The following is a 457,485-nucleotide window of genomic DNA, read 5'->3' as shown; positions in this document are numbered from 1 at the left end:
GCACACCCGGTGGATTTATGGGGTCACTCAGAGCCCTGAAAAGTGGGGACAGAGTTTGAGGACTGGCTGGTTTTATGGGGTCACTCAGAGCCCCGAAAATTGGGGGACAGAGTTTGAGGACTGGCTGGTTTTATGGGGTCACAGTTTGAGGACTGGCTGCTTTTACGGGGTCACTCAGAGCCTGAGGAGCCTGGGGCAGTGGGGGCTCCCTTCCCTCTCCTGAGGGAGATGGGAGGAAAGGAAAATTTGTGTCATCCCCACCCCGGAGGAAATGAGAACACGGCAGAGACTCTGAGAACTCCTTTAATTGCTGTTAACTGCAAGTCTGTAAAAGGTTTGGAGAAAGTCATTGTTACAAAACTACCAGCTGTTAGAATTGTTCCTGGTTTGTCACCCCAGCTAGAAAAGGCTCAGGGAGATGCGGAATAGTTCAAGAACAGAGAATATTGCACAACCAACCCCACGGTTAATTCCACTAAAAGAAGGAAAGAAAGTGACACAGATGCTGCACCCTCGAGCTCTGCTGTGGGATCAGCTGGGGCACACAGCAGCCCCAGGTCCCCACTGGTGTCCCCTGTGTCCCCTGCCCACCACAATCCCAGCCAGGACAAGGAGAGGCTCTGCTGGACCCAGGGCTTTGGCAGGACAGGGATGCTCCCAGCAGGAATCGCCCTAAAGAAGGAAAACCCAACCCCAAAACCCCAACTCTTCCAAGTGCACCTCGTTGAGTGCTGTCCAAAGCCAGCAGGAAACCCCCAGGCCTGGAAGGGGCAGGACAAAGGCAGAAAGTGTCACCTCAGCACCCCAAGGGCCAGGGAGGGCACTGTCCCCTGGGGGTAACTGTGCATGAGCAGCATCTCCTGTTGTGACATGGAACTGCCCCAAAAAGGAGTCGTGGGGCTGAAGGGAGTGAAACAAACAGTGCCAGGGGCTGAAGGGAAGGAACCCAAAGCTCGTGGTGGCTGCAGGGGCTGGCACGGGTGGGACAGGGCTCAGATGGGGACACACAACAGGGACACCCCAATTTGGGAGCCTCTGTCCCCCCCAGGATGGCCAAGCTGAGGTTGAAGTGGGGCCAGGTTGGACCTTTGCAAGTGGCCACCAACACTGGGGCTCTGTCCCCAGCTGACCCAAACCAGTGCCACCAACACTGGGGCTCTGTCCCCAGCTGACCCAAACCAGTGCCACCAACACTGGGGCTCTGTCCCCAGCTGACCCAAACCAGTGCCACCAACACCGGGGTTCTGTCCCCAGCTGACCCAAACCAGTGCCACCAACACTGGGGCTCTGTCCCCAGCTGACCCAAACCAGTGCCAGCCCAGCAGTAAGAGCAAGCCAGGAGGATTTTGCTTGGAGAATTTAACTAGAAAGACACAAAACCCAGTGCAGGAAGGTGGTGCAGCTGCAAAAGGGGAGAGCAGCAGGCCTTGGCTCTTCTGGAGAAACTGCTGGAAATAGGAATTTCCATGAGAAAAAGCTTCCAAGACAAAAAGCCAGGCAGAAGCTGAGGGTTTGGCAGGGGGTTTGGCTCCTTCCAGGGTCAAAGCCACGAGCCAAGTGCTTTTTTGTGCAGCACCTCCAGGCCTCAGGCCCTCGCTGGGTGGGAATTGCAGAGCAGCGAGCAGAGCAGGCACAGCCACGTCCAGGAGCCTCTCAGCTGAGGGCTCCACGTGCACACACAAGCAGGGAAGGAGCCAGCTGGCAGCCTGGCAGCACCCAGCACAGCTGGCAGGGCTCTGAGTGCCCAGCTGGCCCCAGGGACCCCTCACTCTGCCTCTTCCCAACACAGCAGGGTCAGTTTTGGCTTGGCCAGTCTCTAGGACCTGTGGAGAAGTCGGGCTCCTGCGTGCCAGTGACCTCCTGCTTCCTCCTCCTGGAGCTGCAGGGGTCACTTGAGTTGCCCCCAGGTTTTTGCAGGAGTGGGAACTCCTGCAGGCTGGGGGTGCAACCCCAGCACAGTCACACACAAAGGAACAGCTGGTCCGAGGTTGGATTCACGTTCGAAGGTGTGGAAATGAGCCTGTGACACACACTGCAAGCAGCTGCTTTATTCCCAGTCTTCCCACTCTTCATCTTCCAGCTGCAAACAAGAGGAAATTCATTTCTGAGCTGGTTTCAACTGTTTGTTTCTGTAACACAACAGATTCCCCCTTGGGACAGCTGCACGCTCACCCCACCAGCCCCTCTCTGCTCATGCAGCACCACCCTGAGTGTCACCATCACCTTTTCTGAAAAATCCTCTTTGCCCAGGGGCTTCTCCTGGGAAACTGAGAAGCCTCAGAGAGGAATGAAAACAATAATTATCTGCTTGCTGCTCCTGTGTTTTGCTGCTTTGGAATGTGGCCTGGACATTGTTTACCAACAGGTGAATGCCTGATTGGCTCCATGTGAACTGTTTTTACCTAATGACCAATCACCATCAGCTGTGTCAGACTCTCTGAGTCAGTCACAGCTTTTATTATTCATTCTTAAACTTTCTGATGTCTCCTTTCTCTTTCTTTAGTATAGTTTTAGTATAGCATTCAATATAATAAATATAATAAATAAATATAATGAATATAACATAATGAATATAATGAATATAATATAATATAATATAATATAATATAATATAATATAATATAATATATATAATAGAATAGATATAATAGAATGGATATAATAAATATAATAGGATAAATATATTACATTATATCATATCCATATATATTTTATTTTATTTATTTTATTATTTATATTATATTATATTAATAAATATAATAAATAAAATAAATAAAAGAAAGATGATAATATAATATAATATAAATATAATATAATATAATATAATATAATATAATATAAATATAATACAATGTAATGTAATGTAATGTAATATAATATATCAGCCTTCTGAGAACTTGGGAGTCAGATTCTCATCTCTCACCTCGTGCTGGGGACCCTCACAAACACCCCACCCCGAGGGGCTGGTGATGCTTTTGGGGGGCAGTTTTGCCTGCCCTGACTCACCTCCCCAGACATTTCCACCTTGGACAGTGCCAGCTGCACCTCCTCCTCTGTCATGTCCAGATCAAAGTCCTTTTCCCAGTCCTCGCTGATATCCGTGCTGGAGCCTGGAAGCACAAATGTCCCCACTGAGCCACCAGAGCTGGCCCCAAAACCCCGGAATTCCCAGGGCTCAGAGCCTCCACATTGCCAGGATCAGAGATGGGGTGGGCTGAGCCTGCTCCCCTCACAGCCAGGGCTGGTGCACAGCCAGGGGAGAGGTGGGTGCTGGAGGATTTTCTCCTCTGGCCTGGGAGAACTGGGATGTGTCAGGCTCCAGCCACACAGAAAATGCAGGAGATAAGGAATGACAGGAGGGACTTTGATATGGGGACTGTCATTGTCCCAGCAGGGCAGAGAGGAGCAATCACCACATCCCCTCCAGGGAGCTCAGCCTTTCCTGGCAGCCAGGGACCAAGGCCAGGTCTGCTCTGTCACAGACACATTTTCTGAAAAATCCTTTCCTTAGGGTTGTTCCTCCTGAGAAGCTGAGAGGCCTCAGGAACAAAATGCAAACAATGGTTATCTGCTGCTGTGGAATGCAACAGGTGCATCTGGGATTGGGCTCATGTGGTTGTTTCTAATTAATGGCCAATCACAGCCCAGCTGGCTCAGACTCTGTCCCAGACACAAGCCTTTGATATCATTCTTTCTTTTGCTATTCTTAGCCAGCCTTCTGATGAAATCCTTTCTTCTATTCTTTTAGTATAGTTTTGGAGAAAGTCATTGTTACAAAACTACCAGCTGTTAGAATTATTAATATAATATATATCATAATAATATAATAAATAATATAATATATAATGTATAATATATTATAATATAATTTATAATAAATAATAATATATTAATATATTTTAATATAATATATACTATATAATGAATATAATAATATATGCTATATTAATATATAATACAATAATATATGAACTATTAATATATAACATAGTAAAATATAATATTCATAAATATAGAATGTTTATGATACATAATATAATATATATCATAAAACAATAAATCAGCCTTCTGAAACATGGAGTCAGATCCTCATCTCTTCCCTCATCCCCTGTGAACACTGTCCCACTGCTCAGCCAGCAGATCACTGATTTCTTTCCCTTTCCTCTCCCTCAGCACCATAAGCCCAGAGCTTTCCCCAGGAGCCCTCCCAGGGGTTTCCCAGCCCCACACAAACCTTTCTTGCCGTTGTTGGAGGGGGTGGATTTGCCACTGTCCGAGTTGAGCTCGAAGACTCTCAGATCTGTGGGTCCTTCCTCCCTCAGAGTCTCTGTCCTGCCCTGCCCTTTGCTCTCCAGCTCTCTGAGCTCCGTTCCAGCTGCCAGCTCCGAGGATGCTGCTGATGGCTGGGCAGGTGCACAAGGCTGAGCAGCTTCTGGGGGCTTTGGCAGGGAGCTCTGCTCCTCCAAGGTGGCCTCCTGCAGCCTCTGGGAGAGGGGCAGGGCTGGAGCTGCAGTCTGTGGCTGGGTGGCAGGCACAGGGGCAGGGTTTGCAATCTGAGTCACAAGGGACACGCTCTCGCTGCTCTCCGAGGGGCTCTGCTCCCCTGGCACCAGCTCTGGGGGCAGCACAGCCCAGCTCTCCCCACAGGGAGCCTTGGGGGCAGCAGCCTGGTGTCCCTCTGAGCTGGGTGCTTTCTGTGCTGCTCCTGGAAATGTGATGTTTGCACAAGGCAGGGGGGACATCCCCAAGAACTCCTCTGTAGGGAGGCAGAAGAGAAGTGAGAGATGTTTCAGGAAGGGCAGCAGCAGCTGGGCTGGGAGCTGGATTTCACAGAACCACAGCATGTCCTGAGCTGGATTTTACAGAACCACAGAATGTCCTGAGATGGATTTCACAGAACCACAGAATGTTCTAAAGCTGGATTTCACAGAACCACAGAATGTCCTGAGCTGGATTTCACAGAATCACAGAATGTCCTAAGCTGGATTTCTCAGAATCACAGAATGCCCTGAGCTGGATTTCACAGAACCACAGCATGCCCTGAGCTGGATTTCACAGAACCACAGCATGCCCTGAGCTGGATTTCACAGAACCACAGCATGCCCTGAGCTGGATTTCATAGAACCACAGAATGTCCTGAGCTGGGAGGGACCCACAGGGATCACCCAGTCCAAGCCCTGGCCCTGCACAGACATCCCAAAAATCCCACCCTGGGCATTCCTGAGAGCCTTGTCCTGGAGCTGTGCCAGCTGTGGGGCCGTGCCCATTCCCTGGGGAGCCTGGGCAGTGCCCAGCACCCTCTGGGGGGAGAACATTTCCTGATTTCCAACCTCAACCACCCTGACACAGCTCCAGAAATTCCCTCAGATCCCACCACTGGCCACAGAGCAGAGATCAGAGCTGCCCCTTCACTGCCCACTGTGATTTGTGGCAGTGAGGAGGAGCCACCACCCCATGAAAGCCCCAAAACCTGTCCCACCTTCATCCTCCTCCCAGCCTGGCTCCTCTTGCTGCATGCTCTGCTCTGCTCGCTGCTTCAGAGCCTCCCTCCGGGCTTCATCCTGCAGGAATCCAACACAGCAGCTGCTCACATGCCCAGCCCCTTTCCTCCCCCAGGCATTTCAGCTTCACTGACTCCAAGGCTCAGCCCAGATCCCAGTTTGCCCAGGAAAAGCCCCCCAGGGACCCCCCCAGCCTGACCCACCTGCTCCAGGCGATGCAGTTTGTAAAAATAGCGCTGCCAGAACTCCAAGTGGGAAACAGCCACAGGGACCTGAGAAAGGGATCAGAGAAAGGGATGAGCCCCTCAGAGGGAGAGCTGTGCCCCTCAGAGGGAGAGCTGTGCCCCTCTATCCTCCCAAAGCTTGCAGCTCCCATTTTATTCCATCCATTTTTCCATAGTTTCCACTCCAGCTGCAGGGCACAAACAGCTCAAGGCTTTCCTGCAGCATTCCCCACGTCAGGAGTTGCCCAGGCAGGGTCTCACCATTTTGGTGTAGAGTGCCCTGATGGAAGGGCTGGTGGCCAGCAGCTCTGCAATCTCCCCTTTCTTCTCCTCCAGGCTGAACTGAGCCAGCCAGGCCTCCAGCAGCTCAGCAGGGCCTGTTTGGGACAAGCACAGGGATAAGAATCCTTGAGTTTGGGGAGGTTTCACTGGAGATGCTGGGGCACAGGAGGAGGGAGACACAGGGCTCAGAAATGCTCTGCCAGCTCAAGGCCCAGGTTAAATTTGGGCTAGGAAATTCAGCCTAAGCTGGTCCTTGAGGTAAGAGACAGATCTGCTCTTCTGCAGCCAAGCCCTGCTGGCCAAAGGCTTCAGGGAATTCCAGCTGGCCCCCAAACCCCCTAGGGCAGCACCCTGGAGCCCCTGAACCCCCCTAGGGCAGCACCCTGGGCCCCCTGATCCCCTTAGGGCAGCACCCTGGACCCTCTGAACCCCGCTAGGGCAGCACCCTGCACCCCCTGAACCCCTTATAGCAGCACCCTGGAGCCCCCAAACCCCCAAGGGCAGCACCCTGGACCCCCTGAACCCCCTAGGGCAGCCCCCTGAACCCCCCATACCATCGGGCTCGTTGCAGTAGGTGGCTGGGTCGGACTGGAGGCTGTAGAGACGGGCCTGGAGGGGACACACAGGGACAGCTGTGAGGGGAGGGACAGCAGCAGGGCCAGGGGACAGGGCTCAGGGTGCCACACTGACCTTGGCACTGTCGTAGGGCTCAGTGGTACCTGAGGGCGTTGCCATCAGGGTGATAACGTCACAGTCAATGGTCTTGTCCGGAGAGGGAGCGAAGGTGTCCGAGATGACCCCCAGGAAGTCAGACAGGCCCTTCCTCACCTTCTCAGTGGCACCTGAGCCTTCTGCCCTCTTCAAGGGAAGAGGCAGCACAGGGTCAGTAACATCCCAGGATTTATGGGTAAGATCCTTAAGGAAGCAGGATCTGCCCCCTCAGGAAGGGTGAGGTGGGAGGCACCTGAGGGGAACTGAGGAACTGACCTGAGGCTTTGTGGGGGAAGCACAGCCAGGTTTGGGGCTTTGTGGGGGAAGCACAGCCAGGTTTGGGGCTTTGTGGGAGAAGCACAGCCAGGTTTGGGGCTTTGTGGGAGAAGCACAGCCAGGTTTGGGGCTGCCTGGTGTGGGGTGGGGCTGTCCCAGCAGCAGCTGTGCAGGGCTGAGGCTCACAGCTCGTGTGGAGAGCCTGTGTCCCCCTGCAGTGACACTGCCGGTGTCCCCCTACAGTGACACTGCCAGTGTCCCTCCCACAGTGACACTGCCAGTGTCCCCCTGCTCAGCACGGTGGAGAGGGAACCACGAGGGTGACAGGAAAAGGGGGAAGGGCTTTAATCTGTAGGAAGTGGGGTTAGATGGGATACTGGGAAGAAATCCTTCCCTGTGAGGGCACTGGGATGGAATTCCCAGAGAAGCTGTGACTGTGCCATGCCTGGAGTTAGCCCAGATGGGGTTTGGAGCAGCCTGGGAGGGTGGAAGGTGTCCCTGCCCACGGCAGGGGTGGCACTGGGTGGTGCTGAAGCTCTCCCAGCCCCTACTCACTGCCAGCCTGTCCTTGACCACGCTGGCCGTGGCGGCGATGGTGCAGGCGGTGTCGTGCTGCACCACCTGGGTGAACTCAGCCAGGTCCCTCTTCATGAACTCCAAAGCCTCTGTGGACTGCAAGGAGACAGAAGATGGATTCTCCAGACTTTTGGCTCCCCAACAAAGCTGGGATTGCTCCCAGCACGTTACAAAAACTCAGGTGGGAGAGTTTAGCCCAGATGAACCCTCACCCCAACCTGGGCAATGCATAAAACCAGAATAACCTGAACAGCAACAGCATCTGCTCTGCCCAAAACACATTCCAGGAGGCTCTGAAGCCAAGACTAGGAAAAACACAGGCTGGGAGAAGCCTGGGTTTAAGTTTTGTGTCTAATTAACACAGGCAATGCTGTCACAGCAGGAAGTTACACACCACAGAGCCATGCTGGAAGCACAACCCCCCTGCTCAGGGGGTGATTCCCACATGACAGAGCCCAGCATGACCCAGTGTTTGCTCGATCCACAGCAAATCCATCCCGATCCCACTTCGGGGAGACCCTCCCGGAGCCTCACTGGGCTCCCAGGGCCGGCCCCGCCCTCCCGCTCCTGGCGGCTCCCAGAGGTTCCTGGCGGTTCCCGGGGGCTCCCGACAGCTCCCACCGGTTCTCACCTTCTCCTTGACGGCCTGGTAGCTCTGCTGGAGCCAGCTCCGCCACCAGCCGCCATCCTCCCTGCGCGGGACAGGCACGGGGTCAGCACACGGCCACACACAGAGCCCGACCCCAAACCGGGATCCCAGAACGAGCTCCAAGACCCAGATCCCAAATCCCATATCCTGACCCCAGATCCAGATGCTATATTTTGATCCCAGACCCAAATCCCAACCCCATACACAGATCCCAGAGCACAGATCCAGATCCCAACCCCAGCTTCAGACCCTGACCCCAGATCCCGACCCCAGATTCCAATCCCAGATCCTGACCCCAGATTCCAAACCTAGACCCAGATCCCAACTCCGACCCCAGATCCCAACCCCGACCCCAGATCCTGACTCCTAACCCAAATTCAGACCCCAACCCCAGATTCCAACCCCAGATTCCAACCCCAACCCCAGATCCAGATCCCCGATTCTGACTCCTAACCCAAATGCAGACCCCAACCACAGATTCTATCCCCAGACCCCGATCCCGGATCCCAACCCCAGACCCAGATCCAGACCCCAACCGCAGATCAGACCCCAACCCCAAGTTCCAACCCCCGATTCCATCCCAGACCCCAGATCCAGACCCCAACCCAAAGCGGCAACCCCAGATTCCAACCCCCGATTCCATCCCAGACCCCGGTCCCAGCTCCCACCCCCCAGACCCCGGCCCCGCTGTCCGATCCCCTCTCGCCGCCCCCTGCCCATGGGGTCCCTGTCCCGTCCGTGTCCCGTTCCCGTCCCGTTCTCGTTCCCCACCCCGGTCCCGCCGCCCCCCGGCCGTGCCCCGCTCACCCCTCCGCCATCTTGGCGGTGTGACGTCACCAATATTTACCGACCCCTCACCCCGCGGGCCCCGCCCCGGAGCCCGGCCCCTCTGACGTCACTTCCTGCCCCGCCCCGGGGGCGCGGCCCGGGTACGGCGGCCGGGCGGGACCGGGGGCGGGACCGGGAGCGGGACCGGGAGCGCGGCTGGGCGGAGGTGAGCGATGGGTACCGAGCGCTGCCCGGGGCGGGCGGGGACGCGTTCCGGGGCACCCCGGTAGCGGGCAGGGCGGTGCTTACAGCAGGGAGCGCTCCCAGTACCGGGCGATGCCGCCACCGGGAGGTCGGTGCTTGGCGCGGCGGGGGATCCCGGCACCGGGCAGGGTGGCCCTTGGCGTTCTAGGGGATGCCAGTACCGGGCAGGACGGTCCTTGGTGTTCCGGGACATCCGGTGGGTACCGGGCAGGACGGACTCTCGGTACCGGGCGGGATGGTCCATGGCGGGGTGCGGGACCCCCGGTACCGGGCGGGACGGACCTTGATGGGATGCGGGACTGCTGGGACCGGGCAGAGCGGAGACGCGGTACCGGGCGGGAAGGGGCGTGGAACCCCCGGTACCGGGCAGGACGGACCCCAGGGGCCGGGCAGGACGATCCTTTGTGGTGTCCCCGCCTGTCCCGGTGTCCCCGCAGCGCTGGGAAGGAGTGGCAGTGGCGATGTCCCCGCGGTGCCGGTGTCCCCGGGGATGCCGGTGTCTCCCCCTGTCCCGCTGTCCCCCTGTCCCGGTGCTGACTCTCTCTGTCCCCGTGGTCCCCCTGTTCCGTTGTCCCCTGTCTCGGCGCTGACGCTCTCGCTGTCCCCCCTGCCCCGCTGTCCCCCCGTCCCACTGTCCCCCTGCCCCGCTGTCCCCTGTCCTGGCACTGACTCTCCTCTGTCCCTGTTGTCCCCCTGTCCTACTGTCCCCTGTCCCGGCACTGACTCTCCTCTGTCCCTGCTGTCTCCCTGTCCCGGTTCTGACTCTCCTCTGTCCCCCTGTCCCCCTGTCCTGCTGTCCCCTGTCCTGGCACTGACTCTCCTCTGTCCCCCTTTTCCCCCATCCCGCTGTCCTCTGTCCTGGCACTGACTCTCCTCCGTCCCTGCTGTCCCCCTGTCCCACTGTCCCCTGTCCTGGCACTGACTCTCCTCTGTCCCCCCAGCCATGGAGGTTCAGTCCTACTACACCAAGCTGCTGGGGGAGCTGAACGAGCAGCGCAAGCGGGATTTCTTCTGCGACTGCAGCATCATCGTGGAGGGCAGGATCTTCAAAGCCCACAAGAACATCCTGTTCGCCAACAGCGGCTACTTCCGAGCACTGCTCATCCACTACATCCAGGACAGCGGGCGCCACAGCACGGCCTCGCTGGACATCGTCACCTCCGAGGCTTTCTCCGTCATCCTGGATTTCCTCTACTCGGGGAAGCTGGATCTGTGCGGGGACAACGTCATCGAGGTGATGTCGGCCGCCAGCTACCTGCAGATGACCGACGTGGTCAACTTCTGCAAGAGCTACATCAGGTCCTCGCTGGACATCTGCAGGAAGATGGAGAGGGAGGCTGTGGTGTTCTACCAGGCTGACAGCGGCAGCTCGGCCAGGGAGGGCCCCTCCGCGGGCTCCAAGGGCGCTGCCTCCGTGTCCTCCATGCAGGAGAAGGTTCTGGAATGCCAGAGGGACCCTCCCTGCGGGGACTGCAGTGGCTGTCACCCCCTGGAGGTGGCGGCCAGGGACCCTCAGAGCAGTGGCTCCCCCGATGGCTGCAGGAGGGTGGAACCCAAGGTGGAGTTTGACCCCGAGCCCGCGGCGGCGGCGGCGCTGGAGCCCATGGAAGAGGGGCAGCCCCTGGAGCTGGCCTGCAATAATCTGCACATGAAGCAGTTCCTGGAGGCTCTGCTGCGCAACAGCTCGGCCCCGAGGAAGGAGGACGTGGTGCATCACTTGGTCCGGGGATTTGAGGGTAGGGCTGAGGATGCTGGAGTGCCCATGAGCTCCATGGTGGACATTCACAGCGACTGGTATGGTGAGGACACAGGTGAGAGGACTCAGGGGTGCAGGGCAGCAGGGAACAGCTTTGTTTTTCTCCTTTTGTTATTCTTGTCCAAGAATATTTTGCTGAATTTTTGGCACGGTGAAATAAACTCTTGTTGTGCACTTTGAAAGCAGCTGTACTTGTTTGTTTGGTGCAGCCCGTGGCAGGTGAGTATTGCTGACAGTTCTGCAGCTCCCAAATCACCCCAGCCTTCACTTGGGGTGATTCTTCTTTCATGAACAGACTCACTGGGACCTCGTTGAATGTTTTTAAAGAGGATTTTTCCCTCCTGATGGTCATAAGGAGCAATCCAGCAGGAGCTGAGCTGCCACAGGAGGGATCTGCTGCAGGACCTGGTGCAGCAGCAGGAGCTCATCCCATCCCAGCTCCTGCCAGTGCTGCTCTGTTTGCAGCTTCAGAGGGCAGGAATCAGTTTTATCCAACACTGAGGGATTCCTGCAAGTCCTTCAGGAGCACTGAAAGCTTTCAATTCTCTGGCATGGCATAAAAATGAGGCTTTTTTCACTTTCCAGCTGCCCCGAGCCCAGTACCAGCTGGAATATCTCAGGAATATTTCCTGGCAGCACTCTCAGGAAAACCATGCCCATGTGCATTTCTCCTGATGTGGACAATAAAGATTTGGGCATTTTATCTGGTTTTTCATAAGTGCCTTGTCCAAACAGCTTTGTGAGGACAGGAGCTGGCTCTGACAGACTGTTGAGTGCCACAGGTGCTGAGGATGTGACAAATGCCACAGGGCTGGCACTGACTGTAGCCAGCAAATTTATTTTCCTGTCATCTGCAGCTCAAGCTGCCTGTGTGACTTTAAAGCCAATAAAAGTGACAAATCCTCTCAAGCAGGGCACTGATAAAATCACAACTGCAGGTTTACTCTCAGAGCAGGGCTGTCACCACTCACGCTGCTGCTTTTTGATGTGTGCCAAGGCAAGAACATCCAACACACAAATTTCACTTCTCTTTTTCCTCTCTCAACATCTCCAGGCTGTTCATGAGTCATTAAAAGGGAAATGCTTCCAGAGTTTGATAGGGAACATCAGGAATCCTGACAGTGTATCAGAAATGTTGGTGAGAGATGGGGTTTGAGTAGGAGTGAGGGAAAAGAAACCAAACCTTCCATTCCTTCTGTTTCTGTGCTAAAACAGGACTTGGTAGCAGTGAGGAGAGTGGGAGTTTCTCAGCTTTCAGTGGTGCTGCTGCCTCAGCTTCTTCACAAGGCACCAGAAATGAGAAATACAAACTCCTGATAAAAGAATGGTGCACTCAGGTTAAGAGATGAGATAAATTTCACTTTTTTTCAAGTTTCCATCTCTGTTCCAGTCATCCCTCACAGCAGAAGGAGGGAAAACTGGCACCTGTAGAGCACTGGAAGCAAAGCAGGACTAAGAACTGGGTTTAAATGAAGCTCTAAATGCCCAGCAGGGATTTGCAATCCCTTGGGAAGCTCCAAGACTCTCACTCACATCATTGATACCAGACACACTTTTTTTGATAGTGAGTTGGGTAAACCTTAATACAGAGGGTGCTCTGCAGTCTCACCTGCTTGACACACAAAACATTTCCCTCAGTCAGGGCCTGGAACAGGGAAAATGAATCCTTTGGCATCACATCACCTTTCTGCTGGAAGGGAAGCTGGTGCTGAAAAACTTGGCAATGCCCACCTTTCTGTAAAATGGGATCTTCAAATTGAATTCTGTTCTTGCACCTGACTCCATAATTTGTGTATTACTTGTGGTTTGGTTTTTGGAACAGTCAAATATTGTCAGGAAATATATTGGAGTCCTTCACCTCGTTATTCCCAACAGGAAGGGACTAGAAACAGAGTCATATTTTCATACCTAAATATGAAAGAACATGGCCAAAATGTGCTCTTTCTGCCTGCAGTTTGTGTTTAAGGTTTTAGTTTCTGATGCTAATGGTTTAATAATTTTTAAAAAAAAGGAATAGCCAAAATGTGCTCTTTCTGCCTGCAGTTTGTGTTTAAGGTTTTAGTTTCTGATGCTAATAGTTTAATAATTTTTAAAAAAAGGAAGTGGCTGAGATGGAGCAGAGACCCCACTTGACTAGAAGCAGATTATTGGTACTTAACTAAAAGGCTTCCTAAATTTCAATGAATGTTTTGCTGTCTTGAACAACAGACAGGCTGATTTTCCAGGGCACTGCAGCTGCATGAATTCTGCACTGGCACAGCCGAGGAACCCCCAGGTGAGGGAAAACGCGGTTCCCAGCTCAGGTTTGCAGCGAGCAGCAGCGCGAGGAGCCTGAGCAGCAGCCTCTCAGCGGGCACCTGAGCTCACAGCCTGTGTTTTGTCCCCAAGGTGACGTGCTGGTGGTGCCCATCAAGCTGCACAAGTGCCCCTTCTGCCCCTACACGGCCAAGCAGAAGGGGATCCTGAAGCGCCACATCCGCTCGCACACCGGGGAGCGGCCGTACCCCTGCGAGACCTGCGGGAAGCGCTTCACCCGCCAGGAGCACCTGCGCAGCCACGCCCTCAGCGTGAGTCCCTGCACGCCCTGCTCACCTGCAGGGTTAGGGGGGCACGGGCCCGGGGGGCTGCCCCGGGGTTTAGGATTTGCAGTTCTTTAGTGGGTGGGTCTGGGGTTCCTGTTAGGGGGTGGTTATGGGAATTGTGAGGTGACCCCAAGTCTGGGAAGTGATTGGCATCTGAGTCGAGGCTTTGGGATGCTGAACACTGGCCTCATTAAAACGATATTATAGGACATTACAGCTGTGCTAAAGAGAGATACTGTACTATACTATACTATTTTATACTATACTATTTTATACTATACTATTTTATACTATGCTATACTATTTTATACTATGCTACACTATGCTATACTATTTTATACTAATCTATACTATTCTATTCTATAACTATATTAGTACTATACTATTACTATTTTATACTATACTATAGTACACTACACTGTATACTATTCTGTACTATTCTATTCTATACTACACTATATACTATTCTATATTATACCATACTATACCATATTATTCTGTTCTATACTATACTACACTATTATATACTATTTTATACTAATCTATACTATTCTATTCTATTCCATACCATATCATACCATACTATTCTATTACTATACTAGTACTATACTATTACTATTTTATACTATACTGTGCTGTACTGCACTACACTACACTGTATACTATTCTATACTAATCTATATACTATTCTATATTATACCATACTATACCATACTATTCTGTTCTATACTATACTATTCTATGCTATACTACACTATGCTATAGTATTCTATAGTATACTATACTATTACTATACTATTACTATATGATTACTATACTATTACTATACTATACTATTACTATACTATACTATACTATTACTATTACTATACTATACTGTACTATTACTATACTATGTTATTTAATACTATACTGTACTATTCTATACTATACTACACTATATACTGTACCATGCTATTCTATTACTATACTAGTACTATACTATTACTATACTATACTATACTATACTATACTATTGCTATACTATACTACTACTATACTCTTATTTAATACTATACTGTACTATTCCATACTATGCTACACTACACTACACTACACTATATACTGTACCATGCTATTCTATACTATACTACACTAGATACTATACTGTACCTATTACTATTACTATTTTGTACTATACTATGCTATGCTAAATGATGCAGGGGCATTTTATCTTCCCAATCTGTTAGGTACGATTTCAGGAAGGAATTCTGCCCTGTGAGGGTGGTGAAGGTGTGGATTCCTCATTTCTGGAAGCATCCCAGGCCAGGTTGGACGGGACTTGGAGCAACCTGGAGTTGTGGAAGGTGTCCATGGGCTGGACAAGCTCTAAGATCCTTCCAACCCAAACCATTCCATGATTGCTACACTTGGGTAGCCCAGAATCAGGATGGGACTCCTTTAGCTGAAGCGTGGGTGTTTTCCTGTTGTGGCAATCTCTCCAAAGCAGCAAATTTCCTTTTTTTTTTTCTCCAAATTCGCTGTTTTCCCCGCAGGTCCATCGCTCCAACAAGCCCATCATCTGCAAGGGCTGCAGGAGGACCTTCACCAACAGCCTGTCCCAGGGGCTGCGGCGCTTCGGGCTCTGTGACAGCTGCACCTGTGTCACCACCACCCACGAGGACTCCCTGCCCATCAACCTCAGCCTGGTGGAAACGGCCTCAGAAGGGCAGGAAAAAGGAGATGCTGACAATGATTGGCCCATCTACGTGGAGTCTGGAGAGGAAAATGACCCAGCTGAGGATGATGATGGCGATGACAAGCAGGAAATCCACCGCAGTTTGTCAGACAGAGAGACTTTGATGTAGCAGTGAGAGGAGAGGGGGAGCACCGAGAGGTTCCCTGGCAGTGTCTGTGACAGAAAACTGCACATTTGCTCAATCAGTGACACTGTGCTGGTTTTTATTATTCTGGGTTTTAATTCAATTGTGAGGAGAACTGGATTTTTTGATACTTTTTAGGTTTTCAGTGCTGTGCACCAGAAATCTGTGAAGGATCTCCAGTCTGGGGCTCACAGAAGTTGGACTTGAGCAGTTTCTCTGCCTGCTGGTTTGGGGTTTGCAGGTGGAACACCTCTGGGTTGTTTTGGGGACAGGTTTTTTTCAAATAATGAGTCATGGTCCTTAATCCCTGATCTGGAAGGGACACCACCTTTCCTCTGAAGATGACATAAAATGTGGTTTACATCTCTTACCTTGGGACTTTTCCAAGCTAATCTGTGATTCTTCTGTCTTAGGACAGTGTTAGCTAAATGATGAACCATAAATGTTTGCTGAGACTGGGTTTGACCTGGAAACCAGGGCAGAAAAACCAGGATAACAAGAAAAACCCCATGAAAATATGCTGCTGCTGAAAGGATAGACAGGAAGAATCCATCTGTTTCATGTAATTAATTGCAATAATTTATAGATCAAGCTTTTCTTTCTGAATTTTTACTGCATCTTCCTCTCCTGAGAGCTCAGGCTGGACATCTTCAGCTGTGTCTTTAATGTCACTCAGAATTCAGTAGTCTTGGCTTAAATATTAAGCACAAATAATGGTGTTTTAGTGGCCAGGACCAAGAGAAAAGCCCAAATTCTTTTCAGCTTTTTACAATAGGAGTTAAAAGCTGTCAGGCAGGTTCCTTGGGAATTCTGACTGTGGCAGATTGAATAACCAGACCCACACCTGGTGTAGCTGAGGAGCAGTGAAATATCTGAGCTATGCTATAAAAGAGCTCTGGATGCTCTTTTGGAATAATTTTCTTCCTTTTTTTCCTGTAATTTCTTTTCAAATTCAGGGATCCTCTCATGACTTATGTTTGGTGATTTTATCCAATATTTGTTTTTTTTTTAAAAACCTCCACTGTGGACCTCCTGTTTCTTCGCTGGGGCAGCTAAAGCTTTACAAAGGAGGTGAGATTTTGTCATCTTTCCAGCAGCAAGTTTTTAAGAGCTCTGAAAACTCAGGCTGGGAAGCTTTAGAAGAAAACCCAGCACCACCAGAAAGCCTGTTTGCTTAGGGGTGACCTCCTGTTCCCTGACAAAGGGACAAAACTGAAATATACTGTGAAATAAGACTGTTAATGCTTCTTCACTCTGCTGTTCCTAAGTGTTTCACGAAAAGGCAAATTTGATGAGTCTTTTTTGGCTGGAGCAGAATTTTTTTTAGACAGATTTGGCTGACAAAGAGTGAGCAGTTCCTCCCACTTGGTGCTGTTTCCTGAGGGGTTTTGGTGTAAAGATTTTCCACTTGGCAAACCTAAAAAACCCAAGAGCCTTTTGATTTAACCAGGGTTTGTTCTGCATACCTCATGCTTTTCTTGTCCGCGTTTAAAAAGAACAATTCAGCTTCTCCCTCTGGTGAAACTGCCCCACTGTCATGTCAGGTTTATTTGTGAGAGGTGATTCTGCTCTCACAAGTGCAGCCAAGGGTTCCTTGCCACACCAGGTAGGATGAGGAAGGAACAATCAAAGTTGTTTTTAAAGAATTCTCTTTATTGGTGGCTGCTGCAAAGAGCAGAAGGTGAAGAGATTTCTTTGGGAGTGGTGTGGTCCAAGTTCTTGATGAGTGTCACCACGTAATGTGCTGGCTTTATTCTCTGTCCCTTAATTTGGGTGATTTTCAGTCATTCCTGTTCCAGATCAGCTGGAAATTTGAGTTTGTAGGAGCTGGAGCAGGGGACAAGACCTTTACAGAATTCCCTGCTCTAGAGCCCCTGGTTTGGTCAATCTGAATTAAGGGACATTGAAGGGACAACCCGTGGAGGTGCCACCTTTGGAGTGGAGCTCCTCTGAAATTCCTGTGCTTTTGGCTCCTTGGAGCTCTTGAGCAAAGTGTGGGGTTTGTAAACCTTGCTGGGATGTTTGGAAAACCTTCCAGCCTCCCAGGGCTCGTCTTTTGGACTGCTGGATTTTTGCTGAGTCCACTCAAAACCACAGGGCGATAAAGGTGATAAAGGAGGGACTTTCTGCCTTGAGAGCCATGGATAAATCTGATTTTTTTTTTTTTTTTTTGGGAGACTCACTGATGGAAGTGGGGCAGGAATGTAAATAGGGATCAAATGAATATTTAGAATCATGAAGATTCCACCTCATTGTAAATACTGGTAGAGGCCACAAGACCTGGAGTATGGACTGAGCTGCTCCCGGCTCGTGCTCCACAAGGCTGGGAAGCTCCTGGTGTGGCTGAACTCTGCTGACTGAGCCTGTGGAGACACTTGGAGCAGGGAAAAGGAACCCTTTGGAAGCTGCAGGAATGGCTGCAGAGACTTTCTCCTTCACCCTGCTGTCTTTGCTCTTCGAGATTGTCCTTGTGTGTTTGTGCCTAGGGAATGGAGCTGTCAGGGGGCCGGGGCGGGCGGGGGGAGCATTTTCCACAGGGAAATTTCCACCAAACTCGGTGGTTCCTGTTCAATTGTCATTTTGTGCTGCTTTGTTTTTGTTTTCTGTGGAGTCTTTTCAGCCTTTGGATGTAGAAGAGGATGGAGTTTATTTATCCACATGCTTGTGACCGGGGTGTTCATGTAAATCCGTTTTTGCTTGTGCTTTCCACTTCGTTTTCTGGATGTTTTTTCCTGAAATCTTCCATTTGTAGATCCAGCCTCTATAAGCTTTGAGAAAATGATGTTGGCTGTTTAAAAAAAAAAAAAACAAAAACCTTCCTGTGGTGCTTGATGAAGAATCAAAAATCATCTTTTTAGGGGAGTTATTTCTAATAGAATCTCTTTCTCAAAGGTTTTTAAAGGCCGTGAAGATGACATATCTTAAAACTTAGCTCGTTGTACTTGACTTTGTTTAGGAATACACATTTTAATGTATTTTTGCACAGAAATGCACTGTATTTCACTGAAGGAATACATGCTGCACTGGTGTTTGTAGTGCATTTAACCTCTTGGTGCAAAGCCCTTGTAAATCTTCCAAATGTGGTCGTTGAATTTCCTGATGTTTTGTAAGACAGTTTCATAACTGAAGTCCTTTAGTCCAGTAACAATGACAAATTCTTATAAACTGACCCTTATTTGTGGAAGTGACTGAACTATATTTGTGGATCTTGGAGCATTCTGGAGTTTTTTTGATTGTCTAGAAAATAAAACTCTCTGAGAGGGTTGCTTTGATTTTTTTTACCGTTCAAATGTTGACTGAGTAAACCTGAGAGTGTCTAGATTGAGGCTCACCTTTCAATTTCTGGCATTAAAATGAAATAATTCTTGTTTCCATTTCATTAATTTGGTTTAAAAATCAACATATCAATTTTTGGGGGCAGCTAGATTGCAAGAAAAATAAGGATTTTGGAAGGAAAGGATTAAAAGGATTCTGTTCACTTAAACCCCAGCCAAGTGAGATTTTTAGAAAATATTTTATTTTATTAATTTTTTAAACAGTCTTTGTAGTTGTATGTTAATTCAACTTTTTCAACTTCTCATTTTTCAAGCTGGGAAGCAGACACTGATCCTAGTTAGAAGGAGATGCACGTGGGGAGGACAACATCCCAAATATCCTTTCCAGAAAATTTTAAATTATATTGAATATTTGACAAAAAAAAATCTCGCTGCAAGCAGACAATTTTTCCTTTTTTCTTTCCATGGAAGATGTGAGACACTGAAGAACTCGAGAGGGGATGAGGGTGGTAATCTCCACCCTTGGTGAAAAGGATTTTTTGTGGGGGAAGGAGGAGGAGAGCAGGGCTCAGAGGGTGTCAGAGAAGTCGGGAAGGATTTGGGGAGGATTTGGGAATTCTTTGGGTCCAGCCCTAAGCCATCGAGGTGAGCTGTATGCAAACGTGGGGCATTTGGGTGTTCCAGGAAACTGGGTGAGATAAGAGCTTGACGAGGCTTTAATTGTGCTGCTGGAACAGGATTAGGATTTGGGCTTCCACCGAATCTCAGGCTTTTCCTAAACTGGACGTTGCTGCTGCCGGGGGAAGGTTCCTCCCTGGACCGGGGGTTTAGGGCAGGACATTCTGATTTCCTGCTCATTCTGAAAAAGGAAGAGATCCCCTGCTACTCCACGGGTTTGTACTCAGAGATTTGGGGTTGTGCTGGGACACAGAGGTGGAGCTCAAACCCTGCGTGATTCAGCTCTCCTGGTTTGGTCCTTGGCAAAGCTGAGGACAGGAACGATGATACAAATGAAGAAAACCCAAATCCAAGCTGGCAGTGATGACATGAAAATTGAAATCTCATTCCTAATTCATTTCTAGGCTTTGAACAGTTCCTTCAGTTGTTCTAGTATAGGCTCTTGAGTTTTCCTTGGCAAAAAATATCCCTGGATAATTAAAGTTAGAAGATGCACCCATCACTGAAGGCTGTGATTCATGAGGAATATTTATTTTGAGGGGAACTGAAATCTTTTAATTGGCGCCACTGTTAATTGAACTATTATAATATATTACACTATACCATGATATATTATTATTGTTAATCCTATTTAGTTACCAAACCCAAACAGAAGTGCATGTTAATTTTTCTATGAGCAAGAAAGATGTAATTTTTTAGTGTGATTATTCTCTGAAGAGCAGACTCTCTGCACTGTGGCTGTGAGGAGCAGCTCCTTCACCTCCTTCACACAGCTGCCAAGCACATTCCCTCTGGATAAACTCTCCAAACTGCATCTCAAGTGGAACTTTCTCAGCTGAAATTAGCTCTAAAATTTAGAAACACAACCTAAAAAAAAAACAAACCCTCTCTGATGTCTGGGATTGTTTGGGATGCATTACTGTGCACAACAGGACAAAACCAACCCCACGGATGAGGAAACCAAAGTTTGTTCTGTGGCTGTTCCTGGATCCAGAGCACAGCAGTGAGCAGGAGGTGCTCTGAGGAAAGCACTTGTAGCATCTGTAAAAATTCTAATTAAGCTACTCCAGATAACACTGAAATTTCCCCCCCGTATTTTTTAAATTCTCTTGCCTGTTGCTGGCAGAAGGAGAACCCTCAAGCTCCTGTTGACATTGATACAAAGCCCCAGTGACAGGAGTGAAAGCACCACCCAGGCAAGTCAAACAGAACAAATACCTCCAGATAATTCTTTTCCAAGGGAAGCTTTCAGCTGATGAAATAATTTGGGCAGAAATGTGGGAAAAAAATATGTAGAATGTTGAGCAACAAGGTGTCCCTGCCCATGGTCTTTAAGGTCCTTTCCAGCCCAAACCATCCTGGGATTCTGTGATTCTGTGTTAAATTAAAAAAGCTGCTACTTACTTGGCTTGACAGGCAAAAATAAACTTTAAAGGAATGAATTCAAGTGGTATTAAAACCTGATACTACAAATAAATGTTCTGGTTTATATATTAAACAATCTGACTGTTGAGTTGATTATATTCTTTATTTCTCAGTGGTAAGAGCTGTGAGAAACTGGGGTGAATTCCAGTTGTTTCATGTTCAAGAATTTAGAATCTCACAGAAGCAGAATGGGTCTCATGAAGATTTTAAGATCATGGCCTGGGTTGGAAAGGAAAATCTACAAAACTAATAAAATTTATGAAAAATGGGGAATTAAGCTGGAAAATAATATTATTACATATACATATATATATATAATATGAATGTATATAAATTGGAGATTAATAAATGTATATGAATTAGTGGGAGAGTGGTTCTAGTGATTAAAGGAAAGAGTCTTTGGATTTTTATGTTTAGATAAAGTCTTTAGTTAATTTTGCTACGCGGGGGAAAGAAAGATAAATTCTTTCAAGGTGGAATGTCTGAAGTTAAGGGAAGGCCAAAAAGGCCGCAAAGAACTCAGTTAAGGAAGAACGGTTTCCATGGGAAAATAAATATTTATGAAAAATAACTAGGGCGTCAAAATCACAGAAAAGACCCTGGTGGTAAGAAGAGGAAGGAGAAAGATACGAAACTTCGAGGGAGAGAAGGTGAGAGGTTCAGGTTTCGTTTTCAGCCATGCTTTCTTCAGAAGATAACAGATACCAACAGAGAAAAGAGGATGTCACATCTCCTTTGGAGGATGCTGCAAGAGAAAGGAGAAGGATTTGGGTCATCGAGGCCCCTGCTATGGACAAAGGTGTGAAAAGGAGGCATCTGGGGCATCCCATCGCATCCCCTCGCGGGCAGTTTGTGGCTGCTGGGGCCGAGGCAGGCGCAGGGCTGCGGCTGCAATCGCTGCGTTGCCCCTTTAATTGTGTCCCCAGCCCTCGGGCGTCTCTGTCCAACGCCCACGTCAGCAAATACCTTTTGTTTCTGTGCCGTTCGGGCTCGCAGGGCTCGGGGCTGCGGGAGCAGCGGCGCCTGGAGGCACGGCGAGCCCCGAGGCGGGGCCGGGGATCCCGCAGCCACCGCCCGCTCCCCCCGGCTCGGCGGCAGCCGCCCGCAGCTCCCCGCCGGTGAGTGGCGGCTCCCGCACGCCGGTAGGCCGGGCAGGGCGCTGGGTTTGGGGCGGAACGGGCCCCGCAGCCAGCCCGGCTCGCGAGGAGGGCGGCGAGGAGGGCGCGGGGCTCCGCAGCGGCCACGGGCGCTTCGGTGCCGATCGGAGCCGCCCGGAGCCGCCCGGGGCCGCCCGGAGCCGCTCGGTGCCGGCGCTGCCGCGTCCCCGGCGGGCGCCATTTGCAGCCCCGGGCGCGGACACAAAGGGGCTGCGCGGGGCGGGCGGGGGCGCTGCCGGCGGAAGGGGCTGCGGGCGGCGGGCCGGGAGCGGCACCGGGCGCTGGGCACCGGGCACCGGGCGGGGGGGACACACGGGGGGCTCTGGCGGAGCCGCGGCTCCGTTCCCGCGGGCGGCGCGCCCGGCCCTGGGCGGTCCGTGCGGGCGGAAGGCAGCGCAGCCCGGCCGGGGCTGGCGGGCGCTGCGGTCCCCGAGGCGGGAGCGGGACCGGGCGGCTCCGGCACCGTCGGGCGTCCCGGGCCGCCGGGTGCCGGCCGGGCGGGTGAGTGACGGCGGCCGCGGCCAATGTCGGGGGGGCCGGGGCGCTGCCGCCGAGCGTCGCTCCCGGAGCTTTCGGCGGCGGCGGCGGCGCGGCCCGGGCGGAGCGGGGCGAGGCGGAAGCGCCGGTTCGAGGCTCGGCCGCGGTCGCAGCCGCAGCTGCTCTTGGCTCCTGGTCTTCCCGGAGCTGCCTGAAGGCTGCGCAGCTCCAGCGGGCGGCACGGCTCCAGCCCCGCATCCAGCCCCGCATCCTGGGCATGGGGATGCTCCCGGCTGGAGCACACCCGTCTGTGCCAAATAACGCGGGCTTGGCTTTGTCATCCCTCTTGTCCTGTTGGAAAATGAATCCATGGTTGAGCATATCGTGGTTTAAATCTATTTGTAGATTTCAAGAAATGAGATTATTTTTAAAGATAGCCGTAAAATTGTGTCTGACATTTTTGGCTGAGTTACACAGCATTGAAGTCAAGAGTGTAATCATTTTCTTCATTTTTTTTAGAGCAACGTTTCATTTCACCTTTTCTGGGATGGAGATTTCTTCTCATCAGTTTCACCTCTTGCAGCAACTAAATGAGCAGCGCAGGCAGGACTTGTTCTGTGACTGCAACATCCTGGTGGAGGGCAAGGTCTTCAAAGCCCATCGCAATGTGCTGTTTGCCAGCAGTGGCTACTTCAAAATGCTCCTTTCACAGAGCTCGAAGGAGACGAGTCAGTCCACCACAGCCACTTTCCAGGCCTTTTCTCCTGACACCTTCACAGTTATCCTGGATTTTGTGTATTCAGGCAAACTGTCCCTCACTGGTCAGAATGTGATCGAAGTCATGTCAGCCGCCAGCTATCTGCAGATGACCGATGTGATCAGCGTGTGTAAAACCTTCATCAAGTCGTCGCTGGACATCAGTGAGAAGGAGAAGGATCGCTACTTCAGCCTGTCAGACAAAGATGTGAGCTCCAACGGCGTGGAGCGATCCTGTGTGTACAGCGGAGGGTGGAGGGCAGAGAGCAGCCCCCCACATCCCCACTCCAGCCCAGACCCTGGGACTTGCATGATGGGCGGCAACGCTTGGAGCAATTTCAACTATTACCCCAGCTCTCAAAGAAATGCCCAGCAGCAGCAGCAGCAGCAGCAGCAGCTGTCCAAACACGAGCAGCGGCAGGATTCCATCAAGAAATCCCGGCACCTGGGGCTGCAGCAGCCTTCAGACATCCCCCACTATAAATCGAGCAAGCTGGAGGACAGGGCCGCCGAGCCCGCCGGCCACGCCGCGCCGCCCGAGGAGCAAGTTCACATTGACACCGAGGTGGAAGCTCCTCCCCACGTGGGTTACCAGTTCAGCCAGGGCGCTGAGGTGATGCCCAGGGCCTTGGCTGTGTCGCAGCAGGAGCACGAGTCACCCCGCTCCTCCAGCAAGTCCAAGTCCTCCAAAGCTGAGGAGCAGTACGGGAGCATGCCCTCCATCCTGGGAGTCATGGGCAACTGGGCTGAAGGTGAGTGGGGCTTGGACACCTGTGAATCCTCTCTCTTCTGGCTCTGAGAAAATAGGCCTTGCTCAATAGGAAAGCACAATTGCCAAAAAGACAGGTGTATTGTCCAGAAATGTACGTTTGGAAAGTTTAACTCGTGATCTTGAAATAATTTTGAGTTCTTGAAGTAGCTGGGGTATTAAATTTAAAAATAAATATAAGTTGGGATATTTTTAAGCTCATTTTCACGAAATCACAGAATAGTTTGGGTTGGAAAGGACCTTAAAAGCTCATTTTGCTTCACTCCCTGCCATGGGCAGGGGCACCTCCCACTATCCCAGGTTGCTTCAAGCCCTGTCCAGGCTGGCTTTGCCAGGTCTGTGTTAATGGTCCACTCCTCCTTTGTTGCACTGCTGTGTAATCTACAGGCAAACACAAAACCTTTGTGCTCCAACAATCCATGAATATTATTTTAATAAAAGCGATGTGCTATTCTTCTCATAAAACACTTTTCCCTAGAGCATTGCACGACACAATTTTGACTTTTTTTAATCCCGTTATTTTCTGACAGATGACCTGGCCAGGATGAGGTTCAAGTGTCCGTTCTGCAGCCACGTGGTGAAGAGAAAAGCTGACCTGAAGCGTCACCTTCGCTGTCACACGGGAGAGCGGCCGTACCCCTGCGAGGCGTGTGGGAAGAGATTCAGCAGGCTGGATCACCTCAGCAGCCATTTTCGAACTGTGAGTATTTTTAGCAAGTGCATGATTTATTTAACGTGTAAATCTAGCTAATTAAACACAGTGTGAGTGTATCTGGTCGATCTAATGACTCCCGTAAAGAAGAGGGGAATAGAAAATTAATTTTGTTTGGTTGCAGTCGAATTGAAGGATAATTTGCAGGAAAGGGGAGGAATTTGTTGGTTAATTGATGGCTTGCAGAGGTTCTGCTCTCTGCAGCCTGTGAGAGCTCCAGTGGGCAATTACTGTGCCTGGGCTGGTGCAGTTCAGTGTTTGATGTCTCTCAAATTGAGGCAATGCTGTGTGTGGTATTTTCTGAGTCCCCTGTTGTTGGGAGGAAATGGTGAATCTGACTCCATGTTCTTAGAAGGCTAATTCATTATGATATGATATGATATGATATGATATAATGTTATACTAAACTATACTAAAGAATAGAGAAAGGATACAGACACAAGGCTAAAAGATAATAATGAAAAATTCATGACTCTCTCCTCAGAGTCTGACACAGCTGATGGTGATTGGTCATTCAGTCAAAACAATTCATATGAAACCAATCAAACCATGACCAGTTGGTAACAATGTCCAAACCACATTGCAAAGCAGCAAAACACAGGAGAAGCAGATCAGATAATTATTGTTTTCATTTTTCTCTGAGGCTTCTCAGTTTCCCAGGAGAAGAAATCCTGGTGAAGGGATTTTTCAGAAAATATGACAGTGACAGTCTGTCACTATAGAGAGCAACACAGCATAAAGCACCAAGACTCCATCAGAAGGGTGCATAAGAGAGATTTTTTATAGCAACACATTGCCTTTATAGTTTTTCAAGATATTTACATTTACTTAACAGACACATTCACTGCCCATTGGTCATAAGAAAGAAACAAAGTTCTCCTATTGGAATATTACCAATATTGCCAGATGGGACGTGCCTGAGCTTTTCTGGCCCTTGGTGCTGAACCAAACAGCAGCACTGTGGTGTTTCACCCAGAGACACTTTTGGCTGGCTGGGTGTGTGGTGTTTCACCCCACAGACACTTTGGGCTGGCTGGGTGTGTGGTGTTTCACCCCACAGACACTTTTGGCTGGCTGGGTGTGTGGTGTTTCACCCCACAGACACTTTTGGCTGGCTGGGTGTGTGGTGTTTCACCCCACAGACACTTTTGGCTGGCTGGGTGCTGCAGCTGGGCACGTGGAGGCAAGTCCAGGCCTACAGGGGCTGCTCCTGGGGTTTCCCTCTGCCGGAGAAGCTTTAAGGCAATGGTGAAGGAAAGGAGTCGGTTCTGATGGAGGGTTTGGATCCAGAGCTTTATTCTGGCCCTCAGGCCTCTGAATGCAGCACCAGCTCCAACAGAACTCCCTGAGCCCGTGGTTGCTGCTCCTTTTAACTCCGGTGTGACCGTGTTCACAGGGGTCTGAGGATGAGGGAAGAGATGAGGATCTGACTCCATGTTTCAGAAGGCTGATTTATTATTTTATGATATATATTATATTAGAACTATACTAAACAAATAAAAGGAAGGATTTCATCAGAAGGCTGGCTAAGAATAGAAAAAGAAGGAATGATAACAAAAGCTTGTGGCTTGGACAGAGAGTCTGAGCCAGCTGGGCTGTGATTGGCCATTAATTAGAAACAACCACATGAGACCAATCCCAGATGCCCCTGTTGCATTCCACAGCAGCAGATAACCATTGGTTACATTTTGTTCCTGAGGCTTCTCAGGAGGAACAATCCTAAGGAAAGGATTTTTCATAAAAGATGTCTGTGACACCCCAGGGGAGAGGGGCAGGGAAGGGGCAGGGAGCCACCAAGTGGGTACAGGAGGGGAGGGACAAAGGGACAAAGGACACCTGGATGGCCCAGTGCCCCCCCAGGGGTAGAGGGCATCCTTTGAGCCTGCCAATCACTGGAGATTGACAGACAGTACTGAGCAAGGGGCAAGGGAAGGGAAGGGAGAGGTGATGGACACACCCTGCAGGAAATCATCACGGGAGGAGCCGAGTTTCCGAGGTAAACGTTGAAATCCCAACCCAACCGTTGAAATCCCAAGCCAACCGTTGAAATCCCAACCCAACCGTTGAAATCCCAAGCCAACCGTTGAAATCCCAACCCAACTGTTGAAATCCCAACCCAACCGCATCCCTTGTGCTTTGCCCAGATCCACCAGGCGTGCAAGCCCATCTGCAGGAAGTGCAAGCGGCACGTGACGGAGCTGACGGGCCAGGTGGTGCAGGAGGGCACGCGGCGCTACAGACTGTGCAACGAGTGCCTGGCAGAGGCCGGCATCGACAGCATCCGCATTGACTTGGAGGCCGAGGCACCTCTGGAGTTCCCCCAGGACGGGGACAAGGACTCCAGGTGGCACTACGGGGAGGACAACAGGTCTGACGTGGAGATCGTGGAGGACGGCTCCAACGACTTGGTCATCCAGCAGGTGGATGACAGCGAGGATGAAGCGGAGGAGAAGGAAGTGAAACCAAACATTAGGTAGTTGGAAGACGAGGATTGGGAGTTTTGTGGAAGAGGGAGGAGGATGTACTGTGAGCAAATGCCCTCTGCCAGCTGATCCTACAGGGACACGTGGTTGAACAGGTCCAGACTTGCATGTATTTATGGACACGTCATTGAGGCCATGCTGGTTTGTTAGCAGAACCCCTGTGTGTTGTTTGGTTAAAAAAGATCCATCCTGAAATTATGGATAAACAAGGAAACTGCAGAATTAAGTGGATAATTTTTATAGCAGAACCCCCATGTGTTGCTTGGTTAAAAAAGATCCATCCTGAAATTATGGATAAACAAGGAAACTGCAGAATTAAGTGGATAATTTTTATAGCAGAACCCCCATGTGTTGTTTGGTTAAAAAGATCCATCCTAAAATTATGGATAAACAAGGAAACTGCAGAATTAGTGGATAATTTTTATAGCAGAACCCCCATGCGTTGTTTGGTTAAAAAGATCCATCCTAAAATTATGGATAAACAAGGAAACTGCAGAATTATGTGAATAATAAGTTTTATAGCAGGCAATGGGGCACATCTCAAAGCCTCTTGCAAGGAGGTTTAAATACTTTTAAAAAGTCACAGATTATTGTAAATTGCCCATTTTTTACACTTGCAGAGAGATGGGGTTTATATCACTGGGCTATAAACAAAGTATAAAACCCCCACACCAACCTCTCTTGAGTGTTCAGAAGTGAAGAGAATTATCCATGAAATGTCATGAAATCTTCTTGTTATGCTAAGGAAAACAGCAGCTAATTAAGAAAGAACATTTAAACGTTTGGGCACTTTTTTCTGGAAAAGGATTTCTGTAAAATTTATTAGGATGAGATGAATCTTTAGTAGATCATATGTTCAAGACTTATTTCTTTCAAAGAAAATAAGCACATAAATGCTTAACACATCAGAGACAAACTGATTAAAAATTTGGATCATTCATTGATGGCAGTAGATGTTTTAGTCTCAAAATTAGGATCTCAGACGGGGCTGTTTTAATAAGGACTATTAAAATACTCTTTTTTTATATTTGGAAACCTCTCAAAAGTGCCCAGACATGGTGGGATTGTGGGTGTGCAGGGCCAGGAGTTGGATTTGGATGATCCTTGTGGGTCCCCTCCAGCTCAGCATATTGAATTCTGTACACCTTTTCCAGTTTGTGCCAGTAAAACCAAGATTTACTGGAAGTTCCAGACACCATATTGTCTCATTTCACCCACAGTTAGGCTACAGAGATGAGTAATGATGAAGAAATTTGACTTCTCTAACAAAATAAGCTTGGTTTTGCTGCTTGGTGAGTTTTCCTTGCCCAGCACTGTCAAGAGGAGAGGAGCAGGAGATGCTCCTGGGGTGCTGCTGCTCTGCATTCCTTGGACACACCTGAGTGTTATTCCAGCTCTTGGGATCATGGAACTCAATGGCTGTAGACTTAGAAAATTATATTTTTTTTTCTTTTTTACAGCTTTGTAAGCATGTTTGGCTGAACCCTGGGGTTTCTTACACAACAATCCCACATACATATATATAAATATATATGTATATGTATATATACTATATAACCCTTCCCAGGGACAGCTAAAAAGTCACTATTTTCTTTTTAGTTGTGTAAAAACTGTATAACTTTCTTGTATCATCATGACCAGAGAGTGCAGAATTTTCATTCCAGGCTGCAGGTGACCAACAAATGACAACTTGAGAACTTCATGTTAAATTCAGTGTAAGCATTATGCACCCTCCTCTTCATGGGAAGCATCCCAAGGACACAAGAAACGGTGTTTTATTGTTCCTACAAAAATTATAATTTATTGGCTTAGGTTTGGGGAGGGGGTGACTTAAAAATCTTGGTGATGACCCAGATGAAAACATCTTAAAACAAGACTTACACTTGATTTTATGGGACACTTGGTCAGCAGCCCAAAAATGGACTTGATGTGAAAACAGACATTTAATTTCTTGGAGCTTTTAAACTCCTAAAATGCCTGTTATTAAATGGCTTAGAAATATTCCTGAGCAACCTGGACTAAATCAAATACACAGAACAAGAAATATTTCAAAGGATATGGAGTAACTTTGCTCAAATTTCATAGATGTTTCCCTTTGCCTTTCCATTAAACAGTTTGACAACAAATCCCAGGTATCAGTGCCTGCTGTCCCAGGGTAAAAACGTGGCTGGAACTGGGCTGGGTTTGTCTGGGGATGGATGAAGGGGAGGGGAAAATGAAGTGTTCTCTCCAGACCTGAATTCTTCACTGCCAGCTGCAAAGGTCACACTATTAAGTGTTTCTTAATAGTGGGGGTGTTTTTAGAAGCAAAGGGATTTTTGGATCAATACTCAATTTAATTAGAGGTCATAAATCTAACAATAGTGAGGAGCAGATGCTTCAGAATGAGATCTGAAGTGGCTCTAAATGGGCAAATGGAGCAATCTATCCACAGGAACACTTCTACTCTTTAAACACAGATTAATTGTTGATTTGCTGGGCAAATAAGGGCTTTTTTCTGGATTTATGTGTTGTTATTCTCATTAGTATAACTAGATATCTGTAGTAAGTTTTGAAGTATCATATTAAGCTTGGAGGTTTAGCTCAAGGCTGCGATTCCCACAGTCAATGCTGTTTTTCTGGTTTTTAAAAGTTACCCATTTTTACATTTGTTGTCTTGATTTTGGTCATTGTTTCCTTCCCTTTGTATTGCAAGACAAGATAAATGTTAAGTGCCTTCTGTTTTCCACGTCCTTCATTTCACACTCCTATATTTTCCTTGGGTTTTTTTTTCTCTAAATGAAAGTATTTTTCTTTTTGTCTCCTTCCATTGCCTCCAATTGTCTTCTTCACATTTCTGTGAGCATCACATGCCCCTCATCAGCTCAAGGAACATTTCCTTTCAAGGAGGAAAGTAAAGACCACACAGGGATGTTCCCATTGAATTTATTCATTTCCTTGTATTTCTTTCATCTTTATGTCTCTTAGGGACAGGGTTTAGTGCTGGATTTGATCTTAGGGGGTCTTTTCAAAGAATTCTGTGATTATTTTTGCTTGGTTTGTGTTTACTTTCTATTCACAAAACCACAGTCAAGAGTGAAGTTCATCATTCTCTGATTAATGTCTCTTAACTATCCTTATTTCTGACAATACCTTCCCATCCTTTCAAAGGCTGAAATGCTGAATTAAAAAAAACCCTCTCTTCCTTTTCAGGTGTTTCTTACAGAATTCTCTCTGTCCCAAAAAACCTATGACTTGTGTGATGCTTGATTAGTTCTTTCACAGAATTTCACTTTTTTTTTTTTTTGATTGCCATTAAATTACCTAAACATCCATATTTGCTATCCAAAAAATGTAATTTGTCCTTATCTTAAAGGTGAAACAGTTGGGTAGCCTCACTTAAAAAAAAAAAATCTCAAAGACTGACTTCAGAATCAATCTCCCTTTCCAACCTTTTGTAATTTGGATTCTATTCCAGTTCTGAAGAACTGACATAAGAAAAAAAAACCAAAAAATATTGATTTAGGGTGGCTTTGAAAATACTGAAAGCCCACAGACCTCACAGAGGGCTGGCTCTGACTGCTGCAGGTATCCTTGCCTGTTCCATCCTCCAGGATGTTGGGATCCATCTCAAGCCATGCCAATGTCTACCTCTCTTATGTTTTAGTTACTGTTGGTTGGAGGCAACAAGTACAAAAATGAAATAGAAGGAAAAAATCTCCAGTTCTGCCTAAAAGATTGAGTTTTGAAGAAAAGGATGTTCTAATCCTTCGGCCCTTGCCTTGCAGAATTTTTCCATTAGGTACAAATTCGTGCCAACACTGTTGAGTGATGGGTTTAAGTTGATAAGCTACTAAGAAAAGCTTATAATATCATTTAGTTAAATATTTTCTATACTGTTTAAATTTAAAACCTTTCTACAATGGAGGCGTAACCTTTCATCCTACTTAACTCATGCAATGCAAAGAGGAGGCTTATTCAGTGCATCAGGAATTTTAAACAGAGCAAGAACACAGAACAAGAGATTTTGTAAGGAAAATTGGGAGGAGTGGCTGGAAAGAGCCTTCCCTGTCTTGGCTTAGCTGCTGGAATAAATTAAACACTATTGGAGATTTCACCCGACCTTGCCGTGGAAATGGGAACTGTTCTTTGCCAGGTTCTTGCAGCCTGCTCTGAGGAGGGAACTGTACCGATGGCTGCAGGGCTTCCTGCCCAAAATGATTCCATGATCTCCAGGAATAAGACTGAAAAGACTGAAAGACTCTCAAAGGCACGAATTTGAAAGTGTCTTGTCTTCTAACAAGCATCCTGATTCCATTTACCACCCTGAAGGGAAAACAGGACAATCTGTGTATTGCACTCCTACAGCGCAGCGCTTTGCTTTGGTATTACCCTCATTGTTTGAATACCAAAATCCCGTTATAAAAATGCTGCGATATCGAGTTAATATCATTAATCCTACACCGCGGAGCTCCGCATCTCTGCCGTTCCCGTTCAGGTGGCGCCTTCCCTGTGCAAACACAAAGGTAGCAACAACAACAAAGCGCGGTGTGAGCGGGGCAGCGGCTCGGAGCAGCATGCGGGTGTGCGGGGCGCTGGGGCCGAGGCAGGCGCTGGGCTGCGGCTGCAATCGCTGCGTTGCCCCTTTAATTGTGTCCCCAGCCCTCGGGCGTCTCTGTCCAACGCCCACGTCAGCAAATACCTTTTGTTTCTGTGCCGTTCGGGCTCGCAGGGCTCGGGGCTGCGGGAGCAGCGGCGCCTGGAGGCACGGCGAGCCCCGAGGCGGGGCCGGGGATCCCGCAGCCACCGCCCGCTCCCCCCGGCTCGGCGGCAGCCGCCCGCAGCTCCCCGCCGGTGAGTGCCCGTTGTGCTCCGCGCTGATGGGAAGGACCGGGCGGGCGTTGGGGCTGACGGCGGCTGCGAGCGGGCGGCGGCGAGGAGGGCGCGGGGCTCCGCAGTGGCCGCGGGTGCCTGGGGCCGCCCGGAGCCGCTCGGTGCCGGCGCTGCCGCGTCCCCGGCGGGCGCCATTTGCAGCCCCGGGCGCGGACACAAAGGGGCTGCGCGGGGCGGGCGGCGGCGAGAGGGGGCGGCGGGGGCGCTGCCGGCGGAGGCGAGAGGGAGCGGCGGGACAGGAACGGGACCGGGACCGGGACCGGGACCGGCCGGGGTAACCACGGGCGCCCGGCAGCGGGCGGACACACGGGGGGCTCTGGCGGAGCGGCAGCCGCGGCTCCGTTGCCGCGGGTGGCTGCGGGCGGCACGCCCGGCCCGAGGCGGGGCGGTCCGTGCGGGCGGAGAGCAGCGCGCAGCCGGCCGGGACAGGCGGGCGCTGCGCTCCCCGCGGCGGGAGCGGGACCGGGAGCGGGACCGGGAGCGGGACCGGGAGCGGGACCGGGAGCGGGACCGGGAGGTGCCTCCGCGCTGGCGGAGCGGCTCCGGCGCCGTCGGGCGTCCCGGGCTGCCGGGGAGCGAGCGGCCAATTCGGCCGGGCGGGCGGGTGAGTGACGGCGGCCGCGGCCAATGCCGGGGGCTCGGGACGGGAGGGCGGCGACCCCGGGGCGCTGCCGCCGCATTCGAGCGGTCCCGGTGCGCCGGGGCGGAGGCTGCGCCCACCGTGCGCCCGCGTCAGCCGCGGCTCTGCCCAGGGCGGGAGGGCCAAGTTCTCTTGCAGAGTCTGAGAACCATCATGGCTTGGTCGACATAATTTTCGTTCTTTTGGGATACGGAGTAATCCCGCTGGGACATCTTTTCACCTCTTTTGGAGTTAAGTTTCTTCTCTCTTGTTATGCAGAGTAGCGGCCGCAGGGAGATTTGAAATACTTTGGGAATGCGATAGCGCTTTTAAAAAGAGAGCTCATCTCTTTGAATTAGGATTCAGCATCATTGATTTAGATGATCATGATGATGTTTTTTCCTTTACAGCAAACCTTCCTCTTCCTCCCCGCCTGGAATGGAGATTTCTTCCCACCAGTCTCGCCTCCTGGAGCAGCTGAACGAGCAGCGGAAGCAGGACTTGTTCTGTGACTGCAGCATCCTGGTGGACGGCAAGGTCTTCAAAGCCCATCGCAATGTGCTGTTTGCCAGCAGTGGCTACTTCAAAATGCTCCTTTCGCAGAGCTCGAAGGAGACGAGCCAGCCAACAATAGCCACGTTTGAGGTCTTCTCTCCAGAGACGTTCATGGTCATCCTGGACTTTGTGTATTCAGGGATATTGTCTTTAACGGGTCAGAATGTGATCGAAGTCATGTCAGCCGCCAGCTATCTGCAGATGACAGATATCCTCAATGTCTGCAAGACCTTCATCAAGTCCTCATTGGATATTAATGAAAAGGAAAAGGATCATTACCTCAGCCTCTCGGCCAAAAGTGCGAGCACTGAGCCCACCCCTGCCCGCCCTGCTCTTTATCGCTCCAGAAGGAAAGCAAAGAGCAACCCCCGGCGCTCCTACTCGATCCCGGATGAAAAACCCAACGGGAATGAAAACTCCTGGAGCAGTTACAACAGCTACCTGTCCTCACAGGTGATCCTGCAGCGGGCAGAGACGCAGCTGGCCAAAAGAGGCAGGAAACAGAGCTCCACGAGGAAGCGCCGCAAGCACCTGGGGCTGTCGCAGGGCCGGGAGCTGGGAGGGTGCAAATCGGACAGAGCCGAGCGAGCCGGAGCCTCGGATCCCGCCCACAGCTCCCAGGGCAGCGGAGAGGAGGCCGAGTTTGATGCCGAGAACGAGGTGGATCAGGATGACTTTGGATTCCATCCCGGAGCAGAGGCCGCAGCCAAGAGGTGGTCGGTTGCTCAGCTAGAACAAGAACTTTCCAGAACTCCTGAGTTCATGGAGTTAAAGGCAGAAGAACTGTACACCTCGATGCCCACAATTTTAGGGGTGATGAGTAGCTGGAATGAAGGTAAACAATAGAAACCGCTTGGAAAAGTTTGGTTTTATTTAGGAGAGTTCAGGTGGTGATTTGGAAGGAATTTGTATGGCTGCATGGAAACCAGAAATGTGCCTGGAATTAGAGGTGATTTTATCGGCTCAATTTTAGTGCTAACACTGAGATTTTGAAGGCAGAACGGGGCATGGGAATTGGAGTGGGACTGACCCAGGTATTCGGTACATGTCAACCAAAACATGCCTGATTATTCGGGCCCAAGTGGAGTTTAATGGAGCCTTAAGGGCTGTCATTGACTTGGGGACCTGAAGGACTGAGTTTCTCCAATATCTGGCAATCACAGGAGTGTTTGATCTCAACCCAATCCAAGTCCTTCACACGAGAGGTCCTGGCATTGCTGGGATGCTGCATTTTGGGGTCCAACCAGGCCAAACTTCTGCCAACACCTGCCTGAGGGGGTGGAACAAAGCTGACAGGTTTATTGCCATGTGCATTCCTTTGGGAATGAGCACATCTGTAGATCATAACTGCATATTCCAAAGACATCTTTATATATCACACAGAGCTGATAAATGTCAAAGCTGTGAACCATTAGCTGGTGAAGAGTCAGATATGATGGCTATGTATAAACAGCTGCATATTTATGATAACCTTTATATCTAAGAAATGCTGTCAGGAGGAAAACACGATCAAGTGGTCAATTAGCATGTTAAGTAAGAATAAAAATGCAAGCTGGGGGATATACAAGATATAGATTTAACAAATCTATATCCCCCTTATTTATAAAACCATCTTTTAAAACTTAATTTTAGTTCAATTTCTCTCTCAACGATACCTTATTCCATAACATTTCTAAATCCACATTTCTTATCTCAAAGTTTCCATACAAATACATACTTTGTCAACCTTCTATCAAACTTTGAAAATTTTCTGTAAATCCATTTCCCACATCCCCCAAAGCCTGTATTTTATGTACCATTATATACTATATCTAATATAATACATACCTATATAAGCATCCAAATATCCCAAATACTGGGGATTTTTCCTATTTAAAGAAAATTTGAGCTGTCATGTATTTTAAGCTGAAAACTGATGAAAGTGCAGTGAGAAAGCTCTGCTGTGTGCCCTGTCCCTGCCAGGTGATTTCCCTGGATGCATTTCAAGTGCCCATTCTGCACCCACATGATATAATTATTATATAATATAATACATAAGCATCCAAAGATCCCAAATATTAGGGATTTTTCTTATTTAAAGGAAATTTGAGCTGTGACAAATTTTGTGCTGCAAACTGATGAAAGTACAGGACTAAAGCTGTGCCGTGTGCCCTGTCCCTGCAGGTGACCTGCCCCGGATGCGTTTCAAGTGCCCGTTCTGCACCCACATTATATAATTATAATATATAAGCATCCAAATATTGGGGATTTTTTGTATTTAAAGGAAATTTGAGCTCTTAAATATTTTATGCTGCAAACTGATGGAGGTACAGGACTAAAGCTGTGCCGTGTGCCCTGTCCGTGCAGGTGACCTGCCCCGGATGCGTTTCATGTGCCTGTTCTGCACCCACATGATATAATTATTATATAATATAATACATAAGCATCCAAATATCCCAAATATTGGGGATTTTTCGTATTTAAAGGAAATTATGCTGCAAACTGATAAAAGTACAGGACTAAAGCTGTGCCGTGTGCCCTGTCCGTGCAGGTGACCTGCCCCGGATGCGTTTCAAGTGCCCGTTCTGCACCCACATGATATAATTAATATATAATATAATACATAAGCATCCAAATATTGAGGATTTTTCGTATTTAAAGAAAATTTGAGCTGTTAAATATTTTGTGCTGCAAACTGATGAAAGTACAGCAAGAAGGCTCTGCTGTGTGCCAGGTGACCTGCCCCGGATGCGTTTCAAGTGCCCATTCTGCACCCACATGATATAATTATAATATATAAGCATCCAAATATTGGGGATTTTTCGTATTTAAAATAAATTTGAGCTGTGACAAATTTTGTGCTGCAAACTGATGAAAGTACAGGACTAAAGCTGTGCCGTGTGCCCTGTCCATGCAGGTGACCTGCCCCGGATGCGTTTCAAGTGCCCGTTCTGCACCCACATGATATAATTAATATATAATATAATACATAAGCATCCAAATATTGAGGATTTTTCGTATTTAAAGAAAATTTGAGCTGTTAAATATTTTGTGCTGCAAACTGATGGAAGTACAGGACTAAAGCTGTGCCGTGTGCCCTGTCCATGCAGGTGACCTGCCCCGGATGCGTTTCAAGTGCCCGTTCTGCACGCACACGGTGAAGCGGCGGGCGGACCTGAAGCGCCACCTGCGGTGTCACACCGGGGAGCGGCCCTACCCCTGCGAGGCGTGCGGGAAGAGGTTCACCCGCCTGGAGCACCTCCGCAACCACTTCCAGACGGTAGGAAAAGCACCCAAACATTTTTTATAGCACAATCCTCCCCTCGGAGGTTAAGCGTTTAGGAGAATTGGTTTAGAGTTGTTCAGCAAAGAGTCTGCTCGTTGTGGAAGTGTGAATCAATTCGGTGGTGGCAGCTCCAAACTCAACACCAGCAAAGCAGAGCATCAGCTTGAATTATTCATTATTACTATTTGATTATTTAATTATTCGTTATTTAAATGTGGCAAATTGTATTTGAAATTTAATTTTTTAGCACCATTCTCTGTCAGCCCAATAAGCCAGGACCGGGTAATAATTGACAAAGACTCCACACATTTACAGAAGGATCATAATAATCTTTATTAAGAAACCCATGCTTTTATAGCCTAGTGTGCTACAGGTGAACCTAATTGGTCCTTTAATTAAAACACCATCACTATTGGCTAATTAATAAACCACACTTTGGTAAACAAATCTCCATAACACATTCCACAGGTGCAGCAAGTTCAGAATTGTTTCTCACCCTTTTCTCTGAGCTTCTCACAGCCTTTCCCAGAACGACACCTGGGAAAATTGTCTGTTCTCTCTGTGCCAAATGTTATGGTCTAAAATAAAAGGATGAAGGCTGACTGTGCCAGAACCAGGACATCCCTCTGGCTGTCCTGAGCAGCCCAGACCCCTGCCAGGGGGCTCAGAGACCCTGGCACAGAGCCCAAAATGCCCCTGTGGGTTTGATTATGAGCAAGTTACCCACCTTAGATGAAGATCTGCAAGCCACAACTGTTTAGGCAGCATAATAGTGAAATTATCATGGGGTGGAAAAGTAGATTTTGGGGTTTTTGATATAGGAGTTCAGGAGGAAAGATGGAGGGAACTGGGCAGGTCCAGCCTTTCTCCTTCTTCTTCTTGGCTGTGATGGTGGCACTTTTAGATTGGTTTAGAGTAGAAGCTCAGTGTCTAACATGGTATTGGAAGGTAATTGTAAACATTGTATATGTAGTTGTTTAGAATAAAGACATAACCCTGCCCTGGGGCAGGCAGAGTGCCTGGAACTGTCCTGCTGGACAGGAGAAAGAATTTTATAGATAAGAAACAATAAACAACCTTGAGACCGAGAAATGAAGAGCTCTGACTCCTCCTTCAAACACCAGGCTGGGAAAAGAAACTTTGGAAGTTTTTTAGCTGACCAGCTAAAGATCCTGCCATGAATGTTTAACCCTTTCAGATCCACCAGGCTGGCAAGCTGATCTGCAGGAAGTGCAAGCGGCAGGTGACGGAGCTGACGGGCTGCGTGGTGCAGCAGGGCACCCGGCGCTACAGACTGTGCCACAAGTGCTTGGCAGAGGCCAATTCCCACAGCATCCCCGAGGATTTCAGCCCAGCTGAACGTTCCCCTGGCTCCTCCACGGGAAATCAACGGCCCAAATGGGATCTGGAGGAGGAGCAGAAGTCAGGGGAAGAGACAGGGGAGGAGGAGCCCTATAATTTGGTTGTGCGGCACAATAGCGATGATGTTGAGGAGGAGGTAAAGGAAAAGGTGAAGCCAAATCTGAGGTAGGGCTTTGTGGATTTGTTATTGTTGTGGTCAAGATTAAATGACAATGCTGGTATTCTGCTTTTAATAAAATGAAGTATTGTTAAAATTCTGTTCTGAGAAGCAACGTTTGGACTAAACCAAGGTGTTTTGCAGACATGGAACAGTGTAATTGCTTCTAAATGTCATCCAGAAATGAGGATCATAAAATAGCCTGAGTTGAAAGGGACCCACAAGGAACACTGAAGTCCAGCTGCTCACTTATTATCTGGAAATTATTTAGAAGAATTGTTTTATATTTCATCAAAGAACTCCTGCTGTGAACCAGCTTACAGTTCTACAAAGGTTCTGTACAAAACAGATTTTTAAAAACCAAATATTGTTAATTTGCTTTGGAAAAACTCTTAGTGAGGTGAGCAGCTGAGAAATGTTCAACTACTTTTTGTTTTTTTTTTTGCTGATATTGTAATTAATTTGTACATAACACATCAGAAACTGCCTAAGAAAGGAGCAAGGGAAACAAGTGGAGTTCTTCCTGTTGAAGAACCTTTTTTACTTTTGTTTTCTCAGTGAACTTTCCAGCTTCTTATAGTTGAGAAAAGCATGATTTAGGAACTCCCACAGCCAGAGTAGAGTAGGTGACCAGAGCATCTGTAGTGCACTTGGATAGTATGAATTTGCCTTTTTTTTGTACTGTGAATTTTATAGAAAGATACACCAACGTGGTTCCAAGGAAATAAAAGTGCAATCACTGGAAGTGCAGTTGTCAGGTTTTTTCCATTTTTTTTCTCCCCAGGATTGATGCAAGATTTGCTTAAACCCATCTCTCTTGCTCTAGGAATAAGTCCCTTGAATTTCAGTGAGACATTTGTGACTTAAGATCATGGAGCTACTTTGGAAAGGCTCTCCTGCTTGTATAATTTTAGCATAAAAACATTTTTACAGCACTATTTCCCTCAGAGGTTAAGCCACCTCTTGTAATTCTGGAGTCTTTTAAGCTTTTCTAGTCATATTTATTTCCCCAGCCACTTGGATCAGAGTACCTGCATTTGGTAGAGAAACTAAAAATGCTCACTATTGAATTATTAAAAAAGAAAAGCTCAAGGAGTGCACAGGAGAAACCTTCTGCTGAGAGCAGAGAATGGCATTCCCAGTGGGTACTCCTGGTAAAGAGCCACTGTTTGGTCTCATGTCTCATTTGATGCTGGGTTTCCTTTCCCATTAGCAGCATCTGGAGCCTGAGGTTCCTGCCAAGAAAGCAGAAATTCCCCACAGAGAATTTGAGAACAGCCACATGGATGCACAGCCAGGTTCTGCCTCCAACAGCTGCCATTAACCTTGGCAAAAGTGAGAATGGGGCAAGATTCTGGAATAATTCCCCAATGCTCTCCCAGTCTCCAGCCTTTTTCAGTTCTCCTTGAGCTTTGTACCTTTAGTAACCACCAATGCAGGTCTTTTCCAAGTCGTTCACCACTCTAGCCATGAATTTCCTGTATCTGCAGGATCCTCTGGCACCCCCAGAAGGGTTTGCAGTCTAAGGGTGTTTTTTAATGACCCATTTTCAGTGGCCTCCTGTAAAGCCCTGGGAGAGCAGCACTGTGAGCTGAAACTTGCCCCTGCCACAGCTGCTCAAATCGAACAAGGTGGATTTAAGGCCTGTTTTATAGTAAGTACTTAATAAATATTGAAAAAAAAATTGATTAGTGACACTTACTTAGTTAATTCCAAATGTTTTCTCAGCAAGCTCCTGTCAGCATTTCAATTAGTAGAGCACTTCAGTGTGTTACTATAGTCTGAGACTGATCTTGGGGCACCTCAGCGTTTGTCTGCAAAGTTAAAATTTAACCACATCAATTTATTTTCTCATGTTTTAGAGAGCTGGGCTAAAGGAAGGCTGCCCTCAGCTCCTACACCCATCTCCCCTCAATTCCTTGCCCATCTCCCCATAGCCCCAGCCCCTCACTCACCTCCCCATAGCCCTGGCTCAGGTCCTTGCCCAGCTCCCCTCAGTCGCTCACCCACAGACCTTCAGTCTGTGTCCATCTCCCCACACCACTGACCCTCAGCCCCTCAGTGTCCATCTCCCCACACCACTGACCCTCAGTCCGTGTCCATCTCCTCTCACCACTGACCCTCAGCCCCAGCTCAGTCCCTCAGTGTCCATCTCCCCACACCACTGACCCTCAGTCCGTGTCCATCTCCTCTCACCACTGACCCTCAGTCCCTCAGTGTCCATCTCCCCTCAGCCCCCTCAGGCTGTGGGGAATACAAGCCGCCTCAACTCGATGCCTGATTGGCCAAGCACAGTCACGTGACCCACCCAGCTCCAGCGCGGCCCCTGAGGGGCCACAATGGCGGCCGCGCCCTCACTGCCCTTGGGGCTCTGCGTGAGGAGAAAGAAACCCCAAAGCTGTCAAAAATCACACTTATTTTGTACCATTAAACTGATATGTTGCAATTCTTACTGATAAAAACAAGTCTGCTCACCTTAGCAGGGAAAAAAGGACAAGTGTAATTCATTTGTGTCTGAATTGACCGGTCAAGATCACTCGCAAAGCCATTAATGTTTCAGTCCAAGTTTTATTTTGGTATTGAGGCTTACTTAAAAAATGAGAGATGTTTTATCCCTCAGTCTTTACAGCATGGAAATAAAACCAGAACTATTTCAGATGATTTTATAAGATGAGCCACCACAGTGAGGCACTTGGAGCATTTATGGTAACAGAGCAGGCCAGGCCTATGCTCCTCACATTTAAATTAAATTAAAACAGCAGGCAATGCACATTTGCCATCCTATGATTTAAAAAAGAAACAACACACTTTTGATTATTTTTGATTCAGTTAAGTCCATAATCCTCTAATATTTAAGGATTGTCTGTACTGTTCTTTTTAAAAGAAAATTAGGCTGATCCAAACCACGATTTTTAAAAAAGACTCAGTTTTCAGAATTTGAGAGTGAACCCAGGGAGAACCTGGGACATCCCTTTCCATTCCCTTCCAGCACAGCAGCAAAGCTGCCAACTTTTTAAAGTTATCATAGGTAATAAAAGCATTTCAGGTACACAGTCACATGTTTTAGGATTTCACGTGGCAATTTATTTACAGCAATTCAGCACCACCTGCTGGCATGACTTCTTTTTAAAGTAGCTTAAAAGATGTGGTGCTTAGTTTGTTTAATTGGCATCATTTTTAAGTGTCTAATTTTAAACACTCAGATTTTTTTTCCCCACATTACATCTGAGCCACTGCAGCTATTTTGGATTGATGTAATATGGAGGAGGGATGTCAGCTCAGAATTAGAACACGAAATATGCAAATGAAATCAATCTAGATGAACATCATCTCCTGCCAGGCTGCAAAAAGGGAGTATTTTAGTTATCAACTCCACCAATTTCTGTATTTCATACAGCCCCTAGCACATGTGCCAGCCTGAAAAGCTGCCAGCATTCCTGGGACTCCTCCAACCTGTACAAACTTCTCCATATCCCCCAAACCTCAAATAATTCTTATTCTCTGTCTCAGGAAAAACAGTCTGATATTCCCTGCAATTACTCCCTTCAGTTTCTGATTTTGACTGGCCAATTCCTTAGTTTTTTCCACAGGGATTACAGTTTTAGGGGGCTTTTGCCAGATGATGACCAATATCCACTCAAGCACACCGTTCTTGCTTTAAATATCAATGATGACAAAGACTTCTGGCTTTTCATCCTCACAGATCTGCATTGCTGAGTAAGTTATGGCTTTGACCTCTGTGCCCTAGGAAAGAGACACAAACCAGAATTTAGAAATAAATTTTATCCCTTTTATCAGTTCAGAATCCCCAATTCTCATCACTCTTCTCAAATGCTATCCATTTTTTTCCCCAAAAAAAGCTGTAGCTATATTTGTTCTGATGAATAAGGAAGCTGCCAAGTCAAATAGTGAAAAGGGAACTCTTCCCTTATTTTATTGCCTCTTAATATCACAAATTCCTTCTTTTACCTCTGACAGACCATCAACATTTGCTCTGCTAAAAATGACACAAAGCAAGACATCCGATTTTGCTTCTAACAATTCTTTAGGAAAAAAATAAAGAAGAAAAAAGCAAAAACTGACTAAGCAGAAATCTGTACCAATAAATTCTGAATATAGAGTGATTTTCTGTGTTATCAATATCACAAAAAGGAAGCCAACTGAGTTCATTTGTTGAGTCTTGAGGAAATGTCATGCACAGTTTCAGGGACAGTTTCACCAAACCATGCAGGAACTGAGATATGGAGTTCAGTGGTACTTCAGCCACTTTTATATTTTAATCTGTGCAGAATTCAGAGGTCTGATTTAAGGGACACCACACTTCCTCCCCCTAAAATGGAAAAGAGGAACCACTGCCTACCTGTGGGTGTTTGTCTAAAGAGAACTCTTCTCCCCACCTGTAAAGGCAAAAAAAAAAATACAAGAGAGGTGTTGTAATTTTGGTAATATTTACCAAATGCTGTAATTAGTTTCAGTGATGAGCACAGAAGAGTGAGATTTTCATTTCAAGCCTCAAAGGAAGCAAGAAAAGTCCACAATCCATTTTCAGCCAAGGCTTTAAGCTCACCCAATTGATCTTATCTTGAACTGCCTTCGGTCAATGTGAAGCACTTTCACTTCCTGCAGAGAGTGGGAGAAGTGTGTCAGTCCCACCTTCTACCTTCAGGCAGAAATTCCCACTAAATCCCTCTTACAAAGGTTATTTCCCACTCTTGAGACACCTTCCACCAGCCCAGCTTGCCCCAAACCCCATCCAGCCTGGCCTTGTATTTTTGTGTTCCTTTTCCCCTAAATTACCATTGCATTCAGAGCTGGGATTATCAGGGAACAGCTTTGTCCTAGAAATGGAACAAAACTGAATCCACAACACTCACCCTGGGTATAAAAAACTCATCAGCACTGAATTTATACAGCCACTCATCCAGGAAGTGGAAGAGAAGAGACAACAGGTCATGCCCTGTGTGGTTGAAGCAGAGATTGTCTCAGAAAAAAAAAACATTTTTAAGAGCACCTCAGATGTACAGAAAATTCAGATAACGATGCTTAATTATATTTCAATGAACTGCACTAAGGCTTTGTGTAAAGACTGAGATTTTTGGTGCCTTTCTTTCTCTTTTAGCTCCCCATAGGAGAAGTGCAGGCCTCACCTTCTGCCTCTACCTCCACTGTATCCACAGGTTCCACAGTGCCTGTGTCTGTCATGTAGCCAAACATGGCCATGGCACACTGCTCAAAGGCTTCTTCCAACGTGTCCCCCCAGGCATGGAGCCTAAAAACACAGGGAACAATCTCTGGAATCAAAAAACCACATGGAACAATCACTGGAGCCTAAAAAAACACATGGAATAATCACTGGAATCAAAAAACCACATGGAATAATCACTAGAGCCTAAAAAAACACATGGAACAATCACTGGAATCAAAAAACACATGGAATAATCACTAGAGCCTAAAAACTACATGGAATAATCACTGGAATCAAAAAAACACATGGAACAATCACTGGAATCAAAAAACACATGGAACAATCACTGGAATATAAAAATCACATGGAATAATCACTGCAATAAAATTCTGGATCACACCAGAAAGAAACAGCCCCAAAGTCACATGCAGGTGAGAAATCAGAACATGGAAGAAGCAAAAAAACCACCTGGTTTTTTCTAGAAGGAGTTTGGCAGAAGAGTTTCTTGGGAGAATATGGAAAATAAATGTTTTAGCAGCCACCAAGGAAGTTCTTTCCTGATGTGGCTAATTGGGGTCTATAAAAGTAAACCACACAGAAGGGATTTTGTTTAAAAGGAGATTTCAAAAGGTATTTCCAAATAACACAGAAGCACCACTGGAATACTAAAAAAGAAACCAAAGATAATTCTATAGTGTCCCAAAAGCAGGAATAAAATTGACCATATCAAAGCACCCAGTGAGTGCAATTTCAGAGCTCCACATCTACAAAGTGTAAGAAATAATCAATTTGTCACCCTGAGAAATCTCAGCTGCCCACACTTACTGCACGTCTGCTGTGTGATCCAAATCTGAGGGGAAGCAAAAAGAAAAAGGAATGATGTTAGCAAAAGTATTTATAACATGAGGATTAAACAAGAAACAACATAAATATCTGATTTTCTAACAGAACACTTTTACATTCATCTGCAGATGTGATAAATCTGTTTTGTAGTATATTAGAAAAATTTAGGACAGGTAGAATTTTGGATTATTTCTGTCAAAAAAACCCCAAGTTTAATGGGATTATGTCAGTGCAGGCTGCTGTAACCCAAGAGGCTTCCACAAGTTCACTGCAATAAAAAGAAACTTTCACCAGGAGTAAAGAGTTTATGCTGAAGCCTGCAGGACTGGAGTTATTCATGCAGAGGAGATTTGCAAATATTTCCAGCTCAGTGAGGAAATCTACCTGTCCACACCCAAGAGCAGCCATTATGCAAAGAGAGGAATTTAAACCAGAGGATGGAATATAAAATAGAAGGCAAACTTCACTGATGGGGCATGATTAACATCCCATGCATCCACTTGTACATGAACTTCATTTATATTTATTCAGAGGAATGAAAGAAATGCAAACTTCCAGCAGAACTAAATTGGGAAATGCTCATTTCAAATGAAAAATGATTCTGGTGCTGTTTGAAGAGAGCACACACTACTAAAGGGTTCTCAACTACAGTCTCTAAAGCAAACAAATTCCTCTGCATGCAAAAGAGGCATAAAACCTCCTGCAGTTATGGAAACTGCATGGCTGCTGTGGTGTGGCACAATTGCTGCACTTTTATCAAAATAAGACCTGAACACAGCCTAAAAATATAAATTTTAATCACAGATAACAGAGCCTGTCCCTCCAGACAGGCACTGGTGACACAAAAACCAGGCAGGGAATTGTCCCCTGCCTTGAGCTGGCCCTTGGGCTGCCACCCACATCCTCTTAGGAGACATTCAGGGCTGGGGAAAGGGAGAAAATCATCTTTAAGCAGAATAAAAATACCACACATCAAACCAGCACACTTCTGAATATCCCTTCCTACATGAGAGGCACAAAACCTGCTAAGAACTGGCTCAGAAGAGGAAAAGTTTTCAGGGTGAGATTTAAGTAATTTATTTCCATTGTGATTTTTTTTTTTCAGTGCCCATACAAGGAAAGCACGATGAAGAAAATTGATTTTTCATTCCAAAATTTCCATTTATCTTCCTTGCCCTCACAACAGCACTGCCACACCCACGCTGCATTTTTTTAAAAAATTCATTATTTTAAAATTATTAAAATAATTACATTTTATTTTTTAAAAATAAAATAAAATCTTGAATTTAAATTTTTTTTAAAAATTCAAATACTCACATTCATATTTCTTGCAGAGAGGGGGGTACTTGTCTTTCACAGCCTTCTGCTCCTGGGTCAGGTTGTAGTCCCTGTCCTCAGCTGCCATGGCTGAGGGCTCCACAGGAATTGAATCCCTCCCTTCCTGCAGCTGGGCAGAGCCAGAATTCTCCTCCCTCCCTTCCTGGCTTCGAATTCTTCAACCTGTGGGGAACAGGGAGGGATCCTCTCAGGGCTGAATTGGAGTCATTGCAGGTGGTTTGTGTCACACTGGGAAATGAGGAAATTGGGAGCTCAATGCATGGAGTGAGGTTTGTTCAGCCAGCAGAGCCAAGGGAAAATGTTCCTTATGGGAACTGTGGACTTTGGCCTTTTCTGGGAGGAATTGTGTTTTGTCCTCCTTGTGTACACTGAAAATTCCATTCATTCATTCATAATAAAATACAGCCCTGATGGGAACAGCTGTAAAAGTGGATTAAACTTCCATGCTTTAGGTAAATTTTAATTTTCTAATTAATTTTTGAAGGTGCTCAGCCCGTTGTACATCACACACCTGAGGTATGACTGCCCCCAAAACCCCTGATGTGACTTTACAGAGGATTTTCTTCAGGAAAAAAAAGTTGTGTTCTGTTAGGTCAAAGATTATATTTAAACCTCCAAACCTCAAAGCATAAATCCAGCTGTCACCCAAGTGTCAGGAGTTCCTGTGTTCCTTTTCTGGCTGATTTTTAATAATTTTTTAAATATTTTCAAAAATTTAGAAAAATCTTTTAAAGGAATTTTAAAATTTTAACTAATTTTAATTTAAAAAATAGTTTTAAATAAACCAAAAATAACTGTATCAATTTCCTCATTGAAAGGTCAGTTTCTCACTCCCAATCTGACAAATTGCTGTTTTTCTGTTCTTTTGTCAACCCAACAAACTGAAAAACCCGATTAACTTCAGGCTAATTAATTTTCATCTCTAGATTTCCACCCATCATAACCATTCTTTAATATTTTTATACATTATAAGAATTATCCACAGCTGAACCCAAACAACACAAATAATTTACAGATACCCTTAACATTTACACAGGAGTTGCTTCTTACTCCAAGGCTTAGAAACAAGACATAGCATTCCCAATTTTTAATTTCTGCTAAAATTTAAATGTTTTGAAGAGAGAAGTCTGAAATTGAGAACTCGGGCAGGAAATGAGAACTTCCTTGAGGAATAAACCCAGAAATTGATTTGATATTTGATTTTAAACCTGTTAAGCCTCAGCTGGGGACAGTCAGGTCCTGGGTTACCCTCAGCAGCGGAGCAGAACCAGCAAATTTGGCACCTCTAAAACTCACCGCGGCACTGAACTGTGGAAAAAGGGAAAATATTCGTGAATACAGAGAATTAATAACGCCGAGGATCCCCGATGGTGTCAGGGCGGCCCTGGAAGGAGGCCTCGGCCCACACACGCACTGCTCTTGTCCGCTCCCGCCCCAATACGCTCTGCCCACGTCTGTGGTGACCGGAGGAGCCGCAACCACCGGTTCTTCCAAACCGGGGACCGGGAGCGAGAACCGGGACCGAACCGAGACCCCGCCGGCCTCAGCGCGGGGCGCGGCCCCTTTAAGAGCGCGCCGGGGGCGCTCCGGAAAATGGCGGCTCCCGCGGGGAGCCCGCCCACGTGACCGCCGCGCGCGCTCCCGTCCCCGCCCCCTTGCTCTCCTCCGATTGGCCGGCGCCTCCCGGCGGCGGGCGCTGATTGGGCGGCGTTGGCGCGCGAAGGGGTGCGCGGCGCCGGGAGCCGCACGCAGCGGGGGCAGGAAACAATAGACGGAGCCGCGGCCGGAGGGGTCGGAGCAGGGAGCGCCGGAACTGCCCGCCCGCCTCGCCCAGCCCGCCCCGCCGAGCGCCCCGCGGCCCCGCCATGGCGGACAAGGAAGGTAAAGGCTCTGTATGGGCGGCGCGGCCTCCGCCGTGAGGCGCGGGATGCCCCCCCCGCGGTCGGTACGGCGTAAGGGGAGCGGGGCGGCGCCGCCAGGGGGCGCGCGGGGGCGGGGCCTGAGGGCCTCCCGGTCATGGCCGCCGCTGCCTCCCCGCGCCCGCGGCACCGAGCGGGGAGAGCCGCCCGGGCCGGGACCTTCTGCCCGGCCCTGTGCCCCTAGGAGGGGTTTGTGAGGCCGGGAGAGCCGGGCCGTGCCCTGCGAGGGGAGCGGGCGGACAAAGAGGTGGCACCGGCCCTGAGGGTGCCCCGGTTCGGCCGGGGCGCCTCCGTTCCATGGGTGAGCTCCGCTCCCGTCCCGTGGGCGAGCTCCGTTTCCATGGGGGTGTCCCCCCGTTTCCATGGGGTTGCCCTCCGTTCTATGGAGGTGTCCCCCGTTTCCATGGGGGTGTCCCGGTTCTGTGGAGGTGTCCCCCTGTTTCCATGGGGTTGCCCTCCGTTCTGTGGAGGTGCCCTCCCGTTTCCATGGGGGTGTCCCCGTTCTGCCCGTGAGCCCCCCCAGCTCTGCCCGTCGCCGTCCCTGCACTGGAGGCTGGTGACAGATGGGCTGAGAAAGCGTTGGAGAGCGACAAGGCAGCAGAAGGAGCCTTGGGAAACTGGATTTTGGGAATAAGTAGTTCAAGGCTGCTCCCAGACCGGTCTGTTAACAGCAGTTGTTGGATCTCCTGTGTTTAAACATCGTTCCAAGTCTGGGATTTGCTTCCCTGTACTCTGAGTCTCAGAATTTTATTGTGCTGCTCTAACAGATTTGATGATGATCACCATCAAATCATCCCAGAATGGGATGGGTTGGAAGGAAGTTTAAACTCATTCCATTTCATCCCTGCCATGCCTGGAACACCTTCCACTATCCCAGGTTGCTCCAAGCCCTGTCCAGCCTGTCCTGGGACACTTTCAGGCATGAAATTTGACATAATTAATATTAATTCCCAGCCATATATGCAGAAAAAAGGATTAGCATGTGCAGCAGGGGATTTTTAACCATTTAGCAACTACTCCAATACAGCAAATAGCAAACCAAGGTGTGATTGATGTGCTTGACTCTAATCCATTGGCTGCCCACAGCGCTGTGTGCCTGTAAATCCATTTATAAAGAATTAATTGTATGTATTTCTTGAAAAACCACTTCAGCAGCCTTTGATGATGCAGTGGAAGAGCGTGTGATCAACGAGGAGTACAAGATATGGAAGAAGAACACCCCTTTCCTGTATGACCTGGTGATGACCCATGCCCTGGAGTGGCCCAGCCTCACTGCTCAGTGGCTTCCTGATGTCACAAGGTAAAGGGACCCCTTTAAAGCAGAACAAACAGCAAATCCAGCCTTGGGCTGACTTCTAGGTTCAGATCACAGAATCCCAAACTGTCCCAAACTCATTCAGGGACACTTCCCACTAGCCCAGGTTGCTCCAAGCCCTTTCCAGCCTGGCCTTGGACACTTCCAGGGATGTGACAGCCACAACTTCTCCTGTGCCAGCACCTCCCCATCCTCACAGGGAGGAGATTTTGTGATCCCTGTTTTGTTCCTCTTCCCCTGCAGGCCTGAAGGCAAAGATTTCAGCATCCACAGGTTGGTGCTGGGCACCCACACCTCAGATGAGCAGAACCACCTGGTGATTGCCAGTGTGCAGCTGCCCAACGATGATGCCCAGTTTGATGCTTCCCACTATGACAGTGAGAAAGGAGGTGAGAGCCCAAAAAAGGGGATTTGAACCATTTCCCCCTTCTTTTCTCAGTAGAAAATTTGCCTTTCCCTGAAGTTCAGGCAGCAAAGTTCAGATTTTACTCCTAAAAAGAATTTATTTCTAAGTGGTGCCTCCTTAATAGACAAATTCTCTGTTTCTTGAGTGTGTTCCTAATCTAATATTTCTAATGATGGAAACAGACTGTAAAGGTTAATTGCAAAATTATTTGTGTGGGAAAGCCTCTCCCTTCCCTGTTTCTCAGGAACTGACCTGGATTCCCACACAGTGCTTTTAATTGGTATTTTTATTACCACATTTGCATTATGCAAAGTCAGTCAAAACATTTTCACACAAACTCATGTAAAAGAATGTTTTTATTTCAGAGGGGTGTAACATTTCAAACATTCTCCATTTCTCTGTGAGTTTTGCTGCCTGATTGCTGTCCCAGCCCATCTTGGGGTGAAATTCTGTTTTATTCCATGTATCAGACTTGAATTTGGTGCTTTGCAATCTTTGTGGCTGTCCCAAGTCAGGCATTTCTCCTGTTTCCTTGGCTGAATCAGTGTTCCCACCTGGTGAAAGTCCTTCATGATCCAATGTTTGCTCTGCTTTTTACAGGCAGTTTGGATTGTGCAATGAGTATTTTGATCTTTGGGCTTCTTAAAGTTATTTATGCACCCAGGGTTGTCTTACAAATATGTGTTTATATTCTAGTTCAGTATTTCTCAAAAATATTTTAAATGAATTCCAAAACAATCCAATCCCCATTCTTTTTGCCCAAATTTTTCAGTTTTCTGAATTATTAAGCTATTTTATAAAGATAAGGGAACTTTAACAAATTATATCACAGTCCTAAAATTGCAATTTGTTTTTACCACAGCTTTGTCTATTCTGGGAGCTTGGTAGCAAACCTTGAACCAACTCTTTGTGCCATGTTCTGAAAGTGCCTTTATTATTCACAACTCTCTTTTTTCCTAGAGTTTGGAGGCTTTGGCTCAGTAAGTGGAAAAATTGAAATTGAGATCAAGATAAACCACGAGGGAGAGGTGAACAGAGCCCGTTACATGCCCCAGAACCCCTGCATCATTGCCACCAAGACTCCCTCCAGTGATGTCCTGGTCTTTGATTACACCAAACACCCCTCCAAACCAGGTGTGTGCTCAGAGAGCAGCCACTCATCCCACAGAGGCCAAAAAAGAGCTCAAAAAATGCTGTGGGTTGGCCTTTATTTGGGATTTTAGGGATGTGTGGGTGTTTATTCAAGAGGTTATTTTGTATGAGGTTTAAACAGATAGATCCAAATGCATCCTTGGGAAAGGAAACCTTTTCCTGCACTTCCACACTGTCAGGTATTCCAGGTGGTAGAAGGTGGATTTTTGTTTACTATGATTGCTTTGGTGGGCAGCTGAGCCTTTCCCCTGGTATCCTGTAAATCTATCAACAGTCCTTTACCTATGAACTCATCAAGCTTGTTGAAAATAACTCCTTTTGCTGCATGTGGGGAGGATCAGAAGTGCCTTCCTCACTTCAGAAGTGCAAATGGGAGGAAGAAAAATATCCCACCTTGTATTTCTGAGTTTTATGAGCAGTAACTGCTGGAACTCAGGCCAAAGCATGGAGGTGGCTGCTGGATTAAAGTAAATTTAATAAACTTAATGCCAGGTATTTCAGGATGATTCCAGGCCCTGGAATCCTTCCCCTGCCTTGTTGCAGATCCTTCTGGGGAGTGCAACCCCGACCTGTGTGGGCACTCAAAAAAGGAGTCAAAAATGGTGTGGGTCGCCCTTTATTTGGGATTTTAGGGATGTGTGGGTGTTTATTCAAGAGGTTATTTTGTATGAGGTTTCAACAGATATATCCAAATGCATCCTTGGGAAAGGAAACCTTTTCCTGCACTTCCACACTGTGAGGTATTCCAGGTGGTAGAAGGTGGAATTTTTGATGCTTAGCTGAGCTGTTCCCCTGATATCCTGTAAATCTATCAACAGTTCTTTGCCTATGAACTCATCAAGCTTGTTGAAAATAATTCCTTTTGCTGCATGTGAGGAGGATCAGAAGTGCCTTCCTCGCTTGCTGAGTTCTTTGAGCAATAACAGCTGAGCTGCAGCTGGAACTCAGGCCAAAGCATGGGGGTGTCCAGTAAATTGAATAAACTTGAAGCCAGGTGTTGCAGGCTGTGCTGGGGATGATTGCAGGCCCTGGAATCCTCCCCTGCCTTGTTGCAGATCCTTCTGGGGAGTGCAACCCCGACCTGCGCCTGCGCGGGCACCAGAAGGAGGGGTACGGGCTGTCCTGGAACCCCAACCTCAGCGGGCACCTGCTCAGCGCCTCCGATGACCACGTGAGTCCCTGGGGCACAGCTGCACCTGCTGGGCCCTGGGAAGGGCAGGAACATCCTGCCTTTGGGGGGGAAGGGGGTCTGAAAGTGAAATGTTTGATATTTATGGTCTTTTAAAGACCATTTGCTTGTGGGATACATCCTGAGGGGGAAGAGGGTCTAAAAATGTCATTTTTTTATATTTATGTTGTTTTAAAGACCGTTTGCTTGTGGGATACATCCTGCATTTGAGGGGGAGGAGGGAAGGAGAGTCTGAAGATGTAAATTTTTTAATTTAAAGACCATTTGCTTGTGGGATACATCATGAGGGGGAAGAGGGTCTAAAAATTTAATATTTTATATTTATGTTGTTTTAAAGACTATTTACTTCTGGGATACATCCTGCATTTGAGGGAGAGGAGGGAAAGAGAGTCTGAAGATGCAAATTTTTTACTTTTTTGTTGTTTTAAAGACCATTTGCTTGTGGGATACATCCTGAGGGGGAAGGGGGTCTAAAAATGTCATTTTTTTATATTTATGTTGTTTTAAAGACCATTTGCTTGTGGGACACATCCTGAGGGGGAAGGGGGTCTAAAAATTTAATATTTTATATTTATGTTGTTTTAAAGACTATTTACTTCTGGGATACATCCTGCATTTGAGGGAGAGGAGGGAAAGAGAGTCTGAAGGTGTCAATTTTTTACTTTTTTGTCGTTTTAAAGACCATTTGCTTGTGGGACATCAGTGCTGTTCCCAAAGAAGGCAAAGTGGTGGATGCCAAGACCATCTTCACAGGGCACACAGCAGTGGTGGAAGATGTGTCCTGGCACCTGCTCCATGAATCCCTCTTTGGATCTGTTGCTGATGATCAGAAGCTCATGATGTAAGTGGGGGAACCCCTTCCCAAGTTCTTTCTGCCCCTCACCTCTCTCAGCTCCCATGTGTTTTGCTCTGTTGTGTGTTTTTCGAGCTGTGTTTTCACATAATATTTCTTTCCTTTCTATGAAATGGGTTTTGGAACCTGGGGGAGCCCTCGAGCAATAAAAGGTGTTTGTTTGTTTGTTTGTTTGTTTGTTTGTTTGTACCAAGGGTGACTGTCAGTCTGTCTGTCTGTCTCTGCCCCGACACGGGCAGGGCGGTTCTTGGGCCCGCGTTTCAAAGGATGAGTCTGGACTCTTCAGCTTTTCCATCTTCAGATTGTTTATTGTTTCTTATCTACAAAATTTTCTGTCTGCCCAGCAGAGGTCTGACCTGCAAGGCAGCCAAGGGCACTCTGACCACCCACGAGGCCATCATGTCTTTTTATACTAAAATCTACGTACATGATATTTACTTTTATTTTATTTTCACCCATGTTGCCAAGTGCACCTTCACCATAAACCAATCCCCAAGTGCCAACATCACCACAGGAGATGGAAGACAAGAAGAAGAAAGAAGAAGGAGGAGACACGCCCTGATCCCTCCATCTTGTCTCCATAACCCCCCTGTACCAAAAACCTTAAAGTTTATATCTCACCCTCTAAATGTGTCCCTTTTACACCCTTCACTCTAAAGTGATTCTCACGTCCTCAAACTGCTGTCACTTCTGTGGATGGATCAAAATCAAGCCACCAAACACTCTTGGCAACATTCCAGGATTTCCGAGACCCCCCAAGGGTTCTCCTGGCATCTCTGGCCATGGGGAGCAATGTGCTGAGTTCCCACAGGTGACCCCAGTGCCCCTGTAATCAGTGAAATGAGGCACAAACCTTTGTTAATTCCACGTTTTCCCCTCACAGCTGGGACACCCGGTCGAACAACACCTCCAAACCCAGCCACTCCGTGGATGCTCACACGGCTGAGGTGAACTGCCTCTCCTTCAACCCCTACAGTGAGTTCATCCTGGCCACAGGGTCAGCTGATAAGGTATTTCTGCCTGCATCCTGCAGCATCCTTGCTCGCTCTCTGGGGTGGATCTAAGTGTTGGTTACTGCAACAAAATATTTTATATTTTTTCCCCCCTCCCAGACCGTTGCTCTATGGGACTTGAGGAACCTGAAACTGAAGCTGCACTCCTTTGAGTCACATAAAGATGAAATATTTCAGGTATAAAAAAAAGCATTTATCTTTTATCCTCACTGACTCAGTTCTACTCAGCAGCCTGGAAAAAGAAAGTAATTCTTCCACAATGTTTTTACACTTAAAAACTCATATTCTGTTATTTTACCTGCTTCTGTTTTTCTGGGTGTTGTTATTGTGGACCTGCAGAGCTCCCAGAGTCCAGAAAGGGATCAGGGAAATGCTGTGGAGCTTTAACCACAGCAGGAGGATGAAATGGTAGCAGTGCAGAGCCCATTAAATTATTCATGGCAGCAGATTGAAGCAGGAGGCCCAGGGAAATGGCTGCAGTGTTTGCATCTCCTCAGCCTGGTCCTGCAGGAAGCTTTAACACTCTCTGACAAAAGATAATTGCTGATCTTGCTGCTGTAGATGGAGAATGTTCACTCCATGGGCAGCACCTGCTTAGCAGATTAAATATTTCCATCTCCAACTCGTGCCTTAATCAGAGGAAAAATATGTAGGAGGTCTTTTTTTGGTGGAGGGATTATCAGTTCAGACTGTGTTATGTCTAAATAAAATTACAGAATCCTGAAATGCCACATTAGTGGGCAGAATTCTGTGTTCCTTCCTAATCCTGTGATCCTATTATGAGTGGTGTGTTCAGGAGAGCTTTATCTCCAGCAGAAGCAGTAAATGTGAGCTTTTGGGCAGTTAAGCTTCATTACAGTGATTTCTTTTCATGTGAGAGCTGTGCCTGCTGCTGAAGGAGTCTGGGGGTTCTGTTTGTGCAATCCTGATTAAGATAAGGAGCAGCCAATACCCTTGGGAGCTGTTTGCACTGGGAACACCTGGGTTTTGTTAGAGGACAGCTCCAGGTGGCACCTTTCTGGTGAAATGTTGGGTTTTTTTGTGTGTGAATATTCACAATTCTTCCTGTGATAAATGTTATTTACACTGTTTGTATTTGTGTTGGTACCAGTCTGAGTTCTGAGTTGGTACCAGTCTGAGTTCTTGTAGAACTTTCAGGGCACAAAATGAAGCGTTGGGGAATGTTAGAGCTTCTTAAAACTCACTTTTAAATTGAATAAATAAGTGTGTTATTAAATTAAATGAAATTTAATAAATTAAATGAAATTTAATAAATGAAATTTAATAAATTAAATTAAATTTAATAAATTAAATGTAATAATTTTTTTAAACTCACTTTTAAATTTATCCCTGCAGGTTCAGTGGTCTCCCCATAATGAAACCATCCTGGCCTCCAGTGGCACAGACCGCAGGCTAAACGTTTGGGACTTGAGGTAAATCCCAAATTCCTCAAAATATTACTGATTTAATTCTATCACACCTTAAAAAACAAACAAAAAACCCCCTCAACCCTCACCTTTTCTTTTTTTTCCTCTCTTTTTTTTACAGCAAAATTGGAGAGGAGCAATCCCCTGAGGATGCTGAGGATGGTCCCCCAGAGCTCTTGGTGAGTCTTTTTTCACTCTCATGAATTAATTTCACTTTTTACTCACCCTGCAGTGCAAATTTCAAACCATTCCCCTTTTTGTTTCCCCAATCCCAGTTTATCCATGGTGGTCACACTGCAAAGATCTCGGATTTCTCCTGGAATCCCAATGAGCCCTGGGTCATTTGTTCTGTATCAGAAGATAATATCATGCAAGTCTGGCAAATGGTGAGTTCCTAGGGTTGGGTGATGGTGCTGAAATTCCTGGATTTCAGCATTCCTGCTTTTATTTACAGCCCTCAGAATTCCCCAGCCTCTAGCACTGCCAAAATCTCAAAGGGGGCAGTGAAATCCCCTTTAGTTTTGTGTTAAAAAAAAAAAGGAATTGCTGGTGCAGAAGGAAATTTTTCCCTTCTGTGTTTGAATGGAAACAGTGTGAGAACCAAGAATGAAATTGAGGTTTCTGTATTATTATTATTAAAGAATATTTGAGATTTCATTCTCCAGAGATGAAAAAGGTGCTGGTGAACAGGAACAGTTTGCTGGCCCCTACATTCCCAGCTGTTGAAGGTTTTGGAAAATAATCTTGACCTTTGACAAGACCATTTTCCTTTTTTTTTTGTTTAACTCTAAATTTTGTTCTTGCCTGCTTTCTGTGTAATTCTTCCAGAAAGTGCTGCTGAGTAGAGGATCTGCAAAACAAATACTTGAAACTCTTTTGTGAGTCTTGCAGTGGAGTCTCCTTTAACAGATCCCTTTTCACAGGACATTTTTTGAGTCATGGGTTTCTAGATAAGATTGTTTGTGTTGCTGCTTCAATGTCAATCAGGCATGGGTGATCCACATCTGCAAATTAAAACTTTCTGGGGGTGGAATCCTGTCCAGAGGGGTGGGAAATGCTCCCTGAGTGTCTCCATCCCTGTCCTGCAGGCAGAGAACATCTACAACGATGAAGATCCTGAAGGAAGCGTGGATCCAGAAGGCCAAGGATCCTAGATGGCAACTTCTCCTTCTCCCTGCTTTAGTCTTTGTCCTTCTCCTCCCTCTCAGCCCTGAGATTGACTCAGCACTGGTTTTGAGACACACACCTTGACTTTGTGTTCACCCTGTAGATCCCATCACAGCCTTTTCCACCCACACACTGAGATCCCACCACCCAAAAAAAGAAAAAATAAAGGGCTCAGCCCCCTCAGCCAGGTCCCTGCTGTGGCTCCAAAATTCCTGCAGCTGCCTCCTTTATTGGTCTGCCTGGCCCTTTTTTACTGCCTTCATGCTTGGGATTAGTTTGTTTTCCCTCTCTTTTGCTTGCTGCAGCCACAGGCTTTTTGCCTAATTTAAACAAAAGTTAAATTGGCAGAGCTGCCCGAGTGGGCTTGAGCCAACAGAGATGATCCAAGTGTTAATGCCCTGACAGCTCAGAAATAGTGTGGAAGGTCTTGTCCTCCTCAGTACAACTCAGAGACCTTGGAATTCCTTTACTTATCTCTACTTTGTGGCTTTTTCTGCCTTTGCAGATACAAGACTTGCAAGTTCTGACTTGAACTGAAATTTTTTCTTTTTTTTTTTTGTCTCTCCTGGCAGTTCTGGGTTTTTCATTCCTTCCTTCCTTTCCCCTTTCCTCCCTCCTGCTGGGTGCCAGCAGTTTGGTTTTAGCTATTCCTGCAGAGCCTCTCTCAGCTCCCATGTTTTTTGCTCTGTTGTGTGTTTCTCGAGCTGTGTTCTCACATCATGTTTCTTTCCTTTCTGTGAAATGGTTTTTGAAACTTGGGGGAGCCCTCAAGTCGTAAAAGGTGTTTGTTTGTACCAAGGGTGACCCCAGTGCCCTCAGCAGCCTTGGCAGCTGGTGGAAAACAAGTGAAATGTGGATAAACTCAGCTTTTTTTAGGAGTTTAGTCCTTGACCACGAGGTCCTGCACGTCTTCCACTCGGGTGTCCAGTGCCACCAGCAGCCTGTTCTCTCCATCTCCTCGTGACTAATTGCGTGTTCTTCAGTTGGAATAAAGTTTTTCTACAGAAATGCTGCCAAGGTTGAGGAGTTTTGTGCTCTTTCTGCATTTCCTGCTTTGTTGAGGGGATTTTCAGGGTGGTCTCACAGCCTATGTGTGTCCATGAGGTTTTGGGTGCTGGTAGGGATAGATTTTAATTTTTTAAGACATTAAATTGGATATTTCTGCCCCTCTCATTTTCTGCTTCTTTGTGAAATAAATTAATGAGCACTCAAACAATTGTTCTTCCCCTCAAGCCCTGCTGCTTTCTGCATTTTAACTCTGCCTTTAGCCCTTTGCACAAGGCTTTTATGTTATCCTGCAGCAGGACTTTGACACAAACACCTCAGTTTCACAAATTTGGGCTTTTGAGACACAGCTCTGACAGCAAAAAGGCTCCTTAAACTCTGACCTTTTATTTTCAGTGTGAGACTCGATATAAAGTGGAAACCTCTTCCCCACCACCTCATTTCTGTGGAGCATCTCCCAGTACAGCAGAAACTCTTGAAATCCAAAAGAAAATCCTCTTCAAAGGAGAAAGCTTCTCTTGCATGTAAACTGTAAAAGTCAAACCCCTCCTAACACCAGCTCCCAGAACTTTCCGTGCAGGCTTGAACAACTCAACATTTTCCCAAACACAGCAAAACCATCAATCAGTTACTCCTCATCCATATCCTTTGTTCAGTACCAGGATTGTTTGCTCTGCTCCTCTGGGGAAAAGCACTTTGACTACAAGAGCAGCAGCAGCAGCAGCACCTGGGGAAATACCCAGGGAAAGGATTGGAATTCCCAGCTCCAGGCGGCTGCTGCACATCAGGCAGGGTAAAGCAGCACGAGGAGAAGTCCCTTGGATCCTCTGGCCGTTGGGTTTTGCTACAAAGAGGAAAATTCTGTGGCTCTAAGAGTCCTGCTCTGCTTTTTCCTCCGATTTGCAGAGGTGGCCGTAGATTTCTAAGCAGCTCCTGTGAGGGGAGAAAGGAAATTGAGGCTGTGGAATATTTGCATCAGTGCTTTGGCTGGAGAAAAGAGGGGGGAAAAAAAAGTTCTATTCATAATATGGAAGAAAATGGAATTGGGAAACACTTGAAGGGGCTCAGTCCATGGTCAGGAGTGTGTGAGCCCAGCCCAGCCCTTCCAGAGCCCTTGGCAAACAGGATTTAGCAGAAGGAAATGTCATTTTTGGGGGAGCTCATGGAAAAGGCAGCTCAGAACTGCACTTAACTCTGAGCTCCCCAGAGCAAATGTGAAAGCTCATTTAAAGGTGTCATTCCAGGGATGGCAATTTGTGAATTGCAGGAGTTTAGGAGACTCCACTGCTGTATTTGGGATTAAATGTTGGGCTGTGATTTAGGAGAACCCCAGGTTGCAAGGACAGGGGGGTGCTGGGATCTGGGCTGAACCCTAAATGCAGTTTGCAGGCTGAGAGCTCATCCCTGTGCTGGGATAAAAAACCTTTGGGGTTTTAATGTGCTCCTGGGTGGAGAAGGGGAAAAAGGAATGCTAAAGGAAAGGCTGCAGAAAACGCTTAGGAGTGTGTCCAGCTGAGGCTGGAATAACACAGCAGCTCCAAGCTGGGTGAGTAATACAACCCACAAACTCATGGACGTTTTCTGGAGCTTTAGAAATTCCTATTGCACATCACTCATTGAGTGAAACCAGGAGAGAACAGCTCCAGCATCCCAGCCCAGCTGCCCAAAGCCAAACCTCAGCTCCTTTCCACATATTCCTGAGGAAACCACCACTTAAGCTGCCACACCTGCTCCTTGGGAAGCCACTCCACTCCTCTGTGGGAGTTCCCAGCAAATCCCTCTGTGCTGTTGTGCAAAGGAGCTGGAATTGCTGCTGGGGACCAGGAGCAGGAGCCTGTGGTGTCCCTGAGCTGTGTGACCCCGCTGTGGGCTCCTCTTCACCATCCCTGTGACCCCACTGTGGGCTCCTCTTCACCAGCCCTGTGACCCCACTGTGGGCTCCTCTTCACCATCCCTCTCCTCCTCCCAGCCCTGTGACCCCATTGTGGGTTCCTCCCCTGCATCCCTTCCCTTCTCCCATCCCTGTGACCCCATTGTGGGTTCCTCCCCATCCCTGTGACCCCACTGTGGGCTCCTCTTCACGAACATCCCTCTGTTCCTCCCAGCCCTGTGACCCCATTGTGGGCTCCTCTTCACCATCCCTGTGACCCCACTGTGGGTTCCTCCCCACCATCCCTCTCCTTTTCCCATCCCCATGACCCCATTGTGGGTTCCTCCCCATCCCTGTGACCCCACTGTGGGCTCCTCCCCACCATCCCTCTCCTGTTCCCATCCCTGTGACCCCACTGTGGGCTCCTCCCCACCATCCCTCTCCTCCTCCCAGCCCCTCTGCCCCGCAGGGATGAGACCCAAGCTCACTTGTAGATGGAGAGCTCCCGATGGAGGCTGGTCCTGAGCTCCTCCAGCTCCTGGTTCTTGCGTTGCTGGAGCTGGACGCCGTTCTTGAGCTCCTTCAGCCTGTCCTCCAGCTCCTCCACCTGCTCCTGCAGGGAGAAAATGGGTGCAGAGCTGATTATTCTCCTCAGGGATCTCCCTGTTCGTGCCGCTGCTCGGGACAAGCACAGCCAGGCTGCCACTGCCCAACCACCCTCTCTAAAAACCTCTGCAAAAAAACCCCTTTAACACAAGGGTGGGGATTTAGGCTGGGCTGGGCTGTGTTTTGTCCTCAGGCTTCTCCTGGCTGCTTGGTTTTGTCCCCTGAACCACTTGCTGTGTGTTTTGAGAAGCTGCCAGAGCTGTATAAACCCGTGAGTCACAAGGAGATAAATGAGGAATTTGGGAAAAGGAAAATGTGGAGAGGCGCACCAGGGGTCCAAAAGACCCTGAAAACCCAGGCCAAGCCCTGGTGTGGGTGCTGGTGGCTCCAATCCCCATCCCAGCAGGGAGGAGCTGGGATGGAAGAAGGGCAATGGCAGCTTCCAGAAACTGCTGGGAGGAGGCAGCGATTGTGAGCCGAGAACTGGGAGTGTTGAAAGGGGGGAGATTAATTGTGGGGCCTCTTTGCCAAATGTGCTCTTGGAGAGATTGAATTGCCTTGTCCCTCAGGCCAAGGGGATGCCTGGCCCAGCCAAATGAGCCTCCCAGGAGGCAGCCTGGCCTGGGGACATGGGGACATGGGGGAGACCCTTCCTGGCAGCAGGGAGGGCAGAACTGCCCCAGCAGGAAGGGGATTTGTAAGAAAAGCCACCTGCGTTTAAAACTGGCTTTTCTTGGCTCAGTGCTGTGCTCAGAGGAGCTGTGGCAACTGTCTGGTGCCTGTGCTCAGCAGCATTGCTGAGCTTTGGGAAGGAAATCCCCCATCCCTTCCACCTCATCCCTGAGGATGAGGAAACCTTGGAAAATAGGTTTCTCCTGAATATATTCACTTGGTTTTGGCCATTTCTGAGAGGCCAAAACCAAGTGAATATATTCAGGAGAAACCTATTTTCCAAGCTGGGTGAAGCCCCACCACATCTCTGGGTTTGCCTTATGCCTGGGAGCTGCTGTTTCACCTGGCCCATGCCAGGGTGTGGGATAATTTTGATTCCAACCAGCAGGAGATATTCCACATCCTCCCCATCCTCATCCACCCCGTTTCCCTGGGCCCTACAATCAAATCCTGGATGCCAAGCCCAGCTCCCACTCTCCCAAGAGGATGGAGCCGGTGCCCTTTGGGGCACGTACCCGGTACTGCCCGACCTCCTCGTCCCTTTTCTGCTTGACCAGCACGATCTGCTCCTCCAGGCTGCGGTTCTGCATCCTCAGCCGGCTGACCTCGCCCTGCAGGGGCCTCAGGGCCTCCTTCATGCCCTGGATCTCCCCCTGCATCTCCTGCAGAGCCTTGGCCCCGGCCTCTCGCCGCTCCAGCAGCCGCAGCAGCTGCGGCTCGTAGTGCTCCTCCAGCCCCCGCCGGCTCTGGGCCACGAAGCTCTCGAATTCCAGCGACAGCCTGCGGCTCTCCTGCAGGTACAGGTTGTCCTGGCGGCAGGGAGGAGCCTCCAGGCGCTGCCTCAGAACTTCCTTCTCCTTCTCGCAGGTCTCCTTCAGCTGGGACAGCTCCCCCGAGAGCTGCCCCGCCTGGCTCTGCAGCTCGCCCTGGTAGGCGGCGTGCTGGGAGAGGTCGTGCCTGCGGCTCTCCAGCTGGTACTGGCAGGCCACGCACTCCTTGGTCACCCTGAAGAGTTTCTGCTTGATCTGGCGGATCTCATCGCGCAGGTTGTCCCTCTCCAGCTCCACCTTGGCCAGCAGCCTGCAGGCAGCCTGGATCTCCTCGTGGGCATGGCGGATCTCCTGCAGCGCCGGCTCGCGCAGCTGCGCCAGCTCCGAGATCAGCCGGTCCCTCTCCCTCTCCAGCTGCTCCACCACCTCGATGCACTCCTGGAAATAATTCCCCAGCTCTTCCAGGCTCAGGCAGCGGTGCTCTGTGGTATCAGCATCCAGAGGGCCGCCTGCTCCCTCTGTGTCCATGTCCAGCGGGATCCCTGCCCCATCTGCATCATCTGGGATCCCTGCCCTGTCTGTGTCCATGGCCAGTGGGATCCCTGTCCCATCTTCATCCACATCCAGCAGAATTCCTGCTGTATCCTCATCCAGTGGGATCCCTGTCCCATCTTCATCCACATCCAGCAGAATTCCTGCTGTATCCTCATCCAGTGGGATCCCTGTCCCACCTTCATCCCCGTCCAGCGGAATTCCTGCTGTGTCCTTGTCCACTGGGATCCCTGTCCCACCTTCATCCACATCCAGCAGAATTCCTGCTGTACCCTCATCCACTGGGATCCCTGTCCCACCTTCATCCACATCCAGTGGAATCTCTACCCCGTCTGCATCCATGTCCAGTGGGATTCCTGTCCCATCTGCATCCATGTCCAGCGGGGTTCCTGTCCCATCTCCATCCACGTCCAGTGGGATCCCAGCCCCGGCTGCACCCTCACCCAGCTGAGCTCCTGGTGTGCTCATCTCCAAGGAAGGATCTCTGCTGGCAGCCTGCAGCTCCTGCCTGGAGTCTGGGCTGCCCCTGTGCAGGGGTTTAGATCCATTCCCTGCTGGGTCCAACGGGCTGTGAGGACGTTCTGGGTGTGGAGCAGCTCCTTCAGCTGCTCCCTGCGGGGCTGGGGATGCTCTGGCTTCATCCAGCGGCAGCTCTGGAGGGGGCTCGGGCTGTGCCATCAGGTCCCTGGGGAGGAGAGGGGATGTGAACCAGAGCAATGAGTGTAACAGGTCTTGGCCTTTCCTCCCCACCCTGTGAGACCCCAGAGCCAGGGGGTGCCACCATGGCCCTGCTGCTGTGACCATCCCCGTGTCACCCACACAACACCCTGGTGACAACTTGGGCCCAGAAAACAAGGAAAGAAAACCCCATTAAAACCCTATTCAAGCGTCTGAGTGCCCCGGAGGAGGAGTGAGGGATGCAAACCCAGACCCCAAACCCCAGAACTGCTCCTGTCAGCACCAACCCCCCCAGCAGCACCGACCTGCCCCGTGCAAGCACTCCCTGGAAAACTCGCCGGGATTTTCTCGCTGTGCCATAACCTCACGGCAAGGGAATGCGCTGCTGGGAGCCCGGCAGGCTCCGGGATGACGGAGACGGAGCAAACCCCACACGCGGAGCCCCGGGGCGAGCGGCAGCGCCTGCAGCAGGAGCCGCTTTGCCGAGTCATCCGATCCCATCATTGTCCCCACCACGGCACCTGCGGCTGCCACCGCGGCCGAACCCTCTCTGTGCCTCCTCCCGGCCGCTGTTTGGGGTAGGATGGACACGACAGAGCTCGGGGACGAGCCGGGCTTTTCCTCCTGCCGCCAGGATCGGTGGGGATCGGTGGGAGGATGCTCTCACCTCTCGGCCACGCTGCTGAGCTCATGTCTCGTCATTCCCTGAGGAATGAGCGCAGGCTGGCACTCACAGGCAGCCCTGGGCTCGGAGCAACGGCTTTGAGCAAAGAACTGATTTTCCCCGATAGTTTCTCTCCTAATAAGGCAGTTTTCGGCACCGCTGACACATCGCAGCCTCGGGCTCAGCGGCCGGGCAGCTGGGGAAGGGGGCAGCCCCTGCAAAGGTGGGGAAAAGGCTCCTCTGCCCCGATTTTCCCTGCCCTCCCCGCTGCCCGGGCTTGTTTTTGGAAGTTCTTGGAGCCGCTTGGCACGGCCGGGACGGGAGGGGAGGGCACCGTGTCCTGCCTGCCCAGCGGCCCGGGGGGGCTCTGCCCCTCACCCCAGAGCCCCCCAAAAACTCCTGCGTGCCCCAGAGGGACCTTCCCCACCCCTACCTGACCATTCCTGAGGATCCAGGAACGCTGAACCCCCGATCCCCCCACCCCATCCCTGCCCCACCTCGCCGGGGATCCCGCACTCACGGGACCCCCCAGGACCCCGGCCCCTTCCTCCCAGCCCGGGTGGGCTCTTACCTTCCTCCCCTGGAGCCCAGCGCCGCCGGCTCTGCGCTGCACATGGGCTGAGCATGGGGCGGAGAGGGGTTATTAATAAACAGCGCTGGAAATCAGACTCCCCGAGCAGCCGCTTCCCCCCGGCCACCGCCTGCAGTGCCAGCTGCGGCCGCTGCCTTCCTCCGCCCCGGGGAGGAGGAGGAGGAGGAGGAGGAGGAGGAGGAGGGCGGGGAAGGCCCGGCTGGCCGCATCCCTGGCAGAGGCAGCCGCAGGGACGGGCTGCAGCCAGCCCGCAGCCCCCATCCCGCCCCGGCTGTTCCCAGCCCTGATTTATGGACGAGCTGGGGTTTGTGGCCCCTGCCCGAGCCACTGGTGGATGCGCAGGTCCCCATCCCGCCGGGATCCTGGGCTGGGATGAGGATAATGGGATGGGGGTAATGGGGTGGGAATCATGGGATGGGGATAATGGGGTGGGGATAATGGGGTGGGGATCATGGGATGGGGATCATGGGATGGGGATCATGGGGATGGGGGTAATGGGGTGGGGATCATGGGATAGGGATAATGGGGTGGGGATCATGGGATGGGGATCATGGGGATAGGGATAATCGGGTGGGGATAATGGGGTGGGAATAATGGGGTGGGGATCATGGGGATGGGGATAATGGGGTGGGGATCATGGGATGGGGATAATGGGGATGGGGATAATGGGGTGGGGATCATGGGGATGGGGATAATGGGGTGGGGATCATGGGGTGCCTGGTGGGGTCCCCGGGGCTGTGGGGTTTGGCTGCAGTGGGAAGGGAAATGCCAGAGGATGCAGCTCGGGGCCCTCAAATGCCACGGGGGGATGGAATGGGATTTGTGAGGCTGCACTTCCCAGGAATTGATTATCCATGGATTCAATCCCAATATCTCGGGGTCCTTCCTACGCCCCACAAACCCCAGTAATGGCAGAGCACAGCCTCTGCTTCCTCTTCCGCCCCACAACCGATCCCTGCCACCCTTTTCCCTCTGTTTTGGGGACGCACAAGGTGACATTTCTCCCTGCAAAGGCCCGTGGTGGCCGTGGTCACGCTCCTGGGTGTCCAACAGCAACTCTGCCCTCACCCTCTTGGTTTCCCAGCTCTTCCCTCCCATGGTTCCCATCCACATTCTCCCCACTCTGTGGACCCTAACCCCACATTTATCCATCATATCGCCAACAAATATTTATCTAAACCCCTACATTTCGATATGTTTTGCCACGTGGGCGCGGGTGCATCATCCTGGGGTCACCGTTTGTCCTGGCGGTGGTGGTGCTGCCCCCCGAGCCTACCTCTGCCCGCCGCCTCTCCTGCCGTGCCCAGGAAGTCGGCGCTCGCCTCTCAGGAAGTTTCGGCTCTAACGCGCCCCAGGAGCCGCCAGCAGCGCCCAGCAGAGCGTGTGACATCGCCGGTGCCACCCCGCCGCCGCTGGCACCGTCACCTCGCCCATGGCGCGCTGGCCACGGGGCTGCAGAAATCAGGTTTAAAACACCAGCGCTGGGCCATCCTTCGGGAACAGAGCTTTAAAAGGAAAAGGGAGATTTGAGTGGGTTTGGTTTTTTTTTTTTTTTCCTCTCTTTTTTTGGATCCCGTTGCTTTTTTCAGCGCGACACACCTTCTTTTTCTCCCTCTTTTTTTTTCCATGAAGCGCCTCTATTTTTGACTCAATCGGAGAGGAATGCCGTTAATTCGCACAAGTTGGGTGTATAAATATCTATCTAAAGCTGCGACTGCCAAGGGGAGAAACCTGCGGATCACACGGGCGGGGTCCAACAACCCTTGTAGGGCCTGGAGGGGACAATGACAGCGCCGAGCCCGGGCTGGGCTTCATCTGCCGAGCTGCCAAGGGCAGGGTGGGGAGTGAGGAGGCTCAGCTGTTCCCCGTAAGCGGATACCCCGGTCCAGGCCCCGGCACGGGGATGTTTTGTGGATATAACCAGGCAACAGCCGGCCCCGGTGTCCGCGGTGTCCCCGGTGTCCCCGGCAGGGCCGGGCCGTGCACGGAGACGCCGCCGGCAGCGAACAACGCGGACTTTGCTCCGGTAAACAGAGCTGGTGGGGCGGCACCGGCGCTGCCAGAGGCGAGGAAAAGTCAGGAGAGAGTTGGAGAGAGTTGGAGGGAGCTGGAGAGACGGAGAGTTTGAGATGCGGCTGTCGGGATGGGCGGCAGCGCTGCCAGCACAGCGTGAGGGGCAGTGGGGGCAAAGAGCGGCTGCGCCCCCTCTCTGGTGCCCTGGGGCTGTCTCTCCCTCCCGGGTGGGTTTTTCCTTCTCGTCACGCTCGGCAGATCTGCCCCTGGCACCAGCCTGGCACTGCCACCACGGCAGCTCCGTCCCCGGATTTCAGATCCTGCTGGATTTCAGATCCTCCTGTTGGGAATGTGGAGGAGAGGAGTGTGTTCAGTGATGAAAAAACACCGAAATGTTCCAAATCAGGAGTTTCGCAAGAAATGCAAATGCCCGGGTTCAGGTGCTTGATAAAGGGGAAGGATTGGAACCATTCTGTGCTTCTGAAATGCATCAATGCTCTGCAAAAAGAACATTTTCTCCCAATCTTTGCACCATCTTTAGGGACAGGCTGGAAGGACCAGCCCGACTTTGGGGCTCTGGCAGCGCTGTGGGGTGTCCCACAATGGGATCCAGCTTGCAGTAGGATTCCGGTGGAAGGGGTTTAGGATCGCGGCTCTGGCAGCCCTGTGGGGTGTCCCACGATGGGATCCCAGCTCCCGGTGGGATCCCAGCGTGGAAGGGGTTTAGGATCGCGGCTCTGGCAGCGCTGTGCCCGGGCTCGCTCTGTTTGCCGAGGGCGAGGGGGGTGCCAGGCCCGGCCCCTCGAGTGCAGGAGCTGCAATCTGATCCCAGGGAACGCGTGATTCATCCCTGGAGCCGGCAGCGCTGCCAGGGAAGGTCCCGGCTCCGAGGGCGGTGGCCCCGTGCGCCACTCCCGGTGCCCCGGCCGGGTGAGGGGTCCCCGGTGGCTCCCTGGGGGCATTCACCCAGCTTTGAGGGCTTGGATGCCACTGTCCCCTCGGGAGCGCACCTGGTTTGCTTCGCCTCGTGCCTCAGTTTCCCCAGTAAGAGTTGGACCCTGGAGCGGGAGGGGAGGGTGCCCAGCAGGGATGGAGGAGGAGGAGGAGGATGGGGAGTGAAACGTGGGCATGTGCCCAGCCGGGGCAGGGATGAGAGGGGAGCCCGGAGGCGCCGTCTGCCCCGCAGGGACCTGGGGATCTCCAGGGCGGCAGGGCCAGGCCGTGCCCCGGTGCCACCGGCGCCAGCGGCTCCCGCTTGTCCGGGTCCTGCTGGGTCCTGCTGGGTCCTGCGGGGAGGAGGATGAGGAAACCTCGCAGCAGCTCCTCAGGAGACCCCGGCCCGGCCAGGGAGGCAGAGGGGCTGAGGGCGGTTCCAGCAGCGGGGAATCCCGCTCGGATATCGGGATTCAACATCTGCCCCAACATCTGCTGCCGCGGCAGCCCCGGGTGTCACCTGTGTCACACCCGAGCGGATTTCACACCCCGGGCTGGCGCTGGGGGCAGCTCTGCTGTGTCCCGCACGGCGCCGAGGTTGTGCTGACAATGCCTCGGGATTTTCTCTTCCCGGAGAGGTTCGGGATGCTCGCACAGGAGCGGGAGATGCCTCTTGTGGCCGCCTGTCCCTGTCACCGCGACATGGGCGATGCTCCTGGGCTGTGCCAGGGCTGTCCCTGTCACCGCCACGGAGCTGGGAAGGAAAGACCCTAATTGCTGCTTATTCATCCCATTCCGTGTGCCCGAGCCCTGGGCAAGGACACCAGTGCCTCCCTTTGCCTGTGACATTTTCAAAACGCATTTTTACAACTGAGCTGATTCACCAGCAGTCCCCGCGTCCCAACGATCGCGGCCCAGGCTCCGCGCTGGCTTTTTCCATGCCCTGGGGCAAGAAACGAGGAGCAGGAGGGGTTCGGGGGCCAGCAGCTCCTGCTCGGGGCACGCACGGGGCTCCGAGGGATGCGGGAGGACCTTGTCCCGGCGTTAATGAGTAATGAGGGAGCAGCCAGGGCTCCGTGTCCCCGCCGGGGCATGGAAATGGAGGCAGGGGCGGGATGAGCCCAGCCCGGCTGCAGGAGCTGCCGTGGCTGCTCAAGCGTGTGATGGCACCGCTGCCAAACGATGGTTTGGGTGCTTTATTCTGGGTTTCCCTTCCCAGGGGTCCCCATTTCACCGGGGGGACGTGGCAGAGTCTCTGTCTCCCCCGTGCCTGGTGGGAGCTGAGTTCTTGGGGGAGCTGCTGTCCCCAGGAGGGTCCTGTGATCATCCTGGAAATGAATTACCCAGCTGGGGACCCTGCTGGAGCTCTCTGGGAGATTTCTGGGGCTCTCCATGAAGTCTTGGAATTTTTAGGGCTGGGACAATGCTCCTCTTCACCTTCCTCTTCACCTTCCTCTTCACCTTCCTCTTCACTTTCCTGCTGTGCTTCCCTCGCCCCTCTGATGGAAGCTCCCCCCACAGTGTAACTGATCCTTTCTCCCTCTCTCACTGATTATTTGGACAATGCTCCATTACTCTGGGCAGAAATATTTTCCAAACTGGTTCTGCTGCCACACGAGGAGGGGAAAGATGAAAAATGGGATTTTTTTGGGTTTTTTTTTGGAGGTTAATGACTCAGAAGTCGGAGCCAGCAGCAGAAATTCAACACAAACACCTTAATTGGGGATTAGGGTCTCCTCAGTGCAGCTCAGCTCGACGTGGGCCAGCAAAGCCCAGGGAGCAGTGACACTCTCAACCTTCATCCTGCAAAGGAATCGACCCCCTGGCACCATGGAGGGGCACAGGAATTTCTGCCCAACTCCTTCCAGTGCTGATTTCAGCCTTGAGTTTGGGTTCAGATGGGTGGAGGGGAGGGGGGATGTGAGGCAGGGACACAAAACCCCAGCAAATCCTGACCTTTCCTCCCTGGATTTGGAGCCAAATCCCCGCCCCTGGTGACTGCTGCTCCTGGGAAGCAGCAGGATGCTCAGGTTTGCACAGCCCACAAGATGCCAGAGCCTGAATCCCACAGGAGATGCTGATGTGCTGGGAAGGCTGAGGGATGGGGAGGCTTCTTGCTTCAGAAACCCTTCCAGGCATTTCCAGCAGCTGGCAAACTCCTCTGGGAGCGTGGCCAGGCCCTGGGAGCGTCCGGGAAGGATGTGGCTCCAACACAGCCAGCAGGAAACACAGGAACCCGAACCCCTGGGAGCCAGGAGCCTGGAAATGCAGCAGAAAGCAGCTGAGCTCCTGTTGGGATCCTTGCCTTGGCTTTGGCACGTTCCTGTCACCGACCTGCTGCTGCTCCAGCCCAGTCCCTGCTCGTCCTCTTGTCCCCTCTCAGCTGGATCAGAGAATCATGGAATGGTTTGTGCTGCGAGGGAACTTAAAACTCATCTTGTTCCAACCCCCTGCCATGGCAGGGACACCTTGCACTGTCCCAGGTGCTCCCTGCCCCATCCAGCCTGGCCTTGGGCACTGCCGGGGATCCAGGGCAGCCGCAGCTGCTGTGGGCACCCTGTGCCAGGCCTGCCCACCCTCCTAGGGGAGGATTTCCTCCTGAAATCGAATCTAGATCAGATTGGAGTGCTCACGCTCCTGAGCAGCACCAGGGCAGTGAAATCCTTCCCCAGATTCCCTTTCCCAGGCAGCTCCTGGAGCTCTCCCGGCCTCAGGCAGAGCCTGGAGAGCTGAACCCCCCCTCACCCTGTGTCATTCCATTTTCAGGAGCTGATTTGTCACCAGCAGCAAGCGGCAGCGTGGCACAGGCTGCAGGCAGCGCCTTGGTGGCCTCAGGTGTGCCCAGGATGGAGCCCCGTGTCCCCCTGGGCGCTGCCACCGGCGGTGACCGGGCGAGCGTCACCCCCGGGGCCGTCAGGTGAGGAACCGGTGGCGGCTGCGGGATGCGAGGGCGAGGGCAGGACAGGGCTGCCAGCTCCGGCTTCTCTCCCGGGGCCGGGACCGGGGCCAGGACCGGGATCCAGCGCCAGCCCCCCCCGGGATGAGCGGACGCCGCCCCGGGATGACGATGCTGGAATTCCGCTCTCCCGCTCGCTGTTTCTCTCTTTTCCTGCTCTCGTCTCCCGCTGATGCTCAGCGCCTCGGGCGGGGACCACAGAGGGTCCCAAGGGCCGGCACCGACCCCCGCTGTCCCCGCACCGCCTCCTGCACGCAGAGCGAGGGGACAAAGCCGGGACGCGCCGGGCCAGGGGCCGAACACCTCGGGGAGCTCCGGCAGCCGCGGCAGCGCCCCCGGTGCCACCAAGGGGAGGGTCCCCGGTCCCCACGCCCCCGGGGCCACCTGCGGGTGACGGAGGGGCGGGGGCCGGTGCGGGCGGAGCTCCCGCAGCCCGGCCCCGCCCCGCACAGAAACTTTCCGTCGGCGCCGGGCGCTCGGCGGGAGCCCGGAGCGGGGCCGGGGCCGCAGCCGGAGCCGAGCCGAGCCGAGCCGGGCGGGCCCGGCCCTATGGGCAGCGGCTGCCGGCGGTGCGGGGCGGTGCGGGGCGCTGCCCGCGGCCATGTCCGCCGGGGCTGCACCTGCGGCGGGCGGCGAGCGGGACCCGGAGCGGGGCGGCGGCGGCGGCGGCGGCTCGGAGGGGGCTCCCGGGGATCCCCCCCGGAAGAAGAAGGCCCGGGTGAAGTCGCTGCGCCGGGCGTTCAGCTGGCTCCGGGGCCGGCGGCGGCCGCCCAAGGACGGCTCGGGAGGGACGGAGGGAGCAGGTGAGGAGCGGGCGGGGAGGTGGCCACGGTGGCACCCAAGGAGGGGTCACGGTGGTGGCCACGGTGGCACCCAAGGAGGGGTCACGGTGGTGGCCACGGCGGAGGTGGATGAGGAGATTTCAGGGTGCTGCTCAAAGAGGTGTCGAGGTGGTAGTGGCTAAGGAGGGTCATGGTGGTGGCCACATTGGGGTTGGAGTGATGGCAAAGTGTTGGGTGGTGGCCAAGGGAGTGGGAGAGGAGGTGTTGGGGTGGTGTTCACGGTGGTGGCCAAGGCAGTGGGTGAGGAGGAATGAGGCTGGTGGCTGTGGAGGGCTCAGGGTGGTGGCTGTGGCCATGGAGGAGTCACAGCAGTGGCCATGGAGGAGGTGGTGAAGGAGAGGTCAAGGTGGTGGCCATGGAGGCCGAGGAGGTGTTAGAGTGGAAGCCAAGGAGGGCCAGGCTGCTGACCCTGGAGGTGGCCAAGGAGGGGTCACCGTGGTGGCTGAACAGGAGTTGAGGTGGCGACCACGGATGTGGCTAAAGAGGGGGCACAGAGGGGCAGAGGTGGGGTGGAGCTGCTGGCCGTGGTGGCAGCAGTGGGTGAAGGAGGTGGCCGTGGTGGTGGCAGTGGTGGTGGCAGTGGCCATGGTGGCCGTGGTGGCCGTGGTGGCCGTGGTGGCAGCAGGATGGATCCGGCAGTCCCTGGCACGATCTGGCGCCGGCCCCGAGGGCTGGTGCCGGTTCACTGGGTAGGTTCTCCTGCGCTGAGTCAGAAGGTCACTGGGGCTGAGGGAAATCTGGAGGGATGCCAGCCCCTGCCACCTCCTCCTCCTCCTCCTCCTGGGCAGGGTGTTTGCGTGCTCCAGGTGTGGCCCTTCCTGTCCCAGATAGGGCCCTCACCCCGGCCCGTGGTGGCTGCTGCCTCCATTGCCCGCTCACGTCCCCGCCACCTTGGCCAGGACAATCCTGCAGGGAAGCTGCTCTGGGTCCCCTCATCCTGGAGCTGTTTTGGGATCCAAGGGCTCAGCCAGGGAGCTTTGGCAGAGCCATGGCTGCTGGCTTGTCTGGTCATGCTCCTCTCCTCAGCGCTTCTTTGGCAGTAGTGGATGTCCCAATGAGGGAGGTATCACCCCAAAAACCCGTCCCACCCCACACTGTCGGGGACACCGTCTGTGTCACACCCCTGCCCTCCCTGCAGGCACCTCTGGCAGGGATGTTTTGGCTCTTTTGCCAAGGGAGAGGCCTCTCCTATGGCACTCAAGCACAGCAGCGTGTCAGCTGGGACTTTCTTCCTCAATTTGCTCCAGGGAGTGAATTTCCAGGCATCCGAGCCTGCACGGTGTGTGGAGAAGCACACAGGGATCTGTGCTAGGACAGGAGTGGCTGTGGAAAGGGAAAGGAGGCTTGGGAGGAGCTGAGATCTCTCCTGGGCTGATCCATCAGATGCTGCTGGTGGTTCCTTCCCAGCCCTCCGTGTGTGGACGCCGCTGCCACAGCCCAGCACTGAAACCTGAGCAGAAAAAACGAGATGTGCCGGAGCATGTGATGTTCCTCCTCACGGCAGAAACGCCCCCAGCAGCTCTGCCAGCCCTTTTTTTCCATTTTTTTTCCTTCCCCTGAAGTTGTACCGTTCACCAGCTAATCCTCAAAATGCCAAGTCACGGCCTGTCAGGGTCACAGCTCGGGGACCTCGCCAGGGCTCTGTCACTGCACTGCCACCCTGCTGTCCCATCAGACAATCCAGGAGAGCTCTCCTGAGTGCCCACAGCCCGTGCTGGTGATGGAGGGGCCGTTCAGTGCCCCAGCCCTGGGGGACTCTTCCCCTCTGTCTGCGCTTTTGGGACGGGAGGTGCCCCAAATTCCCTCACAGCTCCCCTGGTGCAGCAGCTCGGATGTGCAGCGGTTGCAGCTTGCCCGTGTGACTGAATCAGCCTCCCCGTGCAGTTCCAGCACAGGGAGCATGCCAGGAACCCCTCCCTGCTCCAGCGCCTCCGGCTCCGCTGCGCCCTCCAGCACAGCCGGGGTTACCGGCATCCATCCGTCCATCCGTCCGTCCATCCATCCATCCATCCATCCATCCATCCATCCATTCCCGGGATGGGGGTCAGGATGCCTCAGGAGCATCCCTGGAGGATGCCTCAAGGTGCTGGGCAGGGCTGTGGGAAGGAAGGAGTGTCAGCCCTAAGGGTGTTTCCTGGGGAGCAGCGCCAGCCGAGCCTTCCTGCAGCGGGACCGGCTGGGAATTCTTCCAAACATCAGCTGGGAGCTGTGGGAGGGGGAGAGGGGGGAGCTGTGGTGAGCTCTGAGTGCCCTCAGCGTTCCCTGTGTCCGTGTGGTGCCAGGAATGTCGGATCAGGCCCGAGGCCCTGCCCTTCCCCAGGTGGGTTTGGGACAGGCCATGTCTGACCATGCTGGGGTGGGGATGGCTCAGAGGGGTGGGAGAGAGAGAGAATTCAGAATTCATCCCAGGGCATGTGGATCATCCTGAGCATCCACCCTGCTGTGCTGTGGGTGCTGGCAAGGCTGGCATTGCTCAGCACTGAAAGCAGGCAGGGGGAGCATGAGAACATTCCCACTTTGGATCAATCCCGTGGCTCCCTGGCTATCAGCAATCCCATCTCTGGCTGCCCAAACAGCTGAGCTGTGAGGAAAGGCTCCCTAATCCCCTCCATCAGCCGCCTCTGGGGGACACCAGCGGCTCTGGGAGCGGGGGTGGCTCCATCCGAGCTGGAATCGCATCCTCTGGATGCTGGGCCCTGTTTGGGTGGATGGGCCCTGCTGGCTGCAGGTGCTGTCCCAGCCCTTCCAGCCGTGTTTATTTCCACAATAGAAATAAAGAGCAGTGCAGAGCAGCAGTGACCGAGCCCTGGGGTGGGAGCTGAGCAGCTGGGCCGTGCCAAGGGTCAGGCAGAGCAGGGATTTGGGGTGCCCGGCTGCTGCCGCTCCCTGGGCTCATTTCTGGGTGCAGAGGTGTGGACACAGCTCTGGGATGAAGGATGAGCTGCTGCTGCTGGGGTCCAGTGCTTTCAGTCTGTTTTTTTTGGCTGCTGCTTTATCCAGCTTTCACAACATTCCTCTTAATTCCTTGATGAAGTAAAGGAATCGATGTTCCAGAAATATTAAATTAGGGAATTAGGGTTGGCTTTTTTTTTTCTTTTTTTTTTTTTTTTTTGATGCCAGCTTAGTCCAGCAGCAATGATTTCCTGAACCGGGGTGGGGGATAGTGATGTTAAAAATAAAGCTTTCAATGCTCACAGCTGCTTTGTAGCAGCAGCAAGTGCTTGTTGGGACTGGGGATTTGCCATGTGCAGGGGGAGCAGAGGGTGGAGGGGCTGGGCTGTGGTGGGGATCGTGCTCAGTTCCTTCATGGAAAGGGTTTTTAAGCACTGGGAGGCGTTCAAGAAACAGCTGGACGTGGCACTCAGTGCTCTGGGCTGGCTGACAAGGTGGGGTTTGATCACAGGTTGGCTTTGATGATCTTGGAGGGTTTTTCCAACCTTAATAATTCCGCGATTCTGTGCTGGTGCCATTTGATGCCACAGGGTGCACGCGAGCCCTCGGGGAAATGTGGGGCTGAGCTGTGGAATCTCCCTGGACAATTATTTCCTCCATCCTCTGCTGCCACGCAGGGTTTGGTGTAAACAGAGTTGAGCTCCGAGGAGAGGGGAGAGGCGTGGGGATTGCTCCGTGTGTGTGTGTGTGTGTGGGAATGAGTTTGTTAATCTGCCAGAGGCACAGAGTGACACTTCAGCAAATGTGAGCAGCAGGAATCCCCTGGCTGGCCCGGCCTGGCACTGGTGAACAAAGAGAGGTGTGTCTGCAACCACAGCTATTCCACCTGGAGACAACTGGGAGGATTTCTCCTGAGAATAACGTTCCGTAAGATCCGATAAAGCGATTTCAGCGGGGTCATGTTTCCCCCGTGGAAGGGAGCTCTGGTTTCATAAGACAATATCATCATTGACTCCAGCCCCGGCAGCGATGGGAACAGAACCCGCTGCAAGGTGAAGAGCTGGGCAAGGATGAAGTGAAAAACCATTTCCCTGCCAAGCAGGAGCCAGAGCCTTGGGCTGGGTGCACTGTGCATGGATAAAATCCACCTGACCCTGAGCAGGAGCTGCTCTCCCTCCACCTCTGGGGGCTGGAGCTGGACCTGTCATCAGCAGAGCCGGTCTGGACTCCGGCTGGAGCAGGAAATCATTTGAAACCCTTCTGGTTATGTATTTCTGTTAATGATTGGGGATCTCAAGTGGGGTTTTTGCGTTACCTTTGCCTCGCTGAGCTTTACTTCCCCGTGAAGGGAACAAGGGCTGAATTCCTTTCTCATTCAGGCAGCTCAGCTCCTGCTCTGTGTTTGCTGGGAGATGGGGTCAGGTTTAGAAATCTCCAGAAGGAGGGGGTGAAACAGCAGGAGGGATGGACAGAGCACCAGGAGGGACAGATCTGCCCCCTGTGACAGCACAGAGGGGTCCCCATGCCTGGACTGGCCTCTCTGACCGAGGCAATGTGTGACTTTGTGAAGATCAGATGTGCTTGGGGCAGTCACACTGAGCTGACCAGATCTGTATCTCCTGAACAGCTTCTCTGCTGCTCCAAGCTCTTATCAGAGCTCTCTCAGTGAATCAAACCAGGGATTTCTGGCCTGGAGAAGAGATTCTGCCTGGAATCTCTGGCCCCCAGCTCCCCATGGGAGGCTGAGGGTGTTTCCCCTCCCTCCCCTCCCCTCCCCTTTGGGCTGCACTGAGGTTCTAACACAGAGCAGGGAGCTGGGGTGCTCAGCTGTCTCCAGGCTCCCTGAGCCAGATTTCTGCTCGCAGCAGCATCAGCCCTGGCATGCAGGGTCAGAGCAGTGCTGCCCTCAGCTTTCAGCAGCATTGGGGTCCGTGGGGATGCTGGAGCTCCCCAAGCTGCTCCCAAATCCAGCAGGGACTGAACCACGAGGCGCAGGTGGAGCTGCAGCTCCTCGTGGCTGTGTTACCCCATCACAGAGAAGCCACTTGGTATTTTTGGCACTCGCGGGGTGCCCGGGGCTGGCTCCTCCCGGAGCTCTGCCGGCACAGCCCGGGCACAGCCCGGGGGCGGCGACGCCTCGGTGGCCGCGTTCGTTCCCTGAGCAAGCGCTGGCACGGAGGGAAGGAGGGAGGGAGGGAGGGAGTGTGTCTGTTTTGGGAGTGGAGGGGGAAGTGTCTCCCTGGATCTGGGGCAGGCTCCAGCCTCTGCTTCTCCCAGGGAGAGAAACACAAGAGCTGCACCGGGAGATTTGTTCTGGGCGGCTGCAGAGGAGCCCCCTGGGGCACCGGGTGGGTCCGTGTTTTGGGATGGCCATCCCAGGGATGCTGAGAGGTGCTGGGCAGTGGGAGGAGGCCTCGTCCCAGCCTGGGTGACCAGAGGAGAAATGATGGCACACAGTCACTCTGATCTGCTGCTCGTGTCACCATGGCCTTGTTTCATCCCTGCTGCCCCGAGGTGGAAGGGCTGTCCTGTGAACAGGAGTGGAAAACAGGGAATATTTCCCACTGGATGCCCTCATCTCCTTAACAGCTCCCGCAGCAGAGGGGGCAGCAAACCCACAGGCCCAGCTGAGTGTGCCCTGGGCACCCAACCAAGCTGCTGAGGAGCTGAACCATCAATATTTCCATTGCTGAGGAGGAGACTGAAGTCCAAAGATTAATTTGGTGCCGATCACCTCGGGAGGTCAGGACAAAGCTGCTGGTTGATCTTTAATTTTTTCCTTTCTTTCTTGCACCACCTCCCCGGTTCTGTGCCTTTCCCACAAAACCCTCCTTCCTATTTATCCCGGCCTTTGATGAATCACCTAAGGAACATAAACATTGCCAGCAGGAATTGCCCACCACTGCCTGCCTGGCTGACCCCTCCCTGCCCTCGCAGCATTTAATGTTCTAATTAAAATCCAGGAGGGAAAAGTGGCCTTCGGGAAGGGGCCGTGGAGGGGCTTGGCCGGCTGGTGCGGGCAGATTTTGGAGCAGCAATTCCCGTGGCTTTCCCCCTGCCAGCCCTGGCTGCTGCTGGAGCAGGGAGAGGCTGAGGTGCACGGGAGAGGGTAGGAAGGTGCCGGCAGAGTGAGCAAGGCGCTCGTGACTCTCCCCAGAGCCAGGAGTGGCCGTGGGGAGGGCGCCGGGGGTTGCCACCCACGCCAGGCTGGCGTGTGGGTGCTCGCCCCAGCTTTGGGCAGCGGCAGGACCCAGCCCGTGGCCTCGGGCGCTTTGCTCCAGCCTTGGTGGTTCTGTCCCGGGCTGGGTGAGGTCTCCCCATCCCCAAATCCCACCGAGGGGGGAGGTTTGTAGCACCTGGAGCTGGGCACAGCCAGGAGCGGGGGCAGCGTGGCGACCTCCGGGGAGCGGCGAGCGCGGCTGGAGGCGAAATCCCCGCGCTGCTCTCGCCCTGCTCGGGGCTCTTTGGCCACCGGGGCGTCTCCCTGAGCCCGCTCAGCCTCTCGGCATCACCCAGGCATCCCCGGCGCAGGGATGGGGCTGGGAGGGTGCTGCGATCCGCCGGCTGATCCCGGCAGGCCCCTCCTCTCTGCCCGCACCATTGGCTCCGGCACGGCCGCCTGCGAGCGAGCGCTCGGCTCCGCCGGGGCCGGGGCGATGGGAGCCGGCGGCTGAGCCGTGGCCGGCCTCGGCTGTCCCTGCACGGCTCGGCTCGGCTCGGCCATGTAGCACCGCGGTGCCCTCCACCCGGCCGCGGTGGAGGCGGCAGCGGCCTCATGGGCAACGCGCACCGCAAGAGGAGCCCGGCGGGCACCAAGCCCAGCTCCTCCTGGCCCTTCGGCCGCGCCGGGAAGCCCAGGGCAGGTAGGAGCCCTGGGGATACCTGGGGACACCTGGGGGACACCTGGGGATGGGGGTCCCCGCTCCGGGAGCTGGAAGGGATCGCTCTGGGAAAGTGGGAAAGTTCTGTTCGGCTGGGATGGGCAGGAGCTGGGGCGAGGGGAGGTTTCGCTGTGCCCTCCCGGTGCTGGGGGGGCAGGAGCGGCCCCCGAGCCCGGTGTGGGGCTGGGGGAGGCCCCCTGGCTGCGGGCAGGGCTGTGCCGGGGAGCAGCCGTGGGCTGGCCGCGCTATCGGCACGGGATCAGCTGGATTAGTGACTGATTTGTTTTCCAAGTGGGATCCCAATCAGTGACTGATTTGTTTTCCAAGTGGGATCCCAATCAGTGACTGATTTGTTTTCCAAGTGGGATCCCAATCAGTGACTGATTTGTTTTCCAAGTGGGATCCCAATCAGTGACTGATTTGTTTTCCAAGTGGGATCCCAGCGCTGCCTTCCTCCTCGGCCCCCCGCTCCCGCCCCGTGCCTCAGCTTCTCTCTCTGTGCCACGGGGATCCGGGAGTGTTTGCAGGGGCTGCTCCCCCCTCGCTCTGCGCGTCTGTCTCTCTGTCCGTCTGTCCACACACCGATTGCCCCGCTGCTTTATGCTGCGTCTCTAGGGATGCTGGAAAGCCCAGCAGGAAGCAGGGGTTGAGATCTTTTGAGATCTTTCCTGCAGGGAAAGGGTCCCACACCAGGCTGGACCCACTCGCGGCTCAGTGAACCCTGTGGGGTGCCTGGAGAGCTCCCTCCGTGGTCCCCCCATCAGAGCAGGGGGATGCCAGCAGGGAAGGTCTCTCACAGTAACATCGAGGGAAGGTCTCTCACAGTAACATCGTCCCCATCCCGGGCTTGCTGACTCTCCCAGTGGTGTCATTAAACTGTCCCCGTGTCCCCAGCCCAGCCCGAGGCAAGGAGCAGCCTTGGTGGGTGCGTGGGCAGGAGCACAGGAGCAGCTTAGCAGGACCCAGGGGTAACTGGGGCTTTTCCCCCACCAGCCCTGTGGGATCCTTGGCCCTGCTGTCCCTCCTGCCCTGTTCCCCTTTGCAGGCAGGTGTGAGAGCCCAGGGGCCTGGAGTCAACTCTGCACAGGCCTGGGGACAAAACCATGGGAGCAAAACCATCCCAGAGGTGGGGCCGGGCATGGGGAGACCCTGCAGGTGCACAGGGAGAGGGAGCAGGAATGTCCTGCCTGCGAAATCCGCTCAGTGCTTGGGGAAACTGAGGCAGGAGGTCACACATCAGCCGTGGCCGTGCTGGGGCAGCACCTCCTTCACTGCAGGCTCTCCACACCCTCCTCTGGGCGGCTGCAGGCTCCTCTGGTCGCGCTCTCCGTGCAGGAAGGGCTCGGTGCCATTGGCCAGGCTGGGCTGGAGCTGCGATCCCGGCACATCCTCGCCCTTTCCACGTGCCGTTCCTGCCCAGAGCTCCATCTCCTCTCCATCCCCTGCCAGCCTTGGCTGTCCCTTGTCAATCCCGAGCCAGGACCGTGCCTCCCTTCCCCAGGAAAGCCCTGCTCCACCTGGGATGCCCCGGAACGGGCGGGATGTGGGACTCGGGAGGCGAGGGCTGCCTCTGGGGCCGAAGGCCGTGGGGTGGAAGGTGCTGAGAAAACATGGGGCGAGTTGTGTTTGTTCTCTGCCACGGCTCCATGGCAACGGCACGGCGGCCACAAAGCCAAAGAATTTGCATTGTGTCGCTTCAGCGTTTCGGAGGGCGCAGCCGGGATCACCGGCTGGGGGCTGGGTGTGCCGGGCCCCGCCGCCGCTGCCCTCTCCCCCTGCACGACCCTGGGTGCCTCTGGATTTCGGGCTGGGGAATTATTGCATATGGCGGGCGGCTGGACCCATGTCCCCAGTTCCTGCCTCTTTGGTGACTGGAAATTCATTTGGCCCTGCCGTGCCCTGTGTTGGCGCACCAGCCCCGGGCAGGCACTGGCAGGAGGTTTTGTGCTTGTGCCATGCGTGCACAGGTGTGGGTGCTGAGGGTGACACCCAAGCCTTTGGGTGCTGAGGGGACAGAGCGGGGGTCCCCAAGGGCAGGGTGGGCACGGCCGAGGGCTCCGGGGTGGCTCTGACGCTGAGCCCACCCAAACTCTGCCCAGCGGTGCCAAACGCACGCACCCCGTGCCCACCTCCCCATGCCAGAGCGGGGCCTGGCTCGCTCCGGGGGCATCCCCAGCCTCTCGCCCATGCTGGGGAAGGTCCTTGAGCCCCAGGGAGACCGGAGCCTCTTATCGCCTCCTTATCGGGACTCCCCGCCGGGCCCTGCTGAGTCAGGGCGCAGGAACGTGGCTGCGGGCCAGGCTGCGCCCCGCGGAGTCAGCGGCCATGGAGCTCTGGGTGTGGGGTCACCCCGCACCCGCCTCCCCTCGGTGGCAGCTGGGGTGGCTCGCAGGGAAAAAAAAAAAAAAAAAACCATGAAATTGTTTGATTTGGAAGGGACCTTGAAACTCATCGCGTTCCACTCCACGGGCAGGGACATCTTCCATTATCCCAGGCTGCTCCAGCCTGGCCTGGAACACTTCAGGGATGGGGTATCCGAATGTCCCAGGGCTTCCCGTGGCTGTGAACGCCCCCAGCAGCAGCAGCAGCAGCCGTGGAGCCCCTCGGCAGTGCCGGCTCCTGCGGGGCAGCTCCAGGGTGGGCTGAGCAGCTCCGAGCTCTGCCCGTGCCAGCGCCACGCTGGGCCGGCTCCGCAAACACCCGGGGGGCGGATGAGAGCAGGGCCCGGTCCCGGCGGGGGACACAAATGCCAGATTTACACAGGCGCTTCCTCCAGCCAGCATCCCGCTGTGTCCGGGACATCGAGCCCTTCCCGGTGCCCCTCCTGCTCCCGGGGCAGGGCAGGAGCGACCGGCGGCTGTCCCGGGCAGGCAGCTCGGCTCTGACACGCCGTGCCTGCCGTGCCGTGCCTGCCGTGCCGTGCCGTGCCGTGCCTGCCGTGCCGTGCCGTGCCGGGCCGTGCCGTGCCGTGCCGGGCCGTGCCGTGCCGTGCCCCCTTGGCACCTGCTCTGTGCCTCTGGGTTATCCCCCACCCCGTCTTGGTGGCAGCTCCTCTCCGTGTCCGTCCCCATGGGAGGATCGGCAGCTCCGCAGCTTTCCCTGGAAAAGCCCCGCGGGGTTGGGAGCTGCCTGCAAGGACGGGGGATCCGTGCACGGAAAAAAACCTGCAACGTCTTGTCCTTAATCCGTCTGCCGGGCTGGCTCCTGCGGGGAGCCAGGTGCCTGCTGTGACAGGCAACGCCTCTGCCGTGGCAAGAGCACCCGGTGCCCTGCAAACACCGGCACGGGCCGGCACAGCCAGCCCGGAGCACCGGAGGGGCTGCAGACACCGAGGGGAGGCCATCAGGAGTGATGAAGCTCTGGGGAATGGATGGAGGAGGCGTTGGTGGCCCACCCCATGGTCACAGTGCCACCGGTGTCACCCTCTGTGTCCCCTTCCCTCTCCCGCCCTGCGCTCCCCAGCTGGGATGTTCCCGCCCGGATCCGGCTCCTGCTCCTGCTCCTGCCTGGGGAACGCTGTTATTTACCTTCAAACCTGTTTGGTGGCTTCTCCGGGGTGGGGACGTGGTGGGCTGGAGGCTCTGCAGGGATGAGGCACAGCCGGGCACTGGGGGGGCCCTGCCCCAGGAGCCCCTCTGCTCTGCTACCCGCGTCTGGGGTAACTCAGGGAGCAGGGGACACTCTGTGCCACCTCAGGGCTGGCTGTGGGGCACCGTGGGACAGCAGCGAGGTCAGGGCCCGTTGCACAACCCCGAGTGCTCCTGTCATGACAGGAGCCGTGGCTGGAGGCGACTGGAGCCACGGCTCTGCTCCAAGTGGGATTTCACCCTGCACCAGCTCCTTCTCCAGGCCCTGCTGGCTCACCGAGGTGACACCAAGCAGCTTTCTGCACTGAGATTTAGAGGAAGAAAAAAACAATCCAAGTTTGTTTTCCCAGTTGAAATTAATTTTAGTTCAGGCTCTGCGTGGGATCGTGTTTGAGAGCCGAGCCAGCAGCAGGGATGGGGTGGTGTTTATTTGCTTGCTGGAGATGTTTTCCTGGCTGGAGCGGCCCCCAGGTGTGGCCCAGGGCAGGCTGGCAGCAGGGGCTGTGTGGCCAGAGCCACTGTCAATATTATTGTGCTCTTACCCTGCCTGGAGAGCTCAGGGTCCCCCAGGGTGTTCCAGGGCGTGGATGCTGTGCTGAGACAAGGGTTTGAGAAACAGATTTGTTGCCTTTAGGGGCTCCCAGACACCCTAAAGAGTTCAAGGTTGCAAAGGGAGCAGAGGGACAGGATGCTGGAGCAGAAGGGCTGGATGAGATCCCTTCCAAATCAGAATATTCTGTGATACTGGAGCAGAGCTCCATCAGGGTCCAGCCATGTCCTGACAGCTCCATGGAGCTCTGAGGAATGGGGTCCATGGTGCACCCACTGCTGTTACCAAGCAGAGCAGTCCCCAGGCCTGGATGGGGGAGGCCCATCCAGGGCCCCCAGAGAAGTGGGAGAGCTGGGAGGGACCCCTAGAGAGGTGGGAGAGCCCCAGCCCCGTGGACCAGGGGGGCTTCTGGCTGCTCTGGCTGCCGGGAGAAGGCGCCGAGAGCAGGACTCGGGACCCCTTGGGGACCTCGCAGCCCCTTCCCGCCCGCCTGGCAGCTCCCCCTCCTCCCCATTTTTGGGCGGTGAGTCAGTGGCGGTGGAGGGGCGGGCAGGAGCCGCGGCTGCCGCCGCAGGACCCGCGGAGCAGGCAAGTCGGGGCAGTGCCGAGCAGGCAGAGAGGGATGTTTGCAGCCCAGCCCGGCCAAACCTGCTGCTGGCAGGAGGCACAGGCCTGCCGAGGAGGGGGACAGGAGATGGGATTTTCTCCCCTGGCTCTCTCCAGGTGAAGAGCAGCAGAGTGAGAGCTGGGCCAGCACCGAGTTCTGCTTGCAGCATCGGGCTGGGCGGCCCTGGCCGTGCTCCCGTGGGGTCTCAGCCCTTGTGGAGCCCATTCCCACTCTGGAACCTCCAGCCTGTCTCAGGCAGGCTGCCTGGGGGTCCCTGTGCCTCCCTGTGCCTTGCTCCGGGGATGCTCTGCTCCCTCAGCAGCAGGTACCAGCTCCGAGCTGGGGAGCCCATCCTTGAGGAGTGCCTGCCTCCTTATCTGGGAGAACGCCGCTGCCACGTGTGGCCAAGGCACGTGTGTCAGCCCAGCCCGGAGGGCACGGGGAGATCCGGGCTGCACCAAGGAATGCACCGGGGCCGGGACACCGGCTGCAGCCGGGCGTGTTGCTACCGGCAGCGGCTGCAGCTGCGGCGGCTTCCCCAGCCCGCCGGGACCCCTTTCCCTGCTGCATTCCCCCCGTTTCCAGCAGCTTTCACCGTGTGTTGACAGAGCCGGGGTGAGGCTGGCCGGGTGAGGATGATGAGGTAGCGAAGGTCACAGGGAGTGGGAGAAGCGGAGCTGCCACGAGGCTCCTCCGTGCCTGGGCAGCGTCGGGCCCTGGCTCAGCCCTGGATTTTCTCCTGGGAGGTTGCAGCTCCTCCTCAGCGGCGTCACGCTGGAGAGGGACACGTCTCCATCAGTGAGGGACGTTCTCCAGGTCCTCTGCGTGGGCAATGGGCCACAGGCAGGGAGGTGGAGCAGGGCCAGCCTGGCTGCCAGCACCTGGAATGTCCTCAGAGCCCTGGAAGGAGCTTCCACCTGGGCTGCCATCAGCAGATCCACGGGGCTGAACTCAGCTGTGCCTGGGCCCTGCACCAGCAGCTCAGGAGGGGCTGTGTCCCTTTACTGGGGGGGCTCCTGGTGCCATGGAGGGGGCCCTGTTGCAGTCCCTGGTGCCATGGAGGGGGCCCTGTTGCAGTCCCTGGTGCCATGGAGGGGGCCCTGTTGCAGTCTCTGGTGCCATGGAGGGGGTCCTGTTGCAGTCCCATCCCTGTGGGCAGAGCTGGAAGGCTGCACCCTGACCTGTGGAGCCAGGAGCAGTGTCCCTGCCAGCTGCCACCACCCGTGGCCCTTTCTGGGCTCAGGCTGCCCAGAGCAGAGGGCAGGGCTCAGCTCAGCACGTGGCTGCCTGCTTTGTGCATCCTCAGCCCTTTAATTATGTCCCTTTTCCACTTGTGCTGTGAAAAGAGCTGGGGAGCATCTGCCCACCCTCACCAGCACCTTCTGGGGGGCGTGTGGGCAGCAGGGCCCATCCTGCCCGTGCTGGAGAAGGTGCTGGCTCAGGCACAGCCAGGGAGAGCTGCTGCTATTTGGGGCCATGGCCATGCTGGAATTCCAGGGAAGAAATCCTCACTGAGCCCAGAGCTGCCTGGCTGGGGACACAGAGATGTCCTTGACAAGGTCAAACTGTCCCTTGGGCTGCACAGGCACTGCTGGGACCCTGCACTGGGTGAGCCCACCCTGCATCGTGCTGGAACAGACCCTGGCACAGCCCGTGGGGAGCTGCAGGGCAGGGACAGAGGGTTTGGCACAAGGACATGGCTGCCTGCTGGGTAAACACTGGGTGCTGTTCACTTTTTGGGGTAAAACCCCTGTAAATGAGGGGGATGGAGCTCCCAGAGGTGCTGGGCACCCACTGCCCTCCATGGTGGGGACAGTGACCGGCAGTGCCAGGGCAGTGCCACTGTGTGACCACCTGGCATTTCTGCCCCAGCTTTCACCTGCCTCCGCAGCAGCAGCTGGAGCTACTGGTTAGACTGGTCCCAGAGCTGGTTTTCCCCCGGTGCTGCCAGCCCTTGTGACCGTGACGTGGCCCTGTCCCTAAGGACAAACAGCCTTGGCCCTGTCCTGTGTTCCTGCCTGGAATGGGGCTCTCCTGGCAGGGTCCTGGGGGCACTGGGGACAGGCTGGGATGGGAAATGTCACCCTGCTGCCTGTGCTGTGTCATAGCCAAGGTGCAAAAGCCTCCCAGTTCCTCCCAGTTGGCTGCACTGTTGTGGAAGGGAGCGACTGGTTTGTGCCCAGCAGGGTCCTGGGGAGTCCCGAGGGTCCAAGAGGGAGGAGTAGGGGAAATGCTGGCCCCGAGCCTGGAAGAACAGATCCCTGTGGTCTGTGCCGTGCGTGGGAGGAGGCGGGAGGGCCGGGGGCCAGAGGAGGGGCCCCCTCTTCCCTTCTCCCGCGGCCGCGGAGCGCGGTGGGCGCAGCTGGGACTGTCCCCTCCTGCCGGGGACTGTCCCCTCCTGCCACCGCGCAGCCGTCCCCGGCTCAGGCTGCTCCCTGCTCGCGAGCAGCTGCGCCGGAGCGTCTTCGCCTGGCCGAGCATCCTCCCGCCCGTGCGGATGAGGACGGAGGGAGGGAGCCGGGGGCCGCCGGCATCCGCCCCGCCGGTACACGCCGGGTGAGAGCAGCCCCAGCACAAGAGGCTGAGCATCCTCGGGGGGCTGCGGAGCCCCCCCGTTCCCTGGGGACCAGACCCTCTTCCCCCGGCCACCATGGTGGTTTTCATGGGCAGGAACCTCTCCTCGCTCCTGGCTTTCTTCAAGAAGAAGGGTGAGTGAGCAGCGGGCGGGGAGGGAGGCAGGGAGCAGAGCCTTGTCCTTACACAACCCCTGCCCGCCGGGGCCCCCCGGCCCGGCCCGGCCCGGGATGCTCGCCCACCCGCAGCGGGCAGGGGCGCTGCCATCCCCGGGGGAGGGCAGCGAAGGTCACCCCCGCCCTGGCCTCTCCCGGCGCGGAGTTACCGGAATAAATCACTGCGCTCTTCTCCCCAGCACGTCTGGGGGGTGTCAGGCGCGGGGCTGCCGAAACTGGGGGAGAAAAGCGGATTAGGGACGTGATGCTGGGGGGGCTGAGGGTGTCTTGTGTCCCCTGCAGGGATTTTGCTCCGGCACGGGCGATCGGTGTGGCAGCCGTGCCGGGCGGGCCGTGCCCCGGTGCCCGCTCGCAGCGCCGGTGCTGGCGGAGGCAGAGGCCGGCATGGCGGCAGGGCGGGAGGCTCCATTGTTCCAGGCCTGCTCCTTTGTGTGCCGGAGACACAGCACGGCTGCCTCGCTGCCTGCCTGGGCTGGCCCTTGGCGATGCAGGGACACGGGGGGATGAGGGGTGGTGTGTGCTGCTGGCGATGTGAGCAGCAGGTGCCCCTAGCCCCGGGGTGCCAGCCCCGACGGTTTCCTGCGCTCGCCCTTCCCTTCCTCAAGATTGTTTTTGGTTTTTTTCTGGGCAGGAAGAGTTTGAGGCTTCGCTCAGGCGTGGAGCGGGCAGGGCTGTGCCACGGTGCTGCAGTGCCAGGGCTGGGTGATGCCAGGGTAGCCCCTGGGTGCTGGTGGTGGCTGTGGGGAGGGGGCTGCCAGGCTGGGACTGGAGGCTCTGTGCTGCCCCAGGCGTGGCTGATAGGGTGTTCAGCACCCAGCAGGGTTTGCAGCAGGGATTTGGCTCCTCTGGGATCTCTACCCCTGGATAGAGATCCCTCAGTTTCCCTCTCCTGTGCAGTTCCCAGCCTGCCGGGGCATGGGGGGAGTCCCTGCTCTTGGGGTGATGAGCAAAGCCTGGGAATGATGCAATGCTCCAAAGGGAAAGTCATCCTCATCCTCATTCCCTCCACATTTCATCCCCTCCCGTGCTGCCCCTTCCCTGCTCAGCTCCCCCCAGCCCCACACAACTCAGGGGTGAATAACGAGGTCCTGTTAGCTCGTTAGCTCCTAACGAAGGCACTGGGGGAGGAGGGTGGTCCCACAAGCCCAGGGAGAAAAGCAGCAGAGACATCCTGACTCCGGAATATCGACCGGAATGGGATGGGATTTCTCTCGGTGTTCCCAGCGCCCGTTTTGGAGCTGAGCAGGATAACGTCACCCCAGGGTGGCTGTCACCACCCGGTGCTGTCCCCTGTGGGTTGGGTGGCAGCGTGGCCGTGTCCCCCCAGCCCAGCTGACCCTGCTGTCCCCACAGGTGCTGCCAAGGGCGAGGGTGAGAAGCGGCTGAGCGTGCAGTACACGGTGGGCCAGGAATGTCCCGACAATGTCTTCTTCCCCAGCACGCGGCCCCCGCACCTGGAGGAGCTGCACAACCAGGCCCAGCAGGGGCTGAAGTCCCTGCAGCACCAGGGTAGGTGTCCCCAGCTCCAGGGTGGCCTTGGGGACACGGCGGAAGGGCTGTCCCCAGCTCCTGGCTGGCCGGGCGGTGTGGGCGGCGCATGGGGCTGAGCAGAGTCCAGTGCTGGTGGCTGGGCTGTGCAGGGGGCACTGCCAGCTCAGCAGCTGCTTCCTTCGGATCCCCTGGAGGGATTCACCTTCTGTCTTCCCTCCACAGAGAAGCAGAAACAGACCAAAAGTGCCTGGGACCACGGGGACACCAGCAGCCTCCAGGTGAGCCCTGCCAAGTGGTGCCCCTGGGGGTGAGGGGACACAGGGGGGCTCTTCTGTCCTCTCTGGGTGGTGTTTGGGGGCAGGACCATGTCCAGGGGGGTTGTGGGGCTGGAACTGGCCGTGTGTCCCTTGGTGTTGTCCCCTTTGCCCCATGAGGAGCTGTTTTCCTCATCTTCAGCCTTGGCACGTCCTGCTCTGCCCTGTGGGGCTCTGCCGTGGCCCCCCCTGTGCCTGCATCCCCCTGTCCCTTCCCCACTGGTGTCCCCTGGGAGCCCTGATTGAGGAAGGGTGACCTGGTGGCACATGGGGACTGTTTGCCATACCCAGCCTGGTGCCCCTGCCCCTCCCTGGCTGCTGACGAGGGGAAACTCCCCCTCCTTTGGCTGAGCTTTGGCAATCCCTGGGCTCTGACCCCGCTGCCAGTGCCTCACCCTGTTTGTGTTTGCTCAAGCTGCTGCCTCTGGTTGGCTCTCAGCCCCTCTAACCCCTTGGAAGTGGAGGACTGGGAACCCCAGGATGGGCAGAGCCACAGGGGCAGTGAAGTTAACTTCAGGTTAACTCTGAAGTGTCTCTTCCCAACCTCTGCCTGTGCCAGGGCTGCTTTGGAGGGATGGGGACACAGCACGGGGCTGTGTCCAGGGAGTGCTGGGGATCCCTGCCTGTCCCTGTCCCACACCCCTCTCCCAGCCATGGCAGCTGGGCTCTGGGGCACAGCAGGGCTGGGAGCACCCACGGAGTCATTTTGGGCTTGGCACAGGGGCAGCTCCTTCAGGTGCTCCTTGCATACTCCAGCCCCCTCTCTCCTGCCCTCGGGGGGGGGCTGCAGAGCCATGCAGGGTCCCAGGGGCTGCTCCCAGCCCTGCTCCTGGTGGGAGGACTCTGGATGCCGGCGTGGCTGACTCAGCCTTTGGCCCTCGGAAGAGCTTTTGTCTCGCTGCAGTCAGTTCGCGGCAGGGAAGGGGCCTGGCCGGGGCTGGGGCAGCTCTGTCCCCACAGCCCGGGCTCTGCTGAGCCCTCTGTGTCCCCACAGTCCTGTGCATCCTCGGAGGATGACAGCCTGTCCTTCCGGAGCCGGGCAGCCTCCTGTGCCACGGACAGCACCTCTGAGGATGCGCTCTCCATCCGCTCCGAGATGATCCAGCGCAAAGGTACCCGGCCGGGCTGTGCCAGGGGGCTGCCAGGGGGCTGGGGAGCGGGGCAGGGAGCTGGGCTCTGCCCTGCTGTGCCCACGAACCAGCACAGGGATTTGGGGGCCCTTGGGAGAGATGAGAGCAGCTCTGGCTGAGTCAGAGCGTTGGGGCTGGGCGAGGGGGATGGACAGACAGACAGACAGTGTCTCCTCCCTGCTCAGACTGTTCAGTTGGTGCCTGTTCCAGTGCCTCAGCCTGGCTTAGCCCAGAGCACCTCTGGCAGTGGGAAGTGCTGGGGATACTGGGGACACTGGGGACACTCTGGCCAGGGCCTCCCCCACACCAGCTGGACCCTCTCACACCTCTTGCAGGTTCCACCTTCCGACCACACGACTCCTTTCCCAAATCCTCAGAGAGGGCTGGCAAGAAGAGGAAGGAGAGGAGGACGACAGTGCTGGGCATCCCCCAGCACGTCCATAGGGAGCTGGGTAAGCTTTGGGGCAGCAAGGGGGGATTTTTAGGATCCGTTTGCTTTCCCTTGGCATCACACTGAGGTCATCTCTCCCTGCTCCCAGGTCTCAGGAACAGCCATGGAGCCAAGGGACATCCTGAGGTGGATGGGCGAGGGCCAGCAGGCTGTGGGGACAGCCAGGCAGTGCAGCCCCTGCTGAACGGGGGGCAGGTGTCGGGTGATGCCATCCGCATCCCCACCATCGACGGGAAGCTGCAGCCCCTGCCTGCGGCCGGTGGCGCCCGCGTCTGCCTGGGAGTGCTGGAGGAGGCCGATGCAGCCCTGCAGAAGCACATCAACAGGGTTTACTACGATGACAGCTTGCTGGGGAGGAAGACAGCAGCCAAACTGTCACCCATGGTGAGGCCGAAGTCGCTGGCCGTGCCGGGCATGACCACCTACGCCAACCCCCCGGAGATGCTGGTGGGCCCCGTCATGTCCATCTCGCCCCAGGGCACCTACATGTCCAAGATCATCCCCAACGCCATCCTGCCGCCCATGGTGGACGTGGTGGCCCTGACGAGCAGCAGCGTGCGGACGCTGAGCCGCTGCAGCCTCGTGTCGTCCAGCCCGGCCTCGGTGCGCTCCCTGTCCCGCTTCTCGGAGCGCGGCCCCCGCAGCCGTGAGCCCTCCTCCTCCAGCGACAACTGGAGCCACTCGCAGTCCACGGAGACCATCGTGTCCAACAGCTCCACCATCTCCTCCCAGGGTGGCTGTGACCACCGGCAGCCCGAGGTGGGGCCGCACGGTGAGGCGGACACAGCAACTCGCTCTGACACCGACCAAATCAGCATCTACAGCTCCACCAGCTTCGCCAGCTCCTGCTCCAAGCCTGCTGCCAGCCTCGCTCCCACAGCCCCTGGGCTCCTGGGCGTGGGCAGCGGCCGTGCATCCCCTGCCTACAGCACGAGCAGCCAGGCGGAGGGCTCGGACACGGCCAGCCTGGCCAGCGAGCGCTCCTCCACCCGCAGCGTGTCCCTCAGGAAGATGAAGAAGCCCCCGGCCCCTCCCCGCAGGACCTACTCACTGCACCAGAAGGCTGACGGGGAGCCCAAGGTGCTGGGGCTGCCCCCCAGGCCCGAGCGGCGGCCCCAGCGGGAGAGCAGCGCGCCCTGGTCCCCGCGCCCCGAGCCCTTCAGCCCCACGGGCGAGGATGAGGTGTTCTCCCCAGCGCTGAGCGAGACCAGCAGCCTCCGCTCCGAGAGCCTGGCTGGAGCCAGCTCCCCTGAGGCCCCTCGGGGCCGGCCCGGGGTGACGGTGGTGCTGAGGGAGCCCCAAGCTCAGGCCAAGTGGAGCTGCCCCGATGGCTCTGACCGCACCATGTCCCCCTCCAGCGGCTACTCCAGCCAGAGCGGGACGCCCACACTGCCCACCAAGGGCTTGGGACCCCCGGCTGTGTCGCCGGGCAAGTCTCAGCCCCAGAAGCCAGACCGGGTCTGCTCCCTGCAGTCGCCTGCGCTCTCCGTGTCCTCCTCGCTCACCTCCATCTCCTCCTCAGCCTCGGACCCGACCCCCCCCGAGGTGCTGACCACTCGCTCAGACCGGTTCATCATCCCACCGCACCCCAAGGTTCCTGCTCCCTTCTCCCCGCCACCCACCAAGCCCCAGCAGCCCCCGGCTCCCACCGGCCCCCCGCAGCCCTCACAAACCCCCCCAGCGCCCAGCACTGCCGGCCAGGAGACCTCGGCCAAGCCCAGCAGCAAATCCCCACCGCCATCACCGCCGCCTGCCTACCACCCGCCTCCCCCGCCGGCCAAGAAGGTGGAGGGGAGCCCCCAGAGCAGCAGTGAGCCCCCCGCCGACACCGCCTGGCCCCCGCCGCCACCGCCCACCCCCGAGGAGCACGACCTGTCCATGGCAGACTTCCCCCCTCCGGATGAATCCTATCTCTGCAGCCTGCCCGATGCCACCTCGGCCCCGGCGGACGGGCAGACGGCGACACCGAGCCCGGGGGCTGCTTCTTCACCATCTCAGCAGCAAGAGCCACCCACCGGGGCTCCACAGCCTCCACACCCCGCCGAGCCCCTTCCCACGGCCCCCGTGCCCCCGCCGCCGCCGCCTCTCCCGCCGCCCTCGGCTCCGGCCCTGCCGCCCCAAATCAGCCTTAAGAAGGCGGCCAACGGCCCCCGGGCGGAGGCCAAGAAGGAGCCGGTGTCGCGGAGCAAGAGTGGCCCGGCGGCCAAGGAGGACGCCAGCCTGCCCATCGTCACCCCCTCGCTGCTGCAGATGGTGCGGCTGCGCTCCGTCAGCGTGGAGCCCGCGGCCGGGGCCGGAGCCGGGGCCGCGGCCGGGCCCGAGGAGCGTCCGGCCCCTCAGAAGCCCGTCCGGCGCTCCCTGTCCAACCGGCAGCCGCCTCCCGCCCAAGACGCGGTGCCTTCCAAGCAGCTCCACCACGCCGTGCACCTCAAGGCCGCCGCCTTGGCCTCCGCAGAGGCCGCGGAGAAGCCGCCGGGCGGCCGAACGGCCCAGCCCGGCCCTGAGGGCCCCGCCGGGGATGGGCAGCTGTCCCCCAGGAGCAAATCGCCGGCCTCCACCGCCAGCTTCATCTTCGCCAAGAGCTCCAGGAAGCTGGTGATCGAGACGGCCTCGTCCCCCGAGGCACAGGCCGACCTGAAGAGGAACTTGGTGGCCGAGCTGATGAATTTCTCGGGGCAGCGCTCGGCAGCCCCGGCCGCTGCCGCCCCGCAGGGCCCCGGGAAGGCGCAAACCCAGAGGAAACCCGGCAAGATCCCCCCTCCAGTAGCCAAGAAGCCTTCGCTGGGCTCGGGGCCGGCTCCTTCCCCGAAGGCACCGGGGGCAGAGGTGTTGGACGGGGATGCCAAGGTGGAGGAGAGCAGGACTAAGAGCGAGCTGGCAGGGACGGAGGGCAGGAACGGCGCGGAGCCGCCGGCTCAGAGCCTCCCTGCACAAGGTACGTGGGGTGGGAGCCACGGGATGATGCTGCTGGAGGTTCAGCCTCGCTGCTCAGCATCCTGAGCTATGCATTCCCAAGGGATAAACTGGACACCCAGCACGGCTCCTGGGTTGTGTTCCAGCTGGGACACACTGGGACGGAGCCTGGTAGGGCTGTGGGAAGCTGGGATTTGGGGTGGCTGATGGGCTCTTTCCTCCTGCTTTGCAGACAGACGGGGAGAGATGGCCTGAAGGATGACACTGCAGGACTGGAGCCCCCATGGACAGGAATCCAAATCTCTCAGGGACCTGGGCAGGTCAACGGACGAGTGTGGAACTGGCAACTAACTTAATACAGGAAGCAAACAGCCTTAGCCTCCACGGCCTTGATGATATTTATGCAAAAATGGTGTTGGTTTCACTTTCCTAAGTACTACAGCTTTATTTTGCTTTTTTTTTACTGGACTCGAGGCCCGTGCCCAGAGCCAGCACCTCCTCCCTGCCAAGCTGATGCTCGGTGTGGGTGTGTGGAGCTGAGCAGCCACACCCAGAGGAGTTTGGGGGCCAAAGACATTGGAGCTGGGGCCGAAGATGCTGGAGCTGGAGCCACTGCTGCTGGCCAGGCAGGCCCACGAGGAATGGAAGCACTTTGGACAAAGAATGGGAAGGCTTTGGCCACGACAGCACCTGGGAAGATGAAAACAGGAACAGGAGGGGATGGAGGTGCTGGTGAGGAGGAATCAGGGCTTTGGCTCTTGATGGAAAGGCCAGAGGGGCTCATGGTCAGCACTGGCTCTGGCCACTCACCACTGCCCAACAGGAGGAAGGGCCTGGCTGCCCCTTGAGCTGGCCCTGGGCTCTGGGGTAGAGCCTTGATTCTGTTTCTGTAAACTCGGGTCACATTTTGATTTCTTTGATTGTAAAAAAAACTAAACAAAAACCAAACAAAACAACAAACCCAACCAAACCAAACCAAAAGCAACTGACCCTCTGCCGCCGAGTAGCTGCTCAGAGCTCTGTACCTGGCTGGTAAAAATGATGACCGAAGCTTGCTGCCTCCTGTTCTTCCTGGCTTATGGTTGCAGGTCCCTTCTGGTGCTGCTGAGCTCCAGGGAACCTCCTGGGCTGGCTCCCAGCACCACTGCCCAGTAAAACTCCAGAGCAGGGCTGGCTGCCAGCTCCCCTGGACAGATGGGCACAGCCACGTGCAGTCAGCTTGACATTTTATTGGGTTTGATGACAGACAGATGGTTCCCGAGTCAGTGTTTAAGGCCCACACCCTCCACGGGCTCAGGACAGCCCCACGGGTGCTGCCTGGGCTCCTGGCCAAAGAGCAGCACCAGTGGGCTGGGGGTGGAGCAGGGGACGGGGCCTGCCAGGCTGTCCCCAGCTCTGGTAGCAGCAACACAAGGTTGGAGAAGCAGCTTTGCCCTTCTGCCCTCACCACAGCAGCCACACATGGCACCCCAGCGGGCAGGGAGTCCAGTATGTGGCACAGCTGGGTGGCCCCAAGGCCATGGGGATGAGTCACATGAGGCCCTTGGGTGTGGTGGCACCTCCAGTCCCCAGAGGCCCAGGGGGATGGATGATGGAGGCAGCTCTGGGCGAGAGGCTGCAAGTTCAGTCCCAGAGCCCCCAGGGCCGAGCACTGGTGGGGAGATGACTGGGAGGAGCCTGGCTGAGCTGCAGGAGTCAGGCAGGAGGCACCAGAGCAGCCCTGGCACTTGTTAGCTGATGCTGCCACCCCTCAGGCTTTTACAGGAGACACTCCCCAGCTTGGTCAGGAAGTTTCTCTGCTTCCACTGCGCCACACAATCCTCAGAGATGCAGAAATCAGCCTGGGGAGCACAACAGGGAGCAGGGTGAGCCCTGGGAAGGTTCATCTCCTCCACAGTAACATCTGGGGTCACCCAGAGGTGGGGACAGTGTGGAACTCCAGCCAGTCCCAGGCCTCACCTGCAGCTTCTCAAAGACCTTTTTCTTGGGTTTGAGCTCCTCGTCGGGCTCCCCACCCTCGTAGCCCTCCACGTAGACGCGCTCCCCGGCACAGCACCCGGCGGGGGGGTCCAGGGGCTCCACTTGACGGGGCTCCCCCACACTAAGGAGAGGTGTGGAGACACCAGGGTCACCCCAGGGTGCCGGCCCTGAGGCAGGAGGGGTGGTCCAGCCCCAGAGTGCCCCGTGTCCCTCACCTGGAGGCACACAGCACCATGCCCTGCGACTCCACCCCCCTCATCTTCTGGGGTTTGAGGTTGCAGAGCAGCACCACGAGCCTGTCCTGCAGCTGCTCCTTGGGGACAAAGTGCACCAGGCCGCTGACCACGGTGCGGGGCTCGGCCTCGCCCACGTCGATCTTCTCCACGTACAGGCTGTCGGCATCTGGGTGCTGCCAGGGGGAGCAGGGGTGGGAATGGGGTGGCTGGAAAGGTGCCAGTCCCACCAGGCACACCCCAAATGTCACCACATGGCAGGGTTCCTCCCCTCTCCTCTCCCCGTACCTTTTCCACACTGATCACTTTGCCCACACGGATGTCCAGCCGGGATGGGATCACGTCCTCTGGCTCTGAGTTCTTGGTGCTCTTCTCTCCAGGCTCTGCAAGGGTGAAGGGAATGGTCACAACACTCAGCACAAACCCAGGCAGGTGCTCAGCCCCAAATGCAGGCCCTAGGGGTAATTGCCTGCAGGGAATTCCATCCTTGTCCCTATACCAGAGAGCAGAGTCCCTCCTGTGCTGGCTTTCCTCACCTTTCCCAGAGTTCTCCATGGGTGCTTTTGAGTCTGGAGTGTCAAAACTTTTCTCTGACCTCAGCTCCTGGAGGGAGCTGTCCCACTCAGCCCTGCATGGCCAGAGCCCCATTTCCCTGAGCTCCCAAGGCCCCCCTTCCCCAGGCTCCCAGCCCCTCGTTACTGGCTTTGGATGGGGTGGGATATGCAGCACTGCTCAGCTTCTTCAGCTCTGGGCAGTTGAATTTCTCTCTGATGGGGTCAAGCAGTTTGTTCAGGGCCACTTCCACAGAGTTCTTCAGGTCTCCAGGGTGCACAACCTGTGTCAGGACAAAGATGTTCCTGTCTGAGGCCATGGAGACCAAACAGGGTGGGAAGATGAATCCCAAACCCTTGACCTGATTCCCCTTGGTCATCAGAAGTTTCTGGACACTTCTACCTCCAGCCTCTGCTGGGAACAGCTGGGAAGGGTTGAAGTGCTGCTCTGCTCTGATGTGCTGCTGTCCTGACCTCACACCCTTCACTCACCCTCTCCCCCAGGCTCTCCTGCCTGGGAGCATCCCACACTACCAGCCACGCTCCACACCTCCTCCCAGTGCAGATTTCCATCTCCCAAATTGCTCCCAGGAACCTCAGGCAGAAGGTTCAGCCCCTCCCAGCACTGACCTGCTCAGCAAAGTCCTTCTCCAGGGCCTCGTAGGCTGTGTAGGTTTTGTTTCCTCCCCATTTTTCCTCTCGCAGGACCACAAACTCTGGGACAAAACAGGTTTTAAAGCTCAGATTAACTCAAGGCTCAGCTAAAACACTCACCCCACCCTGCCCAAGAGCAGGGGCTGGGCAGGTGGCACTCAGGGGACACACTCCTGTCCCCTCCTCTTATCCACACCCCAGTGTGGGGACCCCCTCACCTGACTTGAGGGGGAAGAGGACATGCTTGATGAAGGAGAGGACACCATTGTTCTCCACATTCCCTGGCTCACAGAAAGCCTTCTTCAGCTTCTTTTTCACGTCCTCCTTGCGGTCCAGAAGATCAATCTTGGAGTCCTGCAGCAAGAGATTTCCTCAGCCCTCCACCCAAGCTTTTACCCAGGAAATTCATGCTGGAGTTGCTGCACCTTCTTAGAACCCATGTGAATGGGGAGGAAGATCTCACCTTCCCTGGGATGGTTCCCTCTCAGCCCCCAGCCACCAAACTGTCCCCCCAGAGCCCCTGGAGCACAACCAGACCCAGGACCAACCTCTTCTGACGAGCTCATTTTGCTGCCTGTCAGCCCAGGAACCATGGGGTTCATCAAATGGACGCGCTTGGCATAGCCCAGGGAAGGGAGGTACTGGGAAAACACGAGCAGGCGAGTCAGACACAAGCCTGATTCAGCTTTAATTCCCAACCCCTGTTTGCTCCTGGCTCCAGGTAACTTTGGGATGTGGGGTAACAGCACCCAGGAAGGGCAGGGTCACAGCCAGGGATGTGTGGCTGCACAGAGCACAGGAGCAGCACAGAGAGCTGTGACATCAACCAAAAACCCACACCCTTCTCCCAATGGATTTGGGAGTGGCCAAGGCCTCCCTCAGGCCCCAGTCTGGCAGAAATCCCCCCATTCCTGACCTTCTCTGCGAAGGTGAAGATCTTCCTCTGATCCACCCCTCCAAACTGCGCATCCACCTTGAGATATTCCTCATCCAACGCCTGTGGAGAGACACAGAGCCTCGAGGCTGGACCCAGAACAGTCCTGGCCTGTCCCTCAGCCTCTCCTGGGCCACTCCCAGCCAGGGAAAGTCAGGAACATTCCAGACTGTTTGCTCTGTGCTCAGGCCAGCCTTTGTGCCACTGCCAGCTGTGACATTGGGGTGGACAACAAGGACCTTGGCACTCAGCCCCAAACACCCCCGTGGCCCTGGCTGTGCCAGCACCTCCCTGGCCACCAGCCCTGCCTCACCTGCAGGCCTGGGTAGAGCAAACCACTCAGCAAGGGATGCTCCACCTGCTTCACCACCTCTGCCCCTGCCTTCTTGGCGTCGTGCTGCGTCACCACGGAGGACAGGCGGTACACGTCCAGGGTGTACTCCCTGTGGGGACAGCACTGTCACCAGGGGCATGGGGACAGCCCTGAGAGCTGCTCCGGGGCACAGCAGGCATGGGGACAGCCCTGAGAGCTGCTCCTGGCCATGCCACTGTCACCACTGGGCACAGGGACAGCTCTGACAGCTGCTCCTGGCCACGCCATTGTCACCACAGGCAGAGTGGGGAGACAAAACAATTCCTGCTCCAGCTGGGGACCAAGGACAAATGATCCAAATCTCAGGCCCAAGAGCAGAAATAACGTGGGCTGAAGAAGGATTTGGCTTCATGGGTTGGAGCTGTAATTGGACAATTAACTCCAATATGCAAATGGAGCAGAACTTATAAAAGCGAGAGGTTTTGTGACCAAGTGTCCATTTTGTGACCATTTTGGTTCATCTTGGGTGGGCTCTTGTGCTGCCCAAGGTGGATCCATTGAGGCCTTTTAATAAATCCCTACTTTTAGGGATAATACCATATTATATATAATAGTATTAGATACTTGTATATTTATATATTACATCTATCTATCTATCTGTAACATATATACATATTTTACATATATCTATATTTACAGATATAAAATATTAGATAATTCTAATAAATTCATACTTCTAACAATAATACTGGATAGTACTACTATATTAGACACATATATATATATAAAATATATATATTAGATACTTCTAATAAATCCCTATTTTTAGGGATAATACTGGATTAGATATAATAGTATTAGATACATATATAAAATATATAATTAATAAATAATAATAAATAATATATAATGATTTTATATATGTATATATATGTATATATACACACACACAATATTAGATACTTCTAATAAATCCCTACTTTTAGGGATAATATTGGATTATATATATTAGATAAATATATATATATATATAATATTATATATTCCTAATAAATCCCTACTTTATTCTTTAACTCCCCCCAGCCTCAGTCCTAGCTCAGCCTCCTAGGGCACCCCTGGCTGCCCAGGACTCACTTGCTGAGCTGGTAATCGGTGCCCCGGACGAATCTGAGCTTCTCCAGGGGCACCCCGATGCTCTCCAGCATGGCTTTGATGACCTGCTCGTAGTACCGGGTCCGCAGCTCCAGCAGCTCCCATGGAGCCTTCATGTTGTCCAGGTAGGCGTGGAGGTCAGCAAAGAGGATTGTCACCTAGGACAGGGGACAGCGGGGTCAGGGGAGCTGTCCCTGCTGGCTGCAGGTGCCACCCAGCAGGGTGGCAGTGCCCCACCTCGCAGCCAGCCTTCAGGAAATCGGCGATCTTGGACATGGGCACGAAATAGGCCACGTGTGGCTTGCCCGTGGTGGCCGTGCCCCAGTAGATCTTCAGCTCCCGCTCCTTCAAGATGGACATGAGCTTCTCCTCGCCCAGCACCTCCTGCCAGGGGACAGAACACGCAGAGCTGCAGGGACAAATCCCGCTGGGACAAATCCCGCACGCCGTGTCCCGCGGCCTGCCCTGCCTCAGGTCCCCCCATCCTGGCCTCCCCACGCCCCGATCCTGCTCCGTTCCCCCTCTCCGACCCCAATCCTGCCGTACTCCTCCCGGTACCCCCATCCTACCCAATCGCCCCCGCTGCAGCCTTAACCAACCCAGCCAGCCCGGATTCCTCCGCCCGACCCGGATCCCGCTCGTCCCTCAGATCCAGCCCCAATTCCTCCGCCGGAGCCCGGCCCAGCCCCGCTCGTCCCTCAGATCAGCCCCGATTCCTCCGCCCGACCCCGGCCCAGCCCCGCTCGTCCCCCCGGCCCAGCCCCGATGCCGCCGCCCCGGCCCCATCCGCCTCCCGGTACCTGCAGGTTCCGCGTGATGAGCTGATATTTCTCCTGCGGGCCGGGCGCGGGCTCCATGGCGGCGGCTGCAGGGCAGGACACGCAGTTACCGGAGCCCCGGTTCCCCCTAGTATCCCCCGGTTCTCCCCGTTCCCCTCCCCGGTTCCCCACCCGGTCCCACCGACCTGCCCCGGGTTGCATCAGCCCCACTCGGCGCTCGACTGCCGCGCCTAAAGCCTACCGAGCGCCGAGCTGCCGATGCAAAGAGCAGGATGGGGGGGCACGCTCCTCCAATCAGAAAGCGCCTCGCGCGGCGAGGAACCCGCGCTCCGCCAATCAGAGGGCGCCTCGCGCTCCTGTGGGCGTGACCTTGGCGCCGTTAAGATGGCGGCGGGTGAGCGCCTTTCCCGCCAGGCCCGGCCAGGCCGCGGCCACTGCTTTGGCTCAGCGCAATTTAATTCTCCCTCGTTTATTTTGGGCGGTTTTACCCGTTTTTTTCCGGGGCTCGGGGAGCTCCCTATGTTGGGGTGGGCCGGGAGGAGGAGCCAGGGGCGGGGCGGGCTAGGCCCCGCCTTGGGGCGGTGCCGTTGAGGCGCCGGTTGCGCTGTGCCCGCTGAGGGACGGGCGGGTCCCTGACGGAGAGAGGCGGGGGTGGTGTTGCCGTCAAACCCTCGGTGAGAGGAGAGCGACGCGGTGCCGCCTCCTGAGGTTTTAGACTGCATAGGGAAAGGCTCCAGGGTGAGCCAAGTGCGGGTTTTTGGTGGCTCAAGGGGCTCTAAGCTGGATGTAGGACAAGGGCCTGAGGGACAGCACACAGGGAAGGCTCCCACTGCCAGGGGAGAGGGGATATTGGGGAAAATTCCTCTCTGTGAGGGCAGTGAGGTTCCAGATTGCTTAGAGAAGCTGATGCCTTGTGAAGACCTAAAACAGAGGCTAGACAGAATTAAAGAATAAAGTAGGGATTTATTAAAAGGCCTCAATGGATCCACCTCGGGCAGCACAAGAGCCCAGTCAGGGCTACACCCAAATCACGGATTTTGTGAGAGTGTCTCAATGACTAATTCCCTGACAGAGTTCCTCTTCCTTTACTCAGTTTTCCCAAGTCAAAAAAAGTTTTGTTTTTTTTAAAATGTGTTTATTTGTATCTCTGAAGGGCGGAGGTGGGGGTTGAGACACTTGGAGGTTTTATTTAATGCTTCAGGCGTGTTCTGCAGTTTAAAGCTGCGATTTGGGATTCCTGGGCTCTGCTGTGAGGGACTGGCAGCACTTTGGGAGGAGAGGGCACAGCCTGAAGGGGTTTCCAATCATTGGGGTTTCCTGCTCGAGGGAACACTTGGGGATGAAGGATTGTTTGGGACCTAAAACAGTCAAGAACAGAGATCAAATTGTGGTGGTTTTTCCTTCCCTGTTAAATCCCAGCATTTTAGGGATACAGCTGAGCTCCTTTCACTGAGGACGTTGCTTTTGCTGGCAGGTTGGAGCTGACTCCTGCTGATCCCTCCTCTGGAAGGGCTGATCAAAGGCCAGCAGCAGCAGCAGCAGATGAGCCTGTAGAGCTGGAAGCAGAGCTGCAGGAAGGCACAGAGCCATGGCAGAGAGCTGCCCTCCCTCCCCTGGCCTCCATCCGGGCTTCAGGCAGGATCCAGTCCCCAGGGCCAAGCGGCTCTCGGATTCCACGGTGCAGGTGCAGGCCCTGCAGTCAGCCAAGAAAGCCTGCGTGCTGAGCTGTGGCTGCAGCACCCCAAAGCCAGCAGGGAATCCCCTGCTCCCTTCCCCAGGCTCTGGCTGCTCCCTTTTCCTGGATGAGAGCGGGCAGGATGAGCTTGGGGCCAGTTTTTCCGTGGCCAAGTACGACGACGTGGCCATTTCCCTGGACATCAGCAGGTGCTTCGACGACAGTGAGCTGGATGATTCCCTGCTGGAGCTGTCAGGCAGTGAGAAAGGCAACTCTCCCTTTGATTACACTGAGGAAGAGATCCAGGAAATCTTGGCAGATGATTCCATGGAAGCTGAGCAGCAGCAGAACCTCCCTGGTGAAAGCCACCCGAGCCAAAGTGAGAGTGGGAAGAGCGACCAGGGGACATCGCTCAGCGAGGTCACCCAGGAGGCAGAGGAGCCCCAGGAGCATCCCTCAGGCAGCTCTGGGTGTGATCCTGGCTTTTTGAGTGGCACTGCTGCTCTGGATGGGGCCCAGAGGCTGCAGCAGGAGCTGGACCTTGACCTGCAGGAGCTGCTGAGCCTGAGCCCGTTCACTGCTGCCTGTGCTGATGAAGCTCTGGAGGAAAACAACCTGGAAAGAGAAACTTTGGATGCCATGATAGATGATTGCTTGGGATATTCCACAGCTCCTGGGAGCTGCATTCCTGAGAAATCCTCGGAAAGGGTGATGCCTAAAGATCAGGAAAGCCTGGCTCAGGATTGCCTGGGAAAATCCCTGCCCTCATCCAGCCTTCCCTGTGGCCAGAGCACAGGGGATGAGAGTCCAGCATCTGTGTTGCCACCCAAAAAAGAACTTCCCAAAGCAACACTGAGCTGTTTGTCAAGGAAATCAGACTCTCCAGAGGATGCTGAAGGGGAATCCAGAGGAGCTGAGCAGCCAGCAGGCAGCACTAAAGTAAACTCACATCTTCATTCTTGGAACTTGAATGTTTTTAATCCCATCCCTTTGGATTGGTCCATGTGCACACAAGTGCTGTGTTGATACAGGGGAGGTTTTTCAAGTGGATTTTTATGTAACTCTAAAAGCAAAATGTACATGGAGAAGTTTTCTTACATGTTAATCCCCTTTTTCCTTCCCTTTCCAGTTAAGGGACACAGCTGTAGGCCAGAGTGGGCAGGAAGAGCCACCCCGTGGGAAGAAAAGTGGCAAAGTAATTCCTGTCCCACAGGAGGAGGAAGAAAGGTAATTTCTTAGCAAATCTGCACTTTAAAACCCATCCCAGCTGTTTCCTCCACCGCTGGGTTTATTTCCATTTTTAAATTAAATCGCACTGAAACAGTGGGAAAACAAGAAACATTTCACCCTGTAAGATACCGGAAGAGGGGAAAGAATATCGGGAAGTGGCAAAGGAGGTGGGTGAGGCGATTTTGGGCCGCGGTTTGCAGGCAGGAGAGGAGGGGACGTTTGTGCCTCCCTGGCTGCTCCTCCCGGAGCCGTTCCCTGCAGGTGGCAGCAGCAGAGCGGGTCGGGACGCTGCTCCTGCTCTTCCCCGCTCCTGGAGGCGGCACATCGGGGCTTTCCCCCTCATTCTGGGCCATTTCCATTCCTGTTGCGTGGAAAAAAAGCTTTTCCCTGCTTTTGAGAGCTCCCTGCGCGTTGCCGTTGTGGTCAGCAGGGCAGTGACCGCCTGGGTGGCTCAGCTGCTCTGCTCTCGGCGTGGTTGATCTTTGGCAGCTTTACTCAAATAAATACTTTCCTTTTTTTTCTCCATCCCAAAACAGTGCTACAAGAATGTCACATCTGCCATAATTCTGCAGGGCTCTCTGTGAACTGTAACCTGATTTAACAAATAACCTAAAAATAAAAAAAATTTTAAAAAATTAACACAATTTATTATTTTCAAGGCTAAAACAACGGAGCTGCATTTCAGAAGCACAGCCTGAGCAAAAGAGACGTTTCTCTGCAGGCTGTGCCAATCCAAGTGAGGAAAAGTGTGGCTATTACCTCAGGTAACCCCCAGGTGGGAGGGGATGAGGCTGGTGGGGAGGGCAAAATTCAGCTCCTGGCTGCACTTGAGTTCTTTATTTGGAGTGTGTTTGTTTTCAGAGGGGAATAAAAAGTGCCTGTGACAATTTGTGCACTGCCACACACAAAATTCCTGCACAGGAATCAGCCTGGCTCCAGGGCTGGCTCAGAGGAGTTTTACAGATATCTGGGAAATGTTGTGAAGGGGGTTTGGTGTGGAAAATCAGAAAATCAGGAAAATACCAAAGCAGGTTTGTATTCCATGGGAAAAGCAGAGCTGAGTTCTGCCTTGTTCTGTTGGGGATTAACTTGGCCTTGTCAGTTCACAACTATCCCAGAATCATCAACATTGGAAAACACCTCCAAGAACACCAAGTTCCCACCTTCTCACCAGCCCAGAGCTCTGAGTGCCACCTCCAGGACTGCAGCACCTCCCTGAAACCTCACACTGGGGCAATATTGAGCTCAAATGCTGAGATTTGGACTCAGACTGGGGGAATTGAGCTCAAGTGCTGAGATTTTTGAGTTTATTTTTGACACCTTCTCTGTGTTTGGCTCAGTGGTGTCATCCAAGAGGCACCGACTGTGGGGGTGTGGAAAGGAAGGTGGTTGGATTTCAAAGAGGTTTGGATTTCAGCTCCTGGGGGGCGGGGGTGGTGCCAGATCTTTTCTGAGAGTCTTGATAAGTTTGGATTTTTAAAAACAATGATTCCCCCCCTGGTAAGCTCTCCCCAATTTCTCAGTATTAATCCCAGGGGACAACTTTTGGGGTATTATTATTAAAACACTCACAGGAGAATGTACACCCCAGGTTTTAACAGTTATGAGTAGAAATTAAATAAAACCAGGGAGAGAGGGAGAGGAAGAAGAGACGAAATTTAAATCCCCGACCCTTCACAGTCGCAGCATCAGGAGTTAACCCTTGCACCACCCTGCTGGTGTTTCACCAGCAGCACTGCAATCCAACCTCAGCTCTCAGAGAGCGTTTCCCTGACTGCCAGCAGGGGAGATGGGGGGCACTGCACCCTGCCTGGATTGGAGTGCAAAACACCCCTCACACCGAGCTTAGGTGCTGAACAGAATGTCCCTTCAGCCACCCACGTGTCTCTGGCAGCTCCGGGGGTTCTTGGGACACCTTCCAGACTGCAGAGCTGGGTGTTCCCCTGGCTCTGCCCCGGGAGGGTTTCCAGGTGTTTTTCTGTCCCTTTTGATGCCTTGTGAAGGCTGACCCAGAACAGAGGCGAGGCTGAGTTAAAGAATAAATTAGGGATTTATTAAAGGCCTCAATGGCACTTTGGGCAGCACAAGAGCCCAGCCAGGGCTGCACCCAAGATGAACCAAAATGGTCACAAAATGCACACCTGGTCATGGGTTCTCTCACTTTGATAATTTCTGTGCTATTTGTATATTGGAATTAACTGTCCAATTCCAGCTTTGGGTTATGCAGTCCCAGCCTTGTTTTTCTCTCTCCAGTCCATGTTGTTTGTGCTCTTAAGCCTGAGATTTGGATCATTTGTCCTTGGTCTCCAGCTAGAGAATGAATTGTTTTGTCTCCCTGCTCTGTGCAGAGAGCTCACCATCCCCTAAAATGAATCTCAGAACTACACACTAAAACAGCACAGAACCTGAAAAATAGAAATGCTAAAACCTGATGCATCAGACTGGGATATTCTGAGAGCCAAAATATTCTGGTAGCTTCCAGCCACGGCTCCCTGTGGTTATTTAGAGTGTTCATGGGTGCAATAATTGCCATTTCTTGTGAGGCACAAGGAGCTGACAGTTGTGTGTGTGGAGCCTGCACTTAGGCAGGCAGCAGGAGCAGCTGCATCGCCACAGGGCTGCTTCCAGAGGATGAATCCAGCATAAGTAATGCAGAGGGGACAGGCAGGGAGAGCTAAAATGGCCTGTTTTCTCTTGCTTTCCAATTAAAAATGCAAGACGTATGTTGTGAGTCACAAAAAATCAGGCAAGGAGCTCTAAAGGAGCCGGGCTGACAAGTGAAACCCAGCTCTCTTTTGCTGGGCAAGAACATTGTCTGTGATGCACACAATTTGATTTTCTTATTAGTGCAAACCTTCCTTATTGCAAATAGCTGTAGGCTTGGAGCTCAGCCCAGCAGGCAGCGTGGGCTGGGCCAGGTTTGTCCCAGGTGCAAAAAGCTCCAGGGTGGGCTGGCAGTGCCCTGGGAGCTGTGCCCTGCCATGTCCTGTCTGTGCCAGCTGCATGGGAAGTGCTGAGTGATCCCAAGGAATTCAGGAAGGAAGGAAAAATCAGCAGGTTTAGAGCCAGCAAGGGAATTCCTTCTGGGATGCTGTAACTAATATATTGCTGCTACAAATCTTCAGCTCTGTTTTGAGTTGCAAATCTCCTGGCATTTGTCTCAGGGTAATGTTTGCTTTGCTATCCCATCTTTTACGTAATCTGTCTGTTCTTCCTTGGATCCTGGCTCTTGCTGCTGTGCTGTCTGAGGGAATTCCAAGCTGGCTGCAGGAGAGATTTTGTCTTTTCCCTTATCTGCACTTGCACTTGCAGGAAATAGAATTTTCATTTATAAAAATACAACTCCCATCTCTATCAAATCCATTTTTTTATATATATATCTTTTATATCTGCATATATCTCATATGTATTCTTATATTGGGTGATTGAGAGCTAAAAGTCACACTGACTAGTTGGAAAAAAATCCTTTTCTATTCAGAATAAACTTCTCCCATTGAGCCATCTCCAGTGTGTTGGGAGAGACCCCCGTGGCTCGACTTGTGCTTCCTCTCATTCTGCTTTCTAGATGCTGTTAAATCCTAATATATTCATTTATCTGCAGCTTCCCCTAAGAATTGAAATGCTGCTGAGGCTGTGCTGGAGCAGATGTAAAAATGAGCTGTGATTTGAGCATCTGCTTGGCAATGGGGGGCTGATAATTGACCACACAAGATTTCTGCCAGCTGACCATTTGTCAGTGTTTGCACTTTGTTATTGCCCTTTATCCAGCAGCAAATGGAATTATTTCCTTCCTGATGAGATCCTCCTTGGCAATCCTGGGGCTGGATCAGCTGCACAAATAATGAGGCTCCTAAAACTCTGTTATTTGGAGCAGAATCACAGAATGGCTTGGGTTGGAAGGGACCTTAGAGTGATCCTGTTCCACCCCCTGCCATGGGCAGGGAACTTTCCACTGCTCCAGGCACCTCTGGGAAGCTCAGCTGGCTCCTGTCTGACCTCCATCCATTTTTTTCCCCAACCAGGACTCCATCAGGAGCTCTCCTCGAGGCTTGGTGTGCTTGCTAGAGGTTTTTTGATGCTTTTAGAAATTTTATCAGCCTTTCTCACAACCTGGCAGAAAGCTGATAAATTATTTCCTTGGATCTCCCTGGAATCAAAGGGAATGGAGGAGGAAATACCTTATAAAGAGGCACAAACCATCTGGTTTTACTGTAATAACAAAGATCAATATCTTAAAAAAAAAACCAGGCAGTGTGTTTAAGGTGATGGAAAGGGATAGCAGAGTCAGGGAACAGATGGAGAAACAAATCTGTGAAACACAAATGAACTCTTTGCTAGCAGACTATGCCTTGAAAGACTCTGGTCTCTTGATTGATGCTGAGCTGGCTGAGGGGAAGGAAAAAACCTTAATCTTAAAGCAGTTTCTACCTGCCCAAGTTAATTTTGCTTGGATGGAGAGTGGGCAGAGAAGGTGCAGGGCTGGGGCTGTGCTGACATAAAGGAAAGAATTCCATTTAGTGGCTGAGCTCAGGAGGGAGATTTCACTTCAAAGCAAATGAAATCCACCTCCAAACCCTACATTTCAAGAGATGTGGGATGGAGTAAGAACTGATAAAGTGGATTTCTAAGTTTATGGTGAGGGGAATAAGAAGTTCCCTGGTTTCAGAGGGGCAAACTCCTGCTCCAGGGACTTTTCTAATGACAAAGCTGAAATAATCAGAGCTCCTGGTTCCTAAGTGAGTGGAACTTGCCTGAAAACCTCATCCCAAATCTGCAGTTTGGTCTTGACTGCTGTGGAAGGAATGAGGATGTGCCCAAGGAGAAAGAAGTATTTTTTAAATATTTTTAAATATTTTTTTATCTTTTTTTAAGGGTTTTAAGCACTGTCCCATGGCAGCTGAGTTTCTCCAGCCCCCTTTCCTCAGGCCAAAAGGCCTCTGAGCCCTGGGGTGGATGCTGAGGCCCTGGGATCAGTTTCTCCAAATATTTGGTGGGATTAATTTGCCCCTGGGACTTCCCCTGTTGGAGAGGAGCTCAAATGGTTTCCTGGAGTGACTCAGGGTGAAAGTTTGTGCAAGCCCTTGTCTCTCCTCAGGGCTGAAAAGTGCACCCCTGGCAGCAGGAAATGTTCCCTCTGTTTTTATGACCCACTTCACCTCTGACTCAGAAGGCCAAGGGAGGCAACTGAGGTGTAGGAAGGCTCCAAATCTGTAAAATAAAGTTGGGATTTCTTAATTTCTCCTACATTTACTGCAGACAATGGGAACTGCTGTATACAGCGAGAGTTTGCCTTGGAGAACCTCCCTTCCTCCCACACAACCCGTGGATTTCTCAAGAAAAACTTCTAAAAATCCCTTCTAGAAGTATCAGGTTTTTGGCAAGAAGTTGTTCCTTTGGGTAAGCAGGAGCTGATCCTGCAGTTCCTGAAGGAGGCTGGGATTGCTGGGGAGAGGAGCTGTGATTCACATCCCTCCCATCACTGCAGGATGGAAAATCTTGGGAGTTTGGACTCTGGGAAGGGCAGAATTCCAGGGAATTGGCCTTTCCCTGAGCTCTGAGTGGAATCCAGGCCAAGCTGCTTTCATTGGAGCCCTTCTGGTCACTTCTGAGCACTGAAAATGTAAAATTCTGCTGTGACAGAGGTGACAGCCCAGTGCTAGGCAGCTGACCCTGCTCCAAACCAGATGTCTGGACAGTGGTTTTGCAGGAGTGACCCCCATGGTTGGATTTTACTTTGAAAACCAGATGGATTTGCAGTTCAGAAATGTGATTTCCTGAGTTAGGCTCATCCCTGCGCATAAACAACATCAAAATAAGGCAGCAAAGTTGGATTTTTTTTTCAAAACACAGATGGGACAAAGCTTTGTAGCACTCTGAGGCCTGCAGATAACCAAGTCCCTTGAAGCAGTTTGGGTTTTAATCTTGTTTTTCTGAGGCTGCCTCATGTTGGTGGGGTTTTGTCTTGCTATTTCAGGAAGTGCAAATGAGAGGATTGAAGGTGGGTGCAGCACTTTGTGAGGAAAATTTCCTTTTTGTTTGAAGCTGAACCTTCAGCCTTTGTGGTGGGCCAGGGAGAAGGAGCTTTGCAAAGGTGGGGACGAAGCACCAGGCAGAATTCCTGAAAGGAGCTTTGATGTTCTCACTTCTCAAGGTGCCTTCTGAGGATGTGGTTTCACTTTGAAAAGCTCCTGCCCAGAAAATCAGGTGCCAGCTGCCGTCACCAAGGAAATGGAGATTTGTTTTCAGAGCTCCTCTTGTGTTTGTTTTAACTTCTTCACCGACTTTTTTTGCAGAAATTCCCCAAATTCCAACCCATCCCAGTGGGTGAGCGAGAACTTGGCCAAAGCACAATTTCCAGAGAATTCCTGAGCACTTCCAGTGCAACCCCATTGGATTTTGCTGCTGAGGGGCTGTGCTGGTTCTTGTTCTGCATTTAGAGGTGTTAATTGGTCTGGTTTTCAGTGGTTTGAAGTTTCATTTGTAACTCCTTCTGCAAAAGCATTTCATGGGATTTGCACTTGAGTTTATAAATATTTTGCAGCTTTTAGATGTCATTTTCTTCTTTCCTGTGCTACTGAGCAACTCCAAATGAGTTGGAGGTGGATGGGTTGATCTTCCCAATGTTCCTCTCAGGGGTGCCAGCAGGGCCTTGTGACTCCTTTAGGTATTTATAAGTGGAATTTTGGAGAGCAAATTAAGTTTATTCAGGCAGCAAATCATCTCATATTTTTATCATCGCAATCTGACTATTTTTGGAGATGCTTTTGGCCCATGTGATCTTAAAGAAATCAAAATTTCAGCTCAGCACTGAAGTTTTTTAACCTTGTGGTTCATAGATTTTATTTTGTGACGCCCAGGGTGGGACAGAAACTTTGGAAACCAGGCAAAGTTTCTCCCTGCCCTGAATGTGCAGTGCCTGAGACAGGGAGAATGGAACTCATTTGTCCAAAGGATCAGCAGTGAAGCTTGGAGCAGAGCTTGGCTGCAGAAAATCCCAGAAATCCCAGAATCCAGGCAGGAAGGAACCCATGGACGGCACTTTTGGGGCTGGGGCATGGCCACTGTCAGGGCTTTGTGATGTGAGTTTTACCTCTGTAAATTCTATTTACAAAGAGCTTTGCACTGAGGGAGAAGGAGGAATCCCTTGGAAGCACAGGGGAGTTGGCAGCACGTGGATTTCAAACCAGTGAACCCCACAAATTCAGTTCTTTGCAAAAGGAATCCTTCACCTGTGGTCTGGGGACAATTTCACTGATACCCACGGAATCCCAGGATGGTTTGGGTTTAAAGGGGCACAAAGATCATCCAGATCATCTCAGTCAGGGCAGGGACTCCTCCCACTCCCCCAGTTTGCTCCAATCCCTGTCCAACCCAGCCCTGAACACTTCCAGGCATGGAAATTCCCAGCAAGCAGCTCCTGCCCGTGCCAGGGAGGTGCTGACGGTGGCTCCATCATCCCCTCAGGTTTGTGTTCTTCGGGAGTGTAAAAAACTCTGCCATGAAGCAGCTCTGCCCTTTGGGAAGGAGTTGGGGCTGCAAATTTCCTTCTTTGACACTACAAGTGATCCACAACTGAATGGTGCAGAGAGGAGGGAGGGAGGGAATGTGGGTTAAGCCTTCATGGAAGGACAGACAGACAGACAGTTTTACTGTATTTGCTCTTAGAGAGTAGCCAAGGGCCCTGCTGATGATTTTTGCTGGGGTGGAACCCAGTGATATCAATAAAAACTGGAATAAAACTGGCTTTGTGTGAGCCCTGCGTGAGCCCTGACAAAATGCATCACAATTAAAAATTTAACAGTGTTCATCAATGCATTGCAGCTGGAAAACAAGGAGACTGAAATGAAACCACTGTGTGGGGGCTTTTTTCCTGCCTTCCTCTCAAAAACTAACCAGCTCTTGCCTGAAAAGAGGAAGAAATTACATCCTCAAACGGGAAATAGTGGAAGCTGATAAAATTCTCCCTTTGGTTTGGGAGGATATTTAGGTGCAGAACAGGTCTGGATGGTATAAATGGGTTTTATTTAGCAGTTGGTGGCATTAAAGGTGAGGGGTTTGTGAGTTCAAAGGAACAAAGACGCTGCAAAGTGTCAAATGGCATCGTGGGGCTCCCTCATTATTGCCACTCAATGCTCTGCATCCAGCATGTCCAAATTGCAAGGAAAAAGAAGATTTTTTTCTGGCTGCCAGCTTTGCTGCCTCCATCTGGGAATCTGAAATTCAAGCTGTGCCTTCCCCGGCTCTGTCACTAATATTGAAGATCCTTCATTTGGAACTTACTTAACCAACATTGAGGCTGAAGGAGAAACCAGCTCCTCTTTCCTCCAGACGTGTGGGCTGCAGCCCCACCAAGGGGGAACAGCATCATTTCAATGCCTGAGGTCAGCAGACAAATTCAATTAGACACCAGATTTGTGGAGCAAACAGAAAATATTTTAGCATAACAAGTGCCTTGATGGGGCAGCTTTTGAACAAAAGCTGGAAGAGCTGATTGAATTTGGTCAGCTCTGCTTCCAGACGAGGCTGTAATAGCTCATTACACGTCGTTAGGAAGCTTTTTTTGCTGCAAATCTGGGGGAAATTACATTTGGTGCAACATATGGTGTCATCTTCAGCTCTCTCCTCGGGAAGCTCAGGCCTCGCCGAGGTGCCGCGTTTGGCTGGGCAGAATGGATGTGCAGCTGTGACATTGGCTTTGCAGCGATGTCACCTCTCCCATCCTTGGCAAGCGCCGCCACCAGCAGCCTGTTCCTCTCCCTTGGCATCTCCATCACCAGCTGAGATTGTGCTAACACTTCCCTCCGTGTAGGTGTTTCCTCCTCGCTTTGCATTGAAGTGGCAGCGCCTCGTGTTGCCGTTTTTCCTGGGAGCAGGAGCTGTGCCGGTGCCTGGTGGCCCGGGGGAGGGGGTGACGAGTGGCTGGGGCTGTGTTGTGAGTTGGAAGGACACGCTGTGCAGGATTGTTTGCTCCACACTTCCTCCCGCGGCTCCTCTTTTTGCTAAAACTCGTGGGGGAGGAATCTATTGGTTAAATTGTACTTTGTAGGCATAATATTACAGTGCTGGGAAGGAGGGAGGAGAGCCGTGCTCAACTCCAAACACGCCCTGAGCGCGCTGCCAAAGGGTTTTGTTTGCAGCTCCCTGCTCCTATTGTGCCCCAAATCTCTGCTCCGGTGCTTCTTGGAAATCCATGGGATTCATCCCGAGCCAGCTGGGAGGGCTTTGCTTTCAGACCTCAGCAGGGAACCGGCCTCTCTGGGATCCCTGGCCCAGCAGCCCACTCCCACTTGCTGCTTTTTAGTATTTCTTGAAACCTCCCTTTTTGCAGCTCCCGCTTCCAACAATGAGTCAAAATCAGCACTCGGGGCAAAAACACGTGGGGGGAGTGGGTGGTCAGGAGGGTGGGCTGTGCCGTGGCCCAGCATGACTTCCCTCAGTGCGGCTTGGGTTTATTTTTGCTTCTTCTCTTGCCTTTATTGACTGTAAAACACCTCAGGAGGATCTTTTGGCAGCTGCTGATGGGAGTGAGGTCTCAGTTCTAAAGATGGGTTTAGGGTTGAGCTCACACAGTGGCTGACTCTCATGGGTTACAGTGGAATTTAGTACCCAGACAGCAGTTAAAGCTTTGATGTTTATGACCCTCTGAACAGCAGCGTTTTAAGTAACTTTATTCTCCTATAACCTTTCCCTAAAGTGTGGATTTACTCTTCACTTCACTTCAGAGTGGCAGGAAAATTTCCTTGAAGGGAATCACTTGGACTGAGAGGTTTGGAGTCCTTGTCTGAGCTGAATTCTGCCAGCCCACATTTGTTTCTCCTCACAAATAACATTTCCTTACTCTCCAAGCCTGCAGTTATAGGTTACCAAATGCAGGTTATCAAAATAACCCTGGCACCTCCTGCCACATGTGAATATTGAACTCTGCCCCTCACTGACACTTCAAATTTAATTCTGCTCTACCAAATGAGTGATCACATCTCTGTCAGGAAAGAAATTGCTTAAACCCGTCCTTAGGGAGCAACAACTGTGGAAAAACAGGGATATGGTCTGAATTCCCAGGGACAAGTGGCTTTAAAACAGCCACACGACCCCCAGACCTGCCAAATTACCAGGCTGGATTTCCTCTGGAGCAGCTCTCTGCCCCAGGATTAGGAGAGAGCATCTCCCTTATCATTTTGCACATGCTGTACCATCTGTCCTAAATCTCCCTTTGTAGGGCTGTGCATTCCAAATGCTGTTTCTTCCTTGGGAGATAACAGACGTGGCTGAAGAATTTTGTTAGGTAGGGCTGGGGTGCTATTTATGGTGTAAGTTTTTTTAGTCCTGCAGCCAGAACCCTCCCTGGTTTTCTCCACCCAGACACTGAGAAAATATTTAATTTTGTAGATCTGTTAAAGTTTTAGGTGTGGGAAATACAAAGTTTTAGGGTGTGTGTGCTGCTCAAAGCAAGCGAATATAAAGTAATTAAATTCAGGCATTACAAGGACACAAGAGATGCCTTTAATCTTTTATTGTACATTATAAAATGTTTATTGCTCTGTCTGTATCAGAGGTGGTGACCTCTCCTTCTTGGTGATGGAAGAATCTGTTCAGGCAAAGGATCCTGGAGCCACCTTTGGGGTTGGCCTGCCTGGAAGCAGGAACATCTTCAGGAGAACTCCCCGGTGCCTTTTTCCCAAACCAGCTCTTTGGGAAAAGCTGGTGGCAGGGGAAGAGGAGAGGTGGCAGCTCCTCACTGCCAGGCTGCTCCTGCTCAGGAGCTCCCACCCAGGCTTCTCCAAAGCTTCCTCAGGCCAACCTCTGTTGGCATTTGATGGAACAATTCGGATCCTACCTCATCCCCTAAGTGCATGTGGAGTGGTCTTGTGGAGGAGTTAAATAAACACAGATACCCCATGGCACACTACAAAGAATAAATCTTTTCCATGTCATGGTCCTGCATCTCCCAGCTTTCCAGAGCACCAGCAATCCCCAGGGATCCTGTCAGCTTACAAACATCCAGCACTTGTTAAGAGAGAGGAGAAGCTCAGCCCTTTTCCCCTCCATCCTCAACCCTTTTTGGGAAGGGCTGTCTCCAGCAGACTCCTGCCATTCCAGGAGAAGCAGCCCTTCCCACACAGAAACTTTACTAAAAGAAGCATTTTAAGAACTTAAGCCCTCAAAAAAAAGGCCCCTCAGGCCAGAGCCTTCCACAATAAACAGCTCCTGCCCCTGGAGACCTTGCATAGCAACCGGTATCATCAGGTATTTTGTCTTTTTCTGTATTTTTTTTTTGCTGACTGGCTACATTTTTATGGACCTTTTATCCCATTGGTGGTGGAGTCAGGCCCATCTGAAAACACCACAAAGGAAATGGTTGAAATTATCCTGGAAGCTAAAGAACAGCTTCTGGTGTTTCCCCTCATGTTGGTCTGTGCCTCAGCGTTCCCCGACTTGTCTGAGGTGAAGAGCACCAGTGTGAGAGAGGAGAGACAGCAGCAGCGGAGAATGTGCTGCAGCCCAGCTGGAGAACAGCCAGGGAAGTTCTCCTGGTGGAAATGGAAACCGGGGGATGCCTTTTTCCTTAGAAAAACCCACCTGCAGGACGTGGTGCACGACACACATCGATGGACGAAGCGAGGCCCGAGCGCGCTGCAGCCAAAATTTGGCTTCTCGGTGGTGTTTGCCATGAGCTTCCCTCCATTCCTGCTCAGAGAGGGACGTGCCTGATGCCTGGGAGTGCTGCCAGGGATGGAGTGACAGTGAGAAAGACACAACAGAACCTTGTGCATTCCCAAAAACCAGGAAAACTGTCCCAGAAGATGGAGCGTGAGCGTGGGAGACGTTGCTCCAATCTGATTCACAGATCACTCCAGCATCACTGATTCTTCTCCATCTTCTTTGTTTGGGTGTCAGGGTTTGGTTTGTTGTTTTGTTTTGTTTTTTTTTGCAGGATTTCCTTTCCTGGCCAGATGCTTTGCAGAAACACGGATGAGGAGGTGGATGCCAGCGAGTTACAATCACGAGGTCTTGTTTTGCAAATCGCTCCGACAATGTTTCACCTCCCCAGTCATCACGGCTCAGAGGCAGAGTGAGAGTGAGGCATGGAGTCCATCTCTCAGGTGTCAGGCTGTCATGCTTCGATGATGTTCACTGAGGGCTTGTTTTTTGGAAACTGGGAGAGGAAACAAAGGAGAAAAAAACGGATGTGTGGAAGGGAAAAATCACATCAGAGCTCAGTGCAGTCTGCAGGTTGTGTTTTGTGAAAGTTCTCCTTCCCACACCTTCATGGTGATGAGAAAGGTTTGAGCTTTTAGGCTTGTGGGGCTCATCGCTGCTTCTGAACCATCAAAAACCAGTGAACTATTTAAAATAATGAATAAATATGGCGGGAATGTGAACAGAAACACCAGGAAGTTACATTAATTGAAGAAAAGTTGGGATAAATGAAAGGCTTGACCTATTTACACTTCGCCATTGTGTTACCATCTTTGCTCCTGCTGATTAACTCTCCAGTTAATTACAGCAGCAGTGTCCTCTTTGCCACGTGCTGCTGTGGGAGGACCCGAGGAACTCTTTTTTTTTTTTTTTTCCTCCAGAGACGCTCAGATCATCCAGAAACGTGGCTCGAAATCTGATTTCTGGCGGCCACGCAGGATCCCGGAGGTGGGAGCGAAGCGCTGCCGTCCTGATCAGCAGAGCCGTGGGTGTGGAGGGTGTTCCCTGCGCGGGGAGGATTTCAAACAGAGCTTTTTTGGGCTGATTTAGCACAAATCGGGCACTCACCTTGCTCCGCAGGAGGCCCCCGCCCTGGTGCTCGGGTGTGCTGTTCTCCGAGGCGCTCTTGGCTTTCTCCTTGCTGTTGTTGGGCTCGTTATCTTTGATGATATCGTATTGTCTGCAGAACAGGGCGATCACCCCTGCCGGGAGAGAGCATCACCATCACACCCAGCAGCTCGGCAGCCTGCAGAGATCACAGATCCCTCTGGCCCGCCTCGGCAGCGTTCCCAGTTCCTCCCAGACCGCGGCCAGGCTGCCCTCTGGCTCTTCCCTTCCCTCAATTCCATGCTAAACTAGTTAGACAGGACGACAGAAGATTAATCAGATTCCAGCCTCCCTGTTATGAAGTGTTTTAAGCTCTGCATTTGGACCTCGACCAACACCAACCCCGTGGTTCAGTGAGCACTGGAGCTGCTGGAATTTCTGCCTGGTGAAAATGTGTCCTCTGCTCCTTGTCCTCTGCTTCTTGTCCTCTGCTCCTTGTCCTCCCTGTCCTCTGCTCCTTGTCCTCTGCTCCTTGTCCTCCCTGTCCTCTGTTCCCTGTCCTCTGTTCCTTGTCCTCCCTGTCCTCTGCTCCCTGTCCTCTGCTTCTTGTCCTCTGCTCCTTGTCCTCCCTGTCCTCTGCTCCCTGTCCTCTGCTCCCTGTCCTCTGCTCCTTGTCCTCTGCTCCTTGTCCTCTGCTCCCTGTCCTCTGTTCCTTGTCCTCCCTGTCCTCTGCTCCTTGTCCTCTGCTCCCTGTCCTCTGCTCCTTGTCCTCTGCTCCTTGTCCTCCCTGTCCTCTGCTCCTTGTCCTCTGCTCCCTGTCCTCTGCTCCTTGTCCTCTGCTCCTTGTCCTCCCTGTCCTCTGTTCCCTGTCCTCTGCTCTCTGTCCTCTGTTCCTTGTCCTCTCCTCCCTGTCCTCTCCTCCCTGTCCTCTGTTCCTTGTCCTCCCTGTCCTCTGTTCCTTGTCCTCTGTTCCTTGTCCTCCCTGTCCTCTGTTCCTTGTCCTCTGTTCCTTGTCCTCCCTGTCCTCTGCTCCTTGTCCTCTGCTCCCTGTCCTCTGCTCCTTGTCCTCCCTGTCCTCTGCTCCTTGTCCTCCCTGTCCTCTGTTCCCTGTCCTCTGCTCCTTGTCCTCCCTGTCCTCTCCTCCCTGTCCTCTCCTCCCTGTCCTCAGGACCTGCAGCTGGCAGAGGAGAGGTTCTGAACCCTCCAGCACCTGCAAATGGGCACCAGCACAAGCTGCAAGTGGAAATTTCCTCCCCCACAGCCCCAGGCACGTGGAGAGGGAAGCAGGGGCAGCCCTGGCACGGAAGATGACTGCAAATGTCTCTCTGAGAAGCTTTTATGTGATGTTTTCATCAAATAACCTCTCTGCCTGCACATTCCAGACACGTAGGTGAAGTGGATCCAGGCAGATGCTGCTTTTCCCTCCTTGAAAAAAATCTTCCTTAATAGCAAAATATATTTAAATCTTCCAGCATCCTGCTCTATAAAACGAGCGTGGCAGTTGCCCCCAGGCTTTACTGATAAACACAGCGGCCCAAATTCTTTCTTTGGGAATGTGGGTAAGTGGCTGATTCCAGGAGAAAAGGCGTTAACATCTGCCACAGCCATTCCTTGTGTGATTTCCTTGGGTATAACTGACACACAAAGAAGGAAAATGCCATGAAAAATTCCAGAAACACAAGAGCTGGGTCTTGGCTCAGTCCAGAGCTCTGGGAATGGACTGGATCCATTTGGATTTTCCCAAATATTGTCACACAGGACAGGTGAAAAGCTGGAAGGAGGTGTTTGTGTATTGAGACTTTTTAAAGAACCCATTTGATGCAGAGAGATTCTCCCCACACCCCTTTTGCTTTTTAAATGTAAGTAATTTGTCTGGAAGGGAAATTGTGGGATTAGCAAATTCTTTGTTCCCAGCTGATCCCAGTCTCAGATTATTCTACAGCAGGAGATGAATCAGTTGTTCAGTCACCCCATGTAATTATTCATGATTATTTTCCCTGGCAGGGCATTGAAAATGGGATGTGCACAACTAAAACACGGCATAAATGCTGAAAAAATAACGGCCTAGAGGTTCTGGAAATCTTCTGAGTTCATTTCGATTTTCATGTGATTGTTTGCTTTAGGAATAATTGCTGTCCAGTTTCTGGAGATGCAAATCAGGGGGAACAAAATATTATTATACATGGATCTGATGCAGTGTCACCTGGATTCCTGCATCCCTTTCTGTGATGGGGAAATTTCTGTGGAAAAGTTATAAATATAAAAATATATTAAATATAAATATATAAATAAATTTACATCTAAAGGATAGAAATATACAAATATCTACAATAATATAAAGACAGATTAAATATAAATATAAATATAAATATAAATATAAATATAAATATAAATATAAATAGTGAGTGTGGAGAGCAGGACTCTAAATCTCTATTTTGCCTGAGCATTGGAGTCTTATAATATCCAGAAAATTACTGCAACCTGTAATATCTGAAGGATTCAAGGCATATCCTGTTGGATATTTGGATTCCTGGAAATGTTCCAGGACAGAGCTTGGAGCAACCTGCTCGGGTGGAAGGTTGGGTGGAACAAAATGATCTTTATGTCCCTTCCAACCCAAACCATTCCATGATTCTGTGGCTGAGAGCATCATAATCATGGCAGTCTGGAAAAAAATGAGATTACAGGATTAGCCATAGGGAATTGCTTCCATCAAATCCATTTTCTGCTTCCTGGTGGACCCAACTCAAGCTGCAAAACCCAACTTGAGGTGCCCTTACAGTGAGAACTCTGGGGTTTTTTTGGGAGGAAGGGTTTCTTCCATGGTTCCATGTGCAGGCAGGCATTCCTGAGGATGGATATCCTGTGGATATTAAATTTGACAGGGATTGGGACTGACCTGCCCACATGAACAACACCACAACAATGATGAGAACTTCCCCCGCTCGCAGCTGTTGGTTTTTCTTCGCCATCTCCTTCATTGTCACCTCATCTGCACAAGGGCAAAGAGACACCGTGAGACCCCAAGGCCAGCTCAGAGCCTGGCTTAGGAGTGCTGGCAGAGTCCTGACACTCCTTAGGGCACTTGGATTGGGATTTAGGAAGGAATTTTTCCCTGTGAGAGAGGCTGGAATGGATTTCCCAGAGAAGCTGTGGCTGCTCCATCCCTGGAAGTGTCCAAGGCCAGCTTGGATGGGGCTTGGAGCACCCTGGGGTAGTGGAAATGTCCCTGCTCATGGCACAGGATGAGCTTCATGTCCCTTCCAACCCAAACCAGGCTGGGACTCCAGGATTCATCCTGTGACACCCTGAGGGGACAGGGCAGTGTTATCTGTCCCCATGGCTGCTCTCTCTGCTGTCCCTGTCCCTGTTAGTGCCATCTGCACCTGTCCCAAAGCCTGGCATGCTCCAGCAGCTCCAGCTCAGGAGTGTGGAGAGCCTGGCAGGATATTTTCCAGCAGAGCTCTGGGATTCAGAAAGGAGCAGAGCCTTTTTGCAGGGCATAATTCGCCTCCTTGGCTTCAAAGCATTAAGGAGATTACAGTTCAGGCCCCCAGGAAAGGAGCAGTGCTCCTCTTAGTGCTTCCAGATAAACAGCAATTCAGGATTTACAGCCTCCAAATCAGTTTAATAAAGAGAGTCAAGGACTCACATCCTCAGAACCACGGCCAAAAGCCCTGGAACAGGCTGGGCCCTCAGCAGGCAGGGGGGGACCTGGGTGTCCCCACAGCCCTGCACTGCCAGGCCCTCCTTGGAGCTGACAGAAAACCCTCAAGAACCTGGTTTGGCTAAAGAGGAGCAAGTGAAGGAGTTGCCAGTGAGGAAGTGCCTGATTTTCCCCCTGGAGGTATTGAAAACCCAGCTGGATCTGATCCTGCACAACCTGCACTGCTTGACCCTGCCTGGGTGAGGTCCCTTCCAAGCTCATCTCTCTGTGATTTGGCAGAAATATTGAAAATGTAAGAAAAGTGGGAGCCTCTGGGTATTTTTTTCCCTGAAACCCAAGCACAGGAGGTGTTGTGAATCCCACAAGTGCCCTGTGAGCACAGTGGGATTCCACTTGAATTCACAGGCTGGCCAGGAATTCCCCCTGGCATTCTCCACTTGTAGGGAGCAGGACACAGAGCTGCAAACTTCCTCTTCCTCACTTTGTTAGATCTCATCCGAGGTGGGAGAAGGAGCAGCCACCTCCAGCAGCACCTCCCTGGCACCTTGTGCCCCCTCAGCCCATCCTGAGAGGACACTCAGCCCCATGAGTGTTTATCTCACAGGTTTATGTATTTATCACCTATTTATTCTCCCAGCTCCTCTCAGCACACGGGATCCTGGTTCCTCTCTGCAGAGCCCTGTGTCCCAGGGGCCACATAGGAACTCACCCACACTTGCCTTTATTTTTAGAGGCTAGTTTCTCAGCTTCCCTGGGGGTCTTGAAGAGGACTGGCTCACTGGCAGGGCTCTGGCCTTGGATGCTGATGGACTGGACATGCACAATGTACTCAGTGTCCTCCTCTAGGTCCCAGAGGGCACAGGAGCGGGTGGTGGTGTTCACCTCCTGGATGAAGCGCAGCATCCGCACGTCCTTCTTCTGGAAGCCGAGAGAGGAGAGCACAGAGTGGTGGAGAGGCTTCTCCACGTGCATTTGTTGTCACCTAAGGCCACTGATTCCTGCCCTGCCCACCAACGTGGATGTGGAGGAACCGTCAGGATCCTTCCCTCTCTGCAGCCGCTGCTGCAAAGGGGATGGGGGAGCCAAATCCCCTCCAGGACCACGAGGGACAGGACCTGAAGGAATGGGCTTAAACTGCAGCAAGAGGATTTGGGAACCAAGGGCACCTGGGGGGAGATGGACATGGCTGGAACTGGGTCATTCTAGGCACAGTACCTGCTGGGAAATTGCAAATCCAATGACAACTTCATCTTCCAGGACATCCCAAGTGACCACGGCCGAGTTGGCTTTCAGGTGTTTGACTGTGACATTGACTGGAGCCGAAGGGCTGTCTGCAAGGAGGGAGAGCAGAGCCTTGACAGGGACAGGACACACAGCAAGGGCAAGGAGAGGAGTGGGAAAGGACCTTCTCCAGGATCTGCTTTGGATTTGTGACCTGGATATTGCAGGAACCCCAGGTCTCAATTCCCAGGGTGGAGATAGGAGATGTCAGCTGAGAATAAGAGTTACATTCAACACGGGTTCCAATGGATAGAGGGGAAATTTAAGTTAAATATAGGGAAGAAATCCTTCCCTGGGAGGGTGGTGGAGGTTGCCCAGAGCAGCTGTGGCTGCCTCTGGATCCCTGGAAGTGTCCAAGGCCAGGTTGGAGCAACCTGGGAGAGTGCAAAGTGTCCCTGCCCATGGCAGGGGGTGGGACTGGCTGATCTTCTGTCCCTTCCAACCCAAACCATTCCATGACTCCATGTGTGAAATACCCAACCCTTGGGAGGAATTTGTTGACCACCACAGCCCAGCCAAGCCCTGAGCAGCTCATTCATGCCATCCTCCCCAGCCACATTTTTGCCTGTCACAGTCTGACAGTGACAGCTGGGAGGAAATTCCAGCTCTGCCATGGACGTGTGCACTCAGAATGCTTTGAGGAGCATTCTGGAGGTTTGAAACACAGGAGTGAAATAACTGTGAGAGTTTATTTTGTTTTTCCCTGGCAGAAAATGGTTCCTTACAATGTTTTGTGGCTGATGTCAGAGCACATCCACTTGGAGCTGCCAGGACCTGGTGGATCCTGCAATGTGGAAAGGGCAGGCCAGGAGAGCAGGAGCCTGAGGCTCTGTGTTTATTCCCAGCTCCAGAGCACAGCTGAATTTCCAGTAGAATCCTCCCAGGAGAAGAGCTGGGCTCCTGTACAACCTCCCCAGGAGCCTCTTCCCAAGGGAGCTGCCCAGTCCAAAGCCCTCCCTGGCATCTCAAGGGAAGGTTTTGGCACAGCTCTTCCAGCTGGACTCTGTTCCCACTCTGGTGAAATTTAATTCACAATCTTCAGCTTTGCTCTGAACCCAAAGCAGTGAATGCTCTGAGTAGCCCCAGGAGGTCAGTAAGGTGAGGAAGAGTAATTTTATTCCAATTTTTATGAGAAATTTATACTTTTATTTCATGATAACCACCCCTTTGTGGCTGGTACAGGTCACCAGTACAAGAGGGGTGCACCTGTGCCCATCTCCAGTGACACTTGTTGGATTTATGGTCATTCCCAGCCGCCTGGATGGAGCTGAAAATATTCAAGCTGTAGTGTCAGTGTCTGACATCACTCCTGGTGAATGTTCCCCCTGGGAACAGAGGAGCCCAGAATTCCCCAGCTGAAGGTCACTTGGCACAGTGATCCCTCGTTCCTTTCACAGCCAGCAGGTAGAGCCTTAGGAATAAAATGTCTGGAGAAGCCATTCGAGCCAGACTGATTCTCAGTAAACAAAAAAAAAAGTCACTGAATGGCTGAATTCACACAAATTTAGGACTGATTCTCAGTAAGAAAAAAAGTCACTGAATGGCTGAACTCACACAAATTTAGGACTTTAGGAGGAGCAGCAAGTCTGTGATTCCACAGAGGGATGTCATTCCTCTCTGGACTAACAATGGAGTCGGTGTCGACCCGAAGCATTCTCATCTCTGCCCTCATGGAATGAGGCAGAATTCCCCAGCCTTCCTCTTGGAGGATGGGATCCCTCACCATCCTCAGCCTCCCTGCAGCAGCAGTGCCAATGACAAGCTGAGGAAGGAGACAAATCATCCTCCCCATCCTGGAATAAAAGTCCCTTCCAAAGCCGGCTGTGACACGAGGAAGGGACGTGGGTCTGCAGCTCTTCACCTTCCCCCGTGACTGAAGCAACAAAAGTCGAGTCTAATTTTAGGAAGGGGCGGTCAGCAGACAGGAATGTGCACGGGGAAGGTCTGTGAGTCATGCCTGATGAATTTGCTGGAACATACGGAGGACATGACGGAGTTGAGGGACGGGAGACAAAACATTCTCCAGCTGCAGCCAAGCACTCGGCCCTTCCCGGCTGCAGAGCTCAGTCCCGCCCTGGTTGTCTTCCCTGGGTATTTTTAGGAGCTAAATTTTAAATTTTTTTTTTTTTTAGGAGCTACCACTGATTTAGCCAGCTTCAGTTGGAGGAGGGCTTTGAAAAGAGATGAATTAACCCCACAGGAACAGAGAGCAGAGATCACGGGGAAAAAAAAAAAAAAAGCCGGGAAAAGGGAACAGCACTCGGAGTGTTCAGGTCCCCTTTGAAATTTGTGACCTTGAGGGAGGCACAGCATAAAAAGTGTCCGAGTTTCCTGATGGCATAAGATGTGGGGGAGTTGGGAGGACCTTGAAGAGCTGGAGGAGAGCAAAAAACTCTCCTGGGAAGAGGTGGGAGAGGGTGGAGAGCTGTGAGGCGGGAGGGAGACACTCAGAAAAGCTGAAAGCCAGAGCTCCAAGCCTCCAAAACTGGAATCTGCATGGAGGTGAGGGAGAATCCCCCTGGAGTGGGTGGTCAGGAACATTCTAGAACCTTTCTTTGTAGGAGTACCTGAGAGAGGGATGGGGTAGTGAAGGCAGCAGCTCTAAAATCCAGGAATCCAGGACAGCAGATCCCAATGTGCCTTCCCTTGCACTGCTACACCCAAATCAGTGGTGTCAAACCAGCATAAAAACACTAAAAAGAGAATTAAACCGTGTTTGACAGAAATACAAACCCAGGAAAATGAATTTCCTGCTCCCAGAGCTGCGGGGATAATTTGGAACCAAAATTTTCATCCATGAGGTTGCTTTTCTCCCTGTTCCCAAGAGATGAAATGATGAGATCACGACTTCCTAAGACCTAAAACACTGTTCCAAGATATTCCACAGGACTTTTGGCTCCCTGGCCCTGTTGCAGCTCTTTGTCAGTGCCAGCCTGGCTGAGATCAGGTGGAAAAGGTGCAATTCCTGTAATTTCCCAGCTGGCTGCAGGGGGTCAGCAGCTCGAGCAGGGCCTCGAGGTGCCAAATCCAAATTTTTGTTTCCTTCTAGAGTCATGTGCAACTCCTGGAAACTTTGCTTCTGTGCCTGTGGCAGCCAGGAAAGCTGCTGGTGTTCTGGGAGTGGGCACAGAGGGTGGGAATGCTGCAGGGATAGCGGGCAATGGGTTGTGGATCAAGGTTTTTATTTTTGTGCCTGTTTATTCCAGAGCTGCTGAGGGCAGCACATTCCTTGTCTGCTCCATTAGGGAATGGTGCAAGATTCCTGGTTTAGCACTTTAACTTCATTCCAGTGCAGGATGCTGGAGCAAATCCCACCCTCCAAACTGGCAGAGGATATTTACCCAAATTTAGATGGGGAAAAAAAAAAATTCTCATTTTCATGTCAGCAGAAAATCACCCCACCCCTCATTAAGGGAAACCCTGATGACTTCAGCTGAAATCCGGACTTTTAAACATGAATAGCAGCTTAAAAACAGAGGGTTTCTAAAATCCCATCTGGTTTGCTTCCCACAGAGTCAGGAATCTCTCATCCCCCAGGCCCTTGCGTCCCAGCCCTCCCCGGTTCCGCCGCACCTGGGGCGCCTTTGGCAGGAGCAGGTCGGAGCCTCCGCTGTGCACCAAGAAATCCTGAGCCCTGGAGATGATCCTTCATCCCTTGCCCGTGCTCAGAACCCCTCCCAGCCTTCCATTAAATGTTTTCCTCGTTATTGTTGGACTTTAATTGGAGAGGAGAGAGGGGAACACGGCTCACGCTTTGCAGCTCACGTTGGGCACAAGTGGCACGAGGAAGAAGAGCCCCCCCCTGCTTCCCTGCAAGTTGGATTCCTCATGGGAGCTCTGGCATGGATGGGAGCCAGGGGTGGGAAAAAGAGCAGGGGAAAGTTTTGTTCCATCCCACTGCTGCTGTCACCTGGGAATGGGGAAGATGCTGAACACTGGGGTGTCCAAACCTTTTGGGGCCTGGGAGGATCAGGGAGGTACCCAGGCCACAGCAGCATCACTGAAGGAAAGAAGGAACCTGTGGGGATGTCACAGCCTTGGGGTCACCTCAGGCCAGCCGAGTCCAGAATTCCACAGGTGTGGAATAAAGTGTATTTCTGGATTTATCTCCCCAGCCAAGGGGTGCCCAAAACCCCCTGAATTCACCTCTCCTGTGGAGCTGTTTGGAATTGCATCCTTGCCGAGGCTGTGCTGTATTCCCAGCGTTTCCCAACTCACTCAGCTCCTCTCCCAAGCAGCTCCTTCCCTGCTGGGAAGGGCTTGAGCTGCCTCAGAGCCCCAGGGCCATGGTCTGGTGAGCTGAGGCTCTGGAGCAGCTCATTCCCTGCTTTCCTGCAGCAAGCAATGAATCCCAGCCTTAATTCCCAGCATCTCTTGATTTCTGCACCACAACCTTCCCTGGAGATGCAGGAGGTGAAAGGACACGACCAGGAAGGAGCATCCCTAAAATCCATGAGCTGTTTTCTGCCCTTTCCCTGGGTGTGGATTCACACAGAGCTGCTTTTGCTGCTTGCTCTGTGCTCTCCCAGCATGGATCCCATCCGTGGCTGTAATTGCTTGTGGGTTTTATGGGCTGTGTGGGAAGGGCTGGCACATTGCTCAGCATTCCCAAGGGTTTTGATGAAGGGAGCCCCAGGGGGATGTGTGGGATCATTGCTGCTCCCAGCCCCACGGGAAGCAGAGCTGTTTGCTAAGATCCAGAGATTTCAAAGAGCAGAGAGGCCAACTGGTGGCTCTTTAGCTGGGAAAGAGGCAATTATTCCCTGCTGACCATTCACTTCCCTATAAAAATGGGATATTAATAGGCCCCCAGCCCCCTCCTGCCCACCCCTTGGCTCTGTGGCTGATTCCCCAGGGAGCAGCTGCCCAAACGTGCTGGAAATGCTGCCAGGAGTGTGGAGCCTTTTCAGGGAGCGCAGAGACTGTGGCCAGCCAACCACTGGGAATTCCTTGGGGCTGCAGGATGGAATATTTCTACCCTGCAGAGTCCCAGAGACAGGCAGGATTCTCTCAGGACTCCCCAATGCCACAGTTTGGGTTTAAATGCTTCCAGCTCAGAGCAGAGTCATTCCCATCATGGCATTTTTAATCCAGGATCTAAATATCCACAGAGAACTGGGTCCCACAGGCTTTTCTAGCTCCTCTTATCCCTCACCTCTGTAGTATCAGAGCAATCAGAGGGGGTGAGGAAGCCTGGGGATTTCCTGGGCAGTGCTGGATGCTGACACCAGACCTTTCCCAGGATTGTGCTGCCTGATCCTGGCCCAGCTCTGCTCCTGGATCCCACTTTTTACTGCACACATGAAGGTTTGCAGCTTCATTGCTCAACACATTCCTGCTTTTAACTGAATTATACTTGATCCAGGCCCTAGTTCAGCCTTTGGGCACTTCATAAACCAGCAAGAGTTTGTTTAGCAGTGAGCATCCAAAGGGTGAGGATGAATCCAGGAGCAGAACGTGCATGGCACTGCAAGCACATCTCTCTGGGAGGAATCTCCCTTTCCCACAAACAGAATCCCAGCAGGAAACAGCATTTGGAAGAGGATGGCTCAACCTTGGCTGCCTCTCACAGCACCAACCCTGCTGAGAGCCTGACACAGGGTGAGAAACCTCCCCATGCCAATTAAATCCCTCCCACGCCGAGCACAGCAATCAATAAAGCTCCCACACCATCCCCAGCCAGGCAGGAACCTCCCCGGCCTCTGGGATGGAGGGAGAGGCTGCAATGGGCTGCATTGTTGCTTCCAGATTGCTGAGACACCTTTTGCTGCTCTCCTGAGCCTGCTGAGCTTGTTGCTCACCCTGATCCACGGCTGATCCCAGCTCCCTGGGGAGCACATCCAGCCTGGGCAGCACCTGGAGCCAGATTGGTGCCTTTGCTGTGCTCTCCTTCCTCCCACAGGGCTGGGGGGCTGCCTGGGGAGGGGGTGAGGCTGGCTGGGAGTGGCTCAGGGGGTGAGGACACGCTTCAGAACCCAGCTGGGGGGGTTTGGTGAGGTGGGGCAGCTGTGAAGGGGCTCCTCAAACCAGAGCTGGTCCTGCTCCCAAGGGCTGGCCCAGGGCTGTGCTGGCAGGGGAGGTTTTACCTGAGCTCTGTCACCTCTGCTCTCCAGCTGACAAAAATAAACCTGACCTGAGCTGCTCCACGGGCTGGCACCTCCCAGTGAGGCTGTTTGCAAGGCACAGGGGCTGTGGCCTATTTTGGGGTCTGCCATCAGCACCCCCTGCTCTTTGAGCCCTCAGCAGTGCCCCGAGCCCAGCCCAGCTCCCCTCTCTTCATTAGCTCAGCCTAATGAGGAGGGGACAAAATTAAATCCAATTCCTGACTTGCCAACCATCCTGAGTGTTTCCTCAGGGACCTTCTGGAGCAGGGGGAGCGATGGGAGGGCATCACCCACCCAGCTGGGATTTGGGGTTGCCAAGGGGCATTGGTGTGAAGATTATTTCTCAGCCACCTCATGCTCCTGCTCCTGCTTCCCCTCCTCACTCACCTTGGCATCACCTTGGCAAAAAATGGTCCTGCCTGGCCAAAATCCCTGAATTCAGAGCAGGGCCTGTGCTTGGTGCCACTCACCAGCCCTTGCCCTGGCATTGCCAGGGGGGAATTTGCACCAGTCCCTCCTGGGCATGGCAGCTTTAATCTCTCATGACAGGAATTATTTTAAACCCACTCACACAAGCTCTGGGTGCAAAGGGGACAGACCCTGGAGCCTCCATCCCTGCCTGGGACTGATTTCCTCCCCATGGGCTTTTCCAGTGACTCTGGGCTCGTGTGCCTTGGGTGGCCTGGTGGCCACATCATCGGCAGGGCTGGGGACACGGAGCTGTCATGGTGGTGACGCTGCCACTACCTCTGTGTGACCTTGGGAAAATCACTCTGTGCCCTCATCCCTGGGAAACGGGGACAGCACAAACCCTCTGCCTCAGCTGGTGCAGGGAGAGCCCATCAGGACCCTTGGCACGGGTGACACAGGAGCAGGAGGCGGTGGGGGTGCATGGCAGCACCCCAGAGTGACACAGCTCACTGGGGACATGGCACAGACACCTCCCAGCCCAGGCAGGAGCAGGGGGAGGTTTTGGGCAGGGACACAACTCCCTGTCTACTCTGGGGTGCCGGGTGAGGTGATCCAAGGATAAGGAAGAGCAGGGAAGTGGCCGCGTTGACAGAAACCCCGAGTGCTGTCACAACTGCAGACGCCTCCATTGTGTTTTCCACGGTGTTTTCCTCATCCCTCCCTCCCTTTGGGAAGGTTTCATTAATCTCCCCAGATCTGGCAGTTGTGAAACAGCAACTTCAGGAGTCAGTGCCTGGCCAAGGACGGGTGGCAGGGCTGAAGGCATCCAGGGCTTGCTGCAGCCCTGTGTGTGACCCCAAATGGAACTCCAGCAACTTCCAGGGATGGCTGGAGGGGAGGAATCTCCACTCCCCGGAGCTCTGCATCCCTAATAATCACCCCCAGCCTCCTGGAATGCGAGATACCCTGGCAATCAGCAGGCTGCAAATCAAAGCAGCTGTTCCACCAACATCTTGCAGCCAGCAAAGCAGCCAGCCCTCAGCTGCTTGGGGCTGGGGAGCTCCCCCAGCACTGCCCACTTGACACCCACACAGGGGCTCCTGGGGCCACTGAAGGCAAGAATGGACTCGAGTCCATCCTGGTAGCTCCAAAATTAGCTCCAGCTCAAGGGACCACTGCCTTCACCAAAGATCCCCACTCCAGGTGAGCTGCTCAGCTCGGAGGGGCCTGGCTTTTGTGGCTGGGATGTGCAGTGTCCCTGGAGAGGTGCTTCCCCTGGGGCCACCGGGGTTCCTCTGGGACCACCCGGGCTCCTCTGGTGCTTCCCCAGCGTTCACAGAGCTCCCAGCAGAGCCCGGCTGGGCCCTGGACAGCTGGGAAGGGACATGGACAGAGCAAACCCGGCTTTGCCCCCTCCGCTCCGGTTCAGCCCCGTGACACCAACCAGAGCCGCTGCTCAGGTGCCCCAAACCTCCCCCTGCCCCTCTCCCTCCTCGTTTCCTCTCCCTCTCCCCTTTCCCCCACCTTCGTTCCCGGGGATGCCGCGAGCTCCCGGCTCTGCCCGAGCCCGGTGCCGGGGGCTGCGTGTCCCGAATCGCCGCCTCTCCCGCACCCAAATCCCGCCAAAGTCGCCCCAAACTCCGGCCCCTCCTGCAGCCCTGCCCGCTCCCTCCGCTGCCCCCGGGGGTCTCTCCTGGCACCGAACCCGCTCCCCACGGCTCCGGCAGCCGCTCCCCGGGCCCGGCCGCCCGTACCTGCCTCCACCGGGCGCAGACCGGCGTAGCTGAAGCAGAGCAGGAGCGCGGCGCCGGTGCAGCCGAGGAAGGGCTCCATCCCCCGCGGCCGCTCGGGGCCGGGCCGAGCCGCTCCGGGCCGGGCCGGGCCGGGCCGGGCCCCGCCGGCGGCGCGTCCTGCGGGCACAACGGAGCCGTTCAGCACCGCGGAGAGCGCCGGGGCCGCCGGTACCGCCGGTGCCGCCCGGTGCGGCGCGGCTCGGCTCTGCTGGGCTCCGCTCCGCCCGGCTCGCCTCGGCTTGGCTCGGTTCGCTACGGCACGGTACGGGTCGGCACGGTTCGGTACGGCTGGGCTCGAGCGGGAGGCGGCCCCGCCGAGCCCCGGCTCCGCCCGCTGCAGCGCCGGGCAGCCCCGCTCCGGTCCCTCCCCCGGCCCCGGGGGCGGCGGGACGGGGGCGGCTCGGGCCCCCCGCCCAGCACGGCCCCGCTCGCTGCCTCAGTTTCCCCGTCCCGCCCCCGCCGGGGTTCCGGCATAGCCGTCCCAGGGGTGCTCGGACACCGGGGGTCCCATCCCGGCCGGGAGCAGCCCTGGGGGCACAGCGGAGGGGACGTGGCACCCCCGGCGTGTCACCACACAGCCCTGCGGGGCAGCGGGCGCTGGGTTCCGAGGAGCCTCTGCAATCAGCCGTGCCTCCAGGGCAATTCAGCGGCACCCTCTGATTGATGCTGGCGATGGGAGCAGAATCCAAGTCCCAGCTCAGCTGCCAAATCCTGCGACACTGGAGGGGGGCCCTGCTGTGACCCCCCCGACCAGCGATGGGCTGTCCTGGCCCTGGGTGGCTCCGGGCACGGGTGGCACCTTCCAGCACCCAGGGACAGCCCTGAGTGGGGCACCCACCCGTGCTGAGGGTGGGCAGTGCTGGCTCTGTGTCCCTCACTGTCTGTCTGTCTGTCCCAGGTGTCCCTCTGCCACCTGGGGACTCCCAGGAGCATCACTGGTGTCCCATATTTTTGGCAATCCTGGTCCTCCCTATGGTTTGGTTTATGGCCTGGTGGTTTCTCCCTGCTCTGGATGGAGAGGGGGGGTGAAACAGGAGTGGGGGGCTCTGGCAGCCCCTGCCACCCTCCCCTTGCCACCCTCCCCTTGTCACCCTCCCCTTGCCACCCTCCCCTTGTCACCCTCCCCTTGCCACCGTCCTCTTGTCACCCTCCCCTTGTCACCCTCCCCTTGCCACCCTCCCTCTGGCCATGCACGGACACAGTGAGAGCCCCCCCGCCCCAGCTGAGGAGTCCCCAAAGATCCTTCCTGGACAAGGGAGAGCCAAAATCCTCTGCCAGAGCCAGGGGACAGCCAGGGGACAGCCCTGTCCTGCCAAAGCTGTGCCACTCCAGCTCTTTCCCCAGCTCTGGTGATGAGGATTCCAGCACGGTGTCTGTGCCTCAGTCCCTGCTGCATCCAGGGAAATGCCTGTGGTGCCTCCCTTTCATCCCTGCCTGGCAGCAGATTTAAAATTTCATCAATTCAGCGCTGGAGAAGGTGCAGGGGAGGAGCAGGAGCCCCAGGATGGACAGGGTGGGGTTCAGCCCCTCGCTGGAACTGCCTGAACTGAGCTTGGGGGACCCCAAATCCAGCCTGGGCTGGAAGGAGCAGGATTTGGGCACTGTCCTGGGGCTGGAAGGAGACGGATTTGGGCACTGCCCTGCACAGATAACTGGGCTGGAAGGGGCAGGATTTGGGCACAGCCATGCAGGGATAACTGGGCTGGAAGGAGCAGGATTTGGGCACTGTCCTGGGGCTGGAAGGAGCAGGATTTGGGCACAGCCATGCAGGGAGGTGGCTCCAGGCCAGGCTGCTGCTTCCCCTGGGCCTTCCTTCCCCAGAACACGAGGCTGGGCAGGAGACGCTGCCGGGCTCAGGCTCCTGGTGGTGCCTCCTCCATGGGCTGCACACCTGGAGCAGCACCACAACCCTGAGTTCTGCTACCAGTGATGCCAGACCAGCTCCAGGAAGGCAAAGCTGAGGTGCCAGCAGCAGCAGCAGAGGGAATTCCAAGTCCCCCAGCAGTGAGATGCAGGGATTGGCACAGAAACTCGAGGATTCCCTGCCTGGACCCCAGCCTGGGCCAAGGCTGAGCCCCACACGTGGCACAGGGAGTGTTTTGCCCCAGTGGCTCCTGGCAGATGTGACAAGGCTGGTCCCTGTCATCCCACTGCCTCCCAGGCTCCCACAGGAGCGTTTTGGATGTGTCCTGGTATTTTTCCAGAGGCTGAACACAGCTACCACCACAACGCCTTGGCTTTTTCCTTTCCCCCTTTCCAAATAACGGAGGAACATCGCTCTATTCCATCCCCACGACATCTGCCACGCCCAGCACTGCCCTGGGATGTCACCACCGCGCTCATGTCCCCTCTGGGGGCTCAGGCCCCGGGTTCCCCGGAACAGCCCAAGCTGTGTTTGTCCTTTCCCTGTCCCCTCTCCTTTCCCACCACCTGCCAAAGCTTTTCGGGGCGTCCTGGTCCCTCTGGGCTCCCTCTGAGGCTCCTTCACCTCCCCAGCCCATCGCTATTCAAGTCACACGACGCCCGTCACGCGTCCCCCCGTCTGCCAATTAAGTCGCAGCTCTAATTACGCACTCAGGCTCCGCAGACGCTCCAGACGGACACCTGGGAGCCGCCAGCTGTCCCACCCCTCACAGCCAGCCCTCCTCACCGCGCCGGGCTCTGCTGGGGCCGAGCACCGAGCCCGCAGCCCGGTGACACCAAAAAATTGTCCCTAAATCGGTGTCGTGGTGTGCGGCCCTTGGGAGGGGCTTTCCACGGGGGAAATGGGGGTGGGTGTCCCCCAAAAGGGACAGTCCCAGCTCTGGGGGGATGCGGTGGCACAGAGGGGTGCACTGGGGGGGGCACGGGGTTCAGGAGAAGCGGGGGGTGCGGGGTAGCGGGGGTACAGGGGGTGCAGGGGGTTCTGGGGGTTCAGAGAGTGCAGAAAGTGCGGGATTCTGGGGGTTCAGGAGGTGAAGGGGATTCAGGGGGTTCAGGAGGTGCAGAAACTGCGGGGTACAGGGAGTACAGGGGGTTCAGGGGGTTCAGGGGGCTCAGGAGGTGCAGGGGGTTCAGGGGGTTCAGGGGGCTCAGGAGGTGCAGGGGGTTCAGGGGGCTCAGGAGGTTCAGGAGGTGCAGGATACAGGGGGTTCAGGGGGTTCAAGGGGTTCAGGGGGTTCAGGAGGTGCGGGATAAAGGGGTTTTAGGGGGTTCAGGGAGTTCGGGGGGCTCTGAAGGTGCAGGATACGGGGGATTCAGGGGGTTCAGGGGGTTCAGGGGCCTCAGGAGGTGCGGGCAGCGCGGGCAGCCCCCGCACGCCGGCGCTGCCGAAAGCCGCTGCTGCCATCTGCCGACACCGCGCCGGCCCCGCGGGGCGCAGGGAGGGGATGGGGGGCGCAGCCGGGACCCCCCAACATCCCCCGGCACCCCCGGGACGGGATCCGCACCCCGGCCCCGCTGTGTCCCGCGGGTTCCGCCGCAGGGGCTGCGGACAGGAGGGCACAGGAGGGCACAGGAGGGCACAGGAGGGCACAGGGGCGTCCCCGCTCGGAGCCCCCCGGCTCGGGGACCCCCGGCCGAGCCCCCCGGCCCCGCTGTCCCCGCTGCCGCTGCCCCGCCGCGTCCCCGGGGGTCCCTCGGTCACCCTATGGGAAGGGACGAGAAGCCACGAGAGGGAGCCCAGGGCCCGCGCGTGGCCGCTGCGCTGGGGACAGCGGTGGCGCTGGTGGTGGCACTGGCGGTGGCGCTGGTGGTGGCGTTTAACCCCTGCGTTCCTTTTGGCGGGGGGACAAGGGACAAGTCTGGGTGCAGAGCCCTCCCAGTGTCGCCCATTCCTGCGCGACGGGACCGTGTCCTTGCCAGGGTGGCAGTGCCACCTCCGCAGCCTCAGTCCCCAGGGTGGGACACACAGGGACGAGCTGCAGCCCCCAGGCATGGCCTGACCCCCAGCAGGGCCCAAACTGGGGGAACTGGGGCAGAGCTCAGGGACAGGACTGTGCCCAAAGTGCCCCAAAACGCCGGCCAGGTGCCACACAGTGTCCCCAGGAGCCCCGAACTTGGCTGGCAGGGAGAGGGGAGTGGGACGTGCTGCAGGGTGGCACTGTGGGGACATGGGGATATGGGGGATATGGGGACATGGGGACACGGGGATACAGGGGACATGGGAACATGGGGGACACGGGGGACATGGGAATATGGGGATATGGGGACACAGGGACATGGGACATGGGAGATATGGGGACATGGGGACACAGGGATACAGGGGACATGGGAACATGGGGGACATGGGGGACATGGGGACATGGGGACATGGGGACACAGGGGCACGGGGACATGGGGATACAGGGATATGGGAACATGGGGACATGGGCACGTGGGGGATACAGGGACATGGGGGATATGGGGGATACGGGGACACAGGGATATGGGGACACAGGGGGCATGGAGACATGGGGACACAGGGTCATGGGGACAGAGGGACACGGGGACACAGAGGGACACAGAGATGGGGACACGGGGTACACAGAAACACGAGGACATGGGGGACATGGGGATACAGGGGACGCGGGGAAATGGGGACACAGGAACATGGAGATATGGGGGACACAAGGACACAGGAACACGGGGGACACGGGGACACGGGATGGAGCCACTCCGTTATGAAATGTTATGAAACGTCAAGGTTTAGCGAGAGAGTGGCTCCTGATCCCGATGAGATGGGGCATCACAAAGGGCTTTGTATTCCAGGAAGCCTATTAGAGGTTTAAATTATCCAAATGGGCTTTTTCCCAAAGATCCTCATTATCTCGGTATTTGCTCTTAATCCCCGGCCCTTCCCGCAGCCCCTGCCCCACCCTGCCCCGCTCACCTTCCCCGTTTGTCACAGGGACAGGCCCTGGGGACAGGGACAGGCCCTGGGGACAGGGACACGCTCTTGGGACAGCGAGGGCCCGTGGGGAGGGCTCTGTGGGGTATTTGGGGCACCCTGGTTGTGCTCACTGGTACAACGAGGGGCTGAGCCCCTCCTGCTTTGCCCCGTCCCGGTTTGTCCCAGTATCCCAGAAGGTTTTAGGGACGGTGTCTGTCGTGTGCTGAGCACCAAACCCCCCTGGACACACCCGGGCTCCTTCAGCGCCACCCAGGCCCTGTGGGCACCCTCGAGGACTCTCCCGTGGGCACTGGGGGGTGATGAGGGCAGTGGGGCTGATGCTGGACCCCAAATCCCTGAGCTCTGAGCGCCCTGAGCATCACCGAGCCCCATCAGCTTGGGGACCACAGCCAGGGCCGGGCCGAGGCCACCACGCACTGGCCTGGGCACACAGAGCTGTGTGGGAGCCCTGAACCCGTCCTGGGGCACGGGGACACCGCGGGGTCCCCTTCCCGGGGTGTCCCTTCCCGGGGTGTCCCTTCCCGGGGTGTCCCTTCCCGGGGTGTCCCTTCCCGCCGTGTCCCCTCCTGCCGTGTCCCCTCCCTGCAGCCCCAGCTCTGCCGCAGCGAAGCCTCGGGGGCTTCACGGCTGCCATGGCAACGCAGGAAATTCCCACCGAAATCCCTGCAAGGAGGAGGAAAAGCCAAGAGGAAAAGCCCGGGCAGGCACGGGCAGCACCCCAGTGTGTCCCCAGCGGCTTTGGGACAATGGGGACAATGCCACGGTGGCACCTGTGGCTGTTTCAGCCTCTCCTGGCGGCGCCTCCGGGCCAGCAGGACCAGCCCTGGCACCCCCAGGGCACCACGAGCTGCTGCCCATCCCCGTGCAGGGGGGGCTGAGGGGGCTCCAGCCAGAAACCCACAAAATTTTGGGGTGGAGGGGGTGGGAGCTGGGCAGGATGAGCCGCCCCCCGTGCCAGGGACCCCATAAATCCCTGGGGGTTGATGTCCCCTTCTGTGCCCCCCTCCTGGGCATTATCCTCCCTGTCCCTCCTGCAATCCCTTCCAGCTCGGGGATTATTTGGGTTTAGGGTCGGGTTGGAGTCGGAAATGGGATGTTTGCAAATCAGCCTGCGTCACTTGTGCCTCTGCCACTCATGCCCAGGGGGATTAAAATAGATATGAAGATTATCAGAGGGGGGCTGGCACCCCCACCTTGGGGGCCCCACTCTCCCCCAGCCAGCCCTGGCACTGCTGCCTTGGGGTGCTCAGCTCCAGCCCCACAGAATGTCACAAACATCTCCCTTTCCCTCACCTTTCTGCTCACACCCCATCCCCAAATCTCTTTCTATGACAGGAGAGCAGAAATCACCACTGCAGCACCTCCCCTCCCCTGTTCCTGTGTTCCCAGCACAATCCCATTTCCAAAATGCTGCACTGGGTTGGATCCCAGTGCCCAAACCCCTGCCTGGAGCTCAGGGAGGGTTCCCAGTGCCCAAACCCCAAACCTGGAGCTCAGGGAGGGTTCCCAGTGCCCAAACCCCAAACCTGGAGCTCAGGGAGGGTTCCCAGTGCCCAAACCTGGAGCTCAGGGAGGGTTCCCAGTGCCCAAACCTGGAGCTCAGGGAGGGTTCCCAGGTTCGTGAGTGGGAATTTTTCATTCCTGTGCTGTGTCAGGTCCCTGTGCTCCTCAGGGCCTGGGCTGCTCCTGTTCTCCATCTCTCTTTGGTCCAGAGCTGCTCACTGGTGTTCCATAGCAGACCTCAGGGGTTTGGGTGCTGTGCCAGGACTGCTCCCTGTCTCCTGCCCTGGCTTTGAGGCCTGGAGGTGCCAGGAGGTGCCCAAAGCCCCTCAGCCTCACTGACCATGGCCTGGTTTGGGTTGGAAACTCACCCAGTGCCGCAACCAAAACCCGAGGGCTGGGAGGGTCAGCCACAGTTTTTTAATGCCCAGGAGATTTTGGGGTGAATGAACCCCGTGTTGGCTCCTTCCCCCCAGCTCCCCATGGTGGAGCAGCCACCCCAGCACGTCCCTGCTCCCCCATGGGGCCCTGGCTTTAATCCCTTGATGCATTTTTGTTTGTGTAATTCCAAGGAGAGTGGCTCCTGCTCCCATCTGCCCCTGCCATCTGCTGCCCAGGGCTCTGCAGAGGAGGGAGCAGCTCCTGGGAACCCAGCTGGGAGTGGCAGCTCCTCATGGGCAGCATCTGTCCCCACTGCAGCCCTTTCCTGGCTCCCAAAGCCACTTTGCTCCTTGCTGGACTCACTGGGGATGCTTTGCTGCTCTCACCCGAGTTCTGGGGACAGCCAGCCCAAAATGTCCCTTTCTGGTCCAAAAATGTCCCTTTCTAGTCCCAAAAAGCCTGGCCTGGCACCTTCTGGAGCCAGTGGAGACAGCGTGTCCCAGTGCTCCCAGTGCCCTCCCAGTGCTCCCAGTCCCCCAAGATTTCTCAGTGTTCCCAGTGCCCAAAGACCTTCCAGTGCTCCCAGTGCTCCTTCCCAGTGCTCCCAGTGCTCCAAGCCTTCCCATTCCCCAAGACCTTCCAGTTCTCACAGTGTTTCCAGTGTTCCCAGTGCTCCCAGTATTCCCAGTGCCCAAAAACCTCCCAGTGTCCCCACTGTTCCCAGTGCCTAAAAACCATCCAGTATTCCCAGTATTCCCAGTGATCCCAGTATTCCCAGTGATGCTGCCGGTGGGGGATGGAGAGACCCTGTGGGGTCCCAGCCCCCCATAACTGGGGGGTCCTGGCTGCTCCTCCTGGGGGTCCGGTTTGCCCCAAGATCCGAAGGAATTTTTGGGGAATTTGGGGGTGCTGGGGTCTCTCCCTCCTCTGGATAGGGCAGCTCTCAGCACTGAAGCCTCCACTGCGCCCCGGGCACCCCTGGATGGTGGCAGCGGGTCAAGGTCACCACGGAGTCCCCAGGGTGGGTGCTGGACACGCTCCCTGTGAGCTGATCCGGGCTGGGGACACAGAGCCCCGAGCAGGTCCCTGCCACCCCCAGCCCTTCCTGGGGCTCCAGAGCCCGCCGGAGGCACCAAATATTAACGGAGAGAGCGGAGGAGCTGAAAATAACCCAGCTCCGAGGGATCTGACCCAGATCCGGCCATCCCAAAGCTGGGCCGGACCCAGCACCGCAGGCACGGCTCTGTCCCCTCCTCGGGGCCGCCTGATCCCACCTATATATCACCTATCTATTATGCAAATGAGCTCTAAGGGATAATTACGCAAACAGGAGGGGGCTGGCGCTGCCTGGAGCTCCCCGGGGCCGGCCCCGAGCGCTCAGAGCGGCCGGCGGGGATGGAGGCGGCAGCATCGGCGTCCGGCCGGGTGTCCGGGGGCTGCCAGCGAGCTCTGCCCCGTCCCTGTCCCCTCCTGTAGCGCACAGGGACCCCCCGAGCCCGGCCAGGGCCCTGTCCCCTGTCCCAGCGCGATGGGGAAGCAGAACAGCAAGCTCCGCCCGGAGATGCTCCAGGACCTGCGGGAAAACACGGAGTTCTCCGACCTGGAGCTGCAGGGCTGGTACAAGGGGTTCCTGAAGGACTGTCCCTCGGGCATGCTGGACGTGGAGGAGTTCAAGAAGATCTACGCCAACTTCTTCCCCTACGGCGACGCCTCCAAGTTCGCCGAGCACGTTTTCCGCACCTTCGACACCAACGGCGACGGCACCATCGACTTCAGGGAGTTCATCATCGCCCTGAGCGTCACCTCCCGCGGCAAGCTCGAGCAGAAGCTCATGTGGGCCTTCAGCATGTACGACCTGGACGGCAACGGCTACATCAGCCGGGAGGAGATGCTGGAGATCGTGCAGGTACCGGCCGGGCTGTCCCGCCCTGCCCTGCCCTGCCCTGCCCTGCCCTGCCCCGCCGCGGCTCCCGGAGGGCGGCTGGGTTGGGGATTTCTCCCCGTGGAACGCCCCGGGCAGGGTTTTGCAGCGGCAGGGATGAAGCTGTTGCTGCCTTGCAGCTGTGGGTGCAGGGGTTGTTTTATCCTGGAGCATCCCGAGTCCTTCCCTGCCTGGGGATGTCCCTTTGTCACCTCATCCCGGGGCTCTCCCGTGCTTCCAGGGCGGGCACTTGTCCCCCTTTGTCACCTCATCCCGGGGCTCTCTCGTGCTTCCAGGGCGGGCACTTGTCCCCCTGCACGCCTGGTGGTGTTGGCAAACGGGCAGGAGATGCTCTCCTTGCCCTGATCCCAACCTGGTGATTCTCAGGGGCATCCCAGTGGCCAAATCCTCCCTGCAGGAGCAGCTCCTGGGAGCTGAAGCCCTGATGCCATGGGAAGGGTGATAAACACCAGCCCCACGCCCAGGAAAACAAAGCCCAGAGCTCTTTCTCTGTCCCAGGTGGGCAAAGCCAGAACCCCACCCTGACCCCCTGTCCTTCCCCCAGGCCATCTACAAAATGGTCTCCTCTGTCATGAACATGCCTGAAGACGAATCCACCCCGGAGAAAAGGACGGACAAAATCTTCCGACAGATGGACACTAATAACGATGGTAAATGAGAGGAGCTGCAGGGGATTAGGGAAAGGTCTCATGGCTAAATCCAGGGCTATCAGGAGGAGCTGATTAAATGGCTCATGTCCGAGGGGCGCTGGGTGCTCCCCCCGGGTGGGGAGGGGCCCGTGGGCTGCTCTGGGTGGTCTCTGGTGCCGGGAGGTGCCTGAGCTGTGTCCCCTTCCCCACAGGGAAGCTCTCGCTGGAGGAGTTCATCAGAGGGGCCAAGAGTGACCCGTCCATCGTGCGCCTGCTGCAGTGCGACCCCAGCGGGGCCATGCAGTTCTGAGCCCCCCAGAGCCCCCCCTGCCACCCCCCACCCTGCTGATGGTCACTGTCCCTCACCCAGTCCCTGCTGTGCCCCCGCAGCCCCTGTGGGATGGGAGATGGAGCCTGGCTGGTATTGGGGTGAGGGGGCCTGGGGGTCAGTCCCCATCCCTGGGGGTCAGTCCCCATCCCTGGGGGTCAGTCCCCATCCCTGGGGGTCCTGCACTGGTTTCACTGGTGGGAGGGTGGAGGCAGGGTGTGCCCTGAGTGAGGACAGAGCCCCCAGCACCGGGGCTGGGAGCAGGGACAGCCCAGCCTGGTGGGACAGGTGTGGGGACAAAGCCCCCGTGGCTGGGGGTCCCCAGCACCCAGCCCCACATGGAGACAGCACCATGGGCAGGGCTGGTTCAGCCCCGTCCCCACAGGGTGGGCTGAGCTTCTGGGCTTTAATACCTGCAGAATAAAGTTTGTGTCAGTGCAGTCCGTGCTGGGAAAGGGGACACGGAGCCCCTGGGGAAAGTTCAGCCCTGCAGGCTCTGGATCCAGCCCAGTTCCATCCCTCCCTGCAGCCCCAGGCCACGGGATGGGCTCCTGTTCCAGGGGATGTGTCCACACATCCTGGGAGGCAGCTGAGTCCTGTCCTGGGGCTGTGCTGGTGCAGGAATGGGGCAGGAACAGCCAGGACACATCCACAGGGTCATTTATCCCTCAGAGCCGGGCAATTTCTCCACTGTCCAGTCTCAGCAAGGCCAGGCACTGCCCAGGGCCGGGGCTCTCTACAGGGGCTTCCTGCAGAGAGACCTGGAAGCCAGAGAGAAGGATGAGAGTGGGAGCAGAGGGGTGGAAGCCTTGGATCCACAGGTCACCCCTGGGCACAGCCAGGTCTGCCCCAGCCCTGCAGGGGAGGGGTTGGGGTGAGCCCAGGAATCAGAAATCACCTTCAGCCCTGCAGGGGAGGGGTTGAGGGTGAGCCCATCAATAGAAATCACCTTCAGCCCTGCAGGGGAGGGGTTGGGGTGAGCCCATCAATCAGAAATCACCTTCAGCCCTGCAGGGGAGGGGTTGGGGTGAGCCCATCAATCAGAAATCACCTTCATCCGGAGCATCCCGCGGCAGCAGCAGCCCAGGCGCAGGAGCTCCAGGGTGAGCAGGAGGCAGCGGATGCTGAAGAAGATGCCCATGGCCTCCAGCAGGAGGGAGATGACCCAGAGGGACAGCGTGGAGCTCTGGGAGACAGGAGGAGCATCAGCCCCTGCACATCCTCCCCACCCCGGGCACAGCCCCAGCCCCGGGGCACTCACGTAGACGCGGGTGGGGTCGAAGGGGCACTCGCGGGACACGGGGGCCAGGGTGGCAGTGCCGACGGAGCAGGGGCCCAGCAGCACCCGGCCCTGGGTGCCCAGGGTCAGCCCGATGGCCACGAGCAGCCCCAGCAGGCAGCAGAGGCAGCAGAGGCTGCTGCAGGCGCTCAGGGCCAGCAGAGCCCATTTCTGCAGGGGGGAAAGGAGAGGAGAGGCAGTGCAGGGACAGGGGGATGTCCCCTGCCCAGGAGGGACCCAGAGAGGGGCTGTGGGGGCTGTGCAGGCTCCCTGGGTGATGGGAGAGGGGCTGGGGGTGCTTACCAGGGCAGCGGGGCCGAGGTACCGGGAGAGCAGCAGGGCACAGACTCCACAGGAGATGGTCTGTGGGGAAAAACGGGGGGGTCAGGCAGGAGCAGTCCCTGCCCCAGGGACACCGAAATCCTCTCCCTGCTGGGAATGTCCCTGGGAGCTCATCCAGAGGGGGCAGAGCTTCACCTCCCACAGCCTCACCCAGCAATGAGACCCGGAGCGTTGGATCCCTGAGGAAAGGAGGGTTAAACTCCACAGGAAAGGAGGGTTGGATCCCCCGGGAAAGGAGGGTTGGATCCCCGAGGAAAGGAGGGCTGGATCCCCGAGGAAAGGAGGGCTGGATCCCCGAGGAAAGGAGGGTTGGATCCCCGAGGAAAGGAGGGTTGGATCCCCAGGAAAGGAGGGTTGGACCCCCCAGGAAAGGAGGGCTGGATCCCCAGGAAAGGAGGGCTGGATCCCTGAGGAAAGGAGGGTTGGATGCCCCAGGAAAGGAGGGTTGGATCCCCCGGGAAAGGAGGGTTGGATCCCCCGGGAAAGGAGGGTTGGATCCCCCGGGAAAGGAGGGTTGGATCCCCCAGGAAAGGAGGGTTGGATTCCCCCAGGAAAGGAGGGCTGGATCCCCAGGAAAGGAGGGTTGGATCCCCAGGAAAGGTTTGTTTCGGGTGGGGAAGGGGGGACGGAGCAGTGTCCATCCTGCATCCCACCTCCCCACCCTCCATCCCTCCCCCAAGCCAGCCTCTCCCCACGTCCCCCCGTGTCCCCAGCCCCGTTCCCGGCCATACCAGGAGTGCAGCGATGGCAGCGGCGCTGTTGGTGACCCCGTAGTGCAGGGAGGTGGCGTCGCGGGCGGTGAGCACGAAGCGCAGCACGGTGCCGTGCACCAGCGCCCCGCTGATGAAGATGAGGTGCCCGACGATGAGGAGGATGAGCCCCGTTTTCATCAGCACCGTTCGGTGGCTGCCGGGGTCGAGGTGGCCTGAGACAAAAGGAGAGGAGGGGGCGTGGGGTGGCCAGCCCCGAGCTGTCCCTGCCTGGCACAGGAATTTGGGGACAGCCCCAGAGGACGTGGCCCGTGCTGGCAGAGGGATGAGGTGATGTGGAAGCCACCGGTAGCCCAGGTATGCAGACCACTGGTCCAGCCAGCTCTCCTGGGACTGGAGCAAAGGTGTGGGGCCAGTGGCCATGGGGACAGGTCCCTGTGGGGCTGGGAAGAGCTGGGGCTGCTCAGGGTGAGGAGGAAGCTCTGGGAGAGCAGCTGGCCCCAAACGGCAGCGCCAGGGCTGGGTTCTGGCAGCCAGCACCTGGAGGAGTGGGGCTGTTCCCCCTCTGGAACCCACCCTCACAGAGCCATCACCACCAGGGCTCAGCCAGCTCCTCCCCTGAGCGATCTGAGCCCTCCTCTCCCTCCCTCCCTGCCTCAGTTTCCCCTGCAGAGGGCAGAGATGGAGCCCTCCTGTTGTGATCCCCACCCAGAGCCGGACTCACCCACTCGGCACATCCTCACCGGGCCGGGATCAGCCCCTCAGAGCCCTCCGGTGCCCTGCCCTGCCCTCAGCCCCCGGATCCATCGGGTCTGGCACGGGGCAGCACCGGGACACCGGGGCCACCCTCCTGCTGCTCCAATTCCTGTCAGACCAGCTCCCCGGGACAAAGGGATAACTCCACCTTTTCCTGCGTGTCCCACCCCTGCCCTCCCCTTGCTGCCGGGCCAGCAGCCGTGCTGTGACATGCCCTGCCATGCCATGCCGTGCCATTTCACCATTCCACGCTTCCTCACCCCCTCCCCACGCCCCCAGCACCCCCAAAGCCATGGCAGCAGGCTGGGAGCAGCCAGGCAGGTCCCAGGCCACAGCTGAGGGTCTGGGAAGGGGCAGCCCTGGGGCTGGGACACTGCCAGGCCAGAGGGCAGCAGTGCCAGGGACTGCCCTGCAGGGCCAGGGCAAAGCAGAGGGGCCAGGGCGGTGGTGACTTGGCCAAAGGTGACTCAGAGGAGCTGCTTTGGTGGCCATTGCCCTCAGGGAGCTTCCAGGGAAATCCCAGGCACTGGGATGGGGACAGGGCCTTGCTGGGGTGGCTGTGGGAGGGCCCGTGGGGTCCAACAATTTAATTCCAGGGACAACTCTGGTTCCTGGGGCTGCTCTGGGGAAAGGCATTGTCCCCAACATCACACCTGAGCCACTGCTCTCAGCATCCTCAGCTCCCACACACCCACAAAGTGCTGGAAATTTGCCTTTTTCTCCTGTTCTTGCCCTCCTTTCACCTGTACCCAGCCCTGCTGCACAGGGAGAGGGAGAAGAGAGGCCTCTCCTCTTCCCAAGCCTTTGGGAACAGCATTCACGTGGGCAAAGGCAGCTGGAAGATTTCCCTGCAGCTTTGGAAAGGACGAGCTGGATTCAGGTCGAACGACAACCAAGAGTCTTTATTCCAAGAGTCCCTTAGGGTGGTTGCAGACATACAGACACACGTACATATTTACACTCTTACACACCTCACAGAGTTTGAACCAATAAATTAAAACAAAAAGAGGGCGAGGGGGATTTCTGTGGTTTTTTTTTCCTTTCCTTTTTTTTTTTTTCCTTTTTCTGTCGTGTAAGAAACAACTCCCCAAGGCGAGGCTGGGGGAGCCAGCTGGAGGATGGCAAACAGAAGCCAACAGGGACACAACCCCGGCCCAGAAGCTGCAGAGTGACAGTGGGAGTGTGCTCAGCTCACACTCTGGCCTCGATGCATTCCAGCTGGACCATCTCGTCCAGCCGGCAGCCCTCGGCTTGGGCACAGTGGCTCAGGTGGGCACTTGGGCTCTGGGCACCTCTTGCTCGGGGGGTTTGGGGGCAGCCTGCTGCAGTCTGGCACTGGGGGGACTCGCACTCGTCCGAGGTAAGGTCGGGCACGTCGTCAGACTGGCTGTCCGAGCTCTCCAGGTCGCTGCGGATGCTCTCGGGCTGGGCCAGGGTGATGTCCCACGTCTGGCTGCCAATGCAGTCCTTCTGCTCACAGCTTTGGTGTTTGCACGTCTGCTCCTGCTTGTCATCCTCCTCCTCCTCCTCCTCCTCCTCCTCCTCCTCGTTCTCTGCCATCTGGGTGTGGACGTGCAGGGAGTCCTCTGTGCTGCTGCCGCTGGTCAGCTGGTAGTGACTGGGTTTGGCTTCAATGTCCACCTGGATCTCCATGTTATTGCACTCCCTGCAGGGACAACCACCACCCTCATGTCACTGGGCTCAACTGGGAGGATCACACCCCCCCAAACAGGAGCAAGATGCTGCTCATCACCCCACTGCTCTCCTTGAACCTCCCAACAGAGCCAAGATCATCCCAAAGCTGAGCCAAGGAAAGCTCCAGAATCCCCTCAAACTGCCAGAACAGCCCCTGAGGGTGCTGGGCTGCAGATCCCCTCCCCACACATGGAGGCTGCTCCCAAACTGTCCCAGCCCTCCTCCTGTGCTAGAAGGATGGATCCCTGTGCAAACACAGCCATCCCACCACCCACAGAGCCTGCATTTTTCCAGGACAGCCTCCACCAACGCTCTCCCCAGCACTCCAGGTCCTCCTACCTGTCCTGGGGGTTGTAGGAGCTGATGATGGAACCAGCCATGGCTCGGGTGCTGGCGTTGTCACTGATGGCCCCCAAACTGACCGAGTCTTTGGGGAAAATCTCCTTCTGCACATCTGCCTGGACTTCCAGCCTGCAGGAAAGAAGAGGGTTCCTCAGAAATGCTTTAGGGGCACCAACCCATCCCTGCTCCTCACGGGAAAGCAAGAAACCCATCCCTGCTCCTCAAGGGAAAGCAAGAATCCCCGTGAGCTGGCCCAGGTCAGTGTGACAGCAGTTTAAGCCCAGTGGCTGCTCTCATTGAGGCTCATTTTTGGCTGCATTTAGGCAGATCCATTCTGTTTTCCATGACGAAGGTAAGGCCGTGTTTACATCCATGACTCACACGATTCCTGCTCAGAGCTGATTTCCATGGATCTCACAGAGCTGTGATTACATCCTGGCTGCCACATCAACACGTGGCTCTAATTACCCAGCAAACTGACTCACAGGCAAGTTAGGAGGAAAACTGTGGTGTAACCTCCTGACTTGGAGAGCCATGATCCTGCCTGCAGAACAGGAAGCATCAAAGCCTCCAGGCTGGGATAACAGGGCTGGAATAGCTTTAAGCAGGGCAGGCAGGAGCTCTGTGCTGTTCCAAATTCAGCTGAAGCATCAGCTCTGTGGTCTCAAGGAGCTCAGGAGGGATCTGTCCTCCTTGCAAGGACTAGAAACAGAATCATGGAATGGTTTGGGTTTGGAAAGGACTTTAAAGATCATCCAGTTCCAACCCCCACATACAGGAACAATTTCTCCTAACCAGACTGCTCAGAGCCCCATCCAACCTGGTCTTGGAATATCTCCAAGGATGGGGACCCCACAACCTCTCTGGGCAATCTGTGCCAGTGTCTCCCCACCCTGACTGGCTCTGGGTTCCAGATCATCCTAAGTGATCTCCTAGACCTGGTTATTCTACAGCAGACCCAGACAAAACACCACGACACAACCCCTAGATCCAAGCAGCTTCACTCACACTCCTGGAAAACTCCCCAAAACAAACCCACTATCCACTATCAAACACACTTTCCACTATCCCAGGGTGCTCCAAGCCCCATCCAAACTGTCCTTGGACACTTCCAGGGATCCAGGGGCAGCCCCAGCTTCTCTGGGCACCCTGTGCCAGGGCCTTGCCACCCTCACAGGGGAGAATTTCTTCCTCACATATGATCTAAATTTTTTCTCTTTCAGTTTAAAGCCATTCCTCTTGTCCTATAACTATCTTCCTTTGCAATTAGTTGTTCTCCAACTTTTTACTAAGACTCTTTAAGCACTGGAAGGCCACATTGAGGCCTGCCCTTATGGACATGGCTGCTTTCAAACCTCCAGGAACTCTGCTGGGGGGGATTACTCCAGAAAGAAATGTGTCTAACCCTCCCATGGAATGGAAATAAATAAAGAAAAGAGGTTAAAAAAAATTACAACTTTCCATATCCAATGAAGAATTTATCCATGATTTTTAACCTCCATTTATCATTTATCCAAAAATCATTTACCCACCATTTTTAAGCCGAGCCTGAGGGAGCTCTGTAGGCTCAGTGAAGTGAGCCAACACCCACACAGCCCTTGGGGAGCCCTCTGCTCTCCCCAGAGCCCACTTACCTGCTGTACTTCCCCTTGCTCCCCGAGAGGACGCCCCCGCTCAGGGTGCCCCCGGACAGGGCAGCAAAGCTGGCGGTCTCGCTGTAGTTGCCCTGGATGACACTGAGCCCGTCCGTGGGGCTGCCACTGGTGCTCAGCACACTGGTCAGCCCCTCAATGCTGCTCTCTCCAATGCTGGGGTTCTTCAGGGCTCTCCAGGCATCGGCCACTGCGGGGAAGGAGAGCACAGAGAGGGTTGGAATTGGCAGTGGGAGCGCTCGGGTGTGATGTCTCAGATTTGGGAGACATCAGGACCTCAAAGCATTTGATTACAAGAGGCAACAACAAGAGCATTTTGCTTCACCCCCTTCCCATCACCAGTTATTACCTGTGATGGGTCCATCATCTTCATCAAACTCGATTTTCACCCCCTTTCCATTGGCTGTGCTGACCCCGCAGCCGCCACCCCGGCACAGCGAGATGGGCACGACCCCATAGACGTAGGCCAGCATGATGGGGACCCCAATTCCTGCAGAGGAGGATGAGCTGGGTTAAGAGGAGCTTAAAGATGTGTTGGGCAGACAGAAAAGATTTTTTAGGGACTCTCTCAGTCGTGTTTTTGTTGCTTTTAAAGGCTCCAATTCACAATTATGCAGACAGAGAGTGGAGGAGCACTGTGGGCTGAGTGGGGGAACCCCAAGAGCACTGAACCCCCAAGGCATCAGCCACCAAAGCATGACAGGAGACAGCTCTGTGTGACAAAGGGACTCCAGGATGGGCTGTGGTGGTGCAGACAAGCCCTGTGCTGGCTGTGGGCCAGCCTGAGCACACCAGGATGTGAGACAGCACTGTGCCCAAAGCCACAGAGAGCCACACTCTGCACATTGTCCTTTGGCCACCCCCATGGCACAGGGCTGGGCCACCCACTTGTCTCAGTGGCTGCTGGGCCAGCAGAAGGGACAGGGCTGAGCCCACTTACCAACACTGACAGCAGCAATGACTGGGGAGGCAATGACAGACAGGGTGACCCCACCAGTGATGGCCAAGTTCCTCTTGTGCTTGGAGGTTTTCTTCCCCTCATACCTGCTGTGGATCTGGTGGAAGAAAATGCACCAGGTGAGAACAGCAGAGTCCCAGAGGACATTAAGAAGTGATTTTACAGCTCTGCCAGCTGCATGAGCCCTTGAAGAGCCTCATTTTGAGCACAGATCTCCTCACAGAGCAGACCTGGCAGGAGGGTCTGTGTTGAAGAAAAAGCAGCAACAACGAGTACAGGGCTGATGGGCTCAAAAGGGACCCCCTGGGTGCTCCTGGGTCGAGGCAGAGGCACAAAAGAAATGCAAAATGCGCCAGGACTATCAGCCACCACCTTCCCCCTGCCCACACAAAGCCCAGGAGATAAGAGAAGCTTTAGAAAAGAAAACTGAATTCGGGTCCTATGAGAAGATCCACCCTTCCTATCAGCTCTAAATTTCTGGTCAGCACAGAGAACACCCCAAACCCTTCTGCCCCCCACACTCACCTTCCTCCCCACGTACACAGGGATGCCAATGACCATGGCAGGGATGGCAATGCCAGCAATGAGGGAAATGCCCACAGGAGCTCCAATCAACGTGCCCAGCTGCCAGAGAATCTTCTTTTTACGACTCCATGGCTTTTTGCCCCAGAATGTACAGCCAGAGGGGCTTCATGGAAGGGAAAAAAATGACATGAGCACTCCAGCAATTCCTGCAAGCTCCTGAGACACCCAAGGTCAACTTGCACGTGAATAAAACCCAACATTTAGGAAGCAGGTAGACAACACAAATAAGTTTTCTGTCTTTTCTATCTCCAAAACTTAGGAAGGAGGTAGAGAACACAAATAAGTTTTCTGGTTTTTTTACCCCAAAACTTAGGAAGGAGGTAGACAACACAAATAAGTTTTCTGTCTTTTTTATCCCAAAACTTAGGAAGGAGGTAGACAACACAAATAAGTTTTCTGTCTTTTTTATCCCAAAACTTAGGAAGGAGGTAGACAACACAAATAAGTTTTCTGTTTTTTTTATCCCAAAAGGTGATTATCACACTATTGGGTCCATGTTTAATAGTCAGTACTATTAAGAGTGCTATTGGTACTATTAAGAGTACTTGGTAGTATTAAGTACCAAGAGCTCCCAAAGGTAATTGTATCAGGAGCTTTGTTTGGTGTGGGAAGAGCATCCGAGTGCTATAAAATGGGACCAGAGTTCATCTCTTTGGGTCAGAAACAATACCACTTGGCTGAAGCAGGAGGGTGAGAGTCCAGCAGGGGCAGTGAACTCCTCCACAGAGGCTGGGAGAGGCACGTGCTGGTGCTCACCTGAGGTAATGCAGGTCTGAGATCTCCTTCATGCAGAGCCAGCAGAACTCGCAGCCGCACACGGCGCACGTCATGTGGTTGCAGCTGCCATCGTTCATCTTGATGATGTAAGCGCTGCAGCGCGGGCACGGCTTGATGTCATCAGCTGAGGGGAGGAAACAGGGGATCCAGGTGGTATCGCTGCTCTCAGAGTCAGCAATCAGCCAGGGCATTCCCATCAAGGACTGCAATCTTTATTTGCTCCGTAGCAGAACACCTCTGCTGCTCGCAGGGGGTGGTGTGTCTTCAATTTATCTCAGAGAAGATAATTCTGATGTGGCAGACCCCACCAACAGCAGGGACTGGGAGCAACAGCCACTTTTAAAAGCTTCCTTCTAATCTTGAACGGGATGTACTCCAGAATTCATGCTTAAACACAGGGAACAAGTCCTACCTGCCCAGCACAAGGAGCCATTATTGAATTGCTCCATGCAGGTGATTCATGGGCCAAGAACAACACAACAGCTGGGAGAACAGGCACTGGAGAAACCCCAGACCTGGCCTTTAGGGGAGCAGGGGCTGCAGCCACACACAGCTGCAGAGGCTGCCCAGGCCCCAGCCTGCTGCTGGCAGAGCAGGATAAGGGGTTTTCATCCCTTCCTTAATTCAGGCATCATCTGATCGTGGTTATGCAATGGCTGTGCCGTGGTTCAGGGCTCTGCTGGCCCCTGCAAAGCTCAGCAAGATGAAATCCAGCTGTGAGCCCAGCTCACACCTTATTAATCACCAGACTGGATCCAGCACGGCAGGGTGGGGAGAAACCACTGTCTCAAAAACCTCCCTTCCCATGGCTAAGTGCCCTTCCTGGCAGGGATCTCTTTAACAGCATAGAAAAACTGGGTTTTTCTGCTGGCTGGGGCAGTATCTATGCTGTCCATTCTTAGGGTTCTCTAAATTTGGGCATGTTGGACCTCAGCACACCACTAAGCCACCTCAGAACCACCCACGACAGCTCCACACTGGGTGAATTAATATTTAAACTCCTCACACAGAAGGAAAACCAGGGTATTTTGTTTGGGGGTAGGGCAGAGCTTTAACAAATGGCCTCACTGCCCACTTCCAGAGTAAATACAGTTATTTTTAAGGAACACAAACTCAGCAGACACAGCAGCTCCAACCAGGCAGTGGAGGAGTTCTGTGGGTTGGCATTTTTTTGGTAGCTGCCATTACCAAGACCTAACAGTGCACAGAGCAGAGCTCCCCACACTCAGCTGGCCATGAATGCTGCTCTTCACCACCAGGCAACTTTGAAGCTGCAACAGTAAAAACGTGACTGCTTGTTCAGGGTTTAGATCAGCAAAAAAGCAAGAACATCCAAGATCAAAGGAGCCACAAGCAGAGCCGTGACACAAAAGGACCCAAAGCACATCATCACCTACTGATCTATTTGCTGCTGCTGGAAGAGATCAGATGTGTTCTAACACACAGGAGGAGGGGAAATGACTCTGAGTTTCACAGCTGCTGGAGAACTTCGAGGGGAGGAGGTTTGCACAGTGGTGCTGCTTCCTCATCACACACACACACACACACAAGAGCCAAGCAGCCAAAAAATCAGGGTGTGACTCTTGCAGGGCAAGGAACTGGAGCCTAGTGGGTCTCTCTGAACTTGGGATATTGTAAGAGCCAAAATGAGGGATGTGGGTTCTTCAAAATGCAGTTTATTCCATCCAAGAGGTTCCAGCAGTCCAGGGTGGTGGGTGACAGAACTGTGCCCACAGCTGTCAGCTCCAGCTGCAGGCAGGCCTGGAGACCCTTTGGTTTTGGTTACAATGCATTATGTACTTTTCTTTTGGTTACAAATGCATTCTATACTTTTTTTTAGGTTACAAATGCATTATATACTTTCTTTTAGGTTACAATGCATTATATATTTTTCTTTTGGTTACAAATGCATTATTTACTTTTTTTTAGGTTACAAATGCATTCTATACTTTTCTTTTGGTTACAAATGCATTATATACTTTCTTTTAGGTTACAATGCATTATGTATTTTTCTTTTGGTTACAAATGCATTATTTACTTTTTTTTAGGTTACAAATGCATTATATACTTTTTTTTAGGTTACAAATGCATTATATACTTTTCTTTTGGTTACAAATGCATTATTTACTTTTTTTTAGGTTACAAATGCATTCTATACTTTTCTTTTGGTTACAAATGCATTATTTACTTTTCTTTGCTGAGCATCTCAATATGGCAGAACCAATCTATACCTTAACTTTTATCTACAGCCTATCATAACCACTATAATTACCATATTCATGTTACTGATCTCCAATCACTAAAAGTTAGCACATTACAGTTTAAGCTAGAAGTTGTTTTTTGGTTTTCTTGCAGTGGAAAATTCTGAGACCTTTTTTCTACTTGCAACATTGGCAGGCTTGTTTGCCTGTGCTCTCTTTCTGCTTAGTAAAAATATATTTTTGTTTTGAGGTGGGTTTATCCTTTGCTCTAAGTCATAAGAACCCCTTCTGACTAACACACCCTTTGCCTCCTTGGTTTATCCACTAAGACTGGCTCAGCAACTCTTTTCTTCTACATCAAAACTTGCTTTTATTCCTATTCCTTCTCCAGATTCCACATTCAAAAATCTTTCTGCCAACCACACACACCTGAGAGAGACTTTCTTGTCAAACTTTCACCCTTCCCAAGAGGATATTCTATGAAAAAAGGGCGAATCCATACCTGGCCCGGACTCCTGGCCGTAGCTGAGGCCCGAGGTGTGCTTGGTGCGTACGCGCAGGGTCTGTGCCCGCTGCTGCCGGGCCATGTCACACGTTTGGTTGGGGTGCCAGATCTGCTTGCAGTGGTAGCAGAACTCTGTCTGGCAGCCCTCCCTCTCACAGGTCAGCTTGGGGCAGCTGGCACAGCCGTAGGCGATCACTGCGTACCTGCGGGCAGGAAGCGAAACACAGAGTTCCCAAGTGAGAGTTGCTTTTATAAAGTCACCAAGTGAGAGTCGCTTTTATAAAGTTACCAAAGGAGAGTTGCTTTCATAAAGTCACCAAGTGAGAGCTGCTTTTATAAAGTTACCAAACGAGAGTTGCTTTTATAAAGTCACCAAGTGAGAGCTGCTTTTATAAAGTCACCAAGTGAGAGTTGCTTTTATAAAGTTCCCAAGTGAGAGCTGCTTTTATAAAGTTCCCAAGCGAGGGTTCCTTCATTCACACCCAGAGCCACCAGCCCACCTCGTTCCTGGTCATCAGCCTCCACACCAGACACATTCCTGGGCTCTGCAGGGCCTGGAATTAAGCAGTGCTAATTGGGTTACCCAGGGCAGGGACCTTTCATGCAGGCAGCTTGAGATGCTGAGTTGTTCTCTCCTCAGTAACTGCTGGCAGTTCTCACTGGCAGCTCACACAGGGCAGATTTGTCTGGCCCAGTGTGCCCAGCTAACTCCTTGCTGTTTCCTCCCAGCTGCTCTTTCCAGGCATCCCTCATTTCCTTAGGACAGATCTATGGACGGCCCAGAGGAGTCCAGGAAAGCTGAGCTTGTCCTGGGCACTTCTATCAACTGAATGATCCTAAAAAAGTGGAATAACAGATCCAGAATAACAGTTCCATATGTAGCTAGGTCAACAAGCGAGCTCCTCAGAGCTTCCTTTTCCAAAGAGTGGTGAAGAACAATGCCCTGCTTTTGGAACAAGCCAAAACTGGAGTGAAATAACCAACTGTGCAAGACAGAGAGGCCAAGCTCAACCAGCTCATTGTGACAGCAGCGTGACACGCCCAGAAGGAAGTGTCCTGTGTACACAGAAGCCTAAGCAGCATCACCAAGATTGCTGCAGAAATCTGACTGACAGGCACCGAGGATGAGGCTGTTTCCATTGGCAGGGGCTGACATGAGCAATTGCAGAAGCGCCTTCCCAGTCCTGCAACACCCATATGGCAAAAAGGGTATTTTTGTTAGTGGTCAGAGGAGAATAACTCCTATTTAAGGTTTCATATTTAGAGCTTGTGTGGCTCGAGTTGTATTTTGCCTCTTCTTCTCCGAGGCAGCAGCGTGAGAACCACTGAATGTGTCATACCACAATGATTCATATCCCGTGGGAGTTTGAGCAACTTCATCCTGCCAGGCTACGACAGCATCGCCAGAGAAACAACATCTGAGGGCTGCCAGGCACGACTGCAGCTCTACCTGTGCATCCACACACCTGCACCTGAGCCCAGCAGCAGGGGAGGTGGGACAACTCCAGCCCTGGAAGTGTCCTAGCCCATGACTGGATGAATTTTAAGGTCCATTCCACCCCAAACCACTCTGTTCCTGTATGATCATTCTGTGATGGAAATGACCCAGGGGGTTGGGAGGGATGAGTTTGATTCCTGTGCACCTTGTCTAAGGAATATCCCACTAAATTTCCTCACCCTGCCACTACCCCCTGGCCTGCCCTTGGCAATTAATTCAGCCCATGACTGGATGAATTTTAAGGTCCCTTCCAACCCAAACCACTCTGTTCCTATATGATAATTCTGTGATGGAAATGACCCAGGGGGTTGGGAGGGATGAATTTGATTCCTGTGCATCTTGTCTAAGGAATACCTCACTAAATTTCCTCACCCTGCCACTACCCCCTGGCCTGCCCTTGGCAAAACAGAAAGGAAAAGCTTCATTTGCCCAGCTGTGTTGTGACACTGCTATTTCAAACCAGAACAGCAGCCTAGGAGAGCTCAGTGTAATATATTAAGCACACTCTAAATTAACTCCTCACTCAAAATGTTGGGTTTTTTTAAACACTCAAGAAATTTAAATCATCAGCATTTATATTTTATTGCTGGAGCTGAAATGATAAATACCATGCACAAGCCCACAGCTGTGGGGAAAGAAGCTCCAGGACTGTCTAGTGGGGATGGAAATAACATATCTCCACGTCAAGGTCAACCAGAAAGTGGGTTTTGAAGTGAAATGCTGAGGAACAGTCATGGCAGGATTCTCCTCTCCCACTGACCTCTGCCATATTGCTGGCTTAAATGACCATTTTTAGGCTCAATCCCTTCAGGTAAGAAGAGAAACTGAGTTCTCCTGCCTGAGTTTCCCCCACAAAGCAACGTGAGTGTTTTTCTGAGACCCCAGGAATGGCGCAGCTCCATTTCCAGCCCCCTCCTTGGATGGCCACGAGTCTCCTCTGTCCCTCCTCCTGCCCATTCACGGATCTCAGCCCACACACCTCCGTTTTCTTTAAAGGTTCTGTTTTTCTCCCAAGCTTTTGGGAAGGCTGCAGTGTGACAAACACTAGACAGCGATACCACCTGATTGTAGCAAAGGGGGGAGAAAAAAACCCAACAAAAACCAGAGCTGCAAACACAGAAAATGATTTGTTTTGCGATTGATGGCGCATCAATTGACCAGCGTTTCCATGGCAACACGCACCGGTGTTGTGTTGCCCTCCTCCTCCTCCTCCTCCTCCCGGGCAGCACAGCCAGGCTCTTTCATTTAGGAAATGCTGTGGGATGCAGGAGGAAGGCACAGGATGTTTTTAGGGTCCTGTCACAGCCCTGCAGCCCCTTGATGCTGCCACCTCGGTGGGGGTGACCAGAGAACGCCACCCCAGCCCTTGTGGGGTGGCTCGGTGGCATTGGAAATGATACAACTTTTAGCATTTTTTGTTGTAATTTCACTCAGGGGTTTTGTTGGCCTTCGCCCAGAGGGAGGGGAATTGAAGTTTCTCTTCAAAAGGCCGGGTGAGGCCTCATGAGCTGAACATCAACAGATTGGGAGGAGCCAGGAGAAACAGAGGAAGTGAAGGGACATCAACAAACATCACCCCCTGGTGAGGCTGGAGACACCTGGTCTGGGGAAAGATCGGTAAGAGAACCGAAGAATGAGGACAGAATTAGCATCGAAGGGATCAATAGCCAATAGGAGATGGAATCATTTTGGAATTTAAGACCAACAGTGAATTTCTTTGGGGTTTTTAGTGTATAAATATGTGAAAAGCCTGGTAAAGAACCAGGTGGGGTGAGGGGATTTTTCACTGCACAAGCCAGGCATGTGTGGATGAGATGATTTCTGCTGCACATCCTGGCCAGAATAAAGGAAGGCCTTGATTCTCTGACCCTGAAAGAGTTTCAGTTCGTGGTGACAGTGGTGGGTGCCAGACATCACCGTGCCGTGCCCCCAGCCCTACACTCCGTACTACTCCGGCACTACTACAGCGGGGAAAGCCCGCTGTAAATAATTCATACCCTGATTTTACATAAGCACAGCCACACAAGCTCTGCTGGGAAGAATGAATAGGGTGATTAATTCCTCTCCCTGCCGGAGGGCTGATTCCAACAGCCTTTGTTCGAGCGCTACAGACACACCAGCAGCGCTGGTCCACTAGAGCTGTCTCCAACATCTCCAACAGCCCCGGGGTCGCTTCTTGCTCTTCTGGGCAGCTGCGAGGAGGATGCCAGCATGTCACCCGGCCCATCCTGCTCCCCGAGGAGCCAGGGAGGAGGCTCTAGCTCAGAGAAAGAGCCGTGCGTGGCACCAGCCTGCCCAAACCCCCCCAGAGGAAGGGATCACAGAGGCAACGCCCTCCGGGCCGTGCTGGAGCTGGCTCCTTCCAACCAGCCAGCCCGGGTGACGCCGCTGTTTGTACACCTTATCCTGGGCACAGATAACATCACAACAGTCAGGGAGCTGAGATTCGGTGAGCAGGAACCGGATTTTCTCTAGCCGGTTAGCAGCAGAGGCATTCCCCCCGTGGCTGCTCTATCTCCCTGATCTTATCCCCAGCGCTGCTGAAACGTCGAGATCTTGCACTTGATTTGGCTTCAGAAAGGAGCAAAGGTGTTGTTTGCTGTTAACTTCACCCTCTGAAGGAACAAGCCCTCATACAGGATGCTCGAGAGGCCGTGAAATGGGTAACCTGAGCCAGGTTCACTGATTTGCATAGGATGCCTATTACAAGGCTCTGATTAAATCTTCACAATCCTCCCACCAACTTTTCCATTCCGACTACTAGGTCAGACTTTCCTTTCATGTTCTTACTACCCAAAATTGCCATCCAAGCTGAGTCGTAGCTCAACTTCACAGCACTTCTCTTAAGTTCCCCGACCAAGCCCTTTTCCAGGCAGCTTTGGATCACGCCCAAAACAGAAACCTACCAGAGTTCGTTTAAAAGAAAAGGGAAGAGAAAATGAAAGCAACACGTTCGTAACTACACAGTCATCAGGCTTGGCTGGGCTGACTTCTGGACAGACAGACGTTTCCTCACTTGGGAAATGGACAGTGAGTCAACATCACTCCTCTCTGCTGTGTATTGTTGTCCTCATTGGGAAAAAGTGACTGGTTACTGTTCCTTCTTCCCCACTACTGGGGGCTGCAGCCTTGTCCCCATGCACTGTCCCCAGGACCGGCAGAGAAACGCACAGCTGGGAAAGTCCACACTTAACCATTAGTGCAGGAGAGAAGGTTTCTGTTCTATTAGGGAAGCGATGGCTCTGCTAAAACCCCCTTCAAGTCATATCACTCCTACCCAATCTGTGTTTTCACAACCCCCAAGGTCAAATCCTGCAGCTCTTGCGAGATAATGGGGATAGATGGAATTTTGGTACCCAAGGCCTCTCAGCTGTCCTGAACAGACTGCAGATAAGGAAAGAACGCCTGCAGCGAGGGCTCTTCATGGGACACAGCAGGACCAGTCGTGTATCATCAGCAGCACCCTGCTGAGGGTGAGCCACCGCTCTCGGTGCTGTCCTGGGACCCACGGGGGCACGGGCAGGACAGTGAATCCCAGCGCCATCCCAGCCGGGATGCCATCCGCAGGACCTGCTGGGGATAGGCAGCGGGTTCTGCTTCACCCAGCTATCCCAGCATCCCAGCACGTGTTGGGGACAGGCAGCATCCCTCCAGGGCAGGGTCTACCTTCCCAACACACCCCAGGACAGACAGACGGGGCAGCACCCTAAGGAGACAGCAGGTTTCCCCTGCCAAGCTGTCCCACGATGGAAAGGACACGCTGTGCCAGGATAGGGAGGACAGGAGGACAGAGCCCTAGGGGACAGCGGTTCCCCACTCCCCAAGCTGTCCCAGGACGGAGAGACAAGCAGGTCCCCCTCTGCCCGGGCTGTCCCAGCACGGAGCGGCATCACCCCACGGCCACCGCTCGTTGCCCGCATCACTCACCCGCAGTCGGGGGCCGGACACCAGCGGCAGTCGGGGTCGGCGGCGAGGCAGCGGCGCAGCATGAACTCCTCGTACTTGGCGACGAGGTGCGGGGAGTCGCGGAGCAGGCGGCGGATGTCGGCGGGGTTGAGGCGCTCGCTGCACTCGGGGCAGCAGATGTTGACGCGGGACTCGGTGATCTCGATGCGCAGGTACTGCCGCAGGCAGGCCCCGCACGACCGGTGCGGGCACGACAGCAGCCGCGGCGCGTTCTCCGCCGGCTGCCGCACCAGGCACAGCGGGCACTCCAGCTCCTCCTCGCCCTCAGGGACCACCGGAGCCTCCTCGGGGGGCGGCGGCGGCGGCGGCGGCGGTGGCGGCGGCGGAGGGGCCGGCGGGGCGGCGGGGGGCGGCGGCGGAGCGGCCGGGGGCGGCTCGGCCTTGGCGCGGCGGCGGCCGCCCGCGGCGGAGGCGGCGGCGGCGGAGAAGACGCTCTGGAAGGAGAGGCGGCGGCGGCGGCCGGGCTTGGGGCACTTGGCGGCGGCCGAGTGGATGGATGAGGAGCGCGGCGATTCGGAGTCCCGCTCGGAGCCCATGGCGGCGAGGTTAGCCCGGCGGTGTCACCGGCGGCGGGGTCCGAGGTGGAGGCAGCGGATCAGTGCGGGGGCTCCGGGCGCCGCGTCCCGCCGGGCGCTGCCTCGGCCGCGCTGTAACGAGATCGGCGCCGGGGCCGGGTGAGCGCGGCCCCGCCTCGTCCCGCCCCGCACCGGGCGCGGCCGCCGCCGCCGCCATTTCGGTTGTGGGCACCGCCCCCAGGCAGTCCCGGAGCCTGCGGTGCCCGAAAGTGGCTCTGAAGCGTCTGAGTGAGGTAGAGCTGAGCCTCCGCTCTGCTTCTGGGTTCCCCTCAGTGTCCCCCGCCCCTCAGCGCCATTGCGCCCCTCAGTCCCCGGCTCCCCTCAGTCCCTGCTCCCCTCAGCGCCATTGCGCCCCTCAGTCCCCGGCTCCCCTCAGCCCCTGCTCCCCTCAGCCCCTGGCTCCCCTCAGCGCCCGACTCCCCTCAGCTTCCCGGTTCCATCAGCACCCCCTGCTCCCCTCAGTGCCCCCATGTCCCCTAAACACCCCTGTCTCCCTTCCATTTCCCCTCAGCGCCCTTGGCTCCTCTCAACACCCGGCTCCCCTCAGCCCCTGGGTCCCCTCAGCGCTCCCGTTTTCCCCTCAGCGCCCCGATTCCCTCAATGTTTGGGAATATTTGGGTAACACTCTCAGGCACGTGGTGGCATTCATGGGGTCCTGCATAAGGCCAGGAGTTGGACTCAATGTTCCTGATAGGTCCCTTCTGTCTCGGCTTATTCTATGATTCTCCCTTCAGCTTTACATCTCAACATCCCTCACTCAGTACTGCCATGGCTGCCTCACCTAGGGCCTGGAACAGGGGGAATCTGGTTGGATTGTGCAGAAAAAAAAAAAAAAAAAAGGTTTCTATTTAAAAAGAATCCTGGGGCAGTTTGCTTTTTAACATCTCTTGTTGTTGAGGGGTGTCTATAACCTCAGGAGCCTCCTCTAAATCCATCCATCCCAGTGAAGCACCTTGTCCCCTGCTGTGTGTCCCTCCTTGATAAGGTTTCTGAAGATCACGGAAAAGATTTACTCAGCTGGGAACTCCTCCCCGAGTGCCAGGTTTAGAGGCACTGAAACTACAACCCACATTCTCACTGCACTCATGCAGAAAGTTAAAAGCCTTCGTTTCCTTCCAGGGTTCCCCTGTGCCCAGAGGGGTCTGCCAGCCTCACATCCCATCCAAAGGCAGATAAACTAACAGGAAGGATGCTGCTTCTTATTATGCAGGGGAGATGAAGCAGAAAGATCTGCTGTGTCTACGAAGAGCCTCTCAAATCAGCACAGAAGGAGCTGCCTTGCCTTAGACTGTCAGCTCTGACTGGACAGACTGTGGTTATTCATGTGACAAGTGTGGCTCCATCACTGTCTCCCAGCTATCACCATTCCTGAAATCATCTCCCTCAGCAAAGCCTGTTTGCATGATTATGATTAGCAGGATCCTTCCAAGAACTGGGATGGGAACAAGGAACCAGGATTTCGGTGCTGGTGCTGCTGGATTGCTGTAGGCAAAGACCCCAGATCTGCCGGCACAGTGAGGATAATGATGACACTTCCCTGTCTGATGGGTGAATGAAGGCACAGAAGGAGTAAATCACCTGCACAAATGAAGCTTCCTCCCGTCCTAAATGCCCTGCAGCAATCCTGCTTTTCCCTGTGCTCCTTCTCCATTAATTCTGTGCCTGCCCTACACCCTCCCTTGCTGCTTATCCCAAGATGTCTGCTACACCCAAGTCCTTCCCCAGAGATTGCATTCCCCAGACATTTGTCAGCCCTTCACATTCCTGCCACAGCACACAGGGCTTTGGACCAGCTGGAAGTTCTGGACCACACTTAGGTTTGGCCTCAGAGTGGTAAATTCCTGCCTGGGATCAAAAAACCCTGTTTATTAGCAAGTTAATTTGGCAAGGGCCAAACAGCTCTGCTCCAAGAGAAGCAGGGATGCTTCCAGGGTGTCTGTGGAGCACATTTTCCCTGAGCAGTGAGTTGCTGAGCTGTGGTCCTTGGGCAGGCATGAAGATTTCCCTGATACTTTGTGGTGTGGAGCTCCTAGAGGAAAAGGACCCTTTTCCTTGGGAAAAGAGAGCTAGATGAAGAAGGGAGAGATGTTACAGTGGTGTAAAACGAGATTATATTGAAATTAACTACTCCTGTCTTGAGACAAGCCAGGTACGAGGCATTTTCAAATGGCTGTCGCTGCCCATCTGTAGCAGAGACTGTCTTGCTTTGATGATTTCACTAGAAAAATCACACTCTTGACTGAAATAGAGAAACCTGAACAGGACTTGTGTGGGATGGATCTCCCAGACAGCGCTGTGCCAGCTCAGCCCTACGTCCTCTGCAGCGCAGAAGCAGACTCGAACTAATTGTGGGAAGGTTTCAGCTCAAGAGCTAATGTGAGACAGGCCTGAATTACCAGTAGTGCAGACATAAGAGAGACAGGGAGCAAAACCATCTGGAGCTCCTGGGAAAGGATGGGCTGATGGGGCAGAAATGACTCTTCACTGCCTTATATGAGGAATCACAATACCAGCAAGGCTGGGGGAGGCCAGGGTAAATCCGAGTGACTTCAGAGCCATCTTCCCTCCTCCCAAGCTGTGCACGGCTCTTGCCAGTGGTTATGCATTTGAGGGAACTCAGTGCATTTATGGAGCTCTGAGATACAGATTTCCAACTGTCCGGACCCCACTGTGGTCCCAGCTACTTAAAAACAAGTTCTCCATGGCAGAGATGTTTCTCCATGGCAGAGATGTTTCTCCATGGCATGTTTCCACAGCCTTTGCCAGGAGCAAAGGCTCCTGCTCAGCGTGTTCCCGACGAGCAGTTTGAACCCGGTAGTTTGTTTTGATTCAAAAAAATCCCAAAAAACAACCAACAAAACCACGCCAAGACAAACAGCCAGGAACTGGAGGCAGAGGGCAGGAAAGCAAGCTGCCAGGGAGGAAAGAGGCTGATTGGGAAGTCACCGGATTGGGAGTGAGATCAGATCAGCCCCTCCCCGGAGCTGCGGGGAAGCTGCCACCAAGCCTGACCGTTAAACTGGGGGATATTTGAAAAGATAAACCCAAACCAAACAAACAAAAAAAAGACACAGAAGGCGGGGGCGTGGCGGGGGGGGATTCAAACGCTGCAGCGAATCGTTCTGCAAATCCCAGCTCCAATAGGCAAATTTGCTTTTGCTTACGCTGGCAGAAAGCTGGAAGATTGCTGACTTCCGACCCCGCTGGATTTGGCACAGGCGGCTTTTAAAGCTGCCTGAAAGCGCTGCGTCCCCCAGGAAGGCTTCCAGGGAGAAGGCTTTGTCCAGACACCGGTTGGAGCCACCCCACACTGCCCAGTGCCGTTCCCAGCCTGGATGGAGCCACGGGGGGAGGCTGAGCTGGGCTGGATCTGCTTTTGGGACGTATTTCTCTTTCTCCTCGTCACCCACAGCCCAAAAACCCCCTGCAAAGCAGAGCGACAGCTCTGTCACTGTCGAGGAGGAAGCGCCTCTGGTGATGTAATGAAAATTCCCCTTGGTAATTCAGAGAGTGAAAGCAGAGGCTGAGCTGCTGGGAAGGGATTGTGAAAGTCAGACTGCATGGAGGAACCGGGGTGTGCCTGGCCAGGAATATCGCTGTGGCAGGAGGCACGTCCGTTTGTGTTTGCAGCTGATACAATTGAAATTCCAGCTCCTACCACATCCCTCTTGCCCACCTTTCCCCCCTTCCTGCTGACCCAAATATCACAGGTATGGGAAATACCTGCCTGGTGCTCTCCTCCCTGGCGTGCAGGACACAGGGGGTGTTGAAACATCTGTTTCAGGACACACAAAGATCCAATCTGCCTTAAACCTCTGGAATGCAGGCACTGAGGTATGGAACCCCTCCCTAGCACTGCCTCTTTTCTCTGGAAGTCCCTGGGTCTCCTCAGGGTTTCTCCCACTTTTCCCAGGCAGGGATTGGGGCTTATTCAAGGGGGACAGGCTGCATTGCAGAGTTTAGAGAAAACCCAGCTTGTGTTGCTGCTTGCTGATGAAATGCAGGAAGGAGGGGAGCAGCTTTACACCAGCAATTCTTCCTCATTTTTGCACAGGGAGGCTCGAGAATGACTCAGCTCTGATTTTACTGGGCAGGCTGAGACCTTTGGCTCTATTCAGGTGGGACAGCCAGGGCTGTTAAAGTGATCCAGGTGCATCAGGATGCCAAAATGCAGATGGCAGTTTCAGGGGTCTCTCTGCTGAGGACCCACCACGGGCCCCACCTGAGATGTGCTGCACTCACAGCATCTGGAGGAAGATGAGAGGCACAGACAGATTTAAGTAGCACAGAAGTAATTTTAAACCTCTCAGAAGTGCACTGAGAGGTGCCCCCCAGCTCCCTGCCCTGGAGAGTTGTGCCAGGGGCACGTGGGCTTCCCTGCTCCTCTTTTAGGGGTCCCAGCTCCAGGGCAGGGATGTCAATCTCGGCTTGCCCGAGGCATTTGGCGAGGTTTAACCCCGAGAGCCCGGAGCTCTGCACTAGGAACACTGAATGTTCACGGGGAGCAGCTGTGATTGCAAGAACTGAAGCTCATTGGGGTCATTTTCTGGCAGGGCCCCGGGGAAGCAGTGGCTCATAATGACATGCACTGTGATCGTTTGTCAGATGGAGATGTCATTAACGGCCACTCATGTCTCTCCAGGGAAGACACCCGTGGCTGGGGAGAGCTCTCCCCAGTGTGCACATCTCTGCCTCTCTCCACTTAGTTCGTGTTCTGTTTGCCTCTCCTGGTCCCCTGAGATGTGTTCAGGGAAGGAAGGAGATGATTGTGCTTGACTCCTCTTTTCTCTGCTGGACTTAACAAGGATTGACATTCTTTTAAATGAAGAGGAAGAGGCAGGAGATGAGAGCCTTGGGATCAGAAATGCAAGGCTCTTCCAAGAGGATTTGTTCTGGTTTAGTCTGTGGTTACACCTCCTCTCCCCTCCATCTCCCCATCCCACTCTGCTCCCTCCTAACACCCACACAGCAATCTTCCACTCCCTGCTGTGACTTTCTGGGGAAGAGGCTGTCATGTGAAATCCTGGGAGAGAGAGAGAGAGAGAGTTACCACATGGAGCTCTCAGAAAGCATCACAAGAGGCCCTGCAGAGCAGGCCGGCAGCCGGAGGAGCGCTGAGCTCCCCCTCCCCGAAATCCTGGGCGCTCCTCTCACGGCTGGGAGCTGGGGGGAGCGGGGAATCGTCTTGGAAGCTTGGGAGCCGCCTACACACATGGCAAGTCTTGTCAGCAGCTGATAAAAGAGGTGGGAGGTGGGGAGATTTCGAGGGGGAAGGATGTGGAGGCTCTGGTGCCCACATAGCTCCCCCGTCCTGTCTCCTGCAGGGCTCCCACAGCTGGGACGGCCACGGGCTTGGCCCCGTTGGTGACACACGTGCAGTGAGGAGAGACCCCAAAAAGGGACTCGGATGTACTTCAGCAATGACGCAGAGGTAGGGACCATTAAGCAATTACTTATAATAGTAATCTGACATGCTTTTCCCCTCCACAAAAAGCAGCATTTCCTTTTGTAATAAAAGCACAGGCTGTTCTGTGTTCTTTATTCACCTCCACGCTCACTGAACAGCTTTGGGGATAGAAGTGACAATGATCCCCGCTCTCAAGTCACTCTCACCACTGACCTGCTACCCTTAATGATGGGGGATTTATAACTGAGAAGGTTTAGCGCTGTAGGGTGCTGCCATCAAGATAGGGCTGGCCAGATCCCTATGGCAGGAGGAAGGAGCCAGACTCCCTCCTCACCTGAGTCATTGAATAGACAATTAAGTGTTGGTGTTGGCGTAAACACAGGCAAATTAGTCACTGGAGAAAACCTCAGTGCCTGTGATGGCTGGCTGTGGTTAGAAGGTGGTGGTGACAAACACCTGTGACAGCAGAAGGCCAAGAGGCATGGAGATGGCATGGCATGGCATGGCATGCTCCTGGCTCTGGAGTATCTCCCTGATGCCAGCTGCTTTGTGGGATGCTCAGCATCTTGCAGGACACGAGCAAACCTGGCCACAGCAGAAGCAGCAAGATCAAAGTGAAATCTTCAGAAGGAGCACCCATGGAGAGCTAAGGCAGAGTTTGTCCTGCCCTTCAGAGAGCAGATGCACAAGGCAGAGCTCTGGCACGGGCTTGGATTTCTGCAAGGAGAACAGAGTGAGGCACTGGCCTGGTTTCCAGGAAAGGAGAACAGTGTGTCACAGAGGAGGCATTGAAAAGACCTGAGGCTTCTGCCTCAGCTTTCGGTCTTACTCCTGCAGACACGTGGGTGCTGGGAAGTTCAAAAGGCTGAACTGAGGCTGTGCTGCAGCTGGCACAGGACATGAAGCTGTGGGCTCCTCCTGCAGAGCTGCTGGAGCAGAGACCACAGAGGGTGTCCCCGTGTCTGCTGGAGATCCCTGCTCAGCTCATCAGTCCCTGCAGTGCTGACCTTTGCAGTGGGACTGTGGAATCCAAGATGGGCAGGAAGGCTCGGTACAAGGCACCATCTCCAGTGCCTGGAGCCCTCCAAAGACACTGGCAGCCCTTCAGCAACATCTCAAAACCTCACAGGATCTCTGACTTCCTCTCCAGCTGGTGCATCCCACAGCACAGGTAGGGCTGGGCACACCACACGTTTCCTCCAGCTGACCCACCCATTTCCTATTTTCTGCAGACATGACAACTAGTGAGTTAATCCTGCAGGCCATAAACTAAGCTGTATTAGCAGACACCATCTGTCCTTTTTCATTTGCTGATGCACGACCTATTTTGCTGTGTAGTGGAGCAGGCACTGCAGTTTTGGGGCTTGCATGTTGCAGTGTCCCTATTGCCAGGGCATAATCCACTGCTCACAGGGACCTGCTGGTGGGAGAAAGCTCCAGTGACCTGAGCACCACTGGGACCTGCTGCCATGGGCAGGTGGTGGATGAAGCCTGTCCCTGTGGCTGCCTGGCCTCCAAGGAGGTTTGGGCTTCAATCCCACAAAGCACCTGGAAAGGGAAAGGTCTCAGCAGAAGCTCCAAGGACAAGAGCACAAACTGCCCTCAGCAGGGTCTTCTGAAGCCCCTTCAGCAATGGCCACATCCACATTCCCTCACTTGTCAGGAGGTTGTGGAGAGACCTGAATTCTCATCCCAAAGTGGGGTTTATGGGAACAGGCTCAGCACTCCAGCCACTCTGCTCTGGCCTGGAGTAATTCCTGTGCTTTACAGAGCTGAGCAATGGCAATCACACCAGGACAGGGAAAGACAGGAAGAGAACTCTTCCTTTATCCCACTGGTCATGCCTTGGAGCAGTGTGGTGACCCTTGTCTGGGTACAGAAGTACAGACATTGTGAAAGGTCATAAAACCATCAGGATTTTCCAAGCCAGTTATTCTTTGACTTTACCAGCTCTTGAGGCAATTCCAAAGGTTAGTCCCTTGTCAAAAGAAGCCTCCTCAATTTACCAACTTTCAGTTTAACTCAGCGCTGGTGGCAGGAATTTTCCCTGAGTTCTGAAACAAAAAGCCAGGAAATTCTGTGGATGTGTGCTAAGGAGTCAGGAGGGAGCTGAGAGGAGGGCTGGGTGCTAACACACTCATCTGTTCCTCAGAGCCAGCATGATCAGTGGTCACTGACCTCTGGACTCCCAAAATCAGCCAGAGAATTTTCAGCTTCCTGCCTCACTGCACAAAAGCAGAAGAGAGAGTGGAAGGAATTATTCAGACTGGCCTTAGCCAGACCACTCCTCTCTGATTTAGCTCAGTTGCATTATTTGGGTTTTCCAAAGGACTCCCAAGCTCCTGGCTGGGATGTGGCCCAAACCCACCCCCTTCTGTGCCATCAGTGTCCTCTGAGTATCCAGCACTGCCAGAAAGCTGGCCTGGAATCATTCCCCTTTCCTGCTAGTCCAGCTCTTTTCTCTTAGAAACTGGCCTAAGCTCTGAACCCTGGGGTTTCCCACCCTGAAATCTGTGGTAACTCCTGCACAGTCTCACTGCCTGCAGAGCTGTTTGACCCTCAGCTTCCAGCAGCAGCAAGCCCTGCTGCCTCCTTCCTGCCTTCCCTAAGCTTTGCCCAGTGTTCCTTTGTGCTACAGACACTGCATCAGGTGTGAAATAATGTTCCACAACATGCCCTGGTGCTCCTGCAAGCTCTGCCTCCCCATGCTGCACTGGGAAAAGGAGAGCTGGTGTCAGGATCTCTGTGACTGGGTGCAGTACACCAGTTTGGGGTGTAAATCCCCACTGTGTGAGGCTGATCCCAACTTTTCTTCTGTCTCTCTCTGAGCTTTGGGAGGAGGACTGGCTCAAGAATTGTATTGATCTCAGTCCAGGAACAAACATTTCCCTTCCACAGGCCACAGCCTCCCTCTCCTGTGTGTCATGTGAGGAAGAGGAGCAGGGAAGGGCAGTGCTTTGCCAAGACTAGAACGTACCCAAAACTGTGACTGCTGCCTGGAGGTGGGAAGAGGGAGAAAGAGCCCATGTGGTCAGCCTGGAAAGGGCAGTTCCTGCTGAGAACTGCCTGGGGAACAGTCCCACTTTCATAACCAGCAACAGCTGTGAAAAGGGGAAAGAACAGCGATTCTGGACCCTGCCAGCAGCACCTCTTGCCTGCAGCCGGGCTGGGGGAGCAGAGAGAGCTCCCAGCACAGCCCTCTGGCCCCACAGCAAGGAAAACTTTTGTCATTTTCCAGAGGGCTGAGCCAGCATTAACCGGGTGGGGAATGTGTGAGCCTCTCACTCTGAACATGTGCTTGCTCAGGGTTCCCTTGTCTCAGCTGAGATCTTTCCCTTGGCTGCCAGGCCCCTGTCCCCAGCTCAGCCCAGGGCTGTTCCCCCTGTGCTGTGTTCTCTGCAGCACAACAAGGTGGGCAAAGGGAGAGGGGAGCTGTAGTTTGTCCTTCATTCCTGGGCTGGCATGGGAAGGCAAATGGGGTTTGTTCTGTTGGGTTTTGCTGCTGACCCACACCTTCCTTGATGCAGTGACCACAAGCCCATTCTCTCTAACTTGAAGCACAAACCACCTTTACCACAACCAGGAAATTCCTCTTCTCCCTCAGCCCTTTACCACCATGAGAAACACTCATCCCTCACTGGGGCTTGTCATCTGTGGGCTGTCTTAACCAGTGTTGGAGCAAACTGCCCCCTGTGCTGCCTCAGGCTGGGCTGTGCACAGCAGAAAATTGAGTAGGAGGTTTCTGGGGCAATCAGTGTGCACTGAGACCTCAAATGCTTCTCTGAAATCAGGCCCTGCTGTTGCTCCAGAGCATCCTTCTAACAGGGAGGCAGCAGCCTCTCATCTGCCCAGCCCTGCCATCCCTTTTCCCCTGAGCACCAGGAAAAGTCCAGTGCCTGACACTGAAACAGCAGCAGCTGCCAAGAGCCTCTCAGCTACCACTGAGTTACAGAATCCCTCCCTGCAGGCTCTCAGGAGGAGCTGTCAGCAAAAACAGCCCTATTTAACCAAAGCAGAGACAGCCTGGCTTTACATGGCCTCCCTCTGCCTTTCCCTGCTCCTCTGGAATTGGGCATTTTTTGGGAAAAGCCTCTCAGGGCAGCACCAGCTCTTGTGCTTTCCCCTGGATGTGAAGCTCAGCTCAGCAGCATGCAGGAGTTCACACAGTTCTGGGTGCTGCTCCAGCTCTTCCCTCTCCCTTCCATGGATCTCCTGCAGGATCCACAGCCCAGCACCCAGGGGTGCTCCCCATCCCCAGGACGGTGCCCTCAGCATGGGATGAGCAGTGAAATCACAGCTGGAAAATCTGGCAGAGGACATGGAGCAGAGCCCTGTCCCCAGGCTGAGGACCAAGAATGCCTCTTTCCCATCCAACAAGCCAAGGCTCTGAGCCCTGCCAAACCCCAGTGTTTGTTCCTGCCTTTGGCAAGCAAGGGATGGCAACAAAAGCATGTGCGAGGCAGAAGGAGTTCAGTGAAGGAGGGAAGTGGGTTTGTCTTGGGTCTCTGTGACCTTTTCTGGTTTGGAAAGAACAGAGATGTGCAGAGATGCTCACAATGCACAGCAAGGCTGTTTCCACTGCCCCAGCAGCAAACAAACCTCGTGGCCTCCTTCAGTCACAAGGAATTGGAGCCCAGAGCCACAGCCCAGCCTTTGGCTGCCGGGGTGGAACCAGGAATCCAGCTCCTGGGAGTTGGTGCCTTTGCCTGTTTGCAAGGAAAATTTATGTGCAGCCATGGAACCTCACTATGTGCCTTGTCCTCCAGCCCTGGTTCTCTGGGATACAGCTCCTGCTGTGGGATGGGAACAATTTTTCTTCAGCTGGCAGCAGCTGAGCCAAGTTGTTTTGGAGTCCATGGACTGGGAGTTGTGTCAGCAGTGCCCTTGGCCATGAGGATCCCATTGACTCTCACCTCTCTCCTTGGAGAAGCAGGCACAGAGAAGGAGCTGTTGGGGCAGGGCCAAGAGAAGGGCTGAGACTGAATGACTCCAGTGATTTCTCCGTGTGCTTCCAGCCCTTACAGCTCAACCTCAGAGAGAAAAAGTGGTGCTGGCAGGAGGAAAGAAGAGGAGTGGGGTTCTGTGCAGGTAAATCAGGAATGCACCTCCATCCTTCAACAGCTGAGAGTCAGGAGCAGGTTTATAGCAAAGATAGAAAAGCTGATTTGGCCAACGGGATAATATTTCTGTTGGGAACCAGAGAACTATTGATTACTCAAGTAACCTCAACTATTTAACAAACAGCTATCTCAGCAGAAAGAAATTTCAGCCTGGCTTTAGGGAGAGGATCAAGGGGTCTCCAGGGTGGCCAGGCAGCCAGTGGGAATGTGCATTCCCACTCTCCTTGACTCTCCTTGCTGCACTGCTGCCCTGCCTGCTCCCAGTGGCACCAGATAAGGAGTGAAAACAAACACCAGGTAGGTGCCTGTGAGTGCCCCTGACAAAGGAAGGGGAAAATGTTCACTGCAGTGGAGTCGTGGCCAAGAGAGCCCGTGAAATAGGCAGGATTAAAATGTCTCACAGGACCTGGCTCAGCTCCCAGGGCCTTCTCTGGACACTGGCACAAAGGCAGCTCCTCCTGATGCTCCAGGTCTCTGCAGAGGCTCACAGGTCCATAGCACTTTTCCCAGGAGGGAGCACGAGTTCCCAGTTAATGTATTTCTGTATTTTTGTGTGCCTGGCAGTGACAGTCTGTGGCGGGGGCTGAACACACAGGTGACAGAGCACGGCTGTGGGGACAGGGTCACACCAAGGCACCGGGAGCATGTCAGAGCCTCAGCTGCTGCAGCTGATGTGCAGATGCCAGGCTTTGTAATATTCACATGATCATCCCTTTTGCAGTGTAGGCAAGTATGGGGGAAAGCAAAGAGAGCCAGCTGAGCCACGGAGAAGGTCAAGGACTAGGAGGGGGTGACTTGGCCTTTCTGTTTGTGAGAGGCCCTGGTGCCGTTCCTGCACTGAATTTTGAATAACCTTGAAAAAAATCAAGTTGGAACATGACTTTGAAGCAGTCTTGCTGCTGGTCATGCAGAACCACAACCTGGGGAATGAAACTGCAGAAGAACAGCAGTGTTAACTCCTCCCTGCACCCTTCCCAAGCTGGCCCTGGGAGCCCAGCTCAGGCTGTGCCCAGTGAGGTCCCCGTTGGGGCACAGGGGCCCATGCAGAGCTGGCTCCCTCCCAGCACAGCTGCCCTGGGCAGAGCTGAGGGCTGGCACAGAGCAGCTGATGGGCCCTCCCCTCCCTGCCTGCCCATGCCAGAGGCTTGGAATGCAGCTGGCCCTGCAGCCACCTGGGTGACAGCACTGCCTGTCACCCTCCCAGCATGGGGCTCCCACCCCTTGCTCCCAGAGAAGCCCCACAGAGCAGCACAAGCTGTTGCTGTTGGCACTTTCCATCCCACAAGCAGCAGTGTGGTCCCAGTAGAGCCAGCATGTGTGCCTTGGTGGGGAGGGACTGTGCCTCACACAGCAATTGCTTCCCCAGTTAAAGCATATTTGTGCTTCTTGTTGCAGTTACACTCTCAAGCACTCCTGGCTGCATTTCTCCATGGTCCCACTGGGTCACAGCCCCCAGCCATTTAAATGCCTCGGAAAATGCATTGGTTCAACAAAATGGTCGTGACAGGAGCATTGGCCTCTCCCTGTTCTTGGGTTTCAAGCAAGGTTTCTACTTTGTGCCTCTTCCATCTCCACCCCCATACTGGTTTCTGACACCCACAGGGGTCACCAACACTGGGTTTTTGACCCCAGCTGTGTTTTCCTCAGTCAGGTACACACTGAGAATCCTGACAGGCCAGAATCAGCTCAGCACAGATGAGTGGGGTGCTCACAAACTCATTTTCTACTTTGCTAAGGCTGTGTAACCTAAGTGTAGGTGTAGAGTCCCTACACCCCACTGCTGTGGGATCCCACAAGCAGCAGGGAACCAGCCCAACTCTTGGATTTAGAAAAAGATGGAATTCCCCCCAGGAGCACGGGCCAGCACAGCACACAGGTACTGCTGGGCAGAGGTGACTGTCACCCTCACTCCCTCTGCTAACAAAACAGATCCTGTTATGCAACCCTTGTGCTAAAAGGCAACACGACACCCAGAGAGGCTTCAAGGACTTTGTTGTTTTGCCTCCCAGGTCTGCAATCCCCAGGATCCACATGCAGAGAGCTGCTGGCAGTACCCGTGCACCTGGCTGCCTTCCCCAGAACTATTGCACAGGCAGGGGAAGTGCTGAGCCTGCTGGGGATGTGCAGTTTAGGATTCCCACCACAAACGCGCTGCTGGGCTCGGTCCCAGTGCACCAGCTCTGCTCACAGCCTCCTCTTAGATGCAGCTCAGGGGATGGAGTCTCAAACTTCTGATGAATTTCATCAATGATCCGTGCTGTAATCCCCAGGGAGAACTCTGCTCCCCTTCTCCAGCCAGGGACCAGGGCTGCTCTCCAGCCCCTTTATCCTGTTCTGGAAGTGCAGGTACTCCTGGCTGTTCCCAGTGCCACACACGCTGCTGTCCTGGGGGGAAGCATCTGCACCAGTTTCTGCAGCAGCCAGCTGGGCTCTGACCTGCTCTCCCTGTCCCACAGCCAAGCCCTGCTGTGCCAGGCCCTTGGGGCATTGTATAACATTCCCGTGCCCTGGAGCCACCCCCCAGCACCACATCCCCCCGAGAGATGCCGAGGCAGGCGCTGATCCCACAGCAGAGCCCCCCCTGCCCCCGGGCATCCCTTACCTGTCCCCGGAGCCCACTCCGGTGCCGCGCTCTCCCCTCCGCAGTCTCCCCGCTCTCCCTTTCCCACTCCCCTTCCCTCTGCGCCACCTCCCCGCGTGATGTCAGCGCAGCCCGGCCCCCGCAGCCTCCCCAGCGCACCCTCCACGCCACGCAGCCGCCCATCGCATCCCGCTGCTGCTGCTGCTGCTGCTTCCCTGCCCAGCGTTGCCACAGCGACAGCAGGGGAATCCCATCCTCTGCTCCCGCACCTCCCAGGGCCTCGCTTGGTATCACCCACTGCAGCTCTTCCCAAAGAGACAGCGGGAAGGACAGGGCGACAGCAGGGGACAGCAGCAGGGAGCGGCCAGTGGCTCAACAAACCTGGGAGGGAAGGGAGAGAGAGCAGGGGGAGCCAGGGGAAGCAGGCTCAGAGCAAACAGGCTCTCACCTTACCCGCAGCAGTTCCACCCCCATCCCCTGAGCTCTGCCCACCTTCCCGCTCCCTCCATCAGTTCTTTGTTCCTCAGCCCCACGTGTTCCTCAGCTCCTGCAGGGCTGTGCACATCAGCACCGTGATGGCACCAAGTCCCCACAGACATCTCTGCAGCGGCTTCTCCTCGCCCCCACATCAAGGTCAAAGATCAGGTTATTGATCAGAAACTTAAGCCCAGCTCCACACAGACCATCAGGAGTCGGTGGGTTCATTACCACTAACCACAAAGCCACAGTGAAAGGTTTGCCTGCAATCCCTGTCGCCAATGGCTTCATTGGGAAGGGAGAAGGGCAGATACATTTTTAGGACTGCAGCACATTTTTAATGGAAAGAGATGGCCCAGGGCTTTCATCCCTCCCCCCATTCAAGATGCTGTTTCTTTTCAGCAGAAATATTGCTGCATTAGAGAACAGGTCACTTCCTCTATCAGTGAGAATTCAGTGTCCTATTTGATGCTGGTCCTTGTGCTATAAATAGGAATTTTCCCCTTTTATAGTTGCTGAATAATTGTGTGTATGAAATATGAACACAGTTTTCAAAAGAGTGCCTGATAAGCAGCTTGCTGGAACGAAATGGTTGAGCAGAAGGAATTTACAGCACCTGCAGAGCATCGTGTGCTGTGGAAAACATTCAAGGTCAGCCTGAGAGAGACAGGTCACAGCACAGATCCAGCTCCACAGGAGCCAGGCTTGAGCTCACAGACTCCCCACTGCAGCCTCCCCAACAATCCATTTCATGCTCCACACTCAGGTAAGGATCAAACAGAGGCAGCCCAGCTCAGAGGAGCCAGGACTCCTCCATCCCACAGACCAGAAAGCCAGGAGGAGCAGGCAGAACAGGTTTTTAAACCAGCAGGCAAGGAGCAGAGGACACAATCCCAGACAAGGAGGAAGAGCACGGTTTAACATCCACCATCAAAAAGAACAAGGGAAGAACACCACAAAGGCCAGAGGCACACAAGAATGGTAATGGGAGGTACAGAGAGGTAATGAAAACACCTGAGCACAGAGACACAATGGTGGAGGAGCAGGAGAGCCCAATTATACTGGAAAACCAATAATTTCTGCAGGAAATGGGTACAAGCAGTCCAGCCCTTTCTGGTGCCTGAACACATGCAGGGCTGCAAGAATCGTGGATAAACAACAAACCTCCATCAGTCCATCAGGAACAGCCTCCTCTGGGATACCACAGAGGGGCAGAGTCCCTGTGGAGGCAGGAGAAAGGGAGGCCAGGAAATGCTCTCATTCCCTGCATTAGGACAGAATTTTCACCGGGAATTTAGAGAGGAAAGGATGCAGCAAAGTATGAAAGGCAGAAACAGAAGACACAATAATGTGGCTTCCAGTTGCTGCAGGAGGAGAGAAGGAAATAACATCAGCTCCTCCACACACTGGAGATTCAAAGGGAGGAGGAAAAAAAGGGATTACATCAGTTAAAATACTGCAAGGAGCTCTGGACAGAGAGGATACACAGGGGCTCGGTGCTTTCAGCCTCACACAGGAAGAAACAGGAGAGAGGACCAGCAAAAAACCACCATTGCTATGGTGATCTAAAGCATTGGACACACTCAGCAAGGAGAAGAGATAAAAGGAATTACAAGCCACATTTCCAGCTGCACAGAACATCCCTGAGATAGGATCAGGCCCCAGGATCCACCCAGCTCAATTGTTAGTTGATGCTGTCATCTGCCTCCTCATCCTCCACGCTGTCTGCAGGTCAAAGAGGACACAGCACCAGATACAAATGTAAAGGGGTTATTTTATTATTGATTCAGAGGTTAGACAAGGCACCATTTGATCTAAAAAGAAATGCAAAAAAAAACCCCAAATTAAGTGTTATTTTTGCAGGCAATTAAGAAAAGTCTCTTTTGCATTTCTTCAGCATTGTGTGAATTCCAGCTTGGTCATGATCACAGAAAAGCCACCCCATTCCCAAGTAAGGCAGGTTTGGACTAGAGGCACAGCCCCTCTGTTCAGCAGCAGAGAATCCTTGAGAAGTCTTTATGCCAGGGTTTAGGAATGCAGCAGAACAAGAAAAACAGAACTTCCAGGAAAAGAGCACGGCATCTTTTTTTCCTTTCCATTTCACACATGATGATGATGATGATGAATCATTTGTTCCTTTTGGTCCTCGCTGATAGGAAGCAACTTTAGAAAAAAATCACAGCAAACCTTTCAGTGGCCTCAGAGTACCAAGAGCCCTGAAAGTCCTGGAGAAGCCTGGAGTAACATCTAGCCCTGCCCTCCAACAGGTCAAGGACCTGCAGCTGATCACTGAGAGACGTTTCCCTCTCCACAATTGTTTTGCCTCCACAAACATGATTTCTAAGGAGAAGGCCACCTCCTCTTCACAATGATTCTGCCAAATAAGAAATCCAACCAAAACCCAACCAAATCAGCCCCCCAACCCCTTGTCTAGCACCTCCTTGCCCCCCTCCCATCAATCCTACCCCCCTCCCAGCTGCCCTCCCTGCACCCAGGGAAGGGCTGCAATGGGTGATGTAGCAGAGTGTGCAGCGTTTGGTGGTGTCTCATCTGCTCGATGGAGTCACTCAGCTGGAATAAATGGGAACAGAGAGAAAAAAAAATATTTAGGGAAAAACAAACAAACAAAATTAAGCATGGTTTATGGTAAAAAAAAAAAAAACAAAACCCAAACAAAGGCTGGTGAGCTGGATGTGAAGAGAGCACAAGGGAGGAAAGGAATGAAGAGTGGGGGAACATCTTGCTCTTGCTGTAGAGTAAAACCTTGACCAAATCCAGGCATGCCAACTGGCTGGGAACCCTTCCCAGAGTGTAGGGAGCTGCAGCTCTCCCTTTGGCTCTCACATAAGAGCTGCTTCCACACGACTTCTTTCATCACCAAGATGCCAGGGTAGCTGTAACCCACACACTTTCCCACTCCCTGGGGCACAGCAGTCCTATCCTAAATGCTATCCCAACCTCCCAGCACACCAATTCCAGGTTATCCTTCCACAGGAAACCCAGAGACAGAGCAAGGGCTGTCTGGGAATCCCAGGGGACAATAGGCTGGCAAACCCAGCCCTGTTTACTGTCAGAGCCTTTCTCCTCAGTCATGTGCTTTCTAGAGCAACAAGTCAACTGCTTTTGGTTCCCAGTTTGCTGGAAGGGAAGAGGTTCTGTCCCTGGAAAGGATGTGTGAGGACAGAGAGGGGATTGTCACGCAAAAGAGAAGTTATAAAGGAAAAGAGCAAGGGATTCCTGAGGATTAAACATCTGCTCTGGCCACAGAGCTCACAGCAGCTCAGTGCACAGGATGGAGTGGGCCATCCCCAGAGAGAGAGAGAGAGAGGAGGATTCTCAATAACAATCAGTAAACACACATGGAATGCCAAAGGACAAAGTTTCCTCTGGGCCAATCCATATTTACAGCAGGGTCCTCTAGGAAGGGCTGGAATCCCTCATGGCCAAAGGTCAGTGCCAGCCCTGCAGTGTCACCACACAGCAGCACAATGCCCTGGAAAGGCTCTGAGCACACACAGTGTCCTCAAACACAGCCTGATGGAGCTGCTGGATTTGCTCAAGAAACAGGAACATTTCCATGAGCTCACAACGAAGGTCGTTAGCTCAAGGGCATATGGAGCCAGTGCTTAATAACTCTGTCTCTTGAGCCTTGAGAAATCATTTGTTTTGCAATAAGGCTTTATTTTATTTAGACTTTGGGATCAGGGGAAGCTCAATGCATCTTCCTCTCCTTGGTCAAAACCAAGGCAAGAGTGAAGAGTTAAAACCAAAGTTCTTTTCTTATCCTCAGGACATCCCAACCTACCACACAGTAACTGTCAGACTCTGACCACAGATTTCACATTAAAAAGAAGCATCTCACTAATCTGCTATAAATCCCACAAATAAATAAAGGTTGAAACCCCCCCACCCTCTTTCTGCCCCCCAAGTGCCATCAGAACAGGAACCTGCTACCCCACAGGGAATAAAACACATACAAGGAGAACACATCATCATCCAGCCCCGAGCAGCAGCCAGGCTGTCCCTCAGGCTGCTCCCACAGCAACACACAGAGAGCAACTCCAGGTTTCAATCCTGCAGCTTCACATGTCCTGGGAAATCCTTACCCCACATCCCCAACCTTCTGCAAGGCCCCTGTGGGGTAGCTGGGAGGAGCTGGAAGTACAGTTCCTTTCAGAGAGGAGCATTTCTAGGATGAAACAAAGGCTTTTTCACCCAAAGGAGTGCAGAGCCCATTTCGGGCAGCTGGAGCCTGGGCTCGCTGCGGCCTCTAGAGGCCAAAAATCCCAACATCTACACACAGACTGACGTTCACATATAGCCACATAGAAACCGTTAACAGCTCGTTTAATTAAATTAGAGAATTAGCACAGCCCTGCCTTGGGCTGCATCACCTCATCCCTTCCCCTTCTACTCTGCTCAGCTCTTCACCCTCCTTGGCCCCAGAGAGACAGAGAAAGAGAGAGGAAAAAAAAAAAAATAAAAGGAGAAGCCCATCCTGGGATGGAGCTTTAAATGAACATAACCAGGTCTTTACATGTTGCTTTGGTGAAGGCTGCCAGGATGCTGGCAAACACCACGTCGGGGGACTGGGAGGCATCCACGGCCGTATGGATCCCTCTCTTGCTGTAGTAGGACACCAGGGGGGAGGTCTGGGTGTGATAGGCCTTCAGCCGGGTTTTCAGGGCCGTTTCGTTATCGTCCGAGCGGCGGATGAGGGGCTCTCCAGTGACCTGGGAGAAGCAAGGCGACATTCTCCAGCCAGCTGCAGCCTGGCACGCTCCCCCCCTTCTCTCCCTGCTCCCCTCCTCATCCAGGGTGGTGCTGCAGAGGAGATGGAGCCAACCCAGGGCAGCCAGAACAAGTCCCAGAGCAGTCACTGAAGAGAGAAGGGCTGAGCACCGTGGTCTTTTTCCCCACACACCACTCTGTCTCTAAAAGGAGCCTCGAGAGCAGGCACCAGCTACAGCTGCTCCCCAGGATGAAACCAGTCACAATTTGAGCTCTGCAGACTGGCCATGCCCTTCATCCAATCCATCCATCCATCCCTCCAGGCCTCGCTCCCCGCAGTGCCGTCGGCTCAGGCTGCACAAGCAGCTCCCCACGCTCCCCAGAAAGCCAGGACAGGAAGGTACAAGAGAAGGAAAGAAATGAGTTTTTCCAGGGAGAGACTGCAAAGCATCAGCTAAACCCAAAGGAAGGTAAGCTGCAGCCTTGGGAGCTCACATACATCGTCCTTCATGTGCTCTTTCGGGGGTCTGAACTCCTCGTGATACGAGCGGCCACTCGCTGGGTGAATGAGCCTGAGACAGAAAAGAAGTGTCAGCAAAGCAGCTGGTCAGGACAAGATCTCCTGAACCTGCCACTCATCAGCACAGAAACATCTGCCACTGCAGCACCATTAGCCTTTCACTTGTAAGAAAATTCTCTCCAGTTATTTCTGTACCAAGGGCCTCTTCAGTTTGGAAAAGCAGCTGTGCTGGGAGATGGAGAAGGGGAGTTTTACATCCTGCTCTGCTGGGAAAGGGGTCTGGAAAACAGTGCAAGAGAACACACTCCTGACCCTGGAGGAAGTTACTGGTGCCCAAATGTATTCAGGGTCCTGTGAAATTGCTCCAGGAGAGCAATTACAGCTTTGCAGAAGGAGGAACTTAGAGTGAGCTGAGATTTTCTAGATTTTCTATAGAAATCCCTGATTTATAGGGCAAGGAAGGTGCTCTGCTCAAGGCTGGCCCAGGCATAGGGCAGAAATAGAGACCAGCAGCACAGCCAGCCTTAAGCACCATGAGGACAACCTGGGATCTGAAATGAGGATGCTCTTCCATGGACTAGGAAATCCCAAGCCCTGAGCACTGGGACAGGAGGATTTACCGTCCCGTGATCCTCCGGATCAGCAACGAGTCGGGGATGCTGAACTCAATGACGGAGTCGAGCTTCTCTCTCCTCTTCTCCAGGAGCTCATCCAGCTGCAAGAGCAAACACCCACCTCAGAGGGGCTGAGGGAGCAGGGACCCCTGGGTTACAGGGAAGGGGGTGCTGGAGCAGCCCCCAAGCAGGGGCTCCCATACCATCTCTGCCTGTTTCACTGTGCGTGGGAAGCCGTCCAGGAGGAACCCGTTCTTGCAGGGAGGGGAGTCCAGGTTGTTCTCAATCAGCTCCACCACCATCTCATCACTCACCTGCAGAGATGAGACAGGTATGTTGTCAGGAAGGGCACCTTGAATTTACACACAGCTGTGGACAGGGTGGGATTTTTGGAGTCGTCCTGTGCAGGGCCAAGGGCTGGGCTCAATAATTATTGTGTGTCCCTTCCAATTCTTGTGTGTCAGGATATTCTGTGATTCCATAATTCATGTCAACGCTCAGGCTGCCTGTTCAGGCCTGCCCACATCAGGGCAGCACTCCCTGCAACACCAGGACAAGGGCAATGCCACATTTCACTCCAGGGACACTCCGGCCTACGCAGGAACTTGGACCAGCACTGTAACTTCACTGTTACAAAGGTTGCTGTATTGCAAGGAATGCTGTCAGCTCAAACTCCTTAGATTATTATTTTTTTTTAACCAATTCACAATACAAAGTATCAACATAACCTTGATTTCCTGTTACTTTGTACCTTCACCTACACAACCACCTCGGAAGGCAGGCCCGGGCAGGAAGGGCAGAGCAGGCGAGTTGCTCATTGACTCCCATAAACCTCATACAAAGGTAAAAGCCCAAGAGTTGCTGACAAGCTCTGGCTTCACTGGGTAGTTTTTTCCCCCATCTAACAATCTCAGCATACCACTGGGATTAGTGCCTTTTCCACACTGCAGCACTCACAGATGCTGCAGCCCCAACAATAGCTGTTTATTTGGGAGCAGCTCTGTTTTCTCCAGCACACACAACTGGGACCCAGCAGGACTGGGGACCAGGCTGTCACAACACACAAACAACAACCCTGCAGGCAGGGGAAGTAAGCAACAAGTCACTTCTGTGCCTTCCTGATTACACCCTTTGGAGAAAAAAAAAGATCCTGAGCATAAAGGCCATCCTGAAATGCTGGTGTGCTCCCAGCTGAGTTATCACAGGGCTGTGGGATGTGCCTGTGGAGAAGCCTGGAGCTGCCTGCCACACACAAACACACGTGGCAGATACCACCAGCCTGGCCAGATAACGTCCCTATCTTTCATAACCAGCTGGGTATTGCAGGCTCGGTGTTGCAATGAGCTCTGAGCAGAAGTCAGATAAGGCTGCTCTCCCCATCTGGGGCCTGCAGATTCTCCCTGGGGTGTTAGGAGGCCATGGCAGCCACAGGGATGCTTGAGATCTGCCCCACATTGGGGCAAGTCACTGCAATTTGTGGTCCCTTGAGTTTCCCTGAGATATTTCAGTTGTAAGGGTGAGATAATGAGACCCTCAGTAAAAGAATGTCAGAGATTCTAACTTGTGTCCCTTGAGAATCCAAAGCGTCTCTGTCACACAGCAGCTGCTGTAACTACCACAACAACACCTTCAGGTCCATTTTCACCTCACAGTTACAGGTGAATCGAGCTTATGCAAGAGCTGGGATGCAGATGAACCCTTTGAAGTGATACCTGGAGCTCAGGTATCAAGTGAAGGGACACAGGAGCCTCAAAGCCCGGCTGTAACATCCTGCAGCTCCAAGGATACACTGTGACCTCAGTGTTCAGGAGCCAGAAAATTACCAGCCAGACTGCACCCCCTAAAAAATAAAAACAACCCAGGGCCACAAGCTGCTAGTAAGCAAGCAGTAATTTTGAAGAGGAAGGATGTTTGTATAGGATGCTTCTCCTGCAGGGTGATAGAAGGAAAGCCCCCATCCCTACCTTCACCCTGCAATCTGCCTTCACCCTGCAATCTGCATTCCTACGCTAATTAAAGAATCCTAATTAGGAGATGGATTTTGTCTGCTGTCATTCCAGATGCCGCCAGCCCGTCTCCCCTCCCAGCACATTCCCCAGGACCCACCAGCTTCCCCGAATCCATCGTCTCCTTGAGCCGCTTGCCCAGCTCGGAGCCCGAGGCCACCATGGCCCGCAGCATGTCGCCGGTAGCCAGGTGACACACGCAGTAGGTCTCGGCCAGCTTCGGGGCCTGCGGGAGAGGACAGAGGTGAGAGCGGCCCTCGGAGGCTGAGGATCCCCGGCCCGGCGGGGCCTCGTCCCCCCGTGGCGGCAGCGGGACAGTCGTTGACCGGCCAGCACGTGGCAGGGCCCGGCACGGAGCCCCGGAGCTCAGCGACACCCGGGCCGAGTCCGGAACAAAGGGATCGGGGACAAAGAGCCGCGGCGAGCGGGGCCCTGGAGGCGGGATAGAACCGAGCCCCCGCGTACGGGAGAGCCGGGCCCACACGGACACACCGCGCACCGCGATCCCTCAGCGGGCAGCCCAAGGCCGGACACCCGCGTCCCTCCACGCGGGGGTCACACGCTGAGCGCCGGCAGTGGGGAAGGTCCCGCCGGCCGGTGCCGCCCGCATCGCCCTCACCTGCGTGCCCTTGCCGGCGCCGGGCGGGCCCAGCAGCACGGCGCGGATGCCGTGGCGGATCCCCGCGGCCGGGGCCTGCCCGCGGCCCGGGCCCGCCTGAGCGCTCGGAGCCATGGCCGCCGCCGCCAACTGCGCGCCCGGCCCGCGCCTCGTGGGCGGGGACAGCGCCGCTGGGCGGGGCTATGAAAATTAGATCTTTAATATGCAAATATAGCGCGCTTTACATGGAGTGGGCGAGGTTATGAATGAAGTGGGCGGGGTTATAGGAGGTGGGCGGGGCTTTGCGCGCCACGTGGATCGCTCGGTGTCTCCGCGTTTGCCCCGAGCTGTCCCCAAGCCCCGGGAGCTGCGTCCGGCTCTGGGTCACTCGGCTCAAGGAGGACATTGGGCTGCTGGAATGTGTCCAGAGAATGGCAATGGGGCTGGAGTACAAATCTGATGGGGAGCGGCTGAGGTAGCTGAGCCAGGAGAAAAGGAGGTTCAGGGCTGACCTTATCTCTCTGCATCTACCTGAAAGGAGTTTGGAGCCAGGTGAGGGCAGGGTTTGCCTCCCAGGCAGCTGGTGACAGGGCAAGAGGACACAGTCTTGAGCTACACAAGGGCACAAGGTTGGACATTAGGAAGAATTTCTTCACAGGAAGATTAGGCATTGAAAGGAGCTTCCCTGGAAATGGTGGAGTCACCACCCTTGGAAGTATTTACGGAAAGACTGGATGTGGCACTTGGTGCTGTGGGCCAGCTGACACGGTGGTGTCTGGTCAGAATTGGACTTTGTGATCTCAGAGATCTTTTCCAACCTAATTGATCCTGTGATTCTGAGCTGTGCTTGCCCTGGCGTTGCGTGGGATGGGCTCAGTGCCCTGCTCTGCATGGGCTCTGCATCACAACACTGCCCAGCACATCCAGGGGGGCTGGCACTGCAGGGCTCTGCCCCTCTCTGCTCTCCCAGCCTCTCTGCATGGTCCCCACACCCCACAGAGCACAGTCCAGCACTGGGGATGGGCCAGAGCACAGGCAAAACCAGCCAGGATCTCAGAGCAGACAAGAACTTCCTTGGCCCTGGTTGCCAGGAGAGTCTGTGGCAAAGCCAAGACCACAGTGTTGAATAGAGAAACTCAGGATAAGTTGGTCCTTCTCACTCCCCCCTCAGAGGGGACAGCCACCCCTCCACAGACAGAACATTGGCTTCTCAGCAGCACCAGAGAGAGACCTGCACATTTAACAAGAAGCATTTAAAAAAAAATAAAAATTGTGGGATGGAGCAGTGACACCATGTCCAAGATCCAGGTCTCACAGATCATCACACAGAGCATCTGCACTGATGGCAGAGCTGGATCTGCCCCTGGGGCACCCACCAGAACCAGCAGCAGCTCAGCAAGGGCAGGATCGGTCCCTGACATCTTCCCAACTCCCTCCCCCTCTCCGGATTGCCAGCCAAACACCGCTCAGCCTTTCATCTGCAGGCAGCCTGGTTTCCCTGGCAGCGGCATTTCCGAGGTATTTCGGGCTCTCTCGCCCCCGAGGGTCCCCGCGGGAGGCAGGGCCGGGCTGCGGGGCTGGGGATGAGCTGCGGGGACGCGGTGAGAGCCCGGGGTGGCTGCAGGGGGCAGCCCCAGCCTCGGCAGAGGGTGGGCGAGGAGGGGGAGCCTCCTCCAAAAGGGATGAAGGATGCTCGGAGGCGGCTCAGCCAATGGGGTGGCTGGATTTGGTTGTCATGGCTACGGTTGGGAGGCAGAGCAGGGAGGCAGCGCTGGGAGAGAAGGGGTGCAGAGCACCTCCATCCTCTGCAGGGGCTCGGGACAGGCAGGGAGCTGGGGCAGGACAAACAGCCGGCCCTGGAGCTGGTTCATTCTCTTGGGATACCCATGGCAGAGTCTGATTAAATGCTTTCCGAGGTAAGGGGGCTTTGGGCGGGCTGTGGGGGAGCTGCTTTGCCTGGCACAGTGAGAAGGGAGCTGTGGAGTGCCTGTGGTTGCTGATTTAAGGATGGGGATGAAGGGCATTGTGCTGTCAGTGCCCCTCTCCCTCTCTAAGCCCCTGCACTGCTTCTCCCCAGAAACCCCGGACCCCCAGGCACAGCTACACCTCAGGCTGCTGCAGGAGCTTGGTGTTCCTCGGGGAGCCCCCCTGACAGCACACCAGGACACCTGGGAGGGACATCTGGACCCTGGTAAGGAGGTGAATGTCCCAGGCTGGGGCATGAGTCCTGACAGGAGTGACCCATTTCATCCCTTCTGTGCTCAGCCAGGGTGGGCTGGTGCTGTTTTGTGATGGGGACTGAAGGGTAAAGCTGAAGGAGTTGCTCCCTTTTCCTTCTAAGAGTTCAAAACGTGTTTTTTCATCCCATTCCTGCCTGTGGGATTGGCTGGTGGTGCTTGCTCAATGCATTACAACATCCTGCTGCTCCAGGGTCAGCGTGGTCTTTCTTCCAGTGCCCCCTGGAATGCAGTCAGGAGGTGTCTGTGGGGAGGAGGGGGTGTGCAGCTCTGAGAGATGAAACCTCTGCCTCCTGCTCACTTCAAATCAGAGAGACCGTGCTCCTGGAAGAGCCCTGGAGCTAAACCTGGGTTATTGGAGTGGAAATGTTCCCTGCTAGCTCACCAGCTCCCTGGGTTATGGGTCAGCCTGGATCCAGGGCAGGAGTTTGTTAAAGCTCAGGGTGTGAGATCAAAATGAAAGCTTTGCTAGGATGAGCCAGAAAACTCAGTGCTGCTCAATTGTCCCCTTGTTCCACACCCTGTGTCACGGGACAGGCACAGAACTGCACCCACAGCAGGGATCCAGGCTGCCCTGAGGCTGGATGGTGTCAGTGAGTGCCCTGTGCTGGGCCTTTCCCCTGGGAAGGTGGGTCCAGGAGCCCTCAGCTGTTTGGGATCCATCTGGGATGTTCACCCCACTGAGCACTCAGCACATTCCAGGCCATGAAGGGGCCTCTCTTGGCCTAGAGAGGCATCTCTGCTCTTTGTGGTGCACTTGGCTTTGTGCTGGTGCCTGCTGATGGAGACAAGGCTGCTGTGTGCCAAAACAGCTCTGAACTGCAGAGAAATGTGTCTCCTCCCCCAGGGAAGATGCTGTAACCCAGAGCAGGGCTCTGCTGAGCTGCAGGTTTGGAGCAGAGCAGCACAGAGCTCTACCCTGGCTGTGGGAGGGGTGGTCCATGCTGATGGAGCTTCTGGACCCTTCCTCTAAATATTCCTGTTGTAGACATCTCTTATGAAAAACCCTTTCCTTAGGATTTTTTTTTTCTCCTGAGAAGCTGAGAGGCCTCAGGAACAAAATGCAAACAATGGTTATCTGCTGCTGTGGAATGCAACAGGTGCATCTGGGATTGGGCTCATGTGGTTGTTTCTAATTAATGGCCAATCACAGCCCAGCTGGCTCGGACAGAGAGTCTGAGACAGAGCCTTTGTTATTGATTCTTTCTTATTCTATTCTTAGCTAATCTTCTGATGAAATGCTTTCTTCTATTCTTTTAGTATAGTTTTAATGTAATATATATCACAAAATATATAAATATTTTATATATTTATATTTATATATTTATATATAATATAATATATAATATAATATATATATTTATATTTATATTTATTTATAAATATATAAATAAATCAGCCTTCTGAAACACAGAGTCAGATCCTCGTCTCTTCCCTCATCCTAAAACCCCTGTGAACATGGTCACATATTCCTTTCTTCTTACAGTGTGTCTCATCCTTAGAATCCATCCTCAACTCCAGGATTCTTTCAAGGGGCATCCCCACACCCAGAACATCACACCATGAACGGGTTCTTGAACGAATCCAATTTCCTGATGGTGGAGGAGGGCTTCACCACCAGAGACCTCCTGGAGAACCTGCTGGGAGAGCTGTGCCAGGAGGTGAGGGCTGATGCTCTGCTGCTGCCTTTGCAAGGGGCACTCCTGGAGCTGCTGCTCACTCCAGCTGTCCCCTAGAGCCAGCAGCAGGCCGTCTTCGTGGCAGACCTGGGGGACATTGTGAAGAAGCACCTGTGTTTCCTGAAGGCCCTGCCCCGGGTGAAGCCCTATTTCCCAGTGAAATGCAACGGCACTGAAGGGGTGCTCAGGCTGCTGGCAGAGCTGGGGGCAGGCTTTGCCTGTGCCAACAAGGTAGGGCTGTGGGAGGACAGCTCCAGGGGAAATGCTGGTGGGGGAGTGGCAGAGCTCACCCTCCTTTCCTAAGTCTGTGCTCCAGGTGACATTTCCCTCTGCTGTCACAGCCCAGAATTCCTTGTCCCATCTTTGTTGTCCTCGTTCCTGTCCCTGCTGTCCTGGCTGGTGGCACAGCACATCCCTGGGGTGTCACTGTCACAGCTGTCCAGCTCTTGGTGTCCTTAGGGCTGAATCTAAAGCTTTTTTGCTCCCTCCTGCTTGTCATTTTTAACAGCCAGACTTCCAGGGAAGAGGCAAAATCAAATCACTTACTTTTATGTAATTAAATAGGATTTAATTTATATAAATTTATATAATTATACAGTATATATTATATCTATATTTATATATATTATATATTATATATTATATATTATATATTATATATTATATATTATATATTATATATATATACTTATATAAATTAATAGGAGGAGAAAGGGCAAGAGTTGTCACAGCTCAGACCAGGAGTCAGCCCCGAGCCTGCTAACCCCACTCGTCTCCTCTCCCATTCTCTGGTGTTTTTAAACCTGTCCATGCCAGGACAAAGTCCACTGTGATCCCTTTGAGCTCTGGTAGCTTTTCCCTGGAAAAGCCCAGGCTGTGACACTCCTCAGCACTGGTGGCTGGTCCTCACCCAGCTCCTGGGGACCTGCTGCACGTGTCCCCTTGTCCCTGCAGGCAGAGATCACCCGTGTCCAAGGCATTGGGGTGCCACCAGACAGGATCTTCTACAGCAGCCCCTGCAAGCAGGTTGCCCACCTCAGGTATGCAGCCACCCACGGGGTCAGGCTGATGGCCTTTGACAACGAGGTGGAGCTGAGCAAGGTGGCCAGGAGCCACCCCCGTGCCAGGTGGGTGCCTGGCAGTGCCACAGGAGTGGGGAATGGGCAGGGGGCTGTGGGGGGCAAGAGGAGGTTGGACAAGGTAGGTGTGAGTCTCTTCTGCCAAGTGATAGGACAAGAGGAGCGGCCTCAAGCTGTGCCAGGGGAAGTTTGGATTGGATATGGGGGAAAATTGGATCACTGAATGTGTCACCAGGCAGTGGAACAGGCTGCCCAGGGAAGGGGTGAAATCATCACCATGGCAGCACCAGGGGAAATGTCCCATCATGGTGTTGGGGTGGGAAAAATCCCATCATGGTGTTGGAGTGGGATAAATCCCATGGCAGCACCAGGGGAAATGTCCCAAAATGGTATTGGGGTGGGAAATGTCCCATAATGGTATTGGGGTGGGAAAGATCCCACAACAGCACCAGGAGAAATATCCCATCATGGTATTGGGGTGGGAAATGTCCCATAATGGTATTGGGGTGGGAAATGTCCCATAATGGTATTGGGGTGGGATAAATCCCATGGCAGCACCAGGGGAAATGTCCCATAACAGTATTGGGGTGGGAAAAATCCCACAACAGCACCAGGAGAAATGTCCCATCATGATATTGGGGTGGGAAAAATCCCATGGCAGCACCAGGGGAAAAGTTAAAACAACTTGTAGGTGTGGTTCTCAGGGACATGGTTTAGAGCTGGACTTAATACTTGGGGTTAATATTTGGGCTCAGTGATTATTGAGGGCTTTTCCAGCCCTCAAAGGCTTTTCCTTTCACAATCCTGTTATTCCAAGACTCTTTAACCCAGCTTTGGTGGCTTTGCTGTGCAGGATGTTGTTGGGAATCAATGCTGACTCCATCCCTGCTGCCCACCCGAGCCTGAGCTTCGGGACCACGCTGGAATCCTGTGGGCACCTGCTGCAGACAGCCAAGGACCAGGCTGTGGAGGTTGTTGGCATCAGGTACAGCCCTGGGCCTCCTTCCCTAGGGGTGCTCAGCCCCTCTGGATGGGGATCTGGGGAGCTCTGCCCTGCTGGAACAACAGTGCTGCAGCTGCTCTGCTTGGGAGTGAGGTGAAGGCAGGGATTTGATCTTGGTGGGGCCAATTTGGGGCAGGTTTGACCCCAGGAAAGGCTCTGTGGGTCTGGCTTGGGTCAGTGCTGCAGCTGCTCTGCTTGGGAGTGAGGTTAAGGCAGGGATTTGAATTTGTTGGGACCAATTTGGGGCAGGTTTGACCCCAGGAAAGGCTCTGTGGGTCTGGCTTGGGTCATTGGGAGTGAGGTGAAGGCAGGGATTTGATCTTGTTGGGGCCAATTTGGGGCAGGTTTGACCCCAGGAAAGGCTCCGTGGGGCTCTGTGGGTCTGCCTTGGCACGGTGTGTGGGAAGCTGTGTGAGTGCCAACCCCAGGGCCGTGTCCCCTCTGCTCTGGGGGTGATCAGACCCCGCTGAGATGGGGTTTGTGCCCTCAGCTTCCACCTGGGGAGCCGTGGGCTGGAGCCCCAGGCCTGGGCCCAGGCTGTGGCCACAGCACAGCTGGTGTTTGACATGGGGACAGAGCTGGGACACCACATGCACCTCCTGGACATCGGGGGGGGCTTCCCTGCCACTGAGGACACCAGAGCCCCGCTGGAAGAGGTACAAACCTCCAAGCTCTGCCCTCGGCAGGCAGAGAATGGGCTTGGAGCTCTCCCTGGGTTTGGATCCCTGCAGAATTCCCAGCTAACCAACAGGAAGGTTCTTTTTCTTCCCTCACAGATCGCTGCTGGGATAAACTCTGCCTTGGATTTGTACTTCCCTGAGGGCAGTGGGGTGGAAATTATTGCCAGGCCCGGGCGTTACTACGTCACCTCTGCCTTCACCTTGGCTGTCAGCATCACTGCCTTGGAGGAGATCCCCGTGGAGCAGCCTGGCTCTGATGGTAGGTGTGACAGCAGGGGGTGTCCCCTGTGTCCCTGAGACCCCTTGAACCCTTTCCCTATTCCCTGAGGTGTCCCTGAGCCCCTCTGAGTCCTCTCCCTGATGTGTCCCCTGTGTCCCTGAGCCCTCTCCCCACTCCCCAGTTTGTCCCCTGAGCCCTCTCCCTGTTCCCTGATGTGTCTCCTGTGTCCCTGAGCCCCCCTGAGCCCTCTCCCCCATCCCTTCCAGAGGAAGAGTGTGGCAGCAAGAAGAGCCTGGTCTATCACCTCAGCGATGGCATCTACGGCGCCTTCAGCTGCCTCCTGTTCGACAGCCCCTGCCCCAGGCCCCGGCTGCACAAGGTGAGGGGCTCACCTGGCCTGGGGACAGCCTGGCATGTCCCTCACTTTGGGGCAGCCACCCTCCTGCCACAGGGGAAGCTGCACCCAGCCTGTGGGGCTGAATTTGGGGGTCAGTGTGCCCCTGGGACATGCTCATCCCACAGAGACCCTTGGGATGTCCCTCACATTGGGTCTGCCACAGGGGGAAGGTGCACCCAGTCCATGGGGCTGAATTTGGGGCTCAGTGTGCCACTGGGACATGGTGAGGGGCTCACCTGCCTTGGGGACAGCTCAGGATTGTGTCAGCCAACCCCCTGCCACTGGGGAAGCTGTACCCAGCCTGTAGGGCTGAATTTGGGGATCAGTGTGCCCCTGGGACATGGTGAGGGGCTCAGTGTGCCCCTGGGACATGCTCATCCCACAGAGACCCTTGGGGACAGCTCAGGATGTCCCTCAGCCACCCTCCTGCCTCAGGGGAAGCTGCACCCACTCTGTGGGGTTGAATTTGGGGCTCAGTGTGCCCCTGGGACACCCTCACCCCCTGTTTTTTCCTGCAGAGGCCGTGCCCGGAGCAGCCCTGGCACAGCTGCAGCCTGCGGGGCCCGCGGGGGCCTGGAGAGGATCCCAGCATCGCCGAGGGGCTGCAGCTGCCCCAGCTGCACGTGGGGGACTGGCTGATCTTTGGGGACATGGGAGCCTACAGCACCCCAACAGCATCCCTGCTCACAGCTGGGGGGGCCCAGGCTCGGGTCACCTACGCCATGTCCCGCATGGCCTGGTAAGGGATGGGCAGGGATGGGTCCTGTGCCAGGCAAGGGCTTCTCATCCATCCACCTGGGCCCAAGGGAGAGTGGGAAATCTGAGAGCCAGAGCCTGGAAGTTTAGATTGAAATAATGGCCTCAGAGGAAAAAATAATATTTTTAAAAAATTATTATTATATTAAATTATTATTATTATTATTATTATTATTATTATTATTATTATTAATTTATTTGTTTAATGTCTTAATTAATGTCTTGAGCCTTCTCTTCCACCTGAGAAATCTGAGTTCCAAAACCTGGAAATTCAGGGTGAAATCATGGCCTCAGAGGCAAAAATCCTATTTAAAAATTATAATATTATTATTATTATTATTATTATTATTATTATACTTGAGCCTTCTCTTCCACCTGGGAAATCTGAGTGCCAGAACCTGGAAATTCAGGGTGAAATCATGGCCTCAGAGGCAAAAATCCTATTTTTTTAATATTATCAAACTTGAGCCTTCTCTTCCACCTGGGCCCAAGGGAGAGGGGGAAATCTGAGTTTCCAAAACCTGGAAATTCAGGGTGAAATCATGGCTTCAGAGGCAAAAAATCTTATTTTTTTTTTTAATATTACCAAACTTGAGGCAGTTTTTTAGTGGAGAAAAGAGAGCCAGCTCACCTCTGGCTGTCGTTCTGGGGGACAGGAGAGCCCTGGCGTGTCCCCATCCCATTCTCAAGGGGCTGCTCCTCCCCCTTGGCTGTCTCCCCTTGCAGGAAAACCATCCAGCTGTTCCAGGGAAAGCCACCCCAGACCGAAGATGAGCGTGAGAGCCTCTGCACGCCCCTGTCCTGTGGCTGGGAGATGGCAGAGACGCTTTGTGTCACCCCTGTCTTCGCTCCAGCTGGCATCATCTGAGCAGCTCTGGGGCAGGAGCCACGCTGGGAAAGGTCCTGTGGTGGTACTGGCAGGAGAAATGTCCCATAGTGGTGTTGGGGTGGGGAAAAATCCCATTACAGCACCAGGGGAAATGTCCCATGATGATATTGGGGTGGGAAAAATCCCATAATGGTATTGGGGTGGGGAAAAATCCCATTACAGCACCAGGGGAAATGTCCCATAATGGTATTAGGGTGGGAAATGTCCCATAATGGTGTTGGGGTGGGGAAAAATCCCATTACAGCACCAGGGGAAATGTCCCATGATGATATTGGGGTGGAAAAAATCCCATAATGGTATTGGGGTGGGAAATGTCCTATAATGGTGTTGGGGTGGGAAAAATCCCATGGCAGCACCAGGGGAAATGTCCCATAATGGTATTAGGGTGAGAAATGTCCCATAATGGTGTTGGGGTGGGAAATGTCCTATAATGGTATTGGGGTGGGGAAAATCCCATAGCAGCACCAGGGGAAATATCTTACAATGATATTAGGGACATTAGGGTGGGAAAAATCCTATGGCAACACCAGGGGAAATGTCCCATGATGATATTGGGGTGGGAAATGTCCCATGATGATATTGGGGTGGGAAATGTCCCATCATGGTATTGGGGTGGGAAAATCCCATGGCAGCACCAGGGGAAAAGGTCCCACAGTGGTGCTGGAGGGATAAAAAATCCTACAGTGGGAAAAGTGGGATTTTTTAAATCCTCTGGCATTGTCCACTGTGCTCTCATGTGTTGTAGTGCATTTTTATACTCTGTAATATTTTGAAGTAGTTTTGGTTTGTATCCCCGTAAAATTTGGGGAGCAGATGCCACCGTCCCTTATTGCTTTTCACAATTCTTTTATCTCATGAGGTGGGACAGCCACCCGTGTTCTAGGACCACCGGCTTGCTGGCTGAATAGCACAGGCACAGCTAAAGGATTTAGAATTTCTTCTTTGCAAATCTGGCCTCTGACTTCATCCCAGTCTGTTCGTTAAAAATTATCAAAAGATTTTTGTGAGTTTTCTAATTTGGGATTAATGCTGCCGAATTTTCAGGGTCTGAATCTGTCCCAAACATTGGGGGGACTCTGGAGCTGTTTGGGAACAGTTCTTTTTCCAAATTCTTTTGTGTTGGGATCAAAGGGTTGGCATTTGCAGGGGTGAAATAATTCTCTGTCTGTCCTGTATTTATTAAAGCAGCTGTCATATTCCAGCCCCCCCCCCCCCCCCCCGTTGCACGGTTTGTGTGCGTGGATGCGGCTGTGCGGCCGAATCGTGACACAAAGTAGTACCACTCGGTGCTGGGAGTGTTGAAGGCGAAAACACGGAGGCGCACCAGGTGTGGGGTGTGCAGGGTCAGACGGAGGCGCACCAGGCGTGGGGTGTGCAGGGTCCCGCGGAGGCGCACCAGGTGTGGGGTGTGCAGGGTCCCGCGGAGGCGCACCAGGTGTGGGGTGTGCGGGGTCCCGCGGAGGCGCACCAGGTGTGGGGTGTGCAGGGTCCCGCGGAGGCGCACCAGGTGTGGGGTGTGCAGGGTCCCGCGGAGGCGCACCAGGTGTGGGTTCTGCAGCGTCCCGCGGAGGCGCACCAGGTGTGGGGTGTGCAGGGTCCCGCGCTGCGGAGGGATCTCTCGGTGATGCTGCCGTGCCCGGCTCCTCAAGTTCCGGCAGAGGGAAAGACGCGGAAGGATACATGCAAGGCGCTGCCGTTTCGCCTGCTGTGGTGCCGGGTACGGACCCGGTGGCGGCGGAAGCGGCGCGACAGGGCACAGGGATGGCAGCTGTGGCCGGACAGCGGCACGCAGCGGCTCGGAACCGGGACCGGGCTGTTCCAAAACTGCGGCGAAAGCAGTGGGGGGGTGGCCGCGGCGCTGGGGTCGGATGAGCCGGCGCGGAGCGATATCGCCGGTGCGGGGTTGGAGCAACCGTGAATGCGTGGGTTGTGTCACCAGGGCAGCGTGGGGACCATGGCGGGCGGGGGCCGCACGGCGGGCGGGCGCGGGAGGTGGCGGAGCTGCGGGAACGGGAGCCGGGGCTGCGCCTGCGGCTGCGGCCGGAACGTCCGTGGTTGCAGGAGGCGGCGGAGCCGCGCCATTCAGCAGCTCTGAAGTGGGGGGCTGCGGTGTGGAAGACGCGGCTCGGCCCGACATGGAGCGGCGGCAGGAGCGAGAAACCGACCACGGGAGGCGGCGGGGCGGCCTCGTCAGCGGGAGATGATCCCGGGGTGGCGGGAGGCGGGGAGATGATCCCGGGAGGGGCGGCGTGGAGGCGGCGGGAGTCTGCTGCGGGGGGGGGGGGGGGGGGGGGGGCTGGAGCGCGGCGTGCAGCCGCTGGGGGCTGGGGCGGCGGCTGGCAGGGGAGGCTGTGCTGGAGCGACGGGAGGCTGGGCAGGAGCGGCGGCAGGCACGGGAGGGGCTGGGCAGGAGCGGCGGCAAGCACGGGAGGCTGGGCAGGAGCGGCGGCAGGCACGGGAGGCTGGGCAGGAGCGGCGGCAGGCACGGGAGGCTGGGCAGGAGCGGCGGCAGGCACGGGAGGCTGTGCTGGAGCGACGGGAGGCTGGGCAGGAGCGGCGGCAGGCACGGGAGGGGCTGGGCTGGAGCGGCGGCAGGCACGGGCGGGGCTGGGCTGGAGCGGCGGCAGGCACGGGAGGGGCTGGGCTGGAGCGGCGGCAGGCACGGGAGGCTGGGCAGGAGCGGCGGCAGGCACGGGAGGGGCTGGGCAGGAGCGGCGGCAGGCACGGGAGGCTGGGCAGGAGCGGCGGCAGGCACGGGAGGGGCTGGGCAGGAGCGGCGGTAGGCACGGGAGGGGCTGGGCAGGAGCGGCGGCAGGCACGGGAGGGGCTGGGCTGGAGCGGCGGCAGGCACGGGAGGCTGGGCTGGAGCGGCGGCAAGCACGGGAGGCTGGGCTGGAGCGGCGGCAGGCACGGGAGGCTGGGCAGGAGCGGCGGCAGGCACGGGAGGGGCTGGGCAGGAGCGGCGGCAGGCACGGGCGGGGCTGGGCAGGAGCGGCGGCAGGCACGGGAGGGGCTGGGCAGGAGCGGCGGCAGGCACGGGAGGGGCTGGGCAGGAGGGGCGGCAGGCACGGGAGGGGCTGCAGCCACCGGTGCGGACGCCGCGGCGCCGGCACGGGGTGGCTCGGCGGGCCGGGGCGCCCCGGTCCCGGCGCAGGCGGTGCCGTGCCGGGACCGGGGGATTGCGGCCAAACGCCAGCAGGGGCGGGTTCAGCCGTGGGCGTCTGCCCCGCGTGGAGCCCGTGGGCAGCTCGGGGTGCGCTGCATGCGCTTGAACGCCGGGGTAGGGGGGGTTCCCGCGGCAACGGCCGCAGGGGGCGCTGAGGACGCCAGCGCGGCCGCGCCAGGCGTGCTCGGCACCGCAGATCCGGGAGCTGCAGGGGACTGCAAGGACGCAGCAGCGACGGGACCTGGGCCAGCAGCGGCGCCGCTGTGTCGGCAAAGGGGGCGAGGGGGCTTGGGGGGCGGGAGAAGCCGCCGCGCTCTCGGGTAGCGGGGGGGGGGGGGGGGGGGGGGGAAAGCGGCGGGATCGGCGGGGGGGGGGGGGGCGGGGGGAAGGGGGTGGGGCCGCGGTGACGTTGGTGGGCGGGCTCGTAGAGGCGGGAATTGAGGGACGGGGCCGTGAGGATTGTGAAACCGGGCGCGGGGACCAACGGGATGGCAAAGGCGGGGAGGGCGGGAGCGGGGGGCAGGCGGCAGGGGGCGGGGCCAAGCAGGACTGCGGGTACCGGAGCCGCGGGGTCCGACGGGAGGGGGGGGCGTGTCCTGTTAAAGACTCGCGGCGGCAAGGGGCGGAGTCACAGCATGGGCGGAGCTCGGCGGGGCGGCTGCTGTGGGCATCCCCCGTGCAGCAAACACGGCTCAAGCAGCGCCCTGCAAGCTGGGAGCAGCTCCCCGGCAGCCATGGCCCGGCAGGAAATACTAATAAAGTGCTTTAAACACCTGTATCCTAAAAGTCTCTGTTAAAGACAGTTGTGGTTTACTGAAGTTTTGCAACAGTCTCGCTTTATGGCACTTTACGTCACCTTTACGACAGTCGCGCTTTACGGCTCCTTTTACGACACTTTACGGCAGTCATGCTTTACGACACCTTTTACGACAGTCGCGCTTTACGACACCTTTTACGACAGTCGCGCTTTACGGCACCTTTTACGACAGTCGCGCTTTACGGCACCTTTTACGACAGTCGCGCTTTGCGGCACCTTTTACGACAGTCGTGCTTTACGGCACCTTTTACGACACTTTGCGGCAGTCGCGCTTTACGGCACCTTTTACGACAGTCGCGCTTTACGGCACCTTTTACGACAGTCGCGCTTTACGGCACCTTTTACGACAGTCGCGCTTTACGGCACCTTTTATGACAGTCGCGCTTTACGGCACCTTTTACGACAGTCGCGCTTTACGGCACCTTTTACGACACTTTGCGGCAGTCGCGCTTTACGGCACCTTTTACGACAGTCGTGCTTTACGGCACCTTTTACGACAGTCGTGCTTTACGGCACCTTTTACGACACTTTACGACAGTCGCGCTTTACGGCAGCTCTACGACAGTCGCGCTTTACGGCACCTTTTACGACACTTTACGGCAGTCGTGCTTTACGGCACCTTTTACGACATTCGCGCTTTACGGCACCTTTTACGACAGTCGTGCTTTACGGCACCTTTTACGACAGTCACGCTTTACGGCACCTTTTACGACAGTCGCGCTTTACGGCACCTTTTACGACAGTCGCGCTTTACGGCACCTTTTACGACAGTCGCGCTTTACGGCACCTTTTACGACAGTCGTGCTTTACGGCAGCTTTGCGACAGTCGCGCTTTGCGGCACCTTTTACGACACTTTACGGCAGTCGTGCTTTACGGCACCTTTTACGACAGTCGCGCTTTACGGCAGCTTTACGACAGTCGCGCTTTACGGCAGCTTTACGACAGTCGCGCTTTACGGCAGCTTTACGACAGCTTTACGACAGTCGCGCTTTACGGCACCTTTTACGACAGTCGCGCTTTACGGCACCTTTTACGACAGTCGCGCTTTACGGCACCTTTTACGACAGTCGTGCTTTACGGCAGCTTTGCGACAGTCGCGCTTTGCGGCACCTTTTACGACACTTTACGGCAGTCGTGCTTTACGGCACCTTTTACGACAGTCGCGCTTTACGGCAGCTTTACGACAGTCGCACTTTACGGCAGCTTTACGACAGTCGCGCTTTACGGCAGCTTTACGACAGCTTTACGACAGTCGCGCTTTACGGCACCTTTTACGACAGTAGCGCTTTTCGGCATCTTTTACGACACTTGTGCTTTCCGGCAGTTTTACGACAGTCGTGCTTTACAGCACTTCCTTTTATGGAACTTTTACAGCATTTTACCGTTTTTGTTTTGTTTTTCATTTTTTTAAAATTATTTTCATTTTTTAAATTATAAATTATTTTTTATTTCTTTTTTTTTTTAATTTTTCTATTTTTAACGCTTTTAATTTTTTTTAATTTTGGTGTGCTTTATGGCAGTTTTATGACAGTTGTGCTTTACAGCACTTCCTTTTATGGAACTTTTACAGCACTTTACAGTTTTTATTTTGTTTTTCATTTTTTTTAATTAATTGTTTTTTTTTAACTGTAAGTTATTTTTTATTTCATTTTTATTTTTAATTTTTCTATTTCTTAAGCTTTTTATTTTTTTTTAATTTTGCTGTGCTTTACAACAGTTTTATGACAGTTGTGCTTTACAGCACTTTACCTTTTTTTTCATTTATTTTTAATTAATTTTATTTTTTAAATTCTTAGTTATTTTTTATTTTATTTTTATTTTTATTTTTCTATTTCTTAAGCTTTTTATTTTTTTATTTCGTTGTGCTTTACGGCAGTTTTATGACAGTTGTGCTTTACAGCTCTTCCTTTTATGGAACTTTTACAGCACTTTACAGTTTTTATTTTGTTTTTCATTTATTTTTAATTAATTTTATTTTTTAAATTCTAAGTTATTTTTTATTTCATTTTTATTTTTATTTTTTTATTTTTAAAGCTTTTTATTTTTTTAAATTTTGGTGTGCTTTTTGGCAGTTTTACAAAGTTGTGCTTTACAGCACTTCCTTTTATGGAACTTTTACAGCATTTTACCGTTTTTATTTTGTTTTTCATTTTTTTAAAATTAATTTCATTTTTTAAATTCTTAGTTATTTTTTATTTCATTTTTATTTTTACTTTTCTATTTTTAAAGCTTTTTTTAAAATTTTGATGTGCTTTACAGCACTTCCTTTTATGGAACTTTTACAGCACTTCACCGTTGTTTTTTTTGTTTTTGTTTTTCATTTATTTTTAATTAAGTTTATTTTTTAAATTCTAAGTTATTTTTTATTTCATTTTTATTTTTAATTTTTCTATTTTTAACGCTTTTAATTTTTTTTATTTTGGTGTGCTTTATGGCAGTTTTACAAAGTTGTGCTTTACAGCTCTTCCTTTTATGGAACTTTTACAGCACTTTACAGTTTTTATTTTGTTTTTCATTTATTTTTAATTAATTTTATTTTTTAAATTCTAAGTTATTTTTTATTTCTTTTTTTTTTTATTTTTTTATTTTTAAAGCTTTTTATTTTTTTAAATTTTGGTGTGCTTTTTGGCAGTTTTACGACAGTTGTGCTTTACAGCACTTCCTTTTATGGAACTTTTACAGCATTTTACCGTTTTTATTTTGTTTTTCATTTTTTAAAAATTAATTTCATTTTTTAAATTCTTAGTTATTTTTTATTTCATTTTTATTTTTACTTTTCTATTTTTAAAGCTTTTTTTAAAATTTTGATGTGCTTTACAGCTCTTCCTTTTATGGAACTTTTACAGCACTTTACCTTTTTTTTTTTTTTGTTTTTCATTTATTTTTAATTAAGTTTATTTTTTAAATTCTAAGTTATTTTTTATTTCATTTTTTTTTTTAATTTTTCTATTTTTAACGCTTTTAATTTTTTTTATTTTGGTGTGCTTTATGGCAGTTTTACAAAGTTGTGCTTTACAGCTCTTCCTTTTATGGAACTTTTACAGCACTTTACAGTTTTTATTTTGTTTTTCATTTATTTTTAATTAACTTTATTTTTTAAATTCTAAATTATTTTTTATTTCATTTTTATTTTTATTTTTTTATTTTTAAAGCTTTTTATTTTTTTTTAAATTTTGGTGTGCTTTACGGCTTTTTTATGACAGTTGTGCTTTACAGCACTTCCTTTTATGGAACTTTTACAGCACTTTACAGGTTTTTTTTTGTTTTTCATTTATTTTTAATTAATTTTATTTTTTTAATTAAAAGGGGTTTTTTTCATTTTTATTTTTAATTTTTCTATTTTTAAAGCTTTTTTTTTTTTTTCATTTGGTGCTGCCCAGACCAGCTCAAGCCGGTGATTGTGGTGGTATTTGAGGGTCCCCAGGACGTGGGAAGAGATGAGAATCTTGACTCCACCTTTCACCAGGCTGATTTATTATTTTATGATCTCTATTATATTAAAAGAAAATGAGATATTAGAACTATACTAAAAGACCAAGGAGACATCAGAAAGCTGGAAAGGAATGAATAATAAAAAAACTGGGACTGCTCACAGCTGGACCGTGATTGGTCATCAAATAGAAACAATGCACAGGAGACCAATCTAAGATGCCCCTGTTGCTAAACCATCTCCAGCCCACACTCCACAGCCAGCAGATCGTTATTGGTTCCGTTTCTGTTCTGAGGCTTCTCAGGAGAAAAATCCCAGCAAAAGGATTTTCATCAAACATGTCAGTGCCAGGTGATGATGGCACAGGCAGCATCAGCTGGCTGAGGTCACTGTGTCATTCCTGCCAGCCCAGGCGTCACAGCAAGGAGGAGAGAGTTCACCCTGTGCTCACCCTACAATACAGAGCAGTACAACACAAAACACATATTAACACAAGATTATAACCTTTTTCTATTTTCACTACAGGTTGATTTATTGTTACAGGAAACCCAAAACAACAAAAGCACACAGAAAACAACACTCATCTACCATTAACACTCCCTGAGGCAAACAACCCTCCTTGCGTGAGCCTGAGTGTCCCCATGTCAGGGCAGCACCTTTACATAAGCATTTTCTCAGGTTCTGGCATGAGCTGCCCAGGTTGAGCTGCTGCTAAAACATACATTAAAACCATCGCTTGGAACGGGGCGGAAAGGAACAGAGCTTTAGGCAGAAAGGAAGAGAGTTTTAGGGCAGAAAGTGACCGTTTTAGGGCAGAAAGGTTACAATGATCCCCATTCAGAGTGGTTCCTACACCCGACCCTCAGCTGGCGCTACTCACGGAGGATGCTGCGGGCTCGGGGCTCCGGTGCTGCCGCAGCGGCTCCGGCTCCATCCGCCCGCCGGGGCTGCGGGGCTGCCCCCGCCGCCGCTCCCGCCCCTTCCCTGGCGTGGAGCTGCCCTGCCCAGCCCAGCCCAGCCCAGCCCCACCGCTGCCGCGGGGAGCCCGGTGCTGCTGCGGCCGGAGGGAGCCCCGGCACAGCCCCGCCGCCGCAGGTGCCTCCCCGGGGCCGCCCAGCCCAGCCTGGCCCGGCCCCCGGCGCCGCCTCCCCGGGCCCGTGCGGGGCTGCGGGTGCCCCCGATCCCGCCGGGCAGCGGCTGAAGGGATGGAGGAGTCCGGGATAAACCCCCGGCTCACAGCGGGAGTTCCCAGGCTTTGGGAACAGCCCGGTTTTTGCGGCTCTTGCATGCCCAAAGGTCTCCTAGGCACTTCGGGACCCCCAAGCACATCCAGCCCAGAGACAGAATGAGTCGTTTTGTCCACTCATCAATGGAATCAAAAGGATCAAACTGGAATGGAATCCTCGCGTGGCGTCTCGGGTCGAGGACGGTTCAGTGGCAGCCCCTCTGCCACATGGGCCAAGCACACGCATACACCAATGTGGTGGATGGTAACTGGCATTTATTAACGGTTAGGCAGGGTCATTTATAACAGGGGGTAACAGTCAGTTAACGGTAAAAGGGGAGGGGTTCTGCCTATGCGTAACATTGCGATATCTTGAGACCTCACGATATCTTGAGATCTCGCGATATCTCCCCACACTTGCTTACCTTGCGGCTCTCCCTTTCCTCCTCCAGAAACATTTGTACCCTTAACACAGCTCATGCTTCACTTTGGTGTCCACCACAGGCTGATTTCCACACAGAACCCACAGAACACAACCACAGAGGCTTTTCCACCAGAAACCAGAGTTTCCAGATCCAATTATTTAGCAAATTTTTTGTACAGCTACAAAGACCCACATTAGTCACTTCCACCTCAATCTCACTGAAGCCCATGCAGCTCCTTAAAACCAGAGACTGAAATCCCAGCAGGGATTACTCACCAATCATCTTTCCAAGGGGATAAATTTCCCTTGATTGATTTCTTTACAATGACTGTCCCATCCTGCAGAAACAAGCAGGTGAGGGGTGGTTTTTAGGGTAAGGTTAGGGGTGGTGTGAGGGCTGCTTCACCTGTCACCCTCAAGCAGCCCCCACTTTGCCCCTCAAGGCATCTGCTTCCCCTCACCCTCTTCTTGTCACCCTCAAGTTCCCTGCCCTCAGCCTCTCAGCATCTCTGTGCCACCCTGGAGCCCCCCAGTTGCTCCTAAAGCCCCCTTCTGCCTCTCAGCTCCCCCCATCCTCTGTGCCACCCTCCAGGCCCCTCCCCTCAGCCCGCAGCCCCCTGTGACACCCTGCAGCCACAGACGTTGTCCCTGCCTGTCTCGCTTGGGTGTTGTCCTGCTGCGAGAGCTGCGCCGTCCTCCGAGGGTTCGGGCTCCTGTGTGCTGCTGGAGGGGACTCACGGGTGGGCATTTCCTTCTTTGCTGAGCCAGCACCCTAACTTGTTTAATGGTGTCAGTGCAGCTGAGGAGCCCCACTGAGGTAGAAAAATGCTTGCAACAATTGATTTTCCAGAGTTCCAAGAGTGAAAATCGCTGTCACAGTTGCTTTCATATTGATGTCCCCAGGAGGATCTAATCTTTCTGCTTTTCTTTTTGACTACCTCTTTGACACTGGGAGCAATTATTGTAAGTTGTCCCAAGGCACAAGGGCCACCATCTATTTTTGAGGGTATACCTTGCCAGGCCCTGTCTCCACAGATGAGCCAGATTCCTCTAGGGAATGGAATTGGAAGTTTGTTAAAATTATCTGTGTGAGGTTCGTCATATGTAAGAAGCTCAGTTTGATTACACCCAGAAGTCACATTGCTATAAGCTGGGTGATATGGGGTAACGTTTAAATGAGGGCCATCTTTTCCTAGGAAATGAAAGAAGTAACAGGTATCCATAGGTAATGAGCCTAGGATTTCTAGCTCTTGAAGGTCAGATTTATCAGCTTTAGAATTATCAATATAAGTTTGGTGTTTCTGGCTGGGAGTTGGAGATACATGATGATCATCATATGGCCAATATTTATCAAGAGTAACATTATCAAAACCCTTTGGGAAAGGTACTCCAACTAGACAGGCTGAAAAAGGTTTGTCAGGGCTTGTGTCAGATAGACAGATGGTATTGGAGCCTGCAGACCTGGCTAAAGCAGCCCAGACACTCATCTTTGGTTGATTTACAGGTAAAGCTTCTGTTTGTGCTGCCTGTGCAGCTGCTTGTGCTGTTTGAGCTGTAAGAGCCCTTTCAATTTTTTCTCCTAGGGTTTTTCCAAGTTCATTTGCCTGGATAATTGCCACTTGCTGTGGACTCCCAATTTTGTTACAGGCATCAATCATTTCAGGCACTGTGGGTTTTTCTTTTCCTAGGGCTTTGATAACTCTTTTACATTCTGCATTGCCTATATTTTCAATAATGTCCCGTATCATTATTGGGTGAGCTATATCATCGCCACATTGTCTTTCTGCTCCTTGCATTACCCAGTCCACAAATGTGGTAAATGGTTCAGACGAGTCTTGGCTAATCAGATTATAGGCTTTTTCAAAACTTCCTGCAGGCTGAATTTGCAAAAAGGCTCTGCGAGCCATCTTTTTAATGTCATCTAACGCTGGTTTGGGTAAATTCACTGGATTATCATTCTGATCATCAGGAGGGTCACCAGTCAGCTTAGACATGACAAGGGTGCGAAGGTCTGCATCAGTACTCTGTCTGTAAGTGGCTAGTACCCCTGTGAGCAGTCTTTTCCATTTGAGTTCCCATAGCATATATTGTGAGGCTGTGAGAATTACACTAGCAGGATTTTTACAGTCATTTGGTGTGAGTGTTTGTCCTTCCAGGGTGCTTTTCAGCAGTTGCTTGAAATATGGGCAGCAGATGCCACCATCCCTTATTGCTTTTCACAATTCTTTTATCTCATGAGGTGGGACAGCCACCCGTGTTCTAGGACCACCGGCTTGCTGGCTGAATAGCACAGGCACAGCTAAAGGATTTAGAATTTCTTCTTTGCAAATCTGGCCTCTGACTTCATCCCAGTCTGTTAGACACTGGGGGGACTCTGGAGCTATTTGGGAACAGTTCTTTTTCCAAATTCTTTTGTGTTGGGATCAAAGGGTTGGCATTTGCACATTTGCAGGGGTGAAATAATTCTCTGTCTGTCCTGTATTTATTAAAGCAGCTGTGATATTCCACCCTCCCTGTGAAAAACGCCAATCACTTGTTTTTAAAATTTTAAAAGTTTAATAGTAATAAAATGGTTATAAAAATAGTAATACAATTAGAGTAATAATAATTTGGACAATTTGAATTAGGACAATATGAGACAATAAATACAAAGTGTTATGGACATCTGGGTACCTTTTTCTGGGCAGCACAAGCCCGAAAAAGGACACAGGTTAACAGAGGATTAACCCTTAAAAACAATAACCTGTTGCATATTCCTACACCTCAGACATGATGCATAAATTCCATTCAAACACAGAATTCTGTCTGTGTTGTCCTGTCCCATAAATCCTGCTCCTCCAGCTCCTGTGGTGTCCCCGTGCCTTCCAAAGGGGTTTGGCAGGTTTGGGTTCTGTTTTTAGGGGTGGTAGTGATCACTGATAGCCCAGGGTGGCTTGAGGGGTTGGGTGAGGAAGGCCCTGGCTCTTCCCTGTGCCAGGAACTGGGAGAACTGGGGGGCATTGGGAGGACACTGGGAGGGAACTGGAAGGGCACTGGGAGCACTGAGAGGAGGACAGAGGGAGGACTCTGGGGCACTGGGAGGACACTGGGAGGACACTGGGAGCACTAGGAGGGCACTGGGAGGATTGGGAGGGCACTGGGAGGGTGCTGGGAGGGTGCTGGGAGCACTGGGAGCACTGGGAGCACTGGGAGGAGGACAGAGGCAGGACCCTGGGGCACTGAGAGGGCACTGAGAGGACGCTGGGAGCACTGAGAGGACACTGAAGAGGGCACTGGGAGCACTGAGAGGGCACTGGGAGGGCACTGGGAGCAGTGGGAGGGCACTGGGAGCACTGGGAGAGCACTGAGAGGACACTGAGAGGACAGTGGGAGCACTGGGAGGGCACTGGGAGCACTGGGAGAGCACTGAGAGGACACTGGGAGCACTGGGAGGGCACTGGGAGAGCACTGGGAGAGCACTGGGAGCGCCTTGCGCACCGTGGCCGCCAGAGAGCGGTGGGGCGCGGCGTGCAGCGAGTCCTTCCAGCCGGCAGAGGGCGCTGCAGCGCAAGGAGAGGCGCGCTGGTGCCGCTCTTCTCCCTGACTCCTCCCAGCCGTAGAGCGCACCGCGGTGCCGCGCCGTCGGTCGCGCTTGACGGCGGGGGCGTCGCGAAAGGCCCGTGAAGGACGGCGGCGGGCCCGTGAAGGGGGGGGCGGCGGTGTCGGCGGCGTGACAGCGGCCGTGTCGCGACAGGAGCGCAGCCATGCCGTTCTGGGGCCTGCAGAAGCAGCTGGGTATCGATGTGGACACCTTCCTGCTGCGGCAGAGCATGCCGCAGCCGCACGGCCAGGCCGCGGTCTGCCACGCCTTCGAGCGCGAGTGGGTGGAATGCGGGCACGGGCTGGGCCAGACCCGCGCCCGGCGCGAGTGTCAGCTCGAGTACGAGGATTTCATGGAGTGCATGAAGCGCACCAAGCTGGTGGGTGAGCGGGGGGACCCCGCGGGGCCTTGCGGGGACACGGGGGGCCTGGGGGTTCTACAAAGGGGGGCAGCAGGTGCGGGCTGGGGGGACTCCAGGTGTTGGGGAGCGGTGCAGAGGGTCCTGGCCATGCTCTGGGGAAGGTCTGGGGGCTCCAGCCCAGGGTGGGAGCGCTGCTTGGTCGTTCCCGGACTGAGGGGGGGTCTGGCCCCGCAGCAACCCCTTCCCCCGGGCTGTGGGGGCTGCAGGAGCCCCGGGAAGCTGCGGCTGCCCCGCTCCTGGAAGAGTTCCAGCCCAGCTTGGAGCGTAGTGGAAATTGTCCCTGCCCATTGCATGGGATTTTAGTTCCCTCCCAACCAAACCATTCCATGTTTTGGAGCAGTGTGGAGCCGACCTTTGTCCCTGCCCCCAGCTTTCCTCCAGCAGCATCCACACCCAGGACAAAACCCTGGTCAGAAAACGGGGCTGGAAACCCAAATCTCATCAGTACAGCACATCTTGAAAGCCCCAAAACCTTTGAGAAGAGCCTCAAACTGGAGTGAGGAGCCCCGGGGTGGGGTTAGTGGGGGCTGCACATCTTGGGGGGCTGCCCTGGGGACCCCCTGAGACCCCCCTGTGTCCCTGGCAGACTCAGCGGCTCCGGACCATCCTGGAGCAGCGGGACAGGATGATCAAGCAGGGGAAGTACACACCCCCCGAGCATCACATGGGCAAGGAGGAGCCCAGGCCCTGATTGCCTCTGGAATCCCTCTTGGAAGAAAAAAGAAAAATTCCTCTTGGAAGAAAACCCCCAGAGCACGGGGCAGGGGCCCTGCTGTGGCTGGAGGGGAGCAGCCTCAGGCTGGGCATTGCTGGGGCAGTAAATATCCCTTTGGAATGTCTCCTTGCCTCTGTCTCCTCTTTTTTTTTGGGGTAAAACACCTCGTTTCCACACGGATTCAGAGTGGAAGTGGATGGATTCAGGATCTCTCTGCTGTTTTCAGTGTGTGGGAGGCAGATTTCCTCACTGGGGGCTTTGAAATCCCACATTCCAGCAGGATGCATGGAGGCCCTGGCACAGCCCAGGGGGTTCATCCCTCCCAAGGAGATTTTTTTCCTTCCATTCCCTCAGTTTTGGAGCAGCACTGAAGCAGGAGAGTCCCTGGAAGTGGAGAGTGGCCAGCTCTGTGCTTTAATCCACGTTCTTAATACTGCTGGATCTTTGCTGGGAGATTCCTGATCCCAAATCCCCCTGCTGGGGTGGCAAAGGCTGAGCCCAGGGTGACCTCTGAGGGCAGGGATGTGACACAAGGGACACTCCAGGAGGCAGGGACATTCCAGACCCCCTGCTTCATGTTGGGCACAAGAGGAGTCCCATGGATCCCTGACTCCTGGGATTGCTGAGCCCTTGGATCACAGCTGGGTGCAGGTTTTGTGGGGGGCTCTGAGCCACCCCAGGGTGTCCAGGGCAGGGATCTGAGCCAGGAGAGAGCTCTGTTATTTCCTCCTGGAACAAAGTGCACTGCAAAAAGCCCTTTCCTGGATTTCACAGGAGCCATCCAGCAGGGTTTGAGCTTTCCCTGGGATTTCTGCTGCTCCTGCCCCTCAGCTCCCCCCACAGCAGCCCTGCCCGAGGTTTGTCCCTTCCCCCAGGCCCAGATGGATCCTTTGCTCCAGCCCAGATGGATTCCCTGTGCTCTGCCTGAGTCACAGCCACCATTCTCCCTGCACTGGGGGATGGTGGCTCTGGAGAGCTCCAAATTCCCACTCTGGGCTCAAATCCTCTCAGCCAGGGGCACATCCCTGTCCCAGGACTGGCTCTTCTTGGTTTGGCACTGCTGATCACACTCTGCCACTTGTCATCCCTCTAATTTACATAACTCTGGAAATAATGTCCTTTTAAAATATTTTTTTTTCATCAATTTTTATATTTTTCTCCTGTTTCCTGCCCAAAGCAGGAATAAATGACCCAAGACCCCATCCTGGCTGGATCCTGGCTAATTCCTGGCTGTCCTTGCAGTAACTGATGGAGAGTGACAATCCTCAGGGATTCTGATTGCTGCTTTAAATATGAAAACTCTGCTGGTGATGAGTTTGAGAGGAAAACCAACATCAGGATATCAGTGCTCCATGGATCTCAGCATTCCAGCTGTAAAAATGGGCAAGGAGGAGGGAAACCCAGGGAAAATATGGGAAAGGGAATGGCTTCAGGTGGAAATATGGAAAAAATATGGGAACCACGTGAGGAAAAGGGAATGGCTTCAGGTGGAAATATGGAAAAAATATGGGAACCATGTGAGGAAAAGGGAATGGCTTCAGGTGGAAATATGGAAAAAATATGGGAACCACATGAGGAAAAGGGAATGGCTTCAGGTGGAAATATGGAAAAAATATGGGAACCACATGAGGAAAAGGGAATGGCTTCAGGTGGAAAAGGAGGGAGCCTTTTGGGGAGGCTCCAGAGCTGCCAGAACAAATAAGGGGTGGATAAAGAGGGAAAATGGTGCTGGGGATGGAAATTGAGCAGTGCCATGGAGCCATTGGAGTTACTTATCCTCATGAATTGTCCATTGGAGTTATTTATCCTCAGTGAACTGTCCCAGGGGGATCTGGGGAGAAGGAATGAGGGAGGGGATGGGACAGTGGCTGGGGGATTTGGGGACCCACATGGAACACCCAGAAGGTCTGAGCAGGGCTCAGCTATTCCAGGAGCTGATTTCCCTCCAAGCCACCCTGCAACTGCCCAGGGCAATCCCTGGGTTTCAGCCATGGATGGAAATTTGGGAAGCAGAGGCAGCCAGGAGGTCAAACCCTCATGAGCTTCCACACTTGCAATCGCTCATTAAGGATGATGATTAATTATTATCAATTAACTTCCCCAAAGAGATGTGCACTGGTGGAGGAGTGCAGAGAAGACTTTGGGGGTGACTTTTCTGGTGGAGAATTTGCCAGTGGCATCACAACTTCCTCCCAAGCTGGATGTGAGGGCTGGTGGCACCCAGAGCCGTGCAGCAGCACGGGGCAACGCTCCCAGGAATTTTGGGGAAAAAACCCTGTTTTGATTAGAAATGTTGCTTTTCCAGGGAGAGGAAGGGGAAAAAAACAGGCTCAGCAAAAAGCCTGGCAGTGTGGAGAGTGACTCATCCCATGCAGATGTCAGAGGAAATATTGGGATGGATCTGAACACTCCTGGCTCCCCAGGGGCTCTTTAGATCCCTTCAAAATCAAATTGCTCCGGCGATCGCAGCCACAGCCAGGAGGATCCATCTGCCTGAGTTAAAAGCTCTGTCAGGAATTTCACCCATAAAGGGAATAATCAAAGACCTGATGAAAACAATCAAATTTATGGAGAGATTAAAATAAAAACACCTCCCTGCTCTGCTGGGAGGAGACTGAGGCCGAGGCTCTGGCTGAGCAGCAGGGATCGAAAATGGATCCGATGCTCCTGACCGAGTTCCCCTGGGCAAAGGGATTTATTTGGAGCATCCTCAGCTCCACAGTGTGGTTCACCACCAAGCCTGAACAGGATCCATATCCAGCCTGTAGTAGTTCCAAATTTATATTTTGCTCTTTGCCTTTTTTGTCGCGTTTTTGGCAGGGGGTGATGCCACGTCCCAGCTGGGTGGGAGGCACCGGGGTTGGGATGGGGTGGGAGATCCCCATGGGGAGCTGCTTCTGCCTTGGCTGGGCAGGAACTGGTGAGGCCAGAGCACCATCCGTCCCCCCAGCCCCTCATTCCCATTTTCCTACAACCCTTAGCCCCCAGGATTGGGAATTGGGGACGAGCCCCCACCTCCTGCAGCTCCCACAGCCCTGGATGTGCTGTGCATCATCTGCAGCTCCTCTCTGCCTCAGAGAGGGGGAACAAACAACTCTCAGGAGATGAATAATTTATCAAAAGTCAAGGGAGAAGGCAGATTTCAGCCCTGGGCTTGGGCAGAAGGTTTTAATGAGGGAGAGGGGACCATTCTTGGGGCAGAGCTGGGTTCTGGCTGATTTGCACCAGGAGACATCTCCCTGCATCCCTGTGGATGTCCAAGGTCTCGGCACTCGGGGTCCCAGGGGTGCCCTCAATCCTGCTGAGCAGCACAGGAACAGGGAAATGCAATGATTTAGGGAGGACCCGCCTCCCCCTTCCTCCCGAAATAACGATTCCCTGTCTCCACGTCGGCAAAACAAGGCACGATCCTAACCCAGATTTCGCAGCAGCACAAATAATCCAGCAGCTCCCGGCGCTGCGAGGGATTTCGGGAAGCGCGTTCCGGGTGCGAGATCCACACGGGCTGGAACAGGCGCCGCCGTCTCCCAGCCACCCGCGCTCCCCCGGGATTCAGCGCGGCTGGAATTGGCTGCGTTTGCTCCCGGAGCACCGCGAGGGAGGAGGCTGGTGACACACGGGGTGACACACGGGGTGACAAAGGCAGGCGGCATCCTACAGCCAGCCCCGGCCCTCCCGCAGCCGGCCGGCTTGGGAACCCTGCGTGCTGTGCCCGGGGCGAGCGGTGCCCGGTCACCAAGGCGGGCAGCAGAGGTGACCGAGGGTGTCACAGCATCCCCCCAGCGGGTGCCCGGGGCCGGGCCCGGCCGTGGCCGCGCTCTCGGGGCCGGCAGCGCTGCAGACACGCGGCAGAGCCGCCCAACCCGTCCGGGAGCTTTGGGAACGGCGCTGCGGCAGCGTCTGCATCTCCAGGCACTTCCCTCCTCCCTGCGCCTCTGGGGCCGCCGGCTCTGCCGGGCTGAGCCTCCCCTGCTCCTCTCTCACGGGTTTTGGGGTCCCCCATAGTGATGGGAACCACAGCCCCTCCTTGGGTGTGTTTATCCATCTCAATGTCCAGAACGAACCTGACCACACTGCAGAGAAAGCGGGCTCAGGGTGGCACCAGGGTGACGGCCCTGTCACTGTCACCATCCTTGGGGTGGTGGGACTGGTGCCAGCCCACAAGCACACCCTTTTGCTGTACACCCTTTACTCTGCCCCAAGTTCCCCAGCACCAGTCTGGCCTGGCTGCATCCCATGAGGGTTTCCAGATCCCAGAACTCATTCCCAGATCCCAGAACTCATTCCCAGCTGGAGTTCAGCTCTTCGAGGCCTTGCCCTTGCATCTGTGGGGTCACCCCGCTGGTGTATCCACACCCGGGCGGGTTTTGGCCAAGCGTTTCCTCCCCATCGCTGCATCCAAGCGGGCAGGGCCGCAGGGCAACACGTGCTCCTCTCCAGCCACGTCCCAAGCTGCGTCCAGGTGTCACCACACCCCACAGCCGAGTGTCCTGCACCTCGTCCCACCCCCGTCGCTGGAAGCACTCAGCAAAACACACACCGGGGAAGCAGAAGTGTTGGGATGAGATCTGAAAACCGGCGGGGGAGAGATGCCCACGGGGCGCTCGGGTGCGCCGAGACCCCGGGGGGACTGGGGCGCCGAGCTTGGCCGGGTCGGGTGCGGCGCCGCGGGAGCGGCCGCGCTGGCCCGGGGCCGTGGCACGGAGCCGCTGCCGCCGCCGCCGCTGCTCGTTGGATGCCGCCGTCGGTGCGGGGCGGCTGGATCTGCCGTCAGCCGGAGCGGTTTAGCCTGCTTCACTCCTGCCAGGCTGCTGGGGCTGTCCTGCAGCTCCGCCACCCCTTCGGGCTGCTCCTGGTGTCCCTGCCCGCGCCGCGCCTGGCGCTGGGACACGTTCGGCTGCGCCTGGGATGCCCGGCTGCCCCGCAGGTGAGGCCCTGGGCAGCTCACGGCTCTCCCAGCGCGGCCCTCCGGACCTTCCCGAGCCTGTCCCCGCACCCTGCCCGTGTCCCCGCACCCTGCTGGTGTCCCCGCACCCTGCTGGTGTCCCTGCACCCTGCTCGTGTCCCCTGCACCCTGCTCGTGTCCCCGCACCCTGCTGGTGTCCCTGCACCCTGCTCGTGTCCCCTCACCCTGCTCGTGTCCCCGCACCCTGCTCGTGTCCCCTCACCCTGCTCGTGTCCCTGCACCCTGCTGGTGTCCCTGCACCCTGCTCGTGTCCCCTCACCCTGCTCGTGTCCCCTCACCCTGCTCGTGTCCCCCGCACCCTGCTCGTGTCCCTGCACCCTGCTGGTGTCCCTGCACCCTGCTCGTGTCCCCGCACCCTGCTCGTGTCCCCCGCGATGCGCTGCGCCTGCTGGCCCCGATCCCCGATCGATGGCTGCTCTGATTACCCTGGGCCTGGGGGGATCCGGAGGATGAGGATGGATCGGGGATGCTGGGAGGATGCCGGGGGGGCTCTGCGGGGTGCGGGGAGCTGCTGGGTGGTTTGGGGGGACCCCCTGTGCAATGGGGGAGCAGGGTGGGGAGGCAGCAGGCGCTGGGGGGCCCTGAGGAGCACGGGCAGGTTGGAGGGCGCAGCCTGGGAGCCCCGAGGGGGTTGCCCGGGGGTGCCCGGGGTGGAGGTGCCGGTTGTGCCGGCGCAGGGGCGGGCGGCGGGGCCGGTCCCGGGGCTGCGCGGGGCGGGAGGCGGCCGGGACCCCCCCGCCGCTCCCCGCCGCCCGGTGGGCAGGGCCGGGCCGGGCCGGGGGAGGCGCCGCGGCGGCGGGAGCGCACGGCGGGGCCGGGAGCGGCCGGACCGGGAGCGCACGGCGGGGCCGGGCCGGCACCGGAGCGCCGCGTCCTGCCCGCGCCGAGTCGGTACCGGAGCGCCGGCGGGGGGTGAGCGGGGCCGGGGGGGCTGCGCACCGGGGAGGGACCGGGGAAGGGCGGCGGATGGAGCGGGGATGGGCCGGGGATGGAGCGGGGAAGCGCAGGGTCAGAGCGGGAGATGAGCGGGGGATGAAGCGGGAAGGGCAGGACACGGAGATGCAGCGGGGATGGAGCGCGGAAGGGCGGCGGGTGGGGATGGGGAAGGACCGGGAAAACGGGGCAGCACCGCCGGGGCTGGGCTGGAGCTGCGGGCACCGGAGGGTGCCGGGGAGGGGGGGTAGGACCAGGTGGGAGCAGGAGCCGGGGGGGCCACACCGGCCCCGTGTGCCCCCGCAGAGCCGTGCCCGCACCCCGCTGCCTCCTGCACCTGCTGCCCCCCCGCCCGTGCCGCAAACCCGGCTCCAACCCCCGCAGCCCCCGGCCCTGCCGCTCCCTGGGCACCGAACCCCGCCCGGCCCCCCCAGCCCCACACCCGCGGGTCCCCCAAAAACGGGGCGCGGGCTGAGCCCCTCGGGGCTACCGGGGGAGCCGCGGTTTTGGGCCGCGATTCATTTTTTCGCAGCTTTTCAATGGGGGGTGAATGACTCATGGAATCCTTTCTCCGTTTCTTTCAATGTTTTTTTGGGTCTCTTTGTTCCTGTTTTGCTGATTAAATGATGGGAATAAGGAAAGGCTCGGCGTGATGGAGGCGGCTCCTGCGCCGCGGCACATCGGTTGTAGGAGTCTCAGGCATTTTTCCTGGCCGTGCTAGAGGACACAATGAGATTTATTTTAAATATGTCTCATGCAAGGTGCTTATTTGCCCAGCGTGTGTACGCGGCACAGCTCACTCCCGGCGTGCTCCAGAAAGCCCTACCATCTTCCTCTGCCATGATTAATAAGATTTTTAAATCCATCCCCGTTCTCAGAGGGGAAAAACCTGCAGGTACAAAGGGCAGAGCCGAGCCGATGCTCCTTCCTGCACTGAGCACAAAGAAATCGAGCCCAAAAGGTTGGACTTGGCTTTGTGGGAGTGAGCTCAGGGATGCCAGTGTGAGCTTTGCTGGTAGAGGGGCAGCCGTGCCAGCATCCCCATCCCTGGGAACCCCAGCAAGGGGGAAACTGAGGCAGCATCAGCAACCTCCAGGAGGGCTGAGACACCCATGGTGGACGATCCCTTCTCCATCACCCCCAGCACCCGTGGCCCGGTGTCACACGCTGTTTGCTCCTTCTCCAGGGTGCTGCTGCCCGCGGGGACGTCCTGCCCGCCCTCCTGGCCGTGCCCTGGGCCATGTCGTCCTCCGACGAGGAGACCCTCAGCGAGCGCTCCTGCCGGAGCGAGCGGTCGTGCCGGAGCGAGCGCTCCTACCGCAGCGAGCGCTCGGGCAGCCTCTCCCCCTGCCCCCCCGGGGACACCTTGCCCTGGAATTTACCCCTCCATGAGCAGAGGAAGAGGAAGAGTCAGGACTCGGTGCTGGACCCGGCCGAGAGGGCTGTCGTCAGGGTCGCAGGTAAGGCAGCGCCTTGTTGGTTCCCCCCGGGGGTTCCCGGGGCTCCCCCCGCCGTGACTGAGATGATCTTGGGGTCACCTCTGTGCCCCGCTGCTCCTCAGGGAGCCTGGGGGTGGATGGGGAGAGGAGGGGAGGGATGGAGGTGGCTCTGGTGGCCGAGGAGCAGGGTGGTGGTTTGTCTCTGCCATGGCTTTGTCCTCTCCAGGCGGGCCCCGGGTGGTTCATCCCCTCGGCACTGGGGTTAAGGGATGACTGGGCACCTCCAACTGCGGCTTGGGTGACATTAAAATGCTTAATTAAGGACTGAATGGCTCCTTGGTGGAACAATGCCCTCGGCTGAACTCCGGGGAGGAATTTGCCCGGGGAGGTTTGGGATTCCCGCCCGGCTGATGGAGCCGGGGCTGCTCCTTTGTGGTGCCCATCAGCAGCTCCACCGCGGTGGTCACTGGGACACGCTGGTGTCCCCGTGTGGAGGGGACAGTGCCCCGTGTGTCCCTTTGCCGGCTGTGCTGCTGACCCGGTCGCAGCTCCGGGGAAGGAGCGGGGCTGGGAGGCAGAAACAAAGGCAGGGCTGGACCCACCTTGGCCGAGGGCTCCTGGGGGCGGTGGGGACCCTGCTCCACGGGGGAATCTGCTCGGGGTGGTGGCTCCAGGCACCAGAGCTGGGGTTTCATTCTTCACTGGGGCCAAACGGCCATCAGGGGCTTTGATCTCTGTCTGCCGGGCTCTGTCCACATCTCCCGGCGCTCCGGGCGCCTTTGATCTGCCCCTGCTGGAGCAAACGGGGATTTGGGAATCAGGGCCGTGCTGAGGGACCCCTGCTGAGCCCTGGCCAGGCTGTTCCTGGCTGTTGCTCCAGGAGAAACCCGGGTTTGGGTTTTAATCTCTCTGCTGGGAGTGGGCACAAGGGTGACAAAGCCCTGAGGTGCCCGCTCTGCCCTGCCAGCCCCCAGTTGGTGACCAAACCAGCCCCATCCTGTGGGGACACAGACTGGGAGCGCTGGGGAGGAGGGACACACCTGGCACAGGGGCAGGTGCCAGCAGCTCAGGGGTGGCTGTGAGGTGCTGCTCCCTGTCTCTCTCCCTGCCTGCCCCATGGCGTGGGGTGCGTGGGGATCCGGCAGTGCCGCCGTGCCCGCCTGGGAATCCTGGGGCTGGAAGAACCAGTTGATTCAAATGATGGCTCTTGAGAATGCACTGTCTGGGGCTGGGACAGGCAAATGTGCAGGGTGTGGCTGGGCCTGCCCCAAATCCCAAATCCCAAATCCCTGGGGCTGGGAGATGGAGGGGTACCAGGATCCTGCCGTGTTCACTGCTTCTCATGGACCTGCTCTGCCCCAAAATCTCCATCCTCCCACACCCCAGGGATGGATTCTGCCCAGGCCCAGCCATTCCCCAGCTCCATTTCTGCCCGGGATGCCGAGTGTTTGTCATCACCCAGCTGGATCCAGCCCGTGATGAAAGGCAGGGGGATGTCACAAAATTCGGTCTCATGCAGATTGCCCATTAAAAATAACTCAGGAGGTGCAGCGAGACAGTGCTGAGCTGGGGAAAAAAAAGAAGAGTTCGGAGACAGTTTTGTGTCACCAAGTTTGAAAATGAGCTGAAATATTGATTCAGATCCTTGCATTATTCAGTGGGAATGTCTGCGGGGTGCTGGCTGCCCCAGTGCCTCTTCTGATCCCACTGGGATCAGGCCTGGGACCAGGGATGGTGGCCTGAGGAATGTGCCCTGGGGGACCTGGCACATTCAGGGCAGGGTGATGGGGGCCTGGCTTTTTGGGATCCCCAGGAAGGGGCACCAGGGCCTGGGGGTGGAGCCTGGGCATCATCTGGGCCCATCCTTGTGCCACCATGGGCCTTGCAGAGATGACACAAGGAGTGGCACCTTTGTGGGTTTGAGGGACACAGGGATCTTGGTTTTGGGGGGACACACAGATCTGGGGGGCTCTTCCTCCTTGCTATCTGTGGGGTCCAGCAGTCTCTGCATCCCTTCTGGCCCTGAAAGCCAAGGAAAGGAGGACACAGCCCAGGGAGGGCTGGCCCAGGTCTCCAGGCAGCTCTGGAGCTTTTCTGGCATCTCCTGGGAAGGCAGCGGTGGGAGGGGAGGGGGGAGCAGGACGTGGAGGGTCAGAGTGTGACCCTTGGCCCTGCCTTGCTCTGTCTCCCTCCAGGCACTTGGCAGAGGGTGAGGGAGGGCGGGGGTGGCTGCTTTTGGGGGAAAAAAGGGCTCTTTTATCTGAAATCTGGTGCTGCCAGGGCCGTGCTGGGGCGCTGCTGGGCCGGGAGGGGCCGGGGCACTCCGGGATGCCAGGGGTGAGCGGGCAGGGGTGATGGACGAGGCGTCGCTGGGGCTTTCCAAGGGCTCTTTGAAAAGGTTCCTGGGAGTCCTTTGTCACCCGGGCGCGTCACCCGCGCCGCTGGCAGAGCCGGCGCTGGCTGAGGGAGGGAGCTGAGCTTCATCCCCGGGGACACGGGAACAAACCCCCTTGTTCTCGCTGCCTTGGGAGCTCGGCGCCGGTTCCGAGCAGCGCTCCCGCTGCCCGAGGAGGAATCGCTGAGTGCCAGCTGGCCCGCACAGCTTTCCCTTTCCCTGGGAACGCGTTTTTGGGTCAGAGGGATGTGGCACCTCTGCAGGGCTCCGTGCCGGGGGCGGCTCCGCGGGCAGAGCTGCGGCCCTGGGGCCGTTCCCGGGGGATTCTCCGGCCGTTCCCGGGGGATTCTCCGGCCGTTCCCGGGGGGATGCTCCGCTGAGGATGCGTGCCTGGCACCGCCGGGCACAAAGGCCCTGCCACGAGGTCGCGGCGATCGAAACCCTCTGTCCTCCCCATCCATGGAGGCTCTGCCGGGGATGCAGCCGGGCACCACGTTAATTACTTTTCCTAATTAAGGCGCCAAGCTGAAAGGGAGATGCCTCCAAAATCAGGATAAGGGGGGTGATTTGTGTAACCCCACCCCAGGCCGGGAGCTGCAGGAAGAGGAGGAGGAGGAGGAGGAGGAAGATGGAGGTGCTGCCCCTGGTCCTTCTTCATTCCCTGGAGGGATGAGGGGCGCAGCCCCCCCACCCTGAGAGGGCTCGGGGGTCCCTGGGTGACGGTGGGGACACACAGGGTGTCTGTCTGAGCAGGATGGGGCTTTTCTCGTTGCCATGGTTACCCAGCCAGGCCCTCCAGTTGCCATGGGAACGGTGCATCGGGGTGAAAAAGCAACATCTTGAGATGGCCAAAAAAGGGCCGGGATTTGCCCCACTGGGGGGGGCTGGGTCATGGCGAGGGGGTGTCCTGTGGGCTCAGCGGGGCTGGGGGGACTGGTGTGTCCCCTGGCCTGGGGACAGCCACCCTCGTGCCCTCCTGTTTCCACGGGAGGTTTTGCTCCATCAGCTTGGCTGGGATTTGGGGGCCTGAGTGGGGTTTCTGTGGGTATGGGAGTGCCAGGCAGGTTTGGCCCTGAACCCCCATTTCCCAAACCCGGTGGGGTTTGGCTCTGCCCCACTGCTTCCCTTGGTGGGGCCTTTCCACCCCTCCAAAGTCCTCCAGCTGATTCTCAGGGCCCCCTTTTCCCTGCCCATCCCTCGGCAGGTGATGCTGAGGGGTCCCCACTCCTCCCCGGCCCCTCCAGGCAGTGCAAGGTGTCACCTCTGGTGTCAGCCCCGCTGCCACCCCTCTGGTGCCACTGTCTGTGCCAGCCACCCTCCTGTGTTGTCCCCAATGTCACTCCCAGTGTCACTCCCTGGTGTCGTTCTTGGTATCACCTCCAGTATGGCTCCCAGTGTCACCCCCTGATGTCCCACACAGTGTCACCACGCCCCTGGTGTCGTTCCTGGTATCACAGCCGTTGTCACCCCCGTGTCACCCCCAGTGTAATCCCCAGTTTCACCCCGATGTCACCTTGATATCAGCCCCAGTACAATCCCCAGTGTCACCCCGATGTCACCCCCGGTGTCACCCCTATGTCACCCCCAGTATAATCCCCGGTGTCACCCCGATGTCACCCCTGTGTCACCCCCAGTACAATCCCTGGTGTCACCCCTGTGTCACCCTGATGTCACCCCCAGTATAATCCCCGATGTCACCCCCGTTGTCCCCTCCCGGTGCTGGCCCGAGCGGCCGCCAGGGGTCAGGACGGGCCCGGGGGCGGGCACCAGGGGGCGGGGCCTGTTCAGGGGCGGAGCAAACACGGCCAGGTGGGCGGAGACTTTAGACGGGCGTGGCCCTGGGCGCGGTTATGATAATTCCGGACTCTGGGTCGCGTCCAGGGGCGTGTCCCCACCCTTGGCAGTGTCCCCATCCACCCATCCCGGTTACCGGGCCGGTGTGGGGAGGGGGGTCCCGGGAGACACGAGCGCGTCTGGGGGCGTGTCCCTGTCGGTGGGCACGACCCAAGGGCGTGTCCCCTAGTGGGCGAGTCACGGGGCGTGTCCCGGTGGCGATGGGCGGGTCCCGGTGGCGATGGGCGGGTCCTGGGGCGGGTCCCGGTGCCGAGGGGCGGGTCCCGGGGCGGGTCCCGGTGCCGGGCCGGGCGCGGCGGAAGCGGCCCCGGCACAGACGGGCCCTGGCCGCGCCGCCGGCAGCTGCGCCCAGCGCGGGCACAAAGGCCGCCATGGCCGGCTACGTGCCGGGGCTGGTCCCGGCCAACCGCAGCCAGGAGAAGGAGTTCGTGCAGGCCTACGAGGACGTGCTGGAGCGATACAAAGGTACCGAGCCCGCCGGGCCCCGCCGCCGGGCCTGGAGCGCGCCGGGGCCGCCCCGCGGGGCTCAACCGGCGCCGTCCCGGAGCCTTCCCGGAACCTTCCCGGTGTTTTCCCGGTGTTTTCTCGGTGTTTTCCCGGTGTTTTCTCGGTTTCCCGGGCTGGATGCTCAGGGGCAGCATCCTCGGGTTGCGCTTGGGGTGCCCCGCTCCGGGTGTCCCCAGCTTGGGGACAGCGTCTGGGCGCCCCAGGTGTCCCCAGCGTGGGCTGTTCCCGTGGGCTCCGTGCGGGAGCTCCATCCCTGCGTGGGGTGTCCCGCGTTCCCGTGGGCTCCGTGCGGGAGCTCCATCCCCGCGTGGGCTTCCTGGGTGCCGCCGCTCCTGCGTGGGCTGCCCGCGGGCTCAGCATCCCTGCGTGGGGTGCCCAAGGGATGAGCGACACTGCTGTCGCCAGCGTGGGGTGTCCGGGGGCGCTCCGAGTCCTCCGTGATCCCCGCCACCTCCCCTCGGTGCCTTTCGCAGAGTTTTGGGGTCCCCGTGTCCCTTCCAGCATCCCAGCCGGGCGCCCCGAGCAGCGCAGCATCCTTCATCCCCGCGCCCTCACCCGCGGTGCCACCGGGGATGTGGGGACCCCTCGGTGTCCCCGCGGTCCCCCCCGCGGCCGGGGATGCGGGCCCCAGGTGCTGCCGGTGCCGGTACCGGCAGTGAGTGTGCAGTTTTGATGGCAGCGGCTCGTCCCCGGCAGCTGTGTGTGCGTTCCCATTCTTTTGCTTGTTATTATTATTTTGTTTTCCCTCCTCCTCCTCCTCCTCCCCGCTGCAGCGCTCAGCTTGTCCTGGAGCCCAGATTCCAGCCCCACAGGGCTCCCAGTGCTCCGGTTTATGAGTTTAGCAGCCAAGTCTCTTTAAAATGCGGATGGCCGGGCTGAGAGGAGCCAGTGCCTGTTTCCTTTTCCTCTTTTTTTTCCTGCGGAAAAAGGGGAATAATGGATTCCCTGGCTCCCTGGTTCAGGGGGTGCCACTCAGACATGCCCGAGGTGGGAGAGATGTGCAGCCTCTGCAGGGAGCAGGGAATGAAACCTCCTCGGGTGCCTTGGAAAAGGCACTGGAAACGTGACTTGGGCTTGTCCAAGTACTTGACAAACTTTTTTATTAATCAAAAGATGCTTTGATGTAGTTGGGTTCAGCGTGGAGACGCTGGCGTGGAAGGAGCTGCCGTTTGCATCGGGTTTGCTTTGTTCCAGAAAAAAAAATGGAAATTCCAGGGCCTGTAATGCACTTGGTCCAGCTGGAGCACCCCTGGCACCTGGGCTCCCCTTGCCCGCTCCCTGCTCTGGCTGTTGGTGCCTTCCATGAGCGGTTGGGTTCTTGTGGGAAGGAGTTTTTCTAGGGAATTCCTGATTTTTGCACTGGGATATGGTAGAAAGCTGGATAACTTGGAAATACCCTGCTGGGTGTTGTCAGAGCTTGTTTGTGGTGTAGGGGAAATGAATGTTTATACTCCATAAAAGCTTTTCTTTGCTTTTGACCCTTTCCCAGCTCCCCACCCCTCCTGGGGCATCCCACCAGTGCTGCAAGGGCTGAGTGGGAGCCCCAGTTTGGGTTGTTTGGGTTTGAGTTGGTGGATATGTTGTCTCTTCCCTGTTATTCCCCACTGCAGCTCCTGCAAACCGTTTGGTCTTTCCTGTCCAGAACAAGTTTTCCACTGGCTCATCCCCTCCCCCTCTTAATCCTGCAAAAATGGAGTTTTCACTGAAATGTGGCTGCTGAGCAGGGAGACCTGAGGTGCTCTTGTGGCGGCCACCCCGGACCTGCCACATCCAGGACCTGGCACCGGCGGCAAGAAGGGCAAGGAGGACACTTGGCACTGCCAGGGCCAGGATTGCAAATGCATTTCTCTTAGCCAGCACCACTAAATACCCTAAAACACCCCAATTTGAGCAGCGAGGCCTCTGCTGTCGAGCGAGCTGGGACAGGTTCGGAGAGAAGCAGAGCAGCAGCACGGGGAGGATCCCAGAGCGGGCTGTGAGTCCTGAATTTCCCTGGTGAGCAGGAGTGAAGCAGCTGGCAGATCCCCGTGATTCCTTTCTTTCTAAGAACACCCACCCTCGGCAGTGGGGTGCGGGAGCTGCCGCAGCGCTGCGGCGCCAGGGCTCGGGGATGCTCCCGATCCCCTGGGGGAGGACATTGCCATCAGCACTGCAGGGACACCCACCTGCTATGCCCTGCTTCCGAGGGGGTGGCTGCAACCAGAGCATGGGGCTAAAAGTGGCCGTTTTGGGGGTGGTGACTCTGGGGATGTCTCAGCGTTTCGTTGCTGTCGCTTCCTTCAGCCGCGCCATCCTTGGGGTTGTCCCGTCTGGAGAAAACCCCACACCTGCAGCTGGGAGGTCCCCAGTGCCACCACCTTCACCTGTGTGGCACTGCTGGAAACCAGCAGGCCAGCTCCCTGTGGGGATCCAGCCCCTCTTGCCTCATCCCTGGCACATGCCAGGATCTGCTGCGGATCCCGGTGGGAATGATGGAATCTGCGCGGGGGGTGACGCTGGTGGTGGAGCTTTTTGGACACCTCTCTGTCACCCTGAGCAAGCCCCAGCAGCTGAGGCCCCTCTCCATTCCCCATGGCAGCCTCCTGTTGTGTTTTGGGAGTGCTGAACCTCACCTGGAAAATCAGGAGCCAGGTGTGGAAATCACTGCTGAGCAGCCCCTGGCAGCTCAAGGGTGCCGACATCTCTGCCAAGCTCAGAACACAGGTCATGCTTCCCCTGCTGTAAACATTAACTAATCAATCCTGCTGAAATCCTTTCTTTCTCGTAATTAGCTGGTTTTTTTTTGGGATTGGGGGTAGAAAACCTGGGGCTGTGGCACCTCAAAAGCTTTTCCCCGCTCCCGGTGCTGTCTCTGGCTGCTCCGTGGTGCCCAGCACGTGGCCTGGCTTGTTTGGACTGGGACAGTACAGGGTGGTTTGTCACCTTGATTGAGTACACGGCCTTCAGTTAGGGAGAGAACAACCTCCCAAGGACTGGAGGAGACCCTGGGGTGGTGGGAGAGCTGTGGGACCCTTGTATAAATCAACCAGGATTGATTCCAGTTGGGACTGGAGCCTTGCTGGTGGTGGGTGGCGTTCCTGGCCATGCCCATCTCTGAAGAACCTCGTTTTTTCCCACTTGTGGCTGGTGTTGTGCCACAACAAACGCACCTGGAGGTGTCTGAGGACTTGGAGGTGCCTTGTTCCTTGAGCCAAGCAGCTCTCCCAGTGTGCAGCCACCTCCTGATGCAAGAGATTGCCGGGAGGTCCATCCCACGAGGACAAACATCACTCCTGAGTGGGCTGCACGAGGCCTCTGTGGCCTCTGAGATCACTGCTGGGGCTGGTGGTGTGGTGGTGACTCCTCACTGGGTGAGAGGAAGCCCTTCTTCCTCTTCATCCCTCGGGAGCAGGGCTGGCCAAGTTCCACTTTTGCAGTGGAGAGTCCCTGGCTGGAGAAATGTGGGGGGGAAGCTGGGCTGGAAGCCAAGGGATTTTCCATCACTGGGTGAATAACCCTGATTTTGGGGAGGTTTGTAGGGGAGTCAGTGGCTTCTCTGGCACGGGGGGAGGGAACCAGAGGCAAAAGGGGGGTCAGGAAGGTGGGGCAGCCCTGGGTGTGTGAGGTGGAGCCCCAGCACTGGGTGCAGGAGCTGTTTTGTTTTGGCCAGCGGGGAAACGGGGCTGGTGGTGTTGCAGGTGACAGGATCCACCCCTGTTGCAGGTGACAGCATCCACCTGGCCTGGCTGGCTCTCTGCGTGGAGCCACCCCCATGCCAGGCCCAGAGGTGCCCCCCAGGCTGGCATTGCCAGGCCGTGTGTGCCGCCCCCATCCCGCCAGCCTCCCTGGGATCAGTGGATCCACGGCTGGCATTGTCCTGGTGCCCTGCTGGTGACCCAGAACCGCGGCTGAGCCCTGCTCTCGCAGCTCCTGCAGCTCTTGGCTGCTTCTCCTCCTTCCCACGTGTGTGAGAAGATCCCCTGGCAGGGCAGGGGGTGGTTGAGCCTCGCTGGCCTCACCCGGGATGGCACCGGGATGTGAGCGGGGCTGTGCCGGAAGGCTTTGATCTGCTCTCAGCAGCCTCTGGAAGGGGCTGGGGCTGTTCCCTGCCTGCTCTGCTCAGCTCTGCATTCCCGTGGAGCCTTTTCCTTCCCGGCTCATGCTCCGGGGCGAGACTGGAGTCTTTGACCTCCGTCTGCTGGGTCGGAGCCAACCTCCTTTCCAGGCTGGTCTCGCCTGTGTCAGCTAAGTTTAGACTGCTCTGGACATACCGAGGCTGATGCCAGTGGCAAGGAACCTCCCAGAGGGAAGTAAAACAAGAGGTTTTATTTAAATTTCAAGTGTCTTCACACCATTGTTTGAATACCCGGCTGATAAGTGCCTTTTTTATGGGTCTGAAATGGGTAAATCCAGGCTGTGGGAGCAGCAGGGTGCTGCAGGTTCCAGTTCCTCCTGTCTTCCTGCGGGGAGAGGCTGTGCTGGAGCTCAGGGTGGACAAAAAGGAGCTGGTCCGTGCTGGGATCTCTGGATCCAGCTCCATCCTCCTGCCCGAGGGGCTGTGAGCCCTGCCTGGACCATGTGGCCGGTTCCTGCACGGGGCAGTGTTTCTCTGCCGGCTGCAGCAGGAGGATGCTCGGAGCAGCTGGGAAGCAGCACAGAGAAGCCCTGGGAGGGCCCCCACTCCCTGAGCTCCAACAATCCAGCCCTTCCCAATCCTCTCCGTGGCTCTGCAGTGCTGTGGCCGGATCTTAGCAACGCCAGGTGAGGCAATCGCTGCTCTGGGGAGAGGCGGCACACCTGGGATGGGGCCGGCAGCGGGGACACAGCAGGAACCCCGATTGCTGGGGCTGGTCAGCCCTGCCGTGCCCCCCGGCAGTGGGTGAGCCCTCGCAGGGCCATGGGCAGGAGCAGCAAACCGTGATTGCTCACACCTTTCCCATCCCATCCCATCCCGTGGGGTGGGAACCAGCAGAGCCGGTGCTGGGAGGTGCAGGCAGGGAGCTGATCTGCCCAGCACACCCCTGATCCCTGCTGGATGCTGTCCTGGAGAGCTGCCTTTCCTTCCAGACGCTCTTTCTCCCGGGAAATTCCAGATTTAATCTCTCAGCGCTGCCCTGGCTGCGGGGTCTGGGGGGCTTCAAACACCCTCCAGCTCGGAGAGGGAAACTGCCAAGGAAATTCCTTGCTGGTGTTAATGAGCTGGGAAGTTTCACTTCCAAGCTCTTGTCGTGGGGTTTTGTGTGTCTGGATGGATCTCACCCGGCGGGGAGGGGGATCCTCCAGCCTCAGCTTCCTTCCCCTGGGGATGTGTGGTGGGGCAGGAGGCTGAGTGATCAGATTTGGTGTGTGTTTGGCCGTGGGCAGGGTGAAATGAGTGCTGGGATGTGATCTGTGTGTCCTGCTCCCGGGTCAGATAAGCCCAGGGATTCCTGGAAGAGGGGGGGAAGTGGGGGGGGGCTCTTTTGGGCAAGATGGTTTGGGAGATTCGGGGTGAGAAGCAGGATGCTGATCCCAGCAGGACGGGGCTGCAGCTCCCCGTGGCTCTCAGAGCCCAGCCTGGCTCTGTGGCTGCCAGCAGAGGTGGGACAGCTCTGGCTGCAGGGCCTGTGCTGGTCCCTGGAGCGTCCCTTTGTCACCCACTGTTTATCAGTGCTCTGAGCCAGCGAGCTCCGGGCGCTGGGAGGCCACAATTGTGTTTATTTTGTTGTTTTCCTGTGCGTGACAAGGCTGCATTTCCATTTTTCATTTCCTGCCGAGCCCTGTTTCCCTCTGCTGAGTCCCAGCGTGCCCTGCCTGCCCTCCTCTGCTCAGATGAACATTTTTTTTTAATGATGCTGGAGAAGCTTTTCCAGCCTCCCACAGGTGATGAGTGCTGTGTTTTGCACATCTGCAGCACCTGCGTGGGCTGTGTTCTCTCCCAGCTTCTGTTTTGCCCACCTTGAGCTCTGCTGGGAGCCTTTTCCCCTTCCTCAGGCTCTGCTGGGACCCCTGCCCAGGTTGGGGGGTGTAATCCTGGCATGGCTGGGACTGAAAACAGCTCCTTGTCCAAATCTCTTGCTCTGCCCTTGCACCTCAATCCTGCACAGCCCTGAAGCTGTGCCTTGATCCCAGCGGGATTTTTGTGTCCTATCAGGCCACACCAAGCTCATCTTGCTTTTTATTAATCCTTATTCAGGTCCGTTGTGGCCCTACAGAAATGCTTTTGCCAGCACCTTATTTTTCCCTGCAGGAAACTGTACACAAGGGCTGCCTTGGCTGGCAGATTCCAGCTGACCTTGGGCAGTTTTGCTCCTGGTAAATCCCGTGGGAGCGACTCCTTTCCATGCAGGGTGGGGTCGGGAGGTCTTCCCAGCCTGGTGGTTCTCATTAACACACATTAATGACTGTTAATTAGTGCACCCCCCCTGTGCCTCAGGCGTGCTCAGTGCCCACAGTGATGCTGGGGACAGCTGCTGTGGCCCTGTGACCTCACTGGGGGCTCGCCAGGGCAAGCCTTAAGGCTGCCCCTAAATAAATCCACCCCAGACGTGTCCAGGATCCATTCCCTGGCTCTGGCAACGCCCTTGGCACGGCTTGAACAGCCCCATCCCCTCTCCTGAGGCTGCTGGGGTGTCCCAACATCCCCCCAGCTCCGGGTGACAGCGCTGGGGACATCCAGGGGTGGCACAGTGCAGGTTTTCAGTGCAGATTTCAGTGCAGGTTTCAGTGCAGATTTCAGTGCAGGTTTCATGCAGGTTTCAGTGCAGGTTTCATGCAGGTTTTCAGTGCAGGTTTTCAGTGCAGGTTTCAGTGCAGGTTTCAGTGCAGGTTTCGTGCAGGTTTCAGTGCAGGTTTCATGCAGGTTTCAGTGCAGGTTTCAGTGCAGGTTTCAGTGCAGGTTTCAGTGCAGGTTTCAGTGCAGGCGCCTCCAGACGCTGCTGCCCGCGGATATTTGGGATATTCCATCCTGGCCAGCTGTTTCTTGGGATGCCTCTCGTTCCTGCAGTTGCTGTGCTGGGAGATCTGGGATTCCTGGATGTTTCGGGAGCTGGGGGCGCTCCCCTGACTCCCCCCCTGGAGCCAGCTGGAGCGATCCTCCCTCCTGATCCTCCCTGCTGCAGGAATTCCTGGCGTTCTGGCAGAGGGGAGAGGAGCTGGGATGCCTGGGGATGGGATCTGGTGGCGTCAGAGCCGCTTCCCATTAACCCCCTCGGGGCTGGAGGAGGGAAGGGTCCTTCTCCCCCTCAGGGCAGGGTTTGGGGGAGCTCAGTGGGTTCTGGGGTGAGTTCCCCCCATCTCCCTCCTGCTGCTGGCATTTTGGAGCAGCTGCCTGCCATCCTGGAGGGGTTTGGTCTCTTCCCTTTGCCAGGAAGGAGAGGATGGAGATAAATGAAGTGGGATCTCGCTGTTCCCCCACGATGGGCTCAGCTCTCCGTGCCTGTTTGGGGCTGTTGGAGAGGAAGGACCTGGTGTCCCCTCATGTCCCCTCCGTGGGGCTGTTCCCACCCTTCCTTCTCACAGCCCCTTTGTCAGCAAGGATCAGGATTTTTTTTTTCCTTTTTTTTTTTTTTTTTTCTTCCTTTAGAGGAAAATTCCATTGTGCTATTTTTAGTGGTGACAACTTGGCTTCTCCCAACAACTTCTATTCTGCTGCTGACGGGCGCAGGGGGGGATGGCTGGGAATGGCCCTGAGGTGCCAGGGATGCACCAGGAACCTCCAGCTCCTAAATCCAGGCTCTTCATGAGGGCTGGATCAGCTCCTGGATCAGCTCCTGGCTGGGAGCTGAGGATGTCACCTCCATCCCCAAGGATGCAGAGGGCACCAGAATGGCTGGGAATGGCCCTGAGATGCCAGGGATGTAGAGGGCACCAGGAACCTCCAGCTCCTAAATCCAGGCTCTTCATGAAGGCTGGATGAGCTCCTGGATCAGCTCCTGGCTGGGAGCTGAGGATGTCACCTCCATCCCCAAGGATGCAGAGGGCACCAGGATGGCTGGGAATGGCCCTGAGATGCCAGGGATGCAGAGGGCACCAGGAACTTCCAACTCCTAAATCCAGGCTCTTCATGTGACCACTCCCTGGTGGCTGCATGAGCTCCTGGATCAGCTCCTGGCTGGGATGAATGGATGTCACCTCCATCCCCAGGGATGCAGAGGGCACCAGGATGGCTGGGAATGGCCCTGAGATGCCAGAGATGGCTGGGAATGGCCCTGAAATGCCAGGGACGCACCAGGAACCTCCAGCTCCTAAATCCAGGCTCTTCATGAAGGCTGGATGAGCTCCTGGATCAGCTCCTGGCTGGGAGCTGAGGATGTCATCTCCATCCCCAGGGGTGCCCAGGGTGCTGGGGTGCCCAGAGTGTGGAGGAGGCACCTCACCAGTGCCCCCCTTTCCAGCTGGGAGCTCCCAGAGGGGTTTTTGGCTCCCTGGTTCCCACTGGCCTGCTGGGTTTGCTCTGCTCCCCATGCAAAGGGATACCCCCGGCGTGTGTCTGTCCCTGGAGAAGTGGCTGTCTGTCCTGGAGCTGTGGAGGAGGTGGATGCAGGGTTGCTTCCATGAGTTTTTTTTTTTTTTTTTTTTTTATTGATATTTTTATGGATAATTTACTGTGGGATGTGGGTTGCTCTGGGGATGCATCTCAACACAGTGAAAGAGCCAGGGATTCATGTGCCCGTGGACGAGGGGAATCTTCTCACTACCCTGAGTTTCAGGGAGCTTCCCCCCTGCTTTCTGGAGGGAGATTTGGCTCCTGCAGCACATCCTTGCTCTGTTTCTCTCCCTTCCTCTGGCAAAGCTGGAATGCTGTGTGGGAGCCCAGGCAGGATGATCCTGCACCGTGTGGTAGGTCTTGCTCAATCTGCTGGGATCTTTCCAGAGAGGGAATGGGGAGAGCTGGATCTACCTCCACGACAGCACGTTTCAACACTACTGATGATGGTTATATTACTAGAATTATCATTGTCGTTATTGTCTCTATTATTTGATTTAACAGAAGTCCTGGTCCGTGCCTGGTGGACACCAGTCCTGCTGAAGGGCAGCAATGAGCAGCTCAGGCACTTGGATCCATCCCCCTTGGATCGCTCTGGGCTGGTTCCTGCTGCCAAAAATTCCTTTCAAACCAGTAAATCTCCTTTTCAGCTTTGTAAGCCCCTTGCAGCCAGGGCGAGGTGAACATGTGGCAGTGTCGGGGGGCAGAGACAGGAGGGATCTGCTCCCCATCTGCTCCTGCCTCTCACCTGGCCCATTTTTCCAGCATTTTATGGCACTTTTCTGATGGCTGTCAGCCTGGGTGGCTTTTCCCACAAGGATGGGAACCCATCTGCCCCTGCCTTAAATCCCATTGGTTTTTTTTGTTTTTTTTTTTCCTTCCCCCTCCCAATTCCCTCGACCACTCTCCCTGCTGGAAATATCCCCAGGACACCCAATCTCTGCAAGCTCTGCTGTGGAGGGGTGGGAAGGGGATGCCGGGGGGCCCTGGTGGTGCAGGGCAGTTGCTGGGCTCATTTGCAAAAAGGGGGCTGGCCTCAGCCCTGGGAGGCTTTCAGCAAATAAGGAAACACTGCCAGTGGTCAAAGGGCGAGGGAGAGGAGTCCAGCAGGAATGCTGAGCTGGGGACAGTGCCTGGAGCTGCCGGGTGCCCCGATGCCACCCAGCTGAGCCGCGGGGTGCCTTGGGCTGCAAGATGAACTTGGAGAAGTACAAGAAGTTCCTGGATGGACTGGGCACCCTCAGAGGTATTTGTGACCCACAAATAGGGGGAGGCTGAGCAGATGGGTGCCACCATCTGCCATGGATCCCTGATCGAGGCAGGGCCAGGAGGAGCTGCTGGGGAGGGAGGGGAGCTGCTCCCAGGGCTCCTGCACTTCCCTCTTTTGTCTCCTTTGCCTTTGGAGCTGGGCACAAAGGAGCTCTGGGGCAGCTCTGGGAGCCTGGGCAAGCTGCTTGGCAAGTCACTGGGAAATTCTGAGCTGAAATTTCTGCTCCAGGGGAGAGCAGGCTGCTGTTCCCATGGGCTGGGGGCTGATCCTGCTCTGCTGAGGGTGTTTTCACCGCGTGGCTGCAGGTAGACGGTGGCGCCCGGGTGCAGATTGCTGTTTTCCCACTTCAGTTCTTTCCAAAGCTCTTTCCCGGTGCTCTGCCCTCTCCTGCCTCTCAGGCTGTCCCTGGAGAGGCAGCTGGGACACTCGATCGTGCAGGGCTGGCCCCTGGCAGGTGGCTGGAGGCACGCAGCCCTTGTCCCACGGTCACAAGCAGTGAGCCCGGGCTGCGGGAGAGCAGCTCAGCTTACCTGGAGCTCTGACAATGCTTTTTCTCCCCTTTGTTTCTCTGGTTTTTTTTATCCTCCCTGCTGTCAGAGGAGCTTTTTTCCTCTGGAATTCCCAGCCAGCCTCATCCTGCTGCAGGAGTTCTGCTAGAGGGAGAGGAGAGGAGAGCAGAAGGCACCTGGAATGCCATCGCCTGTCACCCAACAATGCTGTCATTGACTTGCCCCTTTTTACAGCAAGGCCTCGGCTGGGCTTTACCAGCTGATCCCATTGTATAACAAAGGTGAATCAATTCCATGTTTAATTTAGCAGGGAGCCAAGGGAGTTGTCACCGGCGGGCTGGCAGTGTCCCCACCCTCCTGTGCCGCCGCTGCGAAGGGTTAATCCCACAGCTCTGTGCTGACAGCTGCCCTGAGTTATCGAGTCTGGGAGGAATGTAATTCACTTTCTTACGCTGCCCTGGTGTCCATCATGCATTTTTCCTGAGCCTCGCTGCAGCTGGCACTGGGAATCAATGTAAGAGGAGGCCCTGAGTGGCCATGTGCTGGCTGGGTGTGCCAGGGGTGGTGGCCAGCTCTGTCCCCTCCATCTCCAACCCCTTGGGCAGCCAGAGCAGCGATGGGTGCTGGGTTTAGGTGCGGGGTTTGGGTGCCATTGAGCCCCACTGTGTGTCTTGGGGCTGCTGCTGAAGCTCTCCCCAGCCCCGTCTCCAGCTGCAGCTCGGTGAGTTCCCGTCGTGCCCGCCAGAGCGAGGTGCAGGCAGCCAAGATGACCTTATTAATCGTGTTTACAAGGTGACTGCTTGCAGGAGCTGAGCTGGCAGCCTTCCCCTCTCCAGGTGCTGCCCAGAGCCCTGCTGGGAGCCTTGGCTCCTGTGCTGGCTCCCACATCCCAGAGCTCGTGGCACTTTCCATTCCCGCCAGCCCGGAACAAGGACATGGGAACATGGGTGGCACATCCCTGAGAAGCCCAGTCTGTGGGTTTTGATCTGTTTTGCTGCCTCTAGACCCAGTGATGACGACTTTGTCTGTCACCAGCTGTGTTTACCACAGCCCTTTGTGGTTTTAGTTCAGTGGGGTGGTGGAGGCTGGAAGTGTCCAACCTGGTCTGGTGGAAGGTGTTCCTGCCCGTGGGGCTGAAATGGCCTTTAAGGTCCCTTCCAACCAAACCAGTCTGGGATTCTCTGCTTGGAGGAGGCCAAATGCTGCTTGAACCAGCACAGTTTGAGCCCTTTCATGCTGCTGTGGGGCTTCCCAGTGCATCCAAGCACAAAAGGGGTGCCCACAGGGAATGTTTGGCTCTGTGGTGCTCACTGGCGTGGGGATGCTGTGCCGTGCATCCTGCTGTCACTGTTTGGCATTGCCATGGATCTAAGTGTGCTCCCAGCACTGAGAACAGCCAGCCCAGCCTGCCCTTGAGCTACAGGGCTGGCCAGAGCTGGAGGAAAACAAGGTTTTATTGCTGGAGAGGTTTCTTTTCCCTTCTCCCCCCTCATCTCTATTCATCTCCCCGGGGAGGTGGAGGCAGCAGCGGATATTGGAGCTGGGAGTGTTTCATATGTAAATGCTCGTGTGTGTAAGTCCAGGCCCCTGACCCCCGGCTCTGTGCCAGCATCCATCCCTGTCAGCCCTCCAAGGGGCTTGGAGAGCATCCCAGTGCCCCCAGCCCGCCCAGCTGGGATGGGGCTGGGGGGCCCTGCCAGATCCCTGTCTCCATGCTGGGGACAAAGGACCCTGCCCTGGTGGGTGTGGGGTCACCCAGACTTTCCACACAGTTTCCATCTTGAGTTTCCCAGGGCAGCACTGGTCACGGCCCTGAGATGACCAGATCCTTTGGGCTTGGCTGAGGAAAGCCATTAGATTACAAATTTATTGCTGGGTTAATTTTACCAGCGAGCACGAGGCCGGTTGGTTTCGCTTTCTGAGGAGTTTTGTTGTTTACTTGGTGGCCGGCTCAAACCTGGCATTTCCTGGGCCCTGGCCGTGCATTGCCAGCTAATCTGGCCCATCTGACCTTGGAGCTGCCACGTGCTTTCCCCAGGGGACCCAGGCTCAGATTTTCCCCTGTGACCAAGGAGTGGGTCCATGCTTGTTCCTGTCACCTCACCGTGCCACATGTGCCCGCGGTGAGGAATTTTGCAGCTCCGCTGAGTTTCTGCTGTTAAAAAGGAGGGATTTGGGTGTTGGGTGTTGCCTGAGGGATGTGTGGGGTCAGAGCAGGAGGCAGGAGCAGCATCCTGCCCTGCTGTGTGCCACAGTGCTGCCACAGCTTGTCCCCTTGTCACTGTTTGCTTTCGTCCCATCGTGCGGTGGCTTCCCCGAGGAGCAGACGGGGCCGCCCAAGGTGGCCGGGTGTGATAAGAGATCCAGGGCCAACATCTTCCCTGGCTGCCCTGGGTGGAGGCCCTGGTGAGTTTTGGCTCTGCCAGCCCTGTGCATGAGGAGGATGGGGCTGGTGTACCCTGGGAAAGGGTGAGGGACACTTTTCCAGCACGGTCACCCGGTGAGGTGTCCCCTGGGCAGCCCTGCCAGGCAGGGACACTCACAGGCTGTGCCCTGACTGAGGATCTCTGCTGATTTACAGCTTTCCCACCACTGCTTTGTGGTGCCAGGGATAGTTTTAGCCCCAGAGAGGTCCAGCTCAGCCCTGCTGAGGGAATCTGCTGGGCTTGGGCCAGGCTGGAGGGGTCTGGCGGATCTGGGGCTTGAACGGAGCGGCCAGAGCAGTGTTAGCAACTGGATTATTTCATTTGCTTTTTAACAGGGATTAAGTTTCTCTGCAGGAGAGCAGGTCTCTAGGGAACAGAATTTTTGGGCTCCTGCCTCCCCCTTTTTTTTTTTAATCCTACATTTCTCTGTGCTGCTGCACGCCAAGGCCAACTGGCCAAGAGCTGGCGGGAGCAGCTGGGATGAAGCATCACTTCAGGGCACAGCACAGCCATGACCTGGGGTGTGATCGAGCTTGGAAGGAGCAGGACCCGGTCCTGGGTGCTGTGGGGAGGCAGCTGTGGGTGCTGAGCTCCTCAGACCCCCCTCTCCAGAGGCAGGGTGCTGGGGCTGGTTGGCAGAACAAGCTGCCGCTCCTTCTCCCGCCTCCCGCCCGCCGCTAATCAGGTTTCACACTGCTTAGTTTGGGACATCTAATGAGATCAGGGCTCAAGGTTGCTGCCTGCCCTCCATCTGCAGAGGAAGAGGAGGGAATCGTCTGCTTCCTTCTCTTTGACCTCCATTTCTCAGAGCAGGCTTTGCAAATCTCCGGCTCCACCACTGCCCTCGTGTTCGCAGCCTGGCGAGGCTGGGGAGACCCTGAGCTGCCTTTTGGGGCTCACCTGGGGAACCCACAACTTCCTAACAGCACCTTGGGCAGAAGGTGATGTTTTGAGCTGCCTTTTGGGGCACACCTGGAGAGCTGCAGCCAGAAAAAAGGGGGGACCCACAACTTTTTAACAGCACCTCTGTGCTTTATTTGTGGGGAGCAGGACAAGGCCACCATGAGAGCTGGTGGCCATACCAGGGCACAGCCCAGCCCTGACCCCTCTGGCCCCAACAGCCCCATTGTGTGGGGCCTGTGCAAACACAGCAGCCCCCAAACAAAGCCCAGCCAGTTCCCACTAGCCCAACATTTGCCTATTTCCCCCGCTGCCAGGCAGCCTCTGCTTGGCGTTGGAATAACGAGAGCCTCTCTGCGGAGACACCGGCTCTTTTGTTAGCTGGCAGAAAAGGAGTTTTGATGCCGGCCATCCCTCCGCCCCCCGGCTTTCCTGCTCCCTAAGCCGCTGCTGTGGGAAGTGCAAAGCTTGGACTTGAGCTGCCAGGGATGATCCCAGTGCTTCCACTCTGATCCGGCTCCCCACTGCTCCCCCAGGCAGCTCTGCACCCTGAGCAGCCACAGCACAGCGGGGTCTGCCTCCTCCAAGAGGGGCTGAGGTCTGAGACTTCATTTGGGGGATTTTTCCACCGTTTGGGGGATATTTCCAGCATTTGGGGGATGTTTTCAGCATTCAGTGTGTTCCTGCTGCTCGGCTCCTGTGCAGACAGTAGCAGCGGGTGCAGGATTTGGGCTTTGGGTTGCTCTCCTGTGCTTCTCCCCTCTGCTGGGGTTTCCATCAAATCTCCTTGTGGGGAGGATTTTTTGGTGATTTGTTTTTTCATGGCTTTCTCCCCCCGCTGCCGGGGTGTGCTGGGAATTCCTGAGCTGGTGTTTACCCAGCCATGGAGAGGAGACAGCGGCTCTGTGGAGGTGTCCCCGTGGCCGGAGGGGCAGGGAGGGACCTGGAGATGGCATCGCCTTCCTCCTCCTCCCCCGGCCTGGGAAAGAAGCCACCTCTCGTGTCAGCACAGGCCCCTAGGAAGGCGTGCAGACGTGTGTGTCCTCTTGCACGTGGGTGTGCGAGCAAGCCTTCCTCTGCCCAGGGCTGCTGCTGCTCCTTCCCAAAGAGCCCGTGCTGTTTTCTGCTGGAACAACCCTTGCTGTTCTTTCCTTGCGCATCCTCATCCTCACCTCTTCCCTCTCACCCAGCATTTCCGAGTGCATCCAGGACGGCTCCAATCTCTCCGTGCAGCTTTGATCTGTCAAAGCCTGTCCCTGTTCCCTCCTGCCCTCCCCGTGCAGGACGATGCCACCGAGTCTGTGCCAGCTCCATGGGGTTCGGCGCTTTCCAGGGTGAATTTCGTGGCATCACTCAACGAGCAGGAGCTGCCAGCGTCCTCGGAGGGGTGACAAACCAGGGGAGGCTTCCGAGAAGTGGGAAGCGATGAAATAATGCCTGAGCTGCTGCGTCAGCAGGATCCCAGCAGCCTTGGGGAGGGCGGATGGAGGGAGGTTTGTCATGCTGGGAAAGCAGCATGAGATCACCCCCCCTCCAGCATGACGCTCATCCCGGGCTGCAGGGAGAGTTCCCAAGGCCAGGCAGTGCTGGGGAGAGTTGGATTGAGATGTGTCCAGGCTGGATTTGTGTGCACGTGGCTCGTGGGCAAGGGATCTGTGTTAGGGATCTGCTGGGATCTGTGTTAGGGGCTCAGGGAGAGTTCCCAAGGCCAGGCAGTGCTGGGGAGAATTGGGAATGAGATGTGTCCAGGCTGGATTTGTGTGCACGTGTCTTGTGGGCAAGGGTCTGTTTGGATCTGTGTTAGGGGCTCAGGGAGAGTTCCAAAGGGCAGGCAGTGCTGGGGAGAGTTGGATTGAGATGTGTCCAGGCTGGATTTGTGTGCACGTGGCTCGTGGGCAAGGTTCTGCTGGGCACAGGGAGCTGGGTCACTCTGGGGGATGCATGGAGGGCTGGGCACCCTGCTGGAGGTGCTGCTGGCTCTGGATGCCCCAGGAAAGGTGCTCAGTCTGGGGCACCAAAAAGTGAGCCCCACTGAGGAAAGGAAGGTGAGGCCTTGGGATTGCCAACTGCTCTTCCTGCAGGAAATGTGGGAGCCTCTTCCTGATCCTGCTGTGAGGGGAACGGTCTCCTCCTGAGTTATTTTTGAGGTTCTTGAGGCCCTGGGTTCTCCTGTTGGCTCTGTCCATCTCAGTGGAGTTGGTCCCTTTGGGATGTTGGGATGTCACATTCCTGTAGACCCCATAACTGCTGGTGTGCTGGGGGATTTGCCCTCCAGCCTGGCAGCAGGAGTTCATGCTGCTGGGGAATGATTAAGTCATGAGCAGGTGGCCAGCCAGCTCAGCTGTTTGCCTTTGCAGGATGAAAGCCACAGGAATGATGTTTGCTTCCAGCCTTGCCTCCAACCTCCTTACCCTGCCCTTCCCCTCCGTATCCCACAGCAAGGGGGTCCTGGGCTGCTTTCCCACGTCCCCCCCCATGCAGCACTGCCAGCCCTGCTGTGGGAAGGGAAGTCTTGTCTTTTTTCAAAGATATTATTCTAATTTTGGTGCCCAGATGTCTGCTGGAAAAGGGAACATCTCCGTTCTTATCACTGGAGCTTCCTTTCCCTCACTTCTGATTTTACCACTGATGGTGCCTGGGGGGGTTCCAGGGTTTCCTCCCAGCCCCTTGTCTCTCCCCTTGTTTTGCTGACCTTTGGAAGCTCCTCTGTGAGACATTTGCAGGCAAATATTGATTTGTGCTGCCCTCACGGTGCAGGATGGGGGAGTGGTGCAGCACAGCCCCCAGCCCTGGGTGGGATGGAGCTGCTCTGGTTAATCCAGACGAATCCCAGCTCGAGCTCCCACTATTCCTGTGTAAAAGGGGAGCAGTGGAGGGATCCTCAGAGCCAAAATCCATGTTTACACAATCCCCTGTGTTTGGGACGTTGGTTTTCCAGGGCCACAAGAGCTTTGCTCTCTGTCTTTCCATAGTCCCGATTTGGTGTTGATGCCCAGGGGCCGGCACCGGACCCCTCGGGCTTTTCCCTGTCCCTCCCATCAGGAATGTGGCCGCCGGGGGGGATGATGAAAGCCAGAAGGAAACGTTGAAGGTGGGGAATGCGCCCTCTGTGCCAGGAGCCGGCTGGCGAGGGCTCCCCGGCTGTGCCCGCACACGCTCCCGGTGATTCACCGGCAGGAGCCGAGGAGCTGGGCAGCGTCGGGAGCTGTGACCTGCCTCGTTCCACCTTGTTTTTAATAGCCCGGATCAGAAGAAACGTCACCTTTGTTCTGGCTTTCCTTTCCCAAGGCTGCTGGCGCCGCGGGCAGGGTGGAGCGGGGCTCCGCACCCCGCCGGGGCCCTGCCCGTGCTTGCCGGGCAGAACGGGCACGTGCGGCAGCCAGGGATGTGCCTTGCTGAGCTGGCTGTCTGTCTGTCTGTCTGTCTGTCCGCAGCTGCCTTTGCTGTGGTTTGCCAGGAGGGTGTGATGCTGCAGAGGGGGGGAATGATCTCAGCTGAGCTCTGGAGGGGGGGATGTGCTCCATCCCCTGGATGTGCTCCATCCCCTGGATGTGCTCATCCCCTGGTTAAGGGTTAAGAGCTGTGTTTGTGCCAGCCCTGTGCCCCCCTCCAGCCCCCCTGGAAGCCCAGACAGACTCCTCGACCCACCTGCCCCTGGGTGATGCTATTTCGACCCACCTCTGCCTCTGGGTGATGCTATCTCGACCCACCTCTGCCCCTGGGTGATGCTATCTCGACCCACCTCTGCCCCTGGGTGATGCTGTCTGTGATTTACCAGGGCACCCCTGATCAAAAACTTGGACTCTCCTTCCCCTCCTGGTCGATTTTCAGCTGCTGCCCTAAGCGACTGAGATTTGCTCCTAAAGCTCTCAGAAAGGAGGAAAAAAACCAACAGAAAGGGGAAAAGCTTTGCTGAGGAAGCACGGCAGGAAGCCTGGCTCCTCTCCTGCAGTCACGAGTTTGTGTGTGCTCAGCACTGCTGCTGGACAGACCCTTTACCTGCTGTGGGAACTGGGGTGCCTGCTGGGCAGGGTGGGGTGACCCTGGTGACCCTTTGGGGCAGAGAAGCCCTGCAGGGCATTCCCAGCTGCTCCCATGCCCAGTTTTTCCTGCTGGCAGCAATGGGGGGGCTTTGCTGGGCTAGGCTGGGGGGCACTGGCAGCACCTGGGCACAGGTAGAGCCCTGGAGTGATGCTTCACCCCAGCTCAGTGCTGCGGGGTGCCAGCTCTGGCTCTGTCACAGCCGTGCCCACTGCAGCGTTTCCACAGTGCCACCTGGCTGCCACCTCCCCGGGCTGGGACACAGAGCTCACAGAGCTTTTGCTGCCTTCTGCGAGGCCACAGCAGCCAGGGCGATGAAGGAGCAGCCCAGAGGCTTTGCCCACGCCGATGCCAGGGCGCCTCCATGCCCTGAGTAGTGCCAGGGCACGGGGCTGTGCCCGGTTCCTGTGTGACGCTGCCCCGCAGCTTCCCCGGTCATATAAGGAGATGCCGGAGCCGGGAGCTGAGCTGGGAGCTGATCTCTGTCGCCTGAGCATTACTCACTGGGGAGGCACATGGAGGGGGGAGGAACAGCCCAGGACACCCAGAGCTTGGCATGACTCAGCTCCAGGCAAGGGGAGCCAGGGGAGCCAGGATCTGAGTCCCCCCAGCTGCCCCATGGGGGACCCTATGGGGTTCCCTAAACCCAGCTGGGGGCAGTACCCTAAACCCAGTGCTGGGGTCTCCCCATTGTGGGTGGTGCAAAATGCTGCCCAGGGCACCCTGTGAAGCAAGGGGGTGCCCTGCAAGGTGCAGACTCCCCTGTGGGAGGGCAGGGCCTCTCCCCTCCCCAAATTCCTGCGTGGGCAGGAGATGTGTCCTCTCCCCACCCCTTTCCTTTCCGGGCAAAGCCGCCTTGCAAGGAACTAAAAATGAGCTGTTTGTGTTGTGGGTGCTCGGGGTGGTTTCCATGGCAGGGAGGGGGGCTGTGGGAGCTGGTGGCTGCATCCAGGGCTGGGTGGTCCCCAGAGCCTGGCACAGTCATCCCAAAACCCGACGTTGGCTCCTGACACCCCGGGGCAGGCGCATCCTTCCTGCCCTATCAGCTTCCTGCAGTGGGGAGAGGAGAGTGGGGTGATGGTTTTAAACTGAGCTGGAGGAATTTGGGATCACAGGAATCCCCAGGATGTCCTGATGCAGCTGAGGGATGTATTGATATAAAAATACATTCATATAAATATATTCCAAAGTTGGGCTTGGTGATCCTTGTGGGTCTTTTCCAAGTCAGGGCATTCATTCTGCAATTCCATCAAATCCTATTTATATGCATAAAAAGAAATAAAAACATATATTTACATACAATTATATATATTTTAAGAATTTATTTCACCCAAAGCCTTCTCCAGCTGGAGCAGCTGGCAGCACTCAGTGCATTTTATCATCCCCTCTGTGCAGGAAACACCCGGGGAAGCCCAAGAGCAGCTGAGCCCCCGTGGTTGCAGCTGGGGTGAGGGGATGTGGGAACCCAGCTCCTGCTTCCTGGACCCTTTTCCTCTGGCACATCCCAGCTCCATCACGTCACCAGCTCTCATCTGCCTTGCAGGAGGCTCTTTGCCCCTCTCAGGTTGGACCACGGGCCCATTTATGGTGGCCTCGTGCCTGCCTCGTGGTGGGTCATTCCTCCTGCAGCTTTAACAGAAAGCAGACCTCCTTGGGGGAAAACTATGCCAGGATATTTTTCATCCAGGCAGGGATGGAGCTCTGGAGAATATATTGCAACAGCGCCGAGCCCCGGGGTAATTCTGTATTTTTTTATCACCCATCTCCTTGTCCCAAAAGATGTGGGGGCTGCAGGAACCCCAGGGATGGATGCAATTATAGGATCATGGGATGGTTGGGTGGAAGGGACCTTAAAGATCATCTCATTCCATCCCCTCTGCCATGGGCAGGAACACCTTCCACCATCCCAAGGGTGTTCCGAGCCCTGTCCAACCTGGCCTTGGGCACTTCCAGGGATCCAGGGGCAGCCACAGCTTCTCTGGGCACCCTGTGCCAGGTTTTGGAATGTTTCAGGCAGTGTTTGGGTCTATATCAGGTTTTGCTTGATATGGTTTTCTTTGTGTGCCTGACTAGCTGGTGGCTGTTGGGTTTGGGGAACTGTAATTTACAACTCAGGGTTGTAAATATCATATTTAATATCACAAATATCATAAATATCACATTTCTGTTTGCACCTGGATGAAACCCTGGACCTCATGGGGTTTTCCCCTGTGTGGAGCAGGAGTTGTGGGATGGCATCTGATGCTGCATCTCCTGCTCAGTAAATCCTGAGCTGGGATTCCTGGCTCTCCCAGCAGTAAATCCTGAGCCAGGCTGATGCTCTGCAGCTCTGCCCTGTGCCACCCTCACCTGAACAACTCCCTGAGCCCCAGCAGAACAACCCCCTCTTGTCTGAGCCCTGGGGAGACAGAAACAGTGAAAAATGAGCCTTTAATTCCGCACAGCCTCCATCCAAGAGCCACTTTCTCCCCGTGGAGCCGGCAGTGCTGCGTGTGAGGGGCTGTGGGATCAATCCAGGCTTTGTGGGAGCCTCCCCAGCCCGTTTGCTTGCGGTTACAAGGGCGGAGGGGCCGGGCAGGCACCGGCTGCTCTCGGTTTCCCCGCGCCGTTCCTGGCACCGCCGGCAGCGGAAGCGTTTCCGAACAGAACCGAAACCCCGAGTAACGCCCAACACCACGGTGCAAACCGTTAGTAAATGGGGCTGGGCTGCGCAGTCTGCCACGCTGAGGGCAGGCAGAGCACACAGCCATGGGAAGGGTGGGGGAGTGCACAAACCTCTGCTGCTGGAGCATCTTTTGGGGTGTTTCCTCACGCTGGGGTGTTCTTAAGTTATTCAGAGCATCCAGGGAGGGTGATGGGGATGTGCTTGTGCTCCTCAACCCCCAGAAGGCCAAATTTTGTCACTCTCCCACCCACCACGGGAAGGGTGGGGGAGTGCACAAACCTCTGCTGTTGGAGCATCTTTTGGGGTGTTTCCTCACGCTGGGGTTTTCTTACATTATTCAGAGCATCCAGGGAGGGTGATGGGGATGTGCTTGTGCCTCTCAACCCCCAGAAGGCCAAATTCTGTCACCGTTGCTTTCACCCCCTTGCTGGGCAGAGTTTCCTGCGGGCAGACACGGCTGGATCCAGCCTGGAAGCCCCTGGAAGTGCTGTCTCCGTGTTCCAGCTGCGCTTGGCACCTCCGGCTGCTGCTGGCAGGGGACGCTGCTGACTGTCACCCATATGGGGAGGGGGGGTCACTGAGGTTTTGAGCCTGTCCCAAACCCCCCCCCGCTTTCCCCGGTGAATTCAGGGGCATTGTGGCGATGCCTCCACGGCAGCTGCCGCCGCCGATATCCCCTCGGCCGCGGCTCCTTCCCAGCGGGGCTGGGAATGGATATTGAGGAGATGACGTTCAAGCGGGGAAGGGAAGGAGGAGGGGGGGGACGACGACGACGAAGTTTGGCCGCGAGAACTCCGAGCAAAGATGTTTGAGCCGGCCTGACGCTCGCTTTTCTCCCTTTACCCGCCCCCTCTTGGAGCTCCCAAATCTCCCAGTCCCAGCGGCGCTGGCTGTCCCAAGCCCTGCCAGCTCCGGGGACGGGACACGGCCGGCTGCGGGCAGAGGCACACGCAGGGAGTTTTGGAAGTTTCTGCTCAGCCCCCCATCCATCCACCCACCCACCCATCCATCCCCTCGCCCTGCCGGCGATGCCGGGCTCCAGCAGGAGGAGGAAAGTCGGAGCCGGGCTCGGGTTAAGGGGCCGGGAATAGGAAGCGATGCCTCTCTCGGAGAGCTCCTATCTGCCACCCGCTGCCTTTGTCCTGAGCCACGTCCTGGGCATCGCCGGCGTCCTGTACTGGAGGAGCCGGAGCAGGGAAGGTAGGGCAGGGAAAGGGGGGTGCTGGGGGGGCACGGAGTGCTAAAATGGCCGGCACGACCTGGCACGGGTTGTTGTCCCTCCCCAGGAGCCGTGGCAGCGACAGGGACAGGGACAGGCGTGGCTGTGGGGAGGAGGGAGGAGGACACGGCAGCGGGGAACGCTCCGTGGGCTCTGAACCCAAATGGGGCTCTGAACCCGAATGGGGAGAATTTGAGAGCCTAAATTTGGCCTCACCACCCATTCCCGGCCTGTGTGGGGCTGGGGGTGACCGGGATGAGGGGAGATGAGTTCGGTTTTTGTCTGGCACAATCCCACCACGCGTGGCCGGGGCTCTGCCTTCCCTTGTGCCCCGGTGCCTCCCAGCCCTGTCCGTGGCAGCGGCGTCTCCGTCAGCTCCCAGCACCGGCAGACACGGCCCTGGGAGCTTCTCCTGGAGCTGGCACGGCCTCTCCGAGCAGCTGGGGCTGACCCTGCCTCAGTTTCCCAAAATAGGGCCCGCACATGACTGCTCAAGGAGGGCAAGGATTCGTTACAGGGGTGTGGGATAGCTCCAGGCCCCAGACGGGGACTCAGTAGCGCCTTCTCCGTCCCGACCTCTTCCCCCTGGGATTTGTTTGTTTTGATTCCTCGCTCTTTTCTTTGCAGCCGTGCTTGTTCTCGCCGGTGCCTCCGCATGGGGCCCTTTCCCCGCGTCCATGACCGATTCCCTCTTTTCTTTCCCTTTTTTTTCCTTGCGAAGGGGCGGGACTGCGCAGCCGGGCAGCGCCTGCAGGCTTTTCCCTGGATGCCGCTTTGGGATCCGCTTCTTCCTTTCTCCCTCTGAGCTACTGGGGGAGAGGGAGGTTGAGAGGGAATTGCACAAGTGTCATGCAGAATGCACCCTGTCACCCACTAAACGCAGCCTTGCTGCAATTCCTCCCCCTTAATTTATCTCCATGGCTGGGTGGTGTTGTCCAGGGATGTTCTTGGCTCCATTTGGGGACCTCTTAGGTTCTTCCCAACTGGACTATTTCTTCCTCATGCTGATCTGCTGCTTCATCCTACTTGGAGGGATGTTTCCACCCCTTTTTGAAAAAATCCCGGAGTCAGTGTTGCAAGCAGCAAGGATATTCAAAACCTGTTTTATTTCCACTACTTTTTTCCCAGAAAAGTGAAGGTAAAGCCCAATCCTGGGAGAGCAGAATCATTTTGCAGCAGGTTTTTTTTGCTCTGTGACGCTCAGACAGCTCTGCTGAGCATCTGCCCTGCTCTCCTTTGCATCACCACATCTCAGGTGTCTCCCTCATTAAATATCTGGGTGTTGGATACTTTTCCACCACAGGTATCTCTTGTGCATTCTTCCAGGCTGAATCAGGCTCCGTTTCCTCTCCCTGGGTGAAAGGCTCTGTAAATCCTGCCCTGTTGGCTCTGTTGTCATGATGGATTATGTCAGCTCTCAAGTTGGCAGCCAGCATGTTTTAAATACCTTGTGCTCCTCAGCCAGCCAGATTTTTTTGCATATCCCCCCTCTCAGAAGTTCAAAAAGCCCCCTGCACAGTCTCATTCTTTGCTTGTTTTGAAGGGAAAACTCTGGGTTTCAATGCTTAAAAATTTGGAGTTTTGGCTTTTTAAAGTAACCAACCCCTCCTTTAGGCCATGGTTGTCTGTTATTTAATCCCACATTCACACTGGGCGTGGGCTTGGAGATATCCTCGAGATCTCTGTGAGATCAGTGCCCTGTCTGATGTCTCCTGTGTTCCTTTGGATTTAACAGCAGGAGGAAGTTTGGGAATCACTTCCCAACTTTATTCCAGCAGCACAAAACCCCCTGGTTCCCTCCCAAGGATGGTAAAAGGCCCTGCCAGGGAGCACTGGGTGTTGGTGGGATGGAGGGTGCCAAGGCAGGGTTGGGATTAGGGATGGTGCCTGGCCAGGAACCTTTTATCCTGCTGGTTCCTGGGGCTGGGGCTGGACTCTGGCAGCAGCCTGAGGCAGGAGGAGACACACAGGGATGGAGTGGGACAGCGAGCAGGGCCGGTGATGATGGAGGAGAGATCTGGGGGGGGAGCAGCAGCTCCTGGCCAGACGTGTTGGGAGCTGCTGGGGACAGGCAGAAGCTGCCAGGACAGAGGTTGCTGCAGGCAGATGGGATGGGAATTGTCTGTGCAGGGCCTTGTGGTGGTGCTGGAGGGGTTCTCTGGCAGCCAGCACCTGTGGGAGCCATCCCTGTGACGATGGAAAGTGCCTGGGGATGCTGAGGTCCAGCGGGATGGGGAGTGGGAGTTTTTCTGTCTGTGCTCAGCTGATGCCTCAGCAGCTCTGGGGCAGGATGGTTCTCCCTGTTTCCTTTCACTGAGTTCAGTAGCAGAACAAAACCCCCAGGCCTCACCTTCCCCTTGAGCAGCCGCCAGTGCCCCTTGAGCCTCTGCGGGGATTTGTGCCACAGGGGCCCTGCTCCTTGGGGATCCCCATTTTTGGGGATGCAGTGAGCTGAGCTCTGGTGAGCAGTGTTAGGAGAAGAGGTGGGGAGGGAATTAAACCACGTGTGATCCTGTTCATGGTCTCTGTTGGCTGCTGGTGCTCCCTGTGTCACTGCCCCCAGCCCTGTGCGTGAGGGACCTGAGGCTCTGCAGTCCCTTTTCCTGCCACTACCTTGTCTTTGGAGTGGGACAGATTTTCCTTTCCTTTTCCCTGTAATCTCCCCTCTCTCCCTGCCCTACCTGCCTGCTGACTGTCCCTGGATGGTGACAGGGTGGGTTTGTGGTGGCTGGGGCAAGCAAACCTCTGCTAGACCAGGGAGAGAAGGAGCATGGGGGGGATTGCAACAAGTTATTTGTCAGGGTGACTCTGGAAAAGATTAGCTGGGCAGAGATAAGCTTGCAATGCCTTAATATTGTTAGTAAGCAGTAACCAGCATTATTATTAGCTCAGCTGATAGCACGGGCCCCGGGGCTGGGGAGGTTTAATCTGGTTAGAGCCCGGGAACCACCCGGAGGAGGTGAATCAGGGAAAAAAAACCGGAGGAAAACCCCCCATTTCTGCAGGACATGGGAAGAGGGATCTCGTGGAGCAGCCTTTGGGCTGTGGGCACTTGTGGGATGCAGCGCTGGAGTGCCGACTGTCGGTGCGGGACCCGGTGACATCCATGGTGACATCCATGGTGACATCCATGGTGACATCCATCCATTCTCTGTCTCCCTGCGATGCTCGGGGGCAGCAGCGCGGCTCCTCTCGCCCTCCAGGCCGGGGCAGCAGCCGGCAGAAGGGCTGCGGGGGGATTATATTTAGAAGAAGAGGAAGGGAGGCAGTGATAAGGCGGCCCCCGTTATCTCCCCGCGTGCCGAGCTCCAGCACCGGGACATGATTTGGGCAGAAGCCTCGGGCTGGCGGGAGAGAACAGCCCGGCATTGTCCCTCCCGTCCCTGGTGCAATTAACTGGAAAACAAGAGGAGGAAAAACAAGCCAAGAGCGGGGGCCAGCGGGCAGTGCCCGGCTCTGCGGGACCAGCCCGTGCCCGCATCCCGGCCCCGCATCCCGGCCCCGCATCCCGGTCCCGCATCCCGGTCCCGCATCCCGGTCCCGCATCCCGGCCCCGCATCCCGGCCCCGCATCCCGGTCCCGCATCCCGGCCCCACATCCCGGCCCCGCATCCCGGCCCCGCCGCGCTTTGGGCTGCGGGAGCCGCACCGCGCTCGGCATCGCTTTCATCCCCACGAACCGGAGGGAGCAGCAGCTCTGTCCTTCGCTGCTGGGAGCGCTCCGAGCTGCTCTGCCGGGTTCGGGAGGGTTCTGCAGAGCCGGGAGCAGCCGGAGGAGCCGGGAGCGGTGCGAGGTCGGCGGCGATGGCGCGGAGGAGGAGGAGGAGGAACGGCCTCTGCCCGTTTTGCCGAGGGCACCGAGGGTAGGAAGTGGCTCGGTGGGAGGAGCTGTGGCCCTGAACTCATCCGTCCGCACCCGCCGGGGTCGAGCTCGGCCAGCGGGAGGTGCCGGCTGAGGACCCTTCCCCAGGTGCTGCGGCTTTGCCGGGAGCAGCGCTCGCCGTCCCGGGCCGGGACCATGGAGAGGCGGCTCCTGGCCGGGGAGAAGAGGCGGCTCAGCGCCTGCCTGGTGTGCCGGATGTGCTGCATCGGTCAGTACCCCCTGCCTGCCCGGGCTCACGGGCTCCGTCCATCCCCGGCGGGCACTGGAGTTGGGAAGGGATGCGATACCGCGGATCTGGAGGGGTCTGTGCAGGAAAATCCCTAAAAACAAAAACGGGGGTGACACAGCTTCCCCGGAGTTGGGAAGGGACGTGACACTGTGGATCTGGAGGGGTCTGGTGCAGGAAAATCCCTAAAAACAGAAGTGGGGTGACACAGCTTCCCCTGCCCTCCATCCATCCCCGGCGGGCACTGGAGATGGGAAGGGATGCGATACCGCGGATCTGGAGGGGTCTGGTGCAGGAGAATCCCTAAAAACAGAAGTGGGGGTGACACAGCTTCCCTGGAATTGGGAAGGGATGTGACACCGTGGATCTGGAGAGGTCTGGTGAAGGAAAATCCCTAAAACCAGAAGTGGGGGTGACACAGCTTCCTACGGCTGGAGCCTGGCAGAATGGGAGCTGAGGGTGGATGTGGCTCAGCCCACGGGTGGTTTTTGGCTCCTGGTCCCTGTGCCGTGGCCTGGGGACGGAGTGGGACGCAGGGAGGGGACGCTCGTGTCACCCTGTGCCACGTGTGTGCCGTGCTCTCAGAGGGGGAAGCCGCAGGGTGTGTGAGGAAGAGGAAGAGCCGTTGGGTGGTGCTTTCCAGTCTGCGTGGATGGAGGCATGGGCAGGTTTCCCCAGGGTCCCTGGGGCTGTGCAGGGACCCCCAGTGACCCCCCCCAATCCCAGGAGGGGGTTCTGGGGCTGTCCTAGGGAACTTGGCCTGGGAAATGCTGTTTTTTTTTTTTCTTTTTCTCGATTTTTGACTTAAAAACAAAGCAAGGGGTGCTGCTGCCTGGTAGACCCTGATGTCAGAGATGTGTTTTGGGTGAGCAAGGCTCATCCTTTCCTGAAATATCCATGGGGTGCTCCGGGCTGGAGATGCAGTGCTCGGGGTTGTGTGCCATGGGTTGGTGCTGGGGATCTCTCTGTGCTCCAAGGTGTCATTGTTGAGTCCTGCTGGACACAGGGCTGCCCTGAGCCCCCCTCACTACCTGGGGAGCTGAGTGGGACCCCCCTGCCCTGTGGGACCATCTCCTTTCGCCTGTTTGCCTGTGCTTTTCCCCTGGTATTATTTTTTTCATGGAGCAAAAAGCCTGCCCGGAGCTCCCCCATCGCTGCTTGGCATCACCACAAATGTCCCATCCCGTCCCCCTGCCACCCCTGGGGATGGCACCCACATTGTCACCCTGTCCTGGCAGCACTCAGAGCTCCCAGTGTCCGGCCAGGGCTGAGCTGTGGGACAGAAATAAACATTAAATCCTGGCAATCCAATGAACCAAAAATACAGGGGCAGAATAAGCTGCTAATTGCACACCCGGCCAGGACCCGTTACGGGACATCTGGGGTTTTATGTAACACCCTAAAGCCTTCCAGGAGTGGGCAGGAGAGGGGGGGACACCTCCTAAAATTGGGCAAACCCCCCTGTGCTGCCCCTGGGGGAGGTGAGGAGGCACACAGGGGGTGAATTCTGGTTGTACCTGTCCCACTCATCCACGCTGCTTTCCTTGAGTATCCTTATTCTCAGCAGGGAAAAAGAAAAAAAAGAAAAGGTGTATTTGGTTGTGCCTGGCATTTCCCTGCCCCGGGGCCGTGCTGGAGCCTCGTGAACGGCCCCATCCCGCAGCATTCCCTGAAAAAGCTGCCTCTGTTCTGCCTCTGTTCCCTGTGCCCTGGGCTGGCACCGCCGGCCATCCCTCTGTCTCTTCCCCTCATTTCAAAGCCCTTTGAGTTTCTGCATGAGAACCACTGACCAAGAGCTGCCTTTGTCTCCTTTTGACAGATGAACGGGACAGAGTCCAAAAGAAAACCTTCACTAAATGGGTCAATAAACACTTGATGAAGGTAAGAGTCACGGATTTTGTTATAAAGCCACTGAAATGGCCATCCCTGTGCCTGTTGCAGCTCAGGACTGGCAGATAAATGCCTTTTCTAAGGGTTTTAAAGTTTTCTTTAATGCCAGGACTGTTTGTTTTGAGTGTTCATGTGAGCAGGATGTGCTGGAAATGTGCTGGAGCCTTTGGAGGGCACTGTAGCATCACCACAGATCCCTTTTCTTGCCTTTCCCTCCTGGGCACCCGTTCCTTGCTTAACATGAGGTTTGTGCATCCTGGGGGGAAAGGAGGGGATCCTGAATCCCCCCTCTCATCCCCTAGCCAGGAAAAAGGGGTCATTTTTGTCCTTTGAAGGATGCTCCAGGATGGAGACAAGATCCAAAGTTTGTTAAGCAGGATTAACGTGGCACCACGAGGTGCCTCCTGCTTTCTTGGTTAATGCTGGGTGGGTTTGAATTCATTCTCCATTTGCCAAAAAAAAAAATTAAAAAAAAATAAAAAGGAGGGAAAAAAAATGGTTTGAGCACTAGGTGTCCCAGCTGTGTTTTCCTGCCAGCTTTGCAAAGCTCTGTGCCAAGCTTTTGGCTGCTTCCTAAACCTTGCAGAGGAGGGGAAAACAGAGAAAAATCTTGAGGCTGCTGGGGGAGAACATCCAGGGATTCCCAAGTGGGTAAAACCCCAGGACAAGCCCTGGGTGTTGGGGAAGAGAGGCTGCACCTGGTGCCCATGGAAAGCTGCTCTGCTGCCAGGTGGGAGCTGCGTTTTGGGAGGAGTGTGAGCAATGTGAGAAGTTAAATTCAGAAGTTAAAATCATGGGGTTACCTGGGGCACAGATGGTATCACAGTTGGATGTTGTGTGTGAAATTGGCAGCAGCTTCTGCCAGGCCCTTTGGGAAGGGGGAGGCTGCTTTTCCTGGTCATGATTTTGCTTTTCCTGGTCATAATTTTGCTTTTCCTGGTCATAATTTTGCTTTCCCTGCTGAAGATTTTGCTTTTCCTGGTCATGATTTTGCTTTCCCTTGTGATGATTTTGCTTTCCCTGAGGATGATTTTCCTTTCCCCACTGATGATTTTGCTTTCCCTGGTCATAATTTTGTTTTCCCTGGTTATGATTTTGCTTTTCCTGGTCATAATTTTGCTTTCCCTTGTGATGATTTTGCTTTCCCTGATGATGATTTTCCTTTCCCCACTGATGATTTTGCTTTTCCTGGTCATAATTTTGCTTTTCCTGGTCATGATTTTCCTTTCCCTGCTGATGATTTTGCTTTTCCTGGTGATGATTTTGCTTTCCCTGCTGATGATTTTGCTTTCCCTGGTGATGATTTTGCTTTTCCTGGTCATAATTTTGCTTTCCCTGGTCATAATTTTGTTTTCCCTGCTGATGATTTTCCTTTCCCTGCTGATGATTTTGCTTTCCCTGGTCATAATTTTGTTTTCCCTGGTTATGATTTTGCTTTTCCTGGTCATAATTTTGCTTTCCCTGCTGATGATTTTGGCATCACCGATGGCTTTTCCCCTCCCCAGGTGCGCAAGCACATCAATGACCTCTATGAAGACCTGAGAGATGGTCACAACCTCATCTCCCTCCTGGAAGTGCTGTCAGGAGTGAAGCTGGTGAGTCCCCAGGGCTGGGCTGGGATTCTGGAGTGCCCCTAAACCCCCTCCATCCTCTCCCTGCTCCTCTTCTCCCCCAGCCATCTGCTGTCTTTTCTTACCCCATGGTTTCAGTTTCAAATGTCCGTCATTGCTTCTTTTATTATCAGGAATTTTATTATTTACTATTATATTTTTCACTGTATTTTTTATTTATTTCTTTTTACTCAAACCCCCTGTTCCCCAGGCTGGTTTCTCATCTGATTATGGTGCCTTGGGCAAAGCCCTCTTCTTGCCAAGTTTTACACACCTTCACCTTCCAGATGTGGCTCCGCATTTAAAATCATGGAAAACAGCAGACTTTAACCAAAAAACTGCTTCTGTGGCAGCGTGCCCAGCAGTTTATCTCAGATGTGATGCTCCTGCCTCGTGCTCAGCTCCTGGGTTTGTAGCAGTCACTGGTGCCTGGAGCATCGTAGAGTTCCCCCTCCTTCCTCCTTCCTCCTCCTCTTCCCTCTCTGACTGACACATTCCCTCAGCTCTGGGAAGATCCCCATTGCCGTAGCACAGCAGGAATTATTTTAGTTTCCCCCAAAAATAGGATCTGGGCAAAGATCTCCTACCTCCCTCCGCACCCTCCGGAGACGCCAAATCCGATTTTGCGGGGGCTGCAAACTTGGATCACTCCACTTGTGATCCAGACAGCTTCCAGCTCCTCAGCTTCCAAAATCAGGAGGAAATTCCAGCGTTGGAACCCAGGGCGTGCTGGAGACTCAGCCACCCTCACCCTGTGCTGTTGCCGTCTTTTATTTTTTGTTTCTGGGAGTTTCTCCTGTTGCTGTCTTTTTTCTTTTCGTTTTTTTTTCTCGTGCCTGGGTGTCACATTTTGGTTTCCATTCTGTGTCCCTGCCCTGTGTGCCACCCTCCCCATCCTCCTTAGCCTGTAGAGCCACCAGCTCAGTGGAGCCTTCGCCTGGTGACAGCACCAGCCTGGTGCCGTGCGAGCAGCGAGGAGGAGGAAGATGATGATGATGAAGAAGTAGGTTGAGCCTGCCCCTGGCCACAGCAGCAGCTCCCTGGCAGTGCCACCAGATCATCCAGTGCCATCCCAGCGGGGTTTGGGATAAAACCCAGCCCTGGGGGCTCTGCTGGGGCAGGGATGTGCTCCTGGGCTCTGTGTGTGCACTGCGGGGTCAGCCTGCAGGCAGGACACGCCACCCACCTGCTGTGACAGCATGTGTCCCCTCCACGGGGCGGGAGGGGACAGGGACAGGTCCTGCACGCTGCTCGGGGCCGTGTGAGGGCTGCACACCTGGCACTGCATGGGCAGGCTCTGGGCACGGGCACCTTCTGGGATCCTGCATGGGACTGGGGTGGGAGCGAGCACAGCACAGCCCCAGCTGAGGGTCAGAGCCCAGAATGTGCCCTGAGGTGTTCGTCAGCCCTTGTGCTTGGGGTGACAATGCCCTTGTGCACTGTCACCTCCCTGGAGTGCTGCAGGAGGGGCTGTGGCACCTTCCTGATGGTCCCCTGCAGCCCTGGAGGTGTTCCCCTTGCAGGGACAAATTTTCTCCTTGCAGGGACAGCTTTACCCCTTGGCAGGGGCAGATTTTCCCCATGCAGGGGCAGATTTGCCCCTTGCAGGGACAGCTTTACCCTTGGTAGGGGCAGGTTTTCCCTTTTCAGGGACAGCTTTTCCCCTTGCAGGGACAGCTTTTCCCCTTGCAGGGGCAGATTTTCCCTTGGCAGGGACAGATTTTCCCTTGGCAGGGGCAGATTTTCCCCATCCAGGGGCAGATTTTCCCCTTGCAGGAGCAGATTTTCCCTTGGCAGGGGCACATTTTCCCTTGGCAGGAGCAGATTTTCCCCTTGCAGGGGCAGATTTTCGCCTTGCAGGGGCAGATTTTCCCTTTTCAGGGACAGCTTTACCCCTTGCAAATACAACTCTTCCCTGCTGGGACAGCTCTTCCCTTCAGGCTGGAACAGGAGGGTGACTCAGAGCCCTTGGGGTGTCCCAGCAGTTCAGAACGTGGCTGTGGGCTCTGTCCCCCCACCATGGCTGGAATCAGATGGTCTTTAAGGTCCCTTCCAACCCAAAGCTCCTGTGATTCCATGAACATCCTGGTGATTCCTCATCTTGAGGCTGGGATTTGGGTTTGGGTGTTGTTCCTCCTGCTCCTGCTGATTCAAAGGCTCCCATCCCCTTTCCCTGGCCATGGCTCAGCTGATGGAAACTTCTGGAAATCCCTCAATTTCAGCAGAGATGGGCAAGGCCCAGGGTGTCCCTTGTGCCCCTTCCCAAGGGGTTCAGAGGTACCTGGAGCAGCAGCCCCTGCCATGTGTGGGGAGAGCTGCAGGGGCTGGTGCTGAGCTCAGGGTTCCTCTGCCATCAGTGGGGACCTGCAGTCCTGAGTCCCCCTGTCCTGAGGAGTCCCCCTGTCCTGAGGAGTCCCCCTGTCCTGAGGAGTCCCCCTGTCCTGAGTCCCCCTGTCCTGAGTCCCCCTGTCCTGCCTCTTCTTCCACCTGGACAAACTGAACTCTGTTCCTGTTCGAGTTCTTTGCTGAACCCTCTTCCCAGCTTGTCTGGCTGTCCATGAGCTGGGCAAGATCCTGCCCTGGGATCTCAGAGGTTGAGCCAGGCCTGGACACAGCCCCTCAGGGCCTCAGCAGAGGTCTGGATCTCAGCACCTTCCCACCTCCATCTCCCAGCAGGGCATTTTAACCTTCTTCCAGCAGGACCGTGCACAGCAATGACCTCATTTCCTCCAGAACAAGGCAGAGCAGGACGTGGTGGGGGGCACAGGGGGTCACAGCAGCACGCTGACAGCTCCCAGGGGTGTCACTGTGCATGTGGGGTGCTGCCAGCCCGGCCCCACCAGCAGCCTGACCTAAAAGTGCTGCCTTGTGTCTTGCAGCCGCGTGAGAAGGGGCGGATGCGCTTCCACCGCCTGCAGAACGTGCAGATTGCCCTGGATTTCCTGAAGCAGCGACAGGTGAGGGCTGATAAAAGCTCATCCAGCAGAGCTGGGTGGTTCTGTGCATCCTTTGTCTTGTCTGAGGCTTTGGAAGGAGCGGAGGAGCAGCCTGTGCTGGGGTGTGCCCGTCTCTGCGGCGCTGATGGAGAGGATGGATTGCAGGGGGATTTTCCCTGTGGCTGTTGTGCCTCTGGAAACCACCCCTGCACACAAAAACCACTGTGGAAAAGGGACCTGACCCCAGCTCTGAGAAGGGGCTGGCAAATGTCACTTCTGCACCCCAGAAAGGCTCCCCTGGGGCATCCCTGGCTGTGGGGATGGGTGGCTGTGGCACGTCCGGGCCTTCCCACCAATTTCTGGGGACATGTGGCAGCTGGCTCTGCCCAGCCCACACAGCCTTGGCCTCGGGGCTGGCACTCCTCTGGAGATCAGCATGGACTTATTATCCCCCCGTTTCTGGAGGACAGGCTCTCTCCACCAGGCTTTTGGGAGCTGCACAGCCCTGGGCAGAGCAATGGGATGCATCCTGAGACTTGCTGGCTCTGCAGGTGGAACCCCCACAGCCCCAGGGGCTGGGTGTCCTGTTCTGCCTGTTGGGCCAGGTCCTCCCCACCGTGATGCTCCCAGATATGCCAAGGTGATGATGATGATGATGATGATAAATGGTACCAGTTCATGCTGAAGCAGAGACTTTTCTCCTTCACTGCTGGCCTGAGGGCAGGGAATAAATTTGAGCACATTCCCTACTCCAGGGAGGGCGAGCTGCTTCCAGCCCCCCTCCTCCTCCTCCTCCTCCTCCTCAGCTTCCTGATAGAGACATTTTGCCAAGGGCTCTGGGGAACTTGTTTCTCCACTTGGATGAAACAGCTTTTTCCTTTGAAGTGTGGTGGCCTTGCTGGGATCTTAGCCCAGAACTCCTGCCAGGGAATGATCCGTGGGGTCCCTGGAGTGCTGGGGAGAGGAGACTCCCCCAGGGGAGGAGTGAGGGTGTTCCTGCCTTCATTAGAGCTGGGTTTTGAGCCCAGGCTGGAGTTAAAGCTTGGTCATCCCCTTTTTGCCCACTCTCTGTGCTCTGTAGCTGTTCAATTATGCACCAGTGCTCAGGGCTCTGGGGACTCTGCTCTGTGAGCTGAAGTAAAGCCATTAAGTGCTGGGAAAGCACTTCAGGATGGAGAGTGCTGGAGACATGGAAAAATCCTCCCCAAGCCAGGAGATGAGGTGGCATCCCTGCCTCTTTGGGAAGCCCTGGGATCTTGCTGTGTGCCTGTTCCTCACTGGAGTGCCAGGGGTGGCCCTGGGGACAGCGTGGTGGGGCCGTGTCCCCCTGCTCTCCGGGTGAGGCTGATGGGAAGCTTTAACCCCGTTTGCCTTTTTTTTCCAGGTGAAACTGGTGAATATCCGCAATGATGACATCACAGATGGCAACCCCAAGCTCACCCTGGGGCTCATCTGGACCATCATCCTCCACTTCCAGGTAGGACATGGGATTTTCTTGCTGGAGGGCGCGGGGCGGGCGTCAGGAGCTATGGAATCCTTGTTTTTCTGCATTTTCCATGGAGATGTCAGCACATGGATGGGTCTGGAGGTTCGTGGCAGTGTCATGGAGACCATGCTGGGAGAACAGCAGCAGCCTCCCCTCGTCATTTGCATAATGAAATCATTAATGATGGGTTGTGTGCCGTGGCCTCCCGGGGTTGTTGGCCGTGCCTGTTTGCTCAGCTGGAGTCTCTGGAGGGGAAGAGCAAATTTGGAAGGGGCCAGGGCTTTTATCCCAAGGCACTCCTGGCCCTTTGGGTGGTCAGTGCAGCCACAGAACTTTTCACTGGGATGGAATGTGTCAGCTGGGTGACAGCACAGGCATGGCAGAAGTGACCTGGGACTGTCTCCAGCAATTGTGTGTTAGAGATGCTGTTGGAAAAGCAGAGTTTTGGGTCTTCAGTAGCTTCAAATTATCCAATTGCAGCTCTGATGGCCTCAGAGGGGTGATGTGTGCCCATCAGTGAGTTGGCATTTGGGGTTTGATGGCCTCAGGAAGGTGATGTGTGCCCATCAGTGAGTTGGCATTTGGGGTTTGATGGCCTCAGGAAGGTGATGTGTGCCCATCATTGAGTTGGCATTTGGGGTTTGATGGCCTCAGGAAGGTGATGTGTGCCCATCATTGAGTTGGCATTTGGGGTTTGATGGCCTCAGGAGGTGATGTGTGCCCATCATTGAGCTGGCATTTGGGGTTTGCTGGGCAGTGCTGCTGTCAGCAGCTCGTTGGCCATGTGGCATCAGCTCTGTAGGATTTGCTGTATCCCAGCTCCCTGCCTTATCCCTGCTGGCATCCTCCAGACAGGACTCGTGCTGGCTGTGAGACTCTTAAGGAAGATTGCACTGGAAGATTTTATGTTTTGGAGGCTGGGCAGTGCCTCAGGGAGAGGCTTTTGGTGGCAGCCTGGGGCTGAGCTGGGTGTGGGGCTGCTGACGAGGCTCTTCCCAGGGGTCAGGCTCTGGATGCTGATGAGTCACTGTCATCTCCTCCGTGGGGCCCTGGCTGTGGCATCTTGTCCCCGCTGTCCTTGTGGCCAACCAGCCCTGGTGCATCCTCTGTTGCAGGAGAGGGACATCAGGAGGTCCTGGGTGCCCTCTGTGCCTGGCTGGGAGGGGACACTGCCACCCTGGTGTGGGTGACACGGGAGCGGGGCGGGTGCTGCGAGCCTGTGTGTCCTGCTCCCGCTGCACTAACGGGATTTTTTCTGGGGTTGTAGCTCCATTGTGAACCTCTTAATCTCCCTTAGTGTCCCAGTGCTGCTGCCTGGGGGCAGGCGGCTGGGAGAGCCCCAGAGAGGAGGTTTGGGGATGGGATGGTGCTGCTGTGGAGCTCAGGCTCTGCCAGCTCTGGCATGGTGAAGATGAGGAGGGTGCCTTGGTGCCCTGGGGGCTTTTCCTCATGTCCCGAGAGCTCTTGTGCTCACTGGTTTCCCTTAGTCATCTTCTGGATTGCTCCCTGTTGAGCATTTCCTCGTTGAGCATTTCCTCATTGAATGTTTCCTGGGGCTGAGCTCAGTCCCCCCATCTTTATGCCCCCTGCTCCCCAATTTTCGTCTCCCCCCCACTTTTGGTGCGTGTTACCCTACCCTGGTCCCTCTGAGCTGGCAGGCAGAGTTGGGGTGCTCCATGCCCCTCAAACCCCTGCCCTGGGAGGCGTTTGGGGCAGGAACCACAGGAGAGAGGCAGGACCGGGGCCAGACTGGGCTGGGCAGCATCAGCCTCCCGTTCCTGCTGGGACCCTCTGGCTGCAGCTCCCTGGAGCGATGCTGGGTCCCCGGGGCACCTCTGTGCCCCAAACTGGGTGAGCCTGGCAGCACAGTGAGCACACGAGTTGGGCTTTTGGGGCTCCCGGAATTAAGAATGAAGAATGAAGGAGCAAACCTTCCGAACTGGAGAGAAGCAGCCCTGCGGAGCCGGCTGGCGAGCATGCAGAGTCACTCTGACTCCTCCCTGCTTTTTTTTTTTTTTTCCTTCCCATTTCTCTCCCACCCCTTCCTTTATTCTACCTTTGCCAACCTTCCTTAGGTTCTGTGTTTTATCCCCGTCTTCCCCACCCTCTCCCGCTCTCCCCTCCTCGCTCCGCCGCCTGATTCCTGCTCCCCTGTTTGTGTTGGCAAGGGCCGTGCTCCAATTACCTCATATTTGGAGAGAAGGACGCCGCAGCCAATCCCCGCTCCCTCTGCTTTTAGGTCAAGTGATTTCTGAACTGCAGTGAGATGCTTTGAATTTGTCTTCTCGCAGCGCCCAGGCTGTAAGATGGCTGTCTGGAGCGGCGGCGGTGGCGGCAGGGCTGGCGGGAGGGGACGGCGACAAGGGGCACTCGGTGGAACGCCGCGTTTGATCCGATGAAGCCCGGGTTGGGATTTATTCGGGAGCCGGCGTCTCGCTCAGCTGCCTTCCTGCCGGCACCGAGCAGGAGGAGATGGGGAATTCGCTGGGCTGCGTTAAAGAGCAGAAGGAAAAAGCTGTGGGGAAGGCACCGCTGTCTCCCAAAAAAAGGGTGCGCTTCAAACGGAGGCGGAGAGGGAAGAGGAGAGCGATGCCCGAGGCAGCCCCGCAGGAGGAGCCGCCGGCGCTGGAGGTGGCCGGGGATGAGGATGAGGCGCTCAAATCGAAGGCATCCCCAGGGCAGGAGGGAGGAGAGGAGGAGCCCTCCGGCAGCCGGGACCCCGATGCGGGGTCGCTGCACCCCGGCATCATCGTGCAGGTGAAGGAGCGCTTCCAGGGCGAGCTGCAGAAAGCGCGCCTGGTGCTGGAGCCGCAGCGGCCGGGTGTGGCGGGAGCTGCCCGGGAGGAAGGCACCACCGTCATCGCCCGCCTGCTGGAGAACCCGGCCGAGAGGGACTGCGAGAAGGCGGTGAGCCGCCTGGTCGAGCTGCAGAGGAGCGGCAGCTGCCGGGCCGTGCTGCTGCCGCTGCGCGCAGGGACCGATGGCCGTGCTGGGACACTCCTGTCCCCGGCCAGCGCCGTGCCCGGCCAGGAACCGGCGGCCAGGGATGCGTGGGGGAAAGGAGGCAGCGATGATCCCAGCTCCGGCGCCGCCTGGACCTGCTCCTCCGCCGCAGAGCCGGGCACCGTGTCCGAGCTGTCCACGCCGTCCCCCATGGTGGATCAGCTGGAAAACCCCAGCGTGGGGAGAAGCTCGGGGCTGCCCTCGGAGGGAGACGGTGCCGGGCTGGCGGCTTCCCGCAGCCCCTCCTCCTTCAGCGGCAGCGCGGCCCGGAGCTCCTCGGGGTACGGCAGCGAGCGGCCGGCCAAGGGCACAGGAGCTGGTGGGACCACGGTGTCACCCTCCGATGGTGGCCTCAGGCTCGCTCTGGAGGGCCGGGCTTGCAGGGGGAGCTCGGGGACAGCCGGAGCAATGGTCAGTGTGTGAGTGTGCCCAAGCCCCCTTTCCGGAGCGGGGTGGGGGGGACCTGGCTCAGGGATCCCCAGATCTTGGTGGCTCCTGCGTACGGTCATTTCGGCAATGGGACAGTCTCGTGCTGTGGCAGGGGCAGAAAGCTCCTGAGGCTTTTCCCCTGCAGCATCTCCACTGGGAAAGTGTCCCCTGGGGGCTGAGCTGTGCTGTCCCCTGCTCCTGGCACAGGCAGGCCGGGAGTGACAGCTCCTGGATCCCGTGGGTGCGGCTGGTGGCTGCTGTCACCACTGCCACTCGTGCCCTCAGGGTGTGAATTTGGGGTGTCCCCTTCCTGCTGCCCATGCAGGATGGATGGCAGCAGGATGAGCATGGAGATGTGGGGGCTCTGCCTGCTCTGAGGGGTCTCCAGGAGGAACAGGAGGGATTGGTGCTGTGTTTCAGAGCCTGGTGCTGCTTGCTGGTCACTGTTTTGGGGGCGACAGCGTGGGCAAAGGTGCCCTTGGGTCTGGTCAAGCTGTGAATGCCCCAGGACAAGTGTGTGGTCCAAGGGGCTGTGGCCCTGATGCCTTTGTCAGGTTGGGACCACTGTCACAGCCACCATGTGGCCTTCAGCATCCTGCCACCAGTTGCTTGATGCACAAAGCTGTTGCTGGAAGGGTTTGGCCCCAAGTCCTGCGAGTTTCCACTCTCTTTTCTTGCTGGTGCCTCCCTAAATCTTTGTCCTGTCACAGACATGTGAAGAAAGGAGGGTGGAGCTGGTGCCACACCCTGCACCTCCATAAGCACATCTCTGGGAGAGTTTCCCTCAAGGATGCTCTCAGGGAACGGGCCCAGTGCTTGGAGACCCCCAGTGCTGTGTCAGGGATTAAAAATAAAGGATTTATCAGATCAGGGTGCTGTGAGGTGCTCCTGGATGGACAGCACTGCTGGAGAGCCCTGGGTGGGGCACAGCTGGTGGGTGGGCTCACAGTAGGGTTCATTCTGCTCTTAATTAAGAGCCATCAGGTAATTAATAAAGGGGTGCTGAGCAGAGGGAGCTTTGTGGGTCCTCCCTGGAGGTGTGGAGGGTCCCATCCTGCTGCTCACCCAGCACCTGATCCCATCCATCCCCATCCCAGCTCTGCCACCAGGTGCCCGTTCTCGACACCCCTGGGCAAAGGCAGCCCCGGGGCTGGAGGAGTTAAAGGCAGCTCCAGCAGCGTGGCAGCAGCTGACAAAGAGCAGTTTTATGTGTGATGAGCATGTCAGGCTGGAGAGGGAGGTGAGCTGCAGCATACCAATGACACCGGCGGGGCGGGACAGACGCTAATCCCGCAGGTCCCTGTCTCCTGCCTGCTCAGGGATGTCTGACAGCCCCGAGCGCTGCCAGCACCCAGCTGAGCGTGTTTTGGGGAGGGATTTGGGTGTTTTCAGGGCTGGGTGCTGGCACACCTGCTCCTGCTATGCCGAGAGGAGGAATCCGGGAAGCAAACAGCCTGCGTTGCCTTTCCGTGGGCACCCTGCTAAATCCGAGCGGCTCCCACCCTCCCCTTTGTCCTCCCCTTAATTAAGGGGAGGTAATTGTACTGAGTGGGGAGCTGGGGAGGGGAGGGTGAGGAGGAAGCCGTGCCAGTCGGGAATTTGCTGGCATGCGGGGACACGTGCGTGGTGTCACGTGCCAGTCTGGGATTCGCAGCCAGTCCTGTCTGAGGGGTCCGTGACTGTCGCCGTCTTTTGTTGGGAACTGGGTCACAGCACCCCCTGCCACCAGCCAGGCAGAGGGGGGGTGTCACATCCTTCTCCCCTTCCTTCCCTTTTCCCCCACCGTGGAGCTGCTCCATGGCTGGAGGTCAGGGAGCTCCTCTCCAGGTGTTTTCCCGCTTCTTAAGTTGGTGCTTTTTACAACAGGCTGCTCCAGGTGGAGCTCCCCTGCCACACCTGTAGCCCCAGCAAGAGATATTGGTGGTGGTCCCTTCTCATTGCCCCACCCTGGGTGCTGCTCCAACGTGGAGCTGCTCCATGGCTGGAAGTTAAGGAGAAACCTGTGTCCTCTCCAAGTGTCTTCCTGCTTCTTAAGTTGTTTTTTTTTTTTTTTATATCAGGGTGCTCCAGGTGGAGCTCCCCTGCCACACCTGCAGCCCCAACAAGAGATATTGGTGGTGATCCCTTCTCCTTGCCCACCCTGGGTGCTGCTGGGTGGCAGAGACCATTCCAGGAGCCCCGGGTGTCTGAGGGTGCTGGGCAGGAGCAGTGAGGGTACAGGAGGGTGCACGGTGTATTTGGAGCAGGGAGAGGCAGGAAGGGACCTGCCTGGAGCCTCCTCTCTCCAGGACATTGTGTTCCCAGTGAGGTGTGTCCCTGTCTGTGGGGACAGGGATGGGGCAGAGGGAGTGGCTCTGGTGGTTCTTGGGAGCTGGGGTTTGGTGGTGTCAGCTCGGGTCCCGGCTGGGCTGGGCTGTGTGGCCAAGCAGCACCTGGTGGCCCTGTGAAATGGGCTTAGAGAATGTCTGGCTCTGCCTGTTTGGATCTCCAGCCTGCCCAAACCACACCGTGCAGATCCTGTGATCCCTTCCCAAGTTCCTTGGCCACAGGGTCCCCTCTCCCCATGGTGACCACAAGTTGCCTCCTGCCCTTTCTGGTAGCCAGGTCTGGGGCAAGTTCACAGGAACTGGATGTGCCTGGAGGAGGTTCCCCTGCTCCTGCATCCTCCCATGGCTGTGCTGCTTCCTTACAGATCTCTGACATCTACATCAGTGGGGAGCTGGGGGATATGTCAGCCAAGGAGAAGCTCCTGCTGTGGACACAGAAGGTGACAGCAGGTTACATCGGGCTGAAGTGCACCAACTTCTCCTCCTGCTGGAGCGATGGCAAGATGTTCAACGCCCTCATCCACAGATACAGGTAGGCAGGAAGCAGCAGTGGGAGTGTCATGAGGGTGGGAGAAGGGATGAGGATCTCCCAGGGGTCTCTGCCCACCACTGTGGTCAGTGATGGGCTGGATTGCTTGGAGATGTGGCAGGGAGGAATGTCTTTTATACCTGGAATTCTCTCTTCTGCCAGGTAGCTGTGGAGGGGGGGATGCTTGGAATGAGCAAAAGATACATCAGGGAAAAAAAATCTTGTTGAGGTTGGGGAGAGAGGCAGAAATGAAAAGCTTTAAAACTCTCTTGAGTGTTGCAGTGCTGCCCTTTTGCTCTCCATGAACAGCAGCACTTCCATCCATGCTTTTATCCAAGGATCTTGGAGGTCTCCCAAGCAGCAGTTAATCCTCTCTTGATTCCTTCTTCCCCAGCTGGCACCAAGAGGTTTTTCTTTGCAGCCTGAACCCCCCTTCCCAAGGGGGATGAGCCAGGGAAGTGCTGCAGCCCAGTCCCCTTGGAGAGCCCCACCCTGGAACAGGAGCTCAGACCAACCCTGGGAGCCACCCACGGCAGTGATGCCCACCCAGGACGCTCTGCCCTGGCCACCTGGTGCTGGTTGTGACTCTGGGGCGTGTCTTGCAGGCCAGATCTGGTGGACATGGAGAGGGTGCAGATCCAGAGCAACCGGGAGAACCTGGAGCAGGCCTTTGAGATCGCCGAGCGCCTGGGGGTCACACGGCTGCTGGATGCTGAAGGTGGGGGCCCAGGGCATGAGACCAGTGCAGGGACATGCCAGCTTCTCTTCCCACTCCCTTTCCTCACTGCCTTTCTGATTCTCTCCTGCCAGATGTGGACGTTCCCTCTCCAGATGAGAAATCTGTGATAACTTACGTGTCTTCAATCTACGATGCCTTTCCCAAAGTCCCCGAGGGAGGAGAAGGGATCAGCGCCATTGTAAGCACTGCTGAGGGCTGGGAGGCTGGGACAGCCTTTTGGGAGGCAGCTGGGGGTTGTGGGCAGGGTTTGGGGAAGGGTCTGTTCCCTGTGGAAGAGGGCTGAGGAGAGGGAGAAAGGACCCCATTACGGTGTCTGCCCTATGAACTGCTGGGGTGTCTGTAAAGCCACAGCACTGCCCAGGCTCTGGAGGAAAAAAGCTGAGCTTGGAGAGAGCAACTGCCAAGGAGGATCCTCCTCTTCCTCTCTGTACCTGGGATGGCATCACAGCAGGAAAGCCCTGGCACACGATCCACCCTGTAGCTTGTCTGTAGCACCTCAGTTCTCTGTGATTTGCCCACCAGCAGTGCTGGCAAAGACACTCTCGCCCCACAGGAGGTGGATTCGAGGTGGCTGGAGTACCAGACCCGTGTGGAGTCCCTCATCTCGTGGATCAAGCAGCACACGATACTCATGTCAGACAAATCCTTCCCCCAGAACCCTGTAGAGCTAAAGGTAGGTCCTGGACAAGGTCTCTCCTCAGTGTGTGCTGTGTCCAGTGCTGAGGGATGGGTGGTGGCAATCCCCAGGGTGGTTCCTGATGAGCCTTTCTCATCCCAGGCACTTTATAACCAGTACATACACTTCAAAGAAACTGAAATCCCAGCAAAGGAGCAGGAAAAAGGACAGATAGAGGAGCTCTACAAACTGCTAGAGGTAAGGATCATCCTGGCTGCCCGGAGGCTGGTAGGTGGGAATGCTGTGCTTTTTCAGCAAGACTGAACTGTGCTCAGTTCAGGTTTATTTTGGAGTGGAGAAGTGGGAACACCCCTCAGGATAAACCAGGCAGTGAGCAGCTCGCTGCAGGAGCGCAGGCAGAGCCCCTCTTCCCTTGCTGTAATTCCCAGCAGAAATGCAATTCTGCTGATGTTTCCCTCAGGTTTGGATTGAATTTGGACGCATCAAGCTGCCCCAGGGCTACCACCCCAACGATGTGGAGGAGGAGTGGGGCAAGCTCATCATTGAGATGCTGGAGCGCGAGAAGCTCCTGCGGCCGGCGGTGGAGAGGTGGGTGCTGTGCCCCTGGCAGGGACATCCCCTGCTCCTTCCTCTTCCAAAACCCCTCTCTCACCTCCCTCTGTCATTCCAGGCTGGAATTGCTGCTACAAATCGCTAACAAAATCCAGAATGGTGCTCTGAGCTGTGAAGAAAAGCTCACCCTGGCGAAGAACACGCTACAGGCTGTGAGTGGGGAGTGGGGTTTGCCCCTCCTGATTTTATTGATTTGTTTGTTTTCCTGCTCTTGTTTTGTGTCCATCTCCTCTCCTCTCTTCTGCCTGGGGTGGTGGGTTCCCCCTGGAACGTTTTCCTTTCTTTTCTGCCCTTGAGGTGCTGTAGGGGTGGTGGCAGATATTTGGTGATCCACAGATCACCCTGAGGACAGGGATGGGGAATGGTCTTGTCTCTGGGAATGCAGTAAGTGGGGCTGGACATCTGCAGAGGTGCTGGTGTGGAGGAGAACAGCACTTCTGGAACAGCTTGTTGAATATTTTTTTGTTGTATAATGAGGCTTAAAACCCCCAAAATCTGTTTTATTTGCCTGGTGGAAAGGACTCAGTGGCAGACCCTGGGTGGGGAACAGGTTTCTGAAGAGATTTTCTTTGTTATAGGAGAAAAGAGATACCAGGAGCCCCAGCACTCTCAGACACATGGGGCTTCTGGAATGGTCACTGCCACCCAGCAACACCCAGGGTGGGCAGTGAGAAGGGACCACTGTGGTGGTGTTTACAGGGCTCTCGGGATGAGAACCTTGACTCCATGTTTCAGAAGGCTGATTTATTATTTTATGATACATATTATATTAAAAGAAAATGATTTATTAAAACTACACTAAAGAATAGAGGAAAGGATTTCATCAGAAGGCTTGAAAGGAAAGGAATGGAATGATAGTAAAATTTTGTGATTGATTAGAGAGTCTGAGACAGCTGGACTGTGATTGGCCATTAATTAAAAACAACCACATGAGACCAATGAAAGTGCCTCCGTTGCATTCCACAGCAGCAGAAAATCATTGTTTACATTTTGTTTCTAAGACCTCTCAGCTTCTCAGGAGAAAAACATCCTAACAAAAAGATTTTTCATAAAACGTGTCCGTAACAGACCACCACCAATATCTCTTGTTGGGGCTGCAGGTGTGGCAGGGGAGCTCCACCTGGAGCATAAAAAAAACCAACTTAAGAGGCAGGAAAACACTTGGAGAGGAGCTCTCTGACCTCCAGCCATGGAGCAGCTCCACGTTGGGGGAAAAGGGAAGGGTGCGGAGAAGGACGTGACAGGGGATGCTGTGACCCAGCACCCTGTGCCTCTCAGCCCCACTCAGGGCTGAGGGGACTCATCCTGAGTGTCCCCTGTGCCCTCAGGATGCTGCTCACCTGGAGGCAGGCCAGCCGGTGCAGCACGAGGCGGACGTGGTGGCGTTCCTGCAGGAGAGCGAGGGGCTCATCCGCCAGCTCCAGGTGGACGTGCAGATCCTCCGCGACGAGAACTACTACCAGCTGGAGGAGCTGGTGTTCAGGTGACCTTGAGAAGCTTCCTCAGGGCCTGCACAGCCCCTCAGTGTGGGGCACAGCCCCTCAGTGTGGGGCACAGCCCCTCAGGGCCTGCACAGCCCCTCAGTGTGGGGCACAGCCCCTCAGGGGCTGCACAGCCCCTCTGTGTGGGGCACGTGTGTGGTCACCAATTGCTGCGGTGTTTTGAGGGTCCCCAGGATGAAGTGAGAGATGAGAATTGACTCCAAATCATATCATATCATAAAATAACAAATCAGAAGGCTGATTTGTTATTTTATGATATATTATATTATATTACAATGATATATTAAAGCTATACTAAAGAAAGAGAAAGGAGACATCAGAAGTTTAGGCAAGAATGATAATAAAAACTTGTGACTGATCAGAGTCCTGACACAGCTGGACTGGGATTGGTTATTAAGTTAAAACAATTCACATGGAACCAATCCAAAATGTACTTGTTGGTAAGCAACCCCCAAATCACATTCCAAGCAATCAGGTAATTGTTGTTTAAGTTTTTTTTCTGAGGCTTCTCAGGATGAGGTGAGAGATGAGAATTGACTCCCAAGTTGTCAGAAGGCTGATTTGTTATTTTATGATATTGTATTATATTAAAAGAAAATGATATACTAAAACTGTACTAAAGAAAGAGAAAGGAGACATCAGAAGTTTAGACAAGAATGATAATAAAAACCCATGACAGACTCAGAGAGTCTGACACAGCTGGACAGGGATTGTTTATTAAATTAAAACAATTCACATAGAACCAAGCCAAAATGTACTTGTTGGTAAGCAACCCCCAAACCACATTCCAAGCAATCAGGTAATTATTGTTTACTTTTTTTTTTTTTCTGAGGCTTCTCAGCTTCTCAGGAGGAAAATCCTGGCAAAGGGATTTTTCAGAAAATATCATGGTGACACACGTGTCCATCTCCTTACCTGATCTATGGTCTCCTCGAGCCAGGTCTCATAAGCTCTTGGAGATTTATTTCACACCCAAGATAGCTCAGCTGCCTTAGAAGGCATAAAATCAGCAGGATGGCTTCTGTGGTAGTGTTGGAAACAGAAAAGTTTTAATAAAAGGCAAAATAACAAAACTCTTTACAGAGAAAAACTGAGCCAGGTGCAAGAGGTTCTTGGTAAAACACCTCACAAAAGCAATTAGTTTATTTGTTATATTCTTTTTCTAGTAAATTGCTCAGGTGGGACTTTTTGGCTCCTGTCCAATTGGCCATCCTTAAGTTTGAGGTGAAGTCCCCCAGGTCCTATGAGGTGTCTTTATCTAATGGAGGAGAGAAACTTCTGGGCTTATTTCCTTTTCAAGGAGACCAAGGAGAGTTCTGTCGCTCTGTGACACATTCCCATCCTCACCCACTCCTTGCTTGCTTCCCCAGGATCATGAGGCTGCAGGACGAGCTGGTGACGCTGAGGTTGGAGTGCACCAACCTGTACAGGAAGGGCCATTTCTCCACCCTGGAGCTGGTGCCCACGTCCACACTGAGCACGACACACCTGAAGGGCGAGTCCCTGACCAAGGGGCTCCACACCTCCTCGGCCTCCTGGTTCAGGAAGCCCATGACCAGGACAGAGCTGGTGGCCATCTCCTCCTCTGAAGATGAAGGCAGCCTTCGCTTCGTCTACGAGCTGCTGGCCTGGGTGGAGGAGATGCAGGTGAGGAGATGCTGGGCCAAACCTCCTGCCTGTGCTCAGGCTGATGTGGGAAGCTGCCCCCAGGCCTTTTCCTGCCTTTGTCTGTGAATAGTTGCTTTGGTGGTTTGTAGTTTTTGGAGATCTGAGGCTTCTGTCTGGAGCTGGGATTTCTCTCTTGTGGTCCTGCTGGCCAGTGGGGACCAGAGGAGCCTTTCAAAGCTGGAAGCAGATCTGTGCTGATGCAGTCACTTTCCCACGTGGGTGGGAACCTTGTGTAGGCTGTCCCAGAAATATTCAGAGTTGGAGCACTGGCTTAGGATCTTCTACCAAGACTGGGAGGTGTTTGTTCCCTCTGGAGTGACCTGGGAGGATTCCTGGTGTCCCTTTGAGAGCAGAATGAGCAGTGCTGACCTGAGCCTCTTGGTTTCAGATGAGGCTGGAGCGGGCAGAGTGGGGCACTGACCTGCCAAGTGTGGAATCCCAGCTGGAGACCCAGAGGCACATCCACGCCAGCGTGGAGGACCTGGGCTCCAGCGTGAAGGAGGCCAGGATGTATGAGGTATGGTGGGGGACACCAGGCATGGGAAATGAGGGAAATTGGGATCAGCTCTTGTGGGTCACTTTCCTGGGACAGAGGATTTTTAAGGCTGGAGCTTCTAAATTGATGCAGTGCTGCCCTGAGCCATCCTCTCCACCCTCCCCTTCCTCATGCAGAGCTGTGGAGAAAGATTTGGGGATGGGTTTCTGGGTGATCCTGTCCTGTGAAGGGTAACAGGAGCATTTCTCATCCTTCAGGGCAAAATGTCTCCAAATTTCCGTGCCAGCTACACAGAGACACTGGGCAAGCTGGAGACTCAGTACTGCAAACTGATGGTGAGTCTGGGGGCCCTCCCTGCTCCTAGGGTAGGGAGAGGGGGAAAAAAACCATCAGAACAGAGCAGGGAGGAGGAATAATAAACCATTCTTGGTGTCCAGGAAACCTCCAGCTTCAGGCTGAGGCACCTGCAGAGCCTGCATGGATTCGTGTCCAGGGCCACTGCTGAGCTGATCTGGCTGAATGAGAAGGAGGAGGAGGAACTGGCCTACGACTGGAGTGACAACAACCCCAACATTGCAGCCAAGAAGAATTACTTCTCAGTGAGTGCTGGGAGGGCAGGTGCTGCTTTTGGTCCTCTGTGGAGCCCTCAGCTCCCAACAGACCCGAAATCCTGAGGCTGGATGCTCCCTCCCAGCTCCCTGAGCTTGTTGTGCCTGAACAGAGCTGATGGAAGCTCTCCCCAGAGCAGAAAGTGAAATGAATGTGTTGTTCAATTGAATTGCAATCAAAGAGGCATCAAAAGATGTATTTTTAGCATTATTTTAGAGCTCAAGGCATCTTGAACTAGCGGGGGCGAGGGGGGTAAGTCTGAGCCAAAGAGGAAAATTGATTCCTCTTTACAGCAGTATAAACAAATTCCCATCTTTCCACAATCACTGTGTGAAGCTGAAGAGGTCCCTGGGCAGGTTTCCAGTGCCTGTTTGGAGCACAGGAGGCAGATTCCTGTAGGGAACGGGGCTGTGGTGCCGTGCTGGATTCCCTGGCATCCACCGGTACCTCCTTTAGAGCTTCCACGCTGTGTTAGTTGGACACGTGGTCTGAGTGAGGTCCCAGGGCTGAGGTTTGGGCTTTCCCTCCTGCAGGAGCTGACAGCAGAGCTGGAAGAGAAGCAGGACATCTTCCGTTCCCTCCAGGACACGGCTGAGCTGCTCTCCCTGGAGAACCACCCGGCCAAGCAAACCGTGGAGGTGAGCAGGAACCTGGGGGGTTCCCAAGGCTCAAATCACCTCAGCTGGAACTGGGAGAGTCACTGCCTCACCCCACGGTGCCTGGTGAGGTGTTTTGTGGTGGCAGGACATCAGGGCAGTGGTGGAGCTTCTTAATTTTGGGAAGTGGCCATTCCCAAATAATCGCCACCTCAAATTAGGACACAAACACACAGAGAATGAGCCTGGCAGAGCTGTGGGGTTCCCAAGGGTCCAATCACCTCAGCTGGAATTAAAAGACTCACTGCCTCACCCCACAGTGCCTGATGAGGTGTTTTATGGTGGCAGGACATCAGTGCAGTGGTAGAGCTTCTTAATTTTGGGATTTTGGGAAGTGGCCATTCCCAAATAATCGCCACCTCAAATTAGGACACAAACACACAGAGCATGAGCCTTTCCCACAAAGAGGTGATGGAGAGAATGGCCTTGGCTGCCCTGGGGTCATCCAGGCTTCCAGGGACACTGTGGTGGTGAAGCAAAGGGCTGTGGGAACCTTTTCCATGGGGTAAAAGCAAAACTGTTCCTGCCTCTGGCATCGTGGGTGACATGGGGACACTGAGACAGGGTCTGCCATCTCCTGTGTCCAAACCCTCCTGGCTGTGGCCAGATTTTGGTCATTTCTGTCCCTCCCTCAGGCTCCTGTATCCTTGCTGTGCCCCTCCTGGCTGTCAGCTCCCTATTCCAGTGCCTTTTTCTGTGTTTTCCACAGGCCTACAGTGCTGCTGTGCACACCCAGTGGCAGTGGATCAAGCAGCTCTGCCTGTGCGTGGAGCAGCACGTCAAGGAGAACGCTGCCTATTTCCAGGTATTTGGGGCCAGATTCCCTCAGTCCCATCTGCTGAATCCCACTCCATGAGCTCCTCACACTGCTGTTGTCCTTGATGGAGAGGAAGAAGGGATTTTTTTCTTCTCTGGAATATCTGTTTAGCTGCTCCCTGGGCATTTCTAGGGGAAAAAGGGATCAACAATTCCCTGTAGTTCTGCTCATCCACGTGGGATGGTCCTACCCTTGCAGCCCTAAAGCCAGAGAGCAGTGTCAGGAGCTGCTGGCTGAGCCTTTGGGGTGCTCCTTGGCTGTCTCCAGGCTGCTCAGGGGGCTTGCCCAGGTCCCTGTGACCCTTTTTGCTTTGGCAGTTCTTCAGCGACGCCCGGGAGTCGGAGGCGTACCTGCGGAACCTGCAGGACTCCATCAAAAGGAAATATTCCTGTGACCACAACACGAGCCTGACGCGGCTGGAGGACCTCCTGCAGGACTCCATGGTGGGTTCTCTGACACCCAGCACCCTGCTCTGGCTGCCTGGGACACCTCTTTGCTCCCCAGGGAGAGCTGAGCTCTGTATCCCCACGGTTTGGTGGGATGTGGTTTGTGTTCCACCTCAGGCAGTGATTTGCTTGCCCTTGGAGCTGCTGAATGAGCTGCAGGCTGGGCTGGCCACAGCTGTGTGGTGTAGCTGGGGTTGGCCACTGTCATTTGGAGGCACCATGTGACCTCTGTGTGTCCTCAGGGTGAGGAGCAGGCTGTGCAAGATCACAACCTGAGCTTGCTCCTGCCCCAGCCGTGCCCATCCTGCTGGAGTCCTGCTGACCAAGGCAGGGCCTCGAGGATGCTCCTGGTTCTGCTTTTTGGAGCTGGTGGAGAAATGCCTGCTCTTTATCCAGCCCAAATCTGTGTTAATCCATGCTGCTGGATGGGGGGAGAGCCAGGGCAGCCTGGCTGTGCCAGGGGCTGATCTCTGAACACGTGGCCTGGCTTAGCTGAGCAGAGCAGAGCCCAGGCTGTGGCACTGTCACCTTCTTGCCTGATTTGGCCTGAAAAAAAACAACCTAAAAACAACCCCCAAGGAGCAAAGCATCAGCTGGTGTTGGGCAGCAGGGTCAGGGGAGGATTTGGGCTGTGGCTGAAGTGCTGAGCTGTGGTGGCAGGGTCAGGAGGTGACACTGAGAGTGTGGAGGCAGGTGGTCACCAAGAAGGGCACAGCAGGCTGTCCCCAGTGGCACTGGGGTGCCCTTACTGGGGGTGATGGGTGCATCAGCACTGGCTTCTCTCCTGGAGGCCTGGGGGCTCCCCCATCCTCTCTCAGGATTGTCCTGGCCTGTCTCTGGTGCTGCCAGGACCTGGAGCAGCCAGGCTGGCTCCCAGGGTCTGTGTTTGGGAGCCCTGGCACATCTGGGGTGGGAGAGGCTGTTCTGGGCAGCCAGGGAGTGGCCACAAACCCAGGACTGGGGCAGCTGCCCTGAGCTCAGCTATATTACTCTTTCTTACCTAATAAGTGAAAGTTGTATTTCTTCCAATCATGCTCCCTGGGAGACAGGCACAGGTAGTTTATTTAATCATTTATTCTTTTATTTTAATTTTATTTAATTTTATTTTTTTTAACCATTAAATTCTCCTCCACTGTTTTAGCACACTAACCAACCCCAGAGTACCAAGCATGAGGGAGAACCTTTTCTGGGATCCTTTGTTTTGAAATCTTTGCCGCAGCCAGCAGGGGCTGAGCTGTCACTACTCACACGAGCTGCCAGTGTTGTGATCTGCACATGTCTCCAGAGGCTGTTCCAGGGGAGCTTTGCCACCATTCCCCCCTGGGCTGGCACCATCACCTCACCCAGCAGGGATTTGTAGGAATAAAATTTCCTGCAGCTGGCGGATTTCTCCCCAAAGCCAGAGGCCTGTGCGATCGCTCCACCCTGAGCCCCTTCTCCTGAGATGTTTGATCCCCATAATTCATCATCTCCCATTCCAGCTGTTGGTTTAAACACCCTTTCATCCTTTGCTTTAGAGAGGGAGCATGCTTCCCTGGGCTCTCTTGCAGGCAGCCAAACATCCCCAGCTTTGGGCTGGACATTGTCCTGCTCTCAGCCCCTCACAGCTCCTGGGACTTTGTTTTGGTGGATGTTGTGGTTTTTTTGTTTTCCCTTTTGAAAGAAAACATTTTCTTGTCCTACCAGCCAGAGAGGCAGAGGTGTGCATGTGGCTTTGCAGGGCAGTGGGAGTAGCAGTGATGTCCCATCCCATCTCCTCTTCCCACCCTGCCAGGGCAGCAGGATCTCCTGAGGTGTTTGCTCAGCCCTTGCAGGCCAGCACTGGGGTGGGGGGCGAGCTGAGCTGCCTGGCACAGGCCTCCCCTCACCACCCTTGAGCAGCCCATCCTCCTTGTCCCTGCCAGGATGAGAAGGAGCAGCTGATCCAGTCCAAGAGCTCCGTTGCCAGCCTGGTGGGACGGTCCAAAAGCATCGTCCAGCTCCGGCCCAGGAACCCAGAGCACGCTGTGAAGAGCACCATCCCCATCAAGGCTGTCTGTGACTACAGGCAGATCGAGGTGAGGGCTGCCAGGGTGCAGGTGGCACTCGGGAAGGGAAGGCAGGGACAAGGGAGTGACACCCGGGGTGGTTTAGGATGAGAGCTGTAGAATCTGTCAGGGGAAAGCAGGAGTGGGCAGACAGGGGGAGGGAAACAGCAGGGATGTTTTTCCTGGAGCAGATTTCCACGTCTCAGATTTATTCTGGGCAGGAGCTGGAGTCCTTTCCCCTTCCAAGGAGGATGGGCTTCATCAGGCTGAGCCAAACAAGCCCGTGGGTGGCAGCAGCTCCTCCCTGTGACTTCCCTGTCCCTTCCTCTCCCGGCACGAGCGTGCCGCACTGCCTGGCGCCGTTCCAGGCTGCTGCTCCATTAAAACACATCCATCTGTGGGTTTCTGGGAGCTGGCTCACCCCCAGGAGAGGGGCTGGCAGCAGGGACAGGCGTGCACAGCCCTGCTGCTGGTTTCTGATGGGCTCCTGGTGCTGGTGCTGTCGCAGATCACCATCTGCAGGAACGACGAGTGTGTCCTGGAGGACAATTCCCAGAGGACCAAGTGGAAGGTGATCAGCCCCACAGGGAACGAGGCCATGGTGCCTTCTGTCTGCTTCCTGATCCCCCCACCCAACAAAGAGGCCATCGAGATGGCCAACAGGTAACTTGGTGACAGTCACAAAGAGATGGGATGGTGGGGATGGAGGTGTGAAGGTGGTTTGTGGTGAGGAAAGGAATCCCTCGTGGTTCTACAGCTGCAACCTCCATTGCAGAGACTGCTGCTGTAGCTTGCAAAATGAAAAAAATGACAATTTGGGAGGAGGGATCCCCCCGGGGATCTCTGGCACTGAACAGCAGGAGCATCACTCCCTGTGTGGTGCCAGACTGGGGTCACTGGGCTGATGGGCTGCTCTCTGCCAGTGATGGCTGGAGGATTAGCAGGGTCAGGGCTGGGTTTGCTGGGAAGATCCAGGGCTGATGGAGCTGCTCCTTTCCCCTTGCAGGGTGGAGCAGCTGTACCAGAAAGTGATGGCTCTCTGGCACCAGCTGCACATGAACACAAAGAGCCTCATCTCCTGGAACTACCTGAGGAAGGACATAGCCCTGGTGCAGAGCTTCAGCATGGAAAAGGTACAGAGGAACTTCCCTGCCTGGTTCTGGGGTTGTGCTGCTCTCCAGGCTTCTCTGTGTGGCCAAAGAGAGGGGAAAACCAGGGAGTGGGGAAATCAAGGGTCTTTACACCTGGAACAGTGCACACCTTGAAAAGGGTCACAGTTTACAGCTATAGGGAAAAGGGGAACAGTTTACACCTTGAAAACCTGAGCTTGAGGGTGCTGTGCAAGAGGATTGCAGCTTTTCCCTGTAAAAAGAGCATTAGGAGTTTGCCGCTGCTGAGAGATTGTGGATTGAACATTTCATTAGGGAGTGAGCACGGCTTGGGGGAGGCATGGAGGATTTACCTCTGAAAATACCCCTGGGGCAGATGAAGGCGGTTCAGTTGGCATGCAGGATGTTGTTCCTGATGTTTGGACGTGCCTCTTTTTCCACTCACAGCTGAGATCCTTGGCTCAAGGGGAGTGTCAGCAAGCCCTGAAGAGCCTGCAGGGCCACTACGAGGATTTCCTGCAGGACAGCCGGGACTCAGAGCTCTTCTCCGTGTCGGACCGGCTGCGCCTGGAGGAGGAAGTGGAGTCTTCCAAGGAACACATCCGGCAGCTGCTGGAGTCCATGGAGAACGGTGAGCTTCAAAGGGCCTGATGCTTTAACCAGGAGCTGTGGGAGCTCATACACAAAGGATTTATGGGATGGCTTCGTGGTCTCCTTTTCCTGAGCTAGCTGGTTGATGGTGTGAGCAGCTGCTCTCATTATTCCTCCATCTATCCATCCAAGTGTTCGGCCTTTGTCCAGCACTGCTCCTGCAGAGAGGCCTTGGCTTTGCAGCTTCAGCTGGGCTGCTGAGTCCTCTTCCCCTTGGAGTGTTGGCAGAGGGGATGCATTCCAAGCAAGGAGCTCTTCCTGCAGTCAGTCTTTGGGATAATACACGTGGTGGTGGCACTTGTGACACCGTGAGTCCCACCAGGAGCCAAGACTCCGGTCCTGTGGCTGGACTCACTTCCAGAAGGAGATGATTTAATGATTTAATTCAGGTGTTTTCCACCTGAGCTCAGAAGTGGAGGTGTCCAATTAAGGTGTTTTCTACCTGAGCAGAGATGCTCAGAGGCTGCACTCAGCTCTGGGCATTCCAGCAGGTCCCGTTTGGGACAGCTACTGAACCAGCACTGCTTGAGCTGCTGTTCTGTGTGTCTCTGCCTTGCAGAGGACAAGGATGAGACCGTTGCCAGGACGTACCTGTCTGAGCTGAAGAACATCCGCCTGCGGCTGGAGGAGTGCGAGCAGCGGCTCGTGAGCCGCATCCAGGCCCCGAGCGGCGCCCGGGCAGACGGGGACACCATCCAGGAGAACACCCTGCGCATGGCAGAGCAGGAGGTCAGGCCTGCTGCTGGCAGCTGGGCAGGGGAGGGCTGACAGGGACACGCACCCAAAAACAGCTGTGGCTCCTCTGTGGGTGAGGGGATCTTGGGGTTTTGAGGGAATCTTGGGGTTTTGAGGGAATCTGGCTGTGCAGAAGGCAGCAGGGAAGCTCAGCAGGTGGGCAGCCTGCTTCATTTCCTGACAGCTCCTTGGCCAAGGGCAATCCTGTTTTTTTTCCCTGTTTTTTTTCCCTGTTTTTTTTCCCTGTTTTTTTTTTCCCTGTTTTTTTTTCCCTGTTTTTTTTTCCCTGTTTTTTTTTCCCTGTTTTTTTTTCCCTGTTTTTTTTTCCCTGTTTTTTTTCCCTGTTTTTTTTCCCTGTTTTTTTTTCCCTGTTTTTTTTTCCCTGTTTTTTTTTCCCTGGTTTTTTTTCCCTGGTTTTTTTTCCCTGGTTTTTTTTCCCTGGTTTTTTTTCCCTGGTTTTTTTTTCCCTGTTTTTTTTTTCCCTGTTTTTTTTTCCCTGTTTTTTTTTTTCCCTGTTTTTTTTTTTCCCTGTTTTTTTTTTCCCTGTTTTTTTTTCCCTGTTTTTTTTTCCCTGTTTTTTTTTCCCTGTTTTTTTTTCCCTGTTTTTTTTTCCCTGTTTTTTTTTCCCTGTTTTTTTTCCCTGTTTTTTTTCCCCTGTTTTTTTTTCCCCTGTTTTTTTTTCCCGTTTTTTTTTCCCCTGTTTTTTTTTCCCTGTTTTTTTTCCCTGTTTTTTTTTCCCTGTTTTTTTTTCCCTGTTTTTTTTTCCCTGTTTTTTTTTCCCTGTTTTTTTTTCCCTGTTTTTTTTTCCCTGCTTTTTTTCCCTGCTTTTTTCTCCTGCTTTTTTCCCCTGCCCGTTTCCCTTTTCCCCTGCCCGTTTCCCTTTTCCCCTGCCCGTTTCCCTTTTCCCCTGCCCGTTTCCCTTTTCCCCTGCCCGTTTGTTTCCCTGTCTGCCTGTCTGTTTTCCCTGCCTGTTTCCCCTTTTCCCTGCCTCTTTGGGCTCTCCTTTCATGCTGTCTCTCCCCCTGCAGCGCACACAGGAGGATCTGCAGCAGCTGCAGTCAGAGCTCCGGGTTGTGTCTGAGAGGTGCTACAGCTTCCTGGACAAAGCTCCTGCAGGGCCCAGCACGCCCCACCTGCGCTCAGAGCTGGACTTGGTGGTGAACAAGATGGAGCAGACACACGGGCTCTCTTCCATCTACCTGGAAAAGTGAGTTGGGGACGTGCCTCTGTTCCCAAACACCCTTTTGAGTGTTCCCAGTTCACTAAAGGCCTTATTCTGCCCCTCCAACACACCTTGTGGTGGATGTAGCTGAATCCATCCCCCTGCAGCACGTGGTGCAGCCTCCAGATCTGTGCCACGCCTGGGATGATGCCACTGTGTTCTGTTTGATTTGCCAGGTTGAAGACGGTTGACATCATTATCCGCAGCACCCAAGGAGCAGAGTCCCTGGTCAAAGGCTACGAGGTGAAGCTGAGCCAGGAGGAGGCTGTTCCTGCTGACCTGGCAGCCATTCAGACCCACAGGACAGCCCTGCAGGTTGGTGATTAAGAAGGAGGTTTTGGCTGTGTTTGTAATTGTGTTGGGGGTGTTCTTGGGGTTGTTGGATACAAGTGGAAATAGGATGGGGTGGAGAGTGTTGTTACTGTTAAGAGTATGAATGTGTTTAGGACTAGGAGCAAATTTTTTTCAGCTGAATTTGGACAGTGGGACGTTTTTCTTGCCTTGATACATTTTTATTAGAGGGTTTTGTGCTGCTGATCTGAGAGCCCTGATTGCTTTGTGAGTGTAGAGGAGGTGCTGTGGCTTGTGCTCTGTCTGCTGCTGTAGGATATGACCTGTACCAATCTGACCTGGAAGCATGTTCCCCTTCATTCTACACCTCCCAGTTCTTTGCAGGTTAAGGAGACGGGGAAAATTAATCCCTTCCCAGCTGTGTCACCTCTGGCTGGGAGGACATCTCTGGCTTGGTCCCTTCTGCCTTCAGAGACACTGACCCAGTGCTGTCTCCTTTTGCAGCAATGGCTCGGGGAGGTGAAGGACAAGGGCTCAGTGTTCTCCACGCTGGAAGAGGAGATGGCGAAGGCAAAGGAGGTGGGGGAGCAGCTGTTCAGGCTGAGGCAGGAGCGCAGCATCGACCTGGAGCGCTTCCAGGAGAAGGGGAGCCAGCTGTGGGACCGCTGGCAGCGAGTGTGCGCCCAGATCGAGACCCGGTGAGGCACCTCCTCCCTCCCCTGCCACACTGACTCTCACCCTTCAGCTGACACCTTGGGTCAGGCGTGGTGGAGGTGAAATTTTCCCTGCTGGGATTTCAGCCCCCTCTCCTCTTACCTGTGGTGGTTTTTCCTCTCAGCCACACGGAGCTGGAGAGCATCCAGGAGGTGCTGAGCGATTACCGGCAGTGCCACAGCGCCCTGATCCAGTGGATTGAGGAGATCACAGCCCAGCAGGAGCTGATGAAGCCTGGCCAGGCTGAGGACAGCCGGGTGCTGTCGGAGCAGCTCAGCCAGCAAACGGTGAGGCAGGACCTCGTGATGTCTCCTTGCTGCCGTGACCGTGTCACTTCTTTTCATCTCTGAGCTTGGGAATGTGAAAAGCAGCAGCAGGGAAGGGGCTGCAGGCCTGAGCTGGGTGTCTGGGAAGTGGAGGAGCTCTGCTTGGCTCGAGGTGCAGATGAGGTCTTGTGTGAAAAATTGGAGAGTGTAAAGATTTTACCCAAAAGTGCAGGGATGTGAACCAGAATTCTGCTCACGTCCCCATGGCTGCTGTCAGAGGATCCTAGAAAGGTTGGGTTGGAAGGGATCTCCAAGATTGTCTTGTTTCTATCCTCCTCCCACGGGCAAGGACACCTTCCACTATCCCAGATTGCTCCAAGCTCAGTCCAACCTGACCCTGAACGCTTCCAGGGTTGGGGCATCCACATCTTCTCTGGGCAGCAACTCAGCCAATCTATTCTGACAACCGTTTTTACTTTGAATTTCCTTGAAGGCTTTGGCTGCAGAAATTGAGAAAAACCAAGCCAAGCTGGACCAGTGTCAGAAATTCTCCCAACAGTACTCGGCTGCTGTCAAGGTACAGCTCCTGGCTGGGGTGGGCAGGGCAGGAGCAGCCCTGGTAGAGTTTGCAGATCTCACAGGCTCCACATCTCCCCACCTTTTCAGGACTATGAGCTGCAGCTGATGACCTACAGGGCCTTCGTGGAGTCGCAGCAGAAGTCGCCCATGAAGCGCCGGCGGATGCTCTCCTCCTCAGATGCCATCACCCAGGAGGTAGGAACGCACCTCAGCTCAGCAGGGGGAAAATTTTGGGGTGTTCTTCCACGCCCAGCAAAACCACCCAGCAGCCTCTGTGAAATGAGCTCCTTCCTGCTGAACTCTCTTGTATAAGTAAAGTTTCCACCCTCGCTGTTTTTTCCAATAGCCAGAGAGGATGGCTTAGTGCCCTAAGCACCAGGTATGCCATACCTTGACTCCTGGGAACCCCTGGGTCAAATCCAGCAGGGTCGGCTCAGCCCTTCAGCCTTGCTCGAGGTAAATAACCAGAGCACCATGCAGTGTTGCTGTGTGTGCATCTTTGGGATGAGAACCTTTTAGGGCCCCGAGCTCCTGTCTGCTCTGTGTGGATATATCAGAGATCCCAGCAGCCCTCTGTAAGAGTCGAGCACCCGCCCCAGTGTCCGTGGCAGGAGTGTCCCCTCGCTCCAGTGTCGTGCAGCATGCCTTGTGTGGCCACCACCACCCTCCCCAGCAGACTGGCTGCATTCCATCGGTGCCATCCCGGCTCTGCCAGGTGCCCTGGGGGGCTCCTGAGCCAGAGGTGCCTCATCCATGTCATGCACTGTGAAGGGTGACGCTCTGGATCTGCCAGCAGGGCTGATGCACTCCCTTTTCCCTCTGTTCTCCCCTCTGTCCCTTGGCAGTTCATGGATTTGAGGACTCGTTACACGGCCCTGGTGACTCTGACCACCCAGCACGTGAAGTACATCAGCGACGCTCTGCGGCGCCTGGAGGAGGAGGAGGTGAGGGCATGGGGCACACCTGGGCCTGTCCCCACATCCCCCACATCCCCCAGGGTGCTGCTCCATGCTGAGGGAGCAGCATCTCCCTTTGCTCCCCCTTTGGAGATCCCTTTTGACGTGGTTGTCTTCCTCCTTCCTCCTCTTTTTGCAGAAAGTGGTGGAGGAGGAGAAGCAGGAGCATGTGGACAAGGTGAAGGAGCTCCTGGGCTGGGCCCTGGGCTTGAAGCAGAGTGTGCAGGGCAGGACAGCTGCTGCTGGGAGCAGAGAGCTGGGAGACATTGAGAAATCCATCTCAGAGCAGCAGGTAAAGCAGGGCTGAGGTTTAACTGAGGTTAAACTGAGGTTTAACCAGACCCTGAGGTTTAACTTCTGCTCTTTTTTTTCACAGCTGCATTAAACTGCTTTCTTTCTTTTTTGCATTTTTTTCCAGGCCCTGAATGAGGAGCTGATTGGAAAGAAGGAGCAGGTCTCTGAGGCCATCAAAACTTCCCAAATCTTCCTGGCAAAACACAGCCACAAGTGAGTGTGACCAGGGAGAGAACAGGGGCTGGAGATGAGATTCCTTAGAGCTGTGGATCCATGGGATCCAGTGCCTGACTCCAGTTAAAAACAATGAGCTGCACACCACAGTTTTCTTCTTTATTGTCTGCAATGAGATCTGTGAAATGTGCACTCATTTATGCTGTGGGACAGTATTAATCCTCTTTAGTTGAGATGCAGACACATATATTGGAGGATTTGATTGTTACAATGCATGTTGGTTATCCTGGCAGGTTTTAGCTGAGCAGGGCAGGGAGAGGAAGGGACTCATGGTGGATTTGGCCTTTTCCTGTGCTTGGAAGGATGTGGTAATTCTGTGGAGATGGTTTGGGCAGTACTGAGGTATTTCCCCTTCCCCTTGCAGGCTTTCCCAACCAGAAAAGGACCAGATTTCTGCTCAGATTGGTGCTCTGAAGGAAACCTACCAGGCTCTCTGCAGCAACTCCACGGAGCAGCTCCAGCAGCTCCAGAGCCAGCTGGCTCAGGAGACAGAGCACAAGGTACTGCTCCCTGCTCAGCCCTGTTCACTCCTCACCTTCCCTCCTCAGGATGTGGAAAAGGTTTCGTTTTGTTGTGTTTCTCTGGCCACTGGCCACTCACAGCCTCTTGGCACGAGCCTTCTCTCCTGTTCATGGTCACCCACAGCATCTGGTGGTGCCTGGAGGCCAAGCAGGAGCTGTTGTGAGAGTTGTCCTTTGGTTGCCATCAGGGCCCTGCCCTCTGCACGAGGCTTGTTTGTGCTTGGTGAGCAGGGTGGCAGATGGAGTTCTGCCCTGGAAATGTCCCCTTGAGGAAATCTGTGTCCTCTGAGGGCTGTGAGCTCAGAGGGCTCGGTCCCACTGCGGGCAGGGGCTGCAGGAAGGTGGGACTCACTCAGGGTCTACCCAAGGGTTTTTCTCAGCAGCTCTTCCATGTGGAAGGCAATTACATTATCCAGTCCCTCAGCTGAGCTGGGAGACCTTCAGGACCTGTTCCCTGTTCACATCCACCAGCCCCATCCTTGCAGGGAGGGCTGGAAGCACATCCTTATTGCCTCTGTTCCAGCTGTCATTCACAGATTTACGTGTGCCTGTTCTCTAAGTGTATATTCATGTGTCAATGGATATTTTTGTGTGTTTGCTTGCTGGCTCCCTGTACCCTGAAGCAACAGCCCGCTCACATCTGGCTGTGAGATGCAGGTTTTGGCTCTCAGGTCTGTGAGTGAAGCCCTGTTCAAGCCACTCATGGGGAGAAGGTGGCAGAGCTGCTTTTTTTTTTTTTTTGAGATCTTCCTGTCGAGCTTTAACCTAAAAATGTAGTGTTTTGCTCCAAACTGGACTTTACAGCACATTCCAGGTGTTTCAGAGCAGGAAATGATTTATTTTATTGCAAGCCCTTTAGCCCTTGTGCTGGCAGCAGAAAGGTGAACAAATCATTTTGTTAAGCCATCACAGATTTGGTGCAGCCTCCCTGTGGAATGGATGCTTTTTTTTTCCTTTCCCTTTTCCTCCCTTTTGGTCAGGAAAATTATTTTAGAGCAAAAGCCTTCTCCAGGGCTTGTCAAGCTGTTTTGGTACAGCACGAGGCTGCTTTGGGGCTGGAACAGTTTTCGCTCACAGATTTGATGAAGCCCAGGCAGCAAAACAAGAAGTGGCAGTGGGGCTTCACCTTAAATCCCCGTCTGCAAAACCATCCCTGCAGCTCTGCTGCGGAGCTGTTGCTTCACTGTAGAGGGAGCATGAAGAACTCTTTAACATTTGCTTGCTGGAAACATCCAACTGTCAGAAAGAAGTTACAAAAGACCAGAAAAATGCAAAGCAGAGCGCGCTAAATTGAGCATGATGTGTCCCTGTATGGTTTGTGTTTCATGTCAACTGTTTTTAAGATTAACTGACATCCTTGCTTACAAGTTTAACTAACCCCCCTGGGATTTAAACAAACAAACAAAACACACAAAAGGGAAAGAGGACGGACCTGTGTGTGGGGTTCTTTTTGCAAAACAAAACAGTCGCATGCTGGACGCTAACCCCAAGCTTTACACTGTGTGTGATACGGCTGAACTGCTCCATAAGGCTCTGTCTTTAACTGCTCAAGGCACACCCTGCAAGTCGGTAAGTAAAAGCCTTTTACTCCCCTCCCTCCCATCCATCTCCTTTTTTGATCTTGCTCTTTTGTTTTCCCCCCTTTCCCTCTTTTCTCTGTCTTTCCACGTCTCTGAGTATGCACGTCAGGGTCTGGCGATGGTGGTGGAGAGCTGAGGTTGTCCCAGCAGGTTCCTCCTGTCCCCACAGCAGGGTGTTGGGATGCAAAAGGAATTCATTCCATAGTCCTGATTCCCTCCTTGCCATCCCCACAAAAATCTTGGAGTGCTTGGGCCAGCCTTATACCCAACCAGTGGCACTGGGAGAAACCCAAATGTCCAAAGAGCCTTTGAACAGAGACACTTTATCACCTAAATTATCACCCTCCCTGTGGGGATAGCTGCAAGAAAAGCCCCTCCAAAAAACACCACAGTAGTTGGTGTGGTCCCAGTTTGTCACTGTTTTCATGCTGGAACCTCCAACTTGTTCCATTTCTCCCCTGGCCCTGTCTGAGGAGCAGCTTAGAGGTGCTGGAGTGGGACCATGGCCAAGCCTGGGGAGCTGTCCTGCTCCTGCCCTGATGCATGGCTGGGAGCTGCTCCGTGGCACGGGGCTCTGTGCTGTTCCCCACCCATCCTGGCACTTGGGATTTGCTTGGGAAGTGCAGGATTTTCAGCATGGCAGGAATCAGCATGGAGGCTGTGCTGGGGAAGGTTCCTCTTTACCCCACAGTGGGTGGTTTTGGGGGGGTTTCTTCCCCATGAGTGGGATTTGTGTTGTCTTTACTTTTTGAAGCTGGAGTTGTTGAAGGGCTTTGTTGTGCTTGTTGGTTTCCTGCCCTCTTTTCTGTGGAGCATTAGGAACGAGTCTGAGTTTTGGTGCTTGCTGCTTTGCTGCATTACTGCTGGTGGATATTGGAAGCATCTTGGTGCTGCCCTGGTGATGGACTAGATTTCAAACACTTTAGGACTTTCTAGCCTGTTTGGGGATTTTAAGTTTTTTTTTTTTTGTTTTGTTTTGTTTTTTTTAACTGAGACCTCCCTGAAACTCATGCAGTGAGTGCTGGAAATGCTGGATTCTGATTTAATTCTTTTCCTTCTCTTTCTCTTCCAGGGCAGCGAAGCCGTGGCAGGAGTGATCGATCTTGGCACGGTAGAAATATTCCCTGTCTTTGGTGCCATGCAGAGAGGTCTTATAGATCAGGACACAGGCCTGGTCCTCCTGGAGGCCCAGGTGATCTCCTCTGACTTAGTTGTTCCAGAGACCAGTGAGAAACTCTCCTTGGAGAAAGCTCTGGCAAGAAACATCATTGATCTCAGGGCGTTCCAGGTGCTGCAGGAACTGAAGGATGCTCTCCAGCAGGTGGAAGAAATCAGATGTGAAGGAAGGCAGCTCCTCCCCGTCGCTGCTGCCATAGAGGAGGGGAGGATCAGTGAGAGCCTTGGGCTGAAGATTCTTGAGGCTGAGCTCCTCACTGGGGGCTTTAGATACCAGCAGGGCAGAATCAGCATGGAGACAGCAGTGCAAGAAAGGCTCCTTCCCCCCCAGCTTCACTCCAGGCTCCTGTCTCACCTGGAGGGTGGCAGGGATTTGATTGACCCCAACACTGCTGAGAAGATCAGTCTGCCTGAGCTCCTGGACAGGTGCATCATCCACCAAGAGACTGGGCTGAGGCTGCTCCCTGTCAGGCAGCTGGCGGGTGGGATGGTGAGCTTGAGGTCAGGCAGGGAGGTCAGCATCTTCCGTGCAGTCCAGGAGGGGCTGATAGACAGGCAGGTGACCATCAGGCTGCTGGAAGCCCACCTCTTTGCTGGTGGCATTGTTGACCCCAGGACAGGCCACAGGCTGACTGTGGATGAGGCTGTCAGGCATCATTTGATTGACCAGGATTTGGCCTGCACGCTCCTGATCCGGCAGCTCCAGACTGGTGGGATCGTGGACACCACCACGGGAGAGAGGCTGACCATGGATGAAGCCCTAGGAAAGGGTTTGGTAGCTCCAAGGACTGCGCTGCTGGTCCTGGAATCCCTGTGGTCCTTCATGGGGCTGCTGTGGCCAGAGACGGGGGAGATCATCCCTGTTGCAGATGCCTTGGAGCAGGGGATGCTCTCCACGGAGCTGATTGAGGAGGCTCTCAGCAAGAGGCAGCTCCTCCAGGCTGTTTTTATCCCAGACACCACAGAGGTGGTGTCCTGGCAGAAGGCAGTGGAGCAGGGCATCCTGGAGGGAGAGGTGGTGAAGGAGCTGAAGTCAACAGCCATCCCTGATGTCCTGGCCAGCGTGCAGCTCTCTGGGTCTCCAGGCAGGAGCAGGCAGGGCCAGAGCTCCCCTGGAAGGAGCCCCACGGGTCAGGAGGAGCCTCTGCTGAGGAGTGCTGAGGAAAGGCTGGCGTTCCACTTGATGACACACAGCTACATCAACATCCACGATGGCCAGAAGGTGCTCTTGGTGGATGCAGAGCTGAACAACCTCACTAAAGCTCTCATCCAAAGCCAGGAAAATGGATCCTGTGCACAGGTGTTGGAAGGCTTTGAGGAGACAGAGGCAGAGGCAGCTCTTGAGAGCAAACCTTGCAATGGTTTGGCTTTGCAGCAGCTTGAGCTTCAATTTGCTCCTTCAAAAGGTGAAAGTGAGAGGATCCTACCACCCAGAACTGCTCTGGAGAATGGAGAGGTGGTGGTGGGACCTGAAAGTCTCCTCTTGGAGGATGCAGAGGATTTCCTGCATGTGGAAGAGCAGGAGAGGATTTCCACTGAACAGGAGACCATGAGGAGTGAAACTGATGCTGAATTTGGAAAAGAACAGGTGACTTTTACAACCAAGGATAAACATCAGGTAAAATTATTGATGCCAGAACCTCCCAGTGACCTTGATAGTGGATTAATCAGAGAAACAGAGGAAATGATGATTGAGGCAGAAGAAGAGTCCAAGCCTCCTGCAGCAGATGGAGTAGAAGGTCCTGAATATCAGAAGAAGGCATTGGAAAGTGGGGCAGTGGTTGTGAAAAGTGAAATCTGCATAACAGTGGGTGTTCCAGAAAGTAGAGACAGACTGAAAATGGTGGCAGAGAGGTCTCAGGGTGTGAGGGAGCCTGAACGAGAGGCAGAAGATGTGAGGGGTGTGAGAGAGGTTTATTTGCTGAAGGAGGGAACAGTTGAAAATGGTGTGCTGGGAGGAGAGGAGACTGTGCGCCCTGCGCGTGCGGAGGCAGCACCAGCAGAGAGGCAAAGCAAGGACATGGAAACTGTGCTGGAAGTGGAAGAAGGAGAGCAGGAAGAAGTGTTGGGTGATGAGGGCGTTGAGGAACCAGCCCTGGCGGCCCCTGAGGAGCAGGAAGCAGAGGACACTCTGGAAAAGCTCCTGATGCAGCTCCAAAGTGGTGGCATCACCCATGAGCAGACGGGCAGGACCCTGCTGCTGGATGAGGCTGTGGCCTCTGGAGTGGTGTCTGGCCACACAGCTGTGAAACTCATGGAGAGGATGAGGATGTTCAGCGGCTTCTTTGACCCTCAGGCATGTGAATCCTTGACCACTGAGGACGTGATTGAAGAAGGTCTGATGGACGAGGAGCTGCTCCAGAAGGTCCTCACGTCCGACAAAGCCATAAGTGGTGTCCTTGACCCGGGCAACAACTTTGTCTACTCCATCAAGGATGCTGCTGCTGTTGGCCTTCTGGACAAGGAGACAGCCATGAGGATCTTGGAAGGGCAGGTGGTTACTGGGGGCATTGTTGACTTGAAACGTGGCAAAAAAGTGTCAGTGACTTTGGCTTCAAATCTGGGCCTCATAGAGCCAACGAATCAGACAGAGCTGGTGAAGCTGGAGAAGGCTTCCAAGGGGAAAGGCACTGATGAGGTGACCAGGCAGAAGCTCATTAATTTGCAGGCTGAGACCAGTGGGATTGTGGATCCTGCAAGCAAACAGCCTTTGACTGTGTCAGAGTCTGTTGAAAAAGGGCTCCTGGAGAAGGAAAAAGCTTTTCAGCTCTTGACCAAGCAGGTGGCTGATGGGGGGATCATCCATCATGTGTCTGGGATGAGGCTTTCGGTGGACAATGCCATGAAACACGGTTTGATCAGTCCAGACCTGTGCAAGGAGCTCAGGAAAGCTGAAAGTGTGGTCCTGCAGGACTTTGTGCATCCAGCTACAAAGGAGAAGCTGCCCTTGCCCCAGGCAGTGTCACTGGGGCTCCTTAGCCCAGAATTCCAGAGGAAAGTGCAGGAAATCCAGGCTGAGAGTGGAAGCATCCTCGATCCAGCTTCTGGCCGGCGACTGGCGCTGAGTCAGGCGGCGCAGGAGGGCCTGGTGCCCCAGCAGGTGGTGGAGAAAGCCCTGTCATCTCCAGAAATGAGAGAAGGCATTGTGGACCCCGAGACCTGCAAGATCACCCCCTACTCAGAGTTCCTGAAGAAGTGTAAAATCGACATTGAATCCGGCCAGAGGTACCTGGAGGTCCATCCCTTCCAGGCCGTCGGGGATGAGGTGACGGGGACCCAGCTGCCGTGTGCTGAGGCGGTGAGGCTGGGCAAGGTGGACCCCCTGCCCACCCTGAGGCTGCTGCAGGCACAGGCAGACAGTGGAGGGGTGGTGGAGGGCTCTGTCAGCAAGAGGCTGTCCCTGAGGGCGGCTGTAGAGCAGGGGATGCTGGATGAGGCCATGGCCAAAGTCATCGCCACCAACCAGCTCAGGGCCGGGGGAATCGTTGATGCCCCCGGTGGGAAAAGGTTGACTGTGCAGGAAGCTGTTGGAAAGGGCCTGATTAGCCAAAAATTAGCTGCTGGTCTTCGGGATGTGCAAATATCCGAGGAGAAAGTTGGCTCTGAGGTCTTCAAAGTAGAAAAATCGCAACTTTCGCAGGAAAAAACAGAAAAACTATCTCCAAAAGGGGAGGGTGTCATCCTCCCTGCCAGGTCTGATGGTGCTGAGCCCAAAGCTCATCCTAAAGCTGTGAGCTATGACACAACTCAGAGTGCAGCTGCTGCCACTGAGAAATCCCCCAAAGCACAGACAGAAAGGAAATTAAAACCTCAGGAAGCTTCAGAGGGTGCTGTCCATCCCCAGGATGAACATCATCATCTTCATCACCCCCAGGCAAAGGCTGAGGCGACTCCAGAGCACCCCTCAGTGCTGGGGACAGTGTCCCTCCCTGAAGAGGCAGTGGTGGCAGGGGCTGTGGAAAAAGGGGTCCCAAAAGGCATCTCCCAAGTGAGAGCAGCCCAGGGCAAGGAATTGAGGGAAGAAGTGGATGGAAAGACAGAGAAAGTTGAGAGACTGGGCTTGGAGAAGGAGCAGTTGGGCACAGAGGTGCTTCACGAGGAGGAGGATGGTGAGGAGAGGAGGAGGAGGAGAGAGTTTGCAAGTGCAGAGGGAGTTGTGGCAGGTGGAGAAGGTGCAGTGGCGATTTCTGGGCAAGGAGAGAGAGTGACCAGTGTGGTCCAGGAGACACCAGCAGCCCCAAGGGAATCTGTCAGCGTGGGCCCAGGGAAGGGAGGGATGAGTCCTGCAGGGTCTGGAGAACCCCCTGAGCTTGGTGTTCCTGTGGGAGATGAGCTTGCAGGGAAAAAAGCTGCCAAACACACAGGAAGAGAAACCCCTCGCACAGGAGGTGCCATTGATCAGGAAAAAACAAGTGAAACTGAGCTAAAACCTACCCAGAAAAAGAAAAGCAAGAAAAAGAAAGCGAAGCAGGGCAGCATTCCAGGAGACAGCATTCAGCCAGAGAAACCTGCAGAGAAGCAGCTCCTTCCTTCTCTGGTTTCCCAAGAAATTCCAAGGAAAAAGGGTGAGGAGGAGCACTTTGTCTCCAGGGTGCCAGAGCCAAAACACGAATCCAGCACTGAGACTGCTGCTGGGTTGGCACAAGACACAGCCAAGCACAAGGGTGGAAAAGGGAAGAAAACAATTCCTGGGAAAGATAAAGAAACGCCCAGAGAGGTTCAGGTGTTCCCTGTGCCCCCTGAGCATGGGGAAGCTCGAGAAGTGGTCAAAGGTGGGACCAGGGATGGTCAAGATTCCTTAGTGGCCCTGAGTCTGGAGGAAAGAATGGCTGAGGAAGGCATGAGGATGGAAACCACCCAGGATGTGCCCAGCACAGCCACCATGGCACAGGAACTGCCCCAGGACTTAATTATCACAGAGGAGCCCACGGAAATTCAGGAAACCTCCGCAGTCCTGGAGCTTGGAGAGGAGAAACAGCACGAGCAAAGAGCTGAGCTCAGAGCAGACCAAGGAGGTGCCTCTGCTCCCCCAAAATCCCAAGAAGAACCCCTCCAAGAGAGGAGCAGGCAGCCAGGTCCAGGTGATCGGGGTTTGCTCTTGCCTGTGATCGTGGAGGGGGAGCTGCTGGAAACCTCGAGGGAGTCCACGAGGCCAGCCCAGGTCAGTGAATATTTTTGCTATTTAGGCAATTTTTCTGAGCTATTTGTGGACGTTTGGTGCTAAATCTGTCTGAGGTCCTCGGCACAGAGGGCAGCTGAAGCACGAGGAGTGGATGTTGCAGTATCAGCTGCAGTGGATTTGGCAAAGGAGCTGGTGATGTACAACTGGAAACACTCAGGGCCGAGTTGTGGCTCCTTTTGCTGGAGCATTACTGCTAAATGACTAACAAGTAGAACTCTTTTTTTTTTTTTTTTTGGCACTTTTGCTGCAACACCAAGAGATCTCTTGCCATTTATAAGCTTATGTTGGAAAAAGAACCATGTGTTTTATTTCTCCTGTAGTAAATCTTGTAGATAAGGCTGGCAAGTGGCGAGTCCATGAGCGGGAACGTTATTAACAAATTTCTCCTTTGGGGAAAAAAAAAAAAAAAGGTTTTTATATAACACTTTGTCTTCTTTTCTGACCAAGTTTGAAGCTTTGATTTCCTGTCTGATTCTGCAGATCAAGTTCAGCAAGAAGATGTGTCTGGAGCACGACCAGAGGCTGATATCTTATCTCTCCATGCTCCGAGACATCGAGATGAGAATCAAACGTGTGCAGCCAGCAGAGCAGAATTTGGCAGCCCTGCACGACCTGAGGCAGCAAGCAGAGGTGAGTGAGGCTGGGCCAGGCTTGGCTGGTGTTAGACAGAGCTTTTCCCCCTCTCCCCAGCTTCCTGCACAGCCCTTGCACCCCTCCCTGCTTCTGGGAGTTTTGTCTCAGCTTTAATAGGCTTTTATATCAAACCTCATCCCTCCTACAACAACCTGAGCTTGGCTGACTGGAATTTTACAGCCTGGAGAGAGGCAGGAGAGTGCTGGCAGCTGAGCAGGGCTGGAGGGTGGGATGAATTTTTCTAGACTGAGTGTTTGGAGCTGCCTCTCCAAAAGCCCTGCTGGGTTTTGGCAGCAGGGAGGTGAAGTCACCCTCTCGTGCTGTCTTTGTCTCAGGCTCTGGGCTCTGAGCTGCAGGAGCTGAGCTTCCCAGTGAATCAGGAGCTGGATGCTGTGCAGAGGATTGTGGCCAACCCCCCTGAAGAAGTCCCTGAGCAGTTACTGAAGGCTTTGGAGAAGGATGCCAAGAACCTCCAGAAGTCTCTGAGCTCTGCAAGTGAAGTCCTGCAGTCCCGGCTGCAAAACCTTCGTGGGGCAGCAGAAGCTGAAAAGGTAGAGCTGGCAACTGCCCCCCCGCCCTGCTGCCCCAAAAACTCCCTAAAATTCCTCCTTTAAACGATGAATTTCTGCTTTTCAGGCTAAAATCCTGGCCCAGCACGAGGCTCTTGAGGGCAGGCTGCAGGAGCTGCTGAGCTGGGTCTCTGGCACCACGGAGGCCCTGGATGACAGAGATTTCCAGCAGGCCACCGATGGCAGCAGCTTGAGTCACTGCCTGCAGCACTACAAGGTAACCATGGCAATGCCCCTAATCCTGCAGCCTGGTGAACTTGCTGCCCTCTGCACAGAGGAGAAGCTTTTAATCCTGCTTCTCTCCCAGGGTTTGCCCTTAGCTTGTGTTGCAGCAGGAGCTGCTGTGCTGGGTGTTCTCTAAAGGCATTTATTTCCACAATACACAGCCTGGTTTGGTTGTTTGAAATGGTCCTGTGCAGGGGTGTTCCTGTGGTGGCTGAGTGACCTGGGGAGATTCCTGTCAGGCTGCATCCTCTGGGAAGCTGCTCCATCACACCTGCCCTGGTCTCCATCTCCTGGATGAGCAGCCCAGTCTCCTTATCTATTTTCTAGCAATAAAAATTATTTCCAAGTTTGGTGGTGGCTGCTCCATCACACCTGCCCTGGTCTCCATCACCTGTACGAGCAGCCCAGTCTCCTTATCTATTTTCTAGCAATAAAAATTATTTCCAAGTTTGGTGGTGGCTGCTCCATCACACCTGCCCTGGTCTCCATCACCTGTACGAGCAGCCCAGTCTCCTAATCCATCTTCTGGCTATAAAGATTGTTTCCAAGCTTGGTGGTGGCATCTTGGCATGGAAATCAGGGGATTGAAGGCTTTGAGAGCTGGTGGTGGCACATGGAGACACTTGTGGCCAGGTCTGGGTCATCTTCAGACCCAAGGACAGCCCTATACACATCCAAGGAACCTCTTGGTGAGGTGCCTCCAGCACCTGGTGCAGAGGGAGGTTGGAAAATCCCTGTGGTGAGACACTCTCTCCTGTGATGGTGTTCACAGGGGTCTGAGGATGAGGGAAGAGACGAGGATCTGACTCCATGTTTCAGAAGGCTGATTTATTCTTTTATGATATATATTATATTAAAACTATACTAAAAGAATAGAAGAAAGGATTTCATCAGAAGGCTGGCTAAGAATAGAATAGGAAAGAATGATAACAAAGGCTTGTGTCTCAGACAGAGAGTCCGAGCCAGCTGGGCTGTGATTGGCCATTAATTAGAAACAACCACATGAGCCCAATCCCAGATGCACCTGTTGCATTCCACAGCAGCAGATAACCATTGGTTACATTTTGCTCCTGAGGCCTCTCAGCTTCTCAGGAGGGAAAATCCTAAGGAAAGGATTTTTCATGGAAGATGTCTGTGACACTCACCTCCATGCTGAGTGCTGTTTTGGGAGAGTTTGGTGTTTCTGGAATACATTTCATATGGCACCTGCAGATGGGAAGCAGTGCAGCAGAACCCTGGTCATTTTTAGGGTCATTTTAGCTGTTTTTTCCTCTCCCATTCAGGAGCTGAAGGAGCCCCTTGCTGACACCAAGGCTGAGCTGGACGCCGCTGCCTTCGACATCCAGTTCCTCATCTCGGAGCACGCACAGGATTTAACCCCCCAGCAGAGCAGGCAGCTGCTGAGGCTGCTCAATGAGCTGCAGAAAGCCTTCAGGGACCTGTCAGAGCGTGTGACAGCACGGCTGGAGGTGCTGCAGCTCTGTCTCCAGCAAGTGGAGCAGACGGAGCAGGTGAAGGTTGTGAGACGTCTCCTCCTTTGCTTGCTGAAGTGCTTCCCAGCCACAGGAACAGCAGCTAAAGCACCTCCAATTTGGGATTTCCCCTGCATGCCACTCCCAGTTCAGGAGTCCTCACTGCACATCATGAGCTTCCTCTAAAAGTCTTTCTTCTTCCTACCAGACAGAAAGTTGCTTTGCTCCCAAAATGTGGAGCCCTGCCGAGGTCTGGGTAGCAGTTCTCTGCTAGATATGGAATTGTTTGGGGCTGGGTGGAGTGAACCCTGTAATCACCCCCAAAATCCCTGAGCAGAAGGGCCACCCCAGACACCCAGTGTCCTATTTCCACTGCACACATCAGGCATTGCTGTCCCAGGGAAACAGCTGGCAAGGACAAAAACAAGTCCTCAGATCTCTGAGCAGCACCCAGCACTGCATGGATCCTCTCGTCCAAGACAGGATTAATGTGGTTTTTTTATTAACAATTGCTCTCTGTAACTCTTGCCTGTCCTCTCTGGAGTGTGTGTGTGTATTAACCAGTTTGCTTTGCCTTTTCAGATTGAGCCCATCCTAACCCAGGAAGAACTCGCTTTGCAGCTGAAGAGCTCTTAAGAAGGCTCTTTCAATTTGCTTCTGTTGTTTTGTCTTATGACTGGGAGAAACAGGCACAGTGTTTTGCACAAGTTTGTACATCACCTTGCTGAAATGCCCAGTGAAAATCTCAGAACCCTTTTATGCCCCCTGGCAGAGGGGGACAGGGGTGTCACAGGGACTCTCAGGTCACATCATGCTCAATTGCTCAAACAGGCGCTTCTGTGTTGTGCTCTGGCAGCAAAAGGAGGAGCTGGATCAGCTACAGAAACACTTTCCCTCTCCAGGGCTCCCTTTCCAATCCCAAATCATTAAAAAAATCCCTCATTTGGGGTTTTCTGGGGCTCCACAGTGGCGCTGCCTGACCCAGGCCGTTGTTGCCTCTCATTCAATGAGTTTCTGCTGCAGTTTTAATGTTTGTAAGGTGGAATGGAAAAGGCACAGAAACTCGTGGCTGAGTTTTCCTGGCAGAGCAGTGCAGCTCCATCTTGCAGCTCAGAGAGAAACCTCCAGTGGTGACAAAGGTGCCACCATCTTGGCAGGGACCTGAGTGTCACTGCTGCCGGACAGGGAGCGCCTGGAGAGCCACAAAGTTTTCTGTGCTGCATCCTCCCTCCAGGAACTGCTCCAGCTGTAACCTCACCTTGCCTTTCAGCAGCGTGAGAGGAGGTGCAGGGCTGGCCCTGACTGTCCCCTGTCCCCCTGTCCCCTTTGCTGTGCCCACAGACGCTGCAGGAGCAGCAGGCAGCCCGGGCACAGAGCCTGGCCGAGCTGAGCCGCTGGCTGGGCCAGGCTGAGGACACCCTGGCAGAGCAGCAGAGAGCAGAAGGGGACCTGCCTGCCCTGCAGCGGAGGCAAAGCGATGTTAAGGTCGGTGATGTTTAAATTTTGGGGGGGCAGAGGTGGAGAGGTTGCACCTCGGGAGTGCCCAGGGCCTCATGAATTCACCCACGCAGGAGCTGCAGAGGAGCATGCACAGCAGAGCCGCCTCCTTTGCCGGTGTCCTGAAGAGCACGGAGCAGTTTTTGGAGGAGAACAAGGCCAAGCTGGAGCCTGGGGAGCTGGCAGCACTGCAGCAGGACCTGCAGCGTGCCAAGGAGCAGTACCAGTCCCTGCAGGAGAGGACAGAGGTGGCTCAGAAGGAGCTGGAGAGTGCTGTGAGTGCTGCAGTGCAGCAGGAGACTGAGAAGGTAACGTGCCAGGAGCTGCAGAGCCTCCAGGCTTTGCTTGAGGGGGACTGTGAGGTCCTGGGAGCCCATCTGGGTGATGCAGCACAGGGCAATTTGTGGTTCCTTGCTGGGTGTTCCTCAGGTGAGGTTTCCCCCAGATATTTCTGTCTTTAAATGTTTTGGGAGTTGCAGCCAGGGATGAGCTGGTTGTGGAGGGAATGGGGGAGGAAAAAGTCCCTTACTCTGCCTTTGGGGTGACCCCTAATGGATGAGGATTGTCAATCACATCCCAGCCCCTTTGGGTCGTATGAGGATGAGAAATTCAATGTAGCAGCGAGGCTGAGATTTTTCACAGCTTTTCTGCACCTTCCAGAGAGCCACAAAGGGTCTGGAGGTGTCTCAGGCATTTGCTGAGGCTGGGAAACTCCTCGGGTTTTTTGGGTTTTTTTTTCCTCCTTCTGCTGATTTTTGTCTCCCTCCCCCGTGCAGCAGTTTGCTGAACATGCAAGAACTGGGTCATTCTTATCTGGAGCCCTTGTGCTTTCAGGTGAAAGCTGCCAAAGAGCTGGAGGAGAACAGCAATAAGATCGATTCCCTTCTGAGCTGGGTGGCATCGCTGGAGCAGAAGGGAGAGCTCCCAGAGTACAGACCACACCCTGTCAGTCCAGGCACAGGGAAAAGCACTGGGGATGTCCCTGATGGCCACACTGTGGGAGCAGACAGTGCTGCTGAGAGCCTGGATGAGCACTACGAGAGGCTGAAGGTCAGCACTGACACCTTGTCCCCCCCAAAGCCTCCTGCCCCACGCCCTGTCCCTGCTGTTAGCTGGGTCTGAAGCATGGGATTCTCCATGGGGGAAGCTCAGAAAGGCCCTGCCCAGCTTCCTGCAGGAGATGCAGGATGTGTGGTGGGTGTGTGCCCACCCACAAGGTGGAATCAGGGTCCTGCAGGTGCCTGTGATGGCCACAGAAGGGCTCACTCTGCACTCCTGTAGCCCAACCTGGGACATTCCCAGTTTTCCCAACCCTGCTGATGCTTTGTCACAGAATCATGAAAATAATTGGCTTGGAAAGGACCTTGAAGATCATCCTGTTCCACTCCCACCTTCCACTAGACCAGGCTGCTCCACTCTTTCCTTAAACCCTTCCAGAGCTGGCCCAGCCACAACTGCAGAGGCGAGCAGAGCCCCTGAGCGCCGAGCTTCACCTTTATCCCTGCATCTTCCAGGCGCAGCACCGGGAGCTGCTGTCCCAGCAGCAGGACATCATCCTGGCCACGCAGGCAGCACAGGCTTTCCTGGACAAGCAGGGGCCCAGCCTGGCTGGGGAGGAGCAGGAGAGGCTGCAGGCACAGCTGGCACAGCTGCGGGAGCGGTACCCGGCGTCACTGGCACGCGCTGAGACACGGCTGAAACGGGTGCAGCTCCTCAGGGAGGAGCTCCAGAAGTTCCTGCAGGACCACGGGGAGTTCCAGGCCTGGCTGGAGCAGGCAGAGCAGGACCTGCAGGGGATGTACAAGGGGGACAGTGACCCTGACTCCCTGAGGCAGCTGCTGCGGCGCCAGGGGAGCTTTGCAGAGGATGTGATCTCCCACAAGGGTGACCTGCGCTTTGTCACCATGTCGGGGGAGAAGTTTCTGGATGGGGATGCTGGGGATGCTGAATCCCAGCTGGTGATGTCCAGGAGTGTGGTCAAGAGCAAGCTGGAGGATGCCACGCAGAGATACACCACGCTGCACTCCAAGGTATGGGAAGGGCTGTCAGCTGGGGGCTCTTTGCCTCCTAGGCAGGGAGGGATATTTGTCCCAGCTGCAGGACATTTACAGATTGTAGGACAAGGATTGTCTTCATCAGGGCTTGGGCAATACCCTTGTCTTGCTGTTGGTCTGCATGCTACCCCTGGTAATTCATTTAACCTGTGGCAAGATTGATTTTTTTTTTTAATTGCTTTTTCTTTCTTGCTGATTCCTGTTCCTTTTCCCAGGGGCTGCTCAGCATTTATGTGCATCCCTGTCACCTCTCGTTGCTCCTTTGCAGTGCTCCAAGCTGGGCTCCCACCTGAACACCTTGCTGGATCACTACCAGCAGTTCCAGGAGGTGGCAGAGTCTCTCAGGACGTGGCTGCAGGAGAGTGAAGCTGCCCTGGGGAAGCTGCTCTCAGAGACGGTTTCCTCAGATCTGGCCGTGCTGCAGAAGCAGCTTGCCAGCACCAAGGTACTCTTGGGGGATCTCCTGGGAAATGCTGGAGCCTGGATGGGAATTTGGCTGCTCTGAGCAGTCAGCAGCAGGGAGACTTGACCCCTTGGTGGTTTTTTTGCTGGTTGAGGGCAAAGATGCACCTGCAGGTGTAGCAGGTTCTGTGCTGCAGTTCAGGTGGGGTCAAATTTCTGGGAGAGGTGCTTAGGGGCTGCAGTCACAGACACCCCAGAGGGACATAGAGAGGGACATTCCTCCCCCATGAGGGTGCCAGAGCACTGGGACAGCCCAAACCCTCTGATCCAGCTCTACCTGCAGTGTCAAGGTAGATTTTTCCATAATTTCTTAAGGATTCAGTGATGAATTGCAGAGGATCCCTCAGAGGGTGTAAAAGGAGCCCTGAGCTCCTCGAGTGTGGCAATCCCACCTGGGACCCATCTCTGATTTTGGCTTGTCTTGTGTGAAAACAGCAACTGCAAGGAGACCTGGCTGAGCACCAGGTGCCAGTGGAGAAGCTCCAGAAAGCAGCTCGGACCCTGCTGGACATCCAAGGGGAGCCAGCCCCAGACCACGGCCACATCCAGGAAACAACAGGTACAGAGCAAAGCAGCTGGCAGGGAGGGCTGGGGAGAGTGGGAACGAGCCAGAGGGGGCAAAAAGAAATCACTTTTTTGGGGGAATTTGGGGGTAATCACATGGCAGTGTATCCTCAGGGTTTGCATGTGGGGAGGGATGTGGCCGCTTGTGTTGCGTCCCCTGTCCCACTGCTGAGTTTGGGGACAGGGATTTGTCATCACTGAGAGTTTTGGGGGAGCCAAAGGTGACCCTGGCTGCTCTCTGAGCACTTGGAGCTCTGTGCCACTGGGTTTCCTCTGTGCTGAACCCTGCAGATGCCATCGTGAGCCGCTTCCAGAGCCTCTCCCAACAGATGTCCGAGCGCTCAGACCTGCTGCAGAAATCCATTGCCCAGTCCCAGAGCGTCCAGGAGAGCCTGGAGAGCCTCCTCCAGTCCGTGGCTGAGATTGAGAAGAGCCTGGAGAAGGACCAGCCAGCTGTGCTCACCTCTGCCTCCATCCAGGACTCGCTTGCCACGAGTGTGGTAAGGCTTGGCCTGGCTCCCTCATGCCAAACACCCCAGAGCAGCACCTGCACCATGCAGGGGTAACTGCTGAGTGCTGAAAGCACCAAAAAAACCCTAAAAAGGAATATGAGTAGAACTATTTTATTTTATTTTATTTTTCTTTGTTTTCTTTGTTTTTATTTATTTTATTTTTCTTTATTTTATCTTATTTTTATTTCTATATTATTTTTATTTTATTTTTTATTTTTTATTATTTTATTTTATTTTTATTTTATTTTATCTTGTCTTATTTTATTTTTTTATATATATTATTTTATTTTATTTTATTTTATTTATATAAAATCACTGGATGGTTTGGGTGGGAAGGAACCTTAAACACCATCTAATTCCAACGCCCTGCCATGGGCAGGGACACCTTCCACTGGACCAGCTTGCTCAGGGCCCTGTACAATCTGGCCTTGGGCATTTCCAAGGATGGGGGCAGCTCCAGCATCTCTGGGCAAACTGTCCAAGGTCACAGACTTGTTGAAAATCTCCTTTTTTCTTTGCTAACAAGACTTCAGACACGGGGAAAAGCAGAGCATGTTGGGCATGTCAGAAAGGAAAGGAAAACGGGGATACAAAACTATTTTTTCCCAACTCTGGTTGTGTCAGAGCACCCGCTGCTTCTCCCAAGGGCAGCCCAGTTAGTTCTGCTGTGGAACCTTCCTTAAAAATCCCTCTCTCTCCTCGTGTGCTCCCCACAGAAGCTGAAGCAGGACATTGCCAGGCAGAGGAGCTGCCTGGAAGCCACCAGGGAGATGGTGACGCGCTTCACCGAGGCCGCCGACAGCCCCGCGGCCTCCGCGCTGCAGGACAAGCTGGCCCAGGTGACAGAACACTTTGGGAGGCTGTGCCAGCAGCAGCAGCAGCGGGAGGACGCCCTCAAGGGCCTCCTGCCCAAGGTGGAGCAGTATGAGCAGCTGTGGGAGAAGCTGCAGCAGTTCACGGAGAGCAGGACGCGGCTGTTGGCGTCCGGGAATCAGCCGGACCACGACATCGCTCACTTCTCCCAGCACATCCAGGTGAGGCCCTGGGGAGGGGCTCCACCTGCACCAGGGCTCTGAGGAAGGTCCAGGCTGGCGGGATCCAGCCCTTCCCAGCTGTGGGAAAAGGGGGGTGGTGTTTCCCAGGCTGGTTTTCCGATGGGGTCTTTTAGGATCCAGTCCAAATGTAGCAGGATTTTATCAATTAAAGACTCCTGGGGTTAATACAGCAAAATATCCCTGTGAGGGCAGTGGGGACAGTGCAGGATGTGACAGAGGCCCTGGAGGTTTCAGAGCCAGAGGCCCTGGAGGTTTCAGAGCCACAGAGCCTGGAGGTTTCAGATCCAGAGACCTTGGAGGTCTTAGAGCCATCACTCTCTGGTAGAGCTTGGGAGCTCATGGAAGTGGTCCCTGCTTTCTGCTGGTGATGTTCTTCAGCCTCCTGAGGGCTGGAGTGTTTTAATCCTGGAATGGTTTGGGTTGAAAAAGACCCTAAAGATCATCTCATTCCATGCCCCCTCTCAGGGACAGGAACACTTTCCACTAGACCAGGTTGCTCAGGGTTGCCTTGGATATTTCCAGGGGTGTTGTGGGCCATGGTGGCTGTGCAGGATTCCTCTCTCTGGCTTCCCACAAGTGTCCTGGCACAGGGGGTGCTTCATCCACTCAGAAATGCTGGAAGATGACACGAAACCAGACACCTGTGCTGTGGCAGGGGTTGATTTGCCTTGGTCTAGGGCCCCCCATCCCATCCCAGTCACCAGCAGTGGGGAAAGTGGGATTTGCCCCTGCAGCTGCTCCAAGTATTTGCTGAGCTGGAGGAGCAGGTGGCAGCGAGCTGTGCCCAACATTTGGCACTGGTGCCACACGTGGCACTGCCCACAGAGCTCAGCAGGGTGTGGGAGTGCCCAGTCCATCCCCTCTGCTGCTGGGGACCGTGGCCAGCATCACCCCTTTGCTCTTGGCAGGAGCTGAACTCGGAGATGAGGCAGCACCAGGAGGACCTGGCCACCCTGGAGCACCTGGCTGAGGAGCTGAGCTCCTGTGGCTTCACCCCCAGCTCCTTCCAGCAGCAGGAGAAGCTGCAGAGCCTGAAGAAAGATTTCCTGCAGCTGCAGAAGGTGGCAAAAGACAGGTGAGCCCCAAGGAGGGGAGCTTGGGGGTGGCTTCATGGTCCGAGCAAGGCCCTGTGGAGATCTCCTTTCCAAGGAGGGGGGGCCATGAGCCAGCTCTTCCTGCCACCCTCCTCCCACGCCAGGATCCTGAGGCAGCTCTGCTCCAGCTGACGCTTTAAAAAAAGCCTTGGCTGGGGGCGTTGTGAAAAATTCCTGGTGCTGCAGCAGGAGCAGGAGCTCTGCATTTCCCAGCTCCAGCCCTGAGCATCCTGCTGGGAGGATGGGGAGCAGCAGAGCAGCCTGGAGTGCCCTGAAATGGGGGTAAAAGGGAGCTTGAGCAGGGTCAGAGCAGCAGCATCCCCTCTCTGTATGCCCAAAATCCCTGCAGGATGCAGGGAAGGTGGTGGGGAAAAGCAGATGAAACTCCCAATAATCCCCAGTAATTCAGGGCTGTGCTCACAGCTGTGGCCAGCAAGGATGGGCCAGAGGGGCTCATGACCCCCATCCAGGGGCTGCCTTGTTCCCCCAGGATGGGCTGGATGGATGGAGCTGTGGGATGCAGGGAAGGTGGCAGATGAAACTCCCAATAATCCCCAGTAATTCAGGGCTGTGCTCACAGCTGTGGGCAGCAAGGATGAGCCAAAGGGGCTCATGACCCCCATCCAGGGGCTGCCTTGTTCCCCCAGGATGGACTGGATGGATGGAGCTGTGGCCAGGGAGGAGGAGCAGCACAGCCTGGGCTCCCCAGGGATGCAGGTGCCTGGGGGGACACGGCATGAATGAGCCCTGTCTTCCCAAAAGTGTCACTTTTGCCAGGACAAAGAGCCTGGGCAGGCTGGCAGTGGTGGTCCCATGGCTGTTGGCCACCACTGGAGTGCCCAAAAGTGCCACCAGCCAGGACTTGAGGGGGTCAGCAGCAGTGAGGGGCTGGCACTGGGTGCACCCCATTTTGTGCTGTTCCCTGGCAACATCTGATAATAATAATAATTTAAAAAAAGGGCTCCTAGGGACACAACCGTGCCACATTCAGGAGGGGGTAATTACAAGGCAGAGCACGAGCTCTGACTCTCCAAAACCTTTTCACTCCCAGAGAAAAGGATGCCTCATCCTGCCAGGAGCAACTGGATGAGTTTCGGAATCTGGTTGGCGCCGTCAGGAAGTGGCTGAGGGAGACTGAAGGCAAAATTCCACCTGCTGAGACCTCCCTGGGCACCCAGGAGCTGCAGCAGCACAGGCAGCAGATCCAGGTGGGAGCTGGAATCACACTGGGAAAGCCTTGAAATGCTGGAATGTGAAACAAACCCCAAGAAGCAGAGGCTTGCAGGTGGTCTCAGCATGCATCCAGTGGCTTGCAGAGCAGGGAGCAGTGTGAGAGATTCCTGCCTGGCTTCCTGTCACTCCCTGTGCCTGCTCTGGTTGGGATTTAGGAGTGGGAGACCTGAACACACTGGTTTTTAATGAGTGTTTCCCATGGTGGATGTGGAAGGTGGCCTCCTGTCACCCGAGCCCCCGCTGTGCTCCAGCAGAGGGATGTGATAAATCAGGATGTGCTGGGCTTTGACTCAGCTCTGCTGAATCATCCGCAGCCCTCACACCCCTCAGCACCCAGGATTCAGCCAGGCTGGGCTCTGCAGGGAGGGGGAGGAGGGATGTCCCCACAATGGTGGGAGGGAGAAGGTTTCCTTCAGCAGACCCATTCGTTGGGAAGAGCTTTTTTTGCTGTTTGGTTCCCCCCCTGGCAGAAATAGATGTGTCACACCCACTTCCCCCAGTGCAGCCATGAGCTGGTTCCCTGCCTGCTGTGTCCTGGTGTCACCACAGAGGGGACAGACAGGGAGGGAAGGGCTGTGGCCGGGCAAGTGTGGCCTCCAATCCCAAACTTGGCTTTTGAGCAGGATCTCCTGGAGGACTGGAAGGGGAAGGGCCCCCAGGTGGAGGAGATTGGCCGCAGAGGGACCCTCCTGGAGAACCTGATCGTGGAGATCACAGCCCCCAACACCCCTCCCAAGGCAGGTGAGTTGTGGCCAGCGCTCCTGAGGACAACCCTGCTGTCAGCACTGCATCTTCTCTGAGCCTGCCTCCAGCAAAAAATGGGGTTATTTCCTCCTTATAACCAAATTCAGAGGGCCTGTGGTGATCTGAGTATTGTGAGGCTCAGCCCAGTGGTTGAGTCATTGTCACTCATTGCTTCAATGCATCATCCTAACTTGGCTTAATTAACTGTAGCCTAACGAGCTCTGAATTGCCCTGTGTTTGCTTTGGGGGCACATATCATTCTCTGGAAGAGCTGGGGAGCTCATGGAAGTGGCTCCTGCTCTCTCCTGGTGATGTTCTTCAGCCTCTTGAGGGCTGGGGTGTTTTAATCAACCTCCAGCATTTGAGTTTCATATCTGGATGACATTTGGGGCTGTGATAGTCAGATGTGATTTACTGGTCTCCCTTTTGGCTTCAAGTCTGTGAAGCAATGAGATTATGTCTGGTTCATTTGGAAACCAGCTCAAAGATGTCTTCCAGCTTGTGAGAACAAGTCCCTGGACTCTCATCACTGATGGGAATTTATGGCAATTTATGGTCTGGATTTGTTTGTTAGGATTAAGTTCATGAGCAGTTCTCAGGAAAACCATCAGGAGAAGTGGAGAGAGGCTTGAGAGTGACTGAAGGTGCAGCCCCTTATGTCCATGAAAGCTTTAAAATATGTGGTTAGAAAAGAAAGACCTGCCTGAAAATGTGAATCTGCCTTTGGTTGTGACATCTGGTGTCCAAAGAAGGGGACACTGGTGCATCCTGCATCTCTGGGCAAAGACAGCATGAACACAGAGCTGCTTTGAATAGTTTCATCCCATAAAAAAGGAGGATATGGGGGAATTAATCCCTTCAGGGAAGGCATTCAGCAGTTTTATTGGGTGTAAGTCACAAAATCATGCTCAGGGTAGCAGCTTCCCAGGAGTGGCAAGACGCCTGTGGTCCCCCAGCCCACATTATCCCTGCTCTCTGGGTGATGTTGGGATGCTGGGAGAGCTGCCCAGCTCCAGAAGCTCCAGAAAGGCAGGAACAGCTCCAGGAAAGTGAGGGGAGCAGGAGGAGTAGAGATAAAGGAGCTCCAAACCAAATGAATGCCCCGTGCTGGGCAGGTGGGTGGTGGAGGCACCACGTCAGTGCTTGGTGGTCCCTGTCATGCAGCAGCCATTCACCACTTGCTGTCTGCATCCCTAACACTTCCCTCTTGTCCCTCTTGTCCCTGTCCCCTCTGCCCAGGTGCCGCTCTGCCCGCTCCAGGAGGCTCAGGAGGCAGCGTGAACGGATACCACACCTGCAAAGGTGAGCTGGCTCTCAGCACCACGGAGCCATCCCCCTGTCCCTTCTTCATCCGTGCATTTCCATTCCCTGGGAATGCAAACCTCAGTGTGGCACTGCCAGCATCCCAGCAGAAGGGAAACGAGCTTGGCAAGGGGTTGGGAATTCTCAGCTGCTGCAGTGGAGGGTGGAGGTCGGGCTGAAGGACGGAGAGGAGCAGTCTTGGGGGGTGACAGCACCCTGACACCTCCTCAGGTGGTGTTGGGAGCTGATAAATGCGAGATCATTTTAAGGCCTGCAATTAAATTTATTGGTTCTGTGGGATTATAACAGCATCCAACCCTCCAGTTTGAAGAGCAATTTTAATTATTGCCCGTTATCTGCTGTTAGTTCTCTGGTTCAACGAGATAATAGGTGCATAAAAATGGCTTCATATCTTGCTGCCAAATTGTTTAACCTTGTATTAGCAGTGGCTTTATGAAAAGGGGGCTCAGTTTGCATCAAGCTCACCAACAGAGAGCTTTGTTTGTAAACTGTCAAAGGGCATAGGGGGGATAAGTGGAAAATCCCCTGTGGCAGGAGAGGTGAGGATGATGCGACGTCACTCCGCAGGCAGAGCGTGGCCTCTTTACTCCTCATCTCAGCTATCTGTGGCTGCCTGGGGCTGGGTTAGAACCTGATAGTGTGAGGTGGAGGGTGGGGGCAGTGGTGCTGACCCTGGGCTGGTTTTTTGGGTGCAGATCTGACGGAGATCCAGTGCGACGTGTCGGACGTGAGCCGGCGGTACCAGGCTCTGGGTGCAGCCCTGCAGGAGCGCCTGCAGCAGCTCTCAGCCATGCTGGACAGCATGCAGGAGGTGCAGGAGGAGGCCAGCTCCATGCTCAAGTGGCTGGAGTCCAAGGAAAGGATGCTGTCCGAGCTGGACGCCTCCTCCTCGCCCACCAAGACGGAGACGATGAGAGCCCAGGCTGAGCACAACAAGGTGATTGCTCTTCCCGACTTCCTGGGGTCACAGGATCACAAAATGGACCTTAAAGATCATCCAGTTCCACCCCTCTGCTGTGCATCTCCCAGAGGATCCCAGGGATGGGCTTTAGTGCACAGAATTAGCTGCAAGCCACAAATGAGCACAATTTGCCCTGAGTTAAAGAAGGGCATTCCCAGACACAGTCTTAAGCTGCACCAAGGGAAGTGTAAGTTGGATATTAGGAAAAAGTTTTTTTACAGAAATGGTGGTAAAGTTCTGGAATGGCTGCCCAGGGAGGTGGTGGAGTCACCATCACCATCCCTGGATGTGTTTCAAAAAGCCTGGATGTGGCCCTCAGTGCCATGGTTTAGTTGAGGTGTTAGGACTGGGTTGGACTCAATGATCTTGAAGGTCTTTTCCAACCTGGTGATTCTGTGAATTCTGTGAATTCCAGGCAGATTCCCAAAGTTCCGTTTTGCTTTTAGACCTGTTGATGTCAGGCTGAGGGAAAAAGAGATGATTTGGAGCCCTTGCTGCTGGGTCACTCCAACTTCTCCTGGAAAGCAGTTCCCAGCCTTTCCCTGCCCTTGCAGCCCAGTTAGGTCACAATAGTGCTAAAAAAGTGATTTAACTAAAGAGCAAAGAACAGAAATCATCCAGCTCCAGCTTGTAGGTGCTGCTTCGTTCCTGCTCATTGATTCTTCTGCCCTGCACCTGAGGAAGTTCAAATCATTCTTTTCCAGGCATTCCTGGCTGAATTGGAACAGAATTCTGGGAAGATCCAGAAGGTGAAGGAAGCACTTTCTGGCTTGCTGGAGAAATATCCAGATTCCCCAGAAGCAGCGAACTGGAAGAAGATGCAGGAAGACCTGAGTAAGTGCCTGAAGCATTAATGAGGCTTCTGTCTCCAGACATCACGTTAGAGGTGGTTCAGGAGTGAGGGGCAATCCCAAAGTCACGCTAGAGCAGAGTCACTTCTAATTAAAATTCAGTAAACAGCAAACCTATCTCTGAGCTGTCTGGTGTGGAAGGTGTTCCTGAGATGAGCCCTGTCGTGATTAATGAAATCTCAGTGATGGATGTGGATTTTAAAGGATTGCCTCCTTAAATTGCTCCTTAAAAAAAAAAAAAAGGGTGGTGGTGGTGGGGGGGAATGTGTTAGCTGCACAGGTTGATTGTTTTGATTAAAAGCTTCACTGCTTGATATAAAATTCTAGTCATTAGTGAGGCTACCCTAGGTAATTAAGTGTTGACTAAACAAGGCTGTGTGTTCACAAAGAAGCCCAGAGATTCCCTCCTTTGAAGTAGCAGGAATGTGTTGACTCCATGCAGGAGTTCTGAGTGTGCTGTGTGAGGATGGGTACACATGAGAGCACCCTCGTTTATCAGGGATGTGAGATGGCTCACCCAAGGTCATGGCAGCAGTGACTAGAGCACAGAAATCCTGCTTGCAGGGTTTTCTCCTTAGAGCTTCCAGGAGCTCCTAGGAGAAAGCCACTAGATTTGGGTAATGGCTCCTTAGATGGAGAGTGGATAGAGCCACTCTACTTTTATTGGAAAACAGAGATCTCCCATGGGGAAAACCACAGGGAGGGGAAAACAACCTTGGTGATGGAGGGGTGGGCTGGCCAGGAGCTTGACCATGGCCAACAGAGGTGATGCTTCAGATTGCAGGTGGGAGAGGGCCAGCCAGGCCACGGCTGCGCGGCAGCAGAAGCTGGAGGAGTCAGCGACCCAGCTGGCCACGTTCCAGGCCACTGAGGCCCAGCTGAGGCCCTGGCTGATGGAGAAGGAGCTGATGATGAGCGTGCTGGGCCCCCTCTCCATCGACCCCAACATGCTGAATGCTCAGAAGCAGCAGGTGCAGGTAAGGGGGGTTTGTGCCTTCATGGTGGGGCTCAGGATGGAGGAGAGCGTCTGGCCCAGGAGGGACCTGGAAGGTTGTGCTGGTCCTGTGAGCACTCTGAGTGCTCAGAGACCTCATGGCTCCTCTTCCAAGTCCTCCAAACCCCAAACTGCTGTGAGTAACTTGAAAAGGGTGCAGTGCTGAGCTCCCTTCCTGTGCTGGATTGACTCAGCAGTGAATCACTTGGCCCCTCTTGGAGAGTGAAATTGCTTTAAACAAGGCCGGTGCTGACACTCTGCAGGACTTGCTAATGCTGCCCCTCTGCCTGCCAGCCTGGCCCTTCCATTCCTCCTGCTTCCAAATCCTAACATGGCTGTAAGCAGCCACATCATGGAGCAAAAAAAGCCCCAGTGGAGATAATTAGATTTTCATCTCATCTAAGTGGTTTATGCTACATTATAAGACAAATAAGAGAGAGAGCAAAATCCAGGAGTCACAGACCCCTCCCAGCTTTTAACTCCCAAGGTCACAGTAAATCCTGGGCTACCCAGCCCAACTGCTGTCCCACCCCAGGGCCCGTTCCTGCTGATTCCATGGGCTGGATGAAGCCCCTGGAGGTCTGGTTTGTTTTGACTGTGTGTACTCGGAGCTGTCACTTTTATGCAAACATTTTTATGTTATTTCTGTTGCAGTTTATGCTGAAGGAATTCGAAGCTCGCCGACAGCAGCACGAGCAGCTCAACCAGGCAGCTCAGAGCATCCTGACTGGCCCTGGAGATGTTTCCCCATCCACCAGCCAGGTGCAGGATGAGCTCCAAGGGGTCAACCAGAAATGGTCCGAGCTCACCGAGCGCCTCAACTCCCGCTCCAGCCAGATTGACCAAGCCATAGTAAAGAGCACCCAGTACCAGGAGCTTCTCCAGGGCCTCTCAGAGAAGGTGAAGGCTGTTGGGCAGCGCCTGAGCAGCCAGTCTGCCATCAGCACCCAGCCTGATGCTGTCAAACAGCAGCTGGAGGAGACCAGCGAGATCCGCTCGGACCTGGAACAGCTGGAAGAGGAGATCTCAGAGGCTCAGACCCTCTGTGATGACCTCTCTGTCCTGATTGGGGAGCAGTACCTCAAGGATGAGTTGAGGAAACGTCTGGAGACCGTGGCACTTCCCCTCAAAGGCCTGGAAGATCTGGCAGGTGAGATAGAGGAGGAGTTGCTTGAGATGTTAGGATGTCAAGCTTGCACCCCTGCTCTTTGCCAAAGGGCTCTCCCACCACTGGCTTTATGAAAATAATAGGGGAAGCACCATTTATCACTTTTTAGGGTTTTTCTTGGGTGTTTTATGTGGCACTAAGCATGGGAGAGTTCCAACTCCAGCAATACCTGAGCCTGGAGAGGGAGCAGAGGTGTTTAGCCCTACTGACATGACTTCACCAAGCATGTGCTTGGAAAAAAAACTAGGTTCCTAAATTCAGATTGGGGCATGAAGAAACCCCAGTGGCCACCCTCTGATCCTGATTTCTCAGAGTTCACATTTGGAGACTGGTCAGGAGAGCTGAGACTTCTGCATTACCGCTGCCTCTTACTACTTAAGAAATTTATGAATCAGTTAGGGGAAAAAAAGGCTGGTGATGCAATGGAAAGCTCCTTCCTGTTAATCAAAACACAGTTGGTGCATCTGAGATGATTTTAAATAATTGCACTTCGCTTATTTGATTTGAGCTTAATTGTCGCCTCCTAATCTCGTTGCCGTTGCAGCCGACCGGATGAACCGGCTGCAGACTGCGCTCGCCAGCTCCCAGCAGTTCCAGCACATGTTTGATGAGCTCAGGACCTGGCTGGATGACAAAAGGTGCCAGCAAGCCCAGAGCCAACCGATCTCTGCTAAGCTGGAGAGGCTGCAGAGCCAAATCCAGGAGCAAGAAGAGTTCCAGAAGAGCCTCAACCAACACAGCGGCTCCTACGAGATGATTGTGGCCGAGGGAGAATCTTTGCTGCTGTCTGTCCAGCCTGGGGAGGAGAAGACCACTCTGCAGAACCAGCTGGTGAGCCTGAAAACACACTGGGAGGAGCTCAGCAAGCAGGCTGCTGACAGGCACTCCAAGCTCAAGGACTGCTTGCAGAAAGCTCAGAAGTACCAGCGGCATGCCGACGACCTCCTGCCCTGGGTGGAGGACTGCAAGGCGAGGATGGCAGAGCTGGAGGTAACCCTGGATCCAGTGCAGCTGGAGGCCACTCTTCTGAGGTCCAAGGCCATGCTGAGTGACGTGGAGAAGCGCCGGTCCCTGCTGGAGATGCTCAACAGTGCTGCTGACATCCTGACAGACGCTTCCCAGACGGACGAGGATGACATCCGGGATGAGAAGGCTGCCATCAACCAGAAGATGGATGCCATCACAGAAGAGCTGCAAACCAAGACTGGCTCCATTGAAGAAATGTCCCAGAGGCTCAAGGAGTTCCAGGAGAGCTTCAAGAACATCGAGAAGAAGCTGGAAGGGGCAAAGCACCAGCTGGAGATCTACGATGCCCTGGGGCCACAAGCCTGCAGCAACAAGAATTTGGAGAAGCTCAGGGCACAGCAGGAGGTGCTGCAGGCCCTGGAGCCACAAGTGGATTATCTGAAAAACCTCACTCAAGGCCTGGTAGAAGATGCTCCAGATGGATCCGACTGCTCCCAGCTCCTCAGCCAAGCCGAGGTGGCTCAGCAGGACTTCAAGGCCGTGAAGCAGAAAATCAACGATTGCTGCACTCTCATGGAGAACAAGCTGGAAGGGATCGGCCAGTTCAACAGCAGGGTCAGGGAGATGTTCTCCCAGCTGGCAGATCTGGATGATGAGCTGGACAGCATGGGCCCCATCGGGAGAGACTCTGACAGCCTCCAGTCCCAGGCCGAGGACGTCCGTGCCTTCCTGGGCAAGCTCCACCGGCTGAAATGCGACATCGAATCCTCCGAGAGCGAGTGCAAGAAAATGCTGGAGGACGAGGGCAGCCCCGACCTGCTGGGGCTGAAGAGGGAGCTGGAGACGCTGAGCAAGCAGTGCAGCAAGCTGACAGAGAGGGGGAGGAACCGGCAGGAGCAGGTGGAGACCACGCTGTCCCGCGTGGAGGACTTCTACAGCCGCCTGAAGGAGCTCAGCCAAATGACCGCAGCGGCCGAGGAGAACGAGGCCCTGCAGTGGGTGGTGGGGACAGAGGTGGAAACCATCAACCAGCAGCTGGCAGACTTCAAGGTAAGTTTGAGTCCATGATGGTTTGGGGTTTTTTTGGGTTTTTTTTTAAAGTGGTTTTTGGCGTTGTGGGTTTTTTTTTTGGTGGGTTTCAAGCCGTGGCGTCTCCGTGGTTTTTGTTGCTGTGATTTTGTTGAGTGGGTTTGCACTGAAACGTCCTTGCTCTGGAGGGTGTGAAATCCTGCTGGTGGACTTGATAGTCTGTGGTGAAAAGGTGTGGAAAGATCGTGGGATTGGCAGGAAAATCCCTGTTCTCCTGGTGATGTGTGATGTTGGCGTGCCAGCAGCTCGTGGGCTGGTAGAGGTGGGTTGCATTTAGATTTTGGGGGAGGAAGGGAGGGATTTGAGTCCACTTGAGCTGTGAATTTGCACTGCTTGAGAGTCTAGCCCACATCAGGTCATCCTGTAGGTCTGGCTCTGCCTGGCCCACTGTTCTGTTTGTTGTTCATTCCACCTGGGTCACACATTGCATCCATTTTGGGATCCTTGGGTACAAAAAGAGCCGCAGATAAACTGTGAGACAAGGAAATAAAACCAAGGTGAAGTTTTATGGGGCTGTTCACATTTCCAGCAAGGAGCTGATGGAGGCCATCAAGGCTTGCATGAAGCACTGAGAGAGGGAAGAGTTGGAGTGTGTTTGATATATTTCTATACAGTATTATGATGTTGGGTCATGCTGCTACACTCCATTAATTATATTAACACAGCTTAGAAATTCTCTTGCTGTGAAACTTTTATTCCTGATGTGCTCAGGAGTTGATGATTGGGCTGATTTACATCTGGCTGCTTGTTTCCTGGTGTTAATGGGGAGGTGGGAGGGAGAGGCAGTTTTACAGCCATTTACTTTTCATCTCATGGCTAATTGATCCCGTTCCACCACTTGAGCAGCTCTGTGGAACCTTCACCAGGACAAGGTGTTTCTGGTTTGGGGTTTGCCTATCCAAAACAAAAAAAAAGAGCTGAAGTGTATTTATGGGACAAATTCAACCTCACCTGATGGGGTTGCTTGTGTTGGGCAGTTTGCTTTGAGCTGATATCAGTGGAAAGGATTTAAATTCACCATTAAACACCACAGAGTCACTTGGAACAAATACATCCAAAAAGGAGGTTTTAGTCCTTAAAATCAGTGAACCTTTCCTGCAGAACATGGGATTATTCCCAGCTGAGCAGCTCTCATTAGGAACCATGACAAAACCCAGGCTGGGCAGGAGCAGCTGAACCCACCGTGGGCTTTGCATGGGGTGCACAGCTCAGTGACCTTGAGGATGACCCCTTAGGGCATGGGTGACCTGAGCCAAGGGGGTTTGGGGCTCTGAGGTGTCCTTGCCAAAAGTCATTCCCTGGCCATCGAGGCCACATGGAGCATTTGGGGCCTTTGTGGGTGGGAAAGTGAAAGTGGCAGCAGCGGTGGTGGGAAGGTTTTGCTGTGTAATGGCTGGGAGTGAAAATGGGGGAGAAGCAGGGCTGGAGGATGGAGCAATCGTGGTTACAGCAGCATTCCTTCATTCCTTCATTCCTCCTTTCCTCCCGTGCAAGGCTCATCCCCGGGGATTTCTGCACAAATCCTAAAGGTTGCAGAGCTGATCTTGGCAAAGCTTCACCTCCTGCTCCTACCTAAGGGGGATACAGTCTCAGATCCTGACCTGCACGTGGAAGGGCATCAGCAGGCACTGGAGGGAGAGCTGTGCAAAAACCTGGCTGTGCAAAAGCCTGGCTGGTGCTCTGTGGGGAGCTCGGGGGGCTCCTCGTGCTTGCGCCTTTTATTTCCCAACAAATTCTCTCTCTTAAGACAACATCACAACTCTTGCCCTCCTTGGATTGCAAACCAGGGGCGTGCCCGGAGTGTCCTGGTGGAGCAGAGGAGCTGCTCATGCTGTCAGTGCTCTGGGGTGAGGGATGGGGTGAGGGATGGGGTGACGGGGGCTCCCTGGGAGCGGTCGCGCTCTGTCTGTCCAGAAGGCTCAAATGCAGGCAGATATTATGTCTTAAGGCATTAATTTTAATGAACATCTGTGTAAATGAGATGCAAATTAGGCATGGCCCCGGGGGCTCCAGGCAAGTTGCCAATAGAGCCCTGACAAAGGTGGGCACTTCTGGACTCATTGTGTCCAGATTTTAATAAAGAAGGAACATTGAAGGCTCTGGTGGAGGCTGGGAACGGATGGCTTTGGAAGCAGCTCACATTTGAAGCTTCCCATGTATTTTTCTTTTCCCTTTTCTTTCCCCAAAAGGCCACAACCTCCTTAACTTTTGGAAAACTGCCATTTGTGCATTTCCTCTCTATCCCCCCAGCCCCTTTCCCAGGTCACAGAGGGACTAATCCTGGCTTTGGGATGGATGAGCCCTCTCCTGCTGTAAGTTTTCCTCCTGGCTGGGTTCCTCCGAGGCAGGAGGCTGGGAAGCAGCTGTCAGATCATGCTCAGGGGGAAGCTTTGTTCGCAGGAGGGGATTTTGCTTCAGCAAAATGTGATTTTGGGGACAGGTCCTCAGCAGCTCCCACGGCCGTCAGGAGCCAGGACAAGGATCCAGGGTGGAGCTGGAGTTCTGGGAGTGTGGGAAAACCAGGCAGGGACCGGTTGGTTGTAGCTGGATTGCTAAGAAAGCCCATCTGGAGGAGACTTTAAGGGGTCATCAGATTGAGCCCTGAGTTTTCTGGTGAGATCAAGTGCAGCTGAAAGGCATTTCTGTGGTTTGGAGCCTGTGCTTATATGGACATCCCCATGGATCGCTTCGGATCCAGCTGTGCCACAGAAGAAATAATGTGAGTTCAGCTCATGTAGAGCTCTCAGAGCAAAGGAACCTCATCTTTAACTCCTGATCTCCAGCAGGAGTTTAACCCAAGTGGCTCTGGTTCCATTGCTGCCTCTCTGAGGAGCCTCTGTGTTGTGTAAAAAGGTGCTGAAAGTCAGGAGGACCTTTGTGCTGGGCTTCACACAGCCAAGCTGGGCTCTTCAGCACGAGGGACAAGTGCCAGGCAGCAGCAAGAGCTGCTCATAGGAGTTTCCAGGCTGGGGCACTTCTTCCCCCTCCACTGTCTCTGCTGTCAGCTCAGGTTTCTCAAAGCTTACGCTAATATTAAATTTTAATGACTGGAATCAAATGAGCTACAGTTGAGATGTTTCTAAACATAACAGCTCTGTGGATTCAGTTTGGCAAACAGCAGAATTCCCCAGGGAAATGATTCCCCAGGTACAGAGGAGACAGGGGGGTCACTCACGTGAAGGCAGAGGGGGTTTCTGCATTGCTTTGTCTCCATCATCAGCAGCCCCCTGATCAGCTGGAAAACCCTAAGTGAGAACTCTTCACCCCAAAAATGGTGAAACTAATGGGATGGAGCTTGTGCTGCTCAGTGCAAGTGGCTCAGACTCCTTTGCACGCTGAAGAAGCAGAGGTGAGCTTTGCTGGCTGGGAGCAGAGGTGCCAGAAAGCCCCAGGCGTGGGCTTGTCCTGTCTGGCCAAGGAGAACCCATCAGCCTGGGCCACAGGGCTGATGGAATCAAATTCTTGGGTGTTCTGGGGGGAGACATCTGTGCTGGGGTAGCTTGGCCTCCTGGCTAAGCAAGCCTAAGCCTGGCTTTTGTTTATCTTTTACACAGTGGATTTTGAACTTGGGTTTCAAAGCGTGGCTTGTGCTTGGCGTTGGCAGTTCTGAGCTGGGACCCTTTTTGGTTCACGGTGTTGTTTTTGGACAAACCCTTAACGTTGTCACATTTCACCTACGAAATTCACAGCATTAAAGCTCAGCCCTGGGTCAGCTGGAAGGGATTTCTGGGCTCTCTGCCTCACAGTGCTCAGGAGTGAAGGATCCTGGTGCCTCCCCAGTCATGGAGTCATGGAATGGTTTGGGTGAGAAGGGGCAGGGACGCCTTCCACTCTCCCAGCTTGCTCCAAACCCTGCCCTTGAGCTCTTCCAGGGATGAGGCAGCTTCTGTGGGCATTTCCTCCAGGAAGAATCTCAGCTGTATCGTGCCAGGGGACACTTTGTCCCTGTGAGGAAGATGAGAGCAGGATCCAACTCTGCATTCCTTCCCAGCTGTGCTCAACAGCCGCAAAATGAAACTTCCCCCAAAATGAAACCCAAGGAGAAAAATAACATCAAACTTGGCCCAGCCAAAGGTTGCCATCTCTTTGGGGTGGCTGCAGGTGCAGTTGGCTGATGGGGGGGACACCTGGTGAGGTGTCTGTGCTTTCTGGTGGCTCCTGCTGTCACCACAGCTGAGCTGGGTGGCGCTGGGGCAGGGCACAGGAATGTGGCGAGCCAGGACCTGCTGCAGCTGGCACAGCCGGGCTGTTTATCCCAAATCTGCCTCCCAGAGTTAATTAAACCCCACCCCAGAGAGGAGGGAGGAGCAGGAGGGGGTCTCCAGCATCCAGCCTTCAGTGGGTGATGGCTTAGCCAAGGCAGCAGAGGGAAGAGATGGGATTTTGGGATCCTGGTGTTTTTGGGGAGGTTTTTGGAAACTGGAGTTGCTCAGTGCAGTGAGCTCTGGCAGTGCTGTGTCACACCAATAAAGGTTTAATGCTGGATGATGAAGAGGGGGAGGGAGAATCCCTAGACAGCAGTAACTGAAGCCTCAGTGCTTTATTTCAGAGTAGGTCAGGTCAGCCAGGGCCCATTGTGCCTCCAGCACCCTCTTTGTCTGCTTCAATAAAAAAAAAGAAAAAAATCAGCAAAGAAATCCCGGGAGTGGTGATGCACTGAGTGAGGCCCAGACCAGAATTACTCATCTGGCTCTTCCAGTGGTGCTGTCTGACCCTGCTCCAGGTCCTCCCTGGGGAAGGCAGCAGCCTAGCCAGGGCTGGGGAGCCCACACAGGCTCCTGTGCCCTCCTCCTGCCCCCCTTCCTGCCTGGGGCTGTCAGCTTCTCTCAGCGCTTCATTTATGACTCGTAATTCCCCCAACCTTTCCACCTGGGAGCTGACTCAGTGGTGATGTCAGAAATGTCCCAGGTGTCACTGCCTAAGGTTTTGGAGAGGTTTTGGAGAGGGGGCTGCCACTGATGTGATGTGACCTCATGAGCCATTGATGTCAGAGGATGGGATGGGATGGAATGGAATGGAATGGAATGGAATGGAATGGAATGGAATGGGGCAGGGTGTTATGGGATAAGATGAAATGGGAATGGGATGGGATGGGACAATATGGGACAAGATGAAATGGGAATGGAAGAGAATTGGATGGGGTGGAACACAATGAAATAGGAATGGGATGGGGACTGCCCAGCATCCTGCATCCATCATCCTGCACTGTTTCACTGAGGATATTTTGCAGGAGGATCAGAGTTTGGGTTTCTTCCCCTAGAAGTTTTAGCCCGTTTAGGTTTGATGCTTGTGGTCTCTTAGTGGCGTTTTGTGACCTTCCTTTGTTGGATGATCTTGAGGGTCTTTTCCAGCCTCAGTGATTTTTGTGGTTCTCCCCAGGACTGATAGCTCTGCTCCTGCCACTGCAGAGCTTCTCTTGGAGATCAGAGAGTGCTCTGGGTTGGAAGGGACCTTAAAGATCATCTCATTCCAGCCCTCCTAAGGAGAGCAGAGAGGAAAAGCAGCATCCCATCTTGGGATTGCAGGGCTGGACTGGAGAGCAGGAGTGACTCCATGTGCTGATGGCACAAGGTACTGAGACTCAAACCCTTGATTTCTGGAGGCAGCAGGACAAGAGTGGTCCTCAGGCAGGACAAGTGGTCACACAGGCAATGCCCCAGCACCCAACCTAGGAGCTTCCAGACCATGCTGCCACTAGATTTGGGTAATGGCTTCTAAGTATATGGAGCATGGATAAAGCCACTTTAGTTTTATTGGAAAACACAGATTTCCCACTGGGAGAACCACAGCGAGGGGAAAACAACCTTGGTGATGGAGGGATGGGCTGGCCAGGAGCTCTTCTGGGCCCTCCCCACCGCATCAAGCAGCCAAACCCCGGCAGGTGGGCGAGGGGAGGTGGGTTTCTGAGAATGGGATGTGGCAGGGAAGGGACGCTCTGCCACTTGCTGTGCCCCAGGGTATTTTTAACCCTTGTGTGCCCCCGGAGGAATGCGTGTGGCTCCCGACAGTCGTGGGGCTGGGAGCAGCTGGGTGGGACTGGGCTGGGAGTGGGGACAGGCTGCGTGACGGTGTCTCCTCGCTGAACGCTTTCCAGACCTACTTAAAGTATCTCTGGCTTGTATTTTCAGCATCAGCAGCACAGGCAGAAATGCCTCCTCTCTGACAGCTGTTAAGCTGCCTTAAAGGCACCACCTCCCCTCGTTGGGGAAGGGGATGATAAATGGGGGTGATAAGCAGGGGCTGTGCCGGGTGACGAAGCTGTCACCAAGGGAGAGTGGCCCAAGCTGCAGAGCCCTGGTAGGGCTCATTTCTAACCTGGCCCCCATTTCTAACCTGGGCCCCATTTCTAACCTGGCCATCTTGTGCTTGCACAGCAGCACCAGTGGCCTTGGCAGCCTCTTCTCTCCTTGCGAGTAAATTTTAGCAGTGAGGGAAGAGCAAAGGTAGCCCTGGAGCTCCTCCTTCCTAGAGGGAAAGCTGCTGTGTGCTGGTTCATCAGCAAACCACGGGTGGGCTTTGACCTTGACGTGTCAGCAGAGGCTTCCCCGATCCTGAGAACAAGAGTGAATTAAGCCAAGAGTTGCTGAGATCAACCAAATCGTAGCTTTTTTTTTTTTTTTTTTTCCTTTTCCCTCCTCCTTTTCTTTTCTTTTCTTGACCGTGAAACAATCAGGCTGCGATCAAATGGTGCCTTTCAGGAGCTGCCTTGGGTCAGGGCTCCAAAAGCCACCCACTTGCAGATGCTTTGGTGACCCTGGCAGGCCTGAGCCGAGGGGGATGGCCAGAGGAATGTCCTCTCCCCAGAGCTCTGTTAGCTGCTGGTGATGACACTTCACAGTGTTTCCAGGAGATACTAAAAATACCAGCTTTGCATAAGACCAGGAGAGCTGAGGATCCGAGGGAGGAGGAGATGGGAAGGTTTTTGTCTGCAAGGGCTGAGCAGAGGAGGGAGAGGAGCCTGGTCCTGGCAGGATGCAGCCATGGAGGGGGGATCTGTGGGGACATTGCCATCACCCACAGCATCCAAGCCAGGCCTGGGAAGGGAGGGAACGTGGCCACTGAGCAGGGAAGGACTCAGGCTTGGATTAGTCACTGCAGCCTTTCAAGAACAATTGCCAGTTCTCCTGCTGAAGGAGTGGTTCAGATGTCTCCCATCCAGGGGATTCTCGGGATGATAACACACTTACCTCACTTCCTAAAGAGCCTCAGAGCAGTTTGTTACTCACCCCATCCCTGTTGTCCCCCTTTGCTCTGGGGAGCAGCTTCTGCATTTTGTGGGCAGTGGGATGCCCAGGGTGCTTCAATTTGCAGAGAAATGGAGCAGCTAAGGACAAAAATGGGCGTTTCAGCAGCTTTCACCTCCTGGCCACGAGGGCCCTGGCTCTGCCCTTGTCTCACAGTCCATCTCAGGTTGCTGCCAGGGAGTTTTGGGGTGCTCTGGGGGCTCCATGGGAACGCTGAGTGCTGTGGGGCTGTGCCTGAGCTCTGCTGTAACACGTGGGCTCCAGGCTTCATTCTGGAGAATTATTTATACCAACATCTATATTAGCTGCCTTGCAGGGAGAGCGCTGCAGCGCAGCTCCTGCACTCTTGGAAGAGAAAAATTAATTTAATTTTTCTTTTTTTCTTTTTTTTTTTTTTTTTTTGCATAGCACTTACTGCAGCTGTGCATCCAAAGTGCAGGAGGTTTCTCTGGGAGTTTGGATTTTAACCTCTTGCTAAAAGTTTCCCCGTGGAGGTGCAGACCCCCACAGTGCCTGCTGAGGTTTCCTCCCACAGCCCTGTGGAGGAGAGTCCTGAATGAACAGGTTCCAAATGGCTGATTTAAAGATGTGCTGGCTCCCTGCATCCCGAGCAGCTGGAGCCTTTGAAGAGGGGTTGAGTGGTGGCAGAGCCCTGATGTGAGGTTGGTTTGAAGTCAGCTGTGAGCCAAAGGGATCAGGGAGCACCCGGAGCAGCACAGCGGGGTGGGAATAGCCCCAGTGCTCCTGCCTGGCTCAGGAGCTGGAATGGCAATCACAAAGATTTGGGAAAAGGAATGAATTAGGAGGAGAGCAAGAGGGAAAGAAAGAAGTCCCTCTGACCTTCTGACAAATACAGCAAAAGCTTTAAAAAACATGAATCCTCTGCTAAAATATCCCAGCGCAACCCAAAGCGCCGTTTCTAAGGGAGATTTTGTGTGTGCTTGATTTGGCTTTGTGCTTTTATTGCAGTGTCTGAGGGAGGGTGGAACGCGCCCTCAGTCCTTCTGCTGGGCTGGAGGCGCTGGGGATGATCCACTCTGCCTTGCTTGGACGTGGCACAGTGTCCCAGCCCCGGCGTGGCACTGGTGGAGTCACATCTGGGGGCACAGTGACCCACACGATGGCAGACACAGGGAGCAGGTTGCCCAGAGAAGCTGGGCAATCCCTCAAGGCCAGGCTGGAGCAGGCTGCTCTAGTGGAAAGTGTCCCTGCCCAGAGCAGGGAGTGGGACAAAGATGAGTTTTCCTGTGCTTCCAACACAAACGATTCCATTTTATGACATGGTCAGCGAGACCTGCAGGGACAAAGCTCATAGTGCCAGGCTAGGAGCTCTCCTCCATGCAGCCTGCACTCCCAGGGCAGAAGGGCACCAAGGTGGACTTTAAAGAAGCTTTGAGGGTGAAGGAGACCCTTGGTTTCCCCCTGATCTCATAAATGACCCATCCATGAGAGATTTTGAGCTGCCTCTGATCTCTCTTGCTCCTCACATAAAACAGGTCCCTCGCTTCCAGCTGCTGAGAGGCTTTAAAAGAAAGCTACAAATCCATTGGTTTTTCCAAAGAGTGCTGTGCCTTGTAAACAGCAGTGGCAGAGGTGGCAGGGTGCAGCACAACCATAAACAGGGTGACACCAGCCTGTGACAGGGACAGCACGCAGCCCCACACGCTGGGGCTGGTGGCCGTGTGAGGAGAGCTTGAAACCAGCAGGTTCAGGAGACAAATGGGGATGTTCCTGCTTGGAGAAGGTCTTGGAAAGCCTCTGGGTGGGTTTTTAGGTGAGGGTGTTTTATCTGCAGGACGTGACCTGTGGTAGGTCCAGGTCTGGGTTAGGTGACAGGAGCGGTTTGGGGACTGAGCAAAAGCCAAATCAGGTGTCTTGGTGGTCACTTGGAAACACCAGAAAGGACAAAAACTCAGGCAGGACCTTCATGTCCTTCCACATCCATCCCTTGCACCAACACAAAGCTCAAGCAAAGCCCTGACCTTGCAATTCCCAGCCCTGTTTGGCTCCTGTCCCCGTCACTGGGGTGGCACTTGGAGGCTTAAAGCCGTGATTTGAGGAACCTGCAGGAGCTGTGGCTGGGATCTTTGGCTTTCCAGTTGGCTTTCATCCCTGCCCAATATTTCCCTAATGCTTTCAGAAATTATTGGTTGGGGGGAGAATGTGTCTGAGGAAGGCTCGGCTCGCTCCTGGCACGTGATTCGGTGAGGAAATGGGAAAAGAATTTCTGGCTGTGAAACGGGGCAGCTCCACGTCGAGAGAGAGAGAGGAGAGAGATCGTTCCTTCTTCGCAGTGGAACAAAAAAGCCTCCTCGCCCCAGCCCGGATGCCTGGGATTCCTGGCGGAGGGGCCCCGGAGCGGTAACGGAGCAGCTCCGGCAGCTCCCGGCCAAGGTGGTTGAGGAGCAGCCGGGGCGGCGATGCTGGCACGGCTCCGTTGTCCTCTTGTTGTTTCAGCTGCTCTGGATTAATAGCAGCGACCAGGAGCTGCGGTGTCCCCCGCCAAGGGGAGAAATCCAGGCGTTGGGACACTCTGGCAGTGTTGGCAGCTGGGGATGGACGGAGGAGGCTGCAGGGATGAATGTCCGGCTGTCTGTCCTGGGGGGACCGGGAGGGGACATGGCCTGGATGGGCAGAGGGGGTCCCTGGGGGGTGTTTGGGATCCCCTCTCAGATCCCCACTCCCTCCCTGCCCCCTGTTCTTTCCCTTGGTTATATTTGATGGCGGGAAAAAGGGGTTCCAAAGGTTTCCCACTGTGCAAAAATCTCCATCTGAGGAGCACTTCGGGCCATTGAATGGGCAATTTCCCCCGACCCCTCCCCTTCCAGAAAACATCCGTTCCCATCTCTCCAAAGCAAAACAAAGCTTTGGGAATGCCGTGCTGGAGCTGCTGCATGGGCAGTTGGTGTCAGGACGTGGGGATGCAGGGGCTGAGAGCTTGGGGATGTGGGAGCCGGGCTCCCACCACACCATACCATGGCTTTGGCAGTGCCTCGGTGTTCTCAGGATGGCAGTGCATCAAAAAATATTCGGGATTTCATCTTCCTTGGCTGTGGCTCTCCATGGCCAGGTGGGAAGGCTTTTGGTGAAGCTGTGGCACAGCAAGGCACAGACCGAGCTCCGATTCTCGCAGTGTTGGTGCTTTTGGAGTGCAATGCTGCACGTTTTTCTGTATTAAACACCTTGTATTTTTATCCCGATGCCATAATTCATCCCAAAGTAGCAGGCCGGGTGGCTGGTGGGGCGGGTTGTTGCCTGGAGATGCGTGGAGGCTGTTCCCAACCCTCCTGTTTTCTCTCCCAAGTCTGTGACTTCCCTCAGCATCACTTCGCAGCGGTGATTCACGCACCCGGGCTGCCTCCCTCCCCACTTCCAATGTTCCCCATCTCCTAAACCCAAGGGTTTTGGGGGAGGAAAAGAGGGTGACAGGACTCAGGATGGGAGGAGCAGGATGCTACCCAAGAGCTGGGGCTATAAAAATCATGATTTTTACGAAAAGAGCCTGCAGTGCTTGAGGGGAGCGGTGGCGAGTCGCGGGTGGCTTTTTGGCAGAGCGACGGGGGGGGCAGAATTGGTAGTTTGGGGGTGTTCCGGGTGCGTTTCTCCGCTGAATTCGAAACTCGGTTCTTTGTGCGAGGGCGGGTGTGAGGAGCAGAGGGACACCCGATGTGTGTGTGCGTGCGGCGGGGTCGCCATCTCCCTGCCAGCTCCGGCTCGGGGAGCAGCGGACAAAGGGCCGGAGGGGGAGCGGGGCCGGTGGCGGCGGGAGCCGGAGCCGGAGCCGCCGCCGAGCCAGGGCGTTGCTGCTCTTTGTCGGGGGCTGCCGCCTCCCCCCGGAGGAGGGGCCATCCCCGGCGGGGCGGGCGGGGACCACCCCCGCGCTGCCTCCTCCGAGCATCCCCCCCGCTCCCCGGGGCCGGGTCGCGCTCCGTTCCCCGCATCCCGGGGCCGCCGGGGGAGGGGGGGTCGGTGCTGGGGGGGGGTGCGGGAGGCACCGCGGCGCTCGGGGAGGGGGCGGCCCCGGCGCTGCCGCCCCGCCCCGCGGCGCCGCCCCCCGCCCGCCCCCGCGTCCCCCCGCCCTCCGCCGGGGCTGGAGCTCCGCGGGAGCCGGTGCTGGCGGCGGCGGCGGGGCCGGGGCGTGCGGCGGCCTGCGCGGCTCGGCCTTTTGTTCCGCCGGCGGGAAGGAGAGCGGGCGGCGGCGGCCGGCGGCGGGAGGACGAGCAGGAACAGCAGGAGGAGGAGGAGGAGGAGGAGGAGGAGGAAGGCAGCGGCCATGCATCCCGCCGCGCCGGCCGGGGGCTGCCCGCGGGGGCGGCGCGGAGCCCCCCGCCCCCGGCCCGGCCGCTGAAGCCGCGCACAAAAGGGGAGAGAGCGGCGGGGAAGGGGAACGGGAGGGCGGCCCCGGCCCCGGGGTGTGTGCGTGTGTGTCTGTGTGTACCCGCCCCATCCCCGGTCCGCCCCGCATCGCCGCCGGTACCGGCCCCGCCGCCCCCCGCCCCGCCATGGCCGGGCCGCCCGGTGGCGCGGAGCCGCCGCAGCCCGACACCGGCCGCCGGGAAAGTTAGTGAGAGCGGGGCCGGCAGCAGCAGCAGCAGGAGGAGGAGGAAGAAGAAGAAGCAGAAGCAGCAGCAGCAGCGGCAACAGCCGCCTCCAGCCGCGGCTGCTCTCCGTCCCCCCCGTCGGCTCCCGGAGTCAACTCAGGGGATTCCATCCCGCTCCGTCCCTTTGCCATTTTTGGATGCGTTTTATAGCCAATTTTTTTTTTTTTTTCCCCTGGGGAGAAAGCAAAAAAAAAAAAAAAAAGCCAAGACCCAGCAGCCTTCCTCCACCTCCGGAGTCCGCGACCGTGCCGCCGCCGCCGCGCACCCACCGGCTGGATTTTGGGGGTTCCGCCACTGCCGGTGGCACCGGGCGAGGTGACGGCAGCGACAATGCCATCATGTTTTGGAGACAGGAAACCTCTGAGTTTGCCCTGAATGAAGAACTTCCTGTGTTTAAAGTTGTACGAATATCCGCTGACAAGCTCGGTTCAAATGAAAACACGAGAGTCGGGGGGAGAGGCTAATTCGGACCAGCTGGACTTGCACGGCGCTCGGAGCTGGGCAGAAAACGCGCGGAGCCGCTCGCCCCTGCCAGCCGGGAGCGGCCGGGACAAGCAGTGCCTTTGTTAGTAAAGAAGGACGGACGGGATAATTTAAGAGCTTCAAACTCTTCCGCCGTTTCTGTCGCGAGCCGCTTGGAATATTTTTACCGGAGCCGTTGGATTTTGGATGAGCCGCTGATGGATGGGGTTTTTTAGGGGGGCCGGGGGGATGAGATGGGTTGTTTCACTGCTCGGGACTGCCGCTCGGGCTGCTGAGCCGGTCCCCCTTCCCATCCCCGCAGTGTCACTTTGGGATTAGAGGCTGCCCTGGCGGCGGGTTTGGGACCTGCTGGCCGTGTGATGCTTCCTGCCGTGGCGGGCGAAAGGTTGCCGGGGTGGTTCCGTCATCCCTAAGGACGAGAGTATGGGCAAACCACTGAGCCGGCCAGACTGTTTACGGCAGAACCGCACTTGCCTGGGGAAGGGCGAGGATGAGGATGGTTATATAGAGGATTGCTACGTGCCCCAGAGATCGATATACGACACCATGAGAATTAACGAGCAGATCGATCAGGGATCGAAGCTCAACCAGCTCTCCAAGAGCACCCTGGGCAAGGGGGATGGCAGCACCATATCCAGCAACGGCACTCTGGGAGCTGCCAACGTCTTCGAGTCCAGGCCACCAGAACCCAAGAAGCTGGATGAGCGAGTCATCTTCGACCAGCTGAAGCTCAGCAGCGACGTCTCCAAGCCGGCGCCGGCTCCGCCAAAGCGGCGGCCGAACCCCGAGAAGAAGGAGAACGTCAACCGGCGCTCGTGGAAGTCCTTCATGCCTCCTAACTTCACTGAATTCGCTGAAAGGATGGGGGCTTCTCTCAGCGAGGTGTCGGAGGCGGGCGCTTCCAACCCTTCCCTGCGGGATAAGCGGGATTCCAGCGCCATGCTGGCCGAGCAGCCGGGCCAGCCCGAGCACGGCGAGCCCATGTCGGAGTTTCTCACCTTGGAGCACGTCTCCAAGGCATCTGGCGCGGCAGAGGCTCTGGGGGCCAAGCAGTTCAGCGTGGATGGCTATGGAGGTCCCCGGGACGAGTGCCAGGCCCTGCTGAGCGCCGGTGACAGCCGTGCCAGGGACCTGGCCAGGGCCCGCCGGCTCCCCAGTGCCACCTGGCCACGGGCCAGGAAGAATTTCATCAGGGACAACTTCAACGATGGGCACCAGGAGACCCTGGAGGCCTCCGAGTCGGACTCTACAGTGGAGAACGTCAACCTCTCTCCGTGCCTTAGTGAAGAGCTGCTGGATACGGGACTGGATATTCTCATCACCTCCAATCTCAGGGAGAAAACGGAGTCTGAGCTGAGATTTGAGGAGGATGAGCGCTGGGTGATGATGGAGGAGTGGGAGGAGGCGACGCTGTCAGAGAGAGGAAAGGCTGTTCTGCTGGCAGAGGAGAAGAGGAGCTGTTGCTTGGCAGATATTTCTGAAGAAAGGGAACAATCCACTGCTCCGGAGGACGGCTCTGCCCCCAGCCCGGGGACCTCCCGGCCCTGCACGTCCCCTGGGGGTGGTGGCAGTGCATGCTGCACGGAGGACGTGGCGGTGCAATGCGGGGTTGAGGACTTTGCTCCAGTTTTGGAGCGCTCAACCAGCCCCGCGGGCCCCGAGCTGTCCGACACGGACTCGGTGCAGATGTTCCTGGAGCTGGAAGAGCAGTGCCTGAATGAGGACGGGGGTGATGGAGCTGTCCCCAGCTGCCTGGAGATTCAGATGTCCCCAATGGACTCAGAGGGGCTGGACCCAGATTCGGCCAAGCTGGCTGGGTTGGTGGTTGAAGGGGGTCAGCACAGGGTCCCCTTGGATATCAGCGCCTCAGACTCTGCCGTTGTGTCAGATCTGGAGGACTTTGATATCACCTGCAGCTCCCAGGTGCTGAGCACGCTGGAGCCATTGACAGAGCCCTTCTCAGAAAGGGACACCTTGGCTGTCACCCCGACGGACTCGGACGGAGGGGCCTCCCCCAGCCCCGTGGCCATGGCAGGGCTGGGGTCCCTCCTGGAGTGCTCCCCGGCGCTGCTGGGGGAGGCTGATCCTGACCCTCTCATGGACCCGGAGTTTGTGGCTGCTGGGGTCACATCCCGCACAGGGGCACATGCAGCTGCTGGACTGGGGGGAGATGGGTACCCCAGTGCTCCAGAGGGGTGGGGTGAAGATAACCAAGACTTGCTTCCCGAGGGGACCTGTCCTGGCCCAGTGTCCCCCTGCCAGCCCCCAGCCCCAGCCATGGAGGAGCTGGGGTCCCCCCCAGGGCACAGCCAGGCTGGCATTGAGGGCATGGATCCCTTCAGGACCCATCACCTTCTGCCTGGAAGGACTGAGGTTGCCAATTGGGATGTCCCAGGACTGGTTTCTGAGGATGAAGCCACAGATTTGGGATCAGGGAGTGGAGCTGAGGGCTGGACTCATCCAGCAGGGAGTGGGGATGTTTGCTGTGGTTCTCTGCTGCCTTTCCACGCTGGCTCTGCATCAGAGCCAGGCTCCAAGGCTCCAACAACATTCCCAGTGCCTGCTGAGGACCTCCCATGGGAAATGGTTTCCCTGGGCCATGCCCTGTCTCTGGAAGGGGCTGCCCACACAGAGGGCATGGTCACACATGGGGGGACACCAGCAGCCATCCTGCAGCCAGGAGATGTGGACTTGTTGTTTGCCCCCAGCTGGGAGGTCCCATGTCCTGCCAGCCCAGCCGCCCCTGAAGAGCTTCCTGGCACATTGTCCATTGCAGGGCCTGCCATCCCGTGGGATTTTGGGGAGCTTTCTGCTCCAACCCACCCACTTTCAGCAGGAGATGTGGCTGTCCTGGAGCCCCAGGCTCAGGGGATGCCACCAGCCACCAGGGATCCTACCATGGATGCTGAGGAACCTCCAGGGGCCACCACCACCGCCATGCCCTTGATGGTGGAGGAGCTTCTGGAAGCCCCACCGCCCTTTGCTGACGTGCCTGTTGCCACTGTGCCACCACCAGCAGCTGAGCCACTCACCTCGGGTGCCAGGGGCCTCAGTGGTGACCCCGTGCCATTGGTGGTCTCCTTGGAGGATACAGATGACTTCGCCATCATGGTTGTGCCGCCCGTCCTGGAGCAGCTGCCCGCTGAAGCGGTGGCTTTGGAGGACGACCCCGTTGGGAGCTTACCTGCAGCAGGGGTGGCAGCTTGGGAGGGTCCCCCTGGTGCCTTCTCACCCCTCCCAGAAGGCCCCAGAAGGGTGCTGGGGACACCCTTTTCCACAGCAGCCAGGGCACAAACCCTCCCCAGGGCTGTGTTGAGGGGCCCCCTCCGTCCCCGCAGCTGTGGGGGTGCCCTTTCCCTCTGTCCCAGCGAGGGACAGAGGACACCGGGCACGGAGGGACCCCTCGGTGCTGCTGCCATGGCAGAAGGGCCCCCAGCTCTCCCAGATGGATTCGTTCCAGATAACGAGGTATTTGTTGCTCAGGCTCCCGCAGCCGGGGCTCCAGGCACAGAATTCGCTTTATTTTGCACTCCAGGGATGGGTGGAAGGTGGGAGCCCACTCAGTAACGCACGATCTGGGCTTCCAAACAGCCTTCTCCCTCCTGAGATCGGCTTGAATTTGGCAAGCAAAAAAGTTTGGGGTTTTTTTTGGGGGGGTTGGGGTGTGGGGGGGAATTGTGTGATTGTGTAAGTAAGGGAGGCAAAAGATTCTCGCTGCTCGATGACCTGAAATGTTGACTTACACTTTTTTGGCTTATTAAAGTACATTGTGGTCACTCAGATGGAAATCACGGACTTTAGAAAAAAAACCTTCTCGCTGGCTCCTGGCAGGGAGTTCCCATCTTTGAAGCAGAAAATCTATCAGGGAAGAGAAACCTGTAAAACGAATTAAGTGCAAGCAATTCCTGCCCCGTGCAGTCATCGCTGCCTGTAGTTTTTTTCTGTGAGCATTGAGGTGCTGAGGCTCAGGAGGTGCTTGGGAAGGGGCTCAGATTCCCTCTGGTGTTTGGGGATTTGTGTTGCTCTCTTGCCTGGAGAGACCTCGGTGCTGGAGTTCCCACAGCCCAGCGCTGATTTCCTGCCATCTGGAACAGGAGAAATATCACTAAGGAGACATCAGAAGTTAGTCAGCACCAAAAATCCCGATTTGGTGGCAATTACTCATCCTTTGGGCTGTACCACCCCTTTGAGATACGCACGTGGAGGGGCTTGGAGAGGTGGTTTCACATGGGGGTCCACGTGAGCACAGGCTGGGACACCCAGAGGGGACCTGGGTGAGGGAAAAACCATTGGGTCCTTGCCATAGTTGTGTCTGTTTTTTGAAATTCAGTGAGGGGGAACCTTATTTTAGGTTCAGCACCTCTGATTGTTAACCCCACAAACCTTCCCCCTTGCTCCAAGCATTGCTGGAGATGCTTCCTGGAATTCCACAATCCAGCAGCAGAGGGGTTAAGGGAGATGAGGGAAGCAGAAAGCAAAGGGATGCTTTGGGAAGCCTTTCTGGGAGTGAGGAGGAGGAGGTGTGGCGGAGCAGATGTCCTTCTGCTCTCCCCAAATGTCTGTCCAAGGCAGGACACCTTGCTCCACAGCAAAGGGGAGTCATTAAATATTTGTTTCCAAGCTGAGTCACAGCGAGGTTAATGAGCTAAATCACTGGAATCTTTCATGAGCAAAGGAAAACAAGTGTGTTGGACACGCTCACCCTCAGGCTGTTGCTGGGATTATTTTTGTCAGGCTCCTCAGGGAGTTCTGGGCTCTCAAGCTGGCCGATACCTGTGTTGCAGGTACCCCTGGTTGGATCATCCAGGCTTTTCCACAGGGCTCCCTCCCTGCCTGGCTCCTTTGGAGTTTGTTTTGCAGTACATGGAGAGCTCAGACCAGCCTGGCATGCCAGGCTTATCAGCCTGATCCTTTTGTGGGTTTGGCTCTTGTACCCAGCAGCTCCATATATAAACAGTAACAGGAGAACAGCCCAGGAATTGGCGATTCCAAGTCCCCATTTATTTCTTATAACCGTGGCAGAATTCTCCATGAGCAAACAGCTCTGGACAGTGTCTGCCAGCTCACCCTTCGCTCTGTCCTGGAGGGACCTCCCTGCCCTCCAGTTCCTGAGCTCTGCTGGGAAAAAGTAGCTTTTTTTTTCCTTTGGAAATGAGGCAGGGAAAGTCGAAGCAGTGCCTCTTGCTCAGGCTGGGAGCTGTGCCTGTGTGTTTTGGGGGATTTTGGTGTTTTTAGGGAGTTTTGCTTCGTGCTCCTCTGGAGCAAAGCGATCGCTGGGCGCGGAGAGCCGTGTCCTCCACGAGCTGCTGCTCTGCTGGGGGAGATCTTGCATCCAAGTAGGAATTTTTCAGTGCAGGCGGTGCCCCTGCATTCTTGGGCACAGGGAGCAGGTGGCTGCTTGCCATCCCCTCTGCTTCCCAACGGGAAAACACGACAGGGCCAAGGGCTCTGCTGCTGCCCAGTGCTGGCTGTGGGGTGACCTGTGCTCTGCATGGGCTCCTGGGCCAGGGCAGCAGAGCCAGCCAGCAATCTGCTCCCTAGTTTTGGGGTGTTTGCTGTGGGGCACAGGGCAGGCTTGTCCCTTGGGACTGGTGGGGAAGGACTGCACGGGCAGCGCGTGGTTCCAGCAGATCCCCAGCTCTGATAAAGAGCATTTATCTCCTCCGGAGGAACAGGATTCTCCCTGCTGCCTCTCCTGACAATGGGGAGCTTCATTCGCTCTCCTCCCCCTTCCCTATCAAATCTTTTTTGGTTTAGAAAGCTTTTCCCCACAGGATTCCCAGGCAGGACCGTGCCAAATCCGTGGTGAACGACTCGCACATTAATTGCCTATTGCCTTTGTCTTTCGAAATGCAGCGAGCTCCTCGCTGCCTGTAATTTCGTGGTTAACAAAACTCATATGATGTCAGGTCTCTGTTCTCAATAGCTTCACTGTGAGAATTGCTTGGGGTTTTTCCCCAGGAGCATTATTTCCCAATCTGATGGCGAGTTGGAGACGATGGTCTCATTTCTTCCTCAGTTTTCTCCTTTTACCTCACTCCAGTGCTTTTCCCAGGAAAAATGGGATTTACCCATTTAAAACCAGAGGTGGGTGTGGATAGACACTGAGTTGTGCTCCAAACCAGCAGATTCCTGTGACATCTGTGTCACTAGGTCAAGGCAAGGGAGGAGTTTAGACAAACTTGCACAATTCCAATAAAATCTGTGCAAGTGGCTACTGCATCTTCCCTAGAGAGGAAAGCCTGTTGTATCCATGGAAAGACTGAGTGGCTGGAAGAGCAGCTCACAGCTTATAAATCACCTTTTCTCTCCCACCTTTTCCACCCCACAGCAATTCCAGAAGGAGCAAGTGGATCCCCTCCAGCTAAAGCTGCAGCAAGTCAATGGAGTTGGTCAGGGACTCATCCAAAGCGCCGGGAAAAACTGTGATGTCCAAGGGCTGGAGCATGACATGGAAGAAATCAACACCCGCTGGAACACCCTCAACAAGAAGGTGGGAGCATGGGGAGGAGCTGCTCCTGGCTTTTCTGGGGTCTGGGGGAAGGAGGGGATCCCAGGCAGGGAGCTGAGGCTCTGGTGCCAGTGCCTGACACTGCAGTGGGGTTGTTTTTGGGGTGCAGGTGGCCCAGCGAGTGGCCCAGCTGCAGGAGGCCCTGTTGCACTGCGGGAAGTTCCAGGATGCCCTGGAGCCACTGCTGAGCTGGCTGGCAGACACCGAGGAGCTCATCTCCAACCAGAAACCTCCCTCTGCTGAGTACAAGGTGGTGAAAGCCCAGATCCAAGAGCAGAAGGTGAGTGAGCACTGGGAGGGGAGCTCAGGACAACCAGACAAGATTTTGGGGGTCCAGCTGGGATGTCCATACTTCTCTCCTGGTGGATCTCAGTTCCTCACAGCCCAGTGCAAAGAGCAGTTTGCCCACACTCAAGAATCTCCATCACCTAAATCACCGCGTCCCTTCGTCGTCCCGCTGCCTCTTGAAGTTGGTTTTGCTGGTTGGCCGTGTTTTTCCAGCCCTGAGTTTTGCTTTGTGCTGATAATTCTGCTGTGTCAGGAGCGAGCTGGTGGTGGTGCAGGGCCTGGTTTGGGTGTTTGGACAAAGGGAACGTTACAAAGTGTGAGAGCAGCCCCAAGGTGTGCCGGTGTTTGCTGAGATAACAGCCCGGGGTCGGCGCCTGCCCTCCGAGTGGGAGGAGGGGAGGTCAAGTGTGGTCATGGGGAAATATTTTAGAAATGAATTCTTACCCAGGCTTGTGGAGGTTGCAAGAGGAAATGTGCTTCAAGTGGAAGTTAAAAACTTGATAAGTTGGTGGGAAAGACTCGGAAAACTCTTCTGGCACAGAAGTGGTTTGGATCTTGAGTAGTGTAAGAGAGGGAAGGGGGAAGGAAGGGGAAATAAAAGGGGAAAGTGAAAAGGGAAAAGAAAATGGAATGGAATGGAATAGAATGGAATGGAATAGAATGGAATGGAATAGAATAGAAGAAATGAAATGAAATGAAATGAAATGAAATGAAATGAAATGAAATGAAATGAAATGAAAGTTGGATGGGACGTACAATGATCACCCTGTCCAGCTGCCTGACCACTTCAGGGCTGCCCAAATCAAAGCATGTGATTATTATAATGTAATATAACAATATAATATAACTCTATAATTTTTTGAGCTGGTTTTGAAGGCGGAGCCGTGCCCCTGGGCTGGGCCTGGTCTCAGCCCTGTGCTGGCAGCAGTTCTGAGCCACAATTAGAGATGTGACCCCTCCAAGGGCTGGATTTGGTTCTGCTGCCCCAATCTGGTAACTTCCCCCTTCCTTTGCCTGCCCCAAGCTGCTCCAGCGCCTCCTGGACGATCGCAAAGCCACGGTGGAGATGATCCAGGCCGAGGGCGACCGGATCGCGCAGTCGGCCGAGCCCGCGGACCGGGACAAGATCGTGGGGCAGCTGGAGAGCCTGGCCCGGCGCTGGGCAGGGCTGCTGGGCAGGGCAGCTGCCAGGTGAGGGGCACTGGGAGCAGCTCATCCCGTGGGTCCCCGTGCCCTGGAGCACGGGGTGACAGCGTTGGGGAAGCTGGCGGAGATTTCGGTGCAGGTACATCCTGGAAACAGCTGGAAAACACGAGGAATCAAAGGCTGGCTGGGAGCTGGTGCTGATAGCAGTGGTTTACAATGGCAGGGAAGAGCTGAGATTAAATAATTTCCCTGCAGGGGAGGGATGTTATTTTTATTCCTGTAAGCTTTAACGAGGAATTGTTGTTAAAGCAACATCCTGTTGACACCTTTATGCTGCCAGAATTTTGTTTATGAGTTACTTATTTCTACCTAAGCTGATGTTTGAGGTTATGAAGTCACTTCTGAGGCCAGATTGGACCTTTCTCCATGTTTTTAATCATTGCCAGCAAGCTGGACTGTCCATCCAGGATTGTCTTTAACCAGAAGCTCTGAAAGACCAAGAGCCTGGTGGAGGGATCTCCAAGACAGTGATAGGGGTGGACCAAATGGAACTAAATGATCTTCAAGGTCCTTTCCGTCTCAAACTGTTTCATGAAAAGCTGCACAATGGGGAAGCCCTTCTGCTACCTTCACAGGGCAATAAACTAAAGGCACAGCTGCAGGAAAAGCTTATTTTGCAGTTCCTCCACACTGGTTTTTATCTTTGCCATTGTAGATTGCCTGACAATTGTGTCTCACCTTGCTCTGAACAGAGCTGCTTCCTCCAAATACCTGAAGCTGCTTCCCATGCCTGGCTCCAACTGGGAGCTGCTCCTTGCTGTTTTCACTGACTCAAAGAATCACAGACTGGTTTTGGTTGGAGGGGACCTGAAAAACCATCTTGTTCCAACCCCCTGCTGCGAGCAGGGACACATTCCCCCAGACCAAGTCGCTCCAACCTGGCCTTGAACAATTATTTCCTTCTAATTTTATGATTACTTTTTATAGGCAGAAGCAGCTGGAGGATATCTTGGTGCTGGCAAAGCAGTTCCACGAAACCACGGAGCCTGTGTCTGACTGGCTGTCGGTGACAGAGAAGAAATTGGCCAACTCTGAGCCCATTGGCACCCAGACTGCCAAAATCCAGCAGCAGATCAGCCGCCACAAGGTAGGACCCGTGCAGGAGCAGGATGGAGGTGGTTGGAGTCAGGTCCCGCTCCAGTGGTGTTGTTTCCACCACAACCAGAGAGGGTTTTGGCACAAACAAGGACTGGAGGAGTTATCCAGGCTGTTTTATGTACAGAGAAGGCTGCAAGCCCTGACCCACCAGCATGGGTAAACATTAAACCGGTGTCCTTGCACCTCCCAGCAGATTTGGATAGAAAAAACCATCCCCATTCATGTGTTTCTTTTTAATTTCTCCTCAGTTTACCCATTCAGGGGTGGCTTTTATGTCTCCTCCATTTCTCAGTTACGTTCATTGTTGCGTTCCCCCTTTTAAGTTGCGTTTATTTCATTCTCCTCATTCTCCGCTCATTTTTTTTTTTCCCCTGTTGTCCATTCTACCCTCCACCATTCAGGCTCTCGAGGAGGACATAGAGAGCCACTCCACCGACGTGTCTCGGGCGCTGGGGGTCGGGCAGTCTCTGTCCTCCCTGAGCTGTGCTGCTGAGCAGAGGCTGCTGGCAGAGAAATTAGAGGCTCTGCAGAGCCGCTACGGCGAGGTCCGGGAGCGGTGCGGCCGCAAGGCAGCACTGCTGGACCAGGCTCTGGCCAACGCCAGGATTTTTGGGGAGGAGGAGGTGGAAGTGCTCAACTGGCTGGCTGAGGTGGAGGACAAGCTGGGCTCAGTGGCCATAAAGGATTTCAAACGGGACGTCCTGCAGAAGCAGCATGCCGACCAGCTGGTATTTCCCCTTTATTTTTGGTTTTTTGTTTTGTTTTTTTTCTTCTTCCATGTTTGTGTTGTTTGTTTTGTTGCATTTTAGCTGGTTTTGTTTATGTTTCTGGGGCCTGGTTTTAATTTTGCGAAGCTCCTTCTGCTGCTGGGTCTGTCTGAGGTTTGGAGAGGAGTGTAAAGAGATTTCATGTGTTATAAACAACAATTGTGGGCCCCCCCCCACCAAAAAAAAAAAATTGGGTTTCTCTCAAGGCGGGGGAACTTCAAATGGTTTGTTTGATTTGTGAACAGTGTCTGAGCCAGCTTGGCCACCCTGTGCCTTCAGAAAGCTGGATGCTGTGTCCAAAACTGAGAGCTGGAAAAGTCTGGTGGGTTTTTGGAGCTGGGCTGGCCACTGAGGAAGCCCCTGCATCCGCTCCCTGGGGCTGTGCAGGCTCTTTTCAAGAGTGAGGTTCTGTCTAATACAAGGGCGAGTCCTTTGGTGACACAGATCCAATGGGTTGGGTTGGGTTGGGTTTGCTCTGGGATTTGGGCCTTTGAGTCCCAAAAACCCCAATAATTCCCATAGCAGAATGACTGGACAGTTTTCAGATGGGTTGTCCAGCCTGCCTGTGCTCAGTAGGGAAGTTCATGTTTCCCACAGCATCTCTGGCTGGCAGGACACAGGAGCCTGCCTGCATCAGAGTAACCCAAATTTGCCTTTTTTCTTCAGGCTCTGAATGAGGAAATTGTGAACAGGAAGAAGAATGTGGACCAAGCCATTAGAAATGGACAAGCTCTCCTGAAGCAAACCACAGGTAACACAGAGGAGATCTGGGAAATGTGGGAGGTCTGGGAATCCATCCTCCACATGCCTTTCCTTGGGAAGTCCATGCTCTGTTGGGTGGAGGCTTTTCTCCCTCAGGTCTTCATTTCCTTTTGGAAACTCCCAGAGTAGCTGGTTTGCATCCAGGTTTGGATGCTAAGCCACAAGCGCTCCAGCTTAAGATTTGCTTGGTCCCAAATTCCCAACCTCCCAGCTTGGGGAGTGGGTGATTCCCACTGCTGCTGCTGGGATGCTCAGTGCTGAGGGAGGCTTTTCTCACTGCAGCCAGCTGCTAAATCACATGGAAAAGAGGTTAAAAATACCCCCAGCCCTCTCCTGATACTGCTTTCCCAGACTGAGCAGTTGTGGCTGTTGCCACGTGGGTGTGAGTTTATGTTTATGAGTGGGAAGAGAGGTCGGGGCGCTGCGTTTCCTTCAGATGTGGTCTGCTCAGAGCAGATGTACAGCCCTGTGTCCTTGTGGGAGCTGTTGAGCAGGAAGAGTGATTACAAAGGATTTGGCAGGCAGCTCTGTGTCCTCTTGGAAACAGCAGCGAGGGGTGAACTGACCCTTTTCTCTTGGAGCTGTGACGCGTTGATGAGAACTCAGTTGGGTTGGGGTTGGAGAACCGGCTTTGGTTTGGGGTGGCTTGTGACAAAACCAGGCTTTGCATCCCATCCCATCCCATCCCATCCCATCCCATCCCATCCCATCCCATCCCATCCCACCCCAGGCATGAGGTGGATGTTGTGCTGGTGGAAGATGTCAACTCTTACTAAAACCAGGCTGAAGCCGCATTAATACAAAGAAAAGTGAGGCTGAAATTAAAAGGGGGAGAAACAGAGCAAGTGGCTCCTGAAGCCTCCTGGGGTGACTCCTGAAGCCCCCGGAGCCCAGCATCATTTTCCCCCTGCTGCAGGGGAGGAGGTGCTGCTGATCCAGGAGAAGCTGGATGGAATCAAGACCCGCTACTCCGACATCACCGCCGCCAGCTCCAAGGCCCTGCGCACGCTGGAGCAGGCCCGGCAGCTGGCCACCAAATTCCAGTCCACCCACGAGGAGCTCACTGGGTGGATGAGCAAGGTGGAGGAGGAGCTGGCCTCCAGCGGGGCTCAATCCCCTGCTGGAGAGCAGATCCCCCAGTTCCAGCAGCGACAAAAGGTGGGAGAGGAGCAGGGATGGTTTGTTCTCTGCTTTGGGAGGCTGGGGAGGAGCTGGGGAGGACACACATGCATGGGTGCCTTCCACAGGAGCTGAAGAAGGAGGTGATGGAGCACAGGCTCGTGCTGGACACGGTGAATGAGGTGAGCAGGGCTCTGCTGGAGCTGGTTCCCTGGAGAGCCCGGGAGGGGCTGGACAAGCTGGTGTCGGACACCAACGAGCGCTACAAGCTGGTCAGTGACACCATCAGGCAGAGGGTGGAGGAGATCGATGCTGCTATTCAGAGGTCTCAGCAGGTGAGTGAAGAACCCCTGCAGGGTTTGCTTGGGAGAGCAGGAGCCAGCAGCCAGGCCCTGCTCATCACCAGTGGCAGTGGGAGGGATGGCAGGCACAGGCAAAGGGCAAATCCCATCAGGAAGGCCAAGGAATGGACCCCAGCAGCAGCTGTGGCAGCAGGGATGGTGGCTGACCTGTCCTGGTGTGTGTTTTTGGGGTGGCTGACCTGTCCTGGTGTGTGTTTTTGGGATGGCTGACCTGTTCTGGTGTGTGTTTTTGGGGTGGCTGACCTGTCCTGGTGTGTGTTTTTGGGATGGCTGACCTGTCCTGGTGTGTGTTTTTGGGATGGCTAACCCATCCTGGTGTGTGGTTTTGGGATGGCTGACCCATCCTGGTGTGTGTTTTTGGGATGGGATAACTCTGGAGCTGTGCTGTGTTGTCATGCCTGTGAGCTTCTGCCTGCAGGGGTGATGTGGATGGTGTGAAACTGGTGATGGGTGACTGTCAAAGCTGGGAAAACATCATCCCCCACTGGGAGAGCACAGGGATTTGTTCCAGGCCAACAGTCCTCCCCAAAAAGGCTTGTCCTGCATGAACTGGAGGCTGTGGAGTGCTGGGAATATCTGACCTCACTCCATGGAGTCAGTTCTCCATGGAGGAGCCAAGGAAATGCTCCTGTTTATAGGGATGTCCCTTTCCCTGCAGGCAGGGAGGGTGTGGGGAGAGGTGGCTGCTCCAGCTTGCCCCAAAACCAACTGCAGGAGCCACAAAACCTGAGTCCCACGCCAGTGTCCCCTTCTCCCCATACTGGGGTGAGGAGTTTGTCCCTGCTGGGTCCCTCTGTCATTGCCACTGTCCCCAGCTCCCCGTGTGCCCCATCCCTGCTGCCCAGCACTGACCACTGCCCCTCCTGTCCCCTGTGCCAGTATGAGCAGGCAGCAGATGCAGAGCTGGCCTGGGTGGCTGAGACCAAGAGGAAGCTGATGGCTCTGGGTCCCATCCGCCTGGAGCAGGACCAGACAACGGCTCAGCTGCAGGTGCAGAAGGTCTGTGTGCACTCCCTGATGGCTGCTGGGGGTGGGCACCAAGGAGGGATGGTCCAGTTCGGGTCATGGGATGCATTTTGGGGGAGCAGCTTTACCCTGAGGTGTGCAGTGCTGAGCTCAGAGCAGCAGGAGAGATGCAGCACTTGTCCTTGAGATGTGAAAGGAACAAAAAAAAAAACAACAAAGGAAAAAAGTGCTGTAAATCATCCAAGTGTTTGGCTACCAAAGGAAAAAGCTTCCTGTCTGTTCACAGGAGCCATTTAGGGCTTGATGGGTGCTTTGCTTTGGTCTCCCTTGGGAGAGCTGCTCCCATGGAAGCCTTTCCAAGCTCTGCCAGGGTCTCACCGGAGCTGGCAGCAGGAAGGGCTTAGAGAAATGTATATATTGATTAATGAGGGTGGTTTCCATTTGCTTTTTGCTCATTGTTCCCTGCAGTGAGGGACTCCACAGTTCCCTCCCAGCAGCCAGACGTGGAACAAAGAGGTGCTGGAGGGGTTGGGATTGTTGGTTTTTTTTCTATGTATCTTTGAGATGAGCTCATGCCTGAAAGAACGTGGACTTTAAATAAACCCTTTTCTTCCCTCTGCCTGGGCGATCAGAGCAGCACACAGGCTTATTGGATTTAAAATTAAAGAAAAAAAAAGGAAAATAAGGCAGTGTTATAAGAGAGGGGGGATTGAACCATCAAGCATTAAGTTAAATTGAGCTCAGCTTCCCACTGTTAATCTCGTGGACCTTGGGAATGGCAAAGTTATTGGTGGATGCAGCTCTGGAGAGCATCATTTTGTGGGATAACATTCACTAACAAATGGATGGTGGAGCTTTTCCTCCACTGAGGACCTTGGGTGTGGATTATATCTAATTTTAAGAGCTGGTTTTGGGTTTTTGAAAGAGAGAAGCTGGTGTAGATGAGGAAAACAGGCAGGAATCTGCACTCTCAGCCAGACTTTCAGTTTGCCACAGGATGCTTGCTCTGAGTTTTGCAGGGTCTCTTTGGCAGGAGGGTGCTGTGGATGGGCTGGGGGGAGGCTGGGCTCAGCTCTGAGTTCTCCCCTTTCTCTTTTCAGGCATTTTCCATCGACATCATCCGGCACAAAGACTCCATGGACGAGCTCTTCAGCCAGCGCCACGAGATCTTTGGCACCTGTGGCGAGGAGCAAAAAGCTGTTCTCCAGGTGAGCCCCCTCTGCCATTGACTGCAACAGAGAGGTGAATCCTCAGCCCTTGCACGGGCTGAAGGAGTTGAAAATGACTCCATCTTCAGTAATTCCCACCAGTGTTAGCAGAAATCTCTTTACATTTATGACTCTCCTTTATTGCCTGTTTTTATTGCAAGGTTTGGGGATGGGGAGGGGGAGATTCCCGAGGCTGCTTTAATTGGAATTACAACGTGGAAGGCCACCAAAGGCACCTCCTTCCTTTCCAGCTCTCAGCATGGAGCTGGCCCTTTTCCTGGGCCCTTTTGCATCCCTCCTCATAACTCCTCCCTATTTTTTTAGGAGAAAACTGAGTCCCTGGTGCAGCAGTATGAGGCTGTGAGCCAGCTCAACTCGGAGCGTTACGCCCGCTTGGAGCGTGCCCAGGTCCTGGTGAACCAGTTCTGGGAGACCTACGAGGAGCTGAACCCATGGATTGAGGAGACCCAAGCCCTCATCTCCCAGCTGCCACCCCCAGCCATCGACCACGAGCAGCTCAAGCAGCAGCAGGATGACATGAGGGTAAGAGGATGCAGAGTATGAGGGTAAGAGGATGCAGAGCATGAGGGTAAGAGGATGCAGAGTTTGCACCTCCTGTCCATCAACACAGGGCAAGAGCACCTTTTTCTTCTGAATTTTCCTCCATTTTCCCCCCCTTCTCTGTTCTTTTTGTGGGGTTTGCTTGTGTTATGCAAGAGTGCCACATGAAAATCCCTTGTTATGTTGGAACGCTCCTTACCAAAACTCAGCTTGCTTCCAAGGAAACCTGGCTGCTTTTGGATCTCCTTCCTGCTCGTGGCAGGAAAAAAAAAACACTTTGTGCTTTTAGGGTAGAGACTGCAAAGCAAAAAATTCCCAGTGGGGTCCTCCGTGGAGCTGTGGGGAGGGTCAGAGGCTGGGGAAGGACCTGTGCCAGGCACTGTGCCGTAGCCATGTTGGGAAGAGCCGAGTGCCATGTGCTTGGCAGATGCTGGGGCATGAAATCCAGGGTGTGAGTTCCTCCCAGATACCATCCCTGCTCTTGGAGTGCTGTTTGGAATAAATAGGCAGTGGCTTGCAGCAGATTTCTAAACAAATGTGGTTTTTTTTCTTCCCCCCCCCCTCTATTCCCTAGCAACTGAGAGAGTCCATCGCCGAGCACAAACCTCACATCGACAAGCTGCTGAAAATTGGGCCCCAGCTCAAGGACCTCAACCCCGAGGAAGGGGAGATGGTGCAGGAAAAATACTCCAGGGCTGAAGCCTTGTATGCCAAAATCAAGGAGGAGGTTTGCCTGCGGGCCCTGGCGCTGGACGAGGCGTTCTCACAGTCCACCCAGGTACGCCAGGGTGCCAGGGAGGTGAATCTTCCTCTCACAGCCCCCTGGGAGAGCCACGTGCTCTGGAATGTGGTTTTATTCCCCCTGTAAAAGCCCCTTTATAAGGAATAACATGGTCAGGCACCTCCAGGGTAGTTTCCTGTGGCTGTGGGAGCAGAGGAGAAGGCGTTTGAGGCTCCACACGGTAAATGGGGTCGTAAATTTTTACGACCTCAGTAATGATGCTGGTTCAAAGGGGCTGCTCTGGCATCCACCCAAGGTTGGAAGGGCCTCTTGAAAGAGCTTGAAGAGATAATTTTCAGTTGTGATAAGCTGTGAGTGCAGTGAGCAGCCATGGGATGCTTTGTATGGGAGAGGTAATGGATGTCTCTGGGGTCTGGGCATCTCCTGAGGAGGTGGGTGAGTGCAGGAGGAGAAATAGGCAAGGAAGGGCAGAGACTGGAGGTGGTAAAGTCCAGAAAGGGGTTGAAGTGCTCCTGCTGCTGAGGGTTGCTGACCCCCAGCTCTGTTTCATTTCACCCCGTGTTACCGTAGCGCAGTTGGTTTTTGTCACGTCCTGGGTGTTTATTTTCTTAATTCCTGTATTGTGTAGTCACTTCTCTTGGTTTGCACTTGTATTAACTCCGAGTTTTTCCCCCCCCCACATTCCCCTCCCCTCTCATCTCTCACTCCCATTGTGGAATGTGTTGTCTGTGTGTGTTGCTGCCTGTGCCCGTCCTCCCCACATGGTCCCATTTCATTCTTGTGTTGACTGCGCCCCACCATTGCAGATTTCGGAGGTAAGCGAGTCCCCCCTCCACAGATGTTCATTTACCCTCCCTGGCCTGGTTCTATTTGACACCTAGACTTTCATTTCTGGTCCATGCACAGCTCAGCAGAACTTGCTTCAAATTTAACGCCGGGGATGGGGCTGGAATCACATTTTTGGGATGGCTTTGGTTGCGTTGCTGCCTGGTCTCAGCTTCTGCTGGGAATGCTTCCTGAAGGGCAGAGGTTTTGCTTCTGGAAGGGTTCACACTGCTCCAGCTGGATATGCTGGCTTGCTCCTGCTTGTTGGCTGAGCCAGCCTGTCCTGATCAACTTTGCACCAAGAGCCCCAGCCCTTCTCTGCTGGGGTTTGCTGGGCACCTGCACTGGTGTGTTCCCAGCAGGAACTGGGAGAGGGACAGGAGCAGCCCCAGTGCTGAGCTGTCCTTCCCACCAGCAGAGACAGTTTGGGATCTTCAAGGCCAAAGTTGACTTCTCTCTTAAAAAAAACAACAATAAACCCTGCTAGACCCCCTCCCTCCCTCACTCCTGGCTTTCTGGTTCTGCTTTTGAGGCCGCAGCTCCATGGCAGCTCCTCCCCACCCGCATGCAGCTCCTGCTAATCCTAAAAACCTGGGAGGGGTTTCCACTGGCCTTGCACCATGTGGAGATTCCCATCAGCACCAAACACGGGCGCTTTTCCAGCAGCATTTTTTTTGTCTGGCTATTCCCTCAACCAACACTGAGGTTTTGTGCCCAGCCACCAAAACAGAGACAGTGGCAAAAAAAAGCGAAAAATTTTCAGGGCGCTGCCGTGTTTGGGTAACAGGTGCTCCGTGAGTGTCTGTGGGCTCTGCTGGAGCAGGGCAGGTGTGATCAGGAGGCTGCAGGGGTGGCATTGCTGCTGCAGAGGTGGCGTTGCTGCTGCAGAGGTGGCGTTGCTGCTGTCGCGGGCGTTTGTCCGTCCCCTCTCCGAGGCGGCACGGCACTCGGGGCTGTCGCTCGTGCTGGTGGCTCTGCAGTGTCACTTTGTCCCCTCCCTCCTGCCCTAATGGCTTTGCTCCTCTGCAGTTCCACGACAAGATCGAGCCCATGCTGGAGACCCTGGAGAGCCTCTCCTCCCGCCTGCGGCTGCCGCCCCTGATCCCCGCCGAGGTCGACAAGATCCGCGAGTGCATCAGCGAGAACAAAAACTCCACGGTGGAGCTGGAGAAGCTGCAGCCCTCCTTCGAGGCCCTCAAACGCCGTGGGGAAGAGCTCATCGCCCGTTCCCAGGGAGCAGACAAGGACCTGGCAGCCAAAGGTAGCTCTGGGTGGATTTAAGTGTCCGATTTCTCCCCAAACCATGGCTCCATCGCTGCTGGCGAGGCTTTGATGTCACAGGGGTGTGTCCTGGAGGTTCTTCTGGCTTTAGGAGGAAGGATGAGTCTTCTGGATGGATTTGGGAGGTTCTCCTAGACTTAGGACCAAGGTTGGGTCCTCTGTATGGATTTGGGAGGTTCTCCTGGCTTTAGGACCAAGGATGAGTCGGATGGATGGATGGATGGATGGATGGATGGATGGATGGATGGATGGATGTGCTTCCATCTGGAGCAGACAGGCTGGCATCAATCAGAAGAGAAAAGAAGCATTTGTGGCTTCTCAGCCCAGCTGGCCTCTTGTTGGTGGCCCCTGGGATAGGATTTGTTGCTGTCCCTTCAGCATCTAATGGAGGGGAGGGACATCCCCCAGCACAAAAAGCCCATCAGCACGATTGGCACTAATTGGCACCTTCCTTGACAGATCAACAGGCAGCTCATGCACTGAGTGAGCAGGGACTTCATGCTAGAGGTGGCCAGAACAGAGGTTTGTTGGAGGGAGAGTGTGTGGGCAAATTTTCCCTGAGCTTGCACATAAATAAAGGCTTTTCTGCAAGCTGGAGTTTCTCACGTCCCTCTGAGTTAATGCTCTGATAGCCCTGGCCATCTTTATTCCCCTCTGGATATTCTGTTGGCTGTTTCTGAGTGCTTTCAAAATGCTCTTGCGTTGTCAAAAGGTTTCCTTCTTCGCTGAACACTTTGATTTCCTTCCACAGTCATCCAGGACAAGCTGGATCAGATGGTTTTCTTCTGGGAAGACATCAAAGCTCGGACCGAGGAACGTGAGATGAAGTTCCTTGATGTCCTGGAGCTGGCAGAGAAGTTCTGGTACGACATGGCAGCGCTCCTGACAACCATCAAGGACACCCAGGACATTGTCCACGACCTGGAGAGCCCAGGCATTGACCCCTCCATCATCAAGCAGCAGGTGGAAGCAGCAGAGGTGAGGCCCATGGGGCAGTTCCTCAGTCTGGAGCTTGTCTGCCCTCAGCTTATCTGCTAAATTGGGAAGATCTTAGATCATGACTGTGGCCCAGAGGTAAATCAGTTTTGTGGGCAGTCAATCAGATTATGAAGAGTTACTTCCATTGCAGTTTGGAGCTGCAGGGAAAAAAACAGAAGTGGATTTCACATATCCTTCACCTTAAATCACATTATCTGCTGCTGTTTTGGGAAGCACACGGAGCTCTGTGTGGTCAGAGCTCTGTGCCCACTTGCTTGCAGTGATGTGGAGGCTTGCAGGGCTCTGCTCCCAATCCAAGCCAGTGGCTGGCTGGCTTGGGAAGATTATATTTAGATTTTGGTCAGAGCAGAGATAAGTGCTTGGATTTGTCTGTTGCTGGTTGCTTCAAGTGGCAAAATCCACTTCAGGTGGGTTTGAGTTGACTCAGGCCTTGAGAGGCAGGGCTGTTTCTTTATGCTTTGCTAAGTTTAGCCTTGCTGCTCCCTTTTCATAACCATTCTAACTCTGCTTTGTACCTTTTGAACCTCAAAACCCTCACTCCTGTATTGACAAAACGCTCCTGTAAACAACATCTTCAGCCAGGACAGTTCAGGCTCACAGCTAAATACAGATGTTGTTATTTTAGTCCCAGAGGTGGGAGCAGAGCAGGGTGGTGGTGGTGGTGGTGACAAAAGTGGCCACCTGCTCTCTGTTGTGGAAGGGGCTGACAGCTGCTCTGTGAGCCAGCAAGGGTTAGCACAAAAAGAAGCTGATAAGGTTCACATTTACCCCTGAAAGGAATTCTACCAAGGTTGTTGACATGGAAACTGAGAAGAAAAAAAGATAAACGAAAGAAACCTGCAGTTGGTTGTTAGCTGAAAACAGTGATGGAAACTGCTTTGTACCAATGAACCCTGTGTTGATCTGTTGTAACCAGTGAGTAAAGCATAAACTTTGTGGGAAGGTATAAAAGGCAGCATGCTGTTTCAATCAAGATTTGGGAATCTTGAAGCAAAGAGAGATAAGAGAAGCCTTCTGAAATTGCGTATATTTCAGAATTTATTATTTCCAGACTTGTTCTGTGTGACCATCTCAGCAGCAGCACTGTGTCACCTGCTCTTGGGGCTTGGAGTTGGGCTCCTGGCCAAGGTGCAGGGCACTGGAGCAGGAAGGACCCTCCTGCTCGTGGAGCAGTTTTGGAAGAGGGTTTGATCAAAAAGGGTTTTCCTTCTGTGGCTGTGCCTCTGCAGACTATCAAGGAGGAGACAGACGGGTTGCACGAGGAGCTGGAGTTCATCCGCCTCCTGGGCACTGATCTCATCTTTGCCTGTGGTGAGACTGAGAAGCCAGAAGTGAAGAAGAGCATTGATGAGGTAGGGAGAGCTTCCCCTCCAGATAAAATCAGGTGGGAGCAAGTGGGAGCTCTGGTTGTGGAGCCTGACGAGTTTTGTGTTGCTCAGATGAACAACGCGTGGGAAAACCTAAACAAGACATGGAAGGAGAGGCTGGAGAAGCTGGAGGAAGCCATGCAGTCAGCTGTGCAGTACCAGGACACACTCCAAGTAAGAGGCAGGGCTGCTGGTGTGGAGTGGGTGGGCCTTGGGAACACCAGTGTGAGCCCTCTCCATGGAGCTGTGCTGGGATTTGCACTGCCATAAAGCAGGAGACATCTCCTGGGTGAGAGCTCTGAGGGAGCCTGAGCTCAGCCTGAGGAGGAGCAGATATTTGACTGCATTGCTCTTCCCAAAGCTTGGTTCAGGATGAGGGAAGGCAGGTGGGAGCTGGACAGAGCTGCCCTGACAGAGGAGTGTCATGGCTGTTTCATCTTCATCCCCTGACCAGCTGCAGGGGGGACACTTGGCCATTCCCTCACGTTGTCCTTGCTCCTTCCAGGCCATGTTTGACTGGCTGGACAACGCTGTGATCAAACTGTGCAACATGTCCCCTGTGGGCACCGACCTGAGCACGGTCAAGGAGCAGATGAACGAGATGAAGGTACCTGGGAGGGGAGGGAGAGGTTCCTGTGGTGCTGCTTTGCCTCACAGAGCTCCAGTGATTCACTCTGCCTCTGGTTTTTGTCCTGCTTGTCTTGGCAGGAGTTTAAAATGGAGGTTTACCAGCAGCAGATTGAGATGGAAAAGCTTAATCACCAAGGTGAACTGATGCTAAAAAAGGCTACGGATGAGACAGACAGAGACATCATCAAGGAACCACTGACAGAGCTCAAACATCTCTGGGAGAACTTGGGCGAGAAAATTGCTCACAGACAGGTAGAGTGAACACCTGGGGCTGCCACAGGATGAAACTGGCTCTGGTGCTCCCCAACCCTTTAAAACTCCCCTTTTCCATCCCTGTCCTTGCCCAGCACAAGCTGGAAGCCGCCCTGCTGGCGCTGGGCCAGTTCCAGCACGCCCTGGCAGAGCTGATGGCCTGGCTGACCCACACTGAGGAGCTGCTGGATGCCCAGAAACCCATCAATGGAGACCCAAAAGTCATCGAGGTGGAACTTGCAAAGCACCACGTGAGTATTTTCCCACTCCAGATACGTTTTTAGCCCATATCCACAGCAGCGCTCAATTTCTCGTGAAGGATTTGAGCTGTTTTGATCCCTGGGAGCAAGCAGGGCGTTCAGGAGAGGTGTCCAACCTTTACCCACCTCGTGCAGGTGCTGAAGAACGACGTCCTGGCCCACCAAGCAACTGTGGAGACAGTGAACAAAGCAGGGAATGAGCTGCTGGAGTCGAGTGCAGGGGACGATGCCAGCAGCCTGCGGAACCGCCTGGAGAAGCTGAACTCCTGCTGGGAATCAGTGCTGCAGAAAACAGAGGAGAGGGAGCAGCAGCTGCAGTCCACCCTCCAGCAGGTCAGCAAGAGGCATTGGGAATACCCCCCTGTGCTGTGGGCGCCACTTCCCCCTTTGTTTTAGGGAGAAATAAAAGGGGGGAAAGGGTTGGGACGACACTGGGATTTTTTTGTGGAAGTTTTTCTGTAACTGCTGTGGTTCAGTGCCTGCCCAGAAGTGCACTGGGGACCAGGCACACCTGTGGCTTGTGGACACACCAGTTTCACCCTCCTGAGCACGCTGGCACGTCCAGCTCTGCCTCTTTATCTGCTTTCAAAGCAAACACAGCGTTACCCCTGGCGCTTGATCAATGGTGGCTGATGTCATCTGATCCGGGGCCGGTTCTCTGTTCCCCAACAGGCTCAGGGTTTCCATGGTGAGATTGAAGACTTCCTCCTGTGGCTAACGAGGATGGAGAGCCAATTGTCAGCCTCAAAACCCACGGGAGGTCTGCCAGAAACTGCCCGGGAACAGCTCAATGCCCACATGGTAATTTCTCAGGAGAGATCTTTTTTTTTTTCTTTTTTTTCCTTTAAAGCTTTTAATTCAGCAAGTGTCTGTCACATATCAGCATCAAAACTTCTCCTTTCTGTGTGTGATGGGGAGAACAGGCTGCTCTGGTCTCCTCTTAGAGATCATTTTGCATTTGATGCCTGGAACAGCCATCAGGGTGCTTTAAGCACCTTCCCTCAGCTCAAAGTGTCGCTCTGCTGTCACTTCCCAGCCTCGTGTTCCCATCACCTGCAGCCTTGCAGCACGACATGTTCCCTCCCTGAGCTTTTCTCTGCCTAACCCTTGGCTGGTGGCTCTTTGCAGGAGCTGTACAGCCAGCTCAAAGCCAAGGAGGATGTCTACAGCCAGCTGCTGGCCAAGGGGAGGCTGATGCTGCTCAACCGCGACGACTCCGGCTCCAGCTCGAAGACAGAGCAGAGCGTGGCCCTGCTGGAGCAGAAATGGTGCCTGGTCAGCACCAAGATGGAGGAGAGAAAGGTAACATTGAGGGGAAAATGCATCCAGCCTTGCCCCATGGTCTGACTGTGACCATGTTCACAGGGGTCTCAGGATGAGGATCTGACTCCATGTTTCAGAAGGCTTGGTTTGTTATTTTATGATATATATTATATTAAAACTATACTAAAAGAATAGAAGAAAGGATTTCATCAGAAGGCTGGCTAAGAATAGAATAAGAATGATAACAAAGGTTTGTGGCTCAGACTCTCTGTCCGAGCCAGCTGGGCTGTGATTGGCCATTAATTAGAAACAACCACATGAGCCCAATCCCAGATGCACCTGTTGCATTCCACAGCAGCAGATAACCATTGGTTACATTTTGTTCCTGAAGCCTCTCAGCTTCTCAGGAGGAAAAATCCTAAGGAAAGGATTTTTCATAAAAGTTATCTGTGACGGTCTGACAGCAGCTGCTCCCTGTTTTCCCACACAAAGCTGGAATTTGGGGTTTTTTAATCCATCTCCCTTGGTTGTAAAGGTTGGTTCTGTTTCTCAGGTGGTGCTGAGTGTCAAGCTGTTGGCGTGGGGTTTTTTATGTAGTCATCAGAATTGGTTAAATCACACAGAAGATGAGGGTGAAATGGTGTTTTGGGTTAATTCAGGGAGGTGGGAAGAAGCCTCCTGCAGCTCTCAAAGACAGGCTTTGTTGGTCCAGCCAAACCCTCCTCCGAGCTGACTCCATCGTCAGCTTTTGGCTGGGGATGAGATAAAACAAGGGCCGTGGTGGCCTGGGCCCAGAATAAATCTGCAGCTGCTGCCATCAGAACCTCATCCCCCATCCAGCCAGGCCTGTCCCCACGGAGATCCCTTTCCCAGGAAGCTGAGGGTGACGCAGCTGCTCGTGTGCTGAGGAAGGGCTCCTCTTTCAGGGACCATTCTTGTTTGCAGAGAAAGCCTTGCCTTTCAGTGCAGCCCCCTCCCCCTGGCACAGCAGTGGCGTTTCTGGGCTGGGGTGATGAGGTTCCTGTTGCAGGGACACAAAGGCTGCCTCTGTGTGCACATCAGGGCTCTCACCCCTCTGTGTTGTGTTTTTTCCTCTCTTTCTCCCCCTTCCCCGCTGCCACAGGCGAAGCTGGAGGAGGCATTGGCCCTGGCCACAGACTTCCAGAACTCCCTCCAGGATTTCATCAACTGGCTGACCCTGGCTGAGCAGAGCCTGAACATTGCACCGCCCCCCAGCCTCATCCTGGCCGCGGTGCTGGCCCAGATCGACGAGCACAAGGTACCCCAAGGGCTCCATCCCTGAGATGGGGGGAGCCAGGGTGGCTCCTCACCTCTCCTGTGGCCCCTGGAGGTCACACCCATCCCCTCTGACACGTGGGACACCCTTTGGTGTTGGCAGGTGTTCGCCAACGAGGTGAACGCGCACCGGGATCGCATCATCGAGCTGGACCAGACTGGGAACCAGCTGAAGTTCCTCAGCCAGAAGCAGGACGTGGTGCTGATCAAGAACCTGCTGGTCAGCGTCCAGTCCCGCTGGGAGAAGGTGGTGCAGCGCTCAGTGGAGCGGGGACGGGCTCTTGATGATGCCAGGAAGAGAGCCAAGCAGGTGAGGGGCATGGGAACGGTGTGGCAGACCCCAAGGAACGGCCAGCAGGACCATAAAGGGCCTGGGGACACCACCAGTGTGACGTTTCAGGCTTGCTTGCGTTGCCTTGCAGTTCCACGAAGCCTGGAAGAAGCTGATTGATTGGCTGGAGGATGCAGAGAATCACCTGGACTCAGAGCTGGAGATCTCCAATGATCCTGACAAAATCAAGCTGCAGCTCTCCAAACACAAGGTGAAGCTCTGCCAAAGCCAGGCTGGTGCTGGATGGGGTGGAAGGGGCTCTGCTGGGAGGATGAGCATGGTAACATCTCCTCTGGCAGGACAGGAGAAAAGCCTGTCCATGCCTCCCATTGCCATGGAAATCTGGGAATCCTCACAGGGTTTCCAGGCTTTCTGAAGCAGTTCTGTCTTCTCTCCATTTCCCAGGAGTTCCAGAAGACGCTGGGTGGGAAGCAGCCTGTGTATGACACCACCATCAGGACAGGCAGAGCCCTCAAAGAAAAAGCCTTGCTTCCAGATGACACTCAAAAACTGGACAATTTGCTGGGAGAAGTCCGGGATAAGTGGGACACAGTGTGTGGAAAATCCGTGGAAAGGTGAGCCCAGCCCCAAGCCGCACCAGCAGTGCCACAGGGAGGGTGTGGTGTCCCTGGGGTGTGACAGAAAGAGGTGAGTTTGCTCATGATGTTCACTGGGAATGTTTGTTTTCCAGGCAGCACAAGCTGGAGGAGGCCCTCCTGTTCTCTGGGCAGTTCATGGATGCTCTGCAGGCTCTGGTGGACTGGCTCTACAAGGTGGAACCCCAGTTAGCTGAGGACCAGCCTGTCCACGGGGACCTGGATCTGGTCATGAACCTGATGGATGCTCACAAGGTGAGAGCAGCTTTCCCCAGCTCTTCTCCAAGTCCTGAGTGGGGCAAAAAGATGCCCCAAAAGATGCCCAAAATGGATGTTGGAAGTGGATGACTCCTGAGAGCTCTGGCTTTCATTTAGGCAGTGATTATAGAAATGTCTTCAACAAAAACTGAAAAATAATGAGAATTGATTCGTCCTCCCCAAGAGCCAAAGAACAGACGCAGAGCTGATGCTTTGCTGCTTGCCCTGCTTTCCTGCAGTGGATAAAAAGAGGAAAAAAACAGCAAAAAAAACGGGGAGAACTTTCACATTAGTGGAAAGGTGACAGCAGTGGAGCTGCCTGACCTTGCTCAGCTTCTGCTGTGTCAACGCAGGTGTTCCAGAAGGAGCTGGGGAAGCGCACGGGGACGGTGCAGGTGCTGAAGCGCTCGGGCCGGGAGCTCATCGACAACAGCCGGGACGACACCACCTGGGTGAAGGTGCAGCTGCAGGAGCTGAGCAACCGCTGGGACACGGTGTGCAAGCTGTCTGTGTCCAAACAAACCCGCCTGGAGCAGGCCCTCAAGCAGGTGAGGAGAAAAACCACGGCTGGAAACTCTCGGGGTGCTTTGCTGGGCTCCAGGGGAAGAAGAGGTTTTGTCCTCTCCAGGCAGGACACGGCAGCCCTGCAGTGGCTCCTGTGAAGCAGTGGGGTGGTATCAGGCTGTTCCTGGTTGTTTTTTTCCCAAAAAATGAGCAGATAAAGGCTGGTTTGAAAAAGGGAGGATGGAAAGATCTCACTGATGCGCACAGCAGTGATCAGACAGGCCAGGCTGGTGTTTGCCGGTGTCCAGAGAGACTCGAAAAAAAAACCAACCAAAAAGGTCAAAGGCTCTTAAGCAGCTTTTACTTCAAGTAGGCAATTTACAGAATAAACTACCCAGGTGCCAAATTGCTCAGGATACAGCACTTGTGCTGTTTTTAAAAACATTTCCTTCTTCAGAGCAGCTGATGCTGAGGGGAGGGAGGTGCCAGAGTACCCGGCAGCCCCAAACAGGGCTTTTCCCCCCTTTTTTAGTATTTTTAAAGCCCTTTTCAGCCCTCCAGCTGCCAGGAGTGAATGCAGCAGCCTGTTTGGGGAGGAGGAGGGCTGAGCAAAGCCTGTGCTGTTGTTGCTGCAGGCTGAGGAGTTCAGGACAGCCGTGCACATGCTGCTGGAGTGGCTCTCAGAAGCAGAGCAGTCCCTGCGCTTTCGGGGAGCGCTGCCCGACGACGCCGAGGCCCTGCAGGCCCTCATCGATGCCCACAAGGTAAGGGGGAGCTCCAAAACACAACCCAGGGCAAGTTTAGAGGGGGGAATAATCAGTAAATAATTCCTTTGTGGCTTGCAGGAGTTCATGAAGAAAGTGGAGGAAAAGAGGGTGGACGTGAACGCGGCGGTGGGGATGGGCGAGGTCATCCTGGGCGCCTGCCACCCCGACTGCATCACCACCATCAAGCACTGGATCACCATCATCCGAGCCAGGTTTGAGGAGGTGAGTCCTGCAGGGCTAGTTCCAGGCTGGTGGTGGTTCCAGGGAGTCCTGGCTCCTGCTCCAGGTTTCCTACACTGAGTGGTCACCCCGTGTTTCCAACAGGTTCTCACATGGGCAAAGCAGCACCAGCAGAGGCTGGAGTCAGCACTTTCCGAGCTGGTGGCCAATGCAGAGCTTCTGGAGGAGCTCCTGGCTTGGATCCAGTGGGCTGAGACCACCCTGATCCAGCGAGACCAGGACCCCATCCCCCAGAATATTGATCAGGTCAAAGCGCTCATCTCTGAGCACCAGGTGAGCCCCGAGCTGAGCTCAGGAGAGGGGCAGGGGAGGGAGGCTTCCCCTGCTCCCTGGGTGAGGGAGGCACTGCCTTCTCCTGGAATTCCCTATTCCCAACTGGAGCAAAACCAGCCCGGGGATGATCTCCAGCCCTGGCAAACCCAAGCCAGCCCTGAGAGCAGTTTAGCCACAAAAATCCCCAATCACTGCTGCTTGATGCTCACCTCCCTCTACAGGCCTGGCATGTCCCAGTGAGGGCTGGAAAGCAAAAAAAGGCTGAAATTACAAAGGGATTTTTTTTTTTTAATCCTTTCTGTGTTTTGACAGTCCTTTATGGAGGAGATGACACGGAAACAGCCGGACGTGGACCGGGTGACGAAAACCTACAAAAGAAAAGCGACTGAGCCTCCCCACGGGCCCTTCATTGACAAATCCCGCAGCAACAGTGAGTCTGCTTTGGGTCCTAGGATGGCAGGAAATGAAATTCCTAGGGAGATAATTAGCTTTGATTATCAATTAACGAGGCATCCTGCGCTAACAGCCACCAGGAAGGCGCTGAGCCTCGTCAGGAGGGGAGAATCCAGGTGACATTTTCCAAAGCAGCCGTGCTGGGGGTGCTGTTCCTGGGGGTGCTTGGGCCAGCACTGCTCCTCTCTCCCTCTCTCTCTCTCTCTGGGATGAAGTTTTGGGGTCTCTTTATGTGGTTTCTCAAAGCCAGAGTCCAGTGTGAATTCCTGAGTGCTGGGGGATGTGGGTGTAGAGCAGTCTGTCACTCTGTCCTCCTACCTGGGGACAGCAGCCAGCAAGGCTGTGGGAGGTTTTTCCTTCCAAAAAACCAAAACACTTTTGACTGCTGCTCTTCAGACGCCACGAACAGCACCTCAAACAACTCCTCTCCCTTTTTTTCCAGGGAAATGCTTGGGGCAGGCTGCTCCCCCCAGCATGCCCATTATCTCCCAGTCAGAAACGAAGAATCCCAGGATAAACCAGCTCTCAGCACGCTGGCAGCAGGTCTGGCTGCTGGCCCTGGAGAGGCAGAGGAAGCTCAACGATGCCCTGGACAGGCTGGAGGAGGTAACAGCCCCTGGCTGCTCTGGGCAGGGTGGGAGCTGGGAGTTCATCCCCAGAGAGGCGCAAGAAGCATTTTAAAGCAGTGTTGCCCCAGCTCTTACAGGCAGTTCTTGCTGCCTTTTCAGAAATCAAATATTCCTAAAATATTAAGGCAAATATTCCTAAAATATTAAGGCAAAAAACCCTTTGGTGATTAAGTAATTAACTGCACATTAACCAGCTTTATGCCCCTGTATTTGGTATCTGTAGAGTTAATGACAGCCAGGTCCTGCTTTCCTCCTAGTAATTAGTTTAACAATTACTGTCTCTATTTTATCCAACCATCTAATGTCATTTTTGTTTTTATTTATGCTTAACAAAGCAGCTATGCCCAGAAGTGAGTGGTTTTTTTGTTTTCTGTTGCTTTTGCTGTAGGTCAGTTCAGTTCCTTCGTATCCATGTTTTTTCTTCGTTGCTTTTCACCCCCAGAATGTTTAGAGAGAGACAAAAAAAAAAAAAAACCCTTAAAATTGTTGTGTTACCTTGGTGTGAGCTGCTTGAGCTGATGGGGTCCTTTTGGGGTGGGGAGATAAGAAGGGTGTTTGAATTGGAGGGTGTTAGGCTGGGACTTGTGAAGTTGGAAGATGAGCAAGAGATCCCTTCTTGGCTGCTCAGAGGGAAAGGGAGAGGGGAGATCTGTGCCCAGATTGATGCTGGCAGTGGGAATTCCTCCCTGGCAAGTCCCTGGGGTGAGGAAGGCTGAGCAGACGGGGTGTGTGTGTGTGTGTGTGTGTGTGTCTGTTGCTGATCCTCCCTGCCTGTGTGTCCCCACAGCAGCGTGGGCAGCGCTGCATCCCCAGCTCCTGGGATGCACAATCCACCTGCTGGCTGTTGGCTCCGCTGTGTCTCCTGTGCTGGGAATTCAGTTTGGGCAAAGCCCTCGCTGGGAATTGTCTGGAAAAATCCAGATAAAGCTTCCCAGGAGGGCAGGCAGGGAGCGGTGGCGCCGGGAGCTCACCCAGGGGCGTTTTGGGGTGGATCTGTGAGTGCTGCTCCTTCGGGATTTCCCCCAGTGACTCTGCCTGGGTTTTCCTTCCAGTTGAAGGAGTTTGCAAACTTCGACTTTGACGTGTGGAGGAAGAAGTACATGCGCTGGATGAACCACAAGAAGTCCCGGGTGATGGATTTCTTCCGGCGCATCGACAAGGACCAGGACGGGAAGATCACCCGGCAGGAATTCATCGATGGCATCCTGGCTTCCAGTGAGTCCCCGGGAAACAGCCGTGCTGCTCCTGCATGCCTGTCTCTGACTGAGGAGCTCATCCTTCCCTCATTTCCTTCTCCTTCCAGAATTCCCCACCACCAAGCTGGAGATGACGGCGGTGGCCGATATCTTTGACCGTGATGGTGACGGCTACATCGACTACTACGAGTTTGTGGCTGCCCTCCATCCCAACAAGGATGCCTACAGACCCACCACTGATGCTGACAAGATCGAGGATGAGGTGAAGCACCAAAAAAAGGGGGTGCACAGCAGGTTTGGGGGTGGTTCAGGCTGCAGGTTGGCAGTGGGGAAGAGAAAAATTCGATTAAAAGAAGATTTGGGTGGTGCTGAGCCAAGTTAATTGGTTGGAACTGAGAAGGAAAGGCTGCTTGGGGCTGTTTTATCAGAGCAGTGATTTGTGCTGGGGGGAGGCTCCCAAAATCCTGGTTGCTCACCTCTCGTGTTGGTGGTGGCAGGTCACCAGGCAAGTGGCCCAGTGCAAGTGTGCCAAGAGATTCCAAGTGGAGCAGATCGGCGAGAACAAATACCGGGTAAGGCAGAGGGGGGATGGAAACCCCCCCAAATCCTCCTCCCCCTTCCCATTGAGGGAGGGGGCATCACCCAGGGGCTGCCCAGCTTGGCACAGGGTGGGGCCTTGGGGTGAGGCAGAGACCTTGTTCCCTGGCACTGGCAGAGGTGGCTGGGATGTGTTTTCCCAGCTCCATCCTTGGCCCCAGGGCGTTCCCTGAACTGGGAGAACATAAAAGTGTCCCTGTTCTGGGGCAGGCAGCCCAGGGGCCCCATGAAATGCTGCATTCACTGGGCTGGAGCCGCCCTTGAAGTTTCCCTCCTGGATGAGTGTACCTTGTGCCTGTGTTTTTCTTAGCTCGCTCCCGAAGAAGGGAGAAGAATTTCCTGACAGAATCTCTTTGTAACCAGCTGCTGGTAGCGTTTCAAACCCTTCACCGAGGTGAAGTGGCGGCAGAATTCCCACTTTCCTGCCCCAGCCGGGTTTGGGGTTGATGTTCCAGCTGGGAGGAGCTGATCCCCCTCCAGCAGCACCGGCCCCAAGCTCCCAGAGCTTCTCCTTCCCCCCAGATAGCCCAAACCCCCCTGGATTTCTAACTCCTGCAGTTAACAGATTTCATGATTATTGCACTGTTAATCCCATAAATGTTTTTCTTGTTTTTTTCTTTCCCCTCCTCTTCCTCTGGACTTTCCTCCCCTCTCCCCCTTCCCTCTCCCTCCATAGTTCTTCCTCGGCAATCAGGTACAGTTTACCTCGTGGTGCTGTCTCTCACCTCTGGAATTTTTTTAACCCCTGTGTGTTGTGATGCTGCTCTGTCCTGTGGTGCTGTGGGAGGATGTGATCTGGGAGCTCTGCTCAGCAGAGCCTGGTACAGAGGAGTGCCACCCCCAAAAATAAACAAGATTGGGCAGAAAAAAAGAAACATTTCAATGGAAAAAGCAGGATTTGGCAAAAAGGCAGAGATTTTTCTCTCTGGGATCCTCCCCTGGATTTGTTGGGGATGTTCGTGGTGGTGAATTATGGTCACTGGATGTGTTCTCCTGTGGGGCAAAGCCAGCCCAGGGGGTACAACCTGCACCAGGCTCGGGGTGGGTTTGGACTGCAATCACCATGGAATGAGAGCACTGAGTAATCCTGTAGGACAACTAAACCCTCATCCCTGCTACTCCCACTGAGTAACTCCTCACTGGGGCACCCCTCCCAGAACCTGCATGTATCCTGAGAGTGTTGTGACCTGGAATGAGCCCAGCCTCCTTTTGAACAGGGCTGGAGCACCCTGTGTCCCTCTGATGTCCCTACTGCCCCTGCCCAGATAAAAAAAAAGCTTCTTTTTCATATGCAGTGATGGTTCCCACCCAAAAAGATGCCCCAAAAGATGCCCAGAATGAAACAAACTTGGATGTTGGAAGTGGATGACTCCTGAGAGCTCTGGCTTTCATTTAGGCAGTGATTATAGAAATGTCTGCAACAAAAACTGAAAAACAATGAGAATTGATTTGTCCCTGGGGTTGGCTCTTGAAGGGCACCTCCTGGGGAGCCTGGAGAGAGGGAAGAAGTTTCCCTGCTCCCTTTCCTGCCTGTGAGCACAGTGGCAGCTCTTTAACTGAGACAAGGACAGCTTGGTAGGACCCTCGAGCAGGGAGATCCACCAATGGTCCAGGTCCCGTATCCCCGTGGGTCAGAGATGTCACCTCCTGCCCTGACCCATCCCAGACACTTTGCATTCTCTGTTTTCATTGAATCTCTAATTTTGCGTCTCCACCCACAGAAAATGTTCCTGCTTGGGATTTTTTTTCCCCCTTTTTTTAATCATTCTGGAGAGGGTCTTGCCTCCAAAACCTGGTTCTCCTGTCTTCTCATCCCAGCAGGTGCTCTGCAGACCTGGATGCAGAGCTGCCACATCCAAGCCAGGCTCTCCATGTCCCTCCCAGGTCTGGCAGACACCCAGGAGCCTGGGCTTGGGTGTCCAGGAGATTTAGGGGAGCTTTATAAACACATGCTGTTGATCTGGGGTGCACTTTTTTTGATATCACAGGCATTTCAAACCACTAATGAACATCGCAATCACTAATCAGCATTGCTGGGGACTCCTGCCTGGATTCCCATCACTCTGCACTCATCCAAACATCCTCACTGGGCCATTGCTGCAGCAGGGGCTTTGTGGCTGGTGGGGTCAAGTCTGAGGCTCAGGGGAGTCCCTGGATTTCAGACTTGGTTGGTGGTGATCAGAGGTGTCTGGCTCGGCTTGTCCTGCTGAATCAGCCGGCTCCTTCCCACGTGGGCTGCACCAGGAGGGTCAGGGCATTGCCAGCCTCTATTTCCTTCACAAAAAAAAAAAAAAAAAAAAAAAAAAAGGAAAAAAAACTAGAATTCTGGTTGAGAAAACCCATCCAACTCCAAATTCTAAAATCTCCTTTAATAGCTTTAAAATTAAAGCATTTGGGTTGGTTGCATCATCTTCAAACCAAGCAGGAAAACTCCTCATCAGCTGGGGATTTACCTCTCACTTATTCCAGAAGAACCTGTCTGGAGAAGCCTTTAAACTGAGGAAAAGGTGGCTGAAGGCCTTTGGTGCAGCCTGGGGAGGGAAGGAGCCGTGTGGCCCTGGCTGTTCCCCTTTCCCTGACCCTTTCCTTGCCCCACAGTTCGGCGATTCCCAGCAGCTGCGGCTGGTCCGGATCCTGAGGAGCACGGTCATGGTCCGTGTGGGAGGAGGATGGATGGCCCTGGATGAGTTTCTAGTGAAGAATGACCCGTGCAGAGGTAAGGCTTGATGCAATCTGAGTCCTCCCACCCACGGAGGGGAGTTCGGATGCTGTGGCTGGGTCACCAGCATGGGTCGTTGTCCAGATGGGCAGGAGCTGGAGAAAACAGATCCAAAGCAAACCAAGAATTTGGAATCACCAGATTTGGTGATGCTGCCGCTAACCTGGCAGTGTTTACCCAGGCAAAGAGGGAAGGGCTGTGTTTTCCTTGGTTTTAAGACCTCAGCAAGTGGAGCTGGGGTCACCTCCTCCCTAAAACCTTGAGGTTTGACGGTGATCAGAGCCACTGGGCTGGACCAGAGCCATGCCCAGGGGGCAGAGCAGGATTAGCCAGGGGCTGGCCAGGACTGGAGCGTGTTTTGGAGAGTGCTCCGTGTTTCCCTGGGGTCTCTGGGGTGTTAATTGCTTCGGCTGTGTCTTGTTCAAGCTGCTGCATTCCGTGCTCCGGCTGCCCGACGGCTGTTGCTGAAAGCAGCATGATTTACAGCGAGCTGAGCTCCGGGGAGAGCCCTCAGGCTTTTCCTGCTCCTCCTCCGCCCTTCACGCTTTGCAGCAGATGTTCTGCAGCGCTGACATCGAGGCTGTTTCTGTCCCTTGCTTATCTCAGCGTGGTGCTTCCCTCCTGCCATTGCTTTCTCTGGCTCCGGAATTCCTCCGGTGTCCCGTAAGGCTCAGTGCATGCCCTCGCCCTCTGTTTGAACACCCCTGAGCATGGAGCACTCTGGCACACGTCAGCTGAAGCCCACAGACCTTCTCCCTGCTTGGTTGCCCCTTTGCTTGTCAAAAGGAGACCCTCCAGCTCTTTGAGGCGTTTGGATGAAAGTTTTTTGAGAAGTCGGTTTTCAGTGGCTGGTTGGAAAAGTTGGGAAGGTGGTTTTCTCTCCTCTCTCCCCAAAAAATGAGTGGAAGGCTGTGAGAGAGCAGAGTCTCTCTCAGATCCTCAAGAATCCCAAGTCTTCAAAGCTGCTTTTGCTATTTTTAAGCCATGTTAAAGATCACACCGGCCGCTGTTGTGACATGGTGAGTTTAAAAGCCATCAGGATGCTTTTCCACAAGAGAGGAGCTGAGCATCCTGTGTGAATTCCTGGCCCTGGGGCAGCTTTTCATCAGCCAGTTTCTCAAAGAGCTGATCCATGGTTTTAAGGCAGAGCAGGAGAACCTTGCTGCTCTCAGAGATGGGCTTGGGGAAATGCCCAAAGAAGCTGCTCCCAGCCCTGGAGCCTCCTGAGCCCTGATGAGGATGTTGAATCCCTCCAAAGCTGAGTTCTCCTTCCTCTCTCCCTTGCAGCACGGGGAAGGACCAACCTGGAGCTGCGGGAGAAGTTCATCCTGCCCGAGGGAGCCTCGCAGGGGATGACCCCGTTCCGCTCGCGGGGCCGCAGGTCCAAACCCTCCTCCAGAGCAGCCTCCCCAACCAGATCCAGCTCCAGTGCCAGCCAGAGCAACCACAGCTGCGCCTCCATGCCCTCCTCTCCAGCCACCCCAGCCAGTGGAGCCAAGGTGGGAGCAGGGGGGACGTTTTCCCTTCCCTTTAGGGACTGGAAGTCTCCAAAACCCAGATGAGGAGCTGCAGGTGTAGGGAGGAGGAAGGCTGGGGGCTTGAGGAGGGCTCTGGAAGGTGCTCCTTGGTGTCCAGGTGGGATGGGGGTGGGATGCTGCAGGACAGATTTCCAGGTTTCCAGCCCTGCTGTGGCTCCACAGGAGGGTCCCCAGCGCTCGCCGTGCAGCTGAAGGCTCCTGGTGCCCGAGGCAGGGCTGTGGTGTCAGAAGGAAACCATCACCCCTCATCTCTCCTTCCCCACCATGTCATTATTTCATCACCTTTTGGGTTTTTTCCCTTTATTTTAATTTATGTAATTCCTGTTTGGTTCTCACTCCATTTTAGTGCCGTTTCCCCCCCTCATTTTCCAGATACTCTCCCATTTCTCTTTTTTTTTTTAATTTCATTTTTTTACCACTCATCCCACCTCTCCCCCCCCCCCTTTCCTTGGCTTTTCCATTTCACAGACTCCACACCACTTCTCCCGATGTTATGACAAACCCTGGTTGATAAACAGTAAAGCGAGCACCCCCCTGAGGGGAATCGATTATTCCGACTTCCAGCTCCCCAGCACTGAGGTAGAGTATGGTCTGCCAGCCCCCAGGAGCTGCTGGCAGGCTGGAGTGCCCCTGGCACGGAGCCATCCCACTGCCCTGCCTGCTCCTAACGCTTTCCTCCTGGTAGAGCAGCGCTTGTAGCACCGCTAACGCTCCGACTGTTGGTTTTTCATGAGTCTCCAACTCGGATTAAAATTTAAATATCAGCTTCAAAGTGAAGCACGACGCTTTCAATTCACCCTCACCTGCTTCCAAACAGTGCTAATCCTCTGGTGCTTTGAAAAATGTATTAATTTTCCGAGCTTTATTGGAAAGGGGCCGTGTTTGGCTTCCCAAAAATTGAAATCCAGCGGCCGAGTTGAGACTTGAAAATCAGCTACAGCGCATGCACCGTAAGCACACCGCCTCAGTTTTATGGAGAGCTTGTGTTTATCACCGTGTTCAAGCACGTCTGGTGTGTCCAGCCACCGCCTTGATGCTCCCAGGAGGATGAATTTGGGCTGAGGCTTTGGTTTCCCTAAAGTTTTCGGCCTCCTCGTGGACTTTTCCTGCTCTTGCGAGTAGGTGATGAGAAGCACCGGGTAGATCCCGGTGGTTCCCTGTGTCTTGCTCAGCGGTGCTTCCATGTGGAAAATGGATTCATTTGCTTCACCAGGAGGTCAGGAGCACTTCCCCAATTGCCCCAAATTGATGCTTGCTACCTATTTTAAAATAGGATCAAGGATGAGAATCGAAATCTCTGATGATGACAGTGGCGCCTCGAAAATCGCGTCTTAATGGATTTTGATTCCCTCAGCTGCCCCTCTCTCCCTGCAGCTCCAGTTTCATCACATTCCAACATTTCTGAGGTTCCCAAAAATCACAAAATTGCAGGGGATGGAGGAAAACCCCTCCAGCTGTGAGAAATGCCCTGTGGGATCTGTGTATCTCTCCAGGGATGCAGCACCCCTAAAACCCCAGGGCTGGGGACACCATAGGCAGGTACTTTCCTGCAGCTCTGCCCCAAACCCAGAGCTTTGGATGGTGAACTGGAACTGGAGCTGCCTTTTCCAGCTGGATCCAGGTGCCCTCGCCCTGCTGGCACCTTCCCCTTGGCTTCCTGCAGCAGCAGTGGGAGCAGAGTTGCCTGTTGTGCTGCTTCACCCCACACCAGCTGCACTTCCAACATCTTAAAGGTCGGGAGAAGGCACTGTGAAAAGAGCTGAGCTGCTGTGGTTTGTGTCCCTGTCCATCACTTTTCCAATTTGGCTGCCTCTGGGCACTGGGAGCGGTGTGGACATCAGCACCAGGGTGTCCCTGCACCTCTGCCCACAATGGGTTGTGCTACTCAAGATCCCGAGCTGGACTTGACCTTCCAAAATGCTCCTGAGCTGCTTGGATGCTAAAATCCCTATTTTTCCCATATTCCACATTCCCTTTGTGGAGGCTTCCAGCCCGGCTGATGCTGCCTCTTAACAGCTTTACTCAGAACTTTCTTTTTCAGCCTGCAGCTCACAAACTGCCATTCCCCTCCAAATTCTCAGCATTTGGGCTTTTCCCTTTTATAAACCACTGAAACAGCAGCTTGTGCCTTCCCTGACCATTGAGATGGGGGCTCCTTAAATGCCCGGATTTTTGCTGAGGACCTGATCTGGGCTGTGACCTGGGCCTGCCAGGGTGCAGGTGACAGCTGAAGGATGTCCTGTGTGTGCTTCCCCCCAAGGTGACCCCCTCGGCTGGCAGCAAGCTGAAGCGCCCCACCTTCCACTCCAGCCGGACCTCCCTGGCTGGGGACACCAGTAACAGCTCCTCCCCAGTCTCAACAGGTGCCAAAACCACTCGGGCAGGTGAGTGAGGGGGAAAGATGGAAAAACTCCCCACCGGTGCACTGGAGGAAATACGGAATATTTGAGGGATGGGTGGTGGGGGAGGAGAGGCTGGCACAGCTCTGCAGCTTAGGGCGTCAGGAGGAGCAAAACTTGGGGCATTTGGGATGAACAGAACTTCAGGCATCAGGAGGAGCAAAACTTAGGGAGGCATCAGGAGGAACAGATGGCATCAGGAGGAGGAGCAAGGGGCATCAGGGGGAACAAATCTTAGGGCATCAAGAGGGACAAAACTTAAGGCATCAGAAGGAACAAAGGGCATTGGGAGGAGCAAAATTTAAGGCATCAGGAGCAGCAAACCTTAGGGCATTAAGAGGAAAAAAGGGCATCAGGAGGAACAAAAGGCATTGGGAGAAATAAAACTTAGGGCATGAGGAGAAACAAAACTTAGGGCATCAGGGGGAACAAAACTTAAGGCATTGGGAGGATCAAAACTTAAGGCATCAGGAGGAACAAAGGGCATTGGGAAGAGCAAAAACTTAGGGCATCATTAAGAACAAAGGGCATCATTAGGAGCAAAAGGCATGGGGGGAACAAAACTTAAGGCATTGGGAGGATCAAAACTTAGGGCATCAGGACGATGGGCATCAGGGGGAACAAACCTTAGGGCATCAGTAGAAACTAAGAGCATCAGGAAGAGCAAAATTAGGGCATCAGGAGGAACAAAGGGCCTCGGGAGGAGCAAAACTTAAGGCATCAGGGGGAAGAAAACTTAGGGCATGGGGGACAAAAGGCATGGAGAGGAGCAAAACTGAAGGCATCATAGGGAACAAAGGGCATCAGTAGGAACCAGAGGAATCGGGAGGAACAAACCTTAGGGCATCAGGAGGAACAAGAGGAATCGGGAGGAACAAAGGGCACGAGGGGGAACAAACCTTAGGGCATTGGGAGGAACAAACCTTAGGGCATCAGAGGGAACAAAGGGCACGAGGGGGAACAAACCTTAAGGCATCAGGAGGAACAAACCTTAGGGCATCAGGGGGAACAAACCTTAGGGCATCAGGGGGAACAAACCTTAGGGCATCGGGAGGAGCAAACCTTAGGGTGTCAGAGGGAACAAACCTTAGGGCATCAGGGGGAACAAACCTTAGGGCATCAGGGGGAACAAACCTTAGGGCATCGGGAGGAACAAACCTTAGGGCATCGGGAGGAGCAAACCTTAGGGCGTCAGAGGGAACAAGCCCTTCCTTGGCACAGCTCTGGGGGCTCTCCCTGCAGACCCCAAGAAGGCCGCCAGCCGTCCCACGAGCCGCGCCGGGAGCCGCACGGGGAGCAGGGCCAGCAGCCGGCGGGGCAGCGACGCCTCCGACTTCGACCTGCTGGAGACGCAGTCGGCCTGCTCGGACACCTCGGAGAGCAGCGCGGCCGGCGGGCAGGGCTCCCGCCGCGGCGCCGCCGCCAAGCCCTCCAAAATCCCCACCATGTCCAAGAAAACGCCCGCTGCCACCCCAAAAACTCCCGGCCCTAAGAGATAATACTGTACCCGCCACCCTCCCGAGGGAGAGGAAGGAGAAGCAAACAAACAAACAAACAAACAACAAAAAAAAAAAACAAACGGGAAAAAAAAAAAAAAAGCACCCAACCTGTGTCCAGTTTTTAACCCTACATTGGATGTATATTTATTCTAAATGGGAGAAACTATATTGTTAAAAGTGTAAAAGAAAAGTTGTGTTATGAAGCTGCCTTATTTGGTTTATTTCTTTTGGGGTTGTTTTTTTTTTTGTTTTGTTTTTAGTTTTGTTTTGTTTTTTTTTTCTTTTTTGTAAGTTACTATTTTCATGTGAATATTTATGTAGATAAAAAAAAAAAAATTGCCTCTCGGTGACCCCTGTTTAGAGAGGGGCCTGGAAAACTGAAATGTGGGAGAGAAAGAAAAAAAAAATCAAGAAAAAGATTTAAAAAAAAAAAAGGAAGCAAAAAAAAAAAAAAGGTCAAGATGTGAAAGTGTAAAGAAAAACTAAAATATAAATAGGATTTCTGCGCGGTGCAGGGTGTGAACCTGCTTTATCTTTTAGGATTGTTTCCTAAATGCATCTTTATAAACTTAACTTGCTGTCTCAGCAAGGTAAATTATATTTAAAAGCAAAGACCTGAATCCTGCAGTGTTCAAGGAACTCTCTTTTTGTAAATCACAGATACCTCAACCAGAGAAACATGAGGTGAGGGGACTTGGGGCTTATGTTTCCATTTTTTTTAAAGCTATGTGGTTTTATCTGAAGAAAGCGGAGTTTGACTTTAATAAAATTTGCACACACTACAGCAAAGGCCGTGACAATTTTGCTGTCTTGAAAATACTGTCCTGACAACTTTGTTTTTAGAGAACAAACCGAGGGTGAAGGGTTTGGGGAGGGGTTTGAGGAGGGGCTTCACACCGGAGGATACGGGGTAGGATTGCAGGTCTGGATCACTTGGATGCATCCCTTAGAGGTGGTGGGTCCTCCAAAATCAAGGAATCTTCTGGATTGATGGCTTAACCAGCCCGCCCCGAGGCGTTCCTTACACAATCACTGTTTTATCTGCATCTCTTTGTTTTCCTATTTATTATTTAACTGGTCATTCCACTTCCAGCCAGGCTGAGATTGATGTGAACTCTGCTCCTAGGAGAAATCTGGACTTACACGCACAGTTGCTTGTCCTTGAAATGAGTCTCACCAGCACACTCGCTGCAAGTCCTGTCTCGCTTTTGTACGCTCCTTTTTCTTTGTAATAAAATCCAACTTGACCAAGTGACCAGGAGATGAGGGCTCTGCACAGCTCCTGTATTTATTAAATATTGTTCCTCTCCGGCTCCGACCGTGTTGCTGTGTGATTCTCTCAATTGGTTTCAAATTGAGGCAAAACCGAAGCTCTACCAATGAATTGTTTAAAAGAACCAGACACATTTTTGTATTAAAATTGCTTGCGGTAATAAACAATCTTGCCTCCTGCTTTATTCCCCAGTGTTAGCTTTGTCAGGATGAGCTGGAGCTGCTTATCCCGTGTGGGAAGGCAGTGGCTGTGGAAGGCAGGGGGTGACTGCACCCAGGTTTTCTTGTGGGATGGAGCAGGGAACCCCCCAGCCCCAAAATTAAAGTGGTCCAGGTGGGTGGGTGGGGCTGGTGAGGTGCTCAGTGGGGTGGGGAAGTGGTTACCTGTGAGGGGAAGGGATGCAAGGGGGTGTCCAAGAGTTTGGGTGGCCATGGGAGTGGATTCCCAGGTGGGCGAGTGTCCCCAGGTGTGAGTATTCATGGATTTGGGTGCCAGTGAGGGTGGGTACCCCTGGGCTTGGGTTCCCACAAGGGTCAGCATCCCCAGGTGTGAGTATTCATGGATTTGGGTGCCAGTGAGGGTGGGTACCCCTGGGTTTGGGTTCCCACAAGGGTCAGTGTCCCCAGGTGTGTTTGTTCAGGAATTTGGGTGCCAGTGAGGGTGGGTGCCCCTGGGTTTCGTTGCCTACAAGGGGGAGCCTCCTTAGAGGTGGGTGCCCATGGGGTGAGCATCCCTAGGAATGGATCTCCATGCATTTGTGCACCCATTGAGCAGGAGCATCCCTAGGGATGGTTTTGAGTGTGAGTGGGGGTGGGAGCCCAGGGCTTTGGGTGCCTATGAGGATAACCATGCCCAGGGATGGATTCCGATGAATTTGTGTCTCCACAGCTTTGGGTGCCCACCAGGACAAGCATCTGCAGGGATGGATTCCCATGAATTTGGGTGCCCACCAGGATAACCATCCCCAGGGATGGATTCCCATGAATTTGGGTCTCCACAGCTTTGGGTGCCCCTGAGGATAACCATGCCCAGGGATGGATTCCGATGAATTTGGGTCTCCACAGCTTTGGGTGCCCACCAGGACGAGCATCCCCAGGGATGGATTCCCATGAATTTGGGTCTCCACACCTTTGAGTTCCTGCCGCTTCTCATGCCCAGCGATGCTCCCCGTGCCCTGCAGCCACCGGGCGGGGAGGGCCGGGGCGGTGCCGCTGCAGGGACCGTCCCTTTCCCTCTCCCCGCCGGGGCGGGCCGGGGCCGGAGCCGGGGCCGTGCCGGTGCCCGGGGCCGCTCCGCACCGGGCGGGCGGGGGGTCCCGGCGGTGCCATGGGGCGCGGGGGGCGGCGTGGGGCCGTGGCGCTGCTCTGGGTGGCGGCCGTGCTGTGCCAGCTGGGCAGCGGCAGCGTCCTCCGCCGCCGGCTCCACGCCGCCGGGGTCCCGCAGCGGCGGCTGAGCGGCGGCGAGCGGCGGGACGTGCAGCGGGAGATCCTGGCCGTGCTGGGGCTGCCCGGCCGGCCCCGGCCCCGCGCCCCCGCCCGCGCCCCCGCCGCCGCCGCGCCGCTCTTCATGCTCGATCTGTACCACGCCGTGGCCGGCGAGGAGGAGGAGGAGGAGGGTGAGGAAGCGGCGGTGTCGCGCCCGGTGCTCACCGGGCTCAGCACGCAGAGCCCCCCGCCCGGCAGCGTCGTGAGCCGGGCAGACACCGTGGTCAGCCTCGTTAATATGGGTGAGAACCGGCGCGGGGCACCGGGGGGTACCGGGATGTGCGGGGCACCGGGAGGACCGGAGCGCACCGAGGGGCACCGGAGGTACCGGGATGTGCGGGCGGGATCCCGGCGGGTTTGGCTGGACCGGGGGCACCGGGACGATCGGAGCGCACCGGGATGATCCCGGTGGTTTAGGCTGGACCGGGGGGGACCGGGGCACACGGAGGGACTGGGGCGATCGAAGCAGACAGGAGGGGACGGGCAGGACCGGCGAGGAGGCGGCGGCAAAGCCGGGAAGGCACCGGGGGACACTGGGGGACAGCCCCGGCGGGACGGGCACGGGGCTGAGCTGACCCAACCCCGACTCCTGGTCCGTGACCGTGGCACCGGCAGCTCCGAGCATCCCTCGGGGTGGTTTCTCAGCCCTTGTTCAAATAAGGAACTTTTTTGCCCAAAGTTGAGCTCAGTAACGGGGGAGCGGCGGTGAGGGACACGGTGGCCGTGAGGGACACGAGTGTTGGCTGAAAGTGGCCGGGATGAATCCCAACTCCCCTTAAAAAGGGGAAACGGAGAAGGGGAACGTCCTGCAGCAAGAAGGAGCCGAGGGAGGCTCCTCCACGCCGCTGTCCCCGTTTCAGCGGGCACAAGGCGGGCAGCGAACGGGGCTCGGGGCAGGCGGGACAGCGGCTCTGGTGCCAGCAGCAGGGCGACCCTCGGTGGGACACCGAATCACGGCTCCAAATAAAATCCTCCAGGCTGCTAATTACTGCTGGAATCCCGTCCAGCTGGTTACCAGGCTCCAGCATCCCTCGTATTTCCAGGCAACAGAGCTGATCCCAGCATCAGCGGGGCCACAAAAACTCGGGGTGGGATAAATCCTCTCCCAGGGCTGAACCCGGTGGGATTTGCAGACCGGGAGTTCGGATAAGGAGCTTTTCCCCGTCCTTGCTCGTTGCTTTAAGGGATGTTCGGGTGCCCCAAGCAGAAAATCCCCCACAACCTTTGAGGACGGGGAGAATCCCTCCTTGGAGATGGGAGGCAGGGAGCGGGATCTGCAGCCTTGGCAGGAGGTTTAGGCGATGGAGGAGCTGTGGAGGTGTCTCCTGCTCATTCCTACACCCCCTGGACCACGAGTGGGTGTGAGGAATCTCCCTGGGACAGAGCCACAGGTGCAGGCACCCAGAGCCCTGAGGGAACTGGTGGAGTTCAGCATCCTGGGAAAGCTGAGAGCGATGGAGACAAAAACTGAAGCGCCAAATCCCCTCGGCACTTGGGACAACACCCAGGCACCAAAAAGGGCATTAAAATGGTCAGGTTTGGTGGTAACCACGGTGGGATGCTCAGGGGAGCCTTTAGGAGGGATCACTGCAGGTACAGGGGCACTGCTGCCCTTCCCAGTGCTCCTGGAGTAGCCAGGAGAGTTGTGGAGCACAGCTCCAGCCTTCCATTTGAATGGCTTTGATTTCTGCGGCTTCCTCAGCCCCTTCATGTTAATTAAATAAGGGTTTTTTTGTGGGAGAAGGCCAGCTCTCATTTACATGCATAATTAGCTGCACAATTATCCCGATGGGGACATGCAAATGGAGTAAAGTCTGTGCCCCATTGGGCACTTGGACCTCTTTGGACCTGTGTGAGCCGGTCCCGAGGCACTCCTTGTTCCTGGGAAGGGGGAGTGACAAAAATCCCACAACGCGGCCCGGTTTGGGGACAGGGGCAGCCCCAGCTGCGTCCGGGGCCGGTGGATCCGCCCGTGCCACCCTTTCCCGGTCTGTGCTGTTTCTGCGCCCTCCCTGCAGCAGCCCGGCGGGATTTGGGGTTTTTAAGCCCGGGGTGAGGATGGGCTTTGGGATTTCTCCTCAGCTGTGAGCCGTGGATACGGGCAGGGTGTGATTGTGGAGCGGGGAGATGTGGGGCGGGAAGGGGGTGAGGGCTCTCAGCGTTCCTGAGCCCCCCAGGGCACCACAGCGCACACATCCCCCTTTCCCTGCTGGCTCCCGATTTACTGGGAGGTGTCCCATGGCAAGGGGGTGGAATTAGATGATTTTAAGGTTCCTTCCGACCCAAAGGAGTCTGTGATTCCCCCGTGGCTGTTTCAGATGCGCCCACAGCCAAACATCTTTTCCTGGAAAATCCAGGGAACACTGGAGAGGAACCCAAAAACAGCCACAGCACCCCAGGGCACCCCAGGGCACCCCAAGTGTGGGGTGGGAGCTCAGGGCAGCCTCTTTAATGGAATTTTAGGAGTTGGGAAGTGCTGCTCCACTCCAGTTTGGAAGTTCACCGCTCACTGCCATCACCCCACACAATTACCACTGAAACCCAGCTGCTGTCGGGATTTTCCCAGCCCTGGCTCCATTTTGCAGCCGTTTGAGCCTCCTCTCCTCGGGGCATCCTGTGCCAAGGTGTCGGTGCCCTCCATGGACCCTCTGTGTGCGTTTTAATGGGAAAAACTTCCCAGATAAATCCTGGGATCCACCTGGAACAGGGCGCTCCTGGCTGAGCTCTGTGTCCTGCGGCTCCCACTGCTCATCCCAGGAGGATGGAGGAAGCAAAGTGGGAGTCTGGGTGTGTTGGGAGAGCTCCTAAATCCCTCCCCACTTCAGAAAGCCTCCAGAGCTTATTTTTTCCCCCTGCTTGCTAGGAAAGGACAGCATCTTCCCTGCATCTCCTTTAAACCTATTTTAGGATGCAGGGCACTTGATGTGGTTGAATATCCTGGCATTTCCTTTTAATTTGGTGTCTGAAATGATCGTGGGGACCCATGGGGAGAAGCCAGGCCTGGTAATTACGACTGAAGCACGGTTTGTGGAAGTTTATAGAAGCAAAAACGTGCAGCTAAGAATAACCTGGGGAGCAGGAGGAAGGGCTGGGACCTGGGAAGAGATCTGGGAATGCTCAGGGGCTGGGAGACACCAGGAGGCTCAGCTGAGATGGAGCTGGGCATCCCCTGCCAGGGAGCAGCCCAAATGCTGTTTATATTCGTTTATAATAATTTTGATATTATTTTTGGGGGTGATAGGAGCACAGGGGGGCACTCAGCTTTGGGGGGAAGGTGCAGCAGCTCCTGGGGATGATGCCAAAGGAAGGGGAAAGGAGAGCAAAGCTCCTGGGTTGGGCTTTTTTTGTGCCTCTCCTCTGCAATCCAGATCATCCACCCACAGATAATTGAGGGTTGGTGGTGTGGCTGAGTCAAGCCGGAGCAGGGGCAGGTTCCCAGGCACCCTGGGCTCCCCAAACCACCCGGGGGGGCACCTCCAGCTCACCCCCAGCAGCATCTGAGCACCCCCAGCTCTGCTGGGTGCTCAGGGGGGACTGCAGGGCTCTCATTTCACAGCAATTTTGATTTTAGGAGCGAGCACGGGGACGTTGAGGCTGCTCCGAAAACTCCAAACTGCTCCAAACTCGTGTTTGGGGTGCTCCAAGCTGCTGCTTGTGCACCAGTGGTGGCACAGAAGGGGAAGATTCTCTCTCAGGCCTCCCCCTCCAAAGGGGTTCCCTTTTTTCCTCTCTGAAGCAGCAGAGAATTCAGGGATTCCTCCCAGGATTCCATCCCAGACAGATCCAGCTTATTGGTTCCTCAAAGGGCTCAGCTAACTGCAGCTCAGCTGATTTTTGCATTTCTCCTGCTGTCAAGGTGTCCCTGGGCTCCCCTCCCACCAAATCCCCTCCTCTGCCTTCACCCCTGGACCCCTCCCTCCATCACCTCCACAGCAACGGGAAATTTTCATTTAAAAAAAAAATTTAGCAGAGGCTTTCACTCTTCTCTAGAGACAAAAATTGCCTTTTTGGCTTTTTTATCTGGTGTGGGGTCTCTGTGACCTCTGTGGCTCTGACAAAAAACCCTTCTGCACATCCCTGGCTGAGGGTCCAGCTGCAGCCAAAGATTTTGGAGCAAAGTGACCAAAAACACACGAGGGGACCCCTGGAGAGTCCCCTGGACTGGTGTGGGACACTCACATCAGGGGGGATTATCAGTGCTAAAAAACCAGAGGTGACTCCTCCACTCACATTCTGGGGGGAATTGAAGGATTTTTGTGAGCACCGCGAGGCCTCGGCAGCACCAAAAATCCAGGGGAATAAAAAACACCCCAGGACGGGGTGGTGGAAGAAATGGGAAAGAGGGAAGAGCCTGAGGGACTGCAGAGGGTTTGGGGGGCTCCGTGTCCCCCCCGAGGGGGACAGGGGCTGGCTCAGGTGCCCACAGCATCCTGGCAGCCAGCAGCAGGGCAGGAAGCGCTCTCCGCATCCGCCCTGCCCCGCGCTCTTTTTATAACACGGCTTGTGGTGAGGCCGGGAGCTGCAGGGAATGTGGGATTTGAAAAACAAAACAAAACGAAACAAAAAAAAAAAAGGAAAAAGAAAAAAAAAAAAAAGAAAAAAAAAGGGGCAAAAAAAAAAAAAAAAAGAGGAAAAAATAAGAAGGAAAAAAAACTTGTGGGTATGTAAGTAAAATCTCGGGGTTGGGTTTTGGGGGGATGCACTGCTCCCTCCAATATATATATATATAATATACAAAATAATATATATTTATATATAATATAAATTATAAATATATATATTATATAAAATATATAAATATACAAATATATAAATAATATGTATATATATTATATATATTATCTATATATAATATAGATAATATATATTATATATATTATCTATATATAATATAGATAATATATATTATATATATAATTATATTATTTATATATTTGTATATTTATATGCAAATATATAAATATATATAAAATTATATAGAATATATATAATTATATATAATATATTTATTTTTATATTTTTATAATTTTATATATTTATAATTTATATAATATATAAATATATTATATATTATAATTCATATATATATACATATATATATTATGTATATATATTTATATATATGGGAATGGCAAGCTTATGGTGGACTAAATTTGGAACATTTCCCCCCTGGAATTGGTTAAAAAATGCATTTTAAATGTTTATTTTTGATTTAGTTTTAAAAGTAAGCACCAGGTTTACGTTTGCACCCAAAGCAGGAGAAGCTTTAGTCACATTAAATATGATTCAATCATAAACTTTATATATTTATATAATATATATATATATATGGGAATGGCAATCTTATGGTGGATTAAATTTGGAATATTTCCCCCCCTGGAATTGGTTAAAAAATGGATTTACATGTTTATTTTTTTATTTAGTTAATTATTTGGTTTAGATTTAAAAGTAAGCGCCAGGTTACATTGCTTTTGAGCCTGAAGCAGGAGAAGCTTTAGTCACATTGAATCATATTTAATAATAAACTTTAATTACACTCAGACCAGGAAGATTGGGGTATTTTTAAAGAACAATTTGAAGCAAATAATTGCACATTAGCAAAACTGTGGGGGCTGCATTACCATAGAGAAAGGAAGGTTTATTCTTTATGGACGAACAAAATAAAATCAGATTTTTCCTGTCCCAGTGTGATGGAGAAATGAGGTGTTTGCAGGAAAAAGTGAGGGGTTTTTTTACAGAGCAGTGACCTGATAATCCCTCCCAACTCCCCAAAACCACACAGGATAAAAATTTTTATTTGTGGCTAAGTTTTTGCTTGTGGACAAATCTTTGCTTGTGGACCTGTGATATCCAGTGATGGCCCTGATGAGCCCTGGGCTTGTCTGCTGCAAGAAAAGTTTGAAAAACCCCAATTTTTGCTCCAGATGGCCCTGCTGAGCCACAAAATCTCAACATTTTGAACGTGTTTTTCACCTTTTGGTGAAGCAGCTCCTAAAGCCTGTCACATTCCCTGTGCTCCTCCCATAGCCAGCCTTTGCGCTTTTTATTTTAATTTATTTTAGTTTTAATTAATAATAAAGGAGGAGGGCTGGGAGGGAAAGCTGGTGGGTTTACATCAAAATAAATTGCAGAAATAGTGGAGGCTGATCCAGATCCAACCCCTCAGGAGACGGGAACTTCCAACCAAGGGCGAGCAGCTCAGAACCCGTGGGTTTATCCCCAAAATCCACTTGGTGGGGCTCAGTGGGGAGGTTCCAGGCTTGGCTCAGCCATCCCTGAGCCCTTTTTGCTTTCTCCTCAGTGGAGCAGGACCGGGACCTTTTGTCACCCAAGCCCTACTGGAAGGAGTTCAGGTTCGACCTGACCCAGGTGCCGGTGGGAGAGGCCGTGACGGCCGCCGAGTTCCGCATCTACAAATCCCGGGGCGTCCCCAGGCACGGCAACAGCAGCCTCCACGTCAGCATCTACGAGGTGGCTGCCCAGCATTCCAACAGGTCAGGGGCTGGGAAAGGCAGGGGTGGCAGGAAAGGGGGTGGGAATGAGGATGAGGAGGGTGGGAGTGGGGATGGTGTGGAGAAAAGGGTGTGGGGTGATGGGGATGGGAATGGGGGTGAGGATGAAGGTGGGAATGAAGGAGATTGGAAGGGAATGAAGATGATGGGAATGGGGGTGAGGATGAATGTGATGGAGGTGAGAATGAAGAGGATGGGAAGACAATGAGGATAGGAGTGAAGATGATGGGAATGGGGGTGAGGATGAAGATGATGGGGAAGGGAACGGGGATAGAAGTGAAGATAATAGGAATGGGGGTGAGGATGATGGGAATGGGGATGAGGATGAAGGTGATAGGGGTGGGAATGAAGAGGATGGGAGGACAATGGGGATAGGAGTGGAGATGATGGGAATGGGGGTGAGGATGAAGGTGATGGGGGTGGAAAAGGGTGTGGGAATGAAGGAGATGGGAAGGGAACAAGGATGGGGTGAAGGTGATTGGAATGGGGGTGAGGATGAAGGTGATGGGGATGATGGGCATAGGAATGGGAGTGGGAATGAAAATGTGAATGGGTAAGGGAATGAACAAGATGGGAATGGGAATGGAAACAAGGTTAATGGGGATGGTGATAGGTACAGGAATGAAAATGGGAATGGGGATGAAGGTGATGGGAATGGGTGTGGGTACAGGAATGAAGATGGGAATGGGAATGCAAATGAAGGCAATGGGAATGGTGCTGAAGAAGAGGGGAATGGGGTGGTGGGGATGGGAACTGGGATGAAGATGGAGGCAGGAATGGGGAGCAGCCCCAGGCTGTCCCTCCCTACCCCACCCGCAGCGGCTCCCACACCTGCCCCAGGGCAGTGCCACGCCCTGGCATCCCCACCTGGGCAGGGAGGGAGCTTTTCCCAGGACACCCCCGTGGTGTCCAGCACCCAGGAGCTGGGATCTGCCCAGACACAGCTCTCAGGAGTCATCCCCATTCATTACCCCTCCTGCTGCAGCCCTTCGGGGGCTGTTACTCACCCGCTCCTTTCCCCTGTTCCTGCAGGGAATCTGACCTGTTCCTGCTGGATGTGCAGGACCTGTGTGCTGGGACTGAGGGCTGGCTGGTGTTTGATGTCACAGCTGCCAGCAACCACTGGTCAGTGGAGCAGAAATACACCCTGGGGCTGCGGCTCTATGTGGAGACAGATGATGGTGAGCCTGCCCGACCTCCCTGCAGAGTTTGGGGACAAATTCCCAGGAACTGGAGCCCTCTCAGTGCTGTGGATGTGCTGGGGGGGGGTTGATCTCAGTGCAATTTTAAATTTCCAGCTCTGATGGGTGCCAGCAGTCTGGGTTTGCAGGTTCTGATGGCGTGGACTGTAATTAACCTCATTAATAGTTAATGAACTCCTTACCTGGAGGCATCCTCTGTGTGTGGGGCAGAGGATTAACCCTCTTTTCCCCACGGGATTAAATCTGCTCCAGCAGTGCCTTTTCCAGGGGGGAAGGCACACAGAGAGCAGCTCCTCTTCCATGGGAGGAGGAACCACAGCCCCATCCATTCCTTGAGGTGAAGGACAAAACCCCTTTTAACCCCTGAGCAGCCCCGTGTCACCATTTCATGCTGGAACAGGAGGCTCCAACCCCTTGGCATGCCAAAACCACACCTCCTGCTGCAGATTTCCCCTATTCCTCATCTCTGCTTTAACCAAACGAGCTCCATTTGAGGCCAAACCCCAACGATGGTCCTGTCCCCGCAGGGCACAGCGTGGATCCGGGCTCAGCCGGGCTCCTGGGCCGAAGGGGACCCCGCTCCAAGCAGCCCTTCATGGTGACATTTTTCCGGGCCAGCCCCAGCCCCTCCCGTGTCACACGAGCAGCCAAACCCCAGAGGAGGCGACAGCACAAGAAATCCAACGACCTCCCCCACCCCAACAAGCTCCCAGGAATTTTTGGTGAGGTGTTTTCTGCTGCAGGAGGAGGAGGAGGAGGGATGCCCCTGTGGAAAACACGAGGCTCTGCTTGTCAGCACCTTGAAGTCCCAATATTTTTGGCCCAAGGGAAACAGAGGGAAAAGTTCTGAGGTTTTAGGATTGGAGGTTTTTGAAGTATGGGAGGTGCAGAGAGGGTTTGGGTTGGATGCCCTCAAGGAAATGGTGTTTTGTGAGCGTGTCAGGATTACTGAATATTGGAATTTTTGCCTCATTGCCCTTGGCTTTGGAGCCTTGGGAAGGTGTCACAGCTCCAGAAAGCTCAGGCAGGAGGGGAGCAGGAAGGACTAAGTCTGGGAAACCCTCAAAGTGAGCAAAGCTGGGGTTTAGCCCTTCCAAGGCTGAATTCCTTTATCCCAATATTGGAATATCAATTTATAGGCCAGTCTGGAGCTGCTTTTCCCTTTGTGCAGCAGCAAAGGCTCCTCTCCTTTGGCTCTCCCGGGCTAATCCCAGTCCCAGGGGCTGAATCCCACCTCTGAGGGGGAATTCCAGGGCTGAAATCCCTGTCCCCTTTTCCCACAGATGATGTCCACCCCACGGATGGGCGGCAGGTCTGCCGGCGCCACGAGCTCTACGTCAGCTTCCAGGACCTTGGCTGGCTGGTACTTGTCTGCTGGGAGAAGTAAATGACAAAAAAAAAACCAAAAATCTCCCCATCATTCCATTTCCCCATCCTGGGCTCCCTCCCAGGCTGGATCCTCCTGCCCATGAAACCATCCCAGGAGCTGGGAAGGCAAACAGGAACGGCCACAACCCCAAACCCCACCGGCGACCCCGAACAAACTCATGGCTGATCCAGAAATCCAAAATAAACCCTTGCTGAGCTGTTTATGCAGGTGGGGAATGGACGAGGGGGCACAGAAGGGTGAAGCCCTCCATGTAATCCTTTTTTTTTTTTTTTGGTTATTTTTGCAGGACTGGGTGATTGCTCCACAGGGATACTCAGCCTACTACTGTGAGGGGGAGTGTGCGTTCCCGCTGGACTCCTGCATGAACGCCACCAACCACGCCATCCTGCAGTCCCTGGTCAGTGCAGCCCACCAGGGCAGCCCTGGGGGGACTTCCAGGGTCCTGGGGAGCACTCGGGTCCTGAGGAAGAGCTGGGATTTTGGGATGAGCAAGGCTGGGTTTGAGGGCGTTCAGCTGGGAGGGCGCAGTTGGGCTCCTGATTGAAATAAAGAATTAGTGGGTGAACGCACATCTGGGTGGGTGAACGCACATCTGGGTGGGTGAATGCCCATCTGGGTGGGTGAACGCACATCTGGGTGGGTTCATGCCCATCTGGGTGGGTGCATGCACATCTGGGTGGCTGCCCACAGGCTGACAGGAGGTTCCAATATGGAATTTCAAGGCATTTGTGGACAGACCCAGAGTGAGGGCACAGAGCTCTGTCCCTCATCCTCAACCAGAAGCAGAACTTTGAGATCCCAGATCTCCCTCACCTCTTAATTTTCTGACACCATCCTGCTCCAGTTTCACAGCAGCTGGGGCAAAACTGATGGTTTCTGGCAGATTAATGATCCCTCTCCCCTGGCAGCGAGCTGGGGAGCAGAGACGAGCCCAGGGCACACCAGAGCCCCCCAAAAAACTCTCAGTGTCATCCCTGCATCCTCCTCTCCAGCTGTTCCTGAGGGTTTACCCACAACCCCAGCACCCAAACATTGGGCTCAGCATATTCCCAGCAAGAAAAGCTTTAATGCCTTGGGTTTGTTTTTTTTCCCAAACCCACCCCACATCCCAGCCAGAGCTTTAATTTCTGGAATTTCCTGCCCTGTGAGTGTTTTGGTTTCCCAATGGCAGAGCCACCCCGGCTCCGGTGCTCGCGGTTAATTACAGGGAGCGCCGAGCCCTCGGCCCAGCCTTTGAAGGTGTCGCCTGGCTGGGTTTAATTTTGACATTAACAAAACTTCCAGGGGCTGGGAACCATCCAGGGAGGGGCTCTTTTCCCCCCCCTACACCCACCCATCACCCCCAAACCCAGCGCTGTTCCCAAAACGGAGCTGCTGGGGCAGGATGTGAATCACCTGGATCTGGCCCTTCTGGGAAGAGCCAGGGCAAAGGCGGCTGTGGAGCCGTGCCAGCCCCAGCCTGAGCTGCAAATAGCAGGGTTGGACAGCAAAAACACCGGACTTCCGAGCTGGGAGAGCTCGGCTGCCCCTGCTGTAAATGAATCGCACATGTCGGGGCAGCCACCAGGGCTCCCGTGTCCTGCCAGACTCCTCCAGCCCCTGCCCTGCAGGGAAACTCCGGGATAACGCCTGGCCCCAGCAGGGAAAAACCATCCCCGAGTGCAGTCCTGCTCACAGAGGTGTTGTGGACTTTAGGGTTTAAGTTTGGGGGGCAGAATCTCTGTTGGAGCAACACCCAGCGCCCCCCGTCCACACCAGAGCCTGACCCGCGCTGCGCTGATTTATGGGTTTGGTTTTTTTTAGTCATTTGTCTATTTTTGTGAGAAAAAGGGCCCTGAAATCCCAAATTAATGAAGGGGCTGCCTGGCCCACGCAGTGCCATGAGCCCTGATCCAATATAAACCACAGCAGGGACTGCCTGGAGTTTAGAACAAATATTTTTGCAAAAAGATGGAAATAATCCCCCCATTCACCCGGGGTTTTTTGGTTGGGTTGTTGCCTGGAGCCACGTTTGCTGGCTCTGACGGGCTCCATCCGTCCCCCAGGTCCACCTGATGAAGCCTGAGGCCGTGCCCAAGGCGTGCTGTGCCCCCACCAAGCTCAGTGCCACCTCTGTCCTCTACTATGACAGCAACAACAACGTCATCCTCAAAAAGCACCGGAACATGGTGGTGAAATCCTGCGGCTGCCACTGATGGACAGGGCCCTTTCCCACCCCTGAGTGTCCCATTCCCACCCCTGGATGTTCCATCCCCACTCCTGAGTGTCCCATTCCCGTCCCTGAGTGTCCCGTTCCTATCCCTGGATGCCCCATTCCCACCCCTGGATGTCCCATTCCCACTCCTGGATGTCCCATTCCCACTCCTGGATGCCCCATCCCCACCCCTGAGTGTCCCATTCCTGTCCCTGGATGTCCCATTCCCACCCCTGAGTGTCCCATTCCCGTCCCTGGATGTCCCATTCCCACCTCTGAGTGTCCCATTCCCATCCCTGGATGCCCCAGTCCCACCTCTGAGTGTCCCATTCCCATCCCTGGATGTCCCATTCCCACTCCTGAGTGTCCCATTCCCATCCCTGGATGCCCCATTCCCATCCCTGGATGCCCCATTCCCATCCCTGGATGTCCCATTCCCACTCCTGGATGCCCCATCCCCACCCCTGAGTGTCCCCTCCCATTCCCATCAGAGCAATGTGACCCTGGGTTTCTGCTGCATGCATGGAAGAGGAGCTTTGTGGGCTGCATCAGAGCAAAATCCTTTAATAATAATAATAATAACAACTAATAAAAGCCAAAAATAAACCCCTCCCACCCCTTTCTAGAAGTGGATGTAAATAATATAAAACTTCCTTTTTCTTATCCTGCTTGGTGACACACAGATATATACAAACATACATATATATATATATATAGGAAAGTGAGGATTTTTGGCTGATTCTGTTTTGTCTGTGACTGATGAGTTTCCCTATGCTGGAGGCAGTTTTTTGGTGGGGGGAGGCAGCATCCAGGTTGCTCTGGGACTGAGCTGTTTCTAGCTGTGTATTTCTCCACTAACCCACCTCTACCCAAGTGCTTTTAATTCCCTTAATGAAAATATCATCAGCCAATTAAGTAGCTGGCTGACTAACCCCCTCCTGTTTACCCAAAGTTCACCAAACTCAGCCAGTTGGAAAAAAAAAATAAAATATCCATATTGAGCTACAGCACTGTTATAAAATAAACGCAAAGTTTGGAAAGTAAACACGGAGTTTCTCTTGCTCTTTGTTTTTTAATGTCACAGCACAACAGGGCTCTGTTCAGAGGGCCTTTTGCAATGAAAAAAAGACTCAGAATTGGCTAAAATTGTACCTATTTGCTTGAAAATGAGCCCTGATGTGAGTTTTAGGTCAGGCTGTGCCCATCCCGTGGGCTCCCGGCTGGGCTGTGACCGGCCCCAGGCAGCTTCCCCAGGTTATTTGCACAATTAAATTATTTATTTGCTCTGATTTTAAAAGGAAAAGGCCTGTCCTGGTTCTCAGCTCGGATACCTGGGGAACCTTACAGCAATAAACAAGGAAAGAACCTGGCACAGTCAGGGAAAAATCCCAATAAAACCCCAAGATTTTCTCCCTGTCAGTGCCCAGCTTCCCACGGAAAGGTTTTGCTTCTCTGGGTAATTAATTAATTAATTAATTAATTAAGAATTAGTGGGCTCATGCCTATAATGTGAATTCCACACAAAATCCAGCTCAGGATGCAATCCTGGCTCTGTGGGATTCGGTGCCTCCTGCAGAGAGAACACCCAGGCCTGGCACTGACTCTGGATTCTCCCTTTCAGGTCTTGCTGAAGGCGCCTGCAAGGGCTGACTTTAAAAAATGTGGGATTTAAACAAAAAGAAGGGAGCAAGGAAAGGGAAAGCTGGGCTGGCTTGTCAGGAATCAGATCCTTGAATCTCACCTTGTCTCAGTTTTAGGACAATGCACAACCCACAGCCACCCTAGGAAACCAGGCAGTGAAAAGTTGGTTTTTTTAATGGAAAAACAACACCATGATTTGTGAGGGGCTGGGCTGGGCAACCCCAAAATCCTCAATGGCACAAGCACTTCCAAACATCCCCAAAATCTGAACTTCAGTTCTTCCTCTCCACCTCAGCAGCCTCATCCCTCCTGCCAATACCTGCACAAGCTCAGAACCAAACACCCCTTCCATAATTCCACAGGAAAACCCAAAATCACCTCCAAGTGCAAAGCCAGGGCTGCCCACCACAGGAACTACAAATCCATGTGGTTTATCCCACTCTGCAGGCTGGAAATCCCTTCCTACAGCCTCATCACTCTGGGTTTTTATTCTTCTTCATCACCCAAAGGGCTCCCTGGTTTCCTGGTGTTCTCCAGTGAACGCCCTCCCCCGGGGATGGGGATGGAGCTGGACCAGCAGGAGAGACACCAGCCAGGGACCTGCCTCCCTCTGCTGCTGGAAAAGGACACTACAGAGCCAAAAACACCTCCAGGAGATGCTGCTGTGCAACAAACACGAGAGGCTCAGCTCTGCTCTCTGCTCTGCTCTCCCTCACACAGGTACTGGAGCCAGGATTTAGCCACAGGATTCATGAAGATGAGGGCAAATACAAAAAAATAAAAATAAAAAAAAAAATCTTTGTGGAAAGACCAGCCTTCCACAGAGTCAATTCAACAGCCAGGCCCTCAGTATTTTCAAAACTAGGTTTTATTTTTACCATAAACATAAATTTTTTCCAGAACACGGCAGCAGGACCAGCCCAGCCCAGCTCGGGCAGCGCAGGCTGGGAAGGGATTTGGGATTTATCCCAGGAAGGATAAATCCTCCCCCCTAGGCAGGGGAATTCCTATGGATGGGCAGTGCTGGGGGGTCCCTGGGGTGCCCCATCCCTGCTGGTTCCCTGTCCCTCCAGGCCAGGCTCCCCCATGCAGCCCCTCCGAGCGCCAGCTCAGGCGCACTCCCCGCAGTCCGAGATGATCACCTTCTGCTTTGGCTTCCCATCCTTGGTGCCCTGAGCCTTGGAGGAAACAGCAGCAGCAATTCCAGGGCTGAATGAATGCTCAGGGCAGCAAGGGAGTGGGCTCTGCCCCCAGCTCCCCCCTGCCCTCACCTACCTCGATTTCCCTCACCACGTCCATGCCCTCCGTCACCTCCCCGAACACCACGTGCTTCCCGTCCAGCCAGTCTGTTTTGTCACAGGTGATGAAGAACTGGGAGCCGTTGGTGTTTGGGCCCGAGTTTGCCATGGACACCATCCCTGGGGTCAGAAAATGCAGAGTTAGGGCTGAGTCAGGAGCTGCTCCTTCAGCCCAGCCCCTTCCCATGTCCCACAGAACGCTGCTGGATATCAAAATCCACAGAAACTCCTGGAATTCAATTATGCTCAGAAACACTTGCAAGTGTGAAAGATGCTCAGCTATTTTTAGCTGCAGTAACAGCAAAGCTGTTTGTATGGAGATAAACCTATTTGCTTGCTCCTGCCTTTCACAGTCATGCTGTGACACTCCTCGTTTAAAATCAAGCAGGAAAAGCAGCTTTGAAATTGTTTTTCCTTTATGTAATACTGCAGATAAAGTGGATGGAGAGGGAACGATGCATTTGGTGAGACACAAGGGTCTGAGTGTGGCAGAAAAATCTGCCCAATGTAGATGATAATAATTATAATTATAATTCAGGGTTGCTGCTATCTGTGGTGGTGTTTGCAGGGGTCCCAGGATGAGGGAAGAGATGAGAATCTTGACTCCATGTTTCAGAAGGCTGATTTATTATTTTATGATATGTATTATATTAAAAGAAAATCATATATTAAAACTATACTAAAAGAATAGAAGAAAGGATTTAATCAGAAGGCTAGCAAGGAAAAGGAATAGAATGATAATAAAATCTTGTGACTGCTCACAAGATTTTAGGAATAGAATGATAATAAAATCTCACAAGACTTTAGGAATAGAATGATAATAAAATCTTGTGACTGCTCACAGCCTCGACACAGGTGGCTGTTGTCATTGATCATCAAGTAAAAACAATTTTACATGCTGGGTAAACAATTCTCCAAGTCACATTCCAAAGCAGCAAAACATGGAGAAGCTGAAACTTCTCAGCTTCTCAGGAGAAAAGCTCCTGGCAAAAGGATTTTTCATAAAATACATCTGTGACACAAGGGTCTGAATGTGGCAGAAAAATCTGGCCAATGTAGATGACAATAATTATAATTATAACTCAGGACTGCTGCTATCAACACGGCTAAAACAGCCCCATGTGATGCTGAGCCATTTTCTCTCCTGGAGATGGGTTTACCTGGCCCTGTGTGTTTGAGGATGAAGTTTTCATCATCAAACTTCTTCCCGTAGATGGATTTGCCGCCGGTGCCGTTGTGGTTGGTGAAGTCTCCGGCCTGGCACATGAACTGGGGGATGACGCGGTGGAAGCTGCTGCCCTTGAAGCCAAACCCTTTCTCGTGGGTGCAGAGGCAGCGGAAATTCTCTGTGTGTTGGGGGGCAAAGGGGAGGGAGGTGAGAGCTGGGGGTGCCCGGGAGGGGAGGCTGAGCCCTCTCCTCACACCAGGCGTGAGGTGTGTGAATATTCAACCTGCAGTCATGGGCACCACGTCGGAGCGCAGCAGGATCCGCAGCCGCCCCGCGGGCTTGTTCCCGATCTTGATGTCCATATAAACCTGGGGGTTCACCCGGGATTTCTTGGCAGGAGGCTCCTCCTGGGCAGGGAAAGAAAGAAAAGCGGGTTGAGGTGACATTTCTCTGCTTTGCATTGCCATCCTTTGGGATAACGGGGATACAGATGGCTCTGGTTGTTTTTCCTACCTCCTGTGCCTCTGCTTTGGGGGCCTCTGCTCCTCCCTCCTCCTTGTTCTCCTCCAAAGTCTTCCCTGAAAACTTCTTCAGCCACTCATCGTCTGACCAGACTGTGGCCACAAAAGGAAAGGTCAGAGCACAGGAATTGACCCAAAAAGGGCCACAGCTCAGTTTATGCACAGAGCTCCAAGCATGCCCAGGGATGTTCTGTTCCCCAGCTCACCAGGCCTGGATGATCCTTCCTTAATCCTCATGGGTTTGGCCAGGTTCACTCTGATTGTCCTGCCAAAGAGCTCAGACTCGTTCTGCAGAGGGGAAAAAAGCACAGCAAAGCCCACCAAAAGGTATAAAACCACCGTGCCCCCCAAAGCCCTGCAGAGCTCAGAGGACAGAGCTTCTGCTCCCTCTGTAGCCCACAGCACCCAGGGCAGCAAAGCCACACATCCCCAAGGGCAGGAGTGGGAACAGGGTCCATACCATGTTGTCAATAGCTGCTGCTGCATCCTGCCAAAAAAAATCAAAATAAAATAATTATTAACATTTATTCTCAAGGTCCAGCATAACATCTCATTATAACGACAACTACCAAGTTTTCCTAAACCCCATTTATCCCAGGGATGTATGAACTGATGGGTTTTGTAAAAGCCATATCCAAACCCCATCCATGTGGGGTTTCCAAACCCCACGTGGGTCTCATATTTGAAAAACCCACTAACCCCTAGTATTTAAGATGTTTTATTGCTGCCATGAGCATTTGGGAGAGGAGAGATTTGTGTATGAAACCCAGGACAGACAATCAGAGGACAAATATATGACAGCCCATGAAACCAAGAAACCCAGCCAGGGATGGTAGCAGGGGAGCAGTTTGGGTTGGAAACAGGAAAAGTGGGAATTCAGCCCAGGAGAAAACGGGAAAAGTGGAGACTTGGAAGAGCAGAACAACATCTGAACGTTGTGGTGGGTAACCCGTATGCAACTTCACAGATTCCTCCAGCAGGAGGAGGATCCATCCCAAAACCCCAAAGGGGACCAAAACCCCCAAATGGCTCAAGCACTCACCTCTGCCAGCTCAAACTCCACGAAGGCGAATCCTCGGTGCTTTTCTGGAGGGAAAGAAGGAAACGATGGGTCAGGGCCAGCACGGACACACCGGCCCCATGGTGGGGCAGGGGTCCCACCCCAAACCCGCACCCGGGGATGCTCGGGCCGGTCCCTTGGGGGATGTCGCACCCCAAACCTGCACCCGGGGATGCTCCGGCCGGTCCCACCCCAAACCCGCACCCGGGGATGCTCGGGCCGGTCCCACCGGGGGGATCTCAACCCAAACCCGCACCCGGGGATGCTCGGGCCGATCCCACGGGGGACGGTCCCACCCCAAACCCGCACCCGGGGATGCTCCGGCCGGTCCTACCCCAAACCCGCACCCGGGGATGCTCGGGCCGATCCCACGGGGGACGGTCCCACCCCAAAATACCCTGGGAACGCTCCAGCCGCCCCGGCACGCACCGGTCTCGTAGTCCAGCGGGATCTGGATGTCGGTGATGTCTCCGAAGGGGATGAAGGCAGCGTGCAGCACCTTCTCGTCCACCTCCTCGGCCAGCCCGCCTGCGGGGCGGCCAAGCGGTCACCGGGCACCGCCGGCGGCCCCGGCCCCTCGGGGGTGCCCCAGCCCGGCCACTCACCCACGTACAGCACCCGCTTGGTGGCCGCCATCGTGCCCCGGTGCCCCGGAAGGGCTCGGCCCGCCCCGGAAGGGCCGCAGCGCTCCGCCCTCCGCCGGCACCGAGCGATGGAGCGCGGCTCGGATCGGCCACGGGACAGCGGAGCCGGCGCTGTGCACCCCCGGCACAGACACGGTTCATGGAAAATCCTTTCCTTGGGATTGTTCCTCCTGAGAAGCTGAGAGGCCTCGGGAACAAAATGCAAACAATGGTTATCTGCTGCTGTGGGATGCAACAGGTGCATCTGGGATTGGGCTCATGTGGTTGCCCATTAATGAGAAACAATCACAGAAAGCTGGCTTGGACTCTCTGTCCGACACACAAGCCTTTATTATCATTCTTTCCTATTCTATTCTTAGCCAGCCTTCTGATGAAATCCTGTCTTCTATTCTTTTAGTATAGTTTTAATATAATATCTATCATAAAATAATAAATCAGCCTTCTGAAACATGGAGTCAGATCCTCGTCTCTTCCCTCATCCTCAGGCCCCTGTGAACACGGTCACACATCCCTGTGTGAAAAAAATTGCATATTTTATGCTTGGCTATTTGCAAATATTAAGATGAATATTTAATGTGTTGTGTTAGAAAGTGATGCTGTGTTAATTCTCTTAAGCAGTGTGGTAAATATAGTTTTGGGTTATAACAAAATGTTAAAATAGAAACTATGCTATGTAGGATACTTTTTTTCCTAAAGAAATGACTCGCAGCGAGGTAGCAGCCACAGGACACCTGAATCTTTCAGAGAAAGAGAATTTATTGCTCCATTATCAGGAGAAATGAATTTCTTCCTGCCTTGCTCAGCCAGGACGATGCTGTTAGGATTCAGAGGAAGCAGCTGACACTGCCCAGACAGAATCCTGTGTTTGAATGGAATTTATGCATCATGTCTGAGCTGTATGAATATGCAACAGGCTGTTGTTTTTAAGGGTTAATCCTCTGTTAACCTGTGTCCGTTTTCGGGCCTATGCTGCCCAGAAAAAGGTACCCAGATGTCCATAACTCTTTATTGTCTCATATTGTCCTAATTCAAATTGTCCAAAATTTTTATTACCCTGATTATATTTTTATAACCATTTTATTACTGTTAAAAACTTTTAAAATTTTAAAAACAAGTGATTGGTGTTTTTCCCACCTGCACTCTCCTTCCACCCCATCCCAGGCTTTCCCAAAGCCTCTGAGCCCTTCAGCTCCAGCCTGAGTGAGGTGGTGGAGCTTTGACTGGGGAGGATTTCTCCCAGCTCAGTGCATGCTCTGTGTTTGTGTGAATAATGCTTTTTATCCAAAAGGATCACCCAAAATAAGTTTGTAAAGGATTTGTCGATGCCAGTGGTAAAACTCGGCCAGCTTTGGAGTATAAAATAGCAGCAGGACCACTAAAAATGCAAAATTGTAAACAAGGAACAGCACAGGACAAAACCAGGCTGAACCCTTCAGTTGAAAACACCTCCCCAGCTCTTCTCAGATCACTGTTTACAGCCATCAGCCCTTGAGACACAGCCCCAGGCATGATTTTAAATACTCATTATCCAAAATGAGCAAGCAGAGTAAGTCAAATCCCTGCTTAATGTGTTCACCCCCCAGTAACTGCCCATCAGTTCAATTTCACAAAACCACACCACATTTATTTAGCCAACAGAGAGAAACGATGACAAACACAGTGCAAGTTTATTCCTTTATTGATAAATGTTTCCCAAACTTTCCAAACTGGATTGTTCAATTAAACACAAACTCACAAAAATACTTCCAGCCTAAAATCCTCAACGTCCTCTTTAGAAGACACAAGGGGCAGCTCTGTTCTGGCAAAGGAAAAGCTTGCAAACCCCCCAGATTCTGGTTTTGGAAACCTCAAGCTTCAGAGTTGGCTTTTTAAATAAGAGATCTTTTAAGATTAATTTACAAAATGCAATATAACTATGTGATACAATGCATGGCCTTGAGATCTGCAGGGCAGTGAAGGATCTTCAAACATCTTGAGCTGATGTCTAGGAAGGGGCTATTTGGCTTCTTTGTATCCTAGAGGGGAAAAAGGGAGAGAAGTTATTCACAGCATCCCTGCTCCAGGCTAGGGAATATTCCAGCATTCCAAGGAATAAGGATTCCAATATAATTGGGAAGGTACAGAGAAAAGCTGCTCGTGGTGATCAGATGATCAGAAATTGTTATTATCTACAAGAAACTCAAATTCTTTGCCAGACCACCCAGTGAAAATAAGAATTCTTCACCAGCTTGAGTTCTGACATCTGATCATAAACAGCAGCAGAAAAAGTCCTGGAGATGGCAATTCCAGACAACGCACAGAAAAATGGATCATGAGAAACACAAGAGGCAAAATCCTTATTCATAAACTAAACAAGAGCCAACCCCAAACACAGGTGACACCACTTGTGTGGACAGACCTATCCAGTGAAACATTCCCAGCATTTATTATATCCTGAGGGCAGGTGGTTTCCAGGATAAGGAATGGGCACTAAGAGCCTGCTTAGCCTCAAAATGTGGCTAATTCCCACATTAGCAGTTCCACAACACCTCAGGGACTTCAATACCTTTAGATCCCTTGAAGAAGCATCAGAATGAACACTTCTTAACTTCTACACAAGTATTCTGCTGGGAGAAACTACATCAGGAGCTTTTTGTTGTTGAAGAGTGGACTGCAATCAGGTGAGTGCTGGTCACAGACCCACGAGAATTGTTTCACTACCAACTGTGTTTTATTTACTGATTCTGGAAGCTTTTCACTGAAGCTGAGGACTGAGACACTCACCAGTCATCCTGGTTCAAGAGGTAGCAGCAACCACACCCACTTTTTGGGCAGCTTCTTTCTTGGCTTGGTGAGCCTGCAGCACTGCCACAGCCTCCTCCACCTGGGGACACAAACCCAGTGAGATTTTCTCCCTGCTCTGAGGCCCTCTCTAGACACAAAAGGGACCCAGCAGCTCACCTTGGAGCGGAGGGACTCTGGAGATTCCAGCATGTGCAGCAGCTCTGAGTTGTCAATCTCTAGCAGCATTCCTGTGATCTTCCCAGCCAGGCTGGGGTGCATAGCTTGGATCAGAGGGAACAAACGTTCTCCTGAGGGAGAAAAAGGAGTTCAGGTGGGTGAGTTTGGATCCTTTGAAACCTCAAGGGATGAAAAATGATGGGTGAGCAGTGGGGTTTTACTCACCCAGCATCTGTTTCTGCTCCTGGGGAGGGGCAGCAGCCAGCATGGAGGCTGTCAGTGGCTCCTGGCCCTGCACATGCACTGCAGGCTGAGGTGCCTGAAAAGGGCAGAAAAGGGCTATGAAATAAGGATGAGGCTGATTGCTTTGTATTTAGACAATTCTAAGATGCTCACTGCTAAAACACAATCTCTGTCAAGCCTACAGAACACCTCAGCTTCCGAAAAGGGCAGGTAAGGTGCCCTTGGTTCACAAACACTGCCTGCAAGTCTTGAGCTCAAAACTCAGGAATGCCACACAGGAACACCATAAATATCTTGCAAAAAACTGGATCAAACATCATGAGATGTTGAGAAAGCCAGGTGTAGATGGTTTCTCTTAATGATACCCCAGTGAGAACTTGGCAAAGAGGAGAGAAACTTAAATGGTTTCAAAACAGGAACAAAGAACCAAGGAAAAAAAAATATCCTTACACCAGTCTGGCTACAAAAGGGCTCGTGAGTACAATACAGATAAACCAACCAGGGTGCCCCTGGCAAAGGCACAACTGCCAGGTTTTGAAATTCCAAATTAGGATTGTCTGGGTCATAAAAGGAGCTTGAAGTCTCTATAAAAGTACTCCAGTTGCATGTGAACCTGCAGGGACTGCCCAGCCCAGCCCAGCCCTGGTGGTACCTGCAGAGGTTGGACACCTGGGTGTGGGCTGCGGACACTTGAGGCATATTTGTAAGGAGGGACAGCCCTGGGAGCAGGGGCAGCTACAGGAGGACGGGGAGCCAAATTCTGTGCTGCTGTGCCAACACCTGCAAAGGAAGGAGAACACTGTGACAAACACCTGCAGCAGCATGCTGACAAGCTGGGATGTCTGGTTTTAATTCAAATTACGCCCTGCATGGTGATACTTCTTTAGAAAGTGTAGCTGGCTACTTCAAGAAGGGCATGTTCTGCCTAGAACCAATCCATAGATTCCACACCTTTTATTTACCAGCTGGGAAAAAGTGAATTTGGGTGCTCTCCTCTGAAAGCAAAACCCCTAAGTCACAGAGATTTTTGGGTGGTGTTGCAGGGGTGTAGAGATAAGTCCCAAACCAGTGGAGAAGAACCCATCTGGATTTCCACTGCTGTGCTGTAGCACCGAGTGCCCCCAGACCCGCACCGCGCAGCGAGGAACAGGAAAGCAGCAGGTGCTGGCTCTAACAACCATCTTTGGGACAAGAAGCCAAGTCTCCACAGCACCCTCCTCCCTCCCAGAGAAGGGGAAAAGCCCAGGAAGAGACCCCATCTTACCAACTCTCTGGGCAGCAGCGGGGAGGCCACGGGAGGCCGGGGCATTGGCGGGGGCCAGGTGGCGCAGGGCGGGCCGGGGCCCTGACTGGCGCATGGCGTTGGGCATTCCCTGGAAACCTAAAGGATGGAAAGAGGGGAAATCCTCACAAGAGAACCAGCTGGCAAGGCAGGGCAGTCAGCTACAGGGGTGTGCTACAGGTGGTGCACTGTAGCCATGGTATTTTCTGAAAAATCCCTTCTTACAGTCAGCTACAGGGGTGGTGCACTGTAGCCATGATATTTTCTGAAAAATCCTGTCCTTAGGATCTTTTTCTCCTGAGAAGCTGAGAGGCCTCAGGAAGAAAATGTAAGCAATGGTTATCTGCTGCTGTGGAATGCAACAGGTGCATCTGGGATTGGGCTCATGTGGTTGTTTTTAATTAATGTCCAATCACAGCCCAGCTGTCTCGGACTGTCTGGTCAGTCACAAGAATTTATTATCATTTCATTCCATTCCTTTCCTTTCCTTGCTAGCCTGATCAAATCCTTTTCTTCTATTTAGTGTAGTTTTAATATATAATTTTATTTTAATATATATCATAAAATAATAAATCAGCCTTCTGAAACATGGACTCAAGATTCTCCTCTCTTCCCTCATCCTGGGACCCCTGTGAACACCACCACAGTGCACAGGGAGCATCAGAGAATCACAGAATATGCCGAGTTGGAAGGGACACACAAGGATCAGAGTCCAGCTCCTGGCCCTGCACAGGACCATTCCCACAAAGGAAAGCATCAATTGTTCCTGTTGGGAAGTACAGCTCCCAAAGGGTTCTACAACCAAAACAGCCTCTGGCACTCTCACCTTGAGGTCTCCCTCCTTGCTGCCATCGTGGGTTGGGTCTCATCTGTGTCATTTGGTTGGGTGCATAGTAAGTGGGTCTGCTCTGAGCCTGGAGGAAGATCAGATAAGCTCAGAGGCAACATCCAAGTGCATCACAAACATTTGTTTACAACGTGTTTTGGCAGCCGTTGCCAGGACTCAACATTCGGGTCGGATTAAGAGAACAGGCAGCTGGCAAGTCCCAGAATTAACTCCACTGCTGCACCCCTCATTAGGACTCGTTGCTTCCAGGCATGAGAAGGGCTCAGTGAGATTAACACAGGTTAAAAACCCCCCGGGAGCTCACCTGGGGCACAGCAGGCATGAAGTAGCCGCCAGCAGCGGGCTGGAACTGGTTGATGATGGTGTTGGCAGGCAAGGCCCTCATGCCAGCGATGCGCTGCATGTACTGGTTGGTGAGATGGGCCTTCCTCTCCTCCTTCCTCTGGGCCAGAGCCACGTAGAGGGGCTTGGAGCCCACGATGCGCCCGTTCATCTCTGTCACAGCTTTGGTGGCCTCCTCTGGAGAGGAAAAGCAGACAAAGCCAAAGCCTTTGCTCCGTCCATCTTCCAGCATCACCTGCAGTAAAGATCAATTGCTAATGGGGTACCAGTACAACTGAGCTGAAGAATCTGTGGGGTTTTTTTAGATTTTAGGTAGCACATAACTTGTTGCAGAGGTGTAGAGACAGGTTCTCATGAAGAGCCACCTGTCTGGATTTGCTCTGCGTTGCTGTCAGCACCATGTGTCCCCAGGCCCACACTGCACAGTAAGGAATGGGAAAGATTTGGTGCAGTCCTAAATGCACAGAGGAAAGTGTCATTTCATGCTTACTACCTCAAGCAAGCATGGTTGCCACTTCCTTCCTCCCCTTTTAGTAAGGGAATGAAGTTTTTAGTAAAATCCTACTATTTACTAGCCAAGGTGTTCTCAGAATCACAATAGCCACAGGTTAAGAACAGCCCTTTAATCCCATGGCAGACAATAATTCCTTCTTCAGGCTTTAAAATCCAAATGACCCCCAAAATCCCACAGTACCTTGGCACTCGTTATTGACCCAAAAGGTGAGAACTCCTTCCTCAGTTTTTCATCATCTATAGTGTCATCTAGGTTTTTAATGTACAGGTTAACACCCTGGAAAGGGAAAGAACAGCATGACATTCACAACATTAAAAAAAAATTCTTAAGCACATCAACTGTTATCCATCTGCCAGAGCTGTAATTTATCTGAAAACTCTTAATTTAGCATCATGTTCCTTCCACACCACCCAAAGCTGAAGGTGATAAATGTTGCAAAGGCGTAGAGACAAGTCCCACTGTGGTGAAAGGGAACTTGTCTGGATTTCCTCTGCCTTCCTGTGGCATCATGAGATGTCCCCAGCCCAGCAGTGCACCTCAGGGAGTGGGGGAGTTTCAGATGCCACCCCTGACACGACCCAGTTCTGCCACAAATTACAGAGAGCAGTCCAGAGTTGTGCTGTGTCTTCCCATCCCTCCAGGGATCTCCATTTGAAAGTCAAGGAGACTTCATGCCTGTTGTCCTCCTAAACATTTTCAGTACCAAAACTAAGCCCTGATGCCCCCTCTGCCACCAAATACCACAGAGACACCTCTGTGTTTTAAGCCAGGATGTCTCACAGGACAATAACTGCTCTGGGAACTCCTTCAACAGATCAGAAAAATAGTGCTTAAATTGAGAAAAATAAACATTATTCACCTGGTACCGGCTGAGCCTCTCCTGTTTTAGCTGTTCAAACCTTCTTTTCAGCTCTGCCTGGCGCTCAGCCTTCTTCTGTGCTCTGCCCACAAAGAGCATTTTGCCATTGATGTCCTTCCCATTCATTTCTTCCACTGCCTGCACAGAGGGTTCAAGAGGAAACTCTCAGCTGCTGCAGCAGGACAGCCCCTGATCCTGTCAGAGCAGGACTGCCCAGGGCTGACACTGAGTCCCTGCCTGTCAGTCAATAAATCAGAGTTTGCATGTTACCTTTGCACTTTTCCTGCTAACAACAGGCTCATTAAAGACAAGCTGAAGTTACCACACAGACTGAGCTGACACGCCACAGAGTGCTGAACTAACTTGGAAATTCATCCTCTCTCTTTCTTGTAATTAAAACTCCACTTTAACGAGCATTCTGCTTAGAAAAGACCATTTTTGAGCAATGTTCTCACTCTAGGTGCCCTCCTCCTCCTCCTCCAGCCCTGCACTGTAGTATTTCTTCAGCAATTAACATTCTTGATTATACCACTGTGTGGATCTAGGAAACTGGAGGGATGCCAAGTTGCCCTTGAATGTCAAGCTATTAAGGTGCAAAAGGTTTCCAAGTTCCCACATCTAGAAGAGGTCATGCCCAAGGCAGAATTTCCTTCCATTTCAGAAACAGGCTCCCAAGATAAACCAAGTTTTTCTTCTCTGAAGTTATCTAAGCAACATAAAAACTGGTCATACCTTGTTGGCCTCTTCATGCTTTTCAAAGCTTACAAAGCCAAAGCCTTTGGATTTTCCAGTGGGGTCTGTCATCACTTTAACACTCAGAGTTTTACCTATTATCAAGGGACAGGGTTAGTAAAATATCAAAAGCATTTCAAGATTATTAAATTCCATGTAATATCTCCTCATGTCCTCAGCCTTCAAGTGACCCAGGTAGCGACAACACAGCAGCACTGAGTCCACCACATTTGATGAAATTCACAGCCTTAATAAAAGTATTTCTGTATTTACCATATTTGCCAAAGAGCTCCTTTAGTCTTTCATCATCCATGTCATCCCCAAAGTTTTTAATATAGACATTGGTGAATTCCTTCGCCTTGGCTCCCAGCTCAGCCTCCCTCTCTTTACGAGACTTGAATCTCCCAACAAATCTGTAAGATAAAAAAAAAAAGAAAATCCCAATAAACAGATTGGTTCCAAAAGCAAAAAAAATAATGTGTGACTTGCGGCGAGGCAAAAAAAATGAGTGTGCAGTAGGAGCTGGGAATGGGGACAAGAAAGGGTGACAGCAGAGGACAACAAACAGGCCACAGACCAACCAGAAAAATCACCTGTGCTGTGGCTGGCCAAGGAGTCCCAGTGGCCCTAGACAGAACCCACCCCAGCCCGCTCGCAGAGAGGTGGCAAATCAAGGCTGGGTCAGGGAAACCCAGCAGTCCTGGAATGGAGGGGTAGCAGGCCATGGCTTGGGCAGGGTCACTCACCAGCCCTGGAGTGGAGAGGTAGCAGGCCAAGGCTTGGGCCAGGAGAACCAGTGCCTTGTGTGTCCCTGTTAATACCGAGATGCATCCCGGAGCATGTGAGCGCTGCTGCTGCCGCCTGTGACACTCACACTTTGCGGTCGTTGAGCAGCATGCCGTTCATCTTCTCGATGGCCCTATCTGCAGCATCCTGCGTCTCAAAGTGCACAAAGGCGTAGCCCTTAGAGCCATTCTCATCACACACCACCTGCAGGAGAGGGAGCAAAGGCAGCTGTCAGCGTCCCTCCTCTGCCACAGGGTGAAAATGCGTCACTGCCAAGGGGCAGCACCGGGCAGATCCCGACTGTCACAGACACGTTTTATGAAAAATCCTTTCCTTAAGATCTTTTTCTCTCAGGAACAAGATGCAAACAATGATTATCTGCTGCTGTGGAATGCAACAGGTGGATCTGTGATTGGTCCCATGTGGTTGTTTCTAATGAATGGCCAATCACAGTCAGCTGGCTCAGACTCTGTCCGAGACACAAGCTCAGACTCTCTGTCCAAGACACAAGCTTTTATCATCATTCCATTCTTTTTCTATTCTTAGCCAGCCTTCTGATGAAATCCTGTCTCCTGTCTTCTATTCTTTTAGTACAGTTTTAATATAATATATATCATAAAAGAATAACTCAAGCCTTCTGAAACATGGAGTCAGATCCTCGTCTCTTCCCTCATCCTCAGACCCCTGTGAACACCACCACACCTGACAAGGGTCAGCTCCTGACAAGGGTCAGATTCCTGCACTTCATGACCAAATCTGATGTAATTTCAGCTTTTGGTCAACCCTGCCTTTCAGAGATTCTGTTTTAACACCAAGGTTTGATCTCTGTAGGCACCGTTCATTTAAAGAGTTGGACTTGATGAGCTTTGTGTGTCCCAGCTCTGCTCCTTACACTTGTGTCCCTTTCACCACCCACACTCAAATCTCTGATCATGTCCCCACCCTAAAAGAACTGGACAATGTAACCACACCTCACCTTGCAGGACAAAATGTTTCCAAACGCTGAGAATGTGTCGTAAAGTGCCTTGTTATCAATGGATTTGTCCAGGTTCTTGATGAAGACATTCCCAACTCCTGACTTCCTCAGGGAAGGGTCCCTCTGGGACCACATGATGCGAATGGGCTTCCCTTTGATCACATCAAAATTCATGGTATCGAGAGCTCGCTCAGCTGCAAGAGAAACCAAGAACAGATTTTCTGTGGTTGGTTAGAAAATGAAGGTTTCCAGTGGGTGGGTGATTCTTTTCTTTGAATTTTACTCAGCTCATCTGGGTTATTATCAGAGGTTATCAATGACTTTTAACTCAATGTTTCAAGGGAAGTCTTTGCAGCACAGTCACTAAAGGTTTCACAGACTTTAAATTTATATCATACCAATATATTCACCACCACAGCAAAACTGATATCAAAATGCCTGGTTTATTAGTCATATTCTGAATTATTATAAAGGTAAATTACTCCACTCAAAGAAGGAAAGAAAAATCAGGAAACTGGTAAAAAAAAAATGAAGTAAAAGGAGTGACTCTGTAGCTGTTTTGCTTTTCATGAAGCTCACATCTCCCCATCCTCATTTCTATTCAGAGAGAAGGATCATCTCCCTGTCAGGTCAGGGAAAATGTGCACAAACACATGGCTGGCTGCGAGGACATGAGTCAGCCTCTACATAACTTATGTGGCCAAAAAATGATTCCCAAGTTGCTCAAGCTAAAGATGACAAGAGAGTTGAGAAAATTCTGGGGGGGAAAAAGGTCTGTACACCCCATCTGATTAACAGGGAAGTGTTTATCTGAGCTCTCAAACACCAGCACTGTCATTCTAACCTGCACTGAAACCCCCCCCTCCACGAGGCTATTTCTGCTGCCTACTGGTGTATTAAAAGGATCATTACATACACACATCAGGATCTTGTTCATAAAATTGAGATGCTTGCACTGTTCCGTGCCAGGAAACACTCCCAGCATGGAGCAAGCAGAGAAGAAAGAAAGAGTCTTAATTCCCAGCATGGAGCAGGGAAAGAGATGGAAAGACATGCATTAAAATCAAGGAAAATTAACAGGGCAGAACCCAAGTTTTCCAAATTTGTTTGGCTCAGTCCTCCCAGGCCACCTTCACCCTGTGGTATTTGCTGATTAGATTTCAGGAGCAGAAAATTCAAGGAAAAAGCCAATCTGAACGCCTTGCACGTGACTTGGCTCGTGCAGCCTGGTTAACTACTCAGCATGTCCCAAAAGTACCTCCAGGAATTCCAGTGGAACACTGCCCACCAAAGCCTGCACTCCCCGCCCCCAATGCCAGCCTCCACTACTGCATGGAGGTTGCTCAGAATTTTTCATGTGCTTTGAAATGTGTTTTTTTGCTCTTGCTGCTTCTTAAATTGAAGTGAGACCATCGCTGTTCTCCCCACACACAAATCGAGTTGGAAACAAGCTCTGCTTGGAAAAAAAAAAATAATTTAAGGACTCCAACAGCTCTGCTTAGACCAAGGTGTTAAATGCAATTAACTGCCAGGCTAAAACGACTCCTCAGCTGCTGCTCCAAGCCCATGCAAGCCAGGCTCTTCCTGCAGTCCTTTCGTGGTGTAGGCAGCTCAGGAGAGCCGGTGCAGCTCGTCAAATTTGGCAGTATTTATTTATAGCAGGCAGAGGTCCTGCAGAGGCATGTGCTGGCAAGGGCACCAGCTGGGTGGGTAATGCCATTTGCAGCAGGAACAGGCTGCTGCTGGAAGGTGACAGCAGATCAGGCAGTGGCTGTGGGCAGGAGGAGTGCGATGGCTCCACAGCCAGCACCCAACTCCAGAGCACTCAGGAAGTTCCTGCCGGTTCTCCCCGAGCAGATACTATTGCACTGCTCTTTCAACAGGTTGCTACTGTTCCACTCTATTATTACACCCAGGCACTCGTGGTGAGCTGTGAAAGCCCTACAAGGATTCCCCGAGGGATCTGTGCCACACCCACAGGTGGAGGTGCAACCCCTCTACACCGGGACCTCAGAAAACCTGCGAAGGATCTGCAAGAGCTCTGTGAATGACTCACACCAAGCACATCTGATTCATTTCCTTCATCTGAGCAAACACCTTCTCATTTTCTTCTATTTAAGCCACAAAGCTTCAGCCATTTCAGTTCCTGTATCTGTTTCTCTCCCACTGGTTCCTGTCATCCCTCCAGCAGACTCAACTGCGGCTCATACAGAACATAAAACACTCACAGCCCCTTTCAGGCTTGATTTTCATTCCCTTTCTGGACAGGGAGAGCACCTGAACACTCAGTGCAGTTTGCCTCAGGCCTCAAGAGCAATAAACCTCATTAACCTCCCTTGTAGATGCAGAGTTAACAAAATGCTGGAATTAGTGGCCGTGGTTGAACAGCATGAAGATCAATAACCAACCTCACACCCCAAGATTCACCCAGGAGAAACTCCACACAAGGAGTTTCATTCTCCCCAAACCTCCAGGCTCTCACTTAGGTCACTCAGCAAAAAAAGTCCTGACAAGGAAAGCACCCAGAGCAAATTCAGCCACTTATTTTTTTAAAAAAGAGATGGTGCATATTCAAAAGAATTAAATTCCTCAATCACTGAGGTTACAACAAAATGCTGCTGCAATGAAACTCCTGGCAGTACCAACTCTCCCCTTTGAACTTCACAATTTGCCTTACACAGCTCCTCCTTTACACTGTCCTCAAGGAGGAGAACAAACAAGTTTATTTACCCTTTCCTACAGAAACACAGATCTATTTCCAGCCCTGGGATCCTCCTCAGCTTGGGAAGCATTCTGTTTTCCCTACCCTTTCAGAACACCTTATCTCTGCAGCCAAACTGAAGTTTCTCCACTTCATTGCCCCGAGCTGATTTTTGTGACTGTCAATGTTTGGAATCCAATTCCACGGAACACATGAAAAGAGAAATTCAGCTTGTTTGTTGAGTTTGTTTTCTTTCCCCTCTGCGCAGTCAAAAAGAATAAATATTAACAACCACTGCTGAGCCTGAACTAGCCAGAACTTTGAAGTGTTTCCTCACCCTGCCTATCACAGGATGACAGGCTCAGAATTCAGCATTCCCTGGTTACTACAGCGAGGAGCTGCAATCAAAACCAGCAGAGCTCATTTTCCCTAAAAATAACCTCTCTGCAGCAGACTGCTGCCAGTTAGACAATGCCTGTCCAGCATCACTCCAGCACCTAAAAAACTGTAAAAAATAACACAAGTTCTGGCCCAGTTTCTGGACACAGGAACCTGGAAGGGCAGAGCACGCTCAAGATGTGACAGTGAGCTCCTCATGGCCCTGAAATGGGGAAAAGTTCTGACTGCTTGATTTGCTCTGTGGACACAGGGGCAGAGTCCTGCTTTAGAACACACCAAAATAAAGTTAAAACCATTGCTTTCTTCAGATTTACAAAGCCCTTACACAAAAGGTGCGAGGGAAATGCAAACCATCACTTATCAACCTTTTTAACACCTACCAGTTCAGACTTACCACGTGCCCACAAGAAGTCTGCAGAGCACAAAACCTCCTGATTACTGTAAGCACCTACTCTCAACCATAAATCCAATCAGATCCTACAGTGCTCCCCTCAGCTTCTCAGATTTAGTGGGATGAAGCCAAGTGCATTTCTGATTATGCATTCCTGGAAGAAAACACAGAATCCCTCCTCCTCCTCAGGAAGCCTCATGCAGGCAAGTGCCACCTTGAAAACAGTCCAAATTTCTGCATTTTACAACAAAAAAAAATTATATTCTTCATAGTCAAGTTTGTTTTGGAGAGACCACAGCCCTTTTCCAAACTATCTCTCTCCATGTCCTGCTGCATTACATGGAGGGCAGCAGCTGGGTTTTTTATTTATGCAGGGTAACACACACAGCAGTTTGACAGGAGAAATTCAAAAATTCACATCTCTTCACGAGGGCAGGAGGAGTTTGACCATTTCCCTGTCCCAATATTCACTCAATGATTAGGTTTAAACCACTTGACCTTCTAAGACCTAGCAGTAACAAGACACCACCTACTAGCTCCAAGTATCACTTCGAGCCCAGGAGCTTCCTAAAATGTCTGCTGCCTCCCCAGCAGCCCAGAATGGTGCAACCTCCCCCTAAATTCCTGCCTATTTATTACCATAAAAGATTACCTTGGAATATATTGGGAAGGCCCCAGTTGTACAAGGTGCAGAGTGCTTCTGCTAAAGCACATGGGATAAGCCACTGATCCCTTCTGAGATCACTCTTCTCTGCTTTGAGAGAGCTTTAGCTACATTTCTGCAGCCCATCTCCCCAAAATTTATCTAATTCAAGCTGGAGTTCCTTCCTGGCTTTGTTTGTGCTGCTTGTTTTTATGTCTGTGATCCCGCAAAATGAGATCAGAGCCTAAAAGGAAGGCAGGTGAGCTGGGATAACTTTCAGGACATAAATGGACCAAGGTGGTTTTATACAGGCCCTCAGGTTCCTTCCTTCTCATTGAGAATCTTTAAAACACAAATACACTGCCAAAAAAAACCCAAAACAAACAAAAAAAAAAGCAGCTTTTTTGTGCCATGAATGAGAAATTATGCAGTGGGGTGCAAGTCAGCTTTTAATCAGCATGACAAGGGAAAGGACCAAAAGAAAGTGCTCAGTCAGACCAGCCCAAGGAAATGGCATCGCAAGGAACCGCCCTGGGAGAGGATAGAAACTCTGCAAAAATGTAAAGCAAAGTTTACTTGTTGCTGAAATCTGTGCTGCTGTAAACTGATTCTGAACTCAGGGGAAAAGATCACTCTTATCTCTACTTGGATGCCTCTATCACACAGAGATGCTGCTAAACCCCAGCACGGAGCAATAAACTTGCAGCAGTCAGCAGGCAGAGCTCTGAAAACTGGGGCAGAAAACGCTGACCCATTTTCCTTCCAGAAAAGACGTGCTCCAAAATGACCTCTCCTGTCCCATCTTTCATGTGCTGCTTCAGCTCTGCAACACCTGCCTTTGAGCAGGAAACAAAGCGTGGAAAAAAGAGAGTCTGGCAAGAGCAAAGCAAATGTGTCTTCTGCACATGAGACAAGCTGGTTCTCCACACATTGAACAAAGTGTTTTATTTCGCTTTAAAGCAAGAACACCACTTCCCCAGCTGGGAGGCACATCTAGCTGCTTGAACAACAGGAGATATTAAATTTATTAAACTGGGAGTGTGTGGAGCGGCCACAGATCAGTCACTTAACTGAGCACTCAGCCTACTCTGAACTTTCTCTGCTAGGACTGGCTGCACAAATCCCACAGAAACAGCCCCAAACTACCCCAGAATGAAGGGAAACGCCACGGGGATTATTTTCTCATGAGAGGAAAAACACAAATCTCTGAAATTTACTATCAGTGCAAGAAACGGGCCTGTCTAAAATTAGAGATGTTAGTGAGAAGCACATTTCGTAGACACCAAGCAGTAAAAAAATATTCCAGCTCCCATCACCAGAAAGAGACGACTCACCCTGTAACGCTGTGATGGGCAGCTACGCGAATTAGTGGGGAAAAACGAGTTAAAATAAGAAAGGGGAAAAAAAAGCCATGGATGTGGCTGCAATTGTCACTCACCATCTGCGGGCTGCTGGAAGTTGACGTAGGCGTAGCCCAGGGAGCGGCGGGTGATCATATCCCTGCAGACCCGAATGGACAGCACGGGGCCCGCCGGGCTGAACTTCTCGTAGAGCATGGCCTCGGTGATATCGGGGTGCAGGTCCCCCACGTACAGCGAGGCCATGGGGTAACTGCTGGCGGCCGTGTTCATCTTCCCCTCGGCGCTCTCGACCACGGGGGTTTTTCACTTGGGGGGGGGGTCTCAAGTCAAGCTTCTTATGAATATTAATTCTGGGGGGAGCACTCAAAACTCTTAATTAAAGCCTAAGCTGCGGCCGGCAGAAGCTTGGGACAAGGGGGGCTGGCACCAGGACACGGAGCAGCCGAGAGGGTTGTGCAAGCTTGAAAAATCAGCAAAAACGCCCCAAAGTTAAGCCTCCTGGAGAGGATAAGACGCCAAAATTCATCCGCCGGCTCCCGAGCGCTTTGAGGCAAAAACCTCCTAAAAACCCAACGTCTCTTTATCTTTCGCTTCGATTTAGCCCAGATTCTGCAGAGCGGCGGCCCGTTGATTTTCTGAGGAAAAAAAAAAACAAACAACTATATAAATAAATAAAGCTCCAACACGCACTAATACAACTATTTCTCTTAAATCTGGCTCGGCTTGATAGCCCGAAGGTATTATAAATAAACCAGCGCGGCACGCGGCGGCCTGAGGGCGGGCGGGCGCTCCGGGCAGGGCGCGGCCGCCGCGCTCTCCCAGCGCGCCGCGCTCCCCCGAGCGCTCCCTACCCCGCGGCGCCGACCCGGGGCGGGCTCGGCGGCGCCGGTCCCGACCCCGACTCACGCGGTGCGGCCGCGGCGGGCGGAGAGGCAGCGGTTTTGGGCGGCGAGCGGCCCTTTATAGGCGCCGCGGCGGCGCGAGTGGGCCGCGGTGCCGCCGAGAGGAGGCGGCCGGGCCCGGGCCGGAGCGCCCCGCGCCGCACGCAGCGCTCCCCAGCGGGCGGGAGGACCCGGCCGGCTCCCGCCATTTCGGGGACGCCACAGGAGAACGGGCGGCGTTGGGAATGATTAAAGTTAATTGTTTTGGAAATTGTGTGTCGCTTGCGTGATTAGATTTAGGGTAATAAAGGAAAGGAGATGCTGGAGGGGGGTACGGCAGAGGTCGCAAAGATGGTTTGGGGTCTGGAGCATCGCCCTCATCAGGGGAGGCTGCGGGAGGTGGGCCTGGAGGAGGGAAGGCTGAGAGGGGATCCCATAAATCCATAAAATTCCACAGAGGAATGTGCCAGATTGTTCATTGTTCCCAACATGGAGCAATAGCCATAAGCTAAAACACAAGTTTCATCTCAACAGATTGAGGGATGAATGCCCTGTGGGCAGCTGGCAGAGAGATGGACCCACAGCAACAAACCCCAGAAGAGTTTCTGGGGTTGTTTTCACTCCCACCCCACCCTATATGTGCAAATGTCTCACAGGACAGCTCAGTCCCACCATAAAACACAAAAAAGTCCAGGGAAACCTCCTGGGGAGAGCAGGGCCATGGAGCAGAGGAATGCACCAGGAGAGCGAACAATTCCTCTGTGATTTTTCTTCTTGCTGCTCCAAGCTCTGGTTCTGGAGGTGTCGCTGGCAGTGGGATGAGGAGCGGTCAGAGCTGGAGCTGTTCCCACAACCTCCTCCTCCTCTTCAGAGCATCATTTTCCCCCAAATTAGCACGAGTTCCTGTGGCAGCCCTGGTGCTGTGCCAGCTCCCATCATGGGCTGCCCTATCCCAATGTTTCCCCATGGAAAGTGAGCTGTCAGTCCCTCTTCCTAGGGTGAGGCTTAAACAGCTCCCAGCAGAAAGCTGCTGGAAAGGGAGAGGGATTCACCCCCCTCTGCTGCTGTCCCGTGGCTTCACGCTCACGAGATCAGCTCCGGGGAGATCCATAATTATCTATTTCCAGCATCTTCAGCGGAGTGTGAGGACACGGCAGTGCAGGATTCAGTGATTCATCAGTGACCTTCAGGCTCTATGGCTGTCCTGTTAAGGGGGACTAAGATAATCTGTAGACACTGGTTAGCTGGGCATTGTGGCTTTTCAATTGCTAAATTGCCTTTAATTTGCTTTAAAAGCGGGATACAATGTTATCATAAAAATGGGATATGATATCTTCCCCTTCAGTGGAATAATCTTCCACTACAGTGGAATAATCAAGAGCAGCAGAAAAAAGGTAAAAATAGCAAAGCAAATTGTAGTGATTTGTAATATTTTCTGTCTTGAAAAACACGAATGACACAAATCCTCCTCCTCCTGCTCTCATCATTCTCCCAACAGCTGAGGGTGCTGCGAGGCCGCACTGGTGGGATCACACCTGCCACTGTTTTGTGCTCCGTCCTTCACAGCTGGCACCTCCTCCGCTGGGAAACCAGGGACATGACACAGGCATGTCACTGTGCAAGTGTTCAGATCCTGCTTTGACAGCTAAAGTCAAAACACAGCCCAGCTCAAAGAGCGTGTTTCCACATAAAACGCCCTTTGGCTGCAGCAGCCGCTGTGGCTCTGATTTGAAACATATTCAGTGACATTTGTGCTCCCTCCCAGGGGACTCGGTGCAGACAGCCACAGTCCTGTGTCCTGCTCCATCCTTTTCACTCCCCACACGGACTGACAGGCTGGGGGTACAAAACTGCCCCAGGGACCCCCTGCTCTTGGTGCCCTCAGCACACGAGTGCAGCTGCTCCTGGTGACCTGAGATACCTGAGATCCTCCCAGCTGGCCCTCTCAGGACCGTCAGCAGCGCCTGGAGCAGAGGGGACATCTGTTAATGGCTTTATCTGGCCAATCCATGCCCATCGATGGTGCTGCTGGGTGACCCATCCATCATCCAGAGGCCTCCCAAGCTGCTGTGCCACCGTGTGTCTGAGCTGTGCCTCAGTCCTTGATGGTCACCCTGAAAGATCAGCCAATTCTCAGCACAGATGGCAGGTTTTCCACCAAATGCTGCCCCTGGTTTAGGGTTTCTCCTCCTCGGCTTTAGGGTTTCACCAGCAGATGGCAGGGCGGGATTGCTCCACGAGCAGGGAGGAGGGAGAGCATTTCACCCGGGGCAGCCAGCAGCAGAGCTGAGATAAGCGATGTTTGTCATGCGGGGGAATTTGGGAGAGCAGGGCTGGCTCCTGCAGCACCTGCTGCACAGCAGATCTCCCACGGCCTGGGAGTGTCCCTGTCCCCTCCGAGCTCGTTCATCAGGACCCTGTTTTGTTCCATGTTGGGTGGGAGCCTTGTTTGACGCTGCTGTGCCACCGAGCTGCCCACGCCTTCCCACAGCCTTCTCCATCAGGATTTTTTTTTTTTTTTGCCTGAAGAACAAGGATGAAGGGAGTGCACCAAGAGTTCGGGGATTTCCCCTGCAGGGTAGATCAAAAGCTGCCAGGATGTATTAGGGTTTAGGCTAAAGAAAACCCTGGGAAAAAAAATAAAATGAAGCTGCAGTCCTGAGCGACTGCTCTGTAATCACCGTGTTGCTGTGGGGAGAAAACCCCACGGGCCTGAACCGATGCCCTTCCACCCACCCTGGCTCCCGTTTGATCCGCGGAGATCAGGAAGTGGGTTTGGTTGTTTTTCTTTTTTTCCACTGTCTCTGTTTTGTTTTAGCCCTGTAGCCCGCGGGGCCGGTTTGTGTGGCTGCCTCCCACGGAGGGGAATTTGGTTTTGGTTCCTCTCTCTGGCCGAGGCCACAGCAGAGCACTGAGCTCCCACCGCCACCTCCAGCCGGGTCAGGGCAGCCCAGGCACCAGCGGGACGAGCCTTCATCAATAGCCCCATTATTGCTCTTGAAGTTTCTCCCCGCTCCCAGACGGATGCTGCATTACTCCATCACAGCTGCAGTTGCTCCCTTCCAGCAATTCCCCACACGGCACTTAAGGAAGGGATTTATGGGCGGTTTTGAAAGGCATTTTGCAGCGAGAAGGAGTTATGGGAAAGGAAGTTGAATTCCCACCATTCCCCAGTAAAATTCTCCCAAGCATCTTTCACGAAGAGGGATCATTTACTGGTCTTTTCCTCAAAACAGAGACAGGCTCTCAGCTGTGGCTCTTTGTTTAGTCCAAAGCATTTCCCCACAGTGAGATGCCACGGGGGTTATTCTGGTCCTGGCTGCAAAGGGTCAGGAGACCAGGGCGAGCCCTCAGTCTGGCTGCAAGGTTCTGCCAGACCCCATCTCTTCCCTGACACTTTTCTAGACATTAAATGAAATTATTTCTTCTATTGCCAATCTCAGGGCAAGCCTTGGTGAATGCCCGTCTGATTTTGACTCGTTTGCTAAAGTAAAAAGTCTTGGGGCCAGAATGACCAAGAGCTATAAAACAATCAGAGGGGATGTTACCTTAAAATCTGCATCTTACCTTTTGTTTGAAGCTTTTCAGAGCTCAAAACCTGGCACAAAATCCTCAGCAATTACCTTCCCAGGTCCCTTCCGTGATCCCAGCAGATTGGATTCACTTCAACACTACATTGCACAACCAGAACAGGGGTTTGAAAGACTTTATTTGACACCTTTGCTGATGTCACAGCTCGTGAATCTAAGAGCACTGCACAGTGTAAAGTGAGGCCGTGAGCTCTAGTGCACAAACCAGCTGCAGGAACAGCCAGGGCCCACCAGGATTTCCCTCCTGTGACTTTATTAAAAGGGAATATGTTGTTCCTGGCTGATTCCAGCGCTTGAGGACAAGGGTGAGAAGCAGCAGAGGCATTTCTGTGTGTTAAGTGCGATGACTTCCACCAGAACAGCTGGGAGGGACTCACTTCCCAAACAATGGCAGATACATACATTGACATGCACAAGGCAGATACCATCTGCAGGAAGGAAATCAACAGCTCATCCACACAGCCCAACCGGCTGCACCTCTCACCTGAGGCATGGGAAGAGTTTCTCCCATTCAAAAGAGATCTTCTCCCTCTTTTTTACCTTTCTTTGCACTGACCTCTTCTCTCTTTCCACGTCGGAGTGCTGTAGAGGTGGGCAAGGGTTGGGCATGCAGCTGGGTCCAGAATATTCTGCACGTGTATCCCAGCAAGTCAAGGCACAAATGCAGGGAGTTGTTCAGGTGAGGGGCAGCACTGGGACACCCTGCCCTGCCACCATGGGATGTGGCACAAGCGTGGCTTGAAAGCTTCAAGCTTCTGTTCTTTCTGCCCAAAGAGGAGAGGAGGGGAGGCCAGGTGCTGGAGCAGAGGTGTGATCTGCTGTGGCAGTCATCATGGGGCACACAGGGCAAGGCAGGGAGAGCTCTCAGGGCTCAGGACAAGTGCAGTGACACCTCAGTGCGTTTTGGTCCCGGCCCAGGGAGGGGGATGAGATGTATGAGACCCAAACATAGTGCTGGAGAAAGAAAACAGAGACATCGTGGGAGGGGAGTGTGAGGGATGCTGAGCTCAGAGAGAACAAGGGAGGCACTTCAAATTCAGGCTGCTCCAACCCATTTTCCCCCTTTGCAGTCACGGCTGTTCAGCAGGGGGTGGAGGAGAGACAGCTCCAGCAGGGAGGCTGGCAGAGGGAAAGGCATTTTCTTCTCACTTTGGCAGATAGAGCCTTCCCCTCGGTGACAGGCGTCCCTTTGAAATCCTCTGTCTCACCTCTTCACACCTCAGTGCCGGGCAGGGGCTGTGCCCAGGCAGCCTGGCCGGCTTCTCCAGCAGGGTTTGTGCTGGAAACTCAGCACAGGCCCTGCAGCCACGGCAGGATCTCAGCCAGGCTGTGGGAACGAGTCCTGCTAAGCCGCTGCCTCACTCCACCTTAAGGGCACATAAGTGGGAAAAGCTGGTAATGCAGAGAGGAAAGCACAGGGATTAGCAGGTAGCCAGTTCTCTTCGGGAGCTGGGGGGGGCTGGATCCTGCCTTGAGGGTGCCAGCAGTGCTGGGCATGGGGTGTGAGCCGTGTCCATCCCACCACACCAAAATTAGGTGCTGCAGCTGGGGGATGTGTCGCAGGGAATCAGCACGAGCAAGTCTGGCTGGCAGCTCCGAGTCCCCGGGGAAATAAAGACAGGATTTCAAGGCTGGCTGTTTTCCAGAGGAGAGCGAGGCTGGGTTCTGCAGAGGGGTTTGCAGGAGGAGGAACGGGGCTGGGATCTGCGTGTGCCCCCTCCCTCGTATCCAGAAGGGTCTGGAGCGTGGCCTCGTGCAGACAAGTGCATGGAACTGGATGTGATTTACGTTTGCAGGCATCACGAGGGGAGAGGACGTGTGATGTGAGGCGAGGAGGGCGGCGCAAGGAGGGAGGCAAGAGCAGAGAGAATTTTCTCTACGGATCCTTGGCTTCTGCAAAGCAGGAAAGATGCCTTTTCAACCGAGTTTGTTCTCAGCCCTGTGGGTGATGAACACTGAAGAACTCCTGTCTCCGGAGGGCGAGGGAGGGTCAGAAAGCCCCGATTTCCGTCGCCCAGGAGCGGCAGATCCTGGATGTCCCAACCCTGATCCCTGATCCCTGCGTGGCAGCGCCCAAGACGGGAGGTGCCGCGTAAGCTGGCGGCACAGGGATGCCCGCAGAGGCCGGGGAGAAGAGGAATGTGGCGATTTGGCTGCTCTTGGATGAGCCCTCTCTCAGTGCTCCCGCTGGTGATGCCATCCTGGGCACGGCTGGCACGGCTGGCACGGCTGTGGCCGAGCCAGCACCACGGGCCCTCCGGCTGGAGGAGCCCATCCTGCTGGCCAGGAAGCTCCGGCGGGAGGGCAGCATCTCACCGGGGACACGGCGGAGAGGGGCCGGCCTCACTGCAGGGCTGGGGTAAGGCAGGGAAGATGCAGTCAAAACAAGCGGAGCAGCGGGAGCAGCCTCCCTCCTGGGCATCTGCACAGGCCCGGCGGCGCCGTGCAGGAAGGACCAGGGCCAGCTCTGGATGGGCAGCAGGGAGGTGGCCACGGGGGAAGGCTCCATTTCTGCCACGTAATTATTCAGGTGGGAGAGGAGTCGCAGCCGGATGGGGTCGGCGGCGTTCTGGCCCTCGAGGATGCCCAGGTACCTGACAACTTCGGTGAGGCACTCGCGGAAGCCGATGCTTCTGTAATCCACAGCCAGAGCCCGGGCATCCAGGAAGCCTGGAGGGAGAGGACACGGGTGACAGTAAAACCGTGCAGAGCTCAGGAATGTGCTTGGATTTCAGTGCCCTCTCTAATGCACTGTGTATCTCACTTGAGGCACTTTGCTGCCGTGTGATATTCCTGAAGCAGGCAGCCAAGTGGGTGTCCCAAGGGACTGGAGGTTTGTGTGCATGAGAGAGGCATCTGCGGTTATCTCGGAGGGATAAACCCACCAGGGTCAGGCAGCCTCTCGCTGCTGTGAGACCACAAGGAGGTTTCATTAGCTGTGCTCAGGAGGGAAGGTTTTTTTCCTGTTGGATCCTATCAGTGATGCTGGAGATGTGGCTGTGGGATAGATGGGCACTGGGGTTGGGCTGCCTTTGCCAGTGGGATATTCCACTCAGGACAGTGTCTCCTCAACGCACAGCTGAGCACCATTTCCTTCTGCCTGGCTCCCAAAATTTACACACCCTTTAAAGCAGTGTCAGAACCAAAGCAGCTGGGCTGAGAAAGCTCAAAGCCACAGAAATCACCAACCGACCGCTGATTTTCAGGCTTCTGCTCCCAACTTGCAGCTTCATGAGACCATAAGCAATAAAGCAGAGAATGTCACAGCACAGTGAAGTGCTGGACCACTGTGCTTGATGGGGTCTCTCGTGACAATGCAGCCCTTTGTTGCAGTGCAGTCAAACTGAATATCTAAACAAATGTTCCAGACCAAGTTACAGCCCTGAACCAAAGCCTGGATGCCAGCAATGTCCCCAGCAAGCCAAAACTGGGTGGTAAGCAAGCCAGAGGCTTCTTTACTGGAGCTGTGATCTCCATCCTGTTAACTGGAACAGGACAGAGGGTCTGTACTGAGGTCTCAGTACAAATAAGACCTTTGTTGGATTTTGCACAGGGCTCCCTCTCTCTTCTTATAACAACCAAGAGACACACAGACAAAAAAAAAAAAAAAAAAAAAAGAACAGAAAGGGAAAAAAAGCCTTGTTTATTTGCAGAGTCCTCATGCAGAATTCAGCCTCCGCAGGAAATGTATCCCAGGGAGGAGGTAAAGAGTTTAATATGGTTTTGCTGGAAGCAGGCTCCATTTCTGAGCAGGAATAAATGAGTCTCTGGCAAAACAGCTTTTTTCAGGGGGTGTGACACCAACAGTGCTGTCCCTGTGGGGCTGGGGGTTCAGCATCCCACATACCCCAGACTCCCAAATGCATGCATGGGATGCTGACCCATCTGTAGGAAAATGCCCATCTGCCCTCCCTCAAAAGGCGTTTCCCTTGGAAAGCAAGCAGAGCTGGCTGGAGGCAGCTCCCCAAATTCCAGTGAGGAATTTTCCTTCCAGGTTTGCACCTTCACCTCACCCATGTGCTCACAAGAGCAGCTCTTACCTGCTCCTCCTGTGGCGTGAAGCATTTTCAAGTGATCCACTGTCATTTGCAGAATTTCTGCCTTCTCCAGCTTGGAAGAGCCCTGTGTTGGGAGCAGAAAGGAAAAGCCATTTGTCATTTTATGGCCCAGGGCTTTGTGCCTCTCAGGAGCCAGGGCCTGACCAATGATTTCCTCCCTGAAACCTCCCTGAAGCCCAGGAGTGCTCAGAATGGCGCAGGGCATCCACCAGGGCTCTGCTTTTTACATCAAGTGAGCAGGAAAAAAGAGCTCCTTCATGATGCAGATTGAAAAACCCCCATTTCTGTGCTCCCTCATATCTGCAAAACACTTCCTAGATTGATTTGATCCTCCCCAGAGCCCCTGAATATTTGCTAATATCATTTCACCACCCCATTCCCACCACCTACTTACTCCCCGCAGTGAGGAGGACAAGAAAGGCAAAGCCTTGCTCCAGACTGCCTCGTTCTGGGGGCTGTACCCCAAACCCTGCAGGTCCCAGGGGGCACCAGGGGCTCACCAAGCCCAAACACACACCTGCTTCTCGAAGGCCGTGGGCACCAGGCGCCGCAGCTCCGAGAGGCTGCTGTTGATGCGGTCACGGCGCCGCTTCTCGATGATCTGTGAGAGATTCCCAAGCAGACAGAAGGAACCACAGTCACTTACAGCCACAGCTCACAGGTCTAAAGCCCTCCAGGTGCTTTGGAAGGGCCGTGTGTGTCAATGTTTTGGGGTGCAGAAGTTGGGTGGGGAAACGTGGGCTGGTGTGGTAAGCCCAGGTGAAATTGCTCTCCCCTTTTCTGCCCTTTTTTTGGCTTTTTGGGAGAGTTCTGCAGGAGGTGGAGCAGGAGCAGTGTAAAGGTGATTTTAACGGTAAGGAATGGCCAACAGCTCCCCAGTGCTCCCCTGGCACATAGGGCCAGCCTGACCAGGGGACACAGATGCCCTGATCATCATAAAGGAGACACTCACCCCTCTCCTCTTCTTCCTGGCTTGTATCTGAGATGTCGTGGTGGGAGACACAGACCTGGAAACATGGCTGGAAAGGAAGGAGAGGGGATCATTTCTGGCTGGAGAGCAACCTCTGTTGCACATATGTTCTACACACGTTTGCCATCTGCAGTCTCCAACCCCCACCCCAAAAAAATGTCTTCTGTGGTTCCCATCTCATTTTTACCCACAACACAGAGCTCAGGAATTGGGGATGGGGAGCAAAGCAGAGACTTGAATCCCACTCTCTCCCCTCTGAGAATCTCCTACCAGCCTGGGACAGATTTCTGCACCAAACTGTCCATCCACTCCCAGGCAGAACAATTCCTCCATCCCAGCCTGTGATGGCATCTCCACAGGGCTGGAAAAGCAGCGATCTGAGCTCTGGAGTCATGGCCTTTTCTCCTCCATGTGTGAACCTCCCGTCTCTCGTGTCTGAGCCTGCCCTGTCTGCAGGGCTTTGCATCCTGGAACCGCGATAGCAGGAGGGATCTGAGCCCTGGGATCCCAGCTCCCACCCAGGGAGGGCTGGCTGCTCCTCGGGGTGAGGCCAGTGCTGGCACTGATGTGGTTTCTGAGGGCTTCTCAGAGCAGTCGCTTCCCAAACCGCAATTTTCGGGGTGGGCTGGGATGTTCTGAGCTCACGGACACCCCTGAACCATTCAGAGAGGGCACCTGGCAGGAGGTGACAGAGCAGGGACCCTCCTGCTGGCTCACAGCTCTGCTCAGGGCACCAGGGACACCGTGGGGACAATCTAAGGGACAGGGCCCCACAAACCACCCTGTGCCTGCCTGGCTAAAAGCACCAAAGGTCAGCACAAGGCACACAGAGGAAGGCAAAGTTCAACCCTTAGGTCCCCATAGAGGTGAAGTCTCCATAACCACGGATAACCAGGCGTGGGAAACTCCCTGCAGCAAGAACCCTGAGGCTGAGGAGGGGGATGAGGCTGGCTGGGCCGCCTCCCACCTCCCCCAAGCAGGGTTTGTCCCTCTGGAAAGGGCAGCTGGCCCAGGGCTGTTCCTGTGCCTTACGAAACTCACTCGGAGCAGGGATGCGAACACGCCTGCAATCGCGGCCGGCCCAGCGCGCCGCAGGGAGCAGAGCTGGTGTCACACACCCAAATCTGGAAAAGGGGCACTTGGGTTCACCCCAGCCCAAACGTTTTTCAGTTTGACAAAGCATTTAATAAGAGTCTATTAAGGATTTTCCTGCACAGACAGTGCTGTCTGCAGCGAGCCGACCCAGAGCAGCCTATTAAAAATAGGCCCAAGCGAGGTGCTTTCAGAAGTGGTTTTACACAATAACACGTTCTCCTACTGCCTGCTCTGCTCATCTCCATACAGGTCCCCTATTTGAATGTCTGCTGGGTGGGCTCTCTCTGGGCAGAGGTGCTGGCTGGCTCCACAAGTACTAACATGCGTCACCAGCTACACAGACACATAGGGAATGAGCAATTTTGGTGTGAAAACGGGTTCTGTATGGACACCAGGGTGTTTTAGGTGCAGGGGGTAGGTGCTGAATTCACCTGGAAATGCAAAGTAGGCACCCAAAGAGGAATAGGGATTTTTGAAACTCTTTGTAGAGTTGTCTGAATGCTTTGCTCTTGGTGATGTGGATTTCAACACCCATCTCACTGCAAAATGTATTTTAAAAATGCATCTGGTTCATTTGAACCACATAGAAGATAGCATGAGTATATTCTCCAATGATTAAAATTTCTGCATTGCTCTTTGCTTGGTTTTATCACCCACAGCATAACTTTGGCTGTGAACTGAGCAGATGTTGCACTTCTGCAGTGACCCCGCAGCCTAAACTTGCTCCACACACTGATCCAAGCCTCACACCCGGCGTGACTCATCCCCTCACTACAGGGAAACTGGTTTGCCCAAACCACTCAACCGATGGGTAATGGGCTGGCAACCCCAGCCAGGCAGCCTCTCTCTGCTCTAATCACTCCTCCTCCTCACTCCCCACCTGGAAATGTTTGATTTTTCTGGGTGCACCAGCATCCCATGCAGGTTGGCATTACTTGGGGTGTGACCCCAGCAGGGCAGGAACAGCTCTTTTGGCCGTAGATTTGCGTGGCATGAGGAACAACATCCACCTATACAAATATCAGCAGATCACAGCCAGCCTGGTTCCACCACTGGCTCGAGAAGGCAAACACATTAGCAGCACTACAGAGCGATTAAAAGTTCATCATTACTGGTCGTGAAAATAAAATATTGTGACAATTCCAGTGTTTTATCCCTCTGGGTCCTATGGACTCTGTGCTACACTGATGTGAAGAGGTGCAGCAGGAAAGCAGCTTAAATATTGATGCACTCGGAAACGCATAAGGGCTCAGGGAATTTCTGCAGGACATTTTGTGTAAGACGTGCCCGACTCTGCTGCGACTGTATCAGAAGCAGATTCATGAATTTAGTCCCATGAGGAGCTGAGCTTGGCACCAGCCAGGCAGTTTCTCCACTCAGGATACCAAAGAGCAAGAGGGAATGAATTAATCCAAGGCCTCGCTGGATGCTGAGGGAGGGGAACCACTTGGCTACTGAAACAAGAGTTCAAAAGCAGCTGATTTTCGGATGGGAACAAACAACAGAGCCTTTCCTTCATCCCCTGTGCCGCCTGCACCCTCGGAGCCTGGGAGGGCTGACCCAGCCTGGGATGTGCGGTGCCAGGGGAGCCTGAGGGCATCGCCTGGGGAGCCACACACGGCTCCTGTCCTCACCATTCCCTCACAAACAGCAAAGCCGAAAGTGCAGCTCAGCAGTGATGGGACAGAGCCTGCGCTGCCGAGGGGCACCGGGGCAGCCCTTCCCTAGCACATCACAGCCCCAGCTGCTGCCTTACCACTGCATCAGCACAGCAGAAGCGTTCTTCTCATGCAAAACCTCTCGTTTCTTCCACATTCCCTGGGAGCCCTCGGGTTGCCTGAGTGCAGGGCTGTGGGTGCCTCTGCTCTGGGGGGCTGCCCCATCTCGGGGTGCAGAGAACAGAACGGGCTCCCACTGCCCTTCTCCCACCTGGCAGGAGAAGCCACCGCGCTGGCTTTGATGGGATTCTCCTGAAGCTCCTAACGCAGCTTTAACGCTTGTATGGCCACTTGGGTTTCCTTGCAGGGTCAGCCCCATGGCCAGCACCAGCCCTGGCTGGCACTCTGGGCTCATCCTGCCGGTCCCCGCAGGACCAGCCCGACCCCGAGGGGTTGAGCGAGGTGCGAGGGACGCCCGGTGCGGCGGTGACAGCGCCGGTGCCCTCCCGTGCCGTGCCCGGTGCAGCCGTGCCATACCCGGTGCCCTCCCGTGCCGTGCCCGGTGCAGCCGTGCCAGACCCGGTGCAGCCGTGCCAGACCCGGTGCAGCCGTGCCAGACCCGGTGCCCTCCCCGGTGCCCTCCCGTGGCAGCCCCGGTGCCCTCCCCGGTGCCCTCCCGTGCCGTGCCCCGGCAGGCACCGAGCGCTGCCGCCCCTCGCAGCTCGCGGGGAGCGGTGCTGGGGTTTTGGGGTTTTTTACCCCAAACCCCGCGTGGGACGGAGCCTGCCCTCACCTGTACTCCTCCTCCCGGCCCACGTCGATGGTGCCGTCAGACTCCGTGTCGGACGAGCTCTCCTCGCAGAGCCGCTTCATCCTGGCACGGGGAGAGGCCGCTGGGCTCGGCGAGGTTGCCCCACGCGTGGCCCCGGTGGCCGCCGCCGTCCTTGCCCGCCGCGCTCGGGGCAGCGCTCTGTCCCTGCCCGGGCTCCGCCGCTCCGGCCCCGCACGGCTCCTCCCCTGCCCGCTGCGCCTCTCCCACCCCCGGCTCTCCTTGCCTGGCTCCCTCCCGGCACGTCCCCACCTCCCGGGTAATGGGTTAATGAGCCACCATCTCCCGGGAGTGACGGATTACGCGGCCGCGCCGGCGCTCCCCGGTTCCCAGGGCCCCCCCTCCTCGCCCCGCCGCCTCCTCCCGCTCGCTGGTCGAAATCCCAAGTCTTCCTGTAAAAGGAACAGTCTGTGTGAACCGTCTCATGTCCCCCCCGCTCCTGCCCACGGCCCCCCTTCCACCCGCTGCACATTGGCCTCAGCCCCAGTTTAAAGGGACCAGTGACCTCACTGGCAACAGAAAACCGTGGGAAAGAGATGGGACTGATAAAGCCTTGAGTTGTTTCAGGGAAAAATCAACATCCAGCCCCACACGCACACACATGTCTGCGCGGCTCGGCGCGGGGCTCGGGGCTCGGATGGAGAGCGGCTCCTTCGGGTCGGGGACGCCGCTCCAGGCGCTGCCATCAATCGGTGGCCACGGCGAGGGCCGGGTGGCAGCGGTGGCACCGCGCTCGGGCCGGCTCTGGTGCCACCGGGAGCTCGGCACCCTGCCACGCTCCCACAGCCTTGGAGCCTCTTCGAGTGCCAGCTCCCGGCGCTGCCAGGGCGTTTGACACCTACCCTGCGAGACAAAACGGCCGAAGCCCAGCTTTAGGCTTTGTAACGCTGGGATGAATCGCTGTTTTCGGGTCTCTTTTCACAATGCTGGAAACTTTAACCCACGGCCCTGCACCGAGCGAGCATCTCCCTTTCCCCGCTCCTGCAGGAATCTGTTTTTCAGAGCCCTGCTGCTAAAATCCCCCAAGGCAGCAAAAACGTGTGCGTGTGGGAGAGAGACAGAGAGAAGGGAGGAGGGAGAGCGCTGAAGTGGAGGTTCCCAGTACGAAAATAATGCCTTTTATTTTGAAGAAAATAATCAGCGCTGAGATCTGGCAACACGTGGGTTTCCCAAAGCCCTTCTGCAGAGACCGTGGCGGCGATAAGAGCCCGTCGCCTCCCGGGGTGCTCCCTATCTCCCTCAGCCATCTCTGCCAGCTCACCCACCGAGGTGTCTGCGATTCCCCAGCAGCTCCGGAAAAGCCAAATCCCGGCTCCTGCCTGCCCTTCGCCCACGCCTGCCCCGGCTGAGCAAAACACAGACCCACCCCCGAGCAGTTTTTGGGACTGAACCGCACCATCCTCCCTTCTGAAGTGAAGCAGCGGGGACCTGGAGCAGCCGTGCTGGGCTGGAGTGGAGCACGGAGATCTCGGCAGTGTTTGTAAACTGAAAAAAAAAGGGAGTAAAACCTTTGCTTTAGGTCACAGCACTTTGTTACTCTAATTCTGGTGTTTTGTTTTCACTGTGAGAAGTGGTCAAGAAGCCGAGCTGTTATTAGCTTACATTTCCAAATGAAGAGTTACTTTGAAGCAGAAGAATTAGAAAAGTGTTATTTTAGCAGTTTTGAGACCTGCTCCTCCTCCCTTTCCAAAGTGATTTCAGTTAGAAACACATACATCTCCAAACCAAACTTCCCATAAACATGTGTTTTTGAGAGATTAATACTCTTTCCACTGATAAAACCATTTAAATGGGATCCTGAGATTGGTTGTTTCAGGCTCTTGCTCAAATCACAGCGAGCCTGAACCAAGCCGAGTCCAGACCTGCCACAGAGGAACACTTTTCTTCTCCATTAGAAAGGAATTCACTGTCCAGACTCCATCTTTTCTGGGCCCTGTCTAAGCATCATTATCTGGGTTCAATTGAAGTGTAATTGGCAACATGTTTTTCTAGGATTACACTTCATTATGAACAGAGCAGGGGCCCCCAAACCCACTTCTCCTGTAATCGGATCCGTTCTCCAGCCTGTGCTCCTGGAGAGTCGTTTCTAATCGACCCCAGGGATCCCAGGGGGGATTGAGAGGGACATCTGAGCCACCCCAGATGGAGCAGAGACCCCTCATGGGATGGTTCAGGGGAGACGACAGGGAAGGATTAAATGGGCTTAGCTGAGTGAGGGGAGCTGGTTTTGGGAGTGTCACCCATGTCCCACGGGAGGGAGCAGCCAGATGTCCCCCCCTGTGGGCAAGGGGTGCAGAAATGGGGGTTCTGCCCCTCCTGGCCTCTCACTGGGCGTCTTTGCAGCCAATTCCCACGGTACAGTGACCCCGAGAGCAGAGCCACAAGCAGTGGGTGACCAACCTCTGCCCAGAGCTGATTTGCTCTTCCCTGGAGAGCTCCAGGCTTTGCCGCAGCCAAGCCAGGGAATTATCAGAGGAAATCTCTCCCCAAGCCCTGAATTAACAGCGCTGGCCCCGTGCTCGGGGCTGTTTCCCCTCTTCAATCACAGCAGGCATTGCTGCAATGCCTGTCCCCATCCCTGGGACCCCTGCGAGACCCTCAGGGACTCAGGAGCTGCTGAGAGCTGTCCCCTGCTCTGGCTGGCTGTGCCTCTCCGTGGTGGGAACCGTGTCCAGAGGATGGGTGTCACGAGGACGGGGCTAAGCCATCCATCACACCCAGCACTAATTGGCTACCCTGCTTCAGAGGCCAAGGAATAAGTGAGCTGCAAAGATTGATGTCCCTTCTCTGCAGCAGGAAAAACTCTCCAGGCCGGGGCTGAGGGTGGATCCCTGCCAGGGACCTGGGATTGCCTGGGTTTGCCTGTGCCAGGCCTGTCCTGGGGGTGAAAGGCTCCAGACTAAGTGTCCCTGGAGGAGCAATGGTCAGCCCAGCCACCAACCCTCCTCGCAGGCCGGGACCACGCTGCTCCCTCCCCTCCCTGCCTTCCCAGCTCTGGGAAATGTCCCAGGAGAGCGGCCAGCTGTGAAAAGCTGCAGCAGCTGGAATGTGGGAGGGAGGGCAAGGCTTCTGGAAAGCCAGAGGCAGCCGAGGAGCAGGACTTATCTGTTACCTCCCCGTGAACTGACACCTCTGATTTAACCCCGTGCATGCCTGGAATGCCCTGTCCTCACATCTTCAGTCAACATCACCTCCTAACCTCAGGTCCCACAGCTGTAATTTCCAAGGCAGAGGCCTCACAGGGATGCTGGGCAGGATTCCTGGCTGTGGACAGGCTGCCTCCCTCTGTGGCTAAGCAGATCCAGCAGGGGCAGGAGAGCCAGGCAGGGCTTTCAGGAGGTGATTTGGGATGAAAGCGTGGAGGGATGAATTCGGTATCACCTCGGCGCTCTGTCAGGCCTGGAGCAGGGCCAGGAGAGGATTGTTTGCCGTGGCTCTGCTCCAAGCCAGAGGCACCACAATTGCAAAGTCCCCCCCACTTCCCCGGCCCACGCAATCCAGAGCCCGCCCAGCCGACTGCAACGGGCAGTCCAGGGGAGGGAAAAACAACATTTTCCCACAAAGCCGTGGCCTCACCCTTCCCCAGGCAGGGACAGGGAGCTGGAATTCAGCGCTGCCCTCACCACCCTGGCAGGGCTGGCTGTGTCCTCACACCTATTGCCCCACGGCGGGTCTGGGAATGTGGCTCAGCCCTGCAATCCCGTGGGATGGGGCTCCAGAGGCTGCACCTGCTGAGCTCACAGCTGGGGCAGCTGCTGCTGTCCCCTTGAGTCTGTGCCACCCTGTGTCACCAGGGCAGCGGGGCTGAGGGACAGGATCACCATCCTGATGGTTTAGCATCAGACACCACCCGTGGGTTGTGCCTCAGTTTCCCCACCCATAATGGTGCTGCTGGCACTCGCTTTACAGAGAAGCCACAAGGAGTAATAATTGATATTGCACCAAACCTGCCCACAGACGGGGTCACTGCATGTCCAGGAACCCCCTGAGATCAGGGCTCCCCTGTGGCCACCCAGAGAGGACTGAAGGCTTGTGGCCACTGGACACTGGGTACAAAATACCAGAGAGGGTGGTGGGGACAAGGTGAGGGTGATGGGGACAAGGTGAGGGTGATGGGGACAAGGTGAGGAGGGTGGGGAAAAGATGAGGGTGGTGAAGACAAGGTGAGGGTGGTGAAGACAAGGTGAGGGTGGTGGGGACAAGGTGAGGGTGATGGGGACAAGGTGAGGGTGGTGGGGACAAGGTGAAGGTGATGGGGACAAGATGAGGATGGTGAAGACAAGGTGAGGGTGATGGGGCACAGGTAAGGGTGGTAGGGACAAGGTGAGGGTGGTGGGGCACAGGTGAGGGTGATGGGGCACAGGTGAGCTGCTGTGGCACAGGATGGTGCCCATGACCATCCTGCAGCCCTGGTTCTCCCTCTCAGGCATGGGATGAACCAGCCCTGGAGGTGCCAGCCCCGCTCCCGCCTCTGGAAAGCCTTGGGTAGCCCTAGGGCTGCACTCCTGCTAGGAAACAAGAGGAGCTGGGATGGGAAAACCCATGGCTGGTGAGGCAAGGTCCTGGCCTTCCCCTGGGGCCAGTCCCCAGGGCTCCGGGGAGCACAATGCCTTTGTTTGGGACTTGGCCTGTGCAAGGAGCCCTTCCCTCCCTGCTCAGCCCCAAAACACCAACCCTTCAAAAGGCCTGTCCTCCCCCCCTTCCCCCAGCAATGCTAATGTGCCAGGCCTCTTCTCATGAACCCTGGGAGAGATCGGGCTGGTAGACAGTTTCACCACTTGTTAAATGTGTGTTTAGCGATCTTGTGAGTAGACAAGAACAAATACAAACAAGCCGGGCTGGAGAGCCCCTGCCCCTCCGCCCTGCCTGGAACGCAGCAGCCCCAAAGCCTTTCTTCTCTAACCACTTCAAACTTTCATTTCTTCTGAAGCCACAACAAGGCACACTTTGTAAAGCAAATGAGTAAACAGCAACTTTCAGCTTAAAAGGAAAACAAGGGGGAGGGACTGTTTTTAATTACTGGATTTTAAAAAGGGCTTTATTCTGTTAATTGCTTTCTGTTGTAAAATGTTCTCCTGCACACAGCCCTGGTTCTAGCTGCGTCGCTGCTGGCCAGATGGCACTGCAGAGGCAGTGACAGCATGTGCCTGCGCTGCTTGGCTACACAAGTGCCTTTAACATTCACAGACATCACCCCCGAGCCCTCCCAGCCTCCTGGAAGTGACACGAGGCACCGAGCCTTGCTCAGACGTGGCCGCAGCTTTGGCACGTCCAACCCCCATCACTTCCAAAGCATCGGCACGCACGGAAAAGCCTGTGCAGCTTTCAGGGCGAGCTCCCAAAAGGGGCTAATTGGCGCTGATTGCCTCGGCTGCAGTGTCACCGATGTTCGATGTTCGTGCGAGGTGCTGAGCTCAGCCCGGTCCCACCCTCGGGGTGATGGAGCTGCGGGTCTGGCGTGCGTGGAGGCATCTGGGGCTCTCCGTGTGTGCAGATCATGTCCTGATGATCACAGCCAGCCTGGGAGACACCCCGAGCCCGGGGGGAACAGATGGATTGAAAACAGAGAGCTCAGGGGTGTGAGGGTGTTCACAGGGGTCTGAGGATGAGGGAAGAGAGGAGGATCTGACTCCGTGTTTCAGAAGGCTTGATTTATTCTTTTATGATATATATTATATTAAAATTATACTAAAAGAATAGAAGAAAAGGTTCTCATCAGAAGGCTGGCTAAGAATAGAAAAAGAAGGAATGATGACAAAGGCTTGTGCCTGACTGAGACAGTCCGGACCAGCTGGGCTGTGATTGGCCATTAATTAGAAACAACCACATGAGCCCATTCCCAGATGCACCTGTTGCATTCCACAGCAGCAGATAACCATTGGTTACATTTTGTTCCCGAGGCCTCTCAGCTTCTCAGGAGGAACAATCCTAAGGAAAGGATTTTCCATAAAACACGTCTGTGACACGGGGGTGCACGGGAGGCTCTGGAGCAGCAATGCCAGCAGTGAGGTTGTCACCGTGCTGGGGACAGATGGCACGGGGAAGGGGCAGGGAGAGGCGTCAGCAGGAGACTCCTCTGCAATTGGATCGGCCCCAGGAGGGGAAGAGTGAGGGAAGGAAATGGAGCAGGGATGGCCTTGGGCTCCTGGCACATGGAGACCCTAAAATCTCACTGCACCATGGGCGCTGCAGGGGCCTCCACAAGGCCCTGGGTGCTTCAAAAGGGACCCAGGCAGTGAGGGGAGGAGGGAGAGAGGTTTGTTCCCCATGTGGAGCTCACAGGAGCACACACTCCTCCCTCCCTTGCCGGCCTCCAGGAGGGGACACGGACATGTCTGGGGAGACAGGGACAAGGCAGCTCCCAGCCAGCAGGGAAAGGGATCATCCCCCGGGCCCTCCAGCACAGAGGAGGGGAAGTGCACATGCAGAGGGCTTCCAAAGCCACCAGCCCTCCAGCACAGAGGCCCCAGGGTCAGGGATCACGCAGAGTTCAGGGCAGGGGCGAAGCTGCAGGCCCGGGGGGAAGCTGCTCCCTCCGGCACTTCCAGCTCCTGGCTTTGCCTCCTGGCACGGCCTCTCCCCACTCAGAGTGTCCCCCACCACCACACGCTGCTGTTTTCCATGCTGCTGCTTCCCACGGAGGCATTAAAGCTGCGAGAGGCCCTTAAAATCGAGCCCAACCATTAACCCAGCACTGCCACGCTCTCCATTAAACCCTGTCCCCGAGTGCCACATCTGTGTTGTTTTGAACACTTCCAGGGATGGTGATTCCTCCACTGCCCTGGGCAGCTCATTCCAGTGCCTGACCACCCTTTCAGTGAGGAATTTTTTTCCTGTTATCCAATCTAAACTTCCCCTGATGCTGTTTCCTCTCATCCTGTTCCCTGGGAGCAGAGCCTGACCCCCTTCCTGGCTGTCCCCTCCTGTCAGGGAGTTGTGCAGAGCCCGGGGGTCCCCCCTGAGCCCCCTTTTCTCCAGGCTGAGCCCCCCCCAGCTCCTCCTCATCCCAATTCTGCTCCATGGAGCTGCTTTGATCAGGAAATCTCCTCCTAAAATAACAAACTCAGAGGAGAGAGCAGCGGCAGCCCGAGGTGCTTCGGAGCCCGCCGTGCCCATGGCATCAGGCAGCTTTTCCTGCCTTTTCCTGCGCCCACCGCGGCGGGGGTTCGGCTGCTGCCAGCAGCCAGCAGCTGCTGCTGAATGCTCACTTTCTCTAATTGAATAGCAGGAAGTTCAGTCTCGTTCCTTCGCCTTCCAGGCTGTCAGCTGGAACAATCGCCCACCTGTGGCACCACCCCGGGGATATAAATAAGGAACAAAACACAATCGCTGCCCGAGGAGTGGCTGGCGTTCCCAGCAGATCTGCCGATAGCGAGTGCCCGCGCCGGGGAGAGGTGTCAGTGCCGCAGCCGGACACACGGACAGCCCCGGCAGCGCGGAGGGGATGCACGGAGCGGAGCGCACGGGGAGGAGCGGCGAGCGCACGGGGAGCTCCGCGAGGACTCGGGTGCCAGACCCCGGCTTTCTGCCCGAGTGCCCAGCGCTCCCACCCTGCGCTGGGATTGTCCAGCAGCCGCCCCGCGTCCCCAGGACAGAGTCCGGACTGTGCTGGCGGCTCCCTCGCTGCTTTTTCCCCCGTTTCTCCCAGCGCTGCCGGAGCTGCTGCGAAGCCAAGAGGCAGCGAGAGCTCCTTCCTGGAGCTGCGCCTCCGTCGCCGCCACCCAAGGCGCTTCCCCGCCACCTCCGGCGCTCGGCACTCGCAGCATCAGTTCACAGCCGGGCCCCTGCTCCCGCCGGGATGCTCCCGAGGCCGCGGCCGGCACAGCTGGGCTGGATCTGACAGCTCGGCACAGCTGGAGGGAGCCCAGCTGAGGATGGGGATGGAGGGAGGTGCGGCCCGGACCCTCCGGGAGGGCAGTGGGAGCCACCAGCACGCACACGCTCAGGCCAACGCTGCTGCCACAAGAGGAAATTATTAATTTGCTGGGAATAAAGTCGGCAGCGAGTCAAAGACCATCCTTCTCCCGATGTGCTGGAGGAAAGGCCCCCAGGCTCCCCTGGCAGCAGCCCCGCTGCCTTTGTGCAGAGGGACAGGCTGGCACAGGGGCACCGCGTCCCCAGGGTGGTGGGGTGGGCGCTGTGTCCCCATCCCGGGATGGAGCACAGCCAGGATTCACCCAGACACGGAGCTCTGCTCCCAGCATGGGACCTGTGGCACCCTAACTGCTGGTACCATGGCAGGGGACGTGTCCCCCTCCCCGATACCCTTTGTCCCCACATCACAGCCCGTCCCTGTTTGTTTTCCCACTGCTGCCTCCCTCCAGCTCCCCGAGTGGAGCCGGGGTATTCAGGGCTCACAGCCTGAATGAAGCCAGATCCCTGGACACATTCCTGTGGTTGTTGGTTGGTTTTTTTTTTTTTTCCCTTTTTCTCTTTCTTCCCCCCTCCTCCTCCTCTCCCTCGCTTGGCACAAGCTAAAGGATTCAAAAGGAAGCCAGGCTTGGCAGACACGGGGGGAGGAGGGAGTGGGGAGATGAAAGAAGGCCTCTCTCCAGCTTTCCCTTCCAGTTCCCACACTCAGCCGGCGCAGAGAGCTCCTAATGATTCCCAGCCGCACCTGGAGGAGGAGGAGGAGGAGGAGGAGGAGGCCTGTTTGTGCAGCCAGCAGGACAAGCCCCCATCACCCCGCCCCTGCCATACGGGGTGGCCCCACATCCCCCCCAGCCGGGTCACCCTGGGTGACAAAGTGCCTGAGGTGCCACCCGAGGGGACGCGTGCCCCGCGCCAGAATTGGCGCTGAGGAAAATCTCTGCTCGCCCAGCTTGGTGGGCTTCAAGCACTGCCCCTCCCCGTGGAGTGGGGTGGGTTGGGGACATTCCGGGGGCTCAGGGGGCAGAGATGCCCGTTCACACGCCCCAAACACGCACCCGGAGGGAAGGAGCACCAGGGGAGGGCGGGGATGCCATTAGGGCACCAAGGGAGGGGACATCGGGCACCAGGTCACCCCTGGCGGCACTCGCAGCCCTCCACGCCCTCTCGTGGCACCTGCTCAGCACCACAACTGTCCCTGTTCCCTGTCCCTGTCCCCATCCCTGGGGCAGACCCATCCCCATCAGGGTGGGCCCGAATTCCAGCACGGACAGCAATGTCCACTCGTGCTCCGATTCCCACCAAAAGTCAGCGCAGGCCGGGGAAGCCACGCTTCCCTCATAGTGCATTAGAAGCAGATTTTCTCTCATTTATCGTCCCCTGGCATCCTCAGCTTCTCTGGGCAACTGGTGCCAGGGCCTCACCACTCTCAGAGGGAAGGATTTCTTCCCAATATCCAATCGAAATCTACATTTCTTCAATTTAAACCCACTCTCCCTCACCCTATCACTCCGTGCCCTTGTCCAAGTCCCTCTCCAGCTCTCCTGCAGCCCCAGAAGGTCCCGAGACCCCCCTGCTCTGCTCTGCTGCCCTCCTAGGGGGGATGATGGCACAGCCCCATCCGGCACAGCGCTGCCAGCCGAGCTTTGAACGCAGCCCCGGTAACAGAGCCCTCGCTGCAGGAATGGGAAAGCGCCAGCACGGGCAGATCCCCGCCCCCGTGGGCAGCGCTGGGAAAACCAGGCAGCTTTTCCTAAAAGGAGATCTCCAGGAAGGGGGAGCAGGGTGGGTTTGCTCTGTGTGTCCAAGATCTTTGCCCTCTGGCTCCAGCCCTCTCGGGTTTTGGTTGTTGATTGCTGCCCCGAGATGTGCAGGGTGTCTCTGCTTTGGCCTGTGCAGCTGAAGAACAAGTCTGGACTCTTCACTTTTCGCTATTGAGGTTGTTTATTAATTCTTATCTATAAAATTTTCTTTCTGCCCAGTGAGATCTGCTCAGCAGGGCAGCTGCAGGCACTGTGACCGCCCCAAGGGTGGTGTTGTCCTTTTATACTACAAACTACATATAACATATTTACACTTAATTCCTAATACCCATCACCTATGTTAGTGCACTTCTACTCTAAACCAACCCCAAAGCGCCAACATCACAGCAGAAAATTGAGAACAAGAAGAAGAAGGAGAAAGGCTGGACATGCCCAGGTCCCTCCATCTTGTCCCCATAACCCTCCCACCAAAAATCCCTAAGTTCACATAGGGATCTAACATAGGTGATTGTAAACACATTATATGTGGTTTGTAGTATAAAGAGACAAAAGGATAAAGAGGGCGTTCAGAGTGCCTCTGGCTGCCCTGCTGAGCAGACCTTGGCTGGACACTGTCACACATATCTTTTATGAAAAATCTTTTCTTTAGGATTTTTCCTCCTGAGAAGCAGAGAGGCCTCAGGAACAAAATGCAAACAATGGTTATCTGCTGCTGTGGAATGCAACAGGTGCATCTGGGATTGGGCTCATGTGGTTGTTTCTAACTAATGGCCAATCACAGCCCAGCTGGCTCAGACCCTCTGTCCAAGCCACATACCTGTGTTATCATTCTTTTCTATTCTTAGCTTAGCCAGCTTTCTGATGAGAACCTTTTCTTCTATTCTTTTAGTATAGTTTTAATGTAATATATATCATAAAATAATAAATCAAGCCTACTGAAACACGGAGTCAGATCCTCATCTCTTCCCTCATCCCGTGAGCACTGTCACAGGACAGGAGAAAAATTTTTATAGATAAGATACAATAAACAACTCTGAGACCGAAAACTGAAGAACTCCAATTCCTTCTTCGAACGTGTGGGTGGAAGCAGAGACTTTTCACGTGTCTGGGGGGGTTCAATTAACAGCAGAACTCCCGAGAGAGCATCTCCCGAGGAGCTGGCCCAGCTCGGAGCTGCTTCTTGGCAGGGAGGCTCCAGCAGCAGCTCCACGCCCGCCCCGTTGAGTCACGGCTCCGCTGGTGGCCCTGGCTGTGCTCAGGGGGGACCATTTTAGGCACTGGTGACAGAGGTGTCAGCGAGCACGGCTAAAAATAGCGGTGTTGAAGGGGACGAGATGGTCGGGCTGCTCAAACCCTGGCACGGCCCCGGCCGTGCTGATAGCGAGTGCCCTTTGCTTGTTCTCCTGCCTCCAGGTCCCCTTATCTGTCCTTCCAGCTCGGGGTGATTCTGTCACCCTGTCACCAGGTCCCCTGCCCTGATGTTTTATCCTGCAGGCTCCTGCTCGGGGTTGTTGGTGCCTGTTCTGCCCTCCAGGGAGGATGTAAAACTGAACAAAACTGTAAAACAGTAAAACTGATGTAAAACTGCAGAGGGGCTCCCAGCTGGGCCACAGGACAGACCTGGATTTGTGTGAGCCCCGCACGCCGGGATCTGCAGGGGTTTCACTGCACTCCAGAGCACTCCTGGGTTTCTGCTTTCCCTCCCTAAGGAGCTGGAATCATCCCCTGTTCCCTCTGGAGCATTCATCAGATTTAGATTCACCGTCCTAGGAAGTGCTCAAGGCCAGGCTGGACAGGGCTTGGAGCGCCCTGGGACAGTGGGAGTGTCCCTGCCCATGGCAGGGAGTGGCACTGGGGGATCTTTAAGGGGCACTGGGTGATCTTTAAGTGGCACTGGGTGATCTTTAAGGGGCACTGGGTGATCTTTAAGTTCCCTTCCCAAACCAGTCTGGGATTCCATGATTCTGCCACGGTGATGGGGAAACTGAGGCAGCGATGTCTCACAACTCCCCTGGTGCCCAGAAAAGGACCAGGAGAGCAGAGTCCAGGCTCTGCCCGACCTCCCTGCCACGCTCATCAGGGGTGTCCCACTCTCTCAAGACACCCCACGAGTTCTGGGGGTTAAATCCTGATCTGTCATGAGCAGCAGCTCCTGCTATTCAGGGTGGTGATTACCTCGGGAACATCTGTGCTGACAATCGCTGAGTGGCAGCATAATTCCCACCAGCTCTGCCTCCGCCTCCTCCTCCTCCTCCTCCTCCTGCACGGGCTTCCTTTCAAAGCACGCTCCCTGCAAAGCCCTGCCATGCCTGATCAAGGGAAAAGCTTGGAGGACAGGCAGCAGAATCAAAACCCCAGGCTTGCAGCAAATCCCAAATCCACCTGCACAAAGCTCCCCCTGTCCCTCGGTGTCTCACAACCAAGGGCTTGGGGTTGTCCTCGCAGCTTTTGGCTTTGCTGTGGACATCCCGACCTCCCAGGGCTGCGTGGACACACCTGGGCTTTCCCTGCTGCATCACAGGCTGGAATCTGTGCTAGAATTTGATTTCTTTTTCTTTTTTTCCCCCTCCAAGCATCTGGTGGAAGAACACAGCAGGGCTGGGGCTGGGCTGGGGGGAGGCAGGAACACTCTGCTGAGGGCCATCCATCCCTTAAATGAACACCCAGAGCAGGGATGCTGCCCCGGGGCCCACGGACATTCCTTGGCTATATTTGGTGATGGATGGAGAATTCGCTGCTTCCCCTCGGTCCATCTGTTCCCCTGACTGGCAGGGAGGAGCTGCAGTGTCGCTGCTGCTCGGATGGAGCAGTCATAAATCTCATAAATCTCCTCTGCTGAGCCTGTGCTGCCTCCCACCTGTTGGCTGGGAGAGGATCAAGCTGACAAAAGTCTCCTGCCAAGCTGTATTTTTATCCAGGGCTCCATCACGAGCCCAGGTGCCCCACAGAAGCTGCTCACGAAGCACAGGGAGGTGTTTGGATCACAGCACATCCCACCCCTGGAATCCCACCTCTCCCACAGGTCTCCAGTCCCAAAGCAGGAGCTTGAATCACATTTTCTGAATTCCCTTAAACCCCCAAAACCCCTTTTTTCCTTCTTGTCACGCCTGCCCCATCACCATAAAACCTGGGAGGTCCCAAGCAGGGAGCCAAACACGCATTGTGAGAACAGAGGGAGCAGGGCTGGGACCAGCACGGTTTTATTATGGAAAAACACCCCGAGGGATCCCATTTACATGGCAAAAAACCACCGGGGGGACAATGAAGCGAAATCCACAGCAACAACACACAGCAGGAAAAGTCCAGTTGTCAGCCAGGACAGCAGGGCCCTGTGAGAGCAGTGCCCATCCCAGGGGTGACCCCAGGGACACTCCCCAGCCCCAGGGGACCTGAGGGAAGTGCACAAACAGCAAGTCCTTGTCCTCCAGCTGCAGGGATGGAGGAGGAAAAATAAAAAAACAAAAGCAGAGGGAGCCACGTGGATAAAAGCAAAAGGGGCAGCCATGGTGGGAATGGAAAATCCTCCCTGCTTGGCGGGGATATGGGGAGGTCTGGCTCAGCTGGGGCTCATTCCTGAGCCCCACACCTCCCAGGGGGCCCCTGAACTGCCCTGGCAGCAGGAGGACCCAAAGCAGGGTCACTGAAAGCCTGTCCCCAGCTCCCTGTGCACCTCAGGGCCTGGAGAGGCAGCAGGAATCTGCTCAGACCCAGGGTTCTACCCCAAAACCACAGCCCAGCGCTTCCCTGGCATCCATCTCCCCCTGCCAGCAGCAGCATCACCTCTGGATCGTCCCATGGACACATCCCCCTGTCCCCAGCCCCAGGGCTGGCTGACAATCCCATTCCTCCTGCAGCATCCTCTCCCCTGCACAAGCCGGGCTTGGCTGGGCTTCCACCATCTTCAGGAAACACCTTGGAAATGTTTACTGGCTGTGCTCCCCCTCCCAGCTGCCAGAGAGGCCTCCAAGATCCAGCTCAGATCCCAAAATCCTGGGTTCACATTAAAAAAAGACGAGACCTGTCTATAAACCTGAGCGCTGGAGGATGTGACACTCAGAAACTCATTTCTCCCAAGATTTTTCATTTGTTTGTTTGGATTTCAGACCTTCCTCCGAGGTGTTTGTCACCCAGATGTGACAGTTAACAGTCTGCCAAATAATTTTTTTTGGGGGGGGGAAAAAAAGTGCAATTTGCTTTTCACTGCTAGAGCAGGATTTAGTGCAATGAGAAAAATCTGCAGAGCCACTGGAGGCAACACCAGCTTGGTTATTTACATATTCCTCAAAAGAGTGATAACTCCAGCTCCAGCCTCACTGTCTGAGCTGAAACTTCCCTGGAAAGAGCCAGACACACAACATGGAAAATTTCAGCCCATGGTATTTGTAGAAAACTGGCTGATAATATTGAGCACCCTTCCTGCTCATGCAAAAAACCACCAAAAATAATAAAGAGAGGAAAAGAAAAACCCACGAGGAAGAAATAATCTTTAAATTTTCTTCCCGAGTGTCTCCTTTGGGACAGGGCTTTGAGCAGAAATGTCAGCGTGATTTTCACACCAGTTTCTCTCCCATTGATTTCCCATCCTGTTTTTTAATCAGAGATTTGGTTCTCTCACAGCATCGCTAACAGAGGTGTCTATTTTAGGAAACACCAGAGGTTTTAAGAAGCTGAGGAGAAAAAGATTATCAACTCATATGGGCTCAGCCTGGAAAGGGAGGAAAAAAATCCTTTAATTGAAATCCCCAGGCTGAAATTCTGTGCAGATTTACCTAAATGGACTTCAAATGATGTCCCTAATATATCAAGGCCTGCTTTTAACTTAATTCAAGCCCTGGGCATGCGTCTGCAGCCCTTGGACAAGCTGGGCTTTGGATGCTCGCTGAGATTATTAGTTTTAAGTGCTAAATCATGCAAGTGTGAAACCCAAATCTAAAAACCTGGCCCAACAATACTCCAGCCCAAAGCTCCAAGGAGGAAACAGGATTTTTTTTTTTTTTTAGTATGTTAAGTATTTGTTTCTATTTTTCCAGATTTAAGCTGGCAAAATCTTGGTGAAAGGACAGACACTGAGTATTTTCTGGTTGGAGAGCAGCAGCTGGGGCTGTGAAGGAACAATATCACGGTTTAATTCCAGTTCAAAGGGACAAAATTTTGTTCCAAAGCTGCTTGGAAGGCTTTTGAGTGCTCCCAATTTTCCAGTTCAGCCTAAACATTTGCTTGGGAAAGCCAGAAGGTTTTGGGAGTCACTGGGGGTTTTAAATAAATAGGTTAAAATAAATAGGTTAAACCTGCCTGGCACAAAGATTCCACACAAGGCAGACCCATCCTCGAGGGGTTTTTGCCCGAGGCAAGTGCAGAGTGCACAGATGAACCGGGAAAACATCTCCTGGCACAGAGGAGCCCCCAGCCCCACGAGGAACAGCAGCAAACGGAGGCACCAAGGACATTTTGCTCCTCTCTCCTGCCCCTAACCCGGGGGGGATGAGCCCCCATTCCCAGAACAAACACCCCCTGCACGAGCAGGGAGCCTGGCTCACGGGATGAGGTCCACGCTGGGCTCTGGGGGATCCCCCCAACCCCACTATTTGCTGTTTGGGGTCTGCTGCTTCTCCTGCGCCGGCCGCTTGTGCTTCTGGGCCACGCCGTAGGGGACGTGGGCGGCCACGGCGCCCATCTCCTGCGCTCCCTCCACGTGGAACATCTGGTCGTCGAAGAAGATGTGGGGCCTGATCTTCCTGAGCAGAGGGCCCTTGGGAGCCCCTGCCAGGAACAGAGCCTCGTCCGTCTCCAGGCCCCAGCTGCGCAGAGTCTTTAGGGCGCGGGCGCCCGAGCTGGCCGCGCTGCGCGCCGTCACCAGGTACGTGCGGATGGGACACTCCAGCCTCAGCCCCTTGGAGTAGAACTTCTTCTGCAGCTTCCCCAGAGCCTCCAGGAAGCCCTTCAGAGGGCCCTGAAGGAGCAAGAAATCTTCTGTCAGCCTTTCAATCACCAGCTTCATGTCATCACCCTGTGAGCCGCCCCAAAAATGGCCCCAAACCATCCCCTGTGCCACCACCCCGTGTCACAGACATCTTTTATGAAAAATCCTTTCCTTAGGATTGTTCCTCCTGAGAAGCTGAGAGGCCTCAGGAACAAAATGTAACCAATGGTTATCTGCTGCTGTGGAATGCAACAGGTGCATCTGGGATTGGGCTCATGTGGTTGTTTCTAATTCATGGACAATCACAGCCCAGCTGGCTCAGACAGAGAGTCCAAGCCACAAACCTTTGTTATCATTCTTTCCTATTCTATTCTTAGCCAGCCTTCTGATGAAATCCTTTCTTCTATTTTTTTAGTATAGTTTTAATATAATATATATCATAAAATAATAAATCAAGCCTTCTGAAACATGGAGTCAGATCCTCCTCTCTTCCCTCATCCTCAGACCCCTGTGAACACGGTCACAGCCTCGCTGTGGCCTGATCCCAGAGTTTGGAGCATCCCATGGGGGCTGCCTCACTCCCAGAGCTTTCTCCTGCCCTTAGCCCAGCTGTACCTGTGCCAGGGGCTTGTTCTCGTGAGCCTTCTCATGCTCAAAGAACATGTCCAGGCCGTGAGCCTTCACGATCTGCTCCGACTCATCCGAGAAGAGCACGGCGTCCCCGTCGAACGCCACCCTCAGCTGCTTCTCTGACACCTCCAGGTCTCTGCTGGGGCTGAAGATGGTGGCTGCAGCAATCCCTGAGGATGAGGCAGGAGGTGGCAGTTATCCAAGGATCCGGCCTCGTGGAGGAGCAGAGCAAAACACGATGGGCTGGGAGCAAAGCGCCGCAAGGAAACGCGAGCAGGAGCCCCTGCAGCTTGGCCCCGAGAGCTTCTACAGCAAAAACAACCCCCCAGATGACAAATCACCCTTTGCATACAAGAATTAAGGAGGAAAAACACCTCCTTTGCCTCGGGAGAGCTGTGGAGCTGGAGGAAAGGCTCATTTCTATGGAAACTGGAGGCTCTTTGGAGCGTCAGAGATGTGGGGCGAGGCAAACCTTAAGTGCACGTTGGATTAGGGACATGGAAATTGGAGTTATCCTTCCTGAGAACAACCCCCTGAGGGCTCCAGGCTCCCCCCACTGCCCCCCTCCTTGAGCTGGACCCCAGACTCACCCTCTTCAATGGCCCCACTCACTTTCTCGGCGTCGGAGGAGAGGTAGAGGTTGGTGTGATAGGCCTTGAGGTAACAGATGGGGCTGTTCCCTCCCGTCATGCAGAACCTCTCGATGAACAGATCTGGGGGCAAGAGGGACCCTGGGGTGAGCCTGGCTGCCCCCCAGACCCAGCCTTGGTGCTGGGAGGGCTGGGGTTAATCCTGGTTCTGCTGCCCAACAGCAGGGCCAGCAGCCAGAGTTCCTCCCCACCATCCAGCTCCTGCTCAACACCCAGAAAATCCGGGAGAAGCGTAAAAAAACGGGAGAAAACATCTCCTTTTCTTGGTGCCCAGCAATGCCACCACCCAAAAGCCACCAAGGCCAGCTGTGTCCCCATCTCACCATAGTGGTTGATGCTGTTGATCAAGCGAACCCCAACCTGGGCGTGGTTGTTGGTCATGAGGACGATGTCGAAGAGCTCCTCGCTGTCGGGGTAGAGCTCACGGAGCTGAGCATTCACTGCCTCCAGAGCCTGCAGCACCCCAGGGAGAGGGGGTGGGTGTCAGCCAGGCCCCCCCAGGCATGGCCCTGACCCCCTTCCCACCCAGAAAAGCACTCCTGGTCACCAAATCCACACATCTGGCCAGCCCCAGGTGTGGTGCTCAGCCCTTCCCATCAACAAAATGCTCCTGGTCACCAAAATCCCCACCTCAACTACACCCCGAGCCAAGCTGGCATCAGCTGGGAAAAAATAGATTCATTTTAGTGGGGGGGAGGAAAAATTCCACCTAGCTACTTCTCTGTTTTTAAACATAAAAGGTTTGGATTTATTAAATGAGGATAAATTAGCTCCAAGTTACAGATAAGTGTTTTTCAGACAATCAGAAACAAGTCCTGCCCCACTGAGCTGATTAATCTATTTATTGGGAATGGGCTCCAGCTCCCAAAACTGCACTAATTGCTACAGGAGTTAGAAAATAATTTTCCAGTTTGAAATGCCTCATTTCAACATGTCAGGATTAGAAATTGGCCGACTCGGGAGCAAGGCTAAACTCAGCCAATTTACAAGAATAAATAAATTGTAATAATAATCATAACTACAAAACAAAACAAAAAAAAAAGACAATTCCCTAAAGGGAAACTTTAAATGTGATCCAAGGAGATGATTTGTTCAATTCTTGGGCTCAGGATGGAAAATCCAGCCCTGGAAACAGCACATCACTTGCTGGGAGGTTTGTCTGCCCTCTGCTCCGTGGCTCGTGTCCATCCTGGCCCCACATGAGCTCTGTCCCCTCCCCAGGATTTCTGCTCACCTTGACGAAGGGGAAGGCAGCCCCGGGGAGGAAGGGCTCGTTCTCGTGGTCCAGCTGGTATTTCACATAGGCCTCCACGCCCTGCTCCGTGTAGATCTTCTGCTCCTCCTCCATGCGGAACAGCGCCCGCGAGGACACGGCAATGGTGATGGCGTTCTCAGGCTTGGGCTGTGGGCACAGGGACCAGTTAGGGAGGGGCAAATTAGGGAGGCAGCCCCGAGGTGGATCCCCCAGCATGAAAGGCCACAAGGTGGGTGACACCTCTGAAATGATTTGGAGAAGGACAGAGCGGCTGCATCCCAGCGCTTCCACAGATGAAGCCCTGTCACACACATCTTTTATGGAAAATCCTTTCCTTAGGATTGTTCCTCCTGAGAAGCTGAGAGGCCTCAGGAACAAAATGTAACCAATGGTTATCTGCTGCTGTGGAATGCAACAGGTGCATCTGGGATTGGGCTCATGTGGTTGTTTCTAATGAATGGCCAATCACAGCCCAGCTGGCTTGGACAGAGAGTCTGAGCCACAAACCTTTGTTATCATTCCTTCTTTTGCTATTCTTAGCCAGCCTTCTGATGAAATCCTTTCTTCTATTCTTTTAGGATAGTTTTAATATAATATATATCATAAAATAATAAATCAAGCCTTCTGAAACATGGAGTCAGCTCCTCATCTCTCTCCTCATCCTGGGACCCCTGTGAACACGGTCACAAAGCCCTGATGCTCCATCCCCACACATCTGGGACGCCTCAGATCCCACTGCCAAGCCCTCCCACTGCAAACAGGCTCCCAGAACCCGTGCAGACCCCAGGAGGAGCTGCTGAAGGCCGTGCAGATGGAATTTGTGTGGCTTTTCCCACCCCCCAGGCAGGAACGAGCCGCGCTCTGCGGCTGAGCCAGATCCGCATCCCGTGATGCCGTCCAGATGTGACAAACAGCCCGTGCCAGCTCAGCTCCTCCAAACACTTGATACAGCTATTGTGGGTGGAAACATGACAAACAGGTGGTGCAAGCAATGATTTATGAGTCATTATTATTGATGTTTGAGGGCTCCATCCAAAACCCAAATCCAAAACCTCCTCCAGCTGAAGCCAAGGAGGCGCCTCCAGAGGGACGTAGCAGGGACAGAGGGGACAGAGGGGACAGAGGGAAAGTCAGGCTCATCCTGACCCCCACCCACCCTCCCTCTGTCCCCTGTTAATCCCCATCACTCACTTGCAAGCACAAAAATAAGTTAATTACCGATGGCCAGTGAGCAATCCTGGCTGCCAGGACAGCAAATCCTACAGAGGGACAGTGGCACAGGGAGCTCCTGTCCCCTGCAGAGGAGCCCAGCGAGCAGGACAGGGCTTGGGGGCTCTCTGAGAAATCCTGTCTGTGAGCACTGCAGGAACACCTCACCCCCTGCTCCTCTGTGCCTTCCAGGATCCTCTGAGCTGTGAGTAATCCCCTGGCAATGCCATTTGCTCAGGGTGGAGGGTGCCTCCTCCAGGTGCTCCAAAGTTCAAGCTCCCACCCTGCCCAGGGCTGAACTTTGCAAGGCCAGGGTGCCCCATCCACACTGGGCTCGCCCTGGGGCTGGCTCTGCCCCCAGCCCCACCCAGGAATGAGTCAGTGGGAGCCTCCACGCCATTCCCAGCACCAGATCCACCCCAGGCACCTCTCCAGAGGCTGCATCCACTCCCAAAATCCCCAAAATCCCCCAAATCCCCAGCAAAGCGATTAAACAGCGGGCATTAGGACGAGACCCAGATTAGCTGGGGCTGAGAAGATCAGTGTGGGCACAGGGATCCCTCTCCCACAGCATTTTCAGGGAATCAGGTCCTGTTTGGAAGTGGCTGTTTTAGGAAAGCAGGGGAGCAACCCCCAGCACAGGCAGGACCTGGTCCATGACACCAACACTGCTCCAAGTGAACCACAGCCAGGTCCCCAAGGAGTGTCAGCTATTAATTGGTCACAGGCCAAGCCTTGGCATTTCAGCTCATTAATTAATAACTCTGGAGTCATGGGCCATTTATTAGCTGAAAATATTAATAACTCTGAAAGGTCTTGGGACATCCGGCCATGAGCTGGAGTCCTGCTGCTCCATCCTGCTCCAGAGTCCCTGCAGTGCTGGCTGGCCAGGAAATCTTCCAGGTGTTTGCTCCCTGATCCTGGACCGGGGTCAGCCCTGCAGGGAGATTCCCAGGAGAGAAAGCAGGTCAGCAGCCCAGATGTAACAGCACTGAGGCGTGTTCAAGGGGGTGAGGAGGATGTTTGGGGCCACAAGCCAAGCCGGGCGCCCAGAGGGAATTTCCACCTCCCTCTCCACACCTTGCACAACAGCCCCGGCTGCTCAAGGTCCCTTCCCCGCCTCTGAAAGGCACCAGCCCTCGGGGAGGTTCATTTAAGAGGCAATAAACAGAGCAATAAAAATAACCCTGGGCTCCAGGCCCTGCCTCTGCCCCGGCGTGGGCAGCTGGAGCCCCAGGGGCCCGAGGGCAGGGAGCTCTGGGAATGGGATCCTGCCAAGGAAGATTTGCACCTTGTGGAGCACTCGGGGCAGGAAAGTCTCACCCGGGTGCTAAGGCAGCTCCCAGCTCTGGCTGGGCTGGAACAGCCCTGCTGTTCCCTGGGAAATGCTGACATTTGGAAAAATGAGGCGATTCTGCACTGCAAGGAGGGATCTGCATTTTGACATTTCTTTGAAGTGGATTTCATTTGGAAGCATTCCCTCCTCGAGCTTGTTTGGATGCCTCTCTGTCCCCATTAGTGCTGCAGATGGTCATTGCAATGCTTCAAAATGAGCTTTAAAAAGCCTCAGGAACCACAGCACCTCAAACCCTCCCTCTGAGTGCTGCTAACAGCCCACCCAACCCCACTTTTCCCCAGAAATTGAGATGTTTCAAGGCAAATATTCTCCTTTTGCAACAGGAAATGTGTGCATGGGAGGGGTCCCGCTCCCAGCCCTGGCTGGGCTGGATTTGGTCCCACAGGCTCCATCCCACCACAGCCTCCTGCTCTGGCTGCCTCAGCCCCGCAGGGTTTGGGCTGAATCACAAACTCTGTTTTCCCCTCAAAGCAGCATCCAAGGTCAGCCAAGGTCGGTGAAAGCTCATCCAACACAAGTCCAGGCTCTGCTCAGCTGAATCCAACTGAATTTGGGGATTCATGGTGAGCTCCTCTTCCTTCCCATGGGAAGCTCAGGTCCAGCCCCCTCCTGAACCTTGAGCAAGAGATTAATGATGGGTCTAAGAGGAGTGTGAGGGTGTGGGGAAGGTCCCATCCCAATCCTGGGCCCATCCCTAGGTTCAGCCAAACAGGAGGGACAACCAGGGACGTGTCAGAGGAGCATCAGCCACCGGCACAGCTCCAGGAGGTCCACAAGGCCCAAACCCCACCTGAGAAGTGTAAAAAGACCTTTCCAGCAGGCTCCAGCTCCACTGAGTGCAAACCCCAGCCCAGACCCCGAACCCCCCAGTTTTGGGGTGAAGGTGCATTTCAGGAGTGACTGCAAACAGCCCAATTTTCTGCCTGCAGATCCAACAGCTGGCAGCCTTTAAATCGCTGCCCTAATCAGTAAATCCCCAGCAGCCCCCCAAGGATTAGAGGCAGATATTTGGAAATCCCACAGGCTCCCAGGACGTGCAGTGTCCTCCCACCCATGAGAGCCAGAGGTGCCCTCGGTACCACCCAACCCCAGAAGCTCCACTGCCACCCCTGGAGGAGCCACACTGGGGACCCCATCCTGCACCCCTGGATCCTTTTGCTTGAACCCAACTCCATCCTAAAATCCTGCAGGAATTCTGGGCACTTCCCTGGGTGCTGCAGAACACCAAATTCTTGTGATTAATTCCATATTCAGAGGATTTTCGACATGGAAAGGGAGGAGGAAGGGTTTGCTCCATGGTCAAGCATTGTCCCCACTCCTGCATCCCAAAAGTCGCACATGGGTGAGAGGGATGGGTCCCAAAGGGCGCCCAGAGGAAGGCAGCCAGCAGAAAACCAGCTCCCACTGTCACCAGAGAGGCTGGGGACATTTCCAGCATTGCTGAAGGGTGACAGGTCTCATTGCTGACCTCCCTGGCAGGAGCCAGGCTGTGGGCAGAGCTGCGACCACTGCAAAGCAGGAATGCCCCATGAACCCATTCCCAGCCAGGGATGGCTGCCCAAAATCACCTCCCAGCTCTCTCCTGCTCCTGTAGGGCCAGGAGGACAGGAGGACAGACAGACAGACAGACCTGGCACCCCAAGGGCACAGACAGACGACACCAAACCCCATTTCCTGAAGGAGCCCCGGGCACCACCAGCCCCCTGCTCGGGATCAGATTAAAGTTCAGGCTGGTTTGGAGTTTTCCAAGAACATTATTTATGATGGACGGCCCTGCAGCCGTCCATCAGGGGCTGGCAGCTGTGTGAGGGCAGCTGAGCTGGCTGCCCACAGCCCCCAGGAGAGGGGCACATAGCCTGGCATCAGCCCCACAGGGCACAGCCCAGCTGCAGGATGTGAGCACCCAGATCTCAGGTTGTAAAGCACATGGCTGCCCCCCTCCCCGTGCCTCAGTTTCCCCTGGTCAGCGAGCTGGCTGCAAGGAGAGGAAGAGGAGGAGGCTGGCCTGGCATCCATGGGCAAAGCACGGGCATGAAAGAGCAGGAGCTGCATCCTGCCACCAAGCCAGGCTGTGCCCCTGCTCAGGGCACAGGCAGCAGCAATGTCAGCTGGCACAGGGTCCAGCAACAGGGCTGAGGGAAGGGAAGGCACAAGGGCTGCCCCAAATGAGGGCTTGGATGTGTCCCCTCGTGGAGAGCTCACACCCAGAGCTTTGCCACAGGAGGTGCCAGCAAGGAGAGTGTCACAGGAGGTGCCACAGGAGGTGCCAGCTGTCACCAGGTCCAGCCCCTCTGCCAGACCCCAGGTTTTGGGGGTCCCACGGCCCCAGGGGTGGCTGTGGCTGTGTCTGGGGGGCTCAGAGGCTGCAGGGACAGGCGGGCACAGCCCCCAGCCCTGCCAGCCCCGCTGCCACTCCGGGACACGGCCGCACTTCCAGGCACTCCCGCGGCCAAAGCCGGCAGCTCAGCCCTCGTTAGATAACACAGGCTGTCCTCCCTCTGATCTCCTGGGGCAGTGACACCCCTGTGACACCCCTGTGACACCCCTGGCCCAGCGGCTCCTGCCTGTCCCCGGCTCTGTCAGTGCCACCCCTCCTGTCCCTGCCAGGGCCTCCCGCCTTGGCACAGGGGACAGGCAGCTCATGGGGCACCGGGCCACTCTGCAAGGACAGCTCAGCCCCGGAGGGAGCCAGGAGCACCACGGGGACCTGCGGGAACCCAGGGGGATCTGGAGAGACCCCAGGAACCGAGCGATGCCATGGAGGAGCCAGTGGGAGCACCTGGAGAGAGCTGGGGCATCCCCAAGGAGCTGGATGGAGGCAGGGGGGTCAGAGAAACACCAGAGACACCACGGGGGACCCCACAGAGCCCGGAGGAGACGGGGAACAGGGAGACACTCAGGGGGACCCCAAAACTCGTGGGGGAAATGGGGCACCGGGAGGGACCCAGAGATCCTGGAGGAAATGGGGCACCAGGAGGGATCCTGGAGGAGATGGGGCACCCACAGACACCCGGGGGGTTCCATGGGGGAATCCAGGGAAGATGCGAACCCGCAGGAGCTGGGACACCTGGAGAGCCCCGGCAGGGGATGGGGCAGGCGGGGAGCGCGGGGGCTCTCACCGATTTGGGTTTCTTCTTGGGGGCGAGGTTGTCGTAGAAAGCCTTGGCTTCATCCCAGGGCCGGCCCGGCGCCCCGGCGGGGCCCGGCGGCTCCATGGCCCGGCGGCTCCGGGGCACCGGCGGCAGCGGCGGCTCCGCTCCGTGCGCGGCTCCGCTCCGCGCGTCCCGGCAGCTCCCGGAGCCGGGGCCGGCCCGGCGGAACGCGCTTTATATGGCATCCCATGAAGCTCCGGGCTTTCAGTCCACCGGGACACGCGTTAACCTCTTCGGGACCGAGCGCTCCTCGCCGCCGCGCTCCGCCCGGTGACACCGGGGAGCTGCGGGGAACTGAGGCGGGGGGAGCCCCCGCCCCGGGGCACAGAACGGCCGGGAGCGAGGGGAAGGGGCTGGCGACAAAGGTGGCATCAGCAGGACACGGAGCGGGAGCGGTGGGGCAGCTCTGGGGACGCTGCTCCGTGCCCGGTTGGTCGCTGCTCCTGCTGTCCCCAGGGTCTGGGGTTGGGACATCCTTGGGAGCACAGGGGGGACGCTCAGGGAGGACAGAGGGGTGGTGGGACCCCGCTCCGTGCCAGGGTGACCTGTGCCGTTCGCTGGTTCATGGTGATTCCGTGGTGCGGGTGTTAATTAAGGCTCTGCTCTGCCGGGAGTGCTGGTGGGAGCAGCCGCAGAGCCGCACGCTCAGCTCAGGTTGAAAATTCCACCGCCGTCAGCAGCCCCCCAGAAACCCTTGGGGAGCAGGGGGTGCATCCCAGAGACCAAAACCCAAAAGCCAGGAAGGGGCAAGGGATGGAGATCTCACAGGACAGGGTTTTACCCAAATCCCTGTGCTCCAGCTAAAGAAAAACCCTCCCTACAGACCACAGCCCTGTATGGTCCGTGAGACCGATCCAACACCGAGGTCCAAACGGGGAGAGCAGAGCCCTCTGTGTGCCGGTGAGCAGGGCTGGCTCCAGCAGCCCCAAACCCTCTGGGAATTCAGCATCGTTTCAGCCTCACAGATTTCCTTTCCCCAGGGCCTTTGCAGCTCCTGCTGGGGAACACCTGAGCTTCCTTCGGGGTGCAATGAGGGAGCTTGGAGGGCTCCAGGATCACCGGGCTATTCTTGGAGTTCTCTCTGGAGCTTTTGAGTTGCTGCCCTTTCAGGCAGCAGCTCTGGCACGTCCCCAGCTCCTGCAGGGTGGGAGAACCTTCCCTGTTCCCTCTTCCCCGGGCACTGCTGAGCTGCAAACTCACACGTGCTCCTGGAAAGCACAGCGGCCAAAGCCGAGGGGCAGAGCTCTGCCATCAGCAGCTCTCCTAAAAATACCCTCCCTGCCGTGGTTTTGGCACCCTCCCATCCCGTGCTGGACACACCAAAGGCTGGGGAATTGCAGGGTGCAGGTGGGATGGGGTGAGCTGGGAGCCAGCCCTGCCGGATTGGTTCCAGAGAAGGATTAAAATTTGGTGAGAGCTCCTTAGCAACAGTCACTGTCTGTGCAGGCTGCTGAGGGAGAGGAACGGCCGGAGGAAAATCTGGGCTGGGAAGATGGGGGTGGAGGAAAGAAGGACAAAGATGCACAGAGAGCAGGGCCCAGCTGCTGACAGGTGGAGCCCAGGACAAAGCCACCAGCCCTGAGGGAAGGGCACAGCCGGGGCCAGCTCCTGGCTGGCAAAGGAGACCCATTTCCAGAGAGGTTTGGGCTCTGGGGCTCCCCACCCCAAAAGGGACATTCTCTTCCCCAGAGCTGCCTGCACCACTGAAGGGTTTCAACCTCCAAGGCTCCCCAGCCTGTGCTGTCCCCAAGGGTTTCTCCACCCCTTGAGGTGTCACAGGCTTGGATGAGACCCCTAAAATATTCTCAGCAGTGCAGTGCTGTCACCTCACTGTCCCCAATAAACCATCCAGAGGGGGGCACCACACACAGGGAACAGTTTATTTTTCCCTTAAAAAAATAAGTAAGGACTTCACCATCTCCTAACAGACACCACAGCCACCAACACCACAATGTGCGGACGAAACACCGACCTGGGACAGGAGGGGTGGATGCAGCAGGCTGGGAGCGGGGAGGAAGGAGACAGATTTGTTTCTTGTGGCCTCAGAGCCTTTCCAGGAGGCTCAGCAGGAACAGGACCCATCCACACCTCCCCACAGCCCCCATCCAGCTGTCCCCACAGCAGCACCAGGACCTGCCTTCCACACCCACAGCCCTGAGCCTGCCTCCAGCTTGGGACTGCAGGCCTCACCTCCGTTTCCAGGAGGGTCAGAAATGCCACAGAGCACCCAGGGCAGACGGGGACATGACCCACCTGATGGGATGGAGGGTGGCTGCTGGGATGGGACATCCAGGGCTGGCTTTGGACACTTCTGTTCTCTGCTGGAGTGTCCTGACCAAGCCTGGCTGTTCCCAGCAGGGAAAATAGAGGTGGAAGAGCTAAAGCTGGTGCAAGACCCTGCCCTGGCCTCTCCAGGCAGCCTTCCAGGGAACTGCCAGTGAAGGAAGGACCAGGAGCAGGACCTGGGGCTTTTCAGCCTCCCTGGAGACTTCACAAGCCAAGAAGTGGGGAGAAAACAGCAGAAATGGGACAGAGCTGGTCTCAGTTAGGATCAGGGAATGGGGCAGGTGGAGCAGTGGGGGAAAGCAGGGAGAAAGCAGCAGGGATGTGGGAACAGCTGGCCCTGGTCAGCCAGGACACACCAGGGGCTGCAGGGCATCCATCTCCAGGCTGGGAGAGGGCTGACAGTGCTCAGAGCAAGCTCTGACCTCCAGGGTGTGCAACTGCCCAGGATGCAGCCGGAGCAGGGGCAGCAGGAGGGATGGAAGGTGGCTCATGCCTGGGGCCAAATGGGGGGAAAAAAAGGGAATTGAAACCATCACAGGGGGCAGAGTTTGGCTGCAGCCAGTCCAGCCCTGGGCGCCAGGGCTCTATTTCTGCATGTCACACTGCAGGAGCAGGACGATGGAGGGGTCGCTCTTCGCGGCCTCCTTGAACTCCTCCAGGGAAATCTGGTCATCCTTGTCCTTGTCCATCTTTGTGAAGATCTTGTCCACTCGCTGCTGGGGGGTCAGCCCGTCCTGGTTCATCCTCATCATGATCACAGTCCCCACCATCTTGTAAATGGCCTGGAGGAGGATGAGAGTGGGAATCAGAGGGAATGTTGGAAGGACACGAGACCCCAGGGTAAGGCAGGGGATGGGGACGGGGCTGCTGCTCTGTTGGGACCCTGTTCTACCAGATCCACATCAAGCACCTTTCAGACAAGGCTCTGCGGCACAGAAACGTTTTATGAAAAATCCTTTCCTTGGGATTGTTCCTCCTGAGAAGCTGAGAGGCCTCAGGAACAAAATGTAACCAATGGTTATCTGCTGCTGTGGAATGCAACAGGTGGATCTGGGATTGGGCTCATGTGGTTGTTTCTAATTAATGGCCAATCACAGCCCAGCTGGCTCAGACTCTCTGTCCGAGCCACAAACCTTTGCCATCATTCTTTATTTTTCTATTCTTAGCCAGCCTTCTGATGATATCCTTTCTTCTATTCTTTTAGTACAGTTTTAATATAATACATATGATAAAATAATAAATCAGCCTTCTGAAACATGGAGTCAGATCCTCATCCTAAGACCCCTGCGAACAGGGTCACAGCTCTGAGTAGGAAAATTCATCTTTTGGTGCTAAAAGGGACCCCATATGTGTGAAAAGCCTGGGGAAAGCAAACAATCCCTGCTGGTTTGAAGCTCTGGTACCTCAATGATCTCCAGCATCTCCAGGCGCGTGATCTTCCCATCCCCGTCCAGGTCGTACATCTCGAAGGCCCAGTTGAGTTTCTGCTCAAAGGTGCCCCTGGAGGTGACAGACAGGGCACAGATGAACTCCCTGAAGTCGATGGTGCCATCCCCGTTCTTGTCAAAGGTGCGGAACGCGTGCTGGGCAAACTTGGAGGCGTCTCCATAGGGGAAAAACTGCGGGAAGGAGAGAAGAGGAATGGAAATGAGGAGGGGGAGCTCGGCATGGAGGCTGCTCCAGCCCCCCAGGCAGCACTCAGAGCCCCAGCTGGAGCCCACCTTGATGTAGAGCTGCTGGAACTCCTCCAGGTTGAGGATGCCGGTGGGGCAGTCCTTGAGGAAGCCCTTGTACCACTGCTTCAGCTCCTGCTCGCTGAACTCCGTGCTCCTCACCAGGTCATCCAGCATCTCCGGGGCCAGCTTGCTGCTGTGCTTGCCCATGGCTGCCCCTGGAAAGGAAAATCCACACCAGGCTGGAGAGGGATGCTCCTCCCAGGCCCTCATCCAGCCTGGATGATCCTGCATCCCTCTTCTCCTTGCTGGAGCTGATCCACCTGCCTGATGGGTGTCCATGAAGGACAGCAGCTGTTGCAATGGAGATGTGGCTTTGGCCTTTGCTCCTGGAGGTGTACAGGAGCTGGCCTTGGGACAGCCCACCAGGGCAGCCATCAGCATCACCCCATCCCCTGGGCTCATTTTGGGCTGAAAGAAAACACTCAAAAAGCAACTGAAAACTCAGAACTCCTCCCACTGCCTTTGCCAGAGCACAATCACAGAATGCTAGAATGGTTTGGGTTGGAAAGGACCTCATTTAGCTCCAGCCACACTGCCATGACAAGGAACACCTCTGACCAGCCCTTCTCCAAGGATGGGACAACAAAGAATCTGCTAGTAGGGCACATAAAAATGTCCCTGGCACCACAGGCCGTGCAGCATCCCACTGGCCAGAGAGATGCCAATCCTCCTGCTTGGGGAAGACGGGGTCTGTAAGGCTCCATTTACTGCTTCAGGCTAGGGTTACACCTAGGGTTAGGGTTTAGGGTTACACCAGGGGTTAGGGTTTGGAAACCACAAGGCCCAGAGCTCCAGGCACACCCCAGCTGCCAAAGGCATCCCAAAGAGAACACAGAATTTCCACAACATGGCTGCCTCCATGGCCTTTTCCTTGGAACCAGCCTTAGCCTAAGGCTGCTATTCCTGCCTAGGGTTAGGGTTAGGGTTTTTAAACCACAAAGCCCAGAGCTCCAGGCACCCTGCAGCTGCCAAAGGCATCCCAAGGGGAACCCAAAACTGCCACAACATGGCTTCTACCACGGCTTTTTCCTTGGAAGCAGCCCCGGTCCGTGGTGTGCAGCAGCAGCAGGGAGCCCTGGCAGGCCCTGGCTGTGTGGGCAGTGAGCAGAGCCCGCTCCGATACGCGCCGTGCCCGCTCCCACGCATCCCCGGCTGCCAGCGCCGCTCAGCCCGAGCAGCAGATGGTTCTCCGGGAGCTCCTGGAGCTTCTCTCTCCATGAAGTTGAGGAGAAGTTCACCTGGAGCCCAACCAAGCGCCGTGTCCTCCCTGGGGTTTGCTGTGCTGGCTGTGCTGGCCAGGGGCACACGGGGGGACCCTGGGATGGGGGATGTGGGGTTCCTCGTGCTCCCAGCAAGTCCCACAGGCAGCAGCTCCTTCCTGCCCCATCATCCCACCAGCATCTGTCACTGTCTGCCGTGGAAGCACGGAGCCCAACCAGCCCTGGCAGCCCCAGGAGTGTCCAGACACCCACAGAGCACGAGGCTTCCCCAGCGACCCCAGCTCGGCTCCACAAACCCCCCTGGCACTGTGGTCTGGCTCGAAATTGCTGGCATTGATCATAAACCATGCCAGGCACTCTACACGGGCAGATCTGCCATGATCCAAGTCCTCCCACGGATGGAGGATGCAGTGGCTGGGACTCCAGAGCAGCATCCTGAGCTCCACAGCCCTCAAATCCCTTTTCCAAGCAGCGCCCAGCCATGCCAGGGCAGGGGACAGCGCCCAGGAGGGAACCACACGCTCACCCCAAAGCAGCAATTGTTCAGCAGCTGCTGCTCCCAAAACCGGACAGAGGGGAGGCACTACGGGTGTCCCCCCCAGCCTGCAGCAGCGCCCCTGGATGGCACCCAGGGAGCAGGGACGGGCCCCGGGGCTGGGTGGGGGCTCGGGGATGCTCTCCCCACCCGCACCATGGGACGGCTCCGGGCCACCGGCCCCGACCCCCGCTGGAAGCGGCTCCCGGGAGCATCTCCCGGCACCTGCCCCGACGGCTGAACCGCGTCCCGGCCCCGCGGGTGCGGCTCCAGCCCCCAGCCCTTACCTGTGCTGCGGCGCGGGCAGGCGGCGGCTCGGCGGGGCCGGGCGGGGCGCGGAGCCGCTGCCGGTACCGGAGGGGCCGCGGTCCAGCCGCCGGCTCTGCCCGCGCCGCTCCCGCCCCTCTTGTAGCCGCGGGCCCCCCGCCCCCCCGGCGGCGACGCTCGTCCATTGGCTGGGAGCGCTGTCAATCAGGCGGGAGGGGCCGGGGGTGGGGGTCGAGGTGGGATACTGGGGGGTACTGGGATGCTGGGAGGGGAAATGGGGCCGGGATGCTGGGACCGGGGGCAGTGGGATCCCGGGGATGCCGCCCCCTCACTGCCTGCCCTGGGGACACTGGGACACGCCAGGGGCTCATGGCTTGGCACAGGCACGGCTGAAGCACACAGGAGACAGGGACAAGAAAACCACTTTGATCTCCAGAACCAAACGTGGAATGTTTCCATGGAGATCGCCGAGCGCTTTTCCCGGTGACCTTGGCGTCCTGCTGTGATCCCAGGGACACTGGGCCCGTCCGAAGCTGCCCCTCTGCATCTGCTGCCCACTGGGCCTGGATGAAGTCTTTGGCCACCAGGGCTGTTCCCCACCCCAACCCACCCCATCCCATCCCATCCCACCCCATGGATCCCATCCCATCCCACCCCATCCCATCTCACCCTATGGATCCCATCCCATCCCATCCCATCCCATCCCATCCCATCCCATCCTATGGATCCCACCCCATCCCATCCCATGGATCCCATCCCATCCATCTCATCCCCAGTGGGCTGTGGGGTGCCATGGGGTGCTCAGCCCTTCTCCAAGGCAGCTGCCCTCAGGTGCACCCACCTTTTCTGCACTGGAGGCTGCAGGAAGCAGCAGAAAATGCCCCAGCTGCAGGTGACACAGGGCTGGGTTACAAAAACCACGAATATTTGTGGGGTTTTTTGTAGCAGTGGGGCTGAAGGGCTTCATCCTCCTCCCCCCCAGGGCTGGACGTGGCATCTTTGTGCCATGTCCCCGGCCAGGGCTGGACCCCACCTGGAATGAGGCGATTCTGCCCCACGGATTTTGGGTCACCTCCACAGCCTCTGCTGGGCTCCGTGTGGCCCCAAAGCCTCTCCGTGAGCGTCCCCGAGAGCCGGGGGAGGGATGAGCCCCCCCGGCCCTTCGGGCGGTTCTGGGATGTGGAGTAGAGAAGACACCAATTAGCAGCTCTGCAAACCGCCCGTGCCCGGGCTGCTCCGGGGGACTGAAAAATTAATGAGGGCTTAATTGAAGCAGCGCAGGCTGCCAGGGCTGAGAGCGGCCCGGCTCAGCCCACGGGAAGGGGGAGCCGGAGGGGCTGGGAGAGGCAGGGGAGCCCCAGGGATGCCCTTGGGATGAGGATCAGGGTGACGGTGTGGTCCTGGGATGTCCCTTTTGGGGCCCTGACACCCCAAGCCGTGGTGCTGGGGGTCGTGGAGGGCTGACCACACGGACAGAGCACCCACTGGAGCACCCAGCTGAGCCCAGCACCCAAACTGGGGCACCCCAAAACCTGCATGAGCCCGGGTCCGAATAGGATATTGGCCCTGGGTTTGCAGAGGGGACAACAGGGTGTCTGGAGGGGACACAGCTGTGCGGGCAGCGCTGGCTCAGCCACAGCTTTTCCCTCCCCACTCCTGCAGCAGCATCCCCCAACACCCCAACACCCACCCGCGGGGCGCGGAGCTGTCGGGGCGCTGCCCGTTCCTGAAAACCTCCAAAACCTCCCCATGCAGCGGCTCCGAGGAATGCACAGGGCTGCAGCTTCCCCCAGCGGCTGCGGGCGGCAGCAGCACGGCCCGGGGGGCTGTGCCCGATGGGGGAGACCCCGCAGCCCCCTCTGCCTCTGCAGCCCCCCACGAACCGCGGGGGGCTTGGGGAGCAGGAATCACGGCTGCTTACCCCAGACTCCCGACAGCTCCTGTCCCTCAGCCAGCGGTGACGCTGCCGGTGCTCGGGGCGCTGCCAGCCCCTCCGAGACCCCCCCCCCAGCACAAAATTGCCTGTAAAGGAGTGAGGAGCTGTTGTCACCCACCCCATGGCCCTGAGGGACAGCTCTGGGTGCCACTGGGCAAGCTGGACCCGGGGTGACCCTAACACTGGGGGTGCCTCCTGATGTCCCCACTGTCATGCCCAGCGCTGGCCTGGGAAAAGGGGGGAGTTGGGGTAGAAAAGCAGAAATAGCCCAATTTGGGGGTTCCCTTCCTCCTTCGTCACCCCTGGGGGAACAGCTCTGTGCCGGTTCTTCCCCCCAAACCCTTTCTGCCCCGTCCTGGGGGAGCTGGTGAGGCACAGAAGGTGCTGCCTGCCCCAAACAGGGGTCCTGGCACGGGGGTCGGGTTTGTCCTCGCTGCGGTGGCACCAGGTGGGGTCGGTGCTTGTCCCCCTCCCCCGAGAGGGGACCGGGCCAAGCGGCGCCACCCACAGGCTGGGGCAGGAGCAAAGGAATATTTGGATTTTCCCTCCCCCTTGCGTGAGCTGGGTCTGGCTCTGATGTGGGGCGACCCTCTCGATGTCCCCGCATCCCCCAAACCCAGCGAGCAGCACGCAGACCCCTCTCCTCGCCAGGCCGCAGCGCTCTGCCGGCCGGCACGCAGGGGGTTAAACATCCCCGTCTCGCTCACACTTGAGACGTCACCGTCACCAGTGGCGTGGGGGGGCCGGGGGGCTATGGTGGTCTTTGTGGTGCATTCGGCAGCTGGCGCAGGGCGGCTCACGCACACGGCGGGCGGCTCGTCCCGCAGCACCCGCGCACTCCCGACCGCCGCCACCGCCTGCCCACGCCGCGGGCTCCCACGGCCACGGTGAGCGCGGGGACAGGGCTGCCAGCAGGCCCGGGGACAGGGCAGGGCGGGGGGTGTCCCCCGGGGACCCCGCCGAGAGCCGCCCCTCTCCGCGCTTTGCAGCCCCGGGAGCGGGGATGGAGCGCTGGGTGCCGCGGGGCTGGGCGATACCGGGCTGGGCGCCGCGGGGCTGGGCGCTGCCGGGCTGGGCGCTGCCGGGCTGGGCGATGCCGGGCTGGGTTCGCCCCACCCGGGGCTGCTGCAGGGTCCCCGGAGGGTGCGGGCGCTCGGTGGGTGCTGCGGCTCGGCTCCCGGCAGGCGGCCCTGCGGTAAATGCGCGGCTCAGCCGCAGCCGCAGCCGGGCACGGGGGAGCCCCCGCAGCCCCCGGCCCCACTCGAGGGGGGCTCGGCTCCCTCATCCCTCCGGACACGGAGCTGCCCGAAGCGGGGAGGGGGCACCGCGCCGGGACCCCCAGCTCCACCCTGCCCCGGTTGATCCTGGGGTGGGATCTGGCCCCCGCACCCCCATTCCCGGCATGAGCTGTGCCCCCCCCCACCATGGAAAATCCTTCGGGCACCGCTCGCCCGAGCCTGCGGCGGCTGCGGCGGCGCCGGCGCGGCCATGGGCGGGGGGCAGCGGCCGGCGGGGCGCGGCGGCGGCGGGGGGCACCCGGTGGGCACCGGGCGGGCGAGGGGCTGCGGGGAGCGGGGCCGGGTCAAGGGGAAGGGGCAGGGAGCCCCCGGCCGGGGCTGCGGCGCTGCACCAGGCTGCGGTGCCCAGGGCGATGCTGCAAAGGGACACAGCCCCAAAACGGTGACACGGGGTGGCCTAAGCCCGGGGACATCGCTGCCCCTCCGGGCACTGCCGGCTCGGGGGAGGGATGCTCCTGGATGCAGGATTTGGTCCTGCCTGGAGCAGGAGTGCGGGCTCAGCCCGCCGGCTGGGTTGTCTCCATGGAGGTGACACCGCCGTGGGTCCCCGTGGGGCAGGGTGCTCGTGGGGAGCAGGGGGAGGCGGCGCTGCGGGAACAGGGGCAGGGTCTGGAGCGGGGCTGGGGTGCAACGAGGCCACCGCAGGGAGGGACAGGAGCCGGGGCCACCTCGGGTGTGGCTGGGGACAGGGAGCCGGCTGTTCCCAGCCCTCCTGTGGCAGCGCGTTCCTCTGCGAGCGCTGCCGTTTTGGGGGTGACTCTCCCAGCGGATTTGGGGTGCGCAATTCCCCCAGTTCAGCAGTGAGCAGCCTGCACTGGGGGGAGCCCCTCGCCCTCTCCCGCAGCCCCCCTGGGAGGGATGTGCTGTGGCCCCCCCGGGCCAAGTGTCACTGGGGGGTTTAAGCACCTGGGACCAAGGAAAAGGGGTAAAACAGGGGCTGAACCCCAAGGGGAGCCCCCCTTACCCCAGCCCCAGGGGCTGCAGCAATCCCCAAACCAGCCCCTGGCACCAAACCCCTGCACCACGGCTCTGGGGTCACCCCGGGGTGTCCTCACACCGGGGACCCACCCGTGCCCCTTCCCTGGGCACAGGCAGAGTTCAGCAGTGACAAATCCCAGCCCCAAGCTGCCCGTCAAGGACAACGGTGGCACAGGCAGGAGGACGCCCGCACGCCGGTCAAAGCCTGTGTGCCAGGGCCAGGGGCCAATCTCTCACCCCAGGGACCCCCCTGGCACCCCAGGGACGTCCCCAGCACCCTTTAAAAACAGCCCAGTGCTCAGCAGGATGAGCCTCGGGGTCACTGCACCAGAGCAGCTCTGGGTGTGTTTGGTGCACCCCAGTTACCCCAAAATCCAGCTGTGTTCAGATTTGTGCAGCCCCAGTGCAAAGCCAGCACTTAGTGGGCCTGGGAGGAGGAGGAGGAGGAGGAAGGCAGAGCCATCACTGTTGATGCCAAGGGTCTGTGCTGGGCTGGGGGGGACACAGCCCCATTCCAGGCACGAGGCCACCCCATCCCTCCCCTGCTGCTCCAGCTCTGCCTCTCCCCTTCCCCAGCCTCATTAATTAAACCCCAGCGCTTAATTACAACCTGCTGAGTCCCGTGGCTGCGTCCTGGTGCCTGCTGACACCGTGGGGTCAATCCTGACCCCCTCCATCCATGTAGGAAAGGTGGGGTGCAGGGAATTGGGGGAGAGCCCCGTTGCCTGCAGGATTTGGGTTGTGGCTCATCGGCAGCGTAAAGGGATCTTCACACAGCGCTCAGGAAAGAGCAAACCCAAGCACTGGAGCTGGCAAAGTCATCCCTGGGGATCTTGGCCTCTTCGAGGAAGGATGGGGACAGATGGCTCCACTCTGGGGTTGTCCCCGAGCTGCTGGCAGGTCCCACAAGGGGTGATGAGGGACAGGGGATGCTCAGCCCGATGCCTGCTGAGCTCCCGGTGCCAGTAAAAAACAACCAAGGGAAATAAGGTGAAGGCTGGTGGCAGCAGGAGATGGAGGGGACATCCAGTGTCCCGCTGTGCTTCCCCTCCTGGTCACCCACCCATGGGTCCCCAGGACAGGGAGGTGCCCAGGGGGTGCCCTGACCCTCCTGCCCTCCTGCCCACAGGTCCTTGCTGGCCCATGAAGTGACCCGGGCGGGTGGCACAGCCCCTGCTCCTGCCGTAGCCACCACTGCCACACCAGGCACTGAGGTAAGGACCCGAGGGCAGGGCTGTGGGGTGGGTGAGATGCTCTGGCACGGGCAGCAGAGCCCCAAACAGGGTCTGTGGGGCACAATTCCCATTGGGGTCTTCCCCTGTCCGTGGGGGATGCCCAGCCCCATAACCCAGGGGAATGCCATGACACCATGGGGCAGCCCCCCATCCCTTGGGGATGCCAGGTCTGGGGAACTGGGGTGTCTCAGGGGTGGCAGCCTGGCCAGGGCTGCCCCAGGATCACAAGGCCCTCGCCCCTCTTCCCTTCCCACCTCTGGAGCTGTCAGAGGTGCTGGGAGAGCTGTCACATTCCAGGGAATGCTCACGGCTGTGTGCCCAGCCAGGAGGAATTGGGGTGGGCACAGGGAGGTGCTGTGGTGGTGGCCCCTGGGGACTCAGGGGTGTCATGGTGGTGGCCCTTGGGGGCTCGGGGGTGCTGGGGTGTCCAGCTGGTGTCCCCTGGGGGCTCAGGGGTGCTGGGGTGTTCAGCTGGTGGCACCGGTGCTGTTCCACTCTGTTCTGTTTCTCTCGCTCAGGTCTGCTGGCCATGGGCAACCTGATAAAGGTATTGGGCAAAGATTTAGAAAACTGTCCTCATTTTTTCCTGGATTTTGAAAGTAAGTCCCATGAGCAGGGTGGGCATGGGGAGGGCGCCAGGGCTGCCACCGCAGCTGCTGTCCAGAGGAAGGGGACAGCCACAGTGTCCCCAAGCAGCCCCATGTCCCCAGGTGCTTTGGGGCCCTGAAAAAGTCTCCAAAACGGGGCAGGGTTCCGGGACTCCATTCCTCAGAGTGGGGCAGATGTCCTGGCAGAGTGGTGGGATGCAGGATGCAGCAGGCACACACCCAGTGCTGTTAGCTGATGTCCCTGACTGTGCCAGGACAGGGACAGCCTGCGGGCTGGGAAAGGAGGAGAGAGTGATCCAGGGGGAGGGAATGATCCAGGGGGAGGGAATGATCCAGGAGGAGGGAATGATCCAGGGGGAGGGAGTGATCCAGGAGGAGGGAGTGATCCAGGAGGAGGGAGTGATCCAGGAGGAGGGAATGATCCAGGAGGAGGGAGTGATCCAGGGGGAGGGAGTGATCCAGGAGGAGGGAGTGATCCAGGAGGAGGGAGTGATCCAGGGGGAGGGAGTGATCCAGGGGGAGGGAGTGATCCAGGGGGAGGGAGTGATCCAGGGGGAGGGAGTGATCCGTGCCACCTGCACTGCTGGGAAGGTCAGTGCGGCGGCTGCAGCCTGCACCGAGGGAAGGGGAGCAGGGACCTGCCTCAGCTTCCCGTGGATCGGGGCTGAGGGCCAGGAAAGGACAGCCCTGGGCCTCCCAGGCTGGGCACTGCGGGGGCAGGATGCCAGGCCAGGCACAGCCCCAGGGCTCCCCTGGCTCCTGCAATTCCTCCCAGGGCACAGCTCAGAGCAGGATTGAGGAGGGTGAGAAGAGTTCAGTGGCATTGCCCGCCCCAGCTCCATCCCCAGCGGATGCACAGCTCCCCGCACCACCTCTGACTCCAGCACCCCCCAAAACACCCAGGGCTGGGGTCACACAGCTCCCCACTCCCACGGCGAGGAACCTTCCTGCTCCTCCTGGCTCCTTTGAGGCAGCACAACCTTCTCCTGCCTCCAGCCCCCTCCACAGCCCCCCGGCACAGTTCTGGGGTCTCCCCAGGACCCCTCTGCGCTAGAGTAGGGGTTTGGCTGTAGCCAAACTCCAGGGACTTCAGGGATTTCTCGGCGGCTTCTCCTCCCTTCGCTCCTCCCTCTCCATCACCCATCCGCCAGCGCTCATCACCATCGGGGGGGAAGAGGCTGCACCCGGGGCCGGGAGCGGCTGCGGGGTCACCCCCGGAGCCCCCGGGGAGCAGCGGGGGGAGGACGGGGCTCCGGCCGCCGCCGCCGCCCCCAGCCCAGCACCTCTTCCCCGGGCTCCACCTCACCATCATGCTTTTTTCCTCTTGTTTCTTCTCTTGCAGGTTTCACATGGGGAACCTTCTAAAAGTGTTGACTTATAACGAACTTGACCAAGGCCCTAATTTTTTCCTTGACTTTGAAAGTGAGATGGGATTTTTATTTTCCGTTTTCGTTCCGTACTTAATCCTGAGTTCCACATCCACACCATTTTGAGTTCTTTGTCCCCGGTCGCCCATCGCATCGCGCCCATCCCAGACGTCCTCCCCCACCTTTGCCATCCGGGGGTGTCCCCGGGGAGGGGGGCCAGGCCCGTGGCCGGGGGCTGTCGCTCCTCACCTCTCCCTCCGGGGCTCTTTGCAGCCCCTTGGGGCCGAGGGGATCCCTCGTGGTGAGCAGCACCGCGGGCACAGGGCAGCCAGGACTCACCCCCAGCCGCCCCCCGCTCCACGGCTTGACTTGAGCTGGGGCAAGGAGAACGGAGCAGGGGCAAATCCGGCCAGGAAGGGCTGCGGGCCGGCGGGGGAGCCGCGGCCGGGGGTGCTGGCACCCCGCTCTGGCTCTGTCCTCCCCGGGCCCCGCTCAGAGCCCTCCGGGTTTCTCTCCCCGGGGCGCTGCCCTGCAGATGCGCAGCCCACGGAGGCCGAGACGGCGGTGTGGAACCAGGTGAACGCCGTGCTGGAGGAGGCACAGACCATCCTGGCCGAGCTGCAGTCCTACACGGGCGCCGGGCAGGAGATCCGAGAGGTGGGTGCTGTTTTGAGGAGATAATCAAAACTCGACAACTTTTGTGAAAGTTGTAAAGCTGGTATGTGTCGCAGCCATCTTTTATGGAAAATCCTTTCCTTAGGATTTTTCCTCCTGAGAAGCTGAGAGGCCTCAGGAACAAAACATAAACAATGGTTATCTGCTGCTGTGGAATGCAACAGGTGCATCTGGGATTGGCCCATGTTGAATGTTTATAATTAATGGCCAATCACAGCCCAGCTGGCTCAGACAGAGAGCCGAGCCACAAACCTTTGTTATCATTCCTTCCTATTCTATTCTTAGCCAGCCTTCTGATGAAATCCTTTCTTCTATTCTTTTAGTATAGTTTTAATGTAATATATATCATAAAATAATAAATCAAGCCTTCTGAAACATGGAGTCAGATCCTTGTCTCTTCCCTCAACCTGAGACCCCTGTGAACACCGTCACAGGTGTGTTTATTACAGCGCTGGACGCATGTGGGAATGGTTCCCCTAAAATGTCATGAGTACATCTGGGAACTTCAGGTCTCTTCTTATCCCCCTCTCAAATACATATGCGTACAATTTCACAATAGGTTCATACATATTCATTTTCACGAATTTCGTGTGACATTTGCTGCTAGTTCTTCTTTATCAGAAAGAATTCCTAGGTCAGGTTGAGCTGCTCTCACAGCAGTCTCTGTCTCTCTCTATCACCCTCTGTCTCTCCCCCCCATATCTTTGTCTTTCACTGAAGCAGTTTCTCTGAGCCTAGGCCTTGCAGTCAGGCTACATAGCTATGCTTTCTAACCACAGACTCGACTCAAAAATGTACATTTCACCTAAATCAAAATGGATTTCTACCCTGGAAAATTTCCCCTCTGCCTCAGCGCAGCCCCGGTGCCCGCACACCCTCCGGGGCTTGGGGCAAGCGCTGGCGCCCTCCCTGTAGGAGCATCAGGGGTAGCACGGTCAGGACAGATGGAGATGAGAGATCTCTGCAGCCAGGGCTGGGAACCTGGGGTTTATTGCAAAGGGCCTGGGTGCAGGGCCCTGCTGGGAGCTGCCAGGCACAGCTCAGAGCAGGACTGAGAGAAGAGAGGGGGAGAGAGGATGAGAGGGTGAGAGAGCAAAAGTGTAAGAGAGTAAAAGGCAAGGGAGCGAAGTTCCTGTTACAATACAATAAATCATCTTCTGTGTTGAACATTCTGATTCTTACGAACCAATCTAGTAAAATATACAAATTATATAGCATTTCTATACAGCCTATAAGAATCACTACATTACCATACTGTGCTACATTTTAAACCCTAAAAACTCCTCTTTGGGCCCCTTCTGCCAAGCTGCCAGGGTCTGCTCAGACCCTTGGACCTGCCTGCAAGCAGAGGGTGTTGTTTCATCAAAAGGGGATCACCTTCAGCTGGCCATGCCATTGTTTTCTCATTGTTCAGTAACTAAAGGATCTCAAAGCTTGCTTTCATTTCAATCTCGCTTATAGTTTCCATATTCTCAAAATCTTTTGCCAGACAATCATATTTATGAGGCTCTCCTGTTTCATCTTCCCCAACACTCCCCTCGCAGGCCATCCAGAACTCCGGGGACCTGCGGCTGCAGGAGCGCGCCTGGAGCGCCGTGTGCCCCCTGGTCGCCAAGCTGAAACGCTTCTACGAGTTCTCCCTGCGGCTGGGTGAGTGCCCGAGCTCCCCTGCGTCCCCCTGCGCATCCCCAGGCCTGCCCATGGAGCACCTGCTCAGCTCGGGATGCTGCACCGTGCCTCAGTTTCCCCTCGGCCCCTGGGGGCCTTCACCAAGACCTCCAAGATCGATGTGAGCGGTCTTGGGGTCACAGCTGTGGGGTTGCAGCCGTGCCGCAGCAGCTGGGATACCTGGGGTCCCTCTCCCTGGCTTGAGGATGGGGAGGAAGGGGCATCCCGGGGGTCTCGGGGTGGTGGTGCTCATTGGGGGCCGCAGGATGAGGGAGGAGGCGAGGTGGCGGTGCAGAGGGGGACCGGGGGTGCTCTGTCCCCAGAGAATGCCCTGCGGAGCCTGCTGGAGGCGCTCACCAGCCCCCCGTACGCCCCGACCCAGCACCTGGAGCGGGAGCAGGCCCTGGCCAAGCAGTTCGCCGAGATCCTGCACTTCACCCTCAGCTTCGACGAGCTCAAGGTGCCTCCCCGTGCGGGGTGACAGCGAGGGGGGTCCCCACACCAGGACCCTGCAAACCAGCAGAGTCCCTTGTGTCCCCTAACCCTGGTGTGTCCCCCCCCTCAGATGACCAACCCTGCCATCCAGAATGACTTCAGCTACTACAGACGGACCATCAGCCGGAACCGCATCAACAACCTGCAGGTGGGAGGACTCTGCTGCTCCCCCGGCCTCCCCCAGGGGTTCACAGGGCTGGGGATGGCTTTGGGGGGGCTCAGGCACCGCAGTGACCCCCAGCACACCCCCCCAGCTGGATGCAGAGAGCGAGGTGAACAACGAGATGGCCAACAGGATGTCCCTGTTCTACGCCGAGGCCACCCCCATGCTGAAAACCCTCAGCAACGCCACCACCAAGTTCGTTTCGGAGGTGAGGGGGGGCTGGGGGGACCCTCAGGAGGGGCAGAAACCCCCTCCAGCCACCACACATGGGGGAAACAGCAGCTGGGACCTGTTGGGTTTCAGAACAAGACCCTCCCGATCGAGGACACGACCGACTGCCTGAGCACCATGGCCTGCGTGTGCAGGGTGATGCTGGAGACCCCGTGAGTGCCCCACTTTGGGGTCTGGGGGGGACAGCTTGGTCCTGGGGTCCCTGTGCCACCCCTGCCAGGCTCAGGCAGCCTCTCTGCTCGCCCAGGGAGTACCGGAGCCGCTTCACCAACACCGAGACCCTGCTCTTCTGCATGAGGGTGATGGTTGGTGTCATCATCCTCTACGACCACGTCCACCCCGTGGGGGCCTTTGCCAAGACCTCCAAGATTGATGTGAGTGGTCTTGGGGTCACAGCTGTGGGGTCACAGCCGTGCCACAGGAGCTGGAATCCCTGGGCTTGAGGATGGGGAGGAAGGGGGATCCCAGGGGTCTCAGGGTGGTGGTGGTCACTGGGGGCCTCAGGACGAGGGGAGAGATGGGAATCTTGACTCCATGGTTCAGAAGGCTGATTTATTATTTTATTATATATATTATTTTATAATATATATTATTATATACATTATAATAATATATTATGATATATTATTATAATTTATTATTATGATAAATCTTTTATGGTATATATAATATATGTATAATATATATATTATATATTAAAACTATACTAAAAGAATAGAAGAAAGGATTTCATCAGAAGGCTAGCAAGCAATAGAAAAGAATGGAATGATAATAAAATCTTGTGGCTGACCAGACAGTCCGGACAGCTGGGCTGTGATTGGCCATTGATTAGAAACAACCACACCAGACCAATCCCAGATGCACCTGTTGCATTCCACAGCAGCAGATAACCATTGGTTACATTTCGTTCCTGAGGCCTCTCAGCTTCTCAGGAGGAACAATCCTAAGGAAAGGATTTTTTAGTAAAATGTGTCTGTGACATCACTGCCCCTCTCTGTGCCCCCAACAGATGAAAGGCTGCATTAAAGTCCTGAAAGACCAACCCTCAACCAGCACCGAGGGGCTCCTGAACGCTCTGAGGTGAGACGGGGGCTTGGGGACACGGCTTGGGGACAGCAGAGAGGGCGCGGGGCTGTGACCGGTGTCCCCTCCCCACCCAGGTACACCACTCGGCACCTCAACGACGACACCACGTCCAAACAGATCCGGGCCCTGCTGCAGTGAGGGCGGGGCCGCAGTCACCGTGTCACCCATGACCATACAGCTCATTTTGTACCGAGGGAAAAGGGACAGCGAGGAACGCACAGAAATGCTAAAAACAAATCAAAACGGGCCCGGGCTCCTGCCCCCCTCCCCTTCCCCTTCCCGCCCCCAAATCAGCACCTGCTCCTGGACACGAGGTGTGGGTGGCACCGTGGGGACACGGGACAGAGGCCAGGCAGGAGAGACCCGGGCAAGGCAATGCTGGTGGGGCTGGCAGCAGGGTGCCCATGGCACGGGGGCACCCTGGGGAGGGGGCAGGTGGTGCCCCTGTCCCCATCCTGGTCCCCAAGAGGAGGAGGAGGAGGAGGAGGAGAAGGAAGAAGTATCCCTGTGGATCTGCACTGACTCTGGAGGAAACGGCTCAGTCTCACCTGGTAGATTTTTAATATGAGCAATTAAATCCACACTCACCTCTTCTTTTCTACATTTTTTTTTTGGGTGTGAAATAAAATGACATTTAATCTGTTCGTGGCTGCAGCTGTGTCCCATCCCGTGCCACCACCGTGGCCCCTCTCCGTGACACCCTGCGGGACAAACGCCACCTCCCACAGTGACCAGGAGCGACAAGAGGGACAAGAGGGACAAGGTGCCCCCCGAGCCAGCCCAGCCCAGCTCCCTCCTTCCCCAGTGCAGCTGCAGACTGGGAGGACTGGGGCTGGAGGCCGGTTCTGGCAGCCGGGGCCGCTGTCTTTGCCGGCAGATGGCCCTGTGACACCGCGACAGCGCAGCCCGGCTGGCCCCACCCGTGCCAAGGCAGCCCTGGGGGCACCCACCCGGCCTCGCACCCGCAGCCCCCCGAGCTGGGGGAGGCTCCCGCAGGGCAGGACCCCGTGCCAGCCCCTGGGTGACACAGCCCCCATCCCCAGGGTGTCCTCAGGGTGGCTCCGATCGGTTCCCTGGGGTTTGGTGTCCTGCCAGCCCGCTCCTTCCCGCCGCCTTTCCCGCCTGGCCCAGGGCAGGAACGGGCACTGTGACCCCCCCTCTCTGTCCTGCCTGTCCGGGGGGGTGACAATGGCACCCCACGGGTGACACCACAGCCCCAGAGCCTCGGCTCTGGCAGGCTCTGCCTCAGTTTCCCCGCTGCCCCCCGTGCATGCTGGGGGCACATGGGCAGCGTCCCTGAGATGGAATTCCTCAGGGTGCCGCCATGGGGACCTCAAACCTCCATGGACCCCCTCCCCAGCCCCAGGGCTGCCCAGAGGGGACAGAGAGGAGGGGGGACAGCCCCCAGCCCCTTGGGCAGCGGCATTTCCCGGGATTGGTGCCAGGATCCTGCCGTGCCCGGCCGGCTTTGCCGCCAAACGCGCCGAGCTCCCGCGCGGGGCGGGACAGGGACACGGCTCTTGCACAACCCCGGCCAACAGCTCCTTTTATTTTTAGCCTCTTGCGACATTTGGCTTTGCCACAGCCACCTGAAATGCTGCCAAGGCATCGGATGGGCCACGGGCTCCCCAGAGCCCTGCCCTGCTCCCGAGCTGCTCCACGCTCGTGCCTCAGTTTCCCCGTGAGTTCCTTTGACCCACTGGCCCTGTGGTGGCAGCGGTGCCAGCCAAGCCCTGCTGAGCCCAAATGGAGCCCAAGGGGTCCCATTAAATCCCCCCTCAGGACAAGGATCCCACCCGGGAGCTGAGGACGGGGCCAGGACAGGCTCTGTGGTGGCTGCAGCTGCTGCGTGTCTGCAGGAGCTGCTGTCCCCAAGTGACACCGTCCCCCAGATGGTCCCTGGCCCATCCCAGGAGTGTCCCTGCAGCGTGGGAACCGGGCTGGGAAGAGGCAGGACAGCGTCACCACGCGGGACCCGCCACCAGGATGCTTTAAAGCCACCAGAGGGTGTGGGCACAGACACCAGCTGGTCACCGGTGCTGGGAGAAGGTGGCAGCTGTGTCCCAGTGTCCCTGTGCCGGTCAGGCCCTGGCACAGAGCCCATAACATCCCCCCTGTGGTGCCCCTTGCTTGTGAGGGGAGAGATGAGGCCAAATTCGTGCCACATCCCAGCCCTGACTGTCCCCAAGGTGGCATTTTCAGGGCAGAGCAGGTGGCATGTGCCACCCTGGCAAAGGGCAGCACTGCACGGGCGAGGCTTTTCCTGTGGGAGCATTTCAGAGCCAAAACCGGGTGAGAAAAGGGAACCAAAGGGGATGTACAACACCCTGACCATCAGAGCTCAGAGCTCTGGGGACAGTGCCACCCATGAGGGCAGCAGTCAGGGCTGGAGCCCTGGCAGGGGCTGCTGGAGGCAGCACACAGCGGGATGCAGATCAGGAGGTGCTGCCCGTGCACCTCTCACTGCTGGACACGAGGATTTGAGTCCCCCTGGAGCCCTGGATCTGCCTCTGCTCTGCCTGGCACCCAGACTGCCAGCACCGTGTCAAAATGGCAGTGTCCAAGGGAGGGGACTGCCCCGGGGACAGGCAGCGCCACCACCGGGATGGTGCCTGCTCAGCAAGGACAGGGAGCTCCCCCAGCTCAGGCTCTCGGCTCCATGCTCAGCCAGACCAGGGTGCCGAGGGCTTTAATTGATGGCGAGCCAAGCCACGCCGGGGCTGTTTTCTAATCCCAGTGTAATTAATGACCTTATCTTTGGCCAAAGCCATTTAGATTAAGTGGCTGGTGTGATGGGCTCGGCGGCTCCGGCTGCACAGATGGAAGAGCCGCGTTTGTCTGGGGATTAGCGGAGGGCAGATGGAGTGAAGTGCCATTCCCCACTCCCAAACCTCCCGGCACTGACAGCAGCCTGAAACCTGAGACCACAACTTTCTCAGCGAGCCCTGGCTGGGACTGGCGAGCGATTCCTGCATTGTTTGTCCCTTCTGCAGGGCCCAGAGCAGCAGGAGCTGCTGCCAGCACCAAGAACTGGCGTGACCCTGCCAGGAGCTGCATCCCAGCCCCTGCCTGGAGACCTGCAAACAACAGAGGCACAACGCACCGAGAGTGACCTCCCTTGGAGAGCAACCCCCGGCAGGAATGCTGCCCTGGCTCTGCCCAAATCAACTGCTCTCAATGGCAGCCCCCAGCTCTCCAAGGAAGAAATCCCACCTGTATTGTGGTGCTGATGGGATCAGGGCAGGTGTCCGTCCTCCACTGCATGGACAGGGAAGTGTGGCACACCCTGCTCACCTGGAACACCTGGGAACCAAGCCTGGGAGCCCCTGCCTCCCCCTGCTCAGCACAGCCCATCCCAAACAGGCTCCTGAAGAGAACAGGCTGCTGGGGAAGAGGAATAACACGAATCTGTGGGGATAACAAAGTTCATATTAAACCGATTAAGGATATTTAATCCACCTCTAACAGTATGGACATCTGACTGCACTCAGGAGCCAGAGCAGATAATCCCAGCCCTCCTTCCCAGTGCTGCCCCAGTGATCCCAGCCTGGCCTGGGGAGATGACTCAACATCTCAGAGCTGTCTGTCACAAACCAGCTCAGCACACGGGCCTGCACTCCCAGCTCACACTTCAGGCTGGGAGAACACAATTCCATGCCACGACCTCGTGCCCATGTGCTCCAGCACTGGGCTGAGCCCACATCCTTGCGTTGAGTCAGCATGGATGGCAAACAAGTCTGGGCTGGAGAAGAGGCTCAGCTGGCACTGCACAGACCCAGCAGCACCGCAGTGCCCAGCATTCCAAAGCTGGTGCCCAGCTCTGCCCAGTGCCAAATTCCCAGCTCTTTCCTGCACATGAGCTCCCACAGCTCGAGGCAGGCACCCCACGGGGCCCTGCAGGAATAATTCCACTCTGAGGAACACAAACTGGAGGTTTAATCTAATCCCCACCAAAGCAGGAATCTCCAGAGCCCACGCCGGCAAATCCACCCACGCAGCTCTTCCCCGGCAGGATGAGCCCTGGCTCTTGCCACATGGCACAGCCCAAGGAAAAACTTGTGCTCTACCAACCCTCAAACCCTCCTGACTCTGAATTTGCCAGGAGAATCCCAAAGGCTGTCCTGGTTTCACCAGAGCAGCATTCCAGGCACAAATGGCACTCACATCCTCCAGGAACAACAGTGGGACACCAACTGCCTGGCGGACACAGCACCAGGAATTTGCTGCTCAGTAGCTTTGGATTCAAATTCAGGGCTGGTTCCCAGTGCCAAACCACAGTGTAACCCCCCGGGAATTCTGCCTTAACTAGGACAGGCTCATCTGTTGCAAACTCGATGAGATCATTTCCAAGTTCCTGTTTAACAGGTGCCAGGCTCCTCCTGCACCTGCTGTGTGCACAGGGCTCCCTGCCCCCACCAGGCTGGGAACATCTGCTCAGCTCCCTCAGGAGATGTGGAAAAGGTGACTGGGAGAAGGAACCAGATCTCCTGCCCTGTGCCCAGAGCAGGGAACATGGGCCAGGTAGAATCAGAGAGCAAGGAAACCGCGCTTGTTAACAGGGAGGGGAACCCACAATAATCCTGCAACTTTATTTGCATGTAAAAGAACCAAAAAAAAAAAATCCTCTCCACAATAAAGGCAGGCAGAGCTCGCTCAGCTCCGGAGCTGCACCCCCGGCCAAGCTGGAGGAGTCGGGGTATTTCTGTCTCTGAGATCCACACAACCACAGAGCAGCAGCTCAGCCATTCCAAGGATGCAGCTCTGGCAGGAATTCACACTTTGCATGGGAGGAGGCTCCCAGCAGCCTTGCCCCGGGGCCCAGCCCGTTCCAGGCAGGGCTGGGGGAGCATGGGAACACAGCGGGATGAGGCCACATGAAGAGGATCCCATGCAGCCTTTGCCGTCACACACCTGCCTCACCCCCCAAAAAAATGACTCAGCTCCTTGGTTCAAGGCTGCCCAGCACTAAGCAGCTTCCTCTCCATGCAGGTGGATGCACAGCTGCTCCCTTTTCCAGGCCTAAGGCACAGGCAGGCTGCCATCCTCGTCCGAGCTCTCTGTGTCCCCACTGTCCCCCACAGTCCCTCCGGCACGGCCGGACGCCTCCAGCTTCCTCTTCTTCTTCAGGTGGTGCAGGTGGGATTTGGAACGTGTGTGAGCTGGAGGAAGAGGCAAACAGAGCCTTTAATCTGTGGAATTTGGAGGAGGAAACAGCCAAACCCCCCACGCAGGGCAGAGCACCCTCCCTTCCCAGCACAATTCACTCCCAGAGAAAAGCGAATTCCCAAACCCTGCCCTGGCTGCTCCTCTGGACACTTCCAGGCCAAACTATCAGGGCTCAGAAGAGGACAAAGGAAGAACTGAGAGAGGGAAAAATCCTGGTTCTGTGTGGGCAGAAGATTCCAGGCTGTCACTGCCAGCCTCTCCAGGGAAGAGGGAATGTGTTTCCCAAGAGGTGGCACTTTGCAGGCTGCAGGTGAGGTTGGGCAACTCCCTGTTTGCTCCCCATGGAGAGCTGCCAGGATCATTTGTAGGACTGGATCCCTGCACCACAGCACTGGGAAGATGCTGTGCATCCTACAGGGCAGCCAGGGAAAAGCCTGGAGCAGAATTAAACTTCTGGATAACTCCAGGGCAGCGCCCCAGCCATGAGAGCACTGCAGCAGGAGTCAGATGGGAACAGAGGGGTAATCCCAGGGATTCAGCTTGGAGCAGCAGGAGCTGCATTTCTCCATGAAATCACATCCTTAAGGACAGCCAAACCTCCTTATCAGCGGTTTTATCTCAGGGGAGGCTTTGTCTGACCATCTTGGCAGGGTGGTTTTGCCTTTTCCAAGAGATCAGAGCAGCAATTAAAGCACAAACTTTTCAAGCAGGGCCTTAATTAAATGAGGGTATGTGCTCTGCTGAATCAAGGCCCTCAGGTGTTTTCCAGCCATTCTTTTTCTGCCAAAGGATGAAATCACATGCAAAGCAGCTGCTTTATCACAATGCTGGAGGGTCACCCTCACCCTGAGATAAAGTCTCACCTCCTGCAATTTGTCACAAGCAACACCAAAGCTACAGTGGCTGAGGAAGTGCCAATTGCTGCTGCTGTCTGGGAGTTGTGCTCTTGAAGTCCATATAAATTGTAAAATCAGATACAATTTTAAAATCCCCCAGAGCCAGCAGGGTGCTGGGAAGCACTTCCAAAAACTCTCTGTCACCTCTCCTAAGAAAACAGACCAGAGTGCAGATCCACCCAGCTCCCACCACTGTTTTCACCTTCCTTTTTGTCCATTTTGCAGGTACAAGTAACACCCAGGCTTTGGAGCATTTTTCTCCCACCATCTGTGGCTCTGAGCCCAGTTCAGCTGGATACAGAGAATAACAGCTGGTCTTGGCTGAGGGAGGCACTGTCACCATTGACTGGTGTCTGGGGTGACATCCCTAAGGACATGGAGGCATTTGGGGGGACCCCAAGGAGCTCCCACTGAGTCACAGAACTTTCTGGACCTAAAGGATGCCAGGGGCCTGGAGAGTTTTCAGTTCTGGACAAACAGAGCTCCTTCAAAGCACCTCCTGAGACGGCTAAAATAGATAAAACAACAACTGCACTTAACTGATCTCACTGCAAGGAGCCTCCCCCAAAGAGCAGCTCCAGCCTTTGCCTTCAGCACTTCCCTACCTCAGTCAGGAATAAGCAACTCCTTCAAACCCAACAACCTGGGAAATTTATCTTTGGTTGAGTCTCATCTGCTTGTTTTGGCTGGGGCAGAGTTGATTTCCCTCACAGTAGCTGCTCTGGGGCTGTGTTTGGATTCGTGCTGAGCACAGGGTTGATAACTCGGGGATGTTTTGTTGTTGCTGGGAGCTCTGGAACTGAGTCAAGGCCTTTTCTGCTCCTCACAGCAACACAGAGGGAGCTGGGGGTGCACGGGGGGTTGGAGGGGACACAGCTGACCCCAGCTTACCCCAGGGACAGCCCAGGCCATGCAGCTCACACTTCCTGGGGGGAAGGAAAGGGGGGGACATGGGGATGATGGCATTTGTCTTCCCAACGTCGTGTCAGATGTGATGGAGCCCAGTTTTCCTGGGGATGGCTGAGCATCTGCCCAACCATGGCAAGCAGTGAATTAATTCCTAGTTTTGCTTTGCTTTCTCTATTAAACTTTAACTCAACCAACAATTTTTCTCACTTTTACCCTTGCAATTCTCTCTCCCAGAGACAGAGAGTGGGGGAGTGGCTGTGGGGGGCTCAGATGCTGGGGTTAAACCATGACCCTGCACATCCTGTATTTGGGCAACACATGGAGATTTACCAGTTTCATTTCTGCAGCAGGTTTCTCCATGACTTTTTGTTTCTGGTTCTCAGCATGAGCCTCCCAGCACAGATAAATTCACTGACTTAATCTGATTCCAGCTGAGCTCTTTTAAAGTAAGTCTATGGAAAATAGAAAATCCCTTTCTATTACAGCTAGGAATAGTTTAAAAAGAAAAAAAAAACCCACACATAAGTAGGAAATATTAGAGCTGAACTATCAGAAACATTATGAAATTTTCATTTACACAACAGAACTTTAGAGGAGAGAGATTTGCTCTGTGCTTTTTGAAGAAGCATCCACAGTGCTGTGAAGGACCACGAGCCCTGAATAAACATCAAGCTCTGAACTTGGTGCCACATACAGATCCCTGGTGTGATGCTCTCTGTGTTTTCTGGGTGCTGGGAAGGGGGGCAAGCCCAGGGAAGGAGGGAATCCTGACAGATGGCTCCTGTGGCACAGCTCCTGCAAACAACCCTTGCGAGGCCAGGATCATGAGCTGGGGGTCATCTGGCCACAGGGCAGCTGCTCCAGCAGCCCACAGAAGCTCAGCCCTCCCAGGTGCCCTCCTGTGCCCTGTGAGGGCCCTACCTGCCCACTCCCTGTCGCCGATGATGAGTCTGGCACAGAGCTCACACACGCGATGGCTCCGCTTGTTCTCCTTGTCCTGCTCCATCCTCAGGGGCTCTGCCGGGGGCTCACGGCCCTGCAGATCAAATAATGCCTCAAGCTGGGCTCTGCCACCAAAATTTGCCTGTGTTCACTTTCACAGAGTTTGGGATGGGAGCTTGGCAGACTCAGACATGGGCTGGCAAGGCAGACAGAGAGTTTTACCAAGCGCAGCACTGGGCATTGGGGAAAATGTTCAGCTGAGACAACAAATCTACTGCTGCAAGGAAATGCCAAGGTTGGGCATGTGAGCAGCCAGCCTTGCTCCAGGGACAGACTGTGTGCCAAGCCAGGGGGCCTGGAGAGCACAGAGAAGTGAGCCAGGCAAAGGCCAGCTCCCCAGTACCTGGATGAAGCTCTCCACGATCTCCAGGGCAGGTTTCAGCACATCCTCCTCCCACCGCTGCACATCAGACACCTCCAAGCCATAAACTGGGGGCACGTTGGGCCCAGGACCTACAGAAACACCACGAGGCAGCTCAGCACCAGAAACCCTCAGCACCAGAAACCCTCAGCACCCCCTTCCAGAACCCAGGGGGAGCAGAGGGATCTGCTTCTTCCTATCAGCATTCAGAAGCCAACAGCACCAGGCTGTCCAGAGCCAAAATTCCCTCCTGCAAGCAGCAGGAACACCTCAGGACTCAGGGAAGCATCTTCACAGCTGGCTGCCCTTGGGAGAATGTTCTGGAATCTGAGCATGCCAGCAGCCCATCACAACAACCACCACCTCAGCCCAGCCCTGGTGCACAGGAGGCTGGGAGGATGGAAGAGCTGGATGCAGGCACAAAGCCACCACAGCAGGCTGACAAGGAGATGCAGGCATGGAGCCTGGATGAGGGATCTGAGCGTGCAGATTCCCACTCAAGAGCTGGAACTGACTGTGCAGGGGCTGATGCTCCTGGCTCCTGGCAGGAGATGCTTTGCTGATGACAAGAGACAGGTTCACAGGCACCCCTCTGGTCTGCCCTGGCCCAATGCCAGGACACAGGGCACTGGCTGCAGCCAGGACAGGGTGGAACAGCTGCCAGCAGAGAGCACCTGCTCCCCGGGTGACCTGGCTGCTCTCCATGGCTCACCTGCCCTCCACGGGCACCTGGCTGTCCCTGCCTGGACAAAGCCATCAAAGGCTCCACGTGCCAGTCCCCAGCAGGTGCTGCTTTTATTGCTGTGCCCACAAACTCGCCCCTGACAGGCCCATCTGAAGCACACCTGCCACCAGAAAGGTGAGCTGAGCCACTCTGCCAAAACTCCTGCGCCTCCTTCAAAGTCCGTCTTTTTTTGACTCGAGTTTCTCCCTGCCTTCTCTTTATATTTTTTTTTTTTTTACTATTATTTATTTTATTGTTGTTTTGCCCCTACTGAGCACCTTTCAACAAGTGCCCGGCTCCCAGCTGCTGCTGCTGGCCCTGCTCCAAGGCTGGGGCTGGGATGGGGAAGTCCTGCTGGCTCCCTGCCACCACCCAGAGCACGGCCACGGGGCTGCTGCTCCTAATCTGGAGGGCAGCTGTCAAATGGGCTTTGCTCCCTGCCAGGAGCATGTGTGGGTGCGTGGGGACCCCCTCCCTGAGCCCCTCAGGAACATTTGGCAGGATAAGCTGCAGGGATGTTTGTGACCATCATCATCATCATCATCTAACAGTGCCTGACACGGGGCTGAGCCTCTGCTTGGGATTTATCCCTCCTGATGGCTGGGAGGGGATGGGGTCCAGGGGCACAGGAGACAGAGCTGGCTCTTGAGTGTCTGGGATGAGAGGCTGTGGGCAGGACACATCTCAGGAGGGGCAGGAGATCCTGCCCAGACACATCTCAGGAGGGGCAGGAGATCCACTCTGCAACCCAAACCAGTGGGAAAGGCAGAGCCTTGTGGGTGGATGGGGACACTGGATGGCTCCTGGAGGGTCTGGTTGGGAGCCCCAAAGCCCCAGAGTCCCCGGTGGAGCTGAGATGGGGCATGAGGAGAGCTGGGAGCAGAGGACTCACGTTTCAGGAAGCGGTTCCGGACCCATTTGTTCTGCCTCCGGGCGTATCTCTTGGTCACCTGCTTCAGGGCCTGGATCCCTTTGGAACAGGGGATTAAACAGGAGGAAAAAAAAACCCAAAGGTCAGTGAGAAGAGACTGTCAGCTCCAGGGGAGGGAAATCACACAAGAAAGAAGTTTGTGCTGGGTGGCACCATCAGAATTATTTTTACTGTCAGTCTGGGGTCTGTGCCTGCACTGAGAAGAGGCTGGACAAGGTATCCCAAATATCCCTGAATAAACAGAGGGTGCAAAGAGCCCAAACCCTCCACCCTGAAGCTTTAGCAGGTAGGACAACCTGTTCAAGTGCTGCACTGCTCTCATAATGCCCAATTCTCTGCACAATGGAGCCCAGGACTGCTCATCCCACCCAGCAGAGGATGATTTACCACTCTACAACTGCTCAATATTTAGTACCAGGCTTATCAAATCCCTCCTAATCGTCTCCTGAGCAGACACAACAAGTTCCTTCTGCATCAAACTTGTTTTCAAGCCTTTTATCATTTCTGTGGTTTCTTCAGTCTCTTCTTCCACACTGAACCCTCCTTGGCACGGATGGACTTGGCCTGGACCCTCCCTGTGTGGAGAGCAGCTCCCCTCCAACATCAGCCCAGACATTCCAGAATAACACAGCACCAAAGGCTGCATCCCTGCTGACTGATCCCCACATTCCTCACCACCACAGAGCTGCTGACATGCTGAGTTCTGCTTCATTCCTCTTTTCCAGCCCTGCTCTCCACAGCATTCACACCCCAGCTGGGATCCCATCGCCCAAGTGGACCTGCTCCAGATCCCAGGTCACCTGTACCCTGTGCACCCTGCAAGGAGGCCTGAGGGGAGGGAAGGGCTGCTCTGGGTGTGCCCAGAGATGCTCTCCAATCACTGGAAAATGAGTCCCTGCCCCTCTGGGCTGGCAGAAGTGGGAAATGCAGAGAGAAAGGTGCAGCTGGGGCTGCGACTTTGGTTTAGAGCACCTGGTGGTGTCACCTGGAGCTTTGTGGGGCACACGGGGTGCTGCCCTCACCTTTCTCCAGCAGCAGGGCACTGGTCTCGGGTGAGCAATTCCCTTCACTGACGAGGTACTCGTGGAATTCCTTGAAGCCAATGGACTGGAAGATGCCGTGCTGGTAATCCTGCCTGGAGAAGAACCACAGGGAGTTGGTTTCTCTCACAGTGGGAGACCTCCAGAGGGAGGAGCAGAGAGGATCTGGCTGCTCACCCACCGGTTCTCTGCCACCTTCTGCTGGTTGTAGCGGCGGTGGAAGTCCCGCAGCTCCTCCAGCAGCCCTGCAGCCACCATGTCATCCACCCTCTTGTCCAGCCGTGCATCCAGAGCTGCAGGAGGACAGCAGGACATGGCTGAGCTGCAGGGAGCCATGTCCTGGGGGGCTGCACAGCCTGCCAGGACAGGAGTCAGCACTGCCAGGCTGCTGCTCCACCTGAGGAAGGCAGAGCCTGGCAGTTCTCTGTCACACCCACTGCTGCCAGAGGAATTGCTGCCTTCTCCAGGGAGGAGGCTGGGGCAGGAGCAGGGAGTCAGCCCTTCCTCAGCCAGCCAGGAGCCCGCTCTCACCTGCCTGGTCTGCGTGGAGCCACAGGATGCAGGAATGTGGGTATTTCAGGGGCCCACCTAAGGGCCCCCCGCCTTCCTCCTCCTGCTGCTGGTGCAGGATTTGACTGTGGGGGATCCCCGTCTCTTCAAACACTTGGAGGCTCCTGGAAGCAGAGGCACACAGAGCTCAGAGGCTGGGTGAGAACCAGCGTTCCCATTCCCCCAGCAGCCCCGGGGGCTCCGGCAGAGGGAACCGCAGACACTCGCCGAGATCCAACCCTCTCATGTGGGGGGAGGGCAGGTCCCAGCCCCGTCCCGTGCCCGGTATCCACGCACACCCAGGTCCTGGGGGTGCAGCGCTGGCACCCGAGGAGCCCAGAGCACAGCCACCCACTCCTGCCTGGCACAGGGACAAGTCCTGCAGGGGACAGGGATCTGGCTCCAGCCCTGCCCTTTCCAGCCAGGCAGGGCTGCAGGGACGGCACCAGCGCTGAGATGCTGCTGTGGAGCTTTGCCCAGCCCAGGCAGGGAGGGAGCTGTGCTGGTGCCCCACCCTCCATGCCCCTGCACCGTGCGAATGGGGTGGGCGGTGTTCTGCTCCCCGGGGCCAGGGCTCGGCTGGGACGGAGCAGCAAGCCTGGTCTTGCTGCCGTGCTGTTCCCACAGAGCTCAGCTATGTAACTCAGCCAGCAGGGCAGCTTGCTCTTTAAATAGCTCCAGACAAACCCTCTGCTGCTGGGGCACGGAGCAGGAGCAGCCCCAGAGCACAGCCCAGCACCCCAGAGGCAGCTCAGGCTGGGGCTGTGTGGCCAAAGGGCTCAGATCCCACAGAGTACCCAGCACCAAGAACCCAGGAGCACCCACTGGGGTGGGAATGCTCATCCTGCCGTGCTCCCAGGCACACAATTCCCTCAGGAAGGGCTGAGGGGTGCTCACCTGGCCACCTTGCGCTTGTCGTGGGGGTGCAGCTTGGCCGCCATCTCCGGGTCCACCTGGCTCAGGCGCCGATGGAGCTCAGCACTGTCCAGCTGCTCCAGCTCCACTTTCCTGTCACTGTCCGGCCTGGGGGCACTGCTGGCCTTCTCCTGTGGGGCACAGGACAGCCCTGAACCAAGCAACACGATCCCTCAGAGCCATGGGGTGAAGGAGGGGCTTTAGGGTCTCCTTGCCGCTCTCCAGCAGGGACAGCACCGTGCCAAATTGCAGGAAGCATGCCCTAAACATGGATTCATCCTTTCCCAAAGGGATTCACAGCCCCCCACAGTACCTTGGTGTTGATAAGGACCTTCCAGAGCAGGGACTCAATGTAGTAGTTGGTTCCTCCCACAACTATGGGGATCTTGTCCCGGGCAAAGATATCTTCAATGTGCCAGAGTCAAGGAGCAGAAGCAGAGATCAGAGCAGGGGGGGAAGGCTGTGGGAGCAGCAGGCTGGGGCTCAGATCCCACTCTCCCAGCCTCAGGGAACCAGTAAGGCTGCAGGACAGGGTTAGAGGTGTCCCTCATCTCTCATTGCTCTCTGTCAGCTCCAGAACTCAGGGACACCCCAGGATTGCCAGGGAGGACAACACTCAGCACAGATCTTCCCTGGGCTGTCCTGAGGATTAGCTGGGCAAAAGAAGCCCCAAGTCCCTCTCACCAGCAGAATCCTCTGGAAAAATAGAGGGATGTGGAGAGCCCAAACATGCATCCCTCTGGCCATGGAGGGGGGAAGCCCATTCCTGCTCAGCCAGGCAGGCTGCAGCATGACAGGATATCAGAGGCACAGCTTTGTCCCTGAAATCCACCACGGTGTAGTTGGAGACGAGGGGATCCACAAAGCTGATCATGTGGTGTCTGCAGAGACGCTGCTCCTGAGGGGAAACCTTGTTGGTGATGATGTCCAAGCCCTTGTACACCTGGGGAAGAGAAGAGCCTGTCCTTCACCTCTGTGTCCTGTGAGACCTGCACTGACCCCTTCCCCCTGTGCCAGTCACCCCTCCCTGGGGCAGCACAGGCAGGGCACAGCAGGGGCACGTGCCACGTTCAGGCAGGGCAGCAGGAATCCTGCCAACACCTGCTCCTGCCAGGGCCAAGCTGCCTCTCTCTGCTGTTTGTTCCTGCCCACAGCAGATGAACCGTGGAGCCCAACCGCTCGTGACTGCTTTCCTGCTTTGATACAACTCTGTCATTAGGGCTGGGAGGGCTGACTGAGCTCTTGGACGGTGCAGCCAGAGCCTTGGCAGTGTCACCAGCCTGGCACAGAGCTCCAGAATTAGGGCCTCCAAGCTGCCACCCCCTCATCTGCTGCTGCAGCTAAAAGCTCAGGTGTGCTGTTCTCCTTGTGGGGACAAGGATCACTGCTGCCTGCAACACAGAGCAGATTCCAGGCAGGAGAAATGAGGACAGCTCCTCACCCTGCTTCCCATGCAAACACAACCCTCCTCAGCACTGGCAGCTCACAGTGGGGCACATAAAGCCTCTGTGTCCAGCCCAGCTCTGTGCTGTGCCCAGGATTGAGCAGGAGGTGGCAAAGGAGGTGCTTTGGAAGGATGTGTTTCGTTCTCAGAGCCTTCCTGCTTAAGAGAAGTCTCCCAGCATGGGATAAACCGGGATGATGGGGAAAAGGGCTGGAAATGGCTGTGCTCATTTCCTCCTCCATCCCCCCCAGAAACCACCCCAGCCAGACTACAAGAAATAAATTTCCCCTTAATCCCCTCTGAGAAGCTGCCGAGCCTCCTGCTGCAGCGTGGCCTCCCACCCACTGCTCCCCTGGTCCCAGACAGGAGGACAAGGTGACACAGAGGTGACCCACGGGCACCAGGCACAGAGGGATGAGGTTAGTGGAGCAGGGAAGCCCAAGCCCTGCCTGGAGCAGTCATGCGAGGAGCTGCTGGAGCTGCTGAACCAGCTCTGCTCCCACCTTGCTCAACTGCAGCCCTGGGAGAGCCAGGGCTGGCTCCTGCTCCCATCCCAAAAGGCTCCCCCGGGGGGCAGGAAGCGAGGGGGAGAGGGAGGGCAACCAAAGCCTGCAGAAAGGCAGCTGCCCCAGGGGATGGTGAGCAGGCAGGCCGGGCCCACAGGCAGCTCTGCCAACGTGCCCCGTGGCTGCGGGCAGCTTATTGATCCCTGGGCTGGCAGCTCCATTCAACACGGGCTCCAGCCGGCACAGAAAGGCTTTGAATTCAGTGAGCTTTGGCTCCCTGCCTGTTCTCCCCATTTCCAACCCTCCAGCTCCTCCAATTCCCACTGCCTGCCTGCAACCCCAGTGAGCACAGAGGGCTGACAGGCTGCTCAGAGTCAGCCAGCAGCTCCCAGTGCCCTGCACGGGCACATCCAGGATACAGAACTCAGGCTGCCATCCCCAGCTTCTCCTGGAGATTAAACACCGAGAGCTCCTGGAATATCTGGCAACAAGGGGAGGAATGCAGTGTCAGTGTGTGGGCTGGGAGGAAACAAAGGCAGCCTTTTACACACAGGCAGTAAGCCCCGAGAAGGTTTCCACCAGCTGGCTGTCGGCAGGGCCTCGCACCGAGACGTCCTCCTGACACTCATTTCTATTTTCAGCCAGCGGCTCAGATAAGCCTTTGTTGCTTTCTAAGGCCCCAAAACAGATTAGCAGCAGCCTGGAGCAGCCGGGCTTCGAGACACACGGAGCACAAGGCAGCACTAAAGATGCTTAGCCTTGAGGGCGTCCTCCCACCTCTGCGCTGAGCCCCCGTGCTGGGCTGGGAGGGCAGAGCTGCCCCTCTGGAAAAGGTGGGGAAACTGAGGCAGGACGCGTAAATCCCCATGATTTTTAGGATCTGCAGGCCTGGGAAGGGTAGGTTCTCCCAAATCTTTGTTCTGGCACTAGTATCTACGGCCAGGAAAACATCAGGATTTCACAGGGGCCATGCTGGAGAGGGGCATGGAGGACCCAAACCAAGGAGAGTACGATTGACTCCCTGCCCTGATTCCTGCAAAGGCTCTGGAGATGTCCTGACTGCACACACTGACTGGCAAGCGTGTGCTACAGCAACTGCATCACCACTCCCAAGGGACAGTGGGATCCAGACGGGACACTGGAATCTAGAAGGCACAGTGGGATCATGAGTGGATGGGGCCCTCAAGCTGGCACAGGGATCCTTGCATGTTCACTGCCAGGAATGAAGAAATGAAGAAACACGACTGGCTTCACCCTGCCTGGCTCTCCAAGGAATTATTTACTCCTCAACCAAACTCACTGGGATGACAAACAGCAACAGAAAGGACAAAAAGAAAGATTAAGAGGCCAGCAGATTAACCAGAGCTCCTGAGCTGCAAGCAGGCAGCAGTTAAGTCTGTAATTTGAGCACAGCGACTCAGAGCCATGACGAAAACACCCTGGAGATGGATAGAGGGGTGCCTGTGTGTGGGAACAGGTGGGCTCGGGGCTCCCCAGCCCCTTCCCCGGCCTGGCTCCCGCTCCAGCAGCTGCCCAAAACACTGCCAGCATTTGTCAGCGCTGCTCAGAGCCCGGCAATGAATGCACAGAGGGGGCTGAGGGCGACACGGTCGCTGGCAGCTGTCAATCCCCGACCAGCAATGGGATTTCCAAACCCTGGCGAGTCTCCTGCGAGGACAGCAGAGCCAGCCCTGCGTGGCAGGGGGACGGGGCACGGGGAACAAAGGCAGAGAGAAAGGAGCCCCGGCTGGGGGGCACCGGGGGCTGCCCCGCCTCGGCAGCACGCTGCATTACGGGATAAAGCAGCCGAGCTGCTGGGCCCTGGCTCCACAGTCACGCTAGAATGAGATTAAAAGGAAAGCAGGACAAGAGCCACTGGAGCCTGGATGCCTTCGGGCGCCTGCAGCAGGGTCCTCCCCACACTGCCTGCATTCCCATGGTGGGCCCTGAAAGGAGCAGGGCACAGAACGCACGCTCCGAAACATCCACGAGCAGGGATGCAGCTCCTAAATATCCACCAGGGGCAATTCAGCTCCTAAATATCCACCAGTGGCAATTCAGCTCCTAAATATCCACGAGCAGGGATTCAGCTCCGAAACATCCACCAGGAGATTCAGCTCCTGAATATCCACCAGTGGGGATTCAGCTCTAAACATCCACCAGCGGGGATTCAGCTCTAAACATCCACCAGCGGGGATTCAGCTCCTAAATATCCACCAGCAGACATTTAGGAGGCTCCAGACACACCTGCAGAGCTCAGGATGCAGCAGCAGCCTCGTGGCCACAGCATGGCCCAAGCCAGCAGCCACCTCTGCAATATTAAAGATGGGCAAAGCTCCTGCTCTTCACGTTTTGCCCTCTCAGGATTTCAGTTCAGCTCAGGCCTCACTCTTTCCCCAAGAGCTTAAGGGAAATATTCCAAGAAATTACTTTCTGATTGCTTGTCCCAAATTCAGGAGAGTGAGGTTTTAAATTTAGCTCAGTGGGACACAAAGAGTGACCAGGAAACAGGGAGGTGGGCACAGGATAGTGGGAGTTGATCTCTGAGCAGCACAAAGGGTGTTGCTGGCAGAAAACACTTTTTTATGTAGAATAATAAACACATTTAACATTAAACTTGATGGAAAGTTCACACCCTATAGGAAGAGAACAGTGAAAGTGTGAATCAGTAAGGAAAATATTTTGCTAAGCAACAGCAAAATTGTTATTCTTGTGGTGGCTGAAATGTCCATCCTGTGGCAAAGCTCTTGTAGCTGAACAAAATTAAGACCAAAAAAAAAGAGTTTTGGCTCCTTGCTGTTGATTTATCCCAACCACACAACTGATATATTCCACACTGCTGCTTGCAGTGAGAGATGAGACCACAGACACTGTCACTGGCAAGGAGAAAGTATAATTTTTAACACTCTTCCCCAAATCTCTTGGTGTCCCTTTGCTGATGCCAGAGGACACCACCCTGTGTGTTGCTCACTACCAAGTTACTCCAGCTGCTGCCTCCCCTTACTCAACCCTTTACACCTCCCTGCAGCTTCTGGTGGGTTAAAATTAAAACACCTTCGCTCTGGTTTCATGCCAAAAGGTGAATTTATTGGGGATGGGGGGGCTTAAACAAACACTTTGAACAAACTCCGCATTTTTGGTTGTGTTCAGAGCCCACAGGGCAGGGAGGGGACACAGAGGCACTGCCACAGTAACCAAACAACTGCCCAGTGGGATGGGCACTGGGACTGGGGAACTGGGGACAGGACAGGGACACTGGGACAGGGACACTGGACCTGGCACAGGGGCACCAGGATGGGTTTCAGGGCTGGGACAGAGGCACTGGGGACAGGACAGGGATACAGGGACAGGAGCACCGGGAACAGGGCAGGGACACCGGGACAGGGGCACTGGGACAGGGACATTGGAGCTGAGACAGAGGCACCAGGATGGGTTCCAGGGCTGGGACGGGGGCACCGGGAACAGGACAGGGACACTGGGAATAGGACGGGGATATGGGGACAGGGACACTGGGACAGGACAGGGATACGGGCACAGGGACACTGGGACAGGACAGCGACACCGGGAGCGCATTCAACAGGCAGCCTCCATCCCGTGGGCCCTCCCCTACCCGCACCTGGACACGGGGCCCGGAGGAACCGGAGGGAACCTGCCCGGAGCCTCCGGGACTGAGCTTTTCCAGGCCCCGACCGGGCCCTGCTGCCCCTCCAGGCCCAGCTCGGACTTTCCCCGGTACAGCCCGGGCGGGCCCCGGTGCAGGCCAGGAGGCCCCGGTACAGGCCGGACCTCCCCCGGTAGAGCTCAGACCCCTCCCGGTAGAGCTCAGAGCCCTCCCGGTACAGCTCGGAGCCCTCCCGGTACAGCTCGGAGCCCTCCCGGTGCAGCCCAGGCCGCCCCCGGTACAGGCCGGGAGGCCCCGGTACAGGCCGGACCTCCCCCGGTAGAGCTCGGAGCCCTCCTGGTGCAGCCCCGGCCGCCCCCGGTAGAGGCCAAGCCGCCTCCCAACCCCCGGCCCAGGCCCAGGCCCCACCGGGCTCCGGTCGCGGCTCCTCCCGGCCCAGGCCCGGCCGCGGCCTCCCCGGTGCCCGGCGCCGGCCGTACCTGCATGGAGTCGGCGCTGACGATCTCCCCGCCGAGGCGCAGCCCGAGCTGCAGCGCCAGCGCCGATTTCCCGGTGCCGGTGGCGCCCAGGATCACCACGAGCGGCCGCGGCGGCCGCGGGGCCCGGCCCAGGCACAGCGCTGCCGCCGCCGCCATGGCCCGGCCGGGGACGGGCACGGGCGGGACGGGGGCGGGCCGGGGCCGGGGCCGGGGCCGGGGCCGGGGCCGGGGCCGCCCGCGGGGAGGACGGGGCCGGGCCCCGAGCTCCGTGCGCCGCTGCCCGCCCGGGATCCTCTCCCCCCCAGCCCCCTCCGTGTCCCTGTGTGTCCCCCCCACTCCGTGCCCCGGGTCCCCACAGCCAGCCCGGTCCCCTCGCGGTGTCCCGGGTGCCCAAACCCATCCCCAGTCCCGCGGGCCCTTTTCGGGTCCCCCGTTACCGCCCCAACCCTCTCACGCCCTTGCCCAGGCGTGGGGCTCTGGCCCGTGGTCCCTTTTACAGGAGCGAATGGGAAGGATGCTGTTGCCATAGCAACGGGGCAAAGCGATGGGGAGCGGGGCTGTTGCCATAGCAACGGGGCAGAGTAGGATGATGCGCGGGGGCTGCTGCCATGGCAACGGAGAGGAGCGTGTTGCCGTGGCGACCGCAGCTTCCACGGAGGCTCGTCCTTCCCATCGCCACGGCAACAGGAGGGGATGGGGAGCGGGGCCGCTGTCCCCGTGGCAACAGAGGGGAGGGAAAAGGGGAGGCCGTTGCCAAGGCACCTCCGCGGTGCTGCTCTCCCTGGCAACACACATCCCTCGCCATGGCAACAGGGAGAGGGAGGCTGCGGGCCAGGGGGGTGCGGGCAGGCGGCCCCCCTCGGCAGGGAAGGGATTATCGCCGCCTCGGGAAACTGTCCTAAAAATTTGCCAGCCCAGGCGTGAAGGCAGCATCGTGCCCACAACACCCCCGGGCCAGCACAGGGATGGGAGGGAAGATGTGGTGGGCAAGCAGAAGTGGTATGGGGGGTACAGCAAAGAGCAGGGTGTCAGCAGGGCAGGGTGCATTAAAAAAATAACTAATTCAGGCCCTGGCAGTGCCGACTTGTGATGATTGCAGCTGACACTCACAAATTGCAGTGCTGAACAGGCGAGAAGGAAAGCCCTGTGTGCTTATTTTCTTCACAGCACTGTCAGTCTCCTTCCCTCATCCTGACCGTGACAATATGAGAGGAGACACGTGCTCCAGTAACCAGGGAAGCTTCAGGTAGATGCACATGAATGCAGGCTTTAGGCAGGAGAACTCAAAGGTGTTTACAAACTGCAACTCAATTCTTCAGTTTGGTTTGGGCTTTGGGGCCATCTCCTGCTCAGGCTCAGGCTGCGGATCTGCTCATCACTTCCAAGAAAGATAATTAATGATTTAAACTTCCTAGGCACCTTCAGCACAAAAAGAAATTTCAGGAGGGTCACCTTGAGCTGAGAAAAGAGGAGAGACTGCGAGTGTGAGTGTCACAAAACCACAACAGAAATAACCGTTCGAGGGGCTGGTGCATCTGGGCTGTGTCTCCTGCGCATGGGCGAGGTGTCAGATTTAGGTCACCCCGCTCCCTGGTTAAGCTGTGGGTCATGGGAGCACCTTTTAATGCAGCTCTGAAAGGCTGTGACACCGTGTGATGCAACACAGAGTGTGAAACGCTGCTGGCAACGAAGGGGATGGGTGTTTAAGGGCTTCTGTGTGGCACCATTGCTGTTTAAGGCTGGTTTTCCCTCCGGTGATCGAGGCTCCAGCAGCAGCTCCTGGCTCCTGAGTCCTCAGCAGTAACATAATCCCACATCCCTCCTGCATTTAGAGTAAGACTTTTGCTGCCAGGACAAAGGAAACCCAAACGTGTCAGGTTTGGGGGCAGCAGGGAGAACACACATATATATAATTTCATCCACTTGGCAGATCTGGGATGTGGAGCTCTCTGGAAGCGAGTGGATTGCATTCCCCACTCCCTATAGGGTTACTGCCAGACACAGCCCCAGCCCCTGACCCGTGGGGCAGTGATCACCCCACACCCCCTGCCCCAAACCCCATTAGGGGGGGTTTACAGTTACATCAAAGCCTTCTCCCAGCCCAGCCTGGGCTCTCTGCCCTTCCTTGCCACTAAAACCACTTGAAAGGAGGAAAAATAATCCAGGTGATTCATTTCCCTGGCCCCACCACCACGACCACTTCTTCTTCAAGCGCTGGGAGAAAACCAGGACAAAGAGCTCAGTCTTGATGCAGCTGAGCCTTGGGGAAAAAATAGATTCATTAATTTTTATTAATGTCCAGGATACCCCAAAAGCCAGGAGCCAGAGCAGCCCCCCCCCACCAGGAGCACTAAGGTGATGCATGGAAACCCACAGCATGGAAAAAGCCAACCCAGGCTGTTGCAAACTTATTTATTTATGAAGTATGAGGTAATGAAGAAAGTGCTAAATCCAACCAGTGTTAACTCTAACAGTTCTCAGCAGGTCAGCAGGGACCCCAGGGTGCCATCCTGCGGGACCACCCCTGCCAGCACCCATGGGAGGGGACAGGGGACTCTGCCACCCCCAGACTGGGCAGCAGGAGGGCACAGACAGGGCAGGCAGAGCAGCCCCCTGCAAAACCCGGAGCTTTGCTGGGGATTTTAAGTGGCTGCTGGTGAAAGAGAACTCACAAAGGTGGGAAAAGGGATCACAAGGATGCTCACAAGGATGGGAAAGGGATAAAATTCCCTGTTATTGCAAATGGGTGGTTTGGAGAGCTGCAAGGGGGTGAATGGCCTCTGCAAGGACTCAGCTCAAGGGTCCAGCAGGAACCAGCCCCTTCCTGATCTCCCTAAAGTGCAGCAGGACTGAGCCCTCCCCCACAGCAGGAAATCCCCCTTAAAAAAAAAAAAAAGTTTTTATATATTTATATATATATAAAAAAGCAAACTCTTTACCAAATACTTCTCAAAAAGTGGTACAAAAATACAGTATAAAAACACAGCCTCCAGTATAAGACTCGCAGTTACAGCAGCAGAGTTTCTAGAACATAAAATCCAGGACCAGCTACTGCGTGAAGTGACACAAGGAAGTGAGGTACGGTCCAGCCGAGCAAGGGGGCGAGAGGCACATCCTGCCATCGCCACCTCCATGGGATCTCTCCAGAGGTGAGCCCCGTGCTGGGCTCTGAGTCTGCCCTGCTTCCAGGAGCCAAGACAGACGTGGTTGCTTGGGGTTTTTAGGGCTGGTGGGTGCCCAGGGGTAGCTCCCAGCGATGCTGTCAGTGGCAGAGGCTGCTGGAGAGGGGGAATAAATCTGAGCTCTTGAACTGGAGCAGTCACTGAGGAAGCTTCACAGCAGGGACAAGGGAAATCTCAGAACAGCCAGTGCCAGGAACCAACCCCAGGTAGGTGACACTG

General features: G+C 54.7%; 27 protein-coding genes, 3 long non-coding RNA genes and 3 other non-coding genes across 82 annotated transcripts in view; 13 read left to right on the top strand and 20 right to left on the bottom strand.

Annotated features, from left to right (window-relative positions):
- Nucleotides 1-2,033: 2,033 nt before the first annotated feature.
- BSDC1 (BSD domain containing 1) lies at nucleotides 2,034-9,115 on the bottom strand. The gene is made up of 11 exons (XM_071453489.1): nucleotides 9,027-9,115; nucleotides 8,202-8,262; nucleotides 7,550-7,666; nucleotides 6,698-6,865; nucleotides 6,562-6,616; nucleotides 5,987-6,102; nucleotides 5,705-5,773; nucleotides 5,480-5,561; nucleotides 4,235-4,756; nucleotides 3,007-3,110; nucleotides 2,034-2,080 (listed from the first exon to the last, which is right to left on the bottom strand). The coding sequence occupies exons 1-11, from the start codon at nucleotides 9,035-9,037 to the stop codon at nucleotides 2,048-2,050; spliced, it is 1,338 nt and encodes a 445-aa protein (XP_071309590.1). The 5' UTR covers nucleotides 9,038-9,115; the 3' UTR covers nucleotides 2,034-2,047.
- On the top strand, nucleotides 9,115-18,723 carry ZBTB8B (zinc finger and BTB domain containing 8B). Its single transcript, XM_071453488.1, has 4 exons — nucleotides 9,115-9,213; nucleotides 10,193-11,062; nucleotides 13,396-13,574; nucleotides 15,125-18,723. The coding sequence occupies exons 2-4, from the start codon at nucleotides 10,195-10,197 to the stop codon at nucleotides 15,434-15,436; spliced, it is 1,359 nt and encodes a 452-aa protein (XP_071309589.1). The 5' UTR covers nucleotides 9,115-9,213; nucleotides 10,193-10,194; the 3' UTR covers nucleotides 15,437-18,723.
- A 1,191-nt stretch (nucleotides 18,724-19,914) lies between these two features.
- LOC139603065 (uncharacterized) lies at nucleotides 19,915-21,933 on the bottom strand. Its single transcript, XR_011683556.1, has 2 exons — nucleotides 21,796-21,933; nucleotides 19,915-21,574 (listed from the first exon to the last, which is right to left on the bottom strand). It is a non-coding gene; the product is annotated as an uncharacterized lncRNA (long non-coding RNA).
- Nucleotides 21,812-29,309, top strand: LOC139603056 (zinc finger and BTB domain-containing protein 8A-like). Of its 3 annotated transcripts, none has more exons than XM_071453477.1 (4): nucleotides 21,812-21,947; nucleotides 22,983-23,971; nucleotides 24,519-24,688; nucleotides 26,845-29,309. In XM_071453477.1, the coding sequence occupies exons 2-4, from the start codon at nucleotides 23,011-23,013 to the stop codon at nucleotides 27,175-27,177; spliced, it is 1,464 nt and encodes a 487-aa protein (XP_071309578.1). In that variant the 5' UTR covers nucleotides 21,812-21,947; nucleotides 22,983-23,010; the 3' UTR covers nucleotides 27,178-29,309. The 3 variants fall into 3 exon arrangements, with proteins under 3 accessions (XP_071309578.1, XP_071309579.1, XP_071309580.1); XM_071453478.1 differs by having other exon boundaries at nucleotides 21,830-21,971; XM_071453479.1 differs by lacking the exon at nucleotides 21,812-21,947 and adding an exon at nucleotides 22,299-22,487.
- An 819-nt stretch (nucleotides 29,310-30,128) lies between these two features.
- LOC139603060 (zinc finger and BTB domain-containing protein 8A-like) lies at nucleotides 30,129-38,758 on the top strand. Of its 3 annotated transcripts, none has more exons than XM_071453485.1 (4): nucleotides 30,129-31,688; nucleotides 33,085-34,064; nucleotides 36,319-36,488; nucleotides 37,693-38,758. In XM_071453485.1, exons 2-4 carry the CDS (start codon nucleotides 33,113-33,115, stop codon nucleotides 38,023-38,025), a joined length of 1,455 nt encoding a protein of 484 aa, XP_071309586.1. In that variant the 5' UTR covers nucleotides 30,129-31,688; nucleotides 33,085-33,112; the 3' UTR covers nucleotides 38,026-38,758. The 3 variants fall into 3 exon arrangements, with proteins under 3 accessions (XP_071309586.1, XP_071309588.1, XP_071309587.1); XM_071453487.1 differs by lacking the exon at nucleotides 30,129-31,688 and adding an exon at nucleotides 31,702-32,016; XM_071453486.1 differs by lacking the exon at nucleotides 30,129-31,688 and adding an exon at nucleotides 32,563-32,659.
- Nucleotides 38,759-40,561: 1,803 nt separating this feature from the next.
- ZBTB8OS (zinc finger and BTB domain containing 8 opposite strand) lies at nucleotides 40,562-47,409 on the bottom strand. 5 transcript variants are annotated; one of them, XM_071453496.1, is made up of 9 exons: nucleotides 46,794-46,964; nucleotides 46,588-46,687; nucleotides 45,359-45,541; nucleotides 44,024-44,048; nucleotides 43,161-43,282; nucleotides 42,888-42,970; nucleotides 42,581-42,633; nucleotides 42,374-42,410; nucleotides 40,562-41,757 (listed from the first exon to the last, which is right to left on the bottom strand). In XM_071453496.1, exons 3-9 carry the CDS (start codon nucleotides 45,444-45,446, stop codon nucleotides 41,671-41,673), a joined length of 495 nt encoding a protein of 164 aa, XP_071309597.1. In that variant the 5' UTR covers nucleotides 45,447-45,541; nucleotides 46,588-46,687; nucleotides 46,794-46,964; the 3' UTR covers nucleotides 40,562-41,670. The 5 variants fall into 5 exon arrangements, with proteins under 5 accessions (XP_071309597.1, XP_071309598.1, XP_071309599.1 ...); XM_071453497.1 differs by having other exon boundaries at nucleotides 46,676-46,964; XM_071453498.1 differs by lacking the exon at nucleotides 44,024-44,048.
- Nucleotides 47,127-56,828, top strand: RBBP4 (RB binding protein 4, chromatin remodeling factor). 3 transcript variants are annotated; one of them, XM_071453492.1, is made up of 12 exons: nucleotides 47,127-47,260; nucleotides 48,454-48,598; nucleotides 48,857-49,002; nucleotides 49,980-50,153; nucleotides 51,227-51,342; nucleotides 52,041-52,201; nucleotides 53,097-53,223; nucleotides 53,326-53,403; nucleotides 54,583-54,659; nucleotides 54,775-54,832; nucleotides 54,929-55,039; nucleotides 55,742-56,828. In XM_071453492.1, exons 1-12 carry the CDS (start codon nucleotides 47,245-47,247, stop codon nucleotides 55,805-55,807), a joined length of 1,275 nt encoding a protein of 424 aa, XP_071309593.1. In that variant the 5' UTR covers nucleotides 47,127-47,244; the 3' UTR covers nucleotides 55,808-56,828. The 3 variants fall into 3 exon arrangements, with proteins under 3 accessions (XP_071309593.1, XP_071309592.1, XP_071309594.1); XM_071453491.1 differs by having other exon boundaries at nucleotides 48,451-48,598; XM_071453493.1 differs by lacking the exon at nucleotides 47,127-47,260 and adding an exon at nucleotides 47,409-47,599 and having other exon boundaries at nucleotides 48,451-48,598.
- Nucleotides 56,829-57,193: 365 nt separating this feature from the next.
- On the bottom strand, nucleotides 57,194-63,393 carry SYNC (syncoilin, intermediate filament protein). The gene is made up of 4 exons (XM_071453480.1): nucleotides 63,209-63,393; nucleotides 60,489-61,980; nucleotides 59,184-59,308; nucleotides 57,194-57,758 (listed from the first exon to the last, which is right to left on the bottom strand). The coding sequence occupies exons 1-4, from the start codon at nucleotides 63,250-63,252 to the stop codon at nucleotides 57,695-57,697; spliced, it is 1,725 nt and encodes a 574-aa protein (XP_071309581.1). The 5' UTR covers nucleotides 63,253-63,393; the 3' UTR covers nucleotides 57,194-57,694.
- A 516-nt stretch (nucleotides 63,394-63,909) lies between these two features.
- Nucleotides 63,910-65,765, top strand: LOC139602870 (uncharacterized). Its single transcript, XR_011683502.1, has 2 exons — nucleotides 63,910-64,759; nucleotides 64,862-65,765. It is a non-coding gene; the product is annotated as an uncharacterized lncRNA (long non-coding RNA).
- A 3,693-nt stretch (nucleotides 65,766-69,458) lies between these two features.
- NHSL3 (NHS like 3) lies at nucleotides 69,459-91,589 on the top strand. 3 transcript variants are annotated; one of them, XM_071453431.1, is made up of 7 exons: nucleotides 69,459-69,934; nucleotides 85,594-85,749; nucleotides 85,954-86,009; nucleotides 87,040-87,157; nucleotides 87,511-87,627; nucleotides 87,715-90,561; nucleotides 90,772-91,589. In XM_071453431.1, the coding sequence occupies exons 1-7, from the start codon at nucleotides 69,733-69,735 to the stop codon at nucleotides 90,792-90,794; spliced, it is 3,519 nt and encodes a 1,172-aa protein (XP_071309532.1). In that variant the 5' UTR covers nucleotides 69,459-69,732; the 3' UTR covers nucleotides 90,795-91,589. The 3 variants fall into 3 exon arrangements, with proteins under 3 accessions (XP_071309532.1, XP_071309533.1, XP_071309534.1); XM_071453432.1 differs by lacking the exon at nucleotides 69,459-69,934 and adding an exon at nucleotides 76,456-76,728; XM_071453433.1 differs by lacking the exon at nucleotides 69,459-69,934 and adding an exon at nucleotides 83,831-84,198.
- A 164-nt stretch (nucleotides 91,590-91,753) lies between these two features.
- Nucleotides 91,754-97,430, bottom strand: YARS1 (tyrosyl-tRNA synthetase 1). Its single transcript, XM_071453435.1, has 14 exons — nucleotides 97,321-97,430; nucleotides 97,157-97,221; nucleotides 96,594-96,740; nucleotides 96,339-96,514; nucleotides 95,205-95,334; nucleotides 94,874-94,954; nucleotides 94,506-94,598; nucleotides 94,176-94,311; nucleotides 93,934-94,019; nucleotides 93,452-93,587; nucleotides 93,041-93,135; nucleotides 92,735-92,928; nucleotides 92,499-92,640; nucleotides 91,754-92,380 (listed from the first exon to the last, which is right to left on the bottom strand). Exons 1-14 carry the CDS (start codon nucleotides 97,334-97,336, stop codon nucleotides 92,270-92,272), a joined length of 1,608 nt encoding a protein of 535 aa, XP_071309536.1. The 5' UTR covers nucleotides 97,337-97,430; the 3' UTR covers nucleotides 91,754-92,269.
- A 291-nt stretch (nucleotides 97,431-97,721) lies between these two features.
- On the top strand, nucleotides 97,722-121,356 carry S100PBP (S100P binding protein). 2 transcript variants are annotated; one of them, XM_071453436.1, is made up of 4 exons: nucleotides 97,722-99,749; nucleotides 99,940-100,037; nucleotides 100,700-100,804; nucleotides 106,334-106,587. In XM_071453436.1, exons 1-4 carry the CDS (start codon nucleotides 98,724-98,726, stop codon nucleotides 106,407-106,409), a joined length of 1,305 nt encoding a protein of 434 aa, XP_071309537.1. In that variant the 5' UTR covers nucleotides 97,722-98,723; the 3' UTR covers nucleotides 106,410-106,587. The 2 variants fall into 2 exon arrangements, 1 of the variants encoding a protein (XP_071309537.1); XR_011683553.1 differs by lacking the exon at nucleotides 106,334-106,587 and adding an exon at nucleotides 121,246-121,356 and having other exon boundaries at nucleotides 99,940-100,804.
- FNDC5 (fibronectin type III domain containing 5) lies at nucleotides 110,536-126,696 on the bottom strand. Its single transcript, XM_071453437.1, has 6 exons — nucleotides 126,002-126,696; nucleotides 117,667-117,782; nucleotides 117,171-117,369; nucleotides 115,684-115,776; nucleotides 112,806-112,939; nucleotides 110,536-112,194 (listed from the first exon to the last, which is right to left on the bottom strand). The coding sequence occupies exons 1-6, from the start codon at nucleotides 126,078-126,080 to the stop codon at nucleotides 112,153-112,155; spliced, it is 663 nt and encodes a 220-aa protein (XP_071309538.1). The 5' UTR covers nucleotides 126,081-126,696; the 3' UTR covers nucleotides 110,536-112,152.
- Nucleotides 126,697-134,130: 7,434 nt separating this feature from the next.
- Nucleotides 134,131-135,838, top strand: HPCA (hippocalcin). The gene is made up of 3 exons (XM_071453570.1): nucleotides 134,131-134,697; nucleotides 135,278-135,383; nucleotides 135,575-135,838. The coding sequence occupies exons 1-3, from the start codon at nucleotides 134,320-134,322 to the stop codon at nucleotides 135,670-135,672; spliced, it is 582 nt and encodes a 193-aa protein (XP_071309671.1). The 5' UTR covers nucleotides 134,131-134,319; the 3' UTR covers nucleotides 135,673-135,838.
- Nucleotides 135,839-136,022: 184 nt separating this feature from the next.
- On the bottom strand, nucleotides 136,023-139,521 carry TMEM54 (transmembrane protein 54). The gene is made up of 4 exons (XM_071453571.1): nucleotides 138,043-139,521; nucleotides 137,273-137,332; nucleotides 136,742-137,140; nucleotides 136,023-136,451 (listed from the first exon to the last, which is right to left on the bottom strand). Exons 1-4 carry the CDS (start codon nucleotides 138,442-138,444, stop codon nucleotides 136,359-136,361), a joined length of 954 nt encoding a protein of 317 aa, XP_071309672.1. The 5' UTR covers nucleotides 138,445-139,521; the 3' UTR covers nucleotides 136,023-136,358.
- A 131-nt stretch (nucleotides 139,522-139,652) lies between these two features.
- RNF19B (ring finger protein 19B) lies at nucleotides 139,653-166,766 on the bottom strand. Its single transcript, XM_071453569.1, has 10 exons — nucleotides 166,661-166,766; nucleotides 152,918-153,603; nucleotides 147,490-147,695; nucleotides 144,766-144,910; nucleotides 143,950-144,112; nucleotides 143,407-143,521; nucleotides 142,816-142,956; nucleotides 142,449-142,656; nucleotides 140,812-140,943; nucleotides 139,653-140,443 (listed from the first exon to the last, which is right to left on the bottom strand). The coding sequence occupies exons 2-10, from the start codon at nucleotides 153,490-153,492 to the stop codon at nucleotides 139,969-139,971; spliced, it is 2,160 nt and encodes a 719-aa protein (XP_071309670.1). The 5' UTR covers nucleotides 153,493-153,603; nucleotides 166,661-166,766; the 3' UTR covers nucleotides 139,653-139,968.
- A 2,104-nt stretch (nucleotides 166,767-168,870) lies between these two features.
- Nucleotides 168,871-175,765, bottom strand: AK2 (adenylate kinase 2). 2 transcript variants are annotated; one of them, XM_071453285.1, is made up of 7 exons: nucleotides 175,607-175,764; nucleotides 175,088-175,213; nucleotides 173,185-173,295; nucleotides 172,988-173,082; nucleotides 172,347-172,419; nucleotides 171,654-171,849; nucleotides 168,871-169,687 (listed from the first exon to the last, which is right to left on the bottom strand). In XM_071453285.1, exons 1-7 carry the CDS (start codon nucleotides 175,718-175,720, stop codon nucleotides 169,680-169,682), a joined length of 723 nt encoding a protein of 240 aa, XP_071309386.1. In that variant the 5' UTR covers nucleotides 175,721-175,764; the 3' UTR covers nucleotides 168,871-169,679. The 2 variants fall into 2 exon arrangements, with proteins under 2 accessions (XP_071309386.1, XP_071309385.1); XM_071453284.1 differs by lacking the exon at nucleotides 168,871-169,687 and having other exon boundaries at nucleotides 170,777-171,849; nucleotides 175,607-175,765.
- Nucleotides 175,766-176,889: 1,124 nt separating this feature from the next.
- Nucleotides 176,890-185,726, top strand: AZIN2 (antizyme inhibitor 2). Of its 6 annotated transcripts, none has more exons than XM_071453283.1 (11): nucleotides 176,890-177,103; nucleotides 177,663-177,776; nucleotides 179,325-179,483; nucleotides 179,559-179,732; nucleotides 180,456-180,628; nucleotides 181,434-181,565; nucleotides 182,074-182,239; nucleotides 182,360-182,522; nucleotides 182,750-182,862; nucleotides 183,399-183,619; nucleotides 184,363-185,726. In XM_071453283.1, the coding sequence occupies exons 3-11, from the start codon at nucleotides 179,385-179,387 to the stop codon at nucleotides 184,502-184,504; spliced, it is 1,383 nt and encodes a 460-aa protein (XP_071309384.1). In that variant the 5' UTR covers nucleotides 176,890-177,103; nucleotides 177,663-177,776; nucleotides 179,325-179,384; the 3' UTR covers nucleotides 184,505-185,726. The 6 variants fall into 6 exon arrangements, with proteins under 6 accessions (XP_071309384.1, XP_071309380.1, XP_071309381.1 ...); XM_071453279.1 differs by having other exon boundaries at nucleotides 176,892-177,103; nucleotides 179,309-179,483; XM_071453280.1 differs by lacking the exon at nucleotides 176,890-177,103 and adding an exon at nucleotides 177,130-177,186 and having other exon boundaries at nucleotides 179,309-179,483.
- An 11,462-nt stretch (nucleotides 185,727-197,188) lies between these two features.
- On the top strand, nucleotides 197,189-198,428 carry NDUFS5 (NADH:ubiquinone oxidoreductase subunit S5). Its single transcript, XM_071453288.1, has 2 exons — nucleotides 197,189-197,547; nucleotides 198,176-198,428. The coding sequence occupies exons 1-2, from the start codon at nucleotides 197,332-197,334 to the stop codon at nucleotides 198,278-198,280; spliced, it is 321 nt and encodes a 106-aa protein (XP_071309389.1). The 5' UTR covers nucleotides 197,189-197,331; the 3' UTR covers nucleotides 198,281-198,428.
- A 5,621-nt stretch (nucleotides 198,429-204,049) lies between these two features.
- MACF1 (microtubule actin crosslinking factor 1) lies at nucleotides 204,050-346,907 on the top strand. 25 transcript variants are annotated; one of them, XM_071453265.1, is made up of 101 exons: nucleotides 204,050-204,182; nucleotides 205,390-205,663; nucleotides 237,802-237,863; nucleotides 239,378-239,467; nucleotides 242,362-242,439; nucleotides 243,803-243,895; nucleotides 250,029-250,195; nucleotides 250,798-250,910; nucleotides 251,003-251,109; nucleotides 251,485-251,604; nucleotides 251,710-251,805; nucleotides 252,029-252,156; nucleotides 252,239-252,332; nucleotides 253,509-253,663; nucleotides 255,053-255,329; nucleotides 255,739-255,867; nucleotides 256,104-256,181; nucleotides 256,284-256,445; nucleotides 256,989-257,093; nucleotides 257,821-257,916; nucleotides 258,246-258,371; nucleotides 260,279-260,431; nucleotides 260,910-261,064; nucleotides 261,408-261,534; nucleotides 261,958-262,141; nucleotides 262,721-262,890; nucleotides 263,925-264,103; nucleotides 264,295-264,433; nucleotides 264,914-265,107; nucleotides 265,248-265,410; nucleotides 265,883-265,966; nucleotides 266,056-266,163; nucleotides 266,814-266,912; nucleotides 267,064-267,216; nucleotides 267,343-267,431; nucleotides 267,817-267,952; nucleotides 270,626-275,890; nucleotides 276,392-276,541; nucleotides 276,880-277,095; nucleotides 277,181-277,330; nucleotides 278,622-278,855; nucleotides 280,152-280,295; nucleotides 280,382-280,615; nucleotides 281,142-281,357; nucleotides 281,822-282,337; nucleotides 282,630-282,806; nucleotides 283,259-283,382; nucleotides 283,679-283,887; nucleotides 284,616-284,933; nucleotides 285,863-286,029; nucleotides 287,100-287,256; nucleotides 287,905-288,022; nucleotides 289,265-289,327; nucleotides 290,044-290,285; nucleotides 291,014-291,143; nucleotides 291,938-292,137; nucleotides 292,809-293,304; nucleotides 293,867-295,338; nucleotides 314,037-314,198; nucleotides 314,326-314,496; nucleotides 315,529-315,695; nucleotides 316,638-316,797; nucleotides 317,210-317,536; nucleotides 318,242-318,326; nucleotides 319,254-319,495; nucleotides 319,585-319,791; nucleotides 320,698-320,817; nucleotides 321,885-321,992; nucleotides 322,317-322,535; nucleotides 323,128-323,331; nucleotides 325,150-325,381; nucleotides 326,153-326,379; nucleotides 327,630-327,752; nucleotides 327,840-327,941; nucleotides 328,273-328,374; nucleotides 328,476-328,649; nucleotides 328,745-328,900; nucleotides 329,045-329,242; nucleotides 329,582-329,710; nucleotides 330,038-330,211; nucleotides 331,296-331,451; nucleotides 331,572-331,778; nucleotides 331,891-332,010; nucleotides 332,205-332,374; nucleotides 332,491-332,650; nucleotides 333,007-333,201; nucleotides 333,793-333,921; nucleotides 334,003-334,146; nucleotides 334,249-334,437; nucleotides 334,750-334,867; nucleotides 335,333-335,496; nucleotides 335,855-335,869; nucleotides 336,572-336,734; nucleotides 336,823-336,977; nucleotides 337,213-337,287; nucleotides 337,989-338,006; nucleotides 339,911-340,028; nucleotides 341,319-341,530; nucleotides 342,038-342,148; nucleotides 343,830-343,953; nucleotides 345,190-346,907. In XM_071453265.1, the coding sequence occupies exons 2-101, from the start codon at nucleotides 205,444-205,446 to the stop codon at nucleotides 345,465-345,467; spliced, it is 22,437 nt and encodes a 7,478-aa protein (XP_071309366.1). In that variant the 5' UTR covers nucleotides 204,050-204,182; nucleotides 205,390-205,443; the 3' UTR covers nucleotides 345,468-346,907. The 25 variants fall into 25 exon arrangements, with proteins under 25 accessions (XP_071309366.1, XP_071309377.1, XP_071309378.1 ...); XM_071453276.1 differs by lacking the exon at nucleotides 335,855-335,869; XM_071453267.1 differs by lacking the exons at nucleotides 204,050-204,182; nucleotides 205,390-205,663 and adding an exon at nucleotides 210,163-210,356.
- A 1,086-nt stretch (nucleotides 346,908-347,993) lies between these two features.
- LOC139602822 (bone morphogenetic protein 8B-like) lies at nucleotides 347,994-360,567 on the top strand. Its single transcript, XM_071452994.1, has 7 exons — nucleotides 347,994-348,466; nucleotides 354,526-354,718; nucleotides 355,769-355,917; nucleotides 356,466-356,660; nucleotides 357,222-357,301; nucleotides 357,615-357,725; nucleotides 359,374-360,567. The coding sequence occupies exons 1-7, from the start codon at nucleotides 348,067-348,069 to the stop codon at nucleotides 359,521-359,523; spliced, it is 1,278 nt and encodes a 425-aa protein (XP_071309095.1). The 5' UTR covers nucleotides 347,994-348,066; the 3' UTR covers nucleotides 359,524-360,567.
- A 1,445-nt stretch (nucleotides 360,568-362,012) lies between these two features.
- PPIE (peptidylprolyl isomerase E) lies at nucleotides 362,013-365,938 on the bottom strand. The gene is made up of 10 exons (XM_071452996.1): nucleotides 365,816-365,938; nucleotides 365,640-365,738; nucleotides 365,193-365,236; nucleotides 364,611-364,637; nucleotides 364,357-364,438; nucleotides 364,143-364,243; nucleotides 363,913-364,036; nucleotides 363,622-363,807; nucleotides 362,439-362,581; nucleotides 362,013-362,341 (listed from the first exon to the last, which is right to left on the bottom strand). Exons 1-10 carry the CDS (start codon nucleotides 365,844-365,846, stop codon nucleotides 362,273-362,275), a joined length of 906 nt encoding a protein of 301 aa, XP_071309097.1. The 5' UTR covers nucleotides 365,847-365,938; the 3' UTR covers nucleotides 362,013-362,272.
- Nucleotides 365,939-367,514: 1,576 nt separating this feature from the next.
- On the bottom strand, nucleotides 367,515-381,900 carry PABPC4 (poly(A) binding protein cytoplasmic 4). 2 transcript variants are annotated; one of them, XM_071452992.1, is made up of 16 exons: nucleotides 381,777-381,900; nucleotides 380,948-381,505; nucleotides 375,376-375,569; nucleotides 374,488-374,603; nucleotides 373,887-374,026; nucleotides 373,614-373,708; nucleotides 372,882-373,019; nucleotides 372,203-372,298; nucleotides 371,471-371,743; nucleotides 371,146-371,233; nucleotides 370,302-370,418; nucleotides 369,690-369,817; nucleotides 369,020-369,113; nucleotides 368,795-368,925; nucleotides 368,618-368,717; nucleotides 367,515-367,869 (listed from the first exon to the last, which is right to left on the bottom strand). In XM_071452992.1, exons 2-15 carry the CDS (start codon nucleotides 381,138-381,140, stop codon nucleotides 368,631-368,633), a joined length of 1,890 nt encoding a protein of 629 aa, XP_071309093.1. In that variant the 5' UTR covers nucleotides 381,141-381,505; nucleotides 381,777-381,900; the 3' UTR covers nucleotides 367,515-367,869; nucleotides 368,618-368,630. The 2 variants fall into 2 exon arrangements, with proteins under 2 accessions (XP_071309093.1, XP_071309094.1); XM_071452993.1 differs by lacking the exon at nucleotides 381,777-381,900 and adding an exon at nucleotides 381,722-381,740.
- On the bottom strand, nucleotides 370,070-370,202 carry LOC139603106 (small nucleolar RNA SNORA55). The gene has a single exon (XR_011683574.1). It is a non-coding gene; the product is annotated as a small nucleolar RNA SNORA55 (small nucleolar RNA).
- Nucleotides 371,831-371,958, bottom strand: LOC139603115 (small nucleolar RNA SNORA55). The gene has a single exon (XR_011683582.1). It is a non-coding gene; the product is annotated as a small nucleolar RNA SNORA55 (small nucleolar RNA).
- LOC139603107 (small nucleolar RNA SNORA55) lies at nucleotides 372,450-372,585 on the bottom strand. Its single transcript, XR_011683575.1, has one exon. It is a non-coding gene; the product is annotated as a small nucleolar RNA SNORA55 (small nucleolar RNA).
- Nucleotides 381,901-385,440: 3,540 nt separating the features above from the next.
- HEYL (hes related family bHLH transcription factor with YRPW motif like) lies at nucleotides 385,441-394,235 on the bottom strand. The gene is made up of 5 exons (XM_071453102.1): nucleotides 393,916-394,235; nucleotides 390,352-390,418; nucleotides 389,917-390,000; nucleotides 389,382-389,463; nucleotides 385,441-388,011 (listed from the first exon to the last, which is right to left on the bottom strand). The coding sequence occupies exons 1-5, from the start codon at nucleotides 393,993-393,995 to the stop codon at nucleotides 387,332-387,334; spliced, it is 993 nt and encodes a 330-aa protein (XP_071309203.1). The 5' UTR covers nucleotides 393,996-394,235; the 3' UTR covers nucleotides 385,441-387,331.
- Nucleotides 394,236-406,767: 12,532 nt separating this feature from the next.
- On the bottom strand, nucleotides 406,768-417,939 carry NT5C1A (5'-nucleotidase, cytosolic IA). Its single transcript, XM_071453074.1, has 6 exons — nucleotides 417,724-417,939; nucleotides 412,018-412,185; nucleotides 411,107-411,236; nucleotides 410,724-410,846; nucleotides 410,119-410,303; nucleotides 406,768-409,533 (listed from the first exon to the last, which is right to left on the bottom strand). Exons 1-6 carry the CDS (start codon nucleotides 417,817-417,819, stop codon nucleotides 409,165-409,167), a joined length of 1,071 nt encoding a protein of 356 aa, XP_071309175.1. The 5' UTR covers nucleotides 417,820-417,939; the 3' UTR covers nucleotides 406,768-409,164.
- A 1,683-nt stretch (nucleotides 417,940-419,622) lies between these two features.
- Nucleotides 419,623-423,960, bottom strand: HPCAL4 (hippocalcin like 4). Its single transcript, XM_071453113.1, has 4 exons — nucleotides 423,821-423,960; nucleotides 421,764-421,934; nucleotides 421,446-421,661; nucleotides 419,623-420,824 (listed from the first exon to the last, which is right to left on the bottom strand). The coding sequence occupies exons 2-4, from the start codon at nucleotides 421,923-421,925 to the stop codon at nucleotides 420,627-420,629; spliced, it is 576 nt and encodes a 191-aa protein (XP_071309214.1). The 5' UTR covers nucleotides 421,926-421,934; nucleotides 423,821-423,960; the 3' UTR covers nucleotides 419,623-420,626.
- A 2,495-nt stretch (nucleotides 423,961-426,455) lies between these two features.
- Nucleotides 426,456-436,184, top strand: LOC139603076 (CYFIP-related Rac1 interactor A-like). 4 transcript variants are annotated; one of them, XM_071453520.1, is made up of 13 exons: nucleotides 426,456-426,623; nucleotides 429,142-429,226; nucleotides 429,766-429,846; nucleotides 431,198-431,277; nucleotides 431,758-431,879; nucleotides 433,442-433,547; nucleotides 433,889-434,025; nucleotides 434,131-434,208; nucleotides 434,315-434,431; nucleotides 434,527-434,606; nucleotides 434,702-434,828; nucleotides 435,464-435,534; nucleotides 435,615-436,184. In XM_071453520.1, the coding sequence occupies exons 4-13, from the start codon at nucleotides 431,205-431,207 to the stop codon at nucleotides 435,676-435,678; spliced, it is 975 nt and encodes a 324-aa protein (XP_071309621.1). In that variant the 5' UTR covers nucleotides 426,456-426,623; nucleotides 429,142-429,226; nucleotides 429,766-429,846; nucleotides 431,198-431,204; the 3' UTR covers nucleotides 435,679-436,184. The 4 variants fall into 4 exon arrangements, with proteins under 4 accessions (XP_071309621.1, XP_071309622.1, XP_071309623.1 ...); XM_071453521.1 differs by lacking the exon at nucleotides 429,766-429,846; XM_071453522.1 differs by lacking the exon at nucleotides 431,198-431,277.
- A 3,920-nt stretch (nucleotides 436,185-440,104) lies between these two features.
- On the bottom strand, nucleotides 440,105-454,472 carry TRIT1 (tRNA isopentenyltransferase 1). 3 transcript variants are annotated; one of them, XM_071453518.1, is made up of 11 exons: nucleotides 454,085-454,472; nucleotides 448,829-448,976; nucleotides 448,347-448,438; nucleotides 448,016-448,164; nucleotides 447,101-447,243; nucleotides 446,751-446,925; nucleotides 446,552-446,664; nucleotides 445,491-445,568; nucleotides 443,857-443,966; nucleotides 443,433-443,547; nucleotides 440,105-440,699 (listed from the first exon to the last, which is right to left on the bottom strand). In XM_071453518.1, the coding sequence occupies exons 1-11, from the start codon at nucleotides 454,238-454,240 to the stop codon at nucleotides 440,560-440,562; spliced, it is 1,419 nt and encodes a 472-aa protein (XP_071309619.1). In that variant the 5' UTR covers nucleotides 454,241-454,472; the 3' UTR covers nucleotides 440,105-440,559. The 3 variants fall into 3 exon arrangements, 2 of the variants coding, with proteins under 2 accessions (XP_071309619.1, XP_071309618.1); XM_071453517.1 differs by having other exon boundaries at nucleotides 446,751-446,862; nucleotides 454,085-454,329; XR_011683565.1 differs by lacking the exon at nucleotides 440,105-440,699 and having other exon boundaries at nucleotides 445,491-445,560; nucleotides 454,085-454,358.
- Nucleotides 453,049-454,075, bottom strand: LOC139603077 (uncharacterized). Its single transcript, XR_011683566.1, has 2 exons — nucleotides 453,492-454,075; nucleotides 453,049-453,458 (listed from the first exon to the last, which is right to left on the bottom strand). It is a non-coding gene; the product is annotated as an uncharacterized lncRNA (long non-coding RNA).
- A 2,046-nt stretch (nucleotides 454,473-456,518) lies between the features above and the next one.
- MYCL (MYCL proto-oncogene, bHLH transcription factor) overlaps nucleotides 456,519-457,485 on the bottom strand; it is a 4,618-nt gene continuing 3,651 nt past the window's right edge. Inside the window, exon 2 of the mRNA XM_071453352.1 lies at nucleotides 456,519-457,485. This exon is cut by the window's right edge and continues 729 nt beyond it. The gene's annotated coding sequence lies outside the window, so the exon portion shown is untranslated.

The sequence above is a fragment of the Agelaius tricolor genome, unplaced genomic scaffold (assembly GCF_023055355.1).
Source record: "Agelaius tricolor isolate 1412-34295 unplaced genomic scaffold, bAgeTri1.0.p SCAF_36, whole genome shotgun sequence".
Lineage (NCBI taxonomy): Eukaryota > Metazoa > Chordata > Aves > Passeriformes > Icteridae > Agelaius > Agelaius tricolor.
The sequence above is the reverse complement of the archived record's forward strand: the minus strand, read 5'-3'. Positions and strand labels throughout refer to the sequence as shown.

Excerpts from the sequence above, each read along its gene's own strand:
- SYNC (XM_071453480.1), bottom strand. The coding sequence starts at position 63,252 with ATGTGCAGCGCAGAGCCGGCGGCGCTGGGCTCCAGGGGAGGAAG. Across the intron at positions 61,981-63,208 it reads CTGGGCTCCAGGGGAGGAAG|GGACCTGATGGCACAGCCCG; the intron begins GTAAGAGCCCAC and ends TCTCCTCCCCAG. Across the intron at positions 59,309-60,488 it reads AGGAGGTCGGGCAGTACCGG|GAGCAGGTGGAGGAGCTGGA; the intron begins GTACGTGCCCCA and ends TTCTCCCTGCAG.
- NT5C1A (XM_071453074.1), bottom strand. The coding sequence starts at position 417,819 with ATGGAGCCGCCGGGCCCCGCCGGGGCGCCGGGCCGGCCCTGGGATGAA. Across the intron at positions 412,186-417,723 it reads CCAAGAAGAAACCCAAATCG|CCCAAGCCTGAGAACGCCAT; the intron begins GTGAGAGCCCCC and ends CTGTGCCCACAG. Across the intron at positions 410,304-410,723 it reads GAGTGGGGCCATTGAAGAGG|GGATTGCTGCAGCCACCATC; the intron begins GTGAGTCTGGGG and ends CCTCATCCTCAG.
- LOC139603060 (XM_071453485.1), top strand. The coding sequence starts at position 33,113 with ATGGAGATTTCTTCCCACCAGTCTCGCCTCCTGGAGCAGCTGAACGAG. Across the intron at positions 34,065-36,318 it reads GATGAGTAGCTGGAATGAAG|GTGACCTGCCCCGGATGCGT; the intron begins GTAAACAATAGA and ends CTGTCCATGCAG. Across the intron at positions 36,489-37,692 it reads TCCGCAACCACTTCCAGACG|ATCCACCAGGCTGGCAAGCT; the intron begins GTAGGAAAAGCA and ends TAACCCTTTCAG.
- TRIT1 (XM_071453518.1), bottom strand. The coding sequence starts at position 454,240 with ATGGCGGCGGCGGCAGCGCTGTGCCTGGGCCGGGCCCCGCGGCCGCCG. Across the intron at positions 446,665-446,750 it reads CAGAAGGTGGCAGAGAACCG|GCAGGATTACCAGCACGGCA; the intron begins GTGGGTGAGCAG and ends GTTCTTCTCCAG. Across the intron at positions 440,700-443,432 it reads CGGCGACAGGGAGTGGGCAG|CTCACACACGTTCCAAATCC; the intron begins GTAGGGCCCTCA and ends CTCTTCCTCCAG.
- MACF1 (XM_071453251.1), top strand. The coding sequence starts at position 246,377 with ATGGGGAATTCGCTGGGCTGCGTTAAAGAGCAGAAGGAAAAAGCTGTG. Across the intron at positions 264,104-264,294 it reads TCTTCCATCTACCTGGAAAA|GTTGAAGACGGTTGACATCA; the intron begins GTGAGTTGGGGA and ends TTGATTTGCCAG. Across the intron at positions 319,792-320,697 it reads CTATTCAGAGGTCTCAGCAG|TATGAGCAGGCAGCAGATGC; the intron begins GTGAGTGAAGAA and ends CCCCTGTGCCAG.
- ZBTB8B (XM_071453488.1), top strand. The coding sequence starts at position 10,195 with ATGGAGGTTCAGTCCTACTACACCAAGCTGCTGGGGGAGCTGAACGAG. Across the intron at positions 11,063-13,395 it reads CTGGTATGGTGAGGACACAG|GTGACGTGCTGGTGGTGCCC; the intron begins GTGAGAGGACTC and ends TTTGTCCCCAAG. Across the intron at positions 13,575-15,124 it reads TGCGCAGCCACGCCCTCAGC|GTCCATCGCTCCAACAAGCC; the intron begins GTGAGTCCCTGC and ends TTTTCCCCGCAG.
- PPIE (XM_071452996.1), bottom strand. The coding sequence starts at position 365,846 with ATGGCGGCCACCAAGCGGGTGCTGTACGTGG. Across the intron at positions 364,244-364,356 it reads GGAAGGATCATCCAGGCCTG|TCTGGTCAGACGATGAGTGG; the intron begins GTGAGCTGGGGA and ends TTGTGGCCACAG. Across the intron at positions 363,808-363,912 it reads CGTGGTGCCCATGACTGCAG|AGAATTTCCGCTGCCTCTGC; the intron begins GTTGAATATTCA and ends CCCAACACACAG.
- AZIN2 (XM_071453283.1), top strand. The coding sequence starts at position 179,385 with ATGAACGGGTTCTTGAACGAATCCAATTTCCTGATGGTGGAGGAGGGC. Across the intron at positions 179,733-180,455 it reads GCTTTGCCTGTGCCAACAAG|GCAGAGATCACCCGTGTCCA; the intron begins GTAGGGCTGTGG and ends TTGTCCCTGCAG. Across the intron at positions 180,629-181,433 it reads AGGAGCCACCCCCGTGCCAG|GATGTTGTTGGGAATCAATG; the intron begins GTGGGTGCCTGG and ends TTTGCTGTGCAG.
- LOC139603056 (XM_071453477.1), top strand. The coding sequence starts at position 23,011 with ATGGAGATTTCTTCTCATCAGTTTCACCTCTTGCAGCAACTAAATGAG. Across the intron at positions 23,972-24,518 it reads CATGGGCAACTGGGCTGAAG|ATGACCTGGCCAGGATGAGG; the intron begins GTGAGTGGGGCT and ends ATTTTCTGACAG. Across the intron at positions 24,689-26,844 it reads TCAGCAGCCATTTTCGAACT|ATCCACCAGGCGTGCAAGCC; the intron begins GTGAGTATTTTT and ends TGCTTTGCCCAG.
- ZBTB8OS (XM_071453494.1), bottom strand. The coding sequence starts at position 47,397 with ATGACCGGGAGGCCCTCAGGCCCCGCCCCCGCGCGCCCCCTGGCGGCG.
- NDUFS5 (XM_071453288.1), top strand. The coding sequence starts at position 197,332 with ATGCCGTTCTGGGGCCTGCAGAAGCAGCTGGGTATCGATGTGGACACC. Across the intron at positions 197,548-198,175 it reads GCATGAAGCGCACCAAGCTG|ACTCAGCGGCTCCGGACCAT; the intron begins GTGGGTGAGCGG and ends TGTCCCTGGCAG.
- AK2 (XM_071453284.1), bottom strand. The coding sequence starts at position 175,720 with ATGGCTCCGAGCGCTCAGGCGGGCCCGGGCCGCGGGCAGGCCCCGGCC. Across the intron at positions 172,420-172,987 it reads ATCCGGAGGATCACGGGACG|GCTCATTCACCCAGCGAGTG; the intron begins GTAAATCCTCCT and ends TTTCTGTCTCAG. Across the intron at positions 171,850-172,346 it reads AAGAGCACATGAAGGACGAT|GTCACTGGAGAGCCCCTCAT; the intron begins GTATGTGAGCTC and ends TGCTTCTCCCAG.
- NHSL3 (XM_071453431.1), top strand. The coding sequence starts at position 69,733 with ATGTCCGCCGGGGCTGCACCTGCGGCGGGCGGCGAGCGGGACCCGGAG. Across the intron at positions 69,935-85,593 it reads GGGAGGGACGGAGGGAGCAG|GTGCTGCCAAGGGCGAGGGT; the intron begins GTGAGGAGCGGG and ends CTGTCCCCACAG. Across the intron at positions 85,750-85,953 it reads GAAGTCCCTGCAGCACCAGG|AGAAGCAGAAACAGACCAAA; the intron begins GTAGGTGTCCCC and ends TTCCCTCCACAG.
- LOC139602822 (XM_071452994.1), top strand. The coding sequence starts at position 348,067 with ATGGGGCGCGGGGGGCGGCGTGGGGCCGTGGCGCTGCTCTGGGTGGCG. Across the intron at positions 355,918-356,465 it reads CTATGTGGAGACAGATGATG|GGCACAGCGTGGATCCGGGC; the intron begins GTGAGCCTGCCC and ends CTGTCCCCGCAG. Across the intron at positions 357,302-357,614 it reads TCCAGGACCTTGGCTGGCTG|GACTGGGTGATTGCTCCACA; the intron begins GTACTTGTCTGC and ends TTATTTTTGCAG.
- HPCAL4 (XM_071453113.1), bottom strand. The coding sequence starts at position 421,925 with ATGGGCAAGCACAGCAGCAAGCTGGCCCCGGAGATGCTGGATGACCTG. Across the intron at positions 421,662-421,763 it reads TCCAGCAGCTCTACATCAAG|TTTTTCCCCTATGGAGACGC; the intron begins GTGGGCTCCAGC and ends TCCTTCCCGCAG. Across the intron at positions 420,825-421,445 it reads AGATGCTGGAGATCATTGAG|GCCATTTACAAGATGGTGGG; the intron begins GTACCAGAGCTT and ends ATCCTCCTCCAG.
- S100PBP (XM_071453436.1), top strand. The coding sequence starts at position 98,724 with ATGGCAGAGAGCTGCCCTCCCTCCCCTGGCCTCCATCCGGGCTTCAGG. Across the intron at positions 99,750-99,939 it reads AGCCAGCAGGCAGCACTAAA|TTAAGGGACACAGCTGTAGG; the intron begins GTAAACTCACAT and ends TTCCCTTTCCAG. Across the intron at positions 100,038-100,699 it reads CCACAGGAGGAGGAAGAAAG|GCTAAAACAACGGAGCTGCA; the intron begins GTAATTTCTTAG and ends ATTATTTTCAAG.
- RNF19B (XM_071453569.1), bottom strand. The coding sequence starts at position 153,492 with ATGGGCTCCGAGCGGGACTCCGAATCGCCGCGCTCCTCATCCATCCAC. Across the intron at positions 144,911-147,489 it reads CGGCCAGGAGTCCGGGCCAG|CTGATGACATCAAGCCGTGC; the intron begins GTATGGATTCGC and ends TCCTCCCCTCAG. Across the intron at positions 140,944-142,448 it reads AGCAAGGGGAAGTACAGCAG|GCTGGAAGTCCAGGCAGATG; the intron begins GTAAGTGGGCTC and ends TCTTTCCTGCAG.
- TMEM54 (XM_071453571.1), bottom strand. The coding sequence starts at position 138,444 with ATGGCCACTGGCCCCACACCTTTGCTCCAGTCCCAGGAGAGCTGGCTG. Across the intron at positions 137,141-137,272 it reads ACCTCGGCCCCGCTGCCCTG|AAATGGGCTCTGCTGGCCCT; the intron begins GTAAGCACCCCC and ends TCCCCCCTGCAG. Across the intron at positions 136,452-136,741 it reads GCGGGATGCTCCGGATGAAG|GTCTCTCTGCAGGAAGCCCC; the intron begins GTGATTTCTGAT and ends TCTGGCTTCCAG.
- YARS1 (XM_071453435.1), bottom strand. Across the intron at positions 96,515-96,593 it reads TCCTGAAGGCTGGCTGCGAG|GTGACAATCCTCTTTGCTGA; the intron begins GTGGGGCACTGC and ends CCCCTGTCCTAG. Across the intron at positions 93,136-93,451 it reads TCCCACCCCATCCAAAGCCA|AGCCTGGAGAGAAGAGCACC; the intron begins GTAACGAGGGGC and ends TCACCCTTGCAG.
- RBBP4 (XM_071453491.1), top strand. Across the intron at positions 51,343-52,040 it reads TCAGCGCCTCCGATGACCAC|ACCATTTGCTTGTGGGACAT; the intron begins GTGAGTCCCTGG and ends GTCGTTTTAAAG. Across the intron at positions 53,224-53,325 it reads CCACAGGGTCAGCTGATAAG|ACCGTTGCTCTATGGGACTT; the intron begins GTATTTCTGCCT and ends CCCCCCTCCCAG.
- PABPC4 (XM_071452992.1), bottom strand. The coding sequence starts at position 381,140 with ATGAACACGGCCGCCAGCAGTTACCCCATGGCCTCGCTGTACGTGGGG. Across the intron at positions 374,604-375,375 it reads GAAACATTTTGTCCTGCAAG|GTGGTGTGTGATGAGAATGG; the intron begins GTGAGGTGTGGT and ends CCTCTCCTGCAG. Across the intron at positions 371,744-372,202 it reads GGTCAATAACGAGTGCCAAG|GTGATGCTGGAAGATGGACG; the intron begins GTACTGTGGGAT and ends TCTTTACTGCAG.
- HPCA (XM_071453570.1), top strand. The coding sequence starts at position 134,320 with ATGGGGAAGCAGAACAGCAAGCTCCGCCCGGAGATGCTCCAGGACCTG. Across the intron at positions 134,698-135,277 it reads AGATGCTGGAGATCGTGCAG|GCCATCTACAAAATGGTCTC; the intron begins GTACCGGCCGGG and ends TCCTTCCCCCAG. Across the intron at positions 135,384-135,574 it reads GATGGACACTAATAACGATG|GGAAGCTCTCGCTGGAGGAG; the intron begins GTAAATGAGAGG and ends CCTTCCCCACAG.
- BSDC1 (XM_071453489.1), bottom strand. Across the intron at positions 6,866-7,549 it reads TGGTCAAGGACAGGCTGGCA|AGGGCAGAAGGCTCAGGTGC; the intron begins GTGAGTAGGGGC and ends CTTCCCTTGAAG. Across the intron at positions 6,103-6,561 it reads CTACTGCAACGAGCCCGATG|GCCCTGCTGAGCTGCTGGAG; the intron begins GTATGGGGGGTT and ends TGTCCCAAACAG.
- LOC139603076 (XM_071453519.1), top strand. The coding sequence starts at position 431,166 with ATGCTTTTTTCCTCTTGTTTCTTCTCTTGCAGGTTTCACATGGGGAAC. Across the intron at positions 434,432-434,526 it reads CCACCAAGTTCGTTTCGGAG|AACAAGACCCTCCCGATCGA; the intron begins GTGAGGGGGGGC and ends GTTGGGTTTCAG. Across the intron at positions 435,535-435,614 it reads GGGCTCCTGAACGCTCTGAG|GTACACCACTCGGCACCTCA; the intron begins GTGAGACGGGGG and ends CTCCCCACCCAG.
- HEYL (XM_071453102.1), bottom strand. The coding sequence starts at position 393,995 with ATGAAGCGGCTCTGCGAGGAGAGCTCGTCCGACACGGAGTCTGACGGC. Across the intron at positions 390,419-393,915 it reads GGCCGGGAGGAGGAGTACAG|CCATGTTTCCAGGTCTGTGT; the intron begins GTGAGGGCAGGC and ends CTTCCTTTCCAG. Across the intron at positions 389,464-389,916 it reads CCACGGCCTTCGAGAAGCAG|GGCTCTTCCAAGCTGGAGAA; the intron begins GTGTGTGTTTGG and ends CTCCCAACACAG.
- FNDC5 (XM_071453437.1), bottom strand. The coding sequence starts at position 126,080 with ATGGAGCCCTTCCTCGGCTGCACCGGCGCCGCGCTCCTGCTCTGCTTC. Across the intron at positions 117,783-126,001 it reads TCTGCGCCCGGTGGAGGCAG|ACAGCCCTTCGGCTCCAGTC; the intron begins GTACGGGCGGCC and ends CCCTCCTTGCAG. Across the intron at positions 115,777-117,170 it reads ACTAGCCTCTAAAAATAAAG|ATGAGGTGACAATGAAGGAG; the intron begins GCAAGTGTGGGT and ends GCCCTTGTGCAG.